At 41.5% G+C, this 576,716-nt stretch overlaps 3 protein-coding genes, 3 long non-coding RNA genes and 2 pseudogenes across 13 annotated transcripts; 3 read left to right on the top strand and 5 right to left on the bottom strand.

The window, feature by feature from the left end:
- Positions 1 to 181,580: 181,580 nt before the first annotated feature.
- Positions 181,581 to 435,323, top strand: KCNAB1 (potassium voltage-gated channel subfamily A regulatory beta subunit 1). Of its 3 annotated transcripts, none has more exons than XM_036122383.2 (14): positions 181,585 to 182,604; positions 319,492 to 319,535; positions 348,680 to 348,717; positions 353,109 to 353,188; positions 355,446 to 355,490; positions 359,252 to 359,296; positions 361,411 to 361,454; positions 374,165 to 374,251; positions 413,245 to 413,330; positions 414,006 to 414,126; positions 415,555 to 415,649; positions 423,355 to 423,475; positions 428,392 to 428,480; positions 433,525 to 435,323. In XM_036122383.2, the coding sequence occupies exons 1-14, from the start codon at positions 182,384 to 182,386 to the stop codon at positions 433,612 to 433,614; spliced, it is 1,206 nt and encodes a 401-aa protein (XP_035978276.1). In that variant the 5' UTR covers positions 181,585 to 182,383; the 3' UTR covers positions 433,615 to 435,323. The 3 variants fall into 3 exon arrangements, with proteins under 3 accessions (XP_035978279.1, XP_035978276.1, XP_077926141.1); XM_078070015.1 differs by lacking the exon at positions 181,585 to 182,604 and adding an exon at positions 239,195 to 239,199 and having other exon boundaries at positions 319,489 to 319,535; XM_036122386.2 differs by lacking the exon at positions 374,165 to 374,251 and having other exon boundaries at positions 181,581 to 182,604.
- LOC118554655 (uncharacterized) lies at positions 348,084 to 356,365 on the bottom strand. 2 transcript variants are annotated; one of them, XR_004926574.2, is made up of 3 exons: positions 356,103 to 356,365; positions 351,283 to 352,973; positions 348,084 to 348,412 (listed from the first exon to the last, which is right to left on the bottom strand). It is a non-coding gene; the product is annotated as an uncharacterized LOC118554655 (long non-coding RNA). The 2 variants fall into 2 exon arrangements; XR_004926575.2 differs by lacking the exon at positions 348,084 to 348,412 and adding an exon at positions 348,645 to 348,795.
- On the bottom strand, positions 391,629 to 452,347 carry SSR3 (signal sequence receptor subunit 3). 3 transcript variants are annotated; one of them, XM_078070022.1, is made up of 5 exons: positions 452,137 to 452,346; positions 450,868 to 450,994; positions 446,078 to 446,176; positions 440,932 to 441,063; positions 391,629 to 391,860 (listed from the first exon to the last, which is right to left on the bottom strand). In XM_078070022.1, the coding sequence occupies exons 1-5, from the start codon at positions 452,267 to 452,269 to the stop codon at positions 391,803 to 391,805; spliced, it is 549 nt and encodes a 182-aa protein (XP_077926148.1). In that variant the 5' UTR covers positions 452,270 to 452,346; the 3' UTR covers positions 391,629 to 391,802. The 3 variants fall into 3 exon arrangements, with proteins under 3 accessions (XP_077926148.1, XP_035978280.1, XP_035978283.1); XM_036122387.2 differs by lacking the exon at positions 391,629 to 391,860 and adding an exon at positions 439,402 to 439,675 and having other exon boundaries at positions 452,137 to 452,343; XM_036122390.2 differs by lacking the exons at positions 391,629 to 391,860; positions 446,078 to 446,176 and adding an exon at positions 439,402 to 439,675 and having other exon boundaries at positions 452,137 to 452,347.
- On the bottom strand, positions 398,445 to 401,045 carry LOC144381542 (uncharacterized). Its single transcript, XR_013446814.1, has 2 exons — positions 400,136 to 401,045; positions 398,445 to 399,175 (listed from the first exon to the last, which is right to left on the bottom strand). It is a non-coding gene; the product is annotated as an uncharacterized LOC144381542 (long non-coding RNA).
- A 36,120-nt stretch (positions 452,348 to 488,467) lies between the features above and the next one.
- LOC118554652 (uncharacterized) lies at positions 488,468 to 491,718 on the bottom strand. Of its 3 annotated transcripts, none has more exons than XR_004926571.2 (3): positions 491,525 to 491,718; positions 491,200 to 491,401; positions 488,468 to 488,685 (listed from the first exon to the last, which is right to left on the bottom strand). It is a non-coding gene; the product is annotated as an uncharacterized LOC118554652 (long non-coding RNA). The 3 variants fall into 3 exon arrangements; XR_004926570.2 differs by having other exon boundaries at positions 491,200 to 491,385; XR_013446805.1 differs by lacking the exon at positions 491,525 to 491,718 and having other exon boundaries at positions 491,200 to 491,510.
- A 25,577-nt stretch (positions 491,719 to 517,295) lies between these two features.
- LOC144379923 (large ribosomal subunit protein eL32 pseudogene) lies at positions 517,296 to 517,753 on the bottom strand (annotated as a pseudogene).
- A 5,130-nt stretch (positions 517,754 to 522,883) lies between these two features.
- Positions 522,884 to 525,193, top strand: LOC118554651 (elongation factor 2 pseudogene; annotated as a pseudogene).
- An 18,890-nt stretch (positions 525,194 to 544,083) lies between these two features.
- On the top strand, positions 544,084 to 575,239 carry TIPARP (TCDD inducible poly(ADP-ribose) polymerase). The gene is made up of 6 exons (XM_036122375.2): positions 544,084 to 544,325; positions 547,539 to 548,496; positions 564,742 to 564,910; positions 566,214 to 566,374; positions 572,241 to 572,519; positions 573,150 to 575,239. Exons 2-6 carry the CDS (start codon positions 547,580 to 547,582, stop codon positions 573,595 to 573,597), a joined length of 1,974 nt encoding a protein of 657 aa, XP_035978268.1. The 5' UTR covers positions 544,084 to 544,325; positions 547,539 to 547,579; the 3' UTR covers positions 573,598 to 575,239.
- The last annotated feature ends 1,477 nt before the right edge of the window (positions 575,240 to 576,716 follow it).

Genomic DNA, 576,716 nt, shown 5'->3' with positions numbered 1-576,716 from the left:
CTCTTTTTTCCCTCTTTGCTCATGTGTTTTGTTTCTTAAATTCCACATATGAGTGAAATCATATGGTATTTGTCTTTCTCTGATTGACTTATTTTGCTTAGCTACATACTCTCTAGCTCCATCCGTGTTATTGCAAATGGCAAGATTTCATTCGAATGTGCCATTAAAAATTATTTCTAGTAAAAAATATGACTGGAATTTCTATCAGCAAATGTTGTCGTATAAGAGAATCTCATATAGAAATCTCTCGTGACTCTCCCTGCTGTGGGCGAGCATTTGCTAGTAACCACATGCTGGGCCGTGGGGAGCAGTTCAGAATTAATTTCAGGGTGTTGCATCAAAATAATGCAGTTGGTGGCTTGAGAAGTAGCATAAAGACTAATTGTTTGAAAGAAAAAAATTGCAAAACAACACTTTATTCAAGACTGACCTAGACAGCAGGTGTGAGCTGTTTTGGAAAAAGAAATGTTTATCGGGGCTGCTCAAACCCACAACATAAGATTGATTTGTTTGAGTTAAGACAAAGAAAAGTCTTGATAGAAAGTGAATATATTATCAAAAAGGAAAGGATATTCCAACAGCCAGATTAATTGCCTTAAAACACAAATCTGATCTCATTTCTTCCCTGTTCATCAGTTCCTGTGGTTCCTCAACTCTCTGCAGGGTGAGTCCAGCTGCCTTAGCCAGACATTCAAGGCCCTATGAACTGTTTTTCATCTTCTATTTTCAACATTTGTCACCTGCCACCTTCCTACCAACATCCTTATAACAATCCAACTGGATGCTTGCAATTCCTGGAACTTACCTTCTATTTTCCTGATTTCATGTTGTTCTTACTATTCCCTTTTTTCTCTAATGCTCTGATAGTACTTCGTCCATCCATCCATCCATCCATCCATCCATCCATCCATCCATCCATTACTGAAGGGATGGTGTACATCAGACTTAGAGTTAGGCATAGAAGATGTACAAAGACAAGGCATTGTCCTCCACTTCCAGTACTTGCCATCATTTGGGATGAAAGGTAATAAACTGACAATTATCCTATCATGCGATCAAGCTGTGGTCTCGGGAGCATTGATGGCTAATCACTTATGTAACAAGGCCCAGGAGTGATGTTTCCAGGTAAACTGAGGAGGCCTGGAGCATAGAATGGATAGAGGAGGTGGAAAGAGGCTATTGGGGGAAACCTGATGGGTTTCTAAATAGTAGGGGCCAGTTTGAGTGCAATAGGCACTTCACTGGGGAAGAGAAGGGAAAGCAATGCTGAAAGGAAGGAGGTGAGTTGAGATGTGAGTGGGTGGTCTTGAAAAGAACTTTTCTATGGTATTCACTTGACTATTTTCCCATGGTATTTTCTCCTTCTTATAGTCTCATTTTTGAAGAAATGCTGTTTTATCCCCCCTACAATTTCTCCCCCTTTGAGCTGTCATTGTAAAGCAGCTGTTTGGAACATCTAAAGGCAGAGTAATTATTTATAATCTCAAGATAGAATTATTAACAATTTATGTGAAAAATCTTTGTGAAATTTACTCATTTCCATTTTGAGAGGATAGTTACACATTTCCCCTGATAGTTTTGGAAAAACAATTCAGATACAAAAGACATAATGTGAAAATGTAACTACGCTAGATACAGTAGTTCAGGTAGGTTAACTGTACCGCCAACAACCCTAAATCTTAGTGGTTTCACGGGTTAATACTTTACACATACTGAGACTAATGTCTGTGTTATTGGTCAGACTGCTTTCCTGGACGGCCCCCTTCCAGGCGATGATTCAGGGATGCTGCTGGATCATGTGTATTTGTCCCACCACACCCATGCGCTGCCTTCCCCACTCTGCTCTGTGCTCCTATAGTCTGCATCACATAAACTCCCTTGTCCTGTGGCTTCCAGTGAGTTTTTGCCAATGAGAGGCACCAATGGGAGACAACGAGGGGAGGAGAGGTCAGGGTCTTTGCTGTTTCAGCCATGGCTCGTTCTTCTTCTGTGGCCCCTCTCTAAGACTACAATTCTCACCAGGTGTCACTTTGCTGATTTAGCCCCTTTTTCTTTCAGACCTCAGTGTAAGAACAACTTTCCATTGTTCCTAGTCCCGGGGGGTTCACCCATCCTTTGTTAGATCCTTTAACTTTGCCCACTCATGTCAATAGTCCTTTATTTTTTTCTTTTAAATTTTTATTTAAATTCCAGCTAGTTAACATACAGTGTAATAGTAGTTTCAGGGGTACAATTTAATGATTCGACACATCCATACACCTGGTGCTCATCACACGTGCCCTCCTTAATCCCCATCACCTGTTTAACTCATCTCCCCACCAACCTCCCCTCTGGTAATCATCAGTTTTCTAGAGTTAAAAATCTGTTTCTTGGTTTTTCTTCTCTCTCTTTTCTTTTCACCCTATGTTTGTTTGTTTTGTACTTTAAACTCTCTTCTCTTCTGAGTGTATCAGCGTTTCCTGCTGGTACCCTGACTCATACAGTGATCCAAGTTCATTTTGCTTTAAGATGCCATCTTTAGTGCAAGCTGGAAGAGTACTTTGCAGGCTCTAATTCATGCATGAATGTAAACAGACCACGGGAAGGTCTGGTGGTGGCTAGTCTGGGGTCTGGAACCTAGGAACTCTTGAAACTATGAAACAAGAGTCCCTCTCAAGGACAAAGCCTCCACTGAGGAGGAAACACTGGAAGTAAGAGCCAAACTGGTCAGGACAAGGACAGCAGGGGCAAAGAAAGAAAATGTTCAAATCCATATAATCAGAGTAAATCTGACTTAAACCTGTGTCATCTTGATATATATATATATATATATATATATATATGTAATATGTATGAGATATATATATAATATGTATTAGATATATATATAAAACCTCTTGGACAACAGAGGTTTTAGATGCTTTAGGATAATGATCATAGTGAGTTTTGCTAATGGGGTGAAGCAATGGAAAAAATTTTCTCAAATTCCTCATAAGATACCGCTGTCATATGACTGATTGTATCAATAAACATTCCAGGGCTGTTTCGTGTGTTTGCTACAAAATGATGTGGTATGTGGTTGCCCATTTTCCCAACAATGCACCATCACTCAGAATATTTTGGAGTGCCTCATGGAAATGCCTTTGGAGTTTGGAACATATTGTTTTGAATAGCCTCATTTATGAAGAATTTTTACTTTTTCAGAATAATTTTTAAAAATTTTTATTTATTGTTAAATATTGAAAGAAAAATGTAAGGGGAAAACAAGATATGTAAAAGGCTGAATGGAATAAGGAGAAGGGCAGAGCAAAACAAAAACACAATGTTAATTACCACTTTAGAAAACTATCTGCAACATCTACTGAAACTGAATATATACATACCCTATGACCCAGCAAATTCATTCCCAGGAGTATACATTAAACAACGTCTGTATGCTTACCAAAAAGATAAATTGGGTAGTTGTGATTACCCAAGCAAGAAACCACCCAATTGCCCATCAACAGTAGAATGGATAAATAAATCGAGATATACTCACACAGAGGGATATTGTGCAGCAATGAAAATGAATGGGCTGCTTTGTGGGGAGAAGACTGTAGGGGGATATGTTTGAGAGCCGGGAGACCTATTTAGGAGTGATTACTGTCATCTGGGCAAGAGATCATGATGGCTTGGACCAAGAGCAGAACTCCCAACAATTTGTGGCTACTTGGACACTGTCACATCCAGTTTTCTGATATAATTTAGACATTTGACAGTTGCACTTTAAAGTGCATATTCAAAAGAAAAGGGGGACACATTAGAAGGCTACAATTTAAGCACTTAGCATCAATTCCCCAAATAATCCCATTATTTTGTACTGGCTTTTACTGCCTTTTGAAATTCTGATTAATAAGGGAATCATTTAAGCTGATAAAGCCACCTGGGTAGAAAATTATTTTCTCAGACTGGATGCCAGAGCTCCCTAGTAATTGAAAAACATGAACGAAAAATTTCCTGTTTCTTCTTTCCCATTTTAAAGTTGACATATCTCTGAGTAAACACATATGTTTTCTCCTTTCTGTCTTTATTTTGTATAGTCATTCTTTCACAAGTGTGCTGGGGAAGAGAGCCGTATTCTAGGTGGTATTAGGAGAATGAAAGTAGATGCAGACGTTGTTCCTGTTTTCTTAAGACAAGGGGGCCAACATGGAACCATCGCTTAGTATAAATGATGTGTGACATCATCTCTTTGTGTCACTTATACGATGATACACAAAGAATTTAGAATTACAGCCTAACAAGCAGATGCCTTTTTTCCTCTTCCCCCAAGACACCAAACTTGATTTCTACCTTTCTCTTTGAATCTTCTCTCCATGGTGCCCTACTTTTTTGGGCTGGAGTCTATGGATTTACAGGTCAAGCATAAGGGTTTCTCAGGCCAAGTACAAATTACTACTTTCTTATTAGTTGTTTTTAGGTTTTTGTTTTCGTCTTCTCTATCAACTTTAGTTTCATAGTAAATCTTCCCACAGTGTCAATCTGACTGACGGAGTAGCCAGCCTCGTCAGTGAAGGCCTTGCTTGGGGAAGACAAAGACACCATGATTTACTTTAGTGCCCTAGTCTCAGAACTGGTTGGACATGGAAGAGCAAAATGACTAAAAGCAAAGAGTTTAGAATAACAATGGCTTGGGACCAATAGTACACTTTCTTGCTGTTTAATCCGAGGTAAGTTATTTTATTTCTCAAAGCATAAAGCCTGGCATATGGTAAACACTCAATAACTGTTGGTGTCTTAGTTTGGTCAGGGTACTGTATAAAATGCCACAGACTGGGTGGCTTATAAACAAAAACCATTTCTTTCTCCTAGTTCTGGAGGCTGGGAAGTCCCAGGATCATGGCACTGGCAGATTCGGTATCTGGTGAAGGTCTGCTTCTACCTGGTGGAAGGGATCTCTCTGGGGCCACTTTTATAAAGGCACTAATCCCTAATGAGTTAATCACCTCCCAAAGGCCCCATCTCCTGGTACCATCACCTTGGGGATTAGGATTTCAACCTATGAAGTTTGAGAGGGTCACAAACATTCAGATTATAGCAGCTAGTTCTACAAGTTACTTTATGAACTGTTCACTAATAGTAGTATTATTATTAGCTAGTTGGCTCTGATGTCTACTTAGTCCCCACCCTATGCCCTGAGCATTTAAGACTCCAGTGGGGGCAGTGCGCCTTGTTCTAATTCCTTTGAGAGTCAGTGGCACTTCTGGGCCACAGAGTTCCCGAAATCAGAAACTTGGGGACCATTTTCTTTTCCTTCAACTGCCTCCTCCATCCCCCTTCTAAGTCCCACATACAGTACAATTATCCACCAATTCCTGTCAGTGGCAAACTCATTATGACTCTCAGATCAGTGCTTTCCTCTTTGTTCACCCCATCCATCACACACTTGTGGCCTGAGCACTTTTTGTCCCTCTTACCCTGTTTCTCTCTGCAGCAAGAGTCCTCTAAAATGTGTATTTAATTCCGTCACTTTCTGGCTAAAATCCTTCACCATTATGTTCTTGTTCCCCATTTATTTCTGTCTTCTGAAACTCTTTCTTCCTTGACCTTTTGGGACTTCCCTTCCCTCTACCTAGATTATTTACACTTCCTGAATTCATCCTCTCTGAGGAAAGGTGACTCCTTCTTTCCAAATATTCCTTCCTTCTCTGTCTCTTCTTTTGCCGGCTATCTTTCTCCAGCCCATGAAGCTTCGGGTAACATATCACTTCTCTGGGGGAGCTTTCTGAGCAGTCTCTCTCCTCTAAGTTGGCATCAGGGAACTTCTCAGTGCTTTGTAGCACTCCACACACACACTTGGTAGCACACCTCCACACCTGGACTGCTAACCTCTGTATTTCTTGGTCCTGGTAGAGTGTCTGACTCAGGATAGATGCTCAATAAATGCCTTAGGAATATTACTTGGGTGGCTGCTACACTGGGAAGCTAGCGTTCCATGTGTCGGTGTAATCAAGGTACGGACGGAACTACACATTATAAGTTTTTGTTCATTTTTAAAGTTCCTAAGCATCACTGGCATCAGATTGTATTCTATTGTAGTTTGTTCTTGTGGCTGTATGAACCCTTTCTCAAACATGGCCCTGCTCTGTACTAAATGCCATGCTAAAGGGTACTTAAAACCCCTCTGCAGAATCTGAAATGACTTGCCTCTGGAGAAACAGTCTTTAGCCTGGGGACAAAGCCACCGTACACAATAGTCAGCCGTCAAGGTCAGCAGGGCATCCTGCCAATTTAGAGCCTTCCATCCGCTGGCCTGGGCCACAGCAGCTAGCGTGGGGTTAATATAAACTCCTTTTTTTTTTTTTTAAAGATTTTATTTCTTTATTTGACAGAGAGAGACAATAAGAGAGGGAATATAAGCAGGGGGAGTGGGAGAGGGAGAAGCCAGCTTCCCGTGGAGCAGGGAGCCCGATGCGGGGCTCCATCCCAGAACCCTGGGATCATGACCTGAGCCGAAGGCAGCCACTTAACCGAATGAGCCACCCAGGTGCCCCTTAATATAAACTTCTTTAAAGCACTCAGATAAAAATCCCTTGCCTACCCTCTAAAGTTCAAGGCTCACAACCATGATTTCCTGACTCTATCAAAAGCCTCTCTGCATGAGTATATTGCCCTCCCTGATTCCATACTTTTGCTTAAATTTTAGTGTGGGCATTTTCATTTCCCAGTTCATGAAATGTTGCAGTCATCGAGAATGCACCAAACAAATTATATCCTCCTTTCTGGGTGTATAACAAATTAAAATATAAGTTAAAACAGTAGCAAATGGGAGGCCAAATGCCATCTTTATTAGGATAAACACGGAATTGAGGATGAACTTATTGTGAGTCAAGTGGGTTTCCTAAATCTGATCCCCAAAATTAAGTGGACTGACCCCTCTAGTCAATGGCAATGCAGGACTGAGGCAACCCCTTCCCCACCCCCCAAATGAGGAACTCCCTAGATAAGACTGGGGTCATGGGAAAACAAGGAAAAATTCCCACACCCTAGGGGCATCTCACTTCCAAAGAAAATGATAGGTAAGATGTCTGAGCTCAGCCATGTCACTATTTCCTCTCAGGAGTGAGTAAGTAGTGGAGAGAGGCCAAGGATGTTACTCTAGTTGAACTTCCTCAATACAAAAGGAGTCAGGAGTAGGGAAGAAATGTTTCCATTCAGCATTGGCGCATGACAGGGGCTCAAATAATTTTTGTGGTTTAATCAGTAAAAATGGATATTCGGTGCTGCTGTCCCATATCAGTATTTTGTTCCTGTATTTGCCTGCTGGGCTGGACAACATAGGGATAACATATGGTAATTCTGCAGAGAAGATGGGGTGAATCATTTATGGATGGCTCACCATGAACTCCAATGGTGGTCACAGAAAATGTCTATCATATTTCTTGCCTGTATTTTAATGCCACCCATTATGACACAAACTGAAAATGTTTCTAAGCCTTGGAGCATGGAAAAAATAAGAGGGACCTTTTTTATGATCTTTTTGCATTATTTGCTACTTCAAAGGAAGTAAAATATCCATAAAAAACAAGTTGACTCAATTTATTTCCAAACTGTAACCTCCTTTTAGACTTCAATTTAAAGGTCAGTAAATGGATACCTTGCATTGACCTTAACACATTAATGTTGCATTTTAAAAGCAGGGTGATGTGGGGCCATGTGATGTTTCTCAGATTTAGAAGCCTGATCACTTAATAATGTCACTGTCCCTATCACTATTCAGTATCAAGTGCCTGCTGAAATGGAGGCTGGTGTTTTGGGTCAGTGTAACCACGATACTGAGGGAACTGCTGAGACTAGCTGACCCTTCAGAAAGTCTTCGGACCTATGATATAAAACTGTGCCAACTGACAAGTTTATCTACCCAGGACTCCCACAGAAAGTACAGGGGTGGTGAAAAAGTGTGCCTCTGTTTGCCCATTGATGGCGAGTGGCCATTTCACTGGTAGAGTGAGCTGAGCGGGGAGCCCAATGCGGGGCTCGATCCCAGGACCCCGAGATCATGACCTGAGCCCAAGGCAGACACCTAACCGACTGAGCCACCCAGGCGCCCCCATATGGATTTTTTTAGGTCAGGTTTATAGAAGTCTAATTTATAGGTAGTAAACTCACCCTTTTTAGGTGTGCATTAATGGTCTTTGTCAAAGGCATACAAAATCGTGTAACCAAAACCACAGCTCACTCCCAGCAGTTTCTTCATGTCCCTTTGTAGTCAATCTCTTCCCCCCAACCCTCAGCCTTTGGCAGCCATTGATGCGATCTATAGTTTTGCCTTCTCTAGAATGTGATGTAAATTACACTATGTAATGGCTTCTTTCACTTAGCATAATGCTTTTGAGATTCATCTGTGTTGTTTATCAGTAGTTCAATCTTTTATTACTAGATAGCATTACATTGTATGGATATACAATAATTTGTTTATCCATTTGCCTGCTGACCATTTAGGTTGTTTCTAGTTTTTTGACAATTATGAACAAAGCTACTATAGCCATTCACATATAGTTCTTTCTGTGGACATATATTTTCATTTCTCTTAATTAAATATCTAGAAGTAGGGTCTCTGGGTAGTATTCATGTATGGTTAACTTTAAAAGAAATATGAAAATATTTTCCGGGCGCCTGGTGGCTCAGTTGGTTAAGTGTCTGCCTTTGGCTCAGGTCATGATCTTGGGGTCCTGGGATTGAGCCCCAATTCTGGCTCCCTGCTCAGCAGGGAGTCTGCTTCTCTCTCTCCTTCTGCCCTACCCTCCCCCCCACCCCCGGCTCATGTTCACTCTCTTTCTCATATTCTCTCTCAAATAAATAAATAAATAAAATCTTTAAAAAAAGAAAGAAAGAAAATGTTTTCCAAAATGGCTGTACCATTTTGCATTACCACCAGCAATGTTTGAGAGTTCCAGTTATTCCACATCAGAAGTAGCACTGGGTTTGTCAGGTTTCTTTCTTTCTTTTTCTTTTCCTATTTTTCTTTTATTATTTTTTATTTTTTTAAAGATTTTAATTTTATTTATTTATTTGAGAGAGAGAATGTGTGAACAGGGGGAGGGGCAGAGGGAGAAGGAGAAAGAGAATCTCAAGCAGACTCCACGCTGAGCATGGAACCTGACATGGAGCTTGACATCATGACCCTGAGATCCTGACCTTGAGCCAAAATCAAGAGTTGGATGCTTAACTGACTGAGCCACCCAGGTGCCCCTCTTTTTCTTTTTAAAAAAATCTTAGCTTTTCTAGTAGATATGTAGTAGGATCTCATTGTGGCTTTCATTTGTGCTTCTCTAATTTTTAATAATGTTTAGATGTTTTAATGATGTTTAGTTTAATGATGTTAAAAAATTGACTTTTTTTTATTATTGAATTGAAAGAGCTCTTTATATATTTTGGATACAAGTCTTTTATCACATGTGTGTTTTGTGAATATTTATTTCCAGTCTGTAGTTTGTCTTTTCTTTTACTCTAGTAATGTTTTTCAAAGAACACTAGTTCTTAATTTTGTTGAAGTCCAGTTTATTGGTTTTTTTTTTCTTATACAGCTTGTGATTTTTGTGTAATACCTGAGAAATCTTTGTCTAACCCAAGATTGCAAATAATTTTTTTCTATGTTTTCTTACAGAAGTTTTATGGTTTTAGTTTTACATTTAGGTGTATGATCCATTTTGAGTTAATTTTTTCTATAAGGTGTATGTTAAGGCTTATATTTTCACACATGGAGAACCCATTGTTCCAGCACCATTTATTGAAAAGACTGTCCTTTCTCCATTGTATTACTCTGGTACCTTTGTCAAAAAAACAATTGGCCATATATGTATAAGTTCATTTCTGGACTTTCTTCTGTTCTCTGAATCTATATGTCTTTTGTTATGCCAATACCATACTCTCTTGATTCTTGTAGTTTTGTAGGATGTCTTGAAATCAGGTAGTGTGAATCCTCTAACTTTGTTTCTCCAAAATTATTTTGGCTATTCCAAGTCCTTTACTTTTCTGTATAAATATAAATAGTCTACTAGTCAATTTCCATAAACAGGTAGGCTGAAATTTTTATTGGGATTGCATTCAGTTGATAGATCATATTGGGAAGAATTAATAGTTTGACAATACCAAGTCTTCCCATCTATGAAAACAGAACATCTATTTATTTAGGTCTTTTTTGATCTCTCTTATCATTGTTTTGTAGTTTTCACATACAAATTGTACACATGTATTGGTAGACTTATCCTTAAGTACTTTGTGATTTTTGATGCTTTTTTTTTTTTTTTTTTTTTTTTTTTAAAGATTTTATTTATTTGACAGAGAGAGACACAGCGAGAGAGGGAACACAAGCAGGGGGAGTGGGAGAGGGAGGAGCAGGCTTCCCGCTGAGCAGGGAGCCCGATGCGGGGCTCGATCCCAGGACCCTGGGATCATGACCTGAGCCGAAGGCAGACGCTTAACGACTGAGCCACCCAGGCGCCCCTTTGATGCTATTTTAAATGGCAACTTTTTATTTAAGATTTCAATTTTCAATTTTTCATTGCTAACTTACAGAGAGGCAATTGACTTTTGTATACTGACCTTGCATTTTGCAGCTTTGTTAAACTCACTTATAATTCTGTCAGCATTTTTGTAAATCTTTGGGACTTGCCTTGCAGACAGTTTTATTTCCTCATTTCCAATCTTCTTTTGTTTCATCATTTTTGCTGTTTCACACAGGCTCGACCCTCCAGAACAATGTTCAATAGAGTAGTAAGAGCAGGCATTCTCGATATTAATATTTTTAATCTTTTGAATTATTGTTACTGTATAGATGGACATGGTGTCTCATTTTTAAAATTTGCATTCCCTGCTTACTAGTGAAGTTGAATGTCTTTTAATATATTTATTGACTATTTGTGTTTCTTTGAGAATTCCCTGCATATATCCTTGGTAAATTTTTCCTTCACTTGTTTAGATTCTCTGATTTGTACGTACTTCTGACACATTCTGGTTATTAATCTTGTGTACGTCATAATTTTTTTCTCCCAGGATGTTGCTCATCTTAATTTAATATGGTGGGTTTTGGGATATAGAAGTTTTAATGTTATGGAGTCAAAATGTGTCAGGCTTTTTTCCCTTTTATGATTTCTGAGTTTGTAGCGCGCTTAAGAGAGATTTTCCATTCCAAGACAATACAGATATTATTTTATAATTGATTCTTACACTTCTATAGTTATACTCTTTAACACTTAGCTCTTTAATGCATCTGAATTTTTTCTTTCTGTGTGGTGTCTGAAGGATGTAGCTTTATAGTTGTGTAAATGGTTAACCAGTTGTTCCAATACCCAGTTAATTGAGTAGCTTATATTTTCTCCATCACTTTGAAATGCCATATTTATCTTTTACTAAATATGTTCATATCAGCAAATGTTCACATATCAGTGAGTGTCTTTTTGGATTCTGATTTTTGTCCTTTGCCCCACTTTTCTAAAATTTTGCTAGTACCATATGATTTTTATTTCTAGAGACTTTTATATGTTTTTCTCTTGTGTAGAGGAATTCTACTGAGGCAGTCCTGTGGAGAGGCTCGACTCAACTCCCATTCCAATCTTTTCCAAAAGTGGGCTAAAGGCTACACTGCATAGATTCTCTTGCAGTTGCAGTTCAATTTGGAATTTATTATGTAGAAGGAAAAGTGGAATACTGCTTTTAGAGCCTACTCTTCACCACCTCTGCTGATGAGCACAGAGGAACGCACATTTGGTTTTTCTTCAGCGATTTCAGCAGAGGTGCCATGGTCTGGCCATCACAGTCTGGTGTAGGTTGTGACCAACGTGGGGCATTAAGCAGTTAGTGACTTGCTGACTCTGTGAGGCAGCTGCTCCATTGGTGGGCCTAATTCTAGATTGAAGTTTTAGTAGGTGTTCTTGGAAACTCAGCCTAGGATCCATTTTGTTCACTCTCTTAGCGGATCTGGTACAGCACATAATATCTAGACTGATTCTCCTTGTGCCAATTAGATGGATTTTGTTTTCTGAAAATGAGCCCCAATACATCTGCCATCATACTTATTCTTTATCAGTCGGGAGATAGGGACATAAGGATGACATAATTATTACAACGTGCTCTTGTATCCTTTTTGTCTTTTGTGCCAATGTATATATTACTACTACTACTACTACCACCAAAGTCCAAGTTCACAAACACTTGTGAGGGATGCAAATTTTATTGTAGATTTTGTAGGGGGATGGATTAGACTAGTGTTTGCACCACTTGGTAAAACTGAAGAAAAATTCTCCATAATTCTCCATGGGGACTTCAGTTCTCCTGCCAAAGTTTTTCTCGGTTGTCATTTAACCAAATTTCTTTTCCAGTTCTTTCCCTGTAGGTCTCTCTTACCTTCTGAATTCTTCACTTTCCTCCCCCTTTTTCCATATGTCATTTGATTAAATTTATTGCAATATTAAAATACTTTGAAATAAACGAACTCATAGAGAGATGTTTCTTTGGAAGAAATAAAAGAAATCACACAAGTGTGCACTGTTTTGAGTAACTGGTTTCACAACCTGAGGTTTAGAATTCTAAGCAGTAGATGGCAAGTGTTCTTTTCAAGTTTGCAGAGAAAGACCGAGGCCCAGTCACCTTACCCTGTGATTAAAGGAAGACAACTGATCAGCTTCCTCACGATGTATCTGTGTCAGTTATTCAAACACTGTCTTTAAGATCCAAACCTACCCTTGATCTTTGCTTTGTGATGTCCGGGCTGCAAACGCCATTTCTGCTTTGCTAGCTGGCGCTCTGCAAGACTGTGTCGGTAGGGGGCACTAGAGGGAGCCTGGAGGTCGGAGGCGGGAGAAGGATTTGCTTTCTGCTTGCCTTCTGATTCGGAGAGCATCATCCCAGCAGTTTCTTTACTCTTGCAGCAGTGATTCCCTTAGTAGCAGCTGAGTCCATTTTGCACTGTTTCTAACACATGTAAAACCAGCTTCCTTGTGTGTCCCCTCAGAGATCCTGGCTGGTGCCCCCAGAGTATGGTCCATCTGGTTCACTACTTTTATCTCCAGCATCTAGAACAATGTTTAGTTACAGAAGGTGCCTAATAAGTATTTTATGAATGAATGAATTAATAAATTTAGACAGCCCGGAAATACGGTAGATTTCAAATGTCCAAAGAAACTCTCTCCTCAGCGCCTCCAAAACCAGATACTATCTTAGGGGCTTTGCATTAATGTTACTAAAGTGGGCATTAATTGTTCCATTTTTAGATGAGGAAATTGAGTCTCAAAGTCTTATGGAGATCAAACAACTTAACCAACTTTACTATCTTATACACAACAGAATTGGGGCTGGAACACTGCATCCCATCTGAGTCCTACACCTGGACTCTTTCCCCCTCCCCTACAATAATCGTGATCTTTTAAGGACCCACGGGGATAGTCATTGACAAAGTATATATATTCTGATGTTACACATGTATACATTGAATGTGTAACTATGAGGAGAAAACATTTGTTAGAAATAATACCATTATAATTTTCATATGTCTAATGAAAACTCATGGAAACTGGTAATAAAAAAGGCTTTATAAACTGTGAGAATGATTAACAGCATACATTCTGGGGAGTCAGGAGATGTGGGTTCTGTTTCTGACTCTGAGGCTAATTAGCTCTTTGACCTTGGGTGTGCCCCAGGACCTCCCTGTGTCCCACTTCTCTCATCTGCAAGGTGAGAGACTTGGATGCACATGCTGTTTAGCCTTGTAATTTGGCAATTCTATACGTGATATAAAAATGAAGTAGCTTAGGGGCACCTGAGTGGCTCAGTTGGTTAAACGACTGCCTTTGGCTCAGGTCATGATCCCAGGGTCCTGGGATCGAGCCCCGCATCGGGCTCCTTGCTTGGCCAGAAGCCTGCTTCTCCCTCTCCCACTCCCCCTGTTTGTGTTTCCTCTCATGCTGTCCCTCTCTCTCTGTCAATTAAATAAATAAATAAAATCTTAAAAAAAAAAATGAAGTAGCTTATCCCATGCAGACAATGGGAATCATCCACATGCAAGTCAGGTAATAAAGAAATGAACACATAGACCCGCTATTCTTCCTTTAAAATGTTTGTATTGCCACCCATGAAAATCTATTCTTTTAATTTATGACTGTGTTCTAAGAAGAATTTGCAAAACCATGAAGTAATGTAACATTTTTTCTTTTTAAAGCTAGATTGAAGCTAAAATGATTTCTTAAGGTCTGTATTGTTTAGAAACTATTTTTCACATTGAAAAATTAAATGGAAGATTCTGTTTTTTGTTATTGGTGTCATGGAAGGATCTATTGAGAAATTTATCCAATTAGGTGGATGAAATAAGGCTTTTTATTTACTTGTCCCTGAATTATTTCTAAAAGGAGGCCACCAACATTTTTTAAATAAATTCTCTCCTCTTTGTGGCTTTGTAACTCAGTTATTATTTAGGGGATGCATCAGAAAGATTTTAGGGCCGCCTGGGTGTCTCAGTCAATTAAGTATCCAACTTGATTTCGGCTCAGATCATGATCGCAGGGTGGTGAGATGGAGGCCTAAGTTGGGCTCCGGGCTGGGGATGGAGCCTGCTTAAGATTCTCTCTTTCCTTCTGCCCCTCCCCACCCCAGCCCTGCTTGTGGGTGTGCTCTCTCTCTGTCAAAACAAAAACAAAAACAAACAAAAAGATTTAAAAATGACTCAATCAATTAAAAAGAAAAGTTGCATCACAAATTAAATTCAGTGAAATCTCTGTCTGTAGTTGAGCACCTGGGGGGACCTTGCCATTCTCATGGATTTAGAGATTTCTGAAAACTGTGACTGCTCTAGGGTATAGGTAATAAAGTTGCTGTCTCCTTTCTCCCCATGGAGAAAGCCCCTTCTCCTCCCCCCATCCAGGGGAGACAGCAGAAGAGAGGAGGGCAGAATTTCAGTACAAACCACCCTGGACCGGGACTTGGCCTGCCAAGTTCTAGTTCTGCCTTGGTCTGGGCTTTGTTGTCATTTTGGGCAAGTGACCATCTTTCTCAGGGCCTCACCTATAAAAGAAAGATTGGAGGAAAATATGCCTGATACCTGAGTGGCTCAGTCAGTTAAGCGTCTGCCTTCGGCTCAGGTCATGGTCCAGGGTCTTGGGATCGAGCCCTGTATCAGGCCCCCGGCTCAGTGGGGAGCCTGCTTCTCTTTCTCCCTCTGCCTGCCGCTCCCCCTGCTGTGCTCTCTCTCTCTGTCAAATAAATAAATAAAATCTTTAAAGAAAAAAAAAAGAAAATATGCCTGAGACCCTTTCTGGGCCTACTAATCTATGACTTTAGAGCTCATTTGGGGAACATGTGTAGCCCAAAGGAGACTGGCTGAAGGGGGGCTAGTTGAAGGAAGTGTCCCAACAGAGGGCCATTAGGAGTAAGGAGTACTTGAAACTGAATAGACAGCCCAGCACAGTGGAGTACTTCCAGCAGATAGGCCAAGGCACAGGGCTTCCTTTGTTTGGCTTCGTGTTCCAAATAGGTAAGGCTATCCTGAGTGATTTTAGCAGAGGCCTGACTGAGGAGTCAGGAGAAGGTTTTAATCTGGTGCAGGCTATTTGAGTAATTGGATTTGCGCAGCTTGTCCTGGGAGTAGCAGAACAAGAACCAAGTTCTCCCTGGAGGAGAAGGACTATTTGTTCGAGCAGTTATATTTAATAACCTAAAGACCTCCCGGGACAGAGGCTGATCCCAGAAAATGTTATTTATTCTCCTTTCACAATCCAAAGTGTCACATTCTTCTAGGTCAAAGTTGTGTCTTTCTTTTCCACCTAATTTTAAAGCAGATCATCTCTATTTTAGTAACCTCCAAGAATCCTATCTAACAAGGAGAGAGAGAGAAAAAAAGGACTATAGAAAAAAATTTTTAGGTTGCACATTTTCAAATTACATGTTTATTTGGCTGTCGATGCAGTAAAACTAGTGTCCAGATAATGGTTTCACCCATTCTAGACTTTTAATCTATTTGTTGTATTATAGTTCGTCATATTGAAGAGTCTCAGGCCTAGGGGGGCCTTTAGAGACTATTTCCTCCATGGTATACTGATAAACTGGCTCTCTGAAAACAATGGTCCAGATTCGTAACATTTGCTGATTTCTATGATGTAAATCCTCTCACTGTGGCCAATTTGAAGGTAGTAACGTGAGGTCACTGAATTTGGCACCAGGAGGAGATGCACACTGTTGACTCTGGTCATTTGGTAAGAGCTGATCTTAGCACATTCCTGAGCATTCTCAATTCATAGATATGCCAAGGAACTGGGAGATGATGTGATTTATTAGTGGAGAATATCTAAGGGACTGATAAGATTTAAGGAGTAAGCAGCTTCTTGCCCTATCTACTATGGCCTCCCTGAACCCGTAGTGATATATGTAGCACAGAGGATACTCTAAGAAAGGAAATGTTTTGTGATTAGCTAAGCTTCACTTTCCTTAGCCTCACTCAGTGGTTCTCAACCCTGGGCACATTGGCAATATTTGGAGACATTTTTGATTGTGACAGCTGAGTATTGCTATTGGGATTTGATGGGTAGAGAGTCCAGGGACGCTATTAAAATATCCAAAAGAGCATAGAACACTCCCTCACAGCAAAGAATCGACTGGCTCAAAATGTCAACAGTGCTGACCCACAACTGTACTCCCTTCTTGATCAGCTGGGTCCATTTTGAACCTTGAACATTGTTTTGGCTTTTTTAGTCAGACCTCAAGTAGAAGAAAGCTAGGAGGCTCCTTTCCCCTATATCCCCACCCTGTGGTTTCCTCTTGGAAATTCTTTGTTTCCTCTTAGAGAGAAAGAAGCAGGGACGCCTGGGTGGCTCAGTTGTTAAGCTTCTGCCTTCGGCTCAGGTCATGATCCCAGGGTCCTGGGATCAAGTCCCGCATCGGGCTCCCTGCTCCGCAGGAAGCCTGCTTAGCCCTCTCCCGCTCCCTCTGCTTGTGTTCCCTCTCTCGCTGTGTCTCTCTCTGTCAAACAAATAAAATGTTTAAAAAAAAAAAAAAAAAAAAAAAAAAGAAGCAAAAGTTCTTCTTGGGGAGAGGTTTTCTGAGCCATTTATCCAAGGCCCTTTTTCCCCCATAAGTTTTGGTGCAGTGAGTGGTGTGAAATATTTCTTAAGGTTCGAGGAAGTCCATGGTTGGAAAATCCTCCAGAGTGAGAGAGGGCATGGACCCCCTGAGAGTTCTTACTACCTCAATCCCTGAACCCCTATGGGTGGAGAAGAAGGAATGCACACCTCTAAGGGAATGAAGGACCTAGTCTGAAGCAGGCTATTGACATATTTTTGAATTCTCTCATTTTGTCTTAAAAATACATGTGAATATTTTTCTACTCTTAATATCCATATTAATTTTGATACAATTATTTTAAATCATCAGATGCCTCACTTTGTTTCTTCAAGTCTTTGAATAAAATTGAAACTTCATGAACATGCATGTGTTTACCCTGTTGCTTTGCTTATATGGCTATGTGGAATTTTCTTCCATTGCCCCTCTTCAGGGGCTTCGCAGATACTCACCCCCTTAAGGAGAAAATACCTGATTACTTTTGATTGGGTCAGTGTTAGAAATGTTGAACTGTGCTGTGGTGTCCAGCTGTGTCTGAATCAAAAGGAATGGTCATAATGGTATCCAAACTCTTAGGAGGGGGTGTTGAATATACCACTGGATACATCATGAATGACAAAGGGGTTCTGCATACCCTTCAAGAGGAGAGGAATGAAAGGAAAACAGCTGTAGTCTTGAGACTAGAGTTTCAGCAAGATTGTAGCAGTGTTTCAGCCAGCAAGTGGGGGACTTCACCTGGCTGGGTAAGGCACCAGACTGGGACTGGTTTCTGCAGAGAATTCCAGGGGGAGATGCCAGGAGGCCAGCCTTTGGAAGGGAGGTATGTGCCCTGAATTCTCTGTTAGCCCCCAGAGGGATATGGCAAAGTTGGCCAATTGGCTTAAACAGCACTGGATCTCGTAGACTTTACTAGGAGCCTGGCCAGATGGCCTGGAACTGACAGTAGGACAAGCAGCGTGGCCTGTGCTGGATGCTACCAGGTAATAAAAAACAAAGATTTCATGGGTGTGGGGAGCTCAGAGATGGTGTCCATGGAGGGTAGAACATACTAAGAAAATATTACAAGAATGAAATTCCTCAGAGACAGACTACATGTGGGTTATGGGTTATGGAGAACTTTTAAGACTCCATCTGCAGGGCACCTCGGTGGCTCAGTTGGTTAAGCATCTGCCTTTGGCTCAGGTCATGATCTTGGGGTCCTGAGATGGAGCCCCGCATTGGGGTTCCCTGCTCAGTGGGGAGTCTGTTTTTCCCTCTCCCTCTGCCCCTCCCCTGCTCATGCTTTCTCTGTCTCTCTCTCAAATAAATAAAATATATATTTTTTAAAAAAGACTCCATCTGCAAGAGGTCACATATTTAAGACCCAAATCCATTCTTTGTAATGCCTTCCTTGGGCTGGTTTAAAGCAAATTACTGGGGTGGTAGGAAGCACAGCAGCATTCTTGTCACCTAGAAGAGATAGGATGAAGTTGTCTGAATAATGATGACATTAGAGAAATTCTTTGTTAGGCAATGGAGAAGGTCCATGGAACATGTTTTAATGGACTGGACCTGCCAGTGCAGGTGGCAGCCACTGGTGGGGATTCTCTTAATTGTTTTCCAGCTGCAGTATTGGTCTGAGGATCCTGACAATCTCCCTTTCATCGCAGTTAATGGAGTGAGGGGAGTAGGGGGAAATGGAGGCAACAGAGAACCATAAGAAGAGTATGGGGGATCAGAATATGTCACCCCAAGTATGCCACTTTGGCATAAGGATTCTTTTGAGCTGAAGACAATTGAGAAATAGCAGATGCCAAGAAAAAGTTCTATGCTCTTCCTACCATTTGCCTAAAATCAGATATAGACTCTTTTTTTAAAATTTTATTTTATTATGTTATGTTAATCACCATACATTACATCATTAGAAGGAAACAGTCAACAAAACCAAAAGACAACCAACAGAATGGGAGAAGATATTTGCAAATGACATATCAGATAAAAGGCTAGTATCCAAAATCTATAAAGAACTTATCAAACCCAACACCCAAAGAACAAATAACCCAATTAAGAAATGGACAGAAGACAGGAATAATATAGACTCTTAATCACTAGAGACAACTCTGGACTCTTAACAGTCCAGAGATGGCACTGAGGGAACTCTACCGAACAAAACTTCCAGGCTTAATTAACACTTATCTTCCATTTGTTTCCCTCCATGTATTTCTCTTCTCACAGTGTGTTGCCCCTAGAAGCCTGAATGCCCTTTCCTTTGTCTTGTCACTTCTCTACAAACTTCTTGTTCTTTGTTAAGATGCTATATAAGCCCAAGTTCTAACCATCTCTTTGAGTTACTCATCACTGAGTTTCTCCTGCATGTATATGTGCTGTACTTGTTAATAAACTCCGTTTTTCTCTTGTTAATCTGTCTTCTGTCAGTTGAATTAGGAGGCTCCCCAGCCACTGAACCTAAGAGTTAGAGGGAAACGTTTTTCCTCCCTTGCAAGAGGAAACCACAGGATGTATCTGGACTTGGAGTCTCTCAGACTTGGAGACCAGGAGTGACCTAACCCTGAAGAGGCAGGCAGGTCAAATGTTAGCTGTTCACCTGGGGCAATGGAGAATCTAGAACCTCTAAGCCTCTTAGCTGAGTTCCTCAAAATGGAAAAGATGTATAGATGCCAGAGGTGGTCACAAAATGAGCTTGGAGTCCCACGCTGGAGCCACTGGCTCCCTATGGCACCAGGCATCCCTCCTGAGGCCACTCCAGTCCCCTCCCACACAAGGGCTGCTCAGCATTTCTACTCTTTCTTCCCTCTCTCCCCTCCCACTCTGTCACCAGACCAGTGGGATAGTACATTGATCAGTCAGCATCTAGCCAGGAAAACTGAGTCCTCATTGGGTAGTTCAGTAGAGGGAATTTAGTGTGGGGAAGTGGTTATAAAGGTTTTGGAAAAGCCGTATGGCCAAATGGTAGACAGGCAGCCCAAAGATTAGCAATACTGCCCTTAGGCTCAAGTGGAAAATGGAGAAAGTACTAAAGCCCAGGAGGCAGGGCTACTTGATGGGGGCTGGAGCCAAGCTAGGGCCTGCTCAGTGGGGCCTGAAAATAAAGAGTTAGGGACTGTCTGGTAGAAGCTGGAATCCTGGAGATGAAGCAAATGCTGGAGATGTTGCTTAAAGCATAGAGGGAGAGGAACATCCTGGCTTCTCCTTTTCTTTTGTCCCAACATTTTCCCCCCACCTCAGGCCCTCATTGGCTGAACATAGAAAGAAATCAGTAGGAAGGGAGTCTGAGAAATGTCATTTGCAGGTGTCAGCCTTCCGCAACACAGAGCAGAGTTGGAGAAGGCTGGGTGAATAGAAGTGAAAGCAATGGAGAACTGATCACACAGAGGACAGGCAGAGGGAGGGCTCTGGGCATAAATTCTAAGATGGTATACTTGTTTTAATTTGTCCATGCATAGACCCTTATAAGACCTTAGAGGATTAGCCTCACATTCTGAGTGCCCCTGGACCTTGCAGACCTAAAGGAGGTGGTGGGGATCTGTGTTAGACCCAGCCTAGATGGTGAGCTCAGAAGTAGGTGGTCAAGCCTGAGGATATGTCCTCAGGAGGATCAATGCCAGCGTCTCTGCTGTGCATACTGGACCCATGAATTAGAGTGTGCATCACATGGGACCCAGGGGGCTCAGAGAGGCACTGCTGACAAGCTCCAGCCAACAGATGCTCGGGAGGATGGGCCTGAGAAAAGAATTGACTTCCACAATTTCTCCAGGCCTGAAGAATGGAAGAAAAACCAAAATTGGGAGCTTCTAAGCAGGAGTGGGGATGCAGTTTGTGGAAAAGATTTGCAGTTTGTAAAAAGGATGTGAAGTTTGTAAAGGAGGCAGCACTGGGTAGGTACAGAACTCTGTGCCTTTCAATGTGTCTTAAAGGAGGACTGCCCATCAGAAATCATGACACGAGGAGCCTGTTATGAACCTCATCATGTACATACAGCATGTACAGCATGGTGACTTTCGTTAACAATTCTGTATTGTGTAACTGAAACGTGCATTGAGTAGATCATAAGTGTTCTCACCACATGTACACATAAATATAAGTATGTAAGGTGATAGGTGTGTTAATTAGCTTGATTGTAGTAATCATTTCACAATGTATTCCTATATCAAAACATCACAGCTTAAATATATACAATTTTTCTTTGTCAATTATAGCTCAATAAAGCTGGAAATAAAATTTTAAAAAATGTTTAAAAAAACTTCGCACAAAACATTTGAGTCTATGTAATGGTGCCCCTCACTCTACAGAGCTGGGCCACCCTGCTGTCCTCATTGTGGTTCTGTCTGTTAAGAAGTAGCTTCAAAAAAAGTATCTTCTGAATCATATGAGCCACCACAAGCTCTGCAATCTGCCCAGCACTGCAGACTTTCTAGAATGTATTTGATAATGTCTCTTAAGGCACTTCGCCCCATCATTTGGGGTAATGATTCTCAGATCTTCTCTCTGACATCTCAGTTGGAGACCATCACTTTGATGACATATGTTGCTGTCATTTAAGAAAATGCCTCTATTTAAATCCAGATGTTTAGATCCATTTCCCCAAAACATCTGCCTGGCTTGTGTAAAGGGAGCTGGATGGTATTCACAATCAAAGCTTAGAAATCTGCATGGGTCTGTAGGCTTCTCTCTTCCCAGAAAGAATACAGAGAAAATGAATTCAGGCTTATGTAAAGTTTTAAATCAGTCTGTCCTCATTATATCGTTGGGTGGTGGATAAGTCACTTGCTCACAGAATATCAGTGTAAAATGGCTTTCCAACAGAACACCAAGCAATTACTTCTCTATCGAGTCCATTTTCCCACAGTTCTTACGAAGGGGCAGGCTCTTCTACTTGAACACCTGTCTCTCTTCTTAAATACTCAGGATGCAGGCTAGTCTTACATCCTTTAATTAATAACATGCCCTTTGAGGTTAGTGATTATACAGAAAGATGCATCCACTCCAGCCTGGAGTGGAGATCATGGCGTCAATGAGAAGTCACATCAGCAGTCCATTCAGTTCTTTTTCACTAAAACCCAATTTGGAATGAACCAAGAGAGCTTATCTGAAATTACAAATGACTATGAATACATTAAAGGGATAAAACAAGCCGGCTTTTTGGAAAAAGGCAAAGGATAAATTAGTCAAGAATTATATTAAAATATCAATGAAGAGATTTAAAAAATATGCTTCTCATTTCCTTTGCTCTGTTTTCAGGTTTTGTGATCCTTTAATGTCTTTCAGCTTTAGATGCTCAGGATTAAAAGAATTACTTTCTATGTAGTTTTTTCTGATTCCTTGATAGGTCTTTCTTCAGAGACTCAGTTTAATCTTTCTCCAAATGTTCTATTAAATCTGGCCTCTAAAATCTAATCCTGGTCTAGGAAATCTGAAACTTGTAAAAATTGTGTCAACTCCATAGGTAAAAACCTTCCTTCCTCCAACCCTCCGTCCTTCCTTCCTTCCCTTACCTCCTTCCCTTCCCTCCTTTCTCCATCCCTCTCTCCTTCCTTCCCTCCTTCCTTTCTCTCCTTCCTCCATCCCTCCCTCCTTCTTTCCTTCCCTCCTTTCTTCCCTTCCCTCCTTCCTCCATCCCTCCCTCCTTCTTTCCTTCCCTCCTTTCTTCCCTTCCCTCCTTCCTCCATCCCTCCCTCCTTCCTTCCTTCTCTTCTTCCTCCATCCCTCCCTCTTTCCTCCCTCCCTCCCTCCTTCACTCCTTCACTTCCCTCCTTCCTTCCTTCCTTAAAATTCTTTCCTCTGAGAAGGATCCACTTCAGGTTTCCGGGAGTGGACAGTAGCAGTTGCCTGATGGCTAGAGCACAATTCAAGTCCAGCTTATTCATCACCTTCCTTCTGCATTTCCAGATTCTTCCTTCTCTTTCTCTAGACTTGTCCAAGCCATCATTATCTGTCTCATGTCTTAAGACTTCGGACTTTTCATAGTTGGAAACACTGGCGTCTGCTTTCCCCTCCGTCCACCCAAACCAATTATCCACCAAGTCCAATTCCACCTATGAAATATTTTTCTAAATAACAATTTTGTTCAAGTTGCTCTCTGAATCAAAAAATTCCATGTTCCATATTGCTTAGAGAATAAAGATTAAACTCAACCTGGAATTGTAGAATTTCCATGTCTTTATCCCAGCCTACCTTTGGCCTTATGTCTAATTTACCCATATGTTTCTTTTATGTTCCTGGGAAGCCAAGCTTATAGAGGTTTCCTGATTACATCTGGTGCTAAATCAAGCTAATTTCTACTACTATTTTACTTTAATTGAAAAAATTATATATAGTAGCACATGGTGATTTTAGAAAACATAGAATATACAGATAAGCGAAATGAAAAAAAAATCTAAATTCAAAGTCGCAGAGATAATGATTGCCAATGTTTTGCTGTATTTTCTTTCAGACTTTTTCTGTTGATATGTAAATTTATAAAATGGAATTTTACTATATATATAATAACTAATTATTTCAATAACTATATCATTAAATATAACCCCATGTTTGTATTTCCATATCTTGGCTATCAAATACATGGATATTTAATTATCTGATCTCCTAGTTTGGTCACTTAGGTTGTTTTCAATTTTTTTTCATGATTTAAAAAAAAATGTTCTTACAAACTCTATTGTAGCAAACATTTTGTGCAAATCCTTAATTTCTTGGGGTTAATTCCTACAAGTGAAATTGATTCTTGAACATCTTTAATGTTTTCCTATCATTCCTATTTTCTAAATCTTAATAATTTTAATTTTTGTTCTTTGGATCCAATTCAACGTGTTTATGTTTTTATTAAAGTGTGAAGATTAAACTCAGAACTATTAATCTAAGAAAAGATCAGACCGGAGCTAAGGACAAGATAGAGATGACTCTCTGGCTTTTACAGTTCATAAGTCTTGTTAACTCCAACCAGAATTACATGAGCTGTTACCCTGACAAAACTTACTCTCAAAATGGTTTATGTTCATGTAGCTCCCCATTCCCCTCATCTCTGTCCGAATCAGCTCAATCACTCACCACAGTGCTGTTGATCAAGTTTAAATTTTGTTATTGTGATATAAACTTCATAAGTTTAGGTGTGCCTAGCTAGCTGCCAGAGGCTCTTTTTTCAAGGGCACTTGGTCTATTATTTGGGAATCTACCCCTAAATTGTTGTGCATTTTATTCTGTCCTACTTAATTGAAAAAAAAAAACCCAACCCATTTATTGAGTCCTTTTGGTGCAGATGACTCTGTGCTAGGCTCGGAGGCACAATGATAAGCAGGACAGTCTCTCCCAAGGAGTTCAAGGTCTAGCAGGGAGGCTGTAAATACCTGGACCCCGTCACTGTGGCCTGTTCCACAATAAAAGCATGTGCAAGGCAGAGGAGAGAGCAACCCTTTAGGGAGGGGTCAGGGAAGGCTTCTCACAAGAGGTGACAGGTGCAAGGCATTCAGAGGATAAACAGGAGTTCCACATGTGGTTGTGTCATGAGAAGGGTAGGGAAAAGAGAGAGCAGTATTTCTAAACACAAAGGAGCCTAAAACAATATGGTGTGTTTAGGAAATGATATATAGGGTGGTATTATTGGAAAAAATGCTATGGAGAGAGGAAAGGGTGTGTGATGAGGTTTGAGAGGACAATGGCTAGAGCATGAATGGCCTTATGCTCTTGTGTGCTTGGTCTTGACTCTGGAGGCATTGGTGGCTTGAAATTGTTGTTTTAGAAAGATGTGTTGGATATTAATACGGTGCCTGGATTTTAGATAAGAAGTCTTGGAAACAAGAAGACCAGGTAGGAGATGATTATCATTATCCACGAAAGAAATGAGGGGGAGTTGGGACAAGAGCATGATCATGATAAAAAAGGACAGAAGCCCAGAGCTTTGCACCAGGCCAAGGACTAGGAGGCTTGAATGGGCATAACAGTGAGAGAGGACTTTAAAAAACAGGGCAGAGTGGTCGAATGATTTAGGAGAGTTCAGGGTGGAAACCAAAATTGGGAGCTACTCATCTAAAAGGGGCATCAGCAGGACAATTTTGGGTAGAGAGCAGAAGCCACATGAGATTCAACAGGCTGGGCCCTGGGTATATCAGAAAATACCCCAGAGTGTAAAATCAATGAATTCTCTAAGTAGAACAAGCAAACATCAACAGGGATATCCTTAAATAGACCACAAAGTAAAATTTTCCTCCAATCCAAAAATCTGTAAAATACCGGCAAAAGAGAAGTCTTTGAGGGAAAACTATCCTGAATTGATTTCACAGTAATTTTGATCTGAATATGAAAATCTCATTTAGAATAAAATATTCAAATTTCTTAGGCAAGTCCAATAGGTACTCAACACTTGCCTTACTTTATTGGCGTCTTTGTATCGCTATAGCACAGAGGATTTTTGTATAATTGTCCATACCCTTTACTGGGATAAAAGGGCAACAGTAAGTCACTTATAGATGTTGAAAACCACCCCCTCGAAGTGCTAACATTTACCAGTTTTCCTCTACTTTTCCACAGGTACCATTTACCCCCTTTGGTTTGCGCTGTGTTCTAGTTATGTACTTTTGTAGAAACAAACCATTTAAAAACAGTGGCTTAAAACAACAACAGCATTTTCCTTATAAGTCTGTAACTTGGCCAGAGCTGGGCTGGGGCAGTCTGTATCTAATCCATTTGATGTCAGCCTTGGTGGATGGAAGGCAGAGGCATGGAATTACCTGAATGCTGCCCGCTCACATGTCTGGGATGCTGGGGAGACTCAAACTGCCGCCATGGCCATGTCTCACTATTTCCATGTGATCTCTTCAGGAAAGTGGCTTCAGGGTAGCCAGATGTTGGTGGAGGGCTTGCAAGACACGAAGAGAGAGAGTGAGAGAGAGATACCCAGGAAGGAGCTGTATTGCCTTCTCTAACCTACCCTTGGAAGACAGTAAGTCTCTCTTGCTACATTTGAGTTATTAGAAATGAATTGTTAAAGCCAGCTCACATTCAGGTGCGGGGAATTGGACTCTACCTTCTGTAGGAGGAGTGTCAAATGATTTGTTCTAAAACCACTGCAGTCTAAATGAGGCGAGAGGAGACCTACCGTTGTAGCTATAGTTTGGTTGTAGAACTTTTTTTTGTTTGTTTGTTTTAAACACTTTATTTATAAAAAAGTACATTTTTTTTCCTCAGTACATTTTTTAACCCATCATTTTTTTTTATACAAGTAAAAGGGGGTGATGCAAACACCCCCCGGGTCAGAACCAGGAGAATGGTTGTAGAACTTTTTGTTTTAGAAACTCTCACCAGAGAACTTTTGGATTCCTCCTATACCCTATTTGGGCTCCTAACCCAACTTTCCCAAGTTCAGTTCTCGGTAACTTCTGTGGTCCCAAAGCAGCAGGATATAGTGGAAAGAGCAGGTGTTTGGAGTCAGAAAGACCTGATTAGTAACCCCCCGGCTTCCGGTGTGTTGCTGGCTTGGGGATTGCCTTGTGACTCAAACAAGCTTCCCACAGTGAGTGGAGGTGTTTCGTTTAGACCACAAATAACATGTTTTTTCCTTTAGTTAAAAACAACAGTAAGAGTTATGTGTGGAGCAATTAACAAACCTTACTGAGCTCTTCTTACACGAGAAATACAAGGCTGGGTTCTGTGGAGGTGACGGAGACTGGCCTAGCAGCAGTAGAGACTGGTTCTAATCAGGAAGTGGAGGCTGGCGGTGGAGACAGGAGCCCATAGCCTTACTGTCCTAAGACCTGGACGAGTGGGGCTCCCCATGCCACCCACTGCTCCTCTCTCCTCTGCCCCCATAGTCTCAAGGGCTTCTGTGCTTTGAAATATCTAAGGGACTTTGCAGTGAGGGTAGTTCCAGTTAAGGCCTGTGGTGCCATCTGAGGAGGGTGCTCTGAGCCTGGACCAGGTCTGGCATAGGCCCTGGTCTCCCTTTCTCCCCTTCAGGATGCTCTCTGACTCAATGTACCCCCACTTCCCCATGCATGGGGTTGACTAGATGTTCAGGAGCTTCTGGACTCATGACAACAGGGTTGTTTCAGGGCTTTGTGGCAGGGCCCTGGTTCTAGAAATGTATCCTGGTGAGCAGATAGCTTCTGTTGGCTAGCATGGTATTCCTCTTGTAGGAAGACATGAAACTGGGCTACCAGAATGGTGCTGACATGCGAATTCTGAGGCCTGAGAATTTAAAATCTCTAGCAAGTTTCCAGGGGATGTTAATGCTTCTTGTCAGAGAACCACACTTTGAGAACTAGTGTGAAGCTGTATGTCTTGTGAGTGAACTGTGTTAAATTCTTTTCCATCCTTCAAGAACTTTCATTCTTCCATTCTGTGGTATTGCTAAAACGCCTAGCTCAAGAGCAATGCAGGTCTAAATTTCCTCCTCCAAACACTAGGCGTTCACAGTGACATCGACTCGGACATCACGCTCCGAAATGGTCCTCTGCAAATGCCCTACCTGACTGACCTGCCCTGTTGATCACAGCTCCATCAGTGCAGTGGCTTTTTCATCTGTGTGGGTCACAGGAACTTGACATGTGGTAGGCCATGTTTACTTGGCTTGAGGGTCAGAAAGGCAAATCTTTAGCTCTGGGACCACCTAACTCTTATTATGGCAGCATGCCACAGGAGTGGGTATGAGTGTGCCTTTCTTTATGTATTTTCCCAAATTTTCGATGAAGATGAGATGTCAAAAACTAAGATCTAATCAATGTTTGCTGGAGGAGGTAGCTTTTCAAAGGAAAATTGTAACGGATATTTGAGTGGGGTCTTTGCTTTGGCAGCTTGGATTTTAAAGAGGGGATATGTTTGCGGCCAGGGTTTCTTTCTTTCTTTCTTTTTTTTTTAAGATTTTATTTATTTATTAGAGAGAGAGAGTGAGCATGAGCAGGGGTGGGGCAGAGGAAGAGGGAGAGAGAAAAGCAGACTCCCTGCTGAGCTGGGGCTCCATCCCAGGACACTGAGATCATGACCTGAGCCAAAGGCAGATACTTTAACTGACCAAGCCACCCAGAAGCTCCATGGTCAGGGTTTCTGAATATCAGAGGCTAAAGTCACCCAAAGGTGACCAGCAGGTCAAATGACCTCTTAAGGGATTCAGGACTTTGCAAAGACATCTCTAGTCCCTATGATTGAAAGCAGCAGTCAACATTTACTAAATAGCAGGTTAGTGTCAAGTTCGCTCCAAGATGTGGGTCCTATAAAATATGTAGTCCCCTGGGGCTAGCAATACAGTCTTGTCACCCCCCAACGCCTCCACAGAAGCCGCTAAGGAGCATTGATGAGCGGGGAGGGCTCAGACAGAGGTGCCAGCCAGGTGCCGCAGAAACTAGAGGAGAGAATTGTATGTGTGGAAAACTGGAATGTAGTAAGGATTCCCACGTTATCTTCATCAACTTAGTGTACTTAATGGGATTATCAGGGCTCAGGGACTTGCCCAAGATCCTACGGCTTGCATCACAGAGCCAGGATTTAAGTCAACTACACACTAACAGTGTATGCAGTAAGGGATCTTCAGAACAGGTGATCTGTGCAATAATCACTTATCTACTAGCTATGCCCTGGTAACTTAATCTCTCCCTGAACTCCTATAGAAAGTTGTGTGGTTTTTATAAACCAGGCTTACTGTGAGGAAGAGAGAGACAAGAAACAGTGTCTCTAGCATGGTATTGGCTACATAGTAGATGCTAAAAAGCTTGGCTTCTTTCCTTCCCTTCTCTTCTCTCTCAAGGGACCTAAACCTAAGGGCTTCACTCTGATTTACCAGGAAGTTTTCTTTTAAGCAAGTTACTCTACCTTTTCAAGCCTCCATTTCCTCATTTACAAAATGGAGATTATAAAGTTGTTGTGGTATTTAAAGGGGAAAATGCATGTCAAGTGCTTAGCATAACACAGCACATGGTCAGTGCTCAATAAATGCTAACTATAAATAATAATCTTAGAAACGGCAACATTTAAGAATCCAGGGTTGGAGTCAGAGGAACGGTGAGCCCTGTCGTCGGCATGCCCTTTAAAGTTGAGTTGGGGGACGCCTGGGTGGCTCAGATGGTTAAGCAACTGCCTTTGGCTTGGGTCATGATCCCAGGGTCCTGGGATTGAGCCCTGCATCAGGCTCCTTGCTCAGCGGGGAGCCTGCTTCTCCCTCTCCCTCTGCCTGCTACTCTGCCTTCTGTGCTCTCTCTCTCTGTCAAATAAACAAATAATAATAAAAAAATCTTTAAAGTTGAGTTGGGGCAGGCCTGGGTCTAGGAGGAGCCCTGGAGGCCCCAAGAGGAAGTGGGGGTCCTTTGAGTCATCCTGTTTTATACACTGTGCATGCTCTGCAGATCTTGCCAAGGAGATGGCAGGATTTTCTTTCAGATAAAACTGAATTTTGCCCAGTCCTCAGAAGCAGTTTTTCCTCTGTTGCTGAATTGAGCTTCCTAAGGGCTTCTTGTCGGAATGAAGAGAATGAAGTGCTTGACTCTTCGATAATAGCCCCTGGCTTAATAATTAGACATTCCAGGAATAACTGCTTTGGCCAAAGTCAGCGACATTTTATTTTGACAGTGGAAGAGTCTTCTATTTTCCTTTCTTCCCATTCCATTATAATTATGGAAAAAACTAGTTGGAAGCCCAGAGTTTCTGTAACACGTTTTGTTCCTTACGGCCACGTTGTATGCTAAGATTTTCCCCAAAGGTCACAATTAGAAATATTTTATGGTGGAAAGACCATGGGAAAGGCCAACTTCCTATATATTCCAGACGAGGTGAGAAGTTTCCAACGTAAGGCAATATTATAACTCTTCTTCAGATTTTTATTCTATCTTTGCAACAGGGAACTGGCCCTGTGGAATTTAAAAGAGACTGGGAGGCCTTGGGCCAAAGAGACCAGCCCAGTCATTAACTTGTCCTTGGCAAGTTACTGAAAACCTATAACCCTCAGTGTCCTAATTTGGAACAGCACTCATAAACCCACGTCGCAGGATGGTTTGGAGCACGAAGGAACTAACATAAAGCTCATGGAGTGTGACCTGTGGTAAGCACTCAATACAGTCCAATAAACATTAGGTCCTTTCCTTTGCCTCCTCCACTGCTTTATAATTAGGCAACCACTGGCAAGTCTCTTAGACTCTCTTGGTATCAGTTTACCCATCTGTAAAATTAAGGGGCTTGGCCAGCTCAACACACACTACTGTTGCATGGGGCCTGAAGAGTCTATGAGTGGGTGATTCTTTACGTTATCATTCACTGACAAGCTGCTCCAACACTGGACGGAACCAGTTCCAAGATGAAAGGTGGCATAACCACAGGTGGCAGCTGGCCTATGCATCACAATGACCCTGAGCTAAGCCGGGGAAAGCTGAAAGGCGGAGGGGCCTCAGGATGGAAAATAGCCTGAACCCTTCAGGCAATTAGAAGAGTCCAGGGAGGTTTAGCCCAAACCTGCTTGGATTTCTGAATAATCAACCAATTCCAGGGCCAAGCTAGGCATTTCTGCCATGTCCAGACTGTTATATTACTCAGCACTTTTTTGGTGAAAAGCAGCAAAAAGCCAGTAAAAACCAGGTGAAGTCCAGTAAAGACCAGCTAATGCACAAAAGAGGATTTATTATCTTATGAGAGGAGGAAGTCCAAAAGATAGATCCACACATGGCTGGACAAGGGGCTCAAATGGTGCCATCAGGGCTTTTCCTCTACATCTTTCAGCTCTTCTTGTCTGTTGTTTTGAATGTTGGCCTTTTAGTTTTCCTCCTGCTTCTGATAGACTTTCCCTACCTGAGAGCCAAGTTGGACCCTGGCAAGCTTAGGCTTATAATCCAATAGAAAGAGACCTGTTCTCCTTGCCATGTCCATATTTCAGATCCTATGGAAGGGCTCTGATTGGATTTTGTTAGAGTATGTGCTCATTCCTTGGATGTGCACAGGGTAGCATGTCAATAGCATACCACAGTCCCCAGAATACATAGGCTTAAATGATGTGGCCTCCAATATGAATAGGGGCCAGGTGGGCCTTGTGATTTTTGCAGTCCAGTGATATCTATGTGGAAGAGAGGAGTTGCTGTTTACCAACAAAAAATGGTGTGCCAGGCAAAAAGAAACACAACCTGGAAAGATACCCATGAGATCCCCAGTGAGCTGAATGGAAGTCCCAGTATTGGTTTCAACCTCTTGTCCACCCAGAGATGCACTGACACTTCAGAGACCACTGAAAAACATAGCAGTATACCCCTGGGTTGGCCTCCAAGAACTTGATCTCCTCTTTCTATCAGCATTTTCATGCATCTTACACATCATTATCTATCACATGTCTTTCCAGTGCCGATTCACTCAGTCCCGTTGTGCTCCCCGCCTGCCTGAAAAACCCCAACTCTGGGTCAACCAAGCCATCCCATTTCTCTGTGCTTATGCCTGAACTGCTGAGCCCTCCAGGAGATAATCACAGGCCTGCACTGATAAGGGCCATGATAAATTCATGGCTCCCAACCTCAGGTAGGCCCTATTCCTAGACAGCAATTTCATCCATCCTGCACAGTGGCCATTTCAAACATTCTCCACTGGCTAGTTATTTGCTGTTTCTCCTGTGGATAGATTCTCCACCTATGTCTTTTCTGTGCACTGATTGTCTGACCTTAACAGACAACATCATCTGGCTCTTAGCCCTCTGGCTTCATGTTGGGTTTTGTCAAGGGAGGCACCAGTAGAAGAACCAGAGGGAAAGAGAACAGAAAAGTTGGGTTTTCTGTTTCCCTGCTTCCTCTCGGCCTCACCATGGGTCTGACTGATGTCTCTGTTGGGCAATTAATTCCCCTTTCATGGCTCCCACTCTCAAGGGCTCCCTTCCCTTTTCTTGCCCATTGTTGCTAGTTCCTGGGTGCCTCACCCTCCCTTATTTTTTCCCCTGACCCAGCCCACATCTATCTGACTTGCCCTATAATTAATTCTCTTTAGTTCAACCCTTTGAGTGTGCTGTTTCCTGCTGAAGAGTGACTATGTACATTTACTCTCCTCAAACACATGGCCTCTCCAATGACTCCTTCATCCCCAGCAGTGAACCCTTCACTCTTACTTCACAGAGAGAACAGAGGCCACCAGAAGGGAACCTCCTCACCTTCTTCCATTGAGCCTAAAACCTTCCTGTATCTGCTTCCATCCTCCTCCCACCATTTCTCCTGTTATACTAACAGATTATCCAGCCCCTGCCTGAGACCAGTTTGTCTACTTGTGCTCTGGATTCCATGACCCCATCTTCCTGGGGACCTTGTTCTGTCTGTTGTTTCTCTCTATAATCTCTAGCCTATCCCTCACACTGGGTTCTCCTTCCTGGCAGCAGTCAAAGTTGCTCAAGGCTTTCCCATCTTCTTTTTATTTTTATTTATTTATTTGGGAGAGAGAAAGAGAGAGAGAGAGTGAGTGCGTGGGCAGTGGGGAGGGGCTGAGGGAAAGGGAGAGAGAGAATCTCAAGCAGACTCCACGCTGAGTGTGGAGCCCGCCGCAGGGCTCAGTCTCATGACCCGGACATCATGACCTGAGCTGAAACCAACAGTCTGACTCTTAACTGACTGAACCACCCAGGTGCCCCAAGTCTTTCCCATCTTTAAAATGCCCCCTCAACACCTCCTTCTCTTTAGTCACCATATTTTTGTCTTCTACATCACAGCAATCTTCTGAAAAAGATTGTTTGCCATCTCCACAGCCTTACCTCCCATTTTCTGAGGATGGCCTCTAGCCCTTAATGGGTGACCTCTCTGTTTAAAGGATCACACCATCCTTTGCTGAATCTGGCTTTTTATCTTTAGTAGGAATTTAGTTGTTTCTCTTTTTCCCTAAAAAATTATGTTTAAGAAAGAAAACGGGTTATGAGTCTGAAAAGTTTGTCAAACATTGTTAATGCCAGCACTCCACACTTACTTTTCAGCTATAACTCACAAAAGAAATCCTTGAGAAAATATGTATGTACTTCAGAGCTATGGTCAGCACTGGGCATCAGGACATGGGGAGGCATGGATGAGGTTCTGTGAGGCAGGAAGCAAAAACTATGGCCAAGAGAGGAACTCAAAGCCCGCACTGGGTCTCAGGGTTTGAGGCAAAGTACACTCACACATGGTTTTCACTTATAGATGGCAGAGTCTGTGGTGCTTTATGAGAGATTAGTTGCTTTGCCTTGAATTTAATCTTTATCTTCCCTCTACCTCCACCTGGGAACATCTGCATTAATCCTCCCATTTATCAGAAGGAAGTTGTATAGAAAGCATATTCTTTAATAGAAATCCAACTCATGTTTAAAGAACAGCTGCTCAATAATCAAAGAGCATGGATTTTAGAATCAGATAGGTGTGCGTGATCATAGAAATGTTATTAAACCTCTCCAGTTCTCTGTTTCTTCTGTACTACTCAAAATGTATGCATTCTCCACCCTGTTCGACCTCTTCATACACGCAGTCCCCTGATATGTACAAGTTAGTGCTTATCAAAATTCAATATGCATTTGAATCACTTGGGGGATCTTATTAAAGTGCAGGTCCTGAGTCAGGAGGTCTGGAGTAATTCTGCATTTCTAAGTTCTCAGGTGCTGCTCATACTGCTGATCCTTGGACCATATTTTGAGTAGCAAAAGCCTCTCAGAGCATTGATCACATGAGTAGGAAAAAAGAAAAGGAGTCACCATCTCTTATAGCAATGAAGTTTCACAGTGTCCCTTAGCCTTTTTCAAGATCCCTTATAGGGATGATGGAAGTGCTTTGAGTAGCCCTGGACATCTGCAGCCCTGTAGACGGTCAGAACTCCTCCTGTCACTTCAATGTTGGTGTGGCCAGGTCTGCTAGCCCCACTGGTCCTGAGCTCTGCATTCTCCCGATTCATGTCCTAGCTAGTCAGAGCATCTTAGCCCTCTTCAGGCACCTCAGATATTTGTAGGGGAACTTCTTTGTTTTCAGTCTCCCCTCCATGAACTAGCCTGTGTAGACCAGTTCCTAAATTAGGTCCAGACATTGTGGAAGAAAGAGCTCCTGCTGACATGCCTTAAACTTCCTGCGTACTGGGCAATAATAGTATAAATCAGCTTTTGGACACTGAGAAAAATTGAGCCCCCAAAAGTATTGGGCCCAACTCTTCCATGTGTATTTATTACAGTCAAATAAAACATGTATGCTCTGAAACATTTTAAAAACACTCTAGGTGTTAAAATGTAAATAATATAACAATAAATGACAAGCCGTCATAATGTCCATAGTTTTATTGAGCACTTACTATGCCCCAGGTGCTGTATATTTACTGTCTGTAATATTCATATATTTATGATATATGATCATATTCATATATTTATGATACATAATCTGTATTTCCTTCTTGTGCCAATGGGGATACTGGAACTCAGAGAGGTTGAACAACTTCCCCATAGCTTGGATTTACCACCTCGGTCTCAGGTGAAAACTCGTTAAATGACTTTCGCTTTTCCAGACTTAAGTGATCTCTCATTCTCTCTTTTCATTCGACAACCACGTCCTTACATATATGTCTTGTTTTACTTCTGCCACTTACTTTCATATTCGGAATATTTGTGGATTTTATTAATGAGGCTCCCTTGACTTGAAGCAATGTGATCATCACAAATGGGAAATATCAGTGAGGGGCTTCTTCAAAATATTTCATTGAGTTTAATCTTACACAAATGGTCTTCCTGAGGGTCCGGAATGGTAGAAATGGAGTCACTTTTTCTACCAGGTAGTGAGGCAGTATACATCTATGAAGGGTGTGAATTATTTGCGTTTCCAATGTAGGGCTGAAGGAATACTTGCATTCATACCAAACCAAACACTAAGAATCCTGGTGTGTTGTTTCTATTGTGAGTGACTGAATTGTGGTCAGCCCCCAGGATGGGAATCAAGGCAAGGAGACCTAAACAGGAACTCAACCAAAACAGAGGACCACAGGGGAAGGGAAGGAAAAATAACATAAGATGAAATCAGAAAGGGAGACAAACCAGAAGAGACTCTTAACTTTAGGGAACAAACTGAGGGTTGCTGGAGGGGAGGTGGGTGGGGGGATGGGGTAACTGGGTGATACGCATTAAGGAGGCTACTTGATGGAATGAGCCCTGGGTGTTATATGCAACTGATGAATCTCTAAATTCTACCCCTGAAACTAAAAGAAAAAAAAAAATCATCACAGCAGCAATACTCCAACAAGGGAGGAGTGACTTAAATATTGGGCTCTCCAAATAGTTTTTATGAGCTGGAAGCCCCTTTCTGTGTGTGGGGTCATCTTTCAAGTTTTAAAGAAACAAGTTTGAGTAAATTACAGCAATACTGGGCAATGGCTGAAACAGGTTGCTTTGGTCTAACACTCAAATGTTTCCTGTAAGATCACAGAATGTCACTGATTCTCATCACCTAACCATTATCAGATCTTGCCTACTTTTAAAAACAAGAAAATAATTACCTCCCATTTTGCTCTCTATTTTTCCTTTTTGGGATTATGCTCAGTCCTTCTTCTCCTTTAATGGGAAGGAGATGGAGAAAATGTAGGTGATTTCTACATCTCTAGATCTTGTAGAGGCTGGTAAAGGCTCATACGGAATAGCCTTTTTTTCCTTGAAATTTCCTTAAAGCAGTGATTGCAGAGATGGTATAGCCTTTAGCACACTTTTCACTGATGGCTTCGATGTGTTTTCTGTGTTTGCCAAATACTTTATTTTCAGAGAGAGTTGCTCTGTGCTTTATAAATAGCAATGTTCTCAAATCTATAAAAAGGACCTATATTTTCTTTCAATGATGATGTCCTAAAAGAAATGTGTAGCATATTAAAGCAGCAGAAATGCTGTAGGAGTACAAAGTGACTCCCTATCTGGTGTTAAGTATTTGAAAGGTAATAAAGATGACCAACACTAATTCATGATTAGCAATTTAACAGAAAGGAAGAAACCAACCCTGCAACAGACAGATGAAGAAAAACCCCAAAACTTCAGTGAGCAAACAGCCAGTGTGTGCTTCTTAATATCATAAAGCGAGAGTGACAGGAATGGACCTCTTAAGAGGTTCAGTGCACAGAGAGTTTGGTCCTGGATTGAATCCGCGTTACTGGTGACACACAGCATCTGGCTTTGAGTCTTTCGAAGGTGCTGAGGGTAGAGCAAGTCACACAGTCATGCGACCTTTCCGGGACTGCATCTCCTCCTCTAAGGGTGGAGACTGTGATGAAAATACATGGGACAACGATTCAAATCTGTCACTAGATTGGTTGGTATTGGTTGTTGTGATAAATGTCGTTGTTATTCTTTTTTTTTTTTTAAAGATTTATTTATTTATTTATTTGACAGAGAGAGACACAGCGGGAGAGGGAACACAAGCAGGGGGAGTGGGAGAGGGAGAGGCAGGCTTCCCGCTGAGCAGGGAGCCCGATGCGGGGCTCGATGCGGGGCTCGATCCCAGGACCCTGGGATCATGATCTGAGCCGAAGGCAGACGCTTAATGGCTGAGCCACCCAGGCGCCCCTGTCATTGTTATTCTTGACGGGAAGTAGTGGTGCTCATTTGGAAAAGGCTCTGGTTCAAAGTTCTCCTTGCTGAGACTTGGTGGTTAGCACCCTCCCGCGCGTTCCTCTGTGCCCTGCCCATCCCAGCCTATGTGTGCGGCCCTGCCTGTGTGCTGATGCATGTGTTTCACTTCTCTGGGAATGGCCTGGTGGGTTCTATCCAGTTCTCCCAAGTTCAGAGGACAAAGAGGACACTGAAACAATAAAAGGATGGCTCGTCTTAGGATGAGAATTGACATCAAAAACTAATGATGTACTGTATGGTGACTAACATAATATAATAAAATAAAATTTAAAAAAAGAGAGAGAATTGAGAGCAATTTAAAATTTTAAAATCCGTGGCAAGAGTACAGACACATCACTCATTCCTCAGTGTCTAGCTCACAAAATCTTCATTTCCATTGAGAGCAGAGCAAAAATGCTGCCAATTCAAGATAAACAGTCACTTTTGGATGGCAGCTCAGTCGAGGTCAGATTGTCTCCTTACCTCCCTTCTTGGGGTAACCTAAGTTTCTAGGGCCCTTACATCTTATCTTGACCATGGGAGGAGTGTCTGGTGCCTGTCCCGTCCTCATCCTCGTCCTCGTCCTGACAGGCCTGCTCTTCAGGTCCCCTGCGGTGAGCCTCCTTCCCTCACAATGGGGTCCACAGCAGGGCACTTTGCATTTCCCCTGTCTTGACCCCAGCTCTCCTGGCTGCTGGCTTCTGTCAGTCATGTCTGCGTGCCTTATGTGGGAGGGACCACTGCTATAGAAACCTTGAGATTGCTGTTCTACATCATGCTGGGGGTATGTGTGGGATGGTTATACAGCCTGTTCGGAGGGACATTGCCATGTTTGCCTCTTGTTTCTATGTGATCGTTACTAACAATACTCTCTTCACTGCCCAAAGTGTCCCAGTCTCATAGGACTGGGGAAGGCACCCCTCCAGGCCCCCACGGCCAAATGCCTCCCTCAGTCATTGCTTCCCTCCCGCTCAGGTGTCTTCTTGCACACAGAGCAAGTAGGACCAGCACCTCAACCCTAATCAAGTCTACTCCAATACTTCCATCATCAGGCCTCATGTTTGTTTTTGGCCTGAGGGAAGGGAGAGGAGGAAAGAGGAGGAAAAGGATACTTATGCAATCAAATATGCCTCCCCTCTTCTGGATGACGTTTTAAGCTTTCTCTCTTATTATTTAAATGCTATTTTCTAGAAATATTAAATGGAATTTTCTAGAAATAAAGCAAAACAAAACCTTTTTTAAGGTCCCTGGCCCTGTCATGGTCCTTCAAGAACCCATGTCAATGGTGAAGGGGAAAGATGGTAAAAAGAATGCTGAAGGTGTGCCTGAAAGGTGGGACCTCAAAGGTGCAAAGGAGTGGGACTAAGAGCAGGTGAAAGGGGGCAGGTCCTAGAGTAAAGGGAGCGGATTGTCCAAGTCAGTAGTAAAGTTGTCATAACAGTGTGCCCCCACTAGTTCAGCTGATAGGGATGAAAAGAATAGGAAAGGAGGCTCTCCCTGCAGGCTGTAGGGGTCAGAGGAGGCTTTATGACTGCCTGGAATGTCAATGCGGAAATTGGGAAATGGGTGGGCAGAAAGCTTTACTGATAGGGAGAAAGGGAAAGGAGTGATGCAAATGTGGTGGTGTGAAGCAACAGACACTTTAGGGGAACCGGGGCGGGGTGGGGTGGGGAAGCAATCTAGTTGGAACACATCCTTTGTGCAGCGAAGCAACTACACATGACATTGAAAAGCTGGACTGTAGATAGATGGTGATTGGCCTTAAAATCAATTTGATGAGTTTCAAGTTTATTTTCTAGCATAAGGAAAGTACTGAAGGGCTTTGAGCAAGAGAGAGAGAGGTACAATTAGAGCAGGTTTCTCTTGCCCCTCCCTCTGTTTGTTTGTTTTTCTGTTTTGGGAAACTTACCTGTCACGTGTGTGCGTAGACTGGCTAAAACTTTAGAATGATTAGGGAAAGAAAGACCAGATAAGTATTTTTTTTATTATGTCATGTTAGTCACCATACATTACATCATTAGTTTTTGATGTAGTGTTCCATGATTCATTGTTTGCGTATAACACCCAGTGCTCCATTCAGTACGTGCCCTCCTTAATACCCATCACCGGGCTAACCCATCCCCCCACCCCCCTCCCTTCTAGAACCCTCAGTTTGTTTCTCAGAGTCCATAGTCTCTCATGGTTTGTCTCCCCCTCCGAATTCCCCCCCTTCATTTTTCCCTTCCTACTATCTTTTTCTTCTTCTTCTTTTTTTTTAAACATATAATGTATTATTTGTTTCAGAGGTACAGGTCTGTGATTCAAGTCTTACACACTTACCAGATAAGTATTTTTAAGTCAGCGCTTAGAACTATGCTCAGTGAGGTAAGGGACAATAAGCTGGCCGTAAATGAAAAGTTAAGAAATCTCATCAGAGTCATATAGAAAATAACCAAATGAAAATTTTAGAACTGGATAATATATTATCTGAAATTAAAGAGTTACAGGATGCACTTAGCATAGAAATGAAAAAGTGAGCTTAAGGAGTTATCGATTAAACCATCCAATCCAAAGAAGAGGGGAACAGGAGTGAACAAAATGCACAGAACCTCAGGGACACGATGAACAATTTCAAAAGGTCTAATACACGTGTTATTGCTGCTCCAGAGAAGGGGAGAGAGACTCTGTAGAAACAATGGGCAAAACAATCTTAAATTTGGTGAAAAACAGAAGTTTATAGATGCAAGAAGCTCAGCAAACCCATGCAGTATAGGGACAAAGGAAACTGGAGCACATATAGTCACACTGATCAGAACCAAAGAGAAAGAGAAAATATGGAAAATGGCTAGCAAAATCCAACACCCTGCAGACAAGGGAAAATGACTTGACCACTGACTTCTCATCAGGAAATACAGAGGCCAGCAAACAAGGCAAGAACATTTTTAAAGTGATGGAAGATGAAAAAACTCAGGGTGAATACCTTTTATGAAGGAAGGTGAAATAAGGTATTTTCAGATAAAAGAGAATTTCTCGGTAGCAGACCTAGAAGAACTGTTCAGGGAAGTTCTGACTGTCGGAAATGAAAGTAAATGGAAACCTGGATCTTCAGGAAGAAACCAAGGGCATAAAAAAAGGTGAACATGTGAGTAAATACAAAAAATATGCCCACTTGCGCCCAGCAAACTCTATTCTCCTGCATCTGCTCAGTCTAAGCAAGGGGCTCAAGACAAAATTCTTCCCATCATTCTTTTTTTTTTTTTAAGATTTGTTTATTTATTGGGGGGGACAGAGGGACAGAGAGAATCTCAAGCAGACTCCCTGCTGAGCGGGGAACCCAACATGGGGCTTTATCTCATGACTCTGAGATCACGACCTGAACCCTGAACCGAAATCAAGAGTTGGAGGCTTAATGGACTGAGCCACCCAGGTGACCCTCCCATCACTCTTTTATACTGCTTTCCTGCCACCAACCCACCAGGAAATTCTGTCCTTCTCATCTTCAAAATATGTACACAGAGTCTTATGACTTTATAACCGCCACTATTCACTCAGTATATTCACCCCGTCAACACTGCCGTCATCTCATCTCATTGCAACAAGCTCCTAATCACCCTCTGTCTGCTTCCCCGACTCCCTACAGTCTGTTCTAGCAAAGTAGCTACAGTGATCCTCTTCATACATAAATCTGTGTGTATCACTTCCGGTCATCTTCTTCTGTAAGCTCTCCATCTCAGAGATGCTGCTGGATGGATCATTAACATATCATTGTTAAAGGACACCTCATTGTGATTTTTTGTATATACCCGAGAAGACATTTAAAGAACTGAATAATTTTTACTCTAATTTAAAAAACCCCTTTCATTTCCATTAACTTACTTATATGACCAAAGTTCTCAGAACATGTCTTTAAAAATGAAAAAAAAAAGAGAGAATAGACTTGATATTGAATCTTATCTCATTCTACCAATGAAGAATATTACTCTATGGATACATGACCTAATTCAGAAAAAAAAATTCAACCCCATCTGTGTCATTAAAAGATATGTTTTCAATAAAATTTTACTTCCCATGTTAAGCAATAATTTTTTCAAAATTTAGAAATCTAATTTCTAATCTAATGTCCAACAATAATTGTCATGATAACTCAATCCCTAGGACATTTTATAACACTTAGAGTCTTATGGATATAAAAAATAAAAATTTTAATATTTTTATTTATATTCACATTTTTCTTCCAGAGAATTATTTGATAGGGTCATCTGTAAAATATTTTCAAGTATACAAATATTTTATATCAGAATAAAATTCTGGGTGAGAAAATGGACTAGAAAAACAAGTTCAGGGAAAAAAAGGAAGAACGTAGAATTTCCAACTGCTAAAGAAGAGTGTGTTCATGAATTTTTTAAAAGGATGATGATAGATATCAAATAGCCATGGGATTTAAATTCCATTGGATACATTTGAGATAGTGATGTAACCACTTTATTTTTAAAACTGCCATACTTACGGTATGCTGGACATGGCATCCTTGGCCACTTATTTAACTTTATGATGACAAATGTTACACACTTAAAAATGTTTAAGATGATAGTTTTTCAAAAATTTAAAAGGGAAACCTAAGCAGAAAGTTTGAATCCTAGTGCTGTAATAGTATCTAACCTGGAGAATAAGTATTCATACTTATTAAATGTTAATATATGCCAGACACAGTTCTAAGTATTTCACATATATTTTGTGAAATATTTATCATAAGGGTATGAGTAATGTCCTGGTTACTATTACTGCACAATAAATAACCCCAAACTTAATGGTGGTAATAAAGCAATCATTTTATTTATCTCACAATTTTGTGGGCTAGGAATTTGGGAAGGGCTTGGGTGGGCCGTTCTCATGTGGGGTGTCCTATACAGTTGCAGTCAGGTGTCGGCTGGGACTGCAGTCACCTGAAGGACCGACTGTGTGTGGATGCTCAAGTTGGCTTGCTCACTGAGTTGGTAGTTGATGTTGGCTGTTGTCTGGCAGCTCAGTGGGCGCTACTGATCAGAGCACCTCTGTGTGACTCTCATTGCCATGATGAGAGTGAGATGGCGCCATGATGGTGGTGAGACCGATCTCAAGGCAGTCAGATTCCTTACAAGGCAGCTGCTTTCCCTGAGATGAACAACCCAATGGTGGTGGGTGAAAGCCGTATGACCTTTCTGATGTAGCATCACTTCCACTATATTTTACTGATCAAAGCAGTCACAAGCCCACCCAGAGTCAGGGGAAGGAAAATAGATCCCACCTGTCAATGAAAGGGGTGTCAAAGAATTTGAGAGCCGTGCATTTATTTTTCTTATTAATTTTAAATACTGCTATTTCTGTAGCATTTTGTTTCTAATATTGTTTCATGTGCCTTTTTTTTTTCTCAGTCAAGACTTTTTTCTTCATTCTATCCAAGGTTTATCTCCTTTTTGTCTTTTTATTTTATTTTGTTATTTTTTTTTCCTTTTGCACCCCTGGAGTTCCATCCTCTTCCTTTCCTGAGTGCCTGTGGAAGACCAGCTTTAGCCTGTGCTCAGGCTGGGTGTGATTTTCCCTTCCTGACTTAGCCCTACTTTCTTCTTCCTTTCCTTCCTTCCTTCCTTCCTTCCTTCCTTCCTTCCTTCCTTCCTTCCTTCCTTCCTTCCTTCCTTCCTTCTTTCCTTCCTTCCTTCCTTCCTTCCTTCCTTCCTTCCTTCCTTCCTTCCTTCCTTCCTTCTTTCCTCCCTCCCTCCCTCCCTCCGTCCCTCTCTCCCTCAAAAACTTCTATGTTACCATGCTTCAGAATATTTTACTTGAGAAAGGCCTTTTGGGGGAAGGACTGGGGAAATCACTATGGTATACACTTACTATTGTACTGTAGTATCCTTCCTTAAGTTACCTGGCTTCTTCTTCTTTTTTTTAATTAGCATGTGAATTTTCCCTAGCTCAATACTGTAAGGTTCAGCCTTGTTCATTCTCCTTCAGTATTGTATAGTGCTTAACCTCTGTTGGGGACCTCCTAGGTAGAAATTCAAAAATTATAATGACTCAATAAAAGAATGAATCCAAGATTTATATAGATATAGATATATACACACACACTGGTTAAAAAAATATAGTGAGATTGCGTTTAAAAAAATTATTTCTCTCACCCCAACACCCTACCCCTGGCAACCACCAATCTGATCTCTGTATCTGTGAGCTTTCTTTTCTTTTCTTTTCTCCTTCTCCTTCTCCTTCTTCTTCTACTTCTTCTTCTTCTTTAGGTTCTACATATAAGAGAGATCATATGGTATTTGTCTTTCTCTGTCTGACTTATTTCACTTAGCATAATGCTCTCAACGTCCATCCATGTTGTCACAAATTACAAGCTTTCTTTCTTTTTTTATAGCTGAATAGTATCCTTTTGTGTATGTGTCTGTGTGTGTGTGTAAGCACAATTTCTTTATCCATTCATCCACTGGTGGGCATTTAGTTTATGTCCTAAAAAATATTAAAAGTAGAACTATCATATGACCTAGTAATTCCACTTCTGGGTATTAATTCAAAGAAAACAAAAACATGAACTTGAAAAGATATGTTCATTGCAGCATTATTTAAAATAGCCAAGATATGGAAACAACCTAAGTGTCCATTGATGGATGAATGGATAAAGAAATTGTGGTGTATATAGACAATGAAGTATTATTCAACCATAACAAAGAATGAGGGCTATGTTTTAAAACTGCCACAAGTAGATAATTATTCCTCTTTATAGATAAGGAAAGTAAAACATAGTGAGGTTAAGTAATTTGCCTGAGATCATATTGCTGGTAAGTGCTGGAGTTAGGATTCAAACCCAAGCGGTCTGACTTTAGAGCAGAGCTCCTAAACACAACAGCACTGCCTCCTAAGAAAGGCAAGCCAGGGGAGCTGTGAGACCCCTTTGGCTGGATGAACGTAGCTCCCCTCCCCAGTTCTACTCCAGAGCCTCCTATGGACACATGACCAACAATATCAAACTAGGGAGACCGTCCTCAGAGTCCACACTAGGAGAAGTCTGTTGCTGTGGATACTGTTGTTGTTAGACCTCTTTGATAACTCAAGGGATGAGGAGCAGGGAGAGGAATTGCGGAGGCTGCCGCTGCTGGTGCTCCGCGTTCCTCAGCCTTTTTCGTGTCGGGTGGAGCCGACCCTGGTACTTGCTGGCAGCTGCCCCCTTGCCCTTTGCTCCATGTTTCAGGTGACACATTGCTTTGTGGTCAGAGTTCTAATCCTAAGTACTCTAAACAGCTTTTACATAAATACGGGAGAGTCTGCGTGGTGTGATTTGCTGTCCCCTCATTCTTGGCTTTGATTAATTAGCAGCCGTAGGGATCCTCAAAGCCATCTATATGATTTCCAGAAGAGTTAACTTTTTAAGAAGAACCTTGTCTTTCCTCCTTTCTCTCCTGTCATTCTCAGAGGCTATAAAATTTCACTATCCCTCTCTGTTTTTTAATTTATGGTCTTGCATGGATAGAGAAATTCACAAACTTTCTCAAGTTCTTCACATGCAGCCGACGCTGCGGCAGTTGCTAGAGGAGGAGCTGATGTCAGTTGGCGGATGCCTGGGTTTAGTGGGTCATCAAACCACTTTGTGGTAGACACCTACGTGGGCACCGACATCATCATCCCTTGAGTTAGGACAGATCGGTGGGCATGTGTGGGTCAGTCCCATGGGGCTTAAGCACAAGGGCCATTAACTGAACTTTCTTTCCTTCTTCAGGGCTGGTGTTCACGGGCCCTGGGCACAGACATCCCCCACATCCACATCTGCACACACAGGTTCTCACCACTTTCTTTCAGTCTAATAGTTTTGTCACTCCAACTTCAGCCTCGGTCTCCTCAATTGTAAAGTGCTTCTCAGGCCTTCTAGCCTTCAGAGGTTCTGAGAGGGTCAGTTACTGAAGCAGTCGTGGCAGGCTTAACATTCTTCTTTCGGAATGAAAGAGTGTTTGATGTATGTTACGTGGTTCACTGACATTCAAAAAGTCTCCCTCTCCCAGAGGATTATGAAATAAGTGAAACATTATTTTAAGGCTTACACAAAAGGAATGATCCCCCCCCCCACAGCATTGATATTGTTAAACTGATATTGAGGAAATTCACATTATCTCCTAAAACTCTAAAGGGACTCTAATTAAGAACGGCTAATGAACCTCTAGATGTCACTTTTTAAAAATATATCCAAACTTCCAAGAAGAAATAGCACCACATACTTCAGCATTCCAAAATTGTTAGGGTTTTTTTTTTTTTTTTTTTTAATTCCCATGTTGGAAGATATCACAGGTAGTGACCCCCTTAGTGCTTCCTCGGGAAGGTTAGAGATAACCTTTCCTCCCCAGCCACAGACCTGGCTCAGTTACAGCTCTGCGGCAGGATAAGGTTAAGGGGATGGGGGGAGGACAGGCAAGATGAGGGAGACAGAAGCAGAAAAATCAATTCAAATTACTTGGATGACAGTGACTTAGAGTCTCCTCGGATAGACAGACACGAACCGCCAGGATGCTGGCCGCCCGCACCGGGGCGGCGGGGAGTCAGACAGCAGAAGAGCACACCAAGTTAAGGAAACAGTCTGGGCTTTCCGTAGGGGGCAAAGACAAATCTCCCAAGAAAGCCCCTGAAAATGGGAAAGACAGCAGCCTCAGCCCCTCGGGGCAGAGCCAGCTCAGGGCGCGGCAACTGGCTCTGGTGCGCGAGGTGGAGATGAACTGGTACCTCAAACTGTACGAGCTGTCGGGCGAGCACACGAGCGCCGGCAGCACCGGCATGCCCCACAGGTAAGCCTCCGCCCCCCACAGGTAAGCCTCCGCCCCCCGCAGCGCCTCTCTGCCAGAGCCCGGGCGAGGTCGCTCGCTTTGCCCGCGCGGCTGGCCATCTCAGCGGCTCTCATTGTTTTGTGGATGATTGACACTTCAGAAGGTGTAACCCCAAAGAGCAGGAACTTGGTGAAAATGGCAAATAATGTTCCCGGGATGGGGATTCAGAACTCCCCCCCCCCCCCCAACGAAGGAGGCTGTAGGCGCTCAAGACCTGACAGGTACAAGGAGTGTGGCATTCAGATTTGTCTTAAGTGAAAGTCAGAGGAGTTGGAAGATTGCAGGAAAGGCCCCTTTCCAAAACAGCAACAAAAAAAAGACTTGGCCATCTGTTTTTTTTGCGCTTCCTTTACCTTGAGAACTTAGGCATGAAGGAGGGAAATGTGTTTTGCCTGTTTGAAGAGTGGACAGCTGAGTGGTGTGAATTTGTTGAATGGGAGCTTAGTCTGGCAGTGGGGGTGTGAGCCCCTTGTCTGAGTAAGGAAGACAGTATCAGGAGAAAATCGCACATTTAAAAGAAAATAGGTAAGTGCAAGACAAAGCTCTAGAGATTTAATTTATGTTCTTTTCTCACACTCAGCTTCAAATAATGCAGAGCAGAAAGAGTTCACAAATCTCAATGTTATAAGGCAAAAGATACTGAGTAACCGCGTTCCGAGTCCTGAACTTTAAGAGTGCTTATTCCCTGTAATTGTTACCAAAAAAAAAAAAAAATCTCTTAGGAATGAAAGATAATTTTGCAAGGAAAATTATTGTGAAAATAAAGCCTAAAATAACTATTTTCATTAAATGGTAATAAAAATTAACTAGAAATAAAAAACGGTTGTGACGAAATGGTCCAAGTATAGAATACTTTGTTTATAGAGACTGCATGGTAGCATAGAGATCACTGAATACATTCTATTTATCAAAGCATCCCAGTGTGCTCTGAGCTGTCCCCATTTTTATATCTCTAATTCCAAAAGGATACCATAGAAAAATTAATTTAGCAATTGAATCAATTTATTTAGCCATTGATGCCTGTAGACTAACAAGTTGGTGGACTACAAACTTCAAAATGCCTGAACTTCCCTTTTTCCATTCCCTTTTCAAGGCAGGAATAAAATAGATATTTCCAAATCTAAGCCACTATTTTAAAAATCAACATTTAAAAAGTAGAACAAGATAAGGTTTCTAGAAATGTTCTGTGAAATACATTTACTATTTATGGCCAGAGTGATTTATCTGAAACTCTTGTAAGCTGTTGTGCCTACATTTGGGGTACATGGAGGAAGGACCCAAGGAGAATAGTCTCAAGTCAAAGAAAGCTTGAATGATCTGTCAGTGTTGGGAACATACTTCATATCTATAAATCTTAAAGCTATCATTAACGAGCTTCTGGAAAGAGAGTTAAGTGGCAAAGGAAAACCCTGATAATAATTTCCTTCCGTAACACATTCTTTTACTTTCTCTTGACCACAAGCTTTTTCTTAAAGGAGTTGTACACAGGAATTGTATGATCCTGTTTTATGTTCTGTTTTGTGATCATAAAATTCCTACTCTATTATCTGATGGTGGAGTAACATTTATCAGGTCAGGGGGAATATTAATTAAGGTAACCATGTTTAGCCAGCAACTTCTGGGAAAAACAAATATCTCCTCTTTTTTGCTTTACTCAAACAATAACAATTTGTCCTGTAGTCAGAAGAGATGACCCAAAATTAATGGTTTCCATGGTAATCTGTGGGGCAGTGTTATTGATCATTGATTTGCAGTAACTTTGGGTGTCCTTTGCTTAGGGAGATGTTAAAGAACAGTGAAAATCATGTCTATCCTACATCATCAAAAACTAAAAATGTCCCCTCCCCCTTTCTTTTTGCAACATGATTGTTTCTAGGAGGAAACTAGTGTGTGCAGTTGGAACTGAGTCTATTTAGAAATTAGATTGACTTCGGAGCTTTATATGTGCATATTTCAGAAAAAGACAATTTTTCTAATCGTCAACTCCTTTCCTTTTTATACCGCAATGTTGGAACTACCTACCTCAGTTGAGTCCTTGAGATCACTGGGATGATTACAATGACCAATGATATAATCCTCTCAAAGTGTAATGTAGGTAGTAGAATGTGCGCTCCGCCAAGCCACCTTTTTTTTTTTCTTTCATTTATAAATGAAAAGCATAGTCCAAGAGTGGTAATTCTGTTAGAGGTCTGTATGTAGAATACAAATATGATTCAAATAACAACAAATGTACTCATCTGTGAAACCTTACTTATAGGACAGAATGTGAAATACATTGAAGAGTCCTTGAAGATATTACACGTTTGCTATGGGCAAGCATTTTATGGGTTGTTAGTTAATGGCCATCAATAGGGAAGTGCTAGAGGGCTCTAACTCCCATTTCCTTTCTGAGAGGATGGAGTGAAAATATTTTACAGCAGGTTAATTCTAGTTCATGAGGGACTTGAGGATTGTCTTATCCTCAGATTCAGTGATAACCTATATTTTAAAAAAGGGTATTATTAAATGATTAGAAGAAAGCATTAGAGATTGAGAGGGGTCCAGCAGTCTTGGTATATTTAAGAAATGAAATTGCAGGAAGCAGGGCAGAGAATGCACATTCGTCTTGTGGGAAATGGTTCTGACCCCCCCTTTCTGGGGCTGTGTCTACATAGGACTACATATGAAACAATCTAATATCATTTGCTTCTTATTACTTGGCCATTTTACAGAGTTGACTGATCACACTGTGATGGCTGGTGTGTTTTATATGACGGCTCATTCCTCTGCATAGTGAGAGAGAGTGGTGCAGGCACTAGCGTCCTGAGGTTGGAGGCAAAAAGGTGGCTTTAAGTTCCTGTGCAACTGTGCATATGATTTTTTAATTAATTAATTAATTATTATTTGAGAGAGAGAGTGAAAGAGAGCACAAATGGTGGGCAGAGGCAGAGGGAGAGGGAGAAGCAGGTTCCACATTGAGCAGGGAGCTGATGCAGGGCTCGATCCCAGGATCCTGGGATCATGACCTGAGCCGAAGGCAGACGCTTAATGACTGAGCCGCCCAGGTGTCCCTCTTTGTTGTCTTTAAATAACAGGGTTTTTTTTTCAGATTACAAAGTAGTGTCTAAATTTGGTAAAAAATTTTGAAAACAAAAACATCTAAAAAAGAAAGGCAACTATTGCTAATAATTGGTGTGCGTTTCCCCAGCCTTTTGAGTTGGAATCATACTATATATTCTGTTTTCTACCTTTTTTTCACTTAATATTATGCCAGTCCATTTTATTATCTTAAAGACAACTTAGGGCGCCTGGGTGGCTCAGTTGGTTAAGCGACTGCCTTCGGCTCAGGTCATGATCCTGGAGTCCCTGGATCGAGTCCCACATCGGGCTCCCTGCTCGGCAGGGAGTCTGCTTCTCCCTCTGACCCTCCCCACTCTCATGTGCTCTCTCTCATTCTCTTTCTCTCAAATAAATAAATAAAATCTTAAAAAAAAAAAAAAAAAAAAAAAAAAAAGACAACTTAAAAATTTCTAAGGACTGTATCTTATTATATTATTGTTTTGCTATTCTTATTTTGCTTACTATTTATCATTATTGTAAATAATACTATAATAAATATCTTTATACAGATTTAAAAAAATCATATCTCTGGTTATTTTCTTAGGCTCTATTCCTAGAAGTGTCATTAGTGGGTGGATATTATATATATAATATTACAAATACATATATACACACACACATACATATTTATTCTTAATGTATGTTGAGCAATTGCTTTCTGGAAATATTTTCTCAGGGTGCTCTCCCACTGGCAATATTCGAGGATACCTATCTCATTGCTTTCTCTATATACATAGTGTTTATATGGAATCCATAGCATTGAGGTTTTTTTATTTTTATTTTTATTTATTTATTTTTTAAAGATTTTATTTTATTTATTTGACAGAGAGAGAGAGAGACAGCTAGAGAGGGAACACAAGCAGGGGGAGTGGGAGAGGGAGAACCAGGCTCCCGGCCGAGCAGGGAGCCCGATGCGGGGCTCGATTCCAGGACCCTGGGATCATGACCCGAGCCGAAGGCAGACACTTAACGACTGAGCCACCCAGGCGCCCCAGCACTGAGGTTTTTTTAATTAAGTTTTTAATATTCCAGTATGGTGTTATATTAATTTCAGGTGTACGATACAGTGATTCAACACTTCTATACTTTACTCAGTGCTCATCATGACAAGTGCACTCTTTAATCCTCATCATATAGCACTGAATTTTATAGTTACACAAATTGTTGGGTAAGTTACTTAACTTTTTTGAGTCTCAATTTCTTTGACTGCAAAAGAGGACTAATAGCATTATAAAGGACTATCGGTAAAAATTAAATGAGATAATGTAAGAGTAATGTATTTTGGTTTTGAATTCTCTAAAATAAGGGTTGAGATGTGACCCCATATTGTGCATGGTGTGTTGAAAGCTTATGAAGGTAATTAAGGATGGGGTGACTCTTAAAATATCTGGCAAACGTGCACTTCACCTAGCACCTGACAGCTGAGGGTCCTGTTGTGCTCAATTAATACTTATGAGATACCATTGTGTGCTCTTAATAGAGGCTTTTTGGGGATTCATACAGTCACAACCTCCTGGGGAAACATGACTTGGGGATAGAATACAAAGAGCTCTTAAATACTTTTTAATACAGTATTAACATTCCAAACCATAGCTGACTGAACCTATTAAATTGAAATGACTGGGAACATTTCGTGGGGCAAGTCAACACACGAATGAACAGTTAGCTAAAGCATTTCAATAGTGACTTCTACCAGCTTAATAACTGTTTCTTCTTAAGCAGAGAGTTACACTGAGCCACATTTCTAATATTTTCTCTTTTTGCTATCAAAACTCCTTGACTTCCTAGACATCATTTACTTCTGCCTACTTCCAGAGGATCAGATGCGGTTCTCTGCGAGGACAGGTAGTTCTCCAAGGTGAGTTTTGGTGGATGCTCTTCCTGCCAACAGGGCAGCAGGTGATCCAAGAGCTTAGCAACCTCTGGCTTGAGTTTATGCAGGGAGATCTGGAGTTGAGAATCAAGCCTGAGATCAGGGTAGTTACCACAGGAAGTTAGGTACAGCCTCGGGGACATAAGACTTGTACTTAAATAAGAAGTGCTATAAAAAAGAAGGTCATAAAGCTCAGAGGAGGGAGTGAGTGCCTCCAGCTGGAGTGCTTGGATCTGGACCTGGAAGACGAGCAGGACTTGAGCAAGATGAGGTCGGGCTAGGGAAGGCAATCCATGAGGAGGGAAGAGTGTGAGCTAGAGTGTGAAATGGAAATGGAGAGCTGCTTCTGTTCATGAGACACCCACAAATGCCCTGGAAAGGTTCTTGCAGGCTGGAGCTGGGAATGTGGCCAGGAGAATGGAGGGATAGGAGACCATTTGCAGAAACTTGAGAGTCAGACGGAGACTAGGCATGGAGGAGAGGTAGTGCATGCAGGCTACTCTCAAGAAGAGGCGATAGAGATGAGAGGATGATAGTTGAAGTCTGAAGCAGGGTCCAGGGAGGAGTTTGCTGCAGAAAGCCGATCTGTAGATGTTTTTTTGGCAGAAGGGAAGGTTCTAGTGGGGAGAGAAATTGTGTAAAACAAGTAATGAATCCAAGTCCCCAAAGAGGAAGAAGACAGAGTCAAGGGCACTAAATGCAGGTGTTAGCTTTGGCAAAGGGAAGTGTTGATGGAGCCCAATGATGAAGAACATGCCTCTGAGTCCCGTGGTTTGCAGGCTGCATTCCAGCAGTGTCACTGACCTACCAGAGGCTCTGCGCAGGGCCCATCTGACAGAGGCAGTTGGCTTGGGGGTTAAGGCCATAGTCCAGGAACCAGGCTGCTGGGTTCAAGCATTGGCTCTGCCACTGACAAGCTGTGTGACTTAGTTTCTCCGGCTGTTAAAGGTGGGTAATGAGAACACCAATGCTATAGAGGAGATAAAATGAGTTAAATAAGGAAAGCACATGGGGTCTGGCACATAGTAAGTGCACTGTTATATGAAAGTCCTTACCAGAGCTGCTGTCACATGCTCCATGCCCTTGTTTTTATCATGAAATGATTACTGGACCTATTATTAGAGATGCCTCCCCTTTCTGGAGTGTACTAACTCTACTCTGATTCTGTAAATGGGTACAAGAATACCTGCTTGAGAAGACTGTTGTGAGGATTCCATGAAATTATGTAAAACATCTGGTAAAGACTGGACATTCAATCACTTTTGGTCCCTCTGTCCTCTCCCCCCCTCCTCTACTGATCTAGAACACAGTAGACAGTAACAGTAAAATGGTATCAGGAACAGAATATAGTGAGATGGAAATGAGCTACAATGGGATAACTACATTTTTTTTTTTAAAGATTTATTTATTTATTTGAGAGAGCGAGAATGAGAGAGAGAGAGAGTACATGAGAGGGGGGAGGGTTAAAGGGAGAAGCAGGCTCCTCGCTGAGCAGGGAGCCCGATGCGGGACTCGATCCAGGGACTCCAGGATCATGACCTGGGCCGAAGGCAGTTGCTTAACCAACTGAGCCACCCAGGCGCCCTGGGATAACTACATTTTTAAAAAAGATTTATTTATGTATTAGAGAAAGAAAGAGAGAGTGCAGGGGAAGGGACAAAGGGAGAGAGAGGATCTCAAGCAGACTCCATGCTGAGTGTGGAGCCCAATGTGGGGCTCGATCTCACAGCCCTGAGATCATGACCTGAGCTGAAACCAAGAGTCAGACACTTAACTGACTGTGCCACCCAGGTGCCCCAGGAATAACTAAATTTTTTTTTTAAAGATTTTATTTATTTATTTGACAGAGAGAGACACAGCGAGAGAGGGAACACAAGCAGGGGGAGTGGGAGGGGGAGAAGCAGGCTTCCCGCCGAGCAGGGAGCCCAATGTGGGGCTCAATCCCAGGACCCCGGGATCATGACCTGAGCTGCAGACGCTTAACCATCTGAGCCACCCAGGTGCCCCGGAATAACTAAATTTTTAAACCAGTATTTTGTTTTCTTAGAAAATACTATTGATTAGATTCTTTTGTTATTAAAGAAAAAGCTCTTTTCTAAAGGATGATACATATTTCTTCGAGCAGCATGTTTTCTTAAAGGTTATAAATCTTAGAATGTTTATATGAGAAGTCACCTAGAAATATCTTTCCAGAGATGTTAGAACATGAAGATGTTTTTGTATAGTTTAACTATGATTTTAGACAAGGAGCCAGAAAGATTGCTTCCTAGCTCTTTGTTCTGTTGTTTTGTATGTTGGTGCAAATCTTAGACTTTTGAATGACTGGGTGAGTGAGAGGGTGAACCTCAATAGGGCAGGTGTTAGATTAATTAGAGGAAGTGCCTGGCATCCCAGCAGCATCCCTAGGGGAAGGGTGGGATTGCCATGGTTTCTAAAGGTGATGTTGATGTCCTTTGACTTAAGGACCAGGAGGCTGTCAGTGCCCTGTGCAGCTGTACCCCCATGGGGGTGAGTTGGAAATAGACATCCTCCACAGTAGTAGCCCAATACCTAGGGGCTTGCTTCAGTCTGCTTCCCTGTGACTACTTTTTAGGTTACTTTAGGAAAATGCAGGCAATTTCTCAGTTTGATATTCCTGTTAACTGGGTCATGTTCGCATGTGTTCAGTCCATTCTGAAGGACTGTGGACACACCGAAGGCAGAGTCTATGTCTTGGTCTTCTAATTTGCCCACATGGTTCTTCCCTAACTGGATGTCAGTGGGTTAGAGAGAGCACAGCAGCTCTGGTTCCTCCACCATTCCTGGGGGTGGCCTCACGTAATGACTGGGGTGTTTGGTTGAGAGGCTTGCACTCATGATTCGAATCCCATTTTGCCTTGTGATCAGAGTAAGGTTTTAAAATTCTCCAAAACTCAAAGTCTTCTCTGTAATATGAGAAGACTAGACAAGTTGATCTCTCGGGCTCTTTTCAGCTCTGAGCCTACATGGTTTAATGATATCATAATCCAGAGTACAGGGATAGAGTTTGATTTCCCGCTCACTGACCTACACAGGGATTGTGCTTGTGTTATCTCAGGAAGGAAAAAGAAACGTGTTGATGCTTTGTTCTGAAGTTGTAGGAGCAGGACAACATTCTCCAGTATTTTTTTTTTTTAAGATTTTATTTATTTGACAGAGAGAGACACAGGGAGAGAGGGAACACAAGCAGGGGGAGTGGGAGAGGGAGAAGCAGGCTTCCCGCTGAGCCGGGAGCCCGATGCGGGGCTCGATCCCAGGACGCTGGGATCATGACCTGAGCCGAAGGCAGACGCTTAACAACTGAGCCACCCAGGCGGCCCCATTCTCCAACTTTTAAAGTGAATTGTTTTAGTAATTGGTTGACCACTCCTAGGTATGTTTGATTTTTTTAAAGTTTTCTTTTTTTTAGGGCACCTGGGTGGCTCAGTCAGTTAAGCGTCTGCCTTTGGCTCAGGTCATGATCCCAGGATCCTGGGATGGAGCCCTGCATCAGGCTCCCTGCTCAGCAGGGAGTCTGCTTCTCCTTCTCCTTCTGCTGTTCCCCCTGCTCTGTTCGCTCTCTTTTTCTCTCTGTCAAATAAATAAAATCTTTTTTTAAAAAATATTTTATTTATTTATTTAATTGACAGAGAGAGAGAGACAGCGTGAGAGGGAACACAAGCAGGGGGAGTGGGAGAGGGAGAAGCAGGCTTCTGGCCAAGCAGGGAGCCCGATGTGGGACTCGATCCCAGGACCCCGGGATCATGACACGGGCTGAAGGCAGTTGCTCAACCAACTGAGCCACCCAGGTGCCCCTAAATAAAATCTTTTAAAAGGTTTTCTTTTTTTAAAAGAAGATTTTATTTTTAAATAATCTTTGCACCTGACATGGGGCTCAAACTCACAACCCTGAGATCAAGAGTCACATGCTCTACTGACTGAGCCCACCAGGCGCCCCTAAAATTTTCTTCAGTAGAATGAGACAGAGTCACACAAACACCTTCAATTTGTAATGTCCCTGTTAATGAAATGTCTTCACATACATTATCTTCTGTGCTGATGGTTTTATATTTATTTTCATGAGTATTGGGAAGAATTGTATAACTTAGACCTCTAACCTATGAACTCATGGCCATTATGGCAGAGGACAAGGCTAGGTTTTAAAATAAATGAGTCAGTTGAAAGGAAAATATTCACTGAATCTGAGTTCGAGGTGGAACCCAGATCTGACAAGCATTCTGAAGGTGGGACACACAGGACTATTTATTTCATCTCCTTCACATGCATCAAGCATCTCTAACACATCACTTCTTCTGCCCAGGGCTTTTTTTTTTTTTTCTAAAGATTTTATTTATTTATTCATGAGAGACAGAGACAGAGAGAGAGGCAGAGGGAGAAGCAGGCTCCCAAGGAGCAGAGAGCCCGATGCGGGACTCAATCCCAGGACACTAGGATCATGACCTGAGCCGAAGGCAGACGCTCAACCATCTGAGCCACCCAGGCGCCCTGCCCAGGGCTTTTTATAGTCATCTCATTGAATTCATACAACAGCCCCATGGACTTGTTATAACCTATATCCCTCAGTGAGGAAGAGTATTCCCTTGCTGTCTGTTGTTGGTTATTGTTTCTTCTTTTCTCATTAAGGGGGTAAAATATTCCCTGGATTGTCTCTTTGCTGGATATGCTCACATACATTCCAGGTTAGCTGTTCGAGCCATTGCTAGTCTACTCCCTGTCTAAGGTCAGCCTTTCTAGTTCTTTCTCTATGTACTGAAGATTCTGCTTCTCATGGGTTGGGGTAACGTCATGCGGTGATTTTAAAATTTAGCCTTAGTCCTACAGCTTAATTTCATTTTTACAGCTTAATATCATTTTATACAGCTTAATTTCATTTTATACACTTAATTTTATAATATACAGCTTAATTTACTATTTTTTTTTTTTACATTTGCCCCACAGCTTATCGTGCACTTCGGTATTAACCAATGAGAGACGTTGTGTACCTTGCCTTCTCTGTGAGCCTCAGGGCCTACCTAAACTGGGGCAGGCAAATATAAGCTCTGATGTCAGGCCTGAGTCCTGATTCCACTACACACTATCTACGTGACCTTGACCTCAGTCTCCTCCCTTGTAAATAGGAATGACAATACTGCACATTCACAGACTTGGGAGGATTAAGTGGGAGAATATCTATAAAAGTTTCAGCACAGGGGTGAGGACAGAGAGGGCCCTGCAGCAAATGCTATTATTCCCACCCTCCCCTTTGGAGGCCATTAGCCTTCATCTGTTATTTTTGCCCCCACACTCCTCTTTTTGCCAGATTCCTTCTGTGAGCTCCCTAGCCTGGGAAAATACGCCAACTCTAAGACAACGACCTTGACATGCTGCTTCCCTCCTTGCTTCGCTTAGAGCTCTGCTCTTCTAAGATTTTCATTTACGCCCTCGCTTAAAATCCTTTCTGATTAACCAAGGATTAATATCTATCTGACATGTCCTCTCTCCTTCCACAGTGGATCGGCCCCTTGTCTCTAGGATAGAAAGGCCTAGGTTTAAATTCTGGCTGTGTTGTGGGCCAGTTGCGTGAATTTCAGCAGATCATGTCTCCTCTCTGAGCTTTAATTTCTCCATCTGTACGGTGAAAATAAAAGCATTTGCATTATCGGTTAGGATGTTAAAGATGAGATGAAAGTATATATGTGAAAACGGTATGTTATAAACCACTACCTATATGTTTGCTATTGTATTATTTTATTATCTTCTTTCTGACACATTGGCTCTAATTCAGTCTAGAACATGGCTTGAGGAAATGATTTCCTCTCACCTGCTTTTCTAGCAAACATAGGGGGTAAATACAGCCATACGTCTTTCCCAGACCCTGGATGGGGTTTCTTGAGTACATTGACAAAGACCAGGACACCTGCCTTGTTTTTCTAAAATCAGCAAGTGCTTACTGAGTCCTTATGATCTACTGGGCACTTTCCTTAGACTACTCAATTTAATCCCTCCCAATAACCTGTGAGGTGGCTATTTTTGCTAGCTCCACTTCATGGGAGAAAGCCCAGGTTGACAAAAAATCCTGCCCTAGGTCAGATGCAAGGAAGTGATAGAGCCAGTACTTGAATCTGGGTGGTCGGCCTGCAGATGTCACCTCTTAAACACACAGAACACTCCCTTTCCTTGGTTTGGATTGATTATAGATCACAACCAAGATGTCGCTTGCGTAATTTTACCTTTCACTTTCCATCGCAGTATAAGGTTCCCTGATGCAGGGTGTGGGAGTCACAGCTTCCCCTCCTTGTTTGAGGTCTTGAATTTGGCCCTGCATGTATCTAGCAAAAGGCAGGGGGAGGCTGGGAAGCAGCTTGGATGGGGAAAGAGTCACTCAGATGGAGAGCAAACGGCTGCATCATAGAGTGGACTGTGAAGTTCAATATTTATTCAGACTTCTCTCCCTGGAAGTTATTTCCATCAAAAAGCTGGTTAAGAGCAGAGGCTCCGGAAGCCCCCACATGGCATCCTCTGTTCGATGAATGTAACTACATTTCAGAGTCTTTGGCCCTCTCCCTCTCACGCGAGCTCTGAGAGGATGCAGACGGTCCACAGCCACCGCTGCCTTGGCCTCTCCAGTTTTAGCTCGTGGTTGTCACTAAATGGCATGTGCTAATGTGCTGCCAGAGATTTTCGCTGTTGTGTGAGGTGCTTCTGCTTTGTGGGAGGAGGACCCAGCATAGTTTTGAGAGGCACTTGCTCACATCTGTCTGGAGATGACAACTGAAGCAATGCTGCCTTCCCCCCAACAACTCCTCAAACTACACGAAATGTCATCAAGTGTCAAGTCTTCCAGTTTGGGAGAAAAATCTCCATTCCAAGGCAAGAAAAATGGGGAGTTTTGTGTGCATTGGTACACACATTGCAACCTAATTGCAAACAGAAACTTGCCAAATATTTCTTCAGTCACCAGGAAATTAAACTGGGCTCCCAACCAGATATCTGATTCTGGTTCCCAATCCAGGAAGAGTTCCTGAATGCTTATTATGGTTAGGTTGTAAGTGAATACCCTTCACTAAATAAAGTCCATTGATTTTATTAAAGGTCACTCTTGCTGCTAAATCATGAAAGTTCAGGGACTTGACCTAAGAAAGCTTATTTCTTACTCATGAGAGTCCAGTCAAGAGTAGGAATATCCAATCAGTGAGACCCAGGCTGATGAAAGTTCTGTCATCTTCACTTTTGTGTTCTAAGATGGCCAGTGGCTGAGAACGGACACCGATCCAATAGAGAGGAGAGAGTGTGGAGGCTCATGTGAAAGGCACTTCACGGGCCAGGCCTGTAAGTGGCACCCGCAGGCAGCAGTGACATTGACAGGAACTCAGTCACATGACCATTCTGAACAGCAAGAGAGGCTGGGAAATGTAGTCCAAATGCATGCCTAGGAAGGGAGACATAAGCATGGTGAACAGCTGGCCAGACTCTGCCACAAAGCCATGGTCAGAGCAGAGGACGTGCTAACGCAGAGTCTGTTTCCTAGAACCGGGAGAGATGAAGACGTTCCCTTACCCTCAATGTCATTCTCTTTGTTCCAAGCCTGACGCACCAAGCCTATCTCACCAGCACCTGACAAGAGCCACATGGTGGGTCCATCTCTTTTGGCTTCTCTTCTTGGAACTTACTTTCCTGTTTTCCTGAGAGGGCTAATGTCCCTCAGAAACCTGTAGATGGTGATCTGATAACAGCTTGGCAGGGACTTGGAACACAGCCTTGCTTACGTCAATCCATGAGTGCTCCGCTCTCCTTTTGAACCTCTCAGAGCTTTTCTTATTGCCCTGAGAATCACTTATAAATGGATGAGCCAGGAGCCTCCCTGCAGCTCATGTTTTATTCCTCCCCCACTCGGTTGTGAGATGAGGTTGCCGGAGTCAGCAGGTCATCCCTTCCCATGGTAACAGCCACAGACACACGCTGCTATCTCATGAGGCGGGACCAGGCCCATGGAAACAAAACTCAGAGAGCACTTGTTGAGAGCCAAGAGAGCTCATTAATGTAGTCTGTTATTTCAGAACTGGTCAGGTGTGTGTTTTTAAGAAGAGCTTCCATGACAGTCTGCTCATTCAAACAATGTCATTATCACTCATGTTTTTCTAGAAGGTACCTATGGGATTCTTGATGACGGACAAGCCAGTCACTCTGTTCCCAGCAGCAGGATACGACATGGTTTTGAATGTAATATGATTAAAGGAAATGGTCTATCATTTATGGTGTGCTGACATTTCTTCCCTAGCTCAACAAGAGCCTCAAACAAGATACATGTCCATTTTTGTGTGGAATGGTGAGGAATTGGAGGAAAAATTGGTTAAGAGAATTTGGGCTTGTATTCAAGACATTTTTCTTTATTATAAGTATCTCCCATTTAAGATCACTTAAAAAAATCAAAGCCCAAAGTGTATTTTGTAGCTTAATCTTCATATGGAATTTGATTATAGCAATGAGCATTAGTAGGAAACAAACTGGCCAAAAGGGCTGTTGAATTATTTAATCACCTCTGGTTCTAAGGAGGTGATAGGATAAACAATTCCGTAAGTGGGATGCATTTGAAAGATCAGCTCTTTCTGTCTCCAAGCTTAGTAATTTGAATGATGCGACTATCCAAACACCAGTTTCTTGTTGAACAAAATATTAAATGCTTAAACTGTTTATAATACTTTAGAAATTCCAGATGGTCATTTATCCAAAAGAAATGGCAAAGAAGTATCAAGTTGAAATGTGTTTTTAAAGTATTTTCAGTTAAATGAATTTCCAATGAAGTCAATGTTCAGAATTCAAGGATATTCTTTTATAACTATATACGTAGTATTGAAAGAATTTCTGACAGTCAAACTAAAAAATGAAACAGAAATTCATTCAAGAGCTTGATCATCTATTATGTTCAATTCTGGGGATGTGGGGGGTACATAAGGTTGAGTTCTTATCCTGAATAATCTTGGAGTCCTTTCAGGGAAGACAAGAAAGAACACAGGACAGTTTTATTGGTGTGATCTGAGAAGGGGGAATGAAGTGCTATGGAAATAAAGGAGTGATTAGTTCTGCCAGGAGGTGGGGAGACAAGGGAGAGAAATGTTAGGAAGAAATAAACATGAAATGCACCATTTCAAGTGGACTTTTATAAGGATGTGCGTGAACTCGTGGGACCCCAAGCCAGCAAGGAGGCAGGTTGAAAGTGATGTGTGGTCTATGGCTCAAGAACAAAGTTGATCTCTTCTTAGGCTAGTCATCAGCTAAACCACCAAGTTGCTAGGGATGGAAAAAAGCTTGTGAGAATGGGCAAGACAATATTTCTAAATGCAGAAATTAGTCACAATTAGGTCTTGTTCATCTGACATTGTCAGAGAATGGAAATTTTCACTCAAGCGATTTTCCCGGTACCTGAAACTTTCTAATTTAAGTGTCAAGGCTTTATTTTAACTTTTTAAACCTGAAGAAACAACTTGACAACTCCCGTTTATCTTAATAAATGTCAGCTCTTGTGTTACGTTAAAATGTCCTCAGGGACTATTAAGGAATATAGAACTATTTGCCTTGAAAATTAGAGGCTTCATTTTGCTATTTTATTTTTAAATTTTGTCTTCTGTATTTCCCCCCTCCATTGCTTTTTGTGTATCCTCACCTTGCTGCAAATTTTCCTTATTGCTGTCAGTATGCCTGCCTCTAATAGCTTTTCCATCTAATTTTCTGCCTTTACTCCGCTGAGGAGTGGGAAATAAGAGGCTCTGTCTTGCTTGAATTATGACCAAGAAAGAGTAAATGGTTTATGAATTGAGGTACTCTCCCAGGAGGTTTGGGACATGGGCTTTGTGATGTCTTATTTGTTTATTCTTGGTTGTGTTTTATCTAGCAAGATTGCTAAAAAGGTGACCTCTAAAAGATGCAGTTGTTACTTTATTTGAGCTCGCATTTGAATCTGGGAAAATGCCAAATGCTGAAATTGTTTCGCGTTGAAGTTTATCTTGGAATAATCCTTAGGGATTTTAGAAAAGCAAGCCACGTAGAACACAATTTTTCAAAATGTTGATGGGACACTGGTACTCTAGATTTTATAAATTTCCCAGCAGACGGACCATACTATCACAAATAAAGTAAGCAAAGTGAAGCTATTCCTTTGTCTTCCACAGCAGAAACACACCGAGGGCTTTTCAGTGGATCATTTTTTCAACTATACTGCCGTGGAACTTCGGTCAATGATTGAACATTTACAGTTATTACATGGTGAAATGACATTTCACGAGGCAGTGTGGTCTACTTAGGGATTTAAAAGATATAAGCTGATTTAGCTTACTTACCTCTGCAGAGGTGGTACTCTTTCCCCCATTTTTCTGAAGAGGAAACTAAAAACTCGGAGACACTAACATCACACAGTAGCGTATTGTCGGGCAAAGATTTAAACCCGTCTGTCTGACTTCCCAGCTCAGGCTTCTGGAAACTTGCACTTTATTCCAGTTCTTAGAATAACTGATTCCAAATGTTTTCTAATTTATGTGGATGTTTCTTTCCTTGTTTGTAAAACAAGAGAATCGACCCAGTTGATTTCTAAGACTTCTCAGAGCTCTGGTTAGAATCCTAGATTTTTTTTAGATTTTTGTTAAGTGCCTCGGAGAGGATGATGAAGAGGTAGATTGGTTCAGACGGAATCATCCCAGTAAGACTTCACAGCGGGTACATTGTATCACAAAACTGAACCTGTACATTTTTAGGCCTGGCTTTTATAGCTGAGATTTTATGGCTGTGTCCCAGCCTCCCAGCCTTGTCTCTGACAAGTTCCAGACCCCTAAAGTATGTGTGTTAGAAGATGGGTGAGCCCACAGCAGAGCACATGGAGCGGTGACCGCGGAGGTGTGGGAGTCTTTGCAGCATGAAAATCTGCTTTCTGGGTCGACGCTTAAGGAGAGATGGAGGGACTTCTTACCAGATGAAGAACAAAGCAACTTTATTAAATAATCCTTCACTTCTCTTTAGAAAAGAGGAAGTCGTATTTAAAGCCATCCCATCATTCTGCAGTCCTGCAACCCATAGCACTAAGTCCCCTGAAAACTCTCGCTCGCTGCATCTCTCTGTAGGTCAGCCACGTAGAGCTCTGCCCGCTGTGCAACACTAGGGGGCACTATCCGCGCAGACTACAATGTCCGCGGCTGTCCCTGGAGTTGCATAATGCGGCAGATACAATAATAACCACCATGTCTTGGGACGTTTCTTCTGTGCCAGGTACACCAAACGCCATATTTCCTTTGATCCTCACAACAACCTTACGAGGTAATATGTTGAGGCGTATTTTCCAGAGGAATTAACTGGGACTCAGAAAGTGCCCATGGTCAATCCACTAGCGTGTGGCAGGGGTAGGATTCGAGCCCAAGTCTTTCTGATTTTATAATTCATGCTCTTTCCACTATATACCACCCTCACTCCATGGAAATTCTTCTAAGCCAAGCCAGTGCAGACTGGGATAACGGAGGAACATGTTCTTAGCATCCTGGAAGCATTTCTTCGATGATGACTCAACAGCTCGTGACCACAATACTACCCTGATTTCAAACCTTTCATGGCTGACATTACTTAAAAAGAGAGTGCAAAGCCTGTGTGATAGAAGCAAGGCCCCATCTCGCACCTTCCTTCCTCCTCACCTACCTCTTTTCCAAGGTACTCTGTGCCCCCAACAGCCATCTATCTAGATATTTCTGGCCACAGAGCACACTTTTGTACTTTGGGGTCCCATTGGCCATTTCCTTTGCAGTAGACTCAGACCAAAGGCCTCATTTTGGCATCTTTTGGGACCTTTTGTGGAAGGAACAAGTTAGTCACACCCAAAGTGATGAGGGGAGTTTTGCTGCAAATGCCAAAACTCTACTCAAAGATGCTTTCTTTGTGTGGGTGTGTGGTCAGTGTGGGATAAACGCAGGATGCCAGTGAAATCCCAAGGGCCAGTCCTGCCCATAAGCCCTTCACAGGCCAAGGAAGAGACCTGTCGATCTGGTCACCTATAAGTATGCTTCATTTTTTCTAAAGCAAGGCTATAATGTGTATGCCTCTGTATGTATTAGAAATATGATTGTACACTGAGGAGGGGTTGTTTGATGTTATAATGCAAAAGTACATGATATGCAAGCAGCGGGGCTAAGGCAAAGAGGTAAAGGAGGCTGGGACTGGGGGGAGGCAGTGACTTCAGAGCTGAGGCTAGCTTGACGGGGCTTCCATTTGTCTCCTGCTGTCATCCCACGCACTGTCACATGTGCTCTCCACTCCACCCCCATCCCACTGGAGCTGTTGTTTTCTATTCCTAGGAAAATTTTAGCCTAAAAGGAGGTGAAGGGGAAACACAGTCTTGTTCTCCCACGCCTACCAGCTCTGGCCTCAGTTTTCAATTATAGGCCAAGACAATTTTTAGACAACTGTGATGTGCCCATAAATCCAAGATGGAGTGTTTAACAGGTCATCTCTCTAGCCAAGAAAAATTTAAAAGTAGGCTATAAATGTGATTGGTCTATTCCAAGAATAATAGCAGCAAGCTCCTGGGTCTGGCATCTCAGAGAACTGGCTAATAATTCACTGAATCCAAGCCTCTCCAGTCAACACAGGAAGGGTCCTCACCTCTGAGAATGTCTAGCCCAAGTAGTTTTTAAAACTCACAGAGCACCAGACCTAGAAGAATCTTAGAGATAACTTCAGTCTGAGCCAGTAGAAAACTAAGGGGACAGAGAGGTCAAGCCCTGCCCAACGTCACACAGTTATGTATGAATCCTGAGCAGGTGTGGGTAAAGCCCGCTCACCACCTAGAGCTATGCGAGTTTCTGTTTGTGATTTCTGAATCTCAGCACCCCATCAGCAGAATGTGACCAGAAACACCTCTCTCCTCAGATGGCGTTGTCACTTTTTCCCACACTGGGATGGCATAATACTTAAAGATTCTGAGCAGTATATGACAATCATTCCTGAGACACAGAAAGAGAGTGAAGCAGACATTACTGCCTCTCTCTGCTGCTCAGAGGCATTTCTTAGAGTCTTGTACATTTAATTGAATACCCATCTTAATTTGCATTGACAGCCAAAGGGGCCAATAATTTGCTTATAAATATAGTTTCTACTTGGGGTGCCTAGCTAGCTCTGTCAGTAGTGCATGTGACTCTTGATCTTGGGGTTATAAGTTCGAGCCCCATGTTCGGTGTAGAGATTACTTAAAAAAATAAAATCTTAAAATATATATATATATATATATATATATATATATATATATATATAATTTTTACTCCCCTCCTTCAAGCTGGGACTTTTTATGAGTGATCAGCTTTTAGAACTTAATGAAGAGACCAGTTTCAGACAAATCTTGGCTTGCTCAGCCCTCGCTCCTCTCCTGGGCCTGGCTCCATATTCAGAGGGCAGAAAAAGAGAGTGATGTGTTGAAGAGGGCTAATGTCTCATTTTCCATGACTGCTTTTCTTGTTCACCTCTGCTTCTTCTTTGGTGGCAACTTCTATGGCTCACAAAATCAGATGTAACTAGTGGCTCGTGTACGTGGTGGAACATTAGGTACAACTTTACTTGGGAGTGCCTGTTTCTCCTTGACTCTCTCTTGTTGCTTGGTCTTTCTGATTTTTCTGGCCCTCTCTCTATAAGCTCTTCTTTCTCCCTGGAGACTCAGCTTTGGATGCTGGGTTGAAAATGGAAAGATTGGGTGCCTGGATGGCTCAGTCAGTTAAGCGTCTGCCTTTGGCTTAGGTCATGATCCCAGGGTCCTGGGATCAAGCCCCACATCGGGCTCCTTGCTTCTCCCCTGCCTGTCGTTCCCCCTGCTTGTGCCTGTTCTCTCTCTCTCAAATAAATAAATAAAAATGTTTTTAAAAAGGTACTAATCCCTCAGTTTGTTTCCTGAGATTAAGAATTCTGCTGGAGTGGTGGGGGGTGAGAGGGATGGGGTGGCTGGGTGATAGACATTGGGGAGGGTATGTGCTATGGTGAGCGCTGTGAATTGTGTAAGACTGATGAATCACAGACCTGTACCTCTGAAAAAATAATACATTATATGTTAAAAAAAAAAAAGAAGATAGCAGGAAGGGAAAAATGAAGGGGGGGAAGTCGGAGGGGGAGACGAACCATGAGAGACTATGGACTCTGAGAAACAAACTGAGGGTTCTAGAGGGGAGGGGGCTGGGGGGATGGGTTAGCCTGGTGATGGGTATTAAAGAGGGCATGTATTGAATGGAGCACTGGGTGTTATATGCAAACAATGAATCATGGAACACTACATCAAAAACTAATGATGTAATGTATGGTGATTAACATAACATAATGAAAAAAAAAGGTACTAATCCCATTCATAAGGGATCTACTCTCATGATCTAATTATCTCCCAAAGGCCTCAGCTCCAACTACCAACACACTGGAAATTAGATTTCAACATATGAATTTGGGGGCGGGGGCACAGACATTCAACTCATAACACTAAATATATTCATTTAGGTAAAAAAAGAAAAGCAGGTTAATTCTAAATAATAAATAAATAATGGTAAAGGTGGTACAAAAATATGGCAGAGATCATCGTTTGTGCAAATATTTGGAAACAGTTTAGAAGTGTCAAGTGAGTGCTTTAGACATGAATTGCAAGAGGAATTTCAAGGAATGATCATATACAAGGAACTAGGAGGCCAGGGAAGAATTCCTAGAGGAGGTGAGCTTTTATCGGACATGGGAGGGGGGAGGTCATATGAGCAAAGCTATGGTGATGGGTGAGGTGGCAGTAGGAAGCCTGTTGGACTGGATGAACCATTCATGTCTAAGAGTCATAGTTGGAGGAGAATTGCAGCTGCAGTCACAAAGTGGAGGGACCCTTATATGAGGAGACTCTGCCTTTTTTTTTGACTTTTTATTTTGAGATAATTATTGATTCACATGCAGTTGTAAGGAATACAGATAAATCCCTTTACCCAGTGACTCCCAATAATGATATCTTGCATAACTATAGTTCAGTATCATAATTAGGAAACTGATGATGATACAAGTCCCTGACCTTATTCAGATTTCACTGGTTTTGCACGCACTCCTTTGTGTGTGAGTGTGTGTGTGTGTTAGTTCTATGCCATTTTATCACACATGTAGAGTGGTGTGGTCACCACCATAGTCAAGATACATAACAATTCCAGCACGAGAATCCCTCATCTACCCTTTTATAGACAGAGCCACCTCCCTCTCTTCCCTCTTCTCTAACCCCTGGCAACCACAAATTGGTGATCCATCTCTAAAATTCTGTCAAGCCAAGACGTGATATAAATGCAATCGTACATATGATGACTTTTTTTTTTTTTGCTCTTAAAGACTTTATTGAAAAGTTGGCAAGATAACACATATATTAAGCAATTAGAAAACAAGATAAAGAATGATGGCCTGACAGAAAGATTGGGAAGCTGGGAAGGAGTGTCCGTGATGTGTTGGGGAAAAAGGAGAGCAAGCGAGTCCTATTTGACATGTGTAATTTGGCTTTTTTCCACTCAGCATAATTCCCTTGAGATCCATTCCAGTTGTTGCTTGTATCAATAGTTCATTCCTTTTTATTGCTGAATAGTGTTCCATAGTGTGGGTATACCACCATTTAACTATTCACCCATTGTAGCAAAAGTGGGTTGTTTCCAGGTTTTGGCAATTATGAATAAACCCGTTACAAACATCTGTGTATGGTTTTTTGGTGTGAACACAGATTTCATTTCTCTGGGGGAAATATCCAAGAGTACAGTTGCTGTGTCATATGGTAGGTTTGGTATGTTTGGTTTTTATCAGGAACTGCCGTACTCTTTTCCAATGTACATTTCCACCAGTGATGTGTGACTGATCCAGTGTCTCTGGATCCTTGCCAGCATGTGGTGTTACTGGCATTTTTATTTAGCTAATCTGATAGGTGTGTAGTAATATGTCATGGGTTTAATTCGCATCTTCCTAATGGCTAATGATGTTGAACATATTTTCATGGGCTTATTTGCCATTTGTATATTTTCTTCAGTGAAGTGTCTGTTACTATCTTTTGTCCACCAGCTAATTGGAGTATTTATGTTTTTATTGTTGAGTTTAGAGAGTTCTCTATATGTTCTAGATAGAAGCCCTTTGTTGGATATGTCCAAATATTTCCTCCTAGTCTGTATGATATACCAACGTAATAAATGTTGTTTATGACTTCTTTAAATTAAAAAAAAAAGGTTTTTATCCTCTTTACAGGGTCCTTCATGGAGAAAAAGTTTTGAATGTTGATGATATCCAATTTACTAATTTTTCCTTTTATGGATTGTGTTTTTGGTGTCAGGTCTAAGAACTCTTCACTTATCCCTAGGTCCTGAAGATTTTCTCCTATGATTTGTCCTGGAAGTTTTATAGTTTTATATTTAAGGCTGTGATACATTTTGATTTTTTTTTTTTGGTATAAATATGAAGTTTAAGTGAAGGGTTCGTTTGTTTTTGCTTATAGATGTCCAATTCCTCCAGTACAGTTTGTTGAAAAGCTTATCCTTCTTCTATTGAATTGCTCTTACACCTTTGTCAAAAGTCAGCTGGGCATATTTGTGTTGGCCCTTTGCTTTTTACAACCGTCTTATTGATATTTCCTATCACTTGATAGCAACATCTTGAAAAGAACAAGGTTAATGGACCTTCTACCCAAATAAATCGTGTCACTAGTATAATAAATTATTTGATTGTGAAATACTTGATAATTTAGAAAGGTCTCAGTACACACTCATGAATCATCTGCAAGGCCTTATGATCCTTATGAGAACAGAACATTTGGCTTGTATCCCACCAAAATATTTCCTTTTACCTAAATAGAAAGACATGGGAAAGAGTGCCCGTATTTTTTCCCCAGGGCCAATAACATAGTTGCTTAAGTTTGACTTTGGGAACTTTACAGGGCCAAGAAAAGTGATTGGACTTTGTCAGGGTCTTTTTCTTTTTCTTTTTTTGCAAAAGCTTCAACAGAGACATGTCACCAGCAGCTCTGCCAGGGACTCAAGAGTCTGCTCACACACACAAAAATAAGAAGGGGCATCTAAGGAAAATGAGCTGATCCCTTTTAGGGACGTGCCAAAGCCAGATAACCCAAGTTAATCATAGCAAGATACAGCCAGTCTCAGAGCTAAGTACTGTGAAATTAGCTCTACTTCCTTGGGTTTTTGAAACATGCATCTGTATAAACCTGCCTGTGCAGATATCCCCAGCTCCAAGCTGGGTCTACCCAAATCCAGTGAATCGGCTCTGAAATGTAGACGGCACCTAGCAGTGACCAAGCCTCCCCCTCAGGTAGCCTGCTGGCCAGCGAGGCCCAGTGGAGCAGCGGAACGGAAGTTTCTGGAGAAGTTCTTACGTGTCCATGGAATCTCATTGCAGGAAACGACGAGAGCAGAGACAGGCATGGCTTACAGGTACTTGCGGCTCACGATGGCATCCGACCAGGGCACTGCACTGAAGTCCGGGGTTGTTGTTCTTAGAGAAAGAAGGATGGAAATGACAAAGCCAACACTATCTAGAAAAAGGAACAGAAAAATGCATGCAGGGAGCCCTCTTCTTGGGCTGCCTCAGTTTTTTGAGCTTTATATTGTCTACGTTCTCTTTGCGCAAAAGGTTACGTAGAAGGTAGTCCAGCTCACCTGTGGAAGCTCCTAGCCATGTGCTGTCAGTAGAAATATCTTTGGCTTGGTGTAGGCAGGTGACTTAGCAGGTCATAATGAAGAAAGGGGGCTCTATTCGTCTTAAGGGAGTTGATAAAGTAAGAGTAGGATTTTTTTGAAATGCTGCCTGGGCTTCAAGGCTCTTGTTTTCCTCTAAACCTGAATCCTGTGGTTTGTGCTAATGGTTAATAAAGCAGTTCACGAAACTGAGCAAATTCTTCTTGAAATGACGGCCCCCTCCTTTTTTTTTTTTTTTTATCATTGCAGCCCAAGATAAATTACTGCTTGTTCTCCAACCTTCCAATACCATCATTTATTCTGTGAAAGATTAACAAAAGGGAGAAGTTTTCCCCTGGTATGGGGTTGGATGTGTAATTTTTATAAATTGCTCTGCAATGGGAAGTATCATTCTTGGTCTGAGCAGTTACTGTTCACACCTCTATAAGCTATGCCTGTGCTTAGCTAAACCAGCCAGTGGCACCTGCGGAAGTGCTTCCTTGACAAATGCTCAGAGTTTCAAATATCAGGAGAGTGAGCAAAAGCCGTTCAGAAGGACAAGGGTGCTGAAAATGGAAAAAAATCACTTAGCATTGGTAAAGAGCAGTTGTCCCAGCTCCAGTCCAAACTCGTACTTCACAGAGTGAGATTGATTGTGTTTGCATGGACATGATGTCCCCAGTGATTTCATTTTTTTTATAATCCAAAGGTCTATGTTAGTGAGTAGCTACTGCTCTAGTTTATCAGCTAAATTGATTAATAAAGCAATTTGCAAGGAAATGGCTTCTTTCTGTGGAGAGCAATGTATTTCTCACAGACTCTATGCAGCTAAGGGTTCAGAAGGCAGAAGAGGAATGAGCTCTTCTAGGTTTACGGGGAATATACACTGGGTGTTCCTCACCCACCCTTCCTGAATCTGTCTTCCATAAGAAGGAGCTGCCTTCTCCCTCTGCCTCTTCACATTCTCTCATTTTCTTCTTTATGCTCTCCCTGACCCTCAGTGGTGGGCCGGTGATGTCTGAATAGAGGTTAGCTGAGGGTGAACTGTTTCATTAAAAAAAAAAAAAATCTGTCTCTGCATCTTTGTCACCGGATGGGTGGTATTACCACGAACTCTTGTATAGACCTCCAGAGGGCATGCCTCTTTCTCTCAAAAGTCCTGGTTTTGAATATCAATTAGACCTCTGGCGATGTGTGCCAAGGTTCAGACGAAGATATGTTCTAGACAGTGTTTTTCAAACAGTTTTGAAGCAGAGGATTTACCCCTCCTCAAATAGGTAAAAGCAAAGGTATCCTTGTTGGAGTTGGAGGCCTGGAGGCCATCTGCTTGAGGTGAGCAGGCATCCCCCCGGTCTGGCTTCCGAGGCAGCCCTGCCAATCCTATATTCCTGTGGCTTGAGAATACAGCTCCAAGGGGACTCTTCATCATGCCTTGAAGAGCAAGGCTCTGTGGCCTTGAGGATGCTAGGTCCTGTCATGGGGGCAGGCTCTTGGGCAAGGGTAGGTACCACTGGATCATACTAGTAAGAAGAGGGAAGATTGCTGTTTCCAGATCAGACTTAGAGGAGAGACAAGTGCAGTTAAATGGAGAACTGGCCCCAGGACATCACCAAAGCTTTGAATTATGATGAGCTTGCTGTGCTCTGCCCCCCTTCCTCTATTACCTTCCTCCCTTAACCCTTCCTCCAACTTGAAGCATGTTTCCTTTCTCCAGATTTCCATAGTAATTTGTCTATTCTTCTGAGACCCTTATTAATCATCCTCATTTAAAACATCATCCTTTGAACATTAGGGAGGGATTTTTAGGGAAGAGAATACAGGTTCTCTCAGTTCCCCGCAACTTGGCTTTTGACCATGACTTATTTTTTTCTTTTTAAGTTTTTTACTTTAGTTCCAGGATAGTTAACATGCAGTGTTATATTAGTTTCAGGTGTACAATATAGTGATTCAGCAATTCCATACATCACCAGTGCCCATCACAACACGTACACTCCTTAACCCCCATCACCTATTTCACCCAACCCCCCCTTCCCTCCTCTCTGATAACCATCAGTTTGTTCTCTATAGTTAAAAGAGTCTGTTTCTTGGTTTGTCTCTTGCATTTTTTCCCTTTGTTTGTTTGTTTTGTTTCTTAAATTCCACATATGAGTGAAATCATATTGACTGTGACTTCTTTTTTTTTGATGTGTGTGTGTGTAGAAAGCATCTTTCTTTTTTTTAAATTAAATTCAATTAGCCAACATATAGTACATCATTAGTTTCAGATGTTGAATTCAGTAATTCATCAGTTGCATATAATACCCCGTGCTCATCACAACACGTGCCCTCCTTAATGCCCACCACCCAGTTACCCCATCCTTCCACCCACCTCCCCTCTGGCAACCAACCCTCAGTTGGTTTCCCAGAGTCTAGAGTCTTTCATGGCTTGTCTCCCTCTCTGATGACTTCCCATTCAATTTTACCTCCCTTCCCCTATGATCCTTTGTGCTGTTTCTTATATTCCACATATGAGTGAAACCATATGATAATCGTTTTTCTCTGATTGACTTATTTTGCTCAGTATAATACCTTCCAGTTCCATCCACATTGATGTAAATGGTAAGTATTCATCCTTTCTGATGGCTGAGTAATATTTCATTGTGTGTATATACCACATCTTCTTTATCCATTCATCTGTCAATGGACATCTTGGCTCTTTCTAAAGTTTGGCTATTGTGGACATTGTTGCTATAAACACTGGGGTGCAGGTGCCCCTTCAGATCATTACATTTATATCTTTGAGATAAATACCTAGTAGTGCAATTGCTAGGTCATAGGGTAGCTCTATTTTTAACTTCTTAAGGAACCTCCATACTGTTTTCCAGAGTGGCTGTACCAGCTTGCAGTCCCACCAACAGTGTAAGAGTGTTCCCCTTTCTCCACATCCTTGCCAACATCTGTTGTTTCCTGACTTGTTAATTTTAGCCATTCTGACTGGTGTGAGGTGGTATCTTATTGTGGTTTTGATTTGTATTTCCCTGATGCCAAGTGATATAGAGCATTTTTTCATATGTCTGTTGGCCATTTGTATATCTTCTTTGGAGAAATGTCTGTTCATGTCTTTTGCCCATTTCTTGACTGGATTATTGTTTTTTGGGTGTTGAATTTGATAAGTTCTTTATAGATCTTGGATACTAGCCCTTTATCTGATTTGTCATTTGCAAATATCTTCTATTCCATAGGTTGCCTTTTAGTTTTGTTGACTGTTTTCTTTGCTGTGCAGAAGTTTTTATCTTGATGATGTCCCAATAGTTCATTTTTGTCTTTGTTTCTCTTACCTTTAGAGACGTGTCTAGCAAGAAGTTGTTGTGGCTGAGGTTGAAGAGGTTGCTGCCTGTGTTCTCCTCTAGGATTTTGATAGGTTCCAGTCTCACATTTAGGTCTTTCATCCATTTTGAGTGTATCTTTGTGTATGGTGTAAGAAAATGGTCCAGTTTCATTCTTCTGCCTGTGGCTGTCCCATTTTCCCAACACCATGTGTTGAAGAGACTGTCTGTTTTCCATTGGATATTCTTTCCTGCTTTGTCGAAGATTAGTTGGCCATAGAGTTGAGGGTCCATTTATGGGTTCTCTTTTCTGTTCCATTGATCTATGTGTCTGTTTTTGTGCCAGGACCATACTGTCTTGATGATTACAGCTTTGTAATAGAGCTTGAAGTCCAGCATTGTGATGCCCAACTTTGGTTTTCTTTTTCAGCATTCCTCTGGCTATTTGGGGTCTTTTCTGGTTCCATATAAATTTTAGGATTATTTGTTCCAGCTCTGTGAAAAATGTTGATGGTATTTTGATAGGGATTGCATTGAATGTGTAGATTGCTCTGGGTACCATAGACATTTTCACAATATTTATTCTTCCAATCCATGAGCATGGAATATTTTCCATGTCTTTGTGTCTTCCTCAATTTCTTTCATAAGTGTTCTGTAGTTTTTAGAGTACAGATCCTTTACCTCTTTGGTTAGGTTTATTCCTAGGTTGACCATGACTTCTTATAAACATAGTTGGTGTTAGGTGGGATGGTGAATTTCATATTCTTACTTCCTTACCTTTGTTTCCATCCCCCATCCCCCTAACTATGGCTATGTCAAAATACCTTGTTCAACCTGTCTTTTCTATTTTCTTCTTCTTCTTTTTAAAAAAGGTTCTAGTTATTTATTTGACAGAGAGAGAGAGATAGCAGATAGCAAGAGCAGGAACACAAGCAAGGGGAGTAGGGGAGGGAGAAGCAGGCTTCCTGCCAAGCAGGCAGCCCAACGCAGGGCTTGATCCCAGGACCCCAGGACCATGACCCGAGCTGAAGGCAGATGCCCAATGACTGAGCCACCCAGGTGCCCCTATTTTCTTCTTTTTGAAGGGTCTTATTTCATGTATAGTGGAAAGAGAATGGGCTTTGGAGTTAATCAGAACAGAGTTCAAATCCCAGCTCTTTTGGTCCACAAACCATGTGACGTTAAGCTGGCTGTGAGATGTAAGTGCCTAACACGCAGTAAGTGCTCACTAAATGTGGGTTCCCTTCCTGCTTATTCTATAGACTCTGTCATTCATTCTAGGGGCAGGGGATGAAAGTCCCTAAAGCAGAAATGTACAAATGGGTAAGTAGAATATCTTAAAGGAATATAAGAATATCTTATGATAAGACAGAGTATCTCTTAGAAGGAAAAGAAGGAATAAAAAAAATCGGCAGTAATTCACAATCTGTGTAGGTTTTCATGCTGAGCTTTAGAATTCTGAGAGGTCTGGAAGAGCCGGTAAGCTGTTTTCTCTTCCTAATTTGGTCAGATGCCATTGCAGCCTTCAGCCCAATACCAGCTGCTTGGGTCCCTCGATCATCTGTGAGAGAGCATTCTGTTGTGTTTCCATGGAGACTTGGTTTTATTTCTAACTGAGGGTGACCAGGAGAGGAAAAAAATCAGTAAATATGCAAACACATGTATCAACTGAAAAGAAACTGGAGGAAATTGTTTGAACGTGGTGCAAAAAGTGCCAAGTTGCTGTGTAGATCCTTCTGTTGGCTTAGAATTTTCTGCAAAAATAGAAGGTTTTTGTGGATTTGTTTTATTAGTGTCTATAAAATAGTTACCCAAGAGGGTCCTTTAGTCATTTCTAAGAGGCTGAAAGTTAATTGTCTCTATTACACAGCATTGAAATCTGAGCCAAATAGTAAGCCTGAGCTTAGGTCAAGGTTAAAGTCCACTGAGAGTTAGTTTTATGGACAAAACACAAGAAATATCTAGACGAGTAGGGATGCAGCAAACACCCAGCTTTGAAGCAATTTTATAATTAGCCAGGAAGAACTCAAACAGATGTAAAATGAAGGTCTAATCCAGGGGTCAGCAAACTTTTCCTGTAAAAGGCCAGATAGTAAATATTTTAGGCTCACAGGCCACATCCACCTTTGTCATAACTGCTGAACTGTGTTGTTGGAGGGTGAAAGCAGCCATTGACAATAAGCAAATGAGGGGGTGTGGTTGTATTCTAATAAAACTTTATTTATGGACACTGAGTTATCACACTGAGTTTTATATGTTTCACATATCATAAATCGTCTTCCTTTTTTTCCTCCCAAACCATTAAAAAATGTACAAGCTAATCTTAACTTGAGGACCATACAAAGATAAGTGGCAGGCTGATTTGGCCCATAGGCCATAGTTTGCTGATCCCTGGTCTAGAGCACAAAGCTGTCAGTTGCATAGGTTATTTATTGATTTGTTTGTGTTTATTTTTAAACCTCTTTATTTCCAGAGGTACTTAAGATTCCCAAATGCATGTAATTCAGAAAGATAAAAATAAAAAAGAAGAAGAAATGAGTTCAAGGAAGATTAAGAGCAGGAAGGGGATATGTTCCCCCAGGGGAGGGGGAGTGAGCATGCCATTTGCAAGCCATGTGCTTGGATCGGATTTGGCCCTGTGTTTTCCAGGAGCACCAAATTGTGAAGAGTGGATGGAGCTCTTTACAACAGTCAGGGAGTCCTTGAGGTAGGTAGGCGTAGGCCAGTTGCTCAGTGTTGGCACATCTCTTTGTAATCTGGAGACCGGAGAGAAGTTTCTCTCATGGTTCTTCATTACGTAATTAATAACATCCTCAAAAATATCCTTACAGTAAACACAGCAGTGAGGCTCCTAGAGCTCTTTACTATGGAGCCCCTGATACAAATGGGTGGCATTGCATCAAATAACTCAGCAAAAGCAAGTAGGTGGCTAGTACAAGAAAGGCCATTGGTTTAGTAGAAATGTGAGTTTGGGATTATTTGCACTTTAAAAATTCCCCGATAATGATGACGCAGATTTTACTATTATTTTACAATAACAGAGCTTGTCTAGGTTCATGGAATGAAGGAACTGCTTCTCAAATTTAAAAAAAAGTTATGCTATTTGCAAACCACAGAGAACATTTCCAATATTCTGGAGCCGAAGGTGGAGAAGGAGCAATAACAAAAGAAAAGGAGAGGCAGGGGAAAGTCTCAGAATTACTGATATGCGGCAGACCTTGGAGATAATCTCCAATTTCTGATCTTCCAGCTGAAGAGAATTGAGGCTACAATATCGGGTGACTACCCTGAAGTTGCAGATCCAGCCAGCAACAAAGCCGGGACAAGAAACCCTGTTCCTTGGCACCCGGTCCAGTGCTTTCTCTATACTCTCCATATTTATTCTCAGCCCCCCAATTCCCAACCCACTGCATGCCCATCCACACCTGCGCTCGCATACCCATGCGCGTATGCTCACTGCCTCCTGGGCATGCTGCAGGTCCAGTCGCATTCACCGTCCTGCTCTGGTCTACTTTTCTGGGCGCTTGCCTTGTTGCTCTGCTCTGCAACCTGCTTTGGTCTTATTGTTCTGCACACTGACCCTCCACCCCTGTCCTGGACCATTGGGTCTCCACTTATCATAACTTTCCCTAACTAGAATATTTTTATACATGTCCTTGCCTTGGCAAATCCAACTCACAGTCTTCTCTCTTACAGTATGACCTGTTTTTGCTCCACATAGGTTTGGAATGTTAATTGTGTGTGTGGGTGTGTGTGTGTCTTATTCTCAAAATTATGTTGTTGTTACCTTGAGGATAAGGACTAGAGCTTATGATATTTGCAGTCCTCCCATGCTTTGCATTTAGATAGTGCTCAGTACTGTGTATTGCTTGATTGGGGTGCATCCATTCAGAAGTTGGGGAGCAGAAAGAAAGACAGTAAAGAGCAAAGAAGTAGGGACTTCCCTTTCCCCCCCACTAGTAGTGCTCTAACTCCATACTTGCTTCTGTGTCTTAGACAGAATATGTTACCTAACCTTGCTAATCCTCAGTTCCCTCAGTAAAATGGGCCCAGTTTAAGTACTCCCACGACACTGTAAGAATTAAATGAAGTCACAAATGCGCTTAGCTCCCTGCCTGCCAGAGAGGGAGACTGACATTCTCTTGCTCCAGCTTCCTTCCCAGATAGTCCTAGAAACCCATCATTTAGTCATCTTGCAGAGTTTGAAAGGAAATATGTGTCACAATGTATCTAAAAAAGAGAGGGGCAGAAAATAAATACCTACAAATTGAATTTTGCACAACTCTGAACATACCACTCTCCTTTCATCACTTGCTTTTATAAATCTGGAATCGGTCCTTAGGATCCATTGAGAAAAAATTTTTTTTTCTTTTCACCCCACACATGCCCTCCTATTGAATCAAAATAGCCTCATGAAGCATTGTAATAAATTACTCTCCAAATGGTGTATACGAAGATAAAAATAATCTTTTATCAATCCGTGTATTTCCATGCCTAGTATTGTGTCCAGAACAGAAATATTTGAAGCAGAATACAATTAAAAGGCAAAAACTCCCACCAGCTTACAGTACCTCTCCCATCAGCTTGCCACAGTGTCTGAGATTTTCTCCAGTTAGAGACCTCAGTTCTGTTAAAACAGAAGTACGTAATCTACGCTGATAGGCAGCCCACCAAGGAGGAAACAAGATGTCGGGCAGGTCTGACCTGAAAACAGAGAGGGTAGAAAAGAAGTTTCTAGACCAGATCAAGAGGAAAGCTTGGGTGTCAGGACACAGGCATGGAACTACCGGCTGATGCGCAGGGACGTAGGAGGGAAGGAACAGAAGAAGAGGGCAGGAAAGCCAGAGATAAACCTCACTCACCCGACTGCTTTCTCCAAGATGTTGGACAAAGCATCTGGGAGCATTCATTAACTGATAGAGTTTTCACTGGTCTCTAAATGGAAATTCTAAGGATAAGTAGGAGCTATTTTCATTCTGAAGACATTTCCCTAGGTTCTGTCAGGGTGAGAAGGTGGTGTCCCAGCTGCAGGATTTGAAGACCACCTTCTTTCTTCCCTCTTTCTCTGATCCCTGGCTGCCTTACCCATAAAATGAAAATAAATCCTTCCTCACAGGGTAATACTGTTCATGCAAAGGCACAAAGAGTGGGTACTCAGGAAGGACTATCCCCTTCTTGCCCTTTCTCCTTTTCATAATTTCCATAATACAGCATGGAAATTGAAAATTATTTTTATTCCCAAATTGAACTCACTGTCATCCTTCCAGCTACCCCCACCCCAAAACAAAATCCCTTTGCAATGCATTCCCGTGACCTACTTTTTTCACGGAGTGCTTGGCACACTCAGACCTGCTTGAAAAGTGGCTATGGCCATGACCGTGAAAATCAAAATCCTAAAAAAAAAAAAGCTACATGTGCAGGATTTGTATTTTCTACATTAAAAAAAAGTCTACATGATTTATTTTAGACTGGCCTAATTTTGGTCAGTCTCGAGGCCTGTGCTAATTTGCTCTGAGTCCTCTGACTGGCTCTCCGGCATCACCATTTCTGGAGGAACATCAGTGTCACTGAGATGGTTCAGACTCAGAACCCATGTGATTACTTGAAATCTGAAGAGTGTGCTGGTGAAGGGCCTAGAAGGCTTCGTGAAAGGGGCCTATTCAGAATGGAGCAGAATGTTCATTTCCTTTTGAATGTAACAGAAGTTCTAAAATAAGTATGTTTTAAAAGTGGCAGTTTAGATCGAAAAGGCTTGAAAATTTAAGCAAATGTGCGAGATCAGTGCCCCTTGGATTGGAAATATTATTTTCATTCTGTTTTGAAATTACCACTTGTGTTTCTCCAGGGGAAAAGTTGCTTTGTTTATGCAGCCGAATGAAATCATTTGAAATTCAGGGCTCGAGAACAACACTGGGTTCTATGAACCCACGTTTTCTCATATAGGAATTGTTGACGGCAGTTCCATATGAGAAAAAAAATAAGCCTTGAGACCTGGTTTTCCTGTAGGTCAAATATGTTTTCACGCAAGGAAAAAAACCAAAAAACCAAAAACATGACTTCTGCATTTCCCTGCAGTGCCTGAGAGTGCCACTAGGGTGCGCTATTTCATAAAGAAAATGAAGCCCTTAGGCTCCTGAATGGCAGCTAGCAGAAATCTTTTAAACTTTATCCAGACAGTCCTAGACCAGAACTTAAATTCTAATCTGTATATTTTCCTTGATTGTGAAAATTAAGAAGTGTCTCTTTTGATATCACATGGGAAATTTCCTATAGCGAGAAAAAAATAGTTTATGGCCAGCATATTCTTAGGATTTTGAGAAGCCCTGATCTACAGCAGGCATGTGTTATTATAACCTATATATATGTTAGATATTTGATAGAGGAAATTTCTGTGTCTGGGAGTTTCCAAACACAGGGGATTCTGAACCACACCACGGACCCCCGGGGCGGCAGGTGGCTGGTGGAGAAAAGAAAGGCAGATGTCTCACCCCACTGGCCTTGCTTTAGAGAATGTTCTGTTGATGTCTTTTGCCCCATCTTAGGGGCAAGCACCTTGTTGCACAGTTGAGATGGAGCAGATGTAGGGAACCCAGAAGGAGAGTGTTGTCAGGATTGTCGGGGAGAAGGCTAGCTTAGAAGCCACAGTAGAACGATCACCCCGCAGGTCTGGCTCGGCACCACATTAAGAGGTGGAGGAATGATGGTGCCCTCCTTCCTCTGTATTCAGGGCTCATTTTCACTTATATGGGGCACCTTTCCATACCTATTGCTTTAGCTTTTTTCTAGTGATTCCTCTGCCTGTCCATAGCTAGTTATCAACTGATGCTCCCTAAGATTTCAATTATATATTGTGTGATATATGCCAATGTCCAGGTGAAGATATGTTCTCGGTCTGTGTGTTTTAAACAATTATGAAGCAAACAAACACTTTTTTTTTTTTTCAAACAGAAGAAAGCAAAGCTGTCCCAGTTGATGTAGAGAACTTGGGGTGGTCTGCAAATATGTCACAGCCAAAGAAATGAACCTCTAATCATGGGAGTCCAGAAGCTATTTTTTAGACATTCTACCTACTTCTTAAAACCAGATTATTAAACAAAACAAGACTTTTAATTTGAAAATAATTTCATCTTACAGGAAACTTGTAAGAATAATACAAAGAACTTTTTAGGCACTTTATTTTTTAACATATTGTTAACATTTTGCCCCATTTGCCTTAACCTTTGCTTGTGTTCTTACGTGCTTGCTCCTTGCACTCCTCACCCCCATGTCCTAATTTATTTTTCCAAGAGAAAAATAGAGCGAATTTGAAGGTAAGTTACATATGTTATAGCTCTTTACCCTTTATATGGTATGATACTTTTACCTGATAGGCCAAATTTACCTGATAGGCCAAATGTACCAAATTTATGTGGTATGATACTTTTACCTGATAGGCGGTCTGTGTTCCAGTTTCATGAGCTGACACAATGATGCCCTTTATAGCATTTTTTTTTTTTTTTTTAACTCCACTAGTACTAGATCCAGTTTCGGATCACATATGGTATTTAGTCGTCATGTCTTTTTAGTTTCCTTCAGTCTGGAACAGTTCGGGCTGGAATTAAATTTAGCGCAGGGAGGAGGTCAGTGGGAGAAGGGCCGTGACTATTTGCAGTGTCTGCTGCGGTTGGGAGGTGGTGCTGTGGTGCCACGCAATTGTTGCGCCTGTCCCGCAGTCCCCGGCTTACTGCTGCGGGTTCTGGGTCAAAGACTGTGTCCTCCACAGCTGCCCAGCAAGGGCCACAACATTTTTGTCTTGAACTTGAGGTCCAAAGCTGAGGGGGATCCCAAAGACATACTAACCTCATGGACCTACATAAATTCAGCCATTGTGTTCTTCAGCTCCACACCCCCGCGGAGGAGCACGTGCTGGTAGCGGGGTGCTGGGCTACTGGCAAGGGGGGCAAGGCCCTCTGAGCACGCACGCGCAGAGTGAGAGGGCTGGGAGGATCGAGCATGCGCAGTTGCCGCAGAATGTCCAGCCCCCAAATCAGGTACCAAGGGAATGAGCCCAGAGACACCCCAAAAGCCTGGCGCGGCAGCAAAGGGAGAGGCCTTTTACAAACAGGCTCCAGAGCAGTAGTGTGGATTCTGACTGGAGGTCCCAGTGAGCCCACTGTGGGAGAGGTGGAGGCAGCTGAGCCGCCCAGCAGCCAGGGAAACACAGGTTCCCAGTGGGGTAGATGGAATATCTTTAGACAAGGAGTTTTGACCCAGTTGTCTTTAGTCTATTTTCCCCCTCATGATATTCCTTTTAATTTGTAAAGGCAGAATGTTTTAGAAGTTCTGACAATTGAAGAGTGTGGGTGTAGAATGTATAGCTCATTAGGTAGCTCGGCTCTGCGTTAGCATTGGAAGGGTTTGTAACTGCTTTTGGAATTTTTCAGCACTCTATAATTCCGCGCGCGGTGACAACACATGCATTTAGAAGCTGGGAGGGCTTTCAAAAGGAGCTGTCACCGCTCCTGAAATGACCATTGTGTGTGACTGGCACCTCTATGCATAATTTCCCAAAAGCTTAATCCCCATTGTGACTTCTTTCTAAGACTCCTCAAATTAGTGCCTACTTCCTCTGTGTCTGTTTTCCCTCTTAGCACTCCAATCTGTTTATTTCTGTATTGTCTGTCTCTCCCACTGGAGTGTGAACTCCAGGAGGACAGGGATCTTATCTGTATGGTTAATTGCCGCATCCCTAGAATCTAGTCTCTAGTGTAGAACTCAGTAAACATTTGCTGAGTAAATGAATTATTAAGCAGAATAATCACACATAAGCCTTCATTCTTTACTGGCAGGCAATCGGCTGGATGATCAGACACAAGGGATTGCTCCACCAGACTTTCCACCTGTAGTCTCCTTGCCACTTACTTCCTACCTTTCTCTCTTTACTAAAATTGTCACAATGTCCTCATTGGAGATAGTGGTACTTGGGGACAATGTTGTTCTCGTAATAGGTTAGATTTTAAGATACTTTGCAGTTGCCTATCATATAATGTCATAAGCCCACTTTTTTTTTATTTCTCCTCAGACACCCATCACTTTTCATTCATTTATTTACCTCACTGCATTCATGAAGTCTTCACTGTACTTTCTTCCAGAAAGTTCTCTGTGATGTCACTGTCCAGCCCTATCACAGTGGGGTCCTGAGTTACAGAGATCAGACAAGACACTCATGGCCTTCACGCTGGCATATTCCTTATTTCTCCTAGATGGGTGCTTATGTGCCAACATTATGGAGCCGTGGGTTTCTCCTTTTTCACCCCTTCCCACCATGAGTCCTTCCCCTTGTGCATCAAGCCCATCAGCTAGCCCTTTTTGGCTTGCTCTTTTCCTGATCATTTTTGGTTTCCATCTCCTTGCAAGAGGCGCATCATCTCATTATAACACCCAGGTGTCATCTCCCAAAAGATGGGAGACAAGTCTGCAGGGTCAGCCATCCTGCTGGGATTCCTAGATGACCCATCATCCTAAATACACTAATGGATTCTCTCTCTCTCCTCAGTAATTATGGATGATTCTGAGTTCCGATTAGACCTTCTTATTCTTGGTATAAATCAGACTTTCCCAGGAACAACCTGGCCTATAACTAAGGAACGCTTCAGCTGGAAATTAGCAGTTGGAGGATGGTACCTTGGTGGTATCATTAGGTCATTGAGTCATTGTGGGGTTTCTCACTTGATTCTGGCCATACTTTACATCTTGGGAAATACCCTGATCTGTTCTACTTAGTGTTATTGGGACTGGGCAATAGCAACAGTAGGGTCACACTTTTCCATTCAAGGGGTTTAACTGCCTGAGGGAGCCTGGGTGAGACTCCGTGAGAGTGGATGGAGTCCAGCTATCTTCTTCTGGTTCCTTCCTCACAACCGTTTTCTAAGGACCTTCCATTTTTGACTCCATATTCACCAGTTCTTGGTTTCTGGATGTCCTGTGTGGGTAAATATTTTTCCCTCTTATGTCTCATGACCCCTTTAGAATGTTGGGTGATCCAAAACAGTCTCTTAGAAGATGGAAAATCAGGCTCATGCAGCCAAATCTACTAATCCATATTTTATAATTCATCAGTGGTACTCTTTTTATGAAGTTATTTTCTATGACCACTAATTGGTCCTTGCTGTTTTGGGTGCTGTGTTTATTTTTGGTTGAACTATTTACCTTATTTCCTCCCCAACATACACAGATTCATTCTTTTATTCAAGAGCTATTCCTGAGTGCTCATCTGTGTTATACCCTATTCCGGGAGACACAGCAATGAACAAAACAGAACAAAACAGTAAGTTCCCTGTTTTCTTAAAGATTTCATTCTAGATGGGATGAGGTAGACAATAAACTGTAACATTACAGGAAGGGTAAGTTCTCTGTAGAAACACAAAGCAAGAGGGAGGATGAGTATATGTGTCAGTAGACAGCTACAGTTCTAAACGATGTAGGCAGGGAAGGCCTCCCTGAGAAGATCGTATTTGAAGGAGGTGAAAAGGACAATCACCTGGGTTTCTGGGAGGAAGAGTGCTCCAGACAGAGGGCACAGCATGTGTAAAGAAAGGCCTAGAGTGGAGGTATATATATGCTTCACTAGAAAGACTCACAGAACTCAGTAAAGGATTATATTTACAGTTATAGTTTATGGCTGCAAAAAGATACAGATTAAAATCAGCAGTGAGGAAAGGGGCCTAGAGTGGAGTCCAGGAGAACCAGGGAGAGCTTCTGGTTGTCTTCTCCCAATGGAGTTGTATGGAAAGCACTCCCCCCCCAGCAACAATGTGTGACAATATGCACAGAATATTGTCAGCCAGGGCAGCTTATCCAAGACTTGATGTCCAGACTTTTCACTGGAGATTGGCCATATAGACAGACTGACCACCTGCATGGTTGACCTTGGTGTTCAGCCCATGTGGAGGATGAGCTGATTCCCAGTGGCTCAAGGTCCCCACTACAAACCACATATTTTATCATAGACCATCAGGAATTGCCCAAGGCTTCCAGTCAAACAAAGACACTCCTGTTGGGTAGAACATTCCAAGGGCTTAGTGGTTACCTCCCAGGAGCCAGGGGCAAAGGGCCAATGCTTCCTTTGCTCATGCTTAATACTTTACTGCACAGAAGCCAAGTCATGCTGGTCTTTGTAGGTCATTTAAAAGATGTAGGCTTCTAAAACTGGTGCAGCCACTGTGGAAAATGGCACAGAGATTCCTCAAAATGTTAAAAATAGAACTACCCTCTAATCCAGTAATTGAACTACTGGGTAGTCACCCCCAAAATATAAAAACATGAATTCAAAACAATACAGCACTCCTATGTTTATTACAGCATTATTTACAATAGCCAAATTATGGAAGTAGCCCAATTTGTCCATCAATAGATGAATGGATAAAGAAGAAGTGGTGTGTGTGTGTGTGTGTGTGTGTGTGTGTGTGTGTGTGTATATAATGGAATACTATTCAGCCATAAAAAAGAATGAAATCTTGCCATCAGCAGCAACATAGATGGAGCTAGAGAATATAATGCTAAGTGAAATAAGTCAGTCAGAGAAAGACAAATACCATATGATTTCACTCATATGTGGAATTTAAGAAACAAAACACGTGAGCAAAGGATAAGAAAGAGAGAAAGACAAACCAAGAAAGAGACTCTTAATTATACAGAACAAAGTGATGGTTACCAGAGGGGAGGGATCTGGGGAGATGTGTGAAATAGGTGATGGGGATTAAGGAGTACACTTGGTGTGATGAGCATGATGATACATGGAATCACTGGATCACTATATTGTACACCTGGAACTAATATAACACTGCATGTTAATTATATTGGAATTAAAATAAAAAAAAAAAAAGATGTTGGCTTCTAGTCCCAGTGACATAGAAGATTTTGGAGAGTATTAAGCAGGAGAGTTACGTGATTTATTTCTTAACAGGATCGTCATGGAATGGATAACAGGATCCCTCAAACAGCTAAGTTGGAGAATAGACTGAAAGTTAGAAGCAGGGTTACTGATTAGCAAGTTATTGTAATGGTCCAGACAAGAGGTAAAAATAGCTTGAACCAGGGTGGAAATAAGAGTAGAGTTAAGAGCATTACAAATTGGGTGTAATGTGTGATAAAAGGATATAATACAAAGATAACTTCAAGTTTCTTGGCCTGGGAAATTGGGACACTTACGTTGCCCTTAAGTGAGATGAGTAAGATTTCAGGGGAGCAGATCTTATGGGAAGAGGAGTAGGAGCTTAGCTTGTGGACGTGAGACATCAAAATGCTTATTAAACAACAAAGGGAAAATGTCAAGTAGACAAGAGTCTGGAGTTCATAGGAGAGTTCTGGGCTAGAGATTTATATTCAGGATATAAAGATATAAGTCTTGGAATCATCCATCTAGCCTGAGAGTATTAAGCCATGAGACTAGCACACCAGGCTCTCCAATGCTAGGAGGTGGGGAAGATGAGGAGGAGACAGCAAAAGAGACTGAGGGTGAGCACTCAGAAAGGTAGGAGGACCACGGGAGAGGGTGTGGTGTCAGGGGCTAACTGAAGGGGCAGGGGAATGAACTATGTTAAATACAGCTGATGGGTTAAACAGGATGAGGATGAAGAATAGACCACTGGAGTTAGGAACATGGAGGTCACTATTAACCTTAGCAAGAGCAGAGAGATACAGATTTTACTTTATACACAGAGATCTACTTAATAGAAGAAAGCAAAGACCCATGTGCATATGTAGGAAAAATTTAAAAGTTAATTCTGAACTCCTAGTTAACAGAACTCTCTGACTACCATCAACTGAGCAGCATCTCTGGATTTCCTCCTACTAGGAACATGGGGAAAAATATAAAAAACCGTAGTTGAAAATGTAAATTAGCCCAACTTGTGGCCAGAATGTAGAAGGATTTTCTACTGATGATATTTATAAAGCCAGATTATTCAGAATGATGCTCAGAGAGTTATCCATGCTTGCCTCATGAACCAGAGCTTCTCTGCCTCCAGAGGGAGGGTAGGGAGACATCATGCCCTAACCCTCTGACTTTGGTGCTCCCTTCTCGGTTTTAAACTTGCATATACATTTATGTATATGGAGATTTCCCTTTCTCGGTTTTAAACTTGCATATACATTTATTTTGTTATGTTTTATTCAGTAATTCTACTTGGATGGAGGGTATATGTGTATGTGGAATGTTTCACATCTTTTAAATCTTTCATATTGATCTCAAGTTCACTTTTTAAATCAGGACAAATAGATATTATACTAACAATCATAATGGACCCAATTGCAGTTTTTAAAAGCATTGCATAAAGAGTAGAAGGAAAAACAACCAAATATTAGCAGTAGTTATTTTTAAGTGGAAGGAATGTGGACAATTTTTTTCTCTTCCTCTATTCCCAATTTCCAAATGTGTGTGTGTTACTATTATAAAAGGGAGGAAAATTGAAATTAAAATTAGATTTTAAGAATTTAAGATAAATGCTTTTGAATTTCTTTTTTTTTTTTTTTTTTTTTGAGATACCTCAGATCCAAAACAAGTACTGGAATTAATCAGTCTGATTTGTAGTGAAGTTTACAGAAAAAGACCCTTGTTCTGAATTTAACCTGAAAAAAAATTGGGGCCTTTATGTAGGTAAGAAATTGAAATGCATTCTATCAAAATGCTTCCATTTTATAGATAACCTTGAATAGTATAGACCATCTCTACCAGATATATATATATATATAATATATTTTATACATATATATTTATGTATGTATGTATGTATATATATTTCAAGCAACAGAAAAACGAACCAACTTAAGTAATAAAGAAAACTGGCTGGTGCACATAACTAAAAAGTCCAGAGGTAGGGAAAACTTCAGGAAAGGGTAGATTTAAGGTTCAACCACTGTGGACAGGACCTGGTCTCTATCTGCATCTGTGACTCTTTCTCGCAACGACACCGCTGTCAGCTCCATATGATGGGTCTGAAGCAGCTTCAAGCTCTTTTCTCATTTTCAAGGTGGCTGACAAAACTCATTCACTTCCAGAAGGAAGAAAGAAAGAAGGAGCTTTCTTCTCCTAGAATTTCCATCTTCTTATTGAGTTTTGATTGGGTGTCCTTTCCACTTCTGGACCACTGACCACATCTGGGCAATGGGAGATGCTGATTGACTTCTGTAGCTTGGTGCTCAACCCCTCCTAAGTTACCTGGCTGAGAAGGAAGAAGCAGAATACTCTTGATGTGAGAAAAGGGGAGTAGGTTATGGGGAGGCAATCTATATATGTTGAACAGACTCTCTAATGATCACATCTGGAGGTGATGGACATATCATAAGCTAGCATGGCAATGAACTCATGTTAGTAAGATTGCAGTTGGTCAATCATCTGAAAATTGGGAATAAGGCTACTCCACTATTAACCAATGGTGTGCTGTCTCCTCCATTCCTTGGGCTTTGGATTTGATTCTTAGTTCTTCTCTTGCTCTAAAATCCTCTGAATTTTCACATGTAGAGGATATTTTCCTCTATTAGTCTACATCCCGAGTAGCTTATGCTACTTAATCACATGACTAAAATAAGTAGAAATCTCATTTAACTAAAGGTAAGAAGGGAAACACTGGCTTTAAATGCTATTTAATTTGGCATGGAAAGTAATGTATTTTTAATAAGGGACACATTAAAAACTCATAAAGTGGTTTATTTATAAGGTGGTTAGCCTCCCCATTGCCGTAATAAATATAGTTAAGTTCCATCAGCTATGCAGTAAGTGCAATTATACAAATGCCATGTTTCATTTTGTGTCTGATTATAGTAGTTCTCCCTCCACACACTCTGTATGCAAAGAGTAAGTGCATAGGATTTTGGAATCTGAGGAGATATTAGAGATCATTTAATATCTCCCCCTTTCCCTTGAGTAATTTTACAAATAAGTTTTCTAAGGCCTAGGAGGTTAAACAATCTGCTAACAGTCACATAGATGGTTTGCTAAGTTCTGGTTAAGAATTTTTTAAGAGGATTTCTTTCTTTTTTTTTTTTAAGATTTTATTTATTTGAGAGAGATAGTGAGAGAGAGCATGAGTGGGGAGGAGAGGGAGAGGCACGCTCCCTGTGAGCCAGGAGCCCAACGCGGGGCTCGATCCCAGGACCCCAGGATCATGACCTGAGCCAAAGGTAGACGCTTAACCGACTGAGCCACCCAGGAGCCACTCTAGTTAAGAATTTAACCAAAGATTTTGATTTACCAATTTACTCTTTTCATAATAGAATTGTTCAAATCAACAAAGATTGACTGAGCACCAGCTGTGCCCTGGGCAGTATGTCAATCACTGAGCTCACAATAGGAAAGACATGGTTCCTGCCTTTAAGCAACTCCAAGAGCAGTCCAGTAGTGGAAAGAACAAGGTCAACCAGATAATTAGAGTTTGGCAGGATTCATGCAATGTTAAGACATAGCCATAATGTAGTAAAGCAAGTGATAAACGCTACTTTGAGAGTCAGGGATGACTTTGAAGAGTTGGTGATTCATGTGCAGGGTTTGTAGGATGAATAAGAGTTCGATGATCAGTCTAAGACTGGTAGAGCATTTAATGTAAAGGGACTAGGATATCTGAAGGTCCGGAGGTGATGGTTATAAAAACAAGTTTTGGAGACAGACAGATATGAATTGAATGCTGGTTCTAAGTCTTACTGAATAGGTGACTTACACAATTTCTTTATGCCTTTGACACATTTACGTTTTCATCTGAAAAATCCCATGGAGGAGATTAAATAACGTTAGAATTACAAGGCACCTAACCTAGTAGGAACCCAGGAGTAGGTGGCCACTCATCTCCATTGTCCTTCTCCTCATTCTCTTCCCTCCTTGCTCCCCCCCAAAACTTCTTGGTGAGGGGAGCCCCAGAAGAAGAAGCTAAGAGGCAGGAATGGAAGATCATTGGAGGAACTGGTCATGAAAACCGTTGAAGGATTCATAGGTAAGAAATGATGAGATCCAATTTATATCCTAAGAAGATATTTGTGGAGAAGTGGTGCATAGGAAGCTGCTAGAGAGCTAGTTTGCTAATGTAGGGGAGAGGGCTGGGACCGGCAGCGAGGGCAGTAGAATGGAAAGAAGAAGAAAGCATGGATCGAGGGATTTGGGCAGGTTCAGTGAGAGCAGGATGTATGCAGGATAGCTTCGCTCGCTGCATTCTGGTCTTCTTTTCTACCCGTACATCAGAGGTCATGTGGGAGGGAAAATGCTCATTGATGTCGTGAGGTCCTGGGGTCTGGCCCTCTGGCTTCAGGAAGGAGGCAGAAGGGCACAATTCTGCAGCAGCTACTCTTGCTTTTGGCTCTTGTCTCTGAAGTGCTTCCACAGAATCACTTAAATCATCCACATTCTCATCCCCACGAAAAGAAGCCTCAGAGAGAGCCACTGCACTATCAAATCTTTTCTCTCCTTCCTGACTTTAGAGCTACTCCTTAAGGCACGACATTCCTGAGGCAATTATCTCTTTTCGTTAACTCACGGTAACCTCAACTGAGTCACGTTTAAGCAGCTCCAGACTTTCCTGTAAGGCTGGCCGTGGCTCCTCGTTGACAGAGAGCGGAGGGCCCCCGAGCATGCGGGGTTGGCCCCTGGGAACGTTCACCCAACCCCTCAGATCAACTGCATCACCTCCAACACTTATCTTCTACTTCCCTTTTAAAGCCCTGTGACCTTTACTCCGTTTGTCTTTCTTGCCTCACATTAGTTTTAATGGCCCTTTTATTGATGACCAAACTGAAAGATGGACTAATTTGTTCACACACACCTCAGCCGCTCCCCACCCTGCCCTCAGGGCTGATATCAAGAGAAAGAGTGTGGTTATCTGACTTCCAACCTCCTAACATGGGTGTGCTGGCCTCTGGTCAGAGGGAGGTTCTCCCCCCACTCCACTACATTTCATGCTGATTTTAGATCTAGCTAGTATTGCAGTTTTGTTAATAGTTTCTTTTTGAATATAAATAGTCATCTCTACATTTTGAAAATGTTTGAGTTCTACCCACATATGGGTTTCAGCATAATCTGTGAAGGCTGGCCTCATAAGTAAAACATCAGTGCTTCACACTTTTCCTACGATGATTGGTCTTTGACTTAAATATCTACAAAATATCTATATGTGTGAGCCCAGATGAAAATGAGTGAATTATCAGTAAGGTGTTTCAACTTTCATCTGTTAAAATAACTGTGTGCTTTGGCTGCCTATGTTAAAAAAAAATCAAACTACTCACCTAATTTTCTTAGATATGACATGCTTTTGATTTAGATATTGAAAGCATTCCAAGAATTCACAAAACCTCAGAACAAATATTTAGAACACCGTACATGAGATTCCTGATTTGCAGTGTTGGGCACATGAAAGAAGCCTTTGAAAAACTCACGTCTGAAGTACTTTCATCACTTGAAATAATAAAGTGGCTCTCCAAACATCGCTTGAGGCCAGACTGAATCGACTGAGTATTTAGGATGTATTTATACTGGATGTTTTTAAGCGAGGAACACAGTACAAATAGTAGAAATAGTAGTATACCTGTTTATTTTTGTGCATTAGGTAAATTTGCTATTTCTTCCAGTTCTAGGCCTATCAATTATGCAACCAATCAACTAATAATTTTGACCACCTGCTACATGTAAATTATTATGCTAGATACTAATAAGACAAACTAGCTCTCAAAGCTTCCCATCAGCTGCTGCCTTTAATCTCTTTCCTTCTGACTGTATAGAGAGGACCATGTCTTTTCATTGTACATTCACCTGAGTCTTTGGCATGTTAGTCAGGTTGGAGAGAATCACAGATGTTATTAAGACATGGAGTCTCTTACTTGAGAAAGAAGGTAGTCGCTAATATCCCTCATAGACATATGGTATTTGTGAAGTTCCTTCAGGTTGTTTGTGCTGGTGACTCAAAGTGAGGCCATTTGCCAGCCAGCACCATGGCATCTTTAGTAACTATTACCCTTGGATTAAAAAAAGCCCACCAAAGAGCTTGACCTTGGAAGAGTCTGGGAGTCTGCCTACTCCGGTGGCTCCAAATGAGTAAAAACAACTCTTCATCTCCTTCATTTGATTAGCTGCTTGAAACTAAACCAAAGAAAGCAAAAATCTCCACTGGCATTTGTTTAAGATAGAAATAAGATCAGAAAAACAAGGAAAACTATTCTACAAAGTCAATTATATAATTCACAAAACTAAAGTGCTCTAAAGTTAGCAACAAATTGCAGAAGAAATACACTTAGGTACTTAAACCGTTTTTAATACTTAAGTTTAGATGTGGTTTATTCAATAGCATTTGAAAACACGACTCATACTAGGCCATCCTACATGGTAGCCACTAGGTACGCGTGGCTATTTAAGTTAAAGGTAATTAACATTAAATTAAATTAGAATTTAGTTTCTCAGTAGTATTGATGGGGTTTTGGAATATAGGTGAGGTTCAGTGGGGTGGAGTCCAGAGCGATCGACCAAGATTCTTGAGACGTCTTTGGTGCAAAATGGTGGTTTATTAAAGCATGGGGACAGGACCCGTGGGCAGAAAGAGCTGCTGCACCAGGATTGTGTGGGGTGGCTGATTATATACTATGGGGTTGGGGGAGGCAAGGAAAAGGGAGGTTTCAAGAGAACTTTCATGTGCTAAGGAGGACCTATGGAATACATGGACCTACTAGGCCTTGCCATTGTCAAGTTAAGGTTGTTTTTCCCCTCCAGCAAGGCATTAACATTAAGATAGTTAGGAGATTCCTGGAAGAATGTCTCACATGTCCCACCCATGAGTGGGAGGTGGGGGGAGGTTGCAGGATGTCAGCTTATGCTTTGTCTTCAACCAGCCTTCTGCTCCCTCATCAGTATTACCCACATTCCAAGTGCTCAACATCCATATGAGGCTGGTCACTACTGTATTGTACAGTGAAGACATAGAACATTTCCATTATCCAGTAGAATAGCCCTGTATTAAAAGATCAACTCAAGGCAAGAATCTTTACTTTTACAGATTTATTTTCCAGATTTTCAAATGAACTATGGCATTAAAAAATTCTACATAGTTCCTCTACCTTGAACAAGTCAAATAGTAGAGGCTCTGGTCAACCACCGTGTCAACTTCATGGTGAAAGTGTAGATATAATGAGCATCAAGTATGAAATTACTACCTGGCAGTGGGGTTTATTTAGTAACTTGTAAATAAAACTCTGCTATGGAGAAGATGTCAGAGTGTACCTCACGTGACAAAGAGCATTTTTCTGTATGGTATTCTGCACGTCCAGTTATTCTTCAAGTTGATGAGAAGCATTATTTGGTCCTGGTGATTAAATTACCACAATGAGCAGATTCCTGGCACCAGCTACGCCTTCTGATTAAAGAAAGAGAAATAGGAATTTTGTCTGTATTTGTGTCAGTTCAAATGCAGCCATAACTTTTTGCTGGGTGTAGACATTTAAATGAAGAAGGACTTTTAATTCAACTTTATTTTGTTATTTCATTACCCTTTTGCAGCAATGGCAAACTTTGTACAGAATTATAAATCACGGCTAAACGTTGTATGGATGCCATGGTACAAAGATTCATTTAGTGTGCACACAAGCTTATGATCTACAAGGTGATTCATCACTTGTTATCCTGTCTTCCAGCTGAGGAGTTGGATGCTGATGCATACTAATGTACAAAAGTCAATGCCGGGCGTGGGGCCTGCCGGGTCTTGCATATTATCCTCCTCCCATTTAAACAATTCTCAACTGTTGGCTGCAGGGAGGGCTGCCTTTCAAAATCAATGACCTAAATACAGTGAATTAATTTGGGAAAATGGTGAAGTATGAAGTATGGCTTGCCCTACGTTTCCTTTGGCCGTTGATGCTGTGCCCAAAACTACAGCTCGGATGTGCCTGGATGAGAGAGACAGGAAGCAAGATGAGTGCCCTAGAAGAGAAGAGAGTGTTGTGCTTTTCAAAGTGCCATCACATATTATACCCCATTCGATCCTCACATCATTCTGTGTACCATCAGGGAAGGTGTAGGTGTCACAAATGAGACGTCTCTCTTTAGAAGAATTGATCATTTTTCCACCTGTGTCCCATTGGCTCTGTTCCTCCCCACATGCCTCTGCTTATAATTATTTGTGTACCTGATCATCTCTCTCATTAGAACTGAAGGTACCTGGAGGGGGAATCTGGATGTTCTTATTCATCTTGTTTTCCTGGCATCTAGCAAGATGCCTGGTGTCTGAGTTTATTTGCCTGGGAGAAGAAAGGTGAATGTGACACAACAAAATCTGTAAAGGAGTTATGGGGTTTTCTGAGGGACAAAATATTATGCTGCGTTTGTTCCTCAGGGCTCTGTCTGGGTTCAAGAAGATGTTGTTGCACATCTGGGTCACACAATCCCCAGTGATGGAGTTGGATCTCGGACTGGAGTCTCCATTTGCAGTACCTTTCCCACTAAAACTTTCTGTTGGTTTTATACCACTGACTCTTTCAAGACATTCCATCTTTCTTTGTAGCTAGCCCAGTGAAAGGGAAAATGAATTTTGCCTGCATCCTGAATAGAAAGAGATTGCACATGCTTCCATAGGAAGAATCGGAAAGCTATGCCACTGTTCCTGGGGATGATGTCTAACATCCTTTTAATGTGAAAGGAGATTTTCATGAGGGCAGATATGGGACTACAGCATTATATCATAAGCTGGACTGTCAGCACAGGCAGACTGACAAGTTTGCTGGTCACTGAGGGACACAGGCATGTGATACTGGATGTGGCCAGTGGCGGGTGCAGGTCTCAGGCTTGCACCAAAGGTCTTGGTCTGTGCTCAGCCTAGAGATTCAAGAGAAGGGAGAGGTGGAGCTTAGGTGGGCAGAATAGAGAGATTGAAGAGGCAGTCATCTTCACAATCACCAGGATTTCATGTTGTATGTATGGAGGCAGCACTCCTTACTAACCAAATCTAGTGTGAAGTTCTATTGGCAAACCTTATATCTCCTTTACAGAGCTTTTAGGTTATATCCACCTTTCCTCTTCTAAGCAAGTGATGTTTTGTTATATTTTATGTTTTTATTTAGATTTATCTCTAATACTACTTGTGTATTTTATGGTTTAATTCCATTTTGTACTTCTGAGCTCTCCTCGTTTTCAAATGTAAATGATTCGTTCTCATTTTGGATACCATTTTGAATCTTGTGGAACCAGGGACTTGTTTGTTGTGTTCACACAGAGCCTCTCCCCTGGATGGCTGAGTGGCTCCTGGAAGGTGTGTGAAGGGTCCTTCAGTGGCGCTCACGTGCAGAAGGAAGCCTGTTGTGGTTTTGGGAACTGAGGTGTGGGAATCAGCCAGCTTCTGGCTGGAGTTTATGCCCTCATTTTTTCCCCACATGCAGATGTTCAGTGAACATGTATATATTAGAAAGAGGGAAATATCCTCACTTGAAGTAGAGATAATATGCCAAGATAAACTGCAGAAGAAATGAGAAAAGTGTAATATTGCAAATCATATGCTGGTCTTCACTTTTAAGTGCAGTATCAGAATAAGTCTCAGTGTTATGGTGTGGAGCAGCGTAGAGAGGAGGTGGCATGCATATCCTGCCTTGAAGTCCCATGGTCTCTGGAAGCTCACACTCAGTTTTTAGTACATTCAGAGGTGCTGGAGGTCTTGGCCTTTGATGGGTGAGGATGGGGGTGAAGGGTAGGGGGACAAGTTGAGCAGAGGATGCATGTGAAAACAAATAGTAATGTAAGGACCTTTATTTTATTTTATTTTTTTAATTTTATTTATATGAGAGAGAAAGAGAGAGAGAACACGAGTGGGGGAAGGGGCAGAGGGAGAGGGAGAAGCAAGCTCCCCACAGAGCAGAGAGCCAGACATGGGGCTCAATCCCAGGACCCTGGGATCATGACCTGAGCTGAAGGCAGACGCTTAACCAACTGAGCCACCCAGGTGCCCCAAAGTAAGGACCTTTAAAGAAATTGTGTGGTAGTACTAGAGGGGCAATAACAGAGTGAGATTAAAAAGTATCAGGTAACCCCAACATAAATAATGTCAACAGATTGTTTTATCACTGTACTAGAAAAATGTAAAATTATATGTATATAAGTAGGCAATAATATTGTATATGTAAAAACGACCCTAATTAATGATATTCAGTGAGATCCCTGTACCTCTTATGTGGTTTTAAATCTGCTAATGGGCTTTCAAATCTCATCTACCAGCTGTTTGCAAAAAATTTCCTAGCTTTTGTGGTAACTGCATTATTACACAGATACCCTTTTCAGCTAAATGTATAGTTGAAACAGGTAGAGTGAATGCGTGGAGTGAATCATTTGGTCAATAATTTTATGACAAGATCTTTATTCCATTTAAGCTTCTCTTCCTATTGAAGTTCTCTCAGAAGATTGAGCTTTCTGTGTAACTTCTTATAAAGACTTACTAGGATTTTTTTGAACCCGTTTATATTTGCAGTGCTATAGTTTGGCAGGCTATTTGGGAGTCATCCAGGACATGGGTACTAACTGCGCTGGGCTGTCCCTGCAGGACAGCGTGATTGGCATGCCCCAGGCAGTCTGGGACCCAAGGGATGGATCCATCCAGCACGGCCCTTTCTGGACCATCCTCTCTGCAGACAGAGAATTCTAGAATTCCCTGCCCAAAGGGCCTGCACAATACTTCTTAATTCCATGACTGATGAATATCCTCCTTCATTTGTCATTTCTTTTCCAGTAGAAATAAGGCAAGGAATGAGTGTTCTGTGAAACATTTTTATACTATATAATATGAACATGATATTATTATGCTACATTAAGTTGATTTATATACACTTAAATCTTTACATTATCCATTTGTATCTAATAGTACCCCCAGACATCAATAAGCCCCTAAAGCAACATTTTGTAAGGAACGATACGTCCTTAGTGTATTCACTCTGAGTCAGCATCTTGAGTGCACCAGACGAGCGACAAATAAAGTTCATTCAACCTCAATATCTTCATCTACAGGGGTTGTGCTAGGACCCGAGGAAGATGGCTAAAGAATTAACTGAAAATGCTGAACTCACTCTATATAATGGAAGCCACAGGCAGTGATTTTAAGCCTAGTTTTATACAATAAACAAATGATGTTCTGTCCCTTTTCAAGAAGGAACTGGCAAAACCCTTAGGGCTGATTAAGAATAGTTTCTGTTCTTGCTCTGTTTGGATTTCCCTTCTTGAGCTGTTCTTGCCACATGGGATATTTGAATATTTCTAATTTTTATTTCAAAGTTCATTTTAAGCAGTGTCCTTATCAATCACATTCCCAAAGAGGCCCTTTTTCCTTCTACTGCTGAGGGCTGCTCATCTCAAGAATGGCTTCCCTCTGGTTTTGCAAGGCCCCAGCCTCCTATTTCTCTTGGCTCTGAGCATATTGTGTGTTCTGATCAGCTATATCTCTTCTCCAAACTGGGATGAAGAGAGAAATTGCACATGATGCTTTCTGGGAGTGAACTGGGCAAAGCATGGCTGCTAGGATACTTCCTAAGTCATGGTTCAGAGGTTATTGCAGCCTATCTGCTCAGAGTTTCTGAGCTCACCCAATTATGCTGTCTTTCCCTTCACGAGATCTACACGACAGTAGAATTTTATAGTTGGTTAAATATGTTGCTTAGGGCAATTTCTATTGAATCTGAGCATCAGAAATTTAACACACACACACACATATACAAATTAGTTTCCACTTCTATCATTTTGACCTATGACACTCTTTCCAGGAACATCATTGTAAGAGTAAGATTGGTCTATATTGGTTTCTCTTCCCTATAAATGTCATTGAAGAGTAGCTTTCTTGAAGAATTCTAATCCAGATGAGTACATTTTAAATATAAATTTCTCCCCAGTGGTCCTTTGTCTACACAAAAATTAGCACAGACTATAAAGCAGAATGCTTGAAAGAATCTCCTTGAGGGAAATGGGCTAGCAAGAGGGAAAGAGATTTATACTTTTCATTTAGTGGCAATACTCATTTTATGCAATTTTATATCATTAGGCCCTCTAAAGGACAAGAATGTGAAATATGTCTTCCCTGAAGACAGTTCTTCATCTTTGCCTAACATTTTCTGCTTTGAATAAACTAATCTCAAGGAAGAGCCCAATGTGTATGTACTCTAGTGCTCTGAGAGTTGATTTCAAGGGCTCTATCTATATGTTCCCTATACCCTCCAGAGAGCGGAAACACCACAGAGCCTGCAATCATTATGTACATCAACAATTATCCCCTCTGGACAGCTTCTGAAAATTCCTTTGGAAATAAATGACAAAAGTGCCCAATTGGTGGATTCCATTTTGAAAGCTTCCCTTAAAAATCACAGACTGCTCTGAAGTCTTCGTATTGTTCAATCTGAACAGGTTTTAAGAGATTCCTGGGAGTAGAGTGTATTTGAGAATATATGTACCAGGCAAGGTTTCTTTAATAAGAAATCTTATCACAAACATTTTTCAAGCACATATCAGCTCAACCTGGACACAGTAGACTGGGTTTTGTCTTTCTTGGCAATATATTCAGTACGTATACTTTAAAAAATATGTATATACAGTATTAAAAGAAAATTAGAAAATGATCCTTGAACTAGGATCAAGATAAGCGTTTGATGCCCGGTAGATTCACACATAAACCTGGCATTTTTCTTAGTATCTGTATTCATCAGAAGCTGTTATTAAAACAGATACTCTGAGCAAACACCCTCTAATTCCCTCTGGTGGGGTGTGACAGGCAGAGAGAGTTTCATAACAATTTTCAAGCATTCTCCTGTTATGTAATTCATGTGGAATTCTTAAAAAGGGAATTAAGGATGGTGATGTGGTTGATCACTTATATCTAGGCCAGTGGCCAGTGGCCAGTGGTCACTGAGGGAAGATAGGATCCTTTCCAGGTAAACTGATGCAGTCATTGTGAAGTCATATAGGAAGACAAGACAAGGAGATAAGAACCCCAAGCCAAAGGACTGAAGTAGGAGCTGGAAAGTCCTCAGGGTGGTATCAGAGGCTGGGAATACTCTCTGAGCTTGGGTTTTACTAGCCATGGAAAGAGCTTTGGGCATCTGATGCCTTTCAAGATAGAGTGGTTCTCACCTAGCTAGCTCCATACTACGTTACCAGTGCCTTTGGATGTAAAGGCCCTTGACGTCATGGGCAGATTCTTTCAGAAATTTTATTCACTGATGTTCCTTAAACATTTTGCTGCTGGGAAGAGACATGTAGGGCTCATCAAGAGCACCTGACAAATGTTGTCTAGCAAAGTTTCCTTCTTTGGAGGGAAAGAAAAGCCTGGAAGATCTGAATGTCAGATGCTTCAATCTGCTGTTGCTAACTTCTAAGAGGGGAGAGGACCTGGTTCTATGACCCTGTGGTGAAATCTGTCTGTTTAGTAGAAAATGACTCAGCACTTTTCTTACAGTGCATCTGCTGTGTGTTAAGGAGCACAGCCCTGACTTCACTGTGGGGGCAACGGAACTGTTATCAGGATGGCTGATGAGTTGGCCAAAGTGTTTCTGAAATGGGAATGGTGGGGGGCATAGCAAAGCAACAGGAAGAAGAGGAGAAAAAAAAAAGGAAGAAAAAATTCATCCTCTGGAAGTGGGACTCTTCCTTCCTTGTTTGAACCGATCAAAAATGTTAAACACACCAGAAATGGGTAATAAGAACAATTATGCAGGGATCCGTAAAAAACGAAAATGGCATAATCCATCTGGGTTTACTTACAGCTGTGAGTCAAATTCCTGAGTCAAGTCTCCTGTCTCTTTAGGGACCTTGGTTTCCCCCATCTTTTAATTAAAGAATTAACTCTAAAGTCTTATTCAGCGCTAACACTCTATGTAGCTGACAAAAGTGCAGCAAATTGTATGTGGTGGTTAATTTTAATGTGTCATCTTCACAGGGCCAAGGGATGCACAGCCATTTGTTTAAACATTATTCTGGGTGTGTCTATGAATGTGTTTCTGGCAGAGATTAGCCTTTGAGCCGGTAGACTGAGTAAAGCAGATTGCCCTCCCCAGTGTGAGTGGACAGCATGCAATCAGTTGAGGGCCTGAATAGAACAAAAAGGCAGAGAAAGGGAGAATTTGCTGCCTGCCTGAGTGCCGAGAAGAGACATTAGTCTTCTGTTCTCAGGCTGGGGCTTACACTATCAGCTCCCCTGGTCCTTGGGCTTGCAGATTTGGACTGGAACTGTACCACTGTCTTTCCTGGGTCTCCAGCTTGCAGATGACAGACAGTGGAACTAGCCTCCATAATTGCACGAAACATTTCCTCATCATAAATCTCTCCTTCTCTGGAGAACCCTAACTGTTACATTGTCCATTTGAGAACAAAGATTTTGCTCAAGTCTAACCTTCTTGTCTTGTCATTTCACTGAACATATTTTAGGAACTCAATTCTTGGTATTTTCTATCTTTGCTCCCTTCAAGTAATCTTCATTTTTAATGGTTTGTTTCCAGGCAGGAATTAGAAACATTATGTGGCTGATGGTACTACATGCAGGGCTTATAAGGAGGAGCTGTTTTTCACAGCTAGTCCTTTGATGAGAATTCAGCAGGAGGGGCTCTTTGGCTGTGCAGACAGCTGTCAGAGGGTAACTCATCAGCACGATCTATGGCACCCCAAAAAATAAAATACTCTTCTCCCAGTAGAGAATGGCCTGCTCCTTTACCCATTAAGAAATGGGATGAGCCCTTCTCTGCCACCTTGATTATTTCGCATTTAGTCAAAGTATCAACATACAGAATCAGCATGACATCAAAGCAAAGTATCAGCATATAGTCAAAGGAAATCAGAAACCCACAATATCTGCCAAATCCTTCTTTAGGCCTGTTTCTTAAAAGTGACAGATGCCCCTAAATGTCTGTGGTGGGTGGGGTCCAGAAGGGCTGGAGGAGCTGATATTTAGCAAATATGGTCATTTCCACCAGCCCTTCCACAGCAGCCCAGGGAGAGCAGAAGGCACAGAGCCACTGATGCAGGGGTATTAAGAGGTACTGGGAAGCCCCGTGGTTTGGGCAGCCAGTGAGGGGGCATCTGTCAATGAGCTCTCATCTCTAGAAGACTTGCCTGCTTCTAGCTAACTCTGCCAGATACTAGATATCCAACTCCTCCTCAAAATGCAAGTGGAATCCTTCAGGGCAACTTTAGCTGTCACCTGATTTATTGATTTATTTATTTACATACTTACTTTAACTATTTGTCTGTTGGAAGATGCCACAGGGCTTAGGGCGGTCTCTGCCAAATGATGAGCTCATAAGGCTTCTGATCTGTTGCAGTAGGTTTGGATTTATACCCTTCAGGACTGTCATTACAGGAAAACAGGGGTGCTTTGGGTTTTTGAGGCCCACCTACCTCCTGTTTTCACACTCTTTTCTCTGTGGAGCTGTCCGCATTCCTCTGTGCATGGGGCCCCTATGGTTCCTCTGCCTCCTCCCCATCCTTCAAATCTGCTTGCAGCTCCTCCACAGCATTTTGGAAGCAATATGATGACTTCATCTCCATTGCATGTGATCACAATTTATGTTGTTTCTTCACGGGCATCTGACTTGAATAGGGCAAAATCCCTTAATGTACAAGATTTCAGGCAAAAGACTGAGTGCATCGAGGGGCTCTTACAGAGTGGGGCTTACAGTGCATTCTTCAAATCACATTATGTAGGTGTTCTAACTCCCAGTCATAGGTAGCTGGTCCTGCCTCACTCTACCCAGAGATTTTGTAGAATTGTCTGGGAAATGGCCGATGCAAATTTAAACCTATGATTCTTAAATATTTTGGGTGGTGGATCTTTTTGAGAATCTGTTGAGAGTCATGGATCTCCTCCCCTGCTAAAGGTATGTATGTACACATATCTAAGTTTCACATACAATGTTAGGTGGGTCATCAGACTCCCTAGAGCTCATCTTGGGATTCCAGGATTAGAGAAAGCTTGGTATTTGGAGTAAGGAGAGCTGGATGAGGGCTTCCACTATGATCTTAAGCAAGTTCCTTACATTCCTATAGACTATATCAAAATCTTGGGCCATGCCAATAGTTCTTAATTAGGAATAGTGCTGCAGCATATTTCATGTGTCAATACCCATCCAGAACACATCTAATCTGGGGGACAAGAGAATGCTATTTTGAAAACTATGCCCAACTGAGCTGATATGCCCCTAATGGGGTTGAGAATGATGAGGTAACTACTTGGTCAACCAAAGGACCTCTGGCTCCAGGGTTCCATGACTCTGAGGTTTTGCTCTAGAGATTCCACTCCACAAAGTTGAGAGGCTATTCTTCCAAATATTAGTGGGGAGAAGAGGAGGTGTAGCACAATGGAAGAGGCCAGAAGCTTAGCTTTCCCCTTCTTACAATTCTGTCCCATTTTTTAATGGATCAAAGTGGTAGGAAGGGAGCAAAACACTTCTAGAATTCTCTTTCTTGAGAGTTCATTGAATTGGGAGAGGATTTGTCTATTCAATCATGAGAGGATAGAGAATCTAGTTTATTTTTTGAAAGCCTATGTACTTGGCATATTTTAGATCCAGAATAAATGTTTTTTGACTAAATAATTTTTTTCTTTTTAAAAAAAATGAATTTATTTCTCATTAACATTTTAACCAGATAATGTGATGAATTCCTGCTGGCCCACTCTGGTTGAGTATCACCAATATTGTCTAAGGTTTTACTCTACTGAAGCCATTGAAATAGATACTAATTTATTGATTAGTTGAAATTCAAGGGATACTTACTAAGCTTTTACTATGTGCTTGATTCAGTAGAGTTTTCAAAATAGTGGTATTTAAGAAGAGAGTTTATAGTCCTGTGCTAATACCAAAAACCATATGTAAATACTAACTAATGAAAAAAGTTATAGTCCATCTCTGCTTTTTCTCCCCATTCCTGAAAGAAGGATATAAACAAATTTTTGTAAAATAAAAGACATTTTTTAAATGGCCTTTATTATTCCCTGGTTTGGACCCCCTGGAGATTTTCTGGCTGACTGCTCTTTTGGCTTCCTGCTGAAGGGCCCAGACACATGCATGTGTTTTAGGTTGGGGGAGCAGCCCATTTGGGGCTCCCTCAGAAAGTACATGTTCTATAGCTGAATCAGTTTCTCCAAGAGCTTTATCTCTCCTCTTTGCACAAAATAACAGTGATGTAGAGTTCTGGCTGCTTGAGGAGGGGGTAACTGCAGACAGCAAAGCCATCAATAGAATAGATTAAAAGTGGTAAGATTATATATTGTTTTGTCAATGTTCTAGCTCAAAACTATTTTCATTCAGGAGAAGATTAGGTTGCTTCAAATACTGGGATCCTCTCTTAGAAACTGTATAATTGACAGCATACAACAAAGACTACTTTTCCCTCATAAGAGTAATAATAATAAAAATAATAAAATAATAAAAATAATAAAAATACTACTTATTGGATATTCTCCATGTGGTAGTCTCTGCATTAGGCACTTTAGTTGACTTATTATATTGACAGATATTAAATATTTTCTGTTTCAGGTAGCCATGGAATCAGCCTTATTAGCTCAGAACGATGATTTGCCACCATCCTTTTATAACTGAGAAAACTGAGGCCTCGTGGGATTAAGTAACTTGTCAGAGGTCATTAGCTGATACATGGTGGAATGCTGGGACTCCAACCCAGGCTCTCGAAACTTATTTTTAATTCAGTCCTCATGGCAGCCCTATAAAGTCATTATAGACATTTCACTTTACAGATAAGGAACCAGCTGGAGGTGAACTACTCCGATAATGCTCATATCGCCAGGTGTGGAGCCAGATTAGTCGGACTCATAAGCCAAGATTTGTGTTATTGTGCCACGCTGGCCACCCATGGACATAATGCATGTTATAATGTAAAAAGGGAGACCCGTACCTATCTAAACTTTAAATATAATAACATTTATTTTGTCGCATAACTTTCTTCCCTTGGATATTCAAGGTCAGAGAAAAATGCTTGGTACTTGGAGGGTTTGTAGAAAATGTATGACATTTTTGCTACTGCTTACAATGATTCATTTTATTCCTTTTCTGAATATAAGGATACTTAAACAGATGATTCTGCAATAAAATTCCTTTTAATACAAGCCAATAAGGGCTTTTTGAGCATCTGCCATTTGCAAGGCTCTGAGTTAGGCCCAGTGATGACTATAGTGATGAATAAAACATAGTCTATTGTGGGGGACAAGGCAGAGTCCAGGACACCACACAGGAGATCAAGTAAGCAAATGAGCAATAACAGAGTGTCGCAGAGTGTCATAGGTCCCAAGGAGAGAGAACAGAAAATGGAGAAGTTGGAATTAGAGACAGACCTTGAAGGGTTGTGCATAAGTTTGCTAGGGCAGCTACCACAAAGTAACAACAACAGAAAATAAGTACAGAAATCATTTTTTCACAGTCCTGGAGGCTAGAAGTTTAAGATCAAGGTATCAGAAGCTTCAGTTTCTTCTGAGGCCCCTCTCCTTGGCTTACAGATGGTTGCCTACATGGTCAGCATCATAATCTTAATTGCCCTTCCTATAAGGACATCAGTAATATTAGATCAGGGCCTCCCCATATGACCTCATTTTACCTTAATCCCCTCTTTAGAGGCCCCATCGCTGAATACAGTCACATTCTGAGGTCCTGGGTATTACAACTTCAACACATGAATTTTGGGAAGACACAATTCAGCCTATAACAGATGAGTAAACTATCGAAAGAAGGAAAGTCTAAGGGACGAAGTTTAGAAGGGAAAAATATGAAATATGTTTGGGGAGTAATTTAGCAATCTAGCTTGATGGGGAAAAATTGCATTTAGGGGAATCCTGAATGCTGGGGGTGGGGAAGTCAGTGCTTACATTGGTGGGCAATGGAGAGCCGCTGAAAGTCTCTAGCAGTGGAGTGACTTGATAATGCTCTACTTGTGGACTATCAGCCAAGCAGTAATATGCTGGCTTTGCTAGGAGGAATATATGGGGGAGGCAAGGAAGACATCTAGGAGGCTTATTCAGAATTTCAGCCATGAAGAGATGAGGGTATGAATGAGGAAGCTAGTCAAAGTGGCGGTACATAAGGTGGTGGTTCTATGAACAGTTGAATCAGAGGAACACCACAGAGGCTTAACTCACTAAACTTTGTGCTTCATTGGCTGTGGGGTGGGGGTGGGGGAATGAGGGGGAGTCAAAGATGGCTGCAAGCTTTGATGAGTCAAAGAATGGTCTTGTCATTAACTAAATAAAAGAGGAAAGGCAGAGAGTGTTGGAGTGAGGGGATTTTGTTTGGGAGTGAAGATCCTGAACGCAATTTAGGACACATCAAGTTGCATGTTCAATAGACAGGAATTCGAAAAGATGGGTCTAGAATTTGGGAGAGAAACTGAAATATATGAAAGTGTATGAAGTATATGAAAGTAATGTAAGCATATTATGTGACAAGTTTTATTAGGAAAGAGATTGGAGAGTTGTACACTAAAGTGTTAAAATTGTGATTGTATTGAGGGTTGGCATTATAGTTAATTTGTATTCCTTCTTTTTACTTTTTGCCATTATTCCAAATGTTTACCATGAGCAAATTATTAACTTTATGATTACATTATTGCGAAGTAGGCTTTCCATGTTCTTAAGGCCCATGCAAGATGAATTTAAGCTCCCTATTTCCTCACTCATGGAAAGTCCAATACTCTTTACTAGATATCTGAAAATTTAGGAATTTAATTCATTAAATTAGTGCATGGATTGTCTAAAATTTCATGGGTATTGCCCCTATACTGTACCTAATGTATCTAGATGTTGAATCAGCATTGTCCTTTTTTTTTTTTTTTTAAAGATTTTATTTATTTATTTGACAGAGAGAGAGAGAGAGAAAGAGCACACAAGCAGGGGGAGCAACAGAGGGAGAGGGAGAAGCAGGCTCTCTACTGAGCAGGGAGCCCAATGTGGGGCTCGATCCCAGGACCCTGGAATCATGACCTGAGCCGAAGGCAGATGCTTAACTGACTGAGCCACCCAGGCACCCCTAAATCAGCATTGTCTTTATTTTGGGGGAAGAGAGTTCATAAAAACAGGCTCACATAAGTCCTTTACTGATAGTAGAATTTATTGAACATCAGGGGAAATTGAGGGGCTTTACATTGCAGATATGCAAATAACTTAACATTGACTTAGGGACATCCCACTTTTTAAAAAGTCCCTCAGCCATTTCTGCCAACTCACTGAAGCATGAGTTCATGCCCCTTATCTTTACTTCTCCCCTTGGGAACACTCCACCCTCTGCACTCATTTCTAAAACCCCTCCCTTTCTTAAGAAAATCAGTCTGGTCCTCCTTATGCCTTGCCCTCTCCTTCCAGATTTTGCCCTGGATCTTATCTTTTTCTACCCAAGAAGTCCAATAGATGTCTTCCTAAATGAATAAAATTTCATTAAAAACATTTTTTTAGTTTCAGCTTTTAATATGATATTTTTTTGTGGTAATTAATTTAAAGAACACTTTAAAAATAATATTGGGAGTCATGAAGTGAGATGAGACCATCTGGGAAGTACGCAGAGCTAAAAGTAAATGAGGCCTTGAACAATGCCTGTAATGAGGGGTGGAGTGCGGGGATAGAGAGGCTGGGGAGGGTCAGGGGAGGCGGCAGCAAGTCAAGGAAGTGAGAGCTTTAAGAAGGGGTAGTCTCATGGGACAGAGTGAAGGAGGATGAAGTTGAAGATAGAGACAAAGTCATTGGAGCCCCACCATCTGAGACCCCAGCTTCTCTCACCTCATCTCTGTCTCCACAGTGGCAGGGATTTGGAGCAGGGAACCAGGGTTCCTAACTCTGCCATCTCCTAACTAGGACCTCAGGCAACCACTTTATTTCCCAGACTCAGTTTCCTTATATGTTCAATGGTAATGAACATTATTAGATGTGCCATCTGGGCCTCTCAACATTCTTATGAGGTTGAGATGAGAAAAAGTATAGGTGTGAATGCTCTACAAAATGCTAATGACCCAGACTTCCTGGGTTTGGCCACCATTTCTACTCCTTGCAAAGTATGTGTCTTGGAGCAAGTTACTTAACTTTTGTGCCCCTCACTTCCCTCATCTGTACAATAGGGATGATAATAATACCTACCTCATGGGATTGTTGGGTGCTTTAAAGAAGTTAGCATATGTAACAAACATAGAACAAATCGTGGCACTTAGTAAATGCTATGGATGTGTCAGCTGTTGTTATTATATGGGTGTGATATGTTTATGTATATATTCATGTCTTGTTCTGCAAAGAAATCAAGTCAGCCAAAAGCTTACCCAGTACAGAGAGAAGACTGGAATTACAAGTAAGGGAGAAAGATGGTTATTTCTTCTGTTTTCATGCTCCATCTCCTCTGCGCACCCACCTCCCATTCTCACCTTGTTTCCTGCCAGTATGATTCTGCCCCTGCCAGACCAGGCTCGGACCAGTTTGTTGTAGCTCCAGGTCCCTCTTCTACCCAGAGGGAGTCTTAGATTCTGTTCAGCTCTGTTCTTGTCCCCAGTGTGGTTCCTCAGGTAGTAGAGAGAGACTGGGTAGAGCTGCAGGGTGTTTGGAGGCCAAAGAGAAGTTGCTGGTGGAGGAAGACGGGGGATGAAGGCAGGAGGGGGTAATTGATGGAGTGAGGGCCTGGGTGGGCAGGAGGAGGTGGGTTCAAGAACATAGGTCTCTCAACACAAAGTTGGATGGGTTTTTTAAACAGTCTTCATAAATCAAGTGAAATAAAGCGGTCAGCTTTTGCAGACCATCACAACCAAAATATCTCTCAGGGCAGCTTCTCTTTGCCTTTACTACTTGACGGAAGTAAGGTCAGCTCAAAGCAAAACTGGGAAGCTGTCAAAAGCTCTCCCCAGACCACTTCTCCTCTCCCCTTTCCCAAATCCTTTGAGCCATCTTCCCTCAAGTCACTGGGCCCTGATGCCCCCCTGTTTTCATGCCTGACATTCTCCACACCCAGTCAGCATCGATGGAGGCCAGCCACGTGGTAGGAGCGCTCATGCACGTTATTTAATATTTACAATGCCTCATATCTCTATTTTCAGGAGGAAACAAAAACCCAGGCAGTGTGGGGGTAAAGCTCAAGGTCATGCAGACAGGAAGTGGCAGGGATGAAATTGAAACCCAGGACTTCTGACTCTAGGCCAGAGGTCTTACTGCCACTTCCCAATGAGTCCCCATTGGTTATCTTTACTGGCCTTTGTGGACACTCCACCCACTTTTGCCACTTCTTCCATGGCTCAAGAGACTTTCTCAGTCCTCAGAGCCGAGTGCCTTATGTGCCCCTCACAGCCCCCTTTCCCACCAGCAGCCCATGCCCCTACATCTCCATGAACACCTTCCCACCTCACTACCTCTGATTACCCACAATGCCCCGGGCTTCTCTTTTTTCCCCAGCCAGCCAAGCACACAAGATCCACCTCTGCAATGCCTTCATGATTTCCCAACCCTGTAATTCTGGCCTTACAAATCCCAAGTTCTAAATTCTCAGCCTTGGAAATATTTAAATATTCTCTTCTCTGTACACGGGCTGCCAGCTGAGCATCATGGAGGAAAGAATCATGTCATCTTGCCAGTTGGCAGGCCTCAAGTTTCCAATGACTAGTCTCAGTGGGAGCCTGATGACTGCTTCATGGTCCTATTCCTTGACCCTGCCAGTTCAGTTTTACTTGCTACTTCAATGTTTCATTCCTTTTTCCAACTCCCTTCTTAGGCCTGACTCTCTGACTCCTACATGATGACCTTGCCTTTCATTCCTCAATATCTCCCTAAAATGGAACCTTTCCGTCTACCGCATTATCTGTATCAGTTCCTGTCCTCATTCCCCCATACTGTCAGCAGGTTCCCCCTCCTATTCAAAGCCAACCATCTCTCCCAGGCCATGCTGTGGAGCGTGTGCCTCCAGGGCCTGGAGCCATTGATGATCTCCTTTCTTCCAGGTTCTTTTCCTCTGTCTCTGCCCCCTCAGAACACAAACCTACCTGTTCAAGTGTCTCCCTTTCTAAAAACAAAATGAAACCCTCCCTCCTGCACTCTACTCCACCGGGCCTCACCACCTGTCCTAGCTGTGTCCATCTTCTCATTTCCATGAACTACAGCCTCCACCCTCCTTCACTCCAGGAGCATGGCCCTCGACGATGTGGAGTTTGCCTTTCCTAACAGCCAACAGGGAGATTTCCGGCCTTGTTTTGCTTGGCTTTTGAACTCTCTCTTTCTTACACCTCTGTTGACTTTTAGGACATTTCAGTATTTTGACTCCCTCTTTGAATTCTGTTTGACTGAGTTCTCTTTCATCATGGATCCTCTCACAGGGGCCTCCTCCCCTCCCAGGGCTGGCTTTCCTTTTCCCTTCATATGTTCCCCCATGAGTTATCTCATCCACACCCTTGGTAAGTGAACTACCACTTAGAACTCAGAACTCTGACATCTTTGTCTCTTGACCACTGTCTCTTCTTACTGCCAGACCCAGACTGTTCTTGGTAGCTGCCAATTGGATATTTCCACTGGGATGGCCCACAGTCACTTCAACTCAGCATATCCCTAATGAAACAGATTATTCCTTTACCTCCCCACCCCCAGTCTCCATCTTGAACTCCCTCCATTCCTATATGTTGGAAAAGAATACCATGAAGTACAAAATCGCTCAGATCAGCAACCTGGGCATCCTGCTGGACTCATCCTTCACCCACCCTCTGTCCCACGTGCATCCAGTAAGTCATTAAGGCCTAACCATTTGACTTTCTAATAATCTCTTGAATCTAGCTTCACCCTCATTATTTCATACCTTACCACTGCAAAGCCTTATCTGTCTTACTTCAGTCTTCCCGTGTTTGACCCCATCAACCAAAGTGAAGCCAGTGAATTCAAAGGCAATCAAATCATGTCACTCCCCTACTTTAAATCCCTCAGTGGCTTCCTTGGCTTACAGATTCAGTTCAGATTCTTCAGCACAGCATCCGTGCTCCTTCATTGGGCCCCACTTTATAGTTTAATTTCTTATCAATTTCACTCCTTCCCACTTCATAAGCTCACATGACATTTCTACGCCACTCACTCTCTTTTTTGCTCCATGTCCTTTTGCACACAGTTCCCTCTGAGAAAGAATTGCTCCCATCCCCTTGGTGAATTTCTATCAATACTGCAGGCATCTCATGGGCATCACCTACCTAGATAAGTCTTTTCCCAATTTCCCTAGATAGGTTTGTTGTCAGAGAGTTATTTACTCCGCTTTTTATGGCTTATCTTACTGTGTCCCCCCCCCGCCGATTATGAATGTCTTAATTCTAGAAAATTGGAAAATGTAGAAAAATAAAAAATAAAAATTACCTTCAATTCATTCACCCAGAAATTACTTACTCTTGCATTTTAATGGATTTCCTTTTAGTGTTTTTTTACTACCAATATTTACAAATATTAAGAAATCAATACCATACTAGATACATTGTTTTATAATCTGATTTTTTTTCACAAAAAATTTCCATGTTATTAAATATTCTTCAAAGGCTTGACTTGATTTAAAAGATTTATTCTCGTCTTCTGTTTTCAAAAAAATGTATGCTCATTGTAGATAAAATTATTCAGAAGTGTACAATTTAGAAAGTCTTTCATAATTTGGTCATAATTTTAAAATAGTTTGTGGCATATTCTTTCAGATTTTTTCCCTGTGCTTCTACTAATTTAAATAAACATTTAAAAATTTGCATTCATGGGATAATATGCTCCACACTGTTCTGAAACTTTCTTTTTAAAAAATATTTAACAACGTGTGTTTGAAAATGTATAAACAGACTTTAATGATGTCTCAACTGTAATTACCATTTTGCATTTTTCTCTTGTGCTACACCCTGAGGCCCTGGAGGCCAAGCTGTTTTCCTGCAGGTGGACTTAATTTATTATTTTCTGAGTGATTTGGGAGACTATCAGACAGACAGCTGTGACCACTTCTCTCCATAGGCCTCTCTGCCCTCTAGGGGTGGATGAGTCCTCAGGAGCATCAGAGACTGGCCAAGGCTTGGCAGGTGGGGGCCTCTGACAGCTGTGGCTGGAGTTGACTGTGACCCTTGGCTCTGAAACCTGCCCTGCCCCAGGAGAAATCCCAGGATACACTTTTCTTGCTCCCCCAAAGCATATGTGGTACTTTGGTACATGTTGAATGATCATCTTGTTTCTTTCTCTGACACATTCTCAGCCTCCATTTCTGATCAGGAACCGTGGCCTTGTAATACTTCTTGGGTAGGGTAGACTCATGGGAGCTCAGCTGATAGGATTGTGAGACTGAGACCTATCCCAATTCCTGTGCAGTCCAGTCGACCTGTCCCATGATGAGAGCCAACCAGCTAAAGCCAGGCAGCCGTCTCAGAGATACAGGCTTTCCTCCATCCCCTCGAGAGGCTGTGTGAGTGAGGCGGTGATCCATTGGCAGTGCTGGAAGAAACAGCAGATGATAGGTCAGGAGCTCCGTGTTCCCCTACAAAGGACAGAATGTTATTGTTTTGGTTGGTATGTGCTGTGCCACCACATTGCTAAACCCAGTGTTTTATTAAAAGGATGCTGGGGCTGGTGCTCATGTATCGATCAGTTATGAAAAGCTTCTTTCCCCTCTAATCTTTTTTTTTTTTTTTTAAAGATTTTATTTATTTATTCATGAGAGACAGAGAGAGAGAGAGAGGCAGAGGGAGAAGCAGGCTCCCAAGGAGCAGGGAGCCCGATGCGGGACTCGATCCCAGGACGCTGGGATCATGACCTGAGCCGAAGGCAGACACTTAACCATCTGAGCCACCCAGGCGCCCTCCCCTCTAATCTTTTATGTTCCCCTTTCTCTATCTTTCTACTATTTAAACCACTAGTAAAAGAAATGAAGGTGGTGCGCCTGGGTGGCTCAGTTGGTTGAGCGACTGCCTTCAGCTCAGGTCATGATCCTGGAGTCCCGGGATCGAGTCCCACATTGGGCTCCCTGCTCAGCAGGGAGTCTGCTTCTCCCTCTGACCCTCCCCCCTCTCATGTGCTCTCTCTCTCTCTCTCTCATTCTCTCTCTCAAATAAATAAATAAAATCTTAAAAAAAAACCTTTAAAAAAAAAAGAAGGTATGGTTAAATGGATGCAATCATGAAATTTAGGCAAAGGAAAGCTTATTGTTTCTAGTAGTTGTTAGTTAAAAATTCACAATGGCACCTGCTTTATACTTTCAGGGACAGGTCAGAAAACATTTGTCTCCCAGACAGATGGGCAATATGGGACCTGTAGTGGACCCGGAAGACATATGCTAAGATCTCTTTTTGGGGCAGAGGGGAGCACAGTCTTATTCCTTTACAAAATAAATCACCAAACAAATCTCTTCCAGAGTTAGATAATCATGTTGAATTAAAGAAGTCTTTGGACAGACAGAGGGTTTGAGTAAATAATAAACCAAAAGGAACTATTAAAACAACAATTTAAAAAATGCTTATTTATTTCAGGAAAATAATACAAGTATACTAAGGAAGTGCAACTATAATTAGTATATGAACTGTGTTGACTCATTCATCAAAAGCTTCAGTCCTGGGGAGTTCTGTAAAGCTTGCAGCCTCATCTCCCCTGCTTTGTGTTAGCTGGTTTTCTCTGGCAACTTCCTAGAGTGAAAGTCGTTTTTCCTTTTGCCTCCTTTCCCACTGCCTCTCCGTCCTCAGTACTGTTGCAAACTATTTCTAATTGCCTTCTTGTCTCTTTCTTCCACTACGACCCATAGATTGTGGGTTTTTTTTCTTATTCTTTGTTAAACACGAAACGCTTAGCTTTAGGTATAATTTTATTCTTCACTTATAGACATTGACATGTTCCTCATGACAACACAAAAACATAAGCAGCTTCAAAACGTAGAAGAAAGAATCAATTTAGCTCATTTCTCAATACAGGCAATCATTTATAAGGTACAAACGGGAATTCAAGAGAGTAAATAGCTGTCATTTGTTGAGCAGTTAGGTGTCTGCCAGCTTGTTGTGAGATGAAGGGCCAACCACTCAACCTTCCTGAGCCTGAATCCTCCTCTGTAAAATGGGAACACTTACCCTGGCCTTGCTGACGTCACAAGGCTGTGTCAGGGCCAAGTAAGGGGTGGCTAGGAAAGAGGAAAGCACTTTGAAAATGGTTTTTAATAATTAAAACACATGGTAGAGAAGCGATATAAAGGCATGTGTCCTCCGGAATGCAGACGCAGATGTTCACACCTTGAGAATTTCTGCACTTGCCAGAGATTTGCAGAAAAGACGGATTCGGTCGTAATTGACTTGTAGAAATGAATACCTACTGGTTAGATCACAGAGGAGGCACCTCAGAGCATCAAATCGAGAACATAGAGAAAAGATCCCATGGCAACAGCTGGTCGAGTGAGGGTTTGCCCCATCCCTGCAGCAGCTTTATGAGTTCCATGGATTTCAAATGTCAGCACCTTATGATTTTGTGATCAGTCACCAGGAACCTAGTGATTCAATCTTTGCAAAGAAACTGAGCTCCCAGCTCAGGGCCAATTTGCTTTCTAGCAGCACCATTCCTGCATTGGGGCTTGAGTTTCATTTGAAGATGATTCCATTTGCCTTGCATGAGGTATTATTAAATGCTCTCTCATTTTTTGTTCTTCAAACCGGCTTCTCCTATCAGTAAAACCTATATGTAACCCCCACATTTATTATGAATCCAATTTAGAGAAACATAATGCAATTATTGTAAGTGGGGAAGGTCATAATCAGAGGTTGACAAAATGAGTCCAGACTCTTACAGTTATTGTGGTATAAGGAAAATGAATTAAAAACCACTTTTTAAAATTATTATTATGTTCAGTTAGCCAACATACAGTGCATCATTAGTTTTTGATGTAGTGTTCAACGATTCATTAGTTGTATATAACACCCAGTGCTCATCACAACACGTGCCCTCCTTAATACCCATTGCCCAGTTACCCCATCCCCCCCACCTCCTCGCTTCTGTAACCCTCAGTTTGTTTCCCAGTGTCCAGAGTCTCTCATGGTTTGTCTCCCTCTCTTATTTCTTCCCATTCAGTTTTCCCTCCCTTCCCCTGTAGTCCTCCGCACTATTCCTTATGTTCCACATATGAGTGAAACCATATGATAATTGTCTTTCTCTGCTTGACTTATTTCACTTAGCATAATCTCCTCCAGTTCCATCCATGTCGATGCAAATGGTGGGTATTAATCCTTTCTGATGGCTGAGTAATATTCCATTGTATATATGAACCATGTCTTCTTTATCCATTTGTCTGTTGAAGGACATCTCGGCTCCTTCCACAGTTTGGCTATTGTGGAAATTGCTGCTATGAACATCGGGGTGCATGTGCCCCTTCTTTTCACTACATCTGTATCTTTTGGATAAATACCTAGTAGTGCAATTGCTGGGTCATAGGATAGCTCTATTTTTAGCATCTTGAGGAACTTCCATACTGTTTTCCAGAGTGGCTGCACCAGCTTGCATTCCCACCAACAGTGTAGGAGGGCTCCCCTTTCTCCACATCCTCGCCAACATCTTCCTTGTCCCACAGAAATAAAGCTAGATGAAGAACTACTAGCTGTTCATGACATTTGCTTTTGCTGCATTTTTGTTTTCCCTAATTTTTCTGTGTTTCTCCTCTCTCATTTAATGCTATCTCCAGGAACAGAGAGAGCCCAAGGCACAATTCTAAGTGCTAGCTGAGGAGAACCTCCCAGACAGGACTGAATTTGAAGAGAAGGAAAAGAACCCTGACTCTCCAAATGTCTTCCCCTCCAGATGGCTAATATCTGAAGTTTTACAGTTAGAGCTTCATTCCTTTGGAATGTTCCTCCATAACTCCCTTCTCCATCCTCAAGCAATCATTGATCTGCTTTCTGTAACTTTAGATTAGTTTGAATTTTCTGAAACTTCATATAAATGGAATTATAGAGCATACATTCTTTTTTTGGTCTGGCCTTTTTGACTCAGCAAAATTATTTTGAGATTCATCTATGTGTATAGCACAACTTCATTTTTTTTTAAAGATTTTATTCATTTATTTGACATAGAGAGAGAGACAGCTAGAGAGAGAGCACAGCAGGGGGAGTGGGAGAGGGAGAAGCAGGCTCTCCGCTGAGCAGGGAGCCCAGCGCAGGGCTCAACCCCAGGCCTGGGATCATGACCTGAGCCAAAGGCAGACGCGCAACACCTGAGCCACCCAGGCACCCCCACAACTTCATTCTTTTTATTGCTGAATAGTACTCCAGTGTATAGATATATTGCAATCTGCTTATTAACCTTTTGATAGATATTTGGGAATTTCAAGTTGCCATTAACAATCTTGCATGAGTCTTTGAGGATATTCTAGAGATCTCTCTGTTATTAATTTCTAATTTAATACCAATGGGACTAAAGAACATATTTTACATGATTTGAATTTTTAAAAGGTTATTGGGATGTTTTTTAATAGTCTTGAATATGATCATCTTGATAAATATTCCTTGTTCCTTCAGCATTTTAAAAGAATGGGTGGGTGTTCTGCCGTTTTTAGGTAGAATTTTTAAGGTTTTTAATTTTTAAAATTTTAATTTCAGTGTAGTTAACTTACAGTGTTATATGCATTTCAGGTGTACAATATAGTGATTCAACACTTCCATACATTACTCAGTGCTCATCAAGATAAGTGTACTCTTAATCCCCATCCCCTATTTCACCCTTCCTCCACCCACCTCCCCTCTGGTAACCATCAGTTTGTTCTCTATAGTTAAGAGTCTGTTTTTTGGTTTGTCTCTCTCCCCGCCGTCATTTGTTTTGTTTCTTAAACTCCACATATGAGTGAAATCATATGGTGTTTATCTTTCTCTGACTGGTTTATTTTGTTTAGCATTATACTCTCTAGCTCCATCCATGTTGTTGCAGATGGCAAGATTTCATTTTTTTATGGCTGAGTAATATTCCATTGTATTTATACACATGCCACATCTTCTTTATCCATTCTTCTATTGATGGACACTTGGGCTCTTTCCGTATGTTGGCTATTGTAAACAATGCTGCCATAAACATAGAGGCATGTGTGTTCCTTTGAATTTTGCTTTATGTAGTGTAATGTCATCTACAAATAGTGAAAATTTTATTTCTTCCTTACTGATTTGGATGCCTTTTATTTATTTTTGTTGTCTGATTGCTGTGGGTAGGACTTCCAATACTATGTTGAAAAGAAGTGGTGAGAGTGGACATCCTTGTCTTATTCCTGACCTTAGGGGAAAAGCTCTCAGCTTTTCACCAATGAGTATGATGTTCGCTGTGGGTTTTTCATATAAGGCCTTTATTATGTTGAGGTATATTCCCTCTAAACCTATTTTGTTGAGGGTTTTTATCATGAATGTATACTTTACTTTGTCAAATGCTTTTTTTTTCATCTACTGAAACAATCATATGGTTTTTGTCCTTTCTCTTGTTGATGTGATGTTTCATGTTGATTGATTTGTGAATATTGAACCACCCTTGCTTGCAACCTAGGAAGAAATCCCACTTTATCATGGTGAATGATTTTTTTTTAATGTATTATTGGAGTCAGTTTGCTAATATTTTTTTGAGGATTTTTGCATCTATGTTCATCAGACATATTGGCCTGTAGTTCTCTTTTTCAGTGGCATCTTTATCTGGTTTTGGTATCAGGGTAATACTGGCCTCAAAGAATGAGTTTAGAAGTTTTCCTTCCTCTTATATTTTTTGGAAAAGTTTGAGAAGAATAGGTATTAACTCCTCTTTAAATGTTTGGTAGAATTCACCTGTGAAGGCTCCTGGTCCTGGACTTTTGTTTGTTGGGAATTTTTTGATTTTTGATTCAATTTCATTACTAGTAATCCATTTGTTCAAATTTTCTGTTTCTTTCTGCTTCTGTTTTGGGAGGTGATATATTTCTGGGAATTTATCCATTTCTTCTAGGTTGTCCAGTTTTTGGCATGTAATTCTTCATAATATTCTCTTACAATCCTTGCATTTCTCTGGTGTTGGTTTTTATTCCTCCTCTTCGTTTCTGATTTGTTTATTTGAGTTCTCTCTCCCTCTCTTTCTCTCTTTCTCTTTGATGAGTCCAGTTAGAGGTTTATAAATTTTTTTTCTTTTTCTTTTCAAAGAAGCAGCTTGTGGTTTCATTGATCTGTTTTATCGTTCTCTTAGTTTCTATATCATTTATTTCTGCTCTAATCTTTATTATTTCTTTCCTTCTCCTGGATTTGGGTTTTGTTTGTTCTTTTTCTAGCTCCTCTATGTGTAAGTTAGGTTGTTTGAGATGTTTCTTGCTTCTTGAGGTAGGCCTATATTGATGTAAACTTCCCTCTTAGAACTGCCTTTGCTGTATCCCAAAGGTTTTGAACTGTTGTGTTTTCATTTTCATTTGTCTCCATGTATTTTTTGATTTCCTCTTTGATTTACTGGTTGGCCCATTCATTGTTTAGTAGCTTGTTATTTAACCTCTATGTATTTTTGCTCTTTCCAGATTTTTTCTTGTGGTTGATTTCTAGTATCAATTCATTGTGATCAGAAAATATGCATGGTATAACTTTGATTTTTTTGAAATTGTTGACTTGTTTCGTGGCCTAATATGTGATCTGTTCTGGAGAATGTTCTGTGTGCACTTGAAAAGAATGTGTATTTTGCTGGTTTAGGATGGAATGTTCTGAATATATCTGTTAAATCCATCTAATCCAGTGTGTCATCCAGTGTTTCCTTATTTATTTTCTGTTTGGTTGATCTGTTCATTGATGTAAGTGGGGTGTTAAAATCCTCTACTATTATTGTATTACTATCGATTGGCTCCTTTATATTTGTTATTAACTGTTTTATGTATTTGGGTGCTTCCATGTTGGGTGCATAAATATTTACAATTGTTATGTCTTCTCGTTGGATTGTTCCCTTTATGATTATCTAGTGTCCTTTTCTGTCTCTTGCTACAGTCTTTGTTTTAAAGTCAATTTTATCTGATATAAGCATTGCTACCCTAGTTTTCTTTTCATATCCATTTGCATGATGAATATTTCTCCATCCCCTCACTTTCAATCTGCAGGTGTCTTTAAGTCTAAAGTGAGTCTGTTGTAGGCAGCATATAGATGGGTCTTGTTTTTTAATCCATTCTGTCACCCTATGTCTTTTGATTGGACCATTTAGTCCTTTACATTTAAAGTAGTTATTGATAGGTATGTATTTATTGCCATTTTGTTACTAGTTTTGTGTTTGTTTTTGTGGATCTCTGTTCTTTTCTCCTCTTGCTCTCCTCTCTCACCATAAGTTGGCTTTCTTTAGTGATATGCTTGGATTCCTTTCTCTTTAATTTTTGCATATCTATGACTGGTTTTTGATTTGTGGTTACCATTAGGTTGTATATAATAGCTTTTGCATATAGCAGTCTATATTAACTTGATAGTCACTTAAGTTTGAGCCATTCTTTACTCTTTTTCTCCTCACATTTTATGTATATGGGTCATACTTACATCCTTTTATTTTGTGAGTCCCTTGACTAATCTTTGCAGGTATACTTATTTTTACTGCTTTTGTGCTTCCTATTTTTCTTACTCTTACTTGTGGTTTTTGTTTTCCACTCAGAGTCCCCCTTAACATTTCCTGTAGGGCTGGTTTAATGGTCACGAATTCCTTTAACTTTTGTTTGTCTTGGAAACTTTTATCTCTTCCTCTATTCTGAATGATAGCCTTGCTGAATAAGGTACTCTTGGCTGCAGATTTTTACCATTCAGCACTTTGAATATATCATGCCAGTTTCTCCTGGCCTACAAAGTTTCTTCTGAAAAATCTGCTGATAGCCTTAGGGGTTTCCTTTGTATGTAACTTTCTTCTTTTCTCTTGCAAACTTTAAAATTTTTTATTTATCCCTACTTTTTGCCATTTTAATTACTACATGTTTTGGTGTGGACCTCCTTAGGTTGATTTTATTGGGGGATATCTGTGCCTCTGGATCTGAATTTCTGTTTCCTTCCCCCAATTCAGGAAGTTTTGAGGTATTATTTCTTCAAATAAATTTCTGCCCCCTTTTCTCTTCTTCTTCTGGGATCCCTATAATGGGAATCTTATTAGGCTTGATAGAGTCACTGAGTTCCCTGAATCTATTCCCATTTTGCTTAATTTTTTTCCTCACTTGCTCAGCTTGATTACTTTGCATTACTCTGTCCTCTGGGTCATTGATTCATTCTTCTGCTTCTTTAGCTTGCTATTTATTCCATCTAGTGTATTTTTAATTTCAATCATTGTGTTCTTTATCTCTGATGGTTCTTTTTTATCTCTTTGGTAGGGGTCTCACTGATGTCCTCACTCTTCTCAAGTGCAGTGTGTATCTTCATGATCACTACTTTAAAGTCTCTATCAGGCATATTACTTATCTCCATTTTGCTTAGGTCTCTTGCTATGATTTTGTCCTGGTCTTTCATGTGGGACATATTCCTCTGTCTTCTCATTTTGTCTAACTCTCTGTGCCTGTTTCTGTGTGTTAGGAAAGTCAGCTACATCTCTTGCTGTTAAAAGTAGTGGGCAGGGCATGCACTTTTAACAAGGTGGCACTGGTCCACTGCCACAGGGGACACACAGCCACTCCTGAGATGGGGGCAGGCCAGGGCCACTCCACAGAGTACACATGAGAGGAGCATGCAATTCTAACAAGGTGCGTACATCCTCCACCAGAGGTGACCAGCTGATGTTGCTGCCAGTACTGAGGCCCTTCAAAATGTGCAGTTGAGACATGGTGTTGGCAAGGTTTGTGCTGGTCTTCTGGGGGAGGGGATTTGCAGCACCAGAACTGAGGCAGGTGTTTTTCAAACTGCTGCTTCTATGCTGTATTTCTCTGGACTGTCTTTTGTGCTGTCTCTTTAAGGGCAGAGACTCAGTTTCCTATCTCCCTCTGGGCTGTTCCAGAGCTGACCCTGCTGATTTTTAAAGTTCCAGGTTTTATGTCCTGCTGGTTGTAAGAACTCATGAAATTCAGCCCCTCTGATTTTCAAAGCCAAATGTTATGATGATTTGTCTTCTTCATGTGGGCTTCCCAGTGTAATAGTCTGTTTCTCTCCCTTCTCCACACCTGTGGCTCCCTCCCTCTGGTGGACAGACCCTGGGGTTTAGCTCCTGACTGCCTCTCTGCCCTTCCTACTCTCTTTCATGTGGCCTCTTTTCTATATTTAGTTGTTAAGTTTGTTCTGCCAGTCTTCAGGTCATTTTCTGGGTTATTTACACTGATGTGACTGTTATCTGTAGTTGTATCCATGGGATGAGGTGAGCTTAGGGTCCTCCTACTCTACTATCTTCCCCAGAAGTCCATAGGTAGAAAATTTTATAAATGTCAATTATGGCAAGTTGGTTGTTAATACTATTCAAGTCTTTTATATCATTACAGATTCTCTACATCTTTATTTTATTGATTATAAAAGAGAGGTATTAAATTCTCCAAATATAATTGTGGATTTTTCTTTATAGTTCTATCAGTTTTTGCTTCATGCATTTGGAAGCTCTGTTATTAAATATATAAATATTTAGACTTGTTATGTCTTATGATAAATTGATGCTTTTATCAATATGAAATGAGTTTCTATGACCCTAGTAATATTCTTTGCCTTGAAATCTATTTTGTCTGATATTAATATAGCTAGTCCACCTTTCTTCAGATTAGTATTATGATTGGTATGTCTTTTTCAATCCTTTTTGTTTTGATGTGTATCTTTAAATTTTAAAGTAAATTTCTTTAGTCAGCATACAATTGGGTCTTGTTTTTTTATTCAACTTGGCATCTCTGTACTTTTTAATTGGGTTGTTTAGACCATTTGCATTTAATATGATTATTGTTTGAATTTAAATCTATGTCAGTGTGCACTACTCCGAGAATTAAAGACTCAAGGTGGGACCAATGACTGTTTGTTTTCTATTTACCTTATCTGTTCTATGTTCCTTTTGCTTTTTGGATTGAATATTTTTTTATGATTCCATTTTTCCTCCTTTTTTGGCTTATTAGCCATAACTCTTTGTTTTGTTATTTTAGTGATTGCTTTAGGGTTTCAGTATATATCTTTAATTCATTACAGTCAACCTTCAGGTGATAATATAGAACTTTACATATAGTACAGGAACCTTACAAAGTATACTTCTGTTTCTCACCTCCCAGCTTTTGTACAATTGTTCTCATACTTTTTACTCTTCCATGTATTATACAACCCATAATATGGCACTATTATTTTTATTTTAACCAATTATCTTTTAAAAAGATTTAAATACAAGGAAAAAAAATCTTTGTATTTACCTATAAAATACGTATGTAGTTTTTATTTCTGATGCTTGTTATTTCTTTGGGTGGAACTAGTTTCTTTCCTTCTTTCTTTTCTTCTCTTCTCTTCTCTTTTCTTTTCTTACTGCTGAAAGACTTTCTTTACCATTTTGGTGGCTAGAAGGAGCTGGAGTTGGATATAGTTCTTCCTCTAGGTCAGTTATGCTGTAATAAAACATCAAATAGATTAATCTCTGGTAAAATAGTTTCTTTTGAGGGCAGATCTTGTTGAACAGAATGCTCTGGCATATTTCAAAATGGTTACTTCCTCTCCTCCTGCCAGAAGCATGAAGGTATTTTTCTCTTTTTCTCTGATCTTCACTGTGAGCATTTGGTAGAGCTCCTGGAGGTAAAACCTAACTAAAGTAGGTTACCCTCACAAGAGTGATCCCACCTTGAGTCTTTAATTCTCGGAGTAGTGCACACTGAGCCTCTAGCATTTCATTAATTACAATTTAGGTTTTCCTACCCTGGCACTGGTTCCCATGGAAGTTTCTCCTTCTGGGCTTGTGCAGCAATAAGTTGTGATTCTGTGTATTATATCACCTGGAAATTACTATAATTTTGGCTCCTACTTTATAATTTTTTTTCTGATCATATTACCACAGCTAGAACTTTCAAAATAATATTAAATAACAGCATTGGTAAAGGCTATCTTTATCTCATTTTATTTTCATGGAGATGTCTTTAGTATTTAAGTCATTTTTACAATGCCCACACTTTTTGGCATAGGTATTGTTTATCATATTAAGTTAATAATGTTATTCATTTTTTTACCAAGGGTTTTTTTTTTTTTTTAAGTTAAAAATGGATGTTGAATTCTGAAAATCCTGTCTGAAGAACTAATAATATGTGTCATTTATTTTATTTATTTATATTATTATAATAATAGATTTTTAAAAGTTAGACTTCCTCATGTGACTAGAATAGTCTCTTTTTGGTCACTGTGTAATGGTCTTGCTGCCAGTTTCAATTTGCAAAAATTGTATTTATACTTCACATTTCTATAAGTGAGATAATTTAAAACTTTTGTACATGATCTTTGAAACATTTTGGTATTAGTGCTGTGATAGCTTCATAAAAAATGATTATCATCTCATTTTTTATATGTTCTAGCATATGGGTTGGCAAACTATGGCCCACAGGCTAGATCTGACCCACCACTTGTTTTTGTAAATAAAGTTTTATTGGGAGGTATTCATAACCATTAATATGTGTCTATGGCTGCTTTCTCACTACAATGGCAGAGCTGAGTGGTTGTAACAGAGACTGTGTGGTCCACAAAGTTGAAAATATTTACTCTCTGACCATTTATAGAAAAAGTTTGCTGACCCCTGGTCTAGAATAATTTAGATGGTATAGAAATACTATCCATTTCTTGATGACTTAGAGGAACTGACTTGTGAAACCAGAGGACAGGCTATTGAGGAAAAGAGTGTTGGGTTTCAAACTCATATCCAGCCCACATTACTAATTGTGTGTTTGCTGTTAGATAACATACTTAACCTTCATGTGGAGCATTTTCCTCAACTATCAATTGTGAATAGTAATAATAATACTTGCTTAAACTAATACTTTGAAGATGAAACATGTTAATGCATGTTCAAAGTAGTTGGCAGACTGTTAAGAATTCCAATTCTTAACAAACACAATTTTATTCTTGGGATAGTTTTTTGACACTGTTTTCAAATCATGGTTTGTTTTCTATGGTACCCAACAGCCTCGGTGCCAGTGAGGTATCCTTAAATTCAGTAATTTTAGTTTTTATCTTAAAGTATTTTTCTAATCCAGATTCCTTCTCTTAATTAAATACAAAGCCTTTTAAAATCTTACTGAAAATATAAAGATTTCTAAAGTTTACTCTCTGTCTTTTCAGCAAGCCTCTTTCATAGGAAAACATTTGTTTTCACTCTTTAGATCTTCTTCCTTTAAACTTCTGTGATTCTGCATATATTCAGTGACTGTTTTCTATTCATGCTCTCAGGGGGATCTCTTTTCACTCATTGCTGGAATTGCAGATAGGTCCAAAAAGTTTATTTGGGTTTTTCTCCAATATTTCAGGTGTGGGCAAAGGGTAAAAGAAAGAATTTAGAGCAAAAACAAAGTTGTGAGAGGGACATCCACTGTTGTTGAGTTGAGCTATGTAGCCTAAAGCTGCATCTATCCAAACAAGTTTCTTTTCTATGATTATTATTGGATTCATAAGTTAGCTGAGCTCTGTCTTTTTTCCAATCATCTCATTTACTGCATGATTTGGAGTCATCCACCCCCAGGTAGTGTAGGGCTGACATTTGCTGTCCTACTAATTCCTACATGGCCTTTCCTTTTCTCTAGCTTTAGCCACTTGTTCAAGTTTGGCTCAGGGTCCCATCCACTTACTTTCCAGGTGGGGAATTCCTTTTTAGGTCATGAGTCAGGGTCTGATAAACTCTTTTTAAAATCTGGTCTTCCATATATTATATCTTAAAAATATTTTCAAAGTTATTGGAATATAGAACACACACTTCCTTCTGTCTAGAATTGTCATAAATTCTCCACTTCTATCCATTTGAGTAGGAATAAGGGCTTGCTAATTGGGCAGCTAAGTTGATAACTTTGAAACAGATGTCAATTGATTTTCTTAGTTTTTAAAACTGTGATATTTAGACAAAAGACAAAATTTTCAGTGAAATAACCAAAATGTATATCACCGAAGTTAGATGTCTCTTAAATGCTCAGGCAATTGATAATTACATATTTATGTGATTTTTGTAAATCACTTGAAAAGATAATCATAAAAAAGACTTCTTACTCTTGCATATGTTTTAACTTTGTGATGGTTACTTCCCTGGCATTCATTTCACCAACAGCCATCAGATTGTTCCTTGAGGATCTGTCCCTCCTGCATTATCAGGTTATTGGGGTTGGATTGTCTCCATATTCAAACCAAATGATGGGCTCTCAATGACTTAACCAGAATATCACATTTTTCTGATTCCAGTAATTGGTTCAAGAGTAATTTAAACCTGTCCAATCAGAGTGAACTCAGAACTTTACTGTGATACATAGACATCACTTCTTTTCTGAGTTTGTGGGTGTAAGGGTAGGAAGCTTGGATTCCTATCACCATTCCCCTACCACAAAGAAAAATCTTGTGAGGAGCCAACCAAGCACTATGAGGAGGAAGATCTGAGAGAAGGAGCTTGGAAACATCAGCGAGGCCCAAATCAGACCTAAGGCTGGAGCCAGTGCCAACTTCTGAACTACCCTTTGTTTGTCATCTAAAAACAAACAGAAATGAATTGCCTACCCATCTGCTGTCTTTTTTGATTGAGCCAACATAGGTAAGGTTGGTTTGTTTCCATTTATCTTTGCATCTTAATGTATTATAGGGGACTTAAAGGCATAGCAGTTGCTCAATAAATGTGAAAAGATGGGAAGGAAGGAGAATTGTAGTTTTATCTAAGTATTTCGTGCTTAGCTATGTGAATAGCAAAGCTTTGCAGTGATATTTTTAGACTTCAATCCCTTTACATTTTATTTCTTTGCCAAAAGATGGACAAAACCATGTCAATAAAAAAGAAGGACTCACATAAGGAAAATTCTCAGGAATTCCTACTTTTCACTCACTTTTTTCAAAGACCATATATTTTTTAAGATTTTATTTATTTATTTGACAGAGAGCGCAGGAGAGAGAGCATGAGCAAAGCGAAAGGAAGAAGCAGACTCCCCGCTGAGCAGGGAGCCTGATGCATGGGCTTGATCCCAGGACCCTGAGATCATGACCTGAGCCAAAGGCAGACACTTAACCAACTGAACCACCCAGGTGCCCCTCAAAGGCAATATTAAAAGAAGTTTGCATGACCTGACACTATCTGTCCCTGGAAAGGATTGGAAATTAAGAAATTCAAACTATGACTTTATAGTCATTTTAGGTGAAAGAAAGTATTAAATTGGCATTTAAAAAAAATAAAGCTTCTATTTTGTGCCAGTTATCTTCTGTTTGCTTCTCCAGATCTATTCTCTTCACTTCTCCACTCTGCTTTCTACCCCAGGAAGCTGACCTGCTTGGCTCACCATCTGGTTTGGCCAATGGGAAGCCCCGCAGTGGGAGAGGAAAGTGAAGTTGGGTATTGCCTCTTTGCTTGCAGGGGATCTACCTTAGGCTGACTGTATGTCTCCACCAGAGGTTTTATGTTTTGGACAAGAAACTCATGACAGCCTTTCTTAAATGGTTCTCTGTAACCTGACTCTGGCCACCACTACCTCCTCTCTGCTGTTTATCCTGGGTGGGTACTGCAGTGTCTCCTATAATTCTTCTACACCTATGCAAATAAACCTGGTTTGACTTTACTAATTTGAGTGTGCCATCTGTTTTCTGTTGGGACCTCAAGTGATACATATTTATTTCAGAAATAAAAATATTAAACATGAACAATAGCACATTGAGGCTGCTACACGAAACACCTTTTTTTTCAGACTGCTGGAAAAATAGAGCCCATGTAAGCTGTGCCCATGTGAAAATGACTAAAAAGTCAACCCAGGGAGGGAGATGCTTACAGAGAGGGCTTTCTTGGTTTAATTCAAGTAAATCTTGCCATCGCACAACCCCAGGGCTGCCATTCACAGGATAATTCAGGCTAAGTGTAGGAATGTTTGACAACCAGAACCATTTCTGCTTCCTAAGAAGGGAATGAGAGCAAATCAAGCAATTTTACTTGGATGAAATTAGGCTAAAATTGGTATCAAGGAAAGCCACAGAAGATAAAAAGAAATTCCCAAGCTAGCTAGCTTCTTTTGGCTTTGGAATTTACTCCTTCGGTTCTGAAGTTCTAAAATAACACAGACTAGGAGCTGTATATCAAAGTAAAGAGGAATAGTCAGGTTTGCCTTGGAGGTTTTGGTTTAGGTTAAAATATATAGTGGCTGCTAAGATTTTCATCTAATACCAGTTGGCAAAACTCCCAGTTTCCTTAGAACTACCATGCTGAATCCTGTCCATTTCTTTGGTCAGGGTCAAGAGTGTCCCCACCTGCACCCCAAGTTTGGGAAGGGGGTTGATCATCATGATTCCCCACTCCTTAGGGTTGCCTCTGGTCCTACTTGACTTTTGTAAGAGTTCCGATTTCTGAGAAGTGTTTTGAACTCCCCTCATGCCTACCCTTGTCCACGTCCTCTTTCTTTTTCACGCCACGTTTCCTTCCCAGGACTTGCTTTCCATCCTGTGAACAGGGCTGCACCCCTGTCTCCGCTTGGCTTTCTCTGAAGTGCAGCTGTAGCAATGTGGAGTTAAAAATAACGTCTTGAGAGACTAGAAGGGGTATGGATAGGGGGAGTGGAAAGCATGTTCATTAAGAGCTTTTACATTTTTGAATGCCCCTTCTGAGTCATTAACACGCTTCGCTAAGAACGTCTCTGACAACTCAGAGGGAGAGAGGTGTTCTTGTGTTGGACTCTGTGTGTGTTATAAGTGTTTATGTTAATAAGGAGGGGAAAAATGCTTGCCCATGCTGACGATGAACTGAACTCCATGCTGTGAGCAAACAGAACAAAATGTTAATTCTGTTCCTCAGTCAGCGGTCTGAGGAGCTCATGTCCTGACCACCTGCCCTTTTACCACAATGGGCACTAATTAGCCAGCACTCTCACTATTTAGGGGCATGCTATATACAAAAGGCAAGCCAAAAGTTCCAGAGTGAAACCTCGCTATTCATACCAATTAGAAGTGATAACTAATGAGACTTAACAAGAAACATTAGCTCTGGAATATTTATTTCAGGTGTATAGTTTTCAAGAAGACAGTGTAACAAAAATGCTTAACAGGCAGGGATCCTTCAGCTCTGCCTTCATGGATAACCACCCATTATTGTTCATATAGTCAGTATTCATGTATTCAGCTAAAAGAGGAATAGATTCTATGTTTTTCAAGGTTTTTTAAAAAAAGAAACAGTCAAGTGGAGAAGTACATTTGTATACCATAACATTTAGATCTGACAAATATCATAATCAGGGTTTGTATGGTATTAGTGTTATACTGAGAAGACACAGGTTAGCTTGGTGGGAAGAGGGGCAAGAGCTGGGGAACGATTTTGGAAGATATGTAGAAGTTGAGTTGGAGTTGGAATGGGATGGGCATTCTAGACAGAGCAAATAGCATGTGCAAAGGTACTGTGGCCAAGAAATAGACTGCATTTATGTTATTGGCTGTCTTGTTTGGGGTTTATCCAGAATAGTGGAGAGTGCTATCCTTTAGGGAGAGGATCCTAGGGGGCTACTGCATATATCAATACTTATACTAATTAATAAGCCAACACCCATGTCAATAAACCTTAGTACAAGAGCAGAGTCTTTGAGAACAAAAACAATTGTGTAAATATTTCCTGAATATCAATGATAGGTGCGATGGTTTTGATATTTTAGAAAAAACATAGATTGCATGCATTTCAGTTCATACTGACACAGAAATTTCTAGAACCTGGGTATCTAAACACTCCATAGCAGGCCATATATATGAACAGAAGACAAAATATCTGGAAAATTCCATCACAGCACAGAGGCATAAGGAAGCACATTGTGTGGGAGGCTTACAAACATGCTCATTATAGGTGTGTCAGCAAGCCCGCTAAATTAATTTCAAAGAGTTTATTCTCTTGTTAAGGTTAAACACCTCCAGCATCTTGTTCATGTCATTCATCACATAGTAAACCTTATTTAAGAATGGTAAAAAGAAAAATTGTAGCTTAGAGCAGGTGATGGAAATCAGAATGAGCTAATTTCACACTAATGGATTCTATATTTCACACATTAGGGAAAGTTTCTTTAAAAAAGATCTTAAAAATGTTACCTTGCTGTTATTTCTTTAAAACTAGGAATCATTGGGGCGCCTGGGTGGCTCAGATGGTTAAGCGTCTGCCTTCGGCTCAGGTCATGATCCCAGGGTCCTGGGATCGAGCCCCGCATCGGGCTCCCTGCTCCACAGGAAGCCTGCTTCTCCCTCTTCCACTCCCCCTGCTTGTGTTCCCTCTCTGGCTGTGTCTCTCTCTGTCAAATAAATAAAATCTTTAAAAAAAAAAAAACAAAAAAAAAACTAGGAATCATTAGTAGATTGTGCCGATTTTCCCTTTCCCCTGCAGGACATCTACAATGGTCTGGACTCATCACGAATGCTCACTGAGCAACTGTCAAGTCATATTGGATTATTGACTTGGAAGGCAATGAGGCTCGGGCTGAGCCCCTGTTGGCAAGCAGAGGGTGGCGGCTCAGGAGGGCGGCACGCCGACTAGGAATGCCTCTGCTTTCTCTCACTTCCTTTTAGAACTTGGTCCTGCTCTAAGAGGACAGTTGTCCCTCCATCATACTTTGTGCACATATCACTTTTTCTGGAATTTGGGATTAAGAACAGAATTCTGCCTAGATTTGGATGTGCATAGATTTCATCCTTCATTTTCATGCTGTCCTGGATTACAGTCCCCTCCGCCCCGCCCCTCCAGTGAGTGGGATTGCTTTTGTGCTTAAAACATTGGGGTAATTCCTCCCAGGTTCTGTCAGTGCTTTTTGGAGGTCTTAGGCCTAGAGGAGATGGAGGTTGTTTGCCCAGCTTGCACTAAGGAAAGCAGGACGCTATAATGCTGAGTATTTATGAAACACTCACATCACTAATTCATCCACTCACCTGAAAGGCAGTTACTGATCACATTTTGTGCCAGGCTGCTAGGAGCAGCCACACTAAGTATAATGGCACCCCACCCATCGCCAGACCGAATCTGGAGACTGTCCTAAAGCTGCAGGCGTACGTTCTGCAGCACGGGGACTGAAAGCCATGCTTTCTGATCCCAGACCTTGTGCTTTTTCTACTCCCCACAGTGCCTCTGTGAGTGGCTGTGGACTGGCCCTGGGCAGGCCCTGCATCTGGAGCTCATGTTTAGTCTCTCTCAGCTACACCATGCCTTTCTGGAAACTTCTCTTCCATTTTCAAGTTCCCTTTATTTTTCATCTGCTCAGAGGACATGGGGTGGAGAAACGAGTGGGCGGGCACCTCAAAGTATGATTTTCTACAATGTTTGGTCCAGGAAGCAGGATTTAACAAATGCAGAGTGGAGATTTCAAAGGTTATAAAAAAGGAATAAAAAATTCCTTTGTAAATGATAATGAAATATGAGCTGTCGGTCTGTATTTGATGTCCAACAAGGGGAGATCTGAGACAGTCCTCAGTGTGAGTGTAGGCACCAAGAAAAGGGGGGTGGAGTGGGGTGCATCTCTTGTTCATGCTGAGGACAATAGTCTAGATTAGTCAGGGACAGGAATCAAATGATGGCATTGAAGTGGTACTTTTTAACACCTTATTCTGAGGACTACAAATCAAAGGGGGAAAATGAGGAAAAGAGTCACAAAATGAATTACTGATTAGAAATTGTCTTCAAGGCTTGCTTAGTGCCTGATGCTTTCCAGCAAATTATTACCTTCTGATTTGTTGAGTAATTATCTGCCACAATTAATATTTGGAATATGCAAACATGCGTTATTTTTAGACATATGGTCAATATAGTGATTTCTGGGTAATCAGCAGTCACTTCTTCTAAGAATCATCAGAGGGTGCAGATAGATGCCTTTCAGGCCTAATGTCATTGACTCAATTCTGAAATCCCCGCCTCCCTCCCCCCCCCGCCCCCGGGCTTCACAGTCCAAGCTGCTACACCACTGCACACAGCTGGGGTGATCAATTAAGCGCTATGGTGAAAAAGGCATCCAAAGGGCAGTTTGCTCTTTGTTATCATGTTATGCCCCCATGAAGGTCAAAATAGACGATGCAGTAATGGAAAAATAAGTTTGTTTACTTACCCATGGCCAAGAGACTTGCTTACCTCAATGCTTCTCATAATTCTGTGGTAATTACTCAAAGGAAGTGAATGACTCCAGGAAACGCAGGGATACGTATGTGTCTATGTGACAATCCCAGATGGTGTCCAAGCATGTGGCAGGCTGCCCGGTGGAGTTTCTCATCTGAGATGTAGCAGGCTCAGCAAGAGTCGTTCACAGGAAGATGCTCCGAGGAGGGGCCAGGCTGGATTCAGAGGAAGAGGCTGGGCTCTCAGAGCAAAATGGGAAAGGAAAACAGGCCAGAGAGGGTGGTGGTGTTAAATACAGCTGCACAGGGAGCTTTGCCCTCCTGATTGCAGGGATCCAGACGTTTTGGTAGAGGACACCTTGTAGGGAAACTCCATGGCCCCTCAAACATGTTCTTGCAGAGAAGCAAGTACCTTCCTGGTTCCAGATCCGGCGGCAATGTATCCCAGAAAGGGGGACCTAGGAGAGGGAGTGATGTAAAGGCCACAGGCTCCTGCAGGGCCATGGGAGAGGAGGAGCCACCGTGAGCCGAGAAAACAGTTCAAATCTTTCCCGGGGATCCTTTCATTTTATTGAGCTCCCGGGAAGACTTAAAAATCCTCCATATATAATGGGGTAGAGTTTTAGTGATGGTTTCAGGCACGATGGAAGATGGTGTAGGGATTTTTTTATGAATGGAAAAGAAAATGCTGCTTCCCCTGCATTCAGCAATCAACAGCTGATTGGGGAGCTCCTCCTGTAGGCAGGCATAGGCCAAGCGTTAGGGATAGCCGCAGGCGAGCAGAAGCGGACTGGTGGGGGCATTCGAGGGGGCATGCAGTGGGAGACAGAGTAAGGCAAACGACTGGAAATTTGCACCCACCACTGGGTGGCAAAAGATGATACTTGTTACTCAGGGTTTATCGCTAAGAGGTTTGATCGAGTCAGGAAGGGCCGTGACTGGCTGAGATCTGAGGGGTAGGCACAGAGAGGAGGTGAGCACTCCAGCAGGGGTGCAGGCCTGGGATGGGAGGGTCTGGGAGGGCAAGGTTCTGCAAGTGTGTCACACAGGGAGGACAAGAGGGAAGGCGGTGAGAGGGGCCCCGGCAGAGGTGGACAAGGGCCAGGCCGTGGGCGCCTGGGAGGCAGTGTAGACTCCTGACTGGATCAGCAGGGCAGTGGGGGAGCTGAGGGAGGCAGACAGTGATGTTTTAAGATAAAAACACTCTGCCTGCTGTTTATAGACTGGATTTAGTGGAGTAAGTGGGGAAGCAGGGAGATCAGGGCCGGATTTCAAAGCTACTTAGCATCTAAAATGAGTCTGATTTGGTGATGGGCTGGCTGAGTGTGGGGTAGAAGGGGGGAGCTGTCCCACAATCCCGGGCCTGTATTCTCTTAGTTACCCAAATAAAATAGCTTAGAGTCCTCTCAGTCTTCTTGCCTTTCCATAAGCCTCCTGTGTGACGGCCAGAAGACCCTTCGAGGGAGACTACGCACCTACATCTCTGCACAGCCTCTGGGGGAAATGGTAGATGGTGCACTTTCCCCCTCGCAGGCTGGGGCTTGTGGGGACACTCTTGCCACATGGGTTTGCCTTTGTTTGGGGCAAATCTGATAATACGAAAGAAGCAGCACTCCTTATGTCTCCCCACCCAAGATAAAACATGGAAACCTCATTAAACACTGAAGTTCCCCAGCTTCCTGTCATTGCCCCCGGTTTTGGAAAATGGAGAGATTTTGTTGGCTCAAAGTAGGTGGCGACCTGCTGCCGTGACCTCCGGGCAGGGAGTCCATCTAAACAATTCTGGGCCCAACCGCAGGCTGAACAGACTCAGGAAACAGCCCTGTGGTATTGTCGAGTAGCAGCAGAATGGGATGATTTAAGAAGCACTCACAGCTCGATTGAAGCTAGACTCTAATTTCTTTTTTTTTTTTTTTAAAGATTTTATTTATTTATTTGCCAGAGAGAGAGAGAGAGAGAGAGAGGGCACAAGTAGGGGGAGCAGCAGGTAGAGGGAGAAGCAGGCTTCCCGCTGAGCAAGGAGCCCGATGCGGGGCTCGACCCCAGGACTCTGGGATCATGACCTGAGCCGAAAGCAGACGCTTAACCGACTGAGCCACCCAGGTGTCCCAAAGCTAGACTCTAATTTCTTAAAAGCTCAGATGCAGCCGTAGCTTCCCAGTGGATGTGAGAAATAAAGGTGGAAAAATTCATTCTTGTCACCTGGGGATGGTGGGATTGGTGTGTTTGCACCAAACACATCAGGCTGTCGCCCCCCATTAGCGGGATCTTACAAACCCAGTCTTTTAGGGTGGAAAGTCTTTGAAAATGTCTACTCCTTTATCTGTCTCTGGTGCTACTCTTTAAACCCATTACCTATCAGTTAATTGTTTAAGAGGCAATCATAATTACGGTAAGAGTGATAAAATTGTACTCGTTCTCCTTTCTGAGTGCTTACTCTGTGACAGGCACTACACTGAGCATGCTTCCTATATAATTTCATTCAACCTTTACATGAACTCTGAGAAGCGGAGGCTATTAGCCTGTTTTTGAGATGAGAAGAGGGAAGCTGGAGAAGTTAGGTGACTCGCAGAATGTAGATCAGATAGTGAATGGCAGAGGTGGGGATAAGCAGAACCCATGCCCTTGCCTCCACACTGAGCAAGGCATCAGGCGTGGAAAGTTGGTCGGAGGCCCCCAATCAGGACGCAAGTCAATCATCATTTAATGACCACCTGCTGTGTTCTGTATGAGGAACACAAGATGGATAAATTGAGTTTCTCCTTTCACAGGGCTTAAAGTCTATTGGGAAGTTGAACCAAGAAGTCCATATAACACAAGACATGTTATAGTAAACGCCAAAGCGGAGGTCAGGCGAAAGTTATGGGAACACTGAGGTGACAGGCAAACTCTGACAGGGTTGGGGGGACTAGGAAAAGTTTAGGAGAGGTGCTATCTCTTCAAGTGAAGCTTGAAAGACCACCAAGCATTTGACAAGAAGTGGAGACTGTTGCGGGAGGTCATCGAGAGGACATGACCTCCGGCTGAACCTGGAGCTGGGGAGGGCAACTGGAGGCTCCTCCCCAACCCCTGTTATTGAAATGTGCGTTCTGCCAATTATTTGCAAGTGGGAGCCAATTCAAGGACATCACCTTGAGTAATGTGTTGTTGAGACCATCTGTACCCAGTTAAATCCTGACATAAACTAGGATTCCGTGGGGGCAGGTGTGGAGATCTACTCATCTTGTGTCTGCCCGAGACAAGCCTGATAAGTGCCCTGCTTTTTCAAACTACCACCTACCAATCTGGAGTTGTCTGCCGCTTCCTTCAGCCTCTCTCCTTGCCCTCTGTGTATGAGGACTAGTCTGAAGCAACAGAGACAGAAAGGACATTCTTCATGGATGGAGCATCTTGATCAACATGGAACATCATGGAACATCAACAGCGTGTTGGTGCTCAGAGACAAGCCATGGAGGCAGCACAGGCTTTAGGGAGGAGGGAAGATGGGAATCTGGAGGGAGGCCAGGCTAGGGGTGAGAGTGCCCTGCGATGCCGGCCAAGGGGTTTAAACGGAATTGGCAGCCATGGAAGGTTTTTCAAGGAAAGAGGTGACACGGTCGCATTGTTTCTGTGGGAAAGCAAAGCACTCATGGTTTGTTGGCTGGTGCTCTGAGAGGTACTAGATTGAACTACATAAAATGGCTGACATTTGACCGTTTTGACCTACAAAAATGATAATTTCATGTGGTTCGACCTAATTTCGGGATTTTTCTTCTGGTTCTGGAAAAGCCTTTGTTTACAGGGTGTGGCTATAAATTTGGGGTTTCCTGGCTTTTGGAGGTCCTCAGAAGTACTAGTGGGGTTGAATGACTATTTTGAATATCTTAGTTTAGCCAATAAGGTGATGAAATTAAATGCTATTTTAGGCTGGAATTTATTAACTCAGGATGGTAACCGCAGCTACTTCATGGAGATCAGAGGCACCAATCGGGTGTTGATGAAATCAGAAATTTCTAGTATCTCTGGGGAAGAGGGTGTTTGGGGAATGGAGATGAAAAAAGGGCCTTGATGGTAAGAACTACTGATTGATGTGGACTGCCACTGAGCGCTAGCATGAATGTGGATCCGCCATGTTTCTAAGCAACCTTAGGTGTCCTGGGACTTGTGTGTATATTTCTTCATCAAATGTTTTCAGAGTGTCTAAATGTTTCATGAGCAGTTTCAGGCACTGGGGATATGGTTAGATTTAAAACAGTTATATTTGTGGATCTAGTTCTTGGATTTGGGGGCAAAAGTAGAATGAATAACAGGTGGTTAAACCATTCAGAAGATTATCTAGGGTCAAGTCTGTTCGTGAATGGGGCAGAGTAGTAGTCTCTCTGTGTGGAGAGAGGGTGGGAGGGGAGAGAGAGTAACCTTTGCTGAGGGCCTATTTAGCACCAGACACTGGGCTTTTGGCTGATTATCTCCTTTTAATTCTTCTCACCTCTGAGCAAATTGGGTGTTGTTATCCCCTTTCAACAGATGGGAAGATTGACTCTCAGAGAAATTGAGAAAATTGCTGGGGGTCACCCAGCTGGAAGGTGGTCGAGCAAGGGTTTTAAGCTCAGATGTGTTTGCCTTCAAAGCCTGAGTGCTTTCCATCAGCATCCCGAACAAGCAACGATTTGGGGTTTTGCATGACAAACCTGGAGGATCCAATGCTTATTTGCCCAGGGGCTTATTTTCTTTTCAGCCAGAATAGAACCAGAATAGCGTAATCATAGCCATTTGTTGACCATGGCAATGCAGGCTGTAGAGACGGAATTAGAGTGTCAGGGCCAGGCGAGCTGACATCTGCGGAAGGCATGAAAACAACATTTCCGACCCAGGGTAATGATGCAGCCGCGTTCCTGCGAGTCATCCCACGAGGATTGCTGTGTTACGAGAAAGTAGACATTGCTTAGAGGCAGCCAGGGTAAAGAAAACTGGTCCCAGTTTTGATGAATTTGTAAAAGTTGCAACCCAGAGGTTGTGCTATTAATTTGGGTGACATTGTTACCATTACCTTGGCTTCTCTATCCCAAATACATAAAAACAGCAACAGAAAAGCGTATGTGGTTTAAAGTTCATGTCACATTGGGTTTTGAGAGGGACCATCAGGAAACGAGAGTAAAATATGCATTGACTTCCATTTTCAAAATGACTTTCTGCAGACTTGAGTAAAAAGAACTTCTCCCAATGAGTGTATCCATCCTGAAAAGGTTTTTGTTCTTTTTCAAAGTCACTGAATTTCCACCACAGTTTGGTGCGAACAAAGAAAACCAGCAACTCCTTCCTTAGTTAGGTGCTGGGGATGTAGAACCTATAGAACGGAGTCTCTTCTCATTTTAAAAATGCATGAGTCCTGGAGATGCTTTGGTATTTATTATTGACATAAAAAGGGAGCCCATCACTAATATGCGCGCTCCTCTCTCCAAGGGCTAAGTCCCTGGAAGTTGGCTCTGAAACAGGCTAGTCATAAGGTCCCATTAGCTATGCATTTGGCAGGGAGTTCTGTGCCTCCAGGTGCCTGTGACTGGGACTCCGGGACCAGATGTGGAAAGCCTCATCTCCAAAAGCTTGTGAACAACCTCCCCTGTTTGGGGGGGAGGGGAGATCTTTTCATTCCAGATTCATGAAACACCCTGCAGCCAAGCCCTGACTGCCAGGCACTCTTCCTTTCTCTTGTGTAAGTGATAAGCACCATTAATAGTCTTTCTTGTCAGTCTTGATTAATTCTGTGTACAATGATCAAGAGAGTATTTTGACTGTGGGGCAAATCAAACCGTGGTGAGCGATGTGACACTGACCTAGGGCTTTTTATTAGAAGAGGACATTTATTAAAAGAGAACAACCCAGAGCCTGGGGCTGGTGGGGATTGTATAGATATAAGAGCACATAAACAATGAGTTCCAATGATAGATTTTAAAAAAGCTACAGGGATGATCAAGTACTTTGGGGTTATTCTATTGTATTATTTTTAATGGTTTCCAAAATCCGAGTACCGCTTGGCTACAATGTTGTTAAAAAGAAATTATCCATTTGGTTTTTGTGTGAACAAGCGTAGGCCATTAATCCACTTAATGCAAGGAAAAATGTCTCTTTTATTCTTTTCCAACATGAGCCTGTTTTGATTTAGTGCTGAAATGGTTGGCCATTTGTAAGACTATAACTAATTTCAAGGAAAATGGCAAAGAACATTGTTCTCAGATATTTAATAGGCCCTAAAAGTTTGACTTAGAGGGGAAAAAAAGGTGCTTGGAATATATCCATACCAAGGATGCAGTAAAGTGTGATAATTCTGAGAGACTGGAAAAAGACTGTCTCTCTGATTTCAGTAAGAATTCTTTTTTTATAATACTGTTGGCCTAGAATGGGAATTATATATATTTTGTATATCTAACATGCAACTTAGTATATGATTCTAGTTTCATTTAATGTTAGGGGAGGTAGGGAAGTTGGGCATTATCCAACTTTAGGAAGGGAGGAAAATGGGACCCAGAGAAGCAAAGAGCTTTGCTTCTGGACATGCAGTTAGTAAATAGAAATGCTTGTCATGAACCCCAGTCACTCTGACACCAAAGGATTCTTCTCTTTATGCAATGTGAGCAGAGCCCCCATTAGCAAGGCCAGGGGTAAGTTCTTAGCCCCTACCCAGCAGTACCCTTCCTGGATGCCATTCCTGCTCTTTCAGCAAGCTTTCTGCTCGGACATGGCTTTGCCCTCCAGCCCTTCTGTCATATCAGTGGTTCAAGGTCTGAAAGACACCAAGTCAGCAACGACATGGGAATGAGCTGCCCACTGAGAGCAGCATCCCAGAGACCTGGAAAAGGGGGTAGAGAACTGGAGGGCACAGTGTGACCCTTACCTCCTTGTTGCATAAACTGAAGTTAAACCTCAGAAATATCCTCTCCCTTAAGGTTTTGTATAATAATTTCTCGTACCACGGTGGTTTGATTCGGTTCCTCTGTTCATTCGTTAGCCCATTCCTCCATCTTTCTTGAGCTCCAGCCCCTGGGCAGTCCCTGAGCTGGAGAGAAGGCAGACGCCTGCTCTGCCCTCAGGTGCTGCACAGTTGTCCGGGGACAGGGATGGGAGACAAGACCCTGGTGCTGGTTAGGTGGTAGGGGGCTACAACCTTGGGATTCACAGAAAGCCGTACATCTCTTGTCCCTTGCCCTGTGATGTGCTTTGAACGTGACTGCAACATTTGATGGTGTTGCCTCTTCCTCACTGTCATGTTCTTCAGAATTTCTGGAAGGTTCCAGAAGTGTCTCCTGTGTGGTTGTAAACAAACCTGGTTGGCCTTCGTGTAGCATCGGCTGTTCCTACCCTCTTCTCCTTAGCCTGCCTTTTCTGGGTTCTGTCCTGTCCTACCAGAAACCAGAGCACATGTGCTAAGTCAGGAGGTGTGAAGTGGGGAGAGCGCCTCTCTCCTCTTCACTTTGCCCTCTGTTGGAGTCTTTCATTAAACCAGTGAGTTCCACAGCCCGCCAGAGCCACCTCTGGCAGTCAGGGCCATGCAAGCAGGTGCTGCACCAGCCCGGAGTTCAGGGAGAGGGCCCTGGGCTGGACCCAACAGCCACTCTTCCCTCTTCCGTGGGGAAGGCTCCCAGGGGCCCAGCGCAGACACAGCCTCTTTGAAAGCGAGGCTTGAGCCCCTGTTTAATGGGGAACAAGATTAGTTTTCTTTCGATGGTCAGAGATAAAAGACCTGGCAGGATTCTGTTGGCTGAATTAATGGAAAGGACAGGACTTATTCATCTTGAAATGTCATCAGTGAGGAGCAAAATGATGTAAGCTAGTCCTCTCATTTGCCAGAAAGATGGGGTGAAGAAAGCAGGAAGCATTGGAGGCCTGAAATAAAGGGACACGTGGGTGGGTACACAGGCGAGACCATGGAGGAAAGCAGACATGTAGCAAAGATCATCCCATTTGACAGTGGTTATCCCTGGTTTCCTTGTCACCTGGGTGTTGGTAAGTATTGGCTATGCCCAGAGGGTTTCGTTCGGGTGGCAGGATATTGCCAACCCTGCGCGCTATAATTTAAAAAGTAAGTTGTTTTTTTTTTTTAACACTATCTGCTTATGTAGGAGCAATCTGATGTCCAAAAATGTGATAGTTGGTGTAACCTAGGAAAACATTCTATTCAACATTTAATGCATATTTATTGAGGACTTAATTATGTTTCAGGCATTGTACTGAACATTCACCTTGTAAATAGAAGATCACAGGCCTGTTTCTTATTATGTAAGCCTGACATCCAGAGAGCATAAAACAAAACAACTCCTAGAAAGCACCAGCATGTTTTGCACGTTAACAGAGAACTTGTAACAGATTTTGTACCCCTGCTAGTAGGCCTAGAGAAGGGAACTTCGGGTGAGGGAAAGGGGAAGAATGATTTTTTTCTTTTTGCAATTTACCAAAAATTGAGCATAAATCCTTTATTTTGTAATGTCAGACCTGGTGGAATATGGTAGTAATTACGTGTTCATCTGTCTGAGAGTGGACTCTGGAGGCAGGCTTGTGTCCTGGGAAAGCATTGGCCTGGAAATCAGGGGCCTGTGTCTGGGTACTTGCAAAATTTGAGATTAGGCACGAGCTTCAGGAGGTTCCTTCCATGAGGTTTTAAGATTCTTTGTGGCACTGCCATCTAATCCTATTTAGGGCGGTGTGTCCATTTATTCCTGCATTTCTCAGGATTTATTGAGAGATCACCATGTGTAATCCACAGTGGCATTGGGCATATAGTGATAAAGACCAGGAGTTTGACTTGTTTGCATAGGAGAGGGAGAACTAGACAACAAGCAGGTCAACATCCAAATAAATAAGCACACCTCATGCTGTGAAGCAAACACATGGGATGACAAGATGAAGAATAACTGTGGGCAGTGGTCCTTCAGTAAAGGAAGTCAGAGACGTGTTCTCTGGATTGTAAGACTTCTATGATTGTGCCATCTTTATGTAATCTATCATAAGATTTGCTTTAACACAAAAGGCTGGGTTAAAATTGTGTGCACATACTTGAGTTCTGCAGGTCTGCTGGGAAAAACAGCCGTCTTGTCTCTGTCTCTCTCTTCCCCATCTCCATGGGGCATGACTGGTTTCTCCTAGACAGACGTTGGCATTTCCTTGTGTTTATGGTTTGTGGTATTTGGGGGTATTATAGCTTCCTTTTTCCCTCCTGCCCTGGACATGGTGCACCCTTCCCATCCTCCTGATACAGATTTATCTCCAGTTTGATTAGAACAATACTCAACACTTGTGGCTTTTTTCTTTTTTTTTAAATAAGATATATTTGGGAGAAAGAGAGTGAGGGAGGGAGGGAGCATGAGCGGGGGTGGGATGGAAGGGTAGAGGGAGAAGCAGATTCCCACCGAGCCCGGAGCCTGATGTGGGGTTCTGATCCCAGGACCCTGGGATCATGACCTGAGCCAAAGGCAGACACTTTACCAACTGAGCCACCCAGGAGCCCCAACACTCCATTGTTAAGACAGTGCAAACACTATCCGTGGCTGAGCTGTAATTACTTGTAATCCCATTTTCTTTTCCCACACAGTCTTTTGCTTTTCTTGAAATTAATAATTACCCCCTTTTTTATTTTTTAAAGATTTATTTACTATTTTTTAGTCTGGGGGGAAGGGCAGAGAGAGAGAGAGAGAGAGAGAGAGAGAAAATCTCAAGCAGATTCCTGAGTGTGGAGCCCAACACCGGGCTTGATCCCACAACCCTGAGATCATGACCTGAGCCAAAATCAAGAGTCCAATGCTTAACCAACTGAGCCAAGGGAGCCAGGTGGCCGTTACCTTGCTTTTTAAATGAAGCATTATTTCCTATGTATGTTTCCTTTACTCAACCTCAAATACTTCTTCAGTTGTTGAAATATCCTCTCAAAATATCCGTTCACCTTCTTGAAGAAGGCTCACGTGGATTCTTCCGAGCTGTTTCCTGTGGGTTCGGCCTCTGTGCCTGCAGCCCTGCTCTCATTCCTCCCCTCCCGCCTCTGTTGGACTGATGTCCTCCATTCCATGTGTTTCCCTTTGTTGGTTGGATCCCTCCTTTTGTTGGGGCAGATCTTCCAATAGTTTCCTGGAAAAGAGTTCATGGGAAATGAAGTTACTGAGATTTCACCTGTCAAATGGATCTTTATTCTATCTTCCCACTTGCTTGATAATTTGGCAGTATGGATTTCTGCGTCAGAAATCCTTTGCCTTCAGAATTTTGAAGGCATCTCCCTGTTGTCTCTACCTTCTAGAGAACCATCCAGAGCTATTTTGATTTTTTTTTTTGTCCTTTTTATTTCCTATTTTTATTTTCTCTCTGGAAGCTTTTAAGGTCTACTCCTTGGTCCTAGTAAACTGAGGTTTCATACTGTGTGTAGCATGGTACGAATCAATCTTTATCCATTTAATTGGGCATGCTGTGGGCCCTTTTATTCTGAGTTCTCCTATCCTTTTTTCTAGAAAGTTTTTTTAAATTATTCTAGTGTTGATTTCTGTCCCTCTGTTTTATGTTTTCTCTCTTTCTAGAAGTCCTGTAATTGAAAGGTTCGGCCTCCTGACCTGTTTAACATTCTATTGTCTTTTCTCCTATTTATCATCTATTTGTCCTTTCAGCTTTCTGGGAGATGCCCTCAATTTTATCATCAAAAATTTTTATTGAGGGGCACCTGGGTGGCTCAGTCAGTTAAGCGTCTGCCTTCGGCTGAGGTCATGACCTTGGGGTCCTGGGATTGAGCCCCTCGTGGGGTTCCTTGCTCAGCGGGAAGCCTGCTTCTCCCTCTGCCTGCCGCTCCCCCTGCTTGTGTGCGTGCTCTCTCACTCTCTGTCAAATAAACAAGATCTTTAAAAAATTTTTTTGAGTTTTAATTTTCTCCTATTCTGTTTTTAATTTACAGAGCTCATTTTTGTTCTCTAGATAATTCCTTAAAAAAAAAAAATCCTATTCTTTCTCTTCATTTTCTGTTCTATCTATAAAGCTGCTAGTGAGATTGTTCTGGTTTCTTCTCTACATAGTTCTGTTTCTTCAAATAGTCTCCCCCCTCCCTCCCCACCCTCTTTTAAAATTTGTCTCTTTCTTATTAGTCTTTCATTATGTAGGTGGTTAGCTTTTGTTGTCCACTCACACTTAAGAGCGGATGACCTAAAACCTGATTGGAAACTTGGAGCATGTGGATGGGGCTTGGTAACTCCAAACAGATCACACCAAAGGTGATCTGGTTGGGATTTTTTTGTGTGTGTGTGTGGGAGAATTCTAATGTTTGTGATTTTAGATCTTTCCTCTTGACTGGTCACATTCCCCCATAAGTTTTTCAGGTTTCTTTCTGGAGGGTGAAGGCCTGAGAAAGAGGGCTGGGAGGTCTAACCATACATTATGTGTGATTTCATTTCCGCTCGTTTTCTGTATTGTACCCTCGTACCCTTGCCCTCAACTGTGCATGGTGCTCCCGCATCCAGGGACTCCACATTTCATCCCGCCTAGAGATAAGCCTCCTGCTGGGACTGGGTGGGAGAGAGAACAGCTGTCCAGTCAGAGTAGGGGAGGGACTTCTTAAACAGCTTTGTACAATGTTCCTTATTTTATACCGCGTTCATCCCACTCCCTACGGTGCCTAGTGCCACCATTTTGTGAGCCATTTTTAGAGTTCTGCAGTGTAAATGAGGATGTTTCTTGGCCTTCCCCCACCAGTTTAGGAGACCTCTTTCTCAAAACTCCTGTCCCTGCTCACATTTTCCAAGCTTCCGAGCATCCAGCGTTTTATTGTTGTGGCTTCCTTTCCTTCTTGCCCTACTTTTTGGGTTTATTTCTTTTTAAAATCACTTTCCTATAGATTGGGAGAGCAATGTTTTAAGCTGCCATCTTTACCTGTATGTCTCCAAGTGAAGGCTTCAAGACATGGGTGTGACATGAGTTGACTTCTGCTTTAAAATGGTCACTTCTCGGGGCACCTGGGTAGCTTAGTTGGTTAAGCGGCCGACTCTTGGTTTTGGCTCAGGTCATGATCTTGGGGTGGTGAGATCGAGCCCTGGCGTCAGGCTCTGTGTTCAGCATGGAGGCTGCTTGAGATTCTCTCTCCCTCTATTCAAACTCTCTCTCTCTCACTCTTGCTCGCTCTAAAATAAAAAACAAAATGATCACTTTTCTGCTGGGTGGAGAATGGATTGGTGAAGAACAAAGTGGGGCCCCCACTGCAGTCTGTAATAGAAATGACAAGGATGGGCCAGGTAGGGGCAGGAGAGAGAGAAAGAAATGCATGACTCCAAGACACATTTGGTATGTACAAAGTACTTGCCGATGGACTGGGTGGGGGCATGAGGAAGAGCAGGGCAAGGGTGAGGACTGTGGATTTTGTATGAGCAACCCTATGCACGATGGTGCTACTCATGAAAAAGGGAAAAAGTTGGGAGAAAAAACATTTCAATTAGAGACATATTCTAGCATTTCACAGCTATTCAGAGGTCTTTGTAGACCTGGACTCCAAAGACTATTGTATAATTGAGAAAACCATTTTTATATGGTTTTGTTTCCTGGCTCTTTGTTTTCATGATGATAGCTTACAGGCGTATAAATAGTGAAAGAGTAAAAAGACTGTAGTGTTGGCATGTTGCCAATTGCTACTATACGTAAATGTTCTTGTTTACTGTTTTTCCCCATGTAATTCTGTGTATTACAATAATATATGGGTTTTAATGTAAGAGCTAATCCAAGATCTAACCATCTAAAGACCTGCTTTCTGACTTTAGGAAGTACCCTTATGAATCTTAAAATTCCTAAATACGCTTTTCTCCTTTTCATTGTAGTTTTTAATATCATTTGACTTGGTTTTTTTTTAGTTTATTTACTTAAGAGCAAACTAACTTGTTAATCCAACAAAGAACTAATATTGTGAAGAAACTAAAGTTGCTGTATTTATTTGATAGTCAAAGTAGGTAATTTGGTAATAATTCGGTAATCTATGAGTGGAGTTATTTCATGGACAGAGGTAGTGATATATATAAATAGTTATAGAGACCAATTAAAACATTAAAAATACTTCACTCAAAATTGCTTTCTTTACCAATCTGTCTTATTACAGTGACAAACCTAGTGAACTCTTGAATTCAAAGTTCAGCTCGGCAAATCACTTAAGGGAATGTCTAAGCATTATCATGTTTGTTTTAGAGGGTTACATACTTAGAAAGAAATGACCTATTGAGAGCTCTGTTCTAAAGTCCTCTGGAGCACCTCTCTCACCGAAGTCTGGAAAGCTTATGACCACAATACTCATTTGTAGGTTTTAAAAGATGTATTCCTTACCAAGGAATTTTTTTTTTTTTTTTTTTTTTTTTTTTTTTTTTACAATTAACAGAGAAGCATTTGTCCCTAAGATAGAATATGAATATGGGAATGTAAAGTCAGTTGCTGGAGAAGGTGTTGGGTGTGGGAAGGAGAAGGAAGTGCTAGATTTCCAAATATTAGATCATAGCTATTTACTTATGCTATCATGAGAAATGAAGGAAAGGATCTCTAGCTCATAGTCCAGTTATAAATGCGACATTACAGCATGTAGAAACCTGTCCATGGTTTTCCTTAGAAGTTAATGGTAAACAAGTGACCTGCAACTGTGAGATTAGATAGATCATTTGCCTCCTAGGCCCTCCGCTCATCAAAACTGTCACCCCTATCCGTTAGGTGCAAACGTAGATTTGATTTATATGGGTGGTGAACCTATGCAAGGAAAGCTGAAAATAGATAAAAATATTCTGAATTCTGGTAAATGTAAATTTCCTTTTCAAAAAAGAAATACTTAGTAGGACTTCCATGTTGGATCTCCATGTCCAGGGAAGCTGAACCTTTTCAAAATGGCTCTTACTCACCTCTATCCTGGTGCTTTTGTGTAAGAAAGCCAACGAGTTTCTTTCTTTCTCTATAAGAATAAACCCAACTTCCCAACAGGGCCTGCACTCCTCCTACACCTCAGACTTGGCTAAGAGGGTAAGGACATGACCAACAAATTCTATAACTGGTTAACAGACAGAAGGGCATATGGGAAGAAGGCACAGAATTCTTTTTCCTGTCTTTGTGTATGCCGCAGGAAGCAGAAATGCAAGGCTGAGTTTTCAGAGTGAGGCTGTAATATTTTTCCCAAGTGTACAGGAATTTTAATCTGGAACTATGAATTTTTAAAATAAAATCTAACCATTACCAAAGTTTTAGAAACCATCTGGGAAGAACGAAGGGTGGGTAGTAAAACATAAATGCTGAGGTACCCGAGTCATCATTCTAAAAATAAAATCATCCTGTAAAACTATTTGCTTTTCAGAAAAACACAAAAGCTATAGAGAAAAAGTTTTCAATTTTTCCTTTTTTTCTTCCCCCGGCTTGCTTGCTTTCTGACTTCCCTTCCTTGATCTAAGAGGCCTTGTGGATTATTACGCCGTGGGGAGTCCTCTCTTCTAGAGGATGGCCTACCCTCTGCAGCAGCTGGAAGGCCCATGGTTGAACTCTTACAGTCATTCAAAAATAATGGTTTGGCGCTAAAATCTGTCAGGCGCTGTTTTAGGAACCATTTTGGGCACAGGAGTGAGCAAAACAGAAGTATCTTTGCTGTTGTGGCGCTAATGTGTGTGGCAAAGAATATGGGAAATAGTAATATTCATTCAAACAGATAACATTACACAGTGGTATGTGCTAAGGAGGAAAAGAAAATTCTTCGTGCTGCAAAACCTTGTCCTTCAGTAGGAGGGCAGCGGCTCTGGGTGCTGGCTGCCGTTCAGCTTCCGCAGAATCCCCCATCAGGGCGCGTTGCTGAACTGAGGGCCGGCCAGCTTTGCTCCTCAGAAGCTCAGGCTCCCAAACCCAGTTGTGTCACCTGCGGAAGATTTGGAGGAATCCAGATTCTGGAACTCCAAGCCGGGGTGGTTGAGCTATAGTCTCCGGGAGCAAAGTGCAGGAATCTTTTTTTTTTTTTTGTCCCCAGAAAGCCTGCAGATGACTACAAGTATGAGTCAAGTTTGGGGACCGCAAGTCTGTGGCTGTGGTGGGAACCTCCTACAGGCTGGTGCCCCTCACAGCCCTTTAGCGGTGTCCCAGGCATTGCCAGATGGATGAAAACGCAGACGTGCCCTCAGGCTGCACCTTTCTCCTTGGTACCACGCCTGATAGTTTGCGCTTACCTAAAATGCTCTCCACGAACATGGTTTCAGACTTCCTGCTCTCTCACCTCCACTCCCGGCACCCCCCGCCCCCCCACCGCTGCCACAGCCCACCCTCTCCGGGAGCCCCTCCTGCGCGCTGTCGCTGCCGCGTCTGGTTACTGCCCAGACCTGCCTGAAAACAGGACTGGTTTATTCGGCAGAATTACGCATCTACTCCACCAGCTCAGGATTCCAGCCTTTATCATACGGCATATATGACTTCTGAGTTGCTTCCCACATATTCCCTTTACTAAACACCGCCGAAGTGCTCACCAGTTCGCCAACTGGGGCAAAGACTGAAGCAGGACCTGGCAAAAGACCGAGTTAGAAGAACATTTTTATGGCATTGCGGTGCCATTGTTCTCCAGAGTAGGTGATGAGCTGGGGAGGGGGGAGGGCGCGGGGGAGCTGAGCTCTTTGTGAGGACTGCGGGTAGACAGCCATTGGCTATCATTAAAATGCCATTTGAATAGGGAGCCTAGACAAGCTTGAACTAGACTGCCTTGAACGGTTTATTGGTTTTAAGCCCTTCGGTGGACTAGCCACTTTTTAAAAATTACTTCTAAATAATTTATTGTCATGGATGATAACAAGACAAACTTCAGTCCAATGTGTCTGGAATTAGCTCAGATTTTGAATTTTAAAAGTCTAAGTGAGGTTTACTAAATGGATAAAAATTCACTTTGCTCTCTGAATTTATTATATTTTATTGGTCTTAGAATGGAAATTTTCTGAGTAGTTGCTTTTTTATTAGCTAAGCAATTAAGGTTGTAGAATACTTTGAAATCGCAAGAAACGTAAAAGAGAGTATAAAAGGTGCTTATATTTTTACCATGCAGAAAATGACTGTTGATGTTTTGGGGAATAGCCTTCCATTTATTTATTTATATTTTGAGAGAAAGAGAGTGTGTGTAAGCATGTGTGCAAGAGTGGGGGTGGGGAGGGGCAGAGGGAGAGGGAGAGAGCAAGAATCTCAAGCAGATTCCATGCCCAGCCTGGATCCTGATGTGGGGCTCTGTCTCATGATCCTGAGGTCATGACCTGAGCTGAAACCAAGAGTTGGATGCTTAATCGACTGAGCCACCCATGTGCCCTGAACAGCCTTCCATTTAATACACACACACACACACACACACACACATATACACACATACATACATACATTATACATATTGTTTTGTAATTTGTAGAAACAATGATTTTGGACCCAGGAAATTTTTTGCATCCAGCTCTGCCTGCAATGCTTTACCTTCTCCTGCTAAGTGGCTGTTTCTTCTCCCCATTTAATGCCTCTGATCAAATGTCACCTCCTCAGAGGGGCCTTCCCTGACTATTCAGTCTAAATCTGCACCCATTCTCCAGTCATTCTCTGCCACATTACCTCCTCCGTCACCTTCTTCAGAGTTAGTTTGCTTGTTTCCTGGCCCTCTTCCCTCCAGGGCGAGGCTGTCAGAGCCAGGGCCCTTTCTGTCTTCTTCCAGTGTATTCCCATCTCCTAGAACCATGCCTAACCCAGAGGAGGGGGTTAACAGATATTTGTAGAACAAATTAGGAGATGACTGGGCGAGGGGACCAGTGAATGAGACTGTTAGCCTGGCAGGCCAGAGGCACAGCTGCGAAGGTGAGCTGCGGATCCTGGTCAGGCAAACAAAGTCATGGGTCTGGGAGGCAGTTGTGAGGACCATCCCATCCTTCCCGATGGCCCAGTGCAATCTGATGGGCACTGCTTGGCCCCTAACAAACGACAAGTAGTGGAAAGTGAAAAAAGTGTTAAGTCTCAATCTCAATTGAAGGTTTGGTAGGATTCAAACTATTCTACAATTACCTTAGATTCATCACCTTTTAGCTTCATAAACTCATTTTTGGTTACAGTTTTGCCTCTTCCAGATTAATTTGTGTAGGCAGAAAATTTGTGGTTAGTCATCAATTGCCAGTAGTTGATGCTGGAAAAACACGGGTAATTTTTCCAAATGGCATTGCCTTTTGTGTCATTGATTCGGCTCACTGGCACATTCTTGTCTGTGATCTAAAATTATGAAAAATGAACAATATGTTGAGATATGAAATTATGCATGAATGCTCAGACTATAAACTAGCTGACAATGAGGTTACTGTGAAAAATGTACAATGATACTTTGCTTTCCTGTCACATAAGACCTTGACTTGAGGCAGGCAGAAAATTAAAGTTCCTTAAGTTTTAACACTTCCGGGGTGGAGGGGGAAAGAGCATGTTATTACTCCCATTTCAGAGAGAAGAAAATTATTTTTTATCAAATATTGGTGTGGGGACGATTATAAACTTGGAGGATTTTAGCTACCATTCAGTTCTCTCTAGAGGTCAAAGGTACATACCATACTGCATGGGAAATATACAATGAATTTATACACAAAAGGAGCCATTCTACTTTCCTGGGTATTTTGTAGTCATTGGAGAAATACTTTTTATTGTCTTTTCTTTCAAGCTTAATGTAAAGATAAAAAGATAAATTTAAAGGCAGTAGTTTGGACTTCCTTAATGTTCGTTTGGAAGTACATTTTGTTGCTGTTATCAGGGGCTTCTTGGCGCTCAGCTAGTGGAGTCGGTGCTGAGTGAAACTATCCAGTAGTTAAACTTGTCCTGTTCCTCTTCCCTCCCAAGCTGATTTCCTTCCCCGACCACCATTCCTCTATGGTGGTCGCCACCTCTCAAACACAGGTCTGTCCCTGGCTCTGGGCCAGGGCCTCTGGAATGCTCTTCCCCAGGCTTTTGCAGTCCTCAGAGGGCCCACACCCAGGGCCTTGTCTGAGTCCTTTGTACTTGCTCTCATTCACAGCCCACTATTTCTTTCATGGCATTTATCATAATAGGCAAGTGCCTTGTTTTTTAATTTGTTCATGATCAGTCTCCTCCATAAGATGTAGGTCTCCTAAAAGCAAGTACTCTGTCTTGCTCATCTCTCACATCCTCTGTGCTCCAAACCAATGAGGAGGCAAGCGTGTTCCCTCTTGTTGGGTATTTGTTCAGAAAATGCCTTTGAAGGGAGAGGGGGGAAACAAAGCTTTGTGAGCCAGAGATGTTTTTCCTGCAGCTACTGGAGTTTAAAAGTATCCTGAGGAAAACAAGGAGAGCGAATACAAAACACACACACACTAAGGAGTTTATTTATAACTTAAGTGAGTAATAGCAGGCATATTTCATTGTCTTAAAAATATTTGCTACAATAGACATGTATTTATGACTTCATGGTTCTCCAAAATATATTTGCCTAGCTTTGGATTTAACCCAAGCCTTGGGGTTAAGGAGTTCCAGTTCAGCTGAGGAAAGGCAGTTTCTGTTGTAAAACATCTTGACATATCTTAGAGAGCTGGTGTCCCTTATCTTTGTCTTTTTTAAACTTCCTTCTTCATTTCTCTTTTATCCTTCCTTAATTCCTTTCTTATATGAATTATATCAAAAAGTACATGCAAATAGTAATGCTATTAAAAACAATAGTACAGTTAAGGGTGCCTAGGTGGCTCAGTCGGTTAAGCATCCAACTCTTGATATCAGCTCAGGTTATGATCTTGGGGTCATGGGATGGAGCCCCTTGTAGGGATCCATGATCAGTGGGGAGACTGCTTCTCTCCCTCTCTCTCCCTCTGCCCCTCATGCACGCACGCTCTCTCTCAAATATTTAAAAAAATAATAGTACAATTAAAAAGTCAAATGGTATTAAAGGATTTAAGTGTCGATATAAGGCAATTTCTTGTCCCAACTGCTCTATTCCCCTAACTTCCAGGTCCCTGAAACAACCACTTTCGACTCTTTAAACTGTTCCTTCCTATTCTCCTAACATAATTCTACTCAAATTTTTGATTAAATCTATGTCCCTTGTTAACATTATTATGCATGTGAAAATTTTATTTCCTGATATTTGTGCTATCTTGGTTCTCCAGGGCAAACTCTGACACAAGGATTCTGGTACAAGTAGTTTACCAGGGAGGCACAGGGAACACCAATAGGGGAATAAGGAAGTGATCAAGAAAGGGAAGGAAGTAATAAAGGGTGTGTTGTCAAGTGCTTACAACTATGGGTAATTGGAGCTTAATCCAGTGAGGGGCACTCTGAGAAATGGTGTAGAACACATCACTCGGGTGCCTGAGTGGCTCAGTCAGTTAAGCATCTGCCTTTGGCTCAGGTCATGATCCCAGGGTCCTGGGATCGAGTCCTGCATCGGGCTCCCTGCTCGGCGGGGAGTCTGCTTCTTCCTCTGTTCCTCTGCACTCTCTCGCTTGCTTGCTCTCTCAGAATAAATAAAATTTCTAAACAACAACAACAACAACAGCCCCCCACTCAGTGTCCTCCCACCTGGAGGGTGAGGGAGCTGGGGTATTTATATACCAGCTCCTATACCCCAGCTCCTACCAGTCATTTGTGGAAGGTTGCTCCCAAGGATTATTAATTCCTCAGCACTTCTAGCCTGCTGTGTTCAAATGCTAGCAGTTGAAAGTTGGCCAAGAAGGCCAACTATATAGTTCATTATGATTATGTTTTCATCTTCTGTTTTTTTCCTGAAACTAATAATCACCTTTTAAAATCTGCTTACTTTGCTTCATACCTTTTGTAAATTCCTCCCACAGCTTCCAATAGTTTCTCAACACAATATTTTACACAATTAGTTACATCAGGTAATCAGTTCCAATTTTTTTCTTGGAGACCTCCGTGGAGGCCTCTGTTATCCCCTGTGGATTGCACATTCTCAAGATCTTTACCACAGATGACATCCCGGGACTCCCTGTGCGGTTCTGCCAGGAATATGCTGTGCCCCTGAGTTGGCCCCTTGCTTCCTGGTCTAAGTGTATTTCCACTTCTTGGTTTACTTCTTGGCAGAACATGTTGTTCAGAGCACAGTCAGGTTAGAAGGCTATTTGGGGGAGAGTGTCTGTCTCCTGAATCATGTGCTCCCATGGGGCTGGTTGCCTCCCTGGTCTCCACATTGTTGACATTCTAACATCTACCTTCCTATTGTCAGGGATGGTTCCTTCAACAAGATCCTGTGTTAGATCTCCTCTCTTTTTTTGGTATTCTGTGTTTTATTTTTCATGGATTATTCCCTCAGGTTTATTCCCTCCAGTGTCTTAGAAACGATGCCTGGGAGGTGAATGTTTTAAACCTTGCATTTCTCAAAATGTCTCTATTTTCATCCTGATTGAGGGATTACCTGGATAAAGAGTCCTATGTTGGAAATAATTTACCCTCAAGGTTTGGAAGACATTTCTCTGTAGTCTTCTACCTTCCAATGTTGCCATGAAGAAATACAAATCAATTCTGATACATAAGCCCTTGTATTTGGCCTGTTGTGGATGTTAATTCTAAACCTCTAGAAGCTTATAGAATCCCTTCGTTAGCGCCCATATTCTGAAACTTTATGATGAAGTCACCTGGTATGAGCTGATTTGTATCCACTGTGCTATGTGCTCTGTGGGCCCGGTCCTTTTAATCTGGAAACTCATGTCCTCAGTTCTGGGAAAGGTTCTTAAATTACTTTGTCCCCCCTCCCCCCATTTTCCCTGTTCTCTTTTTGGTGCTCCTGTTGTTCCGATGATGGACTGGCCAGCTCTGGTTCACTAATCATTTTATATTTTCTCTCTTACTTTCCATCTCTTGAAAAACTTCCTCAACTTTACCTTTCAGTCATTCCATTAGTTTTTTTCATTTCAGATAGCATGTTTTAAATTTCTGAGAGCTCTTCTTAGTGTTCAGAATGTTCACTTTTTAAAACATCCTGTTTAATAGTATTTCAGGGGTGCAATATTTTTCTTAGACTTTTTTTTTTTTTTGAGGGAGAGTGAGCGAGTGCACAAGAGTGTGAGTGGGGTGGGGAGAGGCAGAGGAAAAGGGAGAGAGAGAATCTTAAGCAGGCTCCATGTCCAGCATGGGGCCTGACACAGGACTCGAACTCATGACCCTGAGATCATGACCTGAGCCAAAATCAAAAGTCGGATGCTTAACCAGATGAGCCATCCAGGTGCCCCTAGCTTTTTAAATCACTGATTTCAATTGTCATCGTTGTGTTATATTTTCTTCTCTGTGCATAGTCTCTATTTCTTTTCTAGTTGCTTTTTTTCAGCTTTGATATTGATTGTCATGTTTTGATGGCTATTTTTCACAGTTAAGGCTTTCCCAGGTGTTTGATAATCTTTGAATATCTGTTTATTTTTAAGAGTGCAAATTAAAACTTTTGAGTGGAAGCTCCAAGCCTATGTGTGGGCTTGTTGACTTTGAGCTTTACTGAGGGGTAAGCTATCTGGGTCCTTTGTAGGGAAACTACCAAAGCTTGGGTGTGTTTTGTCATGTTGGCATTACTGCTCTTATTTAAGACTGGCAATTACCTTTTCCAGATCTGTCTTTCCCTTAGCTTGGGCTAAGAGGGAAACTTGCATAAGATGTGGAAAGCAGAGGTAAAGTAGGAGCCATTATGCTCAGAGGCCTTGGTGATCAGAGATGTGACATAGAGACAGGTGGGCTCCAGGCTCTCTTCCCAACTACTGACCCCACTGATCAAGAGTGGCCCCAAGCCACCAAGTGCTTGACTGAAGTTCCCACAGAGGCTGTAGCTTTCCCAGACCTGCCTGCCATGGGCTCCCCATTTATGATTTCACTTGGCCAAACATGGAGTCGTTCTGAAAATTTCCCATATGTTCCATTCATACCCAAGCTTTAAGCTGTCTTGAAGGTATTTATTCCCTATCACTGCTATAATAAATTACAACAACAGTTTAAAACAACACTTACAGTTCTAGAGGTCAGAAGTCTAAAATTAAGGTGTCTTCTTCTGGCTCCAGGGAGAAATCCATTTCCTTGCCTTTCCCAGCTTCTAGAGGCCACCTATACTTGTTGGCTCCTGGATCTTTCCTCTGTCTTCAAGGTGCGTCACTATAACCTCTGGTTTTGTCTTCAAATTTCCTTTTTCTCATTTTGATCCTCCTGCCTCCCTCTTATAAAGACTGCTGTGATGATATTGGGCCCATCTGGATAATCCAAGATACTCTCCTCATCTCAAGGTTCTTATCTTAATCACACCTGCAACTTTGCCCACAGACTGACAGGTGAGCTAACAAGGCTCTTTATTTAACTCACTAGGTTGTAAAAATAAATATATTTTTTTAATATCTGCCTAGAGAAAAACATTTTGCAACACGAAACTTGAATGAACAGAGTTTTAGGTTCTGTTGTATTCTCTCTGTGGTAGTCTCCTTGTCTATACTGAATTATAACTGATGAGTTAGTAATGAGTTATAGTAATCAAGCTTAGACAAGAAGAGATTTATAGTTTTCAAATTTTTGCATTCTCCTCTAGAAGAAGAAAATTGTATTTCTGATTTCTGCAGGGATAAAAAGTATCCTATAGGACACTAGAGAGACCATGGGGGTCTATGTTTGGATATGTGGCTGTACATGAATCCCCTAAAATCACTCTCAGTGGTTGGCATTCAGATGATTCAGTTGTCTCAGTGGGCCACTCAAACTCCATTCAATGTAGTCATGGAAAATTTCCAGTGTGTATTTAAACTATAAGTTAGAAGTAGGAATGGAGTCTGTCTGTGACAATCAAAACTAGACAACGCCTAAACTAATTCAACCTAAGCAGTAAAAGAAGCCCAACATTTTGTGTTTAGTCATTGATACATATTGAGTCTTATTACAGAATGTATTTAGGTGAGAAAAAGGAATACTACTTTTTCCTAATCTTCTTTGGCTTTGCTAAGAGGTTGTGTTTGTAAGAGAACTGTGGTTTCATTTGTTGTGTTTGATCAGGAACAGGCAGCAGAGGTAAGGAACGTGGTGGGCATTGCTGAACAGAAGTGATAACAAGAAATTTTTTACTCTGAAGTCTTTTTTTTTTTTAGTCTGTGATGTTGATTTAGGTTATGAGAACTGCATTATGGAAGGACTCTGAAATCATGATGGCTTCGAAGAACTGATGGAAATTCTGTGATAGGCTGATGACTACATTAAGTTAGGACTCAATTCATTTTTTCTTTCTTAACCCTGTTTAATAAAATTGTAAGCTCAAGTTGGAAGGAGCTCCTTCCAACTTATGTATAGATGCCTAAGAAAGCATTCCAAAATCTAGAAGCTTCAAACAACAACCACTTTCTGTGGCTCATGAGTCTGTAGTTGACCAGGAGAAAAACTATTGATCTTGACCAGGTCAAGCTTATCTTGGCTACACTCAGACATGTATCTGTGGTCAGCTGGCAGATTGGCTGGGCTCTCTGGTTTGGGATGACTTTCTTGCACGGTTGCTCATCCTGCAGAAAACTAGCCTGGGCTTGTTCACGGGGTTGCTGGAGTCTGAGTTAGCACTGAAAATGTGCAAAGCCTCATGGGGCCTAAGATTGGAATGGACATCCACCACTTCTGTTGCATTCTATTGGCCAAAGTAACTCACCAAGCCAATCAGCATCCAGGGCTGATCTCAATGGCTAAGAGAAAAATACTAACCTAATAACCTGATTAGTGTCTTCCTGTGTTATTTTCTGCACCTGGTGGGCATTTTTTCCCCTTAAACTCCTGGCAAGTTTTTTTTTTTTTTTTTTTTTTTTAAGATTTTATTTATTTAACAGAGCACAAGCATGGGGAGTGGCAGGCAGAGTGAGAGGGAGAAGCAGGCTCCCCACAGAGCAGGGAGCCCGATTTGGGCCTCCATCCCAGGATCATGACCTGAGCTGAAGGCAGACGCTTAATTGACTGAGCCACCCAGGTGCCCCCTGGCAAACTCTTACTCCTCCAAGTCCCAGTTCAGGGAAGCTGCTGGGGGAGAACTGCTTGGTTTTTCCCCCAGCAGAGTGGACACAGCCTCATTTGTGTCCCCACTAACTGTACTGCTATTGTCTGTTTATAATTCTCAGTGTCATGAGGACAGGGACTTTCTTCTAACCTTCATACCTCTAGTTTCCAGCATAGTACTTGGCCCAACAAATACTTTCTGATTAAATGAGGTCATGGCCATTTCTCAGTTCCTTGAGTCCCCACACCTATGTTGTCGTGATGCTGTCTTCCTGAGGAGACGTTTTTCCCCCCTCAATTTCTTTCCTTTGAAGGCCTTAACAAAAATTGCACTATTTGTCAAGTTGTAATCAATAGAACAATGATCCCCTTTTCCTCTCTGTTTTGCAGTTAGTTTTAAGTGTTTGTCAAGTTTATTAATTGCAATGTAGCATTTCTGCTTAAATTTTTCTGTTTGGGGTGGCTCTGTTCTATACCCTTTTTATGATACAATTATAAGCACCTAGGTTCTTAGGATTTGCAAGCACAGAAATGTTTATGGTCAAATGTTCAGAACTCCCTGGAAGTTGTGCAGAACTTGGCAATTGTGGTACCAGGGGGAGTTGTTACGTAGTTCTGGGGGCCTATAATGATGTTTCTCTTTTATAACAAACCCCTCTGTTTCACAGCATTTGCCTCTTACCGCATATTATTACTTAAGGGTATAAGCACTATATAAGGAGTGCCTATAGTTAAGACTCCCTGTGGTTGAGAGAGATCAAAGATAATATGTAGTTCAACATACTTATTTTATAAAAGTGACAGCGGAGGCCCACAGAGGTAAAGTGACATACTCAAAGTTATGCAAGGACTTCAGGGCTCTAGGGACAGGATCTGTGCAGTTGGAATAATTCAGAAATGTTCCAGAGAAACCAGCTGCCCAGCCAGATGGCTCTTTCTCTCTAATTAAGCCAGGTGAAGTCCCACGTGCTAAAAGTCATCCCCCCCCCCCCCCCGGCTTAACAGAGATCCCTCCTCTTTGAAAATGCATCATTTGTATCCTGGGGGCTGAGTGTGGAGGGTGGCACCTTTTTGGCTGGACCAGGAGTTCATGTGCATATCTGGGGAACCTACCTGTGGATCAGTCATCTGGTTAAATGCAGATTACTGGGCACCTTCCCAGACCTCCTGAGTTCCTGGGGCTTGGGGGCAGAAATCAGTATTTTTAATAAGTGTTCAGGTGATTCTGATGTACTCTGGAGTCTGAAAATAAGTGAACATAATAATATCAGGCAATGATAAACGCTATGGAGAAAACTAGAGTGAGAGATGATGGAAAGTGTGCTCTTTGAATGGGGTAGTTAGTGGGGAGGTCTCAGACAGAGATCTGGGATGATAAGAAGTAGCTGGCCATGCAAAGATCTATGGCAAGAGCAAATAAGGAAGGGTAAATGCAGAGGATCTGTCCAGGAATGAGATTTGCAGGTTCAAGGAGAAAGAAGGCCTTGCTAAAGACAGTCTGATGACTTCCTATCAATCTTAGAATAAAATCTAAACTCCTTACTAGGCTCTGTAAGACCTAATATGATCGGGTCCCTGTCCATTGGCAAGAACTAGTCCCATGGTCACACGTGACTGTGGGGCTGGTAAGAGTCACTGGAGAATGTAATCTCTAATTGAGCAGGCATCTCTCAGCACTGGCTCCACTCTATGGAATGGGGAGAACACACCTTTGGGGGGATCTACTTTAGTAAGTTCGCAGTAGAATGAGCTGAAAATGGACCATTGGATTCAGCAAAATGAAGATCATTAATTGACAAAAGCTGTTTGAGTGAAGCTAGGGGAGACTTTGATTGGGCTGGTAACTTTTAGAGGATTTCTATCTATTGTATGTGAGTGAATAACATGGTGACTGGAGGGATGTTGGGTTTGGGAGACTTTTTTTTTTTTTTTTTTTTTTTTTTTTAAACTTCAGGTTCTATAGCATCTTTGAATGCTGTCAGGAATGATCCAGTGTGGAGGGAGAAATGGACAATGTAGAAGAGAGGCAAGATCAAATACTTTGAGAAGGGAGGAGAGGAAGGAATCCAGTGCACCATGGTGGTTGGCCCTAGAATACAATCAGGACAGTTCTCCTTTTCACAGAGAAAAAAGCATGTTCAAAGAGCTTACAAGTGGTGGAGTCAGGATCCAAGTCCAGCCTGTCTCAAAGCCTATTTTATAAATTTGCCCAAAGCCAGCTTTTGCTCAGGAATGTGGGATTTCATTTTCTCCTCCTCTTTCTTTTCCTTTTCCTTCTATTGTGTGCCATATGGTCCTTTGCTCCCAGATCCCACGGTTCCAGCTAATACCATTTATTTGTTCAACAAGCTTTTGCGGCACCCATCTGCAAAGTGTGGCATTCCCGAGTGTATGGGATGGCATCTGGATGAGGGTACTTGGCATCAGTGAGAAGCCACTCTTTCCTTTTTAACCCTGGATAGATTAGCTGCCTGCACTCCCAGGAGAGCCTTTGGTGGTTTTGACTATCTGGCCACATTCCTGGGTCTGGACCTGGGAGGAGTGCCCTGTGTGTGAATGGGTGGCCTCAGGGGATGACATGAGAGCATGTCTGCCCTCTCAGCTGGATAAGCCAAACCACTCTGTGGATGAGTGGGTGACGACTGTCACAAGCAGACCTTGCTCAACACCCAAGCCATCTACAGGTTAATGCCTCATGTCATTTAATTAGAATATTCCTTGAAGGATTAGTTATCCACTAGAAATTGAGAAGTGGTTTTGTGAATGTGTGAAGGCTCTCTGTTTATTTTAATATTTTTTAGATCTGCACAGGTTTTTCTTGAGTTGACCTTATCTCACGTCATTCTTTGCATAACTCAGAAGTTGTAAGGTGCTCGTAGCGGGATCTTTATGAAAAATAGAAACTCAAATTTAGATATCCAACTCCTTGAAGAGTTAGGATTACTAATGAGTGACTTACTAGGCCCCAGTTAAAAGCTGGATGCTAGGGATGTAATCAGCAAGAGAACACTCGAGTGTGCTTTACAATGTACATTGGAACAGACTTGTGGGAAATAGTTGTTTATGTAATTTTTGTGGTAAAATATGTTCTGAGTTCCAAGCAATGGTCTTAAGCCAGAGTTGTGCAGTGCAGGTCACTTGAGAGTACGTATGCTCAATTGTCTAGTTGTCCTTATTACTGATATTTATGACAATTAGCAGAAGTATATGAAGCATTCTGGGTAGAGAATGATGCTAATAAGAATAGGACCAGGATTAACACTAGGGCTGAAATTAGTATGGAGAAAGGTACAACAGAAAGTTCTCTGTATTTGTGTTAGAAAAACAAGTTAAACTTTGAGCTTCTTGGTGACCAGAGAAAAGTGGGAAACATGATTAATTCTAAGACTCCTAGTGTCCATAAAATGTGACCCATCTGTAAACTAGAGGCTTTAAACCACATTAAGGGAAGGACTGCTTTTGAAACGGGCCATTGCAGCCATAGGGGGTGGCGGGCAGGACCATCCACACAGGCCTGTGGGCACTCTGGACACTGCCTGGGCCTCCCTGCTTCTTGGTTCACATTTCTCTGTTCTCTCTTGGTTTGACCTGGCTGGTTTCCTAGTGTTCTGTTCTCTACTCTCTTTTTAGTGGCCCAATGGCTGCCTCTTGGCTTCAGTCTGTGTGGTCTGGCTCTTTCTTCAGCCCCCTACCCATGTTTGCTGCCTTGTTCTGACTCCCAGGAAGTCACACGGCCTTCCTGGGGTGCTCCCAGCTGAAGCTGGTTTCCCCCTTAAAGCCCAGGCTCATTTCCTAGCTCACACCTCCAGGGTGGACAGAGGGTATACAAGGAAAGAGTTGCCGGCTCTAAAATGCAGTTACTTGAAATAAATAGTATTCAACCTTTGCCTTATGGATGCATTTGAATAAATCATTCTTAATGAAATCTGGTGCATTTTCAGATGTTTTCTTTGATACTTGTAATTTCTTACTTCCAACTTGTAAGTGATTATCATTTTACAGTACACATATTTTTAAAGTGTAGGCTAGGTCACGGTGATGGCGAGTCCTCTAATTTGCATTGTGATTTGCCATATCTAAGTTGAGGTGGTATGTTCTGCTATAGTCTTACTTGCTTTGGAAGAGAGGGAAGGAGGAAGGGATGGAGGGAGAAAGGGAGGATGTACAAAGAATACAGCAATTGTATTAAAAATATTTGGGCATATATCACAATGCTGGCCGAGATAGGGAAACATGTTTGCCTCTGGATAAAGTAGCTGTCAGCATTCTCTGGAGAGTGGATAGTTTTTGTCCTTTTGGCCACATTCCTGGGGCTGGGCCTGGGAAGAGTGTCCTCTCCATGAATAGGTGACCTCAGAGGATGATACGGTAAGGGGATTCCCACCTATTTAGTGGGTGGGTTTACATTGACAGAAAAAGAAAATCGATTGCTATGTTCTAAAATATAAATGTACAGTCAAACAGCAAGAAGGAACCCCCAATTTCCATAGGTAGGCTCCTTGAGATGAAATATTCTATGAAATTGAAATTTAGGTCGCTAACTATACTTTTAAAACTGTCTTTAAAAAAAAATTATAAAGTTTACCTGACCTATTGTAGGTAAAACCATGCTGAGTGTCACAATCTTTCTCAGTTAAAGCGGTGTTGGAGACCAAGAGCTTGTATTTTTCATGTGGTGTTCTTTAGAAGAAAGTTTGACTCCTGGTCTCGACTACTCCAGGTATCTCTGCCCTGGTCCACTCTGGTGACAATTCTGGTCCCTTCACTGCTGATAAGTTGGGCCTTTTTCCTGGGCTGTGATGACTCCCAAGAAATGGAAAGATCTTACTCACTTGGCATGGCAGGTGAGAAGCAACTGGCCCTCCCTGGTGGCGGGCATCATTGAGTCATACAGCTAAGGACACTTGCCTGAGACATTGCCCCCACATCTTCTATGAGGGAAGCATGTACCCAGGCAAAGAATAATACACATATGTCTCTGTCCCCTGGCAATGGAACAATGCTTAATATTCTTCATATCAGAACTAAATCACTGGACTGAAAGCGGTGTCTTTTCTCTTACCTCTCATCAATATATTTTTTTTTCCCTTATTTTCCTGCTGGGTGGAAAGTAGAGCAATGCTTTGTACAGTAGATAAGCCAACACTTTGATTCTTTTGGTGTTTCAAATTCTGCCTGAATCTACAGGAGAAAGGCACAGCTAATGGATTTGTCTTTGACAGCACTTTATTTCAAGCAGCCGATATCCTTTTGTTGAAAGACAGTATTAGTATGGTATACCAAATATTTTCTCTTCCTTCAATATATGGAGTTCCTGAGACTGTCTTTAAGGTTACTCTTCTCCAGAATTGGCAAACAGATTATAAGTGCCTCTTGGCTCACTTCAAATGTATGGGGGGAAAAATGCCCAGGGCCCTGGAGATAAAGTGGCTGTGGAAAGCTGAATGCCCAAGATGCATTACTTCTAATGCTTCCCATCCTAATCCTCAAAGTACTCAGGGAAGACTCCTATCTTCGTGCGGGAGCTTGGATGGGGACTTGGGGCAGAAGAGAGTCAGTAGTTTCCCAATACACATAGCTTTATAAGCTTTCATGTCCTGCCTACTGGGTTATCAGAACAGGCTCACCCATCCGTCATTTCATATCTGAATTCTGCTAAACAACCCTAGGTATTTCTTCCTAGCACAGCCTAAACCCTCAGCTAATGAGAATCAAAATTTTTTGGGGAGCAAGGCTTATCTTAGGAGGAGTGGCCAAGAAAGGGTCAAATTAACAGATTATTGAATGGTTTGTGTTCTCACAGAGCAGTAGTATTTAGCCCAGCTCATAACATAGCTGTAATTAAATACTTGGGTGCTATTACACATACACAGAAGCTTGTTTATGAAGTCTGGCTTATTTCAGCTTAAAAGAGCAGTTTAAGATCCTCTGTTGATTTATTTTTTTTTATCCTGTTATCTCCAAGAGTGGAGGTACTTTCCCAAAGACGCTGAACTGGAACGAGATGCAGAGCTGATGCTATTTGCTAGGGTCTGTTGGTAACTCTGCCCTCCCCATAGGCTCCTCTGGGCTCCATCCTGTGCTGGGGGCCATTGGCCATCGCTGTCATCAGCTCTCCCTCAGTTCCAGCCCTGGGCTTATTGGGAGCAGCAGTCGATGGCTATTAACCAGGGGAGCAAAGAGCCAGAATCAACCTAGACCATAAAAGATGCCTCTCTCTGAAGAAGTTCAGGTGTTAGCAGCTCGCTTCCAATTCTGAAGACTGAGCGTCGCCATTCAACAGCAACATGCTCTTTTCCTTGTGGAGAGAACCTGACTTGGTTGCTTTTCCTCCATAGAGCCATGTGTTTAAGGGGAGGAGCAGGGTAAAACTTCATTTGTCTAAGCAGTACCCTCCTCATGTAGACCCGCAGCATCAACCTCAACCTGGGAACTTGTTAGAAATACAGTTTCTTAGGAGTCGCCTGGGTGGCTTAGTCAGTTAAGCATCTGCCTTCAGTTCAGGTCATGATCTCAGGGGCCTGGGATGGAGCCCCTAGGTCAGCCTCTGCGCTTAGCGGGGAGTCTGCTTCTCCCTCAACCCCTCCCCCTCCCCTCCCCCTGCTCATGTGCCTGTGCTCTCCCTCTCTCCAGCCCCCACCTTCTCTCAAATAAAATCTTTTTAAAAAAGGAAATATAAATTCTTAGACCCCCATTCCAGGCCTACTGAGTCAAATTCGGGGAGAGAGGACCAGCAATCTGTTTTAACAGGACTTCTCGGGGATTCTAACACCCTCTCCAGTTTGAACCGCTGGTCTAAGTCAAACATGGAGGCTTGGGCCCCTGGTCCTGTGATTGGTCTATGTGTGGGCATGTGATGCATTCCGTCCATAAGATGTGAGGGGCAACTGAGGCTTCTTAAAGAGACAAAAGGCAGACACAATCCCCTTTTTCCCTGCCTCTGAACAGGGATATGTAAGGATACAGTGGCTTTTGCATCTGGTAAACTTGTGATTTTTATGTAATGAGCTGTTTTGAAGAGGTTTGACAGGTAGCTGTATTACTCTGAAAAACCCCAAATATTAAAAAGCAAGGAGGGGCTAAATGTAGTTTATGTAAGAATTTATTTGGAATATTCTGGCCAGGTAAGACCTTATTCCAACACCCGCCCAAAGCAGGGCCCCGGGGCAGTCCGCCTGGAGCGGGACAGGCCGATGTCTCCTCAAGGTCAGGCACTGGGGCCGTTAACATTGTGCGGGTCCCTTACCAGACGGTCGGACTCCCCAGGAAGGTTCCTGGGGCAGCAGAGGCTGCCCACGTGGGACTGTCACTTGGCTCACCCACACTAAGGCAGAGAGGACCCACAGAGCTGCCTTGGCCACTGCTCAGTGGCCACTGTTCCCGGGGAGAGCAGTGTTTGCAGAGCAGAACCACTGCTCAAGGACTGTTTGCAGTTCTTCCCCGGCTTAGGTGAAGTCTCAGTGTGAACTCTGCACAGGGCGACCCAATATTTGATATTTAGTTACAGAGGCTCACCACTGAAAATGTGACCTTTCATGCGGCTCTGTTTTCGTAACTGAGCGCTAAAGCAGGTGAAGTATTAGTTGCTAAGAGCCTGGCTGGCTGGGGGTTTTGACTTCTTTTCCAGATCACAGGTAACTCTGCAATGGGCGGTAGGATTTCACACACCTCCTATCCATCCTCTAGTCTTCTTAAACATCAAAATCCAAAGCGTTTCCCGATTTGGCCTTTGGGGTTAGGTAATAGAGCCCTATAAAGGAAGCCGACTGGTTTTTTCCTTTGTTCTTTTTAATACCAATTGCCCTAGTAGGAAAGGAAACTGCAGTGAGTTACAATGGCAGAATGCGAAGATTAATTAGCAGTCTCCCTCTCTTTCCCCTGCCGAGCTGTGTGGGTGACACGCAGGCTACCCCCCCTCCCCCGCCCGCCCGAATTCACACTGATTTATGGAACATTCAGCCGATTAGTTGGAGGGCCTTTTAGCAATGCGGCCTATCTGCCCCAGTATGACTATTTATAGGCTACTTTGTTCCAACAAACCACTTTCATTCTAGCTCCTTCGTCTGGTTTGTATTGAACTATTTCCATTATCTATAGGGGGGTGCTGTGAGCCAGATCTTATTTACAGTTTGAGGCCATTAATATAATTTTGGTTGCAGTGATTTAATGTGGCACATAAGGGATGAATGCACCTCAGATTTTACTGTCAGGGAAACAAATTGGGCACAGACAAGAGGCAGTAAGCGCTGCTGTAGACCGTGGTGCTCAAAATAAACACACAAAAAATATGTATACGTAACACTCATCCCAGCCAGATATGGCACCCACTAGAGTTCTCATTACCTCCCCAATAGAGTTAAGTAAGCTGGTATCTAATATTCTCCGTGGTTTGACCCCACCCCTCTGTCCTGCTCCCCCTGACCTCCTGTGTCGTCCCCCCATGCAGCTGTACCCACACTGCCCCCCTTTGGTCTACGTTTGCCCAACACTTGATGCATCTGTGTGTCTGTTCTAGCTTGACCTTGACGTATCTAATAGTGGGCTCCTGTGTGCCCTCTAACATTATCCTGCTCATTTTTTAAAGCCCAGAGCTACCATTGCCTCCTCCATCAGTCTTCCGTGATTTCCCTTCAGTTAAAATGAATCTCTGCTTAACACTTCCTCCCACCAAAGTCACCTGAGCTTCCCTTAGCATGCACTGCATCCCGCTCTGTGTGTGGTTAGCTGTTTATGTCTGTCCATCTTGTTAGAACTTAAACAAGACCCATCCTTCCCTTAATCAGCTCATCTTAGACTATTCTTTCTGTTCTTAGCACCCAGATCAGTGCCCAGCATGTGGTAGATGTTCAGTAAATATTTGCTTAATAAATGGGAGAGTTAATGTGATTTCTCTCCCGTATTAGATTCTCCCTAGAAAAAGGTAGAAAAAAAGCAGTCTTAGTTGGATTGCTGAGTGAATAAATTTTAGTGAATTTGTGTCTTTAGGGTTTAGTGGATTAATTTTAAATTAAAAAACGTCATGTTTTCAGTACATATTGTCTTCCTGTTTTAATCTTAAATGCAAGATAATGCTTCTGGAAACCTGACCTTTTCTATAGTATTTTTCACTTCCTACTTTTTAAACATAATAAATGTCTGAACAGAATGATGTGGCCGGCCTTTATGACTGGTGTCACTTTAAGCAGACCACTCAAGACTGTCATCTCCTCCAGTGTCAGAGTTCTTAATGGAGGGGGGTTTCTCATTTCACGATACCCTCAGGCTGGGCCAGCTAGCCCAGCAGTGTGGGTGGTGGATGCTCCCTATCTGGTTGGGCATTGTCTTCTCCTTCACACCAAAAGCAGCACTGGATCGGCCTATTGCCGTAAGACTTACCAGCAGGCTAGGATGTGTTGAAATATTTTTTGCCTGCTTAAAGGAAAATGTAGCTCAAGTACTTTTTTCCCCCCACGTGTGTTGAATAGTTTCCATTTACTCCTCCATACCCATCCCTACCTTTTTCGGTTGTGCTTTGTACTTCTGGGAGGTTGCTCTATGTTCCTGGGGCCTCTTGCTTCCAGTTGGGTTCAGCCAATTGGCAGGAGACTGGGGATGGGGCTGAATTTATCCCCCCAACTCCTTCCCCATGGGCTCCACTGAGGGTCACAGGTTCTGTCCGGTGGCCCTCACTCAGCCCACTCTGTCTCTGGGTTCTGGTGATCATTTCTTCCAGTCATCCCTTCAGGCCCAGGGGTGGTAAGGGACCCAGCTGTTACTAGGCCTGAGGCACTGTGGTTTAGGGATATACCTCCCTTAAGGGATATTCGTGTTACACCTTATCACTAATCTCTGTTATACTCTCTTCAGATGACCCATGACCCAACTGAATCACCATGTTCTACCAGACAAGTCTGAGGTGTCCCAGATTTGGGTTTTGTGGGGCTGGTGGCACCGTGGTGAAAGAATGCACCCAAGGTAGAACAAAAGAGAGAAACATTTATTGAAGACACTGCAAGGGAGCTGCAGGCAGGCCAGCAACGGAGAGACGCCTGCCATGAGGTGATGGTGAGGGGCTGTAGTTACAGGGTAGAGTGAGGAAGTATGGGGATATATGGAATTTTCCCTTTCTGGTAATCTTAGGTGCTGTGCCTGGTTGTAACTGGTCAGCTAGGTCCTAATGGGTATCTTGAGGAGGGTCACTTAATGAGCCTGTTTGTCAGCTCAGTAATCACTATGGGCCCTATCGCCTTGCTTGAGTTTCCATTGTTCAAGCCTGTTGCCTAAACGTGGCCTCTGTTGATTTGTTTTTAATCACCTTCACCTTGTGAAAAACTCGTGTCTATGTTCTTAATGGGACAAATGCTTGGTGATAGGTGAGGGAAAAAGCAGAAAGCCTGAGATTCTCAGCTTGGCAACTTCCTTTATCAATCCTCATGGGAAAGATCACAACACTAATAAAAATTCAAACAAAATAATTGAAAGAGAATTGGAAAAAAAATGATTCTAGAAAACTGAAATTGGAAAGAACATTGACACTTGTTTGGGAAGGGATCTGGTGCCACATTCAGAGGACAGCATCCGGATCTACGATATCATTACATAAGAAAAAGTTTGAAGCTCTGATCCCTTTTCTTATAAGGACACTAATCCTATCATGGGAGCTCCACCCTCATGACGTCATCTAAACCTAATTACCTCCCAAAGGCCCCACCTCCAAATACCATCACATTGGTGGCCAAAGCTTCAATATACAAGTTGGAGTGTAAGGGGGGCCCAAATATTCAGTTTATAACAACAGTCCCTGACATAAAGACCGCCATCCACAGCAGTTGAGCTTAAGAGCCATAGTTTACTTGGGTGTATCACATGGATGGTGACTGTTGGTGTGGTCAGGTTCTTTCTCTTGGGGAATTTGAATAGGAGGGGTACAATTAGTCTGTAGTCCTAGAAGCAATAGAAGCTACCGACTCAAGTAGCTGAGTCATGACAACATGGTGGATAAAGCACCAGAGTAGGAAAGAGCAGACACCAACTGCTGAGGGAGGCCTACTAGAGAAGATGTCTCCCTAATGACACTTCCAGTTCATTCTCAAGCAGGTCCTTTCCTTGAAATAGCCCTAGGTAGCTTTATGCTTAACTAGCTATAAGTCCAGAAGAAAGAGTTTCTCTTCCAATAAAAGTCCCAGGATTGAGTATGATTGAACTGATTGGGGTCACATAACCATCCTGAGTCCATCACTGTGCCCTGGGCAGTGGAATTCTCATTGACTGGGTCATGTGCCCTCACCAGGAGTCTGGGGAATGGGGTCTATCCCACTTGAGGCATAGCATGCTATCATCAGAAGGGAGAAGGGATACCGAGCATGCCAGAAGAAGAAACCCATGTCATCTAAGCAAAATGTAGTTTCTTACCATCTGAAAAAGCCAATGGAATGCAAGTACCATTCAGAGAAGTAAATACACTGTTCTTTCACGTACAGACACCTGGTTCTGAGGCCACAATTTGCATACCTCCGGTGACAGCAAGCTTACCAGATCTCTAGGTGGGCAGCCTGATATATTGTTGAGCAGCCCACACTGTCAGCGAGTCCTTCTTTACAGTGTCCCCAGCCTGCCTGTTGCCAGTTCTCCTTGGTCCTGTTTCAGTCCTAATGTAACAACATTCCCAAATGGCTTCCCTCCTCCACATGACAGCCTTTTGAATTTCAGGAGATAGTTAACAATTAAGAATGATTACAGGGAAATTAAAATCATTTCCTGAAAGGGACATATTTTCTCATTTACCTACATGTAACATTAAATAACTCACTCCTACTCAATTAAAAGAAAAAAGCCCCAAGCCAAAAACATCAGGAATCTAAATATCCTTTCTCCCCTTCCCCCACATGAAAGCTTTTATAACAAACAACCATATTGCTATAAATAATGTGCCGTGCTGTTGAGTGAGTGAGCCCTGGGCCTACATAATGATGTTAGCTGTGTGGAACGGCAGGTCCTCTTCTGGGTGTGGGACACGACAGCGGTTTATACGGACTGTCCAATCTGACTAGCAGGGAGATGGAATGACTCTGCTTCCAGTTGGTTTTATTTAAGGATATCTCACGTTAAAATGCTACTTGAAGAGTTACAAATGGTTAATCTGTAAATGAACCTAGGAGCACCTGGGGTATACACCAAAGAACGCTCTTGGGATCTACTGACTCATTGTGCTTGCTGCAGAATCAAATCCTTTCAGCACCCTGGCAGGGACTCCTGTAGCTAGGGGTTTGGACTAAGGCTCAAAGTGAGAAGAGTCCAGTGACAAGAAGATAGTGCCCCAGTCGTTATCTCTGGGCACCTGGTCCATCTGCTCAGGCCCCCACAAGACCTGAGCGACCCCAAGAGAGGCAAAGAGACTTCCTAATCTGATATGGTGAGGCCTCTTTAAACCTGGAAGGGCTGGCTGTTGGGGGACAAAGGATGTGCTTTCCAGCAGGTCAGCCTGGGAAGCCTAAGGTCAAAGGTCACAGCATTAGACCTTCAGCTCCCTGGGAGCCTTTTACATCTTGCAAATGTCCATCAGTGGTCAGAAAAAGGAATTTTTATTGACTGTCCTCATCTGGCTCTAAAGTCCCTAGTCCCACTAAAAGCAGGGGAAAGCCTACAACTTGCTGTTTTAAGGTAACTCATCCATTTCCCAAAGAGGGGTTTGGATCAATATTTAGTTCTTTCAAAATTACAGCTCCTTATCAGAGGTGGTCTTCATGCCATTCACCAGGTTCTTGTCACTCTCCTCCGAGTTGTCCCTTGCCTACCTGCTGTGTTTTAAAGCTGTCTTGCCTGGGCTTTGGGGACATTCCAGTGTCTTTGCCTGCAAACCTTGCACTGCCTCAGTATCCAGTCTGTGCTCTGTGACCTCCCATGTGCTCTGGAGACCCTGATGATCCTTGACTGCTTTGTTGCCTCATTCCATACCGTGGGTGACTCCATGAGCCTGTCTCTGGCACCCCTCGGCCATTGCTGCCCTGTCATCCCTCCACGCTAGCCCGGATCCAGTGTGTGTCCAACGTGGAACTTCTTTGGCGTGCCCTTGGACTCTTCCTCAACCTGGTTAGGGATTCTAGTATGTCAGCCCTGTGATGGATGAAGCAGACTCTTCTGGAGAACCCCATAGCAAATAAATCTGATCCTGTCTTGCAACTCCTTTCAGAGACTTCCCAGACCTCTGATCTCTGTCTGCTAAGGCTTGTCATAAATTCTACATTCTCACCTCCAATCTCTGCTTCTGATTGGAAGGGGAACTCGGGTGCTTAAAAATAACAAACCTCTCTCAGAAAAGTAATGTTTTCGTTTGTTTTTAACCACCAGTATTGTATTTATTCTACATCACGGCATGACACTTTATTTTTTTTGTCTTAACAAATTCATCAGGTATAATTTATATACCATAATATTCACCCCAAATAAATATATAACTCAATGACTTTAGTAAATTTATAGAATTGTACAATAATCAAAATTCAGTTCTAGAATGTTCCTATAACAAAACAATTTCCTTGGGCCTATTTGCAGTTAATCCCTGTTCTCACTCCCAGACCCGGGTAACCTCTGATCTGTTTTATATCCATAAATGTGCCTTTATAGACCTGTCCTCAGCATAGAATTATATAATATACAGCCTTTTCGTCTAGCTTCTTTTACTCAGTGTAATGTTTTTGAGGCTGATTCACGTTGTTGCAGGTATCAGTCGTTCATTCGTTTAATTGCTGAATAGAATTCTATAAATATAACACAGTTTGGGGCACCTGGGTGGCTCAGTCGTTAAGCGTCTGCCTTCGGCTCAGGTCCTTATCCCAGAGTCCTGGGATTGAGCCCCGCATCGGGTTCCCTGCTCAGTGGGGAGCCTGCTTCTCCCTCTCCCACTCCCCCTGCTTGTGTTCCCTCTCTCACTGTGTCTCTCTCTGTCAAATAAATAAAACCTTTAAAAAATATATACATAACACAGTTTGTTTATCCACTTTCCATTTGATGGACATTTGGATAAGTTTCTGGGTTTGGTTGTTATGAATAATGTTATGAACATTCATGTACATGTCTTTATGTAGCCATATGTTTTCATATCTAAAGGTGGAATTCCTTGGTCATATGGTAAATTTGTACTTAACTTTTTAAGAAACTATCAAACTATTTTCCATAGTGGAAAATTTGACACTCTCACCAGCAATGCATGAGGGTTTCAGTTCGAGTTTCTCCACATCATCACTAACTCTTGGTTAAATTTTTTAAAAATTATAGCGTTTTTAGTGGGAGTGCTGGAGTGTCTCATTGTAGTGTTTTGTGTATTTCCTTAATGACTACTGAGGTTGAGCTTATTTTTATGCTTGTTAGCCATTCACATATCTATCATATTTCAGTGGTGAAATATCAAAATCTTTCATCCATTTTTTTAGTTGGGTTATATATCCTTTTATTTAGTTATATTAGTCATCTTTATTCTGGATACAAGTTCTTTACCATGTATATGATTTGCAGAATATTTAAGCTAGTCTATGTCTTGTCATAATGATCTGTTCTTAAGTAAAATGGTTTTTTATTTAAGAAGTCCAGTTTACCATTGTTTTGCTTTTATGGATCGTACTTTTGGTGTCCTATCTTTTCCAAACCCAAGTTCACAAAGATTTCTCCTATGTTTTCTTCTAGACAGTTGAGAGTCTTAACTCTTAAATATAAGTCTATGATCCATTCTGAGTAGATTTTTGTGCAAGATGTGAGATAGGGTATATGGTCTTTTTTGTTTCTCTGCATGGGGATAGCCAATTGTACTAGCAACATTTTTTGAAAACACCATCATTTCCAATTGAATTGTGGTGGGTGCCACTGTTGAAAGCCAATTGACCACAAATGTAAGAACTTATTTCTGAAGTCTCCATTCTCTTCCATTAATTTATATTCCTAACCTTTGCCAATACCACACTCTCTTGGTTAATATAGCTCTATAGAAAGTTTTGGAATCACATAGTGTAAGTCTTCTCATATAACTCTTCTTTTTCAAAATTATTTTGGCTATTTAAGTTTATTGCATTTTCATACAAATTTTAGAATCAGTTTGTCAAGTTTTACAAAATCCTGCTGAATTTTGATAGGGTATATATTGAATTTCTAAATCCATTTGGGGAGAATTGCCATCTCGACAATGCTAACTATTCCAATCTGTGAACATTCATGTTATTTAGATCTTCTTTAATTTCCCAGTAATATTTTGTAATATTTAGTTTATAAGACTTGCATTTCTTCAGTTTATTTGTAAGTATTTTATTTTCTTTGATTTTGAAAAAAAATTTGTTTTACTAATTTTGGATTGTTCATTGCTAGTATAAAAATACAATTGATTTTTGTATATTGATCTTATATTCTGTGACCGTGCTAAATTTATTTACCAGTTCTAGTCAACTTTTACTTTTTGGTTGATTACCTTCTTGTCTGTCAAGTATTTTTATTCCTTTGTTGATTTGAGAAACTATTTCTTTGAGTTGTTTTCTCTAATGATCATAATATATACTTATCACAATCTACTTCAGAATAAAATTAACTTAATTCTGTTAAAATGTATAAATTTTGCTCCAGTATGAGTTCCATGTTCCATTCATTCCCCCACCCTTTGTACTACTATGTGTGTATATATATATATACACACACAGACATATATGTACATATATTATGCTCTATTCTATACTATATACTAGTACTATATGTACTATTATATATCACATACATCTTTATATTTTATCTCATCATAGTGTTAAAATTGATTTATACAATGTTAATGTCTTTTAATATATATTTTTTTAAAGATTTTATTTATTTATTTGAGAGAGAGAGAACGAGAGACAGCATGAGAGGGAGGAGGGTCAGAGGGAGAAGCAGACTCCCCGCCGAGCAGGGAGCCCAATGTGGGACCCGATCCCGGGACTCCAGGACCATGACCTGAGCCGAAGGCAGTCGCTCAACCAACTGAGCCACCCAGGCGCCCAATGTCTTTTAATATTAAACCAAAGTACTTTTCATTTCTCATAAATCTTCATTTGTAATAAGTTTTTAAAATCTTGATTTATGGGGTATAAAAAGTATTTTGGTTTAATACTTTTCAGAATTATGCTTTCATTTTAGAGACTGGTCCACTTTGACCTCAGAGACCATTCTGCTGAATTGATCCCTTGACTACTGCCTTCAATCATCAGATTCCAAGCTTCTTTTTTACTGAGAAGTACCTAGTCCTTTTTAGATTTAATGTTCTTCCCTGCTCCTTGACATCACCATAAGTCCCATGATTTGAATCTTCTGCTCTCATACTGAGTCTGGAACTCGAGTTTCAACTGATTCTTGAGCTGCTCTAGTCCTGCACCACATGATGCTATGACTACCAGATTCTAACATCTACCTCTGCTGACGTGACAGTTCAAGCTTTTACCAAACAGAAAGTCATCTATTAAAAAAAAAAAAAAACTTGGGGCTAGTCTTGATTAGGAAAATGATAAAACCATAATTCATTGGTTATTATTTTTCTCAGTGCTTTGCTATCTCCTCCATAGCTTGCATGCCTCCTAGTTTCTGTTGTACTGTGTCTTTGCTATTTCTACCTCCCAAGTACTCCATGTACCATTCTCTCTCCACCTCTGGGCTAATGCTTCTTCCAGAGAAGCACTTTGGTTTAGTGGATGGAGCCATTCTCACCAAGGGTATGGTTACAGATGATCCTTTTATGTGGATCCTTTCATGTGTGATCTCTGTACCTGATCCAGTACTGTTATCTCTGGGCAAAGAGACACTGTAGGGCATGGGAAAGCCCACCTGCCCTTATTTGACCTATGAGGATTCTTCTTGTTTCTCTTTGTTTTCACCCTATCAAAGAAACCACCCTCAGATGGGAGCTCTCAAACCTGTACTCTGAATGAATTTTCGTCTCCGAATAGTCTTGGACTGTTTTGTTGTATCTTCAGTTTTACCCTTGTCAGGACGGAAAACAAGTCCAGTCTTGCTGCCTCCTCTCTCCGTCTTTTCCCCACCCCCCCACCCCCCCCATCTAACACATACTTTCCCCAAACTGACACTGGTTGGTTGAATGGTAGTCCCTAGATAACCTATGTTCATATCCTAATCCCTGAAACCCGTGAACGTGACCTTATTTGGAAAAAGTATCTTTGCAGATGTAATGAAGTTAAAGATCTTGGGATGAGATCAACCTAGGTGGGCCCTAAATCCAATGATAAGTGTCTTTAGACGAGAAGACAAAGACACATGAAGAAGGCCATTTGAAGATGGAGTCAGAGACTGGAGAGCTAAAGTCACATGGAGAGTTAAAGTCACAAGGAATGCTGATGAGCCACCAGAAGCTGAAAGAGGCAAGGACTAAATTGTCCCCTAGAGCTTTTGCAGGGATCCCAGCCCTACTCACACCTTGATTTCAGAGTTCTGGCCTCCAGAATTGTGAGAATACATTTCTATTGTTTTAAGTTACCACGTTTGTGATAATTTGTGACAACCGCCCGAGGAAACTAAGACACTGATCTTTTCCTAAAACTGACCAACCACCTCCCCATGGAATTCAGTTAGCAGATTAGGCTCAAGCTTTGTGTGTCTCTTCAAATACTTCCCTATGTTTGATTTTGGCTAAAATTCTTTTCTTCCCCAGGCCCCTCCTCATTCCTATTCCTTTGCCAATATTTCCTAACATCTATACAGAAAAACCATAATGCGTTACTCCTTCCTTCTCTCATTTTATCACCATAGAACTATGTAAAAAAAAAAACAAGTAGGAGGTGGGGCAAAGGGCGAATGCAGAATACTGGGGACAAACCACAATTATTAGAGAGGTCTCTGAAATTTCAGCATAGTGATATGATTTCTATATAGCATATTTCCACTCAGTTCTGGCATTATCCCAGAGCTTGGTATAAATTCATTTATTCGGCCAATGGGAATTAATAAAGCACCTGTCTGCACAGCTGTCTGAGAGATTGAGACCTGTCCTTTTCCCCTGAGGGGCTCAACTCACATTAATTTGATTAATGATGAACCTACATAGGTTCTCTTCCTCTTAGTAGAGGCCAACTCTAGGGAGGGTCAACCAGGCTTAGGTTGGTAGAATTCGTAGTTATTGCCAAAAATTCCTTTAGTGTTTAATTACTGCTGTCCTTAGAGGATCAGACTGCTCCTCGCCTGCCTCCCCAGCAGGAATCCATATCAGATCTGCAGCAAACCAGTGATTTGATTTAATAAATTTTTTTCCACATCAGTTAGCATAGCTTAATGGTCACGTCCTGGATACTTGTTAAAACGTAAACTGAGCTTCATGCCATTTATCTCACAGTACTGGGTGCTGTGAAATAGAAAAAGAAAAAAGCTCTTGGTCTTCTGCCCATGATAAGTATACCTATAGGCTTCTGATGGCTTCAAGCATCATTTCTTTTTCTCTGAATATCACTTTTCTTTTTTGCTCCATAATATAAAAGTATTATATACCTACAACAGAAAATAATATGCTATCAAAATTAGGGAAATAAAACATGACCCATACTTCCACCATGCATAAGTAACTAGTGATAATATTTGGGTATCTCAAATATACCCAATATACCAAATATATTGGGGGATATCCTTTGGTTTCTCTGCAGAGGTAGATAATTTTTGCTTCTGTCAAAATAGGCTCATACTGTACATATTTTGTGAACTGTTTTTTGAGTACACAGTGTGTTGTGAACATTTTTCCATGGTCTGTTAGAACTGACAGGAAGAAGTACCATTCTTTCCACAGCAAGTTTTACCTTAACAGCCGGCTGATTCTAGCAGTCTCCTACTGGACCACCCTATTGGCTTCCAGAAGGATCTTCCAAAAATATTGCTTACACTCCTATCCCCAGACCTGAATCCTTGATGAGCGTTCTACCTTCAACCTCCCTGCAACTGCCCTGAGCAGGCAGCCTGCACCAGACTTTTATTCCAGGCTGTCCTCAGCAGACTCTAGTTAATTTATGTATATTTGTTTTACATCATTTCTCACATAAATCCTTTTTATCAAATAAGGTTCCATCCAAAGTGCTTTGCTCGTTGTTCCCTAAGAGGCCCCTCAACCTCCCCATCTTTGCTAAAAAATATTTCATCTGCCCATGTAGCTTCCCTCACCTACTTTCTTTCCTTGCCTGGGTTCTTCCCTGTCCTTAATGCCCAAATCTTTTCTGACACTACCGTAGTCTCTTTAACTGCCCCAACCTCCAGGATCTCTTCCTCTAGAGAGTGTATCAGCTAGATCACTCGTTCTGACATAGAGGGTAGGCAACTAGCCATCAATGAATGTCTGCACCCTCCCCAGCCAGGAAGGGAGCCCTATGGGGAGTGGCTGAGTCCTTCACCTCTTTGCTTCATCAGGATATAGAACTTACCAACTAGACAATGAAAGATGCCTATCAACAAGGTGATTGATGCATAATGATGACAAATAATTGACCTAAGGGCAGATAATATATGAAAAGACAAAGGAACAAATCCAAAATGATAGCATGAGGTAATTGACACACACATTGAAAAGTATTCAATTATATAAAACAACAGCAGCAACATTAATAACAACAACCACCACCATGAAACTCTGCATGGAAAATAAAAATGTGCAAACCAAGAAGATATTGACAAAAATGTTAAAAATTGGAAGCCTGGATTAATGTGACTTTTCCCTTCATGCTTTCTTGTATCCCTCTTTCCTCTTAGATGAATTTGTGATAAGGTTATGGTAGAAACATTTTAAAAATGTATTTTATTTACAAGAGTAATATGTGTGCATTATAAAAACTTCAGACAATATAGTACTTGATAGAGTACAGAGTGAGAGCTTGATCCTTATAACCCCCCAGATGAGTTTTATTTTAAATGTGATGAAAACCTAAGGAGTCTCCTACATTAACTTTCTGCGATCTGTCAAAAGGAAGGACTTAAATGAGAAGGAATCTCATAGGATCTAAGATCTGCTCTTTACAACACCTCCCTTTTGAAAATGAATGGAACATGGGCGCCTGGGTGGCTTAGTCGTTAAGCGTCTGCCTTCAGCTCAGGTCATGATCCCAGGGTCCTGGGATCAAGCCCCGCATCGGGCTCCCTGCTCTGCAGGAAGCCTGCTTCTCCCTCTGCTTGTGTTCCCTCTCTCACTGTGTCTCTCTCTGTCAAATAAATAAATAAAATCTTCAAAAGAAAAAATGAATGGAACAAAGAAGTGAGAGTGCATCTTTTATACATTAGCTATGAGGTAGAATGACAATAGCTTTCCTCACCCTAAGAAGACCAACACATTTGAACTGAAACAAGGAAGTTTTAACCCATTAATGTATTTTTAATAATTTTATTTATCTGAGAGAGAGAAAGAGAGAGAACACAAGCAGAGGGAGTGGGAGAGGGAGAAGCAGACGTCCCGCTGAGCAGGGAGCCTGATGGGGGGCTCGATCCCAGGACCCTGAGATCATGACCTGAGCTGAAGGCAGATGCGTAACCGACTGAGCCACCCAGGCACCCCCCCCCCATTAATGTATTTTTAGAAAGCCCTTCAGGTTGCTTATTTTTCCCAGCCCCATCGGGCAAGGGTGACTTTATGTGGAAAGCCCTTCTAGAGTCTGATTCATACTTTTGCAAGGGTGAAGATGAATGGTTCTGTAACTCCATCTATAGATGACGTAGTTGAGAGCCCAATTAATTTAGATGTTTAACAAAGGCAGATTCTTTTCTCCCTTTCCTCTGGAATGAGATAGTGGATATAGAAGCTTTTGACACAATGCCTGACACAGAGTGGGTGCTGAGAAATTTCCCCGTCCTTCCTTCTATAATATTTTAGATTTAAATAGCCATGAAATAAAAGTTTAAAATATTAGAAATCATTATAGTTCATCAATTCTCTGAAACATATGTTTCCTTTGGTGAATTTGTGACATGATCTCCTATTGCCACTGGCTAGGTGACCATCATGATGAGGCTGTCAATACCTGTAAGTGTGCATCACAGCTTTCAGAGTGGGCATCAACAACTTGGGGGGAGAAAGTCCCAGAGATAATAGTTGAGTGTGTGTGTGTGTGTGTGTGTGTGTGAGAGAGAGAGAATTCAGGTATAACTGGTGTACAATGTAATGATTCAACAGTTCTATTCACTTCTTAGTGCCCATCAAGATAAGTGTACTCTAAATCCCCTTTATTTCACCCATCTCCCCTCTGACAACTACTAGTTTGTTCTCTGTATTTGAGTCTGCTTTTTTGTTTCTCTTTTTTCATTTGTTCATTTGTTTTGTTTCTTAAATTCCACGTATAAGTGAAATCATATGGTATTTGTCTTTCTCTGACTTGTTTTACTTAGTATTATACCCTTTAAGTACAGTACATCCATGTTGTTGCAAATGGCAAGATTTCATTCTTTTTTATGGCTTGGTAATATTCCAATTTATATGTATACCACCTCTTCTTTATCCATTCATCAGTCAATGGACATTTGGGTTGCTTCCATATCTTCGCTATTGTAAATAGTGCTGCAATAAACATTGGGGTACATATATATTTTCAAATTCATGTTTTCATTTTTTTGGATAAATACCTAGTAGTGGAATTACTGGATCATATGGTAATTCTATTTGTAATTTTTCTGAAGAATCTCCATACTGTTTTCCACAGTGGCTGCACAAATTTGTATTCCCACTAATAGTGCATGAGTGTTTCATTTTCTCAACATCCTCACCAGCACTTGTTATTTCTTGTGTTTTTTATTTTAGCCTTTCTGACAGGTGTAAAGTGATCTCATTGTGGCTTTAATTTGCATTTCCCTGATGAGTGATGTTGAGCGTTTTTTCATATGTCTGTTGGCCAGCTGTATGTCTTCTTTGGAAAATGTTTATTAAAGTCCTCTGCCCATTTTTAATTGGATTATTTTTTGTTTTTTGTGTTTTTTTTGGTGTTGGGTTGTATAAATACTTTATATATTCTGGATACTAACCCTTTATTGGATATGTCATTTACAAATATCTGCTCCCATTCAGTAGGTTGTCATTTTGTTCTGTTGATGGTTTCCCTTGCTGTGTAGAAGCTTTTTATTTTGGTATAGTCCCAATGGTTTAATTTTCCTGTTTCCCTTGCCTCAGGAGACCTGTCCATAAAGATGTCACTAAAGCCAATGTCCAAGAGATTGTCTGTTTTCCCTTAGGAACTTTATGACTTCAGGTCTCAAGCTTAGGTTTTTAATCCATTTTGGGTATGGTGAAAGAAAATGGTCCAGTTTCTTTCTTTTGCATGTCGCTGTCTAGTTTGCCCAGCATCATTTGTTGAAGAGACTATTTTTTTCCCCATTGCATATTCTTGCCTTGTTTTTCATAGATTGGTTGACCATATAAGCATGGGTTTACTTCTGGACTCCATTCTATTCCATTGACCTTTATATCTATTTTTTTGTGCCAGTACCACACTGTTTTGATTATTATAGCTTTGTAGTATATCTTGAAATCTGGAATTGTGATACCACCAGCTTTATTCTTTCTTAAGATTGCTTTGGCTATTCAGGTTCTGATGAGCATGTGTCTTAAAAATTGCCACATTACCAACACAAAGGATGACTGTGTGGAAAGATATGGATGTTGATGATTAAAATATCCAGAAGCATCAAATTCTGAATGTGAATATATTTGGGGAATACCTTAATCAATTTCTCTTATATTTTTCTTTTCATGTATATACAAGAGTGAAATTTTGGGCACAGAAGCCCAACTAAGTCTAAAACGACTCTTTTGGTAACTTTAAAATAAAAAGTTTAAGGGATAAAAAAAGCATTGGGTCATAACAATTGACCATAGTTTTTGTTTTAGTGGTATATGAAGTCATGTGTCTTATGGTTAATGATATCTTAAATTGACCAATATTTCTGACCAGCTTGTTCTATTATAAGGCAATGGCAGAAATCATACTAATGGTTACTAAGTGAGGAAGAATCAATGACATTTGTAAGGATAAATAAATAAATAAACTGACCACATGTCCCCATTTCCCCCCAGCTTTATGTCCAGGTTCTAGGCGAGCTTATGGGAATTTACCTACCATGAAGAGGCCTCAACAAAAGAATCTGAACTGTGAATTTCCTATTTTTCTATATCTGCTTCCTATAGAATTATGGCACTTTGTCTTGAACATATAGAGTGATGGATAAATATGGAGATCTTGCTGATACATCTGATATGTCACAAGTTTCTAATTAAGGAAATATTTTATCAGTGGCTATGGGTATAGTTCAAGTGTTAATTGAAAAGCATAACTATCCTTAATTATGTTTTAATTTGGGCATGTGGCCAGTGGTGTGAGAAAATTTGTATTGAGTTTGTCCTCAGAGTTTCCTAGTGGGGGTTCTCTGGTGAAACTTTCCTCCAGGGAAGCATAAGGGTCTATATCTGGAAGTTTCTTCTATTCAGCAGAGCCTCGAGTATTTCCAATTTGGCCTCTCAATTTTACTTTCTCTGTTATTCCAAAACCTGTGCCCATGCGAATGGAGGCCCATTGTTATTTTCATGGCTGGTTCAATTTGTCAGAATATAATAAATTGTTCTCCAAACCCAGATGTTAAGAATTTCTGATAAATGGCAAACTCTCATCCTAACAATTTCTCTTTTAACCACAAATAATAGGCACATAAAGTGGCTTGCCATCTGTACACTTGCATGTTTAAAATTCTTCAGATAGTAGCAGATTCTTTCTGTTTTGAATGAATCCAGTTTTGCCTGGCTGCATAATTGAATGTTTCCTGCCCCGCCCCAACCCCGCCCTGGCTCTGGTTTCTGATGGCATAGAAACCATAAATTCTGAGTGGACTCAGCAAAAAGCATTTGTTTTGACTTGTAAGAAATCGAGTTAATCAAGGGTGCCTGGGTGGCTCAATCATTAAGCGTCTGCCTTCGACTCGGGTCATGATCCCAGTCTCCCACTCCCCTTACTTGTGTTCCCTCTCTCGCTCTGTCAAATAAATAAATAAAATCTTAAAAAAAAAAAAAAAAAGAAATCAAGTTAATCAGAAATGTGCCAGGTAATTGGGAAAAACATGTTTTCCTGAGCAAAAAAAATCAAGTATTATGAAGTATTTTAAAAGGTTGATGGAAGGAATACCTCAAAGCTACCAAGCATGGATGATTTAATTGTTCTGAAATTTTTAGGCTTTTAATGTTGAACTTTCCCCTCACTCATAATAAGAATAAGGCTTTTTAAAAATGATATTCATAAAATGGCACTGTTTAAAGCCCTTCTCCCAAGGAGGTTCTTGCAGTGAGGAGCAGTATGCACAGTGGTTGAGAACCAAGTCTCTGGAGGCGGGCTACCCCGAGTAAAACCCCAGCTCTGCGGCTTCCTGCCTGTGTCACCTTGGGGAAGTTATTTAACTTCTCTGTGTCTCCTGTTTCCTTATCTCTAGAATGGTGTTGAAAACATACTACCTCCCCATGGAATTATGTGCAGATTAAATGAGTTAATACGTATAGAGTGTTGTTGAGAGCTCCGAGGATATAGGAAGTGCAGTGCAAGTCTTACTGGTATTAGTAATTGCGGGGGTCCCCTGGTGGAGCTTGTTTGAGAGACTGACTTCCTAACAGCCCTGCTTTTAATAAATTGAGATGGATACTTAACAGTTATCAAGTGCCTACTGTGGGCCAAGTACTATTTCATGCCATTCCTACAATCATCCAGAGAGGCATATTCTTGCACCATTTTTTGTGAGGATACCGGGGCGCAGGGAGGTTGAGCGTCCTGCTCGGTGGCGCTCAGGAAAGAAGGGGGCACGGTGGAGGTGGGATTCACACCCAGCCCCAGCTGACCGTGAGCTCCACAGTCCTTCCATGTTACCATGAAGACTCTATGATGAGCATGAGAAGATAGGGTGCAAGTTCAGCCACCTGCAGTCTGTTTCTAACTGGCTCTGTCACCACGGCTCAACGATCCTTTAACGTTAATGCCAAAGAATTCCAACTATTGGGTAATGAATCGGGACCAGCTGAGATGCAGGTGAAATTGCAGAGTAAGTGACAGTTTGGCTCTCTGTGATCTTGTAACCTCCACAGCTCTCTGTAAAAGCACCCTGCTGAATCTATATGTATCCCTCTCATATGTCAGGTGAGAACGGAGGCACAGAGATTTATAATGACAGCCGAGGTCACAGGCAGAGGGACAGAGCCGGGTTTGGAACCCAGGCCTCTGCTGCTACTGCAGGCCTCTTGCCACCACCTCATGACATGTCAGAGGTTGCTCATTATACGTGCCCAGTACAAAGCAAGCCCTTGAAAGGGAAAACTGGCAGAATAAGGAGATCACTAAGAATAAGGGAGGGGCGCCTGGGTGGCTCAGTTGATCGGGCGTCTGACTCTTGATTTTGGCTCAGGTCATGATCTCAGGGTCGCGGGATCCAGCCCCGTGTTGGGCTCCGCACTCAGCAGGGAGCTGCTTGGGATTCTCCCTCTGCCGCTCCTGCTGTGTGTGTGCGCGTGCGCACTTCCTCTCTCTCAAATCTTAAAAAAAAAAAGAAAAAAAAGAACAAGGGAAAGTACTAGAAATGCCTTGAAAACCACCACTCCTTATATCAAGAGGTACCATGTAGAGGCTTTTACAACTTTGTGGAAAGGAAAAAATGCGTTCTATTTGGAGCTCTTCTTTGCAGCACATTTATAACATTGGCTCAGGATGTATGGAGTGGCACAATAATGATATCACTGTGGTCTAATAAAGACTTTTAGGGGCATCTTCTTTAGAGTATTCCAATAGTTTCTCTTGACCAATAATATACGTATTAAACTAAAAAACAATATCTATACCTGTACTGGTGTGTGAGGACTGCTGCCATAACAAAATACTGTAGATTGAGGGGCTGAAACAATAGACATTTATATTTTCATGATTCTAGAGATGAGAAGTCCAAGATGAGGGAGGGGAGTCAGCAGGGTCTATTTCTTCTGCAGCTTCTCTCCTTGGCTTGCAGATGGCTGTCTTCTCCCTGGGTCTTCGCAGACCTTCCCTCCATGTGTTCCAGGGTCCTCATCTCCTCTTTTTTTTTTTCCCCTTAAGATTTTATTTACTTATTTGACACAGAGAGAGAGAGAGAGAGAGAGAGGGGGGGGGGCAGGCAGAGGGAGAGGGAGAAGCAGGTCAGCCACTGAGCAGGGAGCCTGACGCGGGGCTCGATCCCAGGATCCCGGGACCATGACCAAAGCTGAAGGCAGACGTTCAACCCACTGAGCCACCCAGGCACCCCGTTCATCTCCTCTTCTTATAAAGATCCCAGTCCTATTGGATTAGGGCCTAAGTGCCTTAATGACCTCATTTTACCTCAGTCACCTCTTGAAACACCCTATCTCCCTGTATTATTGTAATACACACAATCCAGTCACATTCTGAGGTACTTACTGAGATTGAGGACTTCAACATATGAATATGGGGGAGGGACCCAATTCAACCCATCACCACATCTCTATCTACATTTTTATCTCCATCTCTACCGATCTCATCATCTGTGGGTCTTATTTGAGTCTGAAATAATAACCCTTCCCAATCCTAATGGAGGACAATAACAGGATTCCTATCTAATTTCCCACCTTAATTAGCATGTGGCCTGTTAGCACAAATTTATTAGGAATGAGCATTCTCACAGCCAACCGTGAGGCGGTTCCTGGACTCCTGAGACCGGCCGCTCCATCAGTGCCAGGGAGGGTGAGCACCGCGGGGTAAGTCACCAAGCTCCTGGCCGGCTGTCAAAGCCTGTGCGCGTGTCAGATCTGAAAAGGCACACTGCGGGCAGCAAGAAAGAGGCTTGCACTGTAAAGCATGCCTCTGGTCTCCATTCTTCGGTTCTCTTTGAGGCGGACTAATGGCGGACACTTGTCAATACGCAAGAGGTGCAGATGTGAATGTGGGGCAATGATTTGCTCCCTTTAAGGAAGCAGCCTGGGTGAAACTAGACCATGGAGGATTTTCTTTTCTTTTTTCTTCTTTTTAAGGAATCCAGTTTATTCAAGAATTTGGCATCTTCCCATACACCTCCCTTCCTCCCTTCCTGCCTCCTTCTTTCCTTTGCTTCCTGTCTCCTTCTCTCAATTATTCATACAGTGAGGGCCTGCTCCTTATAAGGCACTCTGCCTAAGGTCCTGTGGGGGATAGAAAGGTGACTCAGAGGTGCTCTCTGCCTGGCATGTTTTGTTCTGACAACCGCATCCCCGATCTCATTCGGGTTATGCTTTCAGGGAAACCTGAATGCCATCTTGGCTAACTGTGCAGATCTCTGCCCCCTCCACACCCCCCCCCCCCCGTGACATTGGCAGGACTCTTACGTCAGCCCCTGGCCACCTTCTCACACCTCCTCCCTCTCAGCCAGTGCCCGAGGAAGCTCCTGACCCCTCTGGGCCTGTGGTGATTACCATGCTGTCTTGCCTCCCAGGCTGCTTTATTTTCCTCTTTTTCTCAGCTGTTCCTTTGGATTCCTCCCACTTCTTCCTCTTCTCATTTTCTTGATTCACATTGATCATCTCCGATGAGCCAGCTTCGTGTGAAAACATGAAGGTTCTAATGATCTGCTTCCTCTCTGCCCACTGTTATTTATCCCAGGGAACACAGATATCTTCAAGAACTCCCTCCTGGGAGCCAAGGGTAAAAAGAAGGCATCATTTGTCCCTTTCCACAACCCTCATCCTATCTGAAAGTTATTTCTCAACCACTGAACAGTGGGTGGTATACTTGTTTTCTAAAGTCAGGAGTGGGAAGGTCATGAAGGGTAAAAGATGAACTTCCACAATGTGATTGAAACCTTATCTGCAGGTTATAAAGTGTTGAGATTCATCTCTGGAGTAGAATCCAAAATAAGCACATATTCTACTTAATTTAGCTGGGAAGAAGTTGTCAGACCTGCTTTTTTTTTTTTTTCTTTAAACACATAGACACAGCCAGAATGTGTGTTCTCCCCACACTTGCCAACCCCTGGGGAGACCACCTCCCTCCTCTCCTGCTAATCAGATCCATGCCCTGGGCAAAGTCCTACTCGGTGAGGGCTGCTTGGGCATCCCTGAGCTCCTTGTGGTCCAGCCTCTGTCTAAGCCAACTTCATACCCCAGCAACAAGCAGAGACCGGTATCTGATAGGGACTCAATAGAAATATGGGGAACGAATCCAAGAACTTTCTCTAGCCTTCTGCAATTACCCCCCTGCTTCACTCTAGCATATTTAGTGTCTGTACCACTCATTTGCACACCGATGCACCTCTGACTTGTTAATTAGCCCCTTTAAGACCGAATGCTTTGTCCTTCCCACACAGATGGCCAGCTTCCTGGGGAGAAGGACAGTGCTCCATTCCCCCCCGTGTTTCTATCGCCAGGTACAGAGATGGTGCTCACAGATAATGTTGACTGAAACACTGTTCCTTTTCGCTTGACAGCAGTGTCTGCTGGGAACCAGGTTTGGAAAACTGATTTCTTTTTTATTAATTTTATTTTATTATGTTAGTCACCATACATTACATCATTAGTTTTTTTTTTTTTTTAAGATTTTATTTGACAGAGAGAGACACAGCGAGAGAGGGAACACAAGTATTGGGTGAGGGAGAAGCAGGCTTCCCACCTAGCATGGAGCCCGATGCGAGGCTCGATCCCAGGACCCTGGGATCATGACCTGAGCCGAAGGCAGACGCTTAACGACTGAGCCACCCAGGCGCCCCATACATCATTAGTTTTTGATGTAGTGTTCCATGATTCATTGTTTGAGTATAACACCCAGTGCTCCATGCAATACATGCCCGCCTTAATACCCATCACCAGGCTAACCCACCCCCCCATCCCCCTCCCCTCTAAAACCTCAGTTTGTTTCTCAGAGTCCATAGTTTCTCATGTTTCGTCTCCCCCTCTGATTTCCCCCCCTCATTTTTCCCTTCCTAATATCTTTTTTTTTTTTTTTAACATATAATGTATTATTTGTTTCAGAGGTACAGGTCTGTGATTCAACAGTCTTACACAGTTCACAGTGCTCACCATAGTACATACCCTCCCCAATGTCTATCACCCAGCCACCCCATCCCTCCCACCCCCCACCACTCCAGCAACCCTCAGTTTGTTTCCTGAGATTAAGAATTCCTCATATCAGTGAGATCATATGATACTTGTCTTTCTCTGACTGACTTATTTCGCTTAGCATAATACCCTCTAGTTCCATCCACGTTGTTGAAAATGGCAAGATTTCATTTTTTGATGGCTGCATAATATTCCAGTGTGTGTGTGTGTGTGTGTGTGTGTGTGTGTGTGTATACACACACACACATATGCCACATCTTCTTTATCCATTCATCTGCTGATGGACATCTGGGCTCTTTCCATAGTTTGGCTATTGTGGACATTGCTGCTATAAACATTGGGGTGCACATACCCCTTCGGATCACTACATTTGTATCTTTGGGGTAAATACCCAGTAGTGCAATTGCTGGGACGTAGGGTAGCTCTATTTTCAACTTTTTGAGGAACCTCCATACTGTTTTCCAGAGTGGCTGCACAAGCTTGCTTGGAAAACTGATTTTATAGAAGCCACAATTTTATTGTAAGTACATCTACAAAAGGAGTCTGGCTTCCATGCATTTCAAATGGAGAGATCAAATGTTATCAACCAATCGGTGCTTAGTTTTGTTCAATCACATTTATTGAGCAGTTGCTTTGCACCTGACACTGAACCACACGATGTTTCTGCCTCACATGGATTCAAAGTCAAGAGAGGTGTTTTGCTGCCCACCCCTGAGCAGGGCATAGTGTTTGTCATCACCGGCTGGCCACAGATGACTGGCGGGCAGTGTACATGGTTCCAGACACCCGGCCTGGACCTTCTGGGTGGTGACGGGCACCTGCTGCTCCCCTAGTGTAGCCCCCTTCTGGGTGGTGCTGAATTGCTGTCTCTTCCCCTCTCCTTGGTCCTCCTCTGAGATCCAGAATAGATTTTACAGAAAGTTAGCTGACTTGACTCCCAAAAAGTCTGCACTGTGGTTTTTCAGGAAACTTCAAACTTAGCGTCTTAAGGAATAACGTGTACAGGGGAAATGAACTCTGACAAGGCTAATAACAGGGATTTCAAGTAGTGTTTTAGGAAGCCAGTCGCAGAGTATTCACGTGTTGTCTCACTGGCATGTTCTGTGGCAGGAGCACCCCCACTCTGCCCTCCCCCAGTCCCAACTGTTGTGCCGCAGCAAGATTTGGTGTGAGTCTGGGCCGAGCCCCCCTTTACGAGCTGCCCTCCAGCTTCTGTTACAGCAGGAGTCCGCTGAAAGTGATCCTTGCCTACCATTCGCACACAAAGGCTGGGAGCTCCAGCAGCCTGCTCCTCGGTGCAGCTGCAAAGCCGCGTCAGCGCCGGCTGAGCGACCCAGGCTTTCACCTGAAAATGAGTGGGGAGGGGTCTTGACGAGCCCTGGAGACCTCCCGGAGTGGCGCGGGGAGGGAGCTGACAGCCCGAGTGGATGGCGACCGCTGGTCCCCGGGGATCAGCTCGCGATTAGCTGCTGCTTGGAGGCTCCCCGCGCCAATTGAGCATCCTGCCTGTGGTCCAGAGGGTGCTGGCGGCGCATCTTGCGGTATGCCTGCGTGCATTTGAGCCATCGCCCAGAGGCGAGCCCGCATTCACACACGGTGGACCGGCTCGGCCAGGGCTGCGTGCAGGCAGTGCGACGCTCAGCTTTAGGCGTCTGCGGAAGCCTCCCGACTGCATGGATTTGGCTGTTTAATGAGCCGAGGTGACTGCCCGGGAAGATTTGCGAGCCTGATCCGCACTCCAGCTGCTGGGACAACTTCGGGGCTGGCTGTTTACTTCTCTCGGTGCCCGGGACTCTGGTCTGCACCGCAGCCACACCTGCCACTCGCCCGGCGCCGAAGTCAGCCGCGAGGACTCCTCTGACGGCATCCCCGGGAAGGGGGAGCAAGGAGGGGTTAAGAGACGAGCAGAAACCCCCCCGACTGCTCAACCTCTCGTGACTGCCTGTGTTCTGGGGTTCTGAGAGGGACCGTGCGCTGCCCGGGGAAGCAATGCAAGTCTCCATAGCCTGCACAGAGCACAATTTGAAGAGCCGGAATGGTGAGGACCGACTTCTGAGCAAGCAGAGCTCCACCGCCCCCAATGTGGTGAACGCAGCCCGGGCCAAATTCCGCACGGTCGCTATCATCGCGCGCAGCCTGGGGACCTTCACCCCTCAGCATCACATTTCTCTCAAAGAGTCCACCGCAAAGCAGACTGGCATGAAATATAGGTACGGATGTCAGATTCCCTCTGCCCGGGCTTTCTGTGTGCTATATAGGTGCCGTGGGGACAGTTCATGGGTCTTGGAAAGTGACTTACCCACGGGTCGGGTGGGTTGCCTAATTTAGAATTCTCTGGTGTCTCGAAAATAGTTCCTTAGGAGAGGGGAAACCCAAAGTGGTTGTGCTGTGTGTGTAGTATGTGTTGTTTTTGTTTGTTTGTTTGTTTTTTTAATGCTGCCCATTTTGTATATTCTGAAGTGCTGGGAACACCTTAAGGGCTGTATGAATTCCAGTCTGCGCAGAGTAACACAACTGCTAGAAGCTGGTATTGAGATCAGGGTAGCCTTTCAACCGCAAATGTGTTGGTCCTATTTTATGGCACAGACTGTAGTTTCTGTGATTATCCTATTCAAATTAGTTTCCCATCTAGTACTGCATTCTGATTTATCTTTCGAAAGACCAAGGCAACAAATTCTATGCAAGCTCTTAAGGAAGTTTTGTTGCAGGAAGAAACACCCATAAAGGTAAATTAGATTGAACACTGACGTCTTTGAATCTAAATTACAGCTTGAAATAAAATGGAGAACTTCTTGTGAAATACGGAGAAAAAGTTAATTGTTTTAGTATGAGTTTCCTCATACATTTTTAAGCTGCTCTTCCTCTAGGTTGTTTTCCATAGTTGGCAACCTTCCTGGTAATAGTTGATGTTCTCCTTAATAAAGAATGACTTAAATCTGATAAGTAGAAAATTTCATTATTCAATTATGTGACTCCTGCCTTCTCATTCTATCTGCTTTGCACTGAGCCTTCCTGGCTTTATTTCTTTAAACTGACTGTGCTTTCATCTCAAAATCTTTACAGATCTAGAGGAGAGAAGCCAATGGTGCATCTTCCAAAGGCTTTGGTTCTTCTGGTGTGCAGATAGGATTTTTGTCAATTATTTACATTTAACTATTCCTCATCTTTGTTAGGAACCACGTTTAGAATGGAAGGAACTTGATGCAATTAAAATAATGTACCCCTAAGACTTCCCATGTGGGGTTTCTGAAAGACGCATTTAAACCAATTTCTATGAAAGTTACCCTTGCAAAAGTTTCTTTGTAGAGTTATAGGACAGCTTCTCATTGCTGTTGTTTTGATATATTTCTGTGCCTTAAGAAAGAAAGCCGTGTGTGTGTGGGCGGGGGGTGGGGGTTGCACCTAAAGCTTTTTGCCCCAACTGCAGTACTATGTGAGCAGCCCGGCTCCAGGCAGCTCTGCTATTCCCAGTATTTCCACGGTGGTGAGTGGGGCGGCACAGGGACAGTTTGCTAACTGAGGCTGCAGTGTCCAGTGCATTGGCCTTTCGTATTGCTGCTTGTGTGGCGCACACCCAGCCCTGCCCCACGGACATGGCGCTGCTCTGTGTGCAGTTGGGTGCTGCGAGGGAGACAAGCTGCTGCCTTCGTCACAGGGCCCCTAGGAATGGGCCACTCCGAGATAAGGCAGATCGCAGAGGTGCTTCAAGTGTGGCTGCCCGTGTATTAGCAGCACCTTGAGTTTTTTATAAACCAGAAGAAATAAAAAGTAACGCCCTTCATTTCTTGTGGCAGAGTTTCATAGTTGCTTATGCATCATTGTGTTGGAAGAGTTTGGCTTTGTGAGGATTTTTCGAAGGCAGGAGATTTCCATTAAGGTTTTTCTAGTTATATTTACAGCTCAGCTCCAATTGGAGAATAATTGTCTGTCTTTACAAAAGCTCAATGTGAAAGTAAGATTCACTTGGGCATCTTTCATTACTGGCAACTAAGGACAGCTCTTTTCTGACAAGTTAGCCGTCTGTGCTTTTTCAGTTTTCTTTGAGTCATTTGTTGTTTATGGATAGGACAAGGTTCTCTATCCCCTTGTATTCGGAACCTTTTTACCTATGCCAGGCAGGTGGTTTTGTGCGTGTGCGAGTGTGACTTAACCCCTCTCTTCTTCAAATTCCACTCAGAGTGCCTTTAGGAAAGAGACTATGAGATTATGCCAAATGTATACTAAGACTTTCTTAGGGTTGGAGAGATAGAGAGGGTGGGAGGGAGAGAGGGACTAGCTCTACAGCTTATAAAATATGATAGAAGTATTTTTATTAGCTGAATTATCCTTTTCTTTGACCTTAATGTCACTAAAATATCATGTGTTATTATAACAAATAGCAAAAATAAAATGGCTAATCGTGTTTACAATACCTTTCTAATCCTTGAAAATGGTTTCTATAGGCATAGCTTAATCTGGGATCCATGAACTCTCTAGGAGATTTAAAAAAAACAGGGTTTTTTCGTACATCTTTTTCTTAAGGGGAGGGCTCGTAGCTTTCATCAGAATTTGAAAATGTCTGCTATTCACTTTTCTTTTTTGTCAAAAAGCAGTGTATAGAGTGAAGAGGAATTTTAGTCAAATATTTATTGAGCATCTATTCTGTACGAGGAACCCTAATATAACTGGTTTCACAAAGGTGCAGAAAGCAGACGAGGTTTGGGGCTTACATTCAGGTTGGGGAAGCAGACCACAAATAGGAAAATAAATAATAATGCTCTATTAGGAGACATTCTTAGGAAGGCTATATTTGGGGACGGTGATGGTCATGCCTGGGCTACCTCAGCTTCTCCATTCTGAGGCTACCATCTCTGCTTCGGTTCCAGAATTATGGTTGCATCTTGGGGCATGAGGAATTGTGCCCAGATCAGCCACCTATTTGCCAACCCAGGGACTTCTTTCAGGTTCCAACCCAGCTGGGTAAGGTGCTACCTGGCTATTGAGGACCTATTTACTATAACCCTGATAAATGAGTAGAATGCCTTCTACTCATTTAATGCCTTATAATTTTTAAAGCCCAACTCTTATCATAACCCATGATTACCATCCGTTAATTAGGAGCTCATGAACTTGGGATTTTAGAAAGAATTAATATACACTTGTGTGAAGCATCTGAATTTTGCAAGAATAAAATACTCAAAGCCACTGTTACCTTCACATTGCCATTGTGCAAAAATCTTGCATAAAGTTAGCTATTGTTTCAAGGCTAAGGATGAAAAAAAAGTCCGCTAGAGAACTCTCTTCAAATGCTACTTTCAGCCTGAGAGAACAGGATTCCACCTAACGTTTATCCTGGGGACTATCCTGTATGTAAATAACATGAGACTATTTCATTTCTTAGAGTTTTTACACTTGTGCTTTGTTAATGCATGAGAGTTCCTTTAGTTTTGTGTGTGTTTTTAATCTGAGTTCATCACACTGTTTTAGAGTTTGATGTATACTCTGTAACCGTACATGATATATATAGACTCATACATACCTCTCATCCTAAGAAAGCGAAATCACTGAGAATAGAAGATAAATCAGATTTGTTGTTGCTGCTGATTTGGTTGGTTGGGTGTCTTTTTTAAAATAACTTTCTCAAAGGATCCTACTCCTAGTATTTGACATGGTCTCAGAGCTTATGTCATTCAGATTTGAGCACATTTGTACTGATAAGCTACCCAACCCCTTTCTAAAATTGTTACTTTAGTCCTAGAACAATTTGAATATTGATGGACCCAATTTCATCTAGAAAAATCTTACCTGTAACATATACATCCATGTCAATAAAACATTGTGCTGTAATGTTACATAAAACAGGCTTTGAAACTCTTAAGAGAATTCTTCACAAGAATTTGTTGAGCAATAATCTTTAAATCCCACTTTAAAAAGTTATTTTTTTCCAGTTGTTTAGGTTAGTCACATTTTACCATTTTTGTCACTTAAAAATTTTTTTGAAATAATTATAGATTCACAGGAATTTGCAAAAAAAAAAAAATTTTGTGTACCCTTAATCCAGTTTTCTCTAGTGGTAACATCTTCTAAACTACAGCACAACATCAAAACTGGTAAACTGATATTTGTACTATCCTCAGAATTCAGATTTTACCAGTTACACATGTAGTCATATGTGTGTATGTTTATATGTCTACGCAATTTTATCACATGTAGAAGTTTGTGTAACCACCACTACAGTGAGGAGTCCAAATTATTCCATCACCGCGAGGCTCCCTCATGCTACCCTTTACAACCACATCCATACACTCCTCCATTCCCTAGTCTTTGGCAACCACTACTCTGATCTAGCTCCATAATTTTCTTGTTTCAAGAGCATTTATATAAATGGAATCATACAGTTTGTAATCTTTTGGGATTTTTTTTCACTCAGTATATAATTCTCTTCAGACCCATCCAAATTGCTGTGCGTCTCAATAGTTCATTCCTTTTATTGCTGAGTAGTATTCCATGGTAGGGATGTTTTGGTTTGTCCTTTGGTGGATGAATGGCTTAAAAAAATCAGGTTTTTGTCATTCTTATTTTTAGCATGAATTAGATAACTTCAGATTACAACATCCTCCTCAAATTCCTTCAGTGCTTTTCAGTAGCTCAGGGAATACAATCCAAACTACCTAACATGGCACCTGAGGTCCTTCATGGTGTGGCTTCCATTAGTTTTTCTAATCGCCACTCTGTTCTCATCTTTCCTCTGATGACCACATGCTTCATCAGAAGTACCTACTTGAGGACCTGTCATAGTACCCTGAACCTTCTTGTTTTCTTATGCTTCTGTGTCATTTTCCATTCTCATCCTTCTACTCTAGAATTCTCCTACCTCACTTGGTCAGGCAAACTCCTATGCATCCTCCAAGACCCAACTCTTGCATAACCTTCTCAGTGAAACCTTCCCCGGCTCCACTCCATATAGCATTAAATAAGTGCTCTTTAATGCCTCCACTACAACTGGTTCTTATTTCTGTTATGGAGATTATTGATTGCATAGTATTGTTATTATCTATTTGCATCTGTGTCTTCCCCATTAGTCTGTGAGCAGCTTGAGTTTTGGGGTTTATTCATCACTGTAACCCCAGAGTCTAACCTGGCACTTAGCACATGATAATGACTCGAGAAATGCTTAGACAATGAATGGCTACACCTGTGGGACACTATGTTAAATGCTGGGCATCCGAAGTGAGTAGATTGTCTCGAGTATTTACAGTTTGGTGTGACTAGCTATCTACACAAGAAGCCTGCATATGTTAGTGATACAAAGAATAATTGTTGCTGTAGTTTGAGGAGACCACATTCAGCAGGGCCTACGGGAGTCAGGGAGAGGTCACATGAGAAAAGCCAGTGAAGCTTGGTATTGGGGAAGGAGAAACATCAATATGAGCAGAGAGAGGAGGAGAAGAGCAGGCTGCAGCAGGGTGGGCAGCATGTCCCAGAGACTATGCAGGCACTGGTGAGAAATAATGGAACAGGGCAGAGGGTACATGCAGGGAAGTGGGGGGAGGGAGAGCATCTTGTAGAGGTAAAGAGGGGTCAGGTTATTGCACCTTGGAGGCCAGGGCAACCCATTTAGACATCAGGTGAACATCAGCAATGGAGGTTGCTGATTTTTGAACAGGTTGTCTGGTTAAAGTTCTGTTAAAGGATTAACCTGGCAGTTCCAAGAAAAAAAAAAAATTGAGGGGTTGTAAATGTGAAGTAAGAGAATTTAATTTCATAGCATTCTCTACTTTCCTGCAGAGAATCAAGACTACAGGGAAGACTCAGACCAGATGCCTTTCCCATGCCATTCCTTTCACAGCCTCTTTATTAAAGCACACGTGTCCTCTACCGTTCTTTACCTCCCACGAATGGTGGGCAGATTTTGAATCAAAGCAATTGAAGTGAAAGATCAATCTTGTCAGCCAATTACGTAAAAGGTACTGAGTGTGTGTGTGTGTGTGTGTGTACGCACGCGTACGGGGAAAAGTGGGAGGAAATAGGTGGGCTGATGGGGGGGGGAGAGAAGAGCCAGCTCTGTGGCTGTGTTTCAAATAGAAATATTTGATTTCAGTCCAGAGAAGAGAGCAGCTTGGTTATTTAGAATGCCAGATATATATATATATTATATATATATATAATATATATATATATAAAATATATAAAATATATAAAAATATATTATATATATAAAATATATTATATTATATATATTATATACATAGAATACCATTGTCGTTTCCACTGACACCCATGGGTGTGGGCTTTCCTCTCTTCCTCAAAGCAAAATGGTGAGAATGGGGAGGTGGAGAAACCTTCCTGAAAATTAGTTGCTGATTCAGTCTCATAGAGTTTATTCCACCTCTGCAAGGCAGCAGTCAGAAGTCTGGCATCCATGGGATGGTGAGAAAATGGTAGGAGGGGAGGCAGCCTCCCGGAAGTTGTTAGGCAAACGTTGTTCCAGTTCTATAGCTCTGTGTGCGCGCGCGTGCGCGCGCGCGCGTGTGTGTGTGTGTGTGTGTGTGTGTGTGCATGCATATGCAGCACATTCAAGTGAAGGAATCTCTCCAAAGTGTTTCCAGAAACAGCTCATCTTCCAGCTGTAATCTTCAATTGGGTTGTCAGATGAAGTGTCTCACCCCAATCCACTCACCTCTTTGGAAGTGCATTCGTTTTCTAGAAATCCTTTCTTTAAAAAAAAAAAAAAAGTTCTGCAAATACTTGAACTTGTAGTAATTTGAGAAACGTTCTGAGAGGAGGAAAAAATCCCATTACATTCAAAAGGGAAATCAGATTCATAAATTTGACTTTGAGTTTTCATTCATCTCTTCAAATCTATGATCTGTCATTAGTAAATTCACGAACAGAATGGGATTTAGGTCTAGTGAATCTGATCAAAATATAGAACTCTTGTTTTTTTTTTTTTTTTTTAATTCAAAACTTCCTTTAAGAGAGAAAACCCCTGCTTGAGAAGAATTGAATCCACAGGCATCGACTCCTACTTTTCTTTACAGGCCTGTCAAAGCCATTCTGATAGTCATTAGACATGATAAAAAAGGATTCAGTGTTGCAAATTGATCACTGTATGTTTAAAAAATATGTTGGTCACCAGTTTTCCACTCTTCTCAGAACTAGAAAATAAAAGTGATAGAGACTGAGGAGCTCAAGGCAAAAGTCTTAAAAATTTCCATTTCAATATTAAGAATTTGTAATTCTATGTGATTGCTGGAAATAAGTGAGTTAGTAGTGGATATTAGCACTGAAGGAACTTTAGATGCCATCTAATTCAGTCCTATTATTTTATACAGAATGGCCAGTTCCTTGATCAGAGTTACTCAAGGAGCTGATGGGAGGGTCAAGGCCAAACTCAGGTCTCCTGACTTCAGGAGCAGGATTTTCCTGCAGCTGCTTGGTTATGCCCCATTTTTCAACATAGAAAGAAGCACAGTATATAAAAGCTTCTAGAAAGGACAATTCTCCTCTATACATATGCATAGTTTGCAGTTGAAACTTCTCTTTAGAAGAAGCAAAGCCCTGCTGTGCAATGGAGAGCTCCAGATCAGTTTCTTCATCTTTATAGAGTTGTGAGGACCCCAGAGAAGCCCCGTGGTACGTGTTCTGAAGCTGGACAAAAATTAAGTTCCAGATGGTAGTGTGCTCAGTGTCACAGTTTCTAAAGAACTGGTGTCTCAGAAAGAGATCAAAAAGCACGGGCACAGATGATAGGATGGTGCTCCATGTCAACCCCAGATGTGAAATGCTCATTTGGACGTTCAGTACCGAACATATTTGACTCTCCGCCATGCTTTTCGAGATTACTTTGAAAGTCCGCTCCTGAGAGTCAGAATCAAAATACACTTAAAAATCCTCATTGCAGGATGATTTTCGGTTACTCAGATTGGAAACCAAAACAGAAGCCCAGCAGTGATTCTTGGAATCGGCAACTAGGGAGGACTCTGAGAGCACTCGCACAGGCCATCTGGTCCAGCCCTCATGAGAAATCTGTCCTGTTTTTCCAATTTGTGCTGTGTGGCAGCTACTTGTAAAGGCCCCTAAAGAAATATTGTGTAATCTCCTTTCACAGCAGTCATGAAAAAATTTGGCTCTTCTTTCTAAGAATTAGAATCATTCATTAAGCTCTGAAATCTTCCAAGGAAGCAATAAAGTGAGGGTTTTGAGAACTCTTGTCTGGACCCTAACAATCCAATTAGGTTGGGAAATGAAGACAGAATGAGGAGCAGGGTAGCAAGGGTGCAGTGGTGAGGCAAGGGGAAGTACCCAGGGGCCTCCTGGAGGATCCCAGCCTCCTGTTGACACCTGGGGAGGGAAGAGATTCCTCCCCATTCTGGTCCAGTACCTGCTTACCTGGCCTGACTGTTCTGTCCCTAGGATCATCCAGGAGTGTAAAAAAAAAAAAAAAAAAAAATTGACTATGACAAAATTCCTTCTTGCAATCGATTCGGCTCCTTTCATGGTGCACTGGAAGCTTCTTGGCCTGTCTTCTGTTGAACAGAAAATGAGCTAGCTATAATTTCCTGCTTTGTACATCTCCCTGTACTTGAAAACCATTACTAATGCTCAGCCTTCTAATTTTCAGGATGGTTCCAGTTTTTTCCTCCTAGATTTCATTTTCTGAATCCCTACCGTAATTATGACTCTCATTTACAGCCTCCGTACAATGACTACATCTCCTTGAAGTCATCCAGAGCTGGATGCAATTCCAAGTAAAGGCCTAGACTTTTCAGTGCAGGATAGCAAGGTCACCTAATAACAGAAACCTGCTCTGTCCCTTTGTTTGCATTTCATGGCCATGCTTACTGTTTTTAGGGGGGAAAATCATTTTTAGCATTTTGAACTAATCTTTGAAAAAATTGCTGTGAAATAGATTTTAAAATTCTAACCCATTAGAATCATGGAGGATGACTAGGCTGATACACAGCAACTCTTACGAGATCATCAGCTCTAAAGGTAACAATGGTAACTTAAGTATGAAAAGGGCAAATCTGATATACAGGTTTCAGTGGTAGTTGGGTATCCAAATAGAAAAACTAACAGCTTATAGTATAACTAATATGCCTTTTGATATACTCTCACAGAGAAGATTTTTTTTAAAAATCTTGCAGGTTTAAAGATCAAGGCAACTGTACAGGACTATTGTTATTAAGCAGAAAAGTTTTTTTTGTATTGGTAATTAACATCTTCCAAGAGAGTGCCCCTGAAGGGATTCAGCCGCAGGAAATTCCAAGCACAGTGTTCTCCATGATGAGTTTGTATCTACTAGAAGGCCCATCTGGTTGAACAGAGCTCTTATATAAGAAAAGCGTACTTTTTCCTGAAGAACATATGCTAATAAAGCACACTCTTTTTCATTTCTTTGAAATTAATTTCTACTTTAAACTTGGTTTTTATGTTACTGGGTTTTTGTTATTAGAATCTTTGGCCTGAGACCACGGCAACAAGCTGGTTTATAAAAATCAGCTGTGTAAATAACATGGCTTTACCCAATGCTACTCCTCTCTCAACTCAAGAACTAGCAAAGAATTCCTCTGAGGCATTTTGATGGAAATAGGCCTTTTGACTCACTATTACTCCATTTCCTACCTCCACTTGCCCAAGCACCTCCGCATTATGGAGTCTTTGCATTTACTGAAAAGACTGGAAATGCTCAGAAAAAGTCTTTGATTTCAGAGGGTTTTCCTATTGCTGCAAAACATATTTGTTCAGTTTTAAAAGAAGATCTATGAACTACTTTAAGAGAAAGCGGGAGTTGGGAAATCTGTGGTCTGAGGTACAACTTCTCTCTCAACAATGGCTTCTCTTTCATTTGCAAAGAAGTTTCAGATTTCAGTTTCACTCAAATACAGTTTCTCCAAAAGCCATCTTCTGAAATCAGGAGGCTCCGATCTTAGTCCCCGAAAGCACGGGATCGCTCCTTACCCAGAAAAGCAAGTGTATGCTTGCCTGAGGACTTCAGCTTCCAGCAGCTCTTCCCCACAGGCTTCAGCAGGACCTTCTGTGGTCCTGTTTCAGAGAGGTGATTTTGAAGGGAAACAGCAAGTATGCTTAGGAAGCAAAGCCGGACTCTTCATAGTACAGTCCTTTCCTATTGCCGCTGCAACAAACTACCACAGAGTTAGTACTTGCACACACAGATTTATTCCCTCACAGTTCTGGGAGTCAGAAGTCTAAAATCAAGGTGTCAGGAGGGCTGTGTTCCTTCTGGAGGCTTCAAGGCAGAAATTCATTCCTTTGCCTTCTCCGGCTTCTCGAAGACCCTTGCATTTTGTACTTTGTGGCTCCTTCCTTCATGACCAAAGCACATCTTTCCACTTCTGGTTCTGTCTTCACATCTCCTTTTTTCTCACTTTGATCCCCTTGCCTTCTTACTGTAATGACTCCTATGATTAACACTGGGTCCACCCGGCTAATCCAGGGTAATCTTCCCATCGCAAAATCTTGAGCTTAATCACCTCTGCAAAGTCCGCTTTATGACCTAGGGTAGCCTCTTCATGGGTTTCAGAAACTAGGGCGTGAACACCTCTCAGGGGCTGTTGCACAGCCTGCCATACGTGCCATGCTAATAGTTATGTCAGAGAGGGGGGAGTTCGAGGAGCCCACAGTATCGGGCATTACATCCTCCTCGCTTTCTCTAGCATCTAAGACTGAGGCAAGACCGCAATAGGAATAATGAGGTCATTGAAAACGCAGGGCACTGGGGATTTTCTCTGTGTAAGGCTAGTGCTTAGGTTTTTAATCAGAATAAAAATTCCTATTCACAGAGTATAGCTCCAATGTGAAAAAAGTTTCAACAGTCTTATCTTGGCCTTGGCATTTGCTAACATGGCCATTATTGCTCAAGTCTGCTCTGCTTGTTAGGCCCCTCGAGGTAGCACCTACTGGAAATATCCCTTTTTGCTTTTTTTCTTTCCTTTCAAGATCTAATTACAAATTAGAAGATTTGGTGGTGGACATTAATAGAAAAATCAAGGCCATAAAGATCAGAAAGCTGTAATTAAAATCACCATGGCTCAAAAAAATATATCTGCATCCACTTTTTTTTTTTTTTTAAGATTTTTATTTATTTGACAGAGTGAGAAAGCACAAGCAGGGGGAAGCAGTAGAAGGAGAGGGAGAAGCAGGCTTCCCGCTGAGCAAGGAGCCCAATGCGGGGCTCGATCCCAGGACCCTGGGATCATGACCTGAGCCGAAGGCAGACACTTAACCGACTGAGCCACCCAGGCGCCCCTCTGCATCCACTTCTTAAGCAGTGAGCTCTGACTCTCAGTCCATCCTAGTACCTGGGGTGGGGGCAGCTGTAGCAGCACGTCTTTCCTCCCGAAGGGATGCACCTGTGAGGCTCTGTGCGTGCCCTCTAACAGAACTTAACGCTTTCATAAAACTCATGCTGGTCCTGCCTCATGAATGTTGTCGCAGCGGTGTTGTGGGGGAGGGAAGAAGGACTTTCTTTTGGGGATGTGAAATTCTTTTTCTGAACCCTCCTATTAAATATTAATCTCCTGAAGCCATTAGGTTGGCCAGTCATTTTAATTTTAATTGAGTCTCTCATGGTCAGACAGTGTTTCCTGGAGGCTGCAAGGGAAGCAATGCTTGAGTAAGAAGGAAGTCACCCTGTTGGGACCTTGCTGGTCGTGGACTGTGCTACCGCCATGAACTCTAGAGCTGGATGCAAGGCACACATTAGAATGCGGTGGTGGAGGAGGTAATTCCAAAATGGGAATGGGAAGGTACTGCTGTAGAATCCCTCACGGGGCTGGACAACTCCACGTGCACGTTCAACCCCGTGATACCACCTTTCTGTAGATGTGACCATGTATTTAGAGCCACCAGTGAGCACCAAGCCCGCTAGTAGTACTTGAGAGCAGGAAGGGAAAGATCCTGACCTATCTTTGCTGTCCCCCAGATTATCACCAACGTGGTCTGTATTCAAACTTGAAGACATTTTCCTAATACAAATAGAAGAATGACAACATTGCTGAATGTTGACCGAAGAAAAGAAAAATAAAACAAACTGAAGTCTGTATATTTATTTCACTCATGAACTCTGCCTGGTTCCAGGTCATTGATGGCCACGAATGAAGCAAATGTGATGAGTTTAGTAAGTGTACTACTTCAGCTTCATCCCTTGGCAGGAAGGCAATACTATCACCTGATTAGACCATTGATCAAAGTATTTGACCTTGAACGATGATTAGTTTTAGCAATAGAAACATTCATAAAATGTTTATAGTTTTATTTGTTGGTTATTTCTGCTAAGGATATTAGCAGAATGTAATCACTTGATATTTTGAGATGGAAATGTTTTGGGGACAGGGTTTGACAAAGACAAATACTAATCATTAACAGAATGCCCGAGTAACATTCTATATCACTAAAATCTTTGTTGATTGTCTCATGTAAACATTTTAACCAAGAGATTGAAAGAGCTTAATATTATTATCTTTGAGGAAAACCTTGAAAGGGGGTAGGAGGTAGTGTTATGCCCTTTTTCAGTTACAGCAACTGAGGTACAAAAACAAAACCTAATGATACGTTGTACAGTCTAAATTATCAGAATTTTGGTTTCAATTTGAAGCTCAGACAGCTTCTGGCCAATTTTTCCTTATAATGACCAGCATATATTTATGCCAGTGGTGACTCAGAACAAAAAGAAATCTAACATTGGCAAGTGACATTTCTGTGCAAGGCTCTGTTTTCCCTTGTTGGCATGAGACAGTGGAATGGTCCAGGTGCTGGGTACCCTCCATTGTTACTCTGCCCAGAAAGCCAGGGCAGAAACAGGACTAGAGCAGAGTATAGTGGTGCTAAGACGTCCACTTGAGCTCAGGGCTGATCCCAGAATCCACAGGCTGATGGGAAGTTCAGAGATTATGTGGGGTTTTTTTTTTTTGGCATATCATGCTATTAGAAATCTGTCTCGAGTGGGAATAAGTACATCTTCAGGTATGAGTAGGTAAAATTATATGTGGCTCAAGGAGGAAACAGATATTTTCTAGTTGATTTTTTTTTTTTGATAAATATTTGTCATACATATTTAGCCCAGTAAGGGAGGGGTGTGTGTGTGTGTGTTTAAGGTGCAAACAAAAAACATGGATATTAGCAGTCAATGGCTTCATGGTATTGTAGTGGAGGGTACTATAACATTCATTTACTCAGCCTTGTCTTTGCTAGCGAATTGCTTAACTTCTCTGTGCCCTGGTGTCTGTAAGAGGGACCTGGTAATCCTTTATGGGGTTGTTTGAAAGATTATAGGAGATAATGTATATACAATGTAAAATACCCATTGTTATCCATCATAAATTGTCAATATCACTGACACAGGGACAGAATAGATGAAGCCCTAAAGCATATGGTGGTATCATTGCAACAGGTCTTTTTTAAAAGTCTTGTTTTGTTTTGTTTTGTTTTTGCTTTAGAACATTCATATTTTAATCCTCTCCTGTGCTAGCACAGTGTCTGGCTTGTTGTAGGTGAGCAATAAAAGCTTGTTGGATGGGTGACTGGGTGCATGAATGATTCAGTTTTCATAAGCTTCAAAGACATCCATGGGATTGTATGATAATATAACTCTCTTGGCTTCCAGTGCAGGCTTCATTCTCTACCAGACTTGTCCTCTTCACGGTCATGATGAGTTTTCTTTCCTTCGGTGGCAAGAATCCTGTCTGCTTTTGACCTTGGCTGCCAAAAAGCCTGACCTATGCTTGCTGGTTGCTGTTATATCTACTTACATCCAGCCTCATACAGAAAAGAATGTGAGGTGATTCCCCAAATTGCATGGATTACAGGAAAGAAAACTAGAAAGGCACGGTTAAGACAGGAATTAAGGGTGCTGGTAACATTTATCTTGTCCAGACCTTAAAGTGTGCACGCGTCCTTGAGAAGCATCTGCTGGCCATACACTGTGTTGTTCCAAAAGACAAAAATGCAGCTATGTGCAGGGACTGCCCGAGTTTTTGTTTTCATTGTTTTTCTGCTTAGAATGTGGGTCTGTGTAAGATGGTCATTCTTGAGTTATCACTTGATCCCTTACAAAGAAGGGAGCATTGAAAACAAGATGGTTTATAAAACTATATTCCTTATGGTAGTAAACAGATGAAGTCAAAAAAGAGACTACCTGCATGCAAACTATACTTTGGGAGAAAATTATTTATACTGATAAATAACACAGGTTCCTATTGGTCAATTAAAATTTGTGACATAACAATTCCCAAACTCCTTCAATGACTTGGGTTTTGAACGGAACATGATGTGCAAATGGAGCTGGCTGAGTTTTCTCCTCGAGGTACATCTGGTCACTCTGGCCTTTTCTCAATGGCTGCAATAAGCGGGGGGTCTGAATTCCCCAAGTGCCCAGGCAGCAGGACCACTTGATACCACAAACCCAGACCCAGTCCCTCCAGCCCACACTGAGCTACGCCATTTTCTTCTGAGATGCATGAACAGAGGAGGGATCTTCTGGTTTGGTTGCAGGGGGGGCAGATGTGGAGAGACCATTTAAAAATACGAATATATGTGGCTTCTCCCTGCATCTCTGCAGTTTTTGCTTTGTTCAAGCAAGTAGCTTATGCTTTCTTATATCCAGAAAGTGTGTTTTTTTGTTTTCAAAAGCCCAGGCCAGTTGAAGAGAGTCAGGTTTGAGAGAAAAGGCATTTCCTAGATTAAGCTGTGATTCTGCTGGTTGGGAGATTCAGTGGAAAGTCTGTGGCCCCATAAGCCTTGGTCCCTGATAGCATCCAAAGAACATGATAGGATTTCATAGGGAATGGCATGGGAAAGACTGGATCCCCAGCCAGGGGTTCAACCTCTCCCAAGATCTCTGAAACTCCCTGTGTTGCTTAAAAGTAGCATAGTCAACTATCACGTAGTCTGGGACAAAGGCTGTCTCTGGGGGTAAAGTGGATAGATGAGCAATGGTGGGGAGATTCCTTGGTGCTCTGGCAGCATAAGACCCTGGGACCTATTGCAACCCCAGCAGCATGGAGAGGGCAAGGAGAGAGCCAGTATTGTCTGAAAGTTAAATTTCCTGTCAGCTTGGCAGGAGGGCTCCCTGAGTTAAAATTAATTTATAGAAAAATTTTGATATGCTCTATTTCTTGAACACTTGAGTTTATGGCCTGGGTTTCTTACCTGCTTCGAGTGCATTTTGGAAGGTGTACAAGTTGGACAGGAAGGACAATCTAGGCATCATTTCAAGATGGGAAATCAGCCAACCAAAGAGGGATGAAGAAGAGGATAAATGCTTCGTGCTGCAGAGACAGGAGTCCCCAGGCTTAGCCATGCAGAGACTACATATATTTGTCTTAAGAACAAGAGAAGTTATTTTTACAGAAATAGGAGACTTTTTAATTTGAATTTTCCCATCATTTCTTTTTGTTCTGCCTTCACAACAATAGAAATTATTTGGTTAAAAACTTCCTCTTGCCAGCATAGTTATTTCTCAAAAGAATGATTAAATGGTCTCCACTTTGATTTAGAACAAGAGAGAATATGATTAAAATTGGAGCTGAGTTTTGTAGTGCATAGCTGAGTATAAAGAGAGAATTAAGGGCTCTGAAGTCGTCCTGAACTGAGGCCAAGGAAAGTGCAGACCCGTAAGTAAGGCAGAGCAATGCCACAGGGAGCCTGTGGACTGACCATGGCAATGCCATCTTAGGGAGCCTGTGGACTGATCACATTATTACTAAACTCTCATGCACTGTGCTTACCACAATGTAGTAGGAGTTCATGGACAGATCTGTCTCGTTATTAAACTATTGCTCTTAAAGCTTTTTCATATTTAATTATGGTTATTCAGAATGGAGTAGGGGTTGTACAGAATAAATCCTAGCAGAGCATCATGCTCACTTATATGGATTCTTAACCATCAAGGTTGATAGGATTTCTAAGGAATGGTTTCACTCAAACACTTCCTGAGCACCCATTCTGTGCCGGGCACCGTTCTGAGTGTTGAGGATCAGGGAGTGAACAAAACAGTCTTTGCCTTTAAAAAGCTTATATTTTAGAATAGGAAAAGAGCAAAACAAACAAAAATGTTTAGCAGATCAGGAGGCGACACCTGCTGTGAAGATAAGCCGGGGAAGGGACAGAAAGTCCTGGAGAGTGCTAATTAAAGAGGAGGGACAGGGATATTTTCTGATAACTTTTCATCGTGGGCTGGGAGAAGGTGAGAGAGCAAGCCTTCTGAGTATCTGGGGGAAGATCAATCCAGACAGAGGAAACAGCAAGTTCAAAGGCCCTGAGTGTACTTGCTGCATCTGAAAACAGGTATGAGTCCAATGAGGTTGGAATGGGCCAGGGAGGGAGAGAGGCAGCCAGAAGCCAGATCCGGAGGGCCTTGTGGGCTCTGGTGAGGACTTTGGTTTAATTCTGAGTGGGATGGAGCCATTGTAGGATTTTGAGCTGAGGAGTGACAAGATCTGATGTAGGCTTTGTAGGGATTGCTCAGATACCTCACCATAGGGGTACCAGTGCAAGTCAAGGGGCCAATCAGCTGCTGCAGTCAGGAGAAGGTGGCTTGAACTGGGGAGATAGGGATAGAAGTGGTGGGAAATTGTCAGATCTTGTGTAGGCAAGCCCGTGGTATTAATGATGAAGTTCTTGCATATGGAGCTTCTAAGCTGGGCTGTTCACTGTAGTGGTTAGTCTTGTTTGAATCCAGCGCTGCCACTTACCCTGTCTTTGATGCTGGGTTAGCTTTTCATCAGTAAAATGTAGATGGTGACAGTATCTGTCTTACGGGTTGTTAAGAAGATTAAATAAAGGGCCCAAAACAACACTGATCTTAATATTTCAACATTTTAATTCTATCATGTTCATGTTAGGAAATGTCTTATGATCAACATCAAGAGTTATTCTAGTCGTGTTTCTTTGTTCTGAACAGCTATTATTAAATGGATGGCACGTTTTCAATTGATGGAACTTTATAATTTAGGATATACTGTGTATCAGCGTAAAAAATTAGAATGCACATATATCCTGAAGATTTATTAGCATTAGCTTTCAGATTTTTACTCAAAGTTGTTTCTCCCTTTTAGCTAGAGATCCAGTCCTTATTTTTCCTTATTTTTTTCCCCTTTCAAAGAGAAAAAAATACCCATCAAACCCCCTTCAAATTTCAAAACTGGAAAGCAAACATTTCTTCAGGAATGCTGGCAATTTACTTTTTCCTTGCCTTACCTAATTCTCTCTGGCCCTATAGTGAGTCACAAACAATAAATCATTTTTTAAAATAAAAGGCAAGCATTCAATCATATGAATGTTTTATTTTCCTGATACAAAAAATCTGGATTTTCATTCTGGATTGTCTGAGTTTTTGATGGATGGAAATTACCTAGAGTGTCGCATGGACACAGATTTTTAGGCCAGAATGAGGCTGCATGCTCTTTACCACTGAGGAGTTGGCCTCTGGTTCAATGTGGCAGGGGGCAGCCACCACAGATTGCCACAGTATAGGCTCCTGGGGTCTATCGCTCATGTTGTCCTCCATCAAGTCAACAGACCTTTATTTAGTCCCTGTCTATTATGCGCAGAGCACTCTGGTAGAGTCTGTGCATAAAGCAAAAGAAATACTGAATGCCGTACCTATTCTTTCAGGATTATCTCAGCGTTTACCTTACTGGGGAGACAAGATTCACCTGCTTAAATGGATTGAGAATAATGGAAGTAATATAAAATAGATTGCTCAGTAGAATTTTAAAACTATATCAAGTTGAATGCTATTAGCTGTGGATCCCGACTCACCCAATCCTTGTCGTCAGCATCAAAGGAATAGGAGGTAGCTGACTTGTGCTCACAAAAAGGAGCAAGGAGAAGGATGGCAGGCCCTCAGTCTTCCTCCCATCTTTGTGGTTAACCTGATTATCAAGGGTCATAAGCCAGAGAAACCAGGGGCAGAAGACTGGGACCTCCCAACTCTAGGAACTAGAGAGAAAGCCAGGTGTCTAGTGCAATGTTTCCCATTGCTTAGGGAATGAGACTAGTTCTATACAGACAGCTGCTCAGTACAGTGGCCAGCCACCTCCCACAGGGTTTGCTAAGAGCTGGATTTCAGCAGAACCAGCCCTGATGCTATCTCTACTACCCACTCCGCCCAAATGAATAGGGAGAGGCTGAGCGGGGAGACAATGAGAGGTCTGCTTGTGGAGTAGGGCAGTGCTCTTCCTCCTTTCACCAACCCCCTACAAGGGAATGAGGTATGTCTCCTCCCACCCCAAAAACAAGAGTTAGGAAAATCACTCATAATTCCACCATAACTGTCCACCATTCCCAAAACCAAGGATGGTGAGGGATGCCATCTTGACAGTTTTCAAGCAACTGGTAACTGCCTGTGTGTGGAGGAAGAGTCCGGGAGAAGATGGCGGGTGCTACATGGGGCAGGGGCATGAGGAAGTATGAAGAGGTGTGAAGGCAGGATCCGGTTGGGTCTGCAGGCTCTGGGAATTGAAGCCAAATAAATGAGACTATAGAGTTCTGGGTGTTGCAGGGGGTAAACATCAGAGGAGTTGGTAAGAAGCTATCAGCTGAGGGTTGACAGACTAATCTCATAAAGGGCTGCACCTTCTGAGCTCCAAGAAAACAAGCCAGGGCAGCAGTTAGGCCCCAGATTTGGAATGGACCAGAACTCTCCATAAGCAGAACAGCAAGGAGATGTTGGTCTCTCTTTTTCCCTCATTTCCCTGGACCAACACCAGAAGGAGCATTCAAGGAAGAGATGGAGAGGTGTCTGAGGGGCAGGAGGCCCTGTCTTCCTCCATTTTCATGTGCTAATAGTATCTTGACTAGGGTGGGATGAGAAGTGAGATGTGAATTAGATATGAGGTTGACATTTAAAAAGGAAGAGGGCTCAGTCTGAGAGTGTCTTAAGAAAAGTGGCTGAAAAGTTATGAAATTGAGCAATGTAGCCTCAATGGAAGCCATCGCCTGGTGGAAAAGGGAGGTTCAAGCAGTAGAGTTGAAAACAGTGAGTGGGAAAAATAAAACTGACTGGTGTTTAAAATCCAATGAGGTGAGGTGTGGGTATATGCTGTGGGCAGGAAGGGAAGGGAAAGTTCAGTTCTGACCAGAGAGTTATCAACAAGGCTTCAAAGAGAAGGTGGGGCTTGAATCCTACTGTTGAAGCCTAAGTAGTGGATGAGTGGAGTAGGGAGAACAGGTGAGCCTTGCAGGGTGGTGAGGGGCCCAGCCTGGAGGGAATACAGCCCTGGAGAGTGTGACGAGCCTGTGCACACACAGCTGGCCTGGCCCAGAGGTGTCCCTTGGTCCCGGATGAGGAATTGAGGTATGGCCAGGAAGACAGCCAGTGGTCATTGCATATCCGTTTGCACTGAGTAATATGACAAGAAGGGTGCCTTAGGAAGATGACTGGCCTGTGAAAGAGAGAGGAGGAAAAGGTACTCCTTAGGAAGTTCTTCCAACCCCATGTGTGGGGCAGAGGGACTCAGAAGCACAACTACCACTTGTTAAACCCATACTTTTATTAGGTTCCATTTATTGACTATAAATAATGTAGTTGTGCCCTTGAGTCCCTTCCTCTTAAGCATTTAAGTGCTCACTAGGTAAAAAGGTGGGGACCCGAACCTCGGTTTATAGTTATCCATTCAGAAGCTAAGGCTCCATGTCCTCATACGTGCAGTAATCAGCTTTGGAACCCCCCGCCCGTCACACATTTTATTTATGCTACCTACTTTCCTCCTGTTATCTATAATTTTAAACTGCTCTATGCTCCCCCCCCTTGAAATGCATTAGTAACTATGGAAACGTGATGCTATTAGAATGGGCAGAGCTTAGTGACATGCACAATTGCAGCATTAAGGTGGTTTTACATGACAGCAGGCAGTGTGGATGTCTTTGTTGAGGAAGCTAGGTGACAGGTATTGTGACCACATACATGTAGAACATCACCTCTGGTAGACAATGTGGATATTACACTTAAACAGAATATAGGGCTACATCGTTACCTTGAAGACCAATTCCCAGAGGTCTTAAATAGCATGGAAAGGGAGCTGTTGAGAAGAACAGAAGGAAGGAAACTTAATATGCTAAAACAAATAAAATCCCCCCAAAGTATGTGTGTTGCGGAAATATCAAATATCTCCAAATAGTGAGCAGAGATCTATGTTTATTTGGATGACCCAAACTCTAAGGAAATAGGATGATTATTGCAAGTTCAGAGGATGCAGGATGGCTGCTCATTTGGCTGTCTCTGCATGGTTTGTGGAAATTTCTCTCCGGGAAGGGGAATGTCAGCAGCTGCCTTTTCTGACAGAAATGGCCACAAGCTTGGTTCCAGCCAGAATGAGCCCTGAAGCCTTCACTCACTTTGTGACCATTCCTCTCCCTGCCCCCAGGTCTCCTTAACCTCTCACCCTACCCAATACCTCTGACTGGCCTCTTTTGCTTCACGTTTCTACTTATTAGGAAATACAGATTATTTTCCACTTCCACAACATCAGTAACAAACAACATTAGCTCAAATCCATATGTTCAAATGTAATTCAATAGAAGATGTTAAGCAAATTCTGATTAATGGTCAACAAGTATGACAAGGGTATGTGTCTTGTTAATTCACGGACACATTTGCTGGATTCAGTATTAAGATGGGCTGGAAAAAAATCCAAGTGTTTGCTAAGGTACTTCCTCTCTCCTCTATTTTATTGGCTACTGCAGTAAGCTGAATCATGGCCCCCAAAGATCTCCAATCCTAATTGCTGGGACCTGTGAATGTTACCTTACATGGCAAAAAGGACTGCAGATGTGATTAAGTTAAGGAACTTGAGATGGGGAGATTATCCTGGATTATCTGAGTGGGTCTTACATGTAATCACAAGTATCCTCACCAGGGAGCGGCACAGAAGAATCAGGCAGAAGGCAATCCAATGACAGAAGCGATAAGATTTTAGAAATGTTATGCTGCCGGCTTTGGGGCTGGAGGACAGGGCAGGGAGCCAATGAATGAAAGAAGCCACAGAAGCCAGAAGAGGCAAGGAGTTAGATTCTCTCCTAGTGCCTCCAGAAGGGACCAGCCCTGTCTGCACCTTGACTTCAGCTTGGTGAAACCGATTTGGGACTTCTGACCTCCAGCAATGCAGGAGAGTAAGTTTATGTTGTTTCGGACAGTAAGTTTGGGGTAATTTATTACAGCAGCAATAAGAAACTAAAACCCCTTCCCACTAAAGCTAAAAACAGGGAAATGGAGAGGAAACATCTGTTTGAGTGGCCAGAGTGTGTAAATGGCATTCTCTGTGAGCATTGCCTGACCGAAGGGGTAACGATTTAGGCTCCAAGCCCCCTTCTTCAAAAAGCCTTTCTTTTCCATCTGTTCAGAAGGGTTCTCACTTTCTTGCCTTTCTGTATACAATTTACATGCCACTTACCTTCTGCCGGGCATAATTACTAGCTATCTGGTGGGTGAATGTCTTATCTGCCAAATTGATAGAATATTCTGCAGGGCAGGGACCCCATCTTGTGTTTTTCCTTGACTGACTCACCCAACATTTATTGAGCACCTGCTATATACTAGGCATAGTTCAGAGCACTGAAAGGGCAGAGTGGGAGGAAGAGGTGAAAAGACAAAAATGTAAGTAAATTTGGTAATACATGAAATGCTATGTCAACAATATACAGGGGGCATTAATATCCATTGGGTTCTTACTATGTGTAGGCACATTGCTGAGTGGTTACACTTAGTCTATTTGAAACTCTCAACATCCCTATAAGGTGATGCTATGATCTTCATTTTATAGGTGAGTAAACTGAGGCTTAGAGAGGAAATCAATCCAAGGTTACCCAACCTGCCTGACTCCAGAGGCCAGCCTCTTAACCATTCTGAATTTTTGCCTCAATATGCTTGCACAACTAGAAAGCAGTGTGAGCATGATCTTCAGTGATGAGTAGCCTCCGTGGTCCTGAGTCAGAATCTTGAACATCAAAGACATTAACTGCCCAATGCCTATTGTCTAATTAAAAGCTGGTCATAGATTAGGAGCATGTGACAAGTGCATAGATAACTCCAGCTCAAGATACAAAGAACTGCCCTTCATCTTTCTGTGGCAGTCTTCTTGGGTCTCTAAAAATTCTCCAACAATCTTGTGAGCAAGAGGCAGGAAGCTGGTACACACTTTGTCGGTAGAAAAATCGAAGCGTCAAACAATTAAATGATATTCCCAATAGCAGAGAATGAGCAGAATGATGGCCAAAGGACAGTGAGGCTATGTCAGTAGAGAGAGAGAGCACAAGCAGGGGGAGTGGCAGAGGGAAAAGGAGAGGCAGACTCCCCACTGAGCAGGGAGCCCAATGCGGGACTTGATCCCTAGAGCCCAGGATCATCACCTGAGCCAAAGTCAGACACTTAACAGACTGAGCCACCCAGGTGCCCCAATAATTCTTTTTAAAATGATTGAGTGTAAACGTGGGATCCTAATAGTTAGAACATATGTAAATTTGAACTGTGGACAAAGAGTTCATATCATGGAAGAGCAATGGTGTTTTAACCTACAAAATGAAGACCTAAATTCCACATGTGTACATGTGGGTGTGCGTGCATGCTCGGGTGCACGCGAGCACACACACACACACACACACACAGTGAGATCTACATCTTAATATTGTTATAAATTGTATAATAAGACAAATAACTTACACTTACATAGCACTGACATCATTTTCAGGTGCTTTCCTATCTGTTATCAGATAGGAAAGACAAATAACTTACACTTACATAGCACTGACATCATTTTCAGGTGCTTTCCTATCTGTTATCTCCCTTTGAATCTTACAAGAATCCTGAGCAATAAGTGGATCAAGTCTTTCCCCCATTTTATAGATGAGACCAAGGCACAGAGAAGCCAAGTGGCTTTAGAAAACCATGACCCAGCTCAACAGTGCTGAAGTAAAGCCAACTCTCTTCTTGGGCTGGAAGTCCAGATCCTTTTCTTGAAATCTGTGTGGAAAACCAACACAATGGGGATTCAGTTCCAGACCCCAGGGACTGGACTGGGTAAGAGCCTAGGCCGAGATCTCAGTTTAAATCTTGACTCTAGAGTTGACTAGCTGTGCAGTCTTGGCTAAGTCACGTAACATATCAAAGCCTCATTTTTTTTTTTTAATCTATAAAAGGGAAATGATAGTACTACATTATTCAGAGTCCAGAAAATAGATGGTGCACTCAAGGTAATCAAGAGCATTTACTAAGGACCTAATGACAAGAGTGTAGGCAGAATTAAGAGCACTCAGCAAAGGACAGTAAAACTTCCTAGGGATAGCAAAGCAGTTCCATGTCTGAAGGGATGAGGAAGGGGAGAGGTTCCTAGAAGCTGACCAGAGTGTGGTGCCTAGGGGAGAGGGGCCCTGATAGGAGCTGGGGTAATAGAAAAATAATGCCAACACTGGACCCCAAAGAACAGAGCTGGGAGAATAAATACCCAGACTTTACTCTCCTCCCACTCTGGGAACTCTGAAGATGACATCCGTAAAGTTCAGCACCATGGTGCAGTGCAGGCTAGAGGAAGATGGAGAGTGGACCTAGAGGGGCAAATGGAAAATAAGAAGGGCCATGTCATAGGGTAGTGCTGGGGATTACACGAGATAAGTCAGATAACCTGCTTAGCACACCATCTAGAACATAACAAATTCTCAATAAATGCTAGTTGTTGAAATTATTTTTTGTTGTCATTAATATTTGGTGGTGTTTTTCAACTGCAGGGAGATATTTCTAGAAACTTGATTGAAAAAAACCTCGTTTGATCTGGAACCTAGAATAATAATTCTGCTTTGAGGTGGGATAGGTATGTCAGATATTAGAAATATAATTCTAGACACATCCACAGGACTAGTTCACAGGATTAAAAAGGAACATTTATGTGTACATTTTAACATTGTGTCTGTTGACAGTGTAAGATGGTGGCAGGATTTCCATTGTGTCATGCTATTTTTCAAGCTTTTATAACTTGGTTATAAAATTTTGCTCTGGTGGAAACTTGGCTTACTATGTCTCAGCTTTTAGATGAAATTTTTTACAGAGAAAAATGACCTTTTAATTGTCTTTCACTTGAGTAATGGAATATATGTGTGTATCTATCCATTAACACATGTGGTAATAGCTTTGGTGCTCTATCTTCCCTCTTCCCTATCTTGATACCATTAACCCTGCTACTTAAAAAGGAGATTACTGAAAAAGATGACTCATCTGCAATCCCACCTAAGGAAGAGGGAAGAAAGAGCAAAAGAACAAGGAAAGAAAGGAGGAGGGAAGAGAATGGTTTCAGTACAGATGATTTATAATAACCTTGCAAATAATTTTTTAGTGTCTACCAGCCCACGTATTTTTCACAAAGCCTGTTCCCATTGGAGCTGAAACACATAACCATTACTCTGCACCCACATCCCTTCTTGGATTCACTGCGAAGGAGAACGACAATGCAGTTAGTAAATAATGTTGCACAGCAAACAGAGGGCTTTCCAGAATCTTGTTAAAGTGGTATGCTAATTTCCATCCAACCACTGAACTACAGTTTTAGATAGGTAGTTAAATATTTAGGATACCTAAGGTATATGCACCCATGGTTATTTACAAAGCTAATTTGCCTCTGGAATAAAAAGCTGGCCAGGAAAGCAGTGACAGAGGGAGGCAGGGAGCAGAATGGAGACGAAGGAGATGTGGAGTGTGCTGGGTGTAGTTCTTTCTTCCTATAAGAGTCCGCCAAGTGAGGGGGCGCCTGGGTGGCTCAGTCGTTAAGCGTCTGCCTTCGGCTCAGGTCATGATCCCAGGGTCCTGGGATCGAGCCCCGCATCGGGCTCCCTGCTCTGCGGGAAGCCTGTTTCTCCCTCTCCCACTCCCCCTGCTTGTGTTCCCTCTCTCACTGTGTCTCTCTCTGTCAAATAAATAAATAAAATCTTTAAAAAAAAAAAAAAAAAAAAAAAAAAAAAAAAAAAGAGTCCGCCAAGTGAGAGATGGTGGTGCTAAGAGGAAGAGAGGACAGAGGTTATTTTCTGTTTTACGTATACCCACAGCCCAGCTTATAGAATTTGTGACAGTATTCAGATGTAGATTTTCTGTCACACATTTAGAAATACTGTTTTCATTTTCTGTGGCATAGACTTTATAATCATGGCTGTTAGGAACGAAGGACTCTGAGAGGTCACTTAGTCTGAGCATCCAAACGCAGCCGCCTCCAGGTGCAGGCGGGGAAAGCAAGCACCTGGATGGGCCCTCCCCAAGCCTGCAGAGACAGGACCCAGTGCCCAGTCTGAAGATACAACTGCTCCTCAGCTTCACAAAAGTCCGTGCTATGTGGAGATACAGGCCTGATGCTGCTGGATCTTCCAGTGAAGAGAAGCTGGGAATCCTCTAGAACGTCGACTCCAGGGGGGTGTGGATTTTTAGCTTCTTCTGTGTGTAACTATAAATCCAGGGCTTAGAAGCGTGAATGGCACACAGTGAGCAGTCAACAAATATTTGTTGAGTGAATGTATGTGATAAAGCAAGCAAGCAGCAAATAGAGTTTTATGTTATCCTGGTTTAATGAAAAGGGGGCAGGGGAAGCCACCCCTATGTGGACCAAACAAAACCTATCTCAGAGCTAGGTATCATTCATCATGGGATGCTACTTTGCCATCTGAGGTCTAATCCAAGTTGTCTATGCTCCTTGCAGGAAACGAGGTCATAAAACAGTAATGCTCTGTTCGGGGGTCCCACAGCTGGTTAATGGCAGAGTCCGTAAACCAGTAAAAAAAACCTCCACCTCCTAACCCCCCATCTAGAGCTTTCTCCCTCCTTCGTACCTTGCCACGGCTTCAAAAACCAATACAAAATCAACAACAGCAAAAACAAAAGCTAAGTAAGTTATGTTTCTTTATAAGAGGCCAGGGGATCACCAAGAGCTTTGAGATTAAAAGGTAAATTACAAGGGGGCAATAGAGCAATTTGGAAATATGCTGGAGGAACCCTTCCAGTGGTTCCCCCACGATCGGCCTGGCAGTGAAACGAAGGTCCCCCGGCCCACATTTTGTCTGTCAGAACCTAGCGTCCGGGTTATCCTGCAGGAGCAGACAGCCCCAAGTCTCAGCCCGCATTGCATTTGCTCACTATGCATTTCTTCATGGGTCAGCTGGGGGTTCACCCTGGGGGTCCTTACCCGGGGGCCCCAAGCTGACAAGCAGCCACCTCCGGGACCCTGTCTATGGCCATGCAAACTAATAGTGTGTGGCAAGTGGCACAGTGGCTCTGAGAGCTTCTGTCCAGAAGTGATGCCTGTCATCTCTGCTCACTTGTCACTGGCCTTGTAAGTCACATGGCCACACCTAAGTTTAAAGGGCAGCAAAGAACAATCTTACCATCTTAACAATGCTTGGAATGCGTGGTCAGAACTTCAGGTGAACAGTATACAACTTCACTGAGCAGAGCTTGAGAGCCCGGAGAAAAAGGCACCCCCTCAAACAGCACTGACTTATGCCTACATGTTTATTTCTCACACACATGCTAGTGAAAGGAAAACTAAATGTTCTACCCGTCAACATCTCCTATTGCATGTTTTCTTATAATCCCTGTTTCTTCTTTAAAAAAAAAAAAAAGTGGTTTATTTGAGAGAGAACGAGCAAGGGGAGGGGCAGAGGGAAAGAAATCTTCAAGCCCGATGTAGGGCTCAATCCCACGACCCTGAGATCATGACCTGAGCCGAAATCAAGAGTCAGATGCTCAACCGACTGAGCCACCCAGGCATTCCATAATCTGTTTTTTTTTTTTAAATTGTTCCAAATAGCCTGGTAATCAAGTGCTTAATCCAGTGGAAGGAAACACAAAGCTTAGAAACATGGCTTAACTGTTAGTACCATGTATTCTAGATTTCTAAGTAAGTATGCAGTCTATTTTGATGCAGTAGTTTTGACGGGGATCGTAAAGGCTCTCCCCAACTCCGTGAGCATCCCTGTACATACACACGACCAGCATACTCACTCAGGGCAGGAGCAGAGCTGGGTCTACTCCACATAATGAGAAGTGGGTTCAGGGACACCAAAGGCCCTTTCTAGATACTCTGAGGAGTCTCCAGGCCATCAGACAGCGCTGTGCACAGAGAGGGCCAAGGAGCCATGCTCTGTAAACGGCGCGCTTCTCTGCTGTGTCCCAGCTGCGCTGAAAAGCAAAGCTTTGGTTTGTCAGCACCTGAGGACAAAGGTTACACCTAATCTAGGCTGACTATTTGCTCTTCCTGATCTAAACTAGGAGCTCCTTGAGAGCAGGAAATTTCCATTAAACAAAAACAAAGAAACGGAAGGTTTATTTTTCTTTTTTTGAATATTAAAAATTTTATAGTGACCGCTTCATCATGAACCTAACTTTACATACAAAGGTAGAATGGCAATTACACTTAAGATTAACCCCTTAAAAAAATCTAAATGTCATATTATAAATATGTACTATCTGAAATTCCAAAAGGTAAACACTAAAGATCTATTGAATCAGTGAATGGATGGAGGGACGGATGGATAGATGGATGGTGCAAGCAATTGGTATGTGCTTTAATGCACTGAGAGAGGTCAGGAAGTACCATTTTCTTCCCTGAAATATGTTTTATTGGAGGATGCCTGTCTTGAGATCGAGAAAGTGGTGAGAGTCCACCCAAGATTCTGGGGTATTCTCACCTGGGTACAACCCGCAGTCTTTTGCCACTTTCCCATGGAGAACATTTGGGAGATCATGGAGAAGATCTAGAGGGTGGGAGGCCATCCAGCAGGACTGTGTGTGGTGACCGGCTGCATGTGGGGAGGCAGAGCTGCGGGGCAAGCCCCAGAAAGTAACTGGAGGAGTTCTCATTTGTCCCTCTGTCCTTACTGCTTTGGGTCTGCCCTATAAACACACCTCCATGGGGTTTGCCTAGTGGGCTTTGGGAAGTCTGCAGGAAGTCTCCTCCCTCTCAACGCATCCTCCTCTGCCTCCTGCTGCAGACACCCCAGACTGGAGGGGAGCACAATAGGGTCAGCGCAGTGGGTGGCCAAGGAAAGAAGTGGGTGCAGGAGCATTTCCCAAGCTTCCTTCCCTTCAGCACACACCTCTCCTTTTCTTCCTTTCAAGTTCAAGCAAATATTCATTCGAGTGAATGTTTCTGTACTAGGCATGGTTTGGTTAAGATTTCTGAATTCCCCCCTCAGGAATGTCAGGTGTGTGGAGAGGCACAGGTCTTGGAAATGCTGTAGTGTGTGAGCAGAGAAAACGACCATGTGAGCAAACACATAGTCCCTTTTCTGTGCAGCATGCCTTGTATTGGCTGATTATATCCTCACACATGACTCTGAAGGAAACTTTCTCTTAGTCCCATTTTATAGATGAGCAAACTGAGACACAGGGAGATTAACTTGGTCAAGGCCAAAAGCTAGCGAGTGATGGTATTTGGACACAGCTTGGCGCGAGTGCTCTTAGTCTTTATACTGTACTTCTCTATACCCTTTTTACCCTTTTCCTTCTAGTTTTCCTTTGCAAATGTATAAATTTCAGAACAAAGACGTATGTAGGCTATTCTGGGAACACACATACCTTTTGTACCATTTAGAACATTTGTTTTTATAGCAAAATGCATTCTGAGTTCCAAACAGCCAGCTCGCAAATAAACTTTTGAGCCTCACTCTATTTATAAGCTGGATAGTTTTTGAATTTTGTTTTAAATTTCAGGTAGCGAAAACAATATTTTAAAGAGACCAGAAAGTCTGGTTCCAGAAAGGCAAGGTCCTCTGACATTTCCTAAAATTAAAAATAGTGGCGGTACATCTTACATGTCAATTATGTTCCAAAGTTAGCAGGTAAGGAGAAAGCCAGGTGTAGTCAAAATTACCCTTGAAAATCCTTTAGGAACGTTCCACGTTGAAGGCCACCGTACCATCCCCCAGCCTTCTTTTTCCTCCAGTACTGTTGAACATCAGGTAAAGATGTCAGCCCGTGTTTAGGGTCGTGAACTTGAGGATCGCTTAAGCCCAGTGAAGTGCTTGCTCTGTGTAAGCCACGGAAGAATGGGTCCCGCTGATGGGACACCAGACTCTTCCACCTTATCTCATCCCAGAACAGTCCTCAGATGAAGGAAATCCCCAACAGCACGGCTTGAGTTATTTCTCTTTCACTTCTCTGACTCCGTGCCTTTTATTGAATTTGAATATGTTAAATGAACGTTTGCTGTGACTGAACTCAAAATATGTGTAGTAAGGCAGGGCGCTGAAATACTTAGGACTGCAGGTTGATCTTTAAAGCTTCACACAAGCATTCTCACCCACCTCTGTAGAACACTTTGATATTTAACAGAACCGCAGGTTTGCAAGGGAATTTCCACAGGAAACACGACATTCAGGAACAGGAATTACTGGACTACTCAAAGGGCTTCCGAGGTCCCGAGTCTCTTACATCCTGAGCCTGCTGTCTTAGCTCACGTCAGGCCCGACATATTTGAGGGGGACATTATGCTGTAGGGGAGACTGCTTGGATTATGACCTATCAGCTCTCCTTTTATTAAAAGATGACGCTATGATGTGCCCAGAGGAAGCCCATATCTTCTGTTCTTCTTCCAAGAGGGTGAATCAGCGTTCACTAGCTGTGCCTGCTTGCTGGCCACCCCTTGTGCCCCGGTCAACAGGTCCCTGGGCTGTCTGGCCGACTTACCCTCTACTGTTTGACTCCTAAATCCCTAATTTTTCGTGATTTGGGATTCACACAGGAAATGAGTTCTTCCCCCCACCCCGCATTGCCATATGCATATAAGTGACTGGTTGCCAGGAAGATTCTTTAAGTAAAATGGCAGATGTTAAGGACAAAGACTGGAGTGGGTTGGAATTGCCTAAAACTGTAATATCTTCTATTCCATTGGTATTTGGGGGTGAAAATGACACATTCACCGGACTCCTCCGCCAACCAATGTACACAGATATGTATTTATTTATATCATTACAATAGAACTTCAAGTCATTTAAAATTGCAAAAATGTTTAACAGTCATCCATGTACTTGGTTCATCTTTATTCTGTCTATACTGACCACCCCCCCTTCCTAAATCTATTTTTCAGCCATTAAAAATAGCATTAGAGCAGTATTTTTAAAACCAATCCCTTGATCCTGTGTGAGATTTGTGTCATTCTGAAGAAAGAATTTGAGGTGTTTCTTTTGTGTGGTTGGAGGTTAAGTTGCCATGGTAATGGCTTATTGTGAAATACCCAGAGAAGTGCATTAGGAACATTGCATGTGGCAACTTCACGTTGGTTCCTGTTATAACAGCCTAGGCAGAACTTGACTTGGTCCCAAACAATCTTTCCATACTTTTGTAATAACAGGAATTTGCGTTTCTACCCCCAAGGCTGTCTTTTTCATACCTCATGCTGCTTTTAGAACAACCAGAAAGATAATCATTATGGAAATGGCTTTGTATCAGGTATTATAAAGAAACAAAGTTCTCATGACTTTTACAGCGTTTCAAACATGTCGAGCATTTTCTTTTGACTTCCTTCACTTATCCATTATTACTGCTGCTTAAAGCCAAGGAAACTCCTGTAGAACAATTGTCAAAAACTGGAACAATTTATCTTGCATTTTTTAACATTTGCTCTCAGGGTAACACGTATATTTTATGAAAATACATGAAGAATTGGGTGTGCTTTCAGGGACTTGTCAGAAATGTGAGTCAGAATTAGTAGGAAAATAAAAGCCAAAATCTAGATGTGCTGTGTCAGCATCTTTTTGAGCTGAATGGATAGACAAGTATTTTCATTTAAATAATTCAAGTTCATCCTGTCCTTGGCAACCGTTTGGCTCCCTCAAGCCTTTGGTAGGCCAAGCCGTATTTTCCAAATTGATCTATATTGCAAAGCACTTTAATTAGAAAGCAAAATAGGTAAGTACGAAGCGATTTCATTTAAGACTCTGTTCTATAATTTCTATCCATCTGTAACATCCACAAATGTTGCCCATATCTGTTTCCCATGAATCAGTGACATTTTAGTGATTTTGGTGAACAGGTTTTTCAGAGGATGCCATATTTACTCATGCATTCATCGTTCAGAAGGTATTACTGAGCACCTACTTTGTGCCTGGGACGATAACTGGATGCACTCACCAGGCTGACAGAGTTCTCCCACTGGTACTGGTGGGAGCCAGTGGGAGCCAACTGTCTAAGGCCACCACCCCTGTTTCCTGGGGCTTTGCTAGTTTGGGGACTTTGTCCCAGACCCTCACTGCCATAGCCATTTTGTAATGGCTCTTCATCGTAATATTCATTCATTCATTCATTCAACTGACATCTATTGGGCCAAGGTTTCTACCCTGCACTTGGAATATAAAGGCAAGAGTAGTCCCTGCCCTGAGAGGCTTAGTCCAGACCCTTCTGTAATCCTGCCCTTGAGAGTGAGAGCCAGAGGAGTTTGTTTTCTTATTGATCCCAAGGCAATCCTACTTAGACTTTCTTCAGACTCTTCCTTCTCTGCATCTCTCTCCTCCCCTTTCTCCTCCGAGCAAGGGCTAATGAGGCTGCAATCCTTAACATCCTGGCACTGAGCTGCTTTTGCTGGGTGAGCCCAACCGTGCAAGGGATGACAATTTTCATTCATTGAGGATTCATTTTGTGCCACATGTGATAGGAAGCCCTTTATACATATTGTTTTATTTAAAACTCACAAAACCATATGATGTCGCTACTGTTACTGCTGTCTTACGGCTGAGGCAACCGAGGCTCAGAGCAGCTATTCCGACATCTTTTAGGTAGATAAGTGGAAAATCTAAGACCCAAGCCCAGTCTGGTGCCTGGGCTTTTAAGTTTTTCTGTGCATCGATAATTACTCTATAGCAAGTCATGAGTCTAGTTCTGGTTAGTGTCCATTCTTATTTATAAACTGCAATTTACATGCCACTATTTTTATTGTTAGACTTTATTGAGAAACATATGTCTCTTTCAAAATAAATGTGACTCATAGACCAAAAAGAAATGGATACTATTATTTAATGCATTTCAGAAAGATTTAGAAATTAAATAAAAAAATAAGTTCTCTTGGTTTCCTTTGAATACTTGTTTCATGCTAAAAAATTTTATATATTAAGAAATGCAAATTTTGTTTTTTAAAATAGTGCTCTTTCTACATTAAGGAATGTAAAGGCTACAGCATAACATGAAGGCCTAAGATGTGTCATGTGTCTTTGGCTGCATTCAAGTTTTTCTCTTTATCTTTGGTTTTTAGCAGTTTGGTTCTAATATACTTAGGGATGATTCTCTTTGTATTTATCTTGTTTGGAGTTTGCTGACCTTCTTGAATCTGTAAATTAGCATCTTCACCAAATTAAAATTATAATGCCAACTCCTCGAGTTGGTAAGCACTCAACAGAGCCTGAATTTCATTAATAACTTTGACTTGATTAGGTTTTTTAATTGCACAAAACAAAGTCCTCCTTGCCTTGCCTCAAGTAAGATGAGGTTTACTGTTCAGATACCCATAACGTAATAGACCATGAATGACCAGTCTCACAGGACTCCAAGGAAGATAACCTTAGAATAGTCAATTCTCCCCTGAAGTGGATACCAGACAGCTCTAGAAACCTCAGAAACAGGAGTTGGTGCGTCATCCACCGGTGGTGGGGGCTTCTCCACCAGTCAGACTTAGCTACTCTCTGGGTGTCTGCTCCCTACTTCTATCTCTCTGACTTTATTTCTTCTTTCCTGTGTGACTTTTTTTTCCACCTAGCAGATTGGATCTGCCTATTCATAACATATAACTCATAACTCTCTTTGCCCTGACATTTCTATACATCTTTTCAGCTCCAGTAACGCCTGCTAACAACCTCGTGTTCTCAGTGTCTCCTAGCTAAAAGGTCTGTGAGAGCGCACCAGAGAGGTCCAGCTTATGGCTGTTAGCTCCATTCTGGCAGAGTCCTTGACACCAAGAAGAAATGGATACTCTGTCACGGAACACTGGCAAGAATATAGACCTCTCAATGCCTGTAGGGAGGGGCCCATTCTAGTGCCAGCAAGCTTTCTGTGCATAAGAGTGGTAACAGCAGGGAATGGGGTTCTCATGATGTTGATTTTCTCAGTGTTGCTTCAGTGAGGTCATGAAAGGGAACTAGAGTCATGGTTGGTATCATGACGGACTTGTCTGATTTATTCTGGACACTTATTTTCATATGCGAAATTCCAAAGATGTCCCCAGAACACTGTCAGTGACAGCTGTATAGATTGGGCTTTCTAACTGGGGGCCTTCAATGTAGACTAGGATATTTTTAACTGATACTTTTTGGTCTAGTTGTTCTAGCAGTTGCTGAAAGTGGAATAGCTTATTTCTCTCTTTAATCTTCAGTTGTTGCATGCATTTTGAAGGTCTGTTATTAAGATGTATATATTTATCACTGTTATGTCTTCCTGATGAATTAACCTCTTTATCATTATAAAATGTGTCACTTTATTTCTGATAATACTTTTGGTCTTAAAGTCTACTTTATCTTATATTAATATATATTAATATGGCCACCCCAGCCACCTTCTTCTTACTGTTGGCATTGTATAACTTTTTCCATCCATTTACTTTCAACCTACCTTTATATATAAAGTGCATCTTTTGAAGACAGCATACATTCAGATCTTGTTTTTTCATTCATTCTAACAAACTCTGCCTTTTAGTCAGTGTTTAGTCTATTAACATTTAATGTAATTGTTAATAATGTTGGATTTATGTTTAGATTATGTTTTCTATTTGTCCCTATGCTTTTTGATCTTTGTTCTTCCTTACTATCCTATTTCGGCATTTTAAAATTGTGTTTTTTAGGGATGCCTGGGTGGCTTAGTAGGTTAAGTGTCTGCCTTTGGCTTGGTTCATGATCCCAGGGTCCTGGGATTGAGCCCCACATTGGGCTCCTTGCTCAGCGGGGAGCCTGCTTCTCCTTCTGTCTGCCACTCCCCCTGCTTGCACGTGCGCGTTCTCTCTCTGACAAATAAATAAATCTTTAAAAAAATGTGTTTTGCAAAGAAATGCATTTTAGTTTACCTATTGTCTTCTTAGTTACATGACTTTAATAATGGTTTCTCTAGGAAGTATAATATACATTCCTTAATAGTCTATTTAGAGTTAAATTTTAACATATATAATATATATTAAATATATATATTTATATGTATGCATATATGATATAGAAACTTTGCAAATATATAGGTCCATTTACAGCCACCCCATACCATCTAGATTACATATACTTTAACCCCTCAAGACAATATTATAATTTTTGCTTTATGGAGTCCAGTGATTTTAAGGAAATTCAGAGAAAAAAATATTTTCTATTTACATATTTACCATTTCTAGCACTCTTCATTTTTTCCTAATAAATTTCTGTCTGGTATTATTTTCTTTCTACCTGAAATGCTACTCCTTTCACATTTTTTACACTTAAAGATCTGATGGGGATAAACTGTTTTCTTTTATCTGAAAAATGTTTTTATTTTGTCTTTGTTTTTGCAGGATATAGAACTCTGTATTGAATTCCCCCCCCCCCTCCCCAAGGATTTAAAGAGCTTATTCTACTGGTCTCTGGCCTCTACAGTTTCTTTTGAAAAGTTAGATGACTTGAATCATTGTCACCCTCTTGATAATGTGTCATGTGTCTGGTCACATTCACATTTTTTTCTGTATCTTTGCTTTTTAGCACTTTGACTATAAAATGTGCCTAGGGATGGTTTTCTTTATATTTATCCTGTTTAGGGTTTGCTGACCTTCTTGAATCTGTAAATTAATGTCTTTACCAAATGTGGAAAATTTTCAGTAATTACTTTTTAAATTGTATTTTCTCTCACATTCGATTACATATATGTCAGACCTTTGAATATTATCCCTTATTAAGTCCTTGAGGGTCTGATTATTTCTTAAAATCTGTTTTTCTCTTTTAATTGGGCAATTTCTATTTATGTAGCTCCAATTTTATTTTTTCTTCTATTTCCACTCACGTTGAACACCTCTAATGATTATTTTCCCATAGATTGTATTACTTAATTCTGGAATTAGCTTCTTTAAAAAATGCACAGCTTCTATTTGCAAACTGAAATTTCCTTTTTATTCATGATAAGCATGTTTTCCTTTCCACCGTTGAGCAGAGATACAATTGCTGCTTCAAAATCCTTGCCTGCTAATTCCAGTGTCTAAGTCATCTCAGGGTCATTCTTTGTTTTTGTTTTTGTTTTGTTTTTGTCTTTTTAAATCTTGAGAATGGGTCATATTTTCTTGTTTCTTTGTGTCGAGTAACTTTGGATTATATTCTGGACATTGTAAGTGTTGTGCTGTGGGAGATTCCAGATGCTCTGCTATTTGTCCAAAGAGTTATTGCTGTTGTAACAGCAGGCACTTAACATAATTGAATTCGGAGTACAAACTCTGTCTCCTGGGCAGCAGCTGCAATCTCATTTCTGAAAGTTTAGTCTCTCCTGGGCCATCTGGAGTCTGCCTTGCAAATGCATGGTTCGGAGGTCAGCCAGACGTTTGGGCAGAATTAATCGACAGAATTTATAGTTCCTCCCTCTGGCTTTCATTTCTGTGATTTCCCTCTTGCTTTCTAGTGGGTGTGGTTGCCCCAAATCTTGCCCTCTGATTCTTTAACCCAGAAAGACTGCAAGCTTTCTAGCAGAGTCTTAGCCGCTCCACATGACATAGACTGAAACCTGCTGTCAGGCCAGAAGTGATGAAAATGGGAAATCTATCTAGTGCCATTCCCTTCTTTCAAGTGTCGACTCCCTTCTGTCAAGGTCTGAGATTTTATTTTACCCTACTTACCAGCCAGTAAATAAGCCTGTCACTATTTCATGGGTCAGAAAGAAGGGCTTTATTACTCCTGGCACAGCGAGCATCATTGGTATCCACATGCCAGCATTGATTTCTACTTGCCCCCAGTCCCACACTGATGATTCCATGGGCCCAGACGGACGCCTGCACACACAGTGTGTTGCATTACAGGACAGGAACACTGAGTTTGGGGCATCTAAGTCTTTTATGTTAAGTAGTTAAGAAGCCTATTCTTTGAAGAAGACATTATATAATCCCTCACTTGCTCACTACAGATCCAATGCTGAGTAATGGCCCAGGTTATGAGCAGTCAGGGCCTTATGTCCTAGGCATACCCAGAAAGAACACACAGGGACTCAGGGTCACTGGCAGATTGTTTCTCATGACATTCAATGTATCTTTTTTTGATTGATCTTCAGTGCCTTCAGGTAGTTGTTGTTTTATATATTTTCTTCAGAGTTTATGGTTGTTGTCTTCAGGAGGATCATTCTGACAGGAGCTTATTTGACCATTATGGGAAGTAGAATTGGCCACTTCGCCTTTGTAGACCACATTTGTGAATGGTTTGGGAAGAGCCTCACCCAGCATTGGTCAGCGGCCCAGAGTGCATCCTGCCTCATGTGGGCCAGCACCCCAGCCTTGCAGTAGGTGCACCTTGTTCAGACATCATAAGTTAGTCATGTGTGAAAGATCAGGCAGAGGACAAGGCCCTGAGGTCCACAGACATGGCCTTTCTGCCCCTCTTCTTTCACAAAGCAGCAAATCAGCAGATCTGACACACTTTCATCTTGGATTTGGTTTAATAAACGGAGTTCCTAGGAAGGAAAATGTCAGGCAGTTCAGGATCTCATAAATTGTATTAACAGAAAAGCTCTGGGCCTGATAAATAGGGGCTTCCATCAACTCAAGCCAATACAAGAGAAGTGTCAGCCCCTTGAGGAAAGCCCAGACCAGAGTTGCAAAGGATGAGAAGACACCAGCAGATGAGAACTTGCTGTCATCATGGAGCTGCTCCAAAAGGCAATCCTCCCAGAGGGTAGAAACTTGGGCAGGTAGATTTGCTGAAGAGAGCTTCTTTCTACAACAAAGTGAAGAAAGCAGGGGATGCATACTGGATTCATCAGTCCTGCCATCTTCCTTACTATCTAGCAGCATCTGGCTTTATACTGCTCTCCTTTCTCAGCAGCTGGAGTGACCCCTTTAAAATTCAAATCACATCATGTCACAGGCTGCTCAAGCCTCCAATGACTTCCCATCACACTGAGAATAAAATCTGAAATTCTGCTCTGACTCTACAAGATCTGGCCTCTGGCAATTTCTCCAACCTCAGTTCTTATCTCCCCATTCACCATGCTAACATTGATATGGTCTTTCCTTTCCTCAAACACTCCAAGCATGTTCCTGCCTCAGGGCTTTTGCACTTACTGTTTCCTCCACCTGGAATGCTCTCATCCCAGAAATTAGCATGACTCTCTTCCTCCTTCCCTCGCTTCGTTCAGTTCTCTGTTCAAATATTACCTCCCCTTTGAGACGTTGTCTGGACAGACTATCTAAAATAGTAATCACTGTCATTCTCTATCCTCCTTACCCCATTTATTTTTCTTTATAGCATGTCACTATTTGGTTTAATATTGCATATTTATTTATTTGTTTTTTTGTTTTTTTGTTTTTTTTCTGTTCTCCGTACTAGAACATAAGGTCCTTGAGGGCAGGGTATTGTCAACTCTGTTACTTGATGTATTCCCGGCACCTCAAATAGTGCCTAATACATACTGGGTATTGATATCAACTGATATTTATAGAATAAAGGAATGACTAAATCTTATTAGCATTAAGAGTAGAAGGAATGGTTATAATGTTGTAGCTCAGACTCTGCTCTGAAAAGCAGATAAAAAATAATCGACAAGAATGGTGACCCATGAACCTTTCTGTGTCTGAGTAACATAGAATACTTTTCTACCAAATTAAACATATATATAAATATGGTAAAGGCAAATGTGACAGCAATAATAAAATAGCATGTTTCTATGGTAGGGATTCAGCCCACTCACATATTCAAGATTTGAAGAACGGTGGAAGTGTTTTGTGTTAAAATTGAGTACTTTATTTCCTTCCCGGTAGAAGACTTACAATTCACCTAAGTAGGTGCTAAGTAGTCATGAGTGTTCATGATGACACCACATGATCCAAATGACTTTTAGGAGATATGACAAACTCAGAACATGGATTTAAAACCATTTTCTACTCAGTAATGTATTTTTTAAAAGTTGATTCCCTGATAATGAGACCAATTAGGATACACTGACTCTTATATGCTAATATTGGCACGATACCTTGAGAAATATGGTTTTCAGGCAAGATTTAACAAGACAGAAAACACCATTTATTAAACGCATATACATATATGTATATATATATATATATATAAATAAAAATGTATATATGTGTGTGTGTGTGTCTATAGTGGTTGTGGGCTGTATGCCAGACACTGTGTACAGATACAGCACTATGGGCTAGACCCTGGAATTACACAGGTAAATCACAGCCCCATCATCAAGCAAGTGTTCAGTCTAATGTGAGAACTGGAAATATAAACAAATAATTGAAAATCTGGATTCTAATAGAAAAACATTCAAAGTATGGAGTTGCCACAGGGAAGGGAGTGGTCAGCTCTGTCTTAGAGTCTGGAGAGTTGGAGAAGATAAAGACTAAAAAGGTTTGGGGATATGATTAAGATAGCAAAGGTGGGGGCACAGTCAGTTAAGCATCTGACTCTGCTTTGGCTCAAGTCATGATCTCAGGCTCCTGGGATCGAGCCCCAGCATCAGGCTCTACACTCAGCATGGAGTCTGCTTGGAATTCTCTCTCCCTCTCCCTCTGCCCCTCCTGTTTGTGCTGTCTCTCCATTAAAAAAAAAAAAAAAATAGCAAAGGTGGCAGACATTCCAGGTGGTGACTCTCCTTCTGCCCACTTACCTCTCTTTCTTTGCATTCTTGCCTCTTTCCCATAGCTTTAATGTCTCCTTTTGGCACCCACCGAGCACCAGGCTTCCCCAGTTTTGCATAACTCTTGTCTTTGCCTCGTGCTTCATCTGGGTTCTCAAGCTGTCTAGCTGCTGACTCCATGGGATTCTGTTGCCTGCACCTATCCACCACCCCAAAGCTCTGGCCCAACAGTCAGCATCCCTGCCTATCCACACTTTCCCACACCTCCTAGCAGAGGTGAAAATTTAGACAGGGATGACCTGGACAAAGTAACGAAGGCCCAAAAAATGCATGTAGAAGGAGTCGCCTGAGGTTTGGAATAGGACAGCAGGCAGGAGACAAAAACAGTGATCTGTGAGGCCAGATAGTTGTGGCAGATCATGAAGGGCATGGTACACCATGAAAAGAGTTTGAGCTTTGTTGTGGAGGCAGTGAAGTGCTATGGTTTGCTGGAAACTATACCACTTGGAGGTCGGATTGAAGGAAGATGCAGTTTTCTAGGACAAACTACAATGAGACAAATACTTCTGTGGACACTGATCTTCTATTAACACAGTCCAGATCCACTAGATTTCCCAACTGTCATGTCTCGCTCTCGGCACATATTTCTATTATGGTTATGTCTTCTCGGATATGAATTTGGTGCCCCTTTACTATTTTGCTGGGCCACCTCTATCTTGTAGCTGTGATGTTATATTAAACGTAACTGGAAGACGTAGTTAGTATTGAGTTTCATCAAGTTAGTCTCAGCCCATTGTTGTGGCCAATCTGTCTTTCCTACCTGTGGGCCAACTACAAATTCAGGAATCATGTCTTCTGTTCTCAGCAATACCATTAATGGAGTTGTTGAACAGAATGCAGTACAGTACAAAATGGTGTTGCACAGCATTAATGGTCTCCTCCCAGGGAGAAATTGATCTATAATTCAAGATGCTTCCAGCAAGTTGTTCAGTCAGCTACAAAACCACTTGACTCCACAGCCCACCTGGTGAGTCTCTGCCTTGTTGGAATCAAGGTGTTTGATATTTATACCATTTCTCTAACCTTAAATCTAGACATTAGTGTATCTAGAATATCTAGTATCTAAATGGTGAATGAATCTACCTTTGTGTATTATCCAAATTTTCCACTGTGAGTCTTTTCCAGATAGGAAGTTAGAATGAGGTTTAAACAAATTCACTTTTGCTGCCCTTTCTTTTTGCTGGTGACCATTTTGCATGCAGCCAGTCAGCTTGAGCTCTCCAATACTTCAAGGGAGTTTTGGAACCAGAAATGAAATTGTTCATGGATTAAAAAGTCAAAGGGCAGGGAAAAAGATTTAAAATGCCTCGAGACCAAACAGAGTTAGTCCCCATTCTCCTACCTCTTCCCTCTTTCCCCCTTGTGTGGATGCAATACAGATACTCTGAGCTGGGAAGAGGTAGGAGAAAGTGAAGAGAATTAGGTGCTGGAGGTGGGGGGCAGTTCCCCTGCTAACAGTCATAGGTCAAGTCAGGAAGGGGATGGAGATAACTGAATGTTACCTTTAGGGATCCAAGAGTGGAGGGAAACAGGGATCTGCTGCCCAGCTGGAGCTCTGGAAGAAAGCTGCTTTGCAGAGAGGCTATGTGCACCAGGGGCATGAGAGGAGGATAGTGTGGGCACACAGAGCCTTCTGTCGTCCTAAGGAAAGGGAGAGAGCAGCTTAACACTCCCAGCGTCCCAAGTCAAGTGGGAATTTCACTGAGAAAGAGCATCGAAGGGTGAAGTCATCTTACTTTTGCAGACGGAACACCAGAGAAGAGAACAGCAGAGACCATCCAATAGAAGACAGTAGAAGGACCAGACCAGAGACTCTTAGCAGATGTGGACATAGAGGCAACTGTCCTTTAATTATCTTAAGTCTATTCTACATTTGTGTCCTGAGACCCACTGGGATCAGTCGGACAACCATTAAAAGAGGGGGGAGGGGAGAGTGTCTACACTGTAATTCTCCCCGCTCTGCTCCCCTCAGAAGGTGCCCGAGCTCAGGGCTCTAAGCCTGGAATGCAATAGGACTTCCCTATAGCTTCTCTCTAATTCGCCACATGTAAATATGTGCTCTAGCCCAGCATCATCCTGATCACTTACATCTCTTGACAAATTTTATTAAAAAATAAGCCTTGAGTAGATGAGTTTTTAGATTAAAATGAATGGGCTTTTTTTTTAAAGGTTATTTCTGGGCTTCTTATGTTTGGATTCCTAATTAGAGACTGTGGACATTCCTTTATTTCAATGGTATATTTTATTTTATTTTATTTTATTTTTTTTAAAGATTTTATTTATTTATTTGAGAGAGAGAGAATGAGAGAGAGAGAGAGCACACGAGAGGGGGGAGGGCCAGAGGGAGAAGCAGACTCCCTGCCGAGCAGGGAGCCCGATATGGGACTCGATCCAGGGACTCCAGGATCATGACCTGAGCCGAAGGCAGTCGCTTAACCAACTGAGCCACCCAGGCGCCCCTCAATGGTATATTTTAAAAGAGGAAACACTAATGAAAGTTTATATATGAGTAAAAAGGTCAGGCATAAGTAATTTGATGCCAGGCTTTTTAGCTTTCACACAAGAATCCCACTCCTTCACCACTTTTCACCAAGTTTAGCCATCCAATTTTTTTTATACCCTTTCCCTTAATCTGCTCAATTGTTCCGTATTTACCCATGTACCTGCGCACTGCGTTCACGTGGAACTGTCTGTTGGGAATGGGTTAGTGCGCCCCCTAGTGTGGGGGCTAGTTCCAACCCGTATTTCTCCTGGTTCATTCTGGTACAAGCACAGCTTTTCCACTGAGAATGTGTTGGTGTCTGAAGTGAAGAATGTCTGCACCACAAATGGTGTCGAGGCCTCCACACACAGTACGCTTCTTCCCTCCCTGCAAATGCGGTGATTTCCACCCTGTGCTCAAACCACCGTCACACCAAGAGGCTTGAGTGTTCTTTCAGAGAATATGGCCATTGTGACACAAACCTATTTGGTAAAGCTTAAAAGTAATAAGGAAATTATTTGGAAGTGTTTGGTTATGGAAACTGCTTTATCCTTAGGTTGAGCAAAATAACAACACAGTTGTGCATATGATTTTTGACTTCTTCTAGGGAAACCAGTTTCACCCCTGGATTTTATGATTAATTGTTCATTTCTAAGTTTAGATAACCAAGTTTGGTCAGAAACCTACCTGTAAAACAGTTCTCAAAATCCTTATCTTTTCCTTGGTCCCATAGCCAACCCTTTGTGGGGTTGCCTTCCCAGTGTAAAGCCTCAAAGAGCCTTGAAGCTGGCCTGAGATAAAATGGAAACAGAGCTAAGATCTGTTTGGGTAGTGTTCCTGCACTTCTCCCCCTTGTATACATCGTTTCTTACTCTCTTTGCCCTTCTTTCCCCTACTCCTTTTATTCTGGAAAAAGAAATACGTGCACACGGTGAAAAAAATTTCAAACAATAGGAAAGTGTACAGAGTGACAAGTAAATCTCCCTCCCTTACCTGCTCTTGGTTTCTCTACCTTGGACTGTTAGGCGTTTTCCACGCATCATAATAGTCTATGAATATACAAGTATACATGTGTACACACATATATATACATCATACATACACATATATGCGTGTGTACACCTTTTTTCCTTAAAAAATAGTGATATACTATGCCCCCTGTTCTTCATCTGGCTTTTTTTCCTTGGAAATCTATCTTGGAGATCAGATCACATCAGTCTATATCTACCTCATTCATTTTAGGGCAGCTGTACTGTCGTTGGCATAGGATGGTCCTATCAATGAATGAGGTGTTCCTAGTCTTCTTCTGTGCACACACGCATACAGACACAATAGCTGTACTGAAAAGCAAGATACATGCATTTTTAGGTACAGGTAAAGTATGCTCATAGAAATTACTAGAAGTGAAATTGCATGATCAAATGTAATGTCCATTGAAGCTTTTAATGCATGTTGCCAAATTGCTCTGTTAAAAGATAGCTTCAAAATACACTCCTACTGACAACGTTTGAGAATGCCTATTTTCCATGCCCAATAATGAATAATAATATCAACCTTTTTGATCTTTGCTAATCTGATAGGTAAAAAATGGTATCAACATGAAGTTTTAATCTGCGTCTTTTCACACATTCAAAATTCACTTGTGTTTCTTTTATTCAGCTTTCTGTGAATGTGTTCACTTTTCAGTTGGGTTGTTGGCCTTTTTTTTTCCAGAAATGTTTAGTTTTTATGTCATCAAATGATCAGACTTTGGAGTTTGTGTCATGCTTTGAAAGTCCTCTGAGGTAATTTTTTAAATCCCAAATTTACTTCAAAGTCTTTTAGGTTTCTTTTTCTTTTCTTTTCTTTTTTTTTTTTTTTTTTTTACATTGAAATCCTTGATCTCTCTGCAATTTATTTTGGTGTAGTGAGTGTGTCCCTTTCTTTATCTTGGGAAAAAAAGAACACCCCCAGTTGTAGCAACACAGGCCCAGAGAAATAGAGATGCAGAGTCAAGTGGACCAGCTACATCATCAATGAGCATCTTTTGCTGACCCACAAATTCTCTCCTCTGGCTCTGAGCTTTTTGACAAACACATGATATGTTGATGAAATGATGTGATGGATGTCTCAATGCCAAGACCCACGGAAGGGCCTTCTCCTTTTTCTGGATCTCGCAACATGAGTTCAGAGTTACACAAACCTGGGAACAAAACTCCGCTTTGCCCTTGTGAATTGTGAAACTTCAGACAAGTTATCTGAGCTCAATTTCTGCATCTGTGAAACTAAGGACCACAGTTCCGGCACATGGTAGCTATTGCGAGGGTTCTGCCATGAAAGGGGGATAGTGTTGCCTGTCCCAGTGCACAGCATCTAAAAGCTGCCCAGTAAGTATTAGTTGAATCCTTGGTTTCCCTCTGGATTTTTTTTTTTTTTTTTCATTTAACTTTGGTTTTCTTCTCATATAAATAGAAGTCAACCCTAGTCAGGTATCATGGTCCCTAGCTTCCCATTTGGGCTGCCTCTTTACAACCCACCTACCTTTTTTCCTACACCAACTCTTATCTGGGACTCTCCCCACTACACCTGTCAGAACTCACTGATCACGTGTATTTGTTGTGAACTTCTAAGCCCAAACCTGGAATTCCACCTGCATTCCCTCAACTTCCAGACTTTCTTACCTCAGCCCTAAGATCATACACTTTCCTCCTGATCATTCCCCTGACTCCTGATGATTTGCCTGACCCTTGGTCATTTCCCTGACTGCAGTCTTGCTCTTCTCCAAGTCCATGCTTGAGTTTGCTGCTCAATTACTACATTCTGCTTCTAGAAACAAATCCAATCACATTACTTCTCTGCTTAAAGGGTAAAACCCCAGTGGCTCTGTGTGACAGAGGTCTCTGTGAGCTCATTCTTGCTGGTGTCTGGGGCCTTCTCTTGAGGGGCTTATCGATTCCCCAAACACACTGTTCTTTTCCACACTTCTGTGACTTTTCCCTTGCTGTCCCTTCATCCCAGGATGCTCCTTCCCTTATTCTTTCACCTGGAAAACTCTTTCCATATCTCAAGTCCACGTGCCTGCTTCCCTCTCCTCCTCTCTGCAAGTTTACTCACCTCTCCTGCTTACCTCTTTGACTACTTTGCCTCTGCCCAAGGAGAGTGGCTTTGAGTCACCACTTTATACACACATTGACTATAACACTTATCACATGACACTCCATTATCCTCACACGGTATTAAATTATTCATATCCATGCCTGTTTTTCCCTAGATTGTGAGTTCCCTACAGTTGAGGGCTACAGCTCTATTTACCCCTAGCATGTTCCTAGTACATAGTACATTTTCAAAATTAGGTGTTAAAAATAAAATATTAGCCCATCAGTATCCAGACATTTTCTGGGCCTCCAGGTAAGGAATAATTGAGGTAGGATTTCTAGGCTTTGGGACATGTAAAACTTTTTTGCATTTTAAAAATTCCAGTTTAATCAACATACAGTATTGCATTAGTTTCAGGTGTACAATACAGTGATTCAACAATTCCATACATTACTCAGTGGTCATCACAATAAGCGTACTCTTAATCCTCTTCCCCTGTTTCACCCATCCCCCACCAACCTCCCCCCTGGGAATCATCAGTTCTCTATAGTTAAGGGTCTGTTTTTTGTTTGTCTCATTTTGTTTGTCTTGTTTCTTAAATTCCACATATGAGTGAAATCATATGGTATTTGACTTACTTCACTTATTATACCCTGTACATCCATCCATGTTGTTGGCAAATGGCAAGATTTCATTTTTTATGACTCAGTAATATTCCATTGTGTATATATACTACCTCTTCTTTATTCATCTACTGATGGACACTTAGGTTACTTTCATATCTTGGCTCTTGTAAATAATGCACTAAACATAAGGGTGCATATATCTTTTTGAATTAGTGTTTTTGTTTTCTTTGAGTAAATACCTAGTAGTGGAATTAGTGGATCGTATGGTAGTTCTATTTTTAATTTCTTCAGGAACCTTCATACTGTCTTCTTCCACAGTGGCTGAACCACTCTGTTGGCATTCAAGGAACTAGAATTATATGTCTAATTTTTGTTATCAAGAGTATATTTAAGATTAACAATATCGCTAACCATAGTGCTAAAATCTTGGCTGTTACTGAATTAGTTTCATAACTGATGGGGAGAAAGGACCCAAATTCTTTTAAGCTCATCTACAGACTAAAATTCTGGTCAGCAACTTGAAGATAATTTAAAGCTTACTTCTGATGATCCATGGATTTTACCTGTTCAGGATGGCAAGGATTAAGGAAGTTTGGTTGTTGAGGTTTATAGTGATAAAAAACTAGAATAATTTATTTGTACAGATGGGTCCTGAAACTTCCAATGAGAAACCAGAAGATGCTTTTTGGAAATTCTAGGAGAGAAGTTGATAACTCAGCCCTCTTCTGGTGGAAATTTTTCTCTTTTGAACAAGTGCTCTAACTTGACAGAGAAAGACAAGGAATGGGAAGGAAGGAAGAACCCCCACCTGTGCAAACCAGTGAGCTGAACCAGTTGTGGGGTCCAGGGAGTTGATAGACCTATAAGCAAGTTTCATGTGATGTTATTCAAGGACCACAATTTCAAAACTAAAAGGTTTGTGATACATGCAGAGGAATGTAGAGTTATGTGATTGTGGCCACTGGTAGTATAAGGACTGGGCACAGGAGCCAGTGAGAATACTACTGCAGTAAAAATCACAGGGTCTGGCCTCATTTTTTTTTTTTTTTTGTCTTTGCCACCAACCTCACTAAATCTACCATAAGTCACACGGCATTTAGAGGCACGGAAATTATTCAAATCGTCTACTTCTGCCATAAGAGGTCAAAATTCCTCCTCTAGAAATAAAGTTTCAGGGGCGCCTGGGTGGCTCAGTCGTTAAGCGTCTGCCTTCGGCTCAGGTCATGATCCCAGGGTCCTGGGTTCGAGCCCCGCATCGGGCTCCCCGCTCAGGCGGGAAGCCTGCTTCTCCCTCCCCCACTCCCCTGTCCCTGCTTGTGTTCCCTCTCTGGCTGTTTCTCTCTGTCAAATAAATAAATAAAATCTTAAAAAAAAAAAAAAAAAGAAATAAAGTTTCATTCTATATACATGAGATAAGTTGGGAATAAATCATCAACTGAGGGCACTGTAGTTGGGGGTTGTGGAGAGAGGAAGCTGCTGTTTTGAAGACTAAGGGTTGGTGGCTTTGGAGCTGTTTGCCGGAAGACAGTAGAGCATTTCTTACTGGAGTCAGAGAGCCCAATAAGAGTGGTTTGCCTTGGGGCGCCTGGGTGGCTCAGTTGAGCGTCAGACTCTTGATTTCAGCGCAGGTCATGATCTCGGGGTCCTGGGAGCGAAGTGTAGTCTATCTCTCTGTTTGAAACACTGTGTGGTATGAACTAACAGCAGATCCTATTCTCAGGAAGTCTGTAATCCGGTCGGGAGGATGGTGTGTATACCAGCGATGATGGTGCAAGTCACTGGGTGACACGTACTGTCGTGTGCGCCGCTGGTCTCCAGGGAAGGTCCATCTCTCAGCACCCCTCCCTTCACTGCCGGCCACCCAGGGAGGGAGTCACAAAGCTGATTGGTCAAGTTCCAGGACACACAATTTGGGTCGGGTCTGCGGGTTTGCTAGTGGGCAGGAACACTGTGTGTTCGAAGGTTTTGCGTGTGGGCACAGAACTCTCTTTTGTTCCTTTTGGTTTGAAAAGTGATGGCCCACTTTCACTTGGGAAGCCAGTCATGTTACTTTTGTTGGCATCTCTACCTCCTTTCATGTCATTAAGCTTCCTAGAGTGTGATACATTTCAGGTTTAAGCTTGAGGAGGAGAAAACAGACCCTTTAGATCTTTTTCCTCGTCCATGTCCCAGCTACCAGTGTCCATGACTGTGCTTTGGGGCTTCCATTGGACCCGCAGCCAGACATAGTGTGGGCATTATGCTCGTTGCTATGTTAGTCCATTCTTGCACTGTGCTGGTATCTCCCTTGGCATCTCATGGGGTCACGGGGATGGGCGGGCGGTATGCTACAGGACAGGATCCGGCACTCCTGGGTCACCGCAACACTCCCAAGACCCCACCAACACTTCTGACACATGCCTTTAAGAAGATTTAGTCAGAATATGGAGAAATTCCCAGAAGAGGAAAATTATTCCCTACAGGGACATGCCAAAGGATATGGAGGCACTCAGGTTGGAAGGAACCTGGCCTGGGTCAAGGGCGTGAATGACCGGGGGGGGGGCTGGTTTACACTAAACGGTTGTGGAGTTTTGCCCAAGAAAGCAAAAATGTGGGCCTCAATATTAGAGCCCAAGTATAAGCGTGGTATCTCTGTTTTGTCAAATATTTAATAATTTATTCCATAGCCATTCTTTTTTGACATTAGGAACATAAGGACTATTTAATTGACTTCTCATACTAAAGCGTGTGGCAACAGGGTCTATTTCAAGTGTAGTATGCCCCAGTGGTGGCCTAAGATAATAGTAATAACCCTCCCTCCTCCCCCAATTATACAAGTGCCTAGTATGTGCAAATTTCTGATTTTACAAGGACCCTGAATGTTGACTATCCCATTTTATAGAAGAGAAGTTGAGGCTCAGAGAGGTGAAGTGACTGCCCAAAGCCGCCTCGGTAATAAGTGGTAGAGCCATTCTTTGAACTTCGCATCTGTGGCTCAGTGCTTGTGTTATTGTGGTCACTCTGCACGATTTTACCTACTTCAGTGCAGCCCAAGGGCCAGCCTCTTTTAGTTACAATAACACCTGTGCCTATCACGGGCCGATCATTTACTCAGGCAGGCAACGGCTCGTGTACAGCCGAGCGTCCCAGTAACGGTGGCAGACTGGCCCCAGTGTGGGTGCCTTTTCTTGCCTTTGCACCCCTGCTGCCCACAAGATCTGGGGCAGGGGTCAGGAGCTCATAGCCCACCAGGGATAATGAGCCCCTCTCCTGGGTTCCTCACTGCTTCTCCTCTCTCTGTGTGGGGTCCCGGAAAGAGGCGATGCTGGAAGACGGTATAATCTGATTCATTTGGTCTTTTTTGCTACCTGGTGACATGAGGGAGACTCCTATCAAGGTTCTGTGTCTCTGTTCTCTCATCTGTAATGGTAGATGATAATATCTGTTCAATTTCTCTCTACAAGTTGTCATAAACATCAAATAGGATTATGGATGGAAATACAATTTCTGAAGGTAGAGTGATGTATGTTCTCCTAGTTCATATCAAAGGGAAATTAAGGGAGGCATTCTTTCTCAATATTAGCAGCAGAAGCATTTCTGAGGGGTTCACGAAAGAGTCCTACACATTGTGTTGCCCAGATGTAAGCACGGCTCCATGATATCTTTCACTAGGGCCCAGTGGAAAAGTCCATCTTGACTAGCGTCCAGCTCAAGTAAAAGGAAAAATCCATTGGGAACTGGACTTCTGGATAAGCTAAAAAATTAAAATCCCTGACGTCCTTAGCAATGATTCAGGATTCCCTCTGAAAGGGGGAGAAACTGTTCTGTTAACCACACGACACCTCTCTCAGAGTTTGGGGGATTTGAAAACCCCTACAACCTACTGTTCCCTATGGGAAGCTCCTTTTCTGAGAGTTCCAGGTAGCTCCTTCCCATTTCCAGCTGGCGTGTCCTCCCTGCCACTTCAGACAAGGCTGAGATAAGCAGCCAATTCAGGAACCTTGCAGGTGGAATCACCACCTGCATCTTCAATGGGCCTGTGACCATCTCACCTGATGGGCCAAGTCAGAGAGGGTGAGGAGAGGAAATGGGTTTTATAATTTGGGTGTCTGCCCAGCCCTTTATTGCTGTTTCTTCTTCGGCCATCTTTGCTGCCAAGATAACAGTTGTATCGTCCCCATATATAATAGCTGGATATTCCACTTTCGTTATCGTTGTTTCTTCCTGGGAGAACTGGACTCCCCTGACACCTCCACACTCCCCACCTCCCAAATTAAGGTGAATAATTAGAGAAATCTTGGTCTTATCAAATAATTATTAATGGAAAGAGACCTTCCTCCTTTAATGCAGTATGCCAGTCTGGAAAAGGTAGCATATTTCTACATTGAAGCCTATGTTTACGGTAAATTTAATCACATGAAATGTACTTATAAGCTTGATGACTTGACCAGAAATACAGAAATGTCTTTTGTCATGTAAAGTGACAACTTACAGATATGTATTTATAATAGATAGTAATGTTAGTTTCCCTCGGAGTAACATACCTACCTTTGTGGCAAATGTTTTGGGGTTGAAAACTGGTAGAAAGTTGTCAATGAAGGAAACTTCTAAAAACCAGGTCTAGACCATGGGTCAAGTTATTTTCAGACACATAAGCCTGTCAGACTACGTCTAAGTTTGGGGTGAGTACCAAGAAAATGCTGTGGTGGCAAGCTCAGTTCTCACCATCTTAACCACAGTGATGTTGCCTGAGTCTGTCCTGTGGCCTGCCCCAGGCCCCTGAACATCTGTGCACCTGCTGTTAGAACTTCCGCCCTTCTTCTGCCTGTTCCCACAGTCTGAGCTCTGTCAGGCTGAGATTGTGGCTTATCTTCCCCGTGGCCTGTCTCATAGCACCATGGAGTGCTATACCCACAGACTGTGTCCAGTAAAATTTATTTTTTATTCGGCAGCAAAGAAATACAATTCAGTGGTTCTCAAATGCTTTGACCATAACCATAGAAAGAGGAACATTTTCCATTGTAAACCAAAGCACATACAGAGATATGTGCATACTATACGCCGAAGTTTAAAAAAACAATCATTATCCTTACATATGGGATGGGCTGTGAGCTCTGATAGTTTCTGTTCTATTCCATGCCATTTTATCCTGCTTAAAAAGACTGGATGTGACCTTTAAAATAGATTTCATGACAAACGAATGGGTCACAGCCATCAACTTGACGAACACCACCTAACGTATGTTGGGAAAGGTTTATCCCACACCCACATCACAGCCATCCCTGGCATCTGCTCCTTGACCCCCTCTGCACCCCCATGTTCCCAGTGGAGCTCTGGTACCCTCAGCTTCCTCAGAGACACCACCTGGCATGCCTGGCCGAAGTCCCCCAGTAATACCCTATTTTCCACAAACACATGAATTTCAAAGAAAGTGTGAATGTGGGGGAAGCCAAACTTCACTTTACATCTACATTTCTTTTTTTTTTTTTTCCTCTATACCTCCAACACCACAGGTGGTGCAAAAGGTAGACTCCATTCCAGGTTCGAAGAGACCTAAAAGGAATGAAAATATTCAATTGGAACAGTTGATGACTGTAAGCTGCATCGCCTGTCCTCTTAATCCAAGGAAAAGCACCCGAAGACATTAAGCTCTTTGCATGGGGTCTCCTTATGGATAAAGCCCAGTGTCTAGCTGTCCTCATCTGTCCCCAAGTCTCCCTAGCTCCTCCTGTCCCTACACTGTGGACCTTCATCCCCTGCGGTTGCCCGAGGAACACCTGTAAATGCTACTTTCCCACACCCCCTCTGACACACTATTCATTTCTTAATTCTGAGTAGCCTGGCTTGCATACACGAGAGATTTTAAGAATACCCCTGCACAAAGTCTCATACCCAGAAATTCCCATGTAACTGGTCTGAGGTGGGGGCAGGGTATTGGTGTTTTTGAGCACTCCCAGGTGTTTCTGATGAACAACCAGGGCCGAGCAACCCTGGGATGGACTGACCCTCCTGGGGGACTTCAGGAGGCAAGTAGGGGGCGACGGTGTCCAGGTTCACTTCTCTTCAAGATGCTCTCCCCACTCTTAGGAGCACAAAGAGGATTTCTCCTGATAACATAGCTAGGAGCTACTTCTCCTAAAGATACATCATTAATGATTAGAGTTCGTGCTATTTACATACACATGAAGGAAGAAAACTTTTACATGCAACATCATCTGCACAGACTCCCATTGTTATGAAGAATTGTGTCCGCCTCCCTCCCCCCACCCTGTCATTCAGTGTCTACCTTCCAGGCTGTGAACTTAAATCTTCCTGCTTAAAATGGGCTCCAAATATGGAGCTCTCTAGCTGCCACAGCTTTGTCTTTCTTAAATTTAAGGATTAAGGTTTAATCCTTAAACCTAAGGATTCTGTTAAAATTCACTAGGTCTGGGGAGGGGCCCCAGATTCTGCATTCCTAACAAGCTTTCAGATGATGTGGATGTTGCCTAGGCCTTAGAACAGATCAGCTTCTGGTCAGAGATCCTCCCTTGTAAGCGGGCGAGCAGCCATGTGGGAGTTTATGATGATGCCATGAAGACTCCTCAGAGACCTGGGTTCAGAAGAAAAGAGAGTGTCGCTAAGGCTCTCTAGCTACAGAGAAGCTTCATTCAGTGAATTGGTCTCCAAGGTCAGGACCCTTTCAGTGTCCTCAGCTGATGGGAGAGTGCAGAGCTTGCTGGAAAGTCCCCAGTGGGTTTGTACTCCAGCTGAGACCTTCCCTTCTTGGCCCCCTTGGCTGACTTCAAAGCTAGTTCTGATGGCATCAAAAGCAGGGTGGTTTTAGGCTCCAATATATTTAGGATTGGAGAATTTAATAAGCCCAGGAACAAACACTAGTGACTATACAGAAAGGCTACTTAGAGTGACACCATAATGACTAATTTACTTAAATATATAGACCAATAAATACTAAGAAGTCAAAGAAAACAAAGAACTTGTAAGTGGAAGAATGTATCCTGCCTCTTCTTACTGGAGACTGAAGATCTGCTTTGACATGTTGAGCTTCCTCTGGATGTTTTTAACAGTTAATGCCCTGGCTGAGATACTACATGATCACTTTCCTATTCAATGATTTGCTAGCACCTCAGGGTCTTGAATCCATCTGCTCTTCTTTGATAGGTAATCAGAGTCCTCTTCTAGAATGGCCTGGAGAAACACTTTGGAACACAGCTCCTTTTCACATTTTGGTGCTTTCAGTGGGGCTTGTCTTGGCCAGAGACACCCGTTAGAAAAATCTGTATCATTTCCTCTTGAGTTTATTTCTCTCTGGTTAACTTTTTAAAGGGGTCCTTTATGTGAACCACAAATAATATGGGATTGTAAATAAAAGGACCACTTCCCTTAATAAAATCAAACTCCTCTAAGGTTGGAAAGATAGGGAAATCTACCTCAAAGAGAAGGACTGCTCGACTTCCCAGCCCAGATTCTTCCTTGCTCTGGTTCTGTGCTTCCCTGCCAAGAGCAACTTTCTCCTTCTGGAAACTACCACTAGCTGCCATTGACCACCCACCATTTGCCCACAGATCTTAGGTGGTGGGTGCTTCTTCTTAACATTCTTTCCACATGTTTAACCACGAGTGTACCTATTATCTGCTCAGAGCCATAGCTGAAAAGATGGGAATATTTAAATATTTAAAAGACCAGGGCAGTGAATCTCAAATTGGAGAGCCTATTTAATATCTGATAACAAGGTCCTAACCCCAAAGATTCTGTTTTACTAACATCGAGGATGATTCTGGTCTGACCAAAGACTACACTTTGTGAAACACTAGCTAAGAGATAAAAAATAAAACAGAAATAAACAGAGAGAATAGCATACAACTAAATAGGATCAGGTGGTAAGTTTGTGCTCTGAGAGCCCATCATGTCTACATCTGGGTCTAGCCCTCTGTTTACCACTAATTCTAGACCCAGAGGGTGAGGTCCAGAAACAGAGACTTCCCTGCTCCCTCCTGTCCAAGGTTAATTGTCCAAGTTCTGAAACCTGGCCTCTTTCTCTGATAATTGGTGATAATGCCCTCTATTTCTTCAAAGGCCTCACCCTCCACCAGAAGAGTGTCCCATATCCTCCCATATCCCATTGAGTCAAAGGGACAATCACACCTGAATCCAACACGATATGCCTAATGCCTGTTCAAGAAAGAAACAGAAACATACAGTGTCCATTAAGGGGGGGATAAGGGTGCCCATAGGTCATTGAAGGATAGATAAAGTTTACAAGTTCACACAACTATTGAATGGTAGACCAAAAGATTTCTTTGGTATGAATTTTTGCTTTTTCCACCTTATTTTACTGGTAACCCCAGTACTCTCAATTCTTCATGGTGAAAATGGAAAACTTACCTTTTGGGCACCCATATATGTACCCCAAAAGTATGGCCTCTTCTTCCCAGAGCTTACCTTCTAAACAGGCCAAACAAATTAAATCAAATTTTCCTATCCATTCTACCCTATAATAAACAATAGCCTGCCTAAAATCTTTTCTAGAATGAGAAGTATAAACAAATAAATGGCATAATTCGTTTTATTTATTTGTAGTTTAATTGCATGCTGTGCTCAGCAGGCAGTGGATCAGATTCAGAAGGCACTATAATTCTCCTTTTCCCGGTGGCAAAGGGGAAAAATGAATTGCTCCATCAATAATGTTTGTTTTGGGGAGAAAGAAGTGGGTTGAGGTTTTAAAAATAAATGTACCAGTTTTAAAGTTGAGCTTTAATTTGGTTACTTTTTTTTATTACGTTCCCTAATTCTCCAAGTTTATTACATAGTTGAGAATAAAGAAATACCCTATCTTTGGTCACATGTAGTGTTAACATGAAGAAAAACTCAAGTTTAGTGAGACTCAAGAGCTCTGCAATTTGAGATTATGGAACTTGAATTTAAAACCAATTTATGGATTTGTGAACACATTATGGCCTACAAAACAAAAATGTTTCAGTTTGAGAATATTCCATTTGAGATCCCTGGGCCCAAGGTAATAGAGATGTGAAAAGTTGTTTGCGTTATTACATTTTGCTAGAACAAACTCTAATAGAAGCAGGGTTGATAAGTTGGTCCTAGTGCTGGAGCAGGGTCTTAGCCGTTTAGTTGCTGGATAGTGGGGGCAGGTAGAGGGGCATTGCTGGGATGTGGCGGTTGGGGCACTTGGGGAGAGCTTGAGTCAAGGACTCCTTACCAACTAACTGGGAAATTCAGTGTTGGAATATTCTCTACCAATCCTAATTTGAACTAGAAACAGAAGAGTAATTACCAACTTTAGCCTGTATATGAAAGAAATGAAGGAAAAGAGAAACGACAGAGAAAGAAAGGAGAGGAAAATAAATCAATGAGGCTGTCTGGTGCTGTGTTCCTGGGTGGCATCTCACCACAGAGCTAACTGAATTAAATCCAGTTTTTGCTAAGCTGGATGTTTGCAGCCATCTCATCGTTCTGAAGGAACAAATGGGGGAGCGCAGGCTTTGGTTAAATGAACATTAAGTGCTCACCCTTCCCGAAATAAAAGCGATGTATTTGCCCCTGTTATGGTCTGATACATACCTTTTCCATGCTTATATGATTAATGATATGGTCTGGAGTAGCTAGTAGCAAAGAGATCTTCTAGCCAACACCTGAAGGGAAATAAAGCAAATCAACTACAGTTTAAGCTCTACATTTCGTTATTTTTGAACTGGGAGGAGAGAAGCTCAGAGGAAATCATGTAATTTATGGTATACGAAGTGCCGATGTATACGTGGTCCATGAAAAGCTATGGTCATGTTACTGTCTGTGAAGAAATAAATTAGCGGGAGCATCATCTCTCCCAAGTAAGGAACACGCGACACTTCACTAAGGAGAGTCGTGCCCGGTGGAAAAAGCACGACATTTGTAGTTGGCCAAGATTTAAGTTCCAATCATGACATCATCTCTTAAATGCTTTATAATCAGAAGAAATCTTAGTACCATTTTTTCCCCTAAAAAAACCCAGGTATGCTAAGTGTCGGGGCTGGTGTGAGAATTAAATGAAATAACATATGTAAATTATCTTACTCATAGTAAGTGGTTATCTAGTACTAGCTCTGACAACCATCAAAAATGAAGAAGTCCAATGTAAAGGAGTCTAGGAAAAAGGCAGAAGTTGATTCATGTTATGGAGACATTTTTCTTTTCCTATTACAGCCTTTACATTAATTCGTCAGATGAATTTTCAGACCTCTTGCCCACCTGGTTCTGTTTTGTTAGCCTGCCACGGTCGTAAAATTTATGAGTAGAATGATCAGAGTGATAGAATAAAGCCAGCTCTCCTACTGAGGTGTGAGAGAGAAGAAAGAACCAAGGTGATATTATTTTCATTTCAGAGTACATCTCTTACAAGGTATTCCAAGTCTACGTGGCATAAATCTGTAAAGATCCTGGGGAAAATCCTAAAACAGGAAACATATATTTATTAATGTCTTACCAGTCAGGTTAAAAAAAGGTGACACAAATTTTAATAAGTCTAAAAGACAAATGAAAAGACGTTTAGCCTCAGGGACCAGGCAAAAGGTGTGATCCAGTGTTTGGAATGTGACAAAGCAATGGAGACAAGAAAAACAGGACTGAAATTATCCCAGGAGAAATGAGACCATAAGCCCCATCATCTCAGCCAAAATGTGGTTTTCAACCCCTGTGAATCAGCCCCTACAGTGGGCTAGGACACCCCTGCTTGCTGTTGGAGGAGAAGGTCAGGTCTCTGCAGGCTCCTAACACTCCGATGCCTCGGTCTCTCATGGATTTGTCAGCGCCAAGAACCTGATTCATCAGAGAGAGTTGGAGAGCCAGTAGAATGGCACTCATTTGGGGTTTCATATAAGAAACTGATCCACAGCACATTATGTACAGAAATGTATCCATTATAGCATTTTATTGCCTCTGTGCAAAGATTAGTCAAAACAGCACTTAAGGAATCTGGAAATTTCAAGCCTTCAAGTTCTTTCACAGATTCACATAACAACTAATTTAGAGAGCTTGTCCATCATTTCCCAGCAGTATTTTTCCTTCAAACATTAATTTCTAGTTCTTCAAAGTTTTGACCTTTAAATTGTTTCACAATTCCTATATCTTCATGTACTTTAAACTAACACGGTGCTTCTGTGAGATTTCCAGAGGGAATTCTCAATGTGTGCAGTATGGATCCAACAGGGCAGTGTCAGTGAAACCAGAAAGAGAGGAATCAGGAGGATTCTGGTCCATTCTTCTTCTCCTCCTCCTCATCATCATCCTCCTCCTCCTCCTCCTTCTTGTATTCAGGAAACATATCAGGACCATCTATCTACCAAGGAGCCAGACATTGTTCTAGACACTGGGGAGACAGAATAGGGTACACAGGGCCCCTGTTCCCAAGGTACAAGTAAGCAAAAACAAATACATTAATAAAAGAATGTAGGGAGTAGTAAGACTCTAACAGGAAAAAAAACATAAGGGGCAGAGAGAAAAAGTCACAGGAGGAGACTTATTTTAAGATAGGGTGCTCAGGGTGGGCTTTTTGAAGCTGTGACATTTAAGCTGAGGTCTAAAAATGAGATAGTCAAGAGTGGGAGGAAGAACATCCAGATAGTGGAAACAGTATATGCGAAGATCATGAGTGGAGAAAGAAGTTGGCTTGGGAGAATGGCTTGGAGGGGTGCAGGAGGAGAAGCAGACCAGACGAGGGACTATTGCTGCAGTCCAGGCAAGAGATACTAGCGATTAGATTAGGGTGGTGGCAGCAGGGATTCAGGGCAGCTGTTAGAATTGAGACTTAGATCGGACATGGAATGACATTTCTTGCTGGCCAGTAGGGCATGAAATAGTCTTCCCTGCTTTCTGGTCTGAGTCACTAGGAGGAGGATGGTGTCGCTTACTGAGCTGAGGAACAGGTTTTAGGGGAAAAAATTCAGAGTTGCATTTTGGACATGTGAGGTCGAGAAATCTGCATGACAAGTGGAACTATAAGGAAACTATACACTTGTGTCTGAAGCTCAGAGGAGTGCTCTGATCTGAAGAAATAACTTTTGGAGTCATCAACATAAATTCGATATTGTTATGGAATCCACGGGAATGGATGTGATTCCCTATGAGGCATGTAGTTAGATTGGGGCCTCCACTGAGTGAAAGTAAGGGAGCTTCCTTTTATGGTATTCATCTTTGATGAGTCTCTCCATTTCAAAAGCTCAGCTTAAAAATTAGTTTTATGGAGAGTCCTTCTATTCCCCTCAGCCCTCCAAAACTCTTCTCTGGACTGAAGCAGAACAACTTTTACTAGATGATGCTATCAGCCTACACTGAAGCACTTGATGAGAAACCGTATAAGGAATTCATCCTAGTGTTTAACACAAGGATGTTGTGGAGGGTCTTGTTGATTATATCACACCAGCGGGCATAAACTAGCATCTAGACTTAAGATCCATTTTATTTAGGCAAGCATAGGGATTTTAAATATTTTAATTGTATTATTTATACTAGACAAGCATGTGTTCTCTAAATAGCCACAGTTGTCTCTACTCCCTATTGAATACCTGGATGCTTTTCTCATTTTTGTTACCTTCCTGGCCCCATAGAGGCAGCATTTGAGTTTGCTGCCCCAACCTTTGCACAGTATGGTGACAAGGATGATGATGATGGTGATCTTGATGACAGCATGGTGAGGATGGTGGTGATGACGGTCTACGTGTATTGAGCACTCTGTATGTCAGACGCCGTTCTGAGCTCTTCATGTCTACTCATAAGGACCCAATGACCCTATGAGGTAGCTGCTAACTTCCCCATTTCACAGATGAGGAAATTGAGGCGCAGGGAGTTCAAGTACCTTGTGCTTGGTTATACAGCTCCTGAACTCTTAAACATTTCATTATACTACATTGACTAATGGAAATGGTAATCTGTTCCAGAGGCACAAATTTGTCCTTGTGAGATTATCTGGTGGCAAGCGGAAGAAAAACAGAAAGAGAAATCTTAAAGTAATGCATTCATGTCATGTTCCAGCCAATGGTGGGACTGCAACAGAAATTACCTTTGCTGTCTCTAGTCCAGCACTGTATGGACCACCAAGCCATGAGAGGTCCCATTCAAACTGCACAGGAGGTCAGAGCAAAGTCCCCTGTTTAAACAGATGTTGGTGTCACAAGTACCTTCTAAAGAGGGAAAGATAATCAGTGGCATTGAAGGAGTTGGTGACCCTCTACCCCACTACTTCTATTCTATGTTTTCCAGCTGCTTCTTTCCCTCCTTATTTTTTAGTTCCTACTGAGTTCTTTCCTCTTCTCTATAATTTCTTTGTCTCCCTCTTACTCCCTACATAGACTAAGCCCTACTGCAGTTAGCTAAACAATTTCTGAACTTGTTACGGCAGAGATCACTTGGGATTTTATCTTTTTCAAACTAATTTCAAAAGGCAGAGCTAAATGTTCCCTTTGACATGGGCCAACATTTGGGTGCTTATCTTGTTATTTTTATGTTAATGTTACCTGTGTCTGCCATCATTTTGTCCTACAAGGCCTTAGTAGACAGTGCCCATGTCGGGATAATTAAACTTTGGTTCATTCTGAGCATACAGGAATGCAAGTTCATTTGTTTTTAATTTAAAATAAGATAAAAAGGTGAATTCATCAAACAGATCAGTTAAGAAAGGCGGCTTTCTTCATGGGGAAAAAATTCTTCCTGGGAAAGGAGTGTTCTCAATACATTTAGGCTTTTGTTTATATAGCATTTTACTTGGAGATTGAGTGGAAAAAAAAAAACAAACTGGAATTCTAAATTACTTCACAGCCATTGACTCCTGAGGATGAGCAAAGAATAAAAAACAAAGCATTTCAGAAGTTAAGACATAAGCCCATGAAGATACAGGTTTTGATTCACCAAAATTCCCCGGAAAACATGTGTGTAGTGCCAGAGATCCTGTACCACAAATTCTACTGAAGTATTCAGTAAGACCTGGCTGACTTAGAGAATTCCTCATTTGCGCTGTGTCCTTGGCACGGGGTAGGTCCTGGGGGAGCTGTTGACAGATGCAGCCTCTGCCCTCCCCCAGCAGAGGGGAGCAGAACAGGGACTCCACTGTTGGAACACTGCATGTTAAAGGGTCTGAGAGCGTACGCATGGGGTGCCAAAGCAGGCACTCAGCAAAGGAATGGAATCGCACAAATGGGTAGGTGGTTGTGTCGGGGAACAGCTTAATTTTTAAATCATCTAGTATAGTTCAGGTTTTTCATTTCCTTTCCAATCTGGAAGCTCTCCTAAGAAATCTCTTTGAAGTTTCTCGAGAAATCTCAGAGCAGACACAACAACGCTGTTGTTATTCTCCTAGTTGGCAACACGGAGCTATCTTGTGCTGTGTGAGTTGGGAAAGGTGAGCAGAGAAAGCAAACAGAATTCTCCTGCACAGAAGAGTCAGGGCTAAGCAGACAGCTCTGGGATAACAAAGGAAAGCTCTACGTCACGGGAGTGCGTGGGATTCTGAGGACGAGGTGTGCATGAACAGATGCAGGCTTTCTGTCATGCTGGCTGGTGTGCTGGGCTCAGTCCACCATCTCTCAGCATCCACCTGACGTCAGTTCATTAAATTCCTCTTTATGTTTAATTCAGCACTTACTATCCTGTTGTTCACTGGCCCCCTGGTTTCCTTTTCCTTGTTAATCCTCATCTAGGGTTTCACTGGTAATACACACTTCTGGATCCGCACAGAGAATTTCCTCTAGCCTGTTCAAAGATGGAGGGGCCAAAGATACGGGGGAGTGGGTTATGGCCAGAAGCTCCCCTCATTCCATAAATTCTCTGATCTGCCCTCCCAATAAATGGAAGGCTCTAAGGTGGGTGAGTGTCACCCTGTGAGCTAAGCTGTGTGAGATCTGTGACATTCTTGACTTCTCTGTAACTGTGCTTCGTTCTATTGATTTTTGTCCCCCATCCCAGTATGTGTGTTGTGAAGCAATCTCAGGCAAGTTAGGGTCTCTCCCTGCTTTTCTTCTGGACTGTGCCTCTGTTCTGGGGGACTGGCACAGTGTCAGGGAGAGCATGGGCTGGGCCTAGAGTCTCCATCCACTGAGGAGCTCCGTGAAGTGGCTCAGGCTTATCTGTCCAGGCTTCCTAGCAGCCATTCCAGCTCAAGTCCAGAGTGAGGCCAAGGGGCCGGGGTTACACTTCTGCCCTCAGACTCCCCATCATCCTGACCTATCTGAGTATCTGCCAATAACACTTCTCCTGAGGGCTCCTCTTGGGGACCCCCATCAATGTCTAGGTCTCTCTCTTCCCTTTTCAGAGATTGTTGTTGTCCACAGGCTGGGAGGATATGGGCTATGCCTCATCACAGATTCTTCCAAAGCTTTATTTGTGCCCAGAGTTTTTCCGCTTCTCCTCTGGAGATGATTATCTGCATTCTGTGGTGTCGCAGTCACAGTGAATGCTGTAGCTCCGGCTTCTTAAATGGGATGGGTCATGGGAGAGGCAGGGGGTTGAGGTAACAGGAAATAGAAGGGAAAGACGCTTCAGTGAGTATGTAATAATATCCTGTCCACACGGAATTCACCCCAAGTCCTCACCTCGGCTTGGACCTTTCTACTGTATCTAATACTTCAGTGGCAGGAAGCCCACTAAACCCCGGGAAAACCCCCTCCATTGCCGGCTGTGTCCTCTTTACCAAGTCTCCCAGTAATATCCATACCTCGGTCTTCTGCCTTCGGGGTCATGTTCAACAGATCTGTTCCATGTTCCCTTAATGCTCCTTGATGTCCAGGCCCCAGGGGTGGCAGCCTGAAAAGCAAACAACCCCCACCCACAGGAGAGAGGCTTTGGTGGGTACTGGGCAGGGAAAGGCTGTAGCCCCACCAGAATCCAACTGGCCCCTTCCTGCCCTCCACACGATTCTGACAAGCTCCTGCCTCAGGGATTCCCCCAAAGACACCTAAGACCATGGGAGTGGGACTGGCTGCGTGTTCTCCAGGCTGGCTGTGGACTGCCTTGGCGCTGCTGGGGGGGAGGGGGTGGGCATCTCAGCCAGGAGCAGCACGCGTGCCTGGCTACCCCCTGTGCCGAGATAGTGGATCTGGCATTCTGCACTCCCATGGTTGACAAAAAGCTCCTCAGATGATTCTAGCACAGACCCACTGGGAGAACTCTGCTCCGAGGAATTGTGAAGTCGTTCACCAAATATAAAACTAATTAGAAGTGAGGTAAAAATCTGCCAACTGAGTAGCTATTCTTCAGGTGGTCAGCTGTTCGTTCTCAGCTTTCTGTCAGCTTGAGTTTCCTTCCTTTCATGGACACCTATCTTTTATCCCATCCTTTTTCCCTTTCTCTCTCCTTTTTCTGTTTCCTTCCTTTTTTCCTTTCTCAAACATTTCTTGAGCTCCTGCTATGTGCCAGGCGCTGTGCTAGGTTCCAATCATCCAAGGATGAATCAGACCCAGACCCAGCCTCAAGAGGCTCACAGTCAAGTCAGTACATGATCATGGTTAAGTGTTGTAGGTTGCCTTAATTGTCTATTGCTGTGTAACAAATTACTCCAAAATTTAGTGGCTTAAAAACACATTTATTATCTCACAGTTTCTGGGGATCAAGAATCCAGGTGCAGCTTAGGTAGGTCCTCTGGCTCAGGGCATCTTAGGAGCTGACAGACAAGGTGTAGGCCTGGCCATCAGCCATCTCAAGGCTCGGCCGGCGGAAGATCCCCTTCCAGACTCACTCATGTTACTCTTGGCAGGCTTGAACATTTGATGGCTGCTTGCTGGCCTTCCTTCATTTCCTTGCCACGTGGGCCTGTCTACAGAGCTGATCACGACACGGAGGCTGGCTTCTGTCAGAGCGAGCAAGCAAGAAAGGGTAGAAAGAAGTTATCACTTCACTGTATTCTGCTTTCTAGGAACCAGTCTCTGGGTCCAGTCTACACTCAAAGGGAGGGTATTGATGACACAGAGTGTGAACACTGGGAGGCATGGATCACTGGGGGATGCTCATAGAGGCTGCCTACCATGGAGGTGTTGCCCTGTGTCTTTTAAAACACTCCCGCCTCAAATCATCTGGCCCAAACACATCAATTACCCTTTCCTAAAGATGCAGTTAGGAAGGCAGGTGAGGAAATTTAAGGAGCATTAGAATAAAGCCCCAAAGACAGAATAAAGGTAATTCGTTATTCCTGTTTTCCAACTTCGCCAGAAGTTACATCTCTGTTTCCGTCTCTGATGGAGAATTGAGATAACCTTACCAATCCTGCTTATGCATATCCTCCGATCCATGCCCCAGAAAGACCGGTTCCAGGCAGGCAAGTAGAGTATAGTCAACCGAATAGCCAATATTCAGCTCAATATGCATCCCTATTTAGTTCCAGAGAAACTAAGGCATTATAACTTGTGATGTATCTACTTGACTCACTATGTTTTTGATCAGACTTCCAACCAGCAAAACCTGCAACTTTAAGAATATAGCTCACATGCAATATCCAAATGAGAGATTTCCATTCAAGAATCTAGCCTATGAGCCCAGTTATTATTCATTTATAGTGTCAGATGAGAGAAAGTCTGAAGGCACCCCTAATTGGCTGCCTTGGGATAACACATTTGAGATGAAGTCGATTGATATTTCAGTGTCTGCTAGACCTGAGTTATAACGACTCATGTTTCAGTCTAGAAGATTAATAATATATCATACAAATGGATCCTGCAGTGCAATTTAAGATTTTTAAGAGAGTATATTCACACTCAACGTCATCATCTTTGAAGAAACGAATGCAGATTGGAAATATCTAAATATTTTTGACAGAATGCATGATACATCACCAAAGAATCTACTATTTTAATTTATACACATTGCCAGCATTGAAATGAGACCCACGTCCTTCGATTCTAACTCAGTCTCATAAACATTAATGCAGTGGCCCTTGAAAACCCTCTGAGAGGTAGGTCACAGGCAGTGATGGAGGTAATGGAGATGTTCATGTTGCCTAGACCACTTCCTCATTCACGCTCAATGCTCCACTTGCCTTCTTATGAAACAATTAGCTCTGCCTATTTTGACTACCTTAAAAGTCCTTGTTCATCGAAATACTGCAGCAAATTGATGGTGACGTTTTCTTTAGTACAAAAATAAAATAAAATAAAAATACTCTATGACTCAAAACTTAGGATTTTATTGCTAATTTTGTCAAGGAGTAAATTTGTCTCCATGATCAAAATTTAGTTTAGGAGGATTCCATATAATGCACACGTTTTTTGATATTTACTTACAGTCACGTTGGGGGATTTGATTTTGAACCCTTAGAACCTCAGACATTATTATTTTGTTATTTTCAACTGCATGGAATTTCATACTGCAGAAAATGTGACTGCAAGTTAGAATTCACTGGAGAAAAACATAGAAACCTGTCTTAATACATCACATATAGAGGGCGTGAAAGTGAGCTTGAACACTTTTCACACAGCAAAACCCATTCCCACAATGCATCAGGTAAGGTTAAGGTGGTGACTACAAAAATTAAATTCTGCCTTCATTTTTCAAATATGATAATATCTTTCAGAGCTCATTTAAAGTTGTTTCTATTATTCCCTTGTCCATAGGCAGGGATAATCTGCCCAGGTTGTCGACGGGACAAGAGAGTCCCAGAGAGGCTGGGTAACACCAGCAATAAGGCACTAATTAAATCCAAGCTTTCTGATTTTCACTCACTGCCTTTTGTAAACCCAAGAGGCTCCTGTTTTTCAAATGTAGAAATTAAGCAACTCTCAGAGCTCCCCTTCTCTGAGCTTCCATGAAAACAATACAGCAAAATGCAGCACAAGTCAAATCTGCAATTAACTTGGGGATTTATCATCACCGGCCCCACAAAGCACACATTATGGCTCTGAGTACATTTCCCTCCGTGGCTGCACAAGTTTCTGCAGAGATGTCTTTTACCAGCTTAAAAAAGAAGGGCTCAAAGAGCAACATTTCTCTGGCTTTTCCAGCAATGATGAAATCCTACAGACACAGGAGGAGGTTACAGGAGAGGGACTGTGGCTTCAGACGTGGCTCCCAGGAAGAATGCCTCTGTCTTGTTGGCTTTGTCTTCCCAATTTACAGCACTAGGGAGTTCCTTGAACTGCCCACTCAGTTGGCATAACGCCTCTGGTGTGTTGTGATGTGGTGGGTGTTTTATTTGAGATGGTAAAGTGGAAGAAACAAAGTCTCCATGGCCGAAGTCATGAAATAGGAATGTTTCGTGAGCATGTACTCACACCTCCCTGTCTGTCTATCCGTCTGTCTCTCTCTCTCTCTCTCTCGCTCTCTCGCACACACACACACACACACACCCTTGTTCTGAAGACTGGATTCTGTTACCGGGCTTGAATAGATGCATGTTGCCACAGCGAATCCTTTGGCCAGTATGAGAAGAGCCTCATCGTGCAATGAGTAGGAACTTTGAAAAGAGACAGGTAGAAAAGAAAGTCGTAATATTTGCGCTATCAGGAGAAATATTGTTTTTATGAGAAACTTAAGAATTCCATTTCTTGTTTTCTGTATGACTGTGCAGTGTTTCACAAACCTAGTGTCACTGCATTGTGTGTAGTACGAGATATTCAGTATTTTCTCATTCATACAACTTCTTAAAAAAAATCACCAAAACCTATTTGATGCTCACAACACCATTTGATATGTTTTAATAAATTGTAGGAAGTTTTAGACTAGTATTCTCCAGTAGAAATATAATGAAACTACATGTGTGATTGAAAATTTTCTAAGACCATGTTAAAAAAATGTAAAAAGAAGTAGATGATATTCATTTTAATAATTTATTTAATCCACTCTATCCATAATACTATTTTGATATATAACGAATATAAAAATTATTAATGAGATATTTTATGTTATTTTTTCATACTGAGTCTTCAAAATCTGGTGGGTGTTTGGGGCCACTTGCTGGCGCAGTGAGAGCACATGACACTCGCTCTCGGGTTGTGAGTTCAAGTCCTGTGTTGGGCATGGAGCCTACTTAAAAAAAAAAAAAAAAAACACTCAATTTGGATGTTAAATTTTTTTTTTTAAGGTTTTATTTATTTGTCAGAGAGAGACACAGCGAGAGAGGGAACACAAGCAGGGGGAGTGGGAGGGGGAGAAGCAGGCTCCCGCAGAGTAGGGAGCCCGATGCGGGGCTCGATCCCAGAACCCTGGGATCATGACCTGAGCAGAAGGCAGATGCTTAACCAATGAGCCGCCCAGGTGCTCCTGGATGTTAAATTTTTATCAGAAATCTTTAATCTGTATTTAATTTTAATAAAATTTACATTTGAAAAAGTTCACATTTGCAAGTTGTTCCAGACATACTTAAGATAGCTGAATTGAGTACCAATTTTTAAATTTAAATTAATTAAAATTAATATTAAAAATTCAGTTTCTCAGTTGCACTAGCTACATGTCAAGTGAACAATAGCCACACGTGTCTAGTAGCTATCATATTAGATGGAACAGGCTTAGAATAAAAAACTTTTCATCCTTTGAGCCACCATGAATCTCCCTACAGATGGATTTATTTTTTTTTTTACCTTGCCAAATAATCTCTACTTGTTTGATATTTGTTATCCTCATAGTATTTTTTTTAATGAAGGACACCAAGGTTGTGTGAAATTGGTCCTGAACATTTTTTTAAATTTTATTTTATTTTATTTTAATCCCAGTACAGTTAACATACAGTTTTATACTACTTTCAGGTGTATAATATAGTGATTCAACAATTATATACATTGTATACAATTATATACATATACATCATGATAAGTATATTCCTAATCCCTTTCACCTAGTTCACCCATCCCCCAACCCAACTCCCCTCTGGTAACCATCAGGTTGTTCTCTATACTTAAGTGTGTGTTTTCAGTTTGTTCATTTTATTTTGTTCATTTGTGTTGTTTCTTAAATTCCACATATGAGTGAAATCATATGGTATTTGTCTTTCTCTGACTAATATCGCTTAGCATCATACCCTCTAGATCTATCCATGTTGTTGCAAATGGCAAGATTCCATTCCTTTCTATGGCTGAATAATAATCCATTGTGTATATGTACTACCTCTTCTTAATCCATTTATCTATTGACAGACACCTGGGCTGCCTCCATCATTTGGCTGTTGTAAATAATGCTGCAATAAACATAGAGGTGCATATATCTTTTCAAATTAGTGTTTTTGTATTCTTTGGGTAAATACCTAGTAGTGAAATTACTGGTTCATATGGTAATTCTGTTTGTAATTTTTTGAGGAACTTCAAAATTTTCCACAGTGGCTGCACCAGTTTGCATTCCAACCGACAGTGCAAAAGGGTTCCTTTTTCCCACATTCTTGCCAACGCTTGTTGTTTCTTGGGTTGTTGATTCTAGCCATTCTGCCAGGTGTGTGGTGGTATCTCATTGTGGTTTTGATTTGCATTTCCCTGCTGATGAGTGAGGTTGAGCATCTTTTCATGTGTCTGTTGGCCATCTGGATGTTCTCTTTGGAGAAATGCCTGTTCATATCTTGTGCCCATTTGTTAATTGCATTGTTTGGTTTTTGGTGTTGAGTTGTATAAACTCTATATAATTTGGATACTAACCTTTTATATGATACATCGTTTGTAAACATTTTCTCCCATTCAATAGGTTGTCTTTTAGTTCTGTTGATTGTTTCCTTTGCTCTGTGGAAGCTTTTTATTTTGATGTAGTCCCAATAGTTTATTTTTGCTTTTGTTTCCCTTGCCTCAGGAGACATATCTAGAAAAATGTTGCTACAACAAATGTCAGGGAAGTTACTGCCTGTGTTCTCTTCTAGGATTTTTATGGTTTCAGGTCTCATATTTAGATCCTTAAACCAGTTTGTGTTTATTATTGTGTGTGATATAAGAAAGTGGTCCAGTTTGATTGTTTTGCATGTTGCTGTCCAGTTTTCCCAGCATCATTTGTTGAAGAAACTGTCTTTTTCCCATTGCATATTCTTGCCTGCTTTGCTGAAGATGAACTGACCATATTATAATCATGGGTTTATTTCTGGGCACTCTATTCTGTTCCATTGATCTATGTGTATACTACAATTTTGTAGTATATCTTGAAATCTGGGATTGTAATACCTCCAGTTTTGTTCTTCTTTCTCAAGACTGCTTTGGCTATTCAGGATCTTTTGTGGTTCCATATAAATATTAGGATTATTCGTTCTAGTTCTGTGAAAAATGCTGTTGGTACTTTGATAGGGATTGCATTAAACCTGTAGATTGCTTTGGGTGGCATGGACATTTTAACAATATTTGTTCTTCCAATCCATGAGCATGGAGTATCTTTCCATTTGTTTGTATCATCTTCAATTTCTTTCATCAATGTTCTAAGGTTTTCAGAGTACAGGTATTTCACCTCCTTGGTTAAATTTATGCCTAAGTATTTTATTATTTTTGGTGCAATTGTAAATAGAATTGTTTTCTTAATTTCTCTTTCTGCGACTTCATTATTAGTGGATAGGAATGCAATGGATTTCTATATATTGATTTTGTATCCTGTGACCTTACTAAAGTCATTTATCAGTTCTAGTAGTTTTTTGGTGGAGTCTTTAGGGTTTTCTATATATTGTATCATATAATCTGTAAATAGTGACAGTTTTTACTTATCAATCTGGATGCCTTTTTTTTGCTTGTCATATTGCTGTGGCTAGAACTTCCAGTATTATCTTGAATAAAAGTGGTGAGAGTAGACATTCTTTTTTTTTTTTTTTGAAGATTTTATTAGAGAGTGAGTGAGAGAGAGAGGGAGAGGTAGAGAGAATCTGAAGCAGACTCTGTGCTGAGCACAGAGCCTGACGTGGGGCCCTATCCCACACCGCAAGGTCATCACCTGAGCGGAAACCATGAGATGGATGCTCAATTGACTGAGCCACCCCGGCACCCAGTGAGAGTAGACATTCTTATCTTGTTCCTGATCTTAGGGGAAAAGTTCTCAGTTTTTTACCATTGAGTGTGAGGTTACCTGTGGGTTTTTTATATATGGCTTTTAATATTTTGAGGTATGTTCCCTCTAAACCTACTTTGTTGAGGGTTTTTTTTTTTATCATGAATGGATGTTGTATTTTGTCAAATGCTTTTTCTGCATCTATTGAAACAATCATATGGTTTTTATCTTGTTTATGTGCAAATATTGAACCACCCTTGTATCCCAGGAACAAATGCCACTTGATCATGATGAATGATTTTTTTAACGTATTGTTGGATTCAGTTTGCTAATATTTTTTTGAAGATTTTTGCATCTATGTTCATCAGAGATATTGGTCTGTAGTTCTCTTTTCTTGTAGTGTCTTTATCTGGTTTTGGTATCAAGGAAATGCTGGCCTCATAGAATGAATTTGGAAAATTTCCTTTCTCTTCTATTTCTTTGGGATAGTTTGAGAAGATGAGGTATTAATTCTTCTTTAGATGTTTGGTAGAATTGACCTGTAAGTCATCTGGTCCTGAACTTGGGTTTGTTGGGATTTTTTTGATTATTGAGTCCATTTCTTTGCTGGTAATCAGTCTGTTCAAATTTTTTATTTCTTCCTGATTCAGTTTTGGGAGGTTCTATGTTTCTAGGAATTTATCCATTTTTTTTAGGTTGTCCAATTTGTTGGCGTATGATTTTTCATAATATTATTCTATAATCCTTTGTGTTTCTGTGGTGTCAGTTGTTATTTCTCCTTTTTCTGATTTTATTTGTGTCTTCTCTCTCTTTTTTTTTTATGAGTCCAGCTAAAGGTTAATAAATTTTGTTGATCTTTTCAAAGAACCAGCTCCTGGTTTCATCGACCAGTTCTATTGTTTTTTTAGTATCTATATCATTTGTTTTTGCTTTAATCTTTATTATTTACTTTCTCCTGCTGGTTTTGGGTTTTGTTTGTTCTTCTTTTTCTAGCTCCTTTAGGTGTAAGGTTAGGTTGTTTGAGAATTTTCTTGCTTCTTGAGGTAGGCCTGTATTGCTATAAACTTCCCTCTTAGAACCACTTTTGCTGCTTCCCAAAGATTTTGGACCATTATGCTTTCATTTTCATTTATCTCCATGTATCTTTTGATTACCTCTTTGATTTATTGGTTGACCCATTCATTGTTTAATAGTATGTTATTTCACCTCCATGTATCTGTGTTCTTTCCAGATTTTTTTCTTGTGGTCAATTTCTAGTTTCATAGCATTATGGTTGGAAAAGATGCATGGTGTGACTTAAATCTTTTTGGATTTTTGAGACTTGTTTTGTGGCTTAATACGTGATCTCTTCTGGAGAATGTTTCATGTGCACTTGAAAAAAATGTGTATTCTTCTGTTTTAGGATGGAATGTTTTTAATATACCTGTTAGACCGATGTATCATTGAAAGCCACTGTTTCCTTGTTGATTTTCTGTTTGGATGACCTGTCCATTAATGTAAGGTGTTAAAGTCCCCTAATATTATTGTGTTACTATCTATTATTTCCTTCATGTTTGTTAATAGCTGCATTATGTATTTGGGTGCTCCCATGTTGGCTGCATAAATATTTATAATTGTTATATCTTCTTGTTGGAGTGTTCCATTTATGATTTTACAGTGTCTGTCTTCATCTTTTGTTATAGTCTTTGTCTTAAGGTCTATTTTTTCCAATAGAAGTATTGCTACCCTGTCTTTTTTTTTAACTTCCATTTGCATGATAAATGCTTTTCCATCCCTTCACTTTCAATCTGCTTATGTCCCTAGTTCTGAAATGAGTCTCTTGTAGGCAGCATATAGATGAGTCTTGTTTTTTTATACATTCCATCAACCTATGTCTTTTGATTGAAGTGTTTAGTCCATCTACATTCAAAGTAATTACTGATAAGTATGTATTTACTGCCATTTTGTTACTTGCTTTATAGTTGTTTTTGTAGTTCTTCTCTGTTCCTTTCTTCTCTTGCTCTCTTCTCTCATGGTTTGCTGGCTTTCTTTAGTGATATATTTGGGTTCCTTGCTTTTTATTTTTTGCATATCTATTACTGGTTTTTGATTTGTGGTTACCATTAGGTTTGTATATAACATTGTCTGCATAGAGCAGTCTATATTAACTTAATGTTGCTTAAGTTTGAACTCATTCTTTACTCCTCTCCCCCTCTCCAATGTTTTAGGTATCTGGTATCATACTATATATTCCTTTATTTTGTGAATCCCTTGATTGATTTTTATAAATATACTTAATTTTACTGCTTTTGTGCTTCCTACTTTTCTTACTCCTACTTATGGTTTTTCCTTTCCACTCAAAGAGTGCCTTTTAACATTTCCTGTAGGGCTGGTTTAGTGGTCATGAATTTCTTTAACCTTGCTTTTCTGGGAAACTCTTTATCTCTTCTTCTATTCTGAATGATAGCCTTACTGAATAAAGTACTCTTGGCTGCAGATTTTTCCCATTCAGCACTTTGAATATATCATGCCACTCTCTTCTGGCCTGCAGAGTTTCTGCTGAAATATCCACTGATAGCCTTATGGGGTTTCCCTTGTATGTAACTTTTATTTTCTCTTGTTACTTTTAAGATTCTCTCTTTACTACTACTTTTTACCATTTTAATCACTTACTATGTGACTTGGTGTGGGCCTTCTTGAGTTGATTTTGTCAGGGGGCTCTCTGTGCCTCTTGGATCTGGATTCTGTTCTGTAGATTCAGGAAGTTGTCAGCTTTTATTTCTTCAAATAAATATTCAGCCCCCTTTTCTCTCTCTTCTCCTTTTGGGATCCTTATAATGTGACTGTTATTATGCCTGATGCTGACACTGAGTTCCTTAAGTGTATTTTCATTCTTATTTTTTTCTCTCTTTTGTTCAGCTTGATTGCTTTCCATTACTCTGTCCTCTAGGTCGCTGATCCATTCTTCTGCTTTCTCTAGTCTACTGTTTATTTCCTCTTGTATTTTTTGAAATTTTGGTTATTGAGTTCTTCATCTGTAATTGGTTCTTTTTTATTTATTCTGTCTCTCTGTTAAGCATCTCAATGAGGTCCTCCACTCTTTTCTCAAATCCAGTGAGTATCATTATGACCATTACTTTAAATTCTTTTGCAGACATATTGCTTATTTCTGTTTCATTTAGCTCTCTTGCTATGATTTTGTCCTGTTCTTTCATTTGGGACATATTCCTCTGTCTCCTCATTTTGTCTCTCTCTGTCTGTTTCTCTGTGTTAGGAAAGTCAGCTATGTCTCCTGCTCTTGAAAGTAGTGGCTTTATAAAGAAGGGGCCCTGTAGTGCCCTGCAGTGCAATGTCCTCTGTTTGGCAGAACCCAGTGCTTCATAAGTGTCTCCTATGTGTGCTGCATGTTCCCTACTGCTGTGTCTGAGCCATGTTTGCCTTCAGTCCAGTTGTCTGCAGTGTCTCCTGTTATAGGCAGGGTTTATTTCCTATGTTGTTAGTGGGCCAATCTGGGGCTGCCTTGGGCTGGAGTTGAGTCAGACCAGGTGTTTTCCAGAGATGCAGTAGCACTGAACCACAGGGTGCTGTCCCTGTGTTGTCCCCTGAGAAGGTTTGTTGGTGGGTGGGGCCTGCAGTCAGACCAGATGTCTGTCCGCAGCCCACTGCTGGGCTGCAGTCAGACTAGTGTGTGTGGTTATCTTTCCCTCTCCACAGGCAGGAGTCACTTTGGAGTGGTCCTGGGCCTTGTTGGGGCTACTTGCATACTGCCAGGCTCCTGGCACTGCTTTGGATGGGCTCCAGCCAAGGGCATATTGGAGGGGTCAGGTTTGTAGAAGGATGTGGGGGGAGGGTGGTGGCAGTGTTAGCAAGGTTTGCACAGGTTACCTGTGGGAGTGGAGGCCTGGCTGGAGGGGGCATGTCCACAGGAGATCATGGGGGTAGGGTGCACTGTTAGCAGATTAGGTGAGTGTTGGCCTTGTGCTGGTTTCCACAGGTGTCTGTGTGTCTAGGCTGGGGGGCAGGGGAGGGAAACAGGGGCCACCAAATTCTTTGTTCCTGGAAAAGTCTCCCATTGATCCCAGCCCCTCTAAGTACACACTCTGAGATTAGTAAATAAATCTCCTTCCCATATACCTCAAGTGGTTATCAAACTGCTCCAGGGCTGTTTGTTTTGCTGTCTCTTTAAGGGCAGGGGCTCAGTGTCCTCTCACCCTTTCAGCTTTTCTAGAGCTGAGCCAGCTGATTTTTAAAGTTGCAAGTGCAAGGCCCTGCTGATTGTAAGAACTCACAAAATTCTGCCCCTCTGGTTTTGAAAGTCAAATGTTATGGGGATTCATCTTCCCCATGCAGGTTCCCTTTGCCTGGGGTTTTTGGTGTGAGGGTCTGTTTCTCTCCCTTCTCTGAGCCTACAGAGTCCCTCCATCCCATGGATAGTCCCACAGGTCCATTTAGCTCCTGACCTCATCACCACCCTTCCTACTCTCTTCAATGTGGCCTTGTGTCTACACTTAGCTGTGGAGAATCTGTTCTGCCAGTTTTCAGGGCATTTTCTGGGTTATGCGCATTGATGTAGGTGTTATCTAGTTGTATCTGTGGGAGGAGGTGAGCTTAGGTTCCTCCTGCTCTGCCATCTTCCCCAAAACTCTTAGATGGATTTATTCGAAAGGATTAGAATTTTTGGCAAAATGAGGCTTGAGCATTTTTCTTGAATATTCCACATCATCCCTTCACTTAAACCAACAACAACAAAAAAACAAAACAAAACAAAGACCCCTAAAGTCATGATATAATTTTGGTTGGTCATTTCTGTCCCTCCATTGACAGCTGTCCAGGTTGATGAAAGTTCCATTTCTTCTATGGGAAAGAGGTAGAAAAAGAGGGAATTGTATTCTGGTTCCTTCTGGGAGAAGGCCAACAGAGAAACCAGAGGAGGAGACAAGAGGGGGAGCCCAGAGGAAGCTGAGGCCCCATTCCCCGTGTTCTCACTTCCTTCCATGCCCTTCCATTCCTCTCCCTCATGTTACCTCCCAGACACTACAGACTGACTTGCAACAACTTGGGTCTCTGGAATTTCTTTGGAAGAACATTGGGAAAGGCTGTGTTTTCAAGCATATTAGAAAACACCGCATATACCCGTGGAAAAGATCACACTCCGTGTTCCTCAGCTTTTTTCCAATTTTTTTTTTGAAGAGAGAACCTGGGCTGCCCTTTGAGTTATGCTTCCAGCTCAACCTCTTCCCACTTGTGTGGCCTCAGAAAAGAAGGCTCAGTTCCCCTTCAGCGAGACATCATTTCAATGAGGATGAAATGAGTTTGTTTGAAAACATTCCTCTGGGTGTCTGGTGTATAAAAAGTCCTCAAGAAACCGTGGAACTTATCACTGTTGTTTTAGACTATGAGCTCATTAAAGTTTATCAACAAAGAACTTTGTAATCACTAGGCATAAAAAAAAAGAGTATTTTAAAGGCAGAATATCTTACAGTACTCAAAAGAGAAACATTCCTTGCATGATTTGGTCGGGAGTGGGGGGAAGGTATTTATTTTGAAATAAATGAATCTTGGGCTTGTTTCCTGTGAATGTCCCAGGCCTACTTTGAAGAGGAGTATACATTACCTTCAGACCTCCTTTCAAATTGGATCATTTGAGTCATTCTGTTGAAAAATGAATACAAACTCCTACACAGTGGAAAAATACAAACTCTGCCAGTGGTCGCTCATCTACTTTTCTGTATGAACTCATGACTTCTTCCTTTTACTTTGCCCAGTTTTCCCTCTCAGCATCCTATGGTATCACGAGCCTCAGGCTATGGCTCAGAAGGGACATCAGAAGCCAAGCTTCTGTGACTCTAAGAGAATTTGTAATGACCTTACACCTTGTCGGTCCTCTCCCATAACACATTGCCATTGGTGTTTTAAGAAATTTCGGAAGGTGAAGGCCTGTGCATAAGCAACGATTTCCTTCTAGCTCATCAGCTCAGATCAGTGGACTCTTATTGTCTCTGGATTAGAAAGGTCAGTGACCTTCAGCCAGGATCCAAGAGGACAAAAATGAGCAAGGACACTAGGAGAGCAATGAGCGATCTGCTTATGTAACAGTGAGGAAATGATCACCGTGGTGTGTGTGCATCATTATGTGAATTTATGCCATCTGCAAATGATCAGATTAGATAGAAGATGCACATCACCATGTTATGCAATATGTAGTGTCTCATTATAGATTCTATTTTTGACCAACATCCTGAGACACTTAACGGATATTTAACTGCAATAAACTTTCTATAGATTTGTCATAGTTTGAGAAAAGTGAAAATAGGAATGTCACCTTAGAGGCAAACATAGTGTGGTAGAAAAAGCCCTAGGAAATCCAAATTTGTATCCTATCCTCCCACGTGCTGGTGGTGACCTTGAGCAAGTCAGTTTATGCCATTCAAGCCTCATTTTACTCATTTGTAAATGAGCATCAAAATATTTTCACCGTGGTGTTTGTGTGGAGGGTTAAACAATATAACAAATGTGGTTTTCTAGGGCTGTTCTTAAGTGTTAGATTGAATTCATTTTAAATATATGTAACTTTAACCACAGCAGAGAATGTTCATAATCCATTATTATATGAAAATAGTAGATTACCATAGTATTCATAAACTAATTCTAAATTTTGTAATTAGATATTCACATCATTGTATCCAGCCTGAAAATCTCCCTCAGACTCTAGATTTGTATGTGCAACTGCCCACCTGACATCTGTACTTGGACCTCAGATTTTATATATCCAGAACCAAACTCCTGATCTCCCCCTACTCCCACCCAACCTGCCTTTCCTCCAGCATCCGCCCACCTGTCTCAATTAATTCTCCATCTCCATCCTTCCAGTCATAAGAGCCAAAACTTTAGAATCATTTTTGACTCTCCTTTTTCTCGCCTGCTCCACTGCTCCATGCAGAACCCTCCAGTGACTCCCCATCCATTCAGCGTCAAAACCAAAGCCAACAAAGCCCTTCATGATCTGACATCCCCAGTTCCCCAGTAAGTCCTGGCTCTCATCATTCTTCCCACCTCTGCTCACTCTGCTTCTGCCACATCAGCTTCCTGGATGTTCCTGCAACAGACTAAACTCAGTCCTGCTCTAACACCTTTGCACCGGCATCTTCCTGATGTCCCTCCCCCGCCGTTCATGTGACCCCCCTCTTGATCAGTGTCACATCTCGTCTCAAATGGCCCCTTCTCAGTGAGGTCTTTGCTGGCTCCCTACTTCATATTGCGACCTCACCCCTTCCTTGCTTTATTTTTCTTCGTGAAGCTTATCATTTGATATTATTATCGCTTGATGTGCCTATGTAGGTATGTATGTGCACACAAACATATACACAGAAACACAAGCATATTTGTAATTTATTTCCTTGTTTATCATTAGCGACTCCCCACTACCCTCCATAGGGCTGGAATCTCTGTTTATCACTGCTTCTAGCCCCCACTGTCCAGAGAAGTGGCTAGCACAGAGGAGGTTCTCAGTATGTATTTTTGGAATAAGGAAGTGGATTATTTATATTCATTCAACAAATGTTATGGAACCCCCACACTAAGCCAAGCATCGTTCTAGAAACTTGACATACCACAGTACATAAAACAGACAAAGACATTATTCTTATAGAGCCTTATTTACATCTCTATCCCTATCTCCATGTACACCTATGTCTATATCTTTATATGTCTATCTATCTACTTACCTATTTATCTATCTATCAAAACATGGGAAAGTGTATCGTGTTGGGATGATGGGTGATCTTCCATATTTGTGCTCTTCCATGCTGTCTAAATTTTCTAAATTGACATATGATTACTGTTGTAAACAGAAGCACCTATGCAGATAGGAAAGAGGACAAAGGAACAGTGAAATGTAAAGGGAAACCTTGACATTTATGAGTTCATGTGGACTCAGTCAAACATATAATCACATATTAAACCTTGATATCCCTGTTCTTATTGAGGCAGTGAGGCATTGACTTTAAGAGCTAGATTGCTGGAAACAAATTGCCTGTGTTTTAATCCTTCCTGGTTACGTGACCTTAATTAACTTCTCCCTGTAGCTCAGTTTCCTCATCTGAAAATTGGAGCTTATTTATAAGAGCATTTTCTTCATGGGCTGGTGTAAGGTTTGAGTTAATACACGTAAAGTGCTTTTAACAGTGCGGGGCACAGAACTAATACTCAGTCGGTGATAAGTCCCATTATTGTTTCTGTTGGCATTATAGTTATCTTTATTATCATTGAACGAAAGAGGGGAATGATTTATTCTCTGAACCATTACTTTTAATTATGCATCTACTGGCGCCTATTCAGAATTTTACTCTTGCACATAAATTTTAATGGCTTATTTATAGGAAGGTCCTCTGTTGGTAAATTCACCAGGAATTAAAGACCAGTCCTGGGAACAGGAGCAGTGCACCCTGAGAAGCCCAGCTCAGTTCTCACAATGGTCTCCAATGTGGTCCGTGGGAGCCGATTTTCTGGCCGAGTGAGTAGAGAGTCAGGGTATTGTCTCCTGAGCATTGAAAATGAATTTGTGTAATTGGCACTCCAGTGTGAACGCCTGGATGCCCGATGTGAAGTTAATTACATTAACTAGAGAAACCATTACATTGTCTCAGAAAAAATAATTAATTTAGCTCCAGATCACATTTAAAATTAATAACACTATTATGCATTAGGTAAACATATGTAATTCCTTGAAAACTGTATCCAAATGCTCTAGTCTGGCAAGTGGCTGTGCTTTACCAAATTCAACCTGCAAGGTTTTAGTACTGGGTGGTTACTTATTTGTCCTTTTTTTTTCTTTTCTTTTTCCTTCTCTGACTGTATGTCCAGCCCAAACCAATGACATTATTAATCGAAAATGCTTGCATTTAGTATTTTATCATAGTCATTTACAAATAGTTCAATTAAATCTGATCGAGTATATTGCTGAATGCAAGAATAAGCAGTAAGACATCTGTGAAGTCTACACTTCAGCAGCTGTATTTCTTCTAGCTGGGATGTTTTCCAGGCAGCTACCTAGAATGCTGCAGAATCTCCACATTAACCCATGCACTCCAAGACTGCAGACCAGAATGCTGGAAGGCAAGACTCCATGATTCTGTTTCCATTTCAGCAGCTAAACGGACGTGACAAACTACAAATGGGGTGCGGTAGCTTAGGTGCTCTTTGCTTCCACATTTGACATTTGAATACTTCTCCTTCTCTCTCTGTTCCACAAGATACTTAGCATTCAAAATCTTTTGTCACTACCTGCTCACCTCTTGTGATTCTGAGAGAGACAGCAGGGTAGCATGCCAGAGGGGCCCAGCGCCCCCAGTCCGAAGACAGTATTAGAAGCAGTCTGCTCCGCTCATCTGGCTTCAGGCTGAATTATACAGTTAAGAGTCCAAACCAGCACAGTCCTCTACCCTGTCCGAGAAATTGAGATGTAGGCGTGATAAATGAGGTGTGTTTGAACACCAGGGTAGAGTGCTTAGTGCTAGTTAAGCTCAGTCCATTCTTCATGTCAGGAATTCTCCCCTCGGGCCTCAGCTGAGCAGGAAACCGGGTCCTTTGATGAATATCAAATGATCATCAGCTCATGACAATGCATATTAGGAATTAATCCGGAGCTGGTGCCCTCATCACAGAAACAGAATGCCTCTGTGTGGGTTAAAGCTGCGACACAAACAAACCTAGCCAACCAAATGGGGAAAGAGGCAAGTTTCAAAATCTATTTCATTAAAAGTACCTTTATACTGTGGTCAGGGAAGGGTGTTAAAAGAGAGATCATGGCAGGGGAGCAGGACAGGATGTCAGGAAAGGGGTAAGTCAGAGCTAAATATCAAACACAGTCCATTGCTGTTGAAGATACGGTGTCTTCTCCAGAAATGAAGTATTACATTGTTACCTGAGGGGCCTAGACCTGAGCTGGGCAAAGGAAGAGGAAATTCAGGGTTTTTCTAGTGCTTTTGTTCCAAAGACAGGAAGCTCACCCCAAATCTAGGCTGGGAAGTAAGAAAGTTAAAAGGGCTTTGGACTAACAAGGCCTGGGTGTAAATTCTGTGTGACCCCAGTAAATTACTGTGGACCCCAGTCAGTTCGCTGAGCCTGTTTGTTTCCCACTTATAAAGTGGAAAAAATGAAGATGGTGGTAACAGTGCTACCTACATCATAAAGGGGTTGAGATACTTAAAGATAGAACATGTGTGTGGTGCCTGGCACATACTGTCAACAGCTTGAGGTTCTCTGCTCTATGCAGAGTAGAATAGGACTCCTCCTCCTCCTGACCTAAGGAGACCGGGAGGCCGCTAAAGTTCCCTCGGCCCCAGATAATGTTAGGAACATGAGGAAGGCATTTTCCTCTCAGACTCTCCCTTTCCAGGACAGCAGTCCTCAGAGTTTTGCACCCCCTCTGATGCTCTCTCTCATGCCCCCGCATTTTTCACAATTGCAATCATAGTGATTGCGTCCTTTCAGATCCACATATTTTCTTTTCATTTTCCTTTGAGTCTGGGCTCCCGCTGGGCCACGCATCGTGCGTGCTCTTCTGTCTGCCGCCATTCGGCAGGGCCTTGGACGAGGGCCAATCAAACCATTTTGTCAGGAAGGGCCTGAGCCTTTTCATCTTGAATTTCTACTCCCGATTGCTCATTATCTTGCAGGGCATTTAGCCCCAGCTTTGCCCTTTCCAAATTGAATGAAAATAGACAGGGTTCCCGCCTCCAAGAGTTTGCAATCTCCTCCCATCCAAACGGATACAGACCAGACATAACCCAGGCCAACAAGTTTTGGAAAATTGCAGAAATTAAATTGTGCAGGCTGGGAAAGCATAAGGGGTGAATACACGGATGGCCTGGCAGGTGGGCTCACTGGTTAGCAGCCCTGGGAGTGGTGCGGGGGAAGGTTTTCTCCGCAGCCTTTCTCTCTATTGAACACTTCGGTTTTTGTCCTATACTTGGCCCTCTGACATAAAAGTTAATAAAAGAAAGAAGTTGTGGGCCCTCCAAAAAGTTGATAAAAAGCATCAGAACTGATGTACACCTAGCAGGGTATGTGCATTATGCATGCAATGTGACATTCTCCTGAATACTGAAGACAGAACACAACAAACATTTATGGTCTATTGTTTCTCTCTGGAGGCTCTGTGTTCTCTCCTTCTCTCCTATTGTGTTTAACACAAATGACAGTGTGGAAAGAGAGTGGACTTTGAATGATTGAGCAGAAGTGGAAAGTGCAGAAGGATGATATTAGCAGATGGTGTAGGGGGAGAAAATCTGGAATTGTGCATGTAGTCACTGATTTGCTGTTTGTCTCCTCTGCTGAAACATGCACCCCTTAACAGTAGGGACACTGCGGGCCACTTCAAGGTCACTGCCGTATCCATAGCACCTACAAGGGGCCGGTGCACAGTAGGTGCTCGATAAACACGCATTAAATAATAAGAAAAGAGACCATAGAATTTCGACCTCCCGAGGTTGCAAGGTTGATAAAGTCGGGCATGATGGCCCCCTCGGGGTGGCAGGCCTATCGGTGGCACATCCAGCTCTCAGCAGCCATGAGCTCCTGAGGTCATCTGGGGGAGAACTCCACATCAGGAAGTGAGGGTTGCCAGCATCTCGTTCCTCAGATTAGCAGGAGTAACACTCCAGCTTGCAGCAAAGCCTGCCGCATGGCCACCTGAGCCTATGTTCAGAGCTATAATTTGGACTCCTTACCCAATTGGAAGGGGAACCCAGTATCTCTGCATCTTAATTTTGTCTAAATAACATTCAAATAGGAAACTTTTGCTCACTGTAACCTCTTGTGTAGTATATGGACTGTGCGTGTCTCATTTTAAAGTCTTACTGCGTTTAAATTTAAACCACGTAACTCCCACGAATATTATTATTTAGCTACTGAGAATAAATATGTAGTGAGCAGAAGGAAAGGATCTGGTCCCCGAGGTGTTGCAGGAAACCTCAAAAGAAGGAGAAAGTCCATTGTGTCACTGTGGCTAATCCACTACCTGGGCAGGTTGATTCGATTCTTGAATTGAAATGGAAAAATTTCAGAGATTTCTGTAGCTCGTAAAAGTCCTTTGCATGAATGATTAATACCTTTAACAATTCCCCTTCCCAGTAAGTGAGATCTTGGAGTTATTTGACTACCTTTACACAAAGTATTTGTTTATAGAAGGAGCTGTTTTTAGAGAACATGAACAAGCAATCCTCCCCACTCCAAAAAAAAAAAAAAGAAAGAAAGAAATTGATAATTCAAAAATTGTCCTAGTGCTATTTTAGTAGCTGGAAATTTTGAGGAGACTATTTCCCTTAAATTGCCAAATGGAAATGGCTATAGCAACAGGGTCATGAAGGCTTGAGAGGGGCCTGTGGTGTAACCCCCCCATCCCCCAGCCTCTAGCACCACGGACAGATAAACCGGAAATGCAAAGGAACTCCGTTGTAATTCATTTACAAACATGGGAGACCTCCCCTCCCCCACACTTCTCAGATTTGAAGATCTTTTAGCACAAAAAATGAACAAGATAGAATTTTTGGTGACAGAATTTCCCTACAGGGTCCCTTTCTGCACCCCAAAACCCCGATGTTCTCATCCAAGCTGCTTTCTAGGTTGTGTGTGCGCTTGGCTTTTTGCTACACCCCAATTCTGGTTGTGAAATGAAAGACTCTAGAACTCGCAAGTATCATGAAAAAAGTGGAATTGGGGCTGGGTAAGGATGCCAAATTTCACAAATAAAAACACTATTTCCCAGTTTAATGTGGACCTTAGAAAACTCACGAATAATTTTTCAGTATAGTGATGCTCCATGCAAACTTCAGACACACGTATATTAAAAAATTATCCGTTGTTTGTCTGAAATTCAAAATTAACTGGGTGTCCTATATTTTATCTGGCAACCCTCAGAGGGGGTTTCCTGGGTAGGGAGCAGTTTCCTGTGCCCTTGAAATCTCAGTGAATGCATCTATTCATGAAATGGACCTCGTAAGCTACCCAAAGTGGGCCAGAGTGTCTTCAGATGAAAAACAATTCTATCCTTTGTTGGTGGTGGTGTTTGGAGAGAGGTTCACCCTTTGCTTGTTTACCTTTACTTGCAAATAAAGTTTGCCTTGGAAAGCAGCTCAGTAGAGTGAACAGAGAACCCACTTTGGCCCCCACATGTCTGGGATGTCATTCCAACTCTAATGTCTATTTGCAGTGTGACCTCAGACTAATTAATCTACATTTGCTACCAGGAATGATAAATACCTGTTCTGTATACTTCCCAGACTGGAGTGAGAATTGAAAGGAAAACCAAAGCTACCAACACAATGCCCAGTATATAAAACAATGGTCAGTGGGGCCCACAGTTTGCCTGTTGGCAATGGAAATGCTGGAATGACCGTATCCCCAACCTTCTTGGTAAAGCATCGATGGGTGGGTTTTCTCAGAGCAGCTCTCTCTGTGCTTCTTTCTTTAATACCAATATATAATTCCTATATGGTGAAGTGCACAAACACTCCGTGTACAATTTGATCAATTGTTTCTCACGTATGTACTCAGGTCAAGATCTGAAAACATTTCCATCTCCCCACAGCAGCCTTTGGACTGCTGTGACCAGAGAAGAGTTTTCCCTGCTCTTACAGTTCCCGTATGTGAAACTGAACATGTCATGTTCGAGACTCATTGATGTTACTGAGTATATCAGTAGTTTGATGTTTTTATTTCGGTCTGATATTTCACTATATGAATATTCCATGGTTTATGCATCTGTTGGACATTAGGGTTGTTTCTGGTTGGAGTTCTCAGTAATCAGGCCACCATGAATGTTCTCGTTCATATCTTTTTGGTGAGCATGTATTTGTTTTTCTTAAATGCACAGGAGCGAATAGCTGGGTCCTAGGATATCTAAGTTCTCTCTCCAACTCCAGGTGGAACAGAAGTGCATGGCTTGCATTGTAAACTTGCAAATATGTTTTTTTTTTTTTAAAAAGAAGGAGGTAGAACGGAATTAAATAAGGGGAAAAGGAAGGAACCGCTAGCCCAACTCCTTCACCAAACCTCGGCATACATAGATACACATTTCAGCTCACATTTTACTGTAGGAGAAGCCCCCGAAATGAGAGGGAGAGCTTCTCCAACAAGGTTCAGAGAACAGAATCCACAGAGGACCTGGGGCCTTATACACGTAGTCATGAATTAGTGATATAGGGAATTTATCTATTAACAATTATCATTTGATTTAAGAAAAAAAAACGGTAGTTTTTTTTTTTTTTTTTTTTTAATTTTTTTTTTTTTTTTTTTTTTTTTTAATTTATTTATTTGACAGAGAGAGAGATAGTGAGAGAGGGAACACAAGCTGGGGGAGTGGGAGAGGGAGAAGCAGGCTTCCCGCGGAGCAGGGAGCCCGATGCGGGCCTCGATCCCAGGACCCCGGGATCATAACCTGAGCCGAAGGCAGACGCCCAACGACTGAGCCACCCAGGCGCCCTAAAAAAACGGTAGTTTTGTCTTACATATAATTTATGTTCAAACCTTCACATTCATTTGCCTTACATCAGTCTTAATATTTTTGTCAATTCTCAAGTTGCTCCATCGTACCATAGTAGATTAACCTTAGAAATATAAAAATGCTTCATAGAAAAGTCAGGTCGAAAGGCCAAAGTTGTACTAGATGTCATTAAAGTTGTTTCCATTTGGGAAAGAAATAAAATATATTGAATTTTATGCAAACTAAAGTTTTCATGAACAGGGACAAAGTAGTGATTCCACCTTGAATTCCCTTTGGGCAGTTTATGCTTCTGACTGATTTGCCAGCCTCGGGCTCAGATTCTCCCTCCTGTGTCAGGACAGTGAGTACAGCTGCATTGGGCCCCAGGAAAGGGGGAGTACTTGACCATGAAGCCGAATCACCTCTTGCACTCATCCTCCTCTGAGGTCAGTACTGAACCCCACAGGTCTGGGCCTTCCACTCTAGAAGCTCCTCAGGGAAGGAGACTTATGGGACCACGTCAGGGAGGAGAAACAGAGCCACCAAAACAAGAGGTCTTTTAAAGAAGGCTCCATGAAGTTAAGAATTGGTTGTAAAGGGCAGTCATTTGTAAATTGTTGTGAAATGTATTATCCTGCCTGAAAATATTTCTTTAGCACTGAAACAATCAGTACCCAAAGCCCAGTGCCAGGACTTAAGATGAAGCACTCGGAGGATATGTTTATAGTGTTACAGAGCACTAGGAGGGATGAGGGCTCTGGAATGGAATTCATTCAAACCCTATCTGGTAGAAACTGGTGTGCTGCACTGAACAGGTCCTTGGACAGGGAGGGAGACATGAGACAAAAGAAGCCAATGTGTTGGTCCCTGACCTGTAGGATTTAGCGAGAAAGCACTCTGTGAATTGTGCCTCTCCCACCATCCCCATCAAGAGGTCAAGAATATTGGTTAGAGAACAGCATGGCCTGGAAGGCAGCAGACTCAGGTTCAAATCTCCGCGTTGCCACTTACCAGCTCTGCAACTTGGCAAATAGGAATCTTTTGAGCTTGAGTTTCCTTAGTTGAACAAGGTGGGATCAACAGTGGCCACCACAGGATCACTGTGAGGGTCAGGTCAAATGTGAAGTTCAACAAACATTGGTTCCTTATCCCCCAGCTATTTCTCTGCTCAAATACCCTGAGCAGGTCAGTACATCATTCCTTCCTCTGGAGATTGTCTCACATGCTGATACTGTTGTTTCACTTCCTGAGACGTGAATCTCTTTAGAGAAAAATAGGATACCCCAGACTAGGGTCTACAACAGCTTACAAGAATTATAATTTGAGGGGGTGCCTGGGTGTCTCAGTCAGTTAAATGTCTGCCTTTGGCTCAGGTCATGATCAGGGTCTGGGATCAAGCCCCAGAACCCCATGTCCAGCCGGCTCTCTGCTCAGCAGGGAGCCTGCTTCTTCCTCTCCCTCGGCCTGCTGCTCCCCCTGCTTGCTCGCGCTCTCTCTCCTTCTCTGTTTCTCTATCAAATAAATAAATAAAATCTTTTTAAAAAAATTACAATTTGAAAAGGGGCAGGGGGTGGGTGGGCGGAACTCTGGGGAGATTTTTCCCATTTGATAAAGAAACCAAGGGAATTGGAGCTTAAATTAATTGCAGTGTGAATCAATTTTAGTAAGAACCAATTAAATCTGCCCCTCAGTTTTCACAGTATTTTGCGTATGATAAATACTCAACATAGCCAATAGGTGTTGAAATGAATTATAATGGTCATTCTGACTCTGCATGCAACATCAACAGAGCCCAAGCCGATTTTCTTCACAAAAACTATCCTTGACAACCAGGAGGCAATGAAACAAGGATGGTGCATCTAGAAATCTTTGCTCCTTAGAGAATACTCAAAATGGCTTCAAACTGATTTTATTGCCCCAAAGTGTTGATAAAACCTTGTTTTTTTTGTTTCATTTTTCCCTTCATTAAACAAATGTTCATCGACCATCTATGCCAGGCAAGGCACAAGGTTTAAGATGAATGACTTGTAGCATCCCTGTCCTGGAGGACCCCACTGGTCTCTAGCAAACCACACTTACAGTTATTTATTACAATAGTAGAATGTGAAAAGAGAGGTTACAGATTGAATACAATATCCTGGGGAACACAGAGGAGGCCAATGTGGAGGAGAGAGGAATTTCTTCATAGAGGAAAAAAAATTCAGAGAGATGAACACACTGAATAGTAGGATGTTGGGTGGTTAAGAGGATGGCCCTAGGTAAGCTATTTAAACTCTCTGTGCCTCAGTGGACTCAGCTGTAAAATGAGGATTAAAATATTTATTTCATAAGACTGTTGTGAGGATAAAGTGAGTTAAGCTACTGGTTCTCACACGTGAGTGTGCATCAGAATCACAGGAAGGGCTTGTGAAGACAGATGGCTGTGAATCGGTTTCTGATCCAGTCGGTCTAGGACGAGCCTGTAGAATTTGCCTTTCTAGCAAGCTCCCAGGTGATGCTGATGCTGGCACAGGATGCTACACTTTGAAAACCACTGAATTAACATGAGTGAGGGTCTCAGAACAACTCCTGGCATGCAGCAAACAGTAAGTGTGAGTTATAGTAAGTAGGAGCTTTTGAGCTGGGTTTAAAAGGATGAGTAGGAGTTTGCCAGGTGGAGGAAGACCCTCCGACAACAGGGACTCTCTAATCCAAGGACACTCGAGGCAAAAGAAATAGCACCATTTTTCAGGGAGAAATTAGAGATTTGGTATAGCTAGAACATAGGCTGTCTTGGGGTTGGGGGGTGCCAGGATAAGGCTGAGAACACTAAAGAATAGTTTGTGAATGCCTGTCCGTGCCTACAGAGACCTCAAATCATGACTTGATGAGCCCCTCCTATCAGTTCTCTCTCCAGCCTTACCTCTCTTCCAAGGCATCAGCTACTGGAGGGCAGGCCTGAGATGTTAGCCTCTGCCAGGCACGTGGCGAGACTTCACTAAGTGCCTCTGGGTTGCGTGTTCATTAGCACAAAGGTGAAATCTGTGTGGATTTCACAGGGCAGCGGCTGACCAGTTAGCAACTTCCTAATTTGGAAAACACAGGCAGCCCTCAGCTTCTAGGCCAAGCACAAGATTTCAAGGCAACTAAGCAGCTGAGACTATCTTCTCTCGTTATTTGATCCCAACAGGACAGAGCAAATCCACAAAGCAATTTTATCTGCTGAAAAACAATTACAGTTGGCGGGGGGAGAACACCACAAAGCAGCCTTGGAAATTTCCTGAGAGCCATGGTATATGATATCTGGGCAGATTTAATCTCCCTTGTCGCAGCCTATCCTTAAATGGAGAGCTTAATCTCATTTTTATATTCCGTAAAGAAGAATTTGGAGAGGCTTCAGGCAAGTGAGCGTCAAAGCCGCTTAGAGTTCAAGGGGGACCCTACTGCAAAGAAATAAAGGAAGAAGTGCAAAACAAAGGTTACAAAAGCTGAGTGCTTTTAAATGTTTATGTCCTATACGTCTGCCCTGTTAACATAAAATATAACCATAAAATAATTGTCAGTCATGGAATAGTGGAAGAATTTATATTAAAAAAGAACACTGTTTTAAAGATAAAGCTATGTTGCTAGGCTATGTGATGAAGATAATTTCTGTCCATCTTTTCTGAGACTGTAAGAGGAATGTCAAAGATCTAAATATGACCTTTTGTGGTCATTGGCCCTGGACCATATGCATATGGCCTTTCTTGTCCCCACTGTGGTAGGTGTTGATGAGCAAAATCAAAAAGAAGGTAACTTGCCTCCGGTTTGATCAGAAGAGGCTTCTGTCTGATCTGTACTGGCCTGGCGAGATGGGCTCCCTGGCTCTGTGTGTCCCATGTGACTAAGGAGTGGGTTGTTGAAGAACCAGAAGGAGGAAACAGTCAAGAGGAGACCAATGGTCTATCCCAGGCCATTTGTCCTGGCTGTGCTGTCTCTTGGCTGTCTCTTTGCTGTGCCTTCACTGGGCAAGCCACCCAACCTCTCTATACCTCAGTTTCTTCACCTGTAAAATGGGGTTGATAACAGAACCTATCTTACAGAGTTGTAGCAGACATGAGATGGGTTGGGTCTTATATGTCACCCACCTGATAGGCAGTGATGACATGCTTGCCAGCTGTGTGGCCTTAGGAAATTCACTTAACCTCTCTGGGCCTCAGTTTCCTCAGGAAATGAGGAGGTAGGATGAGTTTATCTCTGAGAAATGTCCTGTTCTTAAACTCCTTGACTGTGTGACTCTGTTGTGAATTTGCTGCCCTCAAGTAGGAAGAGGAACAAGGGGATAGATAGGAGCACAGACTGACTTGGCCTCCTCCCCTCACTAATTTTGGCCATGAGTTCCTGAGCTGCTTGAGAGTTTGAACCGCACTCTGAGGACATTTTATTTGCCTTGGGAAACTTGATTTGTTCATGGCAACTTGTTCACAGCAATGCTTATTTGTCAAACTTCCCTTTTTTTTAGAAGGCAGAGCAATATAGAGGTTTAATTCCTAGCACGAGACAGTTCCAGCCCAAAAGCCTTCTGTGGGAGAAACTGCAGCAGAAGTAACAGCCTTTATGGTCGAGTGGGAAGAAAACCTAGAGGCAAGCTGTTAGCGTCGCTGACTTCGGGGTGCCGGTGGCCCTTTGCCCTTCTTACTAGAGGCGGGTGGTGCGGTGCGTGGTGGACGGCCCAGACTTTGGTCCCGCGGAGACCGATGTGGGTCCCATGCCCCGCTCGGCCCTTCATGGCAGTTGCTCAACTGTGCTAAGCCTCCCTGTCCTTAGGTGCAAAGTGGGAGTATTAACTACTTCTAAGGTTTGTAAAAGTTAGATTTTTTTTTTTTAATGTAGGCTAAGTGCTTAGCTTGACGTTCAGAGTAAGTGTTCAATAAAAGTGATAGGCAACATAAGTTAAAAATGTCCAACCGGTATCATTCCTGTGATACAGATATACAAGGATTATATTCAGCATGTACGTCTCCCTCGCTTCTCCCTCTGTGGACTGTTGTGCGGATACGGTGCAACCTAGTTTTGTGTTCAGAGTCGGTCAGATACGGCAAAATAGTACTAAGGTAGCGATGCCTTGCATTAAGACCCTCACAGTTCACAAAGCAATTTCATGTGCATTATCTTCCATATTCAAGAACCTGAATTTCTACTCTAGGTTGCAAGGCTGCTGAGGGACAGAGTAGGGAATAAAATGCAGTTTCCTGACCCTCCCTTCCTTGCAGAAGGCCACAACCCTTTTTTGCAGAGCTTACAAAGCTCATCCATATGCAGCCTCTCATTCCCAGCCACTCCGTGATGGAAGCTGGGCTGGGTCATTTCCTCCATTTGTTAGGTGAGGAAATTGATGCCTCGGAAGTCACATGACTTTTCCAGCATCACATGGCTGATGAGGGGCAGAGACAAGACCAGAACCTGCTCATCATCTCCTGAGACAAACAGAAACGGGATAACCAAATCAAAACAAAATAATAAATGGTATATTCCTTTTTAAAGTGAACTATAAAATGTTGTGGGATGGGGCACCTGGGTGGCTCAGTCAGTTAAGCGTCTGACTCTTGATTTAGGCTCAGGTCCTGATCTCAGGGTCGTGAGACTGAGCCCCGTGGGCATGGAGCCTGCTTAAGGGTCTCTCTTTCCCTCTGCCCCTGTCCACTCCCCCACCCCCCACCCCCGCTTTCTCCCTATCTCTCTCTCTCAAAATAAAATAAAATAAAATGTTGTGGGGGTCCAGGGGCAAAAGAAAATATTGTATCTGCATGTGTGTGCATGTATAGGTATGTATTATCCAGAGAAGATTTCCCAGAAGAAGTAATACTTGATATTTGAAGGAAAAGTAGGTAGTAGGGAAACCGAATGCAAAGAACAGAAGCTTGAAATAATTTTGCTGGTTAGGCAGAAAATTCTATAGGCCTTGAATTTAGTGTCTTACATTTTGAGGATGCTTTCATTTATTCTTTTAACCGTTCTTTATTGAGCATCTACTCTGTGCGGGCCTGTGTAAGCTTGAGGTCCCTGTAACGTCTGCAGGGTACCCACAGGCAGTTGGAAATGCCCAAATGGAACTGAGCAGTAGACACAGTGTGTGAGTAATAGTAGAAGGCACTGGAGTAGATGACGTCACACCCAAGAGGAGAGAGTGGTGAGAGGGGAGGAGAGTTGAGGACAGGCCTTGGACTCCAACCTTTAAGAGGGGGACAGGAGAGGTAAGGTCAGCAGAGATAAGAAAAAGAAAGCAAAGGTCAGAGACTGCAGAGGACAATCAGGAAAGAGGACAAACAGGCGGGGAGGCCAGCACTGTAACCTCCATGGGAAGTTAAAGAAGACAAAGATGAGGGGTGCCTGGGTGGCTCAGTCGGTTAAGCGTCTGCCTTTGGCTCAAGTCATGATCCCAGGGTCCTGGGATGGAGTCCCACATTGGGCTCCCTGCTCAGCAGGGAGTCTGCTTCTGCCTCTGTTTCTCATTCGTGCTCTCTCTCTCTCTCAAATAAAAAAAATTTTTTTTTAAAGACAAAGAGTCAGTTACAGGAAAAGACTGTTGGCAGGTCACGTCTGGTTCTAATGAACACAGTCTTAATGAAGTGCAGGGGAAGAAGCTAGACAGCTGTTGGTTGAAAAGTAAAACAAATAATGCAATATATGTTAAGAAAGAAAAAGAAGAAGAAGAATGTAGCAGGAGGGGAAGAATGAAGGGGGGGAAATCGGAGGGGGAGAAGAACCATGAGAGACGATGGACTCTGAAAAACAAACTGAGGGTTCTAGAGGGGAGGGGGGTGGGAGGATGGGTTAGCCTGGTGATGGATTAAAGAGGGCACGTTCTGCACGGAGCACTGGGTGTTATGCACAAACAATGAATCATGGAACACTATATCTAAAACTAATGATGTAATGTATGGGGATTAACATAACAATAAAAAAATTAAAAAAAAAAAGAAAAGTAATGCAAGGCAAAGAAGGAAAGCCTCTTGAGATCAGATGACTCTCAGTAAGCTTGGCTGGGAAGATAAGGGAGAACCTGGGGGTAGCCAAGGGCAATGGGAGGGCTAAGGATACAATTGAGGCAAGTGTGTTTGAAGAGAATGAGAGACCTGAGGAAAACACCTGGAGGTGAGGAAGGAGAAAACAGAATAAGGACCCAAGCAGATAGGAGGAGATGTGATCCAAGACACTGGTGGGTAGAAGGAAGGACACATTTTCCCCAGAAAGGGGCAGGACTCTTGTTTTGTTGCAAATAGCAGAAATTAATCACAAACTTGCAGAATGAAACAAGCTGCTTAAACACATAAGGGAAGTTAATTGGCTCAATAACTGCAATGTCTAAGGATGGATCTAGTTTTAAGAGCAGCTGGATCAAGAGGATTAGGACTTACTCTCACTGCCTTTCTGAGCTCTGTATTTCTCTGTTGGCACCGTCAGGTATGGAGCCTCTCAGGAGGCATTCTCTTCTCATTTGAATACAGTGTTCAGAACGAATTCTTATTAGCCAAACGAGGTTGCATGTCCATTCCTGACCAATGCTTCTAGTTAGAGGGAAAGGAGAACGGATTGGCGTTGGCTGGTCACATGCCCATCGCCAGTTAGTGGTGGGATGAGCCCCTCCTAAGCCACGTGAACCGAGAGTCAAAGAGTGCTTGAGGAAAACCAGGGTGCCGTTACCCAAAAAGTGGGGAAGGATGCTGGGTCAGCAAAACACACAGACAAAACAACAAAGAGGTGAGGCTACTTTTGAGGAGGGAACCCCGAGGAAGTCCAGACGGGCGGTCTCTGTTCTGCGTGTGAGGTAGGAGGCCTGACCTGCCTCGCAGCAACAGCCTCCACAGAGCTCAGCACTTCCGCCCCCAACTCCCCTTTTTCCTGCCCCCTCAGAACTGAGGGGGAATGAAAGTTGACAAGGCAAATTGACAGCGAATGAAAGAAATGCCTGTCATGAGACGAAAAGAGGTCCCGTGCAGAGGTGGAAGCACCTGAAGGTGTAGGAGACAGAAGCAAAGAAAGCCAGGCCATGCCAGTCTGGGAAAAGAGCTCTTCAGGCTCATTACTTAAGAATGGCCCAGTAAAGATTCCAGAAGAACAAGCTAAGCTCATGGAAAGTGCTGAGAAAAGCTGGTTTATTCTCGGTGTGTCTCCCTATTTTTATAACTTACCTCAACTTTGCTTCAGGCAGGAGTGGTTGGTCCCAGTAGTGGTGCATGGAGAGAGACACTGGCAGTGTAAATATTCATGGGAGAGTCTCCAGGGAGATGCTGGTGAGCAGTTCAGCTGGCTTTCTAAACAAGGATGATTAATGTGCATGTGGACATGCAGAGAGGCTTTATCTTCAGGACATACTTCAGAAATAAAAAAAACAAAGCAGATTATGAGGAAAATTGATTTTCTGGAACCAAGTTGTAGGAACAGACTCAGGAGAGAAGTAAAGGCTACAAAGTCTTCAGAATCTGAATGTCCCAGAGCTTAGAAGTGGAGATTATATATGTTTGGGTCTGCCAAAGAGGTCACGCCCTGATCCCGGAACATAAGGTGGAGGAAGTGGGAGTGGGAGCCACAGGTCTGAGTAGAGTCCACACAGGAGGAAGGCAAATGCTTCCAGCCCATAGTTGGAAGGAGGCCCCCCTGACCTCACTCACGCCAGAATTTTGCCCCTTGCTTTTGGGTGTTGAACTATGGGTGTCTGGGTTTTCCAGAAAACCTGCTCCTTCGGGCTGATCTGTCTCCTCTCAGCCCTTCAGGCCAGTTTAAAGCCTGTCCCCTCCATGAACCCTTCTTTGGACATCCCTGTCCTAGGGGGCAAGGGGCAAGGGGTCCTGCTTTGCTGTTTCCCTTCTGTGTGCATTCACCTCATGTGCCCAAGGGAAGCCATAGAGTCCTAGAGAGCATGGTCCTTGACTGGTTCATTTTGGAGTCCCTAGAACCCAGCACAGTGCCTGGCTGATAGTTGATGCTCAGAACATGTTGTGCTTCAAGTGGCTCCCAGCCCAGGAACCAGGATAGCCAAGCCAGCCTCCACCAAAGCCAGGAGTAGAGGACCCAGGACAGAAGGAGGGAGGCAAGGAGGAAAAGATAGAATATCGCCAACACCTCAAGCAGCGTCGGAGGCCATCCCAGAGTCAAAGGCTGTCTCTGACAGTTTCTGCTGAAAATCCCCAGAGCTAGGGGAGCCCCTGCCTGTGGGGATCACGCTTCCTGTGGGATTTCTAGCCAATCACTCACTAGGAAGGGTTCGAGGGGGCCTTGCTGACTCATTTGTTTTAACCCCTCTGAGAACTCTGTGTGAGTGTCCCATGGTAGTGCTGTGGAGTCAGGTGACGCGCCTGCTTGGAGAAGCCAGGCCGCCCATCTCTTCTAACCTGGGTTCTAATGGCCCCCTGTCAGTTCTGTGAGCTACCCTCGAGCCATTCATTCACTCACCAGTTACTGGGCCCCTAGGACACCTGCCAGCCCTGTTCCAGGAACTGGGGATATGGCAAAAAAAGAAATCCAACAAAAATCCCTGCCCTCATTAGGCTCACATCTTATCTGGGGGAGAACAAAATAAATAAGATGAGGAAAATGTGTCCTCTGTGAGGTAGTGGTAAGTGCATGACAAGGAAGGTGGATGGGGTGTTGGTGCGGAAACTTTTTTAACAGGATAGTCAGGGAAGGCACCCTTGGGAAGGTGACTCATGAGCTGAAGGAAGTGAGGGAGTCGCCCCCCATCATTTGGGGAAGAGCACCAGGTAGAGGGAATGGCCCGTGCAAGTGTCCAGAGTAGGAGCGTGCCCAGAATGTGGAGGTAATGAGAAATGATTCGGCCCTGGGTGGGTTTTGAAGGTAAAGCAGATGGGAATTACTTCACGATGGGTTGGCTGTGGAGGAGTGAGAAAGGAAGAATCAGGGTTGATGCCATCTTAGTGCATTCGGGCTGCCATCACCAAACACCACACACAGGACAGCTTGTAAACAATGGACACTTATTTCTTCACAGGAGGCTGGAAGTCCAAGGTCGTGGCGCCAGCGCGGTCAGGTGAGGGCTCTCCCCTGAGTCGCAGCCTTCACACTGTGTTCTCACATGGTGGAAGGGGGCAAGGAGCTCTCTGCCATTTCTTTTATAAGGGCATTACCCTCATTAGGTCATGAGAGCCTCAGGAGCAAAGACCCCACCTATTAACACCATCATACTGGGCATCAGAATGTCAACATGTGAAACTGGAGGGGGGCGAAACACTCACAGCATAGCAGAGGCCAAGGTTTTAGCTGGAGTGCCTGGAAGAATATGGTTGCTCCAAGTCACATTTCCAGCAGGTTCCTTTTTTATGCCTCGTGATTCTAGATATGGGGGTTGTCACTGCAAGTACGTCAGCCGCTGAACGGTCACGTTGCAGCAAGATGACTTTCTGCTTCCTGACACCTTCCCATCAGCTGAGGTCTCTAAACACATTTAGTCCTTTCTCCAGAGTCTTCTCCTCCATGCCAGCCAGCAAGGAGAACCGAAAACCAAGGCAACACAGTGTAGCAGCTTCGGTTTCTCAGCTGGTTTGGATTATAGAGAAGTACCACCATTCTCCTTCAGAGTGCCTCGATTTGGTTTGTGAATCACATATTCTATACATGGCCAATATTTATTTTGGGAAGTGATATGCATTCCTTTTGGTACTTAGCATTCATTTGGGAAGCTCTGAATGATATTTTGAATCCCTTTTGAGTTAGATTTAAGAAAACTAGGGCCTATGAGCCTTCAAAACAGCACAACTAGTTCATAGAAAACCAGGATTAGATCTCAGTCTTCAGGTCAAACGAAATCCTAGAGCGCTTATATGAAATCATTGCTAAATTGAGTGAGGTCAAGGATGAGGTGTAAATTCGAAGGTAAATAAAAGACAGCCTTAGAGAGATTGGAATCTAGGGAGAAAGATAAAATAACCTCCCCTCTTTCCTCCCTCCCTCCCTCCCTCCCTCCCCCTCTCCCACCCTCCCTCCCTCCCTCCCTTCCTGAAACATGTATTCAATGTCAAGTACTGTCAGAATAATGCAAGATGTTAGGTATACAAACACACAAAACAGACCCGACCCCTGCCCTCGAGGCATAGTCGGCTGAGGGAGACATTGGTCTCCACGGTACCTAATAACAGGGAAGAAAAAAACAGTTTCTGAGAAGAGCGGAAATGAAAAGCCATTAGACCTTAGAGAACAAACTATTTAATACTGTGTGAGGGGATTGGGGAATTTGCAGTGAGGAGGTTATACTTGAGCTGGTTGGTTAAAGAGTGGAGATTTCAGCAAAAGGGGGAAGAGCACTTCAGACTGAAGGAACAGCAGGAGATCTACCGAAGTATGCGACAGTTTCAGAGAACAGCCCCCGGGGCTGACACTGAGGGGCCTTAGGGATACTGAGGAGATGGGGAGGTGGGCCAGGACAGTGTGGTGAAGAGGGTGAAGGCTCCAGTGTCCAAGAGAACAAGAGCATTCCCTCAGTCCCCATGTTGGGGCTCATGTTTCTCACACACAGGCATTCTTACGTGGATGCCCTCCTAGGAGACACACAGGCAGGGAGAAGCTGAGGGCAGAGTTCCCTAATAGGCTCCTCGGAGACATTTACAGAATGTCTCATCTCTCTGATGCGGTGTACCAGTGATAGAAGGCAGTTACCAGTGTGGCCAGAAACGTCACTATGAAGAGAAACACTCACTGCCCAACCCCCCCCCCCCCCAACTCTGATAGTTGGCAAAATTAGACTGCAAGCTCTTTCCATGTGCTCTAGCTCAAGTCAGGAAAAAAATAAACCCTCAACAGCTTCTGTTCTACAGAAAGAGGTTTACAGATTTCAATATGCCAGCCAAAAAGAAAAAATATTCTCAGCTTGATTCTTTTGCCAGCTTGATAGGCAATGGCAGAGATGGGTGGTTTCCAACGGAGTTTTTCGCTTCTGAGCTGGTTTTAAACCTCGCAGCTCTGCCACTTGACAGCATCCAGGTTTCCAGACGTTGGCAGGGATGCCACAGTCTGTCACCATCAGGGCAGCGTTGAATTCTCCCGTTCTGACAACTAGACAAGATGTCTTTTGAAGGGTGTTTAGGACTTGGGCGGTTGGTTTTCAAGATAGACGAGCCCTCGACCAGATTTGCTTCAGAAAATATCAAATGCTGGAGACTGGTCTGTATCCTGTTTGAAGAGTCTGCTTAAAGGGTTACAAGTCAGACACTTTTTGTTCTGCAATAACCGCACTGACCCTTTGCTGAAAATGGTAATGAAAAACTAGGTATTGAAGAACGCAATGGGGACCTGTCGGAAAATGGCTGAAATCCTGAACATTTGCTTGACCTCTGGCTTATACAAGGTATTAGAAAGTGCCTAAGAAGATTATATTTAACTTTAAGAAAATACCTCTGAAGTCAACTGTTTGCCCGAACATCCATCTTTCCTGCAGCCCAACAGAAAAGAAAGGAACAAGAAAGGCGAGAGATTGCCTCCAGCTTAATCGCCTTCCTTTCATTCTCAAAAGGTTCTGGGTCTCAGACCAGAGGTTGGTATAGAAACAACCTGCTCCTGGAGCAATGCATAAAAGAGAAATAGAGGGCAATCAGGAAAACCTACTTCCATGGAGACAGACTTACAAATGAGAACACAGGATGCTAAATGCCATGAGTAGAAAGGGAAGCAGGGAAGTGAGGACCTTTCCTGAGGTAGGGATGGCCCGTGGGGGAGGCAGGGGCACTGGGTGCCAAGGAATATAGCCTGAGAAATGCTGGGACAGGCTTCTTGCTTCATATGCTCCCTCCTGCACAGGAACCACAGTAGAAGTTCTACGCTTTCTTCCTCTAGAATAAACTCAGTGCTCCTCAGAAAATGCCATTCTATGGAAATCTCCCTTGGAATGGGATAACCTGTACAAATGAATGGATTTATCTCACAGATTTTATTCTGTATAGCATGGGCCCTGAAGGGTAGGGGGATCTGGAAGGCTAAAAGATATAAGAACAAGTGTGAGGTGCCACAAAAGTTATTGGTCCTCCTGCCACACTTTCACAATCGCTGACCCTGTGGAACGAAAAGGAAACAAGAAAGCCTCCACTTGTTTGCACTGGGCTTCTCATCTCCCCAGCCTCCTCATGAATTTCATCTTGGTAAGATTCGTGGAAGTAGATCGTGCCTTAACATCTTTAATTTCTGTAAGACTTTGGCTCTTCTTGCCAATGCCAAGGTGCCAGTCAGCCTGCCTTCATGGCTTTCCAAGTCGTGCTTGGAGGGAGACGCCAGTGTTGAGAAACGTGTGACCAGAGGAAGCTAATGACACGAAGGATGAGACAGAAGCTCCCCAGGGGAATCTCGTCTGACCAGTAGGCCATGTGACACGTGGACCAAACGGACTCCGATGCCGTCAAGACCTTTATTACTCTAGAAAAGAGAGTTTATCAGAGGAAGAATAAGTTTGCCTTCTGCTGTAGACAAAAGAAGGATCTGGCTGAATGGAGGAAAAAGAGAAACTTCTAAGTTGAAGGTACAGATATTGCCTTAAATAAAAATTATTTGAAAGTATTTTTCAAAAGAGCATGTCTTAAAAATTATTTTGAAATTAGATAAAAAGTCAGAAATGATGCAGCTATCTAACATGAGAGGAAATGAAGGTAAAAATAAAGTATAGTGGGGGCACCCGGGCGGCTCAGTTCATTAAGCGTCTGCCTTTGGCTCAAGTCATGATCCCAGGGTCCTGGGGATCGAGAACCGCATCGGGCTCCCTGCTCAGCGGGGAGCCTGCTTCTCCCTCTCCCTCTGTGGCTCCCCCTGCTTGTGCTCTCTCTCTCTGTCAAATAAATAAATAAAATTTTTAAAAAGTAAATAATAAAGTATAGTGAAGGAAACTTAACAGAATATTATTTCACATAAGAGCAGAAAATAAAGTTTAATTTACATAATTTAAAAATAAGCATAGCAAAGTAAATGCTAAATTTTTGAGAATATTAGAATCTTTCAGAGGTGTATTCATTCTCATAAGCAACAGTTTCCCTACAATGACGAGCGAATTAAGTATATCTATAAATTAAAATGAACACTTCCTATTTTGTGTATTTGTTTTATGCTACAGAATTTGTATTGTCTTTGTACAGAATTTGTTTTGTATTTGTTTTATTCTACAGAATTTGTATTGTAATTTAAATTTGAATTAGAATTTTTTTAAGTAGTTTTGCCAGTTATAAAATCAGTAAAGATTTGATCACTTCCTTAGGCCTCTAAGAAGGGACCTTAAAAGATGATCGGGCCCTTTCTGCAGCCTCCAAGCTTCCAAGTAATGGGTTCAAATGATTCAACTATTACTGTCAATATCAGAGTCAAATCAGACCCAATTTACTCATTAGAAGCAGAGCATTAAAGTTACCTCACTTCTGTGAGGACATCTATCAACTCCTTTACCAAATTGAGCCTGGATCCCTAAGACTTCCTACGAATGAAAGGCGGCTACCACCATTCTAAGAGCAAATGAGAGACATCCCAAAGGAAAAATGAATCTTGGAGAACAAGATTCATGGCCACAAAGCTCAGCTTCTCTTCCATGTCAAGTCTCATCGTTTGCTGACCTTGGAGAATCTGAACCTGGCCTTTTTTTTTTTTTCTTTTTAAGAAAGCCAGCATGCTGCTCTACAATCTTCAGGAAACTCTAAATTCTTCTTGAAGGTGAAAGGTTTGGGGCGCCTGGGTGGCTCAGTCCATTAAGCGTCTGACTCTTGATTTCGGCTCAGGTCGTGATCTCAGGGTTGTGAGATCGAGCCCCATGTTAGGCGCCACACTGAGCGTGGAGCCTGCTTAAGATTCTCTCTCTCTCTCCCTCTCCCTCTGCCCCTCCCCTCGGCTCGCCTGCACATGCACTCTCTCTTAGGGAAAAAAAAAAAAAGAAAATTTCTATGTGTTCTTGTGTTTTAAGAAGTTGACTGGGCCAGGGCAAATGTGGTCAGTGTGCTGGGCACGTGGGTGGTTGGTGCAAAGCTGAGGTCCCAGGGGTCTGAAGCCCATGGAGCTGAGTGGGGACTGAAGCAGCCCAGGACAGAAAACGCCAGGGGATGAATCTGGGGGAGCTGAATGTTGTGATGAAATCCCAGGAGGTGAGCACAGAGCTAGAATGAGAGGCAAGCCTAAAGGTTAGAAACCAAGTAGGCCAGGGATGGAATGGAGACCAGGAGCAAGGGAGAGTGACTCAGGAGGTTCAAGATGGCTCCATGTTCTCGGCTGAAAATGCAGACTCCTGCCTTTTGATCCACTGTGTGCTGTTCCTACATTACTTAGTATTTTAAAACCTTTTTGATGGCTGCATATATTCCACCATATAGCTGTAGTATGAGATCCTTAACCATTTTCCTAACGTTACATTACAGTGATTTTTTTTAATTACAGTGATTTTTTAAGATTAATTCTCATTTTTCATATGTTTTAAAATTAAAAGGGAAATTACTAGATAGATGTGGATTCACCAATTTAGGAAGAAAATTGTAGATGTTAACTACTAACAATATAGATATATTTAAGAAGCGGGGACATCTGGAAGCCAGTAGGGTGAATCAGTGTTTAGACACCAAGCACCTCTGAACTCTGAAATAGGTAGTGAATGAGTAGGTGAGATCTTGGAGATATATGTAAGATATGGAGTTTTTGTTTTTGTTTTTTTTTAACCTAAAGCATTATAGGTGAAAAAAAGAGACTTTCCCTAGTGAAGAATAAATAAAGTCAGGAAAAAATTAAATGGTGAAGAAGATTTACCTCAGATCTGTTGTATTTTTCTTTTAATTTGCTCTAAATTCAGGTTCTACCTATAAATTTTAAAAACATTTGAGTGCTATTTATACCGAGTTTTGTTTTTGTGGAAAAGGCGTAAGTGACTTATGTATGGTCACAGTGTTGCTCCCTGCGGACCGTGCCTGGGAAAAGTCTAGTCAATTTGGGCGTGAAGCCCAAGGAGGCACCACCCGTCACCTGGTAACTGCTGACTGAAATCCAGGCCTGGTAACCAGTGCTAGAACTCTGTGAGCCAGCAAGAAGCGTGGGAGGTACAACCTTCTATCTGGAGTTTTTGTTCTGAGATGAGATTTGAGGCAGGCCTTTAATAGGAACCAGGAGTAGAAGTGGGTTCAGAGATCGTGTGGTTCCGACATGAAGCTCTGGACATCCTAATGATTTTCCAACACTGTCTGTCCCCACACTTTGTGACTTTGAGCTGATTCTCTTCAGGCTCTACTTCGGGCAGTTCTAGTGTGGGGCTCAACCCAGCCAGCATCCCAGTGGTGCAAAGGTGAATTCCCTAATACACATTTGAGCAAGTGGCCATGGAAACAGTTCTACCCCTTCACATTCTTCCTGGCAGAAGCCCAAGAGCATGCAGCACGCCTCACATCATGCAGGCCAGGTCTCCCCATCTCCAGCATCTGCTCACCAGCGGGCCAGCAAATCCCTTGACAAGCTCACAAGAGTCGAGGGCTCGGGATCCCAGCTCATGACACACCAGCCTCTGGCTTTGATAAGTCTGTCCTTTCACATGAGGAGCATTTAATGATGGAAGGAATCTCCGTTCTCCTTGGCAGAAAAGAGAGACTAGAGCTGGTCTGATGGGGTGTTCCCTCCCCTTCCCCCTACCCAGATGTTTCATGATAGCCTGCAGTCCCACGACTGTGTGTCTAGTAAGTTCCAGCGTGAAGGTGTGCCATCTGATACCACAGAAAGTGACAGGGGCCTGGCTGTGCCGCAGCTCCCTCTGGGCAAGCGAAGTCTTTGCAAATTCTCCCTGTGTACTCCTCACTTGGCTCAGCAAGGTCCCCACTTCTCTCCCGTGCCTGGACGCAAGCAAAAGCAATCAGCCAGGCCGCTACAGCTGCAGGGAAAGGGGACACTTCACCTCCCGCGGCTTTTCTCTCGGCAGCACTTCCTGGCGGCACCGGCTTCAGAAGCTCCTCATCTTGCCGTGACCTTGGCTCCTTCAGCTTCCTTGGCTGTCCTGCTCTCTCCCCAGCGGGAAGTTGATTAGAAGAACAGGCAGGTCTGAATCTCCCGGCTGCTCCTGCCCCTCTAGCTCCTGATACCACTGCATTCTGATGACCACATGCCCCCTCCCCAGATCCTATGTGTAGGAAGACATCTTTTTCTTTTCTTTTCTGGAAGACCTCTATTTCTTGCAGTGGTTCTTGGAGTGTGGCCCCAGACCTACAGCATTTTATCATCTGGGAACTTGGGAAAAAGGCAAATGCTCAGGCCCCAACCCAGACCTACTGAATCAGAAGTACTGGGATTGGAGCCCAGCGTTCTCTGTTTAGCAAGCCTGATACATGCCAAAGTTTGATCATTTTTATTCCTACCAGTTTTCCCCGTAATGCTGATGCTGCTGATCTTGGGGCCACACGTTGAGAACCACCTATTTGTGGGCTTAGGGAAATAATGATTCTCTACCAGTGTTTTGCAAATTATGGGGGTGGGGGGTCCAAATCCAGCCCACCATCTGTTTTGTAAATTAAGTGTTATTGAAACATAGCCACCCCATACTTTGCATATTATTTATGGCTGCTTTCATGCTACAGCAGCAGAGTTGAAGAGTTGCAACAGAGACTAATGGCCTGCATGCAAAGCTGAAAATATTTAGAGTAAAAAGGTTGTTAACCCCTGCCCTACCCAGACGTGTCTTCTTTGGGACAAATCTGGCCCCTTGCCAAATGGAGTAGAGGCAAAGACAATAACAATCACGACACAGTGGAGAACTGGGCACATGCTAGTTTTGTTTTTTTTTTTCCGTCCAAACCCAAGAAAGCAGGTCCAGTTAAGATCAGAAGTCTCTGGTAGAGGCTGTTGCTGGTAGTGCTCCCCTGGCCACCACAGGACTGAGGGCTAGTCCACTGGCTGAATTTGCAGGTGCGCAGGAATGGAAGGTGGGGTATGCTGGGCTGTCAGCTGTGTAGAGAAGAGGCTAATTTTTAGGAGTCTAAGCATTTCTTGACTTAAAAAGAAATTACAGATTTTGAAAGGGAGCATGCTCATGACTCTTTCAGAGCAACATGTCTATAAAATGAAAAGTTTCTATACTAAAGGGATTTTTGATTAGTTTGGATTCAAAGGGAAAAAAAAAAGGGTATTTGAACTCTTTCCCTTGGCATCGAAGGAACTCCATTTTTCTTTGTTGATTCTCCCTACAGTGATTGAAAATGCTTTCCCTCCACTTCCCTGTTGCAAGCTTTTCCAGAACAAGAGCAATCTGTAAATGTCTAAAGCTGGAGTATGCCATTAAGCCAGGCCTCCAATTTAGATGTGTGCTTCAGCCTTTGATACTCATGGGGCAGAGGAGGAGATCCTCTGCCTTGGAAAGAGGATATTTTTACCTTTCCTTAATAAATACAATGGTAGCATGGAGGACATTAGGAGAAGGAAGGGAAAAATGACGGGGGGCGGAATTGGAGGGAGAGATGAACCATGAGAGACTATGGACTCTGAGAAACAAACAGGGTTTTAGAGGGGAGGGGGGAGGGGGGGATGGTTTAGCCCGGTGATGGGTATTAAAGAGGGCACGTACTGAATGGAGCACTGGGTGTTATATGCAAACAGTGAATCATGGAACACCACATCAAAAACTAATGATGTTTGGTGACTAACATAATAAAATTTAAAAAAATAAAATAAATACAGTGGGAAAATGGGGATAGCCATTTTGAGACCACAATCTCTGAAGGTCAAGACAGCAGTGTGGCAGAGGGGCAAGAAGAAGCTGCTGGAATTCGGCTAGAACTGAAATGCCCAGAGTAGAATCTCCATCTTGTAATTCTCTACTGGGGTGCCTTTGGACAAGTTACTTAATCTCTCCAAACCTGTTTGCTCAGCTATAGAATTAGAATAATCACGTCTAGGGGCGCTGGGTGGCTCAGTCAGTTAAGCATCTGCCTTCGGCTCAGGTCATGATCCCAGGGTCCTGGGATGGAGCCCCGCCTCAGGCTCCCTGCTCAGCGGGAAGCCTGCTTCTCCCTCTCCCACTCCCCCTGCTTGTGTTCCCTCTCTCGCTGTGTGTCTCTCTCTCTCAAATAAATAAAATCTTTAGGAAAAAAAAAAAGAATAATCACATCTAGAGGGAAGATTAACTTAAACTTGGTAAGTTTGTATCATGGTACAGGGGCACTCATTTGTTCCCCTGGCCTGCTGATAGAAATTTTGTTTTTATGTTTTAGGATTTATTTGTTTTGTAATTTCAGAAATTTTAGAACTGGGAAAAGAGAGAAACTTTGGCTCAAAGCACTTCTCTAATTTGAGAGAAGGGCTTCATCTATTCATCTCTCCTGAGTAGCTGTCTTTGAAATGGCTTAGCTCTGGGTTAAACATCTCTGTGCAAGATGCTGGAGGAGGAATTCCCCTCTGGAGAAGAAGAATTCCGGGCACCTCCTAACACCTAGGGGGCAAAAAAATCCTAAGTGGAAAGATGATCCTAATGGAAAGGGGTTCTAGACCTGCCTCAGACATTGACAAATCAAGTCGGTTTTACTCCAGAGCTCCCCGAGACTATGGTAGCCCCCTTCCCCACAGCATTTATCTTTTTCAAAGAGGCATGTGACTTAGATGTGGGTAATGGGCAGTGGAGGGCGGCAGCACAAGGAAGAAGAGAAAGAGCACTACGAAGGTAATTATTATTAACCAATGCCTCAGCCTCTGTGGTTTGCAGGTGCTGCCCAAGAACTTATGGATCGTTAAAAGGAGAATCTTTATGATCTCCAGAAATAAAAATACCTTGTCAATAGTTGTTTTGTTATGAAAGTCTGTACCCACCATTCTCACAAGGAATAAATTATTTCGTTTAGAGAAAAGAACTGACATGTTTTTGCTATTCACCAGGAATTCATATTCAGGACACTGCTCACATGCACCCCCTCAGAGAGGAACTTCCATCCACCAGTCTAAAGTGATCTCTCTCTTGGGGCCCCTGGGTGGTTCGGTCAGTTAAACGTTGGCCTTTGGCTCAGGTCATAATCTCAGGGTCCTGGGATCGAGCCCCACATCAGACTCCCTGCTCAGCGGGGAGCCTGCTTCTCCCTCTGCCTCTGCTCCTCCTCCCCACTCATGCTCTCTCTCTCTTAAATAAATCTTTAAAAAAAAAAAAAAGTGATCTCTCTCTCCAGCCACAGCCCTAGCCATAGCCCCCTGCACTGTATTGTTATATGAAATGCTATGGTATATTTATCTGATTACTTGTTTATCGTCTGTCTCTTCAACCAAATGAAAAGGCCTTTGCCTTACCCCTTGTTGTAACCTCAGGGCCCAGAGCGGTATCTGACAGATACACAACAGGCATGTATTGGATTAATTCTCCCCCAAAACAATTTTTTTTAAAATTCTACTTAGATTTTGTGTCCCATTGTAAAAGGACAGTTTCAAACTAAACTGATTCAGTGGTCTCTTGTTTTAGAAAGACACTCTTCTATCTCTGGGCTCATGGTTTCATTCACTCTCTCATTTCTGATCCTTATACCTTTTATTTCTAGCCTTACTGTATGATTTCATCAAAATGATACTGAATATAGTCATAATAATAGGAATCATTTCCTTATTCCCAATCTCCAAGGGAAAGCTTTCAATATTTCAACAATAAGTATAATACTTGCTATAGAATTTTTGAGATGCCCCGTATCAGATTAGGGAAGTTCCCTTCTATTCCCAGTTTGCTAAGTTTTTTTTTTTTTCTTAATCCAATATGGATGATAATATAAATAAATATCTTTGGTGGGCCTATTTGGAATGATCATAGGATTTTACTCTTGTATCATCAAATGTTAAATCATCCTTATATCCCTGATACAAACTCAGCTGGGTCATGATATATTATCCTTTCCATGTTTTGCTGGACTTAATTTGCTAATATTTTGTTTAGGATCATGGCATCCATGTTCATGAGTGAGACTGGCCAGTAATTTTCCTTTCTCATAATGTCTTTGTCCAGTACCGATATCAAGGTTGTGTTAGTCTCAGAAGATGAAGTAGGAATGTTCCCTTTTTCTGCTTTCTGGAAGTTTATGTGCAACGGGTATTGTTTCTCAAATCCTGCAATATTTGATAGAACTCACTAATGAAGCCATCTAGGCCTAGAGTTTTCCCATGCTTCGCAGGTTTTAGGGAAGTGCCAAATCCAGTTTCAGGGCTCGGGAGGATGCAAAGCTGAGCTGCTGTCTCTTCAAGGACCAGTCTACTTCCAATTCACTTTTCTTTCTGGGGTTTGGCTCTTCAGGGTCCCAAACCAAAGTGGAGAGCGTTTACCAAACACTTGTGCACATCTAGGCCTCCTGATTTGTCTCGAAGCCCGGGAAGGATGTCTGAAGCGCTGTGCAGCTTATCAGCCATTTTCTGTGCTAACCCGCAGAAGCCCAGGGGGGAGGGGGAGAGGGCAGGGAGCAGCTGCCAAGTCCAAGCTTATTGCTCTGGGTTTCCAGCTTCTCCCAGATCCTGGTTCAGAAATTCCACACTGACTTATTCTCTGATGCCCTCAAACACATGTGCTTTTATTCTGTCCAACTTTTTTATCCTCTTCCGTGGGACAGCTTTCCTGAATGACCTAGTCGACTCTCACGACACTATCATTAGGTTTTTTGTCTTCCTCAAATAAAAAAGCAAACTAGAACCTGTGTACCCAAATGAAGTCTTTCAAAATAATCACTTATGATGGTCCACCTACTTATTCCAAATACGCTGTCAAGAAACTCTTCATTAGCATCATCTTTGGGGTCAAGCTTGAGTTTCTACCGGTACCAGACACCCCACCCAAGGAACTATGAATACAGAGCTGAATAACAGAGAGGTCTCAATCTACCAAGGAGATGAGCGTCTGGGCAGAAAAATTACAGCAAAAGGCAGGTACTGTGACAGAGACGGGAAAGAAAGTTCTCTACACAGAGAGGACAGACAGCACACTGATTCTGCCTAGAGGAGCTGGTTAGTAGGTTGTATACATTTTAGTCTGGGCTCTAGAGGAGGAGCAGAAATTTAGCAGTAAAGAAAAGGAGGAATGGTCATTCCAGGGAGAGAGAAAGCAAGTACAAAGAGAAAAGAGGGACAAGTGGAAAGACAACAGGGGACCCTCACTTGGGCAAATTAACCTTCTAAGCCTCTGTTACCACTTCAGTAAATTAGGGCTAATGCCATTTTCTGCCTCATAAGACAGCTTAATTAAATGAGATGTCACCTGTAAAGTGCATAAAACAATATTTAGTACCTAACAAACACTCGATAAATTATTGGAGCATATGATGTAGAGGAAGGGGATAACAAGGAATAGGAAAACCAGATTTTGTTCTCATTCATTTTATCTGGCGATTAAAAAAAAAAAAAACTAGAGCACTATTGGGAATAATCAAAAAGTTATGTCAGGGTTGGAAGGACATGGAAGGGAGTGGGAGGGTCCCCCCTGAAGAGGAGTCCCAAGACCAACATGCACCAGGCACGATTATGAGAATTAGTGGTAAGACTCCCAAGGAGATTACTTTGCAGGAGATGACACTCATCTGGATGGACAAGGCTGAACTTATTTATTTTTAAAATTTTAATAAAATATGTCGTTTAACCCAATATATCAAAAATATTTCAACATGTCGGCTGCCTGAGTGGCTCAGTCGGTTAAGCATCTGCCTTCGGCTCAGGTCATGATCCCAGGGTCTTGGGATCGAGTCCCATGTTGGGCTCCTTGCTCATAGGGGAGCCTGCTCCTCCTTCTGCCTCCGCCCCTCCTCTCAGCTCCTGCTCTTTCTCTCTCTCTGTCAAATAAATAAATAAAATCTTTAAAAAAATATTTCAACATGTAAACTGTGTAAAAATATTCAAGATGTTATATATTCCTTTTTTATACTAAGTCTTTGAAATTTGATATGGATTTTGTCATCTTAGAGTAGTCACATTTCGAGTGGTCACTAAAGGCATGTGGTGAGTGACTATCATATTGGATTGTGCATGTCTTGGCGATACTTAGGCTTTTCATGGCTTCTTTTCCGATTAACCTACCTTAAACTGTGCTGTTGCTTTACTCTTAAGCTAGAATGATGGTGAAAGTGTATGCTTTAGGTTGCATAGAACATTCTGTAGGGCACATTTTGATCTTTTCCCCCAGTGGAGATGTGGCAACAGTTAGTGATGGTTCTCTCAACAGGCCCTTTACTTACCTCAGAGTAGTTCATCTGCCAAGACGACTTGAACTTATTTCTAATAAGACATTACTTTATGGTCTCTCTGGTGTGTTTGTCCTTCAGACACATCCCATTCCTCGGAGCAATCCCACACCCTGTTCATCTCCACTTCTGCACTTTGGGGGCCTCACCCTCTCTCCAGGGATGCCCTCCTTCTCGCCTACGTGGCTTCTCAAATCCCACCTTCCTGCCAGGTCCCACCTCCTCTGTGGACCCTGCTCTCACTAATGCAGCCTCTACCCCCTTCCTCATTGCCCCAGCAACCCCACTGCCCACCTCAGCATTCCGTTCCCTCTGGATTTGCTTTGCTGCAGTAATTATTCCAAGCCACTGTCCAGGTCTGTCTACCCTCAGGGCAACCTTTTTTTTTTTTTAAAGAGAAAGAGTTTTTACTTTTTAATTTTTTTTAAAGATTTTATTCATTTATTTGACAGAGAGAGTGAGCACAAGCAGGGGGAGAGGCAGAGAGAGAGGGAGAAGCAGGCTCCCTGCTGAGCAAGGAGCCTGACACGGGGCTCGATCCCAGGACCTTGGGATCATGACCTGAGCTGAAGGCAGCCGCTTAACCGACTGAGCCACCCAGGTGCCCTAGGGCAACGTTTTTCAATGCAAAGTTCAAGCTTCCCATCCTGGAGAGTTACCGCAGAGGCTACCTACTGTGTTCTCAGTAAATGCCCCTGAATGAAATACTGACAGCTGGTGTGTGACGGAGTTTAAGTGGTGAGATCTTCTTTCTGCCCCCATTCCCTCATTCTAGGCAGGGTGAAAGACCGCGTGTTCGAAAGGAAATTGCTTGATTGAGTTAAGGGACAGGCGATTCGTCTATTCATCTGCACGAATTGGAATCTGTCTTAAGTTGCCAAGTGGAAAGCGGTTACCACAGCAGCACCAGGAAGAAGATGCTAAAGAGGAAAGGCTTTTTCTGATCTTTAACACCTTTCCTTCACCAGCCAAGGGCCACACCACGGCATAGGGAGAGAGCGCAAGTCCAGGAATCCCTGAGTCAGATTGGAGGCCAGCCTCCATGCCTCCATTCCTTCTCTGCAGCGTCAGTTAACCTCTGGAGTGTTCGTGAGACATCCGTGAGGCAAGAACAATACCTCCCCTGCCCACATTAAGTGAGAACACTGAGTGTACTGGGTTCAAGTGAGACAGTGTTGTACAGATGCACAGTTAGCTGTTTTCCGGAGGCAGGATTTGGCTTATGCTGGGAGAGAAAAAATTGGGAATCAACACTCCATTTTTATTAGCCTCACGCTCTCTCCTAGAAGCATCTAGAGTGGAGCTCAGCAGTAGTGAAGGAGCTCGAATGAGACAAATGTTGATTCTACCATGTTCTAAAAATGAGCCCACAAGGGTGAAGTCTATTTTCAAAGGTAGAGACCAGAAGTGGCGGGGGCAGTTGGGCTAAGATAGGAATAAAAAGCTGCGGAGGTATTTTAACCCTCGGGGATATTGCACAATGTTGATTCTGGGCAGACGAGAGGTGAAGAGAAACTTCTTTGGCTGATTTGTGCAAGGCAAGGAACTGCCTCCACAACCATTTGCCAACTTCTGACCTGGTGCTGCTGAACACAGTGAAGACAAGCCCTGTGAGGCTAGAGAGGGAACAAACAAAACAAAACAAAACAAAACAAAAACATTTGAGATCAAATCACATAGAGGAATTTGACATATTTGCCTCATGCAAAGCTGTTCACCCACCACACCACCCCTCAGCGCAGACCCCGAGCACGGTCTCTGCATGCATTCTTGTAACTACCAATTATTTTCCAGTTTCTCCATATTTTTGTTTACCAGTTTTATTCTGTTCAAGTCCAAGAAAGAATACAGTAGGAGTTCCCACTCCGGTGTTCAATGAAACTTGAAAATGGCCCAGGATATAAATGAACATCATAATTTTATGTCAATCATCCAGTGTTATTGAAAGCTGCTCATTGCAAACATCAAAATAGTCTTAAAGAACCAAAGATGGCAATTTTGTGGGCTGTTATACATGCGAGCTATCGTTAGTATTCTGCCATCCTACTTCACATAACATTCAGATATAAAGTAGAACTTCCCTAAATTCGTTTCCTTCAGCTTCTTTGCTCAAAATGCCGAAGTAATGGACTTGCACTCTTTAATCTTAAGAGTGTTGTGATCGTTCTTTCCAGATAAAAATGCTCGCTAGACACAGTCCGATTTTCATTAATCAAGACAAATGCCTCGTTCTTCTCATTGTGTACTTAATAAATTTTCAGCCATGTTGTGACTTGCAGTCTCAAAACCAGGAGTTTTAATTTGTGAAAAACATTGGTTCCAACCGTTTTCAAAAGGAAGTTAGTGTTAAAAGTTTTATTATTTTCTTTTTCTCCTAAGGAAACAATAGATTATGGACTTCAGATAAACATTCCCAGAGCAGTGAAGACAGCGAAGTGAAGAGAGTGCTTCACTTTAGGAAGCTCTCTCTTTGCAGACTTACATACGTATACTACCAGTGGTGTGCGTGGACGCCTAGGAAGCAGGCAGGCAGGAAAGGACAAACTGCATGACTGTAGAGTTGAATGCTCAAGCACCCAAAGCAAAGCAGCCTTCTTCCCTCTATACTTTATTGTGTTCCGTACTACCGCATCTGGAAAACACCTACTCAGTCCTGCCCAAGCTTTGGTGCTTGTAAAGGACAGTCAAACCAAACTAAATTATTAGCGCTTTGAAGATTAGGGACGATGTGCTAATGACTAGTAAGGAGAGAGGTAATACAGTGAACCCAGAAGGTTCTGGTGAAACCATCTGGCTATGTAAACCTTATTTTAGGTGATTTTGAAAGGCTGAAGAGCATTCTTGTTTGGACTGGGCTGGTTTGTTTTTCTTCTCAAGGGAGCTCTAATCATTTTAATACGTTTATTGGCGCTACTTGATTTTTCATGCATGGCTGGCACTAATCTTGCTGTTTGTAGGCAGGAAGAGCTAACTCAGATGATTCCCTTTCAACATGTGGACTATGCAAATTCTAAAAAGCAGTTCGAAACTCTCTCTTGTTTAATTTTGTTGAAAAAAACCCCCACCAAACTATAAAATTAAAATACAAAATCCAAATATCAAACAGGGAAACCACTTTTCTTCTCCTGTTGTTAACACGTGTCTTTCCCACTGGAGCAAGGCAAATATTTCTCACCAAGGTTTGCTTAGAGGTGGCCTCAGTTACCCAAGAGCTCAGTCACAACACAGCACAATCAATCAAGCAGATAAAATGTTCAATATTTCTACTTAGTTTTCTGTGCCTTCCATGACTTCAGGCCCTCCCACCGATTACAGGACCAAAAGAACATTGTAGAAAGGTCTAAAGCTTCCTGGCAAATACACAATTTAATAAAACAGGATTTCTACTGCCCCCAAGTTCTCTGGGTAAGCCTTATCTGCCCAGGAATATATTTGACAGGAATATTCATTTTTTGACATTTTCAATGCCAATTATTCTAAAAGTGGGGGTGGACAGCAGACATGTAATCACTCAAGAAGTTTATGAGACTGACGCGCTACCTACTGCGCTAACGAGGCACCTACTCAAGAAGTTTATACAAGCAGCCCTGGGCCTGGAGGCTGAGGTTCATGGTGATTCTATTTTAGTGGCTGTGGCATAACCAGTTACTTCAATTCAGATTCCGTTCATCTTAATTAGGACAGGCGACGTAATGACACAATCAAACACATATGGTAGATTTATAAAACATTTGGGATGACTGCTGGCTGCTAATCTGGTGGTATTTACTAGAATACATTGATGTGTACGTGTAAAAATATTGTGCTTAAGAGTAGGAATCGCCACTGTGGCTTGAGGCAAGAGAAGTAATACACTCTGGCTACCAGGAACCACACTGGGTAATTGGAAGGTAGGCGCCATTTTAGAAAGCATTTTGAGAGGTGCATGACATGGCAGAATCGGATGGGGTTGGGTGGAATTCTCACTTTAACATTGCTAGCTGAGAGACCTATGTCAGTCACTGAAACTGTGACTCCGTGTTCTCTGAAAAGTGGGGGAGATACCACTTCACGGTTGTTACTTATAAGGAGTAAATGAGGTGGTATATGTAAAGGTTGTCACAAGTTCTCTGTGAAGAGACCATTACTGTGAGGACCTGGCTACCTACTGTGCTGATATGGATTTCTCTGCTCTGCAAACTTCTGAAATGTCTCCATGTGTAGTTTGGACCAACTTGAAGAAAGAGCTTCAGAACTGTTCCCATGGGAAACCAAGCTGCCTTTGTGAAGAAATGGAAAGATCAGAGTTTTCATTGCCTTTCTTTTCTCCTTTACAAGAGCATTCCCCGCCTCCTGGGGACCTGTGATGGCTTGGCTCCTGACAGCCCATATAGAGGCTCCTGTGTTTCCTTCTAGTTTCCTTTCATAGGGACATTAACAATGCCTTTCCTTTGGTATGTGAAGAATCCCATCCCCACACAAATAACAATCTCAACTCTGAGAGAGACCCATCCTATTACTTTGCAAGAGGGATGCTTTTAGTTCTTCATCTCTATTCTAATTCTTTTTCCTAATCTGTCCTGATCTTTGAGAACCATTGCCATGCTCATTGAGTGTATGTGTTCAGCTGCAGAAAAACAGCTCCTGAGTTTGTGTTTTGGTATATGTGTCTGTTCAGCTCCCTAGAATGTAGGCCCTTGAAAGCAAGATGTTTAATATATGGCTTCGTTGTACCATGGCAGATATCTCCAACTACTTTTATTGGGTGTCTTAATCAGGAAAACCAGGCACTTCTGATAAATATATATTTTTTAAAATATATGCCTATACTACTATGCTAACATTATAGTAATTGTAGAATATATTTAAAAAGTAGAACATTTTAAAAGAAAGGATAAAAAATGCAAATATGAGTACTTCTAATTTTTCTTCCCACATGGCAATGGGCCGTCTTGTGGGGCACATACATCCATTTTGGAGATGGCTGCCCAATAGCACTGGGTGATGGGCTGATTTGCTTTACAACTGAATAGTCCCACTGGCCAGGATCCAGACATGTATTCTGGGTTCCTTCTTCTTTACATCAGTCTCCAGCCCACCATGCTTTCTTTCTTCATTGCTCCCCTCCCCCATACGCATTGACTCTGTAGGTATCTGGGGGGACATTTGGGTAAACAATTTCTTATTTAGCTTACACTCATGTTTTCCATGATTATTTTCCTGGATGTAAAAGGTGTACCAGCAGCCTGCATTTTCCCTTCTCGCTAATAAATATAAGAAGGCCCTGGAGGCTGCTTATTTGCAAGGATCCTACAGTCTGCCTGGTGTTTTAGTCACATTGGGTGTGCCGTATGGGATGGCCACCCACAAAAACTGTGGGAAAATTCTTTGCAGAAGCAATCCTGCTTTTCATGCCGGGATGCAGATGGTGGTGTGGTAAGGAAGTGGTGGGATAGTCTGGGGCATGTGTGACAGTAGAACCTGGGCCATCTTGTGGGAGCCCACACAAGAGCTCTCTCACCAAACATGTGCTGAAGCCCTATTATAGGCTGAGAACTCTAAGATAGGGTTGCTGTCTTCAGGGAATTCTCACTGGAGAAACTAAGTTATACTGTAAGCCATTGGTAATGACAGGACATGGCAAAGTCATCGAGAGAAAGGTCTGTGTGTCCTGAGTCCTGCCAACACAGCCTATGAGACCATGACCGCCCCAAAGAGATGCCCAAATTGTCTAGAGATGGAAACACACTGCATGGAGTACTGAACACAACCTTCCAATGGTGCCGGAAGCCATTTTTTGATGAATAAGAATCTGCCTAGACAAGGTAAAATTTAAGAGGAGGGCAGGTCTTATCACTGGGAAAATTCTCCATCATCAGGAGCAGAAAAATAAAACTCAGTTGTAAAACAGCCTGCAGTCATCCACTTCAGAAGCAATACCGTATCACTGCCCCACCTTCTCGTCCATTACTCTTCCTTCAGGCATTCGCCCTCCAACATCCAGCCCAATTACCGTCATTGGTTGTTATTCTCTCTACCCCACAGAGGCAACACTTCCATGATTAAGGGGGGGCCTTTGGGATGGCCACGGTACTAAGCACTTGACAGTCAAGATGTATCCATAAGTAATTATTCACACGATTCCCAAATGTGAGCTTTTCATTTGTTTTCAATGCCCCTTAGGGAGGAAAAATAAGTTACCTATCAATGACAGGGAGGAGGAGAAAAAATTCCAAAGGTCTGATGTTAATACTAAAGAATGCTTAGATCTCCTGAGGATGTTTCCTGGGTTGGCTCCCCTCATCCACCAAGGACACAGGCAATGGTTTTGTGAGCCTGTAGGGCTCTGCCGTCTGCAAAGATAACAGGTGCTGCACTCCAGGTCCCTTACAGACCTCTTGTCAATCGAAGGCAGCTGCTCTAGTTTAGACTCTGATGCTTTCTTCTTCAGACTACTAAAATCACCTCCTAATTGATCTCCCTCCCTCCAAACTGCCTCCTCCAGTCCATCCTCCACACTGCTGTCAGTATCTTTCTGAAATGCAAATTGGATGATATTTTATCCTTGCTTAAATACTAATAGCTCCATGTCTCCATGTCACCCACAGGTTACAGCTCAAATTAATTAAACATGGCCTTCAAGCCCTTCTCACCCTAGTCCCAATCAACCTTTCTAGCCGTTTCAAGGTCCCCGGTTCTACTTTGACCCATTGTTCATCTGTTAACCACACCATGTACCTTCTTGCTTAGGTGCATCTCTGCTCGGAACACCTTTCCCCACTTCTTCACCTGCTGAACACCTCCTTCCTCCTCGAGTCTTAGCTCAGCTCCTTCCTTCCTGGGAAGCTTCTTTCAAAGAGCACCAAGCAGAGGTCCCCACCCACTTCTCTGCTCCCATCCCACCTCCTCCTCAGCTCTGTTGTGTGCTGCCATTGTCACAAATGGATTCTTGTCTACTTGGTGGCCTCCTTGCCTCTATACCCCCAGAACCCAACACAGTGATACCCGAGGGCTACTCGATAAATCCTCCAGGAATGGCTGCCCAGAAGGAAATTATGGATCTTTCAGGTTTCCTAGTAAGGAAATCTTTCCAAGGGGCTTATATAATTCTCGTTTGTAGGCGGCCCAATCCCCAGGTCTGGATGCAGAGGACCTCTGACTCAACCACCACTTTTCTATAAACACCTTGAATCAAACTAAAGGACTTGCTGTGAATAAACAGAAAATCTCAAGCTGAAATAGAACAGAAACAGAAACAATATTCAGAAGGCGTCCTTCAGTGCTAACTCTTCTTCGCCATTACAGATATTGGCTACCTTTTAGATGTTAGTTCTGCTTTACGCATATGTGTATGTGCAGACCACATAAATCCTGGGTGGACCAGCTGCAAGTTGGATTTCACCAGCAGTTCTGCATCTGATGTCCCGTGATTGGACCAGCCCTCAACATTGAAAATGTATTTAATGGATCACTGAATTGGGTTTTGATTGTCTCTTTTTTCTATTTTTAGGGGGAGGCAGTAAAATCTAAGTTAAGCGTGCCTCAGCTAAGGGATGCATCTTGGCGTTGAAATGAGGCTACTTGGACCCATTGATGTCAAGTTCATTCATTTAATCCACAGAAAAGCCACCAGGAAAGTCTGAGTCCAGATTTCCATTCTCTTTATCTAACAATTAGAGTCCACTTTCCCTTTGGCTGACGATTCACTACACCAAGGCCCCCGCCACCCAGTGGAATCTGCATTTTTTGCGGAACAGCAACAAAGGCAGATAGCCAGTTTTCCAAAGTACTCTCTCCAAAATGAGCCAAATGAAATTCAAAACTAATTCCAGAACAGTCCCTCTCCACATTTGTAAAAGAATGGCTGCTTGGCAAGGCACTATTAAGAGAGAAGAGCAAAGTCTCCCCAAAGATTTTCAACTTTATTTTTTACACTAGTTAGAAAAGCATTTGGGAAAGCAAATTGCATTTTGACTAAAAAAAAAAAAAAAAAAAAGAAAGAAAGAAAAAGTGTGGGTGGAAACATGTTATGAAAAGCAATAATCGTAGTTTTTCATAATCCCTTGAGACTAATATTAAGTACTACCAGAATCTAATGCTCTAGATATAGAAACAATATATGTACAGGTTAATCTAAGGGGTATATTTTTCTGTTCACTAAGAGAAAAGAAATGGGTTTATTCCCAAATTTCACACAAGCTCTCTTTGTAAATTTATCCTTTTGGACTACCAATATAGTCATTGAAAATATTTATTGTAGGGAATTTGGACGTAATTATCCTCAAAATGCCCAGAGTTAAAGAAATAGGTTCTCAATCTTTGAATCCACATTCCTCCAACACCCACTATTGTAATGATAAATCTAGAGTATATTTTCTCCCTTTGCAGAACAAACAAAGCAATGATATGTAATTATTCAGAATGTGCTTTGTTAAACTGGTAAAGACTGGAATGCTGGGATTTCCTTATCTGAATACGATCAATAGAGACTATACTCTATTAGCTTGCCTCTGGCAGTAGCCTATGTAAAGTGCCATAAAGGCAGGCTGAATCCTTGTAATATTGGAGAGCAGCTTGGAATATGATACCACGGGGAGACATAGTGCTGTCTAAGCCTCAATAGTTGACAGAGATGATTCTCTAAATTCCTTGGTTGTTTTCTTTCTCCTCCCTATTATGGTAACTATAGCTATGAATATTATTTCACAAAGTCTTTTCTGTATTTCTGCAGGATTATACTCAAAGAGTCCAGGGTTTTATTGTCCATTTTTTTGTGATTTGAAGTTAGCATCTCCATTTAATGAGCATTTGTTGAGGGTCTACCCTGTCCCTGGCCTTGTGCTGAGCTCTGAGGATCTAAATATAGATGGGATGAAATTTGCCCCTACTGCTTAGATGTGGGGAGGAAAAAAAAAAAAAAGTCTTTGTTTCCTATAACTGACCTTATTTTTCTCTAAAGTCTCCATTTCTTGCTGATGGCAGGGGAGGGGGCACTTAGGATCTCCCGTTCAAAGCTAATTCTGTCTCTTCTGGTTGAAAAAATAAACTTTCTACCAGAGATCCCTCTTCCTTCTTTGTGACTGAGAAGCAGCTTAGCCAACTTCCAGGCCACCATGCTGTCCTGCTGGGCTGGCTACATGAGGTTCTTGTGAAGCATCCCACCAGGACTTGGAATTCTGCTGGGAACCCTGGGGCCTAAGGAACAAGTACGGGGTCTGAAATTCCCACAGACCTCTCTGGTTATCTCTAATCTTTCCTGACCCTCTGGAGAGTCTTAACCACAGTGGGCAGGTTGGGGGAAGTGGGAAGCAGTGAGCCTAGGCACGTACTTCTGACTTAGTTCTTTTCTTCTCTTCTTCTCTCTGGCAGAAAAGGATTCTATTTTCCTTCCAGTGTGAGGCTTAAGGTCACATATTAGCAACTGAATTAGGTTAGGGTGACCACCTAATTTATCAATCAAAGTAGGACACTTCTGAAAGTAAAAAGGGGAAGGGTTTCCCATGAATAACTGTGTATCAAGCAGCAGATATAATCAGAACCCAATCTGGGTTAACCAAGATGTACGCTGTCTAGTTAAATGGGACCAAATTCATGGATTCCTTTGAATTTGGATTTAGGATTCTTTGCTCTGTGTTATAATGGTTCTTCCTAAATAACAACGCACAGCAATATAGCAAGAGCTGTATACTAGAGTTCTTAAAGGAAAGATCCCCTGTATGTATGTGTATCCAATAGTCTGTTAACATAAGTAGCCATTGGCTGAACTCAATAATGCAGTTATCTTGGCAGCTTCTTTGGTACTATATCTACAGAAAGAAAGACACAAAAGAGAGCAGGAGCACATGCAGATTTTGATCTGTAACATTTTCTAAACCTACCTAGTGGGTTGGTTGTTTACGTGAATCTTGTTGTTTGTAGCATTTAGATCCATTCATTGTTAACTTGGAATCAATATGTTCACTCATGTCTGAGTGTATATAAAAGTCAAGGAATGAATTAGTATGAGTCATAGTTCTCCTTATTCTGTGAAATTGTGGAGCGAATGTCCAACTCCTGAGCACTATTTATCTAGCTGAAAGAGCTATTTCTTGAATTAGTTGAGAGAGATTTAATTCATTTATCCATCCAATCCTCCATTCCTCCATCTGTCCATTCATCCACACCATGCATTATTTCGGTCAAGGAAAAAAAGTGTGACCACAATTGGAGCCAAGAACAAGATGGAAAATGCACACTATAATGACAAATTGATGTCCTGTGGGCCACAGATTTGATTCTAAGCTTTCTAGGAACCAACCAGAAAAATCTCTTGCAAGTTACACAAGTTCATGTCCATCAGATAATACCTAATATAATAATTATAACACTTATTGAGTGCTTACTGTTTGTTGGGCACTGAGTTAGGCTTCCTACATGAATAATTTTTTAAGTCCCCCCAGGAATCCTAAGAGACCAAAACTAAGAAATACCCACATTATAGATGTGGAAACTAAGGCTTAACGAGAATAGGTGGCCAAAGGACTCTCTAAGGAGCCCTAGCTCTCCATCTTAAATGCTCAGAATAAATTCACCCCTTTTTGGGTCTAAGGTCTCACAGTAACTTCTTAAGGGGTTTTATAACAGGGATTCTTTGGGCTTGATCCACCATACCTTTGACAATACAGGACATGTGTTCATTATACCCTATTCTTTTCCTTTGTAATAACACAATGTAATGACATAATTATTTGTGTAATACTTATCTCCCCAACTAGATTTAAAGACCCTAAGGTCAAGGATTGTATCTCTCTTTTTTACTACCTTGTCAGCCCCTGCACACCAGGGATGTTGAACACATATTTGTTGCATAAAAGAATGGAATAAGGAGTCTCAGAACTATTCATAAAACAATCTGCATTTGCACAAAGAAGCTTCAGTTCAATCTGAATATGCTATTTTGTTTTTTCTTCCTAATTTCTTCCTCAATCCTATTTTTCCTGTCTCCCCACAGCACACATTATTTATTACCTGTATCATTTAAGTGAAATCACTTTCTAATTTCTTGGCCTGAATTTGAGTGCAGATCTCAATGAACAAAGACTAAGAACATTTTTTTCCCCACAAGATATTTGTCTTCACTTCTGTTCAGAATAATTTCTTAATCCTTTTTTCTTGTGTAACTGGCTACACAGAACATTTCAGCAGAGTTCTTAACAGTGGGAATGATTTGATTTTGCTACAAAGTCTGTCCATCAGCCCATGGAACCTAAGGCCCTTGTTTCTCTTGAGAGCACACAAATGATGGATGTTTTTTCCCCACTTGTTTTGGCTTATGCTGCTACTCCCAAAACTATTAATCCCAATGGTCATTATCATGGCAATAACATTTGTAAAGAACTCTAAAGCTTTCTAAGCCCTTTCACATACTTAATCGCGTTTGCTCCTTGCAACTACTGTAAGCAGGTTAGGGCAGGCACTGTGTAACAGATGAAAACATTTAGGCTTGGGGAGGTTAAGTGACGAGTGCTACATCCTCATCTAGTGAGGGGTGGACCCCAGCCTTAAAGCCAGAGGTCCTGGCTGCTGATTCTAGCCTTCCAACACTGCACCTCCCTGTGTCCCTGTCTCCACTTTCACTTGCAATCTTTTTTTTTTTTTTTTAATAATAGAGGGGAGGAGGAGATTGGTCAGAAATGACTCCACACAAAACAATTTAATGGTTTTGCTGTTACTAAGTGTGTCTGGGGAGAATGAGAAAGGAAGGTATCGGCCGTAAAAGATTTGAACTTGAGGTTCAGGAGCAAAGCTCAAGAGAGCTCACTGGGAGTCCCAAGCTGTAGGTGGGTGATTTGTTCTGGGTCAGGATCAGGGTTGAGTTTCTGTTGCCTTTGGAGACCTGCTATAAACTTTAGTCAGGCCTCAGAGGTTCAGCTCCTGGTAATGGTTAATGAACATTGTTGGATGGTGATAAACTACACTAATGAGTCTTAAGCTGCAAAAATGGCCAAAGCAAAGTGAACCGTACTGAGGTTAGAAGCTCACTACACCTGTGGGGAAACATACCAGTGAGGCAGCTCTCACTCGCTGTGAGCCAGTCTGGGACCAGAGCCTTTGTTCTACTTGCCCAAACATGGAGAAGTCACTATTCTATCTTAGGCTTGGCCTTGGCAAGATAGAGCCACCTTAAATGTATCTTCTATACCCTCCCATCTCCTGGTAGCCACTCTGCCAGTAATCACTTGCAGGGGCCAGCACCCCCAGACTGCCAGCCTGGCCCTCTGTGCCTGTCTGCACACGCGCTTGGCCTCATCTTGCCCATGAAGTTGTCCCCATCCCTTTCTGTGGCGATCTTAGCAACTAGTGGGAGGTGGTTCTGTTTTTACAGTACAGTCACCTGCTTTTTTCCATCATAAAAGCAATAAATGCTTAGTACAAAAAGTTTAGAAAATATAAATATACAGAAATGGAAGACCAATCATTATCACCTAGAAGAACCACCACTATCTGTACTTTTAGTGAATTTTCTTCTAGACTTTCTTCTTTGTATTTTTTAAGATCATATTGCAACAAACTGTACATCCTGCTTTTTTCATTTAGCATAGTAATGCAAGCATTTTCTTATGTTAATAAAACTTTTTGAAATATAGTTTTTATTTTTATTTTTTTAAAAGATTTTATTTATTTATTTGACAGAGAGAGACAGCGAGAGAGGGAACACAAGCAGGGGGAGTGAGAGAAGGAGAAGCAGGCCTCCCACCAGGCAGGGAGCCCAATGCGGGGCTCGAGCCCAGGACCCCGGGATCATGACCTGAGCAGAAAGCAGATGCTTAAAGACTGAGCCACCCAGGCGCCCGTGTAATATAATTTTTAAATGGTTACATAATAATCCATCATATTGATGAAACTTAATTTGATTCTCCTCCTTTTATTGGATATTTTTAAAATAATCATAATGACTATCATCAATATTTTTGTACTTAAACCTAATTGCAGATGTCTATATTTATTTTTCTTTTAGATGGATTCCTAAAAGTAGGATTATCAGGGGGCACCTGGCTGGCTCAGTCAGAACAGCATGCGACTCTTGATCTCAGGGTCATGAGTTTGAGCCCCACGTTGGGTGTAGAGATTACTTAAATAAATAAAACTTAAACAAAGTAGGATTATCAGGCCTTGAGATGGGACTTTTGATTCATAATATGGAAGAAAAGCAGTTCCTGGTAAACTCCTTAGTATTTTGGTGTGGGTGATAGGACAAGATGTAGCACAGAGCAGTGACAGAATAAATGTGTATAAACAAAGGGACTCAATCCCGTTTGGAGTATTTGCATTTTAAAAGAGGAAATTTATCAACAGAAGTGTCATAAATCGGTAGAAATCTAGGCAGCAATATTTATAATATTGGAGAAATAAAAATTGTAAATGCAGGACTCTCAAGGAAGGAAGGTTTTCTAAAAAGTCTTAATTCAATGTAACCCTGTGAAGACCATAGCTACTATGATTCAAGTCACCAGCTTTTATGACCCATCCTGGCTCTTTGGTCAGTTGGTTGCAGTGAGCCTGGCATCATGCCAAGGCCTGGGAACAGACGCATGACACATGGAGTCTGTCCTCAACAAGTCCACGAGCCTATAGGGAGACAGATCATCCAGACAACACACAAGTAGCACGGGAAGGGCAAAGTTGAGCCACAGGCTCCGTGAAAGAAGTAGCTAGCTCTTCCTGGGGAAGTCTCCTTGGGAAGGAATTTGGGGGCTGGGACTTGAGTGAGAATACGTGAGAAAAGCATTCCAAACAGATGCAAATGCAAGGAGCCATTCTTCCTAATTCCTGAGACCCACAGGGTACTAAGCTCCCCTTCCCCCACCCCAGGCAGTACTTCATCCAGTTGGTCTGAGTTGTCTGACTTTCCTGAGTGCAGAATTTGATAAAAAGAAAGGAGACCTGTACTTCTGAAACAAATAATACATTACATGTTAAAAACAAAAACAAAAAAAAGATAGTAGGAAGGGAAAAATGAAGGAAGCGAAATCAGAGGGGGAGACGAACCATGAGAGACTGTGGACTCTGAGAAACAAACTGAGGGTTCTAGAGGGGAGGGGGGCCTGGTGATGGGTATTAAGGAGGGCACGTATTGAATGGAGCACTGGATGTTATACGCAAACAATGAATCATGGAACACTACATCAAAAACTAATGATGTAATGTGATTACATCATTACATCAATCACATTAATGGTGATTAACATAACATAATAAAATTTAAAAAAAAGGAGACAGAGCCTGAGAACTGAAGATACTTGAGACCAGAAGGGGCAAGAGAGAATACTGGAAAGGAAAGAGGTATGAAAAGGGGAAGCCGGGAGCCCACGGCAGGACCACTGAACTGTACCATCTGGGAAAAGGGGGTTCTGCACGTAGAATACAATGTGTCCCCAGAGTTGTGCAATGAGGCAACCCTAGCTTCCAAACACCAAAATCTCCCCAGTGAGGGGAGGCATGGCTTGGCCCCTTGTTGGAACTCCCCTACCCTGGTCCACAATTCCTCAGTCCTCTTCCAAAATTTCTCCAGGGTAGGTTCGTCTGCTCTCTGTTAACAGCTCTATTTCAATAACATACCTCTTAGTATACAGCCCAGAGCAATTTTTGGACCATTTCTCTCTCCTGTGCCTGGATAGAGAGCAGTTATAAGCAGCCTTATAAGTCCTGGCTTCCATCCCTCTCTAACCCCATCCTGTACATCTTGTGTCACTCACACACACACACACCTCTGCCGCCCTCACCTCCCTTCTGCTCCTTAAGCCTGTTCCTACCTCAGGGTCTTTCCTTCTCTCTCTGCCTAGAACTCTTCCCCGAGACCTTTTAGAGGCTGGCTCCTTCCCATTCTTCAAGTCCCTGCTCAGAGGTCACCTCTCGGAGGCTGCCCCCGCCTACCTCACCCGTGCCATTATCCAGCTTCATGTTGTAAAAGCGCCTCTCATTCACTGAAGTTATTTCTGTGCCACTTGTTCACCGCGGACCATCCCACTAGAGTGTAAGCTTTATGGGGTCAGGCACTCGATCTGTTGTGTTCACTGCCATAGCACTAAACCCTAGAACTGCGTCTGCCTTCACAGTAGGTGCTCAATAAACATCCACTGGGTAAATGAAGAATCCAGTTTGGAGATCTGATTTATTCAAGTTTATGTCTTGGGCCCCCTTGCCCACAGTAGCTCCAAAGTGTTTGCTGGACTGAGGGACGCCAAAAATCACTCTTGGTCCAATCTTCTCTTTCAAGCGAGGCAACATCAGCTCTTCCAAACTGACCTTTCCGTTCCCCTTTCCAAGCCCTTATCCCCACACTCCACAAGTCCTCCCATCTCCTAGGCAGCGAAGCATGCAAATGACTTTTCTCTTTTCAAAAGAGCAAAAAACAGGATGAAACCAGTTGTGTTGCATTTTGAGACCATGTGAGTTGTACATGTTCTTCTGCCTGTTTTCTTCCCCTGCTGTCTCCGTGTGAAGGCTGATCAGGAGAAGAGTGAGCTGAGTGGTGGTTCACCGGCTCCCACTGCTGTCAGAACATCCGCCCCAGAGAGACGGTGGGAAGCCACGGTCAAGGGCTGGGGATCCTGCACAGATGTTAGGAGCTGGTGTGGATGCTTAGCAAGAGCTGCAGAAACTCATTTTTTCTCTTCTCTCGGCCTCCACAAATGACCAGGCAGGGGCCCTATGGCTGCTAAGCCCTCTAGGGAATAGGGGATGATTGGGGCATTTCCTTTGGACGGGCCAGATGAAGGCAGCAAGGGGCCGTGGAAGAGCACACAGCTCAGCAGCCGACAGAATTTGGCCCCAGCTTGGCTGCGCTACACTTGTGGGACCTCGGCTCCTTGTTTAACCTCGCTCAACCTCCGCTTCCTCATGGGTGAAGCAGGCACAAGAATGTCTACCTGGAGAGACTACATGCCTTGATATGCTTGAATTACGTATACAAGCACCTAGAATGATGATGTTGGCATGTGACAGACGCTCTATAGATATTTGCTATTATTAAGAAGCTGAGTTCAGGTATGGGGAACATAACTAAAGTGTGTTTCGGTTTACCTGGTAAGTGAGAAATGAAATATAATTAGTTGCGCTTTTCCATTTTAAAAGTCAAAGACATGCGTATAGATATCAAATATCCAAGAGGATTCACAGTGGATTTAAAGCTTTACTCTATTGTCTGACGACACTGAATTGTCAAACAATTAGGCTTAATTGGAGTTTTCACTAAAATCACCACCTGTTCGACTGCCACTGCTCTTACTTTCCATCATGATTTCCCTTCTTGTCATATGATGGTGATTCTAAAGTTGGAAATTGACATCTTCGGGATCCCATCAAAGAACCACCGGATCCCCCGTGACTTTGCCATTGGTATCGGCACTATCCTCTGAAGCCCTGTTCTCTAAATCTTGCTTAGAACCAGGTAAGTCAGTCAACTTGAATGAAGTACCGCTATTGAGTTTAACCAACTGAAATTAATTATTTTAATTTCCTAAGATGGCTTAATTCACGAAAGCAGAAGTTCAAGTTATTTCACAGGGTTCCGTAGCTGCCATCCAGTGATTAATTTAAAATGCCCTAAGTCAATTTTTAGACATTATTTGCATTAGTAAAACTTTAGCCAAGCCCAAGGAGAGGTAGTTTTGATTCCATTTTCAAGAGGATGTCAATAAGATTTTTGTCTTAGGGTCCTAAAGAATATATTCTGATCCCTTACAGTTTCACGAGAGGGGGGTGGTCTTCTCTCCCTTCCTCCCCTTCATGGGTCTGTAGAAAAGAGCTTTCCCTGTGTAGGAAGCAACATGAAAAAGGACTGGCACAGAGAGCACTTCTCATGGCGGTAGGGAGTGGTCTCTGAGTCTCCCCAAGAACCTCAGTTTCCTGCCAGAGCCACTTCACGGCCCTCACTCCCAAATGAGATGCAATTTCCCCGCTTTGGAGACATAATAAACGAAGATATCAAGAAGAATAAAAAGACCAACATAGAGGTTGAAGAATGAAGATAAACTGAAACCAGAACACAAGCCTGACTAATCATTAGCCATTTATAGCAGGACTCAAAGTAAAGTCATGCGTGGGCCAAGTGCATTCACTTTCCGCAGCCACCAGGCCAATTCCTCATCTGTTATTCTTCTGAAGAGAAAGAGCATTCATTAACCTCCAAGCCGGTTACCAGCTCTTGATGCATCCTAGCAGCTCCTGAGTAAATATTTCCTGAATTAGAAAATAAAAAGGCAAGCAAACACACAAAAACCGATATTCTGGCAACGTGAGGATGTTTACAGATAAAATGAAATTAAATGATACAGGGATGTTGGCTTCCAGGGGTCCTCCGTTTTCCCCTGTTTTTGTTTCATTTCCGGGTCTACTGTTCACTCACTGCATTTCTCATTAGTCAACCCTAGCTTCAAAGTTACTCTTACCCCCATGAGAAACAAATTTGCTGACTAGAGTTCAGGGTTTGTACACAGTTCCTTTTATTCTTAGCCTTATGGTATCCAGTCAAAAGACTTTCCAAAGTTATTGAAGTCAGGTTTTTTTGTTCCCAGAGGCATGGTGGTATATGGTTTGTCATTCATTTGTAATACAGTTAGATTCATTTTTCACAGTGTGCCGTGTCCTCTTGGGTTCCTCCGACATCCTGGTAGATTTTTTTTAATTTGCATAGAGTAAAATTCACTTTTTGTGTTTTCACAGTTGTATGGGTTTTGGTAAGTGCGGTCATGCCACCACAGTACCGTACCGGACAATTCCATAAGCCCCCAAATTTCCTCAGACCACCTCTTTGCAGTCAACCTCTCCACCTGCCTCCAACCCCTAGTAATTACTCATCTGCTTTCTGTCCTTATACTCTTTTCCAGAATGTTACATAAATATATTCTATTTATGTAACATGTTATACATATTATATAACATTGGAAGCCTATGCTTCTATTTATGTAACATTGGAAGCCTTAGGGAAACCTAGCTTCTTTCACGGAGCAAAATGCACTTAGAATGCATTCATATTATTGTATGAAGCATGAATCAATAGTTCATTTCTTTTTATTGCTGAGTAATATTCCACTGTGTGAATGTACCCTGATTTGTTTATCCATTCATCGCTTGACAAGCATCTGGGTGGCTTCCAGTTTTGGGTGATTATGAATAAAGCTGCTATGAACATTCGCTGATACCTGTTTGAACCTAAATTTTCAGTTCACCTGGGTAAATACTCCACAGTTTGTTATGGGTATGTTTAACTCTGTAAGAAACTCTCAAGATGTTTTCTAAAGAGGGCTATTTCATTTTGCATTTCCACCAGCAGTCCATCCACCAGCAGTACTTGGCATTGTGTTTGTTTTCATTTTGTTTGTATCTTATCTATTCTAATAAGTGTGTAGTGGTATCTCATTATGGTTTTAATTTGTATTTCTCCAATGTCTAATGATGTTGAGCATTTTTCATGTGCTTATTTGCCATCCAAATATCTTGGTGAAGAGTCTGTTCAGGACTTGGGCCATCTTTTGGTGGGTTTTTCCAGAGATTTTCTTGCAATCTGCAGTTCATCTTTTCATTCTCCTAATGGTTTCTTTCACAGAGCAAGAGTTTTAAATTTTTATGAAGCCCAATTTTTCAATTTTTTAATGGATTCTCCTTTTGGTACTACATCTAAAAACTTCTGCCAAAACTAAAGTCTCATAGGTTTTCTCATTTTTTTTTTTCTAAAAGTTTTGTAGTTTTAAGTTTTACATTTAGCTATATGATCCATTTTAATTTTTGTACAAGGCGTGAGGTTTCTATCATTGTTCATTTTCTTATATATAGACAATTGTTCCAGCACGATTTCTTGCAAAGACTATCCTTTCTTCATTGAATTGTGTTTGCACCTTTGTCAAAAATCAGTTGACTATACTTAGGTGGGGCTATTTCTGGCCTGTTTATTCCGCTCCACTTACTGTCTATTCTGTTCCATTTATATATGCTTCCTTCCTTTTAGCAAGACCACGCCACTTTGATCACTATAGCTTTATGTTAAATCTTGAACTCAGATAGTGTGAGTCATTCCAACTTTGCTCTTTTCATTTTTTTAAAGATTTTTTATTTATTTATTTGATGGGGGGTAGAGAGAGAGAGGGAGAGAGCATGAGCCAGGTGAGGGGCAGAGGGAGAAGCAGACTCCCTGCTGAGCAGGGAGCCCGATGTGGGGCCCGATTCCAGGATCCTGGGATCATGACCTGAGCCAAAGGCAGACACTTAACTGACTGAGCTGCCCAGGCGCCCCCAACTTTGCTCTTTTTAAATTGTTTTGCATATTCCAGTTTCTTCACCTTGCCATATATATTTGAGAATCACCTTGATATCTATGAAACGTATTGCTAGGATTTGAATTGGGCTTATATTTACTTCAGACATCAAATTGACAGGAATTGACATCTTAACAGTATTGTCTTGCAATCCATCAACATGGTATATCTCTCCATTTAGTTAGGTCCTCTTTCATTTCTTCAGTGTTTTGTCATTTTTAGCATATAGATACTGTCCATGTTTTAATAGTTGTGTAAATAAGTATTTCATTTTTAGGCTGCTATTGTAAATAGTGTTGCTTTTTTAGAAATCCCAAATTCCAATTGTTCATTGCTAGGAATACACTTGACTTTTATTCATTGAGCTTATATCCTGCAAACTTGCTAAATTCACTTATTAGTTCTAGGAGGCTTTTGGTAAATTCCTTGGGATTTTTCTCCAGAGACAAACATGTTGTCTGTGACATTGAATAGGACAATTGAATCTTAATAGTCACTCTAAACACAAAACAATTAGGACTAAAATAATATCTAACTCTGGAAGTTCACATCAAGGAGGTAAAAAAGGCTTGTTAGCCTTAGTCATTTGAACATTCATTTAGTCAATGAAATATTTATTTGTACCTCATGGTGCAAAGTGTTATGAGGAAGTCAAACATAAATCAGCCTTGGATGCTACCAAGTACTTTGTAACTGAGGAAAGGTAATAAGACATGAACAATAGTTACTGCATACAAATAAGAAGGTGATAAGGGTGATCGAAGAGCGGGAGAGAATCTAGAGGCAGAAGAGCAGGGAGGAAGCCATGAGGCATAAGGATCTGACCTGGTAGTGGCTATGGAGTAGTTAGGATGGAGGTGGTTTAAAATGACGGGCTGAGTGGAAGAAAGAGTAAGATTAAGACTGAACACAGCAGTAGACCTTGGGGCACCTGGGTGGCTCAGATGATTAACTGTCTGCCTTCGGCTCAGGTCATGATTCCAGGGTCCTAGGATTGAGCCCTGCATCGGGCTCCCTGCTCGGCCGGGAGCCTGCTTCTCCCTCTCCTTCTACTGCTTCCCCTGCTTGCGTTCTCTCTCTCTGTCTGTCAAATAAATAAATAAATAAATCTAAAAAAAAAAAAAAAATGTAGACCTTGATCATGACTCTCCCTTTAGCCCCAGCTCCAGGCTCTGTGACTGTAAATACCAGAGGACAGGACTTGGCCCTCCCATTGCACCAGTGACCACAGGTTAGCTGGAGGGGGAGAAGGGGAAAGGTATGGGTGGGGATAGAATGCATCCTGCCAAGCGAGTTCCTAACCACCAGCCTCATGTGACATTAGAAGAAGCAGTCCTAACACCTACACTGGTTAAAAGAAGAGTGAAAGCCCTCACTATTGACTGTGTCCCTCCACTCCGGGAGGGCGTGTGGAAGAGGGACACTGTATGAGGTGAAACCAGAGACCCAGGACCAGAGCTCGAATTCAAGCCCGCGTCTGTGGGATAACAGCTTGCACTTCGAGAGCATTTACCATGTGCCAAGCACTGCCTTAAATGCTTTAATCCTCACAACAACCCTCTGAGGTAGTTGCTATTCTTATCACCAGGAACAGATGGGGCACGGAGAGATTCCGTAACTTTCCCCAGGTCTCAGCAATAGGAAGGTGGGAGAGGCGCTTGTGCTCCGTACTGTATCCCGCCACCGCGCTGTGCTGGCCAGTGTTTCCCAGTCAACCAGAGCGCCTCCCTAGCCGACAGGAGTGCAGCGAACACATGACGACGCATCCTGCCACCAGCACCAGCGATGGCATCAGAGCCCCCACCGTGCGCAGCCCTCAGTACCTACTCTGCACCCAGCCTAGTGCTGACTGCTGGAAGTAACAGATGCATTAGACACAGTCCCTGCCCTCGCAGATCTCAGTCTGGATGGAGAAACAACCTTGTACAGAACGAGTATAATATACACTGTGATGTATGGCATCACCCCGACAGCAGATCGAAAAGATGCGAGCACACAGAGAAAACAGGCATTAATTTTCCACTCCTCTGTCAAGGAAAGTGAAAGGCAAACTCATGCATTGTGGCTGAAAGCATTTACTTTTGATTAAGTGCATATCTAAACATCAGCATGCCCCTCAGTCAGGTTCATGCCTCAGTCTCCATCATGTTGCTGACTTTGCTTTCTCTTGAGAAAGCCACAAATGCACCCACAGTAAAGGGAATTGCAAAGATGTGGAGCTGTGCAGCTCCTACCTCAGATGCTTTTTTGTTTCATTTTGCCTTTGAAAGCTGCATAGCTCATTACAGTGGAAACCAATCGTAGCTCTCCTCACAAAGTGGATGCCACGGAGAGCTTTACCTTTGCTTCATCTCATGGAATTTCTTTGCAAATAAATCATCACCACTGGGTGAAGAAAACTTTGAAACATTTTGATTTTCTCTTCTTAGCTTTGAAATTGGCAAGAATGTGTATGATTTTTTCATAAGAAAGTATGACTATTCTGTCATGAGGAGAGATGTGATCCCGGATGAAATTTGGAAGGGACAAAGTGTGTTCTCCCCTTTGGGGGGTCTGCTTCCTTCATCAGGCTTCCTTCCTTCCCCCCGCCTTCATTCCCCCTTCCATCCCTCTTGTTATTTAGTGCTTTATTTCTTGATTGTTCCTTTAAATCTCTCCAAAGTGATGTGGCAAAAAGGTTTGAATCTTTTTCACACTAAGGTGTAAATGACTGGCAATAGTTTATAGCCAGGCCTTTTAAACCCAGTGCCTGGGGCACCCAGTAAATCCATGGGACCAACATGGCACATCTCTGAGACAACAGGCCATCTTGAAGATTTAGGAAGAAACATCATTGTATATTACAATAAGCACAAATGCATGAAATGGAATATGAAATGGTAGAATGAATGAATCACAGTAAAGTGAATTATTATACAAGAAATATTGTGCATGAGACAAGCCACTTCTTGCTAAGACCCCAGAGCCCCAAGGCTGGCAAGGCCTCTCCTCTCTCTCCTTCCCCAGCGGGTCAGCACAGCAGTCCCCACCTCCACAGGTGGGTGGGTGAAGCATGTAATGCAAGACCTCAGAGTCAAGGATTTATATCCAAGCAGAGATAACACAAGCAGCGGGCCTGAATTTGGAAGTAAATCTAGTAAGAGCCTAAGAAATATTTTTTAACTTACTAAAATTAAACAAATAAATAGAGATACTAAAACATCAACACTTTCAACAAATTACACACATTTGAAATAGGAGCAGTGGGGTTTGGCATATTTAATTTTGCTTTCAAATATTTCTCAGGAATGTCTTCGCTCCCAGTTTGAAAGAGATGCTTGCAAACTCACATTACTTTGTGGCAGATGAATGCCCAAAGGCATTTTTAACAACCTTTATCTTTTATCTGCATCCAAGATTCTTGACGCAGAGACCCCTCCAGCAGTCCGGTGAAGCCTACAGACTCCTCAGAAGAGCTTTTAAGTACATAAACTAAAATACACAGGATTCCAATTAAATTGAAATACAATTCAAAATATCTAAAATCCAAATTTGTAGCCTACTAAAACATGCATTTCCTTACTAATATATTAACCAGCTCTAAGGACAGATCAAATCCCACAGTTTCCAAGGATGATGAGTGTAAATGGTGAATGCAAATCATTTTTTGAGCTCTCTGAAACAACTGTGGTATGACATAAATGTGCCTGTAATTTCTACTGGGGGCAAAGTCACAGGTAACGTGAGTACTTGTACTTCTGTGGTTTGTCGCCTACATTCATAATTGCAAGAGATGCTCAGTTTCAGTAAGAAGTTAGTGAAAAAGAGAAATGTATTTTGTCCATTCCAAGTTCATGAACCTCCAAATTATATGCCCTTGAGATAAAGGTTCTAGATTCTTCTGATTTGAAACTCTGAGTTCTTGATTTCCAGCTATTTGGATATCTTGGGTCCTTGAGACAGTAAAAGCAGAGTAACTTTTAGTTAAGCAGTAACTAGACCTGGGCGAACATTTCTCAATCCCCCCCCTCACCACCACCAGTTCAGAACACCTAAGTTTGTGTAGCCCTGTCCACACAACCTTCTGTCCCATCTCCATTTCCCCGCTCCTGGGGATCCCAGAAGAACCATTGGAAATTCCTCAGATTCACATGACTTCTCCAAACTGCCTTTGCCGACAAAGTGCCACCTTCTCCTTTGTCTCCCTTACCTATCTCTATCCCCTGCTTCCCGCTTTCCTAATGATTCTCGCGAAATGACTCACGATTTGCATATAATAGATTTAGGATGGTTGCCGTGTCTGATCACAATGTCTAAGCACAAAGAGGTTCATAAGGTTGGGGAAGTGGGTCTTGCCAGTCACAGAGGTGGCCTCCTACCAGCTTCAGCACTAGAACCAGGACCCCACCAGAGTCCGTGTCTGAGGCACCACTTCTCCTAGGAAATCAGGGCAGAAAGCACCTGGCATTTCTTGAACACTGAAACATGCTGGGACTGGCGCTGCATCTCTATTTTCTCACTTAATCATCAAAAATAAAAAAGTAGTAGGCTATTAATATCTGCACACATGACAGAGGAAAGAGGCTTTAAAAAGGCTATGTAACCTGCACAAGGTCACGGGCAGATAGCCAGCGTCGCTCTGCGCCTCCCCAGGGTGGTGGGCGGGGGCTGCCAGCCTGACTCCCACCCCCAGGGCCACTGAAATGACTGCTGCGGGCTCACAACTGTCCCTTGGGGCTGAACGGGAAAGGGCATTCCTCGGTCCTCCAGGGACTGGACCTCTCTGCAGCCTTCCGCACTGTGGGCCACTCCTGCCCTACTGAACCCGGCTCCACCTTGGGCTCCTACACCCACACTTTGTCTTTCTACATCTCCGCCACTTTTCCTCCTTTGACTCCTTTGTCCACATGCTTCCTCTCTGCCACCTAGAACGATGGAGCTTCTCAAGGCTGGACCTTGGCCGTCTTCTCTGACCACTCTCTCCCTTGGCAGCTGGCCCCAGCCCTTGGCACCTATTAACTTCCATAACTAGAACACCCTCTCCCTATTCGGAGCTCCAGGCAACAAGCGTGGATATCTCGTGCATATATCTCTTTGTCCAAATGCCCAAAGGTGAGTCAAACCCCTCTATTTCTTGAATGAACCCTACTTCAGTGAAAAGCACCCCTCTTCACCTAGCTGCCCAAGTCAGAAATCCGAGAATGGCCCATTACTTCTCTTTCTCTTTCACCCTCATATTCAATCAAACACTGGGTCCCCTAGATTTTTGCCTGCTAAGAATATCTGGAATCTTCCCCAATTCTCCTATCTCTGCCGAATCAGAATTCAATGTACCGTCATTTTTCATCAGGTTAACAAAGTAGCCTCTTAGCTCCTCTTCTTGCCTTCCTTTAACCCCTCTCCTGTGTTTAAGTTTTTCAGTGGTTTTCCGTAACTCCTTCATATTCAGACCAAAATCTGTAACATAATCTAACCTGCCAGACCCTGTTAGATCTTCCTCCTGTGACCCCCAGCAGCCACCTGGAGTCACTCTGCACTCTACTCTTCTACTGCCCTCTACTTCTTTTAGTTCTTCAATGACCTTTGCTTCCTCCAGCCTCTGAGCATTTGCACATGTTGTTCACTCTGCTTAGAATGTGAATCCCTAGTCTTTTCTTTAAGTTACTTTCTAGTCCTCCTTTGGATCTCAGGTTAAATGCTGCTTCACTAGAAAAGCTCTTCCTAACCTTCCAGATCAGGTCAGCTGCTCTAACATCCCAATTTTATACTGAGGACATAGTGTTCTTTTATTTAGCATTACAATCAAATAATTAACTTACTATTTAATATCTGTTTCCCCTTTTGTTATGGAAGCTCCATGAGAACAGCACCTATTTGCTCCTCAGCCCATCCCCACCCCTAATACAAGGCTTGGTGTATAGTTAAAACTTGGTATATCACTATTGAACTAATTAAGTAATTATAGGGGTCTCTTTTTGCCATACTTCTCTAGACTTTTTCTAGAATCTACAGGTCAGCAGGTGATTTTGTATATTCAGTGAAAATAAGAATCTAACTGAAATTTACAACTGACAAATGACCTAACTGGTTAAATCAAAGAATCTGATGGATCCCATTCTACTTTGTTGCTACTTAAGTGAAAGTAAGAATGAAACAAAGTTTCATTGTACTACTTGTCAATGTCTGTTATCAAAATGCATGGCTACATCATTTTTGTGCCTGGTGGTTTCCAAATGAGTCATTATTCACTTATCAAGAGTGATGAATGGTGCCCTCCTAAGAAAGTGTTATTACCATTTGTAGTCACCTTCATGGCTGTCAAAATGTGTGTTCTTATGCAACCATCAAAACTAGCTGACTGACAGATGAACATGCCTTTGGCTCTGGATTTTTCAAAGAAGGTTAAATGTACATTTCTTTAAAAAAAAAAAAAAATCCAGGGCGCCTGGGTGGCTCAGTTGGTTGAGCGTCTGCCTTCAGCTCAGGTCATGATCTCGGAGTCCTAGGATTGAGCCCCACATCAGGCTCCCTGCTCAGTGGGGAGCCTGCTTCTCTCTCTCCCTCTGCTGCTCCCCCTGCTTGTGCTCTCTCTCTTTCACTCTTGTGAATCTTTTTTTTAAAGATTTTATTTATTTATTTGAGAGAGAGAATGAGAGAGAGAGAGAGAGCACATGAAAGGGTGGAGGGTCAGAGGGAGAAGCAGACTCCCTGTTGAGCAGGGAGCCCGATGCGGGACTCAATCCTGGGACTCCAGGATCATGACCTGAGCCGAAGGCAGTGGCTTAACCAACTGAGCCACCCAGGCGCCCTAAATAAATAAAATCTTAAAAAAAAAAGATCCATACCCCAGATTTGACTAGTAACTTCCAGGTGAGGCACCACAGAACAGCAGAGTATGATTTAGAGGGATCGGTAAGACCGTTCCAACAGATGAGACAGCAGGTGACAAAATGACCTGAGCACATGAAAACAGGCCAAACAACTCACATGATTTTAGTCATGCCCCTTGTCCCAGGCAGTATGCTGCTTTCTTGGTCAAGTGCAAGGTGTGTGTTTCAGCTAGCTACTCCTCTTTTCTGAGGAGTTTACAACTGTGGATAATGTCTAAGACACACCTATTCAGGAGCAAACAATTTAAGACAAGACATTTGGGCTCCTGATTTCTGCTTTTAGCATCTGTGATTTGTAAAGGAACCTCACAGTGGCTTGTGATACTGGGCCTGATGCTTGATTTCAGTTCTCAACATTATTGCCTTAAAATCAAAAGGAGCCTGATGGATACTTCACAAAATGACCCTAGGAATTCTATTGAGTGCCTCTGTCATAGAACTAACCATTGGCCTAAAATAAATCCTGCCATGTATTCACGGAGGGAACGATCCTGCCCACAGGGGGAAAAAAAAGAGAGAGACATGCAGCCTTGGTGTTCCCAAGAAGCTGTATCTCTTTTCCAGATAACTCTTCACTGAAGCTTTGATTTAAGATTCAGGGTTTCCAAAATTTGACTGACAAAGCTAAGTGTCCTGTGCCCCCATATTGATGTCATTCATTTCTAATATTAGCATCAGAGCAGCCCGGGTTCACCTGGGAAAGAAGAGCTTTTATTTTGAGTTGAACAGGAGCAGATACTAAAAATGAACACAGTGAGACTTCCTTCTGGCATATCTGACACAGATAAAATAGGTAAACCAGTGCAATGAGACTATTTTGAATCAAAAGGGAGAGGAATTCAATCTAATTAGAAATTTGATGGGCTTACAGAATTTATGTAGCCTCAATTGTGTGAATGCTGAGGAATTAAGAAACAAAATGAAATTCTAGAAAGTTGTTTTGTTGTACACAGTCATGCAAGATCATGAAGTAGTCATGAAAATTCCATACATGGGATGGAGAAGGTTCCAAGGCATCTGTTATAGCTTAGCATGATATGTAAACTAGGCCATTATTTGGTGTTATAACCACACAAACAAGCTTTTGATGATATAGTTTGTACTCACTAGATCAAATATGTCCTGTTTTTTGGACTTCTGTCTGTCTGTCTCTCTATCTCTCTCTCTATCTATCTATTATCCAGCGGACCTTAAATGGATCAGAATAGCTGGACCATTGCCACATCTCCATTTAGTGTTGTGTAGACATGGACAGAGGCAGAAGAATGCAGATGCACCATAGGTAATCACAGAAATTGTGTTGGAATTCTATAACCTGAGCTGGAGGGAGCTAGTTCCTCCCACCCTTCTACATCTGCAGAGTGAGAAGCACCATCATGTGTTGAGAATGTCTTACATGGTAGGAGTCTCACAGAGACTCACCCCTGGACAAAGTAAAGGCATGGACTTGACCAGATATGGCTCATGACAGAAATGCCTCTCACTTTAAAAACCAACTGAGGGACGCCTGGGTGGCTTAGTCAGCTAAGGGTCTGCCTTCAGCTCAGGTCATGATCCTGGGGTCCTGGGATCAAGTCCCGCATCAGGCTCCCTGTTCAGTGGGGAGCCTGCTCCTCCCTCTGCCTGCCACTTCCCCTGCTTGTGCTCTCTCTCTCTTTTAAAGATTTTATTTATTTGAGAGAAAGAGAATGAGAGAGAGAGAGAGAGCCCATGGGGGGCGGGGAGGATCAGAGGGAGAAGCAGACTCCCCACTGAGCAGGGAGCCTGGTGCAGGACTCGATCTTGGGACTCCAGGATCATGACCTGAGCTGAAGGCAGTCGCTTAACCAACTGAGCCACCCAGACTCACCCCCCTGACCCTGTCTGACAAATAAATAAATAAAATCTTAAAAAAACCCAAAAAACAAAATAACCAACTGAGTTTGGTAACCATTCCCTCTAGAGGGTGAAGATATTTAGAGAGAGTTAAAATAAAAATAGCAAGGCTCAAGGAAGGATCTATCATCCCTGTATCAATATTTGTCTGTAATGGAAGTTTTCAATAGTGTAAAATCTTCAGGCTTTTATTCCAGAAAAGCTGGCCTGAGTGTTTAAACATCAGGGGCAAGAAAATGGACCACATTTAGTACTTTGCTACTTTGCAGTTTATTTTTGCTGACAATTCTCAAGTTTTGCAAGTTTGGTCTTCCAAACCCCATAGCAGAGTGATCATTATCTTCCTGAGTCACTGTCATAAGGAAAATAGGGCAGGTCTCCCCACCTTGGTGCTGGGACATTGCTTGCTAGGTACCCAGCGACATAACCTTGCCCTATTTGAGTTTGCTAGAAAAATGTCTTGCTCTGCATAGTTTTCTGCACTCCCCGTTGTTCTCAAAATCATGGAAAGATTAAAATTACATGAAAATCCTTACTGAGATATTTTTTTCCCCATGACACTTACATAGTGACACAAATACAGGTCTGAGATAGCCCCTTCATATTTTCCCCAAAGACTTCCAGGGGAGGACACGCCCCACTGTATTGTAATTACATGGTTGCTTTTCTGTGCCCCTCAGACTCCTGGGTGGCTCAGTCAGTTAAACATCTGCCTTGGGCTCAGGTCATGATCCCAGGGTCCTGGGATGAAGCCCTGTATCAGGCTCCCTGCGAAGCAGGAAGCCTGCTTCTCCCTCTCCCTCTGCAGCTCTCCCTGCTTGTGTTCTCTCTCTCTCTGTCAAATAAATAAAATCTTAAAAAAAAAAAAGAAAAAAGAAAAGGTAGAGGATAGAAAACTCCTTGGAGGTAGAGAACCATAATGGGTTCCCCTCTGTATCCCCATGACCTGCACATCGCCTGGAACGTGGTAGCCTCTCAGTAAGTCTTTACTGATGCATCGATATTGAATATCTCTACCTGGAAGACTGTTATTCACATATATATGGTTGACCCTTGAATAACATGAGGGTCAGGGGCACAGACCCCCTATGCAATTGAAAATCCATGTATAACTTTTGATTCCCCGAAAACTTAACTACTAATAGCCTCTTGTTGGTTGGAAGCCTTACTGAGAACATAGTCAGCACGTATTTTGTATATTATATGCATTACATACTGTATCCTTACAATAAAGCAAGCTAAAGAAAATGTTAAAATCATAAGGAAGAGAAAATGCATTTACAGTACTATATTTTAAAAATCCATGTATAGTGGACCCATGTAGTTCAAATCTGTGTTGTTCAAGGGTCAATGGTACTTACTTTTTTTTACTTTTTATATTTTACTTTTTTAATATTTATTTTATATTTATGTAATATTTACTTTGTTTTTGTTTTGGTGTAGTCTTTTTTTTCTTCTCCTTACTATATAGCTTTTGTTCTAGATTCCTGACCTTTAAAATCAGTAGACTTTTACGCTAAAAGACTTTTACGCTAAAAGAGAAATCTTTGGATTTTATATCCTGTGGTTTTCTGAGAAACCACTAAAAGAAAAATTTCTTATGCAAATGATTTTCATGGGAGAAGTCCAGTTATTTTTCTCCTCTTTAGTAGTTCAAAATATTTTTCACACATTCCTTTATGCAATAGTTTCCTTCCAGGTGGACTTAACCCACTTCAAATGGGAAAATGTAGCACTAGGTCTGTGAGAGGGGGAGCAGAGTCAGAAAGCACCCGAATAATTATGCTTTGCATTTGTCTGCCGTGTGCCACCTTAGCATACATTATCATGTTCCAGTCCCACAGACGTGATGTTAGATGAATTGCCCAGGCATGTACAATAGCTTATCTCACTGGTGAAGAAATCGAATCCCAGAGGAAGGAAGGGATTTCTCCAAGCTTACCTGGCTAATTTCAACAATAGGTCAAGCAACCTGCATCTTTCACCTCTTTGCAATGTGATGCACTTTGGGCGATGCTATGAAACTCAATGTGTTGCTTCGGTGGCATTTTATAGACAAGAATAATAAACAGAGGGAAGAAACAGATGCAAAAAATGAGAGCACTATAGTTACTACCTCTAAAGACACCAGACTGTGGAAGCATCGAGAAAGCACCTGGAAGAACTGAGCTGTGTGGCAGTTGGAAAAGTTAGTGCTGTTTCGCTTGGAGCAGAGGTGGGGGGGGGGGGGGATTGTGTTCTCATAAGAGCATCTCATCAGAGAGTAAAGGATGCACTTTTCTACCATGTTTCGATTATTTAAGCTTCACCTCCTCACATTAGACCCACAAAATTCTAGGAGGCGTTCTCTCTCTGAGAATTTGATCTCTTCTCTGACAGCTCTGAGGCAGATGGCAGGAAGATGGGGTGGGGGTGGGTCCCCACGGAATACCTTACAATGTATACTAGAGCATCTAGTTCTCTATTTAAAGAGTGGAAATATATTTCCTCTTCTCGATAAGCTTTTAGGGGTGAAAAGCAAAGGGATTGATGAGGGAAAAAATTATTTCAAAAGGACTATCTGACCTTCTTGTAGCAATTTTATGTAGCCTTTTATAAAAAATAATATGACGGTCCCCTACTTCTAACAGTATGACTTAAGGTCTTTTGACTTTGTGATGGTGGGGAAGCCATGTGCATTCAGTAGAAGCCATACTTCAAACTTTGAATTTGGATCTTTTCCCAGGCTAGCAATATATGGTAGGATACTCTCTCATGACGCTGGGCAGGAGGCCACGGCCCCCAGGCAGCCCCGCCATTGGGAGGGTAAACAGCCAATACACTTACAACCTCTCTAGACCCATTCAACCATTCTTTTATTTTTTTTCTTTACTTTCAGTATAGTAGTCAATAAATTACGTGAGATATTCAACACCTTATTATAAAATACGCTTTTTGTTAGATGATTTTGCCCAATTGTAGGTTAATATAAGTGTTCTGAGCATGTTTAAGGTAGGCTAGGCTAAGCTATGATGTTTGGTGGTTAGATGAATTAAATGCATTTTCAACTTATGATATTTTCAACATAGGATGGGTTTCTCAGGACGTAACCTTACTGTACGTCAAGGGATATCTATAATATAGTTTAAACAGCCTAAAGTATCATTTCGAATTTATTCTTATAATAATCTCCAAGCATCCATAATAATATTCTGTTTTAGAAGTCAGTTAGTTACTCAGCCAACAAATATTGATTAAGGATCCACTGTGTGTCAGGCTCTGTGGATGAATAATAAATGAATAAGGAATGACTGGTTGATGAATAAGATACAGATTTTGCCCTCAAGGAACCCCCATTCTAGAAAGAGAAAGAAAATAAATTTGTAAACAAATCAGTAAAGGTTATTCAAGGCTGAAAAGCTGCATTTCGTGGGGGACATTTTCATCTTGTGCTGAGCCTGAGCACATTTGGAGCCTCCTAGCGCCCAAATGGAGATGAAAGACTCTTCCCAAGACCACAGACCTGCACCTGCAGCTCTGTCTCTACCACGACTCTAGTCAAGAACAATGTCAAAAGTGAGAGATGGTTCTCATATTTGTGTATAGTTTCACCTGAGAAAGTCATGACCATATGCTGCTTTATTTTTATTCTAGGAATCTTGGAAAATCAGGACTCAGAGTTTCTTGCTTGGGTCTTGGTAAGTACCAGGGGTATCACGTAGGGGTGGATTGGGAGGTGGGAGATTGGGGAGAACACCAAGGTAGTGACTGGGATCAGGTTGAGACCCAGTCTCAGGTGAGGAGGGGCTTCCTGACCAGCATGGGCCCACTTCTCCTTCTGAGCCTTTCCTGCCCAACACAGCCCTCTCCCTCTCTACGCCCAAAGAGCCACTGTGCTCATGATGCCTTATGGGGCCCATCAAGCAGAAATAAATCTGATAGTAAAGCACACCTTAGAGGAAGAAATTTATGTGTTACTCATGTGTAGCAAATGTGAAGAATCTCATTGTATGCATGTGTATGCTCACCTTACCTGTAGCTTCATTTGAGGTTTTTTTCTATCCTTATTTTCCCTTTGCCTAATTTACTCACGAATTTTTCTATACTGTTGTGTATTTTATGTACTTTTTATGTACTTGTATAATGTACCTTAAATACTCTTGGGACAAAGTGGTGTGTGTATGTGTGTGTGTATATATATATATATATATATATATGTATATACATATACACACACACACACATATATATATACATATACACACACACATATAAATTATATAGAAAGAAATATATATATTTCCTCCCAGAAAATGTAAATATTTAAAGAAGACTAAGTTGAGATGGCAATGGTAACAGCATGAGGATGAGTCTGAAATGGTGAAATCTGAGTGGGAGACTTGGGTAGGTGTAAGGCTTCCGGGTTTCCCCCAGATATGGGAAAAAGCAGCCTTGGTGTTTGGGCCCTTCAACACCATGAGAGCTATTCCTGTAACCTGAGAGAGTCTAGACCATGATGATAGCTGAGGCATGATGAGAAGTGGTCAGATTATGGCTCTGGTTTGGAGGTAGAGCCTGGCAGGTTCTCTGATTCTGTGTGGAATGGAGGGCAAAAGAGAAGAGGCAAAGATAACTGGGGGTTTTTTGCTTGAACAGCAGAAATGATGGAGTTGTCAGTAAATGAGATGTGGAAAAGTGAAGAAGGAGAGCGTTAGGAAGGGGGAGATGAGGAGATTGATTTTTGGATGTATTAAGTTTCAGATACCCATTAGATATCCAAGACAAATAGGTCAAATAGGTAAATGGATAGGTAAGTGAATCTCGACTTCAGAAGAGAGATGTGGGTGAGGTGCATGAGGACTTGAAAGTCCTCAACGTGTAGATGCTGTTTAAGCCACAAGACTGGATGAGAGCACTATGGGAGTGAGTAGAGATAAAACATGGGAGCACATGGTCTGAGACCTGTGAAGTCCAACATTAAGAAATCAGGAAAATGAGCAAGAGCCAATAAAGAAAACTGAAAAGAAGCAGTCAGTGTGGTAGGCAGAGAAGCAGGAGAACATGGAGGCATGGAATCTAGGTGAAGAAAATATTTATAGGAGGATGAAGTGACCGGCCCTATTAAATGTGGCTCATAGGTCAAGCAAGATGAGGGTCAAGAATTGATCATGTAGCAGGAGGGAGGTCATTGATGACTTTGAAAAGATAATTTTTGGGGGGTAGAGAGCTCATGCATGATTAGAGTGGGTCCAAGAGAGCATACTGGGTTCAAGAGAATAGCTGGCAGCTACTCTTTTGATGACTATTTCTATAAAAGGAAGCAGAGAATGGAGGGGCAGCTGGATAGGTGGAGAGTGCTTTTACCCATGGAAGAAATGACAGCATATCCTATATGCTGATGAGGAAGTCCTTTTGAGAAGGGAAAAAAAAAAATGATGTAGGAGAAGACAAAAAAATACCTAGAATGATTTCTCGAGGACACAAGAAGAGAGTAACATGAAAGCAGGCTGAGTACATAGGCTCTGAGGCTGGTAGGTGGGTTGACTGGGTGGTGGTATCTCATAGAAGTTCTCTTCTATTTCTTCTCTATTCTCAGTGGAAATCAGAAGCAAGGTCATCAGCTGTTAGTGAGGATGGGAAGGAGGTGTTGAAAGTTGGATGAGAAAGAGGATATCCAGGACAGCAGAAGGGTAAATAGACCGAGGGATGCGTCAGAGGGGTCAGAGAGCATTATGCATCTGCTTGAGATGCATGCTAATAAATTTAAAGTGAGACCATCTCCATGGTTGGGTGTTTTTCCTGCAGCCATGTTCAGCTGTGCAGATGGGGTTTTCCAAGGGCATATGATGAAAAAGAGAAGCCAAGAAGCTGAGAGTTTAGGGAAAGGGGTGATTATAATGGTGGGCCTCAGAGTTTAAACTGAGCAAAGAGAAAAATGAGCACTAGAGCCAGGAAAATGATCCATGAGTAAAATGAGGAGGTGGAGGGACAGTGGAAAATGGGTAGGATTGATGAATTGTGCAAACAGAGGGACCAAAAGATTGTTGGAATAAGAGCAGTAGAGACAGTAAGATTAAAGGATAGAAAGTGGCAGTTAGAAAGGGGAATGCTTGAAGTTGAGGTTTGGGGCATTGGGTGTTGGGTAGTGACAAGTCTAAGGTGTGTCCTTGGCAGAGGGTGGCTGAGGTTGTGTTGAAGACAAGATAAGTTGAGAGGTGGAGGTCAAGAAACTGAGAGATAAAGTGCAGGGAAGGATGATCTTCAGGGTCACTGAAATCACTAAAAAGTGTAACAAAACTAATATTGAGGGGGTGCCTGGGGTGGCTCAGTCAGTTAAGTGGCCGACTCTTGATTTCAGCTCAGGTCATGATCTCAGGGTCCTGGGATCCAGCCCATCTCAGGCTCTGCGCTCAGTGGGAAGTCGGCTTCTCCCCCTCCCTCTCCCCACTCCCCCAGTTCGTGCACACACTCTCTTTCATATAAATAAATAAAATCTTAAAAAAAAAAGAAAAGAAAAACTAATATTGAAGAGAGAGACAGTGAGCCAGAGTTAAAATTTTCAAAGCATGAGAATTGCTAGGGGTGGTTAAGTGATTGTAGCTTGGGGGCCTGTTGATGTGGGATTCAGAGTGGTGGGCAAACACTGGGGAAGGGCTGGGAGGAGGATTTCTTGGCTCCTATTGAATGAAAGTGTGGAGACCAGGGAAGGGACAGTAGTAAATGAATTAAAGGTAGTAGCAACTAATTGTGCCACCTTTCACTGTATTTCAAAGATATTGAAGGCTATTGATGCCTGAGTTTTTCTGACTCTCCTGAATGATGATTTGGGAGGTGAGGGTGGTCTTTGTTCACCATAAATCTAAGGGAATGGGACATTTGCTTAATTGATGGCTCTGATCTTGTTATCATTTACTTATATTTGAAAGACTCTGGAGGTTCATTATCAGAGATAATCTGACCTTAGTTTTTTTGAGAATGTGCTTTATGTTAAACAGTTATTCACTATTTATTATTGAAAGAAATTACCTATAAATATAAATTAAGAAATAGACTAGGGGCACCTGAGTGGTGCAGTCGGTTAAGCATCTGACTCTTGGTTTCAGCTCAGGTCCATGATCTCAGGGTCGTGAGATGGAGCCCTCGTTGGGCTCTGCACTCAGCACAGAGTCTGTTTGAGATTCTCTCTGCCCCTCCCGCTTGTGCTCTCTCTTCTTCTCTAAAATAAGTAAATCTTTAAAAAAATTTTTTTTTTAAAAATAGAGTAATCTAAGAAAATATTAATTAGGAAGTATAGTGAAAAATCATAGATCAACTATCTCATAGTATCTATGTCAGAAAAATAATTTAGTCAAATGTACATAGAAAACTCAAGCAAAAGCCTTAAAACTAAAAAAAAAAAAAAAAAAAAAATCAGGTGTCTATTAAGTCCCACATGTAAATGAGTCTCCAGAGGGAGGACTGCAGTTTTTAAAACCCCAGTGTCTGTGTGTGTGTGTGTGTGTGTGTGTGTGTGTGTGCACGTGCACTCTGTAGGTATTTTGGTGAACTTTCAAACAAAACTTTGATTCAAGGGTAGCAAGTCCTGATTTGAGCTTCACATTTTTCTGAGAGCCTGAACACTTGTGATAAGACGTTGTGTGAAAAATAGGAGGAAACAAAGAAACTCATGGGGTTGACCGACTTCATTCAAAACAGGTAACAAAGCTTGGTTGAATAAGCATTTTTTGAGAACTTTTCTGAGCTGCCTCTGTTAGCCAGAGGGGATGAAAAACATCATAGAAAGGAATAATGCACCAGCCTTAGATAATCTGTCAGGCTCTGCAGACCTCAGCTACCAAATCCAGGTGGAACCGGGTTTACTGCTTTGGGCTTAGGTTGTCCGCTCAGTTATAGCCCATGTTCAACTAAGGCTTTGGAAATTAAGTATTGAATGTACTAAGCAGGGCACCTGGGTGACTCAGTCGGTTAAGCGTCTGCCTTCTGCTCAGGTCGTGATCTTGGGGTCCTGGGATTGAGCCCCGCGTTGGGCTCCCTGCTCAGCGGGGAGTCTGCTTCTCCCTCTCTCTGCCCCGCTCATGCTCTCTCTCTCAAATAAATAAAATCTTAAAAAAAAAAATAAATGTACCAAGCAATCACACCATTACAGATGTCTTTTACTGAAATACTCGAAAGGTCATAATTAAAGCTAACAATCCTGATGTTCTGCCCTACCAGATAAGGACAGACTGGGACCTTCTTGACCTGCCAAGCTTCCTTTTGGTAACTAAGAGCATGTGTACATGGGAACAGAAAGGTGAAATAACTTGAGGATACACTGAAGATACCTTTGAAGGAACATGGCTCTGCCTACTAGCAAAATGGCAGGTGGGTGGATGGGAGATTAAGTGCCCACTGCTATCAAGCCCCAAAGTCAAAGAAACTTATGGGAAAAAAGTAAATCTACCAAAGAGTGACTGAAAATCATCTACTGGGATATGGGATCATCTTCTGAGACAGAAAGAGTAGTGTTCATTTATTCATTTGTTCATTCATTCATTCATTCATTCTCAGCAAACATTTAGGAAGTGAGGCCTTTTGCTGGTTACAGGGGATACCAAGATGAAAGCAGCAAGGATTCTGCTCTCAGATTGTTCCCACAGTAGTAGGAGTTCAGCATGTGGAAACAAAGACTACATTTAGCACATACCGTAATGGAGAAAACAAGGTGAACCAAGTGGGAGGACAGTCTCCTGAAGAACTTGGGACAACTTCACAGGGAATGTGCTGCTTGAGTTGAGACTTGAAGTCATCAAATGGAGAGAGGGTGAAGGATTCCAGATAGAGGGAGCAGCGTGAGCCTGGGAGACTACATGGAACAGGAGGTGCTTGGGGAAACTCTAGGGTATGTGTAGAATATTGCGAACACAAGGTGTGCGTGAACCTCAAGGAATACGCCTGGAAGGAAAGCCGGGCCTGATCATGAGAGCCCTTGTTTGACTTGCTAAGTCATTTAGCTTGCATCCTCTAGGTCTCTGGTGTTCCTCCAAGTCCTGAGGTCCCCAGGTCCCAAGGGAACACTCAGGGGTGAGGCTCAGGGCTTACCCACCTCACCCTGCCCTCTTCTTTCTATTGCCACAGCTTCTATCAAAGGAGCTCCACTTTTTCTAAACATAAATGTAAATATAAAAATTTTAAATGTAAATTTTGATGTAAAATTTTTAGAGTAAATTTTTTAATATAAATATATTTTTGATATAACATGTAATAAATGACTTTGTCTTTCAGAGTAGTTTTAGGTTCACTGTGAAATTAAGCAGAATGGATAGATCGTTCCCTTACCCCACATACACACAGCTTCCCCAACAACCGACATCCCACATCCTAGCAGCACATTTGTTACAGTCCTACACTGACACATCATTATCACCCAAACTATGGTTTACATTAGGTGTATGTGTATCTCCTGGTGTCGTATGTTCTGTGGGTTTGGACAAATGTGTAATGACGTGTAGTCATCATTATAGAATCACACAGATAATCTCCTTACCCTGAAAGTCCTCTGTGCTCTGCCTATTTATCTCTCCCTCCCCCTAACCCCTGGGAACCACTGATTCTTTTACTATCTTCATAGTGTTGTGAGTTCCAGAATTTCATACAGTGTAGAAATCACACAGCATGTAGCCTTGTCAGATTGGCTTCTTTCACTTAACAATATGTGTTTAAGGTTCCCCTGTATCTTTTCACAGCTTAATAGTTGATTTCTTTTTAGTGCTTCTTATTCCATTTTGAAGGGATGGATAAAAGCATCCTTCTGCCAAAAAACACAAAAAAAAAAACCAAAAAAAAAGTCTTTAAAAACACCATTCTACCTCGTGAAAAGCCATTTCAACACTTGGGTCAGGAGCAGGACATCATCAAATGTAGTAGACTTGTTTCTGACAGCTATATGAAGGCCAGATTGAGGGAAGGGGTTGAGACTGGAGACAGATGAATTAGGAGTCAGATGACGAAGAGGTAGTGCAGGAGGCATTAAAGATCTACAGGAAGGAGGTGATTATTTAGGAGGAAGAACAAACAGGACTTGGCAACCTGCGGATACAGAATGAGAAGTCTCCCTGAGCAGAGGAGGATGCCTTGGTTCCTGGATGGGGCATCAGGGTGGACGAGCTAACATCGCAGAAGGACGAAATGCAGGAGGAACAGTAAGAGGAAGGAGGGCTCAAAGAAGCAGGAGCATTGTGGGGGCGATGACCAGAGAGCCCGTCAACTTCTGGCTTCGGAGATCTAGCAGGCATGGGGAGTGCTGGAGAGAGCTCTTGGCTAGAAATAGAGACCCAGGAACTTCTAGCAGCGGCAAACCCATGCTTACCATTGAGGTCACATGCAAATACAGAGGATTGAACTATTTGGGCAGGTTTAGGGCACCTGCCTGGTAGAGTGTGCCAGGCTGTATGCTCCCTGAGAGCAGAAACCATCTTTTTTTTTCTCCACCCCTGTTGTACCTTTAGCAGAACACACTGTCCTGCAAGTAGTAGTAGGCACCCAAAAATATTGATTGATTGAATGACAGGCTAGATGGATCAATGGCTAAGGAATGCCCAAAAGCACATGGAGTCTTAGTGAAGATCCAGCTGAAGTTAGAAATCATGAATAGCTGGGGCCCAGCCAGCCCAGTTCTTTGTTTTTTTCCAGCAGCGTATCAGTGCAGACACAGTGAAGGCCAAATGGAGGCAGGAGGTGGGGAGTGGGGAGAGGACACAGAAAGAGGTCCAACATCACGGATTGTCCCCAGAGTGGGTTAGGGACCAGGGGGTCCACTGCATACACTGTGACTCAGAGTCCAGGCTGGAGTGGGGCTCGGAGCTGTATCCTCTGGGCTCTCCCTCCTGCAGTTAGGAGGGCTATCTGCCCACACTGAGTTAGCCCACAAGGTCTCACGTTAGCAGCAGAAGGCCTGCCTGATTCGTGCCATGGGAGGTGACACACCACAGTGGGCAGCTTCCCCTATAGATGTTTGAAAGAGGCTGACTTCACCCTGCACTGTTCACTCTGGTAGTGTTCTCGCTAATGTGGGTGGGTGGTCCTCATTCAATCAGTTGAAGGCCGGAATAGTACAAAAAGGCTGACCCTCTCTGAGGTAAGAGAGAAGTCCTTCTGCCTCTCTGCCTTGAGCTGGAACATCAGACTTTTTTTACTTTTAGATTTGAACAGAAATATCCTTTTTTTCTCTGCTCTCACGTCTTCTGGCTTTTGGACTACAACTTAAACCTTGGGTTTTTCTAGTTCTCAAGCCTTCAGACTTGGACTGAATCTACACATCAGTTCTCTTGGTCTCCAGCTTACAGATGGCAGATCTTGGGACTTCTCAGCCTTCACAATGATGTGAGCCGATTCCTTATAATAAATCTCTCTCTATATATAAGTACCTACATGTATATTTTTATACATAACAAGTCTATAAATATAGATTTTATATTCTATTTTAAAATATGTATTATAATTAAATATAAAATATATAAATATTTACATATAAAAAGATATATAATAAGGAATTTTATTTAAAAATTATAAGATTCTGTTTCTCCCGAGAACCCAGACTAATAAAAGCATTTCCTAGTTTTTTAAAACATCACATAGGTGCATGTGGCAAGCCGAGCAGCCAAATATTTCTAGGAGGTGACACACGATATAGGGGGAGGGGGGAACCCAGATGAAGGGATGTGTGGTCACGTGCTCATTTTTCAGCAGAGCACATATTGAAGCTCATATAGAATGCCATCATCCCGAAGGAGGTCTAGGCTCTTCTCTGGCCAGGAAGGGCATTTTATACAGTGCTACCAGACAGGGTTTGGGCTTTGATTGAGCAGGGAAAAGAAGAAACACCCCATGCCTCCAGGGCCCTGTTTGACATAAGCCTCGAGGCTGTAACTCCTGGGCAGTGCAAACTGCCTTTCCTGCCATCCTGGGCTGCCGTCTTTAGGCAGCCCGTTCACACTTCATTCTTGAAGGAATGAAGTCCTAGAGTAAAATATTTAACACCTTGGAGAGCCTGAACTAAGTCTCTCAAGAGGTGTTTCTTCTCAGCTCTGGCAGCACAAATAATCTTTCAAAAAATAAAAATAAAATAAAAATACAGGGAACCAGGGTCCATCCAGACCTCTTGAGTGAGAAGCTCTCAAGGCCCACTCCAAATGCAGGTGTTCTTAAAAGGCTGCCCTGATGATTCTGAGGTGGTGACGGGGTTAGAAGCCATTGGAAACAGATGGCTGCTTGTCTGAACGGGCGCTGGCGAGCCAGCGTCGAGGATCCCCTTCTGCTGGCCCCTGGAGCTGGCCTGAGGCATCTCCACCTAAGGCAGCCTCTCAGAGGACAATCTGCCTAGCTGAGGACGGGCCTTGGGGCTTCTCTGGAGTGGAAAGCTCCTGGGGCAAGCAGATTGAGCTCACTTCCCCTTCCATTCAGCACCTGCCACCTGGGCCTGTCTTGCCTTATGCCTTTCCCTAATCAAGGGAAGCTTCCAGAGCAAAAGCAATGAGTTATAAGAATAAACCGTGTGAGCTTCTTTTTTAATGTGTTGCGTATGTGCAGAATGTACTCCTGGCTCGTCTTCCTCTGCCTTAGAGATGCTCTCACTGAACTAAACATTTTTACACTAGGAGAACAGGACATTAAATATTTAACATGCATGATATTATTTTTGTGACACCCTTCGTGAGTCTCATTCTTATTGCCAAGGCCAATGTAAACTAGCCCCTTCACCTGTCATTCTAACAACATGACAAGTATTTATAAAGTGCCTCTAAGACACTTGAGAAACCATTTAAAAAGTATAATGTCTTCCCCTAGAGAGTTACCAATTTTGCTGTATAATACAGAGTGAATTATCTTAAGACCAAAATACCCACAAAATTTTAAATACTGCATGAATATTAAACATAAAACAAGAGAATTTTAGGCTTGTCACCTTTCCTGGGACGTCTACCTTGAATAATTCCCATGGTGCATACACATTAAAACTGAACAGGCATCTGTATTTTTACAATATTGTTTTAAAATACTGCTTCCTCGTTTCCTACTTTCATGAATTAAATCCTTCGGAGTTGCTGATGACCTGGCTGCACCCTGAATTGCCAGTGACTGCCGGCCATGTGCCTTTGCCTTCCCTCCTGGAGTGCATTAGGAGCTAAGATACAGCCAGCCTGGGAGAGCAGCATGCCTGATGTTCCACACGTTGTCAGAACCAGGGCCAGGGGAGAGCTGGGGACGAGAACGCAGAGGGGTCTCTAACACCCCCGTGCACACACCCCTCATCTCCCTCAGTGTGGCTGTAAAAGGATGAGTAGCCCTCACCTGCTACCCGTGATTCAAAAATGAAGCCAGGTAGCAGGGGAGAGAAGGCCCTTCAGAGACCCAGATGTGGGCAATTAGATGGAACGGATCATTTATATATACACATGGTCTCACACTTAGGAGAGGGGCAATTAATCCTTGCAGTCACCACCCCCTATACAAATGAGACAAATAGAGGTAGGAAGAGGGGAAAGGTCTTGTCCAAGACCAGTGGTAGGGACAGCAGAGCCCGCATCTCCTGCCTCTGGCCCTCCACCAGCCGCCTGACTCCCGCTGCCTCATCGGCCTCCAGCCTCCAAGTGCCCACAGCCTCTTCCCAGCCTCAGCTTCCTCCTGGAGAACCAGGCATGGAAGCCTCCTTCTACCTCTCACAGTCATGATACGGGCAGTGATCAAGTTCAGCATGACTCCAGGGTGGCAGCTGGGTGAAAATGCCTTCACTCTACTTTAGAACCAGAAAATGTGGGAGGCTGAATGGCTCCCTGGAATCACTCTCGAGTTAGGGTAGCAATCAGCTCCACAGACAGAATGGAGACCAGAATCCACGTCTCGTGGCCCATGATCCAGAGTGCTTTCCCTGGAAGAGATTTCAAAGTAAAACTGCAACTGAGTACAGACATTTTGTTTTCGCGTGGATGCCCCAAATGAAGTTCTGAACTCCCGACATTCCCTTCTGTGAATATTGCCCTAAAGACGTCATGAAGTCCTGCCCATAGCTCCTGGACTCAGAGAAGTCTGACTGAGGCACACCTTGTATACATGCAAGTCTGTTCATTGTGTTGCCTCGAGCTTTGCCCCACACACTAACTTTATAAAGGTCATATTCATAAGAGTATTTTCTTAAACCTAGGCAGTGTCAAAACCCAAATGGAAGTTCAAGAAAGTTTCAGAGTTTCAATCAGCAACACAGCTGAGTTCCTCTAATCATGAGACTAAAAAATCAAGGGAATCAGTTGGGGTGCTGTCCTCCTGTGAAATGGGGTGCTCAGGTTAAGAGCGTGCAGGGCTATGGGGAGCCACCTCTGGGAGGGCGGCATGAATGCCTGAGGGGTGACCAGCTATGGGTCAACACATGGAGGGGAAGTGTGTGGAGAGTCACACCTATGCCTTAGAGGCCTCAGCTGGTTGGAATCAGGAATAAAATCCTAGTTCTTTTTACAGATGTTGAGTGTGAATCAATCCGAAACCTTCCTGAGTAAGCGAACAGGAAATCCAGCCAAAGCAAAGTGAAAACATCAGCTTAAGCCAAAGCAGAAATTTCTAGACTCACACGGACAGTAGATACTTCTGGCTTGATGCAGGGATCAGACTATGAACTCTGCAAGCGGGAGGTTTCATTCTCAGCCTGCCCTCAGAGTAACAATATGGCTGCAGCGGCTCCAAGCCTCCTATCTTATTGGCTCTGACTGGCTTGTGTATCCATCCCTGAACCAATTACTGAAGGAATTCAGTCAATCAAGAACCAACCCTGAAGCTGTGGAAGGGTTTAAATCTACCTCAGCCACAGAATGCACATTCCCAAAGGAAATTTAAAGTGCTCCTGCCTAAAAAGCTCCACATTCCTCTGCTCTAAGAAAAGAAGATATCCCTGGAGCCTGAAAACCCTTCCCCCCTTATTTTAGCTTATCTGAGCTTTCTCTAGGTCTTTGGTGGCCAAGGTTGAAAATTAAAATTGCCCCAGCCTTTTCTACAGTGTGAGGTATGCTCAGAGTTTGGTGGGTCAGCTCACATTGACTTCTTGCAACCTCAGTCTGCCTAATCACCAAAACTCTCCTCTGGAGGGGCAACATGTAGCTTTGTCTTTTTAATATACTTTCCTGCACATTTTTCCCCCAAATGTTGAAGGATCAGTGAGCCCCAGGCTCATTTACAAATAAAAGCTTCATCCTAACACCTGGATGATGAAAATACGCAAAGGAGGACCTCCACGAAAGCAAAGCAGAAAATACCGCCAATGTTCATTTTATATCTGACAACTAATTAAGATAGGAGGAAGAGGCTACCCAACATGTAATTATAGAAAATGGGTGATGAGGTAATGAGCAGTAGCTGAATTAGAGCTGACAGTCTATCCATGGGGCTCGCTTCAGGCTGTGCGGAAGGAAACAGGAGGATGAGGTGTGCTGGGGGTCCCTGCTCATGGTGACTGGAGACAAGCTTTCTGTGGGACTTTGTCATTTTTCTTCTTAGTCGCTCACTCTCCTCCCCTCCCAAGTGTCCACCTGCGGCTCTAGTCCCTTTCCCTCGGCCCTGACTGGGCAGAAATTCCAGCCCGCTCAGCCTCAGCTGGTACCTGTAACTCCCACCTGGCTAAGAGAGGAGACGGGGCTGGTTCTGAGACAGTTCCGGAAGTGGCTCTCTGTCTGACTTTGTCACCCCTCACAGCATTGCCAGGGTCAAGCAGGACGAGCAAAGCAGTCCCCCTCCCTTTCAGCACCTCCCTGGGAGGGGTGGTTGGCTGCCGTGGCCCTGCTTGTGGGTCTGCTGCCTCAGACACCACCTGCGCCTTAGGTTGTGAGCTCTTAGGGGGCCAGGAACCGGGACAGATTTGATCATCCCTGTCAAGCACGGAGTCTGGCACTCTTCTCGTTCATTCTCATGTTCATAGATTGCACAAAGCTGTGCCTGACGCTGTGCTGGGGAAAGGGGAGAAAAGATGCCCCAGAGCACTGGGGGCTCCAGGAAACAGAGACCATATTATTGTTTGCCATTTTGCCCCCACCACCTTGGCATGGTTCTAGGGAAATGATGGGGCCTCAATAAATACTTCCTAAATGAAGTGATAAATTCAGGAGGAGAAGCATGGGAATCCAAATTAGCATGACCTGGAGAAGGAGCTATAGGGGAGAGAATAGGATGAGAGAGGACTTTGGGAAGATTAGGAAGAATACCAGAGCCCATGCCACAAAGCTTGGAATTGATCTGTTCTGTGATGGGGACTCACTTGGCCAGATGCATTTTAGGAAGCTCATTCTGGTCACAGTGGTCACAGCAGACAGCAAATTAGAAAGGACTGGGAATCGAAGCAAGGAGAGAGACTGCACAGGACTCAAATGTTCTTGCTTTCACAGAAGATGAAATGTAACAATCAGTTAATTGCTCACTAACTGTGAGCCCAGTTCATCGTACTGTGTGCATATATAGAGAACCTGTACAGAATACATAAGGAGATTGTGAGTAAATGAGGCTTGACCAGATTAGCAAAAGATGGGTAAAGATAATACAAAAGGAGATGTTTTTAAAGGCAAAAAATAAAATACCAGAAAAATGACCTACTATAAGTGTCAGCATAACAAATTACACGTTTTAGAGATGGGATTTAAAAAAAGTCCTAGTTTCTAGATATGTTCTTTATGTTAGAGGACAAAAAGAAATGGAAAATAAAGAAATGGGTGAATAAAAATCAGACAAATATGAACAAAAAGGAAGTGAAGTGGTGATGTGAAATTCATATTCAATAAACAAAGTAGAATTCAGGCAAAGAAAAGAGTAACAAGAGCTGATAATCGGTGGACTGAGGTCCCTAAGAAGGAGCAAGGGGATAAGACCCAGGGGATCTGTGGAGAAACAAGTCTTGGATAGAAGGAACTCTCTTCAACAGGGACAGGAAGAGAAGGGGAAAGGACAGGTGTGATCTTAGTTTATGGTCCCTTGACTCGGGAGCCAGTGTCGAGTACACACCAGCTGAGGGTGAAAGAGATGAGGTGTCTGCATACCAGAGGAAGTCGTTGGGCAGCTGCAGGCCACCAGGAAATGGGCAGGACATCAACTGCATCTGTATTGGTTGCTGGGTTTGGGAGTGAGACGTAGAGAGGATTATAGTTTGTCTGCTTCTATGTTCTCTGTGAAGCAGGAAGTGTGATTATCTGCTGATGTTGGAGGAAGAGGAAGTGGGGCCTGAGGTTGAGAAAAGTAGGGCATCTCTGAAATCCAAACAGTGGAGAAAAATGACTAGAAACCAGAGCACTGGTGACTCTATGCGTCGTTACTATAGACCGAGAATTTACAATGCATCTGTCTCTGTATTCTGTGATTTTCTCCAGCACAGCTCAGCATCTTGGTTATGGGGGATGAGCAGCCAGACAGATTTATCCCGGTGGGGGTTTCTGCCAGGCAACCACGATGAAGGAACAGGGAGGCAATGGAGTTGCGAATAGGGTAAGAAAATCTTTTGAATACTGAATCTCGTCATTCAGACATCCTAAACTTCCGGGTCAAGGAAGGAATTGAAGACAGATTAGACTGGAAGAAAGTAAAGACTTTAAGGACAGAGTGTGTAGGGAAAGGTAACTGCACAAGATCTGCAAGAGTGAGAAATTCTAGCACACGAAGGCTAATCACCAGATCTTTATTATATATACTTGGAATATGAATGAGGCACACCTCCACCCAAGTTCTCTTGTGTGCAAGTTCAGTTCTGTATCTCATGGCACCTTTGTGGTTGCCACTCCATCAACATTTTCTACTGTTTCATCTAATAGTCATGGCCTGTCATGCATACATTTTTTTTTTTAAATTGAGGTTTATACTTGGGAGTTTACAATATCCAAGGTGTGCTAAATGTATATAGTTCCTATACCAGTGTAACTTTAAGAAGTCTTGGCATTTTAGTCACATAGATCAGTGGCTGTGGCGTCGGTCTCCAATTGCCCCACTGAGCCATATGAAGAGGACAGTGGATTCTCAATTACCTCTGCTGGGAACAGTGACACGGAATATTGAAAATGTGTTTATGTTTGTCTTTGGAATGAATTTTTTATTTCTGTTTGAATATGGGTTCCATCGGCATAAAAACCTATTCGAGGGAAATCAAGAGTTGTCTAGACTTAATAAAATATGCAGGAATGGTATAATGACCCAGTAGCCCATCTCTGCCTAGGCTTCTGGTAAGCTTTTAGAGCTCCATATTGAATTAATCATTCTACATGGCACCAGTGGGAGAAATTCCGCCATGACCCCATCAAACTGATGTGTCTCACTTGCACCCTGCTCCATCAGAATTGGTGTCCCTTGTCATCTTGTCCCAGAAAACAAGACTGCTGATGCTCTTTTTTATTCCACCCGTTTTTTTATTTCCACTAAGCTATTTTTGCTACAGTCATTTACTGCCACTGGGATTTTTGCACAAGGTTAATAGTACTAATAACATGAAGGACAAAGCACCAAAGAGAGAATCTTGAAAGAATAGCCTGTAACCCTTTATTTGGTCAGGGCTAAAAACCCTGCAGGACATTACAGTCTCGAGTTTGGGATCAAGGCCACCTTCAGCCTTCTTTGTTGAGTTGTTCTGCACTCTCTGGGCCCAGCACTTAATGTCATACTGGGGTCTTATAGAGGGATCGAGTCCATTCCAACAATGTCCCAGCTGCTGCCTGGACCAGTTTTTTACTCTGGCAGCCATTATAGTCACATAGGAGTTGTTAAAAAATATCTGTGCCTGGGCTCTTCCTCAGACCAACTAAACCAGCCTCTCTTGGGAGGAGCAGGGAGGAGCAGGGCATCAGCTCCCAAGTGGTCCTATTCATTGGATCAGAGTTGAGGATCACTGGCCTGGACAAGGAGCTCCAAACTCTATTTCTGGACAGTTGAGGCCGTCCCAGCTTACTGTCCAAGTTCTTTGCTCATTAGGTGGCTGCCTTTAGCATGGAAGCTTTTAGGACCCAAGAAACTCCACTTCCCAGGCTGTGTGCAGGAGACGCAGCCAGAGAGCAGGGCGGCTGCCACTTTTGGTGCCCAAGAAGCAAGTGCCAGGTGTGGTGTTTGTTTTTCATTTAGCTTTGGTCTCCAATTAAAATTCAGAATTTTGTGGCATTTTTGAATGTTTTAGTCTATTCACCATTCTCCATGGGTCACTTCTGAATAATCCAAAGTAAATAATTAGCTTTCCCAAGCTTTGTTAAGATGGGTATATGGTTAGAACTGGTACATTCTAATGTTGACTTTGGCTTTCACTGCGGTCTCTGGAAAAGTCGTTTACCTTCTTTGGAACTTCTGGTGCTTCAGATATTATCTCTTTGGAAGATAAGAAGGAAAGTAACGCTTAGTGAGCCTCCGTTGTATTTGTAGCGCTGTATTAGACACTTGATACATGCTGTTGAATTAATTAAGAGCGTGGGCTGTGGAGCCAGAGTGCCTGGGCTCACATCCTGTCTCAAATATTCCAGCAAATAAACTCAAATCACAGAGTGGTCACAAGGTTCAAGTGACATAATGTCTATAAAGTATGTAGCACAGTGCTTGGCACAATGCGGAGTTCTCAAAAAAGCACCGGCTGGCTTTGTCATCAGTCTCATTGAGTTCTCCCGGCCACCCTGGAGTGGGTATCATCATTCACTGTAGAGATGAGCAAAGTCTCCAAGGTGAACCTATTTCTCCATGGACACACTCAACCTCAGGTGTAACTGAGAGAAAATGAGAACACCTACCACTTAGAATTGTTGACAAATAAGAGAAATAATTTCAGGACCTGAGAGATAGTTGACCTGCAAAAGTGAGCTCTGTTCTCGGTGTCGGAGTGACACTGGTAAATAAGTTGGACAGTTCCCTATCCTTGTGGAGAGTGGGCAGACTTCTCCGCCTGACCTTCAGGAACCATGAGGCACAGTTTGCATCAGATCTTTTGGTGGCACATTCTTCACCATGATTATGTATTCTTCCCTAGTTAATAGATAGTTCTAGTCCCTCATAGTAAGTGGTCCCTAAGGTTCTTGACTAATCACAAAATGATCAAAGATGGAGAGTCACCAAGTAGATATTTTTGCTCCCCCGCGAGTTTCTTCTGGGAACACTCTCCCTATTTCCTGAAACCAGGGCCCCCGGTGCTAGCAGAAGGAGTAAAAAGAGACTCTCAGTGCTTTAAGAGGGAAAATGCAGGTGTTATTCTACCACAGTGATTCCCAGATCCATGCCAACCTCCCAGCCCCCTTCTGGAATGTTCTTTCATATACATACCAGGGTAGTGATTAGTGGATACCCAGACAACTAACTCACAAAGGCCATAGATGGAGTCATGTAGACTAATTTGTTTCCAAGCAAGGAATTAATGGAAAGAAGATAAGCAGGGAATAAAAAAGTTTATTGAACATTACTTCTATGCTGATCATTTCTTGTCCACTGTTCTTAAATTCATTCAGTCATAAAACACTTAAAAGCCCCTCCCATGTACCAGGTATTATATGGTCTCTTGGGAGACAGAGATTATCCTAGTTTTGAAAATGTTAGTAGTTTTGGAAATGTCTCAAGAAGGCCTGTCTTCTGTGTTTGACAATAATCCAAAATATTGTTGACACAGAAATATTACTTTTACATTCTTTGATATCTCTGGTTACCTACATTTCTAGATAACTTTTCATACAGTGTCTTAGGAAGTCTCCTCCCATTCCTGTAAAATCGGGACTATGTGGTTGTACCGTCATCACCCAAAGCCAAAGCCTGGCTGGGAACAGCCAGGCCCAGATCAGGCTTCTCCCATATCTTAGTTCTTTTTTCAGTAGTGTATAAAATGCCATCTCAAAGGCGAATGACTCTATGTAGAGTAGAAATTAAATAGGATCTCCTAAGATTACAAATATACCAATATGCTTTTGATTTAATATTGCTTCATTTTCTTCTTTAACATGATACATTTCTCTGCATAATTTCTGCAAAGGGAAGATCTCTGTCACTTAGAAATATTCCATTAAAAAACTTCCATGCATAGTTCTATGGGAAATGCAAAAATACCCCATCCACTTGATACAGTTATGAATTTTCCATTAGGAAAAGGATGTTACAAGTTGAAGGAAAAAAAAAACCTGAAGTCATTAACACTTGGTAACCAGCAGGCATAGATAAAATAAGCTAATTTTTATATGTATAAATCCATAAATCTATGGAGCTGGGTTAATTTGAGTATAAATTAGGGTTGGGGACTTTTTAATCTTTAGATTTTTCCTAAATTATCCCTTATATATTTCCTCAGTTTTAATTTCTCTACATTTCAAAAACTTGTTAGTCAAAAAATATGTGCATCATTTTGCCTTCCTCCTTTCATTAGTAATATTTAATACTATAAAATCATTAAGCTCAGAGTCCAACAGGGAAAATTTGAAGACTGTCAGAAAATATTTTTCATTCTCTATTACAATGTATTACCCTCATCGTGTTTTCACTAAGTTCCTTTGCCTCGCTATGCAATTAAAATTTATTTCTCAGCATATCCTGATACTCCTATGAACGTACCCAGTGGTTTTTATGTGCAGATACACCAGAGTTATTCAAAACTTTCACTGTTTGGGGAGACAAGAACTCACTGAACCATCAAGAAAATACATCCCTACACAAAGATAAAGATTTGGTATGAAATTTTCAGAACTAAAAGAAAACATAAAGGAGGCCACAACTTTCAGACTTCTTGACGGCAGTGTTCTTTACAGAGTTCTCATTCACAGTAACTTCTGTGGAAAGGCAAAAGATAAATCAAAATATATATATATTTGAGCATATACTATGTTCCAGGTCCCGTGCTAGGAGTTCACAGAAAAAAGAAAGAAAGAAAGAAAGAAAAAAGGACTTTCAATCTTAACAGCAGATCCCATTTTAAAAAAAGATATTGAAAATACTTTAATTTGTTTAAAATAAAAACAAAACAGCAATTTCCATTTAGCCGTGGTATCTCATTTTATTTCACCTCCAATAACTAGTCTGTACATCTCTTATAGGAGTTCTTCCAAAGAACAAAATGAATAAGGTGGTTGTAAGTGCCCTGGAAACTTCACTGTAAGAAATCTTTCAGCATGTAATTATCAATATGAAAAACTATGAGGAATGAGGAATTTTAACCAAGAAACTTAATACATAATACTAACAAAATATAAACACTGCCTTTTTTTCATGTTCAGGAAGTAGGAAGAGCTATAATTTATTGAAACCCTTGTTTATGAGTGGATTTCCCAGTGAAATAATAATGATTTTTTAAAAAATGCTTCTGGTTATAAAAATTGTAATATTTATTTCAATAGTGTGGACACAAAATTAAAATACACTGAGAAAAAAATTCATCTAAGAATCTTTTTGGCTTTAACTTTTCATAATAGGCTCGAGGTGCTAAATCAATCAATTTGAGAATCCTATCTACATAAGGAAATTTAAGGAGCTTAAGCTATGGATTTATTTTTTTAATTTTATTTTAATTCAATTAATTAACATATGGTGTATTATTAGTTTCTGAGGTAGAGGTCAGTGATTCATCAGTCTTATATAATATCCAGTGCTCATTACATCACATGCCCTCCTTAATGTCTATCACCCAGTTACCCCATTCCCCCACCCCCCACCCCTCCAGCAACCCTCATTTTATTTCCTATGGTTAAGAGTCTCTTATGGTTTGTCTTCCTCTCTGATTTCATCTTGTTTTATTTTTCCTTCCCTTCCTCTATGCTCCTGTTTTGTTTCTTAAATTCCACATATGAGTGAGATCATATGATACTTGTCTTTCTCTGATTTATTTTGCTTAGCATAATACCCTCTAGTTCCATCCATGTCATTGTAAATGGCAAGATTTCATTTTTTGATGGCTGCGTAATATTCCTGTGTGTGTGTGTGTGTGTGTGTGTGTATGTATCACATCTTCTTTATCCATTCATCTGTTGAAGGACATCTGGGCTCTTTCCATAGTTTGGCTATTGTGGACATTGCTGCTATAAACATCGGGGTGCAGGTGCCCCTTTGGATCACTATACTTGTATCTTTGGGGTAAATACCTAGTAGTGCAATTGCTAGGTTGTAGGGTAGCTCTATTTTTAACTTTTTGAGGAACCTCCATACTGTTTTCTTACTATGTATCACTAAATCTAACATCTAAATGTGGGGAGTGGGTCATTGTTTCCTAGTGCAAGATGGAGAGCTGTGAAATTTCATTCCTATGTTATGTTCACAACAGTCCCTGTTGAGTAGTGTCAACCCCCACAGTTCGGCTTTTTAACACCAAGCTGCCTCTTCTAAAAGTCATGCCCCAACCCTGCCTCCAATACTTCCACCACTATGTCCTAGTCTTTAAACTTTTACTGATTAGCTTCATGGGGAAACAAAACAAAATGGTTCCAGGCAGATTTGCCCTGGAACAAATCTTAAAATAAAATGGATCTGGCAGTATCCCTTGACACTGAAGTACATGAAACTTTAAATCAAAGAAAGAAGGAAAATATCAAATATTTATATATTCTCCATCAGGATCACGAAGAACCTAATGTCAATCCCAGCCATTTAACCCTCAAAACTTCAAGGCTACACACAGGCATTAGAAGAAGGTCCAGGGTTCAACTCTGCACAGGTTTTCCTGGGAGGTCCAGCCAGCTCCACCCCAGCCTGGCCTAATCTAAGACCGGCTCCCCTTTGCCCCTGCCTTGCCCACTGGTACACTGTGCCCCAGAATTCCTTCAAAGACAGGCACACCTCATTATTGCCCGGCCCTTAGCCTTGGCTCCAGGGTTCATAAGGGTTTAAGAGCTTAAAGGCCAGGATGGTTCTGTGCATGACATCTTATGGGAAGACAAGTTAAAACCTGTCCCCAGGTTGAGTTGAGAGAATGTGGGAGCGTGGAGGTGGCTCAGAAGATTGGGGGCCAGTGTGTGCCATTCTTCACAGAGGAGGCAATTTGGGGGCAGAAACTGATGTAAAGCTTATCACAAGGAACGTTCAGGGGAGGAGGCATTTGGCAGAGGGAAGCACACAGGAAGTTTTGTGAAAGCAGGGTATTATTACAAGCATTAAAAACAAACACTATGCATATCACTTGTCTGGAGCAGAGTGGTGGGGCCTGGGGGGAGGCCTCATTACCAGAAAGCAGCACGGGGCTGGGAGAGACCATGGCCTTGGAGACCCCACAACTAACCAACTGTGGAAAGATACTTCTCTACCACTCCACTTCCTCATCTACAAAATATGGGAATGCTTCAGATCTTCCAGATTTGCCCGTAAATGGGAATACTACTTGCACTTTACCTGTCTGAAAGCCCACTTTTATTCCACATGGCCTTTATCACTCCCTTACCTACTTTCATTGCTATTTCAAGCTCTTTTATTGAAGTGCAGGTGTGAAAGTACCCCCTTCACCTCCCCCTTCCCCAGAGCTGGGGTGACATTACTGGTTCTTGCAAGAAGAGGTAATCAAAGTAAAAAAGAAAAGGCTAAGTTGTTATCATATTTGTTAACTCAGGCCAGATGCTCATTAGCAATACACTAGAAGCCAAAAATGAAAAACCAGGCTGCAGCTTGGATCCAAAAATAAGGGCCAGGCTCTGTGGAAAACATCAACAGATGCAAAACCAGAACAAGGAAGAACGTTTTGTCTGCACCATTGGAAAAAGACAGAACCTTGAGCTATCTCCCAGGCACACAGACATAGATCCGTACTTAGTTGATCAGTGGCGACCACACAGGTATAAAGAAAAGGAAGAGATACTAAAATCTCAGCATGGGAAGAGTCTATGGTCCTCAACCCTGGCTGCAATTGGAATTATCTCAGCATCTTTTAGAAGTTCTGATGCCAAGGTCCTGTCCCCAGAGATTCTGATTTAACTGGTCTGGTGAGGGACTGTTAAAAGCTACCATTTAAAGCTCCCAAGGGTGCGTAAACATGCAGCCAGAGCTGAAGACCACTCATCCGAGGTAGTGAGGGAAATAACCGACATGCTGCACATGTTCTGGGTTAGACACCCCTTCTTGCTAGGGCTGGAATGTCCATGGTTTGAAAACATTTATTTACTGATTCAGCAAATGATTATTAGGGACCTACTATGTGCAGGCTCCACTTCAGGGGCTAGGATTAAAAATTAAATTAGACTTGGCCTTGCCCTCGGGACAGTTGATGGGGAAGTCAAATGAGAAAATAAATTACCTAGCTACAAAGGAATATGGTTAGTACAATAATAGTGGTTTGTTCAAAGAAGGGGGTAACTTCTTCTTCCCTCAAAGTCCAACCACAGAATCATGAAATCATAGTGATGAAGGAAGCTTGAGGTTCCAAATTTTGTGTGTAAGGAAACTAGAAATCAAGAGGTTGGCACGGGACCTAAAACACTAAAATACTCACTCTGACTCACCAGAGGAAGTGTTATAGAACTGTGTCCCACAGCACTGAATTCAGAGGCTGGGTGTTGAAGAATAAGTAGGATTTATTGGGTGCAAGGACATGAGAAAGGGTTCCATTCCCAGAAGGCTCAGCCTGAAGCTCAGACAGGAAAGTGCACACAGGGTAATGCCCTGGACCTGATCTCAGGTGGTGGCCAACAGCTTGGTGCCCCCTCCTCCAAATCAGCACTGGTCCTGGGCTTACATGGTTTCTTGCTTTCCAACGCATTTTGAGGGGATGCTCCCACCTCCAGCTCCACCTCCCTCTAGGAATAATTCTATTCAAATGAGATAGTAAATACATTAGTTTTACCCCTTGAGTTGTCTAAGTTCAATGAGATCTGGGGCTTGAATGTCTAACCTTAAACTTTCAGTGATATAACAGATTAATAACTCTGCACACCTCTAGATTAAATACCCTTTGACCATTTGGTCAGCCTTGACCACCTAGAGTTGACATGTGCTCTACTTGCAAAACAAGAATTGTTAAATCCATAATGAAATGTGTTGAATTTGTTCTCCATTCTCCCCTTCCTCTGACCATGGTGTTGTCCTTAAAGTTTCACCTTCTCTCATATCCCACGTCCTTTTAATCAGCAAATCCTATTGGCTCACCTTCAAAAGCTATCCAAAATTCAGGTACTTCTCACCATCCTCACTACTACTATCTCCAACCAAACCATTGTCCTGTGTCACCTGGATTATCACAGCAGCCTCCTAACTGGGGCTCACGTGTCGGACTCAGCCTCAGAGGTGTGTCCTCCACACCACAGATGTTCCATTTCGAAGAGTGTCAGGCTGTGTCTCTTCTCGATTCAAAACTTGTTGGCCTGTCCAGGGTCCTTCGTATGACTGACATGACCCCATATGATCAGTTCTCTATGGCTCCTCAGACCTCACTTTTTCTTCTCTGACCACACGGTCCTCCTCATTGACCTTGAACATGCAAGCAAGCCCCCCCTCCCCATAGTTCACCCTGAAATTGGAACACCCTTCCTCCAGATGGCTGCATTGTGAGCTCTTCTACTTTCTTTGGGTCTTTTCTCAAAAGCCACTTTCTTTGTGAACTTTCTCCGGCTACCCTATCTAAAATCTCAACACTCACCCCCTGACATTTCATATACCTTATCCCTGCCTTATAAAAATGACTCTCTTTAACACTCGTCAGTAAGCACTATGTATTTTATATTTTATTGACTTATAAAATATTAACATTCATCAATAAGTACTGTATTTTTAATTTTTCTTATTATTTTGTCTTTCCTCATAAATCTGCTCCAGAAATAATTTTTGGGTTTGTTCACTGGTGTATCCTGATAATTTAAGTACAATGCCTGGCACATGGTATACTCAATAAATACTAGTTGAATGAAAGGAAATAGAAAACTCACCTGTGGCATAATAAATATTACAACCGCACTTATACATTCCTTTCTTGATAGTTATTTAAAAAAAATCCACACCATAAGCAGGTCAAACTGCAATACAGAAAAGGATATCACCAAATCTATAACCTTAAAATGACTGAAACCCAAATTGAGGGACATTCTACAACGTACTTGATTGCTACTCTTCAGAAGTGTCAAGGTCAGGAAAGACAAGGGGAAGACTCAGGAATGGTCACAGATCAGAGGAGCCCAAGGAGACATGATGACTAGATGCAACGTTGGATCCTGCATGGGATGCTGGGACAGAAAAAAGCCACTGGAATTCAGAAAGGATCTGCAATGTAGTTAATAGTACTATACCAATGTTAATATCCTGCTTTTTTTTTTTTTAATATCCTGGTTTTGATAACCATGCTATGATGATGTAGATGTTCAAGGGCCAGGGAGGTAGCCTACTTGAACAAACATTATTATATCCAAATATCTAAATATCTCTTCAAAATCAGAGAGGGAGACAAACCATGAGAGACTCTGGACTCCAGGAAACAAACTGAGGGTTACAGAAGGGAGGGGGGTTGGGGGCTGAGGTGACTGGGTGATGGGTATTAAAGGGGGCACGTGATGTGATGAGCACTGGGTGTTATATGCAACTGATGAATCGTTGGACACTGCATCAAAAACTAATGATGTACTGTATGTTGGCTAATTGAATTTAATAATAAATAAATAAATGTCTCTTCATACTCAAACAAGGAGGTTACTTAAGTGATAAACATGTTTCCTGAATGAATAACAAGAAGCAATCACCCTATAAACCACCAATAAGGCAATTAAGTAACTGAGATAGGGTGGGTGTGTGTGTGTGCGCATGTGCACACGCATGCATGTGCAAAGCAGTTTTCTTTTTTTACATTTCAATCACTTTTCTATGCCATGGTAGCTGTATGCACAGGATACAAACAGATTTTCAAAGCATATGTTCCTTGCTGTATAAAGGAATTTTATCAGAAGACACAATAACAATTCAAAGTTCTCTTTCTACTCTGCTTTTAAAAGGCTAGAAATAACAAGTGTCAGTTTAGTAAAATTACCTTCTAAGTAACATCCCACTAATTTGAGATTTCACAGTGAAATAATCATACACCGTTCTAGGTCTCAAGAAGGCATGTTCTCATTAAAGGCAGAAAAATGATTAGGAAACATGTCACAGAGGGGGTTTAAGAATCCTATTAACTAGCAAACCACCTTATATCTTCTGGAGGGGTGCGGTGAAGAGTAAAATCATTCAAGCCAAGTTCTCCTGTCTGGAAAGCTGCTGCCCCATCTTTCACCGTCAGAAGGGTACGTGTCCTATTTGTAAGTGGTAGCTCTTCATTGGGGGTGGCTGGGGAACGATGCCTACACTGTGCCCCCCACCCCCTCACGGGAGGCCTTGCAGCCAACGAGAAGGACCTTCCCTTGTCCTTCTCTGGGAGGGGGTTTGGCTGGGTGGGCCCCTGGGGACAGGGAGGAACACGTCAATCACCTAGGGACTAGAAGAGCTGTTGAGGAGCATTACTCATATTTCTGTAAGTCAAAATAAACATGTTTCTTTGGTGAGAAACTATCCCAGTGTTTTTTAGATTAACAGTCAAAAAGGCAATTCAATACAATTTAACCAAAATGTATCAACCATCCACTAAGGACTTATTTCTATTCTAGGACTGTGGATGTAAAAGGAATAAAATCTTAACCCTCAGACAGCTTACTCCCTGGTAAAAGACGTAAAAGTTTATCAGCAAATAACTATAAGATAAATGAGTAGGAAATGTCAGAAGGACCAGGGAGGTAGCCGACCTGAACAACGTGAGCTGAATGTAAGAATAACAAAGTTCCAGAAATGGCACCAAATTCTTTATTTTTGCTAAGTTTTAGTGTAGGCATGTGACTTAATGTAAATATATATATAATACACATATTCTATTTATATTAAAAATTTTTAACTGAAAAAGAAAAACAATTATTCCTGGGTTGTTGTTGTTTCTTCATAATTCATTACTGCTTTGATTTGAAATCAGAAGCCTGACATCTATTTCTTCTGAACCAAAATGTCACTCAGGCTCTGCATTTTTTCACTGTAATGTACAGAATATAGTGTTAAATACTTAAACTGGGGGTGGGAGGTTAATTTTTTTCAGATTGATTTTGGAATATAGCTTCCCCTAAACAAAGGCTCTCCCAACATGGATCACATCTTTGTAAATGGTTCTTACCAGTAAGGTGATTCCTTCAAGATGTGTGTATAATCCCAGCTTTCAACATTATCGTATTCAGTCTCCAATACCATTTTGTATTACTGTTCAATAACTTTAAATCATAGCCCTTCATTTGTACTATCAAAAATTAACTGGGGTTCCTGGGTGGCTCAGTTAAGTGTCTGACTCTTGATCTCAGCTCAGGTCTTGATCTCAGGGTTCAAGCCCCACACTGGGCTCCACATTGGGTGTGGAGCCTACTTAATTTTTACCTTTTTTTTTTTTTTTTTTTTTTTAACTAAGAAAGGTTAGCTAAATAATGCTAGTTTCTTTTCATAAAGTTTGAAATCCAGTATTCAATGGCCTAGTTTTGGAGAATGAATTTCAGGCTATTGTTTTCATTTCTGGAAACTGATTTCAACATAAGAAACTGGATCACATTATTCCTAAACAAATGAATTTCCCAAAGATTTCCAGATTTGTCAGGACTGAGAGAAGCCAATGAGACATTTGTACAAATACTTGCAAATGCCCTATAGAAAAATATTCAAAAGCTGTAAATGAGTTGTAATATCAGTAAGAAGCTTGCAACTTTGAGCCAATCTTTGCTGTTAAGTGGAGATAAGACCATTTCCTCTGATGACATGAACAGTTAAAAGAAATCTCTTCAGTATCACAGCACAAATAAGCCAGGAAATTTATCAACCAAACACTGACCTGATTTTGCTCCAAGATACGGAAGAATAGCTAATTCGTGGTACTAATTACTTGTCCCATTTCAGCTTTTTAGCCCAAAGCGATTCCTAATGAGTGATGAAATTAAAGGACTTAGGCATAGTGCCCCTACAAAGTAATGCCACTCCAGATCTGTTGCTTGACCAATCCAACATCAACCCTACCCTCTGTGAGAGCCAACCTGTAGTGGCCCTTACAATTTGGAACAGTGCGTTCTCCATCCAATGGTCGGAGAACTTTCGCATCACAAAGTAAGCCATTTTCCTGAGGTTTTGCCTTTCAGGGACTCCTTGTCTAAAAGTTCTTTGACCCCTCCAAAATTCTCTCCACATCACAAATAAATATAGCTAATGGTCTGCTGTGATTTACGTCCATGTTCTCATTTGCTGCAACAGAAAGTGCCACCAATAACTTATCCTGAAAGTTCTCAACCATACTTTTAGCATGCTGAGCTACAATGTTTCTGGTTATCCTAACGTCTGCAAATGCTTGTTTATGCTCTGGACGCATAATTTCTGCTGCATTCAAAAGAAACTCTTGTAAAAAGCATTGTCTGTAAAAAGGTTTTGATGCCCAGGCAATTTTTTTTTTAATAGAGAACTACATTTCACAGGAGATCGCTCATTTTATTCTCATTCAAAAACAAACACTACCATTTTTTCAGTCCATTAAGTTTTTCAATGCCCATCTTTTCTGTACACCAGTCGTGGCTGGTTTTTTATGGTGCCTTAAGTTGTCATTTTTCTGTGCACACATTCTTTGTTTGGACAGTATTCCCACCCAACCCCTCAAACCCCTCAAAAGTGCCCTCCTATTTCTCTCTCTCTCTCTCTCTTTTTTTTTTGATACTCATTTCTCTTTTTTAGGAGATGCACAAGTTCACCTTTTTCTTAACTTTGCAATAAGAAAAACAGCAGTAACTAACAACTGCTATTTGATTCCAGTGTTGAATCCAAAGGAACATGCGCAGGCTTTCGCTAACTAGGGAGGGCATAACCCTTACCCAGAGGGCACTGCCCCTCCGATTCAAGGCATGTCTACCTTGTGGGGGACACCAGCCTTCTCTCGCTAAGAGAAGCTGGAAATCAGACATTTTAAAGAAAAATTTCCTAATTATTTAAATAATGGTACCTTATTCAAAATTTATTAAAATACCAAGAGGGTCAGCATTGTTCTAGCCAGGGGACACAAGTCTGCAAGTGTGGTCTGCCCATCTGTAACTCCCGGGGATGGCGAGTGGAGCAGTAAAATAATCTGTATCGTATTTTGTTATAGTCCCCGAAAAACTAAGAAGAGAAAAGGCACAATTATATCAGCCTGTTTCTAGGGATTATGGAATCCAAATGCCATAACTAATTTGGAAATATTCTAACGAGGCAGTGAGATGCAGTGAAAAGGATATCCTTCTTGAAGCCGGGCCTGTTTGGGGAATCCTGGGTATTTCACTTATTAGGTTGGTTGACGTTAGATTCCTCATCTGGAAGGAGGGATAATACAGTTGGCTTGTAAGTTTGCTAAGATGATTAGAGATAAAAGTATACACGTTTCTCAGCATACTATCAGCATTTGTGAGGTGTTCCATAAATGCTAACTATGACTGTTATGAAACGCAAAACATACAACTCCAAACACATTTCTTTGTATGCACCACAGCATGGATTGCGTCCTGGCTCTCTCTCCTGCACCCCCTCCCCGCCCCCTCCCCGCCTTTCTGCAACACATCTCCTCACTCTTCTCCATGGCCCACCACAGCTTGTCAGCACCCGCTGATGTCTGCCACTCTCTTACCTCGTCCGGGCTCCTATCTGTACCTGGAATGCCTGTCCCTTCCTTCATCATTAGGTTACCTCCTTTGCAACTCAACCAAAGTGTCACCTCTTCCAAGAAGTCTTTCGGGAGGGCCACCTCCCTCCAGCCTAGGTAGAGCTCTCCCTCCCTTACTGCTTTGTGTTTGCCTCAGTCTGGCTTTGTAGTATTGTAAACTGTGAGCCCCTGGGAGGGAGGGACTAGGTCACTGTCCCTAGCACCTGGGTGCAGTGCCTTTGCCAGGCATGTCATTCGGATAAAAACAAACAAACAAAAAAGGATCAAGGAGGCAATGAATGATTGCAGTGACTATAGACTGGCCTGGCAAGAGCCAGTGTCTGCTTCCCTCTTGCTTTACAAATGCAAATCTTTGGCTGCTGGTTGTGAGTCTCTCCCCCTGCCTTCCCAACCCTCACTCCAGCTCTTGCCTCCATCTCTAAACCAATGGAAATTTCCATTCCGGAGTAGCAGGTTGTAACAGAGGAGGTGCCTAAGTGTCACCTCCTGGGGCTTGAAAGTGGGGACTGAGGGGCACCTGGGTGGCTCAGTTGTTAAGCGTCTGCCTTCGGCTCAGGTCATGATCCTAGGGTCCTGGGATCGAGCCCCACATTGGGCTCCCTGCTCGGTGGGAAGCCTGCTTCTCCCTCTCCCACTCCCCCTGCTTGTGTTCCCTCTCTTGCTGTGTCTCTCTCTGTCAAATAAATAAAATCTTTAAAAAAAAAAAAAAAGAAAGTGGGGACTGGAAGGACACCTGAGAGGCTTCCTTTTGAAAGGCCACAGGGAATACAAAGCAGAGTACCTTATTGGAGGTAAAGAAGGGAAGAACCACAACACAGGGTCTTACCTTCATGTTCAGAAATGGCGGCTTCATGTACCTTTTCTCTTGTACCTTCAAAACTAGTGGCTTCACCAAAATGCATGTGTAGCTACAATGCGCTTGGGAGAATGCACTCTTGCACACGATCATTCATGGTCCTACATCAGAAGAAAAAGCATTTTGTAGGACAGGGCTTCCATTAGCATATATGAGCCCTTTGAGTGAGGAGGGATGCAGACCTCTGCGGAGTATTTACTGAGGAGGGGAGGAAGGCTGGACATCATCCAGACACCCCATGTGCCCCTTATATGGACACCTTTGTGAACAACCTAGTGAGGGAGCCCTGTTGTAAGAAAAAGTGTTTCATTAAGCATAATATTAGAAAAATAATTATGAATAATGTGCAAATATTTATTCTTTTCTAGGAACATGGGTGACATTCGGAGGTCAGATTTCAGATGAGGTAAGTCACTCTTGGCTTCCATTTTGGTGATCAAAGAAAATGTAAAGCTGAGCAGTGGGAGTAGTCTTCTTGGGGGTCCTGGAATTTTATAAGGATAAATCATGGAAAATGGTTAAGATTGAATCAAAGATTATTTTCAGTTTTATTCTGTTTCCTGTATTTTTCACATTTTGACGACTAATAGCCCATGAGGTTGTCAATCTATTATATGTGCGGGTGCAATTGTTAGAGAAAAACCAACTTGGCATTAATATTTAGTTGCTTTATGGAAAGATTTCATTGCTGGGATGTGTGTGTGTGTGTGTGTGTGTGTGTGTGTGTGTGTGTTTTGGCTCCACCTAGAGTGACCAACTGGTCCTAGTTTCCAGGGACTTTTCATTTCTAGCATGGGATTCTCAGTCCCAGCTGGTCACCTCGGTTTGGGCAAGTTGATCCAATCTTTCAGAGCCTCAGTTCTTCTGATGTGAAATGGGATGATAAAGTTTACCTTGGAGGTCTGTTGAAAGGGTTAGCCATGTTTAACGTGTGAGATGTTTATGCAACCCTTTCACTGGTAGGTAGCAGACACCCAATAATGGCAGCTATAATAATTTATTTACTGTAAAATTCCTCTAAATCTTTGTTTATTCATTCAAAACAGTGCTTACCAAAGTGATATTCTTATCATTGCCTTTAAGGAATATCTTCATGGCATAAGTGAGTCATGCAGGCATTGAGCATCAATAACCCCCCAAGGACAAAGTCCTCAAGTCCCTCCGATGTCTTTTTGCTTACCTGCAATACCACTGAGGAGTCTGGGATAGTATGTCTGAGTGGATACACTCAGTGGGATCCAGCCCACTCTGCCACTAGATTTACTAACATTTACTAACAGTTGCCACATCAGCAAAATGCAGGTGATAGCCCCTACTCAGCAGGATCACGATTAAGATTAATGAGATGATGCCTATGAAGTGCTCAGCCCCATGCCTGGCCCAGAACAAGCCCTTCATAAAGGTAGTCCTTACTATCATTCCTAAGGAGAAGCTCGGGGGAATAGATGGTCTTTTCCACCGCTCCCAAGGTCACCAGTGTTATTTAATTGATCCTGGAGATAGGAGTCTTATCTGCACATTCTCATCTATCTGAATGCCTCTTCCTGGTATTGGGCATAGGTCACCAGAGAGTTTGTCGCATGGGGGATTCCTTGGAAAGTAGACTGTGCTGGAGATTAGCGTGCAGAACAGTTATTAGAAAATCGGGCCGTGGTGCAGTCTCAACAATGACCACGGCTGACCCCATGGGGAGCTCCAAAGCTGAGATGGCCCTGCAGAGTTGTCCAAGATTGGGGCAAAAGGACTGAGTATTTATATCCTTTGTATGACCAGTCATCGGAGAGAGGCTGCCCTGGGAGGGTGGGTCTCACCTTGGGCAAGGCAACTGTCTTTAGCCAAGTGCAATTTCCCAGCAACTAGGGGACTAGGTCCTACAGTTCTGAAGGAGGATCTGGGGGGTCTTCACAGGGTTCATTACAGGGCCCTCTGATGAGTATCAGGTAGGGTGTGTGGAGGAGGCACAGAGGCAAATCTACAAATATCAAAACCATGGCCACAAACTTAAGTCAGACACAAAGCAGGTGACCGGGAGGGAGATCTAGAATTAATAATCTACTGTATCTAGCAAGTGCATAACCTTCTACTGCCTGTTACGGTAGCTGGAGGAGAAAAAGACGAATACACTTTCGCTTTAGGAGCAGAAGGGCCAGCTGTTAAGGGCACCATCTCCCCTTTCATGTTTGGTCTCCTCTTTACAGTATCTGCTCTCTGCTGCAATGAGCCCAGCTTGCCCAGGTCAGAGTGTGCAAGGCTGGCCTCTGAAATACATCATTTCAAAAGCACGAGTCTAAAAACTGCACAATAAAGCTGTCGTGAATGGCTGCAGAGGCTCTCACCTCAGATGCAGACCAGACAAATAGCTACTGTTGACTTTCCCCCCGGTCCCTGCGGAGAGAATGGCAGCAAGGAGGAGGCAAGGAAGCCACAGGGAGAGCACGGTACCCCAGCAGCTGAATCGCCCGAGCTCAACCATTTCCATGAGGGAAAAATGCAGGCCAGTAGCAACGAATTCACCTTCCCAGTTTTTCTCTGCCTTCCCTCTGCTTTGGACGAGCTCAGCACAAAGCAGGTACAAACTGTGAATCCCAGGATGACCACACCTGTGACGGGCTGAGTGACACAACCACCAGTGCTGCCTCGGGAGGTGGTGATGTCCCCATTCCTGGGACACTCCGACCATATACCAAACAGCCACTTGACAGGGGTAACAGCAAAAGGACCCAAATACCACAGTAGATAACTCTGTGAGGTGCCGCCCACATGTTTTGGCTTCATCATAGAGCCAAGACAGATGTTACTCATGTGAATAATATTTTTAACTACAATAAGTATATATGTATCACTGTCTTCTAGCACTTACTTTTCAGAGTTTTATCTACATTTTCTTACCTGTAAGGTAGCTAGGGTTCCTTGAATTGCACATAACAATAAACTCAAGTCACACTGGCTTAATCAGTACAGGAAAAGTTACCTTGATTTTCCAACTAGATTTTCCAACTAGAAGTGTAGACGTGGACTCCATCAGTGGCCCCACTCCGTTTCCCAGGGATTCCCGTGGCCCTGTGTTCCTTTGTACAGCGACCTCATCCCCAGACAGCAGGCTAGCTGCAGGAATTCTAAGCCTTGCTCAGAACAGCAACTCCAGGGAAAGGGTGTTGCTTCTAGAAATTTTGTAAGAAGAACAAGGAAAGATGTTCCCAGAGGCCTCTGCGAATCTGTCCTCGCATCTCATTGGCCCAAAGGTGTCACATGACCTTCCCCAAACCACTTCCTTTTCCACCTGCCAGGCTGGCGTTTGGAGTGAGGGAAGTCCGCTTCCACGGAAGCCTGTCTGTCTACCTGGCGGACCTGAATGGAATCATCCTCAGTTTGCAGATGAAAAAGCAGAAATGCTGAGAGGTCAAATGACCTCCCCAAGTTCATTTATCCAGTGAGCAGTACACTCAAGGCCAGAAAACGGTCTTCTTAGGTCAGCGACTTCACTATTCCACATTCAGGTGTTTAAATTTTATGGTTGGGAAACATTTCAGCGATCACGTAGTCCGACTCTCCATCCAGGATTCTCCATCTTATCTTAAAATTTCTCTCTAGATAATATTATGCACATTTCCCAATAAGGATCCACTAGTATGTGATGTGACATAACACAAAGAAAATATACGGTGCGAGCACAGTAATTTCTTAAACATAGGGCAGTCGTGATGGGAAAAACTATACTTGTCTTAACTTTTAATTTCTACTTAGGATAAATGTCATAATGGTCGCAAATTAAAAGCAGTAATCGCATTTTTACTGCTATTATTCTAAAGGATTGGCCTGGACTCCCTTTTGTTAGCCTAATAATTTTCTTGATATGCCGATTTTAAAAACAACAGGGAAAGAGTTTACCTTGGAAATGCTGATGAAGCAACCTCAGCCGGCAATCAAAGGCGTAATGGAAAAATCCATTTTAATTATTTGTGAGGTGTGTTATTTTTCAGTTGACCAGTAAATCTATCAGCAAAATGAAAAAATGCCCTCTCCCCTGTTGTTTATCACTGTCCCTCTAAAGTGCTCCCTCAAGCTGTTGTTTCGAGAGACGCTGGTACTCTTGGTAGTCCTGCACACTTGCCCTTCGGGTCCGGCAGCACAAAGGAAGGGGCAAGGAGCGGGGGGATGTATTTGCAGGCTGACGGGTGGGGAGCGGGATCCCCGTGAGCCAGCGCACAAGCTCCGTCCCTCCTCTCTGCTGGCTGGTGGCTCTGTGACAGTGGCTGGGGTTTTGCTGAGCTACGGGTGGTATGAGATTGACAGCAGTCAGCGCTCTGTCTAACCTCTGGTTCATCAGCACAGTCCACTGAGCCTCGAGGAAAAAAGGCACAGGCTTTTAGGTCAGGAGTCACCCAGCTGCCAAAACCTATTGGCTTGGAGAAAGGAGAAGAAGGGAAATGGAGTCACCAGTGGTACAACTGACCCTCTTTGTCAGAGAGATTATGATGCTGCAGAGAATGTTGTCAAACCGAATCTTCCAAGCAGAGTGAGAAACACAAATCGATCCACCTCCCTCACCATGCTCCTGAGGGCTGCCTTGTCCCAGCGCTGAAGGAAATCCCTTAGGGCCCGGTGATACTTTTCCCCTATATATGCTGGTTGAATCTTCTTTTTTTTCATTCTGTAATACAACTGATAAAAACAAGGAGTGGTTATAGTGAGATTTCAGTGTTCTTACAGACTAAAGACCAGCGGAGGATTACAAACTTGCTTCCTGGGTTCGGAAACCATTTGGCTTTTCTGAGTGACCTCCACATCCTCTTGCAGGTTGCTGAACGGCTGATGACAATTGCCTACGAAAGTGGAGTGAATCTCTTTGATACTGCCGAAGTCTATGCTGCTGGAAAGTAAGTCAGTGCCCGTCTGTGTCCCTCAAGTGGCATTTGTGGTACCAAGAGTGCCCGGACCATTGCTGACATGCTGGTGAGAAGGGTCTGCCCTTCCCACACACTCTGGTGGCACTGCTTTTCTCCTTTTCTCTATCCCCATCCCCAGAGTTGGGGGTATTTATTGCCCGCCTCTGGCCCCCTCTGCCCACCCAAACCTTCCTGCCCCTGGTCCCTGTATGAGGAATGGACTGAAAACATCGCCACAGGCTACCTGAGGGGCCGAGGTAGCTGGGACCAGAGTGGTGGCAGGGGAGATCAAGAAGTGTTAGTTGACTACATGAGTGAGGAAGTAAATGAGCAGATTCCACCTTGGTGGTTCCGAAGCTCGCCCTGTTCTTTCATAACCACATCTCATAGTTCCTTACTCCCCCGAGGGAAACTGCAGGGACCAGGGACTGCTTTTCCCATTGGCAGGCCCATCCTTCCATCTAGCATGACAAGGAGAACAGAGATTAAAAGAGGGGTCCTCAGAAATGCCAAGAAATGTAGGCTGTTTTATAGGAGGGCAGAGGACAGAGAGGCCTGTAGGAGGGCCTTGCTGCTTTTCTAGAGAAGTCACACCAGCTCCAACCTTCTCATGGACCCCAGAGCAGGTGTGGGGCTCTGAGACAGGACTCACAGCTTGGTCAGACCGTGTGGGGAACGTGCCCTTGGGGATGCCTCAAGGTCCATGCCTCCCATGCGCCAGCACAACACGCACATTGTGGAACAAAACCAGAGCACCTCGGCCACCTGCTGTCCACACAGACAGACTGACGGAGCCCCCAGAACAGAAAGAAACTAAGTAGCTGGCAGGTGCTTGAGCAGCAATGCAATTTTCTAACAGGACTGTGGCGCCTAATCACCTGCAGACCTAACTCCCCACCGCCCCCTCCCGGGTGAGAATCACAGTCAAACTCCAGTTCGTGGTGGCCTAGTCTCCGTGCATTTTCCTCACGTGGGTCTCCTCCTTCTCAAGGGCACGGCTATGTTTAAGGACCAGCGGGGAGTTTCAGAGCCCATGTGTCTGATGTTTTCTGTTGAGTCCAAGGAGAGGAAATAAAATTGATAAGGCCTCGCTCCTTCCCACATCCCAGCCTTTCTCGGTTCTCTTCTCCTGTTGCATCCTGCTCAGGTGGTCTGTATTCCTACTATGAAGGATAGTCAGTCCTGGCTACTTACTGACAGCGTGCACCTGAGCTAGGTTCCTGCCATGAAACGCAAGGTTGCAAAAGGCGACCTCAGAGCCAGAGGGGGCCGGGCAGGGGAGGCTGGGGTGACATCCCCTGCGGGTCTGTCTGGGGCATGCTCCGTAGCTGCCCTGCAGCATGGTTTCTTGCCAGGCTGGACACTCCAACAAAGACAGAACTTTCAGCCAAGACAGACAATGGTCAGTGACCATTCTGCATTCATAAGACTCTAATGCACAAAGTGCTAATTCCACTGATGTCCCCACTCAGAAAGCCTCAGAGCCCAGTGGCTTCTCACAGCATCGGTCGGCCTGGGAGGGACCTACAAGAAAGTTTTAGTCTCCTTACCTTGGGTCCCAGCTCAGGTAGGTGGAGGGGAGAAGACAGTGGAGAATGTCTTCAGTATACCTCTCCACCACCCACCCTTAGGGGCAGGAAGAACACTTCTCTACATCTCCTTGCAGCTTGCTGCTATGGCAACACTTGTCCCTAGGACCCAGGACCTTGATGTGGGCCACTGCATCTGCAGCCCTAGCCTTTGGGACGGCTAAACCCCCACCTGGTTTGTTTTTTTGGTTTTTTTGTTTGTTTGTTTTTTCATCCTGCAAGATCACCTGGGGGTCAGTATGTTCTGTCTAAGCAGTGCAAGTTCACATTGTCCTCCCTAGTCACAATCAAAGACCATGGTAACTAGGAGGGAAACCTTGACTCCCATTGGATTCTGCCAAGTAGGATATTTATATATGGGATGAGTGGCTCAAAAACATCAAACTGCCAAATGACTCTGTTGTTTCTTAATATCAGGACCATAGGTGGTCTCCTGCCAGCGTGTCAGGATTTGGCAGGTGCTTCTGGAATGCTCCAGGAGCAGGATTCTGCAGGCACAAGCAGAAACAGCGGAAACTGTGCTACTAGCCAAGAGCGGCTTCTATTTTCGGGACATGTAGGCACTGAGAGTTCAAACAAGGAATGGCTCTCGTGGTTTTGGATTGACTCTTGCATTTCTGGGACACTGTATCCTAAGCCATTTTCTGTTTCCCTTCCAGGGCTGAAGTGATTCTGGGGAGCATCATCAAGAAGAAAGGCTGGAGGTAATGCATTCACGAGAATCATGTACTTGCCTTTAAAAAGACTATTATTATTTTGTACCAGAGAAGGGAAAATAAAATTGCATGACATCTGAACAAAAGGCTCTCAAAAAAGAAGTCAATTCTTGGTAAAGAGATGATTTATAGTGGTTTGAAAATAAATACCAACAAGTTCATTACTTGTGCTTCAAAAAGTATTGATGAGTCATTGATCGTAATGAATTACCACGGGGTTTAGCAGAGAAGGAGGGGATGGTCATGAGATAGTCATGCATAAAAGAAAGTGGCATTTTCATGGTTCCTCACTGCCGTTTGTGGTAATTTGGCAAAGGAAGGCAGCTGATAGGAAGCTGAATATCTATACACACGTATTTATGTTCACTGTTCATTTTACTGACAACTCTGGATGCAAAGAAATGATGAAGAAAGAGATCCTTATGATCAATGCCCCAAAGCTCTCTTATCTGAACGCAATTAGCCAGCACCTCTGCCGTGTGCAGGAAGCCCTATTAATCTGGGCATTCAGGAAGTGCTTCATCTGCTGTCCTTGAGGGGGTCACATCCCATTCCATCGCGGGCTGTAGCCAACACCAGTGGTAAAGAGGAATGCCTCACCTGTGGGGGGTGGGGAGGCAATCCCCCTCCACTTCACTGAGCATGTCAACCACGACAGCCCCTTCTTCCCCAGCATGAGCAGAGAATCAGGCCAAGACCACGGGACAAGTTTGGGGTCCTCTTCTGCTCTGGTAGAAGATCAGCTGTTGGCCAGATAAACAAGAGCTCTGTAGTATTAGTGGAAATGGAAACTTTTTAGAAATTTATGGAGAGATGTACAAATAAAGTTTGGTGACCCACTTTCTCCTTCTCCCTGCTCCTCCTCCCCTACTCCAGGGATTATAAGGTTATTCAGAGAAAACTATATTCAACCTTAAATATGGAAAAATATTCACATCCCTGCCCAGTCCTCCACCTTGCGGGAGTTCTGTTCCCACTCAGAACCATCCATCACCGCCCAAATAGGGACTGCACCACTCCTTAGGGCTCCTGGAATCAAGTGCTGCAAACTATGTGGCTTCAGACAATAGAAGTTATTCTCTCACAGTTCTGGAGGCCAGAAGTACAAAATCAAGGTTTGGGCCAAGCCGTGCTCTTTCTGAAACTCTGAGTAGAATCCTTCCTTGCCTCTTCCTAGGTTTTGGCTTTTGCTGGCAATCTTGGGCATTCCTCAGCCAGAGCTGCACTCAGCCTCTGCCTCTGCCATCAGATGGCCTTCTCCCCTCGTGTGTGTCTGTGTGTCTTCTTCAAAGGACACTGGTCAGGGGTGCCTGTGTGGCTCAGTCGGTTAAGCAGCTGCCTTCGGCTCAGGTCATGATCCCGGGGTCCTGGGATGGAGCTCCACATCCAGCTCCCTGCTCAGCAGAGAGCCTGCTTCTCCCTCTCCCTCTGCCTGCCACTCTGCCTACTTGTGCTCTCTCTCTCTGTCAAATAAATAAATAAAATCTTTGGAAAAATAAAAAAGGAGTGTGGTCATATTGGATTAAGGACTCACCCTACTCTAGTATGACCTCATCTTAATTTAATTAATTACATCTGTAATGACCCCATTTCCAAATAAGCTCCCATTCTGAGGTACTGGGGGTTAGGACTTGACCATGTCTTTTTAGGGGACATAGTTGAGCCCATAACAGAGCCCCTGGAGATGAGCCCACTCACAGCCCTGTGAACTGCGCAACGAGGTGCGGGCTGACAGAGGACACCTGAGGAAGGAGGGGAGCACCATCAGTGCTCTTTCCCCTTAGCACCCAGACAACCTCTAACCATCACTCTCCGTGGTTTGCAGAGCCTGTTACACACCTACAAGAAACCAGATTAACATGCGTCTTCTACAAACTGGCTTCCCGTCTTGTAGATAAAAACCCAAGCTGTCACCATGCTCCGGAATATTGATATCAGTACACGGCTGCCCCTACAAGACTGATGAAAAGATACACCATAGCACAGAGTCTCTACAAGCAATTTCAACTAGCATATTTAGCTTCTAGTCCCAGCATGACCCCTTGCCTGCTGTGCTTTCCAGGGCAGGTTACTTCACTTGTCTGAGTCTCCATTTCCCCATCTGTAAAATGGACGGCCTAACTGTTCATGAAGTGTCGTGCTGATAAAGGGAGATGAGGTGTGCAAAAGTATTTTGAAAGCTGTGCTCTCTCAGTGTAGAATGCTCATATTATCAGTCTCCAGCCAGTTGGAAGAGTTGTTGGAGATGCCTCCACGACGGTCAGTGGTAATTGGCCGGGTCGCTGGCTACTCTTGCCCTTTGAACATACATGTTAGTGTGCACACCGACGGAGCCCAGACATTTTCCGGAAAGCCTAACTTTGGGAAAAAAAAAAAAAAAGTCTATGGTAGTATTTGGAGAGGATGTGCAGCTCTGGTGGGCCCAGCCGCTCTGAATAATCGAGAGGACTGCATTCATTTTTTTATGATATTCTATCCGGCGTCTGGTTGAAGCTGTGAAAATGTTTACTAGAGGAGACCTGGCTCCCCTGTGGCAGATTGCTGTTACACTGGGTATCGTGAGGTTGATGGATTAACCTGTAAAGTGCATCAGCCCTTCCGCAGTGTGTAATCTCCAGATGCACATATCTGTAGGGCTTCCATTACAGTGATTCCAATCACTGTTCAGGGAATTAACTTCAGTGGGATGGGGTTGCTGGCATTTTCTACAAATTTTTCTTGTTGCAGCTAGGCTGTCAGAATTGTCACCCTTATTCCCCATTTGGTTATCATTAATCTTGTGAGGCTCTTATATCTCGGGCCCCAAGGCATCGGCTCTACAGCTGATGGAATTATAAATGTCTTATTTCAAATACTCCCAAAGTTTGGTCTTAACCTTTGAATCTCAGATGATTTTTTCCCCCCTAGGCCAGTTCAATTGAATTATATACCTGGAGAAACTAAATTATACTGAGATCTGCCTCCTGATTGTAACTTATGTGACCGTAATTCTCAAGACAGGTTTCCTATTCCACCATCATGGTGATACCATTGCCATTTCCTGCCCTTGGGTGTGGTTTGGAGAAGGGAATAAGTTTGCTGACAAGATTTCCACCTTTCATTCCCTTAGGAGTAAAGTGGTTAAAACCTTGAGTTACAAATTTTAAGACCGTTTTCCTAAAATAATGTTTCCATTTAATAAAACACTCAAAGAAAATGTATTCCTATTGATTGACTACTCTATCATTCATATCTCCATGCAGTCAGTTACTGCCTGCTGGAAAGCATAATAACTCAGAGCCGCTAGGGCCCATGGTCCTTGGCAGAGGGTGGACTGAGCCCCAGGAAAGCTCACACGCAATCAACGTTATGGCAGATGCTAAATAAGCGTTAGTGAGTGCTACTAAAGCAGTTCGTCCTTTAAATCCACTCACTTACCCTCTCGCTTACCATTCCTGCCCCTCCGTGCCTACCGCTCATGCTCTTTGCCAACCCCCATCAGCTGCTCACTGCCACAGCCTCCTCCACCTGACCCTCCAGGTAAAGGTCAATCCCCTTCAACCTCTTTATCTAGGATCTGACTTCACGTCCCCACTCACCAGCTTCCCTTTGTCCCAATATTTCAGTGACATGAATTAACAAATTTATCTCTTTACCAGTTCTTTTTTTTTTTAATGGGAGGTACAATAAATTCTTTCTGGTGCTATAATAATATGACTACAAAACCCAACAATTTATTTAATATTTCTCTCTGTTTGTCTAACATACAGGAGGTCCAGCCTGGTCATAACAACCAAACTCTACTGGGGTGGAAAGTAAGTTAAATACCTTTTCTTTTCCCTACTTGACAGGAAACAACTAGTAGTTCATACTTTTATCCTTTTGGGCAACCATTTTACATCTAATGTACTAAAATTAATTGATTTGGGGAAAAAGATTATTTTTTTCTGCCTTGAAGGAAATAGCAATTAGCCTAGGATTCAATTTTAGCAAGATGCCCCAAAGAAATGTAGTGTCAAGCATGTGGTCACTTGTTAGTAAGTAATTCATGGAGATTTTCAAATACCAGCCTCATGCTTAGAACCATTTCCAAAATAGAGTTCAAATTTTAGGAAAAGAAAACAAGCACATAGCATCACAGAAGAAAAGCTATTCGAATCTGCCAAAACTCAGAGACTTCCATGGAATGCAAAGATAAAAATATCTTGTCTGGCCCCATGTGTGAGTCTCTGATCATTTCTGCAGAAGGCGTTGAAAATGTTGATCAAAAGGACCGCCTTTTGGAGAATAACAGGAAGCTACCATATCACTCACTGGCAGGCAAATGAAAGAGAGGTCCTCTGTCTGTTGTGGGATGCAAACAAACTTCACAGGATGAATTGGCCTCTGATAAGCCTACTGGTGTTTGAACTGGTACTTACATGATTCAGCAGAACTTAGAAGTCTGGCTAGCTATTCCACATACCTTTTCATGGAAATCACAAATATTTCCATGGAATCTTAACAAAAACAAAAACAAAACCTTATTTACCTCCCTATAATTGAGAGGGAACAGTTAAAAACAAAATTGGAGACAGAGGACAGTTCCTTAGGAGTCTTCAAATCAAAATGTATATGTATACAAATAGCCCCCAAACATACACACTCATATTTTATTCCTATTTTTGAGCCTGTTTATGATGACTATGAAGACAGAAAGATGGAATTTAGATTTTTATTCCTACTATCGCCTATATAAAAATCAAGCAACATGGTGCTTGTGAGAAATGTAGATTTACTTTGTCTGTGCTCTGATTCATGGTGTTGTTGCTCAGTGCTTTGGCGATGGTACTTAAAGCCTTGCCTATACTTTAGAAATAAACAGGGAAGAAGACAATCCTCAAGAACCATTATGTAGCGGAGTACTACATACAATATTATCTGATGTTTTTATAGAAGATTCAAAATCACCAAAGGCAAATGGTAAACTACTATGTTTTAAAAAGAGGTTGCCACAGGTAGTGATGTTGAAGAAACATTTCATGAAGACTTTAAAACTTGAGTACCTCTGAAACAAATAATACATTATATGTTAAAAAAAAAAAAAGAAGAAGAAGATAGCAGGAGGGAAAGAATGAAGGGGGAGAAATCGGAGGGGGAGACGAACCATGAGAGACTATGGACTCTGAGAAACAAACTGAGGGTTCTAGAGGGGAAGGGGGGTGGGGGATGGGTTAGCCTGGTGATGGGTATTAAAGAGGACACATTCTGCATGGAGCACTGGGTGTTATACGCAAACAAATCATGGAACACTACATCAAAAACTAATGATGTAATGTATGGTGATTAACATAATAAAAAACAAAACAAAACAAAACTTGAGGACCATATTTCTTTCTAACTGTCCAGTGCTTGAGGATGGTTTGGAAAGACAAAAGTCCTAGTTAAATGTTTGTCTTCTTAGGATACTAATGTGAGAAAGACTTACATCACATTTGAACAGAAAGTAATTGTTAAATTTCTTTTGCAAGTCAAAAGGCACTTCCAAATTTGCTTCTTCTGTCAGAAAAGTGAATGTTATCAACAACTCACAAACTTATGTCAAGGCTTTTTTGGGGGTGGGGGGCAGTCTGGGATTAGTTAAAATCAAGGTGGGATGGTTGAGCCATATGTCACATTATATATGGACGGGGTGTGTGTGGCTGAGTTGTTATTAATATTGTGTGAGGAGAGTCATGGTTAATTAATCACCTGGGGTCTCCAAAGAAAAGGGGCTCGGTGTGTTGCTCACCAGCCTTCTCTCCTCAACCTGTGGCATGGAATTTGCCAAGAACAGGGTATAAAATTAGCAATTCAATCTAGAATGATTATTCCTCTGTACTTTTGAAACAGCAATTAAAAAAAAAAAGCACACCCCCACTCAAAGTCATTTGCTTCTTTTTCTTGTTAGAGCTGAAACGGAAAGAGGATTGTCAAGAAAACATATTATTGAAGGTAGGTACAGCACTTCCATTTTATCTTCATTTGTGGGCTGCTGATTCAAGAAACATATCAACCAAATAGGTTCAAAACCCACTGGGAGGGGGAAAATTCTCTATAAAGAGGATCACAATCAACCACCATCTCTCTGGATTTTAATGTAGGAGTGTGGTGATATGGAGAAGACAATTGGGAACACAAAAGAAAAAGGACAAATTCTTTAAAACTCTTCTCATTTACAGCTGCACTAGCATTAATAAAACAGTTCCCTAAGACATTTTAAAAGAGCTTTATTGAGATATAATTTACATACCATAAAAGTTGACCCATTTAAAGTACACAATTCATTGGTTCTGAGTATAATAACAGAGTTGTACGATCATCACCATAAATTCAATTTTAAAACATTTTCATCACTCCAAAAAGAAACCTAGTACCCACTAGGAGTCACTTCCCACCTTCTCCCTACCCTCTTCCACAGCCCCAAGCAACCACTAATCTACTTTTGTCTCTATAAATTGGGCAACTCTGGATATTTCATATGAATGAGATCGTACAGTATGTAATACTTTGTGACTGGCTTTTTTCGCGTAGCATAATGTTCATCCATGTTGTAACATGTATCAGTATCATTCCTTTTTACTGCCAAATAAAATTCCATTGTGTGGATAGACCACCTCTTGTTTATTCATTCATCAGTTGATGTACATTTGGGTTGTTTTCATTTTTTGACTTATAAATAATAGTGCTATGAATATCTGTGTACAAGTTTTGTGTGGACGTATGCTAAGACTACCATAGTTTTATTTAAAATTTTAATTTTTTTAATTCCAATACAATTAACATACAGTATTATATTAATTTCAGATGTACAGTATAGTGATTCAGCACTTCCATACATTACTCAGTGCTCATCGCAATAAGTGTACTTTTAATTCCCTTCACCTGGGGCACCTGGGTGGCTCAGTCGTTAAGCATCTGCCTTCGGCTCAGGTCATGATCCCAGGGTCCTGGGATCAAGCCCCGCATCGGGCTCCCTGCTCAGCAGGAAGCCTGCTTCTCCCTCTCCCATTCCCCCTGCTTGTGTTCCCTCTCTCGCTGTGTCTCTCTGTGTCAAATAAATAAATAAAATCTTAAAAAAAAAAAAAAAAATCCCCTTCACCTGTTTCACCCATCCCCCCACCCACCTCTCTTCTGGTAGTCGCCAGTTTGTTCTCTGTATTTAAGAGTCTGTTTTTTGGTTTGTCTCTTTTTTCTTTGTTCCTTTGTTTTGTTTCTTAAATTCCCCATATGAGTAAAATCATATGGTATTTGTCCTTCTCTGACAATAATGCTATTTCACTTAGCATTATACTTTCTAGATCCATCCATGTTGTTGCAAATGGTGAGATTTCATTCTTTATAGCTGAGTAGTATTCCATTTGATATATATACGTACGTACGTGTGTGTGTGTGTGTGTGTGCGTGTGTGTGTGTGTATCTAACCTCTTCTTAATCCATTCATCTATGAAGGAACATTCGGGTTGCTTCCATATGGTGGCCATTGTAAATAATGCTATAATACACATAGAGGTGCATTTTATCTTTTTGAATTAGCATTTCTGTATTCTTTGGATGAATACCCAGGAGTGGAATTACTAGATCATATGGTAATTCTATTTTTAATTTTTTGAGGAACCTCCATACTGTTTTCCACAGTGGCTGTACCAGTTTGTATTCCCACCAACAGTGCGAAAGGGTTCCTTTCTCTCCACATCCACACTAACACTTGTTCCTTGTGTTTTTTATTTTTGCCATTCTCATAGGTGTGAGGTGATATCTCATTGTGGTTTTAGTTTGCATTTCCTTGATGATGAGTGATGTTGAGCATCTTTTCATGTGTCTGTTGGCCATCTGCATATATTCTTTGGAAAAATGTCCATGTCTTCTGCCCATTTTTTAATTGGATTTTTTATCTTTTTTGGTGCCGAGTTGTATAAATTCTTTATATATTTTGAATATTAACTCTTTATTGGATATATCATTTGCAAATATCTTCTCCCATTTAATAGTTTGTCTTTTTGTTTTGGTGATGGTTTTTCACTGTGTAAAAGCTTTTTATTTTGGTGTAGTCCTAATAGTTTATTTTTGCTTTTGTTTCCTTTGCCAAAGGTAACATATCTAGAAAAATGTTTCTGTGGCTGATGTCAAAGAGATTACTGCTTATGTTTTCTTCTAAGAATTTTGGAGTTTCAGGTCTCACATTTAGGTCTTTAATCCATTTTGAGTTTATTTTTGTGTATGGGGTAAGAAAGTCCAATTCCGTTCCTTCACATGTAGCTGTCCAGTTTTCCCAAAACTATTTGTTGAAGAGACTGTCTTTTTTTTCCATTGCATATTCCTGCCCTCTTTGTCATAGATTAATTGACCATATAATTGTGGGTATATTTCTGGGCTCTCTATTTTGTTCCATCAATCTATGTGTCTATTTCTGTGTCAGTACCATACTGTTTTGATTACTACAGCTTTGTAGTATATCTTGAAATCTGGGATTGGGATACCTCCAGCTTTGTCCTTTTTCAAGATTGTTTTGGCTATTTAAGGATATTTTGTTCCATACAAGTTTTAGGATTATTTGTTCTAGTTCTGTGAAAAATGCCATTGGTATTTTGATAGGGATTGCATTGAATCTGTTGATTGCTTTGGGTAGTATGGACGTTTTAACAAAATTTTTCTCCCAGTCAGTGAGCATGAAATATCTTTACATTTGTTTGTGTCATCTTCAGTTTCTTTCATCAATGTTTTATGGTTTTCAGAGTACAGGTCTTTCACCTCCTTAGTTAAATTGACTCCTAGATACTTTATTATTTTTAGTGTATTTGTAAATGGGATTGTTTTCTTAATTTCTCTTTCTGCTACTTCATCATCGTATAGAAATGCAGCTGATTTCTGTATATTGATTTTGTATCTTGAAACTTTATTGAATTCATTTTTCAACTCTAGTAGTTTTTTGGTGGAGTATTTAGGGTTTTCTACATATAATATGTCATCTGCAAATAGTGACAGTTTTACTTCTTCCTTACCAATTCAGATGCCTTTTATTCCCTTTTCTTGTCTGAGTGCTGTAGCTGGGATTTCCAGTATTGTGTTGAATAAAAGTGATAAGAATGAACATCCTTGTCTTGTCCCTGAGCTTAGGAGAAAAACTCTCAGTTTTTCACCATTGAATAGGATGTTAGTTCTGGGTTTTTCATATATGGCCTTTATTATGTTGGGGGTATATTCCCTCTAAACCTATTTTGTTGAGAGTTTTTATCATGAATGGATGTTGTATTTTGTCCAATGCTTTTTCTTCATCTACTGAAATGATTATATGGTTTTTATCCTTTCTTTTGTTGATATGATATATCACGTTGATTGATTTGCAAATATTGAACCACCTTTGCATCCCAGGAATCAATCCTGCTTGATTGTAGTAAATGATTTTTTTTTTTTAATGTATTGTTGGATTCAGTTTGCTAATATTTTCTTGAGGATTTTTGCATCTGTGTTCATCAGAGATATTGGCCTGTAGTTCTCTTTTTCAGTGGTGTCTTTTTCTGGTTTTGGTATCAGGGTAATGCTGGCCTCATAGAATGAATTTGGAAGTTTTCTTTACTCTTCTGTTTTTTGGAAGAGTTTGAAAAGAATAGGTAGTAACTCTTCTTTAAATGTTTGGTAGAATTCACCTATGAAACCATCTGGTCTTGGACTTTTGTTTTTGGGAGTTTGTTGGTTACTTATTCAATTTCACTGCTAGTAATCAGTATGTTCAAATTGTCTATTTCCTCCTGATTCAATTTTGTGAGGTTATATGTTTCTAGGAATTTATCCATTTCATCTAGGTTGTCCATTTTTTTGGCACATAATTTTTCAAGACTATTATAGTTTTTAAAGAGTATTATATGCATTTTAAAAAATTGTAGAAAATTACCACTCAGTAACTGATTCATGGGGCTATTGCTTTTGTGATGGTACTCAAAACTTTGTAGAGCCTAGAAATAAACAGGAAATAGTACAGTCTTCTAGAACCATTAGGTAGGGCACCTGGGTGGCTCAGTCGTTAAGCGTCTGCCTTCAGCTCAGGTCATGATCCCAGGGTCCTGGGATCGAGTCCCACATCGGGCTCCGGCAGGAAGCCTGCTTCTCCCTCTCCCACTCCCCCTGCTTGTGTTCCTGCTCTCGCTCTCTCTCTTTCTGTCAAATAAATAAATAAAATCTTTTAAAAAAAAAAAAAAGAACCATTAGGTAGTAGAGTACTACTCTACTTCATTGGGAGGATTATGAGAATTATGAGGAATTTTTATGTATTTTTTATTTGTTTATATATAACAAAAATGTTGCACCTGCACCTATTGCAATAAAGGAAAAATGTTAAATGGGACTAAACAGATCCGAGATTTTTTATAACTTTAGATTCATGATTAATCATTAAGACAGATGATTTTTCTTCTTTTTAAAACTAGTTTCATTTATGAAATACCAAAGCCAATAAAAACATGAAATGTACTCTAATCTCACCACTTTAAAAATAAAAATAAACAAATCCTCCCTTTGCTTATCTTCTCTCATTTCACCGTGTGACAATATGGGGCATGTCCTTCCCAACTAGTCCCCACAGTTAAATTGTTCTATCATCTATCTATCATCTATCTATCTATCTATCTATCCACATTTACTTGTAAGTACAAAAACATAAGTATGAAACCAGGGGAATCAAGCTGTACATATTAACCTAAAATCTACTTTTTTTGCAATTAAAATAATTTTAGACATACACATGATTTGTAGGTTATTTCTTGGTCTTAGTATTATAAAGAATTATACAAATGGCCATCCTTATGTAAATGTGATAGATACTGGAGCAGCATTGTTAGGTCAAAGAATAATGCATGTTTTTTAAAATTATTTTCTAAAAAGGAATATACCAATCTGATGGATGAGCTGGTTTGATTTGTTTAGTTATACATTTATTTAGTAATGCGTTTTAGCTACTTTTTATAATTTTGTGCTTCTTTTTCTGGGAACCAGCTCTTCATGTTCTTAAGCTATTTTTCTTTTGAGTTGTTTGTCTTGATCTTATTAATTTTTCAGGAGCTCTTTGTATATTAATAATGTTCACTCTTTGTCAGTTACACGTGTTGCAAAAATTTTCTTCCAGGCTGTCATTTCATTGTGAAGTTTTTTTCCTCCCCATGAACCTAATCTGAAAGATAATGTTGAGAGGCGCCTGGGTGGCTCAGCTGGTTAAACATCTGACTTCAGCTCAGGTCATGATCTCAGAGTCCTGGGACCCAGCCTCAGTTGGACTCCCTGCTCAGCAGGGGTTGGGGGGGAGAGTCTACTTGTCCCTCTCCCTCTGTACCTCCCTCCACTTGTATGCTCACTCACTCTCTCTCTCTCAAATAAATGAATAAAAGTCTTTTAGAAAAAAGATAATGTTGAATTTGAAGACATTCGTTGCAGTTTAGAAGTTAGAGATCTTTATTAACCTATAAAGAAAACTTGAAAAGATCTTAGACTTCCACTGGAAAAAAAATAATTTTGGTGTTCAATCATTTAATTTAAAATAGAGACTTTTGGGGCACCTGGCTGGCTCAGTCCGTAGAGCATATGACTCTTAATCTTGGGGTTTTGAGTTTGAGCCCCACACTGGACATAGAGATTATTTTTTAAAAATTTAAAAAATTTAAAACTAAAATAAAATGCCAGATCTTAGAGAATATATTTATATTAATATTTCATATATATGTAATTTTTTAACAGTGATAATTATATCTGTCAGTTGTTTCCAAAGTTTTTGTATGAGTTTGGTATTTCTCATTAACTGATTTTTAATATATTTGTAAGCACTGGCCTTTGAAACCAAACAAACAGTGATTCAAGTTTCAACTGTGTCATTTATGAGCTAGGACTCTTTGCGCAAGTTATTTAACCTCACTAAACCTCCATCTCCTTGATTATACGATGGGCTATAAATATTCCTACCTCGCAATGTTACTATACAGAGACTGAAATTAGATAATTCACATTGAGCACAGTATCTGTCACATAATAAGCACTTAATAAATGTTATTTTTGTTATTATCATCATCATTCTTAATAGTGCAACTGTTAGTCTTCATACCCTAGATAAGGGCAGCCTTTACTAAGTAACATTCTAAGGCCACCACAATGAATAAGCACATTCTAGCACTAGAGAAAGCTACCCCAAATTCCTACCCCAAAAAAATCCCTTCTCAGGCCTTCATGTCCAATTTGTAAAACACGAGTAAAACCCAACCTGCCTCTTAAAACTCTTACCATTCCTGCCCTAGCACTTGCCCGCGTGATTTGAGTCATGTACCATGAGAAATAACCGCCCCCCCCAAAAAGAAATAATCTATGTAAGCTTGTTCTACCAAGCTGAAAAACAAGGCAGCAGTGTGCTGCCTAGAAAGTTCTTGTCCCTCTTTTCTTTTTAATCTAGTTGATTAAAAAAGATTCAAGAAATGGTTCAGGATGGCAATCAACAGAGAACATAAAATCGAGGAGAGAAAGAATGGAGAAAGTTGCTGTGCTTTTTACTGAATCGCCGTTGCTTTAATACTTACCCGTGTGCGCATCATTTCAAAATTCTCTCTTTTAAATCAGTTTTCTTCAAGGCTCAAACAACTTAACAGAAATACCTTAAATTCTCTGTCCCTTTAAATAAGTCAAGGAATTCTCTTAGGAACTAATCTCTCAGGATGGATAAACCAGTTCAACTGAAATTCAAATTGACCCAGATTCAAACTTTAACACAAAATTTCAAACTTCTGGGACTGAAGAATTGAGATCATTTATTAGTAGTTGTTACTGTTTATTTTGTAGTTCATAGTTTTAGCCAAAGACAAAGATATTCATGAGTCAAAGAGCATCAGCTAAAAGGATATTTCTAGGCAGGCTGAAATTAGGGAATTGAGTGAATTTTCAGGGAAAGACAGTGGGGGGAGAGGGGACATGAGATTTCTAGAGCCAAAATAAAGTTTGAAGAGGTTTACAAATCATTGTCCTTGGGTTTCATTGATACTTGTTTTGTGATGAAGGTGACCTTACTGAACATTGGAGATTCTTATGCATGTTAAATTTAGAAAGCATTCTTAGAGGACAGACAGAAGTCCAATTCATGTAGAGTTCAGGCCACTTGAGTGCTGGTGACTTTGGCCACCTGAGCTGGTTTACAGAGTGTAAAATGAGCTTGACTTGTACATAATGCAGTTTTCAAAAAATTCATATGAAAGACCTTTTCAGTGAGCCCAAGTTCCTTTAGTTAGATCCAGTTAGGAACAACATGCTCCTTGGATTCACAAAAGGGAGGTAGAAATTTCACAATGGGAGGTTTATTGTATCCATTTAGAATCCCAAGGTCCTCTCAAGCTCTGAAAGTCTATTCATTCAGCCATTCCGCAAACATTCTTTAAGTCCCAATTTTGCCAGTGTTAAAATTTAGCAGATCAAGTTTCCTTAGTATCTTACAGGAAAGAATAGAAATAGTTTGGTAAGTCAAATTGTAAGACTAAAGTAAACTGTGCCTTTATAGGCAAAGGCTGTGTCTGAGTGTATATTTGTCTTTCAGGTGAATGACACTTTTGTTATGTGATTCAAACCACAAACTCATTATCATGATTTGAGGAGTAGGAGAGGAAAATAATCTGAGAAGCTGCTTAGACCTTTTTAATGAATGGCAAATGTCAAAGCCAACTTCTCTGAACTTTTATTTTAAAAATTTAATTTATGATTTTTTCAATGAAAGAGGAAATTTCTTAACAGATGGCTTCACCACAATTCCTACCCAGTGTTCCATGTTCATACTTAACTGAAATCACCCATTCAGGATAACCATGTTTCATCATGGGAGGGGTAGCCACAGACCTTATTCTAATACAGCACAGTTTTATTTTTTATTTATTTATTTATTTTTAAAGATTTCATTTATTTATTTGACAGAGAGAGAGAGAGATCACAAGTAGGCAGACAGGCAGGCAGAGGGAGAGGGAGAAGCAGGCTCCCTGCTGAGCACAGAGCCCCATGTGAGGCTCTATCCCAGGACCCTGGGATCATGACCTGAGCCGAAGACAGATGCTTAACCATCTGAGCCACCCAGGCGTCCCACAGCACAGTTTTATAAAAACAAGCAGACCTGTCTTAAGTCATGACTGAGAGGTCTGCCAAGAAGAAGGCGGAAAATTATATATGGAAAAAATGCCCATCATTTAAGGCAACATTTTTTTTTCAAGCTGGAAAGGAAAGCAAATGTGTGGACACCGCATGTTTGAATAGAACCCTCACAGAATCTCCAGACTACTGATTTCCTTATTTCTACACAGTTCAACAGACAACACGGAACACCTGAACCATCTCTGACCATGCCAGTCTGCTTAACTTCTGAAATGGGCATATTTCTTTAGATGCCTGTGAAGTTGGCTTACATTGAATTAAAGTTTACCTTATAAACAATACAGTTCCTGTTCATCTTAAGAACCTAAAAGAAAAATCAACTTCGATTTCTTTTTACTACAGTCACTTGAAAGCTATTTTCTTATCACCCAGCCACCCCATCCCTCCCACCCCCAAAACCTTTGGCACATGTGTTCCTTTAAAAAAAAAAAAAAAAAAAGCTATTTTCTTTACATAACATCATTTAGTATCCTGTGGACTTTTGAGGAATTGCCAATTAGCTTGCAGACATCTCCTCAAGGACAGGGAGCTTTTTTCCTGCTTCTCCTATATTCATGCCCACAGATACTGGGTTAGTGCCGAGGGACAGGCTGAAGTCCAAAGTGCCTTCAGCAAGTGCATTCACTGCAGCAGCGCACTTGCCTACCTTAGGTTATGATTAGCAGCCTGGATGCCCCTCTGCAGCCAAGGTTAATGCCTTTTTGCACATCTACTTAAACTTAAAACAATACCTGGCTCCAAGCCAATGCTCAACAAACATTTGCTAAGTGGGGCTACAACATGACTATTTGCTTATTGGAGATAAACCCTGAATGGCTTTGTTGAGCATGTCTTTATGTTGCTACAATTTAACTATTTCTATAAGATTAAAGCATCCAAATGCGAAAGGGCAGGAGTGCCTGATTTGGTTTGTAGTCACATGAAAGATTAAAGCAGAAAGATCATTTAACTCTAGCTTGTCTTTGGATAAATGAAGAAACCAGGGCCCAAAGATGCTGAGACAATGTCAGCAAGGCCCAAATCAGTACCCTGCATCCCAAACCCTTTGCCTCGCCTGCACATAGACCTCGCCTCTGAATGCCAGGCTGCTCCGTCCACCAGCCAAGAGCTCCGTGTGCTTGACTAACGTGCGGCTCAGACTTCTGTGGCTCCCACCAGTCTGCTTTCCCCCTGACTTCCCTGTCTTACTAAGAGTCCCTTCACTTTTCAGGCCAAAAATCTGAGAGTCATCCTCGATTCCTTGACCTCCACACTCTGTATCCAGCACACCTACCAGTCCCCTTATTTCTACTTATGCAACTTGTCCCGATTTTGAACACTTCGTCCCGACGTGGCCCACTTGCCCTGCTGTCGTGACCTCTCACTGGCCACCCTCCCTGCTTTCACTCCTGCCTCCTCCAGGTCATCCTCAGCAGACCCGTGACCAGCTCAAAATGGAAATCCGATAAAGTAATTTCCCCTGTTTAACTCCTCCCTTCCCAGCCCTCCCCCCCTCCACCCCCGCCCAGTGATTTTCCATTTCACAGAGAGTAAAACCCAGAATTTCCACCATGGATTTCAAGGCTTGATGTGATTGAGATTTTCAAAGTTAGGGACAGGGTCTCTTAGAAGCACAATCTCCTTCTACTTCATTTCAGAGTCAGCGTGGGGGTTCAGGTGGATCACTGATGTGACGTAACACATGATTTCTTATATTCTCGCATGAATACACCTGAATCTCAGCCTAAATATCCAGGGAAAAAAATGCCTTCCTGAGAAAGAATGGAGAGGCACGGAATGATCACTTACAATGAGACTGACCTTCATATGGAGTGCCTGCCATTATTTACGGGTACACATTACTACCTTGAGCGCTCTCACTGCACTGTTTGCTCCTCGGGAATAAATACGGTGTCCATGCATCTCTATACCCCGGGAGCCCAGCACATTTGGGGGATCATACTGGGATTTAGCCCATGCTTAGGACATGGGAGAGTGAATGACTCAAGTCCTGGCCGACCACACAGCACTACAAACGGGCCGAGCCAGCTGCAGCTTTTTCTCGTAGTTACTCTCTGCCCATGCTGAGCTGTTTAGAAGAGACACCGAGGGATAGGGCCATTATCAGAAAGGGGGACACTTGCTTCCAGTGCCAGGAAGGGCCAGAACTGTCACTAAATGCCTCCCTCCAAAACCAGGAGGTCCGGTGAAAATCCTTAGCATTGAGTCTTTGGCACCTCTCATTCTGAACCTTTCCAGAGGTTAGCACCACTGTGATAATCACCACATTTCTATAGATTACTGTGCTTACAAAGTGCTTGACAGCTGGTTTTATTTGCTCTCCCGGAGCAGTGATCCTGAAGGTAGTATGTATTGTTATCTCCTCTGCAGATCAGAGACCTGAGTCACCAAAAAAAAGGGGGGGGGTTCAAATAACCCAAGTGGAAACACAGAGCATGCTAGAGGACAGATTTCCAACCTTTCCAACCTGTGATACCCTATTATTTGTTCGTTTGGTTATTCCGTCCTCCCCTTACTTCCTCCAATACATATACTTGCTTCCAAAAAGTGGCTCATATCATAGTGCTTTTTAAGGTAAATTTAATTTCAAGCTGCCCCTTGAGAGAGCTGGCAATACCCCAGGCCTGAAAGTCACTGCAGTTTTTCGAGAGCAGGCATTGGACCTTGTAACACCCCTCTGCCCTAATCTCTTCATCAATGCTTCTTTTAACAAGCTACTATCACAGACAATCCTTTCTCAATGAATGAAAAATATTTCCGGAACTATATCCAAGCACTTCATTTTCCTGTCAGAAAAGTAATTGTGGCTGGCTGGTATACCAGTTTGAAAAATCAAATTTAAATGAGCCAAATTTAAATTTATAAGAGCCTCATTTAACATGCAATTAATTTTATGCCTATAATAAAAAGAGAAAAACCACCGGTCTTCCTGAGGAATTAAATAGGCTGATAAGGAAATGCTGTGCCTCATGGAAATGAGATAAATTTGTTCTTGAACTGTCATCCTTTTGGTTGCATAATATTATATACAATACATTCTATTTCAGGGAAGTATTAATTTTACTGAAATTAAATCATTTTTTCTGAGTACTCCTAGGAATGTGACCAAATGGTTAGGGCTAAAACTTAGATTATTGGTTCCAGATTTTTTTTTAAGTTCTCACTCTCTCCTTTATATTACCTAAGTCTTTATAGCTTCTAGTGTTTTCGTTTCTTCCCCCAAAGAACAGGGAATAATAGAAATGGTAGAACTCAGCTATATTTAAGGTTCTTCAAACTTTGTTTCAATCAGTAAAAGGTTGAGCAAAACCTTCATTTGCCAATCTTTTTATTCCTGTTACAACACATGTATACGTTAAGATGGGCTTGGCAGTCATTTATTTCTGACATACCATTTTAATGTTTTCGATGTGCAATAAATATATCCCATCCCACTGTAAGCCTGTTAAGTTATTCATAACATGACAGTGATTTGCATTTTTTCAAGAAGAAAGAAGTTAAACTCTTGGGCTACTTTTTATTCTAAACTTTGCTCCTGGATACGGCCACGAATGAGTCACCGTGAAAGATCATTACTGGGTATGTGTTTTCTGGTGGGGTAGGAGTACTGAAATTATTGAGAAAGTTATAAGACTTTTTTTAAAAGATTTATCTATTTATTTTAGAGAGAGAAAGAAAAAAAGAGAGCAGGGGGGTAGGGGCAGATGGAGAGAGAGTGAGTCTTAAGCAGACTCCACACTGAGTGTAGAGCCTGATGCAAGGCTTAATCTCACAACCCTGAGATCGCAATCCTTGAGATCATGACCTGAGCTGAAACCATGAGTCACATGCTTAACTGAACTGTGCCACCCCATAAGACTTTTCTTTGTTGAGGACAAAGACAGCCTTTGATATATTTTTTAAAGGTTCTAGGGGCCAATTAATATATCGTTGTATTCAGTGTCTTTTTGAAACTAATACAGTGCTTTTTTTAAAGTAAATGTTTGAAGGAAACCAAACTTGAACTATTTCTATTTTATTTTATTTTATTTAAATTCAATTAATTAACATATGGTGTATTATTAGTTTCAGAGGTAGAGTTCAGTGATTCTTCAGTTGCGTAGAACACCCAGTGCTCATCACATCACGTGCCCTCCTTAATGCCCTTCACCCAGTTACCCCATCCCCCCGTCCACCTCCCCTCCAGCAACCCTGTTTGTTTCCTAGGGTTAAGAGTCTCTTAAACTTTAACTATTTCTTTTTTTTTTTTAAGATTTATTTATTTATTTATTTGACAGAGAGAGACACAGCAAGAGAGGGAACACAAGCAGGGGGAGTGGGAGAGGGAGAAGCAGGCTCCCCGCTGAGCAGGGAGCCCAATGCGGGGCTCGATCCCAGGACCCTGGGATCATGACCTGAGCCAAAGGCAGACGCCTAACCGACTGAGCCACCCAGGCGCCCCCAACTTTAACTATTTCTAATAGTGCTTACATTTGTATTTTTTGGGTTTTTCCTGCCTTGGTTCCCAGGGCTGAAGGGCTCCCTCCAGAGGCTGCAGCTCGAGTATGTGGACGTAGTCTTTGCAAACCGACCGGACAGCAATACCCCCATGGAAGGTGAGTGAAGAAATTTGATGAAAGACTCTAGAGTTATTGATTCTAACTGGATGACTCATTTCACTACTAGTAGGAAATGAAATACATTCAGACTGATTTGGTTGAATGGGGAAAATGAACACCTTTCCAGTCAATGTCTTTCAGTCTCAGCATTTACCCTCAAGGCCAGAGCTCTGCATCCTGCATCTTCATTCCTTTTTGAAGCGCCCACAGGCATTGGGACTGTGGCTCCTGCTGGTTACAGTGCTCCCTTTTTCCAGGTTCATTTCATTTCTGCAATTTCATCAACTGAATGAATAAAATTAATTGGAAGGGGAGTTTATAACCCAGCCATCATTATTTAGGAGTAAGTCGCTTGATGATCTTCCTCTTTTGTAATGACTAGGTCTGATTAGCTTCCAATCTGTGGTAACAGGTGCTAAGTGGTACCATGAGCAGAGGTTTATAGGAGTGACTACTTCAAAATGAGACTCTTCATTGCAATTTGGGTTTTGATTTTCAAGGAGCTGCAACATTTTAGTCCCTTTTTGTTACAACTGTTTGAAGACAATAGGCATCTTCCTGTGGAAACTTTGAGAATGTTCCTAAAACTAAATTTTCTTCAATTTACATTTATTTATGGAGTCTACCTAAGATGATTGAGAAAGAAGATAGTTTGGGGGGGACATATTAGCATGTTCTACTTAATTGAGATTTACAGTCTTATGGATTAGACTTACCTGAGGTGAATAAGAACAAAGATATTTGGGGGATAAGAGGAAAAAAGAATGTTCTGTCGTTTGAGGCTTTTAATATGACATACAGTTACACATTTTCAAAGAATTAGAATAGGGCAAATTCTATTAACTATTCAAAATTATACTGAAGATAAATTTGTCCTTGATGATTCAAAAGGTGGTCCAGGATCTTATAATAAATCAGGTTCTATAAAGGTTTATTCTTGCTATAGGGTTATAGAAGTTATAGAAGTACAAATGATTGTACATAGGAAAGTATATATGAATTTTTCTGTAGGTTGCATTTCTGACAAAATATTATGGGAATTATTTTCCTTGCCATTTATCTCTTAACTACAGAGAAATGTTAAAAATATATTTTTATATATCTAATTTTCTCTTAGAGCCTTCTGCTTTCTTGATTCTGAGTAAATCAGGAGTTTATCATAGAACAATATCAGTGTTGGAAATTCATAATAAGAATTATCCATGGAAATGACATAAAAATGCATATTTTTATCAAGGCGAAGGATAGGTATTTCATAAAGCAGTCATAAACATCTTATTAGTGTAAGAAGTGCTTATTGCAAGGATAACATGATGTCACACTCTCCTCAATGACACATTGAAAGAGAACGCTAAAACTATCTGATAAACAAAAGTGTCAAATAAAATGCCATTTGGTGGGGACTGTGAAAGACTGAAATTGCTTCCAAGTGCCTAGTGCCACTATTTTCCTCTTTGGAAAAGAATCCTTTGCAATTACACCATGTACAAGATAGAAAAACATTTGGGATTTTCCTGGGTCTCTCTCTTTTTTTTTTTTTTTTTTTTTGCCCATTTTGCGCATCCTGCCCCTATGTCTAATTTTAGAGCTATAATTCAGGAATCTCTCAAACAGAAAACATTATAATTTGCATTCTATACCTATAGAAGGAGGAAGTTCTCAATTAGGATCTAAGCTATGTGATATTGATAAGATAATGGTGTCTTTTGTGTGAACATTATGTGTTGAAGTTTAGTAGAAGGGAGCTTCAGAGTGCTAAACAAACCAACGGCAACAACATTCGAAACACCAGATTGCTGCCCAATAGAATTTGTAACTGCAGCATTGTCCAGCCTTTGCTAGAATTGGAGAACATGTTAATTTTCCCCGCGTTTCTCATATAAAATTCCACAGAGCAGAAAATTTTATCAAGCTATTTTGTCAAGAGTCACTGTCCAAGTTCAGAAGTCTAATGAAGGAGGCCAAACAACAGAAATTTGCACTTGATGATAAGATCAAGGAACATGGCATTTTGTAGCTCTGCGGCCATCCACCATTTCAATGCTGGAATGTAGTCGGCTCTCCCCACCCTCCACCAAAGGGATCCACTCCTAGCTGGCCCATCAGGCTCTAAGGCTTATTCCTCTGGGAGGATTTAGCAGGGACATACCAAAGAAATTCCTCAAGTAGGACTTGTTCCAGATTGAAATCGCTTCCCTGTAATTTCTCCCTGGCTTTCAGAAAATGTGTATCCTCAAACTTAGTATACGAATTTGTTCCAAGGTGGGCCTGGTGGAGATGCTGGTGTGATGCTAGTCTCTGGAAACTTATTCTCTGCTTTTTGTGTCTTCTACTTTACTGTAGCAGAGGGCAGCACTGATCTGGGCAATAGAGAGAAGAAGAAATAGGAAATAAAAAGAAAATGAGAACTAGACAGGGATTGCCAGGAGGCCTTGGGTACATTTGCTCCCTTAAAAATGGAAGAATATGGCATCTAAGCTATTTCTGGATTCCATGTTGTTATTAAGATTCATTTCTGCCATGAGTTTCTAAGTCATAAGTTGTGTGTGAGTGAAGGTTGTACATGTCCAATGGGGTCTACCTCAGAGGGCTATTAGTGTTTCTAAAAACAGCACAGAAAGTAAATATTATGTAGAATCAGAATTACCCTTCAAAAGCCTACAGTAGTTCTTTGTTAGTCAATGTTACTCTATAGTCTTTAATTAGTTTTCAATTTCCTCTGCAAATATAGTGACAAAACCATGACTGGATACTTGCCCAGCCCCCCAACCCCCCCTTTTCTAATTTTTGTAATGGTCAGAAAACCCTTAATATCGTTCACATACTTTTCTTTATTTCAGCAGCTCACACTGGCAATTTTAGGCTCCACTGCATCCATTCCTGTCTAATATAAGTGATGTAACTGTGGCTGCCAAGTGCATAGTGATGAAGTGTCATATATTAAATCTACATATGTTGGCACTGTACTGCGTTTGTGTGTCTGGGTATCTCATATCAGACCCTTAGCCTTTGAAAATCATTTTTATTGGTTTCAACCATTCCTATCAACTCCGTGGAGCCACGGCACATGCTAAGCTATAATTTTGGTGGGGCACCTGGTTTAAACCCCAGGGACCTAATGAGAGAGCCCAGCGCAGCTTTCTGAGACACGTTTTAAACTTTGATTTAAGTTTATTAAAATGCCAACCCATTCATTTGATTTGCACCTTGAAAGGACGTTAATTGGGAATGTTTCTAAAATAAACCAAGATGAGTGTCATTCAGTTTCTCCATATCCTATGGCAACCAACTGAGCCAGAAAAAGATGAGCAGTGGCATCTTCTTCATAATATATAGGCATCATATATCCAATTAGTTGGTGTCTTCCCTTCTTCTTTAGAAAACCAGTAGACAAAAAGTGAGCCCTCTCAAAAGAATGGCTGTAAATTCCAAATGTGCCATCAGTGGAGAACGTGGTTAAGATGCTTAATTTGCAATCTGCAAGCCTATGCAGTGCAATTACATTTTACAGCATGGGACGATGTTCCTGACAACAGAGGGGAACTCTTGTACTTTTCCCTCTGTCCTTCTTGTTTATTTTTTCTGGTTCACCTAGTAGGAAGTCATTTTTCTTTCACAGCATCTGCCATACCATCTGTCTCTTCTACAATATCTGGCATTGATGGTGTGTGTTTCAATCCCAGAAAAAAAAAAAAAAAAAAATCAGCCCCGTATCCCATTTCTTCTTTCTTATGCTGCTGTGTTCTTACCAGAGTCACTGACAGTTCCTTGTGCTCTCTGCTACTCATATTCTTAATTCTCTCATTTCCATAAATCCCAGCGTGTATTTCAGAATCTTCTCCTGAGCTCATTATACAAAAGAAACTTCATTCCAACATAAGTCAGGCTCGAAAGGGATAGACACAGAGCATTTGTGTGTGTGAGGACCTGTATTAGAGGTTTTTTGGTTTGGTGTTCTGTCATTCCCAAGTGTCAGGCTAATTTCTCTCTATATACCCTTCTCATTGTTCCAGAGAGTGAGTGAGTGAGCATTACTAGAGGGCAGGAGTCTACAAACCATGGACTACTTGTGAATAACAGAAAAAAAGAGGGGAACTGTTTTTGTTTGCATAGCTTTTTATTTTTTTTTAAGATTTTATTTATTTGACAGAGAGAAAGCAGGAGGAGTGGCAGGCAGAGGGAGAAGCGGGCTCCCCGCAGAGCGGGGATGAGAATCGATCCCAGGACCCTGGGATCACGACCTGAGCCGAAGGCAGACACTCAACCGACTGAGCGACCCAGGCGCCCAGTTTGCGTAGCTTTTTAAAAAGGAAAAGAGAAATCCCACCAATGTGTTGATCTGAGAATATGATGATTTTTTAATGAAATCATATTTTAATTTAAAAAACATTTGGAATTCAGCCTTCTAACTTTTATTTAGAGCTTTTTGCCAAAACTAGTTAATCTCACAGACTCCCTTAGTCATTAGGTGTTTTCCCAACCTAATTACAGTTCCATTTTTTTTTTCCTGCTAGCAGGTCAATGCAGACATAAACAACACAGATTGTCTTTTTTACTTATTTTTTAAGATTTATTTGACAGGGAGAGAGAAAGCGCACAAGCAGGGGGACAAGTAGAGGGAGAAGCAGACTCCCCACTGAGCAGGGAGCCCTGAGGGGCTCGATCCCAGAACCCTGGGATCATGACCTGAGCTGAAGGCAGACGCTTAACTGACAGAGTCACCCTGGTACCCCCAGATGTCTTTTTAAAATAAGAGAGACAATATCAAATTAGCTTCACTTAGTTCCCACAATATCATCATGTCAAACAGCCCATTCCATAAGTATTTACTTCCTGCTAAGCCATCTTGTTTGGTGTCCCCATATGCAAGCAGGAATCCATAGATACTGGATTCTAGGTATCTAGGATATCCAATGACAGCTCAAAAAATACCAGAAAGTAACACACGTTTCAGCATCCCAAATTTTCTCTGTTTTTCAATTCCAGAACACTGGATCTAGATATTTAGATCCAAAGCAAAGTTTTCAGAACAAAAATTTAATGACCTAAAAACTAGAAATGTCACCTAAGTACAATGGATCATCCCTCTGCCTTTATATTTTATTATCGTCCCTGAAAGACACTCTCAATCTTTCCCCCAAGATATAATGATACCAGGCAGAAATCTTCTGCAAATAGTCATTAGCAGCACTAATTATTATGCAAGTCATATGTGTATTTTCAATTTTCTATTACTTTCAAAAGGTAAAAAGAAACAGATGAAAATAATTGTAAAAATATATTTTAGGGGTGATGGCTGGCTCAGAGCATGCAACTCTTGATCTCAGGGTTGTAAGTTCAATGCCCACATTGGGTGTAGAGATTACTTAAAAATTTAAAAAAATCTTTAAAAAATACATATATGTATTTTCAATTTAACCTGATATATAAAAAATATTATTTCAACATGTAATTAATATAAAAATTATTTTTTAAAGATTTTTTATTTATTTACTTGACAGAGCACAAGCAGGTGGAGTAGCAGGTAGAGGGAGAGGGAGAAGCAGGTTCCCTGCTGAGCAAGGAGCCCAATGCGGGGCTCGATCCCAGGACCCTGAGATCATGACCTGAGCCGAAGGCAGTTGCTTAACCAACTGAGCCACCCAGGCACCCCAATATAAAAATTATTAATGAGATTATTTTCACACTAAGTCTTTGAAATCTGTTGTGCTTTTCATGCTTATAGCACATCTTAATTTGGATCAGCCACATTTCAAATGCTTCATAGCCACATGTGGCTACTGACAACTGAATTTGATCGTACGCAGGTCTATAAACTCTATTTCCAGTCTAGCAGAGCAACAGACACATAGTAGGTGCTCAGTAAATATTTATTATGTGGATAGATGGATAGATGGATGGATGAATGATTGGATGAATGAATGAATAAGTGTTGAGCAATTGAATGAGTGAAGCTCTAAAGTGAAATAGATCCAACTTTATTTTTCTCTACTTGAAAACCTATTTTGGTTTCCTAATATCTACAAACATTCTGGCACCTGATCTGGTTCAACATATTTCAGGGTGATGTTGAGGACAGGTTGCTGGCAAACATCCCCAACACACTCTTACATTCCGTTTCTCCTCATCAGCAACAACAGTAGCCTCCAGATGCCAGGTCTTTCTCCAGAAATCTGACTGATACCTAAATGAGCAGAAATGAGTGGAGGGATGATTCTTTGGCAGTTCAGCTGAACCTGAGGATTACTATATCAAATTAAAATTATCTAATGCATTTCATTTATGACCCTGGCCAGGATGCTCCTGAGAGTCTCTAATGCCCATCAGATCAATTTAACCTTCTGGTTTGAAAGGCCGGGACAGCTGAGTTTTCAAGAAATTAATTTGGAGAAAATGATTTTCATATCCAAGAAGATGAGCCAAAACCTACCAACTCTGTGGCAAAAAAAAAAAAAAAAAAAGAGCATTCCAATTTTATTACATCAGTTTTATTTGCATTTTAACTGCAAATTCACCAAAAACTGGACTGCTACTTTAGACCTATTCATCTGATGCCTTATCCTTTACAAAACAAGTCATTTAACAAAAAGAGATATTTCTTTCATCTGTTCTAAGAAACAGCATTGGAGATGGTTGGATTCACTTTGGGTTCTTTCGGTCTCTAGTATGGCTTTTTAGAAAATCTCATGTTGCTGTTCACTGTGGGCCTCCTTCTCATTGGGACAGTTATTTCTGCAAAGTGGACTGGGGGAATCTTAGATGGGGGGCACCACTTCAAATCCTGACTTTACCACTTACTATACTGTATACCAGCGCAAGTTACTACCCCACTGAGGCTCAGGTTCCTCACCTAAAAATAGAGGCAACACAGAAAGTGACTTCTGACTGAGTTAACAGTGTGGGCACAGGAGGGTGAAGCAAACAAGCCCCTTTTCTAGAATGTCCCTTGTAATGCATATACGTATAAAACTCCACTTTTTCTAAATTTCTTCTCAGAGGTTACCATAGGAGAAATCCAAGGCCCTGAAATTATAATGTGATGAAAATAAAATAAAGGTTGGCCAGGCTGCAGAGGCAACCAGGGTCTTCAGTGAGGCCAAGTGGAAATCAAGACACAGTCTTGGCAGTGGAATTTTCTTCTAGCCCATCATTTCTCCCTGGAATTTTGTTCTGAAATCCTCCACGTCCTTTACAATTAGTGTAATCATAGATTTTCCAGGGCTCATCAATTCAGTCGAAAGGCCATCTTGAGACTGTGATTTTATTTTCAAAAGTGTATCTAGAAAAAATTCAATAATAGATCTACTTATTCATTCAGTTGAAATTCACTGAATATCTACTATGTTCCAAGCACTTTTCTGTTCACTGGGAGAAGCAGAAGTTAATAAATTAGGCAAACATCCTGCCTTATAGAAATTACATTCTTGTGGGGGAGACAGGCAATAAGTTAGTAAGAAAGTTACATTAGATAATAGTATGAAGAAAAAAATAAGTCCTGGGAGGAGGATAGGAAGTATGGGGGGTAGATTTTAGATAGGGTGTCCAAGGGAGGTCTGAGAAGGATATGGGGGGAATAGCCTGGCCTCCACAAAATGGGAAGGGTATAACTTTGGAGTCAGACCCTAATTCAGATCATCTGTCTATTTCTTCCCAGTTGTATCACTTTAGACACATTATTTAACCACTCTTATCCTTACAGATAAGTTTCCTTATCTATAAAATGAAAGTATTAATTTCTACTTTATAGGGTTATTATGAAGATTTTTTTGGAATGATATATACAAAATGCATAGAATGTTGCTTAGTACACAGTAATTACTAAAAAAGTTAAAGCTATCTTTTTTTGTTGTTCCCGTGTGCATGGTCCTGCTGTAAATTTGTCATGTGGGGAATGACCTTGATGTCCTAGTAGCCTCCAAGTCCACTACCAGGCAATCCTGGAGATCCCAAAAGAGAAAGGCTCACACAACAAATTAAGATGCATGAATCACATGGCTGATTAAGTCAAGTAAAAAGCATAGTGAGAAGCAAGAGGGGAGAGACGGGGGCAATTAAAACAATTAGGATAGAGTATAAGCAGATAGAGGGACCCAACGACCGGAATCTAGGGGCACGCAGTGTTTGTATGGCCTGTTTTCTCTCTCTCTGCCACATTGGCCTTCCCAATGGGGGTGTGGTTATAATGATCAGATTCAAGATTTGGGCAAGGACGTTCAGTAGATAGCAGGTGCCTGGGTCAATCATACACTTGCTCTCTTGGAAAGCCTCAAGGACAAATTCACCTGGCCATTAGCTGTAGCTCACCAGGTAGCCTGATGCACAGCCATGGACTCTGCATTTCTTGTGCACAGGATTTTCAAAGCCAGAATGGGATCACCAATAGGGCTGATTTAAGACTTTATTTGAGTCTTCATATATTTCATGTATATTTAGTATACCTTGAATGTTTGGTGTCTTATACATTGGATACATTGTGAATATCACATTTTTCCATCCTTCTACCTCTATACTCAGCACACACACACACACACATTTCCTACTTTATCTATGGCTACTGTGACTCAGAGGTTACTAATCCCCTGAGTCATACCATATACATTATGTGAATTCTGCCTGTGTCTCACAAGCTACTTGTTTCTCTACCCAGTTCCATTTATCCTTCTTATTTCTCTTACTTTGTTGAACAGGACTGAATAACCTTAAGTAACACTGCAAAGGCATGTTACAGAGGTCACCACTCTTAGTTGGTGACATGCTGCTTCAGATATGTAGTCTTGTAGGGGTGTCGAAAAATTGTCCAGAGTTAACAGAGCCCCCCCCCCCCCCCGCCCCAGGGTCCTAAACGTGGATCGATCTGATATGCATCAGAGCCCCAGTTAACAAATTATCTTTTCCACCTGGGTTCCATAGAACAGGAGCTTTACGAAAACTACCTTTGCTAGAGCATACTGAGAAATTAAGAGGGCCAAGGCTGCAGAAAATATATGATTAGCTGGCTTTAAAGAAATTATATTCCAAATAATTTGTGATCATCTAGTACTGTATGTTGTGCTTTCTTTGGATGTCAAAGATTCCCAGCCTCATTTATAAAGTCCTGGTTAGAAGGGAAGAAGCTAAAGAAGCGTATGCTTATATTCTATGCAGTTTAGCTACTTCCTCTGTTGTCTCCCTTTCTTTGCCCTTTCTTTGAGACTTAAGTGAAGGCAGAAGAGTTGCAACCCCTATCATTAGGAAGAGAATGTGGGCCATGTGTCTGGAGGCCTATTGTACCTCCTCACCACAAATCTGTGGCCCTCACCAAGCTCAGAAAGGGTGACTTTTTGGTTTTCTTTTTTCTTAAGTTGTTTTTAGTCAAGAAAGGGAAAGGGAGATTGAGAGAAAACAGACATGGCTTCTGCGTACCCCAGCTGTCAGGTGGAGACAGAGCTGCTTAGTATTCTGGAGCTGTGGGTTTGTGACTCATGTGAACTTCCTTCTGTGTGCTTTATCATCTCCCTGGAGTTGTGACAAGAATTACCTCCATATTCTGAGGGGATGTCAACTCAGTCTCAGGGGAATTCATCTCCCTAAGTTCCTTATTGTGCTGCAGCTGATCCATAGTCACATGCGGAGGATTCGGAGACTAACATTATCCAGTGCCCTAGCCCAGGCAGGTAGGGCGGTGGATTTTAGCAGCTGGTCACTTCACAGCATCTCACTCAGGGTTTGGCCGCATGCTGCTTCAATCGGGTGAGCAGAGCCCCTTGTGTCCTTGCTAATCTGGCATTCTCAGACGGTGGGGATAAACAAATACGCTTCAGTCTCTCTCTTACTTTCTGGGGAAAAAAAAACACCAAAGTAATGAGAGGGTAAATGGCTTTGTTAACCCACCTCCCCCCTTGGGGTGTTGAATATGTGTTGTGAAAAAATATGGGGTCTGCAATCAGAGGAAGAGGGTGCTAGTCTTAGGTGTGGGAATTTGGTTGAGTAGCTCAGACTTCCTGTTTCTCAGTTTTTCACTTGGAAAATGGCAAGAAGGAAAACATTACCTTGCTGGGACATTTCCAGGATTCTTGTGACGATAACATGAGGTAATATAAATGGAAATGTTTCATATACTGTAATGCCCTGTACAAATATTTTGAGGTTGTTGTTGTTACATAAATTTACAATTTTAGGAATACAGATGCATAACAAGGTATAATAATTGAAGTTTCAACCAGACACTAAGACACGATTGAAAAGAAATTTCAAAGAGAGGTGCCAAATCTCTATTTGTATACTTGCAGAGGAAATGAGCAAGAGCTAATTCCATGTCTTTTTTCTTCCCGTGTTTTATTTTGAGAAATTAAAAACCTATGGAAAAGTTGAAAAAATAAACACCCAATATTCTTCACCTCGATTTGCCAAATTGTGCTGTATTTTGCCTCTATTTTGCCCTTTCATTATGACATTTTGCCCATACATACTTCTATCTCCTGAGAACAAGGCATTCTTCTATACAACCATAACACAATCAGCGCACTCGAGAACTTTACCATTGATACACCACCGTATCTAATATGCAAGCCATATTCCTGTTTCCTGAAATATCATTTATAGGATTTAGTTCTTCTTATTGTCATTTGTTTTTGAGAGGGAAGTGGATCCATGAGGTTTTTTCAAATTAATGTTTTATTTTAAAATCAAAACTGTTTTTTCTACTACATCAGCAAAATCCAAATCATTTTTCCAGTTCCAGTATTATTACATCCTATTACAGTTTTTCTTACAGTCAAGATTTTAAGACCAAAGCCCTCTTGTACATATGACATTGAAAAAGAGAACTGAAATAGATCATAGGTCAATGTGATATACTGAACAATGCAAAGACTTTGAAAATGGATAGACAGCTCTTTGTCCTGACAGTAACTCATAGAAATCCTGTGCTTTAAGAAAGTTAATATGAATTTCTGGTTCTGCTTGTCCTCATCTCTAATACTGAAGAAAAGACGAACACATCAGCATGTGTTAGTGCAGACTAAATGGTATAATAATTATAAAAACACAGTGGATAGTACATAAAGGTGCTCAATATGTGTTAGTTATTACTCTTTTTTAAGTTTCTATTTTAATCACCTGGTGTTCATCATGCTTCTTAATTTAATCCCCATCACCTATTTCACCCATGCCCACACCTCTCTGGTAACCATCAGTTTGTTCTCTAGAGTTAAGAACCTGTTTCTTGGTTTGTCTCTCTCTCTCTTTTTTCCCTTTGCTTATTTGTTTTGTTTCTTAAATTCCACATATGAGTGAAATCATACAGTATTTGTCTTTCTCTGACTTTTTTCACTTAGCATTATACTCTCTAGCTCCATCCATGTCATTGCAAATGGCAAAATTTCATTCTTTTTTATGGCTGAATAATATCCCATTATATATATTAAATACATATATCACATTTTCTTTATCCATTCATCAATCAGTGGATACTTGGGCTGCTTCCACATCTTGGTTATTGTAAATAATGCCGCTATAAACATAGGGATACATGTATCCCTTTGAATTAGTGTTTTTGTATTCTTTGGGTAAATACCCAACAATATGATTGCTGGATCTTAAGGTAGTTCTATTCTTAACTTTTTAAGAAACCTCCATACTCTTTCCCAAAGTGGCTGCACCAACAGTGCATGAGGGTCCCTTTTTCTCCACATCCTCGTCAACACTTGTTTCTTGTTTTGTTGATTTTAGCCATTCTGACAGATGTGAGGTGATATCTCATTGTGGTTTTGATTTGCTTTCCCTGATGATAAGTTATGATGAGCATCTTTTTATGCATCTGGATGTCTTCTTTGGGGAAATGTCTGTTCATGTCTTATGCCCATTTTTAAATTGGATTACTTGTTTTTTAGGTGTTGAATTGTACAAGTTCTTTATATATTTTGGATACTAACCCCTTACTGGATATGTCATTTGCAAATATCTTCTCCCATTCCATAGGTTGCTTTTTAGTTTTGTTGATTATTTCCTTTACTGTGAAGAAGATTTTTATTTTTATATAGCCCCCCCAATTTTTTTTTGCTTTTGTTTCCCTTGCCAAAGGTGACATATCTAGGAAAAATGTGGCTACAGCTGATGTCAAAGAAGTTATTGCCTGTGTTCCCTTCTAGGATTTTTTATGGTTTCAGGTCTCATATTTAGGTCTTTAGTCCATTTTGAATTTATTTTTGTGTATGGTATAAGAAAGTGGTCCAGTTTCATTCTTCTGCATGTTGTTGTCCAGTTTTCCTAACACATTTGTTGAAGAGACTATCTTTTTCCCATTAGATATTCTTTTCTGCTTTGTTGAAGATTAATTGACCATATAATTGTGGGCTTATTTCTGGATTTTTCTATTCTGTTCCATTGATCTATATGTCTATTTTCGTGCCAGTACCCTACTATTTTGATTACTGCAGCTTTGTAATATAACTTGAAGTCTGAAATTGTGATGCCTCCAACTTTGCTTTTCTTTTTCAAGATTGCTTTGGCTATTTGAGGTCTTTTGTGGTTCTGTACAAATTTTAGGATTGTTTATTCTAGTTATATGAAAAATGCTGTTGGTATTTTGATAGGGATTCCATTAAATGTGTACATGGCTTTGGGTAGTTTAGACACTGTAACAATGTTTGTTCTTCCAATCCGAGAGCATGGAATGTCTTTGCATTTCTTTGTGTCATCTTCAATTTCTTTCATCGGTATTTTATAGTTCTCAGAGTACAAGTCTTTCATCTCTTTGGTTAGGTTTATGCCTAGATATCTTACTATTTCTGGTGCAATTGTAAATGGGAGTTTTCTTAATTTCTCTTTCTGCTGCTTCATTATTGGTATATAGATTTGCAACAGATTTCTGTACATTGATTTCGTATCCTGTGACTTTACTGAATTTGTTTATCAGTTCCAGCAATTTTTTTGTGGAACTCTACATGGAGTTCATGTCACCTGCAAATAGTGACAGTTTTATGATCACTGCAGATTTGGATGCCTTTTATTTCTTTTTGTAGTCTGATTGCTATGCGAGGACTTCCAGTACTATGTTGAATAAATGTGGTGAGAGTGGACATCCTTGTCTTATTCCTGACTTCAGGAGAAAGGCTCTGTTTTTCTGCATTAAGTATGATATTTGCTGTGGGTTTTTCATATATGGCCTTTATTATGTTTAGGTATGTTCCCTCTAAACCTATTTTGTTGTACTTTGTCAAATGCTTTGTCTGCATCTATTGAAATGATCATATGGTTCTTATCCTTTCTCCAACTGATGTGATATATCATGTTGATTGATTTGCAAATATTGAACCATTCTTGCAACCCAGGAATAAATCCCACTTGATCGTAGTGAATGATATTTTTAATGTATTGTTGAATTCAGTTTGCGAATATTTTCTTGAGGATTTTTGAATCTGTGTTCATCAGAGTTATTGGCCTATAGTTCTCTTTTTGTGTGTCTTTACCTGGTTTTGGTATCGGGGTAATGCTGGCCTCATAGAATGAATTTGGAAGTTTTCCTTTTCTGTCTTTTGGAAGAGTTTGACAAGAATAGGTATTAACTCTTCTTTAAGTGATTGGTAGAATTCACCTATGAAGCTGTCTGGTCCTGCACTTTTGTTGGTTGGGAGTTTTTTGATTACTGACTCAATTTCTTTGCTGGTAATCAGTCTGTTCAAATGTTCTATTTCTTCCTGTTTCAGTTTTGGAAGGTTCTTTGTTCCTAGGAATTTATCCCTTTCTTCTAGGTTGTCCAATTTATTGGCATATAGTTTTTCATAATATTATGTTATAATCCTTTGTATTTCTGTGGTTATTTCTCCTCTCTCCTTTGTGGTTTTACTTATTTGGGTCCTTCTTTTTTTCTCGATACGTCGGGCTACAGGTTTATCAATTTTATTGATGTTTTCAAAGAACTAGCTCCTGGGTTCATTGATCTGTTCTATTGCTTTTAGTTTCTATATCATTTATTTCTGCTCTATTCTTTATTATTTGCTTCCTTCTGCTGGCTTTAGGCTTCATTCACTGTTCTTTTTTTAGCTCCTTTATACATAAGTTTAGATTGTTAATTTGAGATTTTTCTTCCTTCTTAAGGTGGGCCTGTATTGCTATAAACTTCCCTCTTAGAACTACTTTTGCTGTGTGAATTGTTGTTGTTTTCATTTTCGTTTGTTTCCATGTACTTTTTAACTTCTTCTTTTATTTCCTGGTTGGCCCATTCATTGTTTAGTAGCAGGTTATTTAACCTCCATATATTTGTGGTCTTTGCAGATGTTTTCTTGTGGTTGAATTCTAATTTCATAGGGTTGTGGTCAGAAATGATGCATGGTATGACTTTGATCTTTTGGAATTTGTTGAGGCTTGTTTTGTGGCCTAATATGTGATCTGTTCTGCAGACTGTTCTGCATGCACTTGAAAAGAATGTGTATTCTGCTGTTTTAGATGGAATGTTCTGAATATATCTGTTAGATCCATCTGGTCCAGTGTATCATTCAAAGCCATTGTTTCCTTGTTGATTTTCTGTTTAGATGATGTGTCCATTGACATAAGTGGAATGTTAAATTCCTCTATTATTACTGTATTTGTATTGATTAGTTCCTTTATGTTTGTTATTAATAGTTTTGTGTATTTGGGTATTCTCATGTTGATTGCATAAACATTTCTGATTGTTATATCTTTTTATTGGACTGTCCCCTTTATGATTATATAATGTTCTTCTTTGTTTTAAAGTCTATTTTGTCCAATATAAGTGTTGCTACTCCTGCTTTCTTTTGACACCCATTTGCATAATAAATATTTCTCTATCTTCTCACTTTCAACCTGCAGGTGTCTTTAGGTCTAAAATGAGTCTCTTATATGCAGCAAATAGATGGGTCTTGTTTTTCTATCCATTCTGTCACCCTGTATCTTTTGATTGGAGTATTTAGTCCATTTACATTCAAAGTAATTATTGATAGATATGTATTTATTGCCATTTTATTAATTGTTTTGTGGTCATTTCTGAAGATTTTCTCTGATGCTTATCTTTCTTCCATGGTTTGTGGTTTTTCTTTAGTGATATATTTGGGTTTCTTTCTCTTTATTCTTTCCATATTTATTAGTAGTTTTTTATTTATGGTTACCACTAGGTTTGTATATAACATCTTCTGCATATAGCAATATTAAGTTGATGGTTATTTATATTTGAACCCATTCTTCTCTCCTCCCCATGTTTTAGGTGTATGGTGTCATTTTTTATATCCTTTTATTTTGTGAATTCCTTGACTGATTTTTTATAGAAATATTCACTTTTACTGCTTTTGTGTCTCCTACCTTCATACTGTCATTTTTGGTCTTTCCTATTGACTCCAAGAGTCCCCTTTAATATTTCTTGCAGGGCTGGTTTAGTGGTCATGAACTCTTTTAGTTTTTGTTTGGGAAACTCCTTATCTCTCATTCTATTATGAATGACAGCCTTGCTGGATAGAGTATTCTTGGCTGCAGGTTTTTCCCATTCGGCACTTTGAATATATCATGCCGCTCCTTTCTGGCTTGGAAAATTTCTGCTGAAAAATACACTGATAGCCTTATGGGGTTTCCTTTGTATATAACTGCCTTCTTTTGTCTTGCTGCTTTTAATATTTTTTTTCTTTATCACTATGTTTTGCCATTTTAATTACAGGATATCTTGGATTAGATGTGCTTTTGTTGATTTTCTTGGGAGTTCTCTGTGCCTCCTGGATCTGGATATCTGTTTCCTTCCCCAGATTAGGGAAGTTTTCAGCTATCATTTCTTCAAATAAATTCTCTGCCCCCTTTTCTCTCTCTCTTCTTCCAGGACTCCTGTAATGCAAATGTTATTACATTTGATGGAGTCACTGAGTTTGCTAAGTCTGTTATTATTTTGCATAATTCTGTTTTTCTCTCTTTTGTTCAGCTTGATTAGTTTCCATTACTCTGTCCTCTAGGTGATTAATTCATTCCTCTGCTTCTTCCATCCTACTGTTCATTCCATCAAGCATGTTTTTCATTTTGTTTATTGAGCCGTCTCTGCTATGTTATTTTTATCTCTGTGTTAATGCTCTCACTGATGTCATCCACTCTTTTCTCCAGTCTAATGAGTATCCTGATGATCATTGCTTTAAATTCCCCATCAGGCATGTTACTTATATCTGTTTCACTTAGATCTCCAGCCGTGGCCTTGTCCTATTCTTTCATTTGGGACAAATTCCTCTGTCTTCTTGTCTAAGTCTCTGGGCCTGTTTCTGTATGTTAAGAAAGTAAACTACATCTCCTATTCTTGAGAGCAATGGCTTTATGAAGAAGAGGTCCTGTAGTGCTCTGCAGTGTAGTGTCCTCTGTTCCCCAGGTCCTGGTGCTTCTGGGAGTGTCTCCAATGTGTGCTGCATGTGCTCTGCTATTGTGTCCTGGCCACTTTATCTTTCAGGCCAGTTATCTGCAGAGATTCTCTTTGCCCTTTGTGGGCAGTGTGTGGTCCCTGGTCTGAATGTGGCATGTTTTAACTAGGTGTGCTCTGGTCTGCTTGTGAAATAAGACATGTTGCTGCTGCAACTGGAACTGAAGTCTCACAAAACTCCTGGGTTGAGAGACGTGTTGGCAGGGGTTTGGGATGGTGTTCTGAGGTAGGGGCCCACTGGTGGGACTGAGGTAAGCGTGACTGGGAAGGGTGGTTCTTCCAGAGCACAGGGGGTGGGGCTTGGTGTAAGCAAGGTAGGTAGCAATTGTCAGTTCTGCCTGGTTTCCACAGGTGGCCCTGTGCTTATGCTGAGGGGCAGGGGAGGGAAGTGGTGCCTGCCAGTTCCTTTGTTCTTGGAGGGGTCTCTCCATGAAACTGCTTCTCTGGGACAGCTCCAGGATGAGCAAATAGCCTCCCCTCTGTGTACCCCAGTTGCTCTTCAGATCACTGTTTTCATGCTGTATATCCATGGACTGTTTGCCCTGCCTTTTCTCTAAGAGCAGCCCCAAAGTCCTCCAAGCTCTCCCAGAGCCAAGCACACCACCCTTTAAAACTCCAGGCTTTAAGCCCTGCTCACAAAATTTGGGCCCTCTCAGTTTCCAAGCCAGTTGCTATGGGGATTTGTTTTCCCTGTGCATTCCCCTGTGTGTTGGTCTGTTGTTCACCTTTATCAGTGACCACGGCTCCCTCCTCTTTGCAGCAGCCACAGTCCATTTCTCTGCCAAGCTGCATCTCCACACTTCCTACCTTCTACAGTGTGGCCTCTTCTCTACCTTTAGTTGTAGAGTTTCAGATAGATTTCTGGGGTATTTAGGGTGATATGATCTCTAGCTAGTTGTATTCATGGGATGAGGCAAGCCTATGGTCCTCCTACTCTGCTGCCATCTTCTCTTCCTCTACCTGGATCCATGATTTAATTAAGAGTCCCACACTGTATTTAGTTTCATGGCTTTTTAATATTTTTTAGTCTAAAGCAGTTCCTCCACTTTTTTTCCTCTTTAATAACAGTGACATTTGAAAAAATTCCAAGCCAATTGTTTTCGAAAATGTCTCTCGGTCTGGATTGTCTGATCATTTTTCTCATGGTTAGATGAAGCATTTTTGGCAAGATTACGTAGGTGATGTTGGGTTCTTCTCAGTGTGTCCCTCAGAAGACCCAGGAGTGTCACTGTATCCCATTATGGGTCAGGTTAAGGTTGATCACTTGGTTGAGACAGTATCTTCCAGCTTTCCCCACCATGATGGTACTTCTTTGACTTGGTAACTAATAAGTAACCTGGGTGTGCAATTCTCTGAGACCACATGAATCACTGGGTCCTCCACAACCTGAGTTTAGCCTCTGCTGAGGATCCCTGCTTGCATCAGTTATTACAACGGGGTTGCCACCCATCTCCATTTATAAGTAGATATTCTTCAGTAAAGAGGAGCTTTCCCTTCTCCTCCCCAACTCTCATTGCCATCACTCTGGAGCTCCCTCACTTGCTTCAAGAATATACAGGTTGAGTGAGAGGAGGAGAGAGGATCTAGTGAGAAGGGCACATCTGAAGAAAACTATGCCATGAGTACCAACCCACCTCAGCAGAAGGAGAGGACGGCCCCTTCATTTCAACCCTGGCTAGGGGTTGCAAGGCTACTTAGATTGTTTAAAACATGAGCCTCACAGTTAGGGAGTCTAGTGGCTTGGGAGCTGACTCATGTCTGACAAACCTAGATGTGGAGAAATGGGCGCGTTCTCTCTAGTGGTACAGCAGGGGAGTGCGCCTTCCCTGGGGGTGATAGAGAGGGCATCTGTGAATGCTTCCTATGTGGGATTCTTTTGGGGTCTGTCCTCTAGGAGGACAGCCTCCTGGAGGGCGGGGAGTGGGAGGTGGGGGCTGGAGCTGAACACCCAGATCCGGCAGAAGAAGGGCCCAGAAGAGAAGCAGGAAGTAGAGGAATAGAGAGACCAGCCATGTCCCATTTCACCGCCCCTTCCTGCAGACTGCTACTCTAAGCAGGTTCCAGCTAGGAAAAGGAAAAGTATTTGAGTTTGGAGTTTTGATTGAGATCTATGGAGGCTGTATTTATGATTTTAAATGATGTGGGACCAGCCTGAATTCTCATCGGGGCCAAGGGATACCCGTTCCCACTGAATGTAAAGGGCTAGTGGAAGATTGTGATTACATTATCATGAGTCATGCCTGTTCCACATACTAGTTACATATGTTTACCTAATTTAAATCGATCTGACTTAAATTAAAAATGAAAAAAAAATTGACTCTTTCTTTAGTTTCAGAAAGCAAATTTGTTTGCTTTATAAGAAAATACCATTATGTTCAATATAATAGGAAGCTTAGGAAAACCTTGTGTGCTTAAAATTCAGGTCTCCACAAATTACAAAATAAAGCATCTGGCCACCTGTATAAAATGTATCCTTTATGCACAGACACCTCCCATACCCCACCAGGGCCCTTCCCCACAAAATCTCCCCAGGAATCTGAAGACTTTTGAAAGTTCATTTCTACTTTGGCGAGTAATTATTTGTTAAAGGTTCAAATCCTGAAAAATTATAAGCTACTAAACTTCAGCCTCTGCAGTTTGGAATTTATCCATCCTTTCTAAATGCATCCCTATGTTAGGTTTTGTTCTATTTTAAATTCTGAAAGGTGAGCTTGTGTTGTGACTAGCTTCAATGAATCCAATCATACAAAATTAGTGGTAATTAGATGAGATAGTTTTAAACAACTTTTGAAACCCTAGTACAGTCAAGCCAGAACTTACTTATATAAGAACATTTATTTTTGTTTTCTAAATGGCTAGTGGATGGAAGGGATGGATACAGGGAAGCAGTAGAAAGGAAAAGAAAACAAATTTAGTATCAGCAGAACTCTCTTTTACTTGGAGAAAGAAGGAAGGTGTTGTTATCATTAACATGGAAACTGGAAATATATTTGGTAATGGAATGAACCTAATTACTGCCTAGAAATGAGTGCTTTTTCTAATAAGAGGAAAGAACAAACTGACATAAAAATTCACACAAAGCTTAACAGAAACAAAAAAAAAGGGCGGGGGGGGGAGGATATGGAGACCAAAAGGGAAAACTGGGGAAGGAAAAAATGGTGAAATTTTTTTCTCCCATCCATTTCCCTACTCTCTTCCCAAGCACAAGACAAATATTGCAAGTCCCTTTCTCAAAAAACTGACAGGATGCATTTTAAATGTCATCTTATAGCACTCACAATGACCCAGAGAAGAACATGGTATACTAAAATAGTCAGGTCTAAAATTGGGCTCATTCATTTATTTATATTCAGTTAATATTATTGAGTGCCTGCTATACACTAGGCATTGTTCTTGATGCCTGGGATATATAAGAGAACAAAATAGACAAAGATTCCCACCCTTGTGAGATACATTTGATTTTACGGGAGAGACATGGAATAAACAATGAAACAAAAAATTAAGTTATGTAGACTGATTAGAAGATGATCAAGTGTTATGCAACAAAGGAAAAGGTAGAGCAGAAGAGTGAGGGTGGGGATGCTCAGGGAGTTGAAAGTGGTCACTGAGAAGGTAATATGCCAGCAAAGACCCGAAGGGGTAAAGTGAGTAACTAGGAGGGAGATAAGGACATTGTTTCTGGCGCAAAGACCCTGAGATGGGAGAAGCCTGTTGTGTTTGAGGAACATCATGGACACCAATGTGACTGCAGAGAGTGAAGAAGGAAGAGTAGAGGAGAAGAGTTTAGAGGGATTACAGAGACATTTGGCAGCCCTCTGAATTTTGAACAAAGCAGTGACATGACTTGACTTACATTTCAAAAGGATCCCTCTGTCTTGGAATTAAAGTGAATTATAAAGGGGCACATGTAGGAGCAGGGAAATGCAAGGAAATAATTGTAGCAATCTAGCTGAGAGATAAGATGGCTCAGATGAAGGTGCAAGCTATGGAAGTGTAGAGTTTGAATAAATACTGAATGTAGAGCCAGAAGAGCTCCTGATGGGTTGGATGTGGGTGTAACAGAAAGAGAGGAGTGGGGAATGACTCCAAGGTGTTAGGCCTGAGTCACCAGAAGGATGGAAGCTACCAGAAGCTGCCATTAACTAATATGGTGAATACTATAGGTGGAGCTGGTTTGTGGGGGAAGACCAGAGGGCTTGAATTTGAGATGTTCATTAGACATCCAAGTAGAAATGTTGAGTGGGCAGTTGGACACTGAATCTGAAACTCAGGAGACAGGCCTGGGATGGAGATGTAAATGAGGGAGTTGTCTGCATGTTAAAGATATTTAAAGCATTGAAAATTGGTAAATCACACAGGGAATAAAAACAGAAAAGGCAGGAAAAGGATATAGAAAGAAAGGACCAAGGACTGAGCCCTGGAGCTCTCCAATATTCAGAGGCTGGGAGGAGGGAAAAAGAACAGGTTAAAAAAAAAAAGAAAAAAAAACAAAACAAACGAAAAACATATCAAGGAGGAAAATGTGATTGACTGTATCAGTGCTACTGATGGGTCAAGACGGATGAGGACTGGGAATTGTCCATCAGTGTTAATGGTGAGAAGACAATCAGTAACCTTGACAAGAGCAGCTTTGGTGAAATAGGGAGTGGGTGAGTGAAAGCCACCCAATCTTTGAGTCCCAGTTTCCTCATTTGGAAAACAGGGAAACCTCTTGGTTTAAGATCACACAGTAAAATATTTCTGCCTCTTTCTCTTAAAAAAAAAAAAAATCACCCAATAAATAACATACAGGGCAAGCAACAGAAATAGAAACTTCCTTTCTGATAAAAGTAGAACACAACTGGAAAGCCAGACCCTTATATATGAAAGTGGAAAAAAGGATGGAAGAATTGTAAACAACTTAGCAGAACTGAGGGAAGATTTATTGGAAGTGCCCACAGGTGAGAAGCAAATCAATCTCCACTGTGCAATCTCAGAATGGTTAGAGCATTAGATGCACCAGCACCACAGAGGATGGGGGTGGGGCGGGAACTGTAAACAAGGTAGTTGTTTAAAAGAACAACAGAGCTATGAAAGTTCTATGTCCCCAGGTCTGTAGGCAATGAAGGAAAGCAAAAGGTACATAAACTGGTTGAGGGGCTGTAGTCCAAGAGATACTGGACACAAAGGAAGGTGGGGCTACGCTGGAAAAAAAAAAAGATTATGAAGTGAGACCCCATACCTCTCCTCTCACTTACTTCCGGGTCACTACAGCCAGGTTACACTTTCCCCAGGTAGAATATAAGAGAATATTTCTCTGGAGAATATTTTTTCAAGGAAAAAATCTTAACAGATATGGACATTGTTGTGGGAGAAAACCCCAGTGGGAAAAAGTGGCAAGTCCACTCATTGTTCCCACAGGGACTCGCACTAGTTGACAAGTGCCAACTGAACACAATTTTAGTGCTTTATTTGTAACCATGAACAGACACCCAAGAATCACCTGACATTCAAAGAGAGCCCCTAATATGAATTTTTTTATTTTTATTTTTTTGGGGGTGGGGTGGGAGGGGTGGGGTGGCTGGGTGATAGACATTGGGGAGGGTATGTGCTATGGTGAGCGCTGTGAATTGTGCAAGACTGTTGAATCACAGATCTGTACCTCTGAAACAAATAATGCAATATATGTTAAGAAAAAAAAAAAGCAGGAGAGGAAGAATGAAGGGAGAAATCAGAGGGGGAGATGAACCATGAGAGACAATGGACTCTGAAAAACAAAATATGAATTTTTTTTTAAAAAAAAACTCAAGTAAATAGAAGAAAGTAATGCAAAAGAGAGTAATGCAAAGATACAGAAAATTCCAAAGAAACTATAGTTAACATACTTGGTAAGAAAAGATACTGCATCACTGGAAGAAGAACAGAATGAAAGATCAACAACAACACAGAATTAGAATTTTAAAAATGTAGAGATTGGAAAATATAATGGCTAAAAAACTTTAACATTTTAAAAGTCAATAAAGATGTTGGACATTAAAGTTGAGGAAATATTCCAGAAAGAAGGGGGCAGGGAATGGACGATACAAGTGAAAAAATAACAAAATTCAGGTTTTGTCCTGGAAGTCCAACATCTATTCAACTCGAGGGAACAGATAAAATGGAGAAGAGGTAGTCATCAAAAAAAATAATACGGGAAAATTTCCGGATTTGAAGAACATGAGACTCCAGATTGAAAGTGCCCACCAAGTACCCAGGACAATGAATGAATAAAGTCCCACACAAAGGAAAATCATAATGAATTTCACAACTGAAAAGATAAAGGAAAACATCCTAAAATGTTCCAGAGACTTGGGGCACCGGGTGGCTCAGTAGGTTAGATGTCTGCCTTTGGCTCAGGTCATGATCCCAGAGTCCTGGGATTGAGTCCCGCATCAGGCTCCCTGCTTGGTGGGGAGCCTGCTTCTCCCTCTCACTCTGCCTGACATTCCTCCCCCTGTTTGTGTTCTCTCTCTCAAATAAATAAATGAAATCTTAAAAAATAAATAAAATATTCCAGAGACTTGATAGAGTACACATATGAAGGATTGAGAATAAGGATTGCCTCGGAGTTTTCAACAGCAAAATTGAGAACTAGAAGGCCAGGGAGCCAGCCTTCAAAATTCGAGGCCAAAAGATGGTGGGCAAATCTCCCAACCAAGGCGGAGGAAATAAGAACCTTTTGACGTTCCTATCTCCCAAACACAACGCCTCAAAAGCTACTGGGAAATATGCTCCACCAAACGGAGAGAATAAAGCCACAAAGAGGAAGCCGCGGGATCCAACTCCAATTAGAGGAAGAAGGGAATTTCCAGGGTGAGGGGAAGGGAAGCGCCAGCCCAACAGCTGGACAGCGGCACAGAGCGTGCGCAGTGTGGGCTGCAGCCCGAGGATGGCAGCCTCCAGGTGGGGCGCTGCCAGGAAAAAGAAAAACGGAACTGAGTTTCTCACCAGCTTGACCATGTGGAAAGAGACAGTTGCACAACGTATGGGAAGATTGAGCAAAGCTCCAAATAAAACTGTTAATGAAGAAGCTGTCAACTGAAGGAGAAACGAGAAGTTATAGAAGGAAGGCAAGATGATTACTGTAAACTATTTTGCTCGGCAGTGGACACTAAATAGGGAGTCATTAATATGAAGACACGGAATAGGAACTTAACCCTAAACTGAGTTGTGAACAGATTGGGAAGATGGTGAAGATAGAAAGCTGTATGAGCGGGAGCTAAAACCCTGACCTCCAAGGGAGGTCAACAGATACTGTCTAAAAAGGCTGGATCAAGGGCGTAATGCAGAAATATTATTGAGAAACGTAGAGAGTATTACTAGAATAAGCAACATATATTGGAAGTGGTTACCTCTGTGGTGTATAGAGGCAAAGAGTTGAAGGTCTGCTGCTTTTGGCTATAAGCCTTTAGGCATTGGCTCTTTAAGTGATGCACATGTGTTACTTTGAGAAAACTGAGGATTCAGTCAATAACTGCACACATACACACACAAATGAGATAAAAATGCTAGTGGTATTGAGCTGTCAGTATTAACTATGATCTCGTGGCTGTCGAAGTCCAGGCACAGTCCTTGGGGTTTAGAAATAATCACGTTTTCCTAGCCCGGAGTCCAGGATCAGAAGCCAACCCGTCTCTCACTGCATCCCTCCAGAAACACGCCAGCACCAGAGACCTATCCGCCACTTCCTAAACGAGCTGTGCTGAGCCGGACTCCTTCCCGTGGAGTCCTCTAAGGCAGGGCGTGCTATATAATCCACGGCAGGATGAGAAGAAAACATAATTTCCACTGCTCTTATATTTTATGATTTTTCAAGTTTCTATTTATTGTATATATTTTTTCCATTTTAAACTATCCACTGATACAATTTCAAACATAAAAAGAAGTAAAAATAGGGGAGCCTGGGTGGCTCAGTCAGGCATCTGCCTTCAGTTCAGGTAGTGATCCCAGGACCCTAGGATCCAGCCCCCAGTCGGGCTCCCTGCTCAGCGGGGAGTCGTCTTCTCCCTCTCCCTCTCCCCCTCTCCCCTGACTCATGCTCTCTCTCTCTCTCAAATAAATAGATAAAATTTTTGTAAAAGTTGTAAAAAATTAAAAAGTAGTAAAAATAGTACAAAAATTCATATAAAACCCTCACCCATATTCCCTCAAGTGTTAACATCTTACATAACCATTGTACTATTATTAAAATCTAGAAATTAACATTGACACAATAATGTATAATCTATAGATTGTATTCGTATTTCTCTGATTGTCTCACTGATAGTCCCTTCTCGTCCATATCTACTTTAAGATCACACACTGCAGCTCATCTTCATGTGTCTTTGGTCTTCTTTAAGCTGGATCAGTTCCTTGGCCTTTCTTTGTCTTTCATAATTTTGACATTTTAGAAAAGTATTAGCCAGTTCTTTTGTAGAATGTCCCTCAATTGATGCTCTTCAGATTATTTGCCAGTGGTTAAATTCATGTTAGGCATTTGGATCAAGAATACCACAGAAATGATGTTGTGTCCTCTTCGGTGCTTCCTATTGGGGGGGAAGGGTGTATAATGTTTATTTTTCCTGTTACTGATAATGTTAACTTTGGTTACTTGGTTAAGGTGATGTCTACTAGGTTTCTCCTCTGTAAAGTTACTTTTTTTCCTTTAGTATGTCCTGTATTATATGGCATTAAGTATATATGGTATATACCCAATGAGTATGTTTGAGGGAAATATTTAGAAACTGTTTTTCATCACACTTTTGCCTACTTAATTTTAGCATTCCACAATGATTCTCACCTGAAACACGTACGATGGTGTTTGCCAAATGGTGATTTTCTATATTTATCATACCTACTACAGTTTTTGGTTGGCATTCTGCTGTAAGGAAGAGCTTTCCCTCCTCCCCTTATATTTCTTTATTCAATTAATTTATTCAATTATTTACATCAATATGATCTCATAGATTCTGATTTTATTTTATGATTTATAAATCATTACTGTCATTATTTATTTTGTTACCACAACTATCCCCAACATGTCCATTTTGACTATCTTTGACATGTCTTCTGTGTTCTCACGGCATGTCTCCATCTTTTTTTTTTTTCTCCTTTTTTTGAGGACTTTTTTGCTTTCCCAGCACAAGATGTTCCAAGCTCACCTGTGCTTTCCCCAGCCCTGTAATCAGCCATTTCTCCCAAGGAGCGCTGGTCCTTTAATGGAGCGCAGCATTTTGAGCCAGGATCTGGATGCCATTACATATTTTTTTTATAACATACTAGCTTTGTGGTACAGGTACTTATTTTAACCAATATACTTTTTTTTTTTTAACTGATTGGGAAGCAAAACATTTTTGAAATCACTGCTTTTAGTTTCAAGAAGCACTGCTCATTGTTTCCTTAGCCTGAAATGTTCCCAAGGAAGACATCTTGATCCCCTTAGTTGGAATTACACACCCCTCCTTTTTCACGTGTACAGCATGATACTTCCTCTATTTTGCACTTACCTTTTCCTGCCTTGTGTCGGAGATGGTAGTTCATGAGTGAAGAACAACCCCGGGAACTCATGGTCTCTTTCTCCATCGTTCTCTATCCTGTCAGCTTCTTATATTGAAAGAGATTCATGTGTAAAAGTTGCCAGGCAATGAAGGCCAAGTAGGGAAGAGAAATGGTCCATGTTGCTGTGTCACAGAGAAGCACCCTGCGTTCACACATATACAATGGGCAGGCCCCCAGAGGAAGTGAGTGATCCCGGGGAACAAAATGGTTCCTGTCAGCTCCCAAAGGAGTTCTGCAGTTAGCATCTCATCCCTTTAGTGTAACCTGTCATACTCTATCAGGACTTCCTGGTCCACTCGGCTAGCACAAGTCTGCCAATTTCTAAAATGCTGAAATGTTCTCTGTGTTGAAGAGCAGACTAGAACCAGAGTGCTTGCTTTCACTTACTAGCTGGGTATCCTTGAGCAATTTACTCACCTTCCTTGTGGCCCAGTTTTCTCATGTGCAAAATAAGAATAACAACCATAGACCTTTTCTGTGAGATTGTTTTGGTGATTAAGTGAGTTAATATATATATATAAAGTGTTTAGAACAAGGCCAGGTGTATTAAAAGTGCTAAATTGCTGTTAATGGTTATTCTTAATACTTCAGAAGACAAAGGCCCTTATATTTATGTCAGGGAGCCTCACAAAATGTGGCACGGAAATATACAAAAGTTCACGGCAAAAAGGATGAGGTCAAACTAGGGTTTTGTGTCTAATTAAAGACCAGACCCCGAGAGGGACAATTCATTACACCTTTTCAGTCACTGACCCCATTCTTGCTGCTCTTTGCCTTACAACTAGGCATACCTTTCCCCTGAAGCACAAGGAAGTGTGCTCTGTGTGGAAAAGGTGGATATTGGCGGGGGGGGGGGGGGGGTGGTGAGGAGAGCTGGACAAGCCACAGAGTAAACATGAAACGTTTTCCTTCTGTGTCAGTTTTACTCAAAGATGCATAAAGAAAAATGTTACTATTGCTTTAAAGCAAATGCTTTATTGAGGTGTGGGATAGCCATTTGCATAAATTTTCATGCTAAAGCCAAATCTGTCTAAATAACATTTGCTTTTGTGGCCACTTTAGTGGCTCATGTGGTAGAAACGTTTAAGAAGCATTGTCTTTCCATGAAAAACCTTGGTAAATCCTTTCTTAGCAGAAGATTCGAATAAAGAAAATAAGGGGAAACTGCCATCTTTGGGTGGGGAATGGGGAAGAAGGTGAAAAATGGGAAGGAAAAATCCCAAAGAAAGAGATTAAGGGCTCCAGATACAAGCAGGCAACATGTGAGACAGTGAAATAGGTACAAGGAAAAGAATGGGAGCATCCCAGGGCAGACCCAGGGGGAAAGACTAGCCTCCTTCTAAAGGGTTCCAGTAGTGAAAGTGGCCCGCCACCACTGGGCCTGCCTTATATTTTAACATACAGAGCCACAGGTGCCTCATTTCAAACATGAACAGAGTTAGTATTCCTTCTTTACCAGGTAGTTCACTGTTGAAAAGCTGAGAAAACCATTCCACTCCACCATATCAAGTTTAAAAGTTGCCTTTTAGTTAGTTGCCTTTGGTTAGTTACCAGGTACCTGACAAATATAGATAAGCTCTGCAGAGCCAACATGGATGTGGGGCTGCCAGTGAGCTGCATCTGCTGTTGGAATAGCGGGTTTAATATCACTAAGATTAAGATAGCATCTTCTTTCAGCTGTCTCCCATGGCAGAACCAGGAAATAAGGCCAGCTCTACATTTTTAAAGAAGCAATAAAAATTGCTTCCTGTTACAGCAAAAAAACTGGATTTGCCAGTAGAAAATCTCATTAGGATAAATATTTTTTTTACTCTTATCAATCCCCTGCCAAGTTGCTTGCTTTAGTCTTATATCCACAAGATAGAATTCCTTTAAAAATAAAGTTAAAAGCCTGTCCCAAGAAGCTGATACACAGACACGCAGTTGTATAAATAAAAAGCTCCAGACAGGATAATAGAATAAGAAGCTACATGTCAGGATTCCACATCTGTCTGTCTGGGCAGTGAGGATGACATTCCACAATTGAAAAGATCAGGAATTCAAGGCTTGAGTCAGATATCTACAATGCAATGGCAGATGCGCCCTGGTATAAAAATAACTATTCCACTAATAATGAATATAGAAATTTTAGGCGCCGTGTAGGATGGGTAGAGTTTAGTTACATTTACTTTTTAGTATCTCAGTGAACATTTGGAAAACGATTCCTTAGTGTTCTGATAATACATTTGCTTTCAACATGCCTAAAGGCTTATTTCCTCGGTTGATACAGTTATTAACCCTCTGTGCGCTTCAAAGAGCAAAACCAAAAGGACAGACATGAAATACATAAATATGGAGGAGGACAAAGGGAAGGAGATATTTCACTTTGTTCTGTTTGAGTATGAGGATCAGTGGGTGAAAGTGGCTCTGGAGAAAAAGCGCAGACCTGGCTTCACCAAGTTTTTCATCATTTTCTCAACTTCTTCAACTATAAAATAGAAATGTAGTAATACCGCCTCATAGGGCTGCAGGAGAACTTAAATGCAGTAATGCTGGTAACGCACCCAGGACAGAGCCCAGTGCACAGTAAGCACTCAGTAGTTAGCTTTCTTCCTGTCCCTCTGTTGTTGTGCCCAACCAGACCCGGTCTGAGCACAGTGGAAATCGTGGGTTGTCTGCTGAGCAGTCATCTCCCTCGTCTCAGATACCCAGGTTTTCATGTGGGCCATGACCCTGCCCCCACACCACCAAGTGACCCATAGGAAAGCCACTTCCTCTCCCCTTGCTGGTCCTCGCTTCCAATGTGGGCTCTGGGTCATGTTAAACCAATCAGTCCCTTTTTTACCCTTGCCTAGAATCACTGGTTCATGTGACCAAAGCAGCCTAACCACAGTGTCTCGGGAGTCAGAACGCTGAGGCCAAAGGGTCCTGCTGAGCATAGACAAGGAAGCACATTGCCATAGATGCACCTTAATGCCACAGAGGAAGCCAGCATGGGGATGGCAGAGTTAGAAAAAAGGTGGTCCGCAGTGACTTGCTGGGACAGTCAATTCTGAAGATATATGACCTCTACACTTCCAGTGACTAGAGCCGATAAATCTCTTTTACAATTTAAGAACTTTCCATTGAGTTTTTAATAACTTCATAAAAAAAAAACAAAAACCTAACTGATAGACCAAGAAGCTATTTACATCCTCATTTCTCAGTAAGAAAAACTGCAACCTAAAGCTCAAAAGGATTACAAATACAAAGATAGTCATTCTTTAGATCTTTTATATATTATGGTTAAATGAGGGGTCTCTATAACATCTGTCTTATCTTTCTATGTGTTGCTGATTAGGTTTTACTGTCATACACCAGAATTACCTTCTACCATAATTATTCCTGATATATAAGAAAGGTTTCACTTAGCTATTTAAAATTAGAATAAGTTGGTTCTAGCAAATAAATCTACATGGCAGGTTAATTTCCTTATTTACTTCTGCATACATTTTGTAAATCATTCATCCTGTTATATTCACTGGGGGAAAAACACAGCTATTCAAAATCAGGTATGTCATAAGTATGTCATCTATGACAGTGATGAAAAGCTGGTAACACTTGCTTTGAGAATTTTCTAAGCCAAAATTATCTTGGCCTTTGCTATAAACTAAGGTTGTGTCACCCTAAAAGTCATATGTTGAAACCAAATCCCTAGTGTGATGGTGTTAGGAGGTAGGGCCTTTGGGAGGTAATTAGGTCATGAGGGTGAAGTCCTCATGAATGGGATTAGTGCCCTGATAAAAGAGACCCTCACACCTGTGAGGGCACAGCAAAAAGATGTCTGTCTACAGACCAGGAAGTGAGATCTCAGCAGACACTGAATCTGCCAGAGCCTTGATCCTGTCCTTCCCAGTCTCAGACTGTGAGAAATGAATGTTGTTTAAGCCCCCTATGGTATGTTTGTTATATGTTTATGGTATTTTTGTTATAACAACCTGAACAGAATAAGACAGCCATGTTCTATGATAAAATTGGTGGGGCTTAATTGACAAGAGCAAAACTTTAAAAGTTTTGGCAGAAGGAAGAAAATCTTTTTTCTAATTTTAATGTCTTCATTGGTATCAGAGAGATATCCCATATTGGGAGAAGACCCATGTTCAAACTATTAAACCTCTTTTTTTAAGGCTGACTAGTAACATTGTTAAAGGAAACCCCAGGATGCTACCTTACAGGACCAGTTTCCTACAATAATCCACTGATGGTGTAACTTTTAGTTTCACAGATGAAGATAAATAAGTTAGGTATCTAGGAAATTTGCACAACCCTGGAATTTCAGTTTACTTAGATTTATTTAAGTCTGTTTATTTGTTGCCTTGCTCCAAACAAAATTTAAGGCAATGGGTTTATTTACTCTCATTTTTAATATTTTTAAGTGAATCAGAATTCATTCCACTGTTCACAAATCCTACAGAATTTGACATACATAAGAAGAATCATGGGGCACCTGAGTGGCTCAGTCAGTTAGGCGTCCAGCTCCTGATTTTGGCTGAGGTCATGATCTCAGGTTGTCGGATTGGGCCCCAAATTGGGCTCTTCGCTCAGTGCGGAGTCTGCTTGAGATTCTCTCTCCCTCTCCTGCCCTCCTCCAGTAAATAAAATCTTAAAAAAATAAAATAATAAAAAATTTAAAAACCTTTCAAAAGAAGAACAGCATTATACTCTATACTCATCATAGATGCTGCCTTTTTCATCAGGACAGAGATCATCTCTTTACTACCATATAGTATTAACCAAATATAGATATTACAAGCTGATAGTTTGGAATCACCTAGTTTCAGTAGGAAATAGTGGGACCACATTTAGATTCTATTTAAGGAAGAAGTGTGATTTTATGATCCATATTCTACATAATTATTTCTTGGAGAGTATCAGCAGGCAAGAGTGGAAAGATTGGAGGTGGTGGTAAAAGACAGTTACAGGGAAATAATGAGGAGAGAGCTGTACTGAAAGATAAGAAAGCTATGTCATTGCCTTAGGCAAGTCGGTTGGCCATTCTTACCAAGGTGGAAAATGAACAGTTGCTCTTTTGCTAGGGTTAAAGAGCATATGTCTGGTGGTGGAAGAAATAAAATTAAAAGTATACAGCATCACATAGCCTCCCCGCTCTGTAGGGGGGAGCTGATAAGGAATGAGCAGAGTCCCCAGAACAGCAGTGTTCAGGAAAAGTCACAGGAATTTCAGGCTCTTACTTCGGGGAGCTGCTCTTATTTGCACGTTCTGCAAATGGGATTTTTTGGTTCTGGAGTTTTATTCAGTTTGAGATGAGGTGAAAGGTAGAGGGGGAGGGAGGCATCACAGAGGGAGGTAGGGAAATGCCACAGAACTCAAACCCAATTAAATTATCTCTCAACCTCCACCTCCACCCATTTATTCTTTCAAGGTGAGGGTGAAGCTAAAGATGGCCAAACCTTTTTACCAGTCCTACAGAGGTGGTCCAATGACTTACTTTGGATCTTAGGGGTACTTACTACTGTTTTTGTTTAGGGCCTTTGGACTTCAGGTCAAAGAGAGACTGAAAGTGTTCCCTTTCAAAAACGTATTCCACATTTCAGGATCAGGTTCAGAAATCACATCTGGGCAATCTCAGAGGCTCAGTTCAAAGTGTCTAGGGTCCAGAATATACAGTGCATGGCAAAGCACAGAGTTTGAGGACCAAAGCAGAGAGGTTGAGCTGTAGGGTGAAGACAATGCACTGTCCTTGGAGACCTACAGCTCCATTCTGGGGTCAGAGTTTTGAACAAGGTTTCATTTGAAAGGTTTTACTGACTTGGCTCATTCCACATATTGCTTCCTAGTCTCTTGAATCTAGTCTGTTCTGATCATTTTGGCCTATGTCCTAATCCAGAAAGCTTATTCTTTGTAAACTATCTTGTGAAGACCACTTTTTCTCTGAGCTTCAACAGGTCAGATGCAGACACAATCCTTTTTTGGGCTCTTTTTTTCAAAAAGTCATCAAATTTGAAGTCTTTCTTCAAGGAAGCAAAAAGATAGCTTACATTTCCCAAGTCATTCATATACATCATCAACTATAGTCATCATGTATTAAATGCAGACGGATGGATATAACCACACACAAGTCATTTCATGTTCACAAATGCACAGTGGGACTAAGTAAATGCCCTGTTATTTTTCTGTCCCCAACCCATTTTCTCCCACAGTGCACAATATACAAAGCCTTCTAGAACTTCAAAGCCAGAGGTGGCCTTATAGGCTATCTGCTGAGAACTTGCCCAAGTGACGCCGAGCCTCAGCTTCTTCACCCGTGAAATGGGGGTTAAAATATTATCCACCAAAACCGTTTTTAGAAAGATTACCTATATGCTCAATTAATATCAATCTGCTCACTCATGTTGAAGAAACTGAGATCCAGCAAGGTCGAGGGATGCTCCCAAAGAAGTGACAGTGATGGGACAAAAACCAAGGTCTCCCGAATCCTGGTGTGTGCTCTGTGACGCAAAGGAAGTCAGGCTTTCCTCAGATGCTCAGCAAAGCCTTAAGGCTAAATGTGACGTACTCCTTTTATAGGTAGGAGTTTCCATTCCCATGAAAAAGGATAGTTCTCGGTCTCCAGACACTCTGCTGAGTGCTGAGAGAGGATTCTCCACCGCCAGGATAAAGGATGGATAAAGCAAGGAGAAACTGCTAAGCCACAAAGAGGCCCCATTATAAACCCAAGTTCCTGAAGTTAAATAAGCAAATAAATGATGGAAGTTAAATAAACAAACAGCTGGTTTGGAGGGAAAACTGTGTCCAGGTTTAGACCTATTTTTTCTTAGTGTCTGTAACTCCTTGGAGGAAACCAAGTCCCCACATTTTACCAGTGCCTCAGCCTCCACCATGGTCCTCTCCTCTGAAAAAAGAAAGGATCCACTGGCAGTTAGGTTGAACCATGTGAATGACATTGTCAATAGTCAACCATTTCTGAACTCTATAGATGACAATTTCATTTGGTTAAAAATATTTGTGAATTAATCTGTAAATGTTCGTGTTTTAAAGTGGCACCTTTGCTTGATAGGGAATTTTCTTTCTTTTTTTCTTCTTTTTTATATTATAAAAGTATGATAACACATTTACAGGAATTTACAGGAAACTTGGAAAAGAGAACAAAACTACATGTAGTTCCACCATATAGTACAATTATTATTTTGTGTATTTCACTCTTAGCATTTTATAAACATATTTGAAATATTTAGAATTGTTAATAATATTGAGGCTTTTAATTATACCCTAAAACAATGAAGAGGAACCTACACTGGATTATCTCTAAGGTTTCTTTTGTTTTTATCATTCTGTGTCACTATGGCCGGATTGAGCCCATTTTCTTTGATCAAAACACTAATTTCTGCATATTTTTATCTGAAGTTCTTATGGTTTATTGTTCATGCAGTATAACTATTTGCTTACAACTTTCAAAGCTCAAAGGAACATTTCCCATGAAAAACAGTTTAATGTTAGCAACTATCTTCTTTGTATGAGGGCCAATTAAAAAAAACATGTTTATCAACACATTTTTTTGCACTCAAAATAATGTTTTATGAAGTCCTTTAGCATAAAATGCACATTTGAAAACAAAGATGACCTACATTACTGAAAGAAGAATGTCAACTTCTTTTCTTTTTTGTAACTAAAATGTTAAAAACAGCCTATTTGGGAAGAAACAACCAGGGCCACATCCTGCTTGCTTCTTACTCAGTTTGTGTTACAATTTTAGATTCACAAATTGATCTACACACATCATCTCATGTCAAGCTTTGAAGAATTCCACAGGATCAATATCGCCCTCACTTTACAAATGAGGAAATGGCATACTCACAGGAACGAAATTGACCTGAAGCATTTATGGAGGGCTGGCTGTGTGCTAAGGATACAGGGAATGAGAGAGAGCTTCCTGTGGCCTGTGGGTCACAGAGTAATGATTATTTCAACCTGGAAAGGAGTGCATAGGGAAGATTTACCGAAGTTTTTCAATAGTTCAGATAGTGTTTCTCAAACTTTGGGATTTTAGAGCCAATGAAAATAACACAAAGGCCTAGGCTCATTGGAGTAGGCTAGGATCTGGACCTCTGCTTTCATCAAATTCCTCAGGTGATTTCAATTCATACCAAAGTGTGTGTATATATGTGTGTGTGCGTGCATGTACCCATGCATGCATAGTGTCTGTTTGCATATGTACTAACGCAAATAATTAAAGGTTAAATTACAGCATGAAGCATTTAGATAAAAGAGTAGAAGAGGAAATGTAGGAGGAAGTTTATACAGCCTGAAATGGCTTACTTGGGAATGGTATAAAGCAGTGGTTCTCAAAACACACCAGAAATTCTTGGAAGGCTGCCCACACCCCTCCCCACCAATCTGTAATTCAGTAGGTGTAGAGTAAGACCCTAGAATTTGCATTTCTAACAAGTTTCCAGGTGCTGCTGATGCTGCTGGCCCAGGGGCCATACTTGAGGACAATTGGTATAGACAAGCACAGTAGTTCTAAACCCTGGCTGCACTCTAGAAAAGTCTGGAATGAGTTTTTAAAGTACAGATGATGGGGCCTCAGCCCTATGCTATAATAGAATTTCAGTGGAAGTCAGATAGCATAGTTTTTAAAGCTCCCAGGTGTTTTAATGTGCAGTCCCAGTTGAGAACCACGGGTCCTAAGGCTTCTTGGAAAAGCGGAGGGAGTCACATTCAGTCCTGGGTTACCTGATTTAATCATGTTTGTCTGCATGTCTTTTGCCCAAAGGCCGGTGCATGCAATGCACATAATAATCTTCCTAACATCCTTTTCCCACCTGGAATCGATGCTCTGATGCTCTGATGAGGATGCTTTTTTTTTTTTAATTTTATTATGTTATGTTAGTCACCATACAATACATCATTGGTTTTTGATGTGGTGATCCACGATCCATTGTTTTCATATATACGAGGATACTTTTTAAATGCATTTCCATGAGACATGAGTAAAACCAGCTAGACTCCATTGATTTTTTTCTTTCAACAATGCTGCCCTCTTGTGTCCTTAAATAGTAGAATTGTGTAAAAGCCCATTTCACTTCCTGCTACAGAGCTAAACAACTTGGGGGATTTTTCTTTGATGTTAAAAAAAAACCCAACAAATTTAACATCCATTAAGCTTAATTTTTAATCTGTGGCAACATGAATCTCCAACGGCGGCCCCTTGCTTCTCCCACCATTTTTCCCTGCATTCAGTGCTTCAGCCTCCTCCAAGGATAAGAACTACTCAGTTTTTTTCTTCATTCCGCCAAACCCTTCTCTTCAGAGCCAGAAGCACAACCAATCAGGGAGCAAGAAATTACCACCAACTAAAGTATTTGGGGCATTGGAGGGTCTCGCATACTCTCGTCCATACTCAGAACCATTCGTTCTCACCACACCCACCTCTTCTTCACTTGATTGATAGCTTATTAAACAAGACGAAACCAGAGAGGGAGACAAACCATAAGAGACTCTTAATCTCAGGAAACAAACTGAGGGTTGCTGGAGTGGTGGGGAGTGGGAGGGATGGGGGTGCTGGGTGATAGACTGTGGGGAGGATATGTGCTATGGTGAGCGCTGTGAATTGTGTAAGACTGATGAATCACAGACCTGTACCTCTGAAACAAATAACACATTATATGTTAATAAAAAAAATTTAAAAAAAGAATAGAATCATCACACGGGAGCTCCCATGTCCTCCCACGATGAGTTCAACACACCTTTCAGAGTTCTGCCATCTGGATGCAGTCCTCTGCACCTCACAGATACCCGCCCGCCCTCCATCTCCACTTGATCGAGTCTCCCTCTCCCTCCGGCCCCAGCCTCCAGCCAAGATCATCACCAACTCCCTCTTTTTAAATCACTCCCAATGGCATACAGGCTTATTTTTATGTCTCCCATCTTTAAAATAAAACTCTTCTTTGGCCCTAAGTACCCCTTCAGCTACTGCGCCATTTGTCTGCTCCATTCACTTCCAAACTTGGGAAGAGTCTACTCAGGTTGTGTCTAAAGCCCGTCCCCCCCACGGCCACCCCCTTCTCCCATCTGCTCCCGCCTGGCTGTGGTCCCTGGCACCACTGACACTGAAACGGCTCTTCTCATGGCCTGCAAGGACCTCCCTGGCATGTGCCAAAGCCAGCGGACACTGCGTTGTACCCTCTGATCTGAATGCTCAGAGTGTTCCACTCTGTGGGCACCGCTCCTTCTCCAAGCACTCTCTGCTCTTGATTCTGCAACATCCCATGACCTGGCTTCCTTCCTGCTCCTCTGGCCACGGATAAACCAGAACCTTGCCATGTGCTCTCTCTGACTCCTGGGCTGGCTTGTAGGACCTTTTCTGTGTCCTCGGCAGACTCCCCTTACATAGTCTCATCTGCTGCTGTGAATTTCAAGACAACTAATAGACTGATCGGTGATAAATATGTCATCTCCAGCCTGGGTTGCTGACCATGACATTCGTCCACTGCTTTCTACTCAACATCTCCTCCTTAGTATCTTGCAGGCATCTCCATTCATCGCACATTCAAAGAGGAACCCTTGATTTTTCTCCCAAAACCTGTTGCTCCCTCAGTTTCCTCATCCCTGTAAATGGCCAGATATCTGGGAGATCGTCTTGATTCCTTCCTTTTCCTCACTTGCTACATTCAGTCCATCCTCAAGCCTGGTGGATTCTACCAAAATACATTTTGAATCCATCCATATCTGTCTGTCTTTACTACCACCACTCTCATCTCCTGCCTGGAATACTACGATTCCTTCCTAAAGATCTTCCTGCTCCCTCCAGCCCTCCCCCTCCCAACTGATTCCCTATGGCTGAGTCAGAAATAGTGTTATAAAATGTAAACTACATCCTCTTGTTGCCTTCCCACTAAACTTTGAATAACATACGAACAACATGGTTTGCCCTCTGCCAACTGTATCTTCTACCCCCAGCCTCCTTCCTCACTCATCTCCTGCCACAATGGGCTGCCTTCTGATTGCCAGAACTCACTAAGCCCTGTCCTGTACATGCTGTTCCATCTGCCTAGAATGAATGCTCTTTCCTTGTTCTTCACACGGCTGGCTCCTTTATTCTTGATGCCTAAACATTACTCCTCAGGGAGATCTTCCTTGACCTCATTCCTTATCTCAGACCCTGTTTGTTTTCTTCACAACACTTCACATTTTGTAATTACTTCCTTGTGTACATCCTCATCTCCCCATTTCAATTCCCTGAGTCCAGGAGCTCCGTATTTGTTTTGCTCACAGATGAACCCAGCAACTGGCATAGTCCCTGGCAAATATTAGGTTTTTAGTATGTGCGTGTTGAATAAGTGAATGAAGGTACAGAAAGAGCCACAACCGCCATTTCATCTTAACTGCTCTTGTCAAAGCCTCAGTGCCGACCAGCCACTAAACTGTCCAGTGCTCATCTTACTGACTGCAGAATAGAGACAGGACGGGGGGGCGGGGGGCTCGGGTTCCATTTATTCTGTTAACCTCACCAGTGGTTACCAACATGTTTGATTGACCACAATAACCCCAGCATCTAGCGCAGCAGACACTTAACAAATACTGCTGATGGAATGGACTTCTTAGCTCTGAAAGAAACAGGGTGTGAAGGGAAGGGGGCTGGTGTGACCATGGAGGGGTCCAAACAGAGCGAGTGCTTCTGGGAGGAGGTTTAAATAATGGCTCTCTACTTCCAGAAATGTTCTACTTCTATAGGCACTCATTTCCAGTTGTATGATAAAAGGAAAATGTTTCATAGAACTTTTTTGTATCTCATTCACTTTATTAAGGGAAAAGGAACTTGTAGTTTTAGTTGCTGAGGAATAGCCTGATATTTGGGAGTCTTTCTCCAAGAAAGAAAAATATTTTTCTTAAAAGCCAAATTCTACCTCTGTTGAGTAGACAATGGTGAGGAAAAGCACTCCTATCTTCCAAACAAAGAAACCAAGGGCAATTTAAAAGCCAAGTAAGCAAGGAAGCCAAGTCCCTAACCCTGGCTGTCTCACTCTATATCCTGTCACCTACCAATTTAGATAGTGCTTGCTCATGAGAAATAAAATAAGAATACATCCACCTCAACTCAACTTTGAGACAAGGATTTGATTTTTCTGAAGGACATGTACCCTACAGGTATTAGTAGGACACAGAGAAGTCTGAGGCCTGCAACCCCTTGAAAATGTCAAATGACCTGGCATCTTGGGTGTTTGACCTGATTTGTGGAAGAAATCCAGCCATGCCTTTGACTTTTCACGCCACTGAACTTGAGGCTCTCCATGCTCTCTGGTTTTGTATCACATCTAGCTGGTGCCAAGAGGATTAGCTCAACTCCAGCTCTCCGTGGAAAGGATTCATTCTCCTGTTTAGGCAATGTGATGTCAAGCTGAAAGAAGCTGATGAGCAAACTCCATGGGGCCATAAAGCAGCCCCTGATGAAGTGCATTACATGGATGTCTCAGAATAAAGTTCAGTTCGAAGTGGTCAAGGACAGGGTGTGCCATTGTGGGCTGGGAGCCACTGTGGCTCAGCTGTTTGTGCAGCATTTAATATGTTTATCTTTCTGCTAAACATATTGTTGTTGAGTCATCTCTATTACACAGACACCCTGTGTGAGGCCCAGCTCTGCAAATCCAACACACAAAGAGAGGCCTTCTATCATCAGTGACCTTACATTCTACAAAGTCAAAATCAATGCTTCCTCTTACTTCTCACTTTAGTAAGGTACCCAGGCTTTGAGAAAGGTTAATCGTATGTTCTTTTACAGGGCAGCAACCATGAAGTAATAAAAGTAAAGGAAGAACTTAAAGTTGTCATTATGTCTTTAGTATCATTTAGTAGTAGTGCTGCAAACTGAAAATGGAAAGTCAGCTTACCCAAAAGTACCAGCAGCCTCCAAACTATCAATATTTCATGTTAGACTATTATGTGGTCACCCATGTCAAAGTAATTATATTAGTAAGACAAATAATTGCATTAAACTTCTAAGCTTTGGGCAGGGAAAAAAAAAGATCACATAACTCTGAAAAGTAGAGAAACTAATTAAATACTGTTTGGCCTTCTATAGAAATTGTTCGAGCCATGACACATGTGATAAACCAAGGAATGGCGATGTATTGGGGGACCTCGCGGTGGAGTGCTATGGAGATCATGGTAATTTCATTTCTGTTCTCAAATGGCCATTAAATACTTTATTATTGTTTTTCAGATACTATGTGTAAATTATAAGACCTTTTGCAAACTTTCCTAATAATCACCATGACACTAGAATGCTATGATCAATTCTGTCATTCCAGAGATAGATACGGGGGCTGGATCTCATCAGCTCAGAATACAACAGGGAAGGTGCAGGTCTCTAGCAGGAATCATATTCTTGCATGTTCTTCGGTGACAAGGGGATACAATGAATTTCCCAGCTAACGAGATACATGAACAAAATAGTCTGGCTTCCTTTTTTAAAAACTGTATTAAGTAACTATACTGTTTATAACACACTAATGACACATCATTTGTATATGTTAGTCTGAGTTTTATTTCTTTAGGAACCAAAATTATGGATATTGTCATGGGCTATTATGGTTCTCATGTTGACTAATTTGCCCTGGACTTTACTCAATCCAGACCCTCCCAAAGAATAATAAGGATTTCCTGCATTTGATATTTCTCTTAGTGAGATTGATGGTCACAACTTTGCTTATTATTTGGCATCCTACATGTTTCTTGGTTTGTACTGATTTCATTGAAACGAAGTTTTCTCATGCATATGAATCATAGAGCAGCCTTATTTCTCATGAGTATAAATTCAGTTACAATCTTATTTCTCCCTAGGAAGCCTATTCTGTAGCAAGGCAGTTCAATATGATCCCACCGGTCTGTGAACAAGCTGAGTACCATCTTTTTCAGAGAGAGAAAGTGGAGGTTCAGCTACCAGAGCTCTACCATAAAATAGGTAATCTTCACAATCAAATTTACTGATTATTTTTAACAATAGGAGTATCAGTGATCCAGAAAAAAGTGTTACCAAAATGCTTTCCTTAATGTTCCTAATTAACATAGAGATTGTGAGAACTATCCATTTCTGACTACAGAATAATCAAATGTGCCTACAGGGTAGTCTGTAGGGTATTAGTGATGAAATCCAAGCAGTTGTAGATTGTGACTGGTGTACAAGCTGTACTCAGGAGGTGTTCAAAAATGCGTGTAGAAAGAAGGGTAGAAACAATGAGTAAACTCATTTTTTCCGTAGGGTGCTTCTCTAACCAAAGCATGCGTCTTTGAGTAGATTATAACTGCCTTTCCAGAAACAATTATGGATCTATACATCTATATCTTCTACTCTGTGCCTGGAACTAAGTTAGACATGGGGAGTTTAAGACTGCCTGACAGGCCTAGCACTACATGTCTGTGTAGGTAGATGTAATAATTTCAAAGAAAGGAAAGAAATGTATGTATGTATATGTGTATATATATATACACACACACACACATATATATATACACATACATATATATGTGTGTGTGTGTATGTATATGTGTGTGTGTGTGTATATATATATTCTTATGTATATAACATATACATAAGAATGTTGGACATACAAAAAACATGAATAAGCCACATTTTCAGCCTCATGTATCACAACAGTGTCCAGAGATAACTTTCTTCCTAAAAAATAGAGGTTCCTAAGAAATAGAGCAGGAAAATGCTGAGTAAGGAGAAAAAAGATTACAAAAGCCAACAGCAGTAACACTCATAATTGCTGGCACTGGCCATGTGTTTCCTCTGCGGTAGGCTCGGTGCCGCTATGGACCAAGCTCTAGATAGGCACTCAGGGGACGAGTGGAACACTGGAGCATTCGCCTGTGCAAGTCAGTGTTTGTCTCTGAGTATAAAAAGAAACATCCATTTTGGACATCAGCAAATTAAGAGTGAGCCACGTTTTTAGGCTTGTTTGGCTTGAAAACAAGGCCCGCTCCGTATAACTGACAGTACATGTTCAATTGATTCATAAAAATGAAGCACAACCTATAAATAACTCAATTTTAGGGGCGCCTGGGTGGCTCAGTTGGTTAAGCATCTGTCTTCGGCTCGGGTCATGATCCCAGGGTCCTGGGATGGAGCAGGGTCCCTGCTCAGCGGGGAGCCTGCTTCTCCCTCTGCCCCTCCCCACCACGCGTGATCTCTCTCTGTTCTCTCTCTCTCTCAAATAAATTGTTTTTTAAATTAAATAAATAAATATTAATGGAAAGACATCTGCTGGTATTAACTTACTTATCTGACTAGCCGTTTTCCTGTAACTAACCAAGTCCTGTTTTAAACACTCCCACACTTTTGATCTCCCTTTGCACAAGCAACTTACTCAGTTTTTTTCTTCTGTAGGAGTTGGAGCAATGACATGGTCTCCACTTGCCTGTGGAATCATCTCAGGAAAATATGGAAATGGAGTGCCTGAGAGTTCTAGGGCTTCACTGAAGGTATTTTCCCCCACTTCTAGAAAAGCATCTGGGGATGGGAGAGAGGGACGGAAGAAGACTGAACAGGACAGCTCCGCAGCAGCCTGTGCTTCCTGGCTCAGGCAGAGCCAGCTTGGCCAGTGTCCTCAGGCAGGCTCCCTCAAGCCCCCAGGAGACCTCTGCTCCGGGCCGGCATCAGTCATGAACATGAACAGCCATGTCTGTTCGCACAGAAAATTCCCCTCCTCTGGGGACTGGGGGGAAATGCCCAGTGCTCTGGTTAGGTTTATAGGGCTCAAATCCCTACTGTTATTTATTCTTATGTTAAAGAAGGCATTTCATCCCTCCCTGGAAATTGATGAAATGTAAAATCCCTTTTCTTTATGAGAGGATCTATTTTTACTTTTCTTGACAAAACAATTGGGGTAAACCAACTGTAGCTGAGTGGGGCTCGAGGTGGATTGATGTTGTTTACTGTGTGGGGGTGTGGGGTAAGAGGGAGGGTTCGGGAAGCAAGATACATAGCCAGGCAAGCCTGTCACTCGGGCTCAAGGCTGGTGTTTTTCGCAGAGATCAACGGGCCACGTAGTCTTACAGTTTAAATTCTTCTCTGAAGCATAAAGATATTTGACATCACTGACATGAAATAACTTCCATTCAGAACATCTTGATGATTAATTTATTTGAGAGTACTCCAGACAGCCCTCATTAACAACCTGTTTTTAAAAACTTGAGACAATGTGTAATAACATTAGAATCACAAATGGTAATGTCAAGGGAGAGAGAATATTGGCATTTTTAAAATTCAGACATGGCAGAGGCCCCTAAGAAGTAGAAGTCTGACACAGCCTCTTGCTTCCATAAGCACAAAGTTAGCTGGAGGACAGCCCAAGTTAGGGCCAAAGCACCAACCCTGTAATCAACTTGCTGGGACGACTGCGTGCTTCGCTAATCAGAACCGTCTCAAGGCTCTAGGTCTCCCACTCTTTCTGCTTGTTACAGTTGACCTATTAGTTTGTTGTCTAAAATAATATAATATAAATATCTCCTAAAGCATGGTGACATGCCTATTTCTAGCTTGGCATTATCACAAAATATAATTATCTAGAATATTAATTGTGGTCTTGCTTCTGAAAATTGTGCATTGTTCTGAACCCAGTTTAAGTAAGTTAGCAAGGAAAAACTAAAAGCATCTTAGGGAAGAAGGTATGAACGGAGAAAGGCAAAAAGAGCAAAGAAGAAAGGGAAGCACTGAAAATTGCGATTTTACTGAGCATCTACTCCGTGCCAAGCATTGGGCTAAGCATTTTTATTCATCTCCTTTAATCCACACAAAGATAAATGGATACAGATGACTCTTAATCAGGTGTAGCTAAGCATGTTGCCTTACATTCTTTCAGAGACTTTTTTTTTTAAGACTTTATTTATTTGAGAGAGGGTGAGAGAGAGAGAGCGTGCATGCGCACACAAGCACAAGCACACAGCAGAAGAGGCAGAAGCAGACTCCCCGCTGAGGAGGGAGCCTGATGTGGGACTCGATCCTAGGACCCCGGGATCATGACCTGAGCTGAAGGCAGACACTTAACTGACTGAGCCACCCAGGCGCCCCCGTCAGAGATGTTTTTAAAAACTCAAAGTACTTCCACATATGCTGAGTAGTGACTATCCTTATAAGGGGGCAAACCCTTCCAGATGTAGAAACTGAGCACAAAGAGGTCAGATAATAATCCAAGAGCATAAACTCATAATAGAGAGAGTTTATACTAGAACTCAGGTTTCCTGGCTCTGTTTATCTCCCCCGAAGACATTTTTGTCTCCCTGCAAACCCAGGTTTCTAATGGAGGAAGAAGTAGCTGTACTGTATTTGGAGTGTAAGATTGGCTGACCTACATCATTATTTGGAAAAAGCTTACAAACAGCTAAAAAAAAAAAAAATTTCACAAATGCATTAACAAAAAGAGAAAGTAAAAAAAATAATAAAATAAGGAGATACAAAATACTTGAAGGTGGCTAAGTCCAAAAGCAACTCAGAAAAATATTTCTATTGTGGACTTTGATAAAGTCAACATCTATTGAAACATCCTTAACAATAAACATGAAGGGCTCTCAACAGGTTAAAGGCCTCTTTCTGATCACAAAGCAGCTTCTTTAGAGCTCCACAGACTCTCAGGCCTTCCTAAATCATTAGCCTGAGTGTTTTCCATACTAATATATGTGCACTTAGAAATGCCACTTATGGGGCGCCTGGCTAGCTCAGTTAGTAGAGGATGCAGCTCTTGGTCTCAAAGTCGTGAGTTCGAGCCCCATACTGGGCATGGAGTCAACTTAAAATGAAAAATAAAATTGCTTTAAAAAAAAGGGGAAACTTGAATAGAGTAACTGAAACAAACAAAAAATTAAAGATTGAAAGCTAGGCAAGAAGATAAATAAGTTAGCAGCTTTTACCTACCCCTACCCCAAACAGAATAAATGGCTGGTGTTTCACATTAGCTATTCTAAGTTATACCAATAAAATAGACACTGACATTTCATGCTGTTGTAAGTACTGAACTTGTATTTGAAAGATAACGCAGTGTGAAAAATACCTATCTGGTGGGGGTCTTTTAGAAAGTAACACAACCTGGGGGTTTTCTGGAAGGCTGCATCTGGTCCGCCGCTCTAACAGTGACTTCTAAAATCTTTTGTTACCACCTCGTCTTCACTGCTCAGCTGTACACTACTACTTCCTCACGTGGCTGTTAGACATCTCCCATGGGTATTAGTCATGCCTAGTGGAATCTGTCATCACCCGCCAGAACTTACCCTTCCTTCATGGTTAACCGTGCCTCCACCCTCCATCTGGCCATCCCAGTCAGAAGCCAAGGGTTATGTCAGACTGCCTCCTCTCCTCCCTCACTCTTGTCTAGTGGGGCCCCCACTCCTCCAGGCCACTTCCTGACCATGGCCCATCCCTGCACAGCCCCTGTTCAGTTCAGACCATCATCATTTCTTCCCTGTTTTGCTGCAGTAACCTCCTGTCTGCATTCCCTAATTTTTTTCCCCCTTTTGTCAACTACCCATCACTGCAACCAATTATCTTTCTGAAAGACTAATCTGACCATATCATAACCCTGCTTAAAATCTGTTACTCACGTCCCAGTCATTGCTTATAGGACAAAACCCAAAACCCACAGAAAAGCATTCAAGGAAATACCCTTGGGATCTAAGTTGTGCCCACTTTTCCGTTCTTGTCTTTCCCCATGTTACATCACTGTATTGTTCATCCAAAAGCCCTGTACTCTCCTTTGCCTCCCAGAAATGCCCTTCTTTTCATCTTGTGATGGAAGCCCTCATTACTAAAGACAAAGCTTGGCTATCTTCACCTCTATGAAGCCTGTCCTCACTTTATAAAACTGAATTATTTGCATCTTCCTCTATTATTCCATTAACACTTCTTACAGAGTCTTAGAATTCTCCCGTTGCAAGCAAAAGAATTTAATTCAACTAATTTAATCAAAGAAGGGGAACATATAAATTACTCGCTGGGAAGGATGGAATGGAGATGGTCTCAGGGTTGACTCCAACCATAGACTTGTACATTGTTAGGACTCTCCATCTCCTCTATTTCTCTCTGAATGTGGATGTTGTCTTCTACTGCAAACGGGTCCTCTCCATGAGGTCAGGAGTGGGAAAACTGCTTTGCAGGTTTACATCCTTACAGACATGTAATGTGAGAGAATAGAGAGCTATCTTTCCTTATGACTTCAGTCCAGGGAAGACTGGCCAAACTTGGGTCATGTGCCAACTTGTAAGACCAATGACAGTGACCCAAACAGTAAAGTGCTATGACCACTCCTGTCATGCACCATCAGGAGAGGCATTTTCCATAAGGAGGCAGTACAAACACGGCTTCTGAGGGGGGCACCCCAACTACAAAACACTCCTCAAGCTACCAAACGGTGATTTGTGAATGTCTCTAGGACAGACACTGAAACTCAGGTAGCTCATCACAGAGCCTGGCACATGACAGGTACTCAATAAATGTTTGTTGAATGGGTGAAATGAGCCATAACGGAAGATCAACAAAGTCTGATCAACGGACCAGGTGTGTGGCTTTTAAATAGACATTTTAAATAGAAATGAAAAGTGCAATAAAATTTATGGGCAGCTCTTTCTTGTTGCTAGCAAAATGCCTTATAGAAAAATCATAAAAATATGTACCCCCTCTGTCAAATGAAAACAGGACGATGCAAACTTAGGTGAATCAAGGTGGGGTAAGAATGGCAGTTCGAGTACTCCAGGTGTTCACTTTAAGCAACTAAAAGTATTGCACATCACGGTGTAGTTTCAGAAGGAAATTTTTTAGCTTCAGCAGTTTACCTAGAGATTTCAACCTCGATATGAAAAGACTGTGCTGCTCTTTTGAGCCAAAGATTTTGAAGTTTAAATTATAAGAGTCAGTGATCTTGGATGCCAAATTATTCCAAGACAAAGTCCAGAGATGAATGTGACTTACTCTGTCCATGGCTTTATAGATGTTGCCTGAGTTTCAATCCATTATTAGCAACCAGCCAACTGGAGGCTTCAGGGCCAGTCCCGCAGACTGCTCCCACCCCCAGCATTACCTGCTCAATGGTCACAGCATTGGGAGATGGCAAATAGATAGGCTTTAGGAAAAATTAGAGAATTTTGTGCCTTCTGTATAAAAACAATAGCCCCCTAATCCGTGCAGAAAAGCTCATGTTTTCTTTGGCAAATATTTACTGAGTATCTAGTCAGTGCTGGGCTCTGTGTTGAGTGCTTAGGATACAGGGAAGAAGGCGACAGTCCCCACCTTCAAGGGGTAACTCGGGGACTTATTAGATATGTGAAGGGGTGAATTATGAAACAGTGTGGAATCCACAAGCACTGCGGAGTCACACAGGACTATCCGCAAAGTTGTACTGGAATAAAGAGGGGGTGTCTGTGCTCATCGGAAACATTGAAGAGATCTGTTTTTTACCCTGTGGAGCCCTGGTTGCTCAGACTCCTCCCTCACGGTCATACTGGCGGAGCCCCTGCTCTGCGTCAAGCACTGCGTCAGGACCGGAGATGCTGAGATGAACAAGAAGCGTGTCCCTGCCCTCCTCCATTTAGCTAGAGAGAAAGATCAACACGTGAGCAAGTCACTGCAGCAATGGGGTAAGCAGTATAATGGGGTTGGAAGGAAAAAAATCAGCTTTGACTCATGGAGGACTGCCCAGTCAACAAGCTGGGTGTATTGTCGCACACAACCACACCCACCACCAATCTTCTTACAAAAAACACTGGTTCGCTTCCATATTTATATTTTAATTAAGCCTCATCTCCTCTCTATGCTAACATTTCCCACTTGCAAAGCAGTTAAAGCTATTTATTTCCAAAAACACTTGTTTCCTTTGGTATGAGGAAAAGCAGTATAAATACTATGTGTCTACTTTTTATAAACCTTAGCCTGCTTATGTTTTCCAATGATTAAAGCAACAAGATTTATAGTGTTGAGTGTAGGGAGAAAGTGACTCAATAAATGAATGTTTGATGTTTGTTACTTCTAGAAGTCTGTCTCTCATTATGTTGTGTGTGTGCGTGTGTGTAAATGCACACACACATACACACAAACTTGTAACTCGACCCTAAGCGTACAAATGCACTCCACATAAGGTTTCAAAAATGGAGTTCTATAAGTGATTGATAAAACAACCATTCCTTATGTGTGTGGTATATATTGAAACTTCAGGAACGCTCCTAGTTACAATGAAAAGCAATCATTCAGCGATTGGTTTTCAACCCTTTTATTTTTTCCTTTGAAGAACGCTCAGGGCTACCGGTCCCCTGAAAGGTGTTATGAAACTAAAGTGAGGGCTGGTAATGAATGTTTCTCCACTAGGACAGGGGAAGTTAAGTTCAGGGGCGCTCTGACCCAGCACACTCTCTACCCAGCACACAGGTCTGGTCAGGGAAGGCTCCTGGGCCCTGATGGCAGTGTTCATTGTCTCAAGGCCCAACTCATTACCCCTAGCACCAGCTGTCGTCTCTGGAAAGGTGCTCCAGGCTACCCTTCCTCCTGGAAGAAGCTGAGGTTTCCCAGAGCTGAAGCTGGGAAGACTCTTGGCCATCTCCCTAAGCAAACCCTCAAGTGAGGAGCCAGACCATACGCCTTTGAGATCTAGAAAGCAAACAGAACTGGGGCAGCTTGCCCTTTCTCTTTTTCACATCTGCAAAATCATTTCAAAAATCATAATAAAACGTAATGTGGTTACCCTTTTTCTTTGGAAATACTGTCTTAGAATGAAGAAAAAAGTACTTAAACAAAAGCAAGCAGCCTTATTGAAATCATGTGGGTGGAGTGTCTGTGATGATTTGCTGCCTTTGGGAAGGTAAAGGTCTGCGGTGACAATTATTTCGCAAACACAGCAGATAAAGTCCACATTGCCACACAGGAGGATGTTTTCTATTATTTTCACTAAAACACATTCTTACAAATATTTGTTACTTTTGGATGTTGCTGCTTAGTGTTTTGTAGAGAACATCCTACTGTCCCTCATTTCTTAATAAGAGCAGAACCTTTGGGGAAGCAAGGCATTGAGAAGTTCTAAAAGATTTGTCTCCTTCTATTTAGGAAGTTAGCTCACTTTATAGGCTACCGATCAGAGTCAGTCTCTTCTCAGAGGTTTTACAGAGAGTTTCCCGTTCTGAGTTTCCTTACCTTTTAAAGTTTCATTCGCTATATAAAAGATAATACACTTTTGGGATAGTCTTTATCAACTTCAAAATTTTAAAAATGTACTTGGGTACCTTTTAGTTATGCTTGTCTGCTTTGAGGAAGGAGCTGAGAGAGCTCACAAGAAAGCCCTGCTGTGGGGCACCTGGGTGGCTCAGTGTGTTAAGCGTCTGCCTTCGGCTCAGGTCATGATCCCAGAGCCCTGGGATCGAGCCCTGCAGCGGGCTCCCAGGGAGCCTGCTTCTCCCTCTCCCTCTGCCTGCCGCTCTGCCTACTTGTGCTCGTTCTCTATTAAAATCTTAAAAAGAAAAAGAAAACCCTGCTGTAAGAATAGGAGACTGGCAGGACACCTGGGTGGCTCAGTTGGTTAAGTGGCGGCCTTTGGCTCAGGTCATGATCCCAGAGTCCTGGGATCGAGCCCCACATTGGGCTCCCTGCTCAGCGAGGAGTCTGCTTCTCCCCCTGCCCCTCACCCAGCTCGTGCATGCTCCCTCTCTCTCAAATAAATACAATCTTAAAAAAAAAATAGGAGACTAGCAAGAGGGAGAAAGATAATTACAAAAGAATGTTAAGATAATGGCTTTCTTTGAACAGAAAGCTTGGCACCCAGCCTTCTTGACAAAAAGGAAACCTAACATACCTTGCTGAAATGTCAATTTTTTTTTCTACATTCTAAAATTGGGCTATTGCAATAAGAAACATCATTTCCTTCACTTAGCAAACTATATATAATTGTATGTCAGGATTTTAATAACTTTCATGCATGTTGATGGATTTGAATGGTGACTATTAGTCAAAATCAATCTGTCTTGAACCAATAAACAAGGAGTGAGACCATGGGGAACATTTCTTTGCCTAAAAGCACAGGCATCTGGTCACCACAAAACATAAAGTTTAGGGAAGAAGATTCAGGAATTCACCATGAGGGCCTCCTATTTTACCGATTTAACAATCTTTGCCTCAAACCCTTACCAGCCATTAACATTTAAATGATCTTCTTCTCCCTAGTGCTACCAGTGGCTGAAGGAAAGAATTGTAAGTGAAGAAGGCCGAAAACAGCAAAACAAACTAAAAGACCTTTCCCCAATTGCTGAGCGTCTGGGATGCACACTACCTCAGCTAGCCGTTGGTAAGAAAATTACCGGGGAGGGGAGGCTTTGCTAGATCACAGAAAATAGTTTTCACATCCCTATCATGATAAAGTATCTAGTGTAAGGGGCAGACTGATCTCTGAAGCATAAGCTCCTGGTTAATTTATCTAAAACAAAGTTTTCAAAGTTCCCTAGAATTTTCTACATGTTAAAACATTTCCTTCCTCTATCCCTTAGAACACTGTTTAAATGAGAACAAGTGAAAACACATACATCCTCATGGTGTCTGACATGAGCAGCCCTCAATTGTGTAGTGACATCCATTTCTTCTGGCTTAATTTTCCCTCCCTGTGGAAGCTAAGGTGGGGCTGGTGACAGGCCAGATGCAGGGCTGGGGGTGCCAGGGGCCCAAGGCTACTACCCCATGGAAGCCTATCCTAGAGGAGCAGCTTCACTCTGCAACTTCCTGAGGGGCCATGAAAGTGCTCTAACTGTGGAGTTGAGGAACCATCATGGTCACTCGTATGGCTGAAAACCACATGTACCAGTGCTGTCCAATAGAAACAGAATGTGAACCACATATTTAATTTTAAATTTTCTAGTGGCCATACTAAAAAAAAGGAAATAGATGAACTTAATTTTAATGACAGATTTTATTTAACCCAGTAATGGCCCAAACATTATCATTTTAACACACAATGACTATAAAAAGTTATTGAGATATTTTATATTCTTTTTTTCATACTAAGTCTTCAAAATCCAGAATGTATTTTATACCTACAGTACATTTCAATTCACATCTCCAATAGTCACAGGTAGCTTAGAGGCTAGGTACCGAACAGAAAAGCCTGTAGACTTTCAGCTCCCTTGCTCCACAGTAGCGCTTCATGCTCACAGTCTCATCTCCTTAAGCATCAGAACAATCCCTTGAGCTGTATGCTGTCACTTGCCCTACCTTACAGATGTTAAGGGAGTACTTGCAATCATTATCTCCACCTCACAAATGAAGAAACTGAAAGTTACAAAAAAAAAAAAAAATCCACAGGGTAGCTATGAGAAAAGAGTAAAATGGGTGTAGATTCTAGAAAAAATTCCCAAGGGTTAAGAAACAGCAGGAATTGGGGCTATTCCAATACAGTGAAATAAGGACATAAAAAACTCAAGTTCTATGAAAACAAAACAACGTGACACAATAATAGTTAGATGCAAGATCCTTCTGTGGTTGGAAGGCAAGGAATGGCTGCAGCTGGAGACAGAAACAGGAGGTAGTTGGGGAGAGGGTGGGGACTATCATTTACCCAGGTACATATATACAGGACTTGTTTTAGTCCTTCCAAAAAAAAAAAAAAGTCAAAGAATAATGTGACTATTAGCATCCCTATAGCTTGTTGTAAAAAGTATTGGCCATTTGACCATAAGCAAGTTATTTAACCTATCAATTTTCTCATCTATAAAATGCATGTAACACAGATCTTACAAATTTGTTGAGTAAAGGGAAATTATATATATAAAGCAAAGAGTAGGTGCTCAGTAAGCTCAGTAAGCTCTGTTTGCAAAGAATGAGACACCTCGGAACTACAACTCCGTCCATTCCTAGCCATGGTGTGTGGTCAGTGTGACAAGCAGGGAAACATCTCTTCTTGAAATACGGTTGGTTCAAAATACAGTTTTAGGTGGTAACATGATAGTGAGTTTTGAATTTAGCTCTGAAAGAGAAGTGTCCTCAAGAGGAAATCTTGACCAGATTTAAACTTTCACTGGATGTTAGATATGCATGAAAGACTCGTTACAGTCTGAGTCTAAGTTAAAACATGCTTTGATTCTCCCTTTCCTCCCTCTGTGCCCCCAGATGTCTTGCTTGCCTGTCATTTTTTTTTCCTTCTTTATAAACAAGTAGTTTCGCTTTTAAGCGCAGAACTCTCAAACCAAGAGGGAAATTATTTCCAGGCATATTACCTTTGATCAGCTAGAAGGGAGTAGGGGGAGGGAGGATCCTCTGGCAGGAAACAAACCGCTTGAACTCAAGTGTGGGCTGCCTCCCATGTCACACACCTGCACTGGAGCCAGCCTTCACACTTTGCTCCTAGGCTTTCTGGACAGGGCTGTTGCTGACACTTGCTTAGAAGCTAGAATCATCTGCATGTGTTATCACGCTGGCCAGTTCTGCCCAGTTGGTTCTCCTATGCCCTACAGCCCATGGAGAAAATTGGCTGTTGCTGACATCAGGTAGTTTATGGGCAAGAATTTTCCCAGTGCCCGGCTTTGACCTCAACACTTAACACCAGAGCCAAAAGAGTTCTCTAAGTGCAAAGCAGGAAACAATGCAGCCAGGGAACAAAAAAAGGTCCTGGATCCCTTGGCGTTTTGCCTATATGGAGTATTATTTTGCCCATGTGGAAAGATTTAGTGATTGCCTCAAAAGGCCAGAGCCTGGTAACAGCTTAAGAGGATCTGTTGCAGGGCCTGAGCAAACGGGGCAGAAGGAATACTTGGGGACACCCATCAATCATTCACACCTGTGTTTATTCAACAAACATGTAATAAGCACCTACTATGTGCAGGTACTAGGCTGGGTGCTGAGCATCCAAGTGCAAACAACACCTATCTCACACCCTGGTGGGCAAGTCAAGAAAATAAAATAGGTAACTTTAATACAGTGTTGTAATAAAATAACTGACAAGGACACAGAGGATTATGGGAGTTAAGTAAAGTGTAGGGGCTCCCAACCCAGCCTGGGATTCAGGGAAGGGCTGTGGGAGAAGACAGTACCCATGAGGAGTCTCAAATGACTGAGGAGGGATTGAGGCAGAGGGACATTCCAGGCCAAGGGTACACTTGAACAGAGGACTTGAGAAAAACAGCATGATGTTTGGGGATGGAAAGGATTTACCAACAGTTCAGTGCTGCTGAAGCCCAAAGTTCAAGGCAGGGAGTGAGAAGACACGAAGCTGGAGAGGCAGGCTTCCTAGTAAGTTTGTCAGGATGAGAAATGAGAGCTTCATCTTATAAGACAATGATTATGTGAGATACATGTTGAAGAACTTTTAACCAGGCATGACATGATCGATTTGTACCTGGGAAATGTGCTGTTCTTGTCACTCCTGTGACAGATTATGGGGGAAAGGGAGGGGGAAATCCAGTCAAGAGGTGGGAAAACCAGCTGTGCAGGAGAGAGACAGTGAGGTCCTGAATGAGGACGTGGGCAGTGGAACCAGAGCAGTGATTCTCTAAGTGTGGGCCACATCCACATGATAGAATGCTATTCAGCAAAAACAGAAATATTTACTAATAAATGCTATTAACGTGGGTGAACCTTACCAATATCATGCTGAGTGAAAGAAGTCAGACACAAAGGATCCAGGTTATAGGACTCCATTTAAATTCAATGTCCAGAAGTAATAAAATTTATAGGGGTACAAAGTAGATGAGTGGTTTCCTGGGACTGGGGGGTAGAAATGGGATTAACTGTAAGTGGTGATGGTTGCACATTTGATAAACTTATGAAAAATCATTGAATGATTAAACGGGGGAATTTTACCCCAACAAAGTTGTTTTCAGAAAAAGCATCGTCCCTGGACCAGCAGCATCAGCAGCACCTGGAAGCTTGTTTGACATGCAGATCCCCGGGCCCCACTCTAGCCCTTCTCAAGTGAGAAACTCAGGGGTGGCACCCTGTCGTTTTTTGAGCCCTCCAGGTGATTCTGATGCATGCTGGATCACAGAAATATTTAGGAATAATCAACTAGATGTGGCAATTAAAAGGGAATGCGGGCTCAGAAAAAGGACAGTTCCTAAGGATAACACCATGGTTTGGGGATTAGAAGGCCAAGTTGCTGGGTGATGGCCCCAAAATGAGACTGGGAACACAAGAAAGACAGGCTTAGTAGTAAGTAGCAAGCCGTGTGCAGTGCCCGTGGGACACCTGGCAGGGTGTCCAGCAGACACTGCATCTAGGCGTCTACAGATACCTCTAGTTGCAGACATCTACTGTAATCACAAGGAGGTTCCTAAGGAACTTGGCTTCTGACACGGTAAGAAGGGGACTAGAGGGCAAAGGAGTCCTCTCAGGGAGTCTAAACTAGCCTTTTAGAAGTTTAGAAGTTAGGTAGGCTAATTTTAGAATGGGACAAATTTGATAAAGGAGGTGGTAAGAAATTTAAAATTCAGGAGAGAAAGTGAGAAACAATGATCAAGTCCAAGAAAAGGCAACAGGAATTCAATCCAGGGCAGACTTCGCCCTTGAACAGAAACCAGACACATCATCTTCTGAAACTGGAGGGTGTGGATGTGTGCTTGTGGGTTATTGAGGAATATACCACCTGATAGACTTAATTTTCTACATACAGTAGGAAGCCAGGTCATCTGCCAAGAGTGAGGGGACAGGGCTGGATAGAGGGTTTAAGGGTGGAGGTTGCTAGAGAGGCAGAAGGAGAGAAGTGAAGGGTTGAAGGCTGGCAGGTTGAATCTTGGACTAGGAAGAAAGGGAAATCCTGAGTTTGACAGGTGGATAGAATCAAAGAACAAGATACCCAGGGTCTACAGGACTCTAAAACAGATGAGGAAAAAGAGCATGAATAAGATGGAGAAAGACAGACTGTGGGCCAAGATGGAAACAGGAATGCAGACGTCTGCCGGGGAGCAGGGTCAGGTGTTTTCAGGAGCAAGAACGTGGTCCTGGGGTGGACAGCTCGACTGGATACCCCAGCCGTTGAGGCAAGTCCTCATGCAGAAAGTGTGTGAGCCCTAAGCCATGAACTCAAATGCACAGATTCTACTAAACTCTCTGCAGGATAGGGGTTGCTGCTGAGGTCTTTAATCCTGGAGAGCATTGTCTATCCTCCCCCCCCCCCAAAGTTACTAAGTTTCGGTTGCAACAGTGGGGGTTACAGGTGGTGTTTAGAAGCTAATCAATAAGAAGTGTTTGACATCCTGACCATGTGTTCTTTCTTCCCAGCATGGTGCCTGAGAAATGAAGGTGTGAGTTCCGTGCTCCTGGGGTCCTCCACTCCTGAACAACTCATTGAAAACCTCGGTGCCATTCAGGCAAGTACTACGGCCCTTCCCACCAAACTCCAGGGGTATCATGGTCCTCAGAAGATGTCCCCAGGCAGTGTCCCATCTCTCTCCACCTCTGTCCTTCATTGTGTCATGGCTTCCCAAAGACTACCTGTTCCTAGATGGGGGGTGGAGAGGATGGGGGTGCAGGGGGCAAAGGCACAAGCAGCAATAGAACCTTTAGTGTACATGGATCCAAGGGTGTCCTCTTATGAAGAGGCGATATTCTCAAAGCTCATTCTTCAGGATGGGTTGTGGGATAGTGCATTCCAAGACCCAAGCAATGTGACACTGGGCGACGGGGTTCCCAGGACTTACCATAAAAACCTGCCTGAAATGTAACAGCCACAGGACAATGTATGTACATCATTTATTCATTAGTTCTTTCCCCAAATATTTGCCAACCTACATCGTGCCAACCGCCCCCTTCTGCTCCTACAGCATCCTGTGTTCTTCCCCCTCCATCACAGCATTTATGATCGTGTGATAGAATTACCCGTCTCCCCTGCTGGACAGGAAGCTCCCTGAGGTCAGAGACCTGTGTCTTTCTCACATCTCCACTGCTTTTCCAGTTCCCAGCATACTACATATCCCTTAGTCAGCCATCAAATACCTGTGGAATGAATGTTTCCCGCATTTGAAAGAGGAACTAGGCTCAAAATTCTATTTTGGACTTCCAGGATCACATCTTCCCTAGCAGCCAATTCAGGACTAACCACCCACTCTTTCCTCCACACGGACAGGAACTGGTAGGAGCCTGCAGCTGTACTCTGGGGAGCCCGTAAGGGCAGTGAGAGGGGAAGTGGGATTGAGATGTTCCTGGGAATTCCATCTGTGGAGAGGGTGGGGCTGGTGGCTACTGTGACGATCCCCTACCCCCGAAGGCCACACCTCAGTCCTGAGCCTGTGCCACTCTCAGCCCGAGGGTCCTGAGGAGGAGCCTGCCCACTACTCTTGCCACAGCCACCACCCACCAAAACCAGTATGGATGTGTAGTTTCCTATTGCTCCCAGGGGAACAGGACGGTCTCCCCCGCCCACCTGTCCCTGAAGCAAGCCTTGTGAACCCTCCCAAAAGGAAACACATGGACGTGGGAACAAACGTCATTAAACTTTTTGAAATGTTTAAAACCCTTTTGGCAAATAGCCCAGGATATGCTGGGAGATAAATGGTGCCAACCTCCCTCCCCCCATCACTTTCTTAGGGCTCTGCAGCAGGGTAATCACCTCTGCCCCTGCCACAAAGAACCCCTTGCAGGCCCCCAACTCCTCCTGGATTCTGTGGGCTTCCATCCCTGCATGGGGAATGCTCCCTCTTATGAAAACCACCCCTACCTTATTTTCACTCATGCTCTGGGAAAAGACAAGGAGGAATGACAATGGAGGAAATCGAGGTACAGTGTGTACACAATGGAAAATCCAAGGATTTCAATTCCATTCATAGTTCCTATGTATTAGACGTTTGGCACCACGCTAGGCAGAGTGCTGAGAAAAACAAAAGGCCTCTGCCCTCACGAGCTCACAGGCTGGCTGAGAGTGAATTCAGAAATCTGTCCCTTAGTTCATTCACATCTTTTGAGCACCTACTATGTACCAGGCACTGGAGACACCATAGGAAACAAGAATGATACTGTCCGAGCTTCAAAGAGTTTACATTCCAGTGGGAGAGGCACGTAATAAACATGAAATAATTTCAAAATGTGAGGACTATTAAGTAACTGAAGAGGGTTCTGTGATAGAGACTAATTGAGAAGGGGGTGGGCCTACTTTAGGTGATGTTTTTGCCCCAGGCCTGTCTGGGATATGCATATTCTAAAGCTCAGGGAAGAGGAGAAATGTGCAACACCCAAGCATGAGCATTCCAGACACAGTGGGGAACAGTGCAGAGGCCTGGAGAGGGGAAGGAACTTGGCTTTTTCCAGAAACCGCCAGCCTAAGGCTAATGTGGCCAACGTGTCGTGAACACAAGGGGCAGTGGGTGCACTGAAGTGGACGCAGGCAGGAGACAGATTTCACAGGACGCTGAACAGGTTAGTCTTGTTGTACATGCCACAAATCCTTGGGAGCATTTTAAGAGGGACATGCTGTTATTTGAACTTTTAAAGATGGTGCTGGCTGCTGTGTAGAAAGTGGAATGAAGAAAGGCAAAGGCAGTTGCCCAGGTGACAGGAGATGGTGGCTGGGGCTAGCGAGGATGGTGGCCGTGGAGGTGAAGTGGATGGATTCCACAGGCTTTGCACACAGACACCATGACTTGCTGGTGGCTTAGCCAAGAGGGAGAAACTGGGATTCCTATCATGCTAACAGAGTGACCACTGCCATCCCAGGAGGAGTTACTACTAGCTGGGAATGGTTTAAAAAAAAAAAAAAAAAAAGTAACTCCATGGCTGGAGGAGTATTCCAGGTAGCAAAAGATTTAAAATAAACACTTTAAAAAAATTATATATATATTTCAGAGGAAAACTCTGAGTCCATCATCTTCCCAAAGCATTTGCCCCCTAGCAAGGCTCAGGCTGATAGCAGGATGGGGGGGAAGAGATGCTCCAACGGTCAACGGAAAAGGGACCATTACCCAAGCTGGGAGGCTGCTACCTTGGAGGCTTTATCATCCCCTCCCCCTTTCCACTCCTACCTCCGGCCAGCCCAGCACCGAAAATTCCACCCTAGGCAAGTTGTGGCTGGGCAGCCAGGGGCACCCAGCAGTGGTGGGACTGGATGCAGGATAAAGTGTGCAGTGCCAACAGTTGTCAAAAAAAGGAAATTTCAGAGTCAGCTGCTCCAAGGGATGGAACGTGCCTAAGACATGCATAAATTGGAGGGACATAGAAATCAGAGCCTCAGTTAAGTGGGCAAGACTGGAGAGGAGACCCCACAGCTGCAGGAAGCCTGCCATCACCTGCACAGGCCCCCACCCTAAAAAACCTAAAAAGTAGACAGAAGCAATTCTCTCCCCATCCTGAGGCTCCCCATCACCTGCTCAGAGAAATCCAGGCTTCTCAGTGGTCAGGCCCTTCTCACATCCGGGGCTCATCTCCCCTCACCACTCCTTCCCTGGTGTCCTCAGCCCACCAGTTATTCCAGTCAGTAGAACAGCAAGGTTGCCAAACTGGTAGCCTGTGGGATGTTTGTGTAATCTGTAGTGGATGAAAATGTTTTACAACAGTTGCCAGCATTAAAAAATTGGGCGACTTCACATAAAATTCTGGATGTATGGCTTCTTAAAAATTTAAGTCTTACAACACTATATATACATTTTTCATGTTTTATTCAAGTAGTTTTATGGTTTCTTTTTTTAATGTTTAAATCTATCTGAAATTTACTTTGGCGTAATGAATGAAGAATTTTTTCTCCTCACACGGCTAACCCACTGTATTTTAGACAAAACTTCCCACAAATCTACTTTCTAGATTTGGTTCTCTTTGTTGCAGTCTCATTTAAAAGAACATACTCATTTCAATTCTCTGAGACTCCTAAGCTGGTGGGAAATTAAACTCTCCCCCTTTAGCTCCAGATAGGAAACCGTTACCCAGAACTAGTTTCTCAGGCGGAATAGCTCTACTATTCTGCCAAACCCTCAGGCTTTTGAGACTAGCACTTGAGTGGAGACTAGGTCACCCCGGCCAACATGACAGCAGCAGAGGAAGGGCAAGGCCGAAACCTCAAAACTGGCCGCCACCGTTGTCTTGTCTTTTGCCACAGTCTCCACACAGGGTCAGTCTATTCCTAGGAAGAAGTCTGCCTCTGTCCCTTGCCTTATGGTGTAATGTGGTCCCTTCTCAGGATAAATTCTAGCCTTGGGTGAGCTCGTCCTCTCCCAAGGCTTCAGTGGGTAGGCATGTCCGTGGCAAGCAACTCACAAACCCTCCACTCCAGCCCTCCTGCCGGCACCAATCCACAGCTCCACCCGGCTCCCTACAAGCCGAGCCGCCGTGCCAACGCGGATATCCCCCAGGCACCTTCATCTCAACACCTCCTACTTCAAAAACCTCTCGTACTCCACACTCCTCCTGTGGTTCCCAGGCTCAACGATCAACATCTCCATCCTTCCAGTCCTTCAGTCTTGAAATCCTCCTCGGCCTCCAAAGGGTCTCTCCCAGCCACTCTCCTTTTCTACTCCACTGCCACTAACTAGTCACTGTTTTTATCATCTCTGGCTCCAGCAGCAAGAAATGTCTAACATCTGGGTTCCCTTTCCATCTCCTTCAAGCTACCTCTAGGTGTCTGACGGGGTTGCTCCCAGCTCAGAAGTCCTGAGAGGTTCCCCGCTGCCAAGAATCAAGTCCCAACTCCAAACAGTGGCATTCGAGGCCTTCCATGCTGATGACCCCAACTTCCCTTTCCCCCTAATTCCTACCATCACCACCCTCTACACTTTCTTCCCTCCATCTCAGACTGCTCAGTTTTCCAAGCCAGTCCAGCTACGAGGGATGCCTGTTAACCCCTGGCCACCCTTCACCAGGGTTGTGACCACCAGGGAGAGAGAATCTCTCCTTAAGTCTCTAGACCTGTGCTGTCCACAACCCTAGCCTCTAGCCACAAATGGCCTTTTAGTGCATGAAACCAGCTTATCAGAATGGAGATGCACTGTAAGTGTTAAATGTACAGGATTTGAAAGACTGAGTACTTAAAATATGTAGGGCATTTTAATTTTCTATGCTGACATGTTGAAATGTTTTAGATAAATGGAGTAAAAATGTTAATTTCACGTTTCTTTTCACTTTTATGTGGCCATTAGAAAATCTGAAATTCTGTGACTCATTGTATTTCTATGAGCCTTCATTTATACATTATGCCTTTATTCAGTTCAGCAATACTTCTAAGCACCAACTATGAGCCAAGCACTCTTATCACAGGAGATGCAATGGTGAAAAAAACAAGGTCCCTGACCTCAAGGAGCTTACAGTCTGGGTGGCGGGCTTACATCTAGTTGTGGTTTATAAACGTATACAAGTCTAGACGACTCTGTTTAATATTACACAATGAACAAATGACCATCAAGTACTAACCATATCCTCTGTACTTCTGCTCCTCAGGTTCTCCCAAAGATGACATCACACGTGGTAAATGAGATTGATAACATATTGCGAAACAAGCCCTACAGCAAAAAGGACTACCGATCATAAGGCAGTGCATGAGCCACGGGATGTGCACGGTTCAAACCGCAGTCTCTACTGGTACAGAATGGTGTCACTAGCCAGTCTTTTGAGTCACTTAGCAGCCTGCTGCTCAACCTCTAGTATTCCCGGATTCTGAGGTATCTGCTCTCGCTACCACTGTGCACCTGAATTACGAGCACATCTGAAAACTCACAACCAAGGAAATCCATTCTATTTTCTTATCTTGGACTGGAGTCACCTATTCTTGCATTGCTCTGTACACCTCATGCTTATGCCACAGGAAGTGTTTGAGGGGAGGACAGATTACCTTCAGGCATTTAGTAACTTAAAGAAGGCTGTACAGATGTATTTTTTCCAAAATGCATAAAATCCACAGATGCAATGTGGATTGCATCAGAAACAGGCTACGTTAACTCAGAAGTCGTGGGAGAATAAGCAGAAACAACTTCACATTGTTTGTTTCTAGTTCCACATTAAGGTTAGCAAGAGTTGTTTCACTGGTCATTCAACAAAACTAAAATTCCAAGGTATTTGCTTTCATTACCTTTTAAAAATATTCACTGTTGCTTGGCCCCAAGAATGCCCTGTATTGTAATTTACCTGAGGTATCTATTAGGAGTCTATTAACATTATGTCCATTCACACATAAAGATGGTGAAAGGATGAACACCCAATCTTTAACTTGAAACATTATGCCTAATTTATGAAAGGGAGGATTACACTGCTTTGGAAGCTTAGGCCTTGAATAAAATGTAGTATCTACAATTGAAGTATTCATTTTTGACTACATTTTATTAAAACCTGCTTTATATATTTGACTGCTTGTAGGCACAGCTTCTGCAAGTTTAAATATTTGAGTTTTAAAAATAAATATACACATGCTCAGTTTTGTAAGTAAACCTGTAAAATACCCATAAAGGCAAATGTTTGTTTACTGTTTAATTAGCACTGGGACTTTACAATAGGATGCTTGTTTTTGAGGAGTTAACATGAAAGTGAATCATGGACTTTGTGAAAAATGCTGTCACTGTTCAACTTATGCTGGGTGAATTAACTTGCCTAGTAAAAAGCAAATGTTAAAAAATTTCCTGATTCTATAACCACATTATATGCACTAAACTAAATGCATGAAAGCTCTCTGCATGGATCAAAGGGACCTAGCCCTGTTGCACACAGAAGCTGAGGGCTAACCTTGCCACTACTGACTGGTTACCTACCCTCATGAGTATTCCACTTGAAAAAAACTTTAACAATATATTGTGTGTACCTGTAAGGAGGGAAAACCTGGTGGGGGGCGGGGGGAGTCCTATTTCTCTATTTGGATACCTGAGCATGTACAAAATACCGATTTTCTGGCTAGCAAGTACCCCATACAGAAATCACTTTAAGATTTAAAGAATAGACTATCAGCTTAAAATGCTATTTTCTGCCATTTCCAAATACGTATTTCATGATTAAATTCTAAATCTTAAATTGTTAGTGTGAAATACCATTAAATTTTCTTTTTTGTTGCTACTACCTGTATTCTAATAAGGAAACAGTTTGGGTTTTTTGCCCAGGAGTACCAGAGTAATGATGGATCATCCTTCAGTTGTTCATTGTGTATTAAACCAGTGAACTACTGTATGCATAAATGAGCTGAAGTTGTATAATTGGAACTGCGATTTAACTTATTTGCTTAGAGTAATAAAAGCATTTTGTGCATTTAATCTCAAGTAGAGGTTTTTATCTGATCTTTCATTATAAGGGAATATATATATATACATATATATCTGCCTCCATAAAATAGGCAGTAAGAATCATCTGAATAAAAATTATGTTGGCAAGTAAGCAACACTGAATGATACCCAACAGAAACACAATATCAAAAGATTTCAGTAACAATCCAAACTTTTTTCTCTTATTAATGAATGATTAACTGCTAAAGATCTCTCTCATTGGGTTTTAGAAATACACTGCATGCACTAAGGCTAAAGCTTCTCAAACTCATTTAAAAACACCTGCAAATTAAAACCAAATGACAAACATTATTGCTTACCCATGGGAACTAGTTTTTTAACAGACAAATCATCCACCATGGTAAACATACTAGATTAGAAATGTCATGGGGCGCTTGGGTGGCTCAGTTGGTTAAGCTGCCTTCGGCTCAGGTCATGATCCTGGAGTCCCGGGATCGAGTCCCACAGGGACTCCCTCAGCAGGGAGCCTGCTTCGCCCTCTGATCCTCCCTCCTCATGCTATCTCATTCTCTCTCTCAAATAATAAAATCTTTAAAAAAAAAAAAAAAAAAGAAATGTCAGTTATATCCTTAAGAAAAATTTCCACGTACTCCCATATTCTTTTCTGGAAAGAATTTTGTAGCAGAGAGCATACCACTCCGAAGGGTAACCTGGTTAGCAGTCATCCACATACTGTAATCTCAGCCAGTGGAAATGAAAACTAGACGCTGTGTGCCTGGCTTCCCACTTGAAGAACTCATCAACAATAGTATACCATCTGTCATCAGATGTCACAGCTTCACATCAGCCAGGGCCACCACTCCTTGGCAAATGAGGAAACCAGGCCTAAAACCCAAGTATTCAGTGTTCCAGACCAGTGTTTTAAGGATGAATTTTATGAATTCTGTAGGTAAATTTTTAAGTTAAAAAAGCTTGGGTTAAGAATCCAAATTCAGAATTGGTTAAGGGCAAAGGTCAAAGAGATGTCATGAAAACTCATGAAAGCCAATGAGAAGTGAGTCTCTAACCACATCCATGAAAATCTAAACCAACCACTCAAAAAACCCTCCTAATCTTCAATTCATTCCCCTACCTGGGAGTCCAAAGAGGTGGGATCTAATCCCCTAGAGCCCAAACAGATGGATCTGTAGATCAGTGCTATGTCTCTGTATCCTTTATGTCTCCAGAAACAGCAGTGACTGGCACACATACCGAAAACCCAGAAGTTCGGTGGGCAGGACAGCACAGCAGGCATATATTGGCAAAGAGGCCTGACACGCTGCTCTGTCACATAACCATATTACGCCCATCACTGCTGCAGACATCTGATCAGCAACTACAAAAATGCGCATTTACATGCGTGGGAAATTTAAATGGTAATGGCAAATAATGTAATAAAGATGACATACTTATTCACATGGCTCTCATAAAGATATCTAGGAAAAATATAAATTTTAAAAAACAAAATTTAATCATACTTAATAAGACCTTTCACAAGATTTTTGAGTAGGAATCCAACCTCCACATTTCAGTGAACTTCAAACCTTGTTGTAAGTTATTCTTTCCAAGTTAGAGTAATTTACCAAATAGGACAACCAATAGATTTTTACTGGCTAAGAATAATTTCAATGTAAGATTTTTATGAAGTTGTAAAGGAGAAACTAAAAACAGGAAAATGTGAAATGAGCCAACACTTTAAGCCTCTACTTACCACAAGGGGGGAGGTTATTTAATCACTTTTAAAGATCCCCTTTTTATTTTACTGGTGTTGGATACGGGGTCTTTCTAAGATATAAATTCTGCAACAGGTTTTTACTAACTAAACCAGATGCAGCACATCCTAATTCTATGTACCACATAGCCATTTTCGATGATGGGGAGAGTTCTGGGGGAAAAGTTCTGTAATTCCCAAGTAGTGGTATAGTAAATTCTGAATGAAAACTGAGTATATGCCTTACAAACGTATGCACAGAATTCAACAGTATAGAAAGTTAGAAACCATTATCAGAACCAAAAAGTGCTCTAGGTAAAATTCAGGACCAAAATCAAATTTTGCTTATTTGCTTTTCTACAAATTATTCAGTTTATGAATTCAAGGGACATTCTATGAAGAATATTAAGCTGATGCCCCTTTTTCACCACTCCATCTCAGGTACATGTATTGTTAAGAATGGTGGCAATTGCCCCCCCACCCCCTTTCAACACAGGCACTGCCATCTAGTGGCATTTTTTTACCAGCAATTAAAAACAAAAAACAAAAAACACTAGGCCCAGCTCTGCTAACAAATAGATCCTGATGGTTTGTCAAATAAGTAAATGCATTTGGTACACAAACTCCATGCCACCAAACTACTGACTAGTTATCTACAAAAAAAAGTTAACACAGTAAGAAAAACCTCTTACGTATTACATATTTTGCAGTGACTCTTCTTGTGACTTCCTCATTCATTCCATATTATCCAATGATGGCACATGGATAATAATGCACCAAAGAAAAGTAAATTGCAAACTCCTAGAAACAATGAGTAAATACAATCCTAAATTAAAGACACTAAACCACTATGCAAATGTGCTCTTGCCCCGGTTTCCAAGTTCTTGGGCATGCCCATAGAAGATAAACTCCTGATGAACACCTTTCTATAAAGTTATGAACAAAACAGCAAGTATTATTTACAACATTCACCTTAAATTTAGAAGTGGAAACTAAAGATTAAAGTTAAGATTAGGAATTAGGAATAGAATATTTCTTTTGAAGTACTGTTATTCCATAACCATTTTTTTTTTTTTAAAGATTTTATTTATTTATTTGACAGAGAGACACAGCGAGAGAGGGAACACAAGCAGGGGGAGTGTGAGAGGGAGAAGCAGGCTTCCCACTGAGCAGGGAGCCCGATGCGAGGGTCGATCCCAGGACCCTGGAATCATGACCTGAGCCGAAAGCAGACGCTTAACGACTGAGCCACCCAGGTGCCCCTATTCCATAACCCTTTAAATAATACAAGCTAAAAAGCTTCCCAAACTTTTTGCACCAAAAAATGATAATTATCTCTGCACACATTGATTAAGAAATGCAAGACAATGTTCTTGGCTGAACTCTAGGGGCTGAAGAGGTTAATATGAAGAAATTTTGTTCACAATCAATGGGAACTTGTGGGTCAAATCTGGGGCGCCTGGGTGGCTCAGCAGCTTAAGCATCTGCCTTCAGCACAGGTCATGATCTCAGGGTCCTGGGATCGAGTCCCACGTCAGGCCCTGCACTGAGTGCCAAGTCTGTGTGAAATTCTCTCTCCCTGTGCCCCTCCCACTTGTGCTCTCTCAAACAAATAAAATCTTAAAAAAAAAAAAGGTCAAATTTATGAAAGTCCTGATGGAAAAAGGCTGCACTAAATGCTATAGAAACACTAAAACCACTGCCATTCCTCGGAGAGTTCTTAGAATTCTGGAACTAAGATCATAAACATTATTCTAATCTCTTACACATCAATATTCAGGAAGGAGGTTCTCTACTGAATATTCCTCTAGTGGTGTGAGACCCTAGGCAAGGAAAACAATGATTCCAGTCTCTCGGTCAGGTCAAACCAACATGGTAGGGTTGAGCTGACCTCCCTGGCCACCCAAGGCAGGGCTATACAGCTGAACAGTATGTGCTTTAACCCCACGGGACAACTTTCATATGCCTGGCCACTAATTTTAGGTTATTACCCTGGCTGCCTCGCTTCTGTTAAAACAACAAAAAAACACTTTTCCACAAGTTTCTCTGCCCCAAATTGGAGACCTTGTTTTTGAGTTATTTCAAATCACAAATTCAGAGATTTGTAAACATGAGGCTTCTGTTCAATCCCCAGGGGAAAAGGATTCTTCATTCTGCTATTTATGGTTCACAAAAGTTGTAATATTGTGGTTAGAACACAAAGAACCACTTATTAACTTCTTGCTACTATTATAAATAATAACAGCTCAGTCCAGGTTACTGTGACCTCTGACAGATCAAGGAAACAAGTTATTTTCTCCTCTTGTGATTTAAGCACATTGCGAGACACTTTTTACCTTTTAAAAAATGTCCTGGCACTCTGAGTTTCCCTTTCAATTCATTTAATTTCAACAATCTGTCAAAAAAGAGCCAATAAACAAATACTGAATTACATTTTGTTGGGTTTTTCAAAACCTCCAACTGCAGACTATAAAAACATCTTGTGTCTCTCTCACCCTGACCACCCTGCTACGTTTCCATATACCACAGGCCACCCGTAGATACAAAGCCAGGGGGCAAAGCCGGCATGGTCTACTTGGAGCCAGTAGACAGGAGGGCGATGAGGCCTGATGAAGCACTTATGGATAAAATATAGTTCCTGTAAAAATTTAACGTTAAGGAAAGATTAAAAGCCCAAAAGTAGTTCTTCAACAAAATAAAAAGAGCCCATCTCTTTGAAATGCACTGTTTCCTGTCTGACACTGTAAAATGACAATGATGTGCAGTCCCATCGTCTGCAAATGCAATTTACAAGACAGAAGGCTATAAAGAATGAAGAGCATTCACAGGAAACGTGTTCCAATTTTAAAAAGAAAACACTTGAGACAGAAACCTAGAATACATGATCACAAAGAAGACATCTGAATTCCATTTAACCTAAAGGAGAAGAGCTAATCAAGATTATGAACAGGAAGAAGAAACTTAGCTTCCCTGCCTCCAGCCAAGAGCAAAGGAAAAATAAGTCTCCCCTGTCCATCAGTGTTTTGGCTACAGTTGGCCTATAAAAGCAAGGAGGCTCTGAAAGTTCACAGCTACTCTCAGCCTCAGAATGGGACTGTTGAGGACAAACCACTCTGGTATTCCCAGAAGACACAAGTTGGAGGAGTCTATTTTATTACATAAAATCTCCACTTAAAAGTATGGCTGCACATCCCTACCTAACACCTTTAATTAAAATTACCTAAAAAGAGAAGACTGATTCTTGCCCAAAAGCTCAATTTAAGAGCAGCTTGAAACACTGTTAAGATATTATGAAATGTGCCTATTTAACTACACTGGCTATCCACCCAATTCCAAAGCAGACACATGGGCTTATGCCAGGAGCTATCAAAGAAGGCAAGTTGCTTTTGATCCTCAGAACTTATTTTTAAATAGGAAGATACACATGATCATATATGTAAGAGTGCTTTGTAATACTTATTTATCATGAAGTTATAATTTATAAACTTCAAAGAACTTTAAGTCAAACCCAAAGCCCTTATTTAAAATGTCCAGAAACTTGGGGCGCCTGGGTGGCTCAGTCGTTAAGCGTCTGCCTTCGGCTCAGGTCATGATCCCAGGGTCCTGGGATCGAGCCCCGCATCGGGCTCCCTGCTCGGCGGGAAGCCTGCTTCTCCCTCTCCCACTCCCCCTGCTTGTGTTCCCTCTCTTGCTGTGTCTCTCTCTGTCAAACAAATAAAATCTTTAAAAAATAAAATAAAATGTCCAGAAATTTGCCTGAGGTCACAGTGCTATTTAGTGAACTGATTCCCTGGGCAGTTTTCTTCACAGTAAAATACTTGGGATAAATCAAAAACCAAAACAAACTATTGATTCTAGACTTCAAAAAATGCTAATCAACCTTTAAAAGGATACACTGTAGGGTTGAAGTTCTTCAATATAAAGAAGGAAGCAACAATGACCAAGACCAGGAAAAGGGTGTTGTTATAGAAGATGGAAAATGTTGTAGCTTCATAATCAGCAACTTCGTTCTTCTTCCACAAGATTCTGTAGACAAACAAATTGATCAAGTTTATAAATATGTATTAAAATATTTTAAATACCACATGGCTCTAGTTCACTATAAGGTAAGTTTTTCCTTACGTATTCTGGACAGAATGTGTTTTTAACATTAAATTTAATCAGCACTGTGCCCTTTTTTCCTGCTGAAAAAGATATTTTACTCTACTGATAAAAATAGCTGCTCGGTATATTACCTTTTTTCCCAGGCAGTCAGGGCTTTGGAGGAAGGGACAGATTAATTGCAATTGGCTTGGCTTCACCAGCAGCCTAAAGAGACATCGTTCTCTGGGTCCTCACCTAAAACAAACTCCATGATCAGTAGCCAGATGAAGCTTTCCTGGCTGTGCTGGCTTAAGACTCAATAGCCGGGGCGCCTGGGTGGCTCAGTTGGTTAAGCGACTGCCTTCGGCTCAGGTCATGATCCTGGAGTCCCGGGATCGAGTCCCGCATCGGGCTCCCTGCTCAGCGGGGAGTCTGCTTCTCCCTCTGACCCTCCTCCCTCTCATGCTCTCTGTCTCTCATTCTCTCTCAAATAAATAAATAAATCTTTAAAAAAAAAAAAAAAAAAAAAAAAGACTCAATAGCCTCCAGATCTCAGCCTTCAATATTACACCTGAAGACAATCCCAAAAACAAAACCTAGCCGTGGCTCACAGAAGCAGACTTGTCTGCAACTATCTTTATCTGCCTTTACATAATTCAAAGAATGTGCTTCAATATTAGGAGGATTTTTTAACTTCTGTAAAACCCATTTACTTTTTATTTAATCCATTTTACTCATTATGTTTTATTAACTAAAACTTTATCAGCCTTTTCTTTTACCTCTTCACACGGGCAGCAGCAAGTTCCAGGATGCCTATGAATAAGGTAGCCTTTATTCCATTTGATTAACTAACTTTGTAAGGCAGTTTTTAGAAGAGTAGGTTGTGACCCACTAGCGGGACGTGAAATCAATTGGGTGGATTCAACGCTCAGGGAAAGTGAGTGGAATGAGACCAGCATTTTTTTAAATAGAAAAATATTGAGGGTGCCTGGGTGGCTCAGTCGGTTAAGCATCTGCCTTTGGCTCAGGTCGTGATCCCAGGGTCCTAGGATCAAGCCCCACATTGGGTTCCCGGCTGGCCCAGTGGGGAGTCTGCTTCTCCCTCTGCCTGGCGCTCCCCCTGCTTACGTGCTTGCACTCTCTCTCTGACAAATAAATAAAATCTTAAAAAAAGAAAAGAAAAATATCAAGTGTATCACCCACAGCAGGATAATTATTGTTTTGTGAAACGTTTGCATGTGTGCATGGTTTGAGTGTATTTGGTCGAAAGGTGAAGTACTTTACTGTGATTATTATCAAAAAGGTTGAAAGCCATCACCACTGATGCTTTGTCCTCCCCAAAGATACACTACCCTGGGGCCAGATGATCCCCTCCACCAATCCTAAGGACAGCACTATGGCTAATGTCATTGGCAACTGCTACATTTTACTCACCAAATGTTTTAATCCAAAGTCAACAAGCTTGACTGTAAAGGAGCTAAATGAAATGAACTTAACTTCATCACAAGAAGTTTGTGTTCTCTAATATAAATGCCATAGGTCCTTGATTCTATGGATACCATCAACTTAATAAAACTTCTGTTTACTGTAAGTTTGGGAGAAGTAAAAGATATTACATTAAAGGCAGCCATCGACTATAAAACAGCTCCTGATGTAAGAGAAGTTTAAATGTAAATTGAAAAAACATGTGACTTGGAATTGGAGGAAATAATTATACCAGTTTAACACTGATCAAAGAAAACACCATCTCAAAAAGATGCATAGCCCCAACATGGTTTAATGCTAGAAAACATTCAGAACAAGTGTCTGTTTTTAAGACTCTGGTACAAGACCCAGTGGAGACAGGTTCCTTAAATAGGCTATTAGCATGCCTCCATTATGGCTGCTTAGATTATCCCACCTCCATAGGAGCACTTCTCCCTAACTCCTTGTCATGCCTGAATTAGAACCATCTTCAAAACAGTTGTGATGAAACAAGTGGCTCAATCCTTTAGGTTACTCCAGCTCCCGATATGTCCAAGTGTTACATCAGTGTATACACAGGACTATCTTGGACAGCTTTCAGAATTTTCTCTAGCCCAATGATATCCTGGTTCATTTAGAAAAAAATGAAGAGCCCCAAATGCCCTCATCAGCAATAGGTCTGCCAAAGCTTCACTGGTAAGAAACCTAGTTTGGGAGAGCACGCCCAAGGAGTCATTTTTCACGCCCAAGGAGTCATTTTTCCAAGGAACATTTCCTACAGGGCAAAGACTGAGACCAAACTCAAGAACTGTTATAATCACATTAATACTAAATGACAGACCATTGGTAAGTCAAGAAGAAATACCACTCACACCCTGGGATAAGTATTAATGACTCTCTGATTTTCCTCAGCTAATTTCCAACCCTGAATGGAGAGCAAAGCAGTTTCAAAGTCGCATGGGGCACATATTCCAAATGACTGTAGGTGGGAGCTTTGAGCCGTATGTATCTAGGCCAAGAGGTGTTGCTAAGCCTTCTCTTAAATCTCTTGAAGCAACTCTTTTGAGGGAGAAAAATACTAGATTTTTTTTTTTGTAAATACTAGATCTTAATGAGAGTCCTGATCCCAGTTAGCAGAGTCAATCATGAGTATACACCTGGATACAACTTTATCCAGTGTGGTTTTTGTGAAATAGTAACAGCACAAACTTCTGATGACAAGAATAGAAATTTTATAATCTTCTGACACTCTACATTTTATGTATTCACAGAACCTACACTTCATTCTTTGAAATACTGATTCAGCCAATGGCAAAGATATTTCATTTCCAATTCCAACTCTGATCCAGTAGTAGTGACTACCTGAATACCATGCTGAGAAAAATCCTGAGACATATCCCAGAATCAAGAACATGTGCCAGACCAAATCAGGCAAGTCTGCAGTGGGCAGAGGAGACACATTTGCCATCTCTGCTACAATTCATCACCTAAAACCTACAGAGCTGTAACAAACATTTTGAAACTGGGTAACTGTGATGTACACTCCAATTTAAGAACCACTTTTCTAATAAATACTATAATTTAGTAAAAAGATTTTTTTTAAAGATTTTATTTTTTTTTTAAAGATATTATTTCTTTATTTGAGAGAGAGAGAATGGGAGAGAGCGCATGAGAAGGGTTAGGGTCAGAGGGAGAAGCAGACTCCCCGCCGAGCAGGGAGCCTGACACGGGACTTGATCCCAGGACCCCGGGATCATGACCTGAGCTGAAGGCAGTCGCTTAACCAACTGAGCCACCCAGGCCCCCAGATTTTATTTATTTATTTGACAGAGAGAGACACAAGCAGGGGGAGTGGGAGAGGGAGAAGCAGGCTTCCCACAGAGCAGGGAGCCCAATGCGAGGGTCAATCCCAGGACCCTGGGATCATGACCTGAGCCGAAGGCAGATGCTTAACGGCTGAGTCACCCAGGTGCCCAGTAAAAAGATTTTTTAAAAAAATGTCCTAGATTCCCTATCTCTATCACCATGCAAAAATTTACAATCAGGAAGCTATGCAACCAGACCTCATTAAAGCTGCCTTCACTGTCACTATTTTAATATTGTACCCTTCAGGAAGCACCTGGCTGGCTCAGTCGGTAGAGCATGCAACTCTTGATCTCTGGGTGGTGAGTTTGAGCCCCACACTGGGTGCAGAGATTACTTAAAAAAATAAATAAAATCTTAAAAAAAAAAAAATATTGTATCCTTCAGGTTTTATAAAAGATCCACAGGAGATCACCATTTCTATAATGTTTTAGTGCCTTTTCAAAACCACTGTAGAAGACATTGTTTATTAAGTTACTCAGTGTCCCTTAAATAAGGATCCACTTGATAAAGTCCTTCCAAGATTCAGTGCCAGGAAAGTTTCTTTTCAGAAGGATTTACATGCTGCTTCTCATCAGACAATGAAAGTGTATGACCTCAGATGCTTCCCCTGACACTTGGAAGCTCAGAGTTAAGTTCAATGCTCAACTGCTGTAACTAACTCTGAGTTCTTGTTCACCCAGCTTTTCTTACTTTTAAAGGTTTATGATCTTTCAAAATTGTACTGATTTCATATGCACTTTAATATGGCAAGTCTCCACAAAGTCTTTCTGGAGGCAAAGTGGGTTAAAAATTCCATTTCACAAAGCACTTTGTAGATACTAAAACTTAAGATCTATGAAAACAACCTCAACTCGTGACTGTACTAAACCCACGTAACAACTCTAAAGCACAGGTTTATTCAATCATTCAGAGACTTCTGCTACTCAGATATTAGACTATTAAGTCTTCTAAGAGCATTTGGCAGGAAAAATTGAGGGGTAAGGGCTAACAAACGTGGCAGAGATTTGGGCAACAGGAGAGAAACCAAGTTGTTTTCTTTTTCCCTACCAACGCAGATAACCAAGAACTTGCTGTCCTTAGGGAAGCTCCGGAATGGAAATACCACCACCCAAAAATGCTAACACCAACACAATGTAAACTCTTCAGACCCAGAGGGCTGAGGTAATATGCTCAAGGCTGCATAGCTATCAAGTGGCAGAGCCACCACTGGATAAAGCTCTGCAGGCTCCTGAACTCCAGGACAGCATTTAAGGAGAACAAGTTCTCGAGCCATACTGCCCAAGTTCTTATTGTGGATTGACCAACGCACAGGAATCTATGCCCTTGGGCAAGTTACCCAAGCTTTCTGTACCTCCGTTTCTTCAGATGTAAATTGGAAATATTAGCCCTACCTCATAGAGCTCTTTAAAGAAACAAATGAACTGTGTATAACACAAAGAAAAGCATCTGGTGGTGGTAAAAACTCAAAATGTCAGTGTGATTGTTATTCCCATTACTATGTCTTCTACAATATCAACATTTAACCTCTGGCAATTCCATTATCCACATTCTCCAGGCAGAAACCAAAAACTTAATTTTCTACAAAGTATTCCCTTTTTGATTATCACTAACACTTTAGAAGTCCAACCTTTCATCTTTTTCCTTTCGAGACATCTTTCTGTTATCAGCTTCAGAAAGTTTTCGAGTCACTTCTTTGGAAACAGCATCCTCCCTCTTCTGTGCTACTCTGGGGGAAAAAAAAAAAAGAAAAAAGTTTCCGCATGCTCCACGAATGAATATCACACTATCTGAAACACTCTGTACTCATATTTTGTATTGGCAACTATATGATACTTTACATTTCAAGAAATAATCTTGACAGAAAATTCCAAGTTTATTATACTGTAATAGCCAAAAGAGAGTTCAAGAACTTCCAAGATGGAGTTTATTAGTTATAAGCTTTGACTTCTGCTTAAAAGGGGTAATTTTCCAAAGTTTAGGTATTTAATATGGAAATAAGTCAAATGCTTTTAGCACAACTTAGTTATAAATCATTTTAACTCCATTTTGTTTTAGCCTAGTTATTTATTTCTATAAATAAATTTGATAAGGCACTGGCAAATGATATAGGATCTCAATTCCAGTAAATAAAAGTAAACTAGACTTAAAAAACAAAAGGGGAGGGGCACCTGGGTGGCTCAGATGGTTAAGTGTCTGCCTTCGGCTCAGGTCATGATCCCAGCGTCCTGGGATCGAGCCCCGCATCGGACTCCCCGCTCAGTGGGGAGCCTGCTTCTCCCTCTGCCGGCCACTCCCCCTGCTTGCACATGTACACAGTTGCGCATGCATGCGCGCACTCTCTGGTAAATAAAATCTTTATTTTAAAAAAGGGAATTGTTGGCAAGGATGCGGAGAAAGGGGAACCCTCCTACACTGTTGGTGGGAGTGCAAGCTGGTGCAGCCACTCTGGAAAACAGTATGGAGGTTCCTCAAAAAGTTGAAAACAGAGCTACCCTACGACCCAGCAACTGCACTACTGGGTATTTACCCCAAAGATACAAATGTAGTGATCTGAAGGGGTACACGCACCCCGATGTTTATAGCAGCAATGTCCACAATAGCCAAACCATGGAAAGAGCCCAGATGTCCATCAACAGATGAATGGATAAAGAAGATGTGGTGTGCCTATATATACACAATGGAATATTATGCAGCCATCAAAAAAAAAATGAAATCTTGCCATTTGCAACGACGTAGATAGAACTAGAGGGTATTATGCTAAACGAAATAAGTCAGAGAAAGACAAGTTTCATATGATCTCACTGATATGTGGAATTTAAGAAACAAAACAGAGAATCATACAGGAAGAGAGAAAAAAATAAAACAAGACGAAACCAGAGAGGGAGACAAACCATAAGACTCTTAATCACAGGAAACAAACTGAGGGTTGCTGGAGGGGAGGGGGGCAAGGGATGGGGTGGCTGGGTGATGGACACTGGGGAGGGCACGTGATGTAATGAGTACTGGGTATAAGACTGATGAATCACAGGCCTGTACCTCTGAAACCAATAATACATTATATGTTAATTAATTGAATTTAAATAAAATGTTTAAAAAAATTACAAAGGAGAATCATAAAAAAATAAAATAAAAATAAAAAGGGAATTAACAGCTGTAACATATTAAAGTAATACTTTAACTCCACTCAAAGAACAATTTTACTAAAAATAAGTAATGCCACAAGGTCAGGGATCAACCATACCACTTTTAACTAAATGAACCACTGTATGGAATCAGCCAGAAAAACTAAAAGTGTTATTCAAGATACCAGATCAGAATCTTCAGTGATCAGTCAAATTAAAAAAAAAAAAAAAGTACATTCATCAGAAAATCTATAAGGTGAATTTTATCAGATGAGACTGCTAGTGAAAGAGAGTATAAAATTTAACCTATGACAAAATATAAAAAGCCTCCCAAAGTTCATGACATTTAAATTCAACATGGTTTATTTTTCATAATATAGGAGAGACTGGTTAGCCATAATTATAGAAGAAAAATAACAGATATACGCAAAATCTAGCAATTATCTACACAGTCCCACTATGAAAATGTTCAACACAATATTGAGATATATTAAAAGCAAGAAAATATGGAACATGGAAATCTGTTCACTCTATGTTCAATTAATTAATCCCTCATTACTATGCTATATTTAGTTTTGGTCAGTGTACCAAGAAAAGGTGTGGAGAAATCAGGATAGATTCCTGAAAAGAAAGCCCAAGATCATTCAAGTCCATAGTTTTCAACCTTTCTTTAACCACAAGAGCTTCTGGGATACAAATTAAACACAAATTCCCAAAGATCCAACTTCAACTGATTCATTTTATTATGTAAAAGTTCTGTTCTTAAGGGCAGAGACTCTTATTTCTGAACCTCTCTAGCAGAACAGGCACTCAAAGGTTTCTTGAACTTAGCATAAGACCACTTTTTTCTAAGAAAGGCCAGCTGATAAGAAATGAATGTGGTTTACAGCAGAAACATTTCTGAGCTGAACAGAGGGAAGAAAATATACATATATACACCCACCCCCACAGCCCGTCAGAATGGTAGGACACAGGAATAAATTATTTTCAAAAGAGTTGGCTATCTCCAAGTATCTTTAAGACAAACAGTCAATCATCTGTTCACAGGACAAATCTTCCTGAATAGACCAAACCAGATTAACTAGTTAATTTCTCTTCTAGATCTAAACTTCTATCTTTACCTAACAGACCCGTAACAACCTGTCAGGTTTATTACAACTCAACAACTCCTACCCTCTTAGGGTTCTTAAGTAAGTCTCAGTGCTGAATGCTCTAAAACAAGACAAAGGTTACTCCAGTGGCCCAGCGCTCAGCCAAATGAGATAACCCACAAAATCAACGGTTTATCTTCTATTATTTTTTTAACGTATTTCAGAACCTTTCCAGAATAAAAAAGAAAAATACCATCTATTTAATTTCTCTTTTTTTTAAGATTGTATTTATTTATTTGAGAAAGAGAGAGAGAGAGAAACAGCATGAGAAGGGAGAGGGTCAGAGGGAGAAGCAGGTTCCCTGCTGAGCCGGAAGCCCGTTGCTGGACTGATCCCAGGACTCCGGGACCATGACCTGAGCTGACGGCAGTTACTTAACAAAGTGAGCCATCCAGGCACCCCCATTTATTTAATTTCTTAAAGAAAAACATTTTTTAAAAGTCACGCAACCTTAAAAAAATTCCTACGGGTTCTCTCACCCCCAATGTCTCCAACACTGCACATAAACATTATGTGCCAGACACTATGCTTAACATGTCACCCATGTTATCTTATCTAATCCTCACCATCTATGAGGTACCATTAGTATCCCCACTTTACAGCTCAGAAATGTGACATCTCAAAAGATGAAATGTGTGCCCAAAGCTATACATTTAAGCAAAGCAGAGCTTAGACTGGAATCCAGACTGTCAACACATAAGCCAACTTCCCTCTACTATGAACACCTACCCATACTCTGCATCTTCCTGGGTCTTTGAGCTTTAACACATCTTGTAAATCTGTAGAAGCTTCGATATGAGTGGCAGTATTTAATATGAAATCAAAACTATGATTAAAAAAAACAATTCCACTCTGAGAGAACCTATTAAATCAAGTCAGTAAGTAACTGAAATTTTACTCAACTAAATGTACTGTTAACTGTTGTGAGGGACAAAAGACATGGCAGTGGCCCTCAAGAAGCCTAGAGTAGAAATGAGAAGGCAAAAAACCGTAATTTTAATTCCAAAAAGGTTAATGAAAAATAATATGCAGAACAAGTCAAAAAACATCCAAGTCTCAAAGGGAGTGAGTTCCAAGGATATCACAAAGGATGGGTCGTACAAGGTGCCCGCATCTTAAGGCTTCACTATCCACAGTTGGCCACACCTCACAAGAAAGCCAGCCCAGAACAGGAGAGTCCAAGACAGGCTGAAACCGGAATGGCAGTTGGTGAAGAGGGCTGCCAAGCAGAAAGACGATAAAGATGATCACTCTGCTGGTCTAGCAGAAAGGCAGTCACACAAACCTGAGCTCCTATAGGTCCAACACAACAGCAGAGAAGATGCTGAGGCCACTTTCAGCCACTGAGGCCACTTCTGGTCTTTATATAATAAATCCCTGTTAACTAAGATCATCTCACCATGTTTCTTTTATTCTTTGAAAGATCTATGTATTTGAGAGAGAGAGCGCATGTGAGCGGGGGAAGGGACAGAGGGAGAGAATACCCAAGTGGACTCCCACTGAATGTGGAGCCTGACACAGGCTCACAGGATCCTGATATCATGACTTGAGCCAAAACCAAAAGTTGGCCACTTAACCAACTGCACCACCCAGGTGCCCCTCATCTCAACATGTTTCTATTCCCTGTCACCACAAAGAGCCTAACATAGAAACAACAAACTTAGAAAGGATTTATATAATGTGTAACCTTAGAGGAAATACAATAATCTTTTACATTTTTACATATTTATAAGAAAAAATGTAATTAGCATTAAAAATGTCAGAGTTAAAAAAAAAAAAAAAGACCACTTATTTCATGTCCAAAAATAGTACATGGAGAACCAGAACTGTTCTTTCCAGAAAGAATTTCATTTGGCTTCAGCAATGTTAATTTACTTGGTGGTTTGTTTTTCTGATAAACCCCATGATTAAGGCTAGTGCTCAACTGTTCTAATTTCATCCTCAAAACCTACTTCTGTAAGTGTCAGAAGCACTGTCTCTGCTTCACTTAGTTAATAATTCTTTATAGCATTAATATGCCTATATACATATACAGATCAAATTGATGCTTATTGAAAACAAGACACACAAATGGTCTTTTAAGACATCCTTCTATATAAAAGTGCAACATGTAATACATACTTTCCCTTGAGAAATATACTTACTTGTGTTTGAGAACAAATTTCACATTTTTGTATGCAAAGGCTACCAAGTAAGTGCTTACTAGGGTCATCACACTATAGAGAACAGCAGACTGAATAAGATCCATATGCCATATTCGCCAATATAACCCTGAATTAAGACAGAAGGGGGAGAGGAGGATACAAAAAGGAACAAAACATTACCACCCAGTTACAAAGGCATGCTCAATTAATTGTAGCTAAGCCTATAAAATACAGTCCAGGTTAGAAAATCTAACACAGTATAAGAGGATCTCCAGAAGTGATAAAGTTACAGTCTCAAACTTCCCCAGCTCAGAAAACTTGAAAAACAGAACCTTCCCATTACTAGTCCAGATGAGATTTCTGCTTCTTCTAAAATGAGAATAAACTCTGAATCCCGCCCCCCCCCCCCAAAAATCAATTCAGACTTCAAGTTTCATTCATCAGGGTACTATTAAGCTAAGTACAGGCTGTTCCACAGCCACGTGCAGTCCCAAGCCATAGTTTACATGCTGACGTGGCTACCTGAAATCAACGGCCAGTGAGGTTTTAAAAGGCCAAAAGAAAATGAATCTCGACTTAACTGCCCAACAAACGTGCAGCAGTGTGAGGCAGGAGATTCAAATTCAGGAAACCTGAGCTATAACAACTTTGCTCAAGTCTGCAAAGTTCTTCCATCCAAATGAGAATTCTAGCATTGTCCTAATAGCATTAAAGAGTTTAAACAAGTGAGAGCGCGGGCTCTTGGCACTGGTGCAACCTCTCTCATCAAATTAGGAAAACAATGTTCAGCAGCGTGAAGGGCTTCACCTAAAGCTACACTTCTAATTCAGTCCGAGGGTTAATGGGAATTTGACTCTGGCCTAATTCATTAGTTTTTCCAAAATAAGGAAACGATAAAGTTTTAAAGCTGGTAATGGCAAACAATTGTGGGTAAAAAAACAGACAGCAGATTACATATGCATGAGTGTTAGCACAAAATCTTAACCCGATTGTTTGCAGATTAGGGGCCGCCATCCCAGAACTAGGAAATCACAATCTCTCGGAGTGGGGCCACAAGTGAGTTTCCTGTGATGCCGCCCACCACTATCCCCGTTGAGCACACTGAGGCCCACAGAAGCAATGGGCTATCCCCGTGCTCAGGACAAGTTGGGGACAGCCGCGGGCCGACGGCCCCAGCGCTAACTCCCGCCAGTCGGCCGGGCCCTGCCACGTCCCCGCCCAGCCCGGCCCGCCGGGGGCCTCCGCGGCCCGCCTGCTCCCGGCGCTCACAGATGGGGATGGCGGACACGATGAAGGCATTCCCGAAGAAGAGCGCGGAGGACTTAGCCGAGAGGTTGCGGCTGAAATCCTGCAGAAGCAAATCCTCCTCGGACTGCTGCTTGGAGCCGCCTTTGGGAGCCATGGTGGAGCGGAGTCCCGAGCCTAAAAGGCCGAGCTAGGTAAACGCCGCTGGCACCACCCCCGCGGCCGCCGTACCCGCTAACGCCCCGTCAGCGCTACGCGCGGAGGCGGGACTCGGCGCGGCGCGGAAGCAAGCTTGCCCAGGATTGGCCCCCGCGATGTACGTTTCCCGGCGTGATTCGGCAAGCCGGCCAGACTTCCGGGTTCCTGGCCAGCCCCTTGGCTAGTGGGCTTCAGGAAGGCGGGGATTTGTAGTTTCGTGGATGCTGTTTTTTTTTTAATAAAGAAAACTTTATTGACATTCCACTTCACAGGTGCCATCACGCATTCCAAGTCGTTGGAATTCCAAAATAGGAAGCTGTTCTGGCCTCGAGTCATTCAGTCGGTCATTCAACGAGAGAACGGTTAATACCCTCTGCGTGCACCCAGCACTGGGGCATTTGAGGAGGAAGTGAAGAAAAGTATAGCTAAACAAGCCCGTGTAAAGTCCTTTCTCCTTTACACATCCATTATCGCATTAAATATCCTCGAAATCCTTTGAGATGCACATCGTTGTCCCTATTTTGCAGATGAAGACCCTGAGGGCGAGAGCCCAGCCGAGCTAGTGTCCAGGGCGTTGACTGTTTTCAACAAAATAACAGTCTACCTTTTCAAGAAAACGAAGGCACTTTGGCTTTTAAGGAGCTCTGGTCTAATTGATGAATATTTAACATGAGTCTAATACATTTACAAATCACAATTACTTTATTTCAACTCAATCTTTAGAGTAATGTGGACTCCACAGCCATGCTAAAAAAGCATAATACTAAGTAAAGAACATGTTGGCTAGACAGGCCTCCTCTGAAGCTCAGAAAATTGAATATGCCTGTTAAAACAACTAGATATAATTCTTAACTCATTGCATTATCACTTTTTCTTTAAAAAAAAAAAATACTCAACCACTTCATTCATAGCAAAAACTTCTTTCATCTACATTATTGGCATCAGGCAAACTTCTCCAAACTTCAGCTTCCCTATCAACAGATTAGTAGAGCTTTCATCTTAATTTCATCCAAATTGCAATTGACCTCCAGTGTTTCCATTCTTATGGAGCTTTCTGTCTGCAACTTTTCAGTCTATTCTCTATATAGGAACCATAGTGAGTGTTCCTAAAATATGTCTTTCATATAAATGCCAGAAGTCTTTATCAATAACAGCAAAATAAGAAAAAATAGACTAGTGATTCTTTTCCAGAAACTTAAGTATTCATTTAAAAATATCTGCAATACGTCCTTTTAAAATGGTACAATGCTCTTCTATTATGCAATGGTGGTGAGAGAGAAGAAACTCTTACTTTCTCTTCCAACATACTCCCCTCTCAGTTTTTTCTACGGTAGATCACATCATTTTTTTACCCATTTGTTCAGACTACAGTGCTAGTTGTCAACACTAATGCCTTTCTTTCCCTCTCCATCTGTGACCAATTCATCAGCAAAACCTTTTGGATCTGTCTTTATACCTAGATTTCTTGTTTACTCTTTACAAACCAAGGATATAAAAAGATAAAAGCAGAAAACTGTAAGATCAAAATCGAGATAGTTAAAAGTAAGAAACAATGATGAAAGAATTGTACCTGAGAAAAGTATTTAAACAAAATAGCAAAGATAAAAGTTTGAAATGTTGAGTGTAGATTATAAAAACATTAAAATTGAAATGATCAAAGGAGGTAGCTTTGCAAACCAAGAATAAAAACGAAAGACAATAAAGATGGGGCGCTCGGGTGGCTCAGCCTTTAAGCGTCTGCCTTCGGCTCAGGTCATGATCCCAGGGTCCTGGGATGGAGCCCTGCATGGAGCCCCGCATGGAGCTCCCTGCTCAGCGGGAAGCCTGCTTCTCCCTCCCACTCCCCCTGCTTGTGTTCCCTCTCTCGCTGTGTCTCTCTGTGTCAAATAAATAAAATCTTAAAAAAAAAAAAAAGACATTAAAGATAAACAGAAGAGAATCTAAAATAGTAGGAATTTAAATTCTTTATAGGGTAAGATAAAAAAATATGTAACCAATAATGTTAACGACAGAGAAGGTTTTTTGGTGATGGTAAAAATGAAGACATGAAGATAGCACACTAGAAATACTAGAACAGTGTTTTCTTATACCAAATGCCATCTAGTTCCTTTTGAAGAACCGCAAAATCTAAGGATCATCTATATGTGGCATATGTGGCCATGGCACATTAGACAAGCAGAGTAAAAGGTGTGCTGAAAAAACAGAAGGAAGGGTAGGCAATAGATTCTATGCAAAGACTGCAATATATTTTGGCTATTTCAATATAGTTTAACTCTGTGAAGGAACCAGATGGACTTGAGTCCATCCCAGCTTGATTCTGATCTGTGAATTTAAGGCTTAACATTTCCATCACTTCATACCTAGATTGCGGGAAAAAAGGGGGGGGGGGAATTTAAAGAAATAATATTTATTACTGGCAGGGACAAGGATAACAAATTTCTCTCATCCACTGCTGATGGCTTTGTGGAAGAAAATCCAACAGGCTAAAAATTAATACACCTTTCTTGTGACACACACTGCAAATTGCCTAGCCAGTAAAGAAAAACACAGCTTTTTACTGGGGCCCTATAAAAATAACAGATGAGGGCGCCTGGGTGGCTTAGCCGGGTAAGTGTCTGCCTTCAGCGCAGGTCATGATCCCAGGGTCCTGGGATGGAGTCCCACAACGGGCCCCCTGCTCAGCTGGGAGTCTGCTCTTCCCTCTCGCTCTGCCCCTCCCCCAGCCTTGTGCTTGGTCTCTCTCTCTCTCAAATAAATAAAATCTTTAAAAAGTAAAGAAAAGAAAAATAACAAATGAATCATCATGGACTACTCTTGGGTAGGAGGGGAGAGGAAAAGCTCTTCGTTATACAAAGTCCATTTGAAATGCAAATCTCACTATGGAAATGATTTTTGAAAGAAGAGATTAAACACTTCTTTTAGTTTCTAGATATAATATTTTAAAGTCCCATCTGAGAGATGATTTACTCAGCCAAACTACATATTTCAGGCACTGGTATGTGATTAATTCATTGGTTCATCTCTTCATTCAGCTGAGATTTATTGAGAAGCTACTATGTAAAAGGTACTGTGCTAGAGCCTTGGAAATATCCAAATAACAATCATAATTATGATTATAATAACCAAAGTTTATTGAGTCTTTGTTATACATCTAGGTCTATGCTAGGCTCTTGATATATCATCTAATTTAAATCTTACAGGAACACTATGAGATATGTGTTATTATCCCCATTTCTCAGATGAAGAAACAGAGGCATAGATTAGTAAAGTAGCTCACCTACGATCCCCCAACCAGTAATTGGTGGAGTCAAGTTATGAACTCTAGGCAATCGGACTCTAGGATGTGAGTTCTTAACTACACGTGGGTTCTGGTGTACCAGCAGAGTCTCAAGATCTAAGTGCCTGCCCCGGAAGCCCTATTTTGAGCAAACAGCCGAGGGTAGTTTCTTGTGTGCCAGTTGCCACACTGCGGCTCTGGCCGGCACAACATTGCACAGCTAGGATCCTGCACTAAACCCATAGGCAAACCTCAGTGAGCAAGCCTGGGCTCTCACAGTGGAGTCTGTCTCAAAGAGTGTGAAAATAAGATGTCAGAAAGAAACACAGTTGTTAGAGGTGCACAGAAACAGCCAACTAAGAGGTGGAAACCATAAACCATAACTCACCAGCAGCCATAAATTAAAGAAAGGGAAATTAGATGCTCAAAGGGCCTCAAGGCTTTCTCATTTCCCTCTTTAAGCCTGAACAACACCTGCAATGAAGCAAAAACACTCACTTCAAAAATGAAAAACAAAAATGAAAACAAAACAAGTTAGAAATAGAGGGAAATAAATATAAACATATTTTACATACAAATATATTTTACATACAAATGAAAAAGATGAATAATTGTGTTCAGCATAACTTAGCAATTTATCACCTCTTCCCCCCAAAATGTTTAAGGCAAAAGGAACAAAATCAAATGCATACATGATCCAGACAAGTAACCTGTGACATAATAAAAAATACGTACTTGGTCTCCGCCCAGCTTCCTGACACAGAACTCCTAAAATCCTTGGAATTGCCTGAGTGATAGGAATGAGAGGAGCATCTCTTGTTTTTTTTTTTTTATAAGCCCCTGCCAAGCACACCTGAGTTTGTTAATGAACTGGCTCTTGCAGGATGGGGGACTTGTTCCACTAGGAACCAACCTTGGGATTAGAGAGGGTTGGAACTTCAACCCCACTCCACCACGACCTCTGGGGAGAAGAGAGTAGAGGGGGGCTGGAGACTGAATCACCAGTGGCTAGTCTTAAGTAAAGCACTTTCCTGATTCTGGGAGCTGTTCCCACAAATTATCAAACCGGAGGAGCGGGTTATGGAAACCCTCGATTTTAGCCAGTTGGTCAGAAGCACCGATGACAATTTGGGATTTGAGATTAGCATCTGATGTGGGCTTTAGTCTTGTGGGACTGAACCCTGAACCTGTGAGGTCTAAGCATTGAGTGAAACTCTGGGACACCCCGTTGGTGTCCACTGAAAATTAAAGAACAGCTTAGGGTGGAAAACCCACACGTTGGTGTCAGAAGTGTTGAGAGTAGAAGGAAATAGGTTTGCTTTTCCTTTTAGAACTGCAATAAGTGAATTATGTAAGCCAAACACAATACGTTTGGGGTTTAATCTGCCCCATAAATTCCCAGATTTATAGAGACTTGAATGTATTCAATATAGGAAGAAGTGTTAAAGGTGTTGCAGTGTGTTTTTCCACACCACCAAGCAATTAACTCAGTTTTCCTCCGACACTGGCCAAGGTGTTCCACAACCTGAACTCAGCTCTGACACTACCTACCCGGAGCTAGTGTGTCAGATCCCCCAGGTTAAGGGCTCAGCCCCACGAGACTGCTCCCACTTCAGATGCCAAACCAGCTATAAATTGGAGGCTTGCCTGACTCCCTCCTCAGGTTTGATTAATTTGCCAGAGCAGCTCACAGAACTCAGGAAACCAGTATACTCACTAGATTACCGGTTTATTACAAAGGACAGTAAAGGATACAAAGGAAAGCGATGAAGAGATACCTAGGGCAAGATCCTGAACACAGGAGCTTCAGTCCCCATGGACTTTGGGGCTGGCGCATGGAAGTGTTCCGGTTCACCAACCTGGAAGCTTTTCAAACCCCCTCCTTTTGGATTTTTATGCAGACTCCATTACAGAGGCTTGATTGATTAAATCATTGGCCACTGGTGATTGATTCAACTTCCAGCCCCTCTCCCCTCTCGGAGGTCAGGGGGCTGGGACTGAAAGGTCTAACCCTCTAATCATGATTGGTTCCCCTGGCAAGCAGCCCCCATTCTTGGTTTACCTAGCAGCTTTCCAAAAGTCGTTAACATAACAAAAGACACTTTTATTGCTCTCAACACTTAGGAGATTCTGATATCACAGGTGTAATGAAAAAAGCCTCACCATTCAGAAAGAAATGTGCCCATTTACAGAGAGTGCTAGGGAATGTTGGCCCCATAGACTTGGCCAGGCCTCTTCTCCCACCCACCAAACACATACCCTGCCATTGACAGACGTTTGCCAGCTGGGTTATTATTATTATTTTTTTCAACAAAGATAAGGTCCTGAGAACTCTAAATGCTCACTTTACTGTAGAATAGATTTTTAAATCAAACGAAGCATTAAAACATTTGAGGGAAAAGCATTTGTCTTTGAGCTTGAGGTTTATAATTTCCAAGACAAATACTGTTTTCCTTTTTAGCAAATACTGATTGACCCATGTAAATTGGAGACTGCTTCTGAAGCAGTCAGAAAATCCCGTTTCTTTTGTGCCTAAGGATATTCATAAAGTCACTTATTTTTTTTAAATGATACACATCTACAGAAAATATATTATCTTAATATCCACAGACAGAGGCCATAATACTTTGACTCTCAAAACTCCCCGTGGAATCTTCTAAATGTGAGACTTCTCATACATACATCATCCATACAGCACTGCAGGGCACAATAAAAATTAAGATTTGCACTGGAAATCAATTTTCTTTAGTTACACATTTAACCTAAGCACTATGGCAACAGATCATGAGATAAAGTAGGTCACGAATTTCAACTAAAATGGTTTAGATGAAATAAAAGCTCAGCTGTAATTTGTTGCTCATCTTTTAGGAGTCTTTATTTAAAAATTCTTGTATTTCACATGCCCCAGCCAATGTAATCTAACAACAATCTAGTAGATAAAAATTGAAAGACCAAATCCTTGACTGGAATTCATTCAATCTCAGTATTTATTTCATATGGTTTGCCAATTAAGTAGTAGTGTCCATTTCCATACTCATAAATAGATAAAGAAGGGAATTCCAGGTAAAGGAAGAGCTATAGGAGTATACAGTCATGCAAGGACAGAGGATACTATTTGAGATCATTTGTGGGATGACCAAAACCAGACACAATAAGGGGATAAAAAAGAAGAGGAGATATGCCTCTGTCACTATAAGCTTAAGGGAATCATCAATGGTCTCCTAGGAACCTAGCTGAATACATATGCCAGCTACCTAGGCTATTTTTACCCAGGAAATAAAGTGAAATTATGTTCTCATCCCTTTTACAGTATTTTGTGATTCCATCTTCTTTTGCCTTTGGGGTAAATGTAACCCTCTGTCTTACTAACCCATGTTTTTTATTCCAACTCCAGCTACCTCTTCTATGACCTCTCTGCACTAAATATCCTTTCCTCTTTTCCCTCTTTCATGAATAGAACTTATGTGCCTTTTGAGTCAGAAAGATCTGTCTGTTTCATCTGCCAAAATAATAGCTGTGTGATCTTGGGCAAATTACTCGCTTTCTCTGAAACTCATTTTCCTCCCAAGGTTGCTGTGTGCATTAAATGAAACAAATAATATGAAGGCACATTCATAGGTCCCATCACCTAGCACTGTGCCTGGAACAGAGCCAGCTCTCAATAAGGATAGTTATTATTCTTCCCTCCTCTCTTCTCTCTTGATGTGTTGCTTCCTGCTCAACTTATAAACCTGCCCAGCTGTCTCCTTTCCTGCACGCACATGTGCATGCACACTTTGCCTCAACTCCATTACATTCTTAAACTTCCCACCTGCCCTTCACTGCCAAAGGAGTCTGCGTGGAGTCATTCAGGTCCTTACTTCCCACTCATTCCTAGCCACATTGCAGCCTGAATTCTACTTCCACATCTCTTCTGAATTTGCTCCAGAAATGGCCTACTCTATTGCCCAAGCCAACATTCTTTCCTTAGTTGTTGTTTTTTTTTTTAAGATTTTATTTATTTGAGAGAGAGGGAGAGAGAGACTGAGAGAGAGAGAGAAAGAGAGAGAGAGCATGATTGGGGGTAGGAGCAGAGAGAGAGGGAGAAGCAGACTCCCCACTGAGCAAGGAGCCCGTTACGGGGCTCGATCCCAGGACCCTGGGATCATGACCTGAGCCAAAGGCAAACGCTTAACCTACTAAGCCACCCAGGCACCCCCTCCTTAAGTTGTTGTTGTTGTTGTTTTGTTTTGTTTTTTAGATTTTATTTATTTGAGAGAATGAGAGAACGTGCATGTGAGCAGGGGGAGGAGCAAAGGGAGAAGAAGAGAGAGAATCTTAAGCCGGCTCCACACCCAGCATGGTGCCCAACTCGGGGCTCGATCTCACCACCCTGAAATCACGACCTGAGCTGAAACCAAGAGTTGGATGCTTAACCAACTGAGCCACCCAGGCTCCCCTCCTTAGTTTTTAACCACTTAACCTGTCTTCAACATTTAGCACCATTGGATACATCTAGAACCTCTAGAAATTCCCCTTCTCTAGTCTCCAGGCAACTGGAGGAGTCCCTACTTCTCCCCCCACCACTGCTTCCCCAACTTCTCTGGCAGCTCCTTCTTTGGCTCTGCACTGACTCCACTGCTTCTTCCTGCTTCTTGGAACAGGTTTCCCACTCATATGGATATGAAAAAGTCAAAGGTAGAACCGTGGTAACGCCAATCAGAGCCCTCAAATATAGCACCACACTAGCAACAATTTTGGCAAAAGGGAGATCACTTATTCAGGTAAGTCTTAAATTAAATGTTGCTCCCTAACCAAAAACAAACAAAAAACCTGAGGTGATCCTTAAACTGCTCCATACCCCAGCAACACAGAACAAAGTGAGGGGAAACCAGAAAATGTGTCTAGAGCTCTACAGAGAGCGCAGTAGAGAATATTCTTCCTTGTCTTCTTTGCCTACACAGATCTATACAGTAGCTGGTAGGAGCAGAAATATCTAAAACTACACACATAACTGCTTAACACTGTATTTAAAGTCTGAGTGCTAATCAATTACAGATAAGTTGAGCTTTTCCTACAATTATTTTTAAAATCCTGGATCCAAAGGAATCTTCATGCTGTTGTATATAAGCTATGAATCTTCTACAGATGAACATCGAAAAATGGTACAGAATCAGCTAATAATGAACACAGAAAAAGAATGGAAAATTCTCCCTAACCACCCTTTGCAAGGGCTTCACCAATTCTCAACTAAGCAAGCATTAGAGTTAATACAAAAATCATGGTGTATATTACCACAGTTTGCCATATACATATTGGTTAACAGCATAGGCCCTAGAGTACGACTGCCTTGCTTCAAATTCTACTTCTACCACTTCTTGACTGTGTGAACTGGTAAAGTTATTTCAAAGTTCTCTAAGACTCTGTTTGGCTGATCTATCAATCAGGGGGAAGTGATGGTATTTTTTTTTTCCACAGGGATTTTGACAAGATTAAATGAGAAAAATGTACAAAAAGTACTTAGCACAATGTAAAACGTGGTTTGCATTTGAGATACGTTATGTAAATATTTTTCTTTTGCTACATTCCCAGATTTAGCTCCTTCCTTTTTGAGAAATTCTGCTTTAATTGCTGGTAAATAAATGTTTGTGTGTTGTATAGCTAAACTGGGAGATAAAGCAGGGGAAACTTGGCTGTATGTAGAGAGAATCATCTCTGTGAAGTTTACAGGGCCTCAGTTTCTGCCCAGAAAAGAAATTGACTCCCATTCACTACTTCCTTCAGCAAAGACGGGGGACTTCAGCTCTTGACCTGGGAAAAGGAGGAAAGGTCTAGAGCTTCCAATATCAAAGGGGCAGGAGTGAGGAAGAGTTAGTTGCCTTCTCAAACCTCTTCTCCACCAGAGTAACCTTCTACTATTTCATTGCAATTCTTTTAAGTTTTTATTTTTATTTTTATTTTTTTTAGTAATCTCCACACCCAACATGGGGCTTGCACTCATGATCCTGAGATCAAGAGCTGCATGCTCTCCCGACTGAGCCAGCCAGGCATCCCTATTTTAGTATAATTATAAAAGAATTCTGATTCTAAAAGTTGGAGAAGAAACCAAAAACCATGATTTCAAAACTCAGAGATAACAACTATTAATATGTTGAAGCGATTTCTTCAGTTGTTTCCCATGCATCTATTTACACATCTAGAATTGAAATAGTTGAGGGGCACCTGACTGGATCAATCTGATCATTCCACTCTTGAACTCAGGGTTGTAAATTTGAGCCCCACATTGGTTGTCGAGATTATTTAAAAATAAAAATCCTTTAAAAATATAAAAAATTTTTTTAGAATTCAAAAAATCTTTTAATATAATTATAATATGATTTAATATAATTAAATTAATGATTAATAATTAATTATAATTAATATAATTTAATATAATTAAATTTGTTGCGATCAGGGCTATATACAGTTTTGTCCACCTTTCTAACTGTTCTATTGTGAGCATTTTTCCATGTCACTGAAATGTTTTCAAAATATTCTTTCTAATGACTACAAAATAGTCCTTTGGATGAATATATTATAATTTATGTATTTATTTTAATCACTCCTGTTATTTTCTAATCTCAAAATAAATTGCATATCCATTTATAAAATTACAAAATGTAATGTGTAAATCACCTATAATCTTACTGCTCAGATATAATCACTAAGTTAATATTTTGATATATTTCCTTCCAGTATTTTTCTGTGACTAGCTATTACATACTTGAAATAATTGAAGTCATATATTACAAGAATCTTTCCATGCCAGTAACAATGCTTTCAAAACAATTTTTAGTGCTTTTAAAATATTAAATGATATATATCTGATCTCACTCTCTTACTGGTAGGGAGGAAAGAAATTTCCAGCCACTAAGGACAGAAAATATCCAGAAATAGAGGGGAAAGTTCTTTATAAAGCCAGGCCATCTAAGAGTTTCTCTAGAAAGAGTCCTGACTTGCTTGGCATGCAAAAGGCAAGTGGTTGCTTCCAAAAGCCAGTCATCAAATCCAAGGTAGGGTAACTGAGTCAGAACTCTTTAGTCACAAGTGACAGAGCCCTTTCTCAAACAAGTTCAAGAAAAAAAAAATTAACAACAGAAAAAAAAATTTGTTTTTAAAGAGAGATAAGAAGGGAAGTAGGAAGGGAGGGAGGAAAGGGAGAAATTTATTAACTGAGGAAAACAAAAATAATTTCCGTCACTGCTGCATCCAGAGGCTCAAACAATGTCCTTAGGACTTATTTATTAGTTATCTCTCCTCTCTATTCATGTGTTGGTATCATTCTCTCCAGTATGGACAATCTGGGGATTTTCTTGAAAGAAAGCTGGTCATAAGACTCTCTGGCTTATCTTTACAGATCTTGATCCCAAAGGAGGAGATAGCAGTTTTCCTGGTGGCTTCTGAAGAACATGATCAGCAGGGATTCTGGTTGTCTCCGCTGAACCAGCCGCCGCGGCCCTGGGGGATAGAGTCGCTGATTGGCAAAGTTGGTATCTGAGGACCACACCTGATGGAGTGTGGGAGGGCCGTTCCGCTGAAATGCAGGGCAGGAGAAGTAGGGTTCTCCAAACAAAGAAGAAATGCCAGCAGTCACGTCCAAGCAGGTAAGAAAGAGGTCAATGGTCACATCATCACAGGCAGCCGGATCAGGAGAGGGCAGAGAGGAGCAGTCTGGGAGTGCTTTGGGGCCTGAGGTACATTCCTACATATTCAGGAACCAGGAGGTGGATGGAGGTGTGGCCATCAGTGGAGCCTGGGGCCAGACCTATGAATGTACCTTCATTTATTTAACCATTCCCATATTGTTAACCATTTACATTCTTCCAGCTTCCTTTTTCATCAGTTGCTATGCTAAGAACCACTTTAGTTTTTCATTTATTTTACAATAATATTTATTCCCTTATGATGTAAAACAAATATAAGCTCATGAAAAAATGCAGAAAGATAAATAAATAATACCTGTATTTCTACTACCCAGAGGCAATCAAATTGTGTGTGTGGTGGTTGTATTTGTGTGTTGTATAGAAACACACATGCACATATATACATATATATGCACATACAAAATTGATATCGTACTTCAAGTAGAATTTTCATTCATGATTTTTTTTTTAAAGATTTTTATTTATTTATTTGACAGACAGAGACACAGCGAGAGAGGGAACACAAGCAGGGGGAGTGGGAGAGGGAGAAGCAGGCTTTCCCACTGAGCAGGGAGCCCGATGCGGGGCTCAATCCCAGGACCCTGGAATCATGACCTGAGCCGAAGGCGACACTTAACCGACTGAGCCACACAGGCGCCCCTCATTCATGATTTTTAGTTAAAGCTAAATTAGAAGCAATTTATGTTGTTAAATATCCTTCGATATTAACATCCTGATAGAGACATATTTCATCACATAACTTATCAAAAAATTTTACCCATTTCTTGATTTGTAGGCGTTTAGGTTGTACCTATTTTTTCACTATTATAAGTAAATCTATATTAGGTATAAATACTCATCTGCATCTCTGATTATTTCTTCTGGCAGAGTCCTGGAAGTGGAGATACTGGGCCAAAGCATGTGCACACCCTTATGAGTACAGTCACACAAACTGCCCCCGGGGTCAACTATATCAAGGTTTAAGGTGAGGGGGAGATGACAACATTCTGTAAGGCCCAAGACCGTCAGAATGGGGATGGTGGGAAGCCAAGAACTAATTTGAACATGAGTAACACTGGCCTCATGGGACAAAGACAAGATTTGTTTAGGTAGCCAGTCACCAAGATCAAATCTTAACATAGATGATGTGGGGTTTCACATTTTAACTTACACAGCTGTCACTAGTGGATGGACTGATGGGAAAACAAACCCCCCTTCACCCCTTACCTCCATTTCACTTCCACTCTGGCTTGAGCCCCATCTGCCCCCAGCTGCCTAAACTGTCCCAGAGAGAATTCTCGCCACTAAGGAACGCCAGGTAGAACCAAGTAGAGAATTTTGTTGGCCAGAAATGTTCCATAGTCTTTTTCCCCATATCAGTCAGAGAGAGTGAACAACACTTCCCAGAGGACTCTACAGAAATGAGAATAAGTGGAGTTCTCCAGCATCGTAGAGCAACCTGGCAGACCCAGCGATTAGGAGCAGGAGTCCTGACAGGTTTGTACAGCTGCGAAAGAGCAAGGCGGGGAAGGAGGCACTGGAGAGGGACCACTGTGGGGAGCAGAGTGAGTAGCAGAGATTTTTAGGGGCTGTCATGAATACAGAGCTTTAGAAAAAAAGAACTATGGCCAAGGAGGATTCAGGGATGCTTTCTGTAAGGTGCCATGTATTTGGTCTGGCTCTAAAAACACCAGCGTCAGAGATATGCATGAATTTTCAAGGCTTCCAGAGACGGATTCATGTTTCTTTTGCATGTGACTCTGAGCAGAGGATGGGCCACACGAAACCTAGGAAAAACTTTCAAAAGCAACCAAAATATGATTCACCATATTTTCCCTAGAAAGGAATTTGTAGATCCTACAGGAGAATCTACAAGATCTGCAGAATTTATTCACTCCATTTTTTTTTTCCCTGAGCCTTCACACAAATGTTTAATACCTCTCTATTTTATAATTGGATTGACTCGCCACGTTGTTGTGGAAAAGGTATTCTGGAGTAAGTTCTGATCTTCTCTCTGCTCTATAATGTTCTTTCCTCACCTTACCACATTCTCCTAATTGAGTATAGCTGATTATTATGGCCAAGGCCTTTCTTTACTTGTCCTGGTACACTCCATTCTTGATCAGAGCTTTACACCTAGTGATACAATATACATACTTGCCAAATTTCAGTGAAGGCAGAAAAAATAATGGGGTTGCAAGGATAAACCTTTCAATCATTAAAAAGTCTCCTTTGTCTTCATTTATTCATGAAATCAACAAACATGGGTGGTTTACTACAAAGAAAAACTCATTTCTTCAGCCTGTTGTACAAAGTGTTTTCTGTTCTCCCTTAAGAATGTGACTTTTCATCTGAAGATCATTTTAAAATTGCTTCTAAGCAAAGCACAATGTAGAATAAAGAAGGAAGAGGAGAGTTTCTTCCTGATAAAGACCTGGCTTCTATTGTCAAATGGCAGAAGAGGTCAGGTGGTGGTCTTCATCTCTAAAGAGCAAAGCACGCTTTTTGTATTGAGATGTTTAAAATTCTTTTTTTTTTTTTTTTAGATTTTATTTATTTGTCAGAAAGAGGGAGAGAGAGAGAGAGCACAAGCAGGGGCAGTGGCAGGAAGAGGGAGAAGCAGGCTCCCCACTGAGCAAGGAACCCGATGTGGGACTCGATCCCAGGATCCTGGGATCATGACCTGAGCTGAATGTAGACACTTAACAGGCTGAGCCACCCAGGCGGCCCTGTTTAAAATTCTTTAATCAAAAAAGTGCTTTGGCCTGATAATTTAAGGTATGTCTTTAATTTAGTTTATCTTATCTGAGGATGAAAGGAGAAAAGAAATGTGGTTTGGGAAGGGAGGAAGTCTTCTCAGGCCACTAGCCCCAAGACAAAAAAAAGAAGTCAAGAACATATATGTCAAAAGAACAATGGTATCAAAGAAAAAAGGGACAGGAGTCTTAGGAGTTAACCCTTTGAGGGTGCTCCACTCCACAGTAGTGAGAAGCCAGATGGAGCAGAAGGAAGCTAACAGAAGAATCTGTGGTCATCAAATGAGTCCTGGTGTCTCCTTCCACCATATTGACTTCCCACCTTGAGCCTGGCACTCTGCTAGTCTCTCAGGCCATGTGAGAGCAAGCATTTGTCACCAATAAAAGGGTCAGGGATTGTTGTGAGGGAGAGAGCAGCAGAGTGACCAGCCCTCCCCGATTGCCTGGGACCCCAAGTTTTAGCACTAACATTCCTACTTCCTGGGAAATCCCTCCATTCCTTGCAACTTTTTCTCACAACTTCCCAGAATGTTCAGATTGCGCCTTCACAAATACCGAGTCAGTCGATTATAAAACCAGAAAGGCAGTCAGTGTGGGACTAGACGACTGTGGGAAATGGGGAGAATCTCAGGCTGTGGAACACATCTGTAAACATCTCACTGCAAATATGGGGAGGGCGATCCTGCAACATTTTTAGGAAGCAAACAGTGGTAAAAGTATAGAGAATTTATGTATAAAATATGTAGAATGCATTTAATAGTCTCTTTAGTGTTAATGTTTTTATAGCAATGGAAGTTTTTGTTTGATTTGTTTTGGATTTAGAGGATGTCTTTACAAGGGATTTCATTGGTTAATTTGCAACTATGCACCCCCTCCCCCCCCCGCCCCAGTGCTTCCCAGAGCTGCTCAACTTTGAATCCTTCTAACAACATGGTATGAAGAATGTAAACCTCATGCTGAGGCAAGTACTCTTTTCACGTTTCTTAATGTTCTGCTGAGAACCATCAGCCTGACATATCGCTGACACTGTAAGTTCAGCTCCTCCAATGAACTAGGCACCCAGCATTGCCGAGTCCTTTCCATTCTCCAAATGCTAAGCTCGCCACCCCCACTCTCTTTCCTCTGATTTACAGAGAACACAGGCTCATGAGAAGCCTGCCCCCTTGCCATGCTGCCAGCAGAACCTCAACCCTGACTCCATCCACAACCCTCTGCTTCTCCCTTTCTCTTGCCATAATGAAAGAAGTACTTCTTATTTCTAAGCTCATCTTCTACCTTGCTGAGTCCATCCTCACCTCCCTCCCGGGATGTCAATTATCATCACCTCTGCCTCCTTATGTGGCGTCAGTGGCTTCTCTTCTATGGCGCCATTCTTCAGCATGTATAGGTGCTTAACTTGCTGCCATCTTTAAAAGACATTATTTCTCTATCCCAATTGTTCTCAGTGCTGGCAATTCATTAGAATCACCTGGGGAGCTGTAAAAACTTTACGGTGCCCAGGCTGCACCTCATAACAAGTCGGAAGTGGCAGGGGTGGGGCCCAGGTGTCAGAATGTTTTTAGAGCTCTCCAGGTGATTCCATTGTGCAAGCAGGATTGAGAAACACTGGTCTAACTTAACAATCCCTCCAGCTACCCCCATCTGTCCTCATTCACTGTCAAATTTGACTTGCCACCTCCTTTCTCTGACACCCTCATTCATGCCTCTAGCAGCGTCGTCTGGCCTCTGCACCCTCTACTCACTCTCTGCCTTCCGATGCCTCATTTCTTCCAAGGAAGAATATTGATCATTGCCATAGAAACAGAAAAATGCATGGGTATGTGGAAGGCTCTCGATATTCTGTATAAGGACCACTTGAGTTATGACTATTCATAGATGACTTGAGGGGACAAGCTGACGTGTTGTGGAGGAGGTGGATTCTCCTTATTGCAGTCCAGCACCTCACAAATAAGTGGGTCTGCTGAGTTGATTCCAAGTGAATTCTTTGGGGAGAATAGAATAAATTGCATATATCTTCATTTAGAAATGCTGACTCTAATAGTTAACAATACTGTGTTGTATATTTGAAAGTTGCTGAGAGAGGAGATCTTAAAAGTTCTTATAACTGTGTGAGTTGATGGATGTTAACTTACCGTGGTGATCGTTTTGCAAGTATACATTTGTCAAATCATTATGTTGTACAGCTGAAATTCACATGATATTATATATTAATTATATCTCAATAAAAAAAGGGAAGATAAAAAAAGAGAAATGCTGACTCTAATTCTGGAACCCTTAGACCTAAATATGGTCTGAAAATCTTAAGTGTTTTAAATCTATAAACTAGTCTAAAATAAATGATCTTAACCTGTTGCAAGATCTAGTCTGTATTTATAAATATCGTGGGCATATTAAATATTTGCACATGCATTATAATTTATAATTTATAAATTATTATGCATTATAATTTATTGCACAGTAGTTGCCCCCAAATTCTACCCACCTTCCCATCCTAAAAAGAATCATGCAGCTGTTAGTTAATTTAAGGAAGTCTATTCTTCTATCATTCCCTTGCACCATATCTGCTCAGAATGACGTCGTTTGTATGTGGTAGGAAGCCGTGGAGAAAAAGATCAAATCTGGTGATGGCGCTGCTGGTTGAAATTCTGCAACATTTCAGATGTTTGTTTTCCAAGGGAACAATGCCAAACAAAACAAAACAAAAACAAAAAAACAAAAAAACTGAAGTTGTAAAAGCTGTTCTTACACTTTTATTAAGCTACAGTTTTTGAAATCTAAAATTAAGTTCCAATTATCACTTCTAAGAGAGGCTGTTTTTCCATAGGACCCCTATGTGGCTTTTAAGAATTCCCTGGGTTAATAATTTGTCTTAGTGCCAAACCCCTGGCTTCATTTTCCTTTGCCCATCTGCACATTTTGCATGCGTACGGGCTGTTGCTGTGCATATGCATCCAAGTCTTTGCATATGGAATGAGTACGCTTTCAAAAAGCAGGCTCATAAAAGTTCTAAAGGAGGTGGTGAGTACTTGGAGGGGGTCCAGCCACACGCTGCAGATGGCGCTGCTGTGATGTGGAAGGGGGTTAGTTCACAGCTCTGATCAGTCTGCCTTGCTCCTCAGAACTCAGGGCTCTTGAATGGATGGCACAGGCTCTGTGCATTTACTATTTATGAGGGGCTTGCACAAGGCACTAAGTATGAAATTCATGGAGGATAAACGCAAGGCTATTTTTAATGAATGCAGAATAATGTCTACTCTCCTTTGTTTGCAACTTGGAGAAAAAAAATTGCTCTAAAGGCTAAGACCAGTGTCAGTGTTTGATAATAATGAAGAATAATAATAGTGGTCATCAAACTCTCTAATTTGCTGTGAAAGAGAAAACAAATAATAAGCTAACTATGATCTTGGGGGTGTCTCGATCTTTTTCACTAGTGCCACAGAAAGCAATTGTCTAGTGAAAGTAATGCTTTGTGTGCCTTTAAGTCATGTTATTGCCCGAGGAGGCTGCTAGATGGGAAGGGAGAGTGGAAGGAGTATTTGGTCTAACAAAGAATATGTAAAATATTCAGTTGGGATAGCTGGGGAGCATTTGGAATGTCTCATTTTGAATTCAGGTTTTTTACACCTAAGTTTTTATTGATGAGTTAAAGTCTGCAATAAAGGTTGCAACAAAGACCAACATAAACAGCAACAGCCCCTGATTGGTTTTGACTCTGAGCTCTAGCCACAAAGCAATTGTATTTGGGTTCAGTGGCTGAGCTCAGGTCAGAGGAAGGGGACAGAATTGCGATTTACAAAAGAAAAAAAAAAAGAGGGGCGCCTGGGTGGCTCAGTTGGTTAAGCGACTGCCTTCGGCTCAGGTCATGATCCTGGAGTCCCAGGATCGAGTCCCGCATCGGGCTCCCTGCTTAGCGGGGAGTCTGCTTCTCCCTCTGACCCTCCTCCCTCTCATGCTCTCTGTCTCTCATTCTCTCTCAAATAAATAAATAAATAAATCTTAAAAAAAAAAAAAAAGAAAAAAAAAAAAGAATTGCGATTTACTTTTGAAGATTCGTGTTCCATTTAACTTGCACTCCACAGTGCCTAGTGCAGCTCCTTGCAAATGGTTGGCACTCAAAAACATTTGTTGAACCAAAATGACTGCTACCTCCTGGGCAAGCACAATAAGGGTAAGAGGTAGGGACGTAACACTTATCTGAGCTTGTGCAGTTGGGAGAGAATTGCTTTATGGTCAAGAGTGACCTTTGAGGGAGGGAAAGGAGAAGGAGAATGGCTGACAGGCCTTGGAACAAATATTTAATGGGATAAAAACGCAAATGCCTTTGTGCAATGCAAAGCAGTGAGAACCAAACATGACCTAAACCACTTACAAGGAAAGGTGGAGCTTGTTTGGGAAGGACAATTCGGGGGTTATTCTACCCACCTTCCCATCCTAAAAAGAATCATGCAGCTGTTAGTTAATTTAAGGGAGTCTATTCTTCTATCATTCCCTTGCACCATATCTGCTTGTAAGTGGTTTCCTTGTAAGTGGTTTGTATGTATAAGTGTATCCATTTATACATGAATTCATTCCAGCAGTGGACATCCTACTCAGCAGGTGTCCTTCTGGTCCCTCACTGAGGCATGGCCAGCGGGGAAGACATAGAGTGGCTGTACCCCCTCCTGGGTGCTTTCTTCAACTTGTGCATCTCTCAGATGAATTTTTTAAAGTACTACATTAAATTGATATTTGTTTAGGCTATGGTGAAATAACTTCAGAAGAAGCACATTCAAAGTAAGAGGTGATCTATTCATCCCAACACAGAAACATCAGTAGTCAGAGAAATTGGTGGAAAAGGCGATCAAAGGATAACATATTGGTTTAGACATTTGTTCCTTGATAACCATTTCTGAGAATTATATGTTATTAAGAAATGAAGGCTAATGAGCTTTTATATTGAGCCCATTTCTTTTTTTCTCTTTTCTTTTTTTTTAAAGATTTTTATTTGACAGAGATAGCGAGAGAAGGAACACAAGCAGGGGGAGAGGGAGAGGGAGAAGCAGGCTTCCTACTGAGCAGGGAGCCCGATGCGGGGCTCGATCCCAGGACCCTGGGATCATGACCTGAGCCGAAGGCAGACACTTAACGACTGAGCCACCCAGGTGCCCCTATATTGAGCCCATTTCTAAGTTATTAAGTAGTAGCTTTTAGGGGCTGTCGGAGGATGACTGCTACACAGAGGGGAGCAGGCACCAATAGAGCAGATGAGGTTGTTCAGGTGAGGGTGCAGAGAGAGAGAGAGAGCAAAGGGCCTAGAACAGACACGTGGGCATGTGCATTTTGGAGAAGTGCTGAATGAATAGCCTCAAAGGAGATAGAAGGCACAGTCAGGGACGACCAGAGGAAAACCAGGAGAGGTCACTGGGTGATATAGACACCAAGAGAAGAAAGTGTTTCCAAAGCAAAGGAGTAAGTTTTAATAAATTATAATAATGAGCTTTGTAGATTTATTCCATGATGGTATTTTCTTTGTCTATTTAGCTCCTTCAAGCATCAGAGTTCTGTACCTACCTGGATGTTTCTGGGGTTAGTGATCCAGAAATGTATGTAACCTACCCAGATGTTTCATTAAGTATATATGTTTTGAATAAGTCTACCATGACCATGCTTCCTGAATCCAATACTGAGTCACATGAGCTGACAGTGGGGCAAAAATTTGGCATCAGGTTGTAATGGAAAACTGTGAGTAGAGAAAAGCCATGGGTGTTTCCTCTTAGCCTTGACTTAAGCACTGAGAAATTACAATTATAATATCTTCCTGTGAAGCCTCTTCATCCCTCAGTATTTTTTACTATCTAAATAAAGACTTTTTCCAAGACTGTTACACCTTTTTAAAAAATAAATATTATTTTTTTTAAATAATATTTTCTCCAATGAAACTTTTTTTTTTTTCCAGAAAAAGAGAGAGCCAGCACGTGCACATGTGCACATGAGCAGGGGTAGGGGTAGAGGGAGAGGGGAGATTCTTTTTTTTTTTTAATTGAGAGGCTATTATCTGCTCCATGCTATTTCTTTTCTTTTCTTTTTTTTTGCAGTCCATAGAAGAGTCATTTTATTCTTTTTTCTTAACTTTTAAAAAAAATTTTTTTATTGTTATGTTAATCACCATACATTACATCATTAGTTTTTGATCTTTTCTTTTTAAAAATTTTTTATTTAAATTCAATATAGTTAACAGAGAGCGTATTATTAGTTTTAGGGGTAGAATTTGGTGATTCATCAGTGCATATAATAACCAGTGCTCATTCCTTCAAGTGTCCTCCTTAATGCCTGTCACCCAATTACCCCATCCCCCCACCCACCTCCCCTCCAGCAGCCCTCAGTTTTTTTCTTATAGTTAAGCGTCTCTTATGGTTTGCCTCCCTGTTTTTTTTAAATTTTATTTTTCCTTCTCTTCCCCGACGTTCATCTGTTTTGTTTCTTAAATTCTACATATTCTACATATGAGTGAAATCATATGGTATTTGTCTTTCTCTGACTGGCTTATCTCACTTAGCATAATACCCTCTAGTTCCATCCATGTCATTGCAAATGGCTGAGTAATATTCCATCGTGTGTGTGTGTGTGTGTGTGTGTGTGTGTACACCACATCTTCTTTATCCATTCTTCTTTGATGGACATCTGGGGTCTTTCCATATTTCAGCTATTGTGGACATTGCTGTTACAAACATTGGGGTGCATGTGCCCCTTTGAATCACTGTTTTTATATCCTTTGGATAAATACCTAGTAGTGCAATTGCTGGGCTGTAGGGTAGTTCTATTTTCAACTTTTTGAGGAACCTCCATACTGTTTTCCAGAATGGCTATACCAGCTTGCATTCCCACCAGCACTCTCAGAAGGCTCCCCTTTCTCTGCATTCTCACCAACATCTGTTGTTTCCTGAGTTAATTTTAGCCATTCTAACCAGTGTGAGGTGATATTTCATTGTGGTTTTGATTTGCATTTGCCTGATGATGAGTCATGTTGAGCATCTTTGCATGTGTCTGTTGGCCATCTGTATGTCTTCTTTGGAGAAATGTCTGTTCATGTCTTCTGCCCATTTCTTGACTAGATTTTTTGTCTTTTGGGTGTTGAGTTTGATTAAGTTCTTTATAGATTTTGGATACTAACCCTTTATCTGACATGTCATTTGTGAATATCTTCTCCTCTGCCTTTTAGTTTTGTTCATTATTTCCTTTGCTGTGCAAAAGCTTTTTATCCTGATGAGGTCCCAATAGTTCATTTTTGCTTTTGTTTCCCTTGCCCTTGGAGATGTGTCTAACAAGAAGTTGCTGCAACCGAGGTCAAAGAAGTTGCTGCGACCGAGGTCAAAGAAGTTGCTGCCTATGTTCCCCTCTAGGATTTTGATGGATTCCTGTCTTACATTTAGGTCTTTCATCCATTTTGAGTTTATTTTTGTGCATGGTGTAAGAAAGTGGTCCAGTTTCATTATGCTGCATGTGGCTGTCCAATTTTCCCAACACCATTTGTTGAAGAGACTCTCTTTTTTCCATTGGACATTCTTTCCTGCTCTGTTGATGATTAGTTGACCATAGAGTTGAGGGTCCATTTCTCGGTTCTCTATGCTGTTCCATTGACCTATATGTCTGTTTTTGAACCACTATCATACTGTCTTGATGATTACAGCTTTGTAATAGAGCTTGAAGTCTGGAATTGTGATGCCTCCAGCTTTGGTTTTCTTTTTCAACATTACTTTGGCTATTTGGGAACTTTTCTGGTTCCATACAAATTTTAGAATTCTTTGTTCCAGCTCTGTGAAAAATGCTGGTGGTATTTTGATAGGGACAGCTTTGAATGTACAGATTGCTTTGGGTAGCATAGACATTTTAAAAATGTTTGTTCTTCCAATCCATGAGCATGGAATGTTTTTCCATTTCTTTGTCTCTTCTTCAATTTCTTTCATAAGTGTTCTATATTTTCAGAGTATAGATCCCTTACCTCTTTGGTTAGGTTTATTCCTAGCTATCTTATGGTTTGGGGTGCAATCATGAACAGGATCGATTCCTTGATTTCTCTTTCTGCTCCTTCTTTGTTAGTGGATAGAAATGCAACAGACTTCGCTGTGTTGATTTTATATCCTGCCACTTTGCTGAATTCCTGTATCAGTTCTAGCAATTTCTTTGGTGGACTCTTTCAGGTTTTCTACTTAGAGTATCATGTTGTCTGTGAAGAATGAAAGTTTGACTTCTTCTTTGCCAATTTGGATGTCTTTTATTTCTCTTTGTTGTGTAATTGCTGAGGCTAGGACTTCTAGTACTATGTTGAACAACAATGGTGAGAGTGGACATCCCTGTCATGTTCCTGATCTTAGGGGAAAAGCTCTCAGGTTTTCCCTTGTTGAGGATGTTGAGGATGATATTTGCTGTGGTCTTTTTTTTTTTAATTTTTATTTATTTATTTTTAAAGATTTTATTTATTTATTTGAGAGAGAGAAAATGAGCGGTGGGGAGGGGCAGAGGGAGAGAGAGAGAGACTCCCCGCTGAGCAGGGAGCCCAATGTGGGGCTTGATCCCAGGACCCCAGGATCATGACCTGAGCCAAAGGCAGATGCTTAACCAACTGAGCCACCCAGGCGCTCCCTTTTTTTTTTTTTTTTAAGATTTTATTTATTTATCTGAGAGAGAGAACAGGTGGGGGGAGGGGAAGAGAGAGAGGGAGAAGCTGAGCAAGAAGCCCGATATGGGACTCTATCCCAGGACCCTGGGATTATGACCTGAGCGGAAGGCAGTTGCTTAACTGACTGAGCCACTCAGGTGCCCTCATGTTTTCATTTTCATTTCCTCCCATGTATTTTTTAATTCTTCTTTAATTTCCTGGTTGACCCATTCATTCTTTAGTAGGATGTTTTTTAACCTCCATGTATTTGTGGTCCTTCCAAATTTCTTCTTGTGGTTGACTTCAAGTTTCATAGAATTGTGGTCTGAAAATATGCATGGTATGATCTCAATCTTTTGTACCAGTTGAATCCTGATTTGTGACCCAGTATGTGACCTATTCTGGATAATGTTCCATGTGCACTTGAAAGGAATGTGTATTCTGATGCTTTAGGATGAAATGCTGTGTATGTATCTCTTTTTTTTTTTTAATTTTATTATGTTATGTTAGTCACCATACATTACATCATTAGTTTTTGATGTAGTGATCCATGATCCATTGTTTTCGTATAACACCCAGTGCTCAATGCAGTACGTGCCCTCCTTAATACCCATCACCGGGCTAACCAATCCCCCCTCCCCCCTCCCCTCTAAAACCCTGTTTGTTTCTCAGGTCCATAGTCTCTCATGGTTATATATCTCTTAAGGATATCTGGTCCAGTGTGTCATTCAAAGCCCTTATTTCCTTGTTGATCTTCTGCTTAGATGATCTGTCCATTGCTGTGAGTGAGGTGTTAAAGTCTGGTACTATTACTGTATTATTATCAATGAGTTTCTTTTATTTTGTTATTACTTGATTTATATATTTGGCTGCTCCCAAGTTAGGGGCATAAATATTTATAATTGTTAGATCTTCTTTAGACCCCTTTATTATGATATAGTGTCCTTCTTCATCTCTTATTATAGTCTTTGGTTTAAAATCTAGTTTGTCTGATATAGGGATGGCTGCTCCACCTTTCTTTTGGCGTCCATTAGCATGGTAAATCGTTCTCCACCCCATCACTTTCTTTTTTTTTTTTTGAAGTTCACCCCATCACTTTCAATCTGGAGGTGTGTTTGGGTCTAAAATGAGTTGGGAGAAAGAGAATCTTAAGTAGGTTCCACACCCAGCATAGAGCCCAATGCAGGGCTCGATCTCACAACCCTGAGATCATGACCTGAGCTGAAATCAAGAATTGAATACTTACCTGACCGAGCTGCCCAGGCACCTCTCAAAATAAATATTATTAAGATTATTTCTATTCTAGAAGTAAGACTCATTAGAGAAAATTCTAATTACAAAAAATATAAGAAATTGGAGAAAATCACTCATTTTACCAAAATCCAGTCTCTGTTAACATTTTTTTAAAAGATTTTATTTATTTATTTGACAGAGAGAGGGAGACAGCAAGAGAGGGAACACAAGCAAGGGGAGAGGGAGAGGGAGAAGCAGGGAGCCCGACACGGGGCTCGATCCCAGGACCCTGGGATCATGACCTGAGCTGAAGGCAGATGCTTAACCAACTGAACCACCCAGGCGCCCCTCTGTTAACATTTTTAAGTGTGTTTCTTTTCCATCTTTTTTCTACACATTTAAAATTTCCTTTTTTACAGTTATGACTACCATAGTTCTATTACAGTTTTATGTGTTGTTTTCTCTCCACTTGACATGCTATAATACAATTAGTTTCCCACTTTAAAGTCCTCATAAAGATTATTTTCAATGATTGCATTACATAATTGATTTAACAAGGCCCATATGGTTAAACATTTGTATTAATTTCTAATTTTTTATTATTATAAGGAACTCTGCCTTTAACACATTTATTAATGTTTTTGCAATTTGTCACAATATTTAATTTAATAGATTAAGAACTATGAATGTTTTTGACACTATCGATTTAATTTATTGAATTGCTCTCTAAGTTGGGTCCCAATAATCTTTGTTTTCAGCACAGGCTTTAGAGTGATCTCCGAGCTGAACCCCAGCTCCATGGGCTGGAGTGAGGCTCTTACAGGTCCTCACCAATGATGAGGGAGTAGGGTGCCACCTGCTCTTCTGTCCCCTGCAAAAGGTAGCTTAAAGTTAATAAAACACTCAGCTGAAAATAGGTTGTGAAAGAGGCTAATAAATAAATGTTTCCCTGTGATGACTACTTTAATGATTTTATATTTTTGAATATCAAATTTCAAACTGTATTAATTTTTTTTCTCTTTTTTTGTTGCTCTTATTTTACTAGTCCCCTTGACACATTTGGTTCACTGACAGAGTGATGGAGTTCCAGAGAACTACCCTTTGTGCTTTTGAGAACTCAGTAAGTTCAATGGGTCTCTCTAAATCTTATCTTTAAACTGAAGATAATCATATGTATTTTATTGGTTGTTTTGGGGGTTAAAATTGTTTGCTGCTTTGCACAGTGCCTGTCCTGTTAGTAAGCATTCAATAAATGATAGCTGCTGTTGATATTTTTTTTTAAGTTTTTTTAATATAATCACTACGCTTAATGTGGGGCTCGAACCCATGACCCCTGAGATCACGAGTCACATGTTCTCTCAACTGAACTAGCCAGGTGCCCCTGTTGATATTTTTAAAGGGCTATGATGGGGGTGCCTGGGTGGCTCAGTCAGTTAAGCGTCTGCCTTCGGCTCAGGTCATGATCACGGCATCCTGGGATCAAGCCCCGCATCGGGCTCCGAGCTCAGCAGGGAGCCTGCTTCTTTCTCTCCCTCTGCCTGCCTGCCTGCTGGTCTGCCTGCTTGTGATCTTTCTCTCTCTGTCAAATAAATAAATAAAATCTTAAAAAATAAAAAATACTAAAATTCTGGGGGGCAGATAATGACCACTAGAATCTACAACTCTGAGCCAGTTCTAAATTTTAAAAATCCTTGGGAAGGACTCTGACAGGTATGGACTAACTCACAGGCTCATCTTAGACCCATTGCCATGATCATAGGAATGTCTACGTTGATGGTCAGACCTGGAGCAAGGCTTTCCCTGTCACTGGGGAGAAGGACTAATGTGATTAGTAGTCTCACCCAAATCCCTTCACCTGAGTGGAGAACAAATTGCTCCCCAAAGGAAATGTGTGTGTATTGGCGTGGGAAGAGGGATGGGGAAGATTGCAGGAGAAGCAGCCAACGTGCTGAGTAGACAAAAGCAACTGTTACAGTCTACAAATTGGCAGGCAAGGCCATTTGTGATTTCCCCTGACACAGCTCCAGCCTCCATTTTGTTTTTGTGACTCTGTACGTCTCATCCTGTTAGGGACACTGAACTTCCACTGAGCTCTGCATCTCCTGGGCTCCCCTTTGCATGAGCCACTCCTTCTTCATCTAAGCCCTCTACCTAGCTAATTCCAACTCAACTTCAGCATATAGTGCAGTTGTCACCTCCTCTAGGAAGTCTACAAGGATTCCATACTTCCCCCCAATTAGAGTTAGAATCCTGAAAGGGCTTATGGTGCTCGGGGCTTCCTCCTAGCATAACACATATCACATCATATTGGGATACACTCCAGCTCATTTAAGCAGAAATTTATTTATTACAGGGTTCAAGGTACCTTACAGAATTTCAGAGAGGCAAGGGAGCCAAGCTTGGTTATTAATCAGCCTGTGAGCAACACAATTAGGAGAAACATCCAATATCCTATAGAAACTTCACAGTCACTTAGCCCCTCCAACGCTAGAAACAGGCTTCGAGAACCCCTGCAACAACTGTCATAAAAGCCAAGCACCTCCACCACCCTTCCTACCTGAGAGACCTTGTGGCTGCCACATCATAGTATTTACTTTTACCTTCTAAATCTCTGCTTGGCAGAAGCCTGGTCACATAGAGAATCTAGCTGCAAAGGAAACTGGGAAATTTAGTCTTTATCACAATAAACAGAGGGTTGGAATAGTACGGAATGAGCCAATTTCTAGTATCTTCCACAAAAGCTGTGTTATTAAAGGTGTACAAAGTTATGGTGTTCATACTGCCTTGGTATATAGTTTCATAATCTGTATGAAATCTTTGTTTCCAGAAATTTTTTTTTTTTTTTAAAGATTTTATTTATTTATTTGACAGAGAGAGACAGCGAGAGAGGGAACACAAGCAGGGGGAGCGGGAGAGGGAGAAGCAGGCTTCCCGCGGAGCAGGGAGCCCGATGCGGGGCTCGATCCCAGGACCCTGGGATCATGACCTGAGCCGAAGGCAGACGCTTAACGACTGAGCCACCCAGGCGCCCCTGTTTCCAGAAATATTTTTAATTTAACATCCATTTTATCTGATATTAGTCAATACTAATATCAAGCGAATTACAAGCTCAGCTAGCTTTCTTTTGGGTACTAATTTCCTGACATATTTTTTCCTATCCCCTTATTTATACTCTTTCTATGCTATTTTGTTTGAGGTACATAACTTGTAAGCAATATGGGTAACTGGATTTTAAAAAAACAATCTAACAGTCCTATCCTTTAATATGTGAGTTTAAATATTTATTTAATATGATTAGGAATCTAATAACTTATCTCTGACATTTTATATTTGCAAATTTATGAAGGTTTTTCTTTTTTGCCCTTTTCTGTCTTCTTTTGGATTGTCAGGTTTTTCTAATTCATCTTCTTTTTCTTCAACAAGTTTGGAAATTACATATTCTATTTCTAATCATTTAGGGGCTTTAACAGACTTAAGTTTATATTTTCCTAACAAAGTCAATAGTTAAACTATATGTCTAGCCTCCTCCTGGACAAGACATTTAAAATAACATAACTTCCCTCCTGACTCACCACACTACCCGAATGCCCGTGTTATTACTGTCCAGATTTTGGCTCAGAATGTTTTTGTCTGTTCTTGGAAAGAAGTTTCTCCATGTGATCACTCATCCATCTTGATCTAGAGGTTATGACAGCCATTCGATCTCTTCCTTTTTCCAAATTCCTCCCGGCTCCACAGCCTTTCACCTCCTTTCCTGCCTCCCCACACTGCTTATAAAGTCCCACAGCTCCCTCACTCCTTGCCTTACCACCTCACCGTCCTGTGAATCCTCCACCTGGGAGAGGCAAGCAGGTGCTTATATGCTGAACAACATGTGCCCTGAGTGTGAAGAACTCGAAACCACTGCAGTTTCTTAAGCTCCCTTGCCTACTCCTACCCTTCTCTTTTTCAGCTCATGACCCCACCTCTTACTTCAGGGGATATAGAAGCCATCAACAATTTTCACTTCCTCACCAATAAATTCATCTCTATCCCCACTCACATTTTCCTCTCAGCTTCACTTGAAACAATGCTCTTCTTCTGCCCCTAGGCCAGCTTTCAGATGTAGTCCCTCAATTCTTACACCTGTCTCCTGTATTTTTAATTCTCTCTCACTAATCCCTCATTGCACCACCAGACAATACTAGCTAAATCAACCTTGCTTCTAATGAACATTTAATACATATTTATAGAGTACATAAATGAATAAATTGGTCAATATGGTATTTACAAAATGGCCATAATCGCTGTCTTTCATCTGAGACATTGTTAAGAATATCAAGATATTGGGGCGTCTGGGTGGCTCAGTCGTTAAGCGTCTGCCTTCAGCTCAGGTCATGATCCCAGGGTCCTGGGATCAAGCGCCACATCGGGCTCCCTGCTCAGTGGGGAACCTGCTTCTCCCTCTCCCACTCCCCCTGCTTGTGTTCCCCTCTCTTGCTCTGTCTCTCTCTGTCAAATAAATAAATAAAATCTTAAAAAAAAGATAAAAAAAAGAATATCAAGATATTGCACACACTCAGAAGTGTAACTTTCCACAAATGTTTGAAGATCACATCATGAATTCATACAACAAATATCTGAGTTCCTACACTTGCCCTGTTATAGGCACTGGGGATAGAGAGTGAATAAAATAGTCAAGGACCCCACCCTCATGTAGCTGACATTCTGGGGGAGGAAAGCAGGATATAAATAAGTAATCAAATAAAATAATTTCAAATGGCAGGGGGTATGAAGAAAATAAAATGGAATCATGGATGGGGAGTGGCATGTTGAGGAAAAACGAGAAAGTAGGTGTGACAAAAGCCTAAAGAACAGGGGGAAGGAAGGATGAGGTGAGGAAAGGAGAGCAGGAGGCAGACCGTGACATCACATGTAGATTCGGTTGTTATGGCACTCGCATGCCACTGGCTTTTTAAAACTGAAATAAAATAACATTGTAAGATGCATAGAAAAGTGTACAACTTGACAACACACACACACACCCCTCATGAAACAACCACCCAGTTCGAGATACAGAACATTTCCAAACCTCAGAAGTTTCCCTCATGCCACTTCGCAGTTCCTCAACCCCAGTCCCTAGCAAAGATACAGTCCCACTAATCTCTAGCTGGCCTTCTATCACTGCAAAGTTGTTTTTCTTACTCTTGAACTTCTTTTTTTTTTTTTAAAGATTTTATTTATTTATTTATTTATTAATAAATAAAAGATTTATTTATTTATTATTTACATATTGACTATATATGTATAGTCATATCTCATTGTAGCTTTACTTTTACTTTCCCCGAAGATTAATGATGTTGAACACCGTTTCATATTCCAACTGTATGTTTAGATTTTGACTTTTGGTAGGTTTTAGGCAGATTGACCTGTATTTTTAAAAGAGCCCTCCGGTCCCTCTGTGGAGGACCAACTATGGGGAGCGGAGCGGAGACGGAGGGAACACCAGAAGACTATCACAGTGGCCCAGGCAGGAGCTGGAGGTGGTTTGGATGAGTAGTGGCAAAGGAGTCAGAAAGAAGTGAAAAGACTCCGGATAAACCTTGCAGGAAGCCTACTGACTGTATGCATGGATCGCACATGGGAGAGAAAAGGAGGGGTCAAAGATGATCTGAACACCAGATAGGATGGTGGTACATCTCCCACAGTGTCGAAATTTGGGTTGAGGAGTGGTTTCTTACATGTTAGTAGGAAAGTTATAGGAGATGAAAGGAGAGACTGAATCACACTGTAGCAAACTGACCCCCCCCCCCACCCGCCTGCCTCACAAAAAAAAAAGCAACCCGAAAGCAAACAAATTCCAGTCACAAACTGCTCAAAGAAACATTCTGGGCACTGAGAGAGCTGTGGTGAACTTTGATTTGCTTCCTTGCCTTGCAAATGAGCTCTGTAGCGCTGTGCTGTGTGCGTTTGCCAGCAAAGCTTATATAACTTCATTTATCACTAATGTTGTTGCTTTTTTTTTTCTTCCAAGAATAAGTATGTCTTTACCAGATGAAATTAAAAAAAAAAAAAAAAACCAAATCCAGAAATTTAAAATTAAATTAGTTTGGAAATTACTGGCATTTTTCTTCTAGTGTAAGGTCACTCTGCCCTTGCAGGTCAGTGCTGGGGAAGTGACACATTTCTTTCTCTGTCCCACACTTCTTGTTTTCATGCAATAAAAAGCAAATCCCTAACATTTCAAATGTTCAGGGCCTGTGGCAACTATTTTTCTCCTCATTTGAACCTTTAATTTTAAGTTATGTTATGTAATAGGTAGAATGCCAGGCCACTGGTTTACCAGGCCATTTCTATGTGGAAAACAAAATTCCGTACTTGCAGAAATAATAAGCTGACTCTTGCTGTCTCTATGCTGTCAGTCAGCCTGCTGCTGCGGTGTGCGTAGTGCTTTTCAGTCCTTAAACCTATGACAATACTGCATGAAAGAAGGACTCCCAGCTGACAACAGATAGTCCCTGTGCTAGACTCCAGTCCTATGAGGGAGGCTCTATTATCTCCATTTAACACATGAGGAAACTAACTTCAGTAACTTGCCCAGGATCATTTGGCTGGGAAGCGATGGGGCCGAGATCAGAACCCATGTTTATCTGAGTTGAAAATTGGAGCTTTGAATGGCTCCCAAACTAGAGCAGTGTAGAGTGGAAATTAAAGTGTGAAGGTGTGGAGTGCCTGGGTGGCTTAGATGGTTCAGCATCTGCCTTTGGCTCAGGTCATGATCCCAGGGATCTGGGATCGAGTCCCACATCGGGCTCACTGCTCAGTGCAGAGCCTGCTTCTCCCTCTCCTCTGCCATTCCCACCGCTTGTGCTCTCTGGTTCTGTCTCTCTGTCAAATAAATAAATAAAATATTTAAAAAATAATAATTAAAAATAAAGTGTGCCAGAGCCAGCCTCCTGGGTTCACATCACAGCCCTACCACTTACTGGCACTCCCCTGTCTGATGGGAGACCATCATGTTACCTATCTCATTGGCTAGTGTAAGGATTAAATAGTTAACATATATAGAGCACTTAGAACTGGGCCTGGTTTATGCTATGAGACGGTTTTTATTTTTTAAAAAATAATAGCTTTATTAAGATATAATTCGCATACCATATCATTCAAACATTTAAAGTGTACAATCCCATGGTTTATGGCATATTCAGGAAATTGTACAACCATCGCCACAATCAATCTGAGAACATTTCATCACCCCAAAAAGAAAGCCAGGACCCATTAGCAATCACTTGCCACACCCACCCACCTCCAGCCCTAGGCAACCACGAGCCTACTTTCTATCTTTCTAGGTTTATAGATCTATAAGAATCTATTGACTATATATTGCCCATTCTGGACATTTCATGTAAATGGAATCATACAATATGTGACCATTTGTTTCTGGCCTCTCTCACTTAGTAGGTTTCAAGTTTCATACATGTTGTGGCATGCATCAATACTTCATTTCTTTTAATAGCCAAATAATATTGCATTGTAGAGATAGGCCACATTTTATTTATCCATTCATCAGTTGATGGACATTGGGGCTGTTTCTCCTTTTTGGCTATTGTGAATTGTGATGCTATGAATATGTGCGGACATATGTTTTCATGTCCCTTGGGTATATAAGTAGGAGTGGGATTATAGCTAGTACTTGGCACGACCTCTCTCTGTGTGTGTATTTATTTCTGAATAGGCAGATCCATAATTCTCACAGATAAACGTATACCTTAGCATTTTTGTTCTATATAACTTAATAAGTACCCTTCCTATTTTACACTACAAATGAAGAAACTGAGATTTTGAGAGATTTGCCTTACTGTTTCTTGGTCTGTAGCTTTGCCCACACTATATCCTTTTTTTTTTTTTTTTTTTTTTAGCATGCCCTCCTATCTGTCCCTTGCCAATCCTTTGGGTTTGAACTAAGGCTCTACCTCTTGCCTGGAAGACTTGCTTGGACTCCATGGCTGGGCCAGGCGCTTTGCTCTGTGCTTGCATAACATCCTGAGCATTGCTTTACTATCACCTTTGTCATATTCCACTACATTTATAATGGCAGGACCCTAGGGAAGGGGTACTGTTCTCAACTTTGTCTTCCATGCCAACACAAGGCCTGGTATGAAGTGGTGGCTGAACTGATGTTGAAATTAAGAAAGAAGGGCCCAGGGACACGTGGGTGGCTCAGTCAGTTAAGCGTCTGCCTTCAGCTTAGGTCATGATCCCAGGGTCCTGGGATTGAGTCCTACATTGGACACCTTGTTCCATGGGGAGTCTGCACCTCCCTCTCCCTCTGCTGCTCATGCTCTCTCTCTCTGTCAAACAAATAAATAAAATCTTAAAAAGAAAGAAAAAGAAAGAAAGAAGGGCCTAGATACATGCTAGAAAGTGGTCTATCAGACCGGTAAAATCTTGTTTGTCACACCATGCAGTTTGAAATGACAAAACAGAAAAACCAGGGAGTATTATTCATATCAGAAAAAGAGTCTTCACTTTACTAAATCACTTAACACAAACTTCTTATAAATAGTGAGTCCCCCTGGGAGAGTGATGCCCAAAAGGTGGTGTGTCTGCGCCAGAAATACCCGGGTTGCTTTTAGTGATACACGAGGGACATTTTTAACTTAACAGTTAATTATTTATTTCAAAATATATTAGAAATAAATATAACTAGGATATAAACCCATTATATCATTGTTTAGAAGCAGGCTAAAATCTTTTTTTAAAATGAAGACTAGTCAAAGAAAATATTAAGTAAGTAATGGTGCAGATAGATCACAGATACAGCAAATATTATATAGATGGTACAAAAGAATTCAAGTTTTAGAACACTATTTGAGGAAGTTCAAAATATGAAAAGTTTGAAATACAAAGTACATTTTATAAAGTTGTGCTTCCTTCAGTTTGACTGGTCACACAGATCACATGTGATCTTGCTAAAAATGCAGATTTGATCAAATAAATATGAATGTTCGTGTCTCCACCCCCCGCCCCACCACCAACTCCTATGTTGAAATGGAATCCCCAGTGTAATAGTGTTTGGAGGTTAGGACTTTGAGAGGTGCTGAGGGTGGAGCCTCCTGAATGGGATTAGTGATCTTATAAGAAGAGGCCAGAGAGTGAGCTTGTGCTCTTTCCACCAAGTGAGGACACAGCGAGAAGATAGCCCTATAAACCAGGAAGACGACATCACCAAGAGCATGACTGGCTGGCACCCTAGCTCAGGCTTCCAGACTTCAGAGCTGTGAGAAATAAGTATTTGCCGTTTAAGCCATGCAGTCTATGGTAATTTGTTATAGCATTCCTAATTGGACTAAGCTGGTAGGTGTACAGTGGTGTCTGAGATCCTGCTTTTTTTTTTTAAAGATTTTATTTATTTATTTGACAGAGAGAGACACAGCGAGAGAGGGAACACAAGCAGGGGGAGTGGGGAGAGGGAGAAGCAGGCTCCCCACGAGCAGGGAGCCTGACACGGTGCTCGATCCTATGACCCTGGGATCATGACCTGGGCCGAAGGCAGATGCTTAATCTACTGAGCCACCCTGGTGCCCCTGAGATCCTGCATTTTTAACGAGCACCCAGGGGATGCTGACGCTGCTGGTGCCAGATCACACTTGGAGAGGCAAGGTTAGAAAGCATAAATGAAAATATAAAGTAATAGCAATAACGCTACCTACTACCTCTTCAGTTCTATGCACTGGGTACTCTTGTAGGTATTTTGCAGATGTTAAATTTATCAATGTTCACAAAAATCCTGTAAGGTAGCTACTAATATCTCCACTTTACAAATGAAAATGTAAAAATCAGAATTGGTTCAAGTTTTAGTCATAATTTTTTTTCCCCACAAAATAAGACACAGGCCAAAAGAAAGTAATATCATTGTCCTTATTTTCATCATTGCTATAAAACAGAATCTATCAAGCTAGAGGGACCTAAACCATTGCTTGGCTTTGGCCAGTGCAGGTTCTCAGTGCTTGTTCTATTCACATGTCCTCTCTATGGCCTCATTGTGAGTCAGAAAGTAATCTGGTCCAGGGATCAAAGCCTGAAACGTTTTCCCATTTCCTTCCCCGCATTCAAAACAAAACAGCTCTGGGCAAGGGATGCACTTCCGTCCCATGGTTATTTGATGAAGACCAAAAAAAAAAAAAAAAAAAACCCTACTAAAACACAATTTGGAATAAAAAACATTCTTAAAACAAATATCAATTACCTATGGTAAAAGAAATACACACACATGCATACGCATGCTAATGTGTACAATGGTTTCAGCTGCCTTTAGGGGAGTTACGTTGTTCTCTCAAGTTGAAATTACTAATGTATTCCCACAGAAGTACTCTGTGAGATAAATACATATCTATCTATCTACCCATCCATCTATCTATCCATCTATCTATCGTAAAGATTCCAAAGCACCCCATTAAGAATAAATCCAAGAAAAAACAAACAATAAAACCAAGGTTTCTTTTTCAGAGGGTCCCAGGGCCCTTTGAGTTAGTGGAGGGGGAGATCTGCTGTTAGTCACAGACCACAGACCATCAAGGTGCCTTAGGTGCCTTCAAAGGGGAACTTTATTCTCTATCTGTCTAAACAGTAGATTCCAGAAACCTGAGGGCTTAGGCTCAATCTGGCCTGGCTTTTCTGTTGTTGTCTAATTTGGAAATGTCCATATAAGAGCAGATACCTGACTTCTCTTGAAAAATGGGAAGACTTGGCAACACTGGACCTAGATTTTTGCATTCACTTCAGCTATTTGTAGTAGAGGAGTGGCTGTCCCACTTGACGGTCTCAGCAAGTTTCACTCATGTCCATTACCTGCCTGGCCCTGTAGGCTTTTGAGTTTGGAATTCCTGGTTCACGAGCAGGGTTTATAAACAGCCAACATTTGCTCATCATTATCCTGGGGAAAATCTGGCCAGGTATGTTGGAACACTGAAAAACAGTTTCCTTTTAACAAAGTGAAATCAGCTGGTTCACACAGGAATGATTCATTGAGTTTGTGGAAGCCAGTGTGCCCTGATTTAAACACTATATATTACTCAGCTATGCAAGTGACAAATCTCCCGTGTTCCCACCTGTGGCACAGCTGGTTGTCAGTTGGTACACTCTTGGCTCATTTTCTCTGAAGCTCATTTTAAGCACTAGAAGTGACTCTGGAAGTGGCCCAATAATGTTTTCACCTAGTTTGCTGGTTAGTAGGAGGTGAACTTCCTGAGGGTCCTAAGAGTCAATAGAATGAAGAGAGATTTTCATGTATGGTGGGGAGATGATACCCAGAGAATTGAATTACTGTCTTTAAAAAAGCAAGTACTTTTTCAATTTACTTTTTCACTTTTCAACTTGATCAATTTAGAGGATGGAGAATATTACAGTCATCTGGCTTTGTATTAATTCAGTAAATATTTATTAAGCACCAACTTTGTTGCCACACACTGTGCCAAACTGGGGACACAATGGTGAATGAGACTGGGTCCTCTGCTCTGTAAAAGTTCAGCCTGAAGGTAGTTATCCAAATATTTATATCCTGACGTGACTTGAGTAGTGACTGGTGCCATCTTACCTGTGGAGCAAAGACCTGTCCATCAGGGTCCCCAAAGGGATCCCACAATATTCCCATCTGTTTGCTTCCCAACAGACACAGGTATATTTGCCTTGATTTTCCAAAGGTCTTCCTTTCCCTCACCCATAACACACCTCCAACCAACACAGATACCCTTGGCAAGAGTGAGGCCTCAGAAACGTCCAGGGCAGGGCAGGAGCCAACCCAAAGCACTGTGGTGAACTGCAGAGGAGTGGTTACTACTCAGGTACTGCCAACTGTTGGGAGCCAGAAATGCTGCCCCGGTGTTGCCAGAATGTCAGGGTTTGTGAGAGAAGCCAGAAATTGTAATTTATTTAGTGTAACGTCTTTTTGAGAGTTAGGGTTTGATCACCAAAAATGGGGTCGCAGGCAGGTTTCAGTTAGGTGGTCCCCAGACTGTGATCTCTGATTCCAGGAGACCCCCTGCACCCCCTCATTGCATTTAACAGGGAATCTTAACCAAGAACTAGCAACCTGGAATTTGCCTTTTCCAGGAAGTCCTGTTGGGCCGCTCATGTTTTTGAAAATCCAACACAGAGAAATATTCAGACTTCCTGGATCTTTCTCTCTTTTTCAATATTTCTCTCTCTCTCTCTCTCTACTATTTTATCTATAATACTTATTTTCATTAAAGAGTAGATCTCAAATACAAGTTATTCTTTAAGAGTACTCTTTGTAAGATATATATAATAACATAATTTGGTGCTTCTGACAATAATCCTTAACTTTTCATATTCACGTCATTCTGGCTTGGAATAAAAATCCTCTCCTGGGCACTCGTCTCTTACTTCTGGACTGGACTTGAGCTAAAAAGCCCATGAGTGCCTTATCTTTCAATGCCTACAAAGACTTCATTCTCTATCATTCACAGGTGTTCTATTTGCCCTGCCTTGATTGTATAAGCTAATTACATAAAAGATTTTGTTTTGATTTTCCATCTCCCTGTCCTCAGAGCTGCTTTCTTTTTATTCAACTGCAGTTAAAGAGAAAACAATAGAATTGAGAGTATAAAAGCCTCCCTGGCTTCATTTTTATTCAGGGAAGATATTTTCAATCTTTAATTATTTTACCACAGTTTCTCACCTCATTAGGACTTAATTTATGCACATAAGTAGAATTAATTTTAATTAGCAATCCTGGATTGTGGATTTTCCTTAGCAACATCCCAGAAGAGGCTTCAACTTTAAGCATGCTTCAGATTCCCCGCTCTTCTAGAACTGTATCGTAAAAAGCAAAAGCAGAACAGATTACATAAACCAGTGTCCCTAACACAATATATTTATTTAAAACATTTTAATAACCTTGGGATATTTATTCATAAGATTTTAATCACCTTGGGATGCTTTGACTAATGTTTGGTCTTTTTTTTTTTTTTTTTTAATCTCCTTATAGTTGCCACCAAAAGAGTATGTGTTGAGTATAGCCAACCCTGATTCTTCTCTGGAAATACCTGTCTCTCAGGTATTTAAAAATGATCATTTCATCATCACGACTTCAAACAGAGGCCTCAGTAGTTAGTAATAACTAAATGTGATCTAATTTTCTGAGAATGAGGAAAGTAACTACGGAATCCAAGACAAAAATAACAGCTGGCCTTTTTAACATTTTTTAATTGCTTGCTACGTGCCAGCATTGTTCAAATCACTCTGCCTCAGTCAGCTTATTGAACTCCTATTATCATCCCATTCTTCTAGGTGGCATAGCTGAGGCACGGAGAGGCAGTATAACTCACCCAAGGTCACAGAGGTAGGAGCAGAGCACTATTCGAACCCACGCCCTCTGGCCCGGGAGCCTGCAGCCTTAACCCCTTGTCTGCCCTGCCTCCTGGGCACAAGGAGAACCAGAGCAGAGATATGATTAAAGTTGATGGTTTTTCCCTTATATGTTTGCCTTGGCTAGCTTTAGTTCTTCCATTTGCCCCAAATTCCTCATTTGTAAATTCCAACAGTATATTTACCAAGATATTGTGCAACTCATTATTTTTTTTTCACCAGCTTCAGATTTATTTAAAGATAACACATGAATGAGGTATCTAAAAGTGTTTGGCTCCTTTAATGAGTAACACATTTTATGACATTCCTTCGAACGATGGAGAAATACTACCCAGCATCTTATTGCCTTCTGTAGTTCCTACACATAAAATATCCCTTTCCCTGACACAGAATTTCTTTCTGTGTCTCTTTTTTTCCCCTGCTCCTTTGCCAACTGTATTTTTTTTAATAATTTTATTTTATTATGTTAATCACCATACATTACATCATTAGTTTTTGATGTAGTGTTCCATGATTCATTGTTTGCGTATAACACCCAGTGCTCCATTCAGTACGTGCCCTCTTTAATACCCATCACCAGGCTAACCCATCCCCCCACCCCCTCCCCTCTAGAACCCTCAGTTTGTTTCTCAGAGTCCATAGTCTCTCATGGTTCGTCACCCCCTCCGATTTCACCCCCTTCATTTTTCCCTTCTGCTATCTTCTTCTTTTTTTTTAACATATAATGTATTATTTGTTTCAGAGGTACAGGTCTGTGATTCATCAGTCTTACACAATTCACAGTGCTCACCATAGCACATACCCTCCCCAATGTCCATCATCAAGCCACCCCATCCCTCCCACCCCCCCACCACTCCAGCAACCCTCAGTTTGTTTCCTGAGATTAAGAGTCTCTTATGGTTTGTCTCCCTCTCCAGTTTGGTCTTGTTTCATTTTTCCCTCCGTTACCCTATGATGCTCTGTCTTGTTTCTCAAATTCCTCATATCAGTGAGATCATATGATACATGTCTTTCTGATTGACTTATTTCGCTCAGCATAATACCCTCTAGTTCCATCCACGTCGTTGCAAATGGCAAGATTTCATTTTTTTGATGGCCGCATAATATTCCATTGTATGTATATACCACATCTTCTTTATCCATTCATCTGTCGATGGACATCTTGGCTCTTTCCATAGTCTGGCTATTGTGGACATTGCTGCTATAAACATTGGGGTGCAGGTGCCCCTTTGGATCCCTACATTTGTATCTTTGGGGTGCAACTCATTATTTAAATGTATTCATAGTTCCTTGGAACTTGGAAGAAAGCCTACATAAATATTACAGAACGATTAAAAAATGTATGAAATGTATTCATCTGAAAATATGACGGTTGAATTTCTTACTATAAATAAAGGAATGGGTGCTGACTTTCGCACCAAGTCCCGAGGCTGTAGCTGCTCTGGGGCACTCTGCACAATCTCACAGCACAGGCTGCTGAGGCTCTGGGGCTAACAGTAAGATTCCACACCAGGAGCGCATCCCCCCTGAGGCCTCAGGAAACTGCATCCCTGGCGGTGGCTAGGCCTCCATGGGCCTTTTCCCTCAAACTTTCTACTCTCCTAAATGCCATGAGAGGAATTTGAAGAAGAAGCAACACAAGGGATAAATAGTGATACATTCATACCGCAGAATACTACTCTGCAAGGAAAAGAATGAACTAAATGTATGCACAACATGGATGAATTTCACAGGCATTTTCGCTGAAAGAGGACAGCCATCAAGTAATATATACTGTATAGTTTTGTTCATGTAAAGCTGAAGAACAGGCCGAACCTGGGGTGGGGAAACTGTTTTACTTCTTGATCTAGGTGTGGTTACATAGGGATAGATACATGTCTACAGATCATAAAGTTGTACACTTGCGATTAGTTCACTTGATGCATATTATACCTTAATAAAAAAATGAAAAGTACTTACATAGAAGACCATGGAGCCCCAAATGCATGGTGGGATCTGCACCCAGAGCCGAAGGCAGGGACCGGCTTACAGCAGGGCTTGGCTTGCATGTCAAGCTAAGGGCTTGCCCTTTATTCAGGAACCCCGGGGCCTCTTGAAGAAGTGACGTGATTGCTTTGGAGTGCTGAAAGCTCAGTCAGCATCATTCTGCGTAGAGAGAGAACTGGAGCGGGGCAAAACAGAGAGCAGGGGAGATAAGATCACCTTAAATAGCCCTCATCTGAGAAAACTCTAATTCTCTATCAACTTGGTGAATGCACACTGTCTGTAAATACAAACCATTCACCTCCAACTTGGAGTCGGGGAAGGATGCAGTCGCTCGGGGGATCCACCCTGTTGCACTAGGCATGCAGACGATTTAAAAATGGCTTTTCCGGGGCTGCCACACCACCGTGGGCTCCCCAGGGCAGGCCTTCCTGGCTCGCTGCCCTTCTCAGCTTCTCCTACTTCCCCATCCCCAGCTCCTGTTGCTGTGGTCAGTTTTCTTCTCTTAACAGCATTTGCATAGAGGAGGAGGAGGTGGTCACCGCTGCCCACACTGACCTAAATAAAATGCAGGGGTCACAGGGTCATTTCCATGGGGAGTGCGCATAATTTGCACATTCTCAGGCATGCTGTCAAAATTCAAGGAATTTTCCATATTAAAATTAAATATTGCCAACAAAGATCAGCCTTTTTAAAAAACTGAATTGAATATAGATGATCTGTAGTGTGTCTGTATCATAGCTGCAAGCCCTTCAATTTTTTATATTTCTTTTGAGCTGTCTCCACTTACTCAATAAACATTTTTAATTAAAAAAACCTCTTTAAAGTATATCTGTTTATGTGCTTTAAATACATATACACAGGATAATGCTCTGTCAGTAGTCTGGGTTCTTTACTGATGTAAGCTTCTTCAGGTATGGTTCTGAATTTTTTATCACACATACTATAGTCGCCATTTACAGGCCATTAAATAAATAAGATATTTGGATTTAAAACAAATGCATTTCAACAATGTAGTACTCTAATTTAAAAAATGAGTTTGCATGTGTGTGTGTGCACACGCATGTGAGATACAAGTACTGAATTTACAAATAGATTACCTGAAGCTTCACGTACTCTCAAGACCTTTAGCAGTTCAGGTAGTATAATCGCTCACCCAAAATTTGTACAGCTGAAAGAAAAGCTAAAGATCGGTCAATGGAACCCACCTACTTTGCAAATGGAGACAGCCAGCTCCATCAAAGCTAAGGAACTTGTCACCCTGTTGACAGTTCCCCGCCCCCCCAGCCCCAGAAGGTTTTTTACTTTGCTTTCTTTCACTTCCAAATGAGTTATTTTTTAAATATTCTAAGTCAAAATTCACCCTGGTAATTTGAAGAGAGGAAGAAAAGGATGTTGAAAAATAACTGGGTTCCCTGGGTGGCTCAGGTAGGTCATGGTCTTAGGGTCATGAGATCGAGCCCTGCGTGGGGCTCTGCGCTCAGTGAGGAGCCTGCTTGAGATTCTCTCCCTCTGCCCCTCCCTCCTCCACTCTCTCTCTCTCTCTCAAATAAATAAATCTTAAAAAAAAGAAAGAAAAAAAGAACTACATACATATGAATAAGAAAATGACAATCTGTGGTGGGATTAACCCAACTGTGAGCTGGAAAAAAACAGGACAACACAGAAACATCTCTAAGAAGGAGGAAAGAAAACACCAGTGGGGTGTGGTCAGCTTTGTGCACTAAACACCAGCTGATGCTGTTAATATAGGATGATTTGGCCAGGATTGATGGGAGTGGGAGATAGGTTGGAATTTAGATCTATGGCAAAATTTTTAGAAGCCAGGATTAATGGGAAAAAAAATCCATGATTTGAAATAATAAAAATTGAAATACAGACAGGATTTGATGCTGCATTTGCATAATCCTGTCTCACTCATTTTTTGCCTAATCCTGGCCCTGGTTCCAATAAAACTCTATTTATAAAAATAGGTGGAGCGCCTGGGTGGCTAAGTTGGTTAAGCGTCTGACTCTTGATTTGGGCTCAGGTCATGATCTCAGGGTTAGGAGATAGAGCCCAGTGTCAGACTCCTCACTCAGTGGGGAGTCTGTTTCTCTCCCTCTCCCTCTGCCCCTCCCCCTGCTCTCTCTCTCTCAAATAAATAAATTAATTAAAAAAAATAGGCAACTGGCCTGTGAGCCATGGTTTGTCACTTTGGTTTTAAGAACATTGTATTAAAATATCATTTATCTTAAAACAAGATGAAACTATAGAGGGAGACAAACCATAAGAAACTCTTCATCCTAGGAAACAAACTGAGGGTTGCTGGAGGGGAGGGGGGTGGAGGGATGGGGTAACTGGGTGATGGACAGTAAGTAGAGCATGTGATATAATGAGCACTGGGTATTATATAAGACTGATGAATCACAGGCCTGTACCTCTGAGACCAATAATACATCATATGTTAATTAATTGAATTTAAATAAAAAATGTTTTAAAAAATGGGAAAATCAAAAAAAATATATATCATTTATCTTGATTGCTGAATTTTTTTGGCATCCCCGTAAAGTCTGTGCCCAAGGTAAGTGCCTCACTCCCCTCACCTTAGTCCCCGCCCTGAGGTGGACCTGGCAACAGTGTACAGTGGCTAAGTTAGGTGATGAGGCAGCTTGAGTGTAAGACAAAATGAAGTTATGTGTGCATTTGTTCATGTAATTACTTTTTCATATAGCTGCCTTAGATCCCAGTCAGTACATTTTTATGAGTGAGAGTAAATAGAGAAATTATAGTACCTCCCAAGCCTGGTAAAGTGAGCCAAGATGCGAGAACCTTCCCGATCGAATGCTCACTGAGCCGATCAGGAGCAAAGCAATAACACTAAGAGATCCTGGGCTAAAATTAGTGTTTTAGCAATGCCCGCATTACTTCAGTGTCTAGCATCCTGTAATCTCACGTTTATACCTCCCCAAGATTCATGTGAGAGCCTCTTTGGTTGGTTTTACACATATATTATGGTTCAAAAAGCAACTCAGGGGTCCAAAGAAAACCACAGTCCAAAGATGAAGTCAGAATTTCTTCAGGATGTGAGTGGTGATTTGTCTCAGTCTTATGACTCTTATACACTCATTTCCCAAATAACCTCCAGTCTGAAAGAACACATCTGAAATGTTACACTTCCTGCAAGAATGTACAGTACAATGATTCCCTGTTCCAGGACATTATATGCTTTAGTGAGTCTTTAACAGACATTGGATATTTTCTTTTCCTACTAAGGTGTTAACTGAACCCATAATTGCATTTAGGGTCAGCATGGCTTCCTTCTAACTGATTTCATACATACTTAGAGATTTCCTGATGTCCAGATCTAGAACATCATCACCCATGGAGTCATTGTGAAGGTAGTCACAGCTGTCTTTAAAATCTGCAAACAGTTCTCAGAATGGCTAATGTGATGTTTGCGCACATCCACCCCACCCCACCCCCAAAATCTGACTCTTAATTTGGCTGTACTCTCTGGGCTCATCTGTACATCCATTTATTTTGGGACAAGTTCATTTCTTGCCATAAGAATTTTAGCCATTTTATATTACAGCTTTTGGACTTAATTGCTAACAGAGATAATTGTATCCAGGAAAGGTTTTTTCCTTCTCTCTCTCTCTCTTTTTTTACAGTTTTTTTGTTGTTGTCATTGTTGATTCCTGAAGAGATGGTGAGCTTCCTTTCTCTTTATATCTTACGAGCTAAACTATTTGGTGTATCATAAATAAATAATACATAGCGCATTAGTCATTCATTAAGGAAGAGAAAGTTAAGTTCACAATAAATTTCCTGGAGCCAGAGAACACATCTTTATCTTCTCTCTCAGAGCGTATTTGGGATATAAAATTAGAACAAACCTGAGGACATGTTGGTATGCATCTATGTGTTTTGGTTGCCAAGTACAAGAGGTGAAATAAGTCTCCGATAAATATCTTAGGAGGTACACACTTGTACTGGACAACCCAGAAATGACTGCCCTGTACTGGAAAGAACATAGCGCTCCCTTCAGTAATTTAGAGGCTTCTTTCTCTGTTTGTGGCTGCCTGTACTTGCTGAGTAGCTCAGTTGGCTGGAGCATTAAGTACCAACTGCTCCACAGGCGGGAACAAGCCCAGATTGCTCCGGGGGCACTGAGCTGGGAATGCTCAGCATGGACTGAAGAGGAAAGAGTCTAGAGGTGAGCCCTGAAGACCCAACAGATTGTGGTGGGATGGGGACCACAGGGAGCCATCTTGCTAGCAGGGCCTCACTGAAGGTAGGGGACCCCAGGACTACTTCCATTTATTTTAATGGTCCTGTTATATTAAAACATAAATGCTAGAGAAGGTATTAAAATTGTAGTATATTTTAAGTTTTTACAACATTTAAAATTACAAATAGAGTAGCTTCTTCTCCCATTGGTGTATTTGTGTGGTTATTTTTATCTCATAGGAGATTATGTCCAAAATCCATACTTGGGGCCCTCAGTGAATGCAGGCCTCAGCCAAGTGCCTTCCTGGGATGCCACTGCCCCATAGTTCACCCCCAACCCAGACAAGACAGCCCAACAGGCAAGGCCCATGCTGTCCTTAGAGCTTCTTTTTTACCCTATACCCTGTGTGGCCTGTGCCCTGAGTAGACCCTTGAAAAGTATATGTTGAAGAAAGGAATTAGGTGTTCTTTAAACATAACCAAGAACTTTACCACCTCATTCGTTTTCTGATATGTCCCCTACTTGACTCCCCCCGCAACCGTGCATTCTACCTACCTCTGAAGTTCTAGCCAAACACCATGTTTTTATGAAGTCTGTCTGTTCCAATTATTGTACCCAATTACCTCTACATGCTCAGATGTGCTCCTGCACTTCGTCAGAACCATTTATAATAGTCTGACTCTCCCACATCTCCGACCCCCACTTCTATCTCAGCCTGGAAAATTCAAGCTCTTTGCAGTCAGGAACCATGTCTTATTCTTCTTTTGTACCTATAGTGTAAGGCCTAAATTCCATGCACTACCTGGACATCCTTGAGCCTCATGGAGCCCCAAAGGCCTAACCATGAGTATTCCTGCTTTTGCCAGGTATGTCCCCCACCAGGTAAGAAAGGCTCCCCACTTGGCTGGTTCTCCTAATAGCTGGACCAGCTACGCTCTACCTGGACCTCAACCTAATGTATCTTACTTTCCTGTCAGCCTGTGAAATTATTCAAGCAAGCCAATCACTTTCTCTCATGGGAACCAGGAAGCACCCCACCTTCTTCTTACTATAAAGCCTGCCTCCCACAGCTCCTGCTGGTTCACTCAACTCCCAAGTACAATCCCCTTGTGACCCTGCACGGTGTGTGATGCCCTCCTATAGGCTGTGAGTATATATGACGAATAACTGCTGTCAATCTCAACTGTCCTGCATCAGGTGTGGTATGTTTGGCCATCTTGTACTATTTAGGGTGGGGAATCCCTCTTTCCACAATGAGGTTATTAGGAGGTGAACAGAACAGTATCCTACACAGAGGGATATATTTATGTTGATTCTATAATCTCCCTTCTGTGAAGGTCCTAGACACCAGTAGGAGACTGAAAATTAAATAAATATTTGCCGTGGATGACAATAGATTTATTTTCCTACAAAGAATCCATGTGAATCATGTATCAATGGCTTCCACTCACATAGTTATATCTCAAGCAATCTTTTTACTACTCACGATGCTGTTGACCAATAAAAGTGAAGTTGCCTCAAGGCAAATCTGTACTTAATTTCTATACTACTGATCTGGCATTTACATTGTAATTCCTAATTGCCAATAGAAATAAATTGTAACACTGTCCACTTATGAAAACAAGACACTATTATCAGTCAATATAATCAAGAGACTAAACTAACTGAAAGCATATGAGAACTCAGACTTTTTCCCACACAAGAATTTACTTAATATGTTTCATTGCCTCCATTTATCTCATTTCCTTGCAAGGAACAACGGCAACACTGAAGGCACTAAAAATCATATAGAATATTCCTGGAGTCTGTGATTAGTATTAAGCTTATTGGGGCTTCAGAGAGAGTTTCATTGGCATTACTCTATTTTATCACTTGGTTTCCCAAGGTTGGAGAAAAAAAAAAAAACAGCCACGTTTTTACTTCTTTATTCTAAAATAGCAGGTAAAAAATGTACAACAACCAGCAAGTCTCCTGTCCAGTTTCCAAATCACAATCATTTTTACGTGGACCACCTTCTTGCCAGTGCCCTGCCACTTCTCCCTTCTCCTTGGTGCTGGTGAGTTAGAGACCAAGGCTCTGAGAGGGAGGAGGGGATCCGGATTGCTGATTAAACCTTAGGTTGACTCTGGTACCACTCTTCCATCACACGGGGAATCTAAGGACTTGCTTTCTAGCCTCAGCTCTCCAAGAGGGAAATTCCAGGAGGCTAAAGTTAGCAGAAAATGGTCATTAAATAATTCTAGCAAGCTTCAGACCAGAAGCCAGGCACAAGGCCCTTTTCTAAATGCCTGGCCAGTACCTGAAATCATGCTGCATGGAGCCTCTCTAATGCTCGTTCTCCCAGAATGGATGGTAGGATGTAACACTTGGTAAGTACTGTGTTTTATGCTGATCGTGTGATAACTAAAAGGCTACTGCATGTGTTCATACACATACAGAGCCAAGTGTACGTATTCAGAGTTGGGAGCAGGCAAGGAAAAGATAGTTCCAAACAACTCAAAGGGTTTGCTACTGGGACTAATCATTTCACTAGGCATGAGGAAGGAGCCAGGTGGGCCAGGCCTGCATGTGCTTAGGAGATCTGTTGGCTGTGCACCACTCATGGTGAAGTTCCAGGGGAGGCTCTCCAGGCTTATGTAGATCATGGCCTTTGCCTTCAAAATGGGCAAAGGGAAGATGGGCTTTGCCCCCCACAGTGGCTGGAAATGGTGGAGAGAAGTACAAAATAAAGTAACTTTTCCGACGCAGGGAGGGGGCAGGCAGGATGCCAAGCCCCTAAGGAAAAGCAGGAACACTACCTCCTGAACTAAGAATTCTGCATCGAATGGAGGGAGATCCACCAGGGCAGCAGCTGGTTTGCAGGGTTTTGTCCAGAGTTTGCCTACTTTGTTGCTGATTGCTGCTGGCTTGATGAGCCAAAGGAAAAGAAAAAAAAATCCCTACATTTGATCCCTGGATATGGAGGCCTTTCTCAGTATTCCATACACAAACTTTCCAGGTTTAATTTTTTTTTCAGGAAAACAGAGGAAATCAAAGAGGAAATCAAAGAGGAAAAAGTATTTTTCATAATCCACTTATCCAGTACTAATAGTTTTATGTGTATACTGCCAGTAATTGCATGTATACACATATGTATGTTTTTAAACCAGATTATATAGTTATGTAATCTATTTTTTTAATTTTTAAATTTTGTCATGCTTATCTTCTTATGTTAAGAAATACATATCTACTTCATAATTTTTTTTTTTAAGATTTTATTTATTTATTTGAGAGAGAGAATGAGAGAGAGCATGAGAGGGGGGAGGGTCAGAGGGAGAAGCAGACCCTCTGCCGAGCAGCGAGCCCGATGCGGGACTCGATCCTGGGACTCCAGGATCATGACCTGAGCCGAAGGCATTCGCTTAACCAACTGAGCCACCCAGGCGCCCTCTACTTCATAATTTTTAAGGCTACATATTATTCTAAGTGGATAGATACACCATAATTTACCCAATTGATCCTCTATTACTGGATAGTGTAGATATGTTCCAGTTTTCTGGATCATAAAATAAAAATGCCCTTTCTGTATAATTGGGTTCTAGAATTGACAGCTCAGACAGGCTTTTTGGAGCTTCCACATTTCTTCCAGCTTTACTGCTGATGAACCTTCACGTCCCCCTCCTTCTAAATGCTCCCTTAATTTCTTCTAAAAATTTTCATCATAATCCATACAGATATTACACAGAAATTCCCAATATTCCTTTCGTTGTGGTAAGAAAGCACAGCTGGGAATCAGGAAATGTGGTGTCCTAGTCTGACCTCTAGCACTGTGGTAAGAAAGTACAATGCAACTATTATGGACAAATTGTGTCTCCCTCCCTAAAGTTCCTATGTTGAAACGCTAATCCCCAGTACCTGAAAACATGACTGCGTTTGGAAACAGGCCGTTTAAAGAGGTGATTAAGTTAAAATGAAGTCCTTAGGGTGGGCCTTAATCCAATCTTACTGGTGTCCTTATAAGACAAGGACATTTGGATGCAGAGAGACACACCACCAGAGGTACACAAACATGTGAGTACCCAGAAAGAAGGCAGCCATCTGCTAGCCAAGGACAGAGGCCTCAGAAGAAACCAAACTTGTCGACATCTTTGATTTTGGACTTCCAGCTTCCAAAACTGTCAAAAGTTGCTGTTGTTTAAACTATCCGGTATTTTATTATGGCAAACTTTGAGTACATTTCCTAAATCCATGAGCCTCAGTGCCCTTCAAATAAACTAGGGAGTGAGATTATGAGATCTGCACAATTCTTAAACCTTAAATAGGTCATTCATTTCTAATGAGGTTGGCACTAAAAAGAACATAGAGCTTCCCTAGCACACACAAACTCATGTTTCATTGACCTGAATGGCTTTGACCTCTCTATTCCTAACTCAATCACTGACTTAGAATTACAGGTACTGTGAAAGGGCTGGAGCTATAATCTAGCTGGAAAGGATATGGGGAGGCAACTGTAATGTCTGCTAAAGCTAGGAGAAAATTGTTTAGTTTCTGGTTGGCTATGATTTCTGTATAATCATTATGCATATGCAGGAAAGTAAGAACATAACCTGCAAATATATTTCAAATGTAATAACATTTTTGTGAATACTAAATATAGCAATTAATGTATTTAACATGGCTATATATTTTGTAGACATTTAACTAAATATTTAATGATTTTTGATATCACCATTTTTTTGTGTGCATTTAAAAACCAATGTGATTTTTTCAGGTTTCAAATATTCAGGCCCCTGGGGGAAAAAAAATGCTCTTAGACTCCAGGCATTGTGCACACTGCATGAAAGGCCCCAGAAGCAATATAAAAGGTGATGGTAATTAAGAAAATACAAAATGTGACAAACTTTTGTGTTCTTTGCCTAAAGAAAAACTATGTTTATGGGATTAGAGTCCCTCTGGAAGCTTGGAAGGGGGGGAACAAAAATAGTAAAAATTTCCAGTGTGTATCTGGCACAATCCAGGGAAATAAATTTGACTAGTAAAATCAAAGATGTGGGCAGGCACCACTAGTTCTCTTTTCCTTACTAATATATCCTTATCGTACTATGTACGACAAAAACCAGAACCCAAAAACCACCAACACCACGACCACCAACAGCAAAACCAAAAAGAACTACAGTTTGCTCTGTCTCTTGCAAACGGTGCTATCTATTTGACATAATACTGGCCAATGAGATTCAAGTGAAAGTCTCCTGGATTTCTGAAAAAGTCTGCTTTCCCATTATAGATATCTCCTTTCCTTATTGCTTTCTTTTTCTCTCCCTATCTGGAATGCAGATGCATGGCTGGAGGTGGGTCAGCCACCTTGTGACGTCGAGGTGACCATGAATAGAGAAGCCCCACACGGAAGAAGGTGAAACAGAAGGGCAGAAAGAGCTTGGAACCTGCTGGTGTCAGGGAACTGCTGCCCCATGGGTAGACCTCTGGATAAACGAGAAAGAGAGACACCTATCTGAGGTATCTATCTGTGGTTTCTATTGCACACAGCGGAATAGGATCCCTAATTAATGAAGAAAGCCTCGTTGATTGGCAATGTTTTAGTTGAGCCGAAGGATGAATAGGATTTAAACATTATCTTAATGTAGCCACTTAGGTTGTTCCAAACTTTTACTGTTGTAAATAATTTGTACCAACCATCTTCACACATAAAACTATTCTCACAACTTGGTTTATTTCCTGAGGATAAATTCGCAGAGGTAAAATTACTGGGACAGAAAGTATGAACATTTCTTAATCTCTTGACAGAGATTGGCCAAACTGCTTCCCAGGAAGATCTGAAACAATTTACACTCTCACCAAAATTGTGTGAGCATATATAGCCCTTCACACTGTTACCAGGATTCTGTATTAACTTTTCAAAAAAGGCAACGGAGGAAGAGAATAAACATAGGAAATGGTATCTCGATGTGCTTTAATTTTGATTACTAGTTAGAATAAATTTTCCTTTGCTATTTAGCAACCAGTGTTTCTCTTATCAATTTTATGTACTATTTATGTATGAACAATATAAATACTTTATCATGCTTTTAAAAAATATTTTCCAGTTGCTTATCTTTTAATCTTATTCTTTTTTTTTAAAAAAGCCTGGTTTACTGTGGTATATTTTACATATAGTAAAATTTGCCCTTTTTAGTGTAAAGTTCTATGAATTTCCATAAACACATGTAGTCAGGTGACCACTATTACAATCAAATATAGAATATTTCCATCACTTCCAAAGAGTTTCCCCATGCCCTTATGTAGTTAACCCTTCTCCCACCTCCAGCAACTGGCAACTGCCTGTTTTCTGTCCCTATAGTTTTGCTTTTCCAGAATGTCATATAAATGAAATTATACAGAACATAGGCTTTTGAGTCTGGCTTCTTCCAGTTAGCATAAAGCATTTGAGAAATTCATCCATGTTATTGTGTATGTTAGTATTTTGTTCCTTTTTTGTGGCTGAGTAGTATTCTATTGTATATGGAATCCCACATTTTGTTTATCAATGTGAAGCACGTTTGGGTTATTTCCAGTTTTTCTCAATAATGAATAAAGCCACCATGGACATGTACATACAAGTATTTGAACATAAATTTTAATCTCTCTTGGGTAAATACCTCAAAGTGGAACCTCTGGATTATATGGTAAGTGTATATTTAACTTCATAAGAAGCTGCCAGATTATTTTCCAAAATAGCTCTACCATTTTGTATTCCTACCAAGACTGTATGAAAATTTCGGTTGTCCCACATCTTTACTGCTTCTTTGTATTGCCAGTTTTGTTTCTGTTATTTTAGTTTGGTTTTTAGCCATTGTAATAGATGTGTAATGATAATTTATTGTGATTTCAATTTGCATTTCTCTGAGGAGTGCAAAAACAAAAAATGCTTAATACAGTAATTATTCTAATGAAATTAAGAGTGTTTGTGAATTCAAATGTATTGATCTTTTTATTTTTTATTTTTTCACTGTGTGGAAAATTTCTTTCCCAATGAGAAATCAAAAAAAAAATATCATCTACATTTTCAGGGTTTTCTTTTTAAGGATTTGCTCCAAATTATCCACATTTTAGATCCATCTGGGCACATTAGTTAGTTAAAGGATGGTAGTATCTTTATTCACTTGAAAAAAGAAAAGGCTAGGCAGCTTTCTCTGTAACCTTTACTGACTAATCCATCCATCCCATTTATTTGTGAAGCCTCCCTTATTAAATAAGAGAGTCTATTCCCAGTCAATCAAATCTGTTTCATTTATCTGTCCATCCATCTGACAATTACTTATTAAGTACTTTACTACATGCCAGGCACTATTCTAGGTTCTGGGAATTCAACAGCCAACTAAAAATAAGGGCCCCAAATTCTTAGAGCTTATATTCCAGTTGGGGGAGGTAGATAATAATTAAATAATTGTATAATATTTTGGGTGTTGATAAAAGCCAAGAAGGACAGTAAAGCTGGGTAAGGGGCATATAATGATGAGAAAGTGCCATTTTGAGTAGGCTGGTCAGATCGACCTCTCTGAGGAAGAGATAGATATCTGAGACATAAATGTATTAAGGTTGTGGAACAAGGAGATATCTAGAAGAGGAGCATTCCAGGCAGAGCCCCCTGAGAATGCAAAGACTTTGTAATGGGAATGAGCTTGACATATTGGGGAAATATCAAGGAGGCCATTGTGGATGAGGCTAACTGATGGCGATGGTGAGTGTAGAGGAGGTGAGAAGGCCATTTAGAGGGCACAGGTCATACAGATCCTTGTAGACAGTTTATATTCTAAATCAGATGAAAGCTATTGGAAGATTCTGAGCAGAGGGGTGATGTGATCTGATTGACATTTTACAAATATCACTCTAGCTACTGTGTAGAGAATTGTTTAATACATTTAATTTAAATAAAAATGCTTCTATTAAAAAATAAGTAAATAGCAGAAGTATACTTGGATATAGCAAAAACAAAACAAAACAAAACAAAACAAAAAAACAAAACAAAACAAAACAAAAAACGGTGAAGATGGTGTTTTAATGCCCAAAGTGTGGGGAAACGCTGGCTTCACTGGTTATTGCTAGTATCTAGGCAACTGTACATTCTTGCATAAGATTCTCTTATGATTAGCTATTTTCCTGAACTGTTTAAATAATACTAAGCATTCTCCCACTGATTCTTCAACAGAGACTTCTCTGCTCCCTGGTAATCAAGACTGGGTACAGTGTTTCATAGTTGCAAAGTTACTGCACACCTATTATTTTGACAGAACTTAGAGGAACTCATCTCAGAAAAGTGTGAAATCCTGAAGCAAATCAGAGATATCCCAGCCCTCAGCAATAATTCAACTGTGTGCAGAGAACGGGGAACCGGAGAGAAGGATGAACAATCACAGATAAAATGCCTTGAGGGCACATCCAGGCACAATCTCCTCAATCACAGCACCTGTTGCTCTGGGACTGGTATTATCAGTGAGCAGTTCAGTTAGCTATGGTGTGATTCCAGATGTGCTGAGAGAACCTCCATGACCAGTGTACAAACTTGTGATCCAAGGAACAGAGTTTGAAAGATGCTTTCCCACCCAACTGAAAAAACTGAGCAAAATTACTTACTTGTTTTTGAAAAAGTAATATATACCTAGTTTAAAAAAAAAATGCAAACAGTATGAAGAGAGCATACAGTGAAAAGTTTAAAGAGGGGAAGTAAATACACCTGGCTACAAATGTACTAGCATATGCTTGGAATACTTCTGGAAACATGCACAAGAAATTATTTACAGTGGTTGCCTCTAGGGAACTACTGGGTTCTGAAGTAAGGAAAGCAGAACAACTTACTTTTCACAGACTCTTTTGTATTTTCTGAAATTTTTTATTGGACTTTTTTATTATGTGTATATATTAAATTTTCAATTAAAACAAATTAAAAACACAAATATAGCTTTTTTATTTTTTATTTTTAATTAATTAATTAAATTATGTTAGTTACCATACAGTACATCATTAGTTTTTGATGTAGTGTTCCATGATTCATTACTTGCATATAACACCCAGTGCTCCATGCAATACATGCCCTCCTTAATACCCATCACCGGGCTAACACATCCCCCATCCCCCTCCCCTCTGAAACCCTCAGATTGTCTCCAGGGGTCCATAGTCTCTCATGGTTCGTCTCTCCCTCCAATTCCACCCCCTTCATTTTCCCCTTCCTTCTCCTAATGTCCTCCATGCTATTCCTTATGTTCCACATAAAAGTGAAACCATATAATTGTATTTCTCTGCTTGACTTATTTCACTTAGCATAATCGCCTCCAGTTCCATTCATGTCGATGCAAATGGTGAGTATTCATCCTTTTTGATGGCTGAATAATATTCCATTGTATATATGGACCACATCTTCTTTATCCATTTGTCTGTTGAAAGGCATCTCAGCTCCTTCCACACAGTTTGGCTACTGTGGACATTGCTGCTATGAACACTGGGGTGCATGTGGCCCTTTTTTTTACTACATCTCTATCTTTGGGGTAAATACCCAGTAGTGCAATTGCTGGGTCATAGGGTAGCTCTATTTTTAACTTTTTGAGGAACCTCCACATTGTTTTCCAAAGTGACTGTACCAACTTGCATCCCCACCAACAGTGTAAGAGGGTTCCCCTTTCTCCACATCCTCTCCAACATTTGTTGTTTCTTGCCTTGTCAATTTTTGCCATTCTAACTGGTGTAAGGGGGTATCTCAATGTGGTTTTGATTTGAATTTCCCTGATGGCTAATTATGTTGAACATTTTTTCCTGTGTCTGTTAGCCATTCATATGTCTTCTTTGGAGAAGTGTCTGTTCGTGTCTTCTGCCCATTTTTTTACTTGATTGTTTTTTGGGTGTTGAGTTTGAGAAGTTCTTTATAGATCCTGGATACCAGCCCTTTATCTGTAGTGTCATTTGCAAATATCTTCTCCCATTCCGTGGATTGCCTCTTTGTTTTGTTGACTATTTCCTTTGCTGTGCGGAAGCTTTTTATCTTGATGAAGTCCCAACAGCTTTTGTTTTTATCCCTCATGTGAGGGGTCCTTGAAGCTCTCACTGCAGAGGCATTTAGCCAGGGTACCTCAATTTTAACCAGAGTGAAATACAATTTACCTGACCCTTGGCTTCCTACCTACTGCTAGGCTGGGACAGCCCAGAGCTCCCTTCTAGAAACAGAATTTAGCCTTACCTGAGGAAAGGTGAGGAAAGTTCAGTTTGAATCCCAGCTGTGTGACTCATTGTGGGAAACGGAAATTACTTAACCACTCTGAGGCTTAATTTCTTCATCTATGAAATGGGGAAAATAATGCCCATTGGTGGCTTTTTAATGACAGAGAGGGCTTCTGTATGTTGAAAGGAGGACTCCCAATTACTTGCTTTTTTTTTTTTCAAAGATTTATTTATTTAGTTGAGAGAAAGAGAGAGAGAGAGCACAAGTGGGAGGGACAGAGGGAGAGGGAGAGAGAATCTCAAGCAGATTCCCCACTGAGCAGGGATCACAACTCAGGGCTCCATCTCACCACCCTGAGATCATGACCCTGAGATCACGATCTGAACACAAACCAAGAGTTAGGTGCTCAACTGACTGCGCCACCCAGGCACCCCCAATTACTTGCTTTTTAATTAATATCCATTATGATAAAGCTTTTCATTTGTAAAGCTCATGTCTTTTAAGCCATGAAATGCAATACACAGATATTACTTTTATATTGTATTTTATGCTACTACATATTAGATCATATCTTTTATAAATCAAATGGAACACCTTCTGCTCATTCATAAATCTAATGAATGAGAATTTTTTAAACAGTAAATACTTTGTACATAATCAGATTCCTTTAGACATTTCAAACCACAATTATGAGTTTACCTTACCTTATTCTCTCACTTATTGATGCAGACTTATCTCACAAAAAATCTTTGCAAGTTTAAACAATTTTCCATCTAATAGATCAGACTTAAGAATTTAATCATATTTTCTTAAGCATACAATGTTTTCTAAAAATTATATATATATATATATATATAAAACTACCTAATGATTAAAAAAACTTGCTACTAAACAATTTACACAAAGATATTACTACCTCAGTACAAAAATTTTAAATAGTTTTCTGGGATTTTGCTCACCTGCCATCATAGGTCAGCTGAGGCAACTCTGTGGAAAATGAATGAGATTTTAAACCCATATCTTGAGTTGTTATTGCATCCCATTTTGTTTCATGATTTTAGATAGCTATTGACTCTCACCCTATGGCATCTCACTGACTATATGAAAATTAAATATGATAAATAAACATTCTTATCTAGTATTCAGAACACCAGAGATAATCAGTTGTTCATCAGAAGTTTTTCGAAGTCAAAAGCAAGTAGAGGCAGATTGTGAATATTGGTCGTTCCTTATAACAAAACCTTAATAGACTACATTTCCCTGCCTCCTTTGCAGCTGGGTACAGCCATGTGACTAAGTTCTGGCCAATCAGATGTAAGCAGAAAAAAAGGTGCAACTGTGAAAATTACAGGAAGTCTCCTAAAAAGGAAGAGGTGAAGCCTTCAACTTCCCTTTCATTTTCCAGTTGCTTCAGGAGGGGAGCTCCAGCAGTCATCAAGTGCCACAGCCCAAGGATGGCAAATAGAGAAAGGAGTTCTAGTCCCTGATGATCATGGAGCACCATGCTACTTCTGTACTGACCTATAGATTTCTTTTAAGTGAAGGAAAGACAACGTTCTACCTTGTTTAAGCTGCTATTTTTGAGGGCTCTATTACTCACAACTGAACTTAATCCTGACACATGTCTTATTTATCTTACTGTCCCACCTTCCTCAATATCAGAACTGTGTATTATGGAGCTAGAAAATCAAGAATGTCACATATATTAGATATATGGGCACAGTCTTTATAAAACACTTTTTAGTTGTTGCCATATCAAGATTGTAGGTTTATGAGTATTAAAATTTTTCTTTTATAATATTTTACAGATGCCAATTTATCTAATCATAAGATTAAATTATTTAAAGAACATGCAGGGGCGCCTTGGTGGCTCAGTTAGTTAAGCGTCTGCCTTTGGCTCAGGTCACGATCTGGGATAGAGCCGTGAGTCGGGCTCCCTGCTGAGTAGGGAGCCTGCTTCTCCCTCTGCCCCTCCCTCTGCTCATGCTCTCTCTCTCCCTCTCTCCCTCTGTCAAATAAACAAATAAAATCCTTAAAAAAAAAAAATATCCAGAATGTCCCCAGGTAGCCTTAAGAAGAAAATAAAATAACATGAATCAATGCTGCTTGCCCCATGCCAGTATCAGCATGAGAGGTTGGCTGCAGGGGTACATGAGGCAAGCTCTGGGCCCTCAGCCCAGTTCACTGGAGTCTAGTGAGTACTAGCCAGTCACTCCTCACCTATGGACCCTCCTAGCCTTTGGCTCAACCTCTCCTACATTAAATGCTGCCAGATTGGCTTTCCTCATCTATTGTTCCCAAAGAAGCTTGGCAGAAATATCACAAGAAGTTAGAGTTTTCTTTTTCATTTAGCACTTCAAATATTTGAAATTGTATAAGATGACTCAATTCCAGGAAACTCCAGGTATCCTGTGACACTTGTTCAGTGAAGTGTTGAAAAAAGACCCACTCCAGGGTCTTACTGAAAGATATGAGCAAGCCAGCTTGTAGGAGGCAAGGACAAAATGTAACTTCAGAAAAGTGTTTCTTTCATTCCCTTGTGGTTTGCAGGTCTTCTCTGCCCCACTCCTACATTGTTCTCTTGAGCTCAGCCTCTGTGTGCTTGGCTCCACAAAAGCCCTGCCACTGGCTTCCCCATAGCAACTGGCTCGCACGCTCCTCCAAATGCTATTTATGAATGTGTGTTTAATTATAAACCCTTTCAAATCCTTTGAAGGGAATATTTATTAAATGCTTATTAAAGCCCCTTTCTTAAACACTACCTTTTTTACTTCTCTTATCTCTCCTTCAAAGTAGGCTCTGTGAGACTCATTTTACAGATGAGAAAATGGAAACTCAGGGTTCCACAGCAAATACTTTTTGGAGCTCTGCATTAATCTCAAATTCATGCAGTTTTTTTCTACTGTTTCTCTCAGCCATGCCAGGAAGAAACTGGGTTAATCAATGGCACTGGCTACCAGCAGAATGGAAGGATCACAGTCTTTGGAATCAGACATACCTGTGTTTAATTCCATTTGGTTATTTCTGAGCTATGTGAGCAAGGGCAATATATTTAAACTTGGTTCTCTCATCTGTAAAATGGGAATAATAATAGTAGATACCTAGTGGGATTGTCAAGGGAATGTGAAAAAGAGCTTGGCACATGCTAGATACTAGATGAACAGTATTTACTCATTTAACCTTTTTTAAAAATTAATTTAACCTTCAAGATGATGACTAAGCATTTAGCATATGCCAGGTCTAAGAGTTCCAATTGCTTTGATGTTTTAAAATTATTTTTTAAAAATTGAAGCTTAGTGGATATACAGTGTTATATTAGTTTCAGGTGTACAATATAATGATCCAACAATTCTATACATTACATAATGTCCATCACAATAAATGTAGCTACCATCTGTCACCATACAATGTTATTACAATATTATTGACTATAGTCCCTATGCTGTACTTTTGATCCCCGTGACTTACTTATTTTACAACTGGAAGTTTCTACCTCTTAATTGCCTTCACCTATTTCACCCATCCCCCCACACACACACCAGTTGTTCTCTGTATTTAAGAGTCTGTTTCTGTTTTCATTTGTTCATTTGTTTTGTTTTTTAGATTCCACGTGTAAGTGAAATCATATGATATTTTTCTCTTTGACTGGCTTATTTCACTTAGCATAATACACTTTAGGTCCATCTATGTTGTCACAAATGGCAAGATTTCATTCTGTTTTATTCCTGAGTAATATTATACACACACACACACACACACACACACACACACACAAACACACACCACATCTTCTTTATCCATCCATTCATCCATCAGTAGACACTGGGGTACTTCCATATTTTGGCTATTGTAAATAATGTGGCAATAAACATAGGCATGAATATATCTTTTTTAATTAGTGTTTTTGTTTTCTTGGATGAGTGGAATTACTGAATTAACGGTATTTCCATTTTTAATTTTTTGAGGAAACCCCATCCTGTTTTCCACAGTGGATGAACCAATTTATATTTCCACTAACAGTGCACGACGGTTCCCTTTTCTCCGTATCTTATTTCTTGTCTTTTTGATGCTAGCCATTCTGGCTAGTGTGAGGTGATAGCTCACTGCGGTTTTGATTTGCATTTCCCTGATGATTAGTGATGTTGAACATCTTTTCATGGATCTGTCGTCAGCTATGTTTTCTTTGGAAAAATGACTATTCAGGTCCTCTGCCCATTTTTAAATCAGATTATTTGGTTTTTTTGGTGTTGAGTTAAATAAGTTCTTTATATATTTTGGATATTAACCCTTTATCAGATATATAATTTGTAGATATCTTCTCCTATTCAATAGGCTGCCTTTTTGTTTTGTTGATGGTTTCCTTTGCTCTGCAAAGATTTGATGTAGTCCCAATAGTTTTGTTTCCCTCGCCTAAGAAGACGTTTCCAGAAAAATATGGCTAAGGTCAATGTTCAAGAGTTATTGCCTATGTTTTCTATTAAGAGTTTTATGGCTTCATGTGTCACATTTAGATCTTTAGTACATTTCGAGTTTATTGTTGTGTATAGTGTAAAAACGTGATCATTTTTTACACCATTTTTTCATTTTCTTTGCATATAGCTGTCCAGTTTTCCCAACACCATTTATTGAAGAAATTGTCTTTTCCCCATTGTCTATTCTTGCCTCTTTTGTAGATTAATTGACCACTTGCATATGGGTTTATTTCTGAGCTTTCTATTCTGTTCCATTAAACAATATGTGTAGTTTTATGCCAGTACCACACTGTTTTGATTACTATAGCTTTGTAGTATATTTTGAAATCTGGGATTGTGATGCTTCCAGTTTTGTTCTTCTTTCTCAAGATTGCTTTGGTTATTCAGTGTCTTTCGTGATTCCATACAAATTTTAGGATTATCTGTTCTAATTTTGTGAAAAATGTTGTTGGTATTTTGATGGGGATCACGCTGAATCTATAAATTCTTTAGGTAGTGTGGACATTTTAACAATATAAATTCTTCCAAACCATGACCATGGTATACCTTTCCATTTGTTTGTATTGTCTTCAATTTCTTTCATCAAAGTCTTAACAGTTTTCAGAGGACAGGTCTTTCACCTCCTTAATTAAATTTATTCCTAGGTACTTTCTTTTTGATGCAGTTGTAAAAGGGACTGTTTTTTAAATTTCTTTTTCATTATTAGTGTATAGAAATGAAACAGATTTCTGTATATTAATTTTGCATTCTGCTACCTTACTGAATTCATTTATTGGTTTTACTAGTTTTTTGGTTGAGTCTTTAGGCTTTTCTTTTTTTTTTTAAGATTTTATTTATTTATTTGACAGAGAGAGAGACACAGTGAGAGAGGGAATACAAAGCAGGGGGATTGGGAGAGGGAGAAGCAGGCTTCCCGCTGAGTAGGGAGCCCGATGCAGGGTTCGATCCCAGGACCCTGGGATCATGACCTGAGCCGAAGGCAGGCGCTTAATGACTGAGCCACCCAAGCGCCCCTCTTTAGGCTTTTCTATATATAGTATCATGTCATCTGCAAATAGTGACAGTTTTACTTCTTTCTAATTGCTCTGAAAATGGCATTAAAGAAATTGAAATTCATTCCTTCTACAAATATTTATAGAATACCAAGTCTGTGTCAAGACTGTTATAGGGACTTGGGATCCTAGAGCTTACATTCTAGCAAGGTGGTGGGGGAGGAGCAGTAAATATAATAAACAAGTTAATTATATAGTATGTTAAGAGATAATAAGTGCTTTGGGGGTTAAAAAGTAGAGGAGTGGAGGAACAAATTTCAGTATTACACAGAGAAGTGATGGCAGGCCTCATTGAGAAGATAAGATTAGGAAAAAAAAAAACTCTGAAGGAAGAAAGGAAGTTAGCCAAGCAGACATCTGAGAAAGAAAAGAAGTAGATTTACTATGAAGCTAATGTAGCTTAAATTTCAAGATCCCTAACTTGCAGGTGCCCCTTCAAGGACTTGCTTCTAATTTTGTATTTGTGATTTCTTGATGAAGTTTCACAAACTTGCATACACATCAGTATTTACCCCTACAGAAAAGTATTGCCAGCAGAAGAACCAGTTAAAGCAAAGGCTCTAAGGTAAGCACACCTGACTTGCTCAAGGAATAGAGAGGAGATCACCATGGCAGGAACAGAATGAGCAGAAGAGAGAGATCATATAGGTGTTGGAGGCCACTCCAAGGAACTTCAGCTTTTATGGGAAGCCATTTCGGGTTTTGAGTAAAGTTTTGACATGATATGACTTACATTTCAAAGCACTGCTTTGCCTGGTATATTGAGATCAGATCTAAGAGAGCAAGCCAAAGTAAGGGAATGGTTGGGAGGCCATAGCAATAATCCAGTGGAGAAAGGTGGCTTGGATCAGTATGGCAGCAATGAAAATGGAGAAGGGGTTGGATTCTTGATATATTTTGAAGGTCAAGACAATAGGATTTCCTGATGGATCAGATATGAGTTATGAAGAAGAGAGAGGAGTACATAAAGTAGTGAGACAGCATGGGATCACCAACAAAGTGAGCCTAGAGAAGGGAAGAGGGCCAAGTTCTGAGGCAGAAGGCATACCAACTTTTCAACAAGGGTTTGGAAACACTGGCCTTATATTTTATTGATGTAATTCTTTCATATAAAGGCTGAGATTTAATTCCTTTAGCATTCACTTGTAATTTGATCATTATGATTGTTAAATTAAATGAAACTAAGGTGTATATAAGGCTTAATCTTCCCTCACTCACTCCGTGAAATTCACCTGAGAAGATGTATTACACAAGGTCAAAGAAAAAGGCATCAGAATTGGAATCTACAGACAAGCGTTCTAGTCCCAGTTCTATAGATAATGGGACTGTGAACAAGTCCTATAAACCTCTAGTCATTATTCCCACATCAGTGAGACTAGAGGATTGAAACAAACATTCAGTCCCCTTCCATATTAATGTTAACATTTTTGAGATGAGTCTGTACTTGGTAGGGTTTCTTGTTTTGTTCTTGATATAGTATAAGGAAAATAATTTTGAGCAGAGATAGTGTTTTAATTCTCTCCCTCACACTCCTCTTGATCTGCAAGAGAAGGATATAGCCTGAACCAAATGCTTCAATCAAAACTGAGTTGGAACATGATCCCCTCTCTCTCTGCAGGATTCCTTGGGGAATATACTATGCAGTTCCTGTTGAGAAAGGGAAGTTTCATTGGTCTTGCGACCTGGGGATCTCCTGTAGGTACTTCATCAGATATTCTCCCATAAGGAGAGTCCAGGGCTGAAGCCAAAAGCAGCAGCTCTTACACGTGTTGGATCATGAAGCCCCTTGAGAATCTGATGCAACAGCCACTCTATCCGGCTAACAAGAAAAACATCATTGCCACCAAATACTAGAAATGGAACCCTCATCCTTTAATAAATGAAAAGGCCAAAGATAGAAATAAAGAGACTTGCCCTAGGCCTTGTTGTTAGTAGTAAGTAGTGAATGCAGGACTAGAATCTAGGTGTTGACTATTAGCCAATTTTCTTTCCATTATATGACGTTGCCTTTTATATTTTCCTGCAAAGCTAGTTTCTTAAATTTTTTGGGAGGGGGATAGAGTGCATCATGTTTTGTTTTTCATTCATATTCCATAATATTCAACCATTTAAAGTGTACAATCAATGGTTTTTAGCATATTCAGAGTTGCACAACCATCACCACCATATAATTTTAGAACATTTTATCACCCCAGAAGGAAACCTTGTACCTATTAGCAGTCATTCCCATTCCCCTCACCCCCATCCCTAGGCAGCCACTAATCTACTTTCTATTTCTATGGATTTGTCTACTCTGGGCATTTTCATATAAATGGAATTACACAGTATGCTGTTTTTTGGTGACTGGCTTCTTTCACTTAGAATATTGTTTTCAAAGTTCATCCATGATGGATGAACTTAGCATGTATCAATACTTCCTTTTCATTGCCAAATAAGATCCCATTGTGTCGAATGTTTGGTTACCTATTCATCAGTGGATGAACATTTGGGCTTTTTCCTTTTTTTGACTACTATGAATAATAATGCTATGAACACTTGTGTACAAGTTTTTGTGTGGATATAGGTTTTCATTTCTCTTGCTATACACCCAGGAGACTTGCTGGGTCATGTGACAGCTCTATGTTTAACATTATGAGGAACTGCCAAAATGATTTCCAAAGTGGTTACATCATTTTACAATCCTACCAGCAATGTTACAGGTTCTAATTTCTCCACAGTCTAGCCAATACTTATTATCTTTTTAAAATTATAGCCATCCTAGTAAGTGTGAAGTGGTGACATATGTGGTTAGTGGCCTCCATAATGGACAGAGTAGAACTAGTCAGGGACTAAAATGGAATTCAAAGTCAGATCATAAATTCTTCCACCATTTTTTTTTTCAAGCCAACACTTACTGAGCTTTTACTATGTGGCAGTTACTATACAAAGGGTTGTCTTAGATTACCTCCTTTAACTCTCATCATACCACCATCAACAGGTACTGTTACTGGCCCATTTTATAAATGAGGAGACCAGTTTAGAGAAGTTAAGTTACTAGTGGCTGATAAGTGGCAAATCCGGGATTTAAGTATAGGTCTGTCTCCTGCTGAAGTCTTTAACTGCTACACCATACTGCTAGATATTTTATTCAGTAGATTTACTTTTCCAAAATGAATCTAACCAATCATTGTTTTCAAAGTTTTACCCTCACCATGCATCATCTCTAGCTCCCAGGATATCTATATAGTTGTTTTCAAATTTAGGTATCAGAATCACCTACTTCAATATGCTTCATTAGCTTTGTAGGTGTGTCTGACATATTTACAAAACTTGAGAAACACTGAGTCTGTTAGATTTAAGTTCAGCTGCAATTAATAGAAATGTTACCATAAACAAGATAGAAGTTTATTTTTCTTACCCATTAAGAAGCCCAGAGATAGCTGGTCACTCTAGGGTTGATACCAACCTCTATGGTGTTGGGAACCAGGCTCCTTCTACTTTGTTTCTTTGTTTTGTATGGCTTCAGTTTTTTCCAAAATCATCTTATTATCCAATTGGCTGTTGGAGTTTCAACTATTATATCTGCATTCCAGCCAGCAAGAAGGTAGAAGATGAAAAAAATACACACTTTTCCTTTAAGGATTGACCAGGAATATACATCCACCATTTCCACTTAATTCCATTGGCCCAGAATTGAGACATAATGCCATGCCCTGATACAAAGGAGGCTGGAAAAGTAGTCTTTTTTTCTGAGTGGCTATGTGGTCAGCAAACTATTAGAGGTTCTCTTATGATGGAGGAATGAGGAGGGGTGAATATTTGGGACAGTTAGTCTCCATCACACCCAGGAAGGAGGAAAATTTACCTGATTCCTATTCCTACTTCTGACATGAGACCTATGAGAAATCCTCTCTATAAGAGATTTTTAGATCCCATAGTGAAGATGACTAAGGCAGTGGCTCTCAAACTTTGCTGCACATGGGAATCACCTGGGGATCTTAAAAGCTACCGATGCCTGGCTTCCTTGCCCAATCATTCTGGTTTAATTGGTATAGAATGGAACCTGGGCATCAGGTATTTAAAAGCTCCCATGGTGATTCTAATGTGCAGCAATGTTTGGGAACAACACTCCTAAATTTTGAGGATCTTCAACCTAAGATACATTGAATATGGATTTATTCCATCAATGGCCTTTCTCTGAACCAAAACCTCAGCAGTTGGACTGGTACATGTTCCTGGTATTAAGGTTAGGTATGATCAGGGTAAATCTATTGCAAAAGACAATTCAGAGGGCATGTTCTTCTGACAATAGCCAGTGACATTTTTATGTACAGAGGAGAACACATTTTAATTGTAGCTGTATTTAAACACATGCATTATTGCTATGTGGCATGCAAATAGCTATTCTGGTTGTGTGTGTGTTGCCAGGCTCAGACCTGATGGTGAATCATCCTTGAGCACAACATTTACATTTCAAACCCAAGAACCTATTCAATTCAAATTCAGAGGGCCCTCTCTATTTGGCAGTATGCTTGTCATTTAGAAGCTCCAAATAGCCTTTTAGAAATCCAAACAGTTTGAGCTAGTGGCATCTCAAACTATTACTAGCTGTCAGATATTTTATCCATTCAAGCAGATAGTGGGCAAAGGTTATGTTTTCTTTGAATTGTTAATGCAAGGTCTGTCTTTTAAGTTGAGATATGAAATGAGGAGAAGAGGAATAAAATAGAAAATTTTCAAGGAAGACATCTAGACAGGTCATTTCATCCACCTCTTCACCTTCAGAAAGAATGACATTAAAACACTGTAAACAGATGAGAATCTATACTATTTTTATAGCTCTTAAATGACAGGATTGCACAACCCTGCTCTTACCGCACTACATTTCATTGTAACAATTTGCAGCTAGGAAATACTTCTTTGCATTGAACCCATGGGCTCTGGCCAAGTTAAATCCATTTTCTCCTTGCCAGTCTTCAATTCAGATGGACAACAGCATTCTTTGTGAAATTTTCTCACACACTCGGAAACTATAATAAGTCTCCAGGTTTCTCTTTTCTAATCTGAATAACCTCCCTCCATGCCCTCCTCTTACAGTTTTCAATTGTAATCACCTTCATGGCAATCTTCTCTTAACCGTGGGGTTCCCAAAATTGTCTGCATTTGGAATCACCTGAGGAACTTCAATGTCTACTGATGCCTATGTCCCATCTCCACAGATGTGATTTAATTGTCTGGAGTATGTCCTGAACTTTGGAATTTTTAGACGATTCCTAAGTAATTCAAAATTGCAGACAAGTTTGGGAACCACTATCTGAACCCACCCTCTTACCCTCCCCTCCTTCTTCCTTGCTAATGGAACTTCAATAACAGTCCCAGATAAGGGATCGTGATTGGCCCAAACAGTGGTTCCTGGCCTGGCTACATTAGAAACACCTGTAGAGCTTTGACAATAGGAATGCCCGGACCCCATCAACAAATTATATCAGAACATCTAGGGGGCCCCTGGGTGGCTCAGTCGTTAAGCCCGGACCCCACCAACAAATTATATCAGAACATCTAGGGGGCCCCTGGGTGGCTCAGTCGTTAAGCGTCTGCCTTCGGCTCAGGTCATGATCCCCGGGTCCTGGGATCCAGCCCCGCATCGGGCTCCCTGCTCGGCGGGAAGCCTGCTTCTCCCTCTCCCACTCCCCCTGCTTATGTTCTCTCTCTGTCAAAAAAATAAAAGAAAAAAGAAAAGAACATCTAGGAGTGGGACCCAGAGAAACTGTGCCTTTAAAGAGTGCTCTCCAGATATTTTTAATCCACCACCGGGTTGGAAGCCATTGGTGGGAAATCTGTTTTAAAGTGTTTTCCTAAAATCAGCAGCATCAGTATCAGCTGGGAACTTGAAGTAACACAGATCTTCAGGTCCTAATCCAGGCCCACTGAATCAGAATCTTTGGGGGTGGAGCATACAACAATCTGCTTTATAACAAGCCTTCCAAGTGATTCCAATGCCTACTAAAATTTGAGACATACTAGTCTAAGCCTATTTTGACTAGTTTTGTTCCTGCTTTCCCAGTCTCCCTTTCAACAACAGGTTGCCATGTGATCCAGTGCCGGCCAGTGAGACCTAATAGAGGTCTGGGAAGAGGTGGTTTCTGAGAAGGCTTTTACTTACTTTCTTTTTCTTTGTAGTTCTTTGATTTTATTAACACAAATATGACAAGCATATAAGCTGTCTATTCATTTTCTTCGCTGCACAGCATGGCATTGGGATTGGTGACTCTGATGGCCCGCTGGGCTCCTCTTTCCACATGGCTTTGCGGTTCTTGGAGGGGGCACTGTGGGCAATCTCTGCACAGTAAGATTTGTTGCGTATCAGGAGCACTTCAAGCTCCTTGACGTTGTGGACTAGGAACTTCCAGAAGCCACTGGACAGTATGTGCTTTGTTTTCTTGTTGTTCCTGTAACCAGTGTTGGACATCAAGATCTGGCCCTTGAATCTTCTGCACAACCTATTGTCAATGCCTCTGGGTTTCTACCAGTTGTGCTTAATTTTGACATATTAGTCTGACTGGTGTTAGATGAACTTCTTGGTCCTCTTTTTAACAATCTTGGGCTTCACCAGAGGTCTGAGCGCGGCCATGATGCCGAGTAGGAGATGGCTGACACCTCTGCAGGCAGCACAAAGGAAGGGAGCAGATTTTTACTTTCTTGATACAAGGGAACAGACAAGGCTGGTAGTGTGCTTCTGCTTCTTCCTCCTTTGCCATTTTGAAGGTAGGTGATCCCTGGAACTACAGCTGCCATTTGGGAGGCATGAGGCAAAGCCCAAGAGAGTCACAGAGATACTGACCCTGATGTTAGCACACTGTTGACCAATACCAGCAGTAACCTACTTCCAGACTTCTAGTTATGGGAAAAATAAATCCCTATTTGTTTAAGCCATTGCTAGTAAGGTTTTATGTTGGTTTGCTGCATAACACAATCTTAACCGATAGAAAATCAGATCTTCAAGTACTTTTTAAACATGGAGAAAACTCAGAATGGAATAGAACAGTTATATTTGCAGCTAATCATGCTGAATTTAAGGAAATGTCACCTTCTAATTGAGGTATTCTAAATACTACATCTGTGGATCCCAACATGGCTATAAATCAAGATTTACATGAGGGAGCTATTTAAAATGATTTGTGAACCTCACCTGAGATGTACCAAATTGGAATCTCCCAGATTTGGACTGGGAGACACTATAAGTAACTATTTTTGCCCCCACCTGCCCCAGTCTACAGCACAGCTAAGATCAGGGCAAAGTAAGTGAAAGTAAGTAAAATTTAAAGAGTTGTTTACTCTTAGCATTGTGCAAGTATAGGTTCGACAGTTGCATGACCCTGAGAGTAAAGGCCTCCTTAAATTTTTTGCCCTAGGCACCTCATCTAGCCTCACCCTAGCCTCCACTCTGATTCAGATAAAATTTAACAGGTAGTACCTGTCAAATCATCCTTTATACAAAAAAAATCAGTTAGACAACTGGAATAGTTAATTTTTCAGTGGTGGTTCTAAGTATCGTAAAGCCAAACACATTTACCTAGAAATGATGCCACATACAGTTTAATTTCAATTTTGGGTATGCATCTTGGTATCAGATGACATCAATATCCCTCTGAGTTAAAAAATAACTACAGCACTGATTGTCTCAGTCCCTGTTCACCCACATGAAAACTGGAATGTGATCCTGTGAGGAAAGAATTTAATTAGGTGAGTCAATGGGTGTCAGATAGCATGGTGGTGGCAGAATCCAGGACTAAGATCCTCATGTAACTACTAAGTAGTCAAGTATCTGTTACTCGAATTAAAAGTGGAAACTAGTAGGTGTTTGTAAAAATGTTTCGAGCTTGGCTATTCCTGTTTCCCAAAAGCATTTTAGGACACACATATGCAGTGGTCTCCCAGAAATAGAAGTGTGGGTAACTTAACCCAAAGTGTGGTTCCTGTGTCCAGCCTGTGTTGGATGGTGCGTCAGCAGAATGAATGGGGAGGAATCTCAGTGGGCTGACATTCTGAAGCTTCCTAAGAATGCCTTGTTAGGGCTGGCAGGGAAGTAGGGGTGCTGGCCAGGCAGACAAAGGAAGTCTGCATGTTGAGGCAATGCTAACAGTTAGGACTAAAGCTTTAGATGGACCTGTTTCACTCCACGTTTCATGACTCTGACTTTTGCTTTTATATGTGTAGTATTGCTAGAAACAGCTTGTGGCTAGTAGCAGGAGGACAACCTCAACCAAGTGACCTATAAAAGGACCCACTTGTCACACCCTCCTCCTGGCTGCAGAGGTGGTATTAGAGCACTTCTCATCTTAGCATGGCTTGTGGGCACTCCAGCATTGATTAGGCAAATATTTAACAAGTAGTTGCTAAAAATAATGACTACTCTTTCCTGCCTGATGTGGGCTAGACACTCCAACTGACTCCTTCCTTCTCTGTGATTGTCTCAGATTTATGGCAGCAGGACTCTATGTCCTGTACCTTACTGCAGGGAGGGGATTGGTTATGGTGCTACCTCTGAACCAAGAATTGAGTACTTGTCTTAAGGCTGCTGCCCTACTTCCTTTCCTAACGGTCTTTATGCAGGTAAGGTGGGACCCAGCAGCAGCTGGCAACCCAGGACTGGATTAAATCAACACCCAAATGTGTCAGAAAGTTTGGATGGAGTCCAAAATGTGTTTGCCAGCCAGGATGATTAAGAACCCACACCTGGTGCCAGAGTGCAACATAGACCTGCCAGCGTACTTGGACAGATCTGTGGCGCTCACTGGAATCTGTGCTCCTGCTATAGGGAAGTCCCAGGGGGCTCAGCCCGCAAAGTCCCACTCCTTCAAATACAAAGATTGGGTGTTTTTACGAGATGCATCCTGAAGTATGAAGGGAAGAAATGACATAATGTCTGGGATTTGCTTTACAAATATTTAAATATAAGAACTTCAAAGAAAAAAAAGTGATACAAGGGGCTGGATGAAATGTGGCAAAATTGTGATTATTATTGAATCACGATATTCGATGAATAGGGATTTATTGTGCTATTCTTTCTAATTTTGAATATTTGAACACTTTCAAAGTTAAATCTGTTTAAAAAGTTAAATTGATCATTACAAAACTCATAAATCTTGCAATAAGTCTATGCATGACTTTGCATACTACCCACATCTTTGAGAGGACAGCAAGAAATAGGGAGCCACGCTATGTGGAATCTGATTTGGATTTCTTTTCTACCCAACCCCAACAACCCCCAGCCTGTGCTCAGGACCCTCATTTTGCAGTGAAAAGATGTCAGGACTGGGGCTCAAGAAATCTGGATGCAAGTTTGGTTTGTTCATTAACAATGAGACCTTACAGAAATTGCTTGCTCTGGAGCTTCTTTCCTTCCTCTGTAAACCTGGGATGATCCTGTAATAACACCAGCCTTGTGGGTTATTGGAGGACCATATGAAATAAGGTACCTTGTGAAGTGTTAAGGAAGTGTTATCAACACCAGCACCATGACCTTGGACCAGATGGCCAAGTGCTCTGACCTCAGAGTCCTCCGTTATGAGGGCGGAGAGTACAACAGCATTCCCAAGGCTGTGGGGGAACCACCCAGGAAACTTCTACAGCTGATTCTGCATTGCAGCCTAGTTGGGGGACAGCTGAATTAAGTAATGGTAGTGGTTCTTTCGTGTTCTACCAGTGAAGTGGCTGTTGGGGGATTAGGAGTCTGTTGTGCCAAGTTATTTGGATGGCTAGGTACAGGTCACAGTTTTGGGGTAATTTCATGGTGACAAATAGTTAAAGAGAACCAAAATGAGGAGGAAATCTGAACTGGTCTGGTGTGAAACAAGGTCCTTATAGCTAGGAGTAAGCACACAAATTAGGAGAGTGGAGGGGGTCAGCTGTTCTGCTCATGCAGCTGTTATGTAAAATGACTGGTAAGGGGGGCTTTCCTAAGCCACCTGGAAGAGCTTATAAGCAAGAGAGCACTGCCTTGCCTCAGGTGAGAGCAGCACCCATAATTTCTGCAGTCTAGGGGCCCTTTGGGGTGGCTGGTGGGAGGTTGGGCCACATGTGTAGACTGTGGTCTACATTTTTAAGCCATAGAATTCCTAAAATAGGCCTAAGATACAAATACTTAAAGGGGCTGGGAAGGCAACGGGAGTGAATAATATATGGGTCCTGTATAACATAAGGAGTGGTGGAGACTGTGGCAAACTGGAGAGCCTGTGTCCTGTTTAAAGAGGAGGGCCAGCTCTTGGCATGAAGAAATTTGAGCCTAGGATTGCCAGATGTTCTGATTATTCCACAGAAACTAGAAATCTAGGTTTTTAGGCAAAATTTCTGGAGTTTTAAACGTTGGATTATATATATATATTAAAAGCCTTGGAGATATATGTGTGTGTGTGTGTGTGTGTGTGTGTGTGTATAAATAAATAAAAGCCTTGGATGGAGGCTTTTATATATATATATAATATATTCATTATATATATATATATATATATATATATATATATATATATATATAAAAGGCTTTGAGGCTGGGGGTTTTAGGGTTTGGCTTGAAGTAAAGAAGGTAAGAGCACGAATGTGGGGAACATTCTTCCAGCCGTCCTGGAGCTGATAGGGGCCATAGGACAAGGCCATTTTCTTTCCTGGCAAGGGTGCTAGTGCAGTGAGGTCGAGTGAGGTTGAGAGTGGGCAGGGAAGCACATCTGGAAATGTCTCTAACTTATTTAGGTCAAGGGTCCCTCTCAACTCCCTACTCCTCCCAGTCCTGCCTCTCCCTAGGAGCAGGCTGGAGGCATTTCCTTTACCTAGTATTTCACTCTTTCTCCATAAGTTCAGCAAGTGGAGCTGACAGCACCCCAGGGGACTCCTACCATTTTCTCAGTCTCCAGGGAGATGCCTCCTGAATGAAAGGATCTAAAAAGAGATACACACACATTTATATATACGCCTTCCTGTTCTCTCAAGCACCAGAATATTTTCTGCTCTGTGCTCCCACACTCCACAGCCTCATTATCATCTCGGAGATTTTTCTCTCCTTCCTCATACCACTGCTTCTGCTGCCACCCCCACCACACACACACACACACACACACACACACACACACACACACACACACACACACACACAGTTTCCGCTGTTATCTCTGAGGGCTAGGAGAGTTACTGAGAAGAGAGGAGCATTTCTAGAGCTTCATCTACCTCAATTTGGTCTCAGCCTCAATGTGTGAATACCAAGAAAGCTGTTCCCAGAAATGTTGGAGGGAACATTGCTCTTTCCCCAACCCTGTTCACTCTCCTCCAATCCTCCCATCAATCACTGAGCCCATCACTCATTTCAAGCCTTCTTTTAAACCTAACTTTCTTCAGTCAAAGACAGCCACAAAAACTTTGAGCTCCTTTTCCTCCCCCCCCCACCCCACCCTTTGCTCCATTCTCCTATCCCCCTAGTTAGGGAGACTGTACTGGTTTTTCTATTTTTTCCCATTGGTGAGATACAAAGCTAACAGTAAGACACTACAGGGTGTTCAAAAAGTCAGATACATTTGTTTGTAAACAGTATTTTAGTTACTATCCAAATAATATGCTAAATGATTTTCTTCAACCTCCAAACCCCTCCTCAGGTGAAGCATCTCTAAATATAATGCAACGGGTCCAATTGTTAATCTGAAAAGTACAATAAAAACACAATGAGAGCTCTTCTGCCATCGCTACCACCATCCTTGGCACAACTCACCTTGCTCGGATCTTCCTGGGAGAATCCACTGCCATACACCACCATGACGAACTTCACAGTAGACCAGATCGGGGCCATCATGGAGAAGAAGGCCAATATCCGAAACATGTCCATCATTACCCATGTGGACCATGGCAAGTCCATGCTGATGGACTCGCTGGTGTGCAAGGCCACTGTCATTGTCTCCGCTGGTACTGAGGAGACCCGCTTCACCAACACCTGGAAGGATGAGCAGGAACGTTGCATCACCATCAAGTCAATAGCTATCTCCCTCTATGAGCTCTCAGAGAATGACTTGAACTATGTCAAGTAGAACAAGGATGGTTACAGCTTTCTCATCAACCTCATCAGCTCCCCTGGGCATGTGGACTTCTCCTTGGAGGTGACTGTTGCCCTCCGTGTCACTGACGGTGCCTTGGTGGTGGTGGATTGTGTGTCTGGTGTGTGCGTGCAGACAGAGAGAGACGGTGCTGTGGCAGGCCACTGCTGAGCATAGCAAGCCTGTGCTGATGATGAACAAGATGGACCGGGCTCTGCTCGAGCTGCAGCTGGAGCCTGAGGAGCTTACCAGACCTTCCAGCACATTGTGGAGAATGTCAGTGTCATCATTTCCACCTACGGGGAGGGTGAGAGTGGCCCATGGACAACATCATAATCGACCCTGTACTTAGGACTGTCAGCTTTGGGTCTGGACTCCACAGTTGGGTCTTCACCTTGAAGGAGTTTGTAGAGATGTATGTGGCCAAATTTGCTGCTAAGGGCAAGGGCCATCTGGCGCCTGCTGAGCAGGCCAAGAAAGTGGAGGACATGATGAAGAAGCTGCGGGCTGACCTGTATTTTGATCCAGCCAATAGCAAATTCAGCAAGTCAGCCACCAACCCTGATGGCAAGAACTACCACAGATATCCATTTTCAAGGTGTTTGATGAGATTCACGAATTTCAAGAAAGAGGAGACAGCAAAGTTGACTATGCCTTTGGCCATGTGTTCTTAGGTCTGGTGTCCACTGGCCTGAAGGTCAGGATCATGGGGCCCAACTACACCTCTGGGAAGAAGGAGGACGTGTACCTGAAGCCCATCCAGAGAACAATATTGATGATGTGCTGTTACGTGGAGCTGACTGAAGATGTGCCTTGTGGGAACATGGTGGGTCTGGTGGGCGTAGAACAGTTCCTGGTGAAGACTGGCACCATCCCCAACTTTGAGCATGCCCAAAACATGCAGGTGATGAAGTTCAGCCTGAACCCCATTGTCCAGGTTGCTGTGGAGGCCAAGAATCCAGCCGACCTTCCCAAGCTAGTGGAGGGGCTCAAACAGCTAGCCAAGTTAGACCCTATGGTGCAGTGTGTCATTGAGGAATCAGGGGAGCATACCATTGCAGGCACTGAGGAGCTGCACCTGGAGATCTGTCTGAAGGACCTGGAGGAGGACCATGCATGCATTCCCATCAAGAAAGCTGACCCCGTAGTCTCATACCATGAGACTGTCAGGAGTTGAATGTGCTCTGCCTGTCTGGAGAACTCTGTCCAAGTTCTCCAACAAGCACAACCAGCTGTACATGAAGGCACGGCCCTTCCCTGACGGCCAGACCTTGACAAGGGCGAGGTGTCCACCTGCCAGGAGCTCAAGCAGCGGGCCCACTATCTGGCCAAGAAGTAGAAGTGGGATATGGCCAAGGCCTGCAAGATCTGGTGCTTTGGCCCGACGGCACCGGCCCCAATGTCCTCATTGACATCACCAAGGGTGTACAGTATCTCAACAAGATCAAGGATAGTGTGGTAGCTGGCTTTCAGTGGGCCGCCAAAGAGCAGGCTCTGTATGAGGAAAACATGCATGACGTGCACTTTGATGTCCATGATGTGACCCTGCATGAGGACGCCACCCACTGTGGGAGTGGCCCGATCAACCCCACTGCCCGGTGCTGCCTTTACACTAAGAGGCTGACCACCCAGCCCTGGCTTATGGAGCCTATCTACCTTGTGGAGACTCAGTGTCTGCAACAAGTGAAATTGGTGGCATCTATGGAGTCCTGAACAGGAAGTGGGGTCATGTCTTTGACAAGTCCCAGGTGGCTGGCACCCCCATCTTTGTTGTGAAGGCCTACCCACCTGTGAATGAATCCTTTGGCTTCACTGCTGACCTGACGTCCAACACTGGTGGTAAGACCTCCTCCCAGTGCATTTTTGACCACTGGCAGATCCTGCCCAGGGATCCCTTCCACAACAGCAGCCACCCCAGCCAGGTGGTGGCCAAAACACGCAAGCGAGAAGGCCTGAAGGAAGGCATCCTAGCCCTGGATAACTTCCTGGACAATTTGTAGGCAGCCCTCCCCTGCAGCCCACCACCCTGGATGGGACTGAGCACAGCCCCTGCACACGGCTGACAACTGACCATAGCAACAAGCCCTCACATTCTCCATGACACGTTGAGACTGTCCAGACAGTGATGCTCCACCTGACAGGTGCTGGGGCACACTCAGTCTCATCGCTCAACATGAACTCTTGATGCCATTTGTTTTGATATTTATTTCAAGATTTCAGAAGCAACAGAAATGCCCTGACAGCAGGGACTTATTTGGCTGGTGGGGAAGTGGGATGAGACACTCAACACTTTTTTTTTCATTTCAGAAACTCAAATGTCCAAAAAAAAAAAAAGAAAGAAAGAAACGAAAGAAAAAGAAACATTAATGCACTAAGAGGTTTATTTTGGGTAAATGGCCCATAGTGGATTTTTTCCCCAGAAAAGGGGAAGGAACAAGCGGGTAGACCTTTCTCTTTGGACAGAAGCTAGAAGGCAGGAAACTTTGTGTGCTGTCACCATGAGCACCTCCAGCTGTATTAGTGCCATTAGAATAATAAATTTGATATGGTGGTGACAAAAAAAAAAACCACTATAAGAGTATCCAAAAATCTGGAAACATAGATAAAATTGTGTATTCATGGTACTTGTTTAGATTAAGCCCACTATTTTAAATGAAGCGATTCCTCACCTGAAATGTAGTTGTAATTGAAAACAGAAATATAAGTTTCTCCTGTGCTGTCTGACATTACAAACACCCTGCATATTTCCATGTGATTAAAAAAACTTCACAAGTGGACAATATGATTAGCACCCATTCCCCATATAGTCTTTGGAGCTAAATGGATTAACATAAGAGACATTTATCTACACATAAATCCTCCCATGAGGATGACCAATTCAAATTCAGAGTAAGTTTATAATATATTTATCAGGATATACCAAAAATAAAGATGATTTTGAATTTTGCATTTTAATGAAATCCTAGAGACTCCAATGAGAAGCCAAGTAGAAAAGGGTCACAGTGTCCTATTTCTATTTTTCTCTAAAAATAGAATTCCTTTTACATAAATATTCTATCTGTATTACACAATAAATCTAAATAAGTGAGAGAGAACTTGTGCTCAGAATCTTGTCACCTCAGCAGAGCTAACTTTTCGTTTGACACTTCTAGCTCTGGTGAGTAATTGCAATGAGCACATTCTCCCATTTTCAATTAATACTATCTCAGAAGTGTGTTCCATGTAGCTATGTAGTCTTTGTAATTTGAATTTCAATACCTATACCATATTTTTAATTATTCCCCAGTTGTTGGGCATTTATTTTATGATCTTTTCCACAATAATTAACACTGTGGCTAATCTTCATTTATTTAGCTTTTTTCCCTTATGAATTATTTCTTTAGAACATTCTAGGAAGTAGGATTAAATAAAGGTCAAGGCCCTAGATGTGAAGAGGTTTTTATTTCACTCAGTGACCAACGGGTTTGAGGGCTTTGCACATGGCCTCCCACCTTTTCCATCAGAGACAGACAATCCTCTATCAGAGGTTTATCAAGTGGCTGCAGTCCCCTACTAGAATGCTGGGACAATCTCAGAGTCAATTTCAGAAAAATATAGGCTTAAATATTATGACCTTTAACCCATATAAGCTTGCTATATGTTGCTACCACATGATTCTCAACAAAAAGTAACACCAGCACTTTCAGATTATAATAATTTTGCTGAAAAAAAAAAGTGACCAAGGAGTGTCATTTAGAAAGTTGTATGCCCCATCAATAAATGTAAAATTTGCATTTCTTTTATATTAGTGAGATTGAACTAGTTTTCATATATTTACTAGTTATTTCTTCTTGAATAAAATGTCTCTTTCTTTCCCCAGCTCATTTACTTGTAAGAATCTACTATTTTTGTATAAACATTTTATATAATAAAGATTTTAAGCCTTTTAAATATGTGCTAATATTTTCCAGTTTATTTTTTTAATATAATTCTAACATTGTGTTAATAAGCTATATCCACCTCCAATTCTCATAGTATTGCTTCAGAAAGCTTTGGATATAGACTTTGGTTCAAAGGGCAATTTAATTTGTGTAAATCACTAACATACATGTTTTCAGAGACAATAACACAAAATTGTCAAGTGTTGGGATTTTTACAACAAGCCAGGATTAAATTGGGGCGCCTGGGTGGCTCAGTCGTTAAGCATCTGCCTTCGGCTCGGGTCATGGTCCCAGGGTCCTGGGATTGAGCCCCGCATCGGGCTCCCTGCTCCGCGGGAAGCCTGCTTCTCCCTCTCCCACTCCCCCTGCTTGTGTTCCCTCTCTCGCTGTGTCTCTCTCTGTCAAAAAATAAATAAAAAATCTTTAAAAAAAAAAAAAAACAACAAGCCAGGATTAAATGATGGAAATATCTTTGGTCAATGCTAAATTTATGTAGTAACTCTTTTTTTTTTTTTTTTGTACCATATAAACAGAATAATCAATTAATATAGGCTGGAACTTGAGGGAACCTCAATGTAGGTCATGGGGTTGGGGCTTGGGAATGTGGAAAGACAGGAGCTGGGCCTTCCTGGGATGACATGAGATAAGGTCATGTGGTTTGGGATGGACAGATGACACGTGGACTGGGAAGAACTGAGTTAAGAGGAGTTTCTCTTTTCTGTCTTTCTACATTCTCTTCTCCAGCCCCTTTCTGATCACCAGATCAGATTTCCATAGGACGTAGTTTACAAATAGTTTTAGTGTCTCCCTTCATTTCCTTTCTCTCTTCCTCTCTTCCCAAACTCCCTTACTCCTTTTCCTTTTCTTATGGCAAGACAGTGGAGTCAGACAATCTGGATCCAGGCCCTATCATTTGATTTTTTTTTAAAGATTTATTTATTTGAGAGAGAGGGACAGAGAGAAAGACGATATCAAGCAGACTCCACGCTGAGCGTGGAGCCCAATGTGGGGCTCCATTTCAAGACCCTGAGATAATGACCTGAACCGAATCCAAGAGTCGGATGCTTAACTGACTGAGCCACCCAGGCTCCCCGCTACCATTCGATTATTACTTGACTTTTGCCAGGTTACTTTTTGAGTCTCAGTTTCCTCATCTGTAAAATGGAGACAATAATAGTACCTATTTCTAGAAGGCTTCCATGAAGATTAAAGAAGAAAGTGTTTAAATGCTTAACACAGTGTGGTAGACTACTTTATTCACAAATATTTGATGCCCCCACCTGGAGGAGGATTAGATTCTCCAAACCTACTGATGTCAGCCCTGGCCATGAGTCTTGATTTAGTCAATGAAATATGAATAGAGGTGACATATGACACTTTGAGGCAGAAAATTTAAGAGCCAGTACACAGTTTGCCATGTTTTCTTTTCCCTCTGCCATAATGACCAACAATGTTCCAGCCAGAAACTGTTCTATCACTCTGAGTCTCAAAGTGAAGAGGATGTAGAATAGTCACAGTCAACATGCAGTGGGCATGTAGCATGGGCAAGCAAAAAAAACCTTTGTTACAAGTTATAAGCCACTGAGCTTTGGGGGTTGTTTGTTAACACAGCATAACCTAGCCTATATTGATTTATAAACACAGTATCTAGCATATTTAGCTTATATAATGACTGGTGAGCTCTTAGCCAAGGTCCAGTGCTCAGATAGGCATAAAAAACATTTGAGTTCTGACCAGCCAGAAAGGAGTGTCCTTGATCACACATAGTAACAGCTTCAAAATACATGAAGTTAGAACTAATAGAACTGCAAGGAAAAATAGGCAAATCCACAATTATAGTCAGAGATTTCAATACTTCTATCCCAACAATCGACTAAACAAATAGAAAATCAATAAGGACATAGAATATTTGAACAACAACCAATTTGATCTGTTTGACATTTATAGACTATTCCATCCAACAATAGCGAAACACACATTCTTTTCAAGTGCATACACAGCAATCATCAAGATAAACTATATTCTAGGCCATTTAATAAGTCTTAATTGAAATCATTCAGAGTACATTCTCTGACTACAAAGGAATTATAAATCAGTAAGAGAAAGATATCTGGAAAATCCCTAAATATTTGGAAATTACACTACACAATTCTATACCTGTGTACCAACGAAGAAACAGGAAAACTAGAAAACATCTCAAACAGTATGAAAATGAAAGCACAATGCAGCAAAATTTGTGGGGTGCAGCAAAAGCCATGCTTAGAAGAGCTATACCTTAAAATCTTATATTAAAAAAGAAGGTCCAAAATCAAGAATCAAAGCTTTCAACTTAAGAAGCTGTGAAGAGACTTTAAAACAAAGCAAGCAGAAGGAAACAAATAATAAGAGCAAAAATCAATAAAATAAACACAGACAAAAGAGAAAATGAATGAAACCAAAAGCTGGTTCTTTGAAAAGATCAATAAAATCAAGAGACAAGAAGAAAGAAGACACCAATATTATAAATCAAAGAAAGGACATCACTACAGATTCTATAAATATTAAAAGTACAATAAATTTATCAATAAATTTGACAACTTGAACAAATCTCTTAAAAGACACAACATTGATTCAAAAAGAAATAGAAAACCTGCTTAGCTTCATATCTATTAAAGAAATTAAATTCCTAGTATCTATTTTAAAAATTGAAGTCCTAATCTGAGCCCAAGTCTAGACCCAGAGAGCTCTACTAGTTAATTTCATCAAAAATTTAAGGAAAAATATGATCAGTTCTACATAAAGTCCTTCAAAAAATACAGGAGAGGAGGGTGCCTGGGTGGCTCAGATGGTTAGGTGTCTGCCTTCGGCTCAGGTCATGATCCCAGGGTCCTGGGATCGAGTCCCGCATCGGGCTCCCTGCTCAGCGGGTAGCCTGCTTCTCCCTCTCCCTCTCTCTCTCTGTCTCTCATTAATAAATAAATAAGATCTTTAAAAAAAAATAGAGGGGAGGAAGGAATATGTCCCAACTCATTTCATGAAGCCAGCATTACTAATATCAAAACTTGTTAAAGATCTAAGAAAACCACTGACCAATATCATTCAGGAATGTACGTGCAAAGATCCTTAGCAAGATATTAGCAAATTGAAACCAACAGTATTAAAAATTATACTATACCATGATCCAGTAAGTTTATTCCTGGAAAATGAATTTCAAATCAACCACAAAAATCGGTCAATGTAATTCACCATATTAACAGAAGAAAGGAAAATACAATATGATCATCTCAATAGATAAAAAGCATTCAATAAATGTTTCATTTATAATAAAATCTGTCAGCAATTCAGGAGAACTTCCTAAAGCTGTAGATGAGGACATCTACAAAAGTCTGCAATTAACATCATATTTAATTGTAAGAGACTGCATGAGAAAACATGGGAGAAAATCTTTAAACCTGGGATAGGCAAAATTTCTTAAAAATAAGGGAAAATCATAAAGAAAGTGATAAACTGAACTTCACTGAAATATAAAAACCTCTGTTCTGGGATAATATTAAAGAAATAAACAGACAAGTTAAAATTTGCAAAATGCACATTTCACAAAAGACTGGTATCCAAAATATATAAAGAAATCCTAAATTCAATAGTGTGAAGATAAAACAATCCAATGAAATGAACAGATACTTGACAAATGAAGATATATAAATGGCCAGTAAACACATGAAAAGATGCTCCATATCATTAGTCTTCAGGGAAGTGCAAAGTAATACCACAATGGACCACCACTGCATACCCATTAGAAAGGCTAAAATTAAAAAGACTGAAATACCAACCACTGGCAAGGACATGGAGCAATTAGAGCTGTCATACATTGCTGGTAGGAAAACAAAATGCTACAAATGCTTTGAAAAATAATTGGGTACTTTCTTAAAAAGTTAAACATACACTTATCATATAACCCACAAATCCCATTCAGTTATTTATCCAAGACAAATGAAAATTTGTATCACTATATGCCTATACATGAATGTTTGCAGCAGCTTTACTCATAGAATTCAAAGGTGCAAACAACCCAAGTGTCTATCAACAGATGAATTAATAAATTATGAGATACTCATAGAATATTACTCAGCTATTTAAAGGAACTACTAACACATGCAACAGTATCAACGGTCAAAAGAAACTAGACATAAAAGAGTACATATATATGATTCTTTCTATATGGAATTCTAGAAAGGCAAACTCTATAGTTACAGAAAGCACATTATTTGCCTAAGACTGGGAGTTGTGGGTCAGGGAGCCTGAACTGAAAACAGGTACAAGGGAACATCTTAAGGTGATGAAAATTTGTGGTTTCTTGACTGTGGTTGTAGAATGGTTGTTATTTACTTGTTAAAACTCATTAAACCATAACTTAAATTGGGTGCATTTTATGGAAATTATACCTCAATAAAATTTATCTCCTTAAAAAAGTTACAGATAGTGGTTTAAGGGCACACACACTGAACCTATCAGCTTGGGTTGGAAACCAGCTCCCACTCTTACTAGTTGTGTGACCTTGGACAAATTACTTAAACTCCCTTTGCCTCAGTTTTATTACCTGTGGCAATAGGATAATAACGGTACCTACTTCATAGGATTGTTATAAGGATTAAATGAATTAACACACATAAAGCTCTTAGGTCAAATGGCAAGTATTAACATTATTACTGTAATTTTTATTGGTCACCTGGCCATTCACAGAAAGGCCCAAATATTTGAAAATGGCCCACTCTGTGTTGTTCACTCTTCTTCATCACATCTTATTCATTGTTCATCTCCAGTATCAAGCACAGGATGATAGACATAATGGGTATTTGATAAATATATTTTTTTAGTGGATGAACTGTTTAATGAATAAACACTTATTGTACATGTTGCATAAAATATATAGTGATAGAGAGTTTCTGTTTGGGGTGACAGAAAAGTTTTGATGATGGTTGTACAACATTGTGAGTGTAGTTAATGCCACTGAAATATATGGTTAAAATGGCATATTTTATATTATGTCTATTTTACCACAATAAAAGAAAAAAATGTGTATATACCTAATGAAAAGGAACCTACAGCTTTGCATTTCAGCTCTGCAGAGGCAATATATAACCTCAGAAGAGTCATTATAATTCTTTTGTCTGTGGCTTAAATGTGGAGGAAGATGCTCATTTGTAGTGTCCTTTAAGATCTTAAGATAGGGATATTGTGAACATATTGACGGAAAAAGTGAAAATTTGGATCTACCATGGGGTGTGCATTAATAATCAAAAAAGCTTGATCTATCAAGCATTTGTCTAATAAGGTTAAAATTTCCACCAACTAAACTACAGCTTACTCCCCACACTAAAGCTATAAAAATATAAGAGATTCAGCACCTGTTCATAAAATTATGAATTGAAATATCTTGAGTTCCGGTGTTATGTTGCTCAATAACTATATGATTAACATTCTTCTTATTTCAAACTTATGTAACATGATTTGCTTGCATATCTTGAATACTTCTATAAAAATACCAATTTTGTTGATATGGTCAGTATTTAGGAAATGTTCTCCAACTGACAGCTTGAAAAGCATCATTAGTTTATTTCAGACACTTCAAGCACTTGAACGAGTGTTCATTTTATGGTTATAATATATTTACCTGTTCCTCCTTCCCTTCATGGAAATTACTTAAGAACTAATGGTGTCTAATATGATTAGAAGTACATAAGAGCACATGGGTGCCTGGGTGGCTCAGTTGTTTGAGCAACTGCCTTCGGCTCAGGTCATGATCCTGGAGTCCCGGGATCGAGTCCCGCATCGGGCTCCCTGCTCAGTGAGGAGCCTGCTTCTCTCTCCGACCCTCCCCCCTCTAATGTACTCTCTCTCATTCTCGCTCTCTCAAATAAATAAATAAATCTTTTAAAAAAAAAAAGAAGTACATAAGAGCACAGAGGAAAAAGACTTTTTAGTGGTTAAATTAGTTTTGACTAGAATGTAGTTATACTTCCTATCATAAAGCCAGAAAAAAAAAGATACTCAATAGTTCCACTCAGAAGGAAAGTTTTATTCATTTCTTTCCTCCTCACTTCTCGCTCTACTGCTGCATGGCAACCACTGGAGAAAAGAAGAGGCGTGTTAGATTCCACGGGGGCATCTGCACTGACGTAGAGCAGTGCTCTGCCTCCTGCTGTGTAGTTCGGCTCTGGTAGACTATCTAAACTTCCATTACCTTATTATCAAAATACCACCATGGTAAGAGTGCTCTCCCCCAAGGAATCTAATTCACTTTACAGTTACTAATCAGCAAAGAGCCACAGGGAGATTTTTTTTTTTTTTTTTTAAGAAAAGAGCTAAATGAACCACGTGTATTATTTTCTTTACATAGGCTAAGGCTTTGAATAAAATAGGGGTGGGAGTTTGCAAGATATATTAAATATTTCAAAAAGCTCAGTAAAAATTCTATCGATACCAAGACAAAGCTACCTGGGCCAATTTTTGGCTTCTAATTTTCATAGCATGCTGATTAAATGCTCTAATTAGGGGTTATATATGTCTAATTAGGAATGGAAAAGTAAATTATTACAGGATAAACGTAGTTTGTTTACTAGACAGATGTTTTTTAAAATATGAGGTCCTTATAGGAAAAGGATAATAAAACAAATCCTAGGTGATGAAAATGATGGGAACCAGGAGCCTATACTAATTATTTGGTAAGTAGTCATCTTTCCATACTGCTGCTGCCTAAGTATTTATTATTTGTGATTTATACCCTACCATTTTCTGAAAACATTTAAATTGTCTCATGCTAGCTAAATATTCTTTCAATATTTTGGTTACTCTCTTACTTGCCCAGTGAGATGGTAGAATCCCTAAGGAAAAGGAGGACCAGTCTTAGATGTCTCTCTGAACTTCATTCTGTTTTTCTAACAGGCATTTTATGCACAGAATAGGTGATTTCACCTTGCCCTACTCACTGATGAATGGGTTGTTGGAGGAATTTTCTGGTCAGATCCATCCGTTGCCCTATTTCAGCAAATACTTACTGAGAGCCTACTGTGTATCAATCCCTGTACCTAATGTTAAGTGTAATTAGGTGAAGGTAATACACATTAAAGGAGTAGGCAGAGTGTTCAAGGCAAAGGAACAGTTTATGCAAAAGGCATGAGGCAAGAAAGAGCTGGGCTGGTCTAGGGAACTGAAAGGACAGCAGGTTTAAGTTCTGTGGGTGCAGGAGAGCATAGAATGAGATGAGCTTGGAGAGGCTAGTAAAGCCAAATCACGCATGGCCTTGTAGGTCATGAGTTTACTCTCTGATTGTCCTGGGTGAAGAGAGTAAGGCTGGGGCAAGCGTGGTAAGAAGTGTGTCAGACAAATCAGTCTGGAAATCAGGTTTGGCTCAGACCAAAGTGGTAGAAGGGGGATGAAGAGAAGTACATTTGAGATTTATTGTGAAGGTAGGAACATAGGGTTTGCAGATGGATCAGATGTGGGAGATGAGGGAAAGGGAGAAGTTTCTGGCTTGGGCAATTGCATGAAATGGAGCACCATTTACTGAGTTGGAAGACTGGGAAAGAACAGGTTGAGCTGGGAGGCCTTGAAAGGGAATCAAGGGTTTGGTTGGGGCTATGTTATGTTTGAAATGCCTGAGAGACATTGAGTGAGAGGTCAAGCTAGTAGTTACATTTACAAGTCTGGAGCCTATTAGATATATTGTTGATCAACATATATTGATGGTATTTAGAGATATATTAGAGGAATTCCATATTTTAGAGATTGAAGAGGAAAATGTAAGGAGACAGAGAGGAACAGAGAAAGGAAGTAGAAAGGAAACCAGAATGTGTAATGTACCAGAGGTCAGGAGAGGAGAATGGTCAGCTGAGAAGTATGCAGCTTGATGCTACTGAGAAGTGAGCAGGAGGAGGGTAAAGTGACTATTAGACTGGATGCCACCAGGGCCACTGGAGGCCTTAAGCAGGCAGTTTCAGGAATGTGAAGGATACTGAAGACAGACTGAAGAGCAGGTGAAATGGAACAAGTGAGTGTGAGACAGTACAAGCAAATAACTATTTTGGGGAGTTTAGGAGAGCATATAAAAAGGAAATTCAAGAGAGACAGATTTGGGGGAGGCAGATGGGGCTGAGACGAACTAAATTTTTAGGTATAGTGAGCTTCAGGTAGCTGCAGAGCATCCAAGTGAAAATGTCTTGCAGAAGGCAGGATTATGACTTGAGAGAGAGTTTTGGAACCATCCATGTGCAAAGCTGGGACAAGAATCTCTGGCCCAGATGCCTTTTTAATGAACCTTGTCAATGTTCAAGGTCTGATAGAAAAAATTTAGCACATAATCCCTCTTCCAGACATTCATTTTGGACTACTCAGCTCAGCTAGTAATTACTCTAAATTCTCTCTAGAATCTACAAGCCACCTTAGTCCTTTACTTGGCCCTTCAGGATTTTTCTGTAAACTAAATTCCTAAAGGTAGCATTTCTGGGCTCAAGGTATGTCTTGAACCAACATGTCAGAGGGCAGCTGTACCCTGTTAGGGACTATGGTAAGTTGTAGAAAGCTTAATGAGATATACTGCCTCTCTTTGTTCCTGCTGTGAGTGGCATGTTCCTTCTGCTGATTTCTGCAGCCTTTGCTAGATAAATCAGGAACTTAGTCCCTCCTGGGGTCAGTTATTGTGATATCTGGGCCATTCTTTCAATATTGGGAAAAAGAAAAGAGCTATGAAAATCAGAGGAGAAGGAGGGCTTTTGGAAGTGGAACCCATTACATATGATTGCCGAGAAGTTTCTTCAGCACTTCGATGAAGACTTTTAAGATTCCTCATGGGAATGCTTTCTTGTGAGAGTAGCACACAGGTATATTTTATAGGCTTCTTTTCCCTTTTTCAAAATAACTTTAACATACACCTCCTCAAATAAGTTACCCTCTTATATGAACTGATTCATTTGTCAATAATAATTGCAGAAGCCAGTGAGTGGACTCACTACTCCAACAAGAACACAAAGTGTGTTGTGTTTCAGCTTAAGCATGTGGAGAAACAGTGAACTTATTCTTGTTCTAGTGACATCCATTGACTCACATATGGTTTCTCTGTGTCCTGAGACTGTAAGTTCAATGGAAAGGGGACAGGGACACAACATGGGCAGAATGTAAGAGATGATTTATAGTATACCAAAAAAGGAATATCTTGTTATATTAGTTTCCTAGGGCTGCCATAACAGAGTGTCATAAACAGGTGGCTTAAAACAACAGAAATGTATTATCTCTCAGTTCTGGAGGCCAAGAGCCCCAAATCAAGGTGTCACCATGGCCTTGCTTCTTCTAAAACTTGTAAGGGAGTCCTTCTTTGCCTCTTTCTAGCTCCTGGTGGTTGGCCAGAAACATTTGGCATTCCTTGGTTTACAGCTGTGTAACACCAATTGCTGCTTTCATCCTTACATGGCATTCTCTGTGTCTGCACATGGCCATCTTTTTTTTTTTTTTTAAGACACCAATTATATTGGATTAGGGACCTACCCTACTCTAGTATGACTTTATCTTAACTAATTACATCTATTTCCAAATTTTTGTGACATTATTTCCAAATAAGTTTACATTCTAAGGTACTAGAGATTAGGACTGCAACATACCTTTTTTTGAGGAGACACAAGTCAACACTTAACACTCATAACTTTTCACAAGAGAGTCGGAGGGAAGGAAAGATGGAGAGAGGAAGGAAAAGTGGTAGTTATGGATAATGGGTTAGGCGGCTACTTGTCCCCATTACTGTTTCCAGACCACTACTTCCTTACTCTTTTATAACAAAAAATTGCATCCTAGGGGCCCCTGTTATGTGGTTAAACTACCCTCTCTTCCTTTTTTTCTGGTAGATACTGTTACATACTGACCAATTACTTCTCTCCACTAAATATTGGGCAGTGGTTCTCAAACTTTGTTGTATGTTCCAGATCACCTGGGAACTTGGTAAAAATATATAGAAGCCCAGGCCCTATCCTACTTCAACAAGCCTGTGTCTGTATCTTTTAATGGCTCTCTAGGTGATTCTAATACACTTTGAAGTTTGAGAACCACTGGCCTTGAGCACATGGCTTGTAGTCTTTCTACCCCAACATTTGCCATCCACAAAGTGACTCATCCAACACCAGGTCTCTCATTTCTTGAGCTATTCACCCTCAATGACCTTCTATTCCACTCCATCACAGCCTGCCACTCCCACAGCCACACTCTGGACCTTGTCAGCATTATCTCACTAATCTGGAGTAATCAGTATTATAGGGAATGAGCGCAATTCTTGAGGGCGGAATTACAAGGTAAGTTCTTTTTTTGCTCCCAGTTGCCCTTTCAACTCCCTCTCTAAGCTAGTTCTTGTTTTGTTTTCTTTGTTATTAGAGCAGAACACTAACTTTTCTGGCTTTCAGGTCATAAAAATTCTTCTTGAACACTCAGTCACAAGAATAGTCTCAGTGCGATCATTAAAATGTTCAACAGAATTTGAGCCACATTCAAAGCTAAAGCTCCTCTCCTCCCTCATCTTGTTACTGCTGCTCGCTGGAAAGCCTGTGGAGGGAGAAAGGAGTACCTATGTTTGGTTCTCTTTCCTCTCCATCCTACTCTGGAGTTCAGCTGCCTCTGTATCCTCCAGGATTGGATCAAGAGGAGAGTGTCAAAGTTTCACTTGGTTGTCATGGACACAATCCACCATGGCAGCCTTTGGGATGGTAGAAGTCCATTGCTTACTCTTTCCTTCGATGGCCATTTTTGTGAGTTTTGAGGAGATATTTCCTACTTGGAACACTTCAGTAAGCTCCCATGATGGAGGCAATGTCTCTCACCTCCTACTGGCTTCCCACAATTTCTTCCTCAGCCCCTGGCCATCTGGTGCCCACTCCCTCAAGCTAGTCATGGAATCTGGGATAGCTCCAGACTGGTTCCTGCCATAGGCCTCCATGAGCCAGGAGAAATACTCACCCACCCTTGCCTAGCTGCTGGTGGATATATAGCCTGTTCCCAATGCAGCCTTACATGTCCCCCACCCCATTCCCCTCACATATACCTAATTTGGTCAGAGCTTCTCTTACCAGCCCTCACACTCTTGAGACTCAAGGAGGCACATTTGAAGCTCTTCAGATGGTTTCCTTAAAGTATCTTTCTCATGTCATTTGAGAGAGGAGCACCACTCCCTTCACCTAGGAGAGAGGGGAAGAAAAAGCCTAGGTACTCTAAAAATTCTCCAAAAAACACTTGTCTTTCAATTTTTCAATTCCAATGCTTGCACACACTCCAGGTGGGTGATGGATTAAGGGTCACAAGACTAGTTTGACCATCTCTTTGCAGGTCTCATATAGGCGATATAATGCCTCATTATAGCACCTTTTGTTTTCTTTTCAGTCTTTAGAGCCTTAGCCAAAACTAAAACAGAAAGAGCTCCAAATAAACATCCTGTTTACACAGAACACTGCTCCCTAATTTAGAAAATGGCCAGTTTGCTTGTCAAACAATTCTCACTAGCACCCTTACTTGACCTCAAGGGGACCCTTCTCTGATTCATGGTCCCCTTTACTTTCTCTCATCACTAGCCTTCTACTTCCCTCACTGCCAAGTTAGATTTCATAGTCCATACTTTCAGTACTTCTCTTGCCAATACCATAATTTCCTTTGTCTCTTTATCGTTTCATAACATCAGTCTGGAAAAACTTCAATCTTGGATGAACTCAACAGCTCATAGCCTCCATGCCTGCATCCAGGCAACTGTGCACTACACCTGAGAAACACAAAAGGGCAAGTTGATATGACTATAATTTTCAGGTCACTAGCTCTGGGCCCTCAACTCAACACTGCCAACAGTTCTATTATTTTTCTTTGGCCAACTGGCTCTCTTGGTCTCAGGAAGGGTCACTTCATGTGTTCCCCACAATTCTCAACCTCTAATCCCCTACCCTAGTGCTCACTCTCAGAAAATAACTCACCTTTTATATCCTGGAGAATACAGAAGTCATTATCTTAAAACGCCTTCTCCCTAGCAAATTTACTACCCAACCTACACCTGTACCCATCCTATTCTCTTCCCCTCCTGTTAAAATAGAGATACTCTTTAGTACAAGAACAACTCCTCTGTTCCTTTGGACCTTATCGCCTCCCACCTTTTTTGGAACTATACACCATTAATTATCCCTTCTTACAATTTCAACCTCCCTCTTCTGGATTCTTATCAATATCTAAACATATTAAAGTCTACCCCATCTTAACAAACCTGTTACAGCTTATACTATAAAGTAATTAACTATATACCACTATTGATCTAAGTATTTCATATAAGCAAATTATTTAATCATCACATTGTCCCATGACATAGGTAGTATTTTTATCTCCATTTTTTTTTTTTTAAGAGGAAACAGATTCAGAGAGATTACATAACTTGCCCAAGATCATACAGCTGATGGATAAAATGGGATTCAAACCCAGGCAGTTTGGTTCTACAGCCTTTTCTATTCACTGCATACCCTGTTGGTCTGTTTTTATTGTCTATTGTTTCTCTAGGTTTTTTATTGCATTGTCTTGTCTCCTCATGACCTATTTCCTTCCTCCCTCCAACTTTTATTATGGTAAGTTTAAAATTTACAGAAAAGGGGCACCTGGGTCAGATGGCTAGGTGTCTGCCTTCGGCTCAGGTCATGATTTCCAGGTCCTGAGATCAAGCCCTACGTTGGGCTCCCAGCTGGCTCAGTGGGGAGTCTGCTTCTCCCTCTCCCTCTGCCTCTCCTCCTGCTTGTATGCTCTTTCTGTCTGTCTGTCTCTCTCTCAAATGAATAAATATAATCTTAAAAAAAAGAAAATAAAATTTACAGAAAATCTGCAAGAATAGTATAACGAACACCTCTATATCCTTTATGAAGACTCACACACATATCTATGTATACAAACACATACACGGCAGTTACACATGGCATGATTCAAACTTCTGTTACCACAGTATACCAACTATAATTGCATTAAGTACAATTTCACTGCCAGAGCTTCAGTCTTCAAATCACCTTATAATTAACAGATGCCCATCATGATCAGTGACAGTGTCTAATCACAACACTTCTTTCAAAATTTGTCAATGATTGGTCACTGCACATCTGTTAGTCAGTTCAAGCACAGACAGCAAAACATGCAATTGTGTTGCCTCCTTTTCTCCCAGTGATAAATTCACATGACACTTCTTTAAAAAGATTTATTTATTTTAGAGAGAGAGAAAGAGAGAGTGCAAGTGGGGGGGGGCAGTGTGTGCAGAGAGAGAGGGAGAGAATTTCAAGCGGGCTCCGCACTGAGTGCAGAGCCCGATGCAGGGCTCGGTCTCGTGACCGCAAGATCATGACCTGAGCTGAAATCAAGAGTCAGATGCTTAACTGACTGATCTCACATGACACTTTATAAAATAATATTTGAAAGAGAAAATTGGCCAAAAAAGAAAGTGCAAGAAAGAAAAGTGATAACACTGAAAGTGAAACTTGAATCAAGCACAAATGGAATTATAGAAGAGATAACATTGGGAATATTGACACTGCTACCATTAGAAACACTCTAGATATGCAGCCAGAGGAACTTACTGAATGCAGAGTTATCAAGATTAAGGAGGAAAGTGATGACACAGACTCCTACCTTTCTGCTCCAGAATCCCTAGCTTGTAGATCCCATCTTTATATTTCCCACATCATGTTCACTTTTGTTTTCATCATGAGGCTCCATCTCCATTCTATGGTAGTATTCTAGGAGGAAGAAGAAGAAATGAAAGGTGTGTCTATATATGTTAAGGAAAAGAAATGCTTTTCTAGAAATCTTCATCATATGTCTAGAACTATATGCCATGGCCACTCATAAGTGTATGGGATCTTGGGAAATGAGTTTTTTGGCTAGGTACCCCGCCCCGCGCCACAAAAGTATCAGGCTCTTTCTGAGAAGAAAGGGGCAGTAAGTAGTATCTGCTCCCCCTTCTCATATAAGGAATATTCATCCCCTCCCCAAGAGAAACAATCTCAAAGTCTCATATCCAGTTACTATAATGAGCTCAGAGTCCAGGATCCAGAAGTTCCAATGATATGGAGTACTCCCAATCAACTGTGCTCTAGCAACCAACTTTTAAAGAAAAGTTATTTGTCTCAATACTCCTAAAATAAGTAATGGTAAATAGACAAGGTACAGGATGTTGGTAAAAGTCCCATTCAGGAAAGGGGAAAATGGGAAACACACAGTGGTCACTGGTCCATAGAACATCTCCAATCCTATTGGGTATCTATAGCAAGAAATCTATGCCCTTGGTCAGTTAATCTGTCAGTTCCTGATTCTGTTCAGTAGGAGAACCTTCCAATTCCATTTCTTCCAGGGGTCATATTTGAGAGGGACCTTGTAGAAAATACCTTCTCTGGAGCAGTAAAATTTTAACAGTCTGAGCAGCCTAGATCCAAGAGTGGTGAGTCCAGAATCTGGTGCCATTTTTCTCTTTGGGGCAACTGACATTCTGAAAGTCATAGTGGAAAGGCTGAGAACTAGCTAGAGTTTTCAACTGCCTCAAGGGAAGTGGTTAGGGAATGGAAGGTGAAAGATTTGTGTTCAGGGCCTGAGGAAGAAAGACTTTAAATTGGAATTCCAAAGGGCTACACCCTGCAAGTAACTTTTAACTCGTAACTTTTAACTATTAATCCCTGGACTAAGGTGATCTGCCCTTAATCCAAGGGACCACCAATGAACAACACCTTCTCATATTTGTATTCATGGTCTCTTGTGGGCCCCTCCCACATAGACGCTGAGCTTGGTCATGTGCCTTGTTTTGGTGAAAGACACATTAATAAGCATGATGCAAGCAAAGGCTTGCATATTGAGGCTTGTCCTCTTGGACTGCTCCCTCTTGGAACCCTGAGATTATCATGCTGTGAGGAAGCCCAAATGAGTCCTGAGGAGAAGCCTTGTGGAATAAAACTAGGGAACCCAGCCAATAGCCTGAAGAGAGGCCCAAGATATATGGCCCTAGTTGAGCCAGGCCCAGCCGTTTGAGCCACCCCAGTTGAAGCCATAGGCATCACCAAGCAGAGATGAGCCACATGTACTATTCCCTGGCTGAATTCCTAAGCCAGAGAATCCAGAATCATGAGCAAATAAGAATTGATATTTTAAGTCACTAAGTTTTGGGATGGTTCGTACACAGCAATAAATAACTGAATTGCTACTAAAAGAATAAAGAATGTAGTATTTTAATTGGTGGAAGAGAATAGAATTAAAAATATTTAATCCAAAAGAAGGCATGAGGGGTGCTTGGGTGGCTCAGTCGTTAAGCATCTGCCTTCGGCTCAGGTCATGATCCCAGGGTCCCAGGATTGAGCCCTGCATCCGGCTCCCTGATCAGCAGGAAGCCTGCTTCTCCCTCTCCCTCTCCCCTGCTTGTGTTCCCTCTCTCGCTGTCTGTCAAATAAATAAAATCTTAAAAAAAAAAAAAAAAAGAAGAAGGCATGAAATGTAAGGACCATAGAACAGATGAGACAAAGAGCAAACAGTAAAATGGTAGATTTAAACTTAGATACTTGTTTCTAGGTAACTCCATGTAGGAGTAGGCACAGACCAAGATATTGTCTTAATACAGTTTTTAAGCCTGAAAATTCTGTTTTACCTATTAGTGTCTGAATTCTTTCCATATCATTCCTATCTTAGTTGAATGGCCATGACTTGATGCAATTTGAAATAAGCCTGCTGGGGAGGTACTACCCTTAATCTATTTTTTGCTGGTGTGTCACCCAGTCTGGTTTAGAAGAGTTTAAGAAAGCTTGAAACCATTATCTCTATTATTACTGCTGCTTAGCTATTTTTACAGGCTTTCATGTTTTGTAAGGTAATAGTTGGCTTTTTCAACCCGGAAAGTCTCCGAATTGTGGAATTCAGTTTAGATTTCAGACCACGGGCAGAGAGCTTCTCTTTGCAAGCTGTATTCCCTTCTCCCTTTCTGCCAGCTGTTGGGGATATAGCCATAATTAACTTTGAGCAAAAGGGTCTTTCTCCTCCGATATATAGTGATTATATGAATTTAACGAGGTGGTTCTTCCTCCACCACTGAAAGGCTATTCAGTATAGGAAGGGCTTATCATCCAAGACATTTTACAGTCCAGAAACTATAGCAAATTCACGTGCAGTGTATATTTTAGAGATGAGTACAAGGTACTCTGCAAGTTCCATGAAGGCAGGCATGGCATCTGAGCTGATCGGGGCCGTAGCCTAAACCTAGCTGCATGCCTGGCACACAACAGACACTCAAATATTTGTTAAATGAATAAGTTAGTCACTACGGTACTTAAGAGCTTTCCAGGACATACTCGCGCTTTTACTGTCAAAGCGCCAAAGCCAGGTTTCCCTTCTGTTAGGCTACGTTTCCAGTCAAACAGGCGCACCTGTGACCGCGTCGGGTAGGGGGCAGACCCGGGTGCGCTGCTGGGCCGACCCGTCAGGCATGGGGCGGGCGACCCCGTCTGGCCGCAGCGGCGGTAGCAGTCGTTTGCCTCCTCTCGGGGTTCCGCGGCGTCAAGGGCAGGAGGCGTCTTGTGAGGAGGCAAATAAAACCAACCCCACAGAAACGGCTCGTTCCGTTTCACATCCCCTCGGGTGCCTGGGTGTCCTCGGAACACAGTGACCCTCCATGTGTCTGCAGGCAGGTAGAGCCTGCCCCACGCGTCACACACTTCCCCTCCTCACAGCCGCGCGCTCCCCAACGCGCGTACACCTGGACCCGCCGGTACCCAGCCGGCGCGCGGAAGGACACGCCCCCCTCGCGGGAGCACGCGGCCGCCGCTCGCACACTTCGTGCACCTCCCTGAGAGCGAGCGCGCACGCGCACGTGGGGCGGGCCTCCTTCCCGGCACCCACTGAGCGCCCGGCCCTCTCACCCCACCCCTCTCCCCCGCTGTCCAGGCTCCGCCTCCGCGACGGGGCAGCCGAGAGGAGGCGACCGGAAGCCACTTTAAAGCAGAGCTCGGGGTGACAGGCGAGCGAGCTGGATCGGGAGTGCGGTCGCGGCTTTCTGCACTCCGGCGGCGGAATGGCCCGTGCGCTGCTTGTCGCGTCTCCGGCCTGCGACCCTTAGACGCCCAAGCCCGCTCTCCGCGCCAGTCCTCCCGCGCGGACGCTGCCAGCGAGCCGGCGGTGCGGCGACTCGACTCCTGCGGTCCGTTCTCTCAGGCTGCGCGATCAGGTAAAGGGCTCCGGGTGGGCTCTGAGGGGCGGACAAGAGACCCTAGCTGGGATGGCGGGCGCGGACGGGGGCGCCGGCCTCGCAGCCTCTCAGGGATCTAGGGTGATTGATATTTAGACTGTGCTTTTTTTTCTACCGAATTTACTCGGATCCCGTCAGTACCGGGATGGGATTGGTTTACACTTCTTAATCACTTACGGCCTCGGGCAGGTGTATAAATTGGAGGAAGACACTGAAGGGTTTAGTTGGGGTCGCCGGCGTCTCCGCGATCCCACTTGGTCTGGGTGGGCGCGGGGGGCGCGTCTCTGCGGCCTCCCCCGCCGGGCGGACCCCGAGCGCTCTGAGGCGGAGGAGCACTTCGTAGATCGAGCGGCCGGGCACAGGCAGCTGAGGGGAGCCTTCCGGCAGACCTGCGTTCCGGCTGCAGCCCAGAAGTTTGCAGGCTGTTTTCAGATCAACTTTGAAGGCGCAGAAGACTTCGCCTTCCTCGCCGCACCCCGAGAGGCGCCGACCGCGTTTCCCCCTGCGCTTCTCGGCTTATTTCTGTGAGCCTCCGAGACTCGCAGGACGATCCTCTCAGAAGGTCGGTTGAGGAGGCGAGGAAGAAATTAACTGTGGAAGGCGCCGTGAGGGGCTTCTGGGATGGAGGGAAGCCTGGGCGGGGGTCGCTCGTTGGGACGAGTCTGCAGCGAGGGTTCGGGGGCGCTCCGGTGCCTTCCGAGGGGGGAAGGAGGAGGTGGGATGCTTCGGAACGCCGGGAATTGGCCGAGCCGGGCGGCGCCTCGCCTGCGCTGCGCGGAGTTGGCGCGGCCTGGGGGGCGGAGCTGCGAAAACCGCCGCGGCCGGCAGGAGGCGTCTCTCGGACCCGGGCTGGGCGTCCGGGAGTCGCGCCGCGGCTGGTGGGCGAGAGTCCTGAGTTTGCAGTGGTGGTTTCTGTGCCCGGTGTCAGGGACCGGGAGTGCCGGAGGACGGGGAATATCACGAGGCGAAGGGTGGAGCGGTAGGTCGCCTGCACCGGGGGACCGGAGGAAGTGTCCGTCCAATCTTTATTTTTCTGTTATGCAAACTAATTGAGGAACTAGGTTCTAGTGACTTCCCCACTCCAGCCACTCCTCAGTTCTCTGCCTCTTCCTCAGCTTTATTTCCGAGCCTGACGGAGCGCAATAACAGGAAAAGTTACAGTGTGTGTGTGTGTACACACCCCTAGAAATAAAATTGGTTCAGTGTCTGTTTTCCCTTGATTGGATGTGATAGGAGTGGCGTGCGTGCGCGCGCACACAGGCGCGCGCGCGCGCGAGGGAAGGCACAAGCGGGTTTAGTGTGGTGGAGAGGGAATACCACAATCTGTGCCAATTGTGCCTTGAGGCAAGAGCACCGAGTGATGAATAATAACGCCTGGCTTGGCTGCTTTCCAGTTGATTTATGTCTTATGTCAAGTCCCTCCTTGTGAAGCTTTCCCTAACAATGCCAGCTCACACTGAACTCTTTTTCTGCCTTTTTCTTTTGTACTTACCGTGTGCACTAACACCTGGTTATATACAGTTGAGCATTGAAAAAAAGGGGTTTGAACTTTGCAGCGTCGCCTATATGCGGATTTTGTACAGTACTATAAACATATTTTCTCAGTAACGTTTTCTTTTCTTTAGCTTTGTTGTAAGAATACAGTATATAATACATATAACACGAAACGTGTTAATCAACTGTTAATTCTGGTCAACAGTAGGCTATTAGTAATTAAGTTTTGCAAGAGTCAAAAAGTTACAAACGGATTTTTCCAGGGATGGGTTCCCTGAACCATCCCCACTCTGGCCTTGTTCAAGGGTTAGCTGTACTGTTTTGTTTATTTCTGAGTTTGATCATTATGAACTTTTTATATGTAGATTCATGAATCTCTCCAATGAGATCTTTAATATTCATTTTTCTGGGGAGTCAGTTTTATCATTTTGTTGTTGACCTATAAAGGCTAACAGAACTAGTCATGTAACAGGTGCTTTTTCTTCAGTGATTCAGTTAAAAAATAGTATAGAGCACCCACCGTGTGCATTGTGCTAGGCATGGTACTGATCACCTGGGAGGAGTATTTGATGAAGTCATGGGCCCTTGCATCAATGATCTCTTTTTCTTTTAGTCAGTTGGCCAAGAGAGAAGATTAACTGCTCATTACCAGCTCTTCCACCTCGTACAATGCTTAGTAAATATTTTCAGAATTGGTTAATGAATGTTAGCTTGTGGAGGAGACACCATTTGTCATTTTACAAAGTTTTCTTTGCTTTTTACTTTAAGCTTTAGTTTTTTTCAAGGGGTCTGATTCTTTGAAGAGAGCACTTTTTTTTGGTCTCAGTAGTTCATTAGGAATCTGACATTTAGTGTGTGTTTTATATTCTTGTATTTTTCTATAATATGCTTTCATTTGTTTTAATAGATAAAATCATATATGTAACTTTTCTGAAGACAAGGATAACGAGGCCCTTTCTGAATTATGAAGTTGTGTTTGGTTTCTAAGACAGCATATAGTGTTTGCTGCTGTTAGGTAGCTTCTGTTGCTAAACAAGCAACTGGTATACTTCCTCCAATAGTAGTAATGTTTTGGGGATTGTAAAAGTAGACCCTTAACATCCTCAGGGAATATATTGGAATTTAGAAATGCTTCAACATGCTCCTGGCTTTCTCTCATATAACATTTCAATTGAGAGCCCCTGTTTCTTGAATATATCTTTATACTTTAAATTCACTCACTATTTAACTTGGAATTTTATCCTTCATTTGGTGAACTTTTTTTTTTTTAACAAACAGGTTTTATCACCTCGTGGGATAGGTGATAACAACTCTGAAGAGAACACAGAGATGTGGTTTCCGTGTTGTCATCTATTAGCCACACTTATTTCTACCCCTCACCCCCCCAACACACCCTAGACTTACAGTAAAAATTCATACCCCAGCAGAATTACCAATTGTATATTGTCCACAAATAAATATCAAGAGCCTACTGGAAGGTACTGTCTCTTTACCTTTACCTGCTGTGGGCTTTTGAATATCCTTGGCTGCTTTGGAGCCTTAATTTCTCAATAAAATTTAAAATTGACCCATAAAGATGAAATATGGTATAAGAGGAGTGACTTCAGGGACTTAGACTAAAACAAAACATTTTGATGAAGGAATGGGAACCAGTTGTTGTCAGCTTGTAAGTGATCATCTTCTTTCCTTTCCTGGTAGGATTTTTAGACTCTGAGGAGCAATTGGAGCTAATCCACACCATGGAAATGGAAACCACCGAACCTGAGCCAGACTGTGTAGTGCAGCCTCCTTCTCCTCCTGATGATTTTTCATGCCAAATGAGACTGTCTGAGAAGATCACTCCATTGAAGACTTGTTTTAAGAAAAAGGAGCAGAAGAGATTGGGAACCGGAACCCTGAGGTCTTTGAGGCCAATTTTAAATACTTTGCTAGAATCTGGCTCACTTGATGGTGTTTTCAGATCTAGAAACCAGAGTGCAGATGAGAGCAGCTTACATGAACCTATAGTGAAAAAACCCCTGGAAATCAGTCCGTCATGTCCACCAGCAGAAAATAGTATGTCTGTCCTGATTCCTGATGGGACAAGTGTTGGGGGCCAAATACCAGAAGCCCATCCTTCCACAGATGCTCCAGAACAAGTGGTTCCAATCCAGGATCACAGCTTTCCACCCGAAACTCTCAGTGGGACAGTGGCAGATTCTACAGCAGGGCACTTCCAGACTGACCTTTTGCATTCAGTTTCAAGTGATGTTCCTGCTAGTCCTGACTGCATAGACAAAGTCATGGATTACATTCCAGGGGTTTTCCAAGACAACAGTTTTACAATTCAGTACATTTTGGACACCAGTGATAAGTTGAGTACTGAGCTCTTTCAGGACAAAAGTGAAGAGGCTTCCCTTGACCTTGTGTTTGAGCTGGTGAACCAGCTACAGTACCATACTCACCAAGAGAACGGAATTGAAATTTGCATGGACTTTTTGCAAGGCACTTGTATTTATGGCAGGGATTGTTTGAAGCACCACACGGTCTTGCCATATCATTGGCAGATCAAGAGGACAACTACTCAGAAGTGGCAGAGTGTATCCACTGATTCCCAGGAGCACTTGGAAAGATTTTACTGTAATCCAGAGAATGATAGAATGAGAATGAAGTATGGGTATGTATTTATAACTACCTTAAAGCTGTTGTTAAATCCTGTAGAGAAGGTCAAGAAGCTAAATGCTTAGTAGGGTGGTTTCTTTCAGTAGTAACCTAACAGGTTTTATTCTTTTGGCTGTATGCTATCCTGATTTTTCATGTTGGTTGAATGCAGACTGTTTACCTAACCAGACAATGAAGGTTTTATGATTTGAACAATTCAGATGTCACTCTGTGCACTGTGTGTGTGCCTGAGAAGTTGCATATACATTGAATGCTGTGAATCAGATACTGTTTTAATCACAGAAGAGATCTTGCTTTTGAAAGAAAATCCAAGGTTAATCTTATAATAGCATAAATAATGAATACCAAATTTACCTATTTTGAAGTTTTGCATATTGAGTAGCTGCTGTTTTTTAAAGGGACATGATATTGTTTGGAGATTTTTGTGGCCCTCTTTCCATTTTGAATGGTACGGTTTTTCTGTGTAATTCTTCCCAAACTTCTGAATCATGCCCAAACATGTTAAATTTCTTTTGGTTTCCTTAAAGCTTTTTACCATTAAGTTTATTATTCTATTTATCTTACAGATAAGATTGTTCTACAATTCAGGCTGTTTTCTTAGACCTGAATAATGAGTTGGAGGGAAAATTTATGTTAATAGATACGTTTATCATTTACATAAAAAAATGATCCTCAAGTTTTTGTATGCAAGGCATGTACATAAATAATTCAGTTCTTTTAAGTGTGTATGCCCAAGCAATAGTCACTTATAGGGAATTGAAACTTCCACATCTGAATTCCTATTTAATTAACATAAAAATGAAGAGGAAAATGATAGTTGCCACTTGTGAAGTTGCTAGTGTAATAATGGCGGTATAGTAAGCATTAATCTTTATGTTTCTAGTTGTTTCTCCTATAGTATAGGAGTTAAAATATGTGATATTAATAGCTATTTGTCTATGACCAAGAGAAAGGATTAAAATTATATGAGGGGAGAAGAATACATCTGTCCATGCTACCTGACTTGGGAGACAATGAGGGCAACCTGACAGCTTCACAGATGATGAATGGCCTGATGTAGTATGGAAAGGCATGACCCTTAGGAAGGAAAAATATGCTGAGTATCCTAACCCACAAGTCAAGAGAAACCCTTTTTTTTTTTCCTTTTAGATTTATTTATCTATTTTAGAGCGAGCACGCGCACATGCACAGGTGTGGGGAGTCTGGGAGGGACAGAGGGAGACAGAGTTTTAAGCAGACTCCGTGCTGAGCTGGTGGGGGGTTGGATCTCATGACCCCAAGATCACAACCTGAGCCTAAACCAAGAGTAGAACACTTAACCAACTGTGCCATCCAGATGCCCCCAAAAGAAACACTTTCTTAAGAGTCATCTTTGTTCATTGTTCACAGATAACTTGGGTTACACTAATCCAAGTGTCTGGAGAGTCAGCCATCAAATGGTGTCAGTAAACCATTTCTAAGTTGTCTAATTTTGTTAGTCTTGATGTTAACCTGTGTTCAACGTAGTGCCAGGGCATTGTTGACATTGTAGAAACCAGGTTTTTGTTTTGTTTTGTTTAAACTTGCTCCCTTTTAATATTAGGTAAGTGTTTTTCTCTCAATAGTGCATTATTTCAGTTGTATAGTACACAGATCTGTGTGTCTTTTTAGCAACTTAATTATCATGAGACTAGAACTTTGCATCTTGTGTTTCAAAAGGGATGCATGGAACAAGATAAACAATATAAGACTAAATTTAAGGCATTATTATATAGGAGCCCCTTGGGATAAAAGTAAGATAATAGCAAGAATGTAGCTTAAATCATGGATGGCTCAGTCGGTCAAGCATCCAACTCTTGGTTTTGGCTCAGGTCATGCTCTCACAGTTGTGGGATTGAGCCCCTCATTGGGCTCTGCGCTCAGTGCAGAGTCTGCTTCAGATTCTCTGTCCCCCTCTCTCTCCTTCTCTCTCCCTCTCTCTTCCTCTCTCTCAAATAAATAAATAAAATATTTTAAAAAAAAGAATGTAGCTTTCTAATCATTAATGTATTATCTTGATAATATTAGGTATTCAAGATTCTATCTTGCTTGGGTAGCAAAATTCTTAGATCCTGTAATAAAGCTAAGTACTTTTTTTTTTTTAAAGCAAGCATTGGAGGAAAGAAAAATGTTTTCCATTTTATCTCAAAAATCTTTTAATAAGGTATTGTCCAAAATCTGTATTGCCCATGAGCTAGCAATTCTAATTGGTATGTCAAGGTAATTAATTTTATATACTCTCAAAGCCACTGTAATCCTTCCATCTCCAGATTGCAAAACTGCAGAATAGTGGCCTCCCACTTCACTCTTATGAAGCAAATTTCCAGTCTGCTGAGTACTTCAGCATCTTGGTACATTAAGTTTCTATCTGTTTGAATTGGTCAGGAATAAACTAGCAGGATTATTGTCCAACACATTACATTCTGTTACCATGAGCAAGGCAAGACAGGTATTTTGATCTCAAAAAATCCAAGAATTCTTAGGTCAGCAGCATATTGGGTATTCTTTGGTAAAATTATTTGGCTGAAGAATTAGACCTAGATATAGACCCACAAGTATACGTTGTTGGATTAGTTATAAAGTAGTTGGAGTGAGTGCTTGATTTCCAAATTTGTTTTAATGAAACTAACATTCATTTGACACTTGAGAGGAAAAGTATGAGTGAATTATTGTAATTACTAATGCTGCTGCTATATTGTTAATGATAGTAAGTGGTCCTGCTCTGATAAAAATAGAAAAACGTATTAACAGTTAATTACTAGTAAAGTGAAGTTCTCCATAGACACCAGTAAGAAATAAGATTGTAGATAGCTAAGTGTCAAAAATTAGGCTTTTGGGAAGCTGACCTGTGGTCATTGCAACCTGGTTTTCCTTGTATTCCAAAACGATGTTGTGTTTCCTGGCAACAAGATGCAGATAACGGCATGTTGAGCCTTGCTGAGAGATTCACAAACAAGCTGGAGCAGCCCAGGTTCACATGGTTACCACATTATTTGGCTAAAGCTATTAATCTCTGTGGTCAGGCCTGTAAAGCTGGTCTATCTGTACAGATTGCACATAACCAGGAAGTGTGTGTTCAGCTGTGTATATGCCCAAGTCTGGCCCAGCAGTCTTTGGATTCAGAAATAATGAATGGCAATTGTTTATCCCACTTGTTTCCAGCAGTTTATATGACTTGGAAAATCATTATTATATACCATATCCCTGTTACTTCACTGTATGGAACTTGGGGAGAGTTCATAGTTCTGGGTCTCTAGTAGAGGCAAAAGTTCATAGTTTCAAACTGTAGAGATAAAATTCTTTGTTTTGCAAATGTATTGGATTTAAGATCTAAATTAATCCAAATTAGATGTGCAGTGTTCATTTTATTCTCAAGAAGGAAATTGGAAAGGAAGTTTAGCTAGATAAGGTCACAGGTCCCTTCCAACTCTTTAGTCAAGATCCCTAGGTACTAAAAACATTTTTTTAAAAAAAAGAGGATTTCATTAGTTAAGCTTATTTGGTTCATTATAATGAAATTATTTTAATTATTCTTTTCCAATTTTGTCTTTATCCCAAAGTATGATACAATCCCACTTTGCTTTCTCACTCTGCCCTTATATATCTCCAGATATTTATTGCTGACATCAACTGGTAACTAGTTGTATGTATGAACTCCCCATATTTAGATGCCAAGGCTTCTTTTGCACACGGGATGGGCTTTGGAGAATTTCCAAATTCCAAATACACAGTTAAGAAAACAACATTGAATGTTGTGTTTTCGATTAAGAAAACACGGTCTCTGACAATTTAGGCACTCATCCTTAGGAGAAAATGATACTAAATGGCAGGACTAAGCAGTTTTGAAAGAGCTTTACTAACTGTATAGAATACTGTTGTGGATAATTGAAATTGTGAAGGATGTGCAAATTTCTCTTTAGCAACTGAGATCACCACGTTTTTCATATTATATTCATGTTAAAGTGTGCCAGAATACAGAATAGTCTTCTAGTTATTACCACCCGTGAAGGAAAGGCACTCTGCAAACTTTATTTGTAGGTAATCTGTAGGTGAAAATAAGTCCCAAGTTAAGTGATTATTTCTAATCCTGAATTCCTGAAAGAGGAGGAGGGTGAAGAAGAAAGTACAAACCTAGACTCCATGGTTAATTTTTCTCAGAGGCCAGTGTTCTTTTTCTCCTCTTTTGGAATGAAAGCTTATTGATATGAGAGGGAGTTTTATTAGTTTATGGTTAAACCTAGAGTGGTGTTACAGTCTTACTTTTGAGTGATTTTGATTGTTAATTGCTCTTAGAAGGTTGTTTTTGTTGTTGTTTTTTTTTTTTTTTTTTTACTCTAAGGATCAATACCATTAGATGACTTCACAGAACTCCATGAAAGAAGACAGGGAGAAGTGCTATTAATGATAATGTAGGGCATATGCTGCTATTTTCTATTTGACTTGTAGAGTGGATTATCTAAAGTAGAGCAAGCTCCTGACTGAACTATACTGGAATAGTTAAATTAGCCAAGTTAGCTCTGGCCTGCACAGCTGTGATGATATAGGAACTAACTCATTATGTGTTATTGATAACACTGGAGAGAGTAGAACAGCTGAAACTTACTATGCCTTGTGACTTTTTGGTATTTCTTGAATATACACAGCTGGATGAGTTTGAATTTATTTTAAAAATTCCTGCCTAAGAGAAAGAGAGAGCTCCATAAGCAAGAACTGTATTTGAAGTGACTTTAAAAATGTGTGCCTTCTGCTTTAGGATAAAGCAATCCAATGAATTATTTTCTGTACCTCTTTATGCTCTATTTACATATGAAATAAAACTAATTGGCTTCTATCTATACTAATCCAGAGAAGTTACTGGGTCTGTGTAGAGCTATCATGGGAATCAATAGCAATCATCCATTTATTCCCTTTCTGGGTTTTTGTTAATAAGCAGATTAGACTTTTTGAAGCAGCTGTCACCTGGCTTCAGGTTAGGGTCAGTTTGTTCCTGAAGTATTTACAGTAATGAAAATGAACCTTGCAAAAGCCAAAGATATATAACTTTTAAGTCAGAGAGTTGAAGGAAATAGCTTATAAGGTTATCTGGCAGTCCCTAAAAATAATTGCATGATACAGTATGCATTTTCTTGAGTTGACTCTAGAGCTTTTATGTTTTATTGTAAATAAATGGGAAAAAATAAGAATGCTCCATTCATCATTTGAGATTTCATTCTGTACATGTGGACATGCAAAAACTGCAATTTGACTGATTAACTCTACTATGTTCCTGTAAATCTATTTCCTACTGTTACACTAGAATTTCTGGATTCTGGATTTGCATTCTACCATAAAGCAAGTAAATTTATAAATTCTATCTGTGCATCTCCGATCTTAGTTGGTGATCCTTAGTTTTATATTGGGCGTGGGGGCTCTTTCTAAAGGGTGAAACAGTATGTAGCTCATACAAACCTGGGCTACTCAAGAAATGCTACAAAATCCAGCCATTTGAGATTATGACTAGTTTCCTCTGACCTCTTTTATTTCTTATCCTCTGACTTGAGACCACCAGATTTTGCATCCTTTGTCTGATTATAATAATTTTGATTAGGACCTGAGGTCCTCTTAATGTAGATCAGCAACCTTTAATAACTACTAGTGTCCTGTTTGAGAGTTGCATTTGTCTTTTTGTGGAAGGAAAACTTAAGTATTTGTGTGTATCATTTTTGCAAAGGAAAAAACATGTTTTGAACTATAAGATGATTCTTGATTATTCTAGCACAACTTTATAAGCCGGGTTCTGATAATTAGATACCGGTAAGTTTTGCAAGAAATTCTCTTCATAAAAGCAGCAGAATTTCTCTTTTAAAATAAAACTGGGAGTCTTAAACTGAAGTGAAGTGAATATGAGTGATTTTGTATCTTTTTGGAAGATACCAGAGTGCAGAGGGTTGAGCTATGTTCTGTTTCATTCTGGGTGTGAAATTTTTAAGTATTAGCTTAAGATCTTGGGTTGAACTGTACTTTGCAACACCATAAGCACAAACTATACAAAAGAATAAAATACTTCTAAAATTCACCATTTCTAGAAGCAAACAAGTTACATTTTAGATATGAAGAACTTCTTTAACAAAACCAAATGTATTATTCTTCTATTTATAGATTATTTATGATAGTGCTTTCTAGGGACCAGGAATTATACTGCACAGACTTGCCTCTATTTAAAATCCCTGTGTTAAACCTAATCCAACCCAGTCCCTGACACATGAACTAAAAGCCTTGAAATTCTAATACAGATTAATTCCTTGTTAATAAGGAAATTTGAAATTGCAAGGGGTAAGTTCTGAAATACATTTTGAAATCGGTGGGGAAAAAAAGGATTTTATGTATAATAAATTCCATTTATTTAACTTGGTAGTTTATAAGGTTTATATTTGATTTGTGCAAAATTAAGGTATTGCAGTCTTGTGCTAACTATAACCAATTCTGTGATCAGTAACTTAAATTTTAGAAGTTGATGATATTAATAAACTTCTTAATTGTGAAACTTACAATTTTCCTTGCTGAACTAACCTGTTCTGTTGCTAAGACAAGCATAGAAGGGAGTTAACTAAGCATTCCTATTTGCTGTGTCCACACAACAAAATGTGTCTGTCTCCTTGATCTTTCTCTGCTATGTGCTGTTTACTTACTGGTAACACCTACTTGGCCAGTAAAGAACCTTTGCCTGGTCATCACAGTGAAAGGGTAAGCTCTTAGTGAGAATGTCAGTGACTATTCCCTTTTACATTTTACAGAAACCAGTGATTTGCAAGTATGTGTGCCACAAAATGTGTCAGGAGTGTATTAGAATCTCCCATGACTAAGTTATTTGAGAAGGAGTTCAGGAAATTTGTATTCTTTATGCAAATGGATGTCCTTTATTTTGGCTCTTGCTTCTGAGCATAAGGAAGGATTTGTGAATACTCTTTTATGTGAAACATAGCACTTCTCATATGACTGGAAAATATGTTTAGGCCATACTTATAGGAATTTCTCTTTGTTACAATTTTTTTTCTTTTTGAGAGTGCCTGGGTGGCTCAGTCGGTTAAGTGTCTGCCTTAGGCTCAGGTCATGATCTCAGGGTCCTGGGATCAAGCCGCACATCCGGCTCCCTGCTCAGCGGGGAGCATGCTCCTCCCTCGCCCTCTGCTGCTCCCCCTGCTTGTTCTCTCTCTCTCTGTGTCAATAAATTAAAAAATTTTCTTTTTCTTTTTGGATTGAGATTTTTTTTTAACTATCCCTTCTCATTTGACATATAGCCGTAGAGTTTGGGTGACCTTCTTTGCTTGAAATTTTTACCAGCACTGAATAGTCAGGGAAGAATGGCAGGGATAGAGGCCCAAGGGTGATTTTGCTTGCGGTAGTGTGTATGCTTTCAGAATCTTGCCTGCACCTTGTGATCTTCACAGCTCCTGCAGCTGATCAGGGCGTAGAGAGGGCAAATGGTACAAAATACTCTAAATAATTTCCTGCTGCGGTTGGTCTTTGGTTTCTGACTGTCACCTGGCTTTGCTCTTTCATTTCCAGGCATTGAGAGAGTAAAAATAAGCACAGGAGAAATAGTAGATTTGCCTTCTGAGGTAATAAAAGAAAGACATCCTTGAATGGGGGTAGAATATATGAAACGGAAGGCACTTTGCTTGCTTATTTTCTGACGTTTCAATTGTCCAAATGCTGCCACACATCAGAAGCATTGTATAAAGTGTTCTACAATTAATTTGTTACCAAAAAATAATTTAGGCTATTTTAACTATTGATAAAATTGAATCTGTCAGAGAAACTTGGTTTCATAGAATCCTTTCCCCTAGAAAAAGTTACTGATTTAAAGCCCTATTGAAAGGTTTTGTGGTCATAGTTTATGAAATGTAGGTAATAAAAAAAGTATCTCCTAATATGTTTTCTGTAGGAAGTCTTTTTCTTCTTTGAGAAATTTGCTTAAAAAAACTCAGGAAATGATGAATTCTCTGTATGGTTAGTTTGCACACATTCAAATCTCTAGTCTTGAGAGCTTCTTAGTCATCTCTGGGTTCTCATAATAAGCCATCAAACTGTTTATTTTTAATTTGCTCATTTGTCAGTTTATCTGTACTAAGTGGGGAAAAAAGACAAGGCTAAGTTGAGAAAATTCTGAATAAAACCCTTTTTTAAGGAGTTTGTAATTTTAAAAGATCTATAAATTAAGCTAATTGTATTTTTTACTGGTTATTAGAGGATATATTTTATGATAATTAGTATTTCATTTACGTGTAAATGAGTTCTGAGGTATTTGAGGTTATTTGAAAGCAATTATTTTATTTATTTATTTTTTAAAGATTTTATTTATTTATTCATAAGAGACAGAGAGAGAGGCAGAGGGAGAAGCAGGCTCCCCGCTGAGCAGGGAGCCCGATACGGGACTCGATCCCAGGACCCTGGGATCATGACCTGAGCCGAAGGCAGAAGCTTAACCATCTGAGCCACCCAGGCGCCTGAAAGCAATTATTTTAAAGTAATTTTACCATTTACATAAAATTGATTTTATAATCAAGTAGAAAAATTGTATAAACAAATATATTTTAGCCCTCTTCCAATGCCGTCAAATTCTATATTCACAAAATTGAATTAATCAGTATGGTGCCCTGAGTACATGGGAAACAATTTTTACTGTCTATTTTGAGGTAAAATGAAAACTTTACAGTTTTAAAAATATTTCATTTTATAAACAGGATATTTACTCATCTTAATAAAAAGCAGTAACTGCATAATTTAAGGCAGTATAAGGTATAATACACATTTTTAAAAAATCTATTGTGTGCTTTCTATCCCAGCTGTTCTTGTAGAAATTAAGTTTCACTTCCTCTTCAGGCCATGGTTGAGAGGTATGTCTCACTTAAGTTGCCTTCTAGGAGCCTCAGGACATGTGACTGAACTTGGCTCAAAGTTAAGGCTGTATGACATTTCTGATGTCTTCAGAGTGCAAAATTTAATCCCATGCCTCTGTAAATAGATAGCAGTGAGATCTTCTGATTTCATAGGTGTAATTTTTATTTATTAAAGATTTTAGGCTTATCCACATCTTATTTTCTAGTAAGCAATTCTTTTGTGTTTTTTCCTTTGATCTGATAGTTTTGTAATAACAAACAAAAAGCCCAACATAACAAAATTTAGCAGGTTCTTTTCCTCAAGTGGATATTATAATTTCCTTTTAGTGGGACAGAGGGTACTTCAGTGTATGGTATTTTTTAGGGTTTAGGAAGCACTTAGGTGTACTCAAATGTGTCTTAGTACAAGGTTTTTGAGAATAAACTATGTTAGTATTTGTTTAGTTCCCTACATGCTTTTGGAGAATATAGAATTACAAAAGCTTAAAAATGGTATTCTTTCATTCTTTCAAAAAAATTTGCCTTTTTTCTCCTCTTGTTTATCCTGTCCTTTTTTATTTCACAGTGTTAATTTCTATAGTGACTTTAAGACCACAGTTAGATTCGTACAATTTGTAAATCAGACATGGTGTTTAACACACAACACAGATCAATGTGATTCTAGACAGCATCCACTCACTAACTTTCTGCCTTCTCATTCACCTGTTTCCAAGATGTCTCAGGAGGCACCAGAGAGCAGCGCATGCAGTCAGAATTTTGCCTTAAAATGATCACCATTTTAAGAATTGATTCCTAGAAACTCATTGTATCTTAAAGTGAAGACTATTTTTACCTACCCAAAATCATTTGAGTATTTAGAACCATAAGCTAAATCCGTGATCCAAGTTTGATGTTAATTGTTTTACAGAGTGAGCTAAACCTCACCAATCCTGTCTTGATTTAGTCAGTCTCCTTAGAGGTAGACAGATTTAATTGTCAACATTTGATTCTTAGCCCACCCATAACTACTGAGGGCCATATGCGTAATAATGTAAGCTTCTAATTTTGATTTGTAGGCATGTCTGTGTCTATAGCTACTTCTGGATACAAAGGGGGAAAATCCAGTTGGTACTAAGACCCATGTCATAGTGTAGAAGTTAAATATAGAATTTTAACCTCTGCTAAATATTGAATGATGTTGCCTTGTGTGTGAGCATTTATAGAAAAATTTTTATTGCCCCAATAACTCTGTGCTGTTTGAGTCAGTATTAGCAAAAATCTTAATTAGTAACAGAATAAATGACAGTTTACTATGCTTCTGAACCATAAAGTTAGAATACGTAGTCCTCTGAAGTTTAATAACTACACTGCTCTCACAAAATACGTTGGTACTGTATATGCCATGGCTTTGATTCTCATCACCTTGTAACATACTTGAAGGGATATATAAGCTGCTAGATATTCCAGCATTGCTAAATGAGTTCTGGAAACATCAAAGCCAGGTATCAAAAGCCAGCTATATTTTGTGTGCCTGTGAAATTTCTTTAGCAGCAGCAAACATGTCCCATCTGTCATGCCTGTCTCAAGTCCATAGCAGAAGAGCTTAAATAGTCTCTATACTTCATTTGATCTTTATCATTCTATTGTTATGACCCTCAGTTTTGGGAGAAATTTTCACTCTACATCACAGTAATAAGAGGACCTATTAATTGTGTTAGTTAGTCGGCTGATTAGGGCAGGTATTAATTATTTTGAGATCACAGGTTTATCCTTGTAGAAACCAGTTAACTCTTAGAGGATGAAAGACAAATTTCTGAAATCTAGCCCCTCTGGTTAAAACTGTTAAGAGTAGGGTCCAGAAAATTTATATTTAATTGACTGTTGCTGAAGTCTGAGTTCTGTATTTTAGTTGCATCATCTTCCCACTTAAACGTGTTCCACCTCCTACAATTCCTGTCTCATGTAATGGCACCTTATCCAGTCATCCAGATCAGAAACATGAGACACATCCTAGACTCTACATTCCCTTCAGCCTCACATGTAATCCTATCTTATGCAGTTAGATTTTGACTCTTAAATACCTTTCAAAGCCTCCCTACTGTTGCCTCCTTAGGTCTCTATCATCTTTTGTCTCGTGCAGTTCTAATAGTTACAGATGGCTAAGCATAAGAATAATTATTAATAATAAACATGCTAATAAATATTTAGCAAATAAATGCCTGTCTCCACCCTTCCCTCCCCCCCATTCCCCACCCTCTCCTACTAAAGATAAAGAAATCAGTCCTCCATACCACCACTACTGGAGTAGTTTTTTAAAAGGCAAGTCTGAACTTTGTTGAAAATACACCAGTGATTCTTACTGCCCACAGAATCAAGTCCTGACCTCTTAACCCAGCATACAAAGCTTTTCATTATCTGGCCCCAGCCCAACCTATCCAGTCCAGTCTTATCTCTTATCATCCCCCTCACACACACATACACCCTGACCTCCCACATGAACTGTATGTACTGCACGCTCTTGGGTCTCTCGTGCCTTGTTTGGTTGGCTTCTTCACATGTCAGTCACTCTGCATGTGATGTCCTGCCTCCCATTGTCTGCTTGGTGGCCAGCCAGACTTGGCTCTCATTCATCTACTCTAGGATACCTCCAATGAATACCTTTCCTGACCCCTTTTCCAGCAGAGGTAGGCCCTCTGCCTCTGAATTGTTCCCAGAGCACCTTTGTGCCACATTTCACACCATACCACTGGGTTTGCTTATATCTCTTTCTCTCCTTACTGACTCTGGCCCTTTTCATCTTATCCCCAGCACATAGCCCAGTGCTTAATCAATGTGTCTACCTAAGATTTTTTTGTTTTTCACATTTCTTTCTTGGTTTCAAACAACTTATAAATACAGAGAAATTGTCTAAAATGGTTACATTCCTTACTGAGCTCCCAAATGCGTAATTCCAAGAACTATTTATCTAACAAAGAGATCATGTTCTTACTAATTTCTGTTTCATTCAACTTTTTTTTTTTTAATTTATTTGACAGAGACACAGCGAGAGAGGGAACACAAGCAGGGGCAGTGGGAGAGGGAGAAGCAGGTTACCCACTGAGCAGGGAGCCCGATGCAGGGCTCGATCCGAGGATCCTGGGATCATGACCTGAGCTGAAGGCAGACGCTTAACAACTGAGCCACCCAGGCACCCCAACTTTTTTTTAAATAGTTTTGGTTTTCACTATAGCTCTGTTTATTATTTACATCATGGGCCTTGTTTACTTTCTTTTGTATTTGAAATATACATAGAAGAAATGATGGTTGTGGGGCATTCTTTCTGACTTAATGTGGGTGTTGGTGCTCTATGCATAGATAATAAATATTGGGAAATGTCTTACTTGGTATGTCAAGATATTTGTTGAGTAGGAGGAGAATCATTGTTATAAAGCATCTAAATTATGAGAATTGGTGTTCTTTTCAGAATTTTAAATTCGTTTTGTATCTGGATTCTTATATTGGTATGTGTGGTCTGTTTGTTGGTGAAACGTGGAAACAGAATTGTTCATATTTTAGCAATTCTAGTTCATTCTTTTGTAGCAAAAATCATCAATCTGTTTACAAGATTTTTTTCCCTGATTCATTATGATAGGGTTATATCTTGAGTAAGTCAGTACTGATTGATTTAGCCACATGATATATTTAGTCAAATCTAAATCCTGTACAGTGGCTATCTCCCATACTCTTTCTTTTCTGGCCATCCCTTGTGGGTACGTCCTTAGGCCAGATTGGGTTCTCATCTACCAGGATTATTGCACCCTGCTTTTATAGCAGCTCCCTCTACCTTAATCTCTAGCATTGTCTGTCTTGCTCAGTCTTCACACATCCTGTATTTATTGCTTCAACCCTTTATCACCATCTGCTCAATACTCTAAATTCATACTCTTAAATTTGAGGCTCTGAGACCCTGGGCTTACTTCCTCAGTTCATGGCCTGGCATCTCTCATGTTGCCTATTTTACCCTGGTTCACATTTCCTTATCTGTTTTGTACCCCTATTTAAAAGATTTCCTTTTCCAGCTATTTGCACTGCTCCTGTCCCTCCCTGTCCCTACCCTTCTTCCAAGAAGTGAAACTCTTGAAGAATTATTTTTTTTCTTGTTCTTCTACACGACCCTGGTATTATTTTTATTTTCTTTCTTTACTGGCATTATTTCCTATTATTTAAACTGTTCATAAAATTCTTTCTCTTAGAGAAAGCTATCTTGGATTGATACAGTAAAGCCTCTTAACTTTTCCTGACCTTTATCCATTCCTGGATACCTATAACCACCTCCTGTCCCATAATGCTGCTTGCCTACTCTTTATCCTCTCATTCCCAGGATGTACTTGCCACTGATGAGTTTAGATAGGCAGATGTATGGCCTCTGGTTTTATGTTTTGTTAGTTATTTCTCTCTTGAAGCCCCTGGAAGCCAGGAACTACATCTGTTTAATTCTTTGTGTATTGCCTAATACAGCCCACCATCACCATTACCACACATACATGACTTATAACTGCCTTCTCATAATAGGAAACAATGGTTTGATAAAGAAGAGTGGATATGTTGAACATTTGGCATCTGTATCGCATGCATTTTTTACTGATGCAGATGGAGGAGAAAAGAAGCTCTTGGCTTTGGATTTTTTAAGCATTCCCTGTTTAAGGGAGAGCAGGTGGTAAAATTAATCTTATAAAAAGATAATTTAATGTTTTTCAAATTTGTTGTTTTGTCTCTGCAAAGTCTAGAAAAGCATATTGAAAATCAAATAGAGCTAAAACAGTACTTTGATACATCAATCCAAAGAACAGTTGATTGTAGTAAATTAGGATTTGTCATAGAAATTTCATAATGCCCAATGGACTGAAATGCACAGAGGATGTGGCAAAAGCTGCAGTTTTAGATGTCTTTCTCATGCAAATCATTATCTATGAAGTCTTAATAATACAGGCTTAAACAGAAATTGCTAGAGTGATGTCCAGAATAAAATCTGGTACTTTAACAGCAAAAAGCATTGGTTGTTTATAATGCATATTAACATAATAACTGCTGTTCTAAGAATTCCTTAAAGAAAATACTGAGGATTTAACTCCTAATTGGGAACAGTTACTGGAAAATGAACTTAAAGCAAGAAAATCTATGTAGAACTGGAAATTATGTTAAGAGGGAGAAACAGGTTAGTATCTCTCGGCTCAATATCAGATTCTCCTAAAATTAAGTGAAAATTGTTGAAGCAACTTGATGTGAAGTTTAGGTATAGGAGTTGTAGTTTTCAGCGTTTTTTTCTTCTTTTTTTAAAGATTTTTCCAGAAACACTTTTTTCCTTTTGAATTAAATATCCTTATTTAACATAAAAATTTTAAACAAGTGTCCAAATGTGACTTGAAACTACATTTTATTGTCTTATTTCCATTTCACACTTAAAAGTATATGTTCCTTTAAAGATCATGTCCTACTAGTCAGTACTCTTTTTCTTTTTTCTTTTTTTTTTGTCAGTCTCTTTCTGAGCCAGAAATTAGGGTTTGGGGGAGCTACTTAGGAATTTTTAAAGGAACATCCTGCTTTTTATAAGTTACGTGCTTCATGGCACCATTAGTTGGATATATGACTTGAGTTTTGTTTTTTGTTTTTTTTTTTCCAAATAGAATCTGTTTCAGAAATTATGAACATTAGGATAGAGGGTGGGAAATAGATTTTCATTCCCTGACATTTGCCAAGGGTGTTTATTGAGAGATGTTAATAGGTATTCATGGAAAAAAAGGAAGAGAACATTGTCACAATTTTGGAAGGATACTTTATAGCCCTCATCATGGTACTTCAATATTTACCTTAGCATATTAAAGGGACTGAGGAGTGGCTGTAGTAAGTAAATTGTTTAACTTTGTGTAACCAAGTTTTTTTCAAACATTTGACCACAGAATGCTTTTTACACAGAATACCTATTAACAGTCCTTGAAACAAGTGTTCCAAGAGCAGAATTTGGAAAGTGTTGTACTAACCAACAAAACCCATAGGTCAAAATTAATACCCTTTTCAAAATCCTAATTTACAGCAAGGAAATAAGTTAATTATTGGGAAAATTTGTTCAGACACCTGGATTTCACATGAACCAGTCATTGTGAGTGCCACTAGATCTGGAGTATCCTGTGTATTATAGACATCCATTTAGAAATTAATTGTGGAAAGGGTAGAAAGATGAAGGAATGTGTTTGGAAACTTAGTCACTCTGCTGATACCTATGATGTTACTTCATGATGTATTTTTTCTTTTTTTTTTTTTAAAGATTATTTATTTATTTATTTATTTGAGAGAGAGAGAGAGAGAGAGAGCATGAGAGGGGGGAGGGTCAGAGGGAGAAGCAAACTCCCTGCCCAGCAGGGAGCCTGATGTGGGACTGGATCCTGGAACTCCAGGATCCTGACCTGAGCTGAAGGCAGTCGCTTAACCAGCTGAGCCACCCAGGTGCCCATGTATTTTATTTTTCATATGTTCTTAGGGACATTTTGAAACATACACAAAAAGAACAGTACAATGTACATTTTTCCAGTTACTTAAAATAATGGTTCAGATATTTCAAACACTAGATGAAGATCCATTAAAAAAGAAAGACAAAGGTTTTAATTGGACCACCCATTATAATTTCTTAAAAGATACTGATTCATATAGTGGGATTTTTCCCCCAATAGTATTGAGATATTTATGAAGTGCTGATTCAGCAGCAGCAGGCCAGATAACAAAATGACAAAAATATTCTCATAGCTGAACTTCATAATAATCCAAACTATTTTTCTCTTCATGTCTTGCCAACTTCTCCCCCTCCAGCCCCTGGGATAAAAGATAGTATTGATATTGGGTAAAATAGCAGTACTGGTCTCATCTGGGTGTTTGTTGTTTTGTTTTTCTTTTTTTCCCCCTTTCATCAGGCAATATTATGTATTCTGTATTGACTTAGGTAAACTGATACCTCTGAAAAAAAAGGGCAAGCTTCAAGAGAAGTTTCTTTTGTTTCTCTGCTTGCTATGTCAGCTTCATCTTAAAACTGACTCCCTGATTGACTGAAACACCAGGGTTTGGGGGAGGGTTGGATTATGTTGATTGGTTTAAATCTGTGATACTGTGGGATAGCATCAGTCAGTCCTACCATGACTCCGTGGCCTGGAACCTTTGGTCTTGTTAAGAAAAGGCATGTAGGAAATGGGGAAACAACCTGTAATGTCCTTTTATTCCAAATAAGTCTTGAAAATTCTACAGTACGCTATACTACATATTTTTAATGTCTGATGAGATGTTTAGATACTTCTATTTTGCAAATGTATTAACAGTTCTTTTTGCGGGGTTCTTTTTAGAGGACAAGAATTTTGGGCAGATTTGAATGCTATGAATGTGTATGAAACAACTGAATTTGACCAACTACGAAGGCTGTCCACACCACCCTCTAGCAATGTAAACTCTATTTATCACACAGTCTGGAAGTTCTTCTGTAGGGACCACTTTGGATGGAGAGAGTATCCTGAGGTATTTACAGGTTCTTTTTCCAAAAAGTGCATTTAAATTTTTCTTGTCTCTCACTGTCCTTTCCTTCTAATCCTTCACAACAGTGACTAGACAGAACAACAAATCAAAGAGCTTACTGATGTAAAATTGAGTCTTGTTGATATTATTAACATTATTCTCAGTTTTTTTGAGGATGTATTTCTTTCCATTAGTCTGGAATCCATAAATACCACTGTTATCAGAGCGGTAAAATGCTTTCCCCAGTAGAGACCAAGTATTCAGACCCAGTGCCCCTTTGGAATAATTTTAATGAGATGAGCACTGGTGTAATTCTGGCTGTTTCTGGCTCCTGGGCTCATGTTCATTGGATCATGTGTTACACTTAGCATTTCGGAAGTCTAATGGGAAACAAGCACTCTTAAGTCCCTGGAAGAAATACTTGAAAATGTTTATTGAGCTGTGGTCAGGCAAATCAGTCATTTAAAATTCTGTCATATGTGTACATGTATCCTTAGTCTGAGATGGTAAGAATAGCTCATAAATCACAAAGTAAGGTTTTAAAATGATGATGGGTTTACTTTTGCCTCTGAATGAGAATTCTGAGTCAAGTTTAAAAACAATGAAATGGACTTTAGAGATTGATTTCACATTCCCAAAGATCTGACTTCTTTGATTTGATTAAATTCATTTTTAGCATTACAAAAAGGGAGAACTGACTTATTTACCCTTAGGTTTTCTTTTAAGGCAATAGCAAAAGAAAACTACCTAGTATGTTAATTGCTTAATAATACACAATGAAATTAAGATTTCTGAGACTCTTTTAAGTAATCACTAGTATCTTAATACCTTCCAAGGAGAATAAGAGGCTGTTTAAAATGTATTCTCAGAATACACGTCCCTGTGTTTTTCCTCTGAAAGACTTCTTGGATTTGGAACTTAACTAGTTTATTTGAATTATATACGCTACCATCTTTAATCCTCTTCTGAAAATTTCCTTAAGAAATATAAACAAAAAAATCTCCAGGACATTGTTAAGGCCTCAAAATAGAGTAGTTCCCTGGGCCTCACATGTTTCATAAGCAGAAATCCATGCTCTTCTGAAGAAGGAACATCTTTCTATTCTGTTTCTTTGCCCCCATACCTCCCTCCCCAAAAATCCTGTGTAAAGAGAATTAATTTGACTCTCTGTAATTTATTGAAACTTTTCTGATGTTAACAGCAAGGTTAACTGTTTTTGTCTTTAGTTATAGTAACATTTTTTCATATTTCATAGTGATTGCTTTTTTCTAACTTCTTTTACTTTACCTTCTATTTTCTACTCCAGTCTGTTATTCGATTGATTGAAGAAGCCAACTCTCGAGGTCTGAAAGAGGTCCGATTTATGATGTGGAACAACCACTACATCCTCCACAACTCATTCTTCAGGAGAGAAATAAAAAGGAGACCCCTCTTCCGCTCCTGTTTTACACTGCTTCCGTATTTACAGTAAGTGTCAGTGGAAAGCCTTATCTTTACTCTTCATAAAATGAGAGTACATTTTATGTAAATGTACAACTGAATGCCAAAGAGTAAAAGATTTTAAATTAAGAGACTAACTTGGTTATTACTTCTAGAATGTGAATTTTTGAGTTATTCTATAGGTTTAATTCTTCAAAGAGTGGAGTTCAGGTAAGCTACAATTAACCTAACTACAAGAGTGATTATCCAGTTGATTTTTTTGAACGGAAAGCAAGGAGAAATAACATTTTTGTACAACAAAAAGTAATTATATCTGGAATGAGGCAGTTTGCATTTGCTTCCTATGTGGAAGATTGAGTTTCCTGATGATAACTGTCCATGTAATGGGACTACTTCCCAGTACAGGTAAACTTCCAGGGCAAGTAGAGAGAGTCCTTCAAGGTGGCATTCTCCAATTCTTCTTCCTTGAGTGAATTTTCATGGGAAAGATTCTTTTCAAAGAATTTGCATTCTCATTTCCTAAGTAAGGCCCACCTTCCTGTAATACTCACTAAAATTACCTGTCATACTTCTAGATTGAGACTGAATTCAACCTTCTGAATTGTAGGTGGGCTCTTCCTCCATTTTCCCAAGTGCCATTTCTTCTTCCTCACCCCCAGATAGCCATAGATGCCAAAAAGGTGGAGCATGTTAACAATAGCACGGCCATCTTTGAAATTTAGTAACTCTAGGGAAATTGTTATGTACTCTCATCAGATATGCCATATTTAGAGCCTGATTTAAAATAATGCTAGGTTTACTTGGTTTTATGGTCTAGAGTAATATTGGGGGAGGTCTAGAGTTATACTGGTTTTTCTCTTCTACTTATCTTAGACATGCTGTTTTTATATTCTTACTAGTTTTTTTTTTTTAATTTCAGTCTCAAACTGTGTTTTTCCCATATCGTAATGACAGAATTTTAATGATTCTAATTATGAGATTGCAAAGGGAACATTAAAAACAAAATATAAGTGAATAAAAATCCCTGAAATGCTCAGTATCCAAAAGCAATTTTTAGTAAGGCTGATTTTAGAAATACATGTTGGCTTTGGGTAAAGTGTGCTTTCTTCCTAGTCCAAGTGTGAAAAATTTTACCTTGTAGGTTTTTTTTTTTATTAGAAGCTAATAAAAATGCCATTTCCGTGATTTCACTAGCACAGCTGGAGACAGTGTCAGCGTCCAGTAGTTAGGAACATATTGTCCTCCTAGTGAGACGGTAGAACTCATTAGTGAGACCAGCAGCTTGGCATGCTGAGCCAATCAAGCAAGATGTAGCTTCTGAGTGAGAGTAAGAATGCTCATTCGAGTGCTGCATTGTTGGGGGAGTTTTACAGAATGGTGAACATTGATTGTTTCAATCCTAAGACATAATTATGGAATAACCCCTCCCCCTCTTTTTAAATTTAGGCTTATTTTGTAAAAGTATGAACTCTGAAAATAATATAAGCAGTAGTAGAATTAATGCCACAAATTTGGCACCTTACTATTTGTAACATAGTCTTAACAAGAGAACAAAGAAAGTCACTCTATTATCTCTTTTTCTTTCTAAAATCTCCTATTTTAGTCTTCTTGTCTGGAACAGTGATAATCAGGTATAAAGTAAGAGCTTAGCAAATCAAAGAGATTATGCAGACATTTCAATGAGAAAAGAGCAAAGAAGCAAACAGCAAGTTCACCAAGGTGGAATGGGTAAATGCAGCCCTTCAGTTCCTATCTGCCCTAGAGTCTGGGGCTATGAGGCACTCAGACTGGCCTAGTCGTAGAAAGTTGAGAGGGATTAGTTTCAAAAAGCAGACTGCAAAAACAGAGTCTAGAAAGACCATGATTTTAATCTTAGCCAGGAAGAAAGTTTTGTTTTTAAGTGTTAGTAAATGCATAGGGTCAGATTAAAACATAAGTGTCAAAAAGGCCACAGTTATCAGGAAATCAGAGATGCCTAGGAATTGGGAATGCCAGAACAGGGGAGGTGAGGAGAGTGGGCTGGCGACTTAATCTATGAATTTCCTGCAAATTTGACTCCTCATAAATGAGAGTTTCCCTGGTGCTTTTAATTCCTTCCAGTTTCATTGAGCTATAACTCACATACAACTGTGTCAGTTTAAGTTTAAGGTATACAGCATAATGATTTGACATACGTATATATTGCAAAATGATTACCACAGTAGAATTTAGTTAACATCCATCACTCATAGTTACAAAGAAAATAGTTTTTCCTTGTGCTTGCTGCTTTTTAATGAGGCTGATAAAAAGGAGCTTATTCTTTAATAATCTTGGAATACTTGAGCTGAGGCTGCATAAGCAAACAAATCTCAGATTTAGAGGTTTAGGAGTTCATTTTAGCTGAAAGGACATCTGTACAGTCACCCTATGGTCATGGGAAAGCCTGATAGAGTTTGACTCCTCCCCCAAAAGGATAAAATGAATTAGTTTTTACTTCATCATTGAAAGTGAGTTAGGAAACATCTTTTGAAATGGCAAGGGGAGGGAAGGAAACTGTAAAAGATGACCTTGAATTTTGAAAACCCGTTCTTCAGAGGTCCTTGAGTAGAAGTTCCATACCCTTCAACTTTGCCTCTTTGAAGAAGGCTGGTACAGCACTGTGAAGCACATGGTATGTCATTGGAATACCCTTGAGCTGAATACAAACTCAACATCCTCAGAAAATAAAGCCACATTTGTAACTGTGCTTGGAATATGTATTTCTAACTCATGGCAACTGGAGTATAGAAGTCCATCAGACAGCTGTCTATGTGCATTTTTATGTTTTAGCCCAATTAGGATGTTGGCTTACTAAAAGTAAGCGTCTGTAGATAGGAATGGATGATAATTATGAATATAAAATCTAATTTAATGTTTTAGGATGGATAGGATTTACTTACACAGGCTCATCTTCAAGTATGTGTGTGTCTTCTTTGGTCAGTGCCAGGATTTCAGTACGGCTGTGACAGCAACCTAAAACCTATTTTGGGCAGAGTGGTTGGGAGAATCTTACCTTCCTCCCTCAATTCAGAAACCTCTTTTGGGGAATGCCTGGGTAGCTCAGTTGGTTAAGTGTCTGCCTTGGGCTCAGGTCATGATCCCAGGGTCTTGGGATTGAGCCCCGCATGGGACTCAATCCCCACAGGGAGAGACTCAGGCCCCGCAGGGAGCCTGCTTCTCCCTCTGCCTGCCGCTCCCCCTGCTTGTGTTCTCTCTCTCTCTCGCTCTCTCTGACAAATAAATCAATAAAATCTTAAAAAAAAAAGAAACTTCTTTTGGTAACTTCAATCCCTAATAATACTGGAAAATCTGGTAGGCTGGAACTTACTCTTTTTGGAGAGCAGGAATAGAGGGAACAGCTAAAAATAGCTTATATTCTGTGTTTCCTGCCATTTCTCCAGAATAGTGATGGCTTTTGAAGGAGTTACCTTTCAGAATCTTATTAAAGCAGTGGGGCCTCTCTTCAGAAAAATGTGCCAGTGAATGAAGGCTCTGGAGGAATCTGTCAGGGCTTTATGAAAACACCCCAGAGGACAAGAACTGTTAGGCCTCTGTCAGGAAGGTTAGAGAAGCCAGTGCCCCTTTAAATTGACCCCTGAACTTAAAAGAACATGGGGGATTCTGTAAGCCTTGGCTCCTCCCAGAACTCTATCTGTGTCTCCCAAGGGACCTTGAGGCATGCTAAATCATCGGCACAACCACTTGAAGGGAGCAGGTGTTAGAGAAGGCAGTTGTGCTTCTATAGCTTTTTAGCTTCTTACCAAGTCATCTCTTAAAAGTCAAAAGACTGTGTGAGATGGCGGTGGTGGTAGTGGGAGTCAGGCAAACCTGCATTGCAACCCTGATATACATCCATCACTTTCAAGCCTTGAGGAGAAGAAAAAGAATATATACATGTATATTTCTCCTATATTTATATATAAATATATATATGTATATGAATTGTGAAGTGTATAGCAGTGGAAAGAATATGCATCTAGAAACTATGTAGATAGGCCTGGGTTCAAATCCTGTCTCTGTTCTTTGCTACTATGCTAGCAGTTTCTTTATTTGAAAAGTACAGATAACCAAGCCATCTTGCAGGGTTGTTATGACAATTAGTGATAAATGTAAAATGCCTGTCCATAGTATGTGCTTACTATAAGGTGGCTATGATTATGAGGAGGGTGATGATAAGATATGCTCTTGGAGATTAGATGCATGTTCACTCACGGTTGTAACCTCTGTGTCACAAAGCTCTTTTGAAAATTTTAGTTTCCTAATCCATTTGGCAGACTTACTGCTTCCTTGTGACCACTGTATGCTAAAGAGTGTTCTAGTACCCTGGCCCTGAGTCTGGGTCTCAGGGCCAAGATTTCCTCTCTCTCTCTGATTCTTCCTTTTTGTTCTGTTTTGAAAATGGCCAAGAAATATAATTTAAATTTAAGCATTTAATTGGGCAGGAATAACTATTCAGCTACTACTTAATAGAAACTCACCTGTCAAAGTGTAACAGACCTGAATTTAAAGGTTCAAGGATATACATTTTGGTGTCTAAAGCTTAAAGTAATTAGCTCCATCTTAAGCGCACCTAAAGCTATAAAATTTGAATACAATTGATGACTTTGTTGTTACATGTGATATTGAAAAATGAAGCAAATACCAAGTGTCAGCTTTCAATGCCTACTCCAATGATTTTTGTTTGTGTTTATACAAGAAGTATAAGCTTTTTAATTTTTTAAAAAAGATTTATTTATTTTAAAGAGAAAGAGAGTCACATGTGTACGTGCAGGGGTAGGGGGCAGAGGGCAGAGGGAGAGAATTTTCAAGCAGACTCAGACTCCCCCTGAGCATGGAGCCTGATGTAGGGCTCGATTCCACAACCCATGAGATCACGACCTGAGCTTAAACCAAGAGGTGGACACTTAACTGCCTGAGCCACCCAGGCGTCCCTAAGCTTATTTTTAATATTTTGTGTCATCTTCCTGTAAGCTCCCTCTTCCCTGCCTACCTTACTTTGTCTCCCCATCAGTCTGTTCCCCCCACCTACATAGTGTTTAGTAATGGTAAATTTTCTGCTTAGTACAGCAAAGTTTTTTAAAGATTTTTTTTTTTTTATTTGACAGAGAGAGACACAGCGAGAGGGAACACAAGCAGGGGGAGTGGGAGAGGGAGAAGCAGGCTTCCCGCCGGGTAGGGAGCCCGATGTGGGGCTCGATCCCAGGACCCTGGGATCATGACCTGAGCCGAAGGCAGATACTTAACGACTGAGCCACCCAGGCGCCCCAGTACAGCAAAGTTTGAAGAATACATATAAATTATCATTGCTCTCTAGAAACAGAGTTTCCTTAACTATATAGGCAAAAGAGAAATCTAGGGTTCAAAGTAAAGATATTTATAAATTGGCTCTTGCTTGCTTGCTTGCCTTGTAGCAGTACATTCCAGAGTTTTCTTCACAAGGAGGAGGCTAGGAAGAAGCTAATAATAGGTTATCTGTGTACAGGCAGTGTTACTTTAAGATTTTTTTAAATTTATTTTTATTTATTCATTTTTTTAAAAAAGATTTTATTTATTTGACAGAGAGAGACACAGCGAGAGAGGGAACACAAGCAGGGGGAGTGGGAGAGGGAGAAGCAGGCTTCCCGCTGAGCAGGGAGCCCGATGTGGGACTCGATCCCAGGACCCCGGGATCATGACCCAAGCCGAAGGCAGAGACTTAACAACTGAGCCACCCAGGCCCCCCTAAGATTTTTTTTTAATACATAGCATTTTCTATATAGTTTTTTAAACAAGCACTTAAGCTATACAAATTATAATTTTAGATACTGCTATAGAGCACTATAATGTGAGATGTACTTAAATGTTTTACATTGACATTCCTTCCTCTCCCTTCTAGGACACTTGGTGGTGTTCCCACACAGGCTCCTCCACCTCTTGAAGCAACCTCATCATCACAAATCATCTGCCCTGATGGGGTCACCTCAGCAAACTTTTACCCTGAAACTTGGGTTTATATGCATCCATCTCAGGACTTCATCCAAGTGCCTGTTTCTGTAGAGGACAAAAGTTATCGAATCATTTATAACCTTTTTCATAAGACTGTGCCTGAGTTTAAATATAGAATTTTGCAAATACTGAGAGTCCAAAACCAGTTTCTTTGGGAGAAATATAAAAGGTGAGTCAGCAGTATGTAAAGTTTAAGAGTTTTTCTTAACGTAGCTAATGACAAATGCAGAACATAATAGTAAAGACTTTGACAAAACCTAGTATTTGTATTTTTTCATATGTTAACTCACATATACTCTTAAACATACCATGTAAGTTCAGTAACTTGCCACTGGTCATACAGCTAAGATACATGCTGGAGTTTGAACCCTGGCAGTCTAGCACCAGAGGCTTTGCTCTTAATCACTTCCCTATGCTGTCTCTCAAGTCAACAAAAAAACAAAGGCAGTACAAAAAGAATACATGCAGGTTTGAGTAATCTCAGAATTAAGAGACACTCAGGTAGGTGGAATTAGACAAAGAAGTTATCCTGAGAAAGTAAGTTTGTGAACTAGATTTGAAATGGAAGAGGGAGCAAGTGAACAGGTGTTGGGGGGGGGGAAAAAGGGCTTTTCTTGTCTGCAGTGGAAACGATAAGTTTAAACTTTTAATATGATCTTTGATGGCATTTTGCCCTTGAAAGCTACTTTAACATTTCCTCTTCATTGAAACCGTAAAGAGAAGTCTGTGACTACATCTTGCCTATTAAATTGATCTGTACCTTCCTTCTTCTGAATTCCCTGTCCGCTCTTTGCATTAGGAAAAAGGAATATATGAACAGGAAAATGTTTGGCCGTGACAGGATAATCAATGAGAGACATTTATTTCATGGAACATCCCAGGATGTGGTAGATGGAATCTGCAAGCACAACTTTGACCCTCGAGTCTGTGGAAAGCATGCTACAATGTTTGGACAAGGCAGTTATTTTGCAAAGAAGGCAAGCTACTCTCATAACTTTTCTAAGAAGTCCTCCAAAGGAGTCCATTTCATGTTTCTGGCCAAAGTGCTAACTGGAAGATACACGATGGGCAGTCATGGCATGAGAAGGCCCCCTCCTGTCAATCCGGGCAGTGTCACCAGCGACCTGTATGACTCTTGTGTGGATAATTTCTTTGAGCCTCAGATTTTTGTCATTTTTAATGATGATCAGAGTTACCCTTATTTTGTTATCCAATATGAAGAAGTCAGTAACACTGTTTCCATTTGAAAAATCTTGGTACTGCTGAATTATTTGATATGAACTCAATCCAGCATTTGTAGCAGGTTTTGGATGGGTGGGACAGAGTAGGAACAGCATTGGACATTAATAGGGCACTTTTAAGACCCATTTTTTAAGTGCTAGAAAGTGAAATTTTTTAAAAGAAAAACACAAGTTTTAAAATGACCACTTATTCTTTAATTATTTACTAACTGTTGTCAGTGTGGAAAAGACTACAGATTGCATACTCTTTTTATTCACACTTGTACATATAGGCAGCAATGGTATTGGAAGCATTTTTAAAAAGAAACTGAACAGCCTAACTAATTAAATGTGACTTAAGCCTGGTGAAGTTTGGCCAAATGAAATGGAGGCTGTGAGCAAAGTGAGGGTTCTATTTATTTATAATGATAAAACTGACTGGAGCTAGTACTACCATACTTAGTCCCTGTCCAAAGCATCACTTACGGTGTAGGATAAGTTCATGAAATTCTGGTGGGTGGAAAGAAATTTTTATTTCTATTGGCAGAACTGAAATGTGTCACCCAAACTGAAATGTATCACCCAATCAGAGAGCATCAGTGACTTTAAGTGTTCTGCAGAATTTGCCTGAGGATTCAGAGGAAGTAAAAAAAAAGAAAGAAAAAAGAACCATTTGAAAAATTTTTGTCACCAGCAAAATTTTTCACGAACTGGTTATATGAAACATGATTCTTGTGTTGTTAAACTTCAGCCTTAGAAAACTCAGTCTCTTCCATTATCGTCTACCCCAATCTGAAGGAGTTGGGCAGCTAATTCGGTTAAAGCCAGTCTTGAGGGTTAGTAGTATTACTTTATTTTAGAGTTCCAGACCTAGGCCTTGACTGAAGGTTTTAGAGAAAGGAAGTACATCTATAACTGAATTGATAAGGTTTATTACCGTGCTTTGCACAAAGTAGACTCTCAAAAGTATTTGTTGGCTTGGAAATATTGTTAAAGGTGGTTATCCCACCCCTATGCCTGCTTTGCCAGATGCAGCTGGGTTCCCTGGCTGACTCTCTGTTTTACACTACTTAATAGAAACACAAACTTGGAAATTGTGCCACTGGCCCAGCTGGAGCAATGTCCGGTGTATATGCTAATGCCTCAGTTCAGAGAGGTAGCAGCTAGGTATACTTTGCCTTAAGCAAAGCGAATACCTGGATTTACAAAAGTGGAAGTGGTTGTTCACAAAAGAATTTTCACTGTGGAATTCTTTCGGATATCGAACTCTCCTAGTATATTTGTGGCTATTTCATTTACACAGAACTTTTCAGGAACTCCTGTGTTGTTTAAAGCAAGATATATCTATCCTGATGTCTCAGTGAATCAGTCTGTTTAAGCACTTATCAGGGCTTCCACACAATTATTTATTTTGCCCTAGTTGATCTTGTTGTTTGCTGCCATTGGCATGAAACAGCCAACTGTGGCTGTTAACAGTTGTTCTTTCATTCAATTATAACTTGTAAACCAGTGATTCCCAATCTTTTTCAAGTTAAGACACCCTACCATTGCTTATTTGATTTTATGAAACTTGTTCCTTTTTTTCTCCTTAAAGGAAAATAAAGCTTTATGACATATTTATTTTTTTAATAAAACTAAGCAAAAATAAAAGTTCCGGTAATTCTTTAAAGCTTTTGTTGTTTTAGTTCCATTTAAGATAACTGAATTCAGCACATAGTGGATGATCTATCTGTAAATGCTGGTTGATTGGTTGAATGAATGTGTGATTGAGTGACAATGAACAGACCCAGTCAGAGCCTGCTGCTTAAACTTTTGTGCTCCAGGAATCAGCAGAAACTCTTTTAGGTATTAGTCAACTGTAAGTCACAAAAGAAGACTGAATATTTTATTTAGCAGGTAAATATTTGAGGAAAAGGGACAAGTTGTATATCAGCAAACAGCTATAGTGAAAAATATGAGCAGGTTGTCCCCATCAACAGGTGCTGAAGGAAATATGAAAAGGAATTGTAGCAATCTTGTCAGCTGTCAAGCACCTTAGCTTTCAGCCAACTTAAAGTAATATGATTGGTAAATGCGAGCATCTCTGACAGTACTTTCCCCCCAGTACAATAATTTTTAAATTCCTGTATAGTATTGCATGTTGTTTTAACTAAGCAAGAGCTGTGGAGTCAGTCTAATTTTGTAATGGTTCCATGGCTTTAAAACATACTGAAAAGCATTCAGTAAATCTTTCTCCCTACTGACACAACTATAATTTACACCATTTCAGAAAGCTGGAACTTACTCTTAATTTAAACTATGGTTAAGATTGCCGGGGAGAGGCTGCAAACTCGAGATATTCCACTGTCATACAGTCCTATAGACAGGAAGCCTTTTTTAATATGTGCAAAGTTTATAAATATTGGATCCTTTGTAATTATAAATTCTAAAACCCAGCTCTGTGCTTTTTGCAACAAACCTGTTTATTTTCGTAAATGATTATTTAGATATTAAAGAGAATCATGAGGGCCTTAAATACTGATCATTAAAGAGGAATTTTTATTATACTAGGTCTGAAAATGACTGAAAAAGAATGTATTCAACACCCAAACAGTGCTATACAGTCAATTTAAATCAGAAAGGGGATTTTCTTCATTTAAGGACGGTAATGCGACCACAAAATGTTCCTAGTTTTCCTTACTTGGGATCAAATAATCAAAATGTATTTAGAAAATTCTGTATAACACTTCTAAAATCTAATCCATATTGCTTATGTTGTTGCTATTTGTGTGCATGTGTGTGTGTGTTTAAATAACTTAAGCTCTTCCATTATACTATAATTTTGGAAAAATCACTTAACCTTTCATATGGTTAGTTTTCTCATATTTGAAAATAGGTTTTTTTTTGTTTTGTGGAGTTTTGGTTTTTTTGTTTTTGTTTTTGTTTTTTTGAGAGACTACAAATAAGAATGATCCAACTTTGAGATCCTATAATGCAAAAATGTTTTGTAAAGTCCTGTACAAACTGATAGTGTTTATCTACAAATTAAAAGCCAGATACAGAGGTCCCTGGGTGGCTCAGTCAGTTAAGCGTCTGCCTTTGGCTCAGGTCATGATCCTGGGGTCCTGGGACTGTGCCCTGCATCAGGCTCCCTGCTCAGGGGGGAG

Source organism: Halichoerus grypus, chromosome 1, assembly GCF_964656455.1.
Source record: "Halichoerus grypus chromosome 1, mHalGry1.hap1.1, whole genome shotgun sequence".
In the NCBI taxonomy this organism is placed as follows: domain Eukaryota; kingdom Metazoa; phylum Chordata; class Mammalia; order Carnivora; family Phocidae; genus Halichoerus; species Halichoerus grypus.
The sequence above is the reverse complement of the archived record's forward strand: the minus strand, read 5'-3'. Positions and strand labels throughout refer to the sequence as shown.

Excerpts from the sequence above, each read along its gene's own strand:
- KCNAB1 (XM_036122383.2), top strand. The coding sequence starts at position 182,384 with ATGCAAGTCTCCATAGCCTGCACAGAGCACAATTTGAAGAGCCGGAAT. Across the intron at positions 374,252-413,244 it reads CAGCAATACCCCCATGGAAG|AAATTGTTCGAGCCATGACA; the intron begins GTGAGTGAAGAA and ends GGCCTTCTATAG. Across the intron at positions 414,127-415,554 it reads AGAGCTCTACCATAAAATAG|GAGTTGGAGCAATGACATGG; the intron begins GTAATCTTCACA and ends TTTCTTCTGTAG.
- SSR3 (XM_036122387.2), bottom strand. The coding sequence starts at position 452,269 with ATGGCTCCCAAAGGCGGCTCCAAGCAGCAGTCCGAGGAGGATTTGCTT. Across the intron at positions 450,995-452,136 it reads CGTGTCCGCCATCCCCATCT|GGTTATATTGGCGAATATGG; the intron begins GTGAGCGCCGGG and ends GTCTTAATTCAG. Across the intron at positions 441,064-446,077 it reads CGAAAGGAAAAAGATGAAAG|AATCTTGTGGAAGAAGAACG; the intron begins GTTGGACTTCTA and ends GTTTGTCTACAG.
- TIPARP (XM_036122375.2), top strand. The coding sequence starts at position 547,580 with ATGGAAATGGAAACCACCGAACCTGAGCCAGACTGTGTAGTGCAGCCT. Across the intron at positions 566,375-572,240 it reads ACACTGCTTCCGTATTTACA|GACACTTGGTGGTGTTCCCA; the intron begins GTAAGTGTCAGT and ends TCTCCCTTCTAG. Across the intron at positions 572,520-573,149 it reads CTTTGGGAGAAATATAAAAG|GAAAAAGGAATATATGAACA; the intron begins GTGAGTCAGCAG and ends TCTTTGCATTAG.